We start from the raw sequence: 507,579 nt of genomic DNA on the forward strand, positions 1-507,579 counted from the left end.
CATGTATGGCAACTGTAATGTTAGAAATATATGTACAAGTTTTATAATATATAATTTATTCCTGATGATGATGTGCCACAGAGCATAGAAAACGGATTGAAAAAAAATTTATAAAGAGATTTAATATATATATTAAATATATATATAGGGTGTCCCAAAATTCATGCAAGATTTAAATTCAGCGCCATTTGTGCGGTAAAGTGTTGCCAACGAGAAAAAAAAAAAGAAAGCGTGACCGCTGACAGTTCAGGGTTATTAAAAATGGAGCGGTACACGAAAGAACAGCGCATTTTCATTGTTGAGCAACATTTTAAAAATAATGCTTATTTTTCGAACAAAATCATCTTCAGCGATGAGGCTCATTTTCATCTTGATGGCTTCGTTAATCGACAAAATTGTCGCATTTGGGGTTCAGAAAATCCACGAGTGATTGTTGAGAAACAAATGCATCCACAACGCCTCACTGTTTGGTGCGGATTTTGGGCTGGAGGCATCATCGGTCCATTCTTCTTCGAATATGCAGCTGGTAAGGCAATAACAGTTAATGGTGCTCGCTATCGCGACATGATAATCCAGTTTTTGTGCCTAAATTGCAAGATATGGATGTGGACGACATGTGGTTTCAACAAGACGGTGCCACATGCCATACAGCCCGAGAAACAATTCAATTACTGCATGGATAATTTCCTGGTCGTGTAATTTCCCGTTTTGGTGATCAGAATTGGCCGCCCAGATCATGTGACTTAACGCCGTTGGACTTTTTTCTTTGGGGTTTTTTGAAGTCTAAGGTTTATGCTAACAAGCCCACGACTACCCACGCCTTGAAGGAGGAAATTGAGCGTTGTATCAACGAAATTCAGCCACATTTATGCAAAACGGTCATGGAAAATTTCGGCAAAAGAGTGCGTATGTGCCAGCAAAGCCGTGGAGGCCATTTACCCGATATGCTATTCCATGCATAACCCTATACTTTATGAATCAATAAGAAATTACAATTTTTAATTAAAAACCTGTGTTTTCTATCAAAACTACTTCTTGCGTGAATTTTGGGACACCCTGTATATATATATATATATATATATATATATATACTGTATAAACATATGCACTGCTTGGAAAGAAGCGAACAGACACCGTTGATTTCTTTCCAAGGTACCTCGTACTATGTAGCCAGTCACGTGTTGGTAGTTGGTATAAATCGGTATAAGTCAGTGCAACCGTGTCCAGGTGAAATGGTTGCGATAAGAGAACTGACGGGGTTTTAAAGAGGTGTTGCGATAAGACGCCATTTTTCAGTCCTCTGTTCGGCAAAATGTTGAAAAATTGAGCCATCCCAGGTCAACAATCCGCAATACCATAGTGATATTAAACCGCAGGGATTCAACTGCAAGTGCTACTTGCAAAGGACGACCCACCACACTTACCGAATGTGATCTTAGGGTGCTACGAAGGATAATATGTAAAAACCTCCATTCGTCGACCCACACGTTGAATGCGGAGTTCCGGGCATCCACCGGAACACACGAATCTGCACAAAAACATTCAGAACCGAGGCTCACACAATGCGTTTCCATGGTAAGACTGCAATATGCAAGGCCCACATTGCCCGAACCAGAATGCATTGTCTTCATTGGTTCAAGTAGCGTTTACAGTGTTATGGAGTGACGAATCACGCCACATCCTCTACCGAGCTGATGGACGAGTGAGGGTGTGGCGGATGCCTGGTGAACGTCTCTTACCAGAGTACCTAACCCTGTCTATGAAATTTGGAGTCTGCGGCGTAATGGTATGGTCCTGTTTTTCCTGGTTCGGCCTTGGACCTTTGTTTGTGGTACCACGAACATTCAACTCCGAGAAATATCTGAACGTTCTGGACAATGCAATGCTTCTTACTTTGTGGCATTTTTACGGAATTCTCTTTCAGTAAGACAATGCGCCGTGTCATAAGATGTGCTGCTGTAGCTGCGTGGTTTGTGGACCTGAACGTCATCATAGTTGACTGTCCTCCACAAAGCCCTGACCTCAAACCTATTGAACAACTGTGATGAACTGGAGCATCAGGTGAGATCAAGGGACTTTCGCCCCACAACAGTTCAGGACCTCATTATATGCCTACAGGAAGAATGGTCAATATAATAAAAGACAACCTTATATCCTTATAAGGACTGGCTTAAAGGGGCGAAGCAAGAATGCTTTTCATATTCCCCGTTATCTGTAGAGGACAGTGTAGGGATAAGGTGTTATTGAGCTATTAAAGCACTGATCATGGCAGGAGGGTAACACCAATATAGCCGAGCCTCAGTTAGAACTTCATTGGCTACAGCATTGCCATCCATTACCCTCCAAGGGTATTGGATTGGATTGAATGAATCAATCACCGCATCTCACGGTCGATTGATTCCCCCGGTTACTCAATCCTAAAAGACAACATATATATATATATATATATATATATATATATATATATATATATATATATATATATATATATATATTATTTTTCTGCGTTTTAATGATTAAGGTTTTTAAAATGTGTTTAAGATGCTGAATTTCTAATCGGAATACTGTAGTTCAGAATTTTGTATGAAAATGCTTTGCATCTTGTCTCTTCCAAACAACATTCCATAATTTTCATAATTTTTCTTCCGTCTTAAGGTATAACACCATCTCATAATGATTTATCTAATTCTTCTGCTACTTCTGCAGATTTTTCCACTTAAGTAGGGTCCCTGTTTGTGTTGAGTCTCCTCCACAACTTTCTGTCTTTGGCTGTAGCCACATCCAAGTTCTTCATCCTCAAGTCCTCCTTCACGATCTCCCTCCATCTCTTCTTTGGCCGTCCGCGCTTCCTCTTCCCCTGCACATCCATCTGCATGACCTTTCTTCCCACATACTCTTTCTCCTTCCTCATCACATGACCAAACCATCTCAACCTTGCCTCCTGTATCTTTGCTCCTAAGATCGTAACTTTCACCGTTCCCCTTACATTGTCATTTCTCAGATGATCCTTTCCAGTCACACCGCACATCCACCTAAGCATTCTCATCTCCGCTACCTCCATCCTGATGATGTTATTTTTCCTCAGGGCCACAGTTTCCAAAGCATACGTCATAGTTGTCTCACTACTGTCCTGTAAATTTTGCCTTTTAGATTGATCGGCACCCTCTTATCACATAGCACTCCAGCCATCTCTCTCCAGTTCCTTCATCCTGCTTGTATCCTGCATCCCACTTCCTTCTCGGCCTCACCATCCTCATTCATTGTTGAACCTAAGTATCTAAAGTCACTGACCATCCTGATGAAATTTCCTTCCAGCTCCAGATCTTTCTCCTGGCTGCCATCCACTTTGCAACACATATACTCGGTCTTACTTCTGCTCGGTCTCATGCCTCTCTCTCTCTCTCTCTTCCAGTACTTTCCTCCAACTTTCCAATTTGGCTGCCACTTCTTCTCTTGATTCTGCACACAGCACGATGTCATCTGCATACAACATAGTCCAAGGCGCGTCTTCTCTCACTTCCTCCGTCACCACCTCCATCACAATATTAAACAAGAACGGACTTAATGCAGACCCTTGATGCAAACCAACTGTCACTGGAAAACTTTCTGTCAGTCCCAGGCAGGTTCGAACACTTGACTTCACATTTCTGTACATCTCCTGCACCAACCTGACATATTTCTCCGGTACCTTCTTCTCCCTCAGACACCTCCAGACTTCTTACCTAGGCACTCTATCACACGCTTTCTCCAGATCAATAAATACCAGATGTAGCTCCAGTTGCTTCTCTCGAAACTTTTCCATCATCTGTCGTACCCCAACGATAGCATCTCTGGCCGATCGACCAGGCATGAAGCCAAATTGCTCCTTTGCAATCTCCACCTCCTTCCTCAGTCTTCCATCAAGAATTCTTTACAGGATTTTCATTGTGTGGGACATCAACTTTATTCCTCTGTAATTCTTACAGTCTTGTGCATCCCGTTTACCCTTGTAGATGGAGACAAGAGTACTTTTCCTCCATTCATCGGGTATATTTTCCTGTTGGCAAACTTTCATGAACAGGTCCCACAGCAGGTCAATTCACTTCCACTCTACTGATGTTCTGCACCATCCCCTCAGAAGGTTTCCCATCTTCTCTATGAGTCCTCGCATTTTCCTCATTCAAAAGTCCCTCAAAGTATATTCTTCATCTGTTTCTTATGTCCACATCCCTCCATAATATTCTTCCTTCAGCGTCTTGATAATGATTTATCTAATATTTCAGTCTAATAATGTTAACTGGTGGTAAACCCTACTGCTCTAATTTTGCTACGACTTACCACTTTATAATGACGTATTGTATAAATGTACATGTTCCGATTCTGCGTGTATTGAAACATTTCTAAAGTTTTTTATAATAGTAAAATTCTACTTCCTCATAAGCTTCATTTAAAATAAAAGTAAGAAAAGTAGCACCTGCTGACTTCATAAATTCATTCGTCAACTGACAATTCACTTTAAGCCAAACGTCTGCATAATAGCATTTGCAGACTGAACATCACCAAACTTAGTTCTATGTTGCAAGTATTTTTTTACTTGAACTGGTTCTTATTGTTCTCCTGTATTTTATGAGGTCGTAGCTTATTTGGTAAACTCATACGAGCTGTAACTTTGGGGAAAAACGTTATAACTTCGTGTAAAAATAACGAATATCGTTCTTTGCTACTAAAACAGCCATTGTTCAAATAAGGAGGAAAAAAATAGGAAAAAAAACTAATAACAACAAATTTATTTCAAAAACGTTTGTTGGTTCATCATTTCTGTACATCCGAACTTGAAATAAATAGCGATTCAAAGAAACGCTCATGGACCATTTAGAAAAAAATCGAAACAGAATACTTTGTCCTAAAAATGTGTTTTAGTGTTCAGTAAATGCTATTATTACGAGCATCGAAATCTTTAGACGTTTCTACAGCTGTCCAAGATCAATTTGTTTAACAATGCCACCGAATGAACGCTACAAACTACCTTAATAAAGCCAAAGTCACTCTTTTGAACCAAAATAAACTGTGACGTTTCTTGCTAACTTAGCAACACGAATCTATAATAGACATGCCAGTAAATTCTCCCATTTGGAATCCTTTAAGAATACCGATATTTGCTAAATATTTTTCTCCGGGTGCATCCTTCTCTGAAATTCTTTACGAAGTTATGCTCACAGATGAATGGGAGAAAGAAGAAATTATCTTTTTTTGCTATCCTCGTAAATAGATGAGATAGTTCAGTAGGAGAACCAACTAGGCTTATGATAAATGGGCAATTCTTTACAACAGCAGGGAAAAGAAGAGAAAAAGAAATGACCAAAGTTGGGTATGATGTTAGAGGACTGGTTCTCATCACTAGATTTTAGGCGTAGAAATGTGTTCTCAAACTTTTTCTTTTGACCATAACTAAAGACGAAGGAGCAATATTGCCTAAGTTATGGTGGGTGAAAGTGTTGGTTGGCGTGCGAGAATTATTAGTTCCTTTATTGGAGGTTAATATTTTTCTCACAGGACTTTGTTGTCTGTCACTGAGCAGGAGACTCCTCATTTCATAAGAAGAATGTACGTAGGAAGTCCATTGAAACTGCAGCCTTATCAAGACTGCTCATTCTGTAGCTTAAAATTAAATTGCAATTTATACAAAAGTAATAAAAAGTATATATTAAAATAAAATTAAATAAATAAATATTAATAATAAATTAAAAATAAATTATTATATTTCAAATAACAAATTATTAATAGCATTTATAAATACACCATTTATTTATTAATAAATTACTTGTATTAGTTTGGAAAATATGGCTCAATAACACTTTATCCCTACACTGTCCTCCACAGATAACGGGGAATATGAAAAGCATTCTTGCTTCGCCCCTTTAAGCCAGTCCTTATAAGGATTGTGTTTGTCTGTAACGTTCTATTAGCCAAACCTAAATATCTGTCATGTGTAATACAATAAATATATATAGAAATTAAATTTAGTTTCTAATTTAATTATAATGAAATTAGAAACAACATTTGAATAAATACAGTATTGCATGTATTAAAATGACATCTAGTAATTTCCTCTATAATAATATACAGTATTGCATGTATTAAAATGACATCTAGTAATTTCCTCTATAATAATATAATGACAATATTTAGTAGACAATAATAACACGTGTATCAGAATTATAATAGTTATCAGAATATTTTGTAGAATAAAAAATTCATAGACTTTTTTTAAAATAGTAGATTGCACAGTATTGCATTTAATACATGCAATACTGTGTTTATTGAAATGTTGTGATATTGATGATATTAAATCGGAGGGTAATGGATGGCAGTGCTGTAGCCAAGACCAGAGCTTATAGCTCAATAACACTACCCCCATCCATACATTTCCTTCTACTACAGATAAAGGGGAATATGAAAAGCATTCTTGCTTCACCCATCTAGCCAAAAAAAAATAAATAAATAAAAAATAAAATAAAATATTGAATAATAATATAACAGAGGTTTGAAATAAACTTATTTTCTAAGCCTCGTCTCAAGTTGGATATAATATACTCTTGGCAGTCGGAAAAAATAGACATGGGGAATAGTTCGCAGGCCCTCAAGTAGGTAAAGTCATTGAGTAGAAGAATTCGCATATCCCAATAAAGAAATTCCGAATAAAAAAATGAATTTTTCAATATATAGATGGTGGCTGTAAGCAACCATGGAATCTAATGGAAAATAAGAAACCTGGCAATAACTTCAATCAACTATATAATGGCGCTTCTCTCTCTCTCTCTCTCTCTCTCTCTCTGTGTGTGTGTGTGTGTGTGTGTGTGTGTGTGTGTGTGTGTGTGTGTGTGTGTGTGTGTGTGTGTGTGTGTGTGTGTGTGTGTGTGTGTGTGTGTGTGTGTGTGTGTGTGTGTGTGTGTGTGTGTGTGATCCTTGCTGTCTTTGTGAGCAAACATGATCCGAACTGTTGATTGCCTTCTGTATTAAATGTAAGGGTTAGAGGCCGTGCCATATTCATTTCAAATGGCTTTTTTCTAAGTAGAAATGTCTTTGGCAACTGAAGATTCGCACCAGCCTTCGACCCAAAAAAAAAAAAAAAAAAAGAGTAAACAAATCGATATCTCGCTTGCGCTATCAAATGGATTCTTTTATCGCAAAAAATGGAACATTTTATCTAGAAAAGATACTTTTGCAGCCTCTCAAATAAAGTAAATACCATACATATTTTAATGGATATTTTCACACAGAATTTTACATGAAGTGTCATGAAAAGTTTGTCAGCTAGTTCTATAGCGATATCACTAAAGGATATACAGAACAATGCGATCAAGTGATGTGCTTACAGATGTAAATTTAGCAACAACAAAATGCTTGTGGTTTTTATGTCGCCTGTGAATTGAAGCTTCTTCAGCGAAGAAAACTGTTCTGAACTAAAACCGCCGGAAGGAACGATGCAATGCAGTTTACCATTCAAAATTGTTTCAGTGTTTTATACAATGGTTTTTATAATCTATATATTCTATATGGTCTAACGGATTCTGTTAATATTCTATTCTATTATATATACCGCAATTTGTTAGTGCAGCTGAGTACTCTTACATATAAATAATTTTTATAGAATTAATAGGTGTAGAAATATTTAGATAAAATTTTAGGGCAACATCTTTTTTAAGGAATTCAATTATTATAATACGATTAAGTATAAAAGAAGGGATGACAGTTTAAAATGCATCAAAACTTTTGACTTCCATTGTGTATTCAGTTGTTATTGGCAACTGCAAAGTTCGTTAAATGGCTAAAAGGAATCTTTATCTCGTGAGAAATAAATAAGAAATAGAAGATGAAAAAGTGAGAGAGAGAGAGAGAGAGGGAATCTGCATGGCATACATGTAAATCAAAAAAAAAAAAAAACATTTCCTGCATAAAAGAGAAGTGGGCAAACACTTTCTTATTTCGTTCCGTACAAAACCATTAAGGCTGAGTTACAGTCGAGCCTAATGCACTGGTGGAATATTACTGGTAATGTTTTAACATAACTTTGGTTTAAAAGAAGAAAACATGCCTTGGTTATCCCCATGTGACACTTTTCTTATCTACTTCCTTTTACGCGACTTCTCAGCGCGTGTTGATGAGAGGACAATCTTGTCCAAGCGTCTTTTTTTTTTCTTTAAATATTTTATCAAAATATACGTTTGTGTTGTCATGTATTATATATGCTACGAATCCTTAAAAAATGCAGTTCATAGTATCATTCATTTTTAAAAATTTATTTCTTTATTTATTCGGTTTTCGATTTCTACACGTAAATTATAAATACGAATAAATACAAACAAAATTCATCGCATTTTAACTTTTTTCTAAAATTATACATAATAATCATTGTAAATACATACACACGAAAGATAAGACTATGTAGATCACTTATTTACTATTTTTGTTTCTCAATAACTTTTCAATATTTTTATAAAAAAGTAAGTATGCTCTGATTCAGATTTTTGTATGGGTTCATTTTGGTCTCGTAATAGACCGGATAAATCGCTTTGATTGAAAAGACCTGATAAACGTTTATCACGTTATAGACGGAATTCGAACCCGGTACAAAACGAAACTTTCTAGCCAAGGGCTCGTCTATACCAACGTTACGGAGACTATATATAATTTTGTAAGTGGTAAGATATTTTAGAGAGTATATCTGGTGTTGACTGTTCTGGATTTGTATGAAATTTAACTTTCAATTCTAACTATCACACATACTTTTTTTTTTCTGAGTTTTTTTTTTTTTTTTTTGAAAACTACTTCTTGACTACACTTCTAGATTAAATTGTACGGAATTTGTCAAGAAAAGATCTTTCCAGTAGCAGAGAGTCAGATTATTAAAAAAAAAAAAAAAAGGTGAAAGTTGAACTTTTGATAAATCTTTCACGCCGTCTCTACTTTATGCATCTCTAGAGAGTCGAAACCACCAACCAGACATAAAAAAAAATATTGTACAGAAATGTGGTAAAGTTAGGTCTCCGTCTATTCGCAACATAACAATATTTTTTTCGTTGTCTGAATTCCGGCACTAAAAACTTGTTGACAGATTTCATCGAGCCTATTTGTGTACTCATCAGACAGTTTGTGTGTTCTAATACAAATCGAAGACAACCATGGCGGTTGTGCAGGCTTCGAGCAAAATAATTTCAGGTGACGAAAAAAAGATTAGGGAATGGCAAAAGAAGATAATAGACTTGTTTATGAGAATGGCGAGGCATAAATCATCGATCAGTAGACATTCACAGCAATTTATCGAATATCAATAACATCTCCATGGCCAGGTGATTTTTTTAAGTGCTTGGAGAAGAGATCTTATTCAAGTCCAGTCTGTCATTAGATAAATTTCACAAGCCTTTTTCAATGGGGGAACTCGTCATGTGCAGAATAAAATTTATATGTTCATACGAGACTGGAGAATTCACTTGCAGTTGACAATCTCTATAATTATTCCTCAAGTCTTGGTTATCCCCATGTGACACTTTTCTTATCTGCTTCCTTTTATGCGACTTTCTCAGCGCATGTTAATAATGGAAATTACATCCACGTTTTTCCATTCCAAGGCCACGCAAATGTCTCTCATCATATTAAGGCTCATTAAAAAGAAAAAACCCAATTAGTTATTAAAATTATTAAAAAATAACCATTCTCAAGAAAAATATCATTTAGACCGTTAGAAAAAAAAAAGAAACATTAATTTTTTAAATTTGAAATATATGAAAGACGATAGCACTGCATTGAAATATTTAAAAGGTTATAATGAAACCTTTGACTCTCTTTATTTTCTTGAAATGTTTCTTTTTTTTTTCTTTCATTTCTTTAGGAAAATTAAAATTGCTACATACGCAGAACGTTATTGTCTATAAGGGTGAAGCAAATGCTTTCATAATCCATGCTATCTGATAAGGTTACTGTGTAGGGGAATAATCATTACACAAGTTTGTATTATATTATAATTATTATTATTTTTTTATATTATATAACATTCCTTAAAAGGACTGGCTTAAAGGGGCGAAGCAAGAATGCTTTTCATATTCCCCGTTATCTGAAGAGGACAGTGAAGGATAGGGTGTTACTGAGCTATATAAAGCTCTGATCATGGCAGGAGGGTAACAGCAATAGTCGAGCCTCAGTTAGAACTTCTGCCATCCAACACCGTCCCAGGATACCCATTTTAATCGCCTCGTACGACATTGGGCTATTCTTATCCCGGCCACTACACGGGAAGTATATAACATTATGTGTATTATATCATGTATATTATGTGATTATTTATATTATACAATGGTGTATGTTTATATTATGTGATTTTATATTATACTAGGGGGATCCTCCCCCTGACGTCTACTACGCCCCCCCCCCCCCGTGTTCCGGATTGGTAGGCCGGTTCTCGTTGAATTCTGATGACTCGAATTTTGAAGACTCGGCACTCAGGGTAGCCCCTGAGTTTTAAAACGTTTCAAATAACTTGACAAAAACGTTACGTTACAAAGAAAGAAACGTTGCAAAAAACGAAAACGTTACATAAAAACGTTACAAAAAACGTTACACAAAAACGTTACAGCCTACATCCGTTTCAAGCCGACGTCACATCCGTTTCCAATTTCAGCTTATCATTTTATAATATAGAGTAGATAACATTATATAATATAATATATTTTATTTATATTATATGATAGAATATAATAAGATATTTTATATATAATGTAACCATATCAAAAATTGATACATTATGGGCGTTTTATTAATAATAATAAATATAATATAATAATAATAATAATATTTAATAATAATAAAAATGACGGATAATTTATAAAACATATAAAATAAAAGTTTTATTATGCATATATATTATACTAGGGGGATCCTAGTATAATTATATATATAAATATATACATATATATATATATATCATATTATATTTGAAAATATAATTAAAACACCATTTAAAAATAATTTTATTTTATATCTTTATTTATACATTTTGTATTTCATTTTATTTACACGTTATATATTTATTATTATAATATATATATATATATATATATATATATATATATATTCATGAGCATTGGCATTCAACCATAATAAGCCGAAACTAGTTGTATCATTATAGTTTTCTAACTTATTCTCGGTTTGTTAGTCATTAAATATCTTTTATATATATATATATTATTTTATTTTATTTTATTTTATTTATGTGTTATATATTTTTTATTATTTTATGTGCAGATTCGTTATTTATTAATGTATATGTATATATTTATATTTTTATTACATGTCGTTTTATATTTAATTTAATTTCTATATGAGCGGTTATTTGTGCGTACTTACGTTTATTATTTATAATATTATGTAATAAAATAAATGAGACGAAGGGTATATTTTTTAATGTCATTTTCTTGTTACCATTAAAGGTTTCGTATGTCGTCGATCTTTGCAATCGTATTCGAAACACAATTCAATTAAACAGAATTATCTTACGAAGATAATACAAATAATCCAATTCAGATTTTTCACTTCATTTTCACATTCCAGTGGGACTTTAGAGTCTTTTTTTTTTTCCATCACCATCCTCACATCCCAACAGCCCCGAACTCTTCTTTCTTTTTCATCTTGCACTGCTCTCTCATCTCCGCCTAACAATTACGTCACACTATCATGCCTGCTCCGCTTCGACTGTCCAATCGTGAATCAAGAGGGAACAGAGTCGAGCTAAGAAACAGAGCGAGCGTGCGAGAGGAACTAAGAGCGCGAGCAAATGAAAACTGGCACTGCAGCAAGAGGCTTGCTTCAAGGTCCTTACATATTGACACCAAAGCGTGACCGCAACCGAGCACGCGAAAGCAGAGTACAACCCCCCCCCCCCTTCCTCTTGAATTCTTCGAACGCTTTCCTCTATTTCGTCAATCTGAAGCTCAAATGTTCGCGGCTGAGTTCAGTGTTTGAAGAGAACAATAACTCGATCGGTGTCATCGTTCAAAACATCGTACGCACCGAGGCTTTTGTGGCATTCTCAAGTTTTGTACATTCAACTTGAGCAACAATATTAAAGGTAGGCGATTTCATTTGTTTATTGAAATTATTTGTTTCCGTAATATTTTCATGCAGAATCGTAAACCCCATAATGGCATTTTATTCATAATTCGATGTTCGACATAAACCACATCCCTTTTTTTAAATGTTTTTGCTGAAACTATTGCTCATATTTATTATCTTTAAATATATAAAAAGTTATATTTAAATATATATAAAATTTATAATGTAATTTTTACTATTTAGTTTATTCATTTATTTAATTTTATAAATTAACAATTTCTCCAATATTTTTTTCATACGTAGTTGGATGGGTGTTGATATCAATCGACCGTGAGATACGATGATTAATGATTAATACCCTTTGGAGGGTAATGGATGGCAATGCTGTAGCCAATGAAGTTCTAACTGAGACACGGCTATTGCTGTTACCCTCTTCCCATGATCAGAGCTTTAAAAAATATATTACGTATTTTAATGGAGGAGGGGCTGGAATCGACCGTGAGATGCGGTGATTAATATACCATGGGAAGGTAACGGATGGCAATGCTGTAGCCAACGAAGTCCTAACTGAGGCTCGGCTATTGCTGTTATCCTCCTGCCATGATCAGAGCTTTAATAGCTCAATAACACCTCATCCCTACACTGTCCTCTACAGATAACGGGGAAGATGAAAAGCATTCTTGCTTCGGCCCTTTAAGCCAGTCCTTATAAGGACTACGTATTTTAATCATACACGTAAGGATGATTTTGAGTGCCGAATTAATTGTATTCAATTTCGCCTCTTATAGCTAGGATTAAAAATAATTTAGAATTCATTCAAAACAAGACATTTGAAAATCTATTCGAAAATTAAAACATTAAACACGGAGGATTTGTACACCAGCAAAGTGAATATTTTGTTATTAATTAATCGAGGTTAATTATCTGAATATAATTAGATGGAGTTTGTATATAACGTAAATTAATCGGCGAATGTCTTTTGTGCACTTAATCGAATGAATTATTGATGATTTTCAAGTTTTTACAATCTATTTCCTTTCTTTATTTCAATTCATCATTGTGTTTTTGATTGAATACTGAAAATATCATTAATGATTTTATTGTCACAACTTTGCGAATTCCTGCATTGAAGATGTAGATAAATATGTACATTGAAGCTAATGAGTTTGAGATTTGCAAAACATAGAAAAGTCTGCCATTACAAGCAATATCGTGACTTCTGAGAGAGCTTAAATTTGGTAAATCTTCATCTCATCTTTTAAGTACGCGTAAAGGTTATTTTGCGCCTCTCTCTCTCTCTCTCTCTCTCTCTCTCTCTCTCTCTCTCTCACACACACACACACACACACACACACACACACACACACACACACACACACACACATACACTTAATCCAATCTTCTCTAATTTTCTAAGCACGTTAATTGTTGCTTCCGTGCTACAAGATCATAGGAATATCTCATTAAAAGGCCACATTATTTATTTTAAAAATAGAAAGCTATAAAAAGCTTCCTATTTGTAACTAATGATCAGAAAGAACAGTCAGCTACAGCGATAACTCTTTAGAAAACGGAAAAAAGAAAGAAAATAAAAAAAAAACCTTCGAGACCTGTGACCTACCACTTACCCTCCTTGTGTATCTAGCACTCTTCTCGTAAAAACAACAAGGCAAATCTCACACGCCAAGTTATTCTGTCATAATTAATGCTTCGTTAACATAGATTTAGATAGCCATCATATGTTGACGATTCAACTAAGTCATTATCTGAGTCAATTAGCTTCCTTTTCTCGCAGTTACTCCGTTTTTAAAACAACTTTTTTAGGGGGGAGGGAATTATACGAGGCATTCCTAAAAAATTAGCAATAGTAATTTCTTTTCCCTAAACCGCTAATCTATTTACTGTAATTAGAAACAAAAATTTTCAGTTGACGGATTTACTTTACGGTTAAATATTAGTTTATGAGCGATTGAATAACATATGAGTGAGAGAGAGAGAGAAGGGGGGGGGGAATAGAGAGAATATTGTAATACACCTGCTTGAAATGAACGAGTCCATTTCTCAAACAGTATTTAACGCCGAATGCAACTGTAGGATGACACGGCATGCAATCTAAGTATGAACTTAGCGAAATACTCGATTTTCAGCTGAATAATAATCAGTCATGCAAACTGTCCAGAGAGACACCTCTGTTAAGAGTGCCTTTGGCTACACCACCATTTATCAATACTATGGAAACTAATTCGCGGAGAGACTCCGGAGCTAAGAAAGCATGCGCTAGTTTAATCCGGCGAGCTTTTATTTTGTTGCAAGATTTCAATATAGCATCACGTTTTCTTTTCTTTAACTCCTTGTTTCTTAATTTTGTCTCCTGTGCTCTACTATAACTGTAGATTGTGTGTCTGTAGGCTAGATTTCCTGGGTTTTTTTTTTTTTTTACTTTTGTGGGAATAAAAAAAAAAACTATTTTGACCTAAGGAAGATCCTTCTACCTTCTTATGAGATCAATAAATTCACTTTCGTTTGAAAATTATTGGATTAAGGTTCTACGCATCCTATGCGGAAACTCTACTCTACTCAAACGTTCGCAGTATTTAGACATGATGTCAACTGCACGGTCACGAATAGTCATCAAACATCTGAATTTGAAAAGTAACTCCAAACTCCAGTTTCAGTATCTGCAGTCCGATACTGAAACTGAAAAATCCTCATATTGGTGCGCAAATAGGACTGGAATGCACTTTGAAATAGTAAAGCACTTACGAGAAGGCTACTTAAGGCTCGCCTATTTTCTTCTTTAGGAAGTAAAAGTGTTTGCTGCACGTCATTTGATAGAGGTAAGTACATCCTACGGTTATAATGGAAACAGGAAAACAGCATCTTACGGATCTTAGACAAGTATCAATAAATTGAGCTATTATTGGTTCACACATGACTAAGAATTAAAGACCGGAAGTGGGATTTTGTCAAGCTAGCCAACCACTTAACTCCCCCAATAAATAGAGTGGTCGTCGTCGCTGATAGCAAAAATCAACTACTATTGGCACCAAATCTCCATTACGTTATCAATGGTTACCAGCTTGTTTTGTCCGAGTGATAAGCGTGTCTACTCTTTATCAGTAAGCTATGATTCGAATCGCTCTATGGTATAGTGGTAGATAATTTTTAATTGCCGGTGTAAGACTGACACCACCCTGCCAATTGGAAGGCTGAAGTGGACTGGTAGAGTGCCATGTTTGGACTTTAGACACTCACTCGCCCACTTGACTACTAATGTACGATAGGTTATGACAGGATTACATACTTTCATGGGTCGGGTATACATAATTTAAAAAAAATAAAAAAATACCATTAACCAATGCACAACAGAAATTACCGTGATAAATTTCATTGTAATGATGATTTGTGAAAAAGAGATTTTCATTAAATTTATAAAAAGAATAATTTACTGTCTTTTAACGGGTACAGAAAATATCTCAAAGAAAAAAAAAACAGAAAAGAAAAAACACTCATCAGACTATCCATGGATCTCAACGACATTCTAACTTGATGATCGATCACTCGTCACTTGTCAGTGTTGCGATATATCCACGCGCTTTTCTTGATGGCTCAAAATCAGCTTCGAAAGTTTTCATGACGAAGAAAGCTCTTCAGGAAACGCATTATCCGTAGGAAAATACCAGGAGAACGGCAAAAATCAGAAAAGTTTTCTTTCACACAGATAATTTGCCGTACACAGCTGGTACCTACATTCGGGTAGTGAGTGAGAACAACAGAAGAGAAAATAAGTGCCCTGTCTTCAATGCTGGACACAATCGGCACGTGTTGTGTTCAGATTTCCCAATAAAGAGGCTTGTCGGATATGATGATGACGAATGTAGTTCACAGTAGAATCAATATTTGCGCAATGCCTGATGGGAAATATTCTTTTTAATTTCATTACATTTTCGAGGTGTTGATTTCCTTAATCAACACCTGATAAGAAATCTTCAATTCTTTAGAATTCTGAATGTTACGTTGCAGGTCATTTGTTGGAGTTGCAATAGGATATCTGTAAAATCTTCTTTGAAGTTTTCTTAACTATATATTACTCTTATTTAATAAGACGAACATGGAAAATAAAGTGGTGGATAAATTTCCTCGCTCCGTTTGCGAACATCACTCCTTATTGGAGGCCTGAAGTGGCTTGTGTTTCATTAGTATTAAGTATTAAGTTCAGTATTTGGTCTCTAGAATAGGTTTTCTGGATTATATAACCTTTAGTTTATATAATTTAGTTTATTTACCTATTGTATACTAGCGTAGGATAGGTTTACTGCCTTTTATAGAGTTTTACGAAAAAAATATGAAATAAGGTTTATAAATTTAGAAAATAAAGCTTAAATATCGAACATAGTCAAGGAATCTCAAGACATTGCTTCCTTGTAATGGTTTACAGGGTAGTTAGCGTATTCACTCTCCAAACAACAAGTTGTGGCTTCGAATTCTGCCATAGGCAACGTTGTTTATGATTATATTTAAGTGTAGAGATTTCCTTGCTAGGTGCGAGACCACGCTGTCCCACTTATTGGTAGTTTGAAGACGTTCCATGTTTGATCTCTAGATAAGAATTTCCAGGCTAAGTAAATATAACAAAAGAATACAAAAAATTGTATAAAATTAATTTAAAAATCCTTGGAGCCTATCCACGATACTAATGAACCACAGGTTTACAGTCCTTCCTGGATAGAAATCACGTACAACGTATAGAACCACGTCTCAAATACTAGTTGCAACTGTCAAAACTATTCCTCTTAACTATTTTATGTTAGTAAAAAAATAGTTAAGAGGAAATTTATTTTATCTGGAAAATTTCACGTGTGTTATTATCCTTGACTTTCCTTTTAAGTTTTACTTGTATAAATGTTTCTGCAAATATATCTAACAAAAATAGCTGTTCCTAGTCTGAAAAATAAGTTACAAACATCCTTTCATTGATTACCAATATGATGGAGCCGCTGATGATTTCATAGACTGTAATTTCGATCAGTAACTCTATTGCCAATTTTCTGAAGGTCGTTCAGAGCGTGACATTCTAAAGAAAAAAATTTTTCCCTTCTTCGAACTTAGCAATAGCATTGCAAATGACCTCGGAAGGCAAAGGTTGCGCCTTGTCCAGTTAATGAAACTCTTTCAGTGTTAGATGTAGTCGTCCACAGCAATCAGTAGCACTTCCATGGTAACCTTAGCGTATCCTTTTACTTCTGAACGCGTATTTCTTTACGTGCGAGTTGATTAGAAATGGGATGGGTTTCACCTTCTATCGTTACCATGGGAATAGACAATAGCGTAAGAGACAAGGAAGTACCTTTAAGTGGAGAACTTTTATTCAGACTCCCGATTTAACAGAGAAATTCTTTTTCTCCGTCTACGAAAACGGCTTCCTTCAACCTGATCACGTCAGCAGAGTATGACCTTCTGCACGCAGTCTAATGAATTAAGTAACGTTCCTCAACTTGATGTGTGCGTTCGTTAATGTAAGATGCATTGAAACTTCTTTTCGAAATCTTTGTTGTAGTTGATGAGCTTTTCACTGCTGACCATTACCATAACAGAGGATATTCTTTATCTAGAATCTCTATGGAATCATTAGAAGAAATAGAATCCTTCTGAGTATAACGTATCGACTGTGATCAGCAGGGCGAGTTCATTTCTGTTTCTAGAGAAAAAAAACGTTGGCGCTGGTCGTCAAAGGACCTGTTGAATTTAAGTTTGTTTATTCCTTTGAAGTATTGATTTTAACTATTTTCAGAAAAGGTGTAGTTATAAAATATAATTTTATTTTAAATATTTTAAGAAAACAAGCTAATAAGACATTTAATATGCTTTTAATATTTATTTTCTTAAAAGTAATAGAAAATATAATTTAATAAAAAATAAATAAATTTTATTTAACATACCCTTTTACTTCTGAGCGCATATTTCTTTACTTGCGAAGTGATTAAAAATGCAATGAGATTTTACTTTTAAGTAAAACTTAAAAGAAATGTCAATTATTAATACTAAAATATTTAGTAATAAATAACAATGAAGAATGTTAAAAAAATTAAACAGAAATGACGAGAAATAATAATCGTTCTAAGTTTTCAAGAACACCTATTTTTTTCTTCAAATATAAATGTCCAATAATGTTTTGGTTTTAATTGTTTCATACTACAAATACATTTTTTTTTCGATAAAAAAAGTTCGATTATAGCGTCGTTAAATTAAATATGTGTGAGAAATATATATATTTTCTTGAAAAGATAGATGGAACTCAACATTTGCTGGATTTCATATCAGGCTACACGTAAATTCCAATATAAACAAAACTACAAACATGAAATCAGCATGAAGTCTTATTGCAGCTAAAAACTAACATAAAAATCACACTAAAGGAAAAATAACCATTCTTTTAAAACTAACACTAGCTGGATTATAAAATAATTTCATGCATAGTTCTTATATAATGAAGTACTTAGTTTGCTGTGGAAGTAGGTAAGCTTAGAATGGATTTCTTAGAAATCGTATTAGTTTCAAACACGTAAAACAAACTCCTCGAAAATTACGGAAAACAAACGAAGAAATATTTATGAAGCATTAGTCAACCCTACTTGTATTGTTATGGTAAATGCTATATTTCAATCAGGAACTCTTATAAATCAAAATTCATATTATACACGTAATAAAATAAATAATTTGTAAACTAATAATTCCAATCAACTAAATTTAATTGCTTCTCAAGAACAATTAAACAAGAACATTTCGATACACCAAAAGATAAATACTATAGTTCTGCCTTTTGTGTCACATTAGAGGGGATAATTTGGGATGATCAAGATAGATCAATCAATCGACCGTGAGATGCGGTGATTGGTCCATTAATGCCCTTGGGGGTGATGGATAGCAACGCAAAGCTGTACCAATGAAGTTTAACTGAGGTTCGGCTGTTGCTCTTATCCCCTTGGGCGATGAGTTTTTGAGTTCGCTCTCTTAAGGTTTTTGCCTTAAGGGAGCACTTTGAGTCTCCGGGGAAGGTGTTCTCCGGCACGGCCCGCTGAGGGGCTTTGTCGGTGAATTATTTTCCTCGGAATTTGAGCGGTTCTGCTCAGTGGTCGGGGAGCCCGTCACTGAGTGGAACCAACGCTGAGATTAGGACGGTCTTTCGCCCACTATGGAGTGGCCTAGAGATCGTCCGTATTTTTGAGATTTCACCTTTACTTACATAGTCGGTGATTGATTTCATATGAGATGCCCATATAGGGTAACGGATGGCAATGCTGAACCAATGAAGTTTAACTGAGGTTCGGCTGTTGCTGTTATCCTGGGTTAATGAGTTCGCTCTCTTAGGTTTTGCCCTAAGGGAGCACTTTGAGTCTCCGGGGAAAGTGTTCTCCGGCACGGCCCGCTGAGGGGTACTTGCCGGTGAATTATTTTCCTCGGAATATGAGCGGTTCTGCTCAGTGGTCGGGGAGCCCGTCACTGAGTGGAACCAACGCTGAGATTAGGACGGTCTTTCGCCCACTATGGAGTGGCCTAGAGATCGTCCGTATTTTTGAGATTTCACCTTTACTTACATAGTCGGTGATTGATTCACTCAATCCAATACCCTTGGAGGGTAATGGATAGCAATGCTGTAGCTAATGAAGCTTTAACTGAGGCTCGGCTATTGCTGTTACCCTCCTGCCATGATCAGAGCTTTAATAGCTCAATAACACCTTATCCCTACACTGTCCTCTACAGATAACGGGGAAGATGAAAAGCATTCTTGCTTCGCCCCTTTAAGCCAGTCCTTATAAGGACTATAAGGACTAATTTGGGATGGATGAGGAGCAATCGACCGTGAAATGTGGTGATTAATACCCTTGGAGGGCAATGGATGGCAATGCTGTTGCCAATAAAGTTCTAATTGAGGCTCGGCTATTGCTGTTACCGTCCTGCCATGATCAGAGCTTTAATAGCTCAATTCTTGCTTCGCCCCTTCAATCACTATCCCTAATTTGGGATAGTGATTTCCATCGTGATCACTGAAGTAAAAACTTTATGGAAGAAAATTGTAATTATAACTGTTGGAGAATCTGTAGAAAAAATGCAGGAGAATACAACAAGCGAATATCTGAAGTCAACAATAATTCTCTGAGCCAAATCCTCAACCTTCTCTTCCCGAAGATCATCACATCCTGTTTATGTGTCTCCACTAACTTGCCCCGACTTCCCTTCCAGTCACCCCACTCACATTCACTTAGTGGAAATTCCCTTCCCCCCCCCCATCTACAGCTATCTCACTTTATCCATAATGACATCTTGGCAGGAACTGGCGGTATCTTCCCGCTGTTTGTGTAAGAGTCAATTTGCTGCATACCCTTTATGGGTCATTCTAGGCGGCGTCATTAATTTCTATTTTGTGAGCTTCCATATTTCACCTCAAGGAATCTAGATACCTCCCCCTACCCTAGATCCATTCTCACACAGTAATATGATTACGAACATCATTCTTCCAAGTTCTGAAGATGTTTTATCGGGCTAATGTGAACTCAAAATTATCCCCTTTCTACCTCCCCTTCCACATTTATTTCCATTTAGTTTTTTGCCTTTCAGTTTCGCCATTAAAATCTCTTAAGAATCGGAAGAGTGCTATTTTTCACAAAGAAGATATTTGTATGAAGATAAATTAGTTATCTTATTTGATATCGTGTTTCCCGTTCAATAAGGTCACAAATAAAAAAAGTTCGTGATTGTCTAAAATAAATCTGCGTTCTCTGAAAAAGACATTAGTATTTGGCAATGTAAGAGAGTTACAGTGTGGATTTAAACCTATTTTTATTTAAATTATAAATAATTCAATAAAAATATAAAAATTTATATAAATATTATAATAAATAAAATATTAAAAATTAAAATAAACAAAATATATATCTAAATTTTAATTCAAATTATTTATACAGCAATTTTATTTTTATATATAGTAACATTAAAATATTTTCAGTGTTATTTTTGAATAATGATTACCTCCTCTTTTGCTTAGTGTGTGCTTGTTATCTTAGAAGTTAGTGATCATGTCTGATGTAGATTATTATTATTATATCTGTGAGTGAGAGTTGGGGTCAGTTTTTAATGTGAACGGACGTATTATTTTAGACTGAGCCTGATTAATTTGTTTACATGGTTTTTAACGAAACGCGCATTGTACTGGTGCAGACACAGTTTGTTTCCTACTGCTTCTCCCTCTGCATGAAACATGCAAGAGGTCTAATGGCCGGTAGGCTCCACCCGCAATGAGAACCAGTGGTGGATTTATGGTTTTATTTAGGGAGGTAGGATTTCAAGCTGTGGCCAAGTGATTTCGTGACACTCCTTTTCCGTACTGTAGGACAGCTAGTTGTATTTTATTGCTGGTAGACACCTGAGAGTGGCTACAGGATTTGCTAGCGGATCCTCAAGGCTACAGGATTACTTGCAAGTTGCTCGGGACACCTGAGCAACCTCCGCTCTCTCTTTTAATCACAAATTAAGCCAAATCATGGACACTCCATGTGATGAGCTAGACTTCAAACAGCTATTGGCAGTCTTCAAGCATGTAGGTGGCCTGTTTCAAAGAAAATAGCCAGGAAAGGTAGCAATACACCAAATAACAGAGGTTGAATCAGAGGACTACCAATCCCCTGACCCTCTCCCCAGCACTTCTCAAGATAACACCAGGGAGATTATGTCGTCAGTTACCCACCAGCCCCTAGTGGACTCAGATGACTCTACAGACTATGAGGTTGTCAGCAGAAAGAAGCGCAAGAAGGAGTCGCCAGTTGCAGAACCTGAAATAATACCTCAACCCTCGGAAAGAACAGCTCCAATGGACTTAACAGCACAACCTAATGAAAGAATAGAGACTTACTCCAGGGCACAACCCAAAGAGAGGATTCCACCAGTAATTTTAAGAACAAAAGAAAAATGGTGTTTAATTACAGAGACGATGAAGAACACAAACATCAAATTTACATCAGCCAAGAGTAGAGATGAAAGAATCCGGATTCAACCAGAAGGAGCTTCGGACTACCGCCGGCTCACCAGACTTATGGACGAACTGAATGCCCCATATCACACGTTTCAGCTTACGAGTGAAAAAAAAAATCTAAAAGTAGTTATCAGAGGTTTGGCTGAAACCATACCAGCTGAAGAAATAGCTACTGACCTCAGATCACGAGGCCTTGAGCCAATTAAGATTTCACGCATGTACCGAGCAGACAGGCGCCCCATGCCTCTGGTCTTAGTCGAAATCAGTAAAGACCATAGAGAAATTTATGACCTTAAAATAGTCTGCAAATTAGTCATCAAGACCGAACCTCTCAGAAGAAAGACTTCAGCTGGTCAATGCCATCGCTGTCAAAAATATGGGCATGCACAAAAACTATGTAAAGCAGATTACAAGTGCGGTGACGACTATCCCTCGCACACTTGCGTCAAGCCGCGAACCACACCCGCTAAGTGTGCAAACTGTGGCGGCTCACACTCAGCCAACTAACCTGTAAAGGATGTTCACTCCACCCATCTAACCTGCAGAAGACTAGAGAGGCACTACCCCCGCCCACTCAGAAGCGAGCCACACCAGAAATCAAAACGCGTGCTGTTACTCCCGAGAAATCATGCGGATCTGCGGTCTCTACAAGTAACAAACCTGCATCTTGCAACCAAAACCCCGCAGTAATCCTAGCTGCCACTCTAGGAGAGATGTTAACGGCCTTTAGCAAAACAAATCCCAATCAGGCCGACACCAACAAATTCCTCAAGAACACACAAATCATCTTCTCCATGACTACAAACCTGGAAGAAACTGGAATTGAGATACACACCAACAACACAGGAGGTCTAAAACTATATTCAGTCTACAACCCTCCGGGCAAACCACTCCTACCCTCGGAACTCTTCCAGCTCCTTGACACAAACAAAGCAACAATAGTGGCGGGAGACCTAAACGCAAAACATCCCGCGTGGAACAGTAGAAACACCAATAATAATGGGAAGAGCCTACACAAATTCGCTATGAAAAGAGACATCACCATAGCAGGTCCTGTTGAACCATCACACTATGGGCCACTGGGCAAACCTGACGTGCTGGATATAGCCATTTTCAGGAACACCTCGCACCAATTCCAGTTATAGGTTGTTAATGATCTTAGCTCCGACTACAATCCGGTTCTGCTTAGCCTAGGCGGGGAAGCAGAAACCATCCCCGGACAAATCCTACACAAATCTCAAGAAGCTCAACGCAACTCTCTGCAACATCACAGGCCCTGTCCCAACCATCTCCTCGCCCAAAGAAGTAGACACAGCGATCAGTAAACTGGAAAGTACAATACAAACTGGCCTTGCAACAGCCTCCACCGTTACCGCTCCAGCTCAAGCTAACCTGCTCCCAGAAGAGATTCTAAAGCTTATCCGCAACAAAATCAGGATCAGACGTCGATACCACGCAACACTATCACCCCAATAAACAAGAGCTAAACAGGGCAACAAACTAGTCCAATATGCGATCAAAGACCATAAGAATCAACTATGGGAGAGGAAACTAAGCTCCTTAAACACTGAAGATAACTCATCATGGAAAATGGCTAAAGCCCTACACAGCGATCATCCCAACATACAACCAATCCACGGAGAAAGAGGCATAGTCTACCGAGATGATGAAAAAGCAGAAGCCTTTGCAGACGCCCTGGAGCTGCAATTTCAACAAGGCTACACTCATGCGGACTTGCGCTTCATCGAAAAAATCCACAGGCAAGTACGCTGTGCAATTCATCATCCCACCAGCCGTGACAACACAAGCTACACTACGCCAAAGGAAATATACCAAATCATCAAGAACCTCAACAACAAGAAAGCACCAGGTCCTGATCAGATTTCAAACAAAATCATAAAAACACTCCCCTCACATAACAATAATGCATCTAGTAGCTATCATCAATGCGATGCTAAGACTCAACTACTTTCCCACTCGCTGGAAGCTGGCAGATATAATCCTCATCCACAAACTGGGGAAAGCACCTCAGTTCCCCCAGAATTACAGACCTATCAGCGTCTTGTCAGGCCTTGGGAAAATCACTGAAAAAGTGATACTAAAACGTCTACAAAACGAAACGGACAATCTAGACCTAATCCAAAAAGAACAATTTGGTTTTCGCACTGGTCACTGCACAACTCAACAAATCCACAGACTTATAGAATACATAACTATCGGATTCAATTGGAAACAACATACAGATTCAATCTTCCTGGATGTGGCGAAAGCCTTCGATAAAATGTGGCACAAAGGCCTCATCCACAAACTAATAACTGCAAAATACTCATTAAACCTCAAAATCATAGACGCTTACCTGAGACCCAAAATTTCAAGTGAAACTCCGTTGTTTCAGATCCACTACAAGAAGTATCACAGCAGTTGTTCCGCAAGGCTCCCTATTATCGCCGCTGCTCTTCAACATTTTTATCTCAGACGTCTCAAGCACAGCATCAACCACCATGGCTTTCTATGCAGATGACATGCGATACCGGCCAGATCGCTCAGGCCATACCTAGCCACACAACGACTACAAAATGCAGCAACGAATCTTGAAAAATGATTTCAAAAATGGAGAATAGACGTCAATGCAGATAAGAGCACGGCCATACTCTTTACAAGGAAGAAAGCAAACCATCACGGAGCAGTCACGATGTTCAATACTGATATCCCATGGCAAAAAAGAAGTAAAATACCTGAGAATCAAACTAGATAACCATCTCAGCTTCAACTCCCACATCTCTCATGCCTGCAACAAAGCTAACTCAGCAATAGCTCAACTCTACCCTCTACTCAACCGTAGAAGCATAGTCAGTCCAGAAAACAAACTAAGAATATACAAAGCAATCACCAAACCCACACTAACTTACGGTTCACCAGCATGGGGCCACACCTCCCCTGGCAACATCAAAAGATTACAAATAATCCAAACCAAATGCCTCCGAATGATCTTCGATACCCCATGGTTTGTAAGGAACACTATCCTCCACCAAGACAGAAACCTGCCAGACATACCCATGTTTCTCCACCAGATAGCAACCAAGTACTTTGCTCAGGCATCACTCCATCCCAACCAACTCATTCGTGAGTCATCAGATTACGATGAAAAAGACAGATAGAAACATAAACGCCCAAAGGCAGCCCTGATCACAGATTGAAATAATTCTACACAGCCCTAATTAGGGAGAGCCAGGTGCTCAAAACTTTCTTTCATTAAATAATTAAAAAGTACCGTTTACGGGATAAAAATGGTGAGATGCGGTGATTAATACTTGGAGGGTAATGGATGGCAATGCTATAGCCAATGAAGTTCTAACTGAGGCTCGGCTAATGCTGTTATCCTCCTGCCATGATCAGAGCTTTAATAGCTCAATAACACCTTATCCCTACTGTCCTCTACAGATAACGGGGAAGATGAAAAGCATTCTTGCTTCGCCCCTTTAATCCAGTCCTTATAAGGACTAATAAGGATAAGGATCTTTGAATAAATAATAAATAAAGCAACCTTAAGAATGTATCGAATTGCATCCTTTGATTATTGGTTGCAATGTTCGTTATAATTTAAGCACACAGTATATAACATAGAGTATATAATTTAAGCATATAATAAAATCTGCAACGTTCTTTTCACTAGTTTTCTTCAAATCATCAACGAACCGAAGCAATCTGAAAGTTGGCACTTCGCCCAGTTTTCTTCACACTATAATTTTCAACCCCTGAAAACTTGATGCTTCCACAAGCCTCATTAAACTGACTGGGAAAGACAAATCAAAATTTTTGTCTATTATTGCCGTCAGAATCACAACCTACATAAACAATAACTTGAAATATTTCTTTCTTAAAAGATATTTTTAATGTGGACATTTCTGAAGCTAAATTTCGTTGATAATAAATTATTGATCAGTACCATATTTGCAATTTTACAACCAAATGGGCCAAAAGATTTCCAATACTACACAAACTCGTTTTGTGTTTACGATAAATAATTATCATCGGAAACTATTAAAATAGCATTCATTTTCTGAAATATTATTCTTATAATCAATGAGCCTATCAGAATTGCCACTGTTTGTTTGGTATTTTTCCATCTATGCAATAGGGTTTTCGATTGAATACAGCAATATCTTTTTTAGCGAATATTTCCAAATGGTACTCTACAGGATTAGCTGATAACATCATTTCTTCATTCAGCTGGGTCGTTTCGTTGAATTTGCTGAGTCGGCAATAATAGGGACGTTTTTGCTTCTTCGTTTCTCGTGGATCTATTTCTGCCCTTCCTTTTCAGGCGACTTCAGTAGGCTTAAAACATGCTTTTCATATGTGTATGGACAGTTAAAAATTCGCATGAATAAAATATTGCTTTCAAAACGCTTTAGCGAAAGTTAAATTCGCATTTCAAACAGGAAACGGCAGAAGACTGTTAAGTCAAAGGTCAGTCACGTACCTAAACACACACACGCACACACACTGTTCACATTAAAAGTTAAAAGGCCACAGTCATCAAATATAAACTGCAACCTAACTCTCGTGATAATTTGAGAAAAAAAAAAGAAAAAAAGCAGGAAATTTAAAAACAAGACACGCACTTAGAAATTGTCCTGCTAATAATTTGTGGACTCTGTTTGGTATCGTTTTCCTTATGAGAGTGCTGTCTTTCATTTTTCACTAATGTCGACATCTTCTGTCACATAAAGAACTGAATTAATATGACAGTGATAATATTTCCACAAAGTATCAGTGTTATTTCTAGGAGTTATCTTCTAGAGTTCGGTACTACCACCTGTGCTATCCCTTGCTGTTTCACTATGACTTCAGACTAAGATAACTTTGTCCTTGAGGTTAGCCAATGTTAAGATACATCTTAAATCCTCTGAATAAAATACCACCTCAGCATTATCCTAAAATAAATTAAATAATTTATTTTAAAATAGGGTATTTAAATCCTCTTTTATTCTTGCAAATTATATTTAAGAATTACCAACACTTACCCTTTTTTTAAAAAAAATGTCTATATTTAGGTCATATATCTAAATTAATCGCAATGAAAGGATAGAATGAAAGTAATGACCATTATCATTTGAGAAATTCTGACCTCTTCATTGCTTTTCGATCCGTCAACAAAATTAACAATAAAAATCACTCCACTCCGTATAAGTGGTAAGACTTCCATATGTTAAAAAAAGAGACGGTTTCTTCAATATGCTGTCAGCTTAGCTCTAACGCCTGATGCATACGTTCCTGCTGTGATCGTTTCTTAAAGCCGATAATGCAACATGGCAAGTGATGCAACCGATATCTCTATCTCGTCTCCCTTTAACGCATTTTACTTCTAATTGTCTGTTGGCTTTTCATAAATCGAATATTTGCTAAGACATGGTGGTTGATTTTGTCTGCTTTTTATGTTGTGAGTTTCATACTCACGTACAGTAGCGAACAAATTAATTCGAACAGTGACATTTTAAAGAAAACGTTTGATTTCGTAAGAAATTAAGTACAAAAAATAACTCCAACTTTGCCTAATAATTTATATGTGCTCCTCTGTTCCTAATAAGTTCATTCATTCGCTTAGGCATGGATTCTATCAATTTCTGAATCTCATTTTATACTTGATAGAATTCACTATACTTTTATAGTGGATTCTATCAAGTTATCCTTTGTATCACAATTTAGGTCCACAAAATTTTCTATTGGGTTGATGTCAGGAGAGTTACCTGGCCACTGAAGCAATTGGATGTTGTGACTTTTGAGGAACTCTTTCACTTTTTTTTGAAGTGTGATATGGAGCGAGATTCTGTTGGAAGATGAATTCTTTGTGTTTCTGGATCGGAGGGACTGCACTTTTCTCCAGTATTTTTATGTACTGGTCACTTTTCATCATCCCGTGAATAGGCACAAGTGAACCTGGACCGTCAAGTGTAAAACAATCCCAGAACATTTTTTAGCTGGGTGTTTAGGAGATTGTTGAAGCTTGACGGGGAAGGGATGTCTTTTCAGCCACTGATTTGCGAACATAGGGTACTCGCTTTCCTTGTACAAAGAAATGGCTGTCATCCGAGCATATGACCTCCTTTCACTTCTCAACGGTCTAGTCTTTGTACACTTTTGCCCGATGAAGTCTCTTTTTTCTGCATGGCTTTCTTCAACAGTGGTTTCTTATTTGGTCTGTGGGGTCCTCTCTGCTTCCAACAATTTTTGACGGGCTATCATGTCAGAAACATTAATCCCACTAGCTGCCAAGTCTCCATTTAAGTCTACAGCAGACAATCTTGGACTCATTTTGCTTTTCATAACTAGTAGACGATTTTGAGTACGTGCAGTTTTCCTTTTGCGTTTACGCTACTGTATGTTGTGAATTCAACATACAGTAGCGATACCGGCTTATCTGTTTTATACAGCATAATACCCCGAATTTACGACGCTTTTCAATTATAACCAACGCCATTTATACGATGCCACATTTGCTCATGCGACGGTTTTTGCGACTTGACGCTTCCATGAATCAACCGATGCACAGTTTTCTGAACTATTTCTTTACGACATCGTTGCTCACTGCATCTCTTGGTCTTTTAATATTCGCTGTGAATTATAAACTGTTTATAAGTATTATTATTTTATTATTTTATTTTATTGATGCTAATAATGGCAGATAAAATTAAAGCAAGGGCCGCTGTTTCTTCCATTGAAAAGAAGACAAATATTCTAAGAAAGTGGTTAAATTTAGTGATGATGGCGTATCGAACATTGAGATAGATCGCAGGCTACATTAAAAACAAAGTTAAAATTTTGAGTGACGTGAAAAGTGCTATACTAGTTAATACTACAGTTATCTGTAAACGTGACAATATTTTTTCCCAAATGGAAAAACTTTTAATGGTGTACGGTGATGACTAATTGGGTTCCCGTAAGCAAGCTATTCAAGATAAGTGGTTCGTTTGCTTGTCTGGAGTAAATAAATTCTTTATTCACGTCATTAATTATGTGTGTGTGTGTGTGTGTGTGTGTGTGTGTGTGTGTGTGTGTGTGTGTGTGTGTGTGTGTGTGTGTGTGTGTGTGTGTGTGTGTGTGTGTGTGTGTAGGAGGGGGATGGACTGTAATTCGCTATACTACGAAATTCACTATACGACTGTTGTCTGGAACCTAATGTGTCGTATTGCAAGGGTATATCTATATATGCCTATTTTTATGTATTGCTGAACTATTAGAAAAGTATTTCATTCTCAACATTAAAGCAATAATGTTGGGAAAGTAGAAGCTTCTAAACTGCAGACAACATCCAGCTTACTCACTGCGTGTCGATTGGCTCACATATCAGATTTTGTTTTAACGAGCTGTCATTTATTTTTAGATTAAGTAGGTTAAACAGTCCAGGAACAGCAGGTCGAAATCTGTCAGATGATGTAACCTATAGAGATGTTTGAGTGGGAAGCGGGCCCCCACGCAATGCTGCTTCATTTTGTCAGGTTGCATTAAAAAAGAAATGTTAAGTAATATAAGAAAACTACGTTCCTAATTCTGACGAAATCATTTGAAATGAAGAAACGTCTTCCCGAGAAAGGATCTCTCCCACAAACACACACCTAGTATTCACTTTAAATCGATTATGTTGCAATTTTCAGGTGACCTTAAATAGCATAAGAACGGAACCTGTTCAAAATTTGACAGAAAACAGTGAATGATACGCTGTGCAGTGTACGGAAAACAACGCCGTTTGGCTCCCCCTTCATTAAATGGGATTAAAACTTCTAGTTTTGGCCGCAATCTCCTGTTGAATACGTATCGCTGAAAACGGTGGATCGATAATATTCATCTTAGAACCGGAGTTACAGCAAATTGAATTTGAGCCCTAATGATTATTCTTGTAATCAGAGCAGTCAGCGACTTACTGCAGTACTTGGCTTAAGAGAGACTGCCTCCGAATCTCGATAATACCTCCTATTTGAAATTTAACCGGATTATATATATATATATTTAAAATAAAACATGGTCAAAGAGATTAATTATCCTTCATCTTTTAATAAAAGAGGCTTTTCTCTCTTTTCTCTGAATTTTAAGTTTCAGACCGAAGATTGTCAGAATTTTTGGATTATTTTTTCTGCTTTTTTTAATTCATCACCTGAATTAAATGAAATTTTCACTGGGCTTTTATACTCAGCATTATCATGATTTATATCCGCCATTCTTGCAATCATTATTTTGATGATGGGTTCTTAAATTCCCCATCTGACAAGAGTCATTTAATCTCATTCTTGTGCAAAAGCTTGGTAACCAGAATATTAAACTCAAGTCGGTTTTTTTTTTTATTATTATTTTTACTGTCATGCTTGACTTCATGCGAACTAACTTAGATTACTAAATGTCTAACGAAGATGACTTCAATTCAATTTTTATTTTATTAAGACGAGTTAATAATACGATCTCAATATAAGTTCTTACAAAGAGTAAGTTTTGCTAATTCTTAAATTTAAGAGATCACTATGGAAACAGCTTTTTCTTGTTATGACCAATTGTATTGTAGTTCAATTTATCGTCTAAATTTTCAATTTAATACATAGTTTTTAAGACACGTGTTTAATTTCTAGTAGATTGACAGAATTTTATACTTTTTTGACGAAAGCAAAACAAATAAAAATCAAGAAATATGTTTTTTAAACACAGAAATGTTCACATTCTAATATTTTTATCTTTCTGATAATTTTTAAATACTTAGGTTTTCGAATACTGCGTAAATAACATATGTTAAGTTAATTATTATTATTATTATTATTATTATTATTTGACACCTCCAGGTGTCCAAGGACTCATCGAGGGAGGGCACCTGCTCTACAGTTCTGTCTCCACAATTCAATCACCAACTGACCGCAACTATACTAACGCCATCTATCGCCGACCACCACTGGCATAAGTTAAAGATGCGTTCTTTTAAAACCTCTATTAATTATTATCTTTCTATTAATGTCCACTAAAGGCTCTATTTAAGGGATAATTGCTTAGCTGAGTGGATTTCATCTTTCAACCCATTCAGATAGTGGGTTCGAATCCTTGTGGCATAGATGTTTGTGTGGGTCTTTAAAGTGAAGATTTTGAAAATGTTTAATGTCTGGTCTCTGGAACAGACAACTGGTTTAACTAAGCCTTTTTCTCATGAGCATTCGCATTAAAATATAATACCAAGCGCATTCAAATACAAAATGTAACCACCGTTTGTTAATCTACTAAACCGTTTTATATATAAAAAAATCGTCCCTATAGCAGAATTTTTCAGTATTATAATTAAATTATCTGTAATTTATCTTCGTTCTGTTAGTTAGATCACATCATTGTCCTTCACAATAAATAATTACTATTTCGAAGAATAACCACACCGATCATTCATATGTAGTAATAACTCTGGGGTAAAATGAGCGACTATTTCTAATGCACAAAAAGAGCGTTTGCTTTTACTAGTTTGAGAATTTACAATGCACTCAAAATATTAAGATTTCTCATGAGTATTGTAAAGATAAGCACACTTCTTACTTTACAATTTTTCCCTTATACTATTTTTTTTAAAATTTCCTATACTACTAATCATATTCCAATGTGCATCCTGGTAATTGAATTGAATTTTTTAACTATGCTACTCATAAACGTCTAACGTACCTTAAAAAAAAAACTTTCTTGCCTTAGTTATCTCATTTTGTCGTAGTGTGATGGGAAAAGAGGAGAAGAATCATTGAATAACATGTTTTTATAAGATGAATTATTTAGTTATCATTAGAAGCATTATGATTGTTCCGATTCTACTGTCACTCCTCATACTACCATTTTAATTAGTCTCAGAAAAAAATTAAGGACTTTTGATTTTAATCTCATTTCAGCAATAAAAGAAAAACTAAACAAAGTCATGTGAATAATGTAACCAAAAATAAATAAAAATAATAAAATAAAATAATTATTACAATATTTCGACGTGCATACGTCAAGCGGTGAACAAAAATTTCCTTCTGCTTTACGCATACATGTAGAACACAACGTGCCGTACAGGCTTTCGAAATCAGATCTGACGAAATAGGGTGGTTAATCATAATTCCCGCAGTCTCATATTGCGTGTGTTCTTCTAGCCAGTTTGCGAGATGAAAATCGCAAGTTTTTTTTGGGAGAAAAAAATCCAGACACCTTAGCATGAGACCGGCTAACTCACCTTCAGATAAAAACTTGTGATAAAGTTTCTTCGTGTCCTAAACTGGATTCAAATCGACGTCTTTCCAAACAAAGGACATAGTCAAAGCCGAATGAGATTCTGAGGCTCTCAATCGACAAATTTAAGTTAAATCTTTTAATGTTATATAAAATTAAATAATGGCCTTTCCAAACACTTCATAGAAATTCAAAATCACAATCGATCAGACCATAAATCTAAGTCATCACCAGTCAATAAACAGCAATTTAAAGCCCTGTGAAACAGTGCCTCTCATTTTATAAGTTCACTAAAAACGAAAAATAAATAAATAATTAATACAAATATTGCTTAAATAATACATCAGTTTATTGGCTTTTGAGATATTTGTTCTCAATCCGCTATTTTATTTGCACAAGTGAAGACTTTGCCTTATTTTACTAACGTGACGAATTAGACACGTTGAGATCACCAAATAACTTACAAAATATAAGACAAACCTTATTCAAACAGATATTTCGTGAGCTGCAGAATGTTTAGCTCGAACGCAAGGTTTATATAACACTGTGTTTATTAGTGTAACATATATGCGACTGGCTACTTTTTTTCTTTTACAACTGTTTGTCAAATTGTTTATGATCTCTTAAAATATATTTCAAATTAATTTTATTGTTTTATTTAAACATGTTTATTTCATTTCTCAATAAAATAACTTTTACAACGCCGATGATTATTTATGACATAATAGTTAAATTATGTATATTATTTTACAGTTTAACGATTACAAAATTAACCTTATATTTGAAAACTTGAGGTTCTTTGAATAAATGTGCATATAAAATTTTAAAAAATGAATAAATAACTTATATAAAATGGACAAATATTTTTCATAGAACAGTATTCGCTATAAAAGCTATTAGAATATATATGATATATGATATACGATATATATGATACGACATAACAACTAAATTAACTTGAAATTTAACATGTAAACCAGAAGCTGATTTTAAAGCTAGATGTTTAAATTTAATTATGAAAGCAAACTAATTTTAGTGATGTTTAGAAATAGAAATATTTAATTTGATTATGAAATTAATTAATCAAACAAATTTCACTACAATCCATATTATAATAAAGATATTCTTATTTTAAAAATAAAGGTGTTTGAATAAAACGTAAAGTCTAAATTAAAAGAAGAAAAATATCAAAAAAAATTAGTTTAATATTTTATTAAAATAAAATGTACAATTATTTTATAGAGAAATATTTTTAAAAAGCTAGATTAGATAATTTTACTACCTGATTTTTTCATCGCACTTCAAACGGAAGTAAAAATTTAAAATTCTCTAATTTCTGTCTTTATCAAGTACTTTTAATTATATAATTTATCAAAGAAAGAGCCATACGGCTTCATTTCGGCGAAGTAAATTATATAGAAACAGTGGATATTAAAGACCCAACATTATTTCAGAGCCGAATGTTTATATAAACTTTCGTTAATTCACAATGGACGCAGGCAGCGCTTATGTCTTTAAGTAGTGCAAGCTAAAGTAACACCGATGTCAAGGATTGTATTCTCATAAGCTCTCTGGTCAAAATTTTGAAACTCTCGAAGTTTCCACATGCATTCGGTTTTGAAATAAGGTTGGATCTTTAATATCCAATATTTCCATGTAATTTATGTTTGCTTCTAATAAGTATTTGAGGATAAATATGTATTTTGAGTTATAGTGATTTTAGATTTATGATTCTATTGAGGAGAGGGGTATATTCTGCCAAAATTATTGGAAATACATAATATTAGTGTTTATTTAGTTATTTGTAAAATGATGCATATCAAATCATTTCCTTCATTTACTTACGGAGAATAAATTACTGAATGCAGTATTTCTGTCTCAATGTTATTGTTTAGTATCAGACAAGGAAATTAGGGCTGTTGGGTAAGACGAGTATATCTTGTTTCTATGTGTGATCTCTATTTTTTTTTTCTCCTTAAACTGATAGACAACAGGAAGACGTTTTCTATTCAACCACTTCTTACAGCTAAAATTGACGTCACCTCTAGAATCACCATTATCTGTTTTACGATAACAGCGTTGTCGCTGTCGATGGTTCAAAGATATCTCGCTGTCAGTGCCGCTACAACACATCACACTAACAGACGATCCATGAACTCATATCGTTAACGCCGATGGTAAAGTCAATACGTATTATTACATATTGTCGTAAGTATTAATGGCTGTAGATACGTGTGTTTACGGGATCGGTTTACGGGACAAAAGACTCGAGTTTCCGGGTGAATAAAAACCCTACCTCTGTATGAGACCGGCTAACTCACCTTTAGTCGAAAGAGACCAAATGAAGGATTCCTCACGTCAGGGACGGGAAGCGAACCCAGGTCTTTCCGACCAAAGGGTTTCGTCTACACTGACTGAGCTACGAAAGCCCGTATCAAATTATCGACAGTGGAAAGTTCATCACCGCAAATGTCCGTCTTTCATTCAAACAAATAAAAGATCTCGCAAATGCAATGTGTGTTTAACTCTACTGGTACGCCTGGGAAAGTCTTTAATACTCACCACCTGTTTCGCAAGTTCTCATTTCGTATTCAGTTTACGTCATGAATATGCAGCCCTCACGTTTGTTTATATAAGGCCCCTATGAAATATCAATTATTTGAATTAACAAAAAGGAGCATCTTTCCCGTTGATATACTGTTGTGCAGAACTTGTGATCAACTCAACATAATCGATCTGGTTGACAGAGGAGTTTTTTTTATTTACAAATATTTTATTCATTTCCATAGAGCAAGAAACATAAGATATGTTTCTTGCTGCATATTCTTGTCTCATAATTTCAACAATGTTGACTAATCTTCCCTTTAACTGGTCAAATGATTTCAAAATAACAAGCTATTAAATATAAATGAAAATCAGAAACAATAATAAGAATTTTTCGAATATAACAAAAATCAAAATAATTGCTAAAAATGATGGCGCGTGTGGATAGTAGATTGATAAGGATAATAGTTATTATTGCAAAATGAGTTTAAAAGTAAGTCATATTTTCGTTAGAGAAACAATAGCATTTTATTTAATACGATCGAACGCCTTTATGAAAAACCACAGCGAATGAAATGAATGCAGAAAGCAATGGTGAATGAAGAAAATTAATACATAAGAAACTTCAATCACTAACCAACCTTCCACTCTGTAAATGCGTTAGGTGAAGATGAGTTGAATTCATCTAAAATTGAATTGATTCATCATGAATAATAATGGTCGAATTGTTGTAAAACGTCTTCAAAAACTTATTGAAGTGTTATAACCTCTCGTGTTATATTGTTGTCGCTGACCACATCAGAATAAATCACTGCCGGACAAAAATTCATTAATTTCTAGTAAAAATTACATCCCTTTATAAACGTATGAGTTATGGGTTATTGCGTTACTCGATCATAAGGGATTACGTTTGTCAGTTGTGTAAGTGGCACCCAGCCTGTCATTATCATGATCACAACATCAAAGTCATAACACTGACTTTTAATCTTCTTACGTCGAGTAAGAAGATCAGAAGCATGATCAACGCTTTTTTAAAAAAAATATCTTACACCAATTCTTTTTGTACTTGCTAATTATTTTGGTTCACTAATTATGTAATAAAAGTATGCGTACAACTACCTAATTATCAAAGCAGGTGACCCATGAAAACCACTGAAACTGTTGTTGAGGAGAATGATGCCCCACCAACAGCTTCTCTTTCATGTCCCTGAGAAACGGCTTGCAAATATTACTACCAGCAATCCAATAAGTCTTATCTCTGTGTAGATTACAAGGGTTTTGTGTGTGTGTGTGTGTGTGTGTGTGTGATTCATGATGTAGGGACGTTATGTTCCCATGACAACAATAGATTCTGCTAGTGTCTACTAGGTGGCCTTTCGCCATTAAACGGTATTCTAACGTGTTATACATACGTATCATCATCATCATCATCAGTGGTTCTGACACACACACACACACACACACACACACACACACACACACACACACACACACACACACACACACACACACACACACACACACACACACACACGCACGCACGCGCGCACGCACACACTTCTAACACCCAGCACGCCGCCAACAAGAATGCGACGAAGGCTAGAAAGCTTTGTACTTGTCTCTAAAAGTGTAAAGTGCAATGGAATCAATTATTAATGATACATTTCCGAAAAACCCTTCATAAAATTCTTGGAGTTATTCAAGTTGTATCCTTTTCAACAACTACTCACCGCAAACAGAAACTACGCACTATTGTAGTCCGCACGCTCTTGTAAAAGTGCAGCAAATCGAACGCGGTGTTTCTATGTAGGGGGTGTAGAAACACACGGCGATGTCCTACTTTTTATCCTTTGTTGGCAAGTCCATCAAATATGACGAGGTCTTGTTTATAGAGAACCCATCGCTTACGAGAATAAGAAATTCGTGGGATTGTAGCTTTTCTGTATACTGCATTGATCGAACGACGAATTCGTGTAAATATTTCAAAGCAGTAAAGGACAATTTTGAGGGTGAAAAATGGAACATCGGTTGCTTACTGATAATTTTTGTGTATGTATAATTGTATATACGATCTTTTTCTACTACTCCTTAAATCGAAGTTCATTTAAAGTATTTTTTTTTCTTATTTTTCTGCTAGTTACACTTCCATGGTGTTTTTGGAATTTCTAAAATCTTTGGATTTTATTTTTTATGCTGCTGCAATGATTACTAGACTGGTATCATAAATAAAGAGTCGATAGTTGAAAAAATTAATTAATTAGAGCTTTGTTTGTAGACTGCAATGTATGTTTTTACATATTTTTTTAAAACTAACTCATTCAATTATTCCTTTAGCAATTACCAATTTAAAGTATGTTTTTTTAAATATTTTTAAAATCAACCTTCAGCCCATATTATCCTAATACGCGATGACGTCACGAATAACAAAAAAAAAAGCGACTAGTGACTTGGCAACAACCTGTTGTCAAAATGACATCGCTCACCATCCTCGATAAGAAATTTGACGATGTCATTTATTTACATTCTCAATGCCGACAGTCGCCGCATTGTTTTAATTCCAATGAGTGCTTTCTTCACAGAAATGCTACTATAAGTAGATCAAACTGTATTTTAATAACGCGATTAATAAATCCATCAATGAATGCGCGCTAAGCGAGCGGAATAGCGTTAAGCGAAACAATAAACAATAGGAACAATAATTCACCCATCAGTTAGCGTAAATTTGGGGAAAAAAATTACATTAAGCGATATTACAGGATAAAATCATCAAAGTTAATAAAAATCGATTGCTAAACATTTGATTGAACTATTTTTACAAAAAAATTAAGTGAAGATGTTTGAATCGTGCTTTTTCATCTTATCATGCAATTTGTGATAGCTGGCGATCGCTTTATCAAGATTTCGGCTGACTTCGAAGCTTCGCTCCATATCAGGATCAGTATCAAACAAACTTTCCTTAGCATGCTTAAAGTGATTGAATACTAGCTCGAGTTCTATTACAGTTAGCTTCTTAGTAGTAACATTAGCTTCTTGTTCGCACTCCTTATCTTCTTCATATGCACGCTGTTCTGGTTGAAGGAGATCATTCTCGCTTAACTGTTCTGAATGGGAAACAGCAAGTTTCCCACATCTTTATTATCCAATTCATTAAATCCAAGTTTTTTTTCCAATTGTGCTGATTTCTTCAATAATGTTATCAGCTGATTTATTAAAACCAATGAAATTTCACATAACGTAAAAAATTCGCGTTAACTGATGAATCACTCGCTTAGAGCGGGAAATAGTATAATTTCACTCAATTGCGCTGATTATCGCGCATATCGAATCCGCGTTAAGCGAGGTTTTCTTGTATACGAAATGCAACTAGTAGGCCAACATATAATTTTATTTCTCAAAAAATAAAAAAAAGTAATGCCACTATTTAAAATTCATATTCGAATTCAGTAGGTTGAAATTAATCAGATTCACGTGCTTTACTTTCAAGGCAACACAAACATTTTCAGATTCTTGCTCAGTGTTATCCCTCCTTTTCAGTAGTTAATATGCGACCAAGAAGTTTTTAGGCTTTGGTTCTTATTATTGCATAGAACTGTGCTTATTTGATTCAAAGTAACATTTGGCAGAATAAAGATTGAACTTATATCTTGGGGATATACGTAAAAATGCTTTACTAGTTCATTGCCCATAAGTTATAACCAACTGGAAACGTCCTGCCAAAGGGCACGAAGCAAAGATTTGTCAGGTGAATGACAAGTTTAAATAGACATTTCTATTCGTAAGAAGTCTTTTAAGTTACGAGATATAGCGGAGACGGCAATGTGTCATTTTAGATCGTCACGAAATAAAGGACTAACAAAAATTCAACAGAAAAGTTCAATACACTATCTTAATGCACAATGAAATAGACAGAAAATGGAAGAGTAAAAAATAAAAAGGGTGTCAATAAAAGTGAATACAAAGAAAACTTTCTAAGGAATAAAAAATATCTAAAACTTTTGACAACCTTGAAACACAACCAAGAGAAATAACAGCGAAGAAGGAACCATTTATGGCTGATCTTGCTCTCTCTCTCTCAATAGAGAAAGACAATAAAGTGCAATATCATATAAATATGGAAGACTCTGATCCAATGCCTTTCCATGTTCATTTTTCTTTCAAATGCTACCCTACATTGTCTTCAAAATGCTTCTTTCTGTTGTCTTTCCAGTGCTGCTCTCCGTTGTCTTTCCATGTTGTCCTTCCGATGCTTCTCTCGTGTGCCTTCCATGTTGTCCTTCCAGTGCTGCTCTTTGTTGTCTTTCCATGTTGCCTTTCATTCAAATGCTATTCTGCATTATGTCTTTCCATGCTTCTTTCAAATACTAATCTATCTTCGAAATGCTCCTCTCGGTTGTCTTTCCATGTTGCCCTTCCAGTCCTGTTGTCATTCCATATTGTCATTCAAATGCTACTCTACATTTTCTTCCGTATTTCTTTCAAATATTACTCTACGTTGTCTTCAAAATGCCGCTCTCCATTGTCGTTAAATGTTGGCCTTCCGGTGTTGCTCTTTGTTCTTTCCTATGCTGTTCATTGTTGGCTTCCACATGTTGTCTTTTAAATTATGCTTTCAGTTGTCGTCCTTCAAATTTATCTGCTTGACAAAACAAAAACAAAACACCTTTATTATTTATTCATTCACCCACTCCGATCATCCTTTCGTTAGTGAGAAATAAACACACTAATATTAGTATCAACTACTTTTACACCTTTTTTGTTTGTTCTTCTAGTTAAGAAATAGTTTCTATTCTTAAAACACGAAAGAATGACAACAGGAATAGCTAGCTACTCTATCATTAATCTTATGTTTACTCCTCTACATCCTATCATTAATATTGACCATCGGTTTCTGCAAAGTTTTGCCTTCATTTATTTGTTCTGGTTAGCATTGTCATGCTTGAAAGGGGTGGATGATTTATTTGCTCACGTGCACAAATCACATTCTGAGTTCCTTCGACAGTGTACCGCTGTTTTTTAAAGAGTCTCCAGCCTATGATAAATGAATTGCCAGCCAATGGAGACTCCAGGAGTAATGTATTCTAACTGGAATTCCAATTTTTGTTATTTATCTTAAAATATTTGAGTATCTTTTATCTAATTATACGAGCAGTATATAATTAAGAACATGTTAACTGACCTTAAATACGTAATTATCTTAAATAAATTAATCATTTCTAGCAATGAATGAATCTTAGATCATAGCGCTTGCGACCTTGACCAGTATTCTGCTGATATTATTAATTTTGTATGAAACTGAAAACAAAACGCTTTACTTAGATGCATTATTGAAAGAAATGTAATCAATGTTTAGAATAACGTCAATAAACCTCAATAATGAATTTCTAAACAATATGATTAGAAATCTGTCAAATTTACAAAGGAAAGGTATTGTATATTGGAAGCTTTTTTCTACACTTGGTTAGACTCTAATAAATTTAGTTTAATCCTTTATATATTATAAGTGTAAGCAAACAAATTATACATTTTATACAAATTATGCATGTCTGTAAGGAGATGTGCTTTGCATTATGGGAGATACCAAGACAAGTCATGAGAGCTTAGTCCACCTTTATCACGAGTTGCCTCGGTCCTGAAGATGCTTTAAGCGCAAACTTTGGTATTATATATTGTTTAAATATTATTTGTGCAACAACATAAATAACGTTCGCTTGCTGAAAACAGTAAAATAATGGTTCTCAAGATGAAATTCCCATTAAAATGTATGCATTTATAATCTGCTCTGCGACTGCCGATGATTCCTTTTCCCAAATCTATGACTTTCTATATAATAATATGATTTTTCTGAAAGTTATCTCACGTTCCGAGAAATAAAAAAGAGACAGATTCCAGATCATAAGGAACAGTTGATGAATGTGAATTCGTTGATGTGCATTACATTTTTTTTTCCTTCGGGTGAAAACGCGTGAGAGCAGTTTATAGCTTAAAAATCCACATAAAGGAAGGAAACCATTTGATATTTTGCTGTCTCAGCATAATAGCTGTGCGTAGTTGAGGTGGATAAGGGTGTGTGAGTTGTTGATCGATTGCCCAAATATATTTTATATTGCTTCAGGACATTGGTCAATGCGGCACCTTCCATCTAACCAAAATTGATGGTTGTAACCCAACTTTTGTCAATACTGGATTGCAAAAATTCAATTCAAACTAAATAAATGTTCGTCCTCAATCGCTTTTCTTTCTTTTTTTTTCTTCTCTCCATGAGTTTTTACTCGGCAGTCGCTCTCTCATTTTTTCTTCTGTTTTTTAAATTTTTTTTAAACCATTGTCACTACTTTCTCTTAGATTCCTTACCTTATATGATCTCGCTCTCTCTCTCTCTCTCTCTCTCTCTCTCTCTCCCACTCCCCCTCTGTCTTCTTCTTTCTCTTTCTGTTCTATATATATCTTTCATCTTCCCCAGCTTCTTTTTTCACCTTTTCTTTCTTTATTTATTTTATCCTCTTTATTTTTCTTCACTTTTTTCATCCTTTTTCTACCCGAATTTAACATTCTCTCTCTCTCTCTCTCTCTCTCTTCTTTCTTTCGTGTATTTATGTGACTTCCACCACGAAAGACTTAACTCTAAACATATAGTAGTACATTACTATCGTGTGTAGATTAAGAACTTTTGTTTCTAATTTTTATTAATTTTATATTTTTATTTATTTTTTACATATTCCGGAAACCGTGCTCTAGTGACCAAACATGGAACTTTTTTCAAGCCACTTCAGGCCTCCAATAAGTGTGGTGATGAAATGCATCTCCCACCTAACTTCTTATCTAATTTCCATCTTATCTGATTCAGTTTTCTAATTTCTTATTCTTCTGCGATTAGTGTATTTCTTTAAACATATTATTTGAACCTACATCGATCCCAATATACACAACCAAACCTAATTACATGCAGAACGTATTGAAGTTAAAATTCATCTCCATTAAACTGATTTCTATTATGATGAGTATGTTGATTGTTTTATGTTTTTTTTCGACCAAAAATGAATGTAACGAAAATAACTAACACTGGGTTTATAGGTCGTAACATATATTTAATTAAACCTACTGGTTTCGCTACATATGCTAGTGGCTTCTTCTGGGTTAGGAAGGAATCTTAAAACTAAATATGTAGGAACCGTTTACAAAATAAAATAAAATAAAAATAAAGACTGAAACACGTGTTTCTGTTTTTACTTTTATTTTTGTGAAACGGTTCCTACATATTCGGTTTTTAGTTACTTAATGCTTCATATTTACCGCTTGGTTTATATTTGTTTGTTCTTCCTAATCCAGACGAGGCAAGCTACTAGCATATGTAGCGAAACTAGTAGGTTTAATTAAATAACTATTAACCTGTAAACTCATTGCTAGTTATTTTTGTTGATTTCTATTATGTTTTTTCTCTTTCCTTTATAATTTAATTAAACTCCATGTACTGAACTAACAATACACTTTTGCAGTCGTCTCCAGTGACCATAAAGCTTACAAAATTATTTTGGTTATTTTTTCCATGAAATCACAAGATAAAAAATCCATTTGCTAATTGTATTTCTACAGTAGTTTAAGATTTAACGAGAGAAAAACAAATCTGAAATAAAATACCAGCTTGGAATTGAAACGGTTGGTTAATTTCTACCTGTCCAGAGTTGTCACACATGTATTTGTGACAAAAGAAAACACCCAGCAGCCACTAAAAAGTTTTGAAGCTGAGTTAATGATTCTTCTGTGAATTTCGTCAAGTTTTTCCACCTCTACAACCCCATGGGATCTTGAATAAAAAAACTGAACCTGAAGGGGGGGGGGGGGAATATTCTAACACTAGCGAGTGCGTGACGGGAATTGTGTTGCTCCCAAGTTGAAAATTTTTCTTTATTATCGGAGCATATTTCTTTTGAAGAAGAAGCCGTAGAAGATGATAGTAAGAAAGTGAGGGTTCTTGAAAAAAGTATTCCAAGAAACTCGTTGATTGATCCACTGTCAAAGTTTTTCGAGCGTCAAGTCACGTTTCTGCATGTGTGTGTGTGTGTGTGTGTGTGTCGTCTTGGCAACCAAATGTAGCGGCATTTTCACGTCCAAGTGTCATCTTAAACCCTTCAATTCTCACTACATCGTACTGCGAAGTCCTCGACATTAATGCGGCTCTCTTGGTCACTGCTACCGTACTGCAGAAGGATCAAATCACGGATGGTAAAATTTATCGAAGAACGAAGGGGATAAATAATGTATTACTTATCAAAGCGCATGCATGTATGCTATTCAAAGAGTCTTGTCAGAAAATAGGGCAAATGTGGGATTTCGTATGCATGGTATCGGGTTTTCATCTTCTATCTTTCGCGATGTACATTTAGAAGGGGAAGACGTCTCCAATTGCAAAAGACTTACACGACGTTCTGAATAATATTTATAGATGTCGGGAGGTTTTTTCTTTCTTTCTTTTTTATTTTATATGTAAGATAAAATGGTAACGTATTTATGGGGAATGAAACGTATCCCCCCCCACCCTTTCTGAGATTAGTGAGTGGTTTGAAGATGACGTAGGTCGATGGCTTTATGTATCTGGATATGGAGTACGTCAAAGAGGCTTAGAAATGAAAGATAAATAACTGAAGTATTAATGGATGATGTGTAGAAAGCCGGATGAATGGGAAACATCAGAATAAAAGTTGTATTATTTAAGAAACATTACAGAAAGAGACATTCGGCTAGAGAGACAGAGATGCTCAGATAACATACGACAATGGTTGCAAAGCACCAGTAGATTTGCTGAGCTATACAGAAAGACGTAACGACATACGAAGAACGGTATGGTTTTTGCTTTTGATAATAGGGAAAAAGACAGATGCAAAACAAAAAATGATAAATAAATAATACTGTCTCCACTTCTGACTGCTGCACGCTGTGTACTTGGCAAATCTAGATTCCTATTCTGTCAAGGATGTGATCAGCTTTTTCTACGCATTTCGACTAAGGCAGAATCCCAATTATCATATAGCGGCAGAGAAGGGTCAGGTCTTTTTATATGTCCCTACTGTTAGTTGAAATTGAGGCTGAAGCATCTAAGGGTAAGAAGCCAGTATACTGTGTCTATTAATAGATGAACATTCCTAGTTTACAAGTGAAAAAAAAAAGCAGACGGCATTATTACAGAGTGTTTGTAATAGGTTTTCGTATTTGCTACAGAATTCGAATCTGGCTTTTCTTTTTAGGGAAAATATAGATTTTGTTCTTCTTACAAAAACAATTATCATTCTTGTGAAACTGGCATAAAATTCTTTTCCACTGATCGAATTATGTGACATCAGACAGCTAGAAGATGGAGAAACTTACCTTGAATTTATAGTGTCGGATTTATGATGGTCCCCTCTTTTATGGGGTGTTTTGTACCATTGTATCACGAACTGTATCGTAGGGGATCACATTGTCTATTACCTCCTTCATATGTTACCAGGTTGATACTTTTTTAAGAAAGAAAAAAAAATCTTAAATAAATCATGCTATTTTTGTTTTTAAAATTTTCTGGATAAATTTAGTTCTAATCATTTAAAGATATCCACACGACTGTTTATGAAACATACGATAATGAATAATCAGAACGTATCTGTATTAGCAGTTTTATAATGGATTTTAAACATTTTAGATTAATAATCTTTTAATTTAATTTAAAAAAATAAAATATTAGGAAAAAAAACATTTTTGAGAAAATGCTTTAGAATTTTTCGGACACTACATGATTTTAGACTGCGTAATTCTACATTTACTTTAGTTACCGATCATTTCCATCTTACGGTGTGACATGATCAACCTACTAAAGGTTTTTGATCTTTTCGACTGAAGGCGAATTAGTCAGTATCACAGGAAAATGAAAGTGCGCGTGTGTGGGTGTGTGTGTGCCTGCAAATATGTTCTCGTATATTTCTCACATCTTTCTCTGTTATCTGCAACATACGATTAAGTTTATCGTAATGACGTCAGATACACGTCTGACATCATAAATCAAGTTTCCAATAGGGAAGCATTTTCTTGAATTATAAACTGAGTTGCTTGCATATAAACAGCAAATGTATTGGAAAGAGAGAGAGAGAGAGAGAGAGAGAATTTTTATTTCTTTTTTTTTTTTCTGTCATTCTTCCTTTCCCTAAACTAGTTCGTGACTGTACGGATAACGAATATTCACTGGCGTGTAGGATGTTCCGTCTGTTGACAATAGGTGAGGAGTTCTGTGATAACCACCTTGTCACGTGGTGCATTATTTATCATAGCGGACGCTGGCTTTTAAGGAAATTGCCATCGCTTAGGAGAAAACTTCAGTTTCTCATATCTTCGTTGGTTTTTGCTTTTGATAATTCGGTTCCTTGCTTTACAGCTGTCACATGGGCTTCACGGAGAGGTTGTTCCCTTGCACGTGCTTCACTAAACACACCCCGTACAACATAATCACCGGGCGCCTCTTCGCTCACGTTGCAATATGCAAATAGTCCATTTTCTTTTTTTTTTTCCCCTTCTCTCTCTCCTTAGGATTATTACTAGTGTAGATGTTTGCCATGCAAGTGTATCGTACGTCATGCTGCTTACTGAGATGAGCGGCAATAGTTTGGTATTTATATTGTAACATAAAGCAGAGGTGAAAAACAGTTTCCAAAAATAAAAGAAATACCATTTTTATTTATGCACCTTTCGGCTTGTTATTGTCAACTAACTGCAGCTATGATAATTAGCTTGATAATGAAACAAACACTTTTCATTGTTAATTTTGCCTGATAATGAAACAAACAGTTTTAATTGTAAATTTCAATTGTTTACAAATAATAATAATAATAATAATATGGATGAGACAGCCAGTAAAACTTTAAAAAAGGCGTTTTCTTCGCACCTAATATATGTTTTCCGAGACTTTAAAAAAAAATAATTAGGGAGCAAAAAAGGGATATTTCTATAGATTAAGGCTTTATTCCGTTTCATAGTACTGTATTGGTGTATAAGGAAGAGAACTAAAAAGCTTCCACTCGAAAGTAGTAGATAGATTGCAGTTACATTTAGAACTACTATTAAAGTCGATGTAAATTCGGAAATAAATTATATCCATATCCAGAAAACATAAAAATAGAAATAGTATATAATAAATTATAATAAACATTATGGAAACTTAAATAATTTATCAAACGCCTTGAATATTTATTAATTATAAAAAATAGATCGAATAAAAAAGGAAAGTTAATTTAAACACTTAAAATTTTTATATGAATTTAACTCTTAAGATCAGAAAAGCAACAATTACAAAATTATTTGAAATTTAGGTATGGATTGATTCATTCAATCCAATACCCTTGGAGGGTAATGGATCGCAATGCTGTAGCCAGTGAAGTTCTAACTGAGGCTCAGCTATTGCTGTTACCCTCCTGCCATGATCAGAGCTTTAATTGCTCAATAACACCTTATCCTACACAGTCCTCTACAGATAACGGGGAATATGAAAAGCATTCTTGCTTCGCCCCTTTAAGCCAGTCCTTATAAGGACTACAAAATTATTTTTAGGACTTCCAGGGTAACGGATGGCAATGCCGTAGCCAATGAAGTTTTAACTGAGGCTCGGCTATTGCCGTTACCCAGTCATGACTAGAGATTTTAGCTCAATAACACCCCATCCACACAGATTTTCTTCATTCAGATGACGGGATAAAGAGTCAAGGACTCAGTCCATCTCCCAGTTCTTTAAGAACTACAAACACTCCCATCATATGACAACATAAACATCACCCATATACATATATATAAAGTCCGCCAGCAGGTCAAGCGTACCTTAAGACAGACCTCAGACAAACCAGACAGCATCACTCCCACTACTCCAATGGAAATAACCAACATCTAAACAACAAAAAATATAAAGTCCACCAGCAGGTCAAGCGTACCTTAAGACAGACCTCAGACAGCATCACTCCCACTACTCCAATGGAAATAACCAACATCTAAACAACAAAAAAGCTCCAGGTCCAGATGGAATTACAAACAGATTCATCAAACTACTTCCTCGAAAGGCTATTGTGCACCTGGTTAACATAACCAATGCAATACTGAGGATACAAAACTTCCCCACTGCATGGAAAACAGCGGACATCATACCAATAAAAAAGCCAGGAAACAATCCACAACTCCCGCAAAGTCCAATAAGCCTGCTTTCCAACCTAGGAAAGATTGTTGAAAAAAATCATCCTCTCAAGACTACAAGAAAAATCAGACCAATCAGCAATGATTCCAAACGAACAATTTGGCTTCCGCCGTGTACACAGCACAGTGCAACAAATACACCGACTAGTGGAGCATATCACTCAAGGATACAACTGGAACCTTCACACAGCTGCAGTCTTTCTGGATATTGCCAAGGCCTTTGACAAGGTATGGCATCAAGGATTACTCTACAAACTCATTCAGGCCAACATCCCAACAAACTTTACCCGTCTAATAAAATCATACCTTACTGACAGATCCATTAAGATAAAAATAAATGGCACCATCTCAACTAGGCGCCAAATCCTGGCAGGAGTACCACCGGGATCCCTGTTGGCTCCTTTACTTTTCACAATCTACGTGGCTGACATTCCACAGAACCTGAGGACTACCATCACAGCCATAATGACAAGATCTCTCCACCCACACCTGGCGATCAGTCGTCTCCAGGATACCATCACAAAGTTAGAAAAATGGTTCTAAACAAGTAAACCCCCGTCACAAGCTCAGCTATACTATTCACCAGATGCAAAGCCTTCATCCAAGATGACATTCAACTCCTCGGAAAAAAGATACCATGGCAGACAGAAACCAAATACCTTGGAGTACAGCTTGACAAAAAGCTAAATTTCAACAGCCACATCAAACTCATAGGCACAAAGACATCCAGAACCATAGCCCAACTCTATCCCCTGTTCAACCGCAACAGCAAATTGGATACACGCAACAAGCTGTTACTATATCAGATGGTAATACGACCAGTAATCACATATGCATCCCCAGCATGGAGTCACACATCCAAATCGAACATCCTGAAACTACAGAGGATACAAAACAAATGCCAGTGAGTGATCTTAGACGCCCCATGGTTCGTCAGAAACACAGATCCACAGAGAAACCGGAACCCCAGACATCCATTCTCTTTCATGACCATGCGGAAAAGTTCTTCAGCAAGGCACACTCTCATCCCAACCCACTAATCAAACAAGCTTCCAGTTACAGTGAACATAACTATCACAAACATAAAAGACCCAAGGCAATCCTGCTCTCAGCAGAACAGAGCTAACTCCATAGTTCACAGAGTGTGAGCATAAGGCTCACAACCCCCACCCCCATATCAAGCTTCTCGACACAGACAAAGGGGAAAACAAAAAGCATTTTATGCTTCACCCTGCAACGTTGTTGTTGTTGTTTACAAACACTAACAGGTTTAAATCAACCGTGAGATGTGGTGATTAATACCCTTGGAGGGTAATGGATGGCAATGCTGTAGCCAATGAAGTTCTAACTGAGGCTCGGCTATTGCTGTTATCCTCCTGCCATGATCAGAGCTTTAATAGCTCAATAACACCTTATCCCTACACTGTCCTCTACAGATAACGGGGAAGATGAAAAGCATTCTTGCTTCCCCCCTTTAAGCCAGTCCTTATAAGGGCTACAAACACTAAAAGTTGGAGAATTCCAAAGGGTAACAGATAGCAATGCTGTAGTTAATGAAGTTTTATCTGAGTCTCGGCTATTGCCGTCACCCCGCCATGACCAGAGCTTATAGCTCAATAACACCCTATCCATACATTTTCTTCTACAGATAAGGGGGAATGTGAAAAGCATTCTTACTTCACACCCATCTAGCCAAACTAAAAAAAAAAAAAAAAACACTACGAAGTATGCGATTTATTAGAAATGACTAATTAGCTTTAATACCAAAAAGTCAGAACACGTCCAGTTAAGCGGGTTTCGACTATGAAAACCTGTCATATGTGGGATTGATGAAATTACAACCAACCCAGTCTGGATGCGTATCTCATATCTAGGAACAATACATTGGCTTTAGGTTGGATGCATACAGAGGTCTCCCAGGGGGTAGAAGAATTTTTCTCCTCCTGTAATCTGGGACAACTCATTCGGCAAAGTACACGTAGCCAAAGAAAACGCAAATTGAAGACATGAAAATATTCTCATAGCAATAGTTGTAGTCCAAGCAACCAAGCTCAAATATTTTGATTAGAATTAATATGTAAATCAAAAACTGAAAATTAACTCAATATTCTCCACTTTTTTCTTATTTTTTCATTTAACTCTAGATGATATCTGTTAATGTTCTGCAAACAAAACTTTTTCTTGTTGAATATACCGTTTTAAACGTTACTATGGAAAATTTCAAAGTGAATTTATAATATATAAATTTTGCTTGGATAATCAAAAATGATGTTTTACCATCTTACAATACGAAAGTACTTGCGACCAACAGTTTCTTTCTGAAGCTCATGTTTGTTCACTATCAGCGGTAGAGAGTAACATGAACAAACAACATTTTACACTCTTTTTAAAGATTGAGTCAAGGAGCCGATACCAAATATACTTAAGATAGTGTAGTTCGAATAAAAAAAGACATTCGAGTTATGCGAATACTAGGAATATATTTCAGGAAGCCTTTTGATTGGACAACGATTCAACAATAAACCTTCCAACAATAAAAAATATGACGCATCAACTTCCTGATACATCCCAATTATTTGAAATCGTTCACCATAGGAAATGATAAACCAGACTGCATACGTGGCCTATAGATTTCCCAAATAGACATAAAAAAGGACACTAGAGGTTATAAAATGTACTCCCTCTAAAGAGAGCACAGGAAACATTACACTAAAAAAAAGCTGAAATGTCTAAAATAGCATTTTTCTTTTTAAAAACATTCTTTTTAAGTTTTTAATACCAACAAGATATCAAAAGAATTCTTCATACCAGAAACTTGTTAGATACTTATTGTCAGTTTCAAAAGAAAAAAAAAAGTGAGATATCCTAGGGCAATCGAAAATTTGCAACGTTGGCGAGAAAGGGAGCCTCTTCCATTTGTGCCCTTCTCCAAAGCATCAATCACAGTCAGAAGAACGAGCAAGGAAGCTGTACTCTCCAATCTAAGCACTTAAAAAAGTAAAATAAAATAAAAAAAATAAAAACTTCGCACGCTCTTCTTGGTCCTTAGGTCGATCGGTGGAAGGTATTGTATCGACATGTCGTTGTTACGGTAATTGAAGGGCAAGGAGGAGAAAGTAGTGGGCTGTCATCCGTTGCTTGTGTAACCGTGCTTCCTCCTCTGTCCTACCGCAAAAGAACTTGAGGAACTAACTGAGGTGCAATGGACACTACATTGTAACGATGAGGGTTAATAAATGTCTCCTTTGACTAATAGTTATCCATTGAAACGGAATACAACAGACTCCCGAAAACCTTTTATAGTTACTCCCCCCCCCCGCCTCCCTTTAAATTATATTTTCTCGGTGATTTATCTAGTGACTCCGACATCCTTACAATGTAACATATGATTTCTTGTCTTTTATTTCATTCTTTTTGTGTGGTTTAATTCTTATCAGTTGTTCTAAGGTGACAATATTCTTCTCTATACATGCAGTAGTATAAACAATTAAAAAAAAAAAAAAGAAGAAACATATTTTCGTTCTTTTGGAGACACTTCAGAAAGCTTATCATTTAGAACAGCTATTTATATATAACTCTAACAATAAAAACATGGAAACAGCGTTGGATGAGGTGGAAATGATCCATAATAATTATAATCATAAACAATATTAATATTGCAAAAGCGTTCTTGTACAGTAATGCCATTATCGTCAGCAAGTAAACTTACAGCCATCTATGGTTTATGTATTCAACATCATTACAACCCATGGGCTCACTGCCCGTTGGTGTCCAATCCCTCCTTCACTATCTTCTTCCACCTTTCTTTGTCCAGTGCACAGTGTCGCATTCCACAACGTCGTCTATTCATTCTCTGTGTGGTCCACCTCTTCTGTTCACACCATCCATAATATCAAACATGAATGTCTTTTATCTTCCGATCCTCGCTCATTCTGCAGATATGTTCAAATAATTGCAGCTTCCGTTTTATAATCTTCTGCATTAGATTCTCTTTTGGTTGTATCTTCCGAAAGAGCTCTTCATTTGTGATTTTCTGTACCCATCCTATTCTTAGAATCTTCCTGTAACAAGTTCTTTCAAATGCCAAAATTCTTTTTCTTGATTCCTTATTTATTACCTACGTTTCAGATCTGTACAGTACACCGATAAAGATGCATGTTTCTAGTTTAATTTCGTTTGCAGGCTGATCGCTTTACTTTTCCAGATGTTATCCATTGCCTTCAGATTTGTTCTTCCCTTTGCAATCCTGATCTTCATTTCTTTTTTACAGTCCAAGTCATATGTCATTTTACTTTCCAAATATGTGAATTATTCTACATTTTCTATATCAGTTCCATCCACTTGTATCTATTGTTTCATGTTCTTCTCACCATTTAATTGTTGATTCATTTTTGTCTAATGTTGCCACTAAAATGGTTACATTTGAAACCAAAATTATGACTAAACTCCAAACAAAGAATTTATTAATAAAATGGACAAAATTAGACAAAATGGAGATACTTATGCATTTAGAAAAACGCAAATAACACCTGTTGTTAGTTAGACCTAGCTCTTTGGAATTAGTGAAACAGCTAATAGATTTGATTGGATTTGGTTGCAATTAGGATCGAAGCAATTGAGGTGTGAAGCCAATAGATTATGTCTGTAAAGTATTTGTATTCTTTTTGCCGGTTTGTTTGTTTTGAGACATGAGATTAAGTCACCTTCAGTTGAAATGTCCATATAAGAGATTTCCTGAATACTTTGACGTACCAATAACTATTAAGAATCTAACTTTTCAATGGGCTTCCAGGTTTACCACGAGAGAGAGAGAGAGAGAGAGAGAGAGAGAGAGAGAGAGAGAGAGAGAGAGATTTCCAGTGTTGTGGTCATTATTCTGATGGCGCCACGTAGCGGATTATTTATAAAGTGATGTTTATCTATCAGCAGAAGATATATGTACATTTGATGGTATCTGCTCTACCATTGATCACATCTCTGCTCGTTGTATTGTTACGTAAACTGAAATATTTTCACACTCGCGTACTTGAGTCTTCCTCTTAGTACTTCTCTGTGCACAAACCGACTGACAACGCACTCGTCTCCTTTTTGTGACAATACACTTATATTTTTGCTAGTGTCATTTATCAAGAGACTGGAGTTAATGTTCCATGCTTTATCATACTGGCGTATCGCTTCTCTACCATAAAACAGCTGCCCCCTTCCTTGCACAAAAAAGTTCATCAGACATCATCCTGCATGCTTTTTTTTACTATCTATCTATCCCTCTGTCATTTTCTATATCGCTCTGTATTTGTCGCTCTCAGCTCATTCACCAATTTTTCTCTTTCGTCTTTCTTTGCTATTTTTCTCTTACTTTGTGTCTCTTATTCAGTATTAAAGAGAGCGAGAGAGAATCCTTTTGAATACGTACATCTCTAAACAAATACATCTTTTGGTTCTATAACTCTCGGTATGAACAGGTCATGTGACCAAATCCATTTAATTGGCTGCAAATCAACAGAGAGAAATGAGTAGTTTACCAGCACTTCTAATACTCGAAAGTTGGACATGCAGTTATATATTATATGGTTAATTATGTGAACTCTCATCACATTTGCTCATTGAGGCAGCTAATTGCTGTGCATTCATCTCTTTAATTGCATGATTCCTTAATGAAATCATCGTATAGTAATGTAAAAGCATCTTGTGAGAAGTCTCGCTCTTATCAGTTGTTTGTTCCCTTAGTACCGTTCAACTGCATAGCGGCCTCCGGTGTTATAGAAGTGTATCTCTCATCGTGTAATTTCTATTCCAGTTTGCAATCTTGATCTTCACACACACACACGCACGCACACACACACACACACACACACACACACACACACACACACACACACACACACACACACACACACACACACACACACACACACACACACACACACACACACACACACTGTTGAGAGAGAGAGCTGTCATAGTCACTTTTACGAAATAGACAACTAATAGGAACTATGTCCGTCTCTACGATTTAAAGTTTTAACTGCACCACAATTAACGAAGGCTATTTTATACAACTCTAAAATTGAATCATCACTGATATTTAACGTTAACAATCAATCCTTTTAATCTATTTAATAAACGTTACAGTTTTAATTAAAACGTAACTTTATGACTGATTATAGATAATGGACATTCATGTTCCCTCAAGCTCTGCTGATCTAATTTTCTATTAGATAAAGGGTGATGCGAAACTAAAGGAATGACATATAGTGTAACTAGCTTTCCGCTGTTAGTCTTTTACTTCACGAAATATTTGGAAGGCTGTTTAAGGAAGTAATTTAAAAAAGGTGTTACTCAGGTCAACATATTTATCATTTGACTAGCGGTAGTTCTCAAGTTGTTTTAATGCTTAAATTGAATTAACAATGTAAGTTCATTTAAAAATCGTAGCTTTTTAATAAAAAAAGAACCTACTAAAAGAATCGGTTTTCTCGTTTTATAAGAACAAAAACTGAGATATTTCAGTCAGTCGTGAGATGAAAATTATTATCAAAACACTACCTAATTCAGTACCGAGTCAGTGCAAGAAAACGAACAAGCTAATCGCTTAAAAAGTAATTACTTAAAATTTAACATGAATATTCTAAAATGGTGTATAAATTTATATTATTCTTTATTTCTTCTAATTTTTAAATTCGGATCTTAAATTATTTAAATTTCAATTAATAATAAAAATTAATTCAAATTTAATAAAATTAAATCGACAGTTATAAATCAATACTTTGTTGTCATATCAAACAGACGAAAGAATTCTACACGCATTATGTGACCGTCTTCCATTGGTAGTCATTTACTATAAATGCTGCAACACTCTCTTAAATTGCATTTTAGTAGTACAATATCTAATGTTAATGCAGGGCTATTAAATACAAACGCATTTCACCGCATTACCACATTCCAATGGCAAGTAGCCAAAATTGAAGATTTCAGCATGCAACATAAATATTTTTTATTTTGAAAGGGGTATGTTAGAAAAAAAAAAAATCCGTTTTAGACCACAGTTTATGATCACGTGACTACCACAAAAGTTATTTTTCTTTTCACCTTCTAATAACGTTGGTCTTTTCGAAGCACCACCTGTCGGCAGGAATGTGAACTACGACTTTGCTAACACGTTCGATCGCGCCTTTTGTTGCGAATCCGAAATAAATTGTATTTAGCTGCAAATTGAATTCCATTGACACATATCTGCTGCTTACTGCAAAAATCCAACTTATGCATCGAGCGTAACTTGCAGATGCCAGCTAAACTTTCTTTTCAATTTTTAATCTTTCCTATATTCTGAACGACTTTCGAGTCCAAAAGAGGGAAAACTATTTGCCTGAAGCTAACATTGACAGCCTGAAGATTGATGAGTGGTCACTCAAAGCACATGTCTGTAAGTCCATTAATTTGCATTCCCGTGAAAGATTTTTGTCTAAGGTATAAGATGGGCTTTTTTAAAAAAATATAAAATAAAAACGATAAAATGAATTTTTTTTTCTTGTATGTCATCTTAAAAAATAGCGAAAATAGAATGTTCAGTGAGCACCAGTCAAAGGTTTCTAATAAATTTACGGCATTTGAATTTTTAAATTTATTGCAGATAAGAACTAAAACCACATTAACTCCTCAATTTATAGATTTGGAGATTTATTCCACTTCGTATTGCATACTATGAATTTTTATGATGTTAATCGCTCTCCATAACGACATTCCGCATGCCGACACTTTAAATGTTTTCAAAACGAATTCTGAAAGTCGTAAAGAGCTCAAAAAATATTAGCGATGAAAGTTTCCTATTTGGGAAAGATATATTTGAGATTATCATATCCAATCCTTCCTCTTGTTTTCTCCTAATATATTCTCCTAATATATATATATATATATATATATATATATATATATGTCTTTTTTTTCTCTTTTTTATGATAATCCCAATCACAAAGGTTGTAAATCTACATTGCACTATTATGAAGGAGAACAAACATGAAATTTTTGAAGCCACTTTAGACCTTCAATAAAAGCAAGATGGTGGTCTCACACGATACGGTGAAAATCATCTGTGATATTAACAAATATTTATTCGCGGTAAGAGATGAACCAACTTGTTGGTTGGAGAGCGAATCTACTAGGCATCCAGGCCAACTAGAACTTGATCATCAGAATGTTGCATTTTATCTATTGCTCTTATTCTAGTCCACTCGATCATCTCTTTTATTCCCAATAAATACCATCTGATAGTTTTAGTAATGCCAGTATTTCTCTAATGTTTGATAATTACTATCTTTTATCTTCTTTCGTTCTTGGAAGAGAGAATCTTTCAATCGGTGCAAAACATATCTTTACACTGAAATCTGTTTTGAATATCATCTTTAATATTTACATTTCCACAAAGTTTTTCGTAAATTCGTTTATTTATCTGTTCTCTTCTTTTCTCTGAGCTTTTTTCTTTACGTTCTTCCTCATACATACGCTATCGAAACTCTATTTATATAAGAACATCTTATTAAGTTATATTATCTACTTTTTATTGACGTTTCCCTTCATTCATTGCTTTTAATACTTCGCAATTTATTTTATTTGTCTATTGAATGCTTCCTGAACTTTTTTTTTAATTTTAAATTTTTTTTCCTCATAAATTAGAATATTTTCTCAACACCTACGTTTATTTTCCTTTCAGTACCTCAGACTTAAGCGATCGCTGTCATTCCCTTAAGCTGCATAATTTATGTCCATTTGAAAGAACAAATAAATATTTAAATGTCAGACGAGACTGACTCAAAATCATATAACATTCTTAAAAATAAATAAGAAAGGACCAGTTTCATTGGATAAAAAGACATTAAAATGTTTCCGAACTTATTCTGGTCAGTAATGAGTTAGTTGGTCCGAGAATAAGATTGCGTAGTATTACCAGATATCCCAAAATTAACTTCATAATGCAGAGGAAAAACTAATCATAAAGCAATTCTTACCGCTCCTCTTTCACATGAAAGGAGAAAATCTACCATATTGCTTTCTGTCGTATATCAAGGCCTGATCCTTTAAGCAATTTGATTGTTGGATGTTGTTTGAAAGAGAGAGAGAGAGAGAGAGAGAGAGAGAGAGAGAGTAATGCAATAAGGCCAAGTTTTACTAGAAAATTGATACAAAAATATTCATAAATATCCCTTCAGGTGTAGTTGATTCAATTTAACTTCTAAATATACAGTTCACTGAGCACGTATTTAAGATAAATTTTACATAAGAAGTTTTCCTTCCTGAGATATTTAAAAAGCATGAATTCTAATGAGACGAATCTCACACCCATTGAAATATTTAATAATAAAACTAGAAGATGAATGATTCCTTTATCGAAATATACAGGACTGGAATCCAAAAGTACCAAAGCAAGCAAGCAAGCTTTGAAATTAATTGATATTCCACCTCCCATCCCAACCCTAAAAAAAGCGAAATCGTAGCGCCATTTGGTTCTCTTAAGTACAATGATATGGGGTTGGTTAAACTTTTTAATTTTTATCATTTTCCTGCACGAGGTAGTTGATAGCAAATTATCACAAAAATCCTTAATTAGAGTATTTATATTCCATTAGCGTGTCTAGCAGAATTAATTACATGGTTGTAGAATATTTGGTAGTCGCTACCTGTACGCTGTATCTTATCAGCTGACTTAATGAACAATTTAAATATATATTTCATCATAATTAAATCACACCACTAATTTGACACTTCTGCTTGTGCAATTTAATCTATGGGCTTACATAGAAAAGGCAAACTCACACTTCCTTGTGCTTCCTTTTGCCAGAGCAGGGAATTAATTTTTCAGTTAAATATCTATCCTACATAATTATGCAGTACGCTAAATTATCTAGGAGCACACTATTTGCAAAAGTTGAACTTATAAGAGTTCGTTCGTTAAATTTAGATCTTTTCAAACTAGTCACTATTTTTGATTCTTCGACGAATGATGTTTTTAATTTCCAAATGAAGATTTGAATTCGATTAATAATTTGGAAAATTAATTCCTCCACAATACCCACCGTCGAATTTTTAGAGAATATTTCATAAAATTGTTGTAGCGATCTCCAGAGTAATTCTATCATTCTTTTAATGAGTGGTTCCCAAAGGGAACTGCAACAGCATATAAATTTATAGATGGACTTTATTGACTTTATAGTGAATTACCGTGTTTACTTTACGTTGTTTATTTACTTTTAAAATAATTAAAATATATTTTTATTATATAGTTCATTTTAATAAATAAATAAAAACTAAAACTACATATTTATTGTAAGTGAAATATTTTAATTTTTATTTATTTTTTTATAAAGACACCTTTTTTTTACAACAGTAAATACTCTTAATTATCATTCTTCCGGTGTATCGAAGAGTATATTCTGTGATAATATATTCTGATAAGTGCATTTAAAATATTTAAAATAAAATATATAAAACAACAAATAAAAAATAAATATATATAAGTACTTCGAGAAAGAACTTTTGAGCTCACTGATACAAATTGGGTGTAATTCTCTTTGTATTAACCTGTGTCTACAATTCTCCGAAATCTGCTTATCCGTTTCTTTTTTTTTAATAATTTTTCTTTTGTCTTTTTTCCAGCAAGAGAACAATGAAAGCAAACGAACAAAAGAATTTTTGCTGACATCTGACGATAAATGAAGAAACTTCATTTCTCTTTTTATACTGCAATGGAAATAAATACTATGAGCGAATGTTTGATCGTTCCTCATTGTGCACAGATAATGGACTATAAGACATGTCTACAAGACAGCCTCATTAACTGCAAAATGTGTGAGATCAACCACAAGTATTTTCTTCCTTAACCAATACTTGATGTGAAATATTGTAGCCACTTCGTACATTTGGCAAAGTGCCCAACATTTACTTAAACCCATTTGACGCTTGCGCAGTCGAAGACGAGCGGTTCGCTATTTTGAACAATAATGGATTCAGCAATAAGATTGAATACTTCAATGATTTTTTTTTTTTGAAAGCGTCTCTTTGGAAAAATACGTGCCTATTTGCAAGGGACTGCATAGAAATGACGTAATATTTTATTTAAGAAGCTTTCTGAGTCTGTATTTATTCCATAATGAAGTAAAAAAGGACCAATTAATGTACGCAATATTCCGAGTATGTAAAATTCACCAATCAACGTAAACATCTTCCGTCAGAAAGCAATGGACGACCTCTATTATTAATGCATTTGAAATGTATTTATTTACAATCATATTTCGTGCTCTCTAAAGCAAAAACCGAATTATGGAAGATTTTCGACGCTAATGAGGAAAATAAGAATGTGCTTATGTGACAGTTTTTTAAACGATTTAGTTTACGTTAGTTTCAAAGCTTTATAGTCTGTAAGGAGAAAGATATTTTTATACACAACTATTAAAGATTAAAATATAAAATATAGCAAACATACGATCACAACGTGTACTTTATTTATGTAAAAATACTTTGCAGCCGTTCTTTGAAATATACTGACTTTCGGGGGAAAACAACATTCTGTGACACTGCAATTAAAACGCCTTGTAATATTTTTTATTTTTCCAGAAAAATATTAATTATTTAATATTTTTCTGGAATGTACCTTTTGTATTATGTTTACAACGCCTGAGGGATGTGTTAATTTAATCTTCAGAAACCGCTGCTAGTAATGTGACAATAATTGCTTTCATATAAGACATACCTTTCCAAAACTGATCTTGTTTTTTTTTAATTCCCTAAATGTGTCTAAACTACCCAGCCTTAAAACGGATAAGATAAGGCAATACCAAGTGTCACAGGAATGTGTTGCTTATAGCAAAAATATTAAGAAAGATTATCTGCTCATACTAGTGACTATGCAGGATTTTCCTAGAGATAAATAATATGGATTTTTCTAGACGAAATTGTTCTCTCTCTCTCTCCCGTTCTCAATCCACTGCAAGATGGAGGGCTTTCTAAGATTCTTCAGGTGTCATACCACTCCAACGTGTTTCCTCATTTCATCCCTGTAGGTCTTTTACAGTCTCTAGAATCCAGTTTATTATTTCTGGAGTCCATCGCTGATAGTTCTACTAGAAATGTCACTCGCCCATTTCCATTTTATTGTTTTCACACGGATAATAACTTCTTTCACTCTTGCCATTCCTCTTATCCGTGTATTCCGTTTCTTATCCCTTCTTGTAGTTCCTATCACGCGCTTCTGTGAATGGTCTCCAGTCTTTGGATGTCTCTCTGGGGGTAAGGATCCAAGTCTCCAATCCATAGATAAGAATTGGTAGGATGCACTAGTTATATATATATATATATACAGTGCTGAGTAGCTGGTTTTCTTCTAAGGATTTATAAACATTCATCAGGAAACATTATCTCTTACAAACCAATCAGTTTACTTTAAACAACTTTATATCTATTGCATACATGAGACAAAAATTCTCTTCCTTTGAAAGTAATGTCGAGGGAATACGTTCAAGTAAAACACTCGCGATACTTGGGAAATATATTCCAATGAAAAAACAGAAATAGTTTGTCCTTAAGACGAGATATAGTTACATAATCTTTAAATCACGGATTGTCGACGCCGTTTCCTTCCAAGAAATGTTAGGATTCTCTTTAGAGATTCCAAATTACTTTTGATAGGTAGTCAGATTCCTTTAACGGGATTTCAAGGGATTCCTTTAAAGAGATTTCAAGGGATTCCTTTGAAACCAGACGATGGATTGAATTGGTGGAAATTATGAGACTGGCTAATTCATCTTCTGTTCTACTGAAAAGTCCTTAAACAGGTCTTTCAATTCAAAGAGAATCGTTGATACGGACTACGAAGGTTCCTGAAAAGAATCTCAGAGTTTAACACTAGAAAGTTTCCAAAAAGGGAAAATCTTTCATGCATCCACTTTAAACTAAGGAAGAAACCATTATTCTCTCCAAGATATAACCTGGTTGGAAAAAACAAGGTTCGAATCCCATCTAGAACGCCTAAGGACCTTTATAAGTGTTTTATAGCTGAAAGTGGATTTGCCGATCTCCTGCGGATATAGAAGTGTTTTCCCTTCCGAAAAAAAAAAAAAAAAACTTCCACTCAATATACACAAACCAACCTGAAGAATACACGTAATAAAAAGAAATAATATATTGGTTTCATAGTTTTAGTTTCTTCGGTTATAATTCCAAAGAATCTCACTTTCTTCGAAAAATTACATTTCAAATAGCAATTCCAAATTTATCTACAAGAATAAATCGAAAAACTTTCCAGTTATTTTTTACTAGGCCTATATTGTACTGTTGTGAACATTTCAGAAATGATAAGAAAAGCCTTTAGTGTGTGTTTTCCATTTTTTTTTTTTCGGCAACTGATGACATTGAACTGATGATGGAATTCCAAACATGCTATCTCTTGTGTCCGTTTCCGCTCCAGAAAACAATGAAGTATGATTATTGTGGCCACAAAATGTTACACCATTGGACATTTATCGATTTGCTGTGAGAGAGAAATGTTTGTCACGTTGAACGATAAACTAGCAGTGAAAGTAGTTCAAATATCCTCCTCCTCCTCTTACATATATTAGACCAAGTGTCCTGTTACGTTCGTATTAGGCATGGCCTATTACGATTCGAAACCGCGACCGCCACGAGGATAAGGTGGTTAGCCATATTCCTCAACGTTTGTCCTATATCTGTAGATCCGTGTGCATTACAAGGTTCCTCACGTCTCACTGACGAGAATCGAACCCAGTTCTTTCCGACCAAAGGGCTTCGTTTATATTGACTGAGCTACGGAAACTCAATTCAAATATGAAAGGAGCGATATTAACAATATGGTAAGGTCTGATAGGCTGAGAATCTCAGTCATCTCTAACATTTTTAGCAGTGGGTACGTCCATTCAAAACAGCAGGTGTGTAGAAAATCAAAATAATTGTCGATACCTCCGCCCGAATTACTATGCGTGCTAAATGCGGCTTAATATCAACGGCACTACAATCATTATGGGAGGGAGGGGAAGAATTTTAGAACAGCATTGTCGGAAGATTAATAAGGAGTTCACCATCACGGCAGATTTTAACATTGCTTCCTGTGAGCATGATACAAGTTATGGAGCAAATAAATAAATAAAAATTCTCCTTTACTTCATATTTTTACTTTTGTTGTTGTTGATGGATTCGTACGAAACAACAACATGTTTCGGAGACTAAGTTTATTTTCTGTCTTTATTACGTTTCCATTCTGAATGTATTGACAACAAAGGGGGAAAAAAAGAAAATAATCAAAAAAGGCCTAATTTGCAACAATCCAAAGTGCTCCTACTTCATGTAACAACTCACCCACAAACACACAAGTCTGTTCAACACTCAGTCATTCGGGATTGGAAGTCCTTCATCACCTTTCTTATAGTCCTACCCTCGTTCCTAACGACTTCCCTTTGTTTAACCCACCGAAGAAAGTCCTTACCGGTGACAGCGAAATAAAATCAATTGTCTGCAATTAGCTCCGTGAGCAGCCAGTCACGTTCTTCAACAAACGTATTAAAATTGCGTAAAACGATGCGGAAATATCTCCAACAAGTTCGAAGGTTATATTGAAAATAATTTAAGACCTTCTCGTTCATCTGTATATCCTAAGACGTTTATGACCACACCACCACATCCGAAATAAAAATGTTGGCAAAGAGTTTTCGATTTATTCTCGTAGTTTATCACTTTTAAAGTGTTTATGACTTGGAGTTATTACGGATTACATTTATTAGCTTACATAATTAGAACTCATTCGGCGAAGTTAGAAATTATTGATTATCTCAAAGCCCACTTTAGAAAGTAGAAGAATCTTAAGATAAAATAAATCAAGTCTTGGATACCGGACGTTGTAATTACCGATCTTAATACACTTCAGAGCTGGAGATAATTAAGCAATTATACTTAAATTGTGAACACACAAGGAAGCAGTGAGCAAAGTATTAATTTAGAAAACAAGTTCGCCAATTTAACATTGCAGTTTTAAACAGATTAAGGTCGTAAATATTTTTCGTATATCTTAGAACAGACGCCATTAATTTTAGTTGCATTCATTACTTCGCTTCTAGAAGACGCTGTTATCTGAAGAATAGAATTCTTAATGGAAGTACATGTGAGAAAATTGAATTCGCAATGATCATAGTAAGGAGATGGGTAACAGAGAGAGAGAGAGAGAGAGAGAGAGAGAGAGAGAGAGAAGAAAGAATGTTAAGATTGAGTTTGAATATTTGTATGTATAATTTTAGTACCCCCCCCAGAACTAAAGGGAATTGCTGGTTTCAATGATGCCCTTTTGGTTGGAAAGACCTAGGTTCGAATTCAGTCTAAGACGAAGAATCTTTGTAAGAACTTTTTCGAAGCTGAGTTAGCTGGTCTCGTACGGAGGTGGAATGGTTTTTACGTCCTGAAACTAGGGTTTTACATTCCGCAAAATAGACACACAGCCAGAACACATGCAGTTTGCAAATATATGAGACTACGGGATTAAACCACCCTATTACGTCGGATTTGTTTTCTAAAAACTTCATGGTATGGTCTGGATCTACGCATAAGCTTAAAACAGAACAGAATAATTTTCACAAAGTGCTAATTAATGGACTTTGTTGCATGAACGAAAGTGGAAGAAATCTGTGAACAGAGAGACAGGTTAATTTAGTCATTTTTGAAATCTACTGCGAATAAGTTGAAAGCAAATTCATTGACAAGATTAACACCTGCATTGTAAAGATTTTATTTATTTAACAATAAATAAAATCTTTACAAAAGTTGTGATCATTGCTTATAGAAAGACAACATGACGCAGGAGAGATTTTGTTTCGTCTTTCAGAGGAAATGTTAGTGTGATTGATAGCTTATTTTTACTCCTAGATTTATACAGGAAGAGAAGTTGGACATATGCCTGTAATGATGGATGAGTCGGACAAGAGGATGATGATTAATTTAGATAGTGCTTAAAATAAGGGAAGATGTGGAGAGAGAGAGACAGAGAGAGAGAGAGAGAGAGAGAGAGAGAGAGAGATTTAGGGTTACTATGAAAGTTACCAGAATGTTGTATTCTAAAGGGAGAAAAAAGTTGGGGTTTGTACAAATAAATACAAGAAAAAGAAAAAGCAAAAGAAAATCTCTTAAAGATTTGCTACATGAATTCCTTGAAATCTGTATAATGGGACAGGTTTTGCAAAAGCGGTGTTATGCACTACTCCCAGCTTATATAAACTGCTGTAACCAGACAGATGGTATTAATGTTGCTATCCAATAGATAGCACGCCATAAACGTCTTATTTCAGGCACGAATCCTAAAATCCATATAAAGGTGTACGAGCGATGAGAGTAAACCCGATATTAGTGACGTCACTTGTAGAGACTGGTGTATCTAGAGCCCGTACGTCGCTAGAGGAGGCGGGAGACTTCGCATCATTGTAGGTCGCCTCTAGAAAACGTACACCGAGAATGGGTATTAAGACAGCACTGTGACCAGAAGAATGTCTTGTAAGGGAAAAAAAAAATGCTCACTGACAGTATTGCTCTCTACAGCAACTGGAGAGCGATACTGGAAAATCTCACTGCAGGCCTCAATATGGGATTGGTGACAAAGATATCTGTGGGACTGCTTGGGGAAATGAAATAGCATTTTATTCGAAGTAAGACGGTATAAGCCCGTTATTTCGGACAGAAAGAGGTGAGTGTATTTAGTCTGTCAAATGCGTGTGTTCCTCGGAGAGGTTGTCTGTTTTTGAAGAATAAAAGTACTATCGTGAGTTTGCTTCCATTTCTCTTAAATGCAATAAAGAAAACCTAAGATAGAATTTAAGGAACTTTAACGTATTTGAAAAAAGAACTCAAGATTTTTATATATGGATTCAAAATGGACGTTATTATTCGAGTTTAGAATATCAGAAAAAAAAACAATTTTAAATTGGTATTCTAATTTAAAATTGTTGTAGTAAATTTACTATGTAGTAAATCTCGTTTAGAATACCAAGTCATGATCTTTTGGTCTAAATACGTAATACAAATATGTTAAATAAATGTAGTAAATCACTATATGACACTGTTATTAAAATTTTATCTCATCGTATCTCAGTGGCACGTTTTGTATGCGTGTGGAGAGAAGTGTTAACATATCGCTCAACAATCGCTGATCAATACCATTACATCACTTCAATTTTGCCAAAAGAGCCTAAAAGACAAATCTAAATAGCACATCATCTATTCACAGAAACATTTACAATGTACAAAGAAGTCACAAAGCATTGATGTGTTTAATTAGTTTATTGTTTTTATATGCCTCATTACCGAAATTCTATACTCTTACTTTTTATCGATAAATGGAATGAAATTATTTTTAAAAAATAGTATTTCCTACATAGTTTATTCGACTCCTAATGCATTCAGAAAGCGTGCATTTCTAAAATTATTTCTAACAGTAAAGTTTCACTTATCTTAGAAATTATATTGATTTCATACGTGAATTCCATCGATGAAAGTTTGGGGCGATGAAATAGCCTTGTGTTCAGATTAAGGTGGTATAAGCCTATCGTATATTAGCACCCCAGGGTGCTAGTGTATGATACGACATCGGTAGATTCTCCAGAACTCTGCTCAAACCACTTCAGACCTCCAGTGAGCTGCGGTCTGACATTAATCAATGAAACGCGTCTTCCACCTAAAAAACTATAGACATCCATGCAAAAGGATTTGAACTGGCAACCTGTTGGTTGGAGAGCAAATATGCTATCCGTGTCCACTTGAACAACTTAACTGGAACAATTTAGATGCTGTTGAAAAGCACCCCGTATTCACTTCAAGTTATTCAGCTAACATTCGACTCCTTCCACCAAATGTGTGCCGCTGGTAGATTCACCAGCATCACTATTTTCAATTTTGACATTCCTTATATGGCAAAATGCTTTAGTCAAAGTTTTATTTCCATTCGGACTTTGTTTGTTACTTGAATTTCGATTAACATAAAAAGAAGAAAATAGTTTGAGGTTGGTTGCAGTGAGTGATTGAATGAATATTGAAGAAGCTAAAATCAACGCATCTGAGAGGGGTTTTGTTATTATTTGTGTTGCCGACTTATTCGCTGATATCAAGTAACTCAAGTCTCGTTTTGTAATACCTCTCAAAAAGATTTAACTTTTTACATAGATAAGGTACTTATGGCAAACGTAGCCTAAAGGGTAATGTCTGAATTTAAATAAAAATGTAATTGAGAGAGGATCGTTAGAGTCGACAATACCAGTAAGGCCATCATATCATGCCATGCGCATAAATAGTGTGTGCATTAATAAAATTTAACAGTCAATTGAAGAAAATATTACAAAGAATATTACGATGATATATTAGCAGTATTACAAATGGATGGATGAGAATGAGCCCAAGGTGATTGCAGAAATTGTGGCTCTTCTTGGGTTTTACGAATCAATTGATTACTTGAAAGCTTTGAAAAATTAATTTAAAAGATTAATTAAAATATTAATTGAAATCTAATTTAACTGCCTTCTACTGCTTTAGTGGGGAAACAGTGTAATTTTTATTTTTATATCCCTTTGGTATTAACGTTTTAAACTCTTCAGATTAGTTTGTACGATGAGATCGAAATGACTCTTTTGTTAGGTAAAAAATAAACATAAAAAAAGCTAATCAGATTTATCCACCTCCAATTCTGAAAATCTACGAAACGAAGTGTTTTGATGCGGGAAATTTTGTTTTGCTCCCAACTGAAAGTGCGTCTACTCTGCAATATTTGATAAGAGTCGTGTCTTTATTACTTCTCAGTAGGCTATCAAGACTTATCAAGCAGTCGTTCACCTCGGAAAGTAAAACTTTCTTACAGTCTGAAAGGAGTTTTTTCTTTCTTTTTTTTTCTTTCGAAGACACTTCCTTAGAATATATGAAATTACAGTTATTATTCCAGATATTTATTTTTAAGCTGAAAAAATAACGCATCTGTATATACAAAAAATAAAACTTTATTGAAAAATTAATAATATCTTGTTTAAAAAATATACTATTTTTTTAAACAAGATATTAAAAAGTTGTGAAAAGTTACTTGGGAAAAAGAGTAAAAAAAAAAAAACCAAGTTTATAAAATTACTTGGTATCCTTATTATATATAAACAAGATATTATTAAATAATAGTATGAATATATTATTCATACTATTATTTACTAGTATTATATATTATGAATATATTCATATTATTTAATATATTCATATTAAATAATATGAATATATTATTCATATTATTATTTACTCTAAATAGGGGAAAAAAGGATTCTAAAGAATAAAAATAAAAAGCACATGTTTTGAAAATTTCAATTAATGAATAAATTAGACTTCTCGATGTTAGGCCTAATTTACCATAGAAACGAATTGAGATACTTGACCTTGTCCATTGGCGAGGTCAACGGTCAGCTAGTCTAAAGATGAATATTTTTAGAAAGTAGGCGGAAAATATTCATCATGTAGAAGGAGATTAACTGCCTTGATTTTCCATTGAAACCTTGAAGTGCATTCACATTTCTCCTCTGGACATAAGTATATTTATGCAACCTTGATAACAATAATGCAATTCCAAGAACAGTCTGTTGTTGCTACAAAAGTGGGTCAAGGTCATAAAGTAGTGTCCTACTTACGCTTCCTGCCAAAACCCTAAACATTATTCTATCTTATATCGTTGGGCTACAGTGTCGTGTAACCACAAAAAAAAAAAAAAAAAGTAATTTTAAATACTGTTTAATTCTTCTGTCAATTCATTGGGTATTTCTTGTTTTTTTAAGGAGTTTTACTAGTTTGAAAGGTTTTTTCCCTACTCTACATGTCTACGAGAAATAAACTTTGATCACCGTAAACAAACTCTAATAAGATTTGACATTGTGTCATGATAACGTCGAAAAACACTTCTTTCAAGGGAAGGTTCATAGCTCATTTCCCCTATAATAATCCCCCTATCTAAAATGTTTTATGGAGCAGTATAAAAGTTTTTCGCGTGTCGCAGTAATTTGGCTTTCTGCCTGCACTTTGACCTCTAAGTTAATCACCTATGTTCTAATATGGACACTGAAGTTGATTCACAACAAAATGCACTCCACGCACGGAGGTCGTAAAAAGCCTAAGGCCGCCAGACTGAAAGTTATGCTATCGTAAATATTCCGATCTGGTGTAGACAAAACTAACGAGGATCTAGCATTCAGAAGAGGCAAAACTAAAGAAGTCACGTTGAAAAAGTACTGAAAATAGATCATGGGGAGCTTATTTATATCCCCAAAATATTTATTCCCTAACGCATTGCTATAAAAAATAAAGAAGGTTATTCCTTTCCCTTGATCTTCGTATAGATCGTAGTAATAAAATAAATAAAAGAAAGAAAAGAAACCGTGGCCTTGCTTGCTCAAAACAGTTCTCCTAAATCATAGATGGCGAACTTCTGGAACGCGTGCCAGAGAGGTGGCACGTCAACGATTTACAGGTTCCTTTTATACGCTTATAAATTATTCAACCTTTTTTTTTAATTGTTACAATACGTACAAGTTAAATTTTGTTTTACACGAGAGAGCAACCATGAAGACGTGCATATGATTGGTGCAGTATTAACAAAAATTACGCGAAAATTGCAAAGGCAACGGACAATTGTTGAGTTGGAATGCTAATTCTCTTCAACCGAATTCCATAACATGTGACACTGTCATAACAACATTCACTATATATTACTTATTTTTAACACATTCACGACGTGGGGGTGTCGTTTATCATTCCGACGGAACTTCTCATTACTGGTGGGTTCAACTCACAAAGTTTCAACCCTTGGTTGAATTTTATTGCTGCTTGTTTGCGTAGCTGGCAGACAAACACACTCATTATATGATATGTTTCGATTTGTGCTAGAATTTTATTTGAAGTTAGCTTTTGTGATCTGTCATAATGACATCGAGAATTTCAAATGAAATAAAACAAACACTTATTTTTCGCACTTGAAAAATTGGACAATAGTTTTCAGTTATATACAACAATCCCTCGATTAGTACGCCTAATGCGTTCCTTAAAACAGGCGCATTAATCGAAAACGCACTAATCGAATATAATAACCTATGGGAAAATGTATAATTCGTTCCTCAAATTTCTTTTTTCAACCTTATTTTTTTTTTATAAAAGAATTAAGGTATATCTCAGAGTCTAGTTAAAGGAAAACCATGAAGCTGAAAGACTATAAAACATATTCAGAATATAAATTTATTATTCTACTTAACAAAGAATTGAGCTAACGTAGTTTGGCGGACATTTTGTTTCTTTTTTTCATACAACTGACGGTATGGCCCTATTGCCTCTTCTACTCTTCTGCAAATTTTACTGCTTCTCTCTTCATCAGGGTCAGCCTCTATGCATTGCTGCTTAAAAACTTCGATTGTACGAAAAATATTTTGAAATTGTTTCTGTGAAATCTCTTTTGGCTGACCAAAAGTGGTTAAATTTTCTTCATATTCTTCGGGATCTTCCCGCTGTGCATCTAAATTTAGCAGGTCGGAGTCACTCAATTCTTCAGAATGAGATTTAATTAACTCTTGGACGTTATTATTGAATGGGAGAAAGAAATGAAGGACGTACGAATTGGTCGTCAACACGCGAAATCACGTGCTTTAGATAAAATTTCCCAACTGTTACACAAGCTAAATAGTTACCACTTTAATAACTACGATGATCATAAAAGAGAAGTTAATTTTCCGACGTGTAATAATAAACAACTCATTCCAGAAGACGGATCGATTACCCTATTATCTGAATGGGTTCTCCTTTTTGTGACATGCACAGAAGTGTCGAAGGTTCTCGAATCTATGTGTGTACTATAGCAGATGACATAAATTTTGGCGCTACAAATTTGAAACATGTACATGGAAGTAGTGTAGTATGCCATTAAAAATAACTTTGTAAAATGTTTTAAATCGGTAACTAAATTATTTCATTCTAGTGAGTGATTTTTTTATATAGTTAGCCATAAAAATGTATAGATAGAAAAATTTTAAAATCTGTAACATTTATTTTTAAGATGTATATAGGCGCACTACTCGAATTTGGGTATCGAAAAAAAAATGACGCACTAATCGAAAACGCACTAATCGGGGCGCATCAATCGAGGGGTTACTGTACTGTGTTTCAGTGCAACATACGGTTTTTGCTTGAGTCTATATGCCATAGTTTCTGTGAGAGTGGACATGTTATTCATTAGCGCCGTTTTTATTCCAGCTGTCTCGGCTGTCTCAAAGATGGTACAACGCAAGATGGTACATGTTGTATCATCTTTAGACTTGAACTATGTTTCAGGCGCAAACTTAATTGTTATTAGGAGTTGGTAACCCTAATATACAGTATTCCCAAGTTAAAAAATTAATTGCATATATATATATATATATTTACACTAGGTCTCTGGGTCTCTTTTTATGCGTATCTTTTTTATGCGGATTTGAAGTTATGCACCGCATAACTTCAAAACTTATATACCGTTGTACATAATGAACAGCGTGTTGCAGCACATTTTGGCGTAACGTGAGTAACGTGTAAGCAGTGAGTGTCCGTGAAGTTTAATTTTGCTTGTTAGTAAGTGTTTGTCTTTTCATTATCGTAAGTCTAAATTTTCTAATTTTTGTTTTAAAGATTTAATTTGGCCCAATGGAGAAAAAAAAGCACCAAAGAAAGGCAATTTTTTTTAAAATGAAAATTACAATTTTAGACCGCTTAGCAAAAGGGAGAGGGATCTACGGCGATTGTAAACATTTTAATTTAGGCGAGTCTACTATAAGAGCAATTAGAAAGAATGAAGTCGCAGTAAGAAAATCTGTCATTTCTGGCAGTAAACTAAGTGCCAAATTTTCATCGTACTCAAGAGATACTTTATTAGAAAAAACGGAACGAGCGCTCGTAATTTGGATTGAAGAATTAACTCCAAAAAGAATTCCTATAAGTGGTTATTTAATTAAACAAAAAGCTCATCGGTTTTATGAACAGAAGAAGCAATTGGAACCTTCTACTTCCGCTTACCAGGCTGATAAAGAATTTTCGGCTAGCAAAGGATGGTAAACCGGTTTTTAAAAAGGGAATGCACTTCATAACGTGAAGATTACAGGCGAGGTCGCAGCAGCAGATGAAGAAGCAGCCAAAAATTTTCAAGAGAAGTTAGCCAAACTTATTGAAGATGGTGGATATTTTCCCGATTAAGTGTTTAACGCTGACGAAATAGGATTGTTTTGGAAGAAAATGCGTAGTCTAACTTACTTCGCAAAGTCTGAGAAAAAAAGCAAGTGGGTTTAAAGCAAGCAAAGATCGAGTAACGTTGGTACTTTGTAGCAATGCATCAGGAGATCTAATGTTGAAAACCCCTCCTAGTAAATCGATCTCTAAGACCCCGTGCTCTAAAAGGCAAAGGTCTATAACAGCTACCGGTACATTGGATAGCTATTAAAAGGCCTGGGAAACAACTGCCGTATTTACTGAATGGTTTAATAATTGCTTTGTGCTAGAATTGGAAACATATATGAAGCAAAAAACTCGATTTTAAAGTTTTATTAATTGTTGACAATGCACCAAGCCATTCCGCATTTAGAACATCCAAATGTGTAGGTAGTGTTTTTTCCACCCAATACAACAAACATTATTCAGCCATTAGATCAAGGCATAATTGCGACTTTTAAAAAATATTACGTTAAGCACACTTTTAAATTTATATTGGCTAAACTAGAAAATGAATCATTAACAGTAACTGATGTTTGGAAAAAAATTTTCTATTTTGGACTGCTTAAATCTTGTTGCATCTGCTATCGCTGAAATAAGACCACAAACTTTAAATGCCTGCTGGAAAGCAGCTTGGCCTGGATTTGTTGCAAACAGTGCAACCATCTACATTATCAGCTGAAATCGTTACTTTGGCACAGGAAATTGAAGAATGTTTTGATACATTTAGTCAGATGATGTAGACGAATTGCTTGTGGATAACGGCATAAGTGATGATCATGATATTATTGGATATCGATTAACTTTAGATATCGTCGGAGATCCTGAAAATGATAGTGAAGTGTAAGAAAAACCTGTCCCCCCCCTCACTGTAAATATAATTCGAGAAGGTCTTGAACTGTACAATAAATTGGAAAATCATTTTCTTGTTAATGACACAAATTCTGAACGAGCCTTTTAACTTCCATCGTGAGCTGAAGAACTGTATGTCTGGATATCGCGAGCTGTATAAAAAATTAGTAAAATCATCATCGCGAAGTTTAATCACTGATTACATTGTCAGAGGAAAAAAATCAGCACAGAACGAGGGTGAAGCTAATTCTGTTTGTGAAGAACCATTGCCTTTACCATACACATCTGATGCGCTGACTATCCCTTCTGGTGATGAAAGTGATTTCGCACCAGTTCGCAAACGTTGCCGAATAAAAAAAATATTGTCTAATAGCGACGTTAATTCTGATGACAAAATGTAAAAACAAAATTGTTACTTTTCAATAAAATTAAATGAATAAAGCTTTAAAACAAACTTAGGCATTCTTCATAAGGCATATTCCGGTAATTGGACCACTTTTTTTTTTTTTTTTATTAAGCTGAAAGCACAATGAAGTAATAAAAGACCCGACAAGTTTCTTAAGCCCTGAAGATTTACATCTTCAGGGGTATACGGTAACTTAAAGTTTAAAAGAATAAAAAGGAGAAATTAATAGTTCATACTATACAGTTGTAGCCGTCTGACTGTTTATAAAAATGAAAAATCAGAATGCAGATTCAAAGCAGTGCTAAGTTTAAACAATGCTGGATGATGCCACGTTCTGTTGTTCACGTTCATGATGTCCGAGGTCTGACTGAGATATGTTTTTTATTAAAGCTGACCAAACTTGGTGTAGAATTAAGCCTTGGTTTTTATTGCATCGTGTTGGAATTCTAAGCATGTTTGCAGCTTCTTTGAATTTCCTTATGTAACAGTTTTTTTATATATAAGACATGTTTGTTTTCTGCCAGAGTACATTGTGGCCGGTGGAAGTGGTATGGAAAGCTAGACCTGATTTGTGTTCTCTTCTGTTTTGTATATCCTTTTAGTGTTCGTTCATGCGTATTTCCCCAGATCTTCCTGTCTGTCCTACGTAGCAGATGCCGCAAGAACAATAAATTTTATAAACACCTGGTTTTTTTTAAAAGGATGATGTGGAGATTTGGGGGGGGGGGTATAGAAATCTTGAAATTTTTTTCAGCAGCAGAAAGGCTACTTTGATGTTATGTTTGTTTAGTAATTTAGCCATCTTGTCTGTAACATTCTTGATATATGGAAGCGTGATGGCGTTTTGAAATATTGTTTCTGTGGGATGCTTGTAGGAGGTGTGGGGAGGATTTTTTTTGATAGTCTTGGGTTCATAACCTTTTTTTTATTTTTAGGATCTGTGTTAAATATTCCAATTCTTCATTTCTCTGTTTTTTTGTGCTGGAAATATTATAAGCTCTGTCCCTCAGGGTTTTTATTAGACCTATTTTTGCTATGGGTGGTGGTGTGAGACCGCATTAAGAAATCTTCCTGTGCTGGTGGGTTTTCTATATATTGAGAAAGAAAGTTTATTATCTTTTTCATTGACTTCTAATAGGATGTCAAGAAACATTTATAAACTTTTTATGCGATTACTTAAATTAAGGGGATATTAAATCCCACATAGTTTTAAAACCGAATAAGAAACTCAAAGATTGGAATCAGAGTTTCTTGCCGAATATAGTAAACTATAAAGTATCGGCGAACCTAGCGTGAGCTAATGCAAGTGACCCTAGTACGTAGTACAATACCGGACGACTCGTTGCAAAGGTGGGGAAAGTTCAGATCGCTATTCTTAGGTATTTTCCATAATGTAAAAACACATTTCCAGCATTTTCAAAATGTGTTTTTACATTATGGAAAATACCTAAGAATAGCGATCTGAACTTTCCCCACCTTTGCAACGAGTCGTCCGGTATTGTACTACGTTCTAGGGTCACTTGCATTAGCTCACGCTAGGTTCGCCGATACTTTATAGTTTACTATATTCGGCAAGAAATTCTCTTATTCCAATCTTTGAGTTTCTTATTCGGTTTTAGAACTATGTGGGATTTAATATCCCCTTAATTTAAGTAATGTTTTCATTGCCGAAATGAAGCTAATCAGCTCTTTATACTTAAGTAACTTTTTTATGCGATTTTAGAAAATTATGGAACGTATCCCTAATTTTTCAACGTAAGTGAGATCTTTTTTGTGCGATTTTTTATATGCGGTTTTCTGTGGAACGTATCTACCGCATAAAACGAGACCCGACTGTATATATATATATATATACTGTATATATACATATATGTCAACGATACCAAGACATTTTATAAATTTGGTTTTAATCCTTTTTTCCCAAGTAAGCAAACAAGCAAGTAAGCCAAGTTTGCGCCTCAAGTATTTTCAGCTCTGAGGCAACTCGTGGTAAAGGTGACATAAGCTCTGATCACTTGCCTACGTATCCCATAACACAATTCACATATCCATACTGACATGTATTATGGGAAGAATCACTACCCAGACCGGTTTCGACCTTTATTGAGGTGCTGTTTAAGTAAAGACCTCTAAAAATTTCCCAGACGTTGACCGAAGGCTCGTCTAACTCAGCGTTGTTTCACTCAGTGATAGGCTCACCCCCGTCACCAAGAAGAACTTCTCAGCGTTGGCTCTACCCAGTGGCAAGCTCATCCCACCACCACCAGACAGAACCATAATATCAGTGGTGGCCCCACTCAGAGACAGGCAAAAACCTATCTCAAGCAGAGCCTCTTATACCTCAAGAAAACGGACCACTTCTGCGCTAAAGCACATCAGTGGGAACCGGACCCAGAGGTGGTGATACCAAGGTTGAAGTAATGCAGAACTTATATTTATCAATGCGAGTTGCCACAAGGTGCTTTAAACTTATTAAATAAAAATCTCAGGATGAGAGAAAGATGTAGAAAGTTTTTTTACCTTGGGCGTACTATACGTTAAATATACCAAGAAATTTTATAAACTTGGTTTTAATCCTTTTTCCCCAAATAAATGAAGTTCACCACGAGTTGCTTCAGACCTGAAAATATTTCAAGCGCAAACTCGGCTTACTTGCCTGTTTGATTACTTGGGATAAAAGGATTAAAGCCAGGTTTATAAAATTTCTTGGTATCTTTAAGGTATAGTATACCAAAGTTAAAAAATCTTTCTACATTTTAATTAATTTTGTATTAATTTTTCCCCTATTGAAAACTGCCCAGCAAGTCAGCAACTCGATTTGTAAACTTTTGGCACCGTACATAAAAAAGGTTCGCCGCCGGTGTCCTAAATGATTGTAATCTCTCCAACTCGTTTTTTTTTTTTTTTGCTAGATGGGCGAAGCAAGAATGCTTTTCATATTCCCCGTTATCTGTAGAGGACAATGTAAGGATAGGGTGTAATTGAGCTATGAGCTCTGATCATGGAAAGAGGATAACAGCAATAGCCGAGCCTCAGTTAGAACTTCATTGGCTACAGCATTGCCATCCATTACCCTCCCTGGGTGCCCATTTTAGTCGTCTCTTACGACATGCATGGGCTGCAGTGGAGCTATTCTTATCCCGGCCACCACACGGGGATCTCCTAGTTCGTAATTGTAAATTGTATTTTGGTTTCTTTAAAATAGTCTATTTATTTAATACCGCGCACGTCGTTGTTTCATATCTTTCCATATATAAATAAAATAAATAATTTTTTTTTATCCCATAAAGCAAGATATCGGTTGAAGAACTCGTTCATTTGACAGAATAGACAAAATTCATTGGCCTGAAACTTATTTTCATTGGCTGTCATTTTCACCAACTATTTTAATTAATTTCCTATTGGTATTTGCAATAACATTAATTTCAAGAAATTCATCACTTACAATTTTATCCCATTTTTAAAAATTCATACAAGTTAATAAAGTGTTTATTAAAATAAACACCTTATTTATAATTAAAGCCAAATTTATTTATTTTAAAATTTAATGTATTTAATGTAATTTTTATATTTAAAGATTTTTAAAATATAAAAAAAATGTTAAAGTAAAATCAAATTTAATAATACACCAATTTACTTTTTGTAGAAAGAAATTAGACATATTCTTATGAACTTCATAAGTGAATCGGAAAAATGAATCAATCTACCGTGAGATGCGGAGATTGATTCATTCAATCCAATACCCTTGGAGGGTAATGGGTGGCACTGCTGTAGCCAATGAAGTTCTAACTGAGGTTTGGCTATTGCTGTTACCCTCCTGCCATGATCAGAGCTTTAATAGCTCAACAACACCTTATTCCTACACTGTCCTCTACAGATAACGGGGAAGATGAAAAGCATTCTTGCTTCGCCCCTTTAAACCAGTCCTTATAAGGATAAGGATAAGTGAATCAGGGCAGAGTGGTCGACCGTGAGATGCGGTGATTAATACCTTTGGAGGGTAATGGATGGCAATGCTGTAGCCAATGAAGTTCTAACTGAGGCTCGGTTATTGCTGTTGCCCTCCTGCCATGATCACAGCTTTAATAGCTCAATAACACCTTATCCCTACACTGTCCTGTATAGATAACGGGAAAGATGAAAAGCAGTCTTGCTTCGCCCCTTTAAGCCAGTCCTTATCCTTATAAGGACTATATAAGTGAATCGGGGTGTGGGAGGTTAATCCAAGGAGGGCAGTACTGTAGCCAAAGAAGTTTTAATTCATTGCCGTTACCCTGGGAGGTTGAGTTTTGCTCTCTTAGGTTTCTTCCGAAATTTTGCTCCCGGTGAGGTAGGGGCCTTATTTTCGGGGGGGGGGGGTTCCCTGAAAGAGCATTTTGAGTATCCGGGGAGGGTGTTCTCCTGTGAGGGGCTGTGTCGGTGGATGCTTTTCCCTGGAATATGAGCGGTTTTGCTCGGTGGTTGGGGAGCCAGTCACTGAGTGGACCAACGCTGAGTTGGACGGTGTTTTAGGGATCGTCCTAATATTTAGAGATGGCTTTACTTATTCAGTAGCCAATGAAGTTTCAACTGAGGCTCGGCTATTGCCATGACTAGATCCTTTAGCTCAAAAACACCCCATCCACACAGATTTTCTTCAATCAGATGAAGAGTCAAGGACTCAGTCCATCCCCCCCTCCCCGAAAAAAGTGAATTGATTCTTTTGAGCTTATGTGAATGATTGTTATTTGGTATTGATGTTTTTATTTGAGTATAACAAATGATATTTGTATTTAATATAAAAATTTGGGTTGTACATAAAAATTACATTTTTGAATGATTAATTTCATAGTAAATAAACTTTTAAACAACAAAAGTGATCTAATTAAGTTTAAACGTGGACTCCTAAATAATAAATTCTATATAAGTACAAAAAAAGAGCAATAATTAATATTATTATTGAGAACACAAATTCTGAAAATATCAATATATTTGAGACATTTTTTTTAAAAATTCGTTGCTTTGTGTTCATTTCGGGTCTAAGTAATTACGCTTTACTGATAGCTTTTGAGCATTGCCATTCTAGTTTCTAAAAATGCTAAAAGAGGAAGTTGAATATTGCTGAAACATTTTGTGAAGTAAGCGAAGTCAAGAATAATATAAAACTATCAGATTGGAAGGCATGAGATAAAAGAAAGATAAAAACATGATGGATTGGCTCACTGCTGCTTAAATCCTGCAGTTTTCCGTCACATGACCATGCTTGCTTCAGCGCTTCTCTTGTTATAGAGACAACAGTAAAAGGCAGACATCGAGGAAAGCATGGCGCCGTACCATTTTATTATTTCTCCCACCGTGGGACTTAACAGACACGATTCATTTGGCAAGAATGGACAATTACGTACAGCTGTTCAAAAACTTAATTTTCATCAGTATTGTATGTCACTGATAATAAAATCTGTCAGCGTGATAAGATGCTTTTGTTGTTGTTGTTGTTGTTTAAGAGTTAGCCAGAAATGATTGTAATGAACTCATTTAAAGAGTGATAAGAGGGGAAATAAAAGTAATTTGCGTAAATAAAAAATATATACAGATATATTTTCAAAGTTAGAAAGAAAAGTTCTAAGTATGAAGATAGTAACGGTTTCTCAATCGACCAATTCTTAATTATATTTGTAAACAGCTCTCCAATTGTGAAATATAAACAAAAGATGTTTATAATTCCACATAATCTTACACGGTCAGGTAGTAGACGGAGGGAACTGACGGCAAAAGATGTCTCCAGGATTAAATCACTAAACAAATACTGTAGATGCAGGTTGTCAAGTGCAGCTTTTGTGTTCACATATTGCACAAATTCCATGACTAGATGCTCTTTGGCATCTATGGTTCTGGTCAAAATACTTCTTGTTTATTGAAAATCACCGATAAGATTGTATCAAGTTAGCTCTCGAGAAGCACTTTTTTTATAGCATATTCACTAAATGATTTGTGCTAAAATAAACATAGAGGATTTCTTCTCCTCTACTGCGTCTATTTGTCAAACTGCAGTCGTACCATACAGTAACTGGCGCCTATTACATACATGCTGACCTGGTTGACCGGATGATTAACGTATTTACTATCCAGGCTTCGAGTCCAATTTTGTTACTTTTTTTTACGATACTGTTCAAGTGAGACAAGTACAGTGAGGAAAAAGTAACATTAATTATATATTTTTTCTTTTAATTTAAAATCGCAAGAAAAGTTGCTATGAATAAATAAGACATTGTGTTAGTTAAAGATTTCCATTAACGTATTAAATACAAGAATCAGAGAGGTTCCAATGGAAGATTTCGTGGAGCATCATTTAAGTGGCTTTTATCATGATTCTTTTGCTATTTTTGGCTTTCATTTATTTGCGTAAATGTCGTTTTGTTACTTTGTACAAGGCTGAATAATTTTATTTATTATTTATTATAATTGCCTTGCGTGTTAAGACTTCTTGCTTCTTAGAAACCTAATCAATGCTCTAATAAGACATTTAATCCAATCTACATAGTCTACTATGCCTGTCAACCTTCTAGAGGTTATCATCTAGCAGGTTTTTCTACTTGGCTGGAAGAAAAACCCAAAATTCCAGTAGTAAAAAAACGCAGTCCACTTCGATAAAAGAAACTGGTTGGCTTGCTTTCATTTGAAATCCCCTTATAAAGTTCCTCGCCGTTATCAACGTCTTCTATAATGATCATCGTTGGTACCGAGGTTCCCTTGTAGCTGAAAATCTGAATTGTTATGATACAGATTTTTACGTTCACCGCCCGTGAAACTAACTTAAAAACTTGCATGTACAGAAATCAGTGCAGATTCTTACTTTGTTACGAGTTGCACTTAATGGTTCCATTTCTTACAAAATCTTTATGATCTGAATATCAACAAGTAAGGAAACGATTTCATCTAATCAGAGAGGATATTCCTTCCTTAATAGCGTTCATCTATGGGGGGGGGGGGAACCATCATCATTACCACAATTAAACCCAGAATTGCGTCCGACAGCTGTACTGTAGACATAATTCTGTTTTCTTTAATTTTTCCTTTCAAATGGTTCATTTATAGCAAACAAAAGAAAGACGATATAGTCATTTCTAATGGTTTTGACAATAAATATGGAATTATAACGAAAATATCATTCTTCAAGGAGTATTGAACAAAGAAGGAAATTTAATCTCAAACTAAGACGCAAACCAAACTACTCATTAGCGCATCCATCAAGTAGAGCAACATTAAGTATAATATTTCTCATAATTTTTTCTAAACAATACAGTTGCTATACTGAACTGAAATCAATTTTCAACTCTCGATATTTCCGTTGTTTTCTCGAGAACCATCGTGATGTGTCAAAAGATGAAGCGCGTCTATGTTTCATCTTTTGACACATTGGTGGCTTGTTTTGAAATTATGAATACTAGACATAAATTTTCTTAATTTTTCCACAACATATAGTTTGACTAAACACAAAACACTGAATCGACTCAAAAACATATTCATAAAGATGCTAAATACCAAATATTATTACATTTCATGCAAATTTCATGCATGGCCTCGATGGAGGCCAAAAGCAAAAAATTGAACGCTGTCATTTTGAACTTTCCAAAAGAAACCGGAAAAATTAAAAACACTAAAAAAAGACATCATCAAACTAGCTGAAGAATGTGACATCGACCCAAAAAACATCGTCAGGGAACATCGTTTCGGACCCATGAACAAAAGCCAAAACGAAACGAACTTTGCACGCCTCGTAAAAGTGACTTGCGACACGCCGACAAGCACATCAAAACTAATAGCAGCGATCAACAACAAGTTCAAAGATATTTTTCCCAATTCGCGCATACGTGCTCGACCACATTTATCATTTGCACAAAGGGAAAGCCATCTTCGAAGACAACTTGCAGAAAATCGTCAAATTGGTGACTACAGTTGGACCATCGACTACAGACCAGTTAAATTGGTGCAAAAAACAAGTGACGCTACTAGCAGACACCATGGTGACCAGTACGCAGGCACTGCATAGGAAACGTGCAGGACCCCTGCGGTCAAACATGACTCACAAAACCCTATATATCCACTTTACCAAAATCCGTGGTCTAAACTCCAACCTTAATAGTACCCACTACCATCTGCAGTCTACCAAACCCGCCTACTATTTCTGGCAGAAACTCAGATCTCATCTCCCTTCAGCACTGTTCATCTGAACCTTCCAAACTACACACTCTTTTACTCCTTTAGACCCAAGGGTGGCGTCTGTACATACATCCGCTCCGATACACCTTGCCAGAGAGCACCCAACCTAGAATCGCCCAACTTCGATCTTTTCTGGATGAAAATATCCTTACCCAACTCAGTCAAATTCATCTGCTGTCTCTATGGTTCTCCTAATACCACCAACCACTCTGAGCTCTTTAATTTCCTCTCGCTAAAAATGGACTTTCTCCAGTCCCACTTTCCCAACAGCAAAATCTCTTAGGAGATTTTAATGTCCACAAAACCAACTGGCTTTCCTCCTCCAGCTGTACAGATCTTGCAGACAGAGATGCTGAAACATTCGCCATCACTAATAACCTCACACAACTCGTTCAGATGCCAACCAGAATACCTGATAACCCAAACCATTCTCCAGACATCCTAGACCTAGTCCTAACCAATGACCCTTCCAAATACACAGTGAATGTAGAGGGCTGGTATCTATCTCAGAGCCTGGAATGGCCTATATTCAACCCATTCCCAAAGAAAGGGAGACTAGTCACTGCCGGCCAACTACGGCCCCATCTTGCCCACATCAGTCCTGTCTAACGTAATGTAAAAAATCGTCAATTCCCAATTTCTACACTATTTTAAAGCTACCTGTCTAATAAACGACCGCCAGTATGGATTCCGTCGCTTCCGATCAACAGGAGATCTGCTCACGTATGTCATCCATCCCTGGGCAAATGCCATGGAGAAGTTTGGCGAATATCAAGCGGTTCGACTTGATATTTCCAAGGTGTTTGACCAGGTCTGGCACAAGGGCTTACAAAGCAAGCTGGCATCATTTGGTCTATCTCAAGACCTTTGTAATGAGATTGCCAGCTTTCTGTCAATCCCATTACAATGACCCTCACTATGTGTGTGTGTGTGTGTGTGTGTGTGTGTGTGTGTGTGTGTGTGGTGGATGACTCCTTATCCTCTCAACATTCAACTAATGCTGGGGTTCCTCAAGGTTCTGTCCTCTCACCGACCCTCTTCCTACTATATATCAGTGACCTACTCATCTTACCTTCAATACACAGTTTTGCAGATGACAGCACATTGCACTCCTCCTTTTCTTTTGATAAATCTTACTCCACACAACTCACCTCAACCTACAGAACAGCAACCACCACTGCCCTCAATTCAGACCTCCAAGCCATCCTCCAATGGGGTTCACATAACCTGGTCAATTTCAATGCAAATAAAATCCAGTACTATCTAATTTCTCATAAAAAAGAACCACTTTCTCCCAGTATTATTTTTGACAACACCCAAATTTCCAGACAAGCTGGGATTTCTCTTCTTGGAATTACCCTGACATCAAGCCTTTCCTGGCATAAACACATCACAACCGTTGCATCCTCGGCTTCTAAAAAACTAGGATTTCTCTTTCGCTCAAAACGTTACTTCACCCTTGAACAGCTACTAACCTTATACAAATCACAAATCCGCCCAACCACCGAATTCTGCTCCCACATATGGGTTGGGACAGCTCCCAAAAGCTCCCTCAAATTGCTCAACTCCATATAGAAGAGAGCAATCAGACTTATTATTGACCCTTCTCTTATCAACTCACTCCTCCCACTTTCACACAGACGATTGGTCTCTGCAATATGTGTCTTCTACAAATATTTCCATGGAAAACGTTCATCCGAAAGAGCATCAATAATTCCCTCACTTAGTACTAAGCTCATTGGAACATGTGCAGCTGTTGCTCAACATCCCTACACAGTGCACCTTGAAACCCACAGAACAAGTTTCTTCTCCTCCTCCTTTATCCCTGCAACCGCTATGCTATGAAACAGTCTTCCCCTTGATGTGTTCCCTAGGGAATACAATCTACAGTTATTCAAATCTAATGTGAAAACGTACTTTCTTTCCCAACCCATACACGGTACTAATATACTATAGGTCGATCTACCAATCTCTCATGTATGGACTCAACATAATATATATATACTAGGGGGCTCCTCCACCTGGCGCCTACGGCGTCCACCCCCCCCCCCCCGAGTTGTGTTATATATATATATATATATATATATATATATATATATATATATATATATATATATATATATATATATATATATATATATATATATATATGTATATATAGTACTGGATTATTAACATCAGTTTGAATCACTTTGCAAAATTTCCAGTAAGAACTGACGGAGTTTGAAAGAGGCGTTGTGATATGATGTCATGATACAGTCCTATCTGTTCTGCAATTTTTTTTGACAAATTGGGCTTTCCCACGATACCATACTGCGATGGAAGCGCAGGGAGTCAGCTGCAAGTACTACCTGCAACGGACGATCCACTGCATTCACAGAACGTGACCGTAGGGTGCCTCCAATGATAATATGTAAAAACTGTCATTCTTCGGCCGACACGTTGAATGCAGAATTCTGGGCATCGACTGGAACACGGATCTACACAAAAACATTCGGAACCGAAGTTCATAACAGGGGGTTTCCATGGCAGGATCGCAATATGCAAGCCCACATTAACGAAATCAACATGTAGCTTCCTCTTCTGCGCTACTAAGAGCGAATACAGTGGGACGTGGAAGTTTAGAAAGTTGTGTTATGGAGCGACGAATAATGCTATGACCTCTACCCAGCAGGTGTGGAATATGTCTGGTACACTCTTAACAGAGTGTGCAACCCTATAATCCCCTCAACTATGAAATTCGGAGGTAGCAGCGTGATAGTATGGTACTCCAAGCAGAGGGACGAGGCAACCAGGAAAAACAGGACGCTTCGTCCCTCTGTTTGGAGTGTCACAAATATTGGACTCTGGGAGGTATCTGAACATTCTGGACAATGCCATGCTTCCTACTTTTTAACGTTTCTATGGAACTGGTCATTTTCTCTCTTTCTCTCTCTCAGCAAGACAATGCAACGCATCACATAGTTTCTGCTGTAACTGCGTGGTTTGTGGATATGATTGTCGCCACACTTGACTCTTCTCCACAGGGTCTTATCTCAGCTCCTACTGAACAGAATATTCCAGTACCTTATTACATGCTTACAGAAAAAATGGTCCATATTTCCCATTGATGGCTAAAGCCAGCTGTAGTCTTACGAGTGAAGCAGTCCCCGGAAAAAAACTCTTCAACTGATATTCAAAATATTGTGATCAAAAGAATGTAAGAATTTGAAATAAATTTGTAAATTATATTGAGGCTATAAAGAATGATTTTGCCTTAATCGTGCCATTCATTTAGCAGTATGGACGCATTCCATAAACATATAATAAATAACAAATAATAAATATATTATTTAATAATAATTTTATAAGCGATATTGTATAGCTCCCGGGAATTCTCTGAACTTGAAAAAAAAAACGTCTAGTCCTGAGAACAGAAAATATCCGAGATTCAGAAACCCCAGTCTGAACTGCTACCTGTTATCAAAATACACTCACTGGTCTAATAATGGATACTAACAAAATACCCTTACTTCAACGATTTTATATCCCTGATCGGAACATCTGAAAGATATATTCTGTTCTTATGTACTCATAATAAAGATAATTTATTATTATCCTCTTGTTATGACAATTTTGTTCATTATTTTGTTGCCGTGTGAAAGAAGAAGTGATTAGTAATTTATCCAACCATTCATTAGATATTTCTGTCCGAGGAAATCTCTGAACCTATAATGTTTACTACTTTGAAGCCTTATAAAAAGCAGGCTGCCCGTACTCGTTCCCTCTAAGGGTCAACTCCCTTCCTCAGGTCTATGCCTTGAACACCATGCACAGAATCAAATAAAAAGAAAAACAAAACCCTCAGATGCGTAGGAATATATATTTCTAGTCTAACAGCTTCCAGGCTTCTTTTTTGTGTGTGTGTGTGTGTGTGTGTGTGTGTGTGTGTGTGTGTGTGTGTGTGTGTGTGTGTGTGTGTGTGTGTGTGTGTGTGTGTGTGTGTGTCATTACAATTTTTATATTGTATCACAAATAATGTCTCTGGGAGAGGGGGAGAGAGAGAGAGAGAGAGAGAGAGAGAGAGAGAGAGAGAGACGAAATATTGGAACCATTAAACATCATTGTATAATTATTTCTTGTGTCGTTTTCAGTCCATTAAACCTGAACATTAGCACACGAGACTCAAAAACTCCGATGGAAATTCATTGTAGAGTAACTGCTAACTGATGACTGAAATGATGAATAGTGTCTGGTTTCTGTTTTAGATTTATTATTATTATTACTGTATAGGCACCTCCATAGAGTCTGAAGACTTGTCGTGGGAGACCCAATCTATCCACCGTATCTATCATACCTCTCATTCAACCTATTAACAGAAAAATCACTCACAACTGACTCTGGCAACCCATTTCACTCCCAAGCAAAACTTCTAGTCCTCACACCCCTACTAACCACATCTTTATTCAACTTCTAGGGATGATCCCCCTTGTTCTGGCCCTTATAGCCAGAACAAGGGAGTCATCCCTAGAAGTTTAATAAAGCTGAAACATTTCCACTCCATCTATCCTATAAAATCCTTTAAGCAACTTAAATGATTTTATCGTATCCCCTATTTTTCTCCTATCAACTAACTTCTGCAATCCACACACCTTCAATTTATCCTCATAGGGAACATTCCACAGGCCATTCACTACGTTGGTCACTCGCCTATGAAAATCCTCTCCATCGCCTCTCATCTCCAAGAAATCTAGGAGACCAGTGGACCAGACCTGAGCACAGTAATCCAGATGTGGGCGTATCAAGGCCTTATAAAGAGGAATAACAACTTCCTTATCTCTACTTGTTAATGTGTTATTCACTAGCCAAGTAATCTTATGGGCTACCTTATCACCCTTAGCAATATGTCCACTAAACTTTAACTCTCTGTCTGCTACCACCTCTAAACCTGTAGCTTCATCTATTTCCTGGAGTAGAGTGCCAACAATGTGCTAAATGGCTTGTGATCCATTTATCCAAGTGCATAACTTTACATTTCTCGACATTAAACTGACACCCATTAACTGTTGTTGCCCACACTGACAGTCTATTTAAATCGTCCTGCAAGCTATCCACATCGCCTCGATTAACTATTTCTGTAATTTCACATAATCAGCAAACAAATTAATATTTCCTTTGAGGTTATTTTCCATATCATTTATGCACAAATTAAGCAGCAATATTCCCAGCATTGAACCTTGCAGCACACCACTAGTCATCTGATTTCGCCTCGATTCTTCCCCCTCCCTCCATATCCACTTTTTGATATCTGTCCAGCAGTCACCCTCTTATCCACTTAACCAGTGTCATATCCATCCACATTTGTCCTAATTTGCACAATAGCGTTCCATGTGGTATTCTGTCAAATGCCTTTGCAAAATCCAGCAAAATCACCGTGCATGCAGCCATTTCCTTTATCCAACTCAACTGTTACTCTATTATAAAAAAGTTCGTAAATTACTAAGGCCTGACGGACCCTTCACAAAGCCATGTTGACCCTCATACAATATCATATTTCATCTGCCCATTATTTAATCCTCTTTATGACCAATTTTTCTAGTACTTGATCACCACTCCTGAGATACTGATTGGTCTATAATTTGCTACTGTAGTCTTAGAACCTCCCTTATACAAAGGAATTATTTTTCTCTCTTTCCATTCCCTTGGAACTCTACCAGAGCTGAGACTTAAATTAAAGAGCTTAGTCAGAGGCATTGGCACATTCTCGGCCCTCGCACATTCTCGCAAAACTAGCTGATGTCCCATCTAATCCCACAGCCGTATTTGCATTGAGATTCTGCAATATCCTAAGTGCAATATCCTTGATTAACTATTACTCTACCTAATTTTGCATCATCAGCAAACAACTGAATATATTCTTTCGGGTTATTTCCTATATCATTTATGTACAAATTAAACAGCAATGGTCCCAGCACTGAACCATGTGGCACACATCACTCGTCACCTGTTTTCGTCTGTTTTACGATACTGTTGGAAGCCTTAATAAGCTACTATACATGGTTCTCGTGACTCATTCATACATATGTAATTATTTGTTTGATTTGATTATAATTTGATTTATTTATGAGGGACCGAAGATTAATAATCAATCTCTAAAACACCATATCACTATAGACAACATTCCTGAGTCGTAACATTAGATAAAAGGCAAAATTTAAATCCACTTGAGCTTTGCAGAAGGTTATATCTGCGCATGCAGCGTAATATTTCGTAATGAAACACAAAGGTGAATATTTGAAGGAGCAGTTCTCCACTGTTTTGTTTATTAGCTATAAAGAAAAGTTATTATTGCCAAAATAGACAATAAAAGTTATCCTTTTTATTGTCTCGGAAATGATATTATTCAGTTTTATTACTTTTGGCATACCACCTTTAAAATTAGAAATCCATAAATTATTTGTTAGTAAGCATTATTGTCCTCTTTCTCGATTTTATTATTATTATTTTTTAAATTACCATTTTTACAGAGAATGTTATTTTATACACGGGACAACTGAGCAGTAAGGAAGTTGCTTTTTAACTCTAATACGATGAGCACATATCCATTAAAATAAGCACTTGTGATTCTTTAACATACGCATCAGCTAAAAGCAGATGAGTTTCGTTGGAAAGAATAAAAATGAAATTTGATTTTTATCACAAAGATATCTGGTATATGTTATGGCTGCTATAATACTTAGCTGCAAAATATGTTGACTGTAGCTGTGTGCATGAGAATATATAACAGTTTGTTCGAATATAATGTAAGACAAATAATTAATAATAAAAAACAGCACCATGGCTAATTAATTTACCCATGGTGCTGTTTTTGAGTGCTTCTGTAAATGCATTTTTAATTTTAACGCCTTCGTAATGTAGTCGGAAAAACGACAGACATGCGGCCCGAGTTCAGTTCTCCTCATAACAAGAGGAAACTTCATATATTGGTTTTTCAAGTTGAGTTATTTAATCCCATAAGATGTAATAAGGTTTTATTCCCAGAAAACCGGGTTTTTGATCCGCAAGCAAACTGGCCAGAAATAAATCCATCCAGTTAACACACAAAAAAATTTTTTTTTACAATTTTTTTTGTTTTGTTTACAAAAGATAGAAACTGAAATAATTCATTATGCAGACGATAATCTAGTACTAGTTTCGTTGTTGAATCAAATGTAAAGTAACAGGAGAAAAAACATGCTAAATCTCTGGTAAAATGAGCTCTGCTTCAAAATCAATAAAGAAATGGATAATAAATAAACTTCCATGAGATAATGCATGCAGTGTATAGCGATGCAAATGATGTTCCCATATGTGGTTAACACGTTTAGAAATCATATTTTTAATTAAGCTCCAAGCTTTAACGATCCATCATCGTGCAGAAGTAAGATTGAAAAAAAAAAAAATCTGGTTTACAGTGATGAGAGAAGGTCCAGCTGTTCATTTTATACATTTTTAAGCTAATAGTTATTGATCTTACGTAAAAATTACATACACTTTAGTGGAATTTTTCTTTGGTAGTTTTTTTTAATGTCTAAAAAGATAGCCATCACTTTATCTTCCAATATTGAGTTAGTAACAAAAGAATTATGTTCACTTTTCTTTCTATTAATATTGACTACGTCATTATAAATCGCATTACCACCGCCTCTAGAATATGGATCAAGGCATTAGCAGATAGATTATAAAATACAGTCTTATAAACTACAGTTGAAAGCCTAAGGTATTAAGTTTCTGTATTCAATAAAGAAAGCGATTTTTAGCCAACGAATTTATTAAACATTTCGCACACTGAATATTGTTTATCTTTTATTTTTATCAATATGCCAGTATTATTAATAAAAATTGAACGTATTGCTAATAACTGTATTTAAGTAATAAATTTGACTTGACACTATTCAGTGCATAGAAGAAAACACGATTGTCTACTGAAAAACTTACGTAACTAGCATTTGATATTAAGCTAATAATAGCAATTGCCTAAATTTGCGTATGATCATACTGCAAGTCTTTTCACACAGAGGGCGCTCTAATAAGTTGCAGGAAATGAATTCAAGTTGCTTTTATGAAATGTACAATTAGAATTACATGTTAAATAATTCTTATACTAAATTGGGCGATAATGTTTAACAATTTTAATATTGGGCTTAATAATTTTTAAGATGCAATAATTTTAAAAAAAATTTAAATTATTAGTGTTATAAATTATTTTATAAGCCTATTATTATAAGGTCTATAAATACACCTTTTTCGTATTGATATAATGGAAGTCATTTACAATATTGTTTTGAAGGAAACTTTGAATCAGAATATAGCTCATGCATGTCGTACGAGGCGACTAAAATGGGTACCCAGGGAGGGTAATGGATGGCAATGCTGTAGCCAATGAAGTTTTAACTGAGACTCGGCTATTGCTGTTACCCTCTTGCCATGACATGATTAGAGCTTTAATAGCTCAATAACACCTTATCCCTACACTGTCCTCTACAGATAACGGGGAAATGAAAAGCATTCTTGCTTCGCCCCTTTAAGCCAGTCCTTATCCTTATAGTCCTTATAAGAATCAACATCATAGCGTCATTCCTTTAAGAAAGATATTTCTTTATTAACAAAATTATATCTGTGAATTACGTATGGAGTTTTTGAAATGCGCCTTTATTTTATTAAAGATTTTTATGGGCTATTGTGGCACTTATTTACCAATACAGAGTGTAGTACCAATGAATACAACTTAATAGAGATCCGAGTTTTGTATTCCTCAGCCTACAAAATCGTTGAGTAGGCCATCAAAACTTATAAACTGCATGGTTAAAGTGAAACGAATTGTTAGGTGCTCTTTTGCAAAAATTACAATGTTAAAACGTACTATTTAACAACTCAAAACAAGCAGTAATGTAGGGTACATTTTTAAGTTTTTCATTAAAAATATGAAAATTTTATTTATATAAAGAATAAAAAGTAGCTGTTTTATTATTTCTTATATAGTATATAATAGACATATATGTATAATGAAATACTTTAATTAATTAAAGTTTAATTTAAAATTTTAAATTATATAATAAATTTTACGAATACACCTTTTAATTAATATAATTATTATTATTAATATATTTATTGATTTTCACCATTTCGTTAATACGAAATTCGGTTAAGATTTTATAGGATGTAGGATGTGCATTCGTACCGTAAGTTAGATGTTATTCAGTGGTGATATCTGGTCTTAGAGTTACCGTGGAAACTTGTAAAGACTTCGTTTCTCATGAGAATTCGCCGTAAAGTCTATATTTCCTAGTCGCGCTGTTCATTGTCATTCGAGTGTGTTTTGAGTGTTGATTGCGGTCTCGCGATAGTCCTTGAGTGTGATGTATTTTGTGTTTATATACGCTACACGGAAGTCCTTGAGATCCAGCTCAGGTAAGCATATATTTGAATATTTTAAACATGAACAATTTAAGTGCCGATGACTTTATCCAATCGTTGGATAAAAAGTTGGCGCTCGACCTCCTCAAAAAACTGTTGAAGAAATTCTAGGTAGAGTGGCAAGGGTTTCTAAACCTATATTCAGCGAGAGACGACTCCACAGAAGGGGACAACTCAACACCAGGGGAAGAATGGAAGACAAACCTGATAATCTCTGCTCCCACTCCAAAACATGATACAGAAACCCATGCTCGGAAAAAACGTAAAACAGCGGAGACTCAGATAAACGAGGGGATGGAAGAAGATGCCCCCAACACTGACCTCCCCACGCCCAACAACGAAAAAGTTCCTCCAATTGTTCTACGGGAAAAAGAACGTTGGACGGCCCTTAGGCCTATTATGCAAAACCACCAAATTGCCTATTCATGGGCAAAAAACGTATACGACGCAGTCAAAATCCAGCTTGCCACAGTAGGCGACTACAGGCTCCTCACAAAAACCATGGATGAGTCAAATATTAAATATCATACTTACTCACTGAATTCGGAGAAAAACCTAAAAGTTGTACTCAGGGGAGTAACAGAAAACATCTGCACAGATGAAATTACTGAAGACCTCTGCCTCCACGATCGCCCACCTGTCAAGGTTAGCAGAACGCTACGGGCTGACAAGAGTCCAATGCCCCTAGTACTCGTTGAGATACCCAACACACACAAGAACATATACAACATAACAACAATCTGTGGTCTGAAAATCACAACAGAACCACTAAGGAAAAGAGCCTCGTCGGGCCAGTGCTACAGATGTCAGAAGTACGGACACGCACAGAAACTCTGCAGAGCAGACTACAAATGCCTCAAATGTGGGCAAAACCACTCCACAGCAACCTGCTCAAAACCCAGGACCTCACCAGCCAAATGAGCGAAGTGCGGGGCCCCCATCCGGAAAACTACAGAGGCTGCAATCACTACCCTAAGAATTAAACAGACAACAAAAGGAAACAGATCTCTCAACCCTGCCCACAGGCACCACAGTTGACGGCTCCCCAGTTGCCTGACCTTCAACAAAAGACAACAGAATACCAGCTCTCACAAATGGAAAATAACAACAGTCTGGAAAGCCACCGTTGAACAGGACATACACCGAAGTAGCCCGCTCATCCAAAGATATCCAGCAGGACCAAAATGTTCCAAACATGACAACAGTCATCACAGCCTCATTGGCAAACATGCTTCAAGACTTCAGTAAGTCAAACCCTTCACCAAACTCCACAAAAAGATTTCTAAAAGAAACTCAAACCATATTATCAATGCTTGTTAATGAATAAAACTAGATTACTCCCAGACTCACTATAAATCGCCGCTTGGAACGTCAATGGCCTAAAAAACAAGACACTGGAGCTCCAAGAATTCTCTCACAGATACAACCCTGACATCATCCTAATTAATGAAACTCATCTAAGACCTGCAGACAATCCAAAACTGAGAGGCTACACACTATATAGAAATGACCGACTGGACTACAGAGGTGGTGGTACAGCCATATTTATCAGAAATTGCATCAGGCACAATGGAATACTCACCTCCCACCCTCTAACCTAGAACTCACCGGTGTCGAAGTCCACACAAACTCAACTGGAAGACTTAAAATCTACGCCGCCTACAGCTCCCCTGCTATTTTCTGACTTGGATGCTGTACTAGGCACAAATGAATCCATCATCGTCGCTGGGGACTAAAACTCCAAACATCCCTCCTGGAACAGCAGAACCACAAATAAAAATGGCCGTATCCTCTTAAGCTAAACAGGATTAAAGAACGCTGTCGTAACAGGACCCACTGAACCAACCCACCACAGCCAACATCCTAGACATCGCCATCCTACACAACATCAAATACCAGCACAGCATTCAAGCACTGAACGAATTATCATCAGACCACAATCCAATCCTACTTCACTTAGGGAACAAAGACTAGTCACCTCCAACCCCAAACCTCCATTGTCTGGGAGAAACTTAGGAAAGTGCTACAGCATCCAAGTCAGAAAGAACACATTGGTCCGGTTCCCCATATAAAACCCCATATAAAAAGACACGGCAATAAAGAACCTTACCAACCAAATCAATAAAGCCATAACAGTATCCACGATTACCCACAAACAAAATCGTCTCCCGGAAGAATTCATGGACTTAATAAGGGAAAAAAACAGACAACGAAAAAGATATCACAACACTCGTGCTCCCCAGGACAAAACAGCCCTCAACAGATTAAACAAATCTGTTCGAGAAGCTCTCCAGAACCACAGGAACCAACAATGGGACCACAAGCTCACCTCCATCTCCACAGCAGATCATTCCATATGGAAATTCCTAAACAACCTCAGGAACAAGCGCAAATCCCTCCCCCTCTGCAAGCAGAATAGCACCTTGCATGCACAGATGTTGACAAAGCCGAAGCGATAGCAAGAAACCTAGAAAAACAATGCAGTCCTGCATATGAGAACCTAAACATCAGGCATGTATACAAGATCCATCGTAAAGTCAAGTTCACAGTAAATCGTCCCGATTTCAATCCAAGCCCTATAATGCCTACCTCACCTACCGAAATAATTGGCATCATCAACCATCTCAAGATCAAAAAGGCCCCAGGTCCTGACTGCATCACTAAGTCATCAAGGCACTACCACGCAAAGCCATAGCATATCTGGCAAACATCATAAACTCCATCCTCAAATGGCAGCACTTCCCCCAGGCATGGAAAATAGCTGACATCATCCTAATTCACAAACCAGGCAAAGACCCACACCTACCTGAAAATTACCGTCCCATCAGCCCGCTATCCAATTTAGAGAAAATAGCTGAGAAAATCATCCTCATCAGACTCCAAGATTATGTCAACAAACTAAATATCATTCCACAAGAACAATTTGGCTTCCGTCAAAATCACAGCACCACCCAACAGATCCATGGACTGGTAGAATACATCACCACAGGATTTAATTGGAATCAACACACTGGAACCGTCTTCCTAGATATCTCAAAGGCCTTCGATAAAATCTGGCACCAAGGCCTCCTCTACAAACTTATCATCGCTAACCTTCCACTAAACATGATACACCTGATCAAATCATACCTCTTTAACAGGAGGATGCAAGTAAAAATCAATGAAACAGTCTCAACCCAACGGAAAATCCTCGCTGGAGTTCCTCAAGGATCACTGCTAGCCCCGATCCTTATGCAGATGACACGGCTATACTAGCCAGATCTCGCCAACCACATCTCGTTACCAAAAAACTACAAGACACCTTCCTGAATCTAGAAAAATTGTTTAAAGACTGACGACTACAATTAAACCCCGAGAAAAGCAAAACGATACTCTTTACAAGAAGACGAGCATCCCCCAAAGGAGACATCACCCTGTTCAACTCTAAAATTCCCTGGAAAACTGAAGCAAAATACCTCGGAATACTTCTCGATAAGCGATTATGCTTCAAGAGCCACATCAAGAGCACATGCACCAAAGCTTCAAAAGTTATACGCCTAGCTATACACCTTGATCAATAGACACAGCAAACTAAGCTCAATAAACAAAATTCTACTGTACAAGACAGTGATCCGTCCCACAGTCATATACGCCTCCCCAGCCTGGAGCCGTACCTCCAAGACAAACATCCTCAAGCTACAAAGACTACAGAACAAGTGCCTGCGAATGATACTGGACGCCCCGTGGTTCATCAGGAACGCCCAGATCCACCGGGACATAAATATCCCCTACATCTCTCCACTACTACGCTCCCTAGCAGAAAAATTCTTTATGAAGACATTCTTTACGCATCCAAATCAACTAATACAGCAAGCCGGAAACTATGACGGTAATGACCACTGGAAACATAAAATACCGAAAGCCATCCTGACACTCAACGACGAATAACCACTTCTGCCCACTCAGGGCGAGCTAAAATAGCTCACAAATCTCTCCCATCACTGCTCCCGAAACAGACAACAGGGAATATGAAAATGAAAAGCGTCAAGCTTCACCCTCTGCGCCTTATATATCCTGCGTCCTGTATTTCGTTAATGGAGAGGTAAGAATCGACCGTGAGATGCGGTGATTAATACCCTTCGAGGGTAACGGATGGCAATGCTGTAGCCAATGAAGTTCTAACTGAGGCTTGGCCACTGCTGTTACTCTCCTGCCATGATCAGAGCTTTAATAGCTCAATAACACTTTACTGATAATATGTAAAATTCTGATAATATGTAAAAATACGGGATACGTGTCATTTCAATCCCACCGCTATGTCATAATTTCACAGAGCCTTATGTAATCGCTTTATTTTAAAAATTCGGCTGTGATCATTTAGGTTTTTCAGCGTAACAATGTCGTAATAAAAAGCCTTGCAATACTTAATCGTAACGTGGCGTTCAAAGCGGCTCGTAAGAACCAAAACAATTCCCACCTACGGATGTTTTAAAAGCCTCATTTGTTACCATCAATAACTTTCGCTAAGATATATAAAAAAAAAACAGTTGTTGTCGAGCCTTTTATTTGTAATTAATTAGGCGCAAATACCGATTTTGTTATTTCCTCTGTATCTTTTATTCCCTAGAAATATCCTGCTAAGTTTGTGTGTCGTCGGGATGAGTAGAAAGGATAGGAAATCTCATCTCAGCGTTTCTTTCACGACTGACACTAATTACTGATGAGAATGACAGCAAAGTAGGAGGAGGAGGCTGGAGCTACGCGCGAACAGATAACAATGGAAATTGTACACAATTTCTGTTTCTTTCTCTTTGCTAAAATATCATCTGTGTGACTTCTACAAATCCTGAATTTTCTCAACGACTAAATAATGGTAATTATAAAGCATACAGAGGAGGAAATGCATGTTAATTAACCCCCATTCTAATTAACTTGGCTTTTAATTTTTGTACCTCTACCGCAGCTAAGAAACGGAACGATAACACACACACACACACACACACACACACACACACACACACACACACACACACACACACACACACACACACACACACACAGAAAGTTGCACTTGAGTAAGGTTTAATTAAAGCTTTAGTGTGTCTTGCGAAAAAGACATTCGATCTTACTCATCGTAAAGATGTTTTCGTCCAAACAATTGTAAAAGACAAAAACAAATAATCGATTGTATAACTTAATACGGCATGGTAAACCTAATTTCTCAGAACGGTAAAGCAAAATACAATTAGTGTAATAAAAATGGAAACTGTATATTAACTAATAAGTGAAAAAGCAATTTCTTTTGATTACTCATCCGCTTAATACAAATATCTCTTCTATTTAATAAAAAATATTTAAAAAAATGGAAATGAATTAAAGATAATTTTTATCTGTCTACTACTAGTTTTGCTTGTTGGTAAACTATGGAGAATATGATGCGATCTTTGTATGACGTAATGTCTGCATGCACGTTATCAAAAACGAAATGGTATGCATCATACCGTAGATGTTCTTCTTTGTAGTCCAAGTTACATGAGCCACAAATTCTTTTGAATCAGAAGGAACGAAAGAAAGTGATATTTTAATTCATTAACCGAATGACTAATTACTCATTAAATTTTTATTGATAATTTATCATCAGTTTCGTCTGTATTGACAAAAATTGATCAATCCACATTTCAGAAAAATTATTTGTTGATTTATACACTAAAATAAAATCTTTGTTGCGAACCTAATGCATACGTAAAATTTCAAACCCATTTCAAAGTGAATTTAGCAGAATATGGCATTAAAAATATACATTTTTATTTATTTACTTCTATTCAACAGTAACATCGTTCAGGTTAGTGTAACTGATGTGCTACACACAGTTTATACACTTCCGGCAATGCATACGCACAACGTATGCATTGCCGGAAGTGTATAAACTTCCGGCAATGCATACTTCATTTGTATCGAAGATATGAGGAACAGGTAAGCGTCACAAACAAACCAGAGCAGTGCAGTCAAAAACAGTCCTTTGAGCTGTTAGATTAATAGTCAATGTATCCGTTCTCCAAACCAAAAGATTGGGGATTCGAACCTGCGCAATCCTGCTTACTGGAGGCCTGAAGTGGCTTGATAAATTTCCATCTGTAGGATTATCAAACAAGGATTTTAAATGTAGATTTACAACCATTAGAGGGTGCGATTCACATAAAAATTAGTTGTGACCTAAACAATATTAGTGTCTACCTTTAGTTATTCCTATTAAAGCAAGTAAGCAACTTTTACGCATTTAAACAGCATTTTTTGTTTATATCAATCCCAATATTAAGTGAAGCGAGTTTTTATTTGTCTCTTTTTATCATATTTGATGCGTTTAAGATGCTAAGGTGAAGAATTCTGTAAATCTCTTTTGACCAGCATATTGAATTTGGCTATCGTTCGATATTATTCAAAATGGTGAGTGTAAATTGTCCCGTGGGATTCAAGATGTGCAACGCTCAAATTGAAGTGTATATTCACCTATTTACTCTTTCTCTCTCTCTCTCTCTCTCTAGAGAGAGAGAGAGAGAGAGAGAGAGAGAATCTAATATCGATAGTCTAGTAAAGACATTATCTTCCTATATGAACTGAGCTACTTCTCTTTCAACCATTCATGTTCGTAAGTCCCTTGTTGAAATCCCCTTTTCCCACTACTCGTGCGACATCTAGTGACGAATGGTTTATTTGCAATGCAACACTATGCGCAAAATTCTTCATGCAGGTAGTGGTAAAATTGAACAGCCGGAGGTGTTCTGTTAATGTGCGCTCATAATTATCAAATATGTTGGGAAAAGGATAGAAAGTGCGCACTTCATTTACAGGAACACTGAAATTATTGGATAAACACATCACGAATCATTCAACTGCATTTATTTTATTGGTTGTTATACTTGTGAATGAAAGGCAGCGCATGTATTGGCTCAGTTCTTAACCTGAAATACATTTGCTAATTTCTTAAAAAAAAAAAAAAAACTTTGAGATATAGTCTAAATAGAATTTTCAAGTTAGGGGGCGCTTCTGTTAGTTGTACTTCATGTGATGAAAGATCTCACGTGTGGAATCAGATCTAAAGTGCTGCTTAGTAGTCAACTTGTATTAATAATTACATAAACTACAATAAGAAATCTATCGGAATTTAGATTTAATTAGAATGGAACATAGCGATTATTTTCAGTCAAAATTGGGAATTTAAAATGAGATAAAAAGATTATTTAGCTTTCAAATACCTGAAAAATTCTTATAACTTAAATAACTTAGATGTAGTTTTTTTAAATCCATTGATGTATAATCAAAATATAATTACGCATTCTGCAGAACATTATCGTATGAAATATGACCGAACTTCAGTGTATTTTCTCAGTTGCTTTTGTGCAATAAGAGCTCACTGAATAATAGATTATCGTAACTGGAAACATCTGAGTAGAACGAACATAGATCACAAGGATATTCCCTGAAGTGATAAATTATTAGACAATATGACAGGTTGGCAAATGATTTCTAACCATCTCATCCCTTCATTACCTGATTATTGTATAGAACACAGTCATTATCTCGTTAAATATCAATCTAGAGGAGGTTGGCGAAAGGTAAAGTGTTGTCAGTACAGGGTACATTATGTTTGTAAATAGGTGCGTATTTCTCTTTCCACCAACAGATTTAATTTATCATTTTTCTATCACTACAGCGTTTTGGTGTATTATTACAAAGTTACGGGGAACCACCCGAAATTTCAGTCCATCATATCATCACGTGACCAATGACATAAATCAACTGTAATCATCTCAGAAGTAGATTATCGACCATTTATACAATAATGAATCGTCTGTGACACACACACACACACACACACACACACACACACACACACACACACACACACACACACACACACACACACACACACACACTGCAAGGCGTGGCTGTTCTCTAGAGGTCAGATACAGTGGCTGTCTTTAGCAAAATGGAGATAAATTCATGGTGTCTAAGCGCGAAATCATGACAGAACGTTTTGCAGAATATTGGCCATCGATTGCTCCCAGAGGAAGTGGGGGATGGTTGATGGGGGGAGGATAAGGAAAAGGGAGATGGAGTGATCAGTCACTGGATACGTGTGTGTGTTCATCGATTGTAGAAAAGTGAGTAAAATCTCCTAGGAAAATGTGCTACTAGCGGATGTTCACATGTAGGTGCCGTCTTCGGAGTACGGCAGGTCACCGAGAACACGCTTACAACGAACTCAATATTTATCTCTTGAAGGGTGGGAAGTTTACAGTGATCTGTAGCGAAGAATGCGCTGTCTCCAAGTAATATTGAAGTTGCTACTATGAAAAATGTATCTGTCGTCTACTCTGGGACACACACACACACACACACACACACACACACACACACACACACACACACACACACACACACACACACACACACACACACACACACACACACACACACACACACACACACACACACACACACACTATTTGTAATGTATATACACTGGAACAAATGTGTTTCGCACCAACATGCTCGACGTTTCCGTCTCTGCAGTGACGGTATTCATATTTGCTGACTCAGAAGCATTATGTTTACTTGGGAAGGCGAATGGAGAACGATAAAGAACGCGAGAAGAAATAAATATGTAATATCTAGTTTTGAGCAGCTACACGAAAGAAATGTGAAGGTATGTTACTGTTGGATGTACTTAATTTGAGTTTAAATTTACATCTAGATTTGATCCGTTGGAATCGAAGAGAAAAGATGATACACAAAGTTAAGATTCAGTTTTAAAATAAGTTCAAAAATAATAATAGTAAGAAGAGAGAACTTAGGAAGACGAAGGAAATTAATACAACATAAAAAAAGGAGAGGAACGAAGATAGATTATGATATTTTATTATTATTTTATTATTGTTATTAGAGCAAAAAAAAATTCTAGCATACTTAGAGAGAGAGAGAGAAATTATTTCGAACCTATCCTATGCTATCCATCTATCTATCTATCTGTGGTCCTATCAAGAACTTAAGCGCCCACTACGTTTCAAGTATTCTTGGACTTCGCAACCGCAACCGTAACTCGAGGATAAGGTGGTTAGCTCCCGATGTGTCCTCTGTCTGTAGATGCGTGTTTTTTACCGAGTCCGTTTGTCTGTTATGGAGGACGAAAAACCTTAGTTTCCGGGTGAAAAAAAACCTACTACTTCCGTATGAAACCAGCTAACTCACCTTTAGTCGAAAGAGACCAGATAAAAGTTCCTCACGCCATAGACGGGAATCGAAACTAGGTCTTTCAGATCAGAGGACTTCGTCTATACCAACTGAGCTGAAAACTGTATAAATGGGAGCTTAAAACATAAAACATAAAAGTTTTATGTTTTAAGCTCCTTAAAACATAAAAGTTATGTTTTAAGGAGCTACATAAAAGTTATCTTCTTTTTCTTCTTCTTTCTTTCACGGTATTAGACTACTGGCGCCTGCTTCATCACACCATCTGTTGAAGGGTCTCTCCCTATTTCTTTTTTCCTTTTCTTCTTTTTGGTAGTCTATTTGGTGATCTTTGGTGTTTACATGTTGAATCCGTTTATTCCTATACTTATATATTGTTTGTAAAGTTGGTTCTTGTTATGTTCTTTAAATTTCTGTTTTTATATATAATCTGCTGTTCCTCTTTGAAACGTTGCTTAACCCAAGGTTAAGCAACGTGGGTGCAAATTCAAAACATTTCATCATAAACAAACGAAAAGAAAAACGTCTGAAAAAAAATCACTTCAGACAAGACGAAATTATTAATTCTTGAATATTAATATAAATTTAAAGTGATTTCTACCGTAATAACGTCTTTAGAAAACCTAACTAAAGTAATTAAATAAGTTATTTTTTCGAATAGCAATATGATAATATTCAGAGATCAACCATGATTCCTCCTTACCTGTAGGACAAAATGTCGGCTGTTTTTTAAATTATATTTTGTAGATGTGACTGAATATTTCCGTTTTGCTTGTGTACGAATGTAGATTAATAACTAGCAGTTATAACTAAGAAAGGATGACTGTCAGATAATCTGCTTAAAGGACACTTATATTTGGCCACCTCTGGCACAAATATAAACACAGACGTCATACAAAGAAAAATTTTCATTTAATTCGTTGCGATTCATAAAAAGTTTTATTTTTTGACGTATTTCATCAGATATGGAAAGAAATTGCAGTCTCCTCCTCATCGATTTCCATTAACAGAAAAACAAAGAACAAAGTCGTATTTTGTTAGTTAGATATGACGTCAGAGAACATCACCTAAGAAACAAAGTTTCTAATAAAACTAATTCAACTTAAAATGAATGCTTTAAGACTCTAGAGAAAGACAAATACTTCCTGTTAAGCTCCGAAACAAATAAAGCAGCACAAAGTAAGTACCTTCTTTCGTAGACATCGAGATCATTAGAAGAAGAACTAATGGTGGTAGATAAAACTGTCTCGAAGAAAGACTCAGGTATCCCTTGACACAGAAGATCTATGAGAGGGATCTTCAAAGATGGAAATAAATTCAGAGTGCAAATGAAAGAGTAAAAAAATGCGTTTATTTGAGCTTAAATAAGAAAGAACATAGTTGAAAGTTCAAGAAGCGAATTAGCGGGGATTTGGTAGACTAAACGAAGTGTTTCAACTACATAGTGAGCGAATGATTTGGAAAAATAACACACTGTAACAACGATGAGTATTAACGGGTATTAATTTCTGACAACAAAGACTCGGAATGGTACGTTGTGTGTGTGTGAGAAGACGTGTTTCTATCATCTCCTGTCAGTCTTTTCAAGTTGCCCGAACCCTTTTGCTAATCGCTCGATTGAGCAGGATATCAAAGAAGTCTTTTCTGACATACCTTATAAGCTTTACTATGCAGTTAACAATTCGTTATAATTTTTCATGTTTAATTTGATTTTTTGGAGCTTTAAATAATATCAGTAGATTGAGAAAGGCAATGGTGTAGTGACAAAAAAAAAAAAAGAACAAAAAATTCAAAACGACTATCAAGTGTCTGACATTATCTAAATTCCTTCAAACACTTTAGTAGACTATCCTATCATACTATGGATGTTACAAAGTGTATCGGGGCTTTTATTATCCAAAACTTATTCGAGTGTATCCTCATTAAAATTATTGGTGCATAAACTTAACATGTTTTCTTAAATATTACATTTGACTAGAATAGTGTAATTTACAAGCTCTCTAAAACCTTACAAACAGCACGCCTTGTTTGTCATCTTTGTTAGATTGATTTCGAAAGCTCCTATGATTATCACGAGGCCACTCTTTAGGGCACATAATCGGATTTACCTAACGAACTTGGACGTTTTTGTTACTCACGAGAGAAAGCCATGTACCATCACATTTCTTCCCTTTTTTAATGAAGAGTAGAACGAGAGAATGTTAAGTGTCTGGAATGCAAATTAACGTTGTAGTTTGGAAAACTTGAAAGGTAGTGGGAGAGAAGTGATCTAGATGATAATGAAGAGTTTGACACTGACTATTAATCCACTTTTAAAGTATGTTTAACTATGAAGTATTTTTGACTATTATGAAACTTAAATCTTATAAAACAAGGATGAAAACTTTATACACTCATGACCAAAAAATGTGAAAGAACTCCATATTAGTAGTAGATGATTTTCATCGCTCGGTGTGAGACGGCATTCCTGATTATTCAAGCTTCACGTTTTAGAGCTTAGAAAGTTCGAATCCAGGTCTTTCCAATCAAAGAACATCGTCGCTACGAAGGGTTCTCCACATTGCAAATCTTCAAGCCTTTGAATGAAAAAAATATGCGAAGGTCTGTCTCGCCTACGAGAGTATCTCGGAAATCGCTGCCCTGATGGGATGGTCAAATGGAACAGTGGCTCTGGTATACCGAAAAGGGCGTGACAAAACAGAAAAAAAAAACTGATCAAACTGCCCAGAGTACAGATAAGTGTGGGGGAATATATCTGCATACATGACATATCGTTAACTGTCAAATGAGGTATAGCAACTATTGTTCATTGACAACGCATGTCCTACGAAAAGCAGTTACTGTCAAGTTCTGGAAATAAATATCAGTATTGGCCAAATGTGGAAAAATATCGCATGGGAGTAATTTAGCATGGATTGAATATCCGTGCCCTTTTCCTTTTGTGGAGAGAGGTACAAAAGCACCATGTTTTAATGTAAGAATAATCAAACATGGTGGGTTTTGGAAATGTTTTCCTCAGTATTGGTTAGGCTACTTAATACCTATAGAACAAGAGCTGAGTAGTACTTCTACCTAAGCACCATTGCTGACTAATTTCAGCCATTTGGTTATGGATACTGACGTATGTGACTGTTACAAGGAACGTGTCGTCCAGAAATGGCCATTGAAACATGAGAATGACTATACTGCAATGGATTTGCCTCCTAATTCATCAGATCTCAATGCTATCAAGCAATTTTAGGATATAGCAGAAGGAGGTGTAAACGAGATGGACTTACCACCAGCAAACCTATGGAACTGCAAGAGTTCATCATTTTTGCCTGGGGGTGAGATACCTCTGAAGAGTTTCGGCAACCTCTGGGAATCGATGCCTGGATGTATCTGAGTTGCGAAAAAAATAAAAGTAAAGAACAATAAAAAAAAGGAATTTATGCATCCGTGTATTGTGTTAATAAAATCAATAGTAATTATAGCAGATACTAATTTGTCTCTTATTTATATGAATTGCAATAATCAATCTCAATAACCGTTTGGTTATTTTATACTAATGAATGTTTAATATAAACAACATTTGAATACAACAGCCGTTAGTGTATTAAAAATTTAACAGTGATAACTCAGCTTACGAAAGCGAGATGCTATTAATGACATTATCATTGAAGGCAGCTTGCTAACAGGCGAGCCATAATTTCCACTAAAGCAGGTATAAACCGGAGTCAATATTGACGCAAGCTGTTTCTCTTCTAATAAATGATGACGATAATTGCTCTGTCTGGGATCCCAGCTAACGCACGTCCCAATAGGATTAAAGTCTCTTCTATTGGTTGTCTAGAAATCTTGGCCAAACTTCTGCTTTCTCTGTCCCTACCAGTCCGTCAAAGACTTCCGTGATTCAGCTAGAACAATGGCTAGTATCCTTTACAAAAAAGTTTTAGCTTGTCAAGGAATATTTCTAGGTTTTGTCAACAGAAACTATTAGTCGGTCTTGGAAGGATGTGTGTTTTGCAGGGGAAAAAATACAATTTCTCTAGAATTGCTGGATTTTTTCTTCCTTAAAACAAACAAACAAACAAACCAGCCGTCGAACCCGCCAAGGGTTATATACATTGGCTTTAATGGAGCCTCAGTAACTCAGTCGGTATCAACCATATCCTTTAGTTGGAAAGACTTGAGTTAGAATCCTGTCTAGGACCAACCATTATAACTGCTTTTTATCTGAAGATCAGTCATTCAATCTCATATGGAATTGACAGGATGGATCCTCTTGGTAACTTTGAATTTTCATCCAGCATAACAGACAAAACTGCCAAAAGAACACCCTAATTAAGAGATATAATACACTGATTATGCCCTTAGTTATTTCATTTGTAATCCCAAACAAACACTCGCCTTATTTGCTTTTACATTAAACTGTTCAATGACCCATACTCCATCTCCTCCTTAAATTGCTCAAAAATGTCCTCTGATTCTTATAACATGATCAGCAACTAAACTTCGTTTTCATTCAGATGCAGTTTGGCTTTTAGCACGATTTTTTCGTTCTACAAGCCCCCGGAGACAGAAATATCAAACATTGATAATCGTTCCCATGATATGGTTTCTGCATGCAGCAGTCAGCTTTTATTGTCAAGCTAATGACCTTCGGTAGGATATTTCGTTGTACTTTTTACGAGCCTTGACCGCAGATGATGGATTATAGCTGTGACTTGCGCATTTTTTTTTATATATGAAGCCATCAAAACTCCGCAACTGCACAACTTGGTTAATTTATCTGTCACCTGCAAGGCTCGCGATGGTAACTTATAACTAAGTTGATATAATAAAACAAAGAATTGCATTCAACAGCAGGAAAAACTCTCAAACGTTTTCGTTATTCTCTGTAGGAATATAAGAACATTAAGTGGTTTCCATGACATTCAAAGTGAAGTTAATGACTGATGTCCCGAAATCGTATTTGAAGGATTGATTTAAACAAAGGTTTCTCATTGGAAATTTGAGAGAAAAAAATAGGTGGCAACAGATGAAGGACGTGCAGGAAAATATATTCTTAAACATTTTCATTACAATCTCTTCGATGGTAAACAGTGTCTTAAAATTAAATCTTCCAACAGGCAATAGTTTTAGACTGAGCTACCTAGTCTAGAAGACATCGGTTAGTCATCATCAAATCATGGATCCTAAGATTCATGCTTGTAAGCTTTCAAAGTTTGTGTGTTCTCCGGCTTGTTTGTTTATTTTCAAGAAGAAAAAAAACAGTCTTTTTGAAAACACTCCTTATTATCTTCCTGCGATTCTGAATAAATAGATAAGCCGAAAAGGTTTAGTAAAGTTCTTCAAGTCCAGGATGGAATTCAATGGTCTCATTATGGACATGATGACACTCGGTTCAATGGCCAACGATCCACTGGCAAGTAATCAACAGATACATGCCAGCGGATCGTAAAGACCGAAATCATAGACTACTTCAAAGATTGATGACGTATTTTCGATTGAATTTTATGCTGCTTCAAAGACAACAACGAAATGTTCTTTGATGCATCTTAGATGGTTCAAAGATTGCACTATAGACCTCGTTTATGACTTTTTGAAGGGATAAATCATTCAGTTTTAGGGATATTGATGAGAGGGTTAGGTACATTCAGTCTAAAATTTTCAGAATCACGTATTGCTATCCGGGTTTCGGAATTCTGAATTGTAATAATAATAATAATAATAATGTGAAGTTCTTCGAGATCTCTGGTGAATTAATAATGCGTCTGGTGGATTCCCTATGTGCTTTATCATTTATGATATCACCCTCACTAGGACGATTGAGCAATTATTTTAATTAGGATGCTGAGTCCTAGATGAGGTCAAAATTAACTGAACCATTATAAGTTAGCGCCATTTCGACCAAACCTCATCTTTCATGTAGTCTGACTGTAGGAGGGCATTTGTTGTCAAATGACGCTACCAATTCTACGAGTGTCCCTCTCCCCCATTATGCTTGTGAGAACAATTGATATTAACTGGTGAACAGCAAGTATTTAAGGATCAAGGAGAGATTGCACAATACAATAATTGTAGCGTACCTAATGCCGGAAATGTTGCCTTCGACTGGCTTTATGAGCCAGTTGACACGCTAGGCTAATCACAACAATAGTTGCCAGTGCACAGATAAAAGATTACTAATGTGACACATTCACCGCTTTTCAAATCTCATTCTGCACAAGCGCCACCTAGGAGAAGACATGAAATCTAAATGCGTTTTTGTCAGCATTGTAGATAACAATCTTATATAACAATTTTAACTTGTTCGAGTATTATTTTTTAAACCGGTTATTCTTAGTTTCAAGAAATTTCCGTTGTGTAGAGGGCCTGCATTATTTTTCTACCTGACATGCTACCTATAAACCATTATTCTATTGCTATGATATCGGAGATCATTACAATTTCAGTTCTGTATTACAGATAATAATTTACTTGGCGATTTGAAAGATCATATTACTATTTTTTATTTCTCTCTTGTTATTTCAGTTTGATTGAATCTCAAAATTGTTTATAACTTAGCAAGCTATTGGAAATTCAACCTCGGCATCGGCTTATGAACTGTTGTATTAAATTTCCTTGTGAACGAATAAGTTATATTTGATAGTTGTTTTTCATGAATCCGCATCACTCATTTGATACACATTACATTAAAAAAGATAGATGGAGATCCTTGGGTTCCACATTCTGCAATTATCCGTATATTTGAGAGAAATTTAAAAATAGAAGAGAGCATAATAGGTAGAGAGAGAGAGAGAGAGAGAGTAAACTGAAGGACGATAAATACAGAGAGAAATAAAGAGAGAAGGAAGAGAAGGAGAAGAAATAGAGAGAGAGAGAGAGAGAGAGAGAGAGAAATATATAATAAATAGGAAGAGAGAGAGAGATAGAATGAGTAGGGAAAGAGAGAAGGGAAAACACACACACACACACACACACACACACACACACACACACACACACACACACACACACACACACACACACACACACACAATTTGATATGTTGACGATGTTTTTGTAGAAGCCTTAAATTTCGAAAACTGGAGTTTTCGAAATTAAAAAAAAAAAGCTTTTTAGGCTTATAAAACAGTCTCTCTGACTCCTCAATTAACTTTCAATAAGTTATTCTGAAAACAAAACTTTAAGCTAACCACCTTGAATCATACGTAGAAACGTTAGCTTTCGTTGCTTAGATGATTTAGAAACATCAGATGAAAGTTTGAAACTTTCGGTTGGTTAGACCGTAAGCACGGAACGACACAGGGAACTTGGCAGAGTTCAATTATGTTGTTTCCTTTCTTTCAAGAACCAACCGAGGTGGTGAAGAATTCTAGTTGGATAAAATGCATGGAAATAGATTCCAGACAATGAAAATATCCGTTTTTTTTTGATAGAATTCTTGTACAGCATTCTTGTACTTCTCATCCATTAGTACAGTAAATGATCTATCAGTCAAATCTGGTTGATAAGACGGTATATTTATTGTAATTTATAAGATAATTTTGGATCGTGTGATTTGTCTAATGTTTCGACTGACATTGTCCGATTGATCCAAAATGTATAAAAATTTATTAGAAACCAAAATAAAATCATGTATTCCTTAAACGCTTTGGTTCAGTTGTCTCTCACTGTAAGTAACACATGACTTAGTGAATATAATTAGTGCTATGACCAGACGGTAGCTTGTCAAGTACTAGTATTCTCTGGCTAATTAATATACTTGCGGGATGAACACCCCAGATTTTCAGAGTTAAAAACCTGCCATCTCTATAAGATTGGCATCTTCAGTTTAAAAATCGTTATGTAAGTTCTAAACGGGATTTTAGAACTTTATACGGGCTTTGTGGTTATCGTTTTTGTTACGCAACCCTTCAGACAAATGAACGATACAAAATTATAAATTACGATAAATTGTCTTACAGTTATCAGCCAAATTCGTTCAGTTCATTTATCGTGATGCATATCAAACTTGATTACATCCAATCCGACAGTGAAATTATCACCAGCTATTCAAACTGTCTTGTTTAAATTAATTACTATAAAAGGAACTATTTAAACTAAAACTTGAAATGTCTTGAAATAATCAGTTTTCGTTTGGACAACAATAATCGAATGCTGCTAAACAAACAATTAGATTACATCACCATGTATTTAATATGCCATCCACGTGTTTGTATAGGTCATTTAATTGATACGAATAGTATCACCGTACAAAATTTGATCCTGTAGAAATTACAATGGATCGTGCTGAAAAATGAACGTTATACAGAAATAGAACTAATAAACAGATTGAAATTTTATATATTATTCTTGAAATTATAATACAAGGACAGAGAAAAAAGAAAGAAAATTGAGAGAAGTGGTGAGAAATTGCAGAAACCATTAAAGAAACGAAAGTAATAAAGATGGGAAAGAAAGAAAAAAGAGTTATAGGGAAGAAAATAGGGAAGAAACTTCAGACAAAGAAACATAAAAAGTTATCGAAAGGGACTAATTTTTAGATCCAAGAGAAAGATGTCAAAACTGACAAACTCTGTCATCATTTCTAAGAAACAGATTTTTTTCCCCATAAATCTGTCTTATCAGCCCACTTCGTTTTCATCTGCATGTTTTGTGCTTGTATTCTCCCACAATTTATTGATTAATTACCAAAGCGTACCTGACAGATAGCAGAGTAACCTTTTGTTCACAAGTCGTAAATATTAATTAAAATGCCCAAAGCTTCTTCCCAAAGTAATCAACTATCAACTTAATTAAACTCCGAAGAATTATGTTATGGAAAGCGAACACTTTGGCGTTGGGTTTACTAATTTATGGAGAACTCAAAGAGAAAACTGATATCAAGGTTTACGTACTTTTTGACCTGAATATTAGAAAATCTATCGAATTTATGGACTGAAATTGTCCTCATAACTGTTTGTTTGGTGTTACATTTTATCTGGAGCTATCACAGTATCACAACTGACGTCATGAACTAGTACATCCCTCCCTCTATTTTTCCATCCAATTATAAAGCGATATGCTAGTACCCCCAACTGAGGTCTGGGTATTATATTTGTTTCATCCTTTTATATATTATCATGCAGACAATAGAAAGGTTATTTAGGCAAAAGATGTACTTCAGGGATAAAACTCGACGTAGTAATTATCTTGATTAAAGTAAGAGTGACATACACCCAACTAGCGAGGAAGTTTGTGTATTAGTATCCATTTAGGTAAATGAAGAGGCGTGATAAACACTGCCAGGTTGTCGTTTCTTTCATTATATAAAGCACTAATATAACAATTTACGAGGGGTGTAGTTCTGAAGGTCTGAAAACATCCCTTCTTTTCCAACCGAGATTATGTGAGCTAATTAAAATTATATAGTCACTAATCTAGCGAAAAATACATAAACTGCTATTTGCCGTGAAATCGTCTTTATGGGAACAGATGGCGACAACTTTTAACGCAAGAACTCACATTTAGTATCTTGAAACAACGAAAATTCACTTGCGATGCAAAGTTTACGAAAGAGACTTCAAGTCGGCATCTGTCACAGATAAGCGTCACATACCCAGTGAGGCTCTTGTATAATCCTTACGCTTCACTGGGAAGGGGAAGTAGAGGGGGAGGAGTTGGAGTTTGGGGGGGGGGAGATTACTTCATTTAGCTCGCGAAAGAGAGTGAAAGAATAATGGAGTCTCAGGAATGGCTTCTTTGATTAGAGGAGAATAATGGTATGCCTTTCAGGGAAATGTTCGCTCTACTATTTTGAACCCTGGCGATATATTTGGGTCAAAAGATTCGTTACCCACAGATTATCAATTAATGGTGCAACTTAGTTTCTTAGAGGTTTCTGTGGGGAATTGGGTGCTTGAGTTTAGCATAATGTTAACTTTTCGGTTCGCTACGCATGAGTAATGATTTTCGGCAGCTTCGATCCTCTGTACAGGGATCGGAAGGAGCCTTTTGGGAGTGGGAAATTCTTGAAAACAAATTTTCCTGGTGTGATCTTGTTAACGATTTAATCTTAGCCTGCAAAATTTACTTCTGCTATTTGCGATGGCTTGATTAAGGAAATGAATTTATTATCTCTTTCTTCACGTATGATTTGCTTCAAATCTGTTGCATTTCGTGGAGAGAATTGACACCAATATGTGAGTAGCAATTGCTTTCTTAATCTTTAATTATAGAACTGAATATTGAGATAATGAGAGCGAATTAGAGTTACTATCCTCTAGTGAAAAGTGTGTGTGATGTGCATTCTGGTAAAATATTAAAGAATGAAGACGAAATTTAGTTGAAGAAAGATGAAGATGAGTTAGCTGAAGAAGGTTAGACGAAGATGAGTTAGTTAGTTAGTCTCCTACGATGGTGGAAGGGTTCTTGTTCTTCTTCTTCTTCTTCTAGGTGTGAGGTACACGCATTTCAAGATATAATATACACACTTCTTGTGGACTTAGTTGTCTTAACACATTACCAAACGTGAGTGCATTGAAGAGACAAAAGCACCAAATCTCTTGTGTTAATATTCTTCAAAAATGTGCTTCTCATATCGATTCATTGGTAACGGATTGCAGTTTCTTGAGACTGTTCTCCCTGTACTTGTGTGTTTTGTTATTGCTGTTGTAGCGAGAACCGATCATGGTCATATTATGTTGCCTCCGCACAGCATCTTCAGCGCTCATTCGATAATTCCTTCATCTTAGTCCATTTATGCGAGACTTATACAACTATTGCAGTGACACCACGACGACGTGTCTGTTTACTGGGAGAGGGTGTCTGACACCAATTGGTAGGACAGTATGAATAATAGAACGCCAAGAATGGAGAAGGAGAAAATGGATCGAAATTGCTTCAATTATTAAACTACCGTTCCACTCAGCAGATTACACCAAACACGAGACATTTAGATGGTAGTCGAGCGATTAATACCAAATCCCCAATAAGCGCATGTAGCCGAATATTATCTTCTGATTCCTTCAAGAATTTACACGTTCATTGTAGTTTTATACATAAATGTATGCTAAGATGTTATAAACGCTACTATAAGAGTGCCACCTAACGTTAAATGATGACATTAATTTGTTTCCGCTTTACTTGAATTTTCAGATGTTATTATAAATTGAAGTAAACGGTAGCACCACCTAGTAGGAGAACACATTATTAAACTATTATCTGTAGATTTCAAATTTCAAATGGAATTACTGACACCAACGTATTCTTAGTAATAGTCCAGTAACGCCACCTAGCGTCGAATGCAGATTTTAGATTTCCTTTCCAACAGATAAAGAATTCTAAAGTTATAATCTTCAAGTAATGGGCACTCGAAAATGTTCATAAATAAACCATTCTATATCCGGGTGCCTAATTAAATTCAAACAAATCATCTAAAATTCATATGATATGAATAATTCATTTGCTTCTGTAGCAAACAGTGTCTACATCTAATGCTGTTTATAATGATGTTTTGTGATTAAAAAAAAAATAAACACATTTCATTTCTTTGGAAGATAAAATTTGAGCAAGCATAATATTTTGCCCGGTCTGGTAGCAATCTCCATTATTGTATCAGTTTCACGGGCGATGCGTGTAACTCTCCAAAGACCAGAAAGAAGATACAGTTGAGTTCTATTTGTTATGTTCGTAGTAATTTACCGAGTAAATAATCCATTAAAACGCTTGGTAATTTTTCATTCTTATTATATCTCAGAAATGAGTAATTTTAATTACATATTTTTTTTTTAGTTCCCAACTCATGACAACGTCTTTCTTTGAACATACAACCGTGTAGAGCACAAATAGTGCGTTATGAGTTCGTGGTTGGTTATATAAATATACTAATTATAAATAAATTACATCAGACGATAATAACTCAGTGGTTCTTCAGAATTCTCTTTTATTCTAGCAATGTTTTAAAAGACAATACGTGAATCGTCTTTACCAAGCCATCATCATCATCAGAGGAATCAGAAAGAACCTTTTGGGATGGGGGAAATTGTTGACTTTTTTCTTAACTTATTTAGGTTGGTAACTCAATTCTAGTTTACAGGGGGAGTGTAAGAAAGTTAATAATTCCTTTAATGAGATAAAAAAAAATTAGTTCAATTAAATTATTATTCTTTTTATTAAATCTCTTTAATTAGTTCATTTCATTTATTATGTTTATGAGTATAAATATATATATAAATTTTGTTTTAGTTTGAAGTATAGAAAATGTAATTTAAATTATTTTATTGTATTTTTATGCATTATATGGAACAGGTGTACAGTAGAATTCTCTATTTTTTCAGTTATCGTTCTTTCTTGGACAATAATAAATATTGCATTCAGGAATGGTGGCAATAATTGACAACGCAAACAAATACTGAAGTATTTTAATATTTGATATTTTAATATTTGAAATGCAGTGATATTTTAAATACTGAACTGTTTTTGTTAATATTCTTAATCCGGTCTCAAACGAAGGTGCATAGTCTTTTATTCCGTAAAACAGAAAAGCAGGTCATCATCAAAATCAGATATCAGATATCGGATTTCAATAAATATTTTCAGTTACACTTAGACTTATAGTCCTTATAAGGATAAGGACTGGCTTAAAGGGGCGAAGCAAGAATGCTTTTCATCTTCCCCGTTATCTGTAGAGGACAGTGTATGGATAAGGTGTTATTGAGCTATTAAAGCTCTGATCATGGCAGGAGGGTAACAGCAATAGCGGAGCCTCAGTTAGAACTTCATTGGCTACAGCATTGCCATCCATTACCCTCCAAGGGTATTGGATTGAATGAATCAATCACCGCATCTCACGGTCGATTGATTCCTAATCTCCACTCCTACACTTAGACATGCTCAAAACTAACTTATGATATAAACGATATTGTAATTATTTAAAGGTGAATTTGTAAATTTAAAAACTATTCACTAAATACTTTAGTTAATAATTTATAATTCAGTAAAATTGACTTTTTTAAAACGATTAAATATATTTTATAAATATTTAAAATTTTTAATCTAAAATTGCAAAACTACAAGGGAGAAGAAATAAACTTTAAATGCTTATGTATTTTCGATAGCACTACAAATACAGAATCATATTGATGTTTTTGTTTTAGCGAAATATTATTTCATTTTGGTTTAATTAATAGCAATCAAGTACCCGAATCAAAATTTAATTAAATTTTCCAATTTTAGTTAGTGGAATATTAAACTATTGATTATACGAGTATCTTTCAGAAATATTTAGTTTTCATATTTTCAATATACGAAGATATCCGTTAAATTTTATGTAACTAATTTAAAATTATTTTTTTCTTGTAAATTATCTTTCATCTCGTGGCTGGTATAAATATATATATTAAATAACGACAAGCTTTTTGAACTCAAGGAACTATCAAAGCTCGTCTTGAGCAGTCTTTTACTGACATCCACACCTATGGCGGGATTCGAACCCATGTTGCCAACCTAGCCGGGTGGCCTGCTTTATCAGAATGGATGATTACAGCAGCGTCATCAGTACACTAAAATAAAGGGCCTTTGATCATGAGGCTGTTTATGTCGTTCTTATATCAGCTAAATAAGCTGGCGACAAAATCGCACCTTGTAACACTTCATATTAAGATTATACGGTTCCCAATTGAGCGGTCAACGTCTTGTCTCGCAGATAGTCTTTAAGTCAATTATATTTTCTTATGTCTATATGTGTTGGAACTCCTGTTTTGTTAACATGCGTTTCCTATCGTGTGCAATTTTTTAAGCTCAACAACATTAGTATCATACTGATTTTCACCCAAGGATAGATTGAAATGGAGGTTATCACCATCAAGTCGGTGGTAATCTCCATTTCTTATGAAAACTATCTGTCTGTGAGATAGAAATGATGTTGCATGTATCAGTGTGTAAGCCTACGGCCTTGTAAATGCCAGCTTTTCTATTAGGTTTTTCCAGTGCCAGTGTATCAGCATATGGACGGTAACTTGCTATGATTCTCTCCTTCCTTGTAAATGGAAGTATTGTGGATATTTTTAAGATATTATGGCTTTATCAGCCAATTTCAGGGCATGGTGTCTCTTTAATATTTCTAAAAGCATTAATATGAAAGAGAACGTAGTTCGAATTTTGTCTAGAATACGAAGAACTAATTTATAAGGAATAATACGCAGTGTCATATGCAGGTGGCAGTGTTTTTCATCCCTCAATACCGAATACCTGCAAAACGAACACCCCAAGTAAAAGACATAATGCACTGGCTTCGAAGATTTAGTTGCTTCTGTCGTAATTCTTGCCAACAATAGCATCAACGATTTTAGCTACAATATTTTTGACTGTAACTCTACAGTACACATATTTCAGTTCTAGTTTCGCTGGGATATATTTAGAACATCTCATATTGTCACCACGTGCTGTGCATTGAACACGATCTACATCCCACTCTACTCGGAATTTCACAACGACTACAGTTTTCGACATGCGTTGTTAAGTGACTCGCTTTGACCTTAACTGCATGAATCTGATACATGCACATTCCTAGTTTTTCAACACTATCGTTTTAAATCTAAATTTCTTTATTTTTCGAAGGACGTTACTGTAAGTCGATGGTGTCATTATGAATTGCATTAACTTGTTACTCGTTAAGTGGAATAATCAATAAAAAGAAGCAGATCTATCGTTTGTTAGTATCTTGAATATTATAGGAGAGTAGGAAAGAGAGATATTTTCCTTTCTTGATTAGTTTCTGCAAGGGTTCTAAGTTGAATTAATGAATAATGGCTTCTGTTAGCTCCAGTTGGAAGCTAATTACCTGAAAGAATGGATTCGATTTCGTTGTCTTTCTTTGTAGTTCAAGTGAAGTATGCTCTATAAGATAAGAATCAATGTGGTGGCTGTGGAAGCAATTTTTACTTGTTAATCCCGTAAAAATATTGTGTTATGAACTTTAGGATTACTTTATGAATAAAGTGCATCTCACTGTATGTACACAATCTTGCTAAGACTTTTTTTTGCAAGTCTTATCATTTGTTTTGGATATCCAAAAGAAATTGGACACCCAAAACATTAGTTTATTATTGGGCACATATATTCCAAATTCTTATTTAGTTTCTACAAAGCCAAAAATGATATCCAAGCGATTGTTTGTTTTCCACATTTTGAATTTGGAATTGCCTGACCATATCTTTAATGGATTTTTTAATGTAAATGATGAAAAAAAAAGTATTAGCTACTTCATCGTCAGATTCCTCAGCGACTTTGAACATCTGTTGTTATTAACGATGCTGCTATATACTAAAGCAAACAAACAGTGACTTTACCTAACCAAAAGAATTATTGCTAAAACTCAATTCGCTGTACAATCAAGAGAGCAACATTTAGTGTCTGATAAATCAACAAAAGAAATGTCTGAAAGAATGAAAAGAAAATCGAAGAGAATTCCGTTTTATTACCTCTTTAAACTGCGATTAACATTTTAACAATTAATGATAATTAAAAATCATCTCTGTAGTTGAGAGAATATGAGAAAAAATTAGAAATTATAAAAAAGTAGAAGCAGATAAAGCAAATACTTAAGCCAATATTCAAAATTTAATGTTCTCCATCCATCTTTTGCTACGTTCATTTATCAAACATTTAACCTAAAGCAGGCCTGTCAGGTTATTTTATTTTTCCAGTGCTCAACATCAATTACCATCACTTTTGCGTTGCATCTATCAAAAACTTATCGCGAGATTATAACAGAAATGTATTCCACAGCAGAGCTTAATTGGCAGATTGAAAAGCCAGCATTTCCTGTCAGAATTACGGGACCATCCGGTGATCCATTTTCATACTTAAAGTGATAATCAGTCGTTATTCAAAAGAGCTGTCTTTATCACAAATGACATCACAGTTGCGGCGAAGCATAAAAATCACATCCTTACTTCTATCTATCCTTCGTTATTCTAACATTTCCATGTGACACCAAATTAAGGTCAACAAACTCATCTTTCATTTGCAGAAAAATTTCTTTCATAGTCCTTGACTAATCAATAGACACGGAAGATGTTATGAAATTTTATCCTCTGATGATCTAGAAAGGCCTCACACATACATGGTTGACTTAAATTATTTCCTTTAAAACTTACTAAAGCTTGCTTGAGTGTATTGTTGCATAATAAGTATGACACACATTTTACTCTTTTTTTTCAGATTAAGATAATAAATTAAAACAAGTTAATAAATAAAGCTTTATTTATTAACTTGTACTATTAAAATCGAATGTGTAGCGTAATTTCTTCGAAGCAACAGATATAGAAATAAGTATAAATGCTTTTGCTTTTCATCTTCCCCGGTATCTGTAGAGGACAGTGTAGGGATAAAGTGTTATTGAGCTATTAAAGCTCTGATCATCGCAGGAGGGTAACAGCAATAGCCGAGCCTCAGTTAGAACTTCGTTGGCTACAGCATTGCCATCCATTACCCTCCAAGGGTATTAATCACCGCTGTTTAAGTAAAGGTGAACTCAAAAAAAAATTCGCACGATCTCTAGGCCACTCCATAGTGGGCGAAAGACCGTCCATATCTCAGCGATGGTTCCACTCAGTGACGGGCTCCCCCACCACCGAGCAGAACCGCTCTTATTCCGAAGAAAAGCATTCACCGACAAAGCCTCTCACCGGGCCGTGCCGGAAAACACTTTCCCCGGAGACTCAAATTGCTCCCTTAAGGCGAAAACCTTAAGAGAGCGAACTCAAACTCTCGAATCTCTGTGCCCAAGGTGGTAAAAGCAACAGCCGAACCTCAGTTAAACTTCATTGGTACAACATTGCCATCCATTACCTTCCAAGAGTATTAAGCACCGCATCTCACGGTCGAGTTCACCTCCTTCCCTAAATAAGAATAAATAGTCCTTATAAGGACTGGCTTAAAGGGGCGAAGCAAGAATGCTTTTCATCTTCCCCGTTATCTGTAGAGGACAGTGTAGGGATAAGGTGTTATTGAGCAATTAAGGCTCTGATCATAGCAGGAGAGTAACAGCAATAGCCGAGTCTCAGTTAGAACTTCATTGGCTACAGCATTGCCATCCATTACCCTCCAAGGGTACTGGGTTGATTGAATCAATCACCGCATCTCACGGTCGATTGATTCATGTTCATCATAAGTATATAAAATAATTAGCAATTTTTAAAGTATTACCTTTATATAAAAAATATATTCACGTATTTTAAAAAATCTCTATTTTAAAAGAATTTGATAAAAATAAACTTGTTATTGAGTAAATTCTTATAACTATATAAAATTTCCGTTTATTTTTAATAATATTTTTATAAAATAATTTAAATAAACTATATTTTTTAGAGAACAGCTTAACTCTTTTTAAAAAATAACAATAAAAATGTTAGAAAACTATTGTAGGAAGTAGACAATAAAACTTCAAACGTTTATTGTTTTTATTAGTGGTTTTGCTGATGGCAATAACAACAAGAATTGATTTGGAATTTTGGTTGACTTCAATTTGGAAACGCCCAAACAGCAGTACTTGACCTATTTTTTTATTTATTTGTTTATACATCAGGGAAGTTTTCTAATTAGATATCACTTCACATAATTTATATTTTATAGAAAATAAAACAAAGAATAAATTATCGAAATAGGTTTAACAATGATACTCGCTAGTGTCGAGAAAATAGTATTTTCATCTGCTGTCTTTGCAACTGGCCTTCTAATTTGATCATCGAGACAGTTGTAAGAGAGCGAAAAAGCAACAGAATGAAATTGGTTCAAAGAAACAACTTGTAGAGATGTCTGAGGATGAAGGTGAGAAGAAAAGACAAACAAACTGAACAAAACGAAGGTTGGAGAAAAAGAAAAAAAAAGGGTTCTCTAGGGATCTTTCTTTATTTTCTGATGGCTCCAGTTATCTCGTTAAGTGGAATTAGAGTTGCTAATTTCACCGGCTATCAACATGAACATTCCTGTTGACTAAAGGTGAGGAGAAAATCAATAATATTCCAGCTTAAAACTGGAATTGCATCTGGTTGAATTTTCTTTCTAATAATCTTGTAATAAAAGCATTACTGTTACAGTACTTGATTTAATAGTCACTAATCGCTATGATAATGTTTCGGATACGTTGGGCCGTTTCATATCCTTTATAGACAAGGCGTATATCACGAGTCTCTAAGTGGTCGTTTAAGCCTTCATCTTCAAATGGATACATTTTCTAAACCTTCTAAAAACAAAGGAAAATTACAATGATAATTTGATTTTTCCATAAAGTAATCACATGACATAAATCCGGATGTTTTCTGCCTCCTTCTGTAGACCATTTCTCTTTTTAATTAATAAATGCACTATAGAATTGGAATCCTTAACTCAGAGGTGAGCATAAATAGTACTGATTTGCAGAAAAACTTATCTTAGTTGCATTTAGTGTTCCGTTATTTATCTGAAGTTATTTAGCATTCGCTGGTAACTGTCCATTTAATTAAACTTGAAAAATAACTAACCTCCGCATGATAAAATTTCCTATAATATCAGCAGCTTAAATGGCTGAGTGAGTAGAGTACTCTACACACTCTCTAGCCAACAGGCTGTAAGCTCGAATCCGCGCATGGACTGTTCACGAACGTCTTTAGATGGGAAATGAATTTCGTTATGTGGAAACTGGTTCACCGCCTTGCTTATTTGAAATCTGAAGCGAATTGAAAAATGATATAAACTGCAATCTATTTCGAAATTTTATAATACGTTTTAATATTTACTCAGCATATTTATTTACGAGAATTTTCACGATTAAGAATATTTACCTATAAGACATTTAAATTGACTTTCACTACCTTTAAGTAGCAATCTGATCTATAAGAACTCCCGTATCGATTTATAAATAACTTTTATTCATTGCGTTGAACACATAATACCAAAGAAGATTAACAAAATCTACTTTCGAAATACAGAAAATTAATTTTGAACTTCAACCATTTCGATCTTTTGCTTTTATGACGTCATTAGTCTTTTAACGTTTTGCCGAGAGATGCGATCGAACGCTTTTCCCATGATGTTTGCACAACGTAGTTACGCACGCAATGTCAATCAATGTAGCTGCGTGAAAGGAACGTAAATTACTTCACCTATCAAAGGAACATAAATTACTTCACCTATCATCCGTAAATGGAAGCAAATGACACGTTTACACCTTCCTTATGACAATGGTAAAAATACCATGCAGTGATAGCAGAAGAAAATAATTATTTCTTTCTTTCATGTCTGAAAAGTAGGTCTCCAAAGCTTGTGGTGTTACTATGTGTGTGTGTGTGGGTGGGTGGGTGTGTTATTCAGATGTGTTTTTTCATTATAGAATAGCTTTCCGTTTATCCATTAACTGTTTAAAATTTTTTAATTCTCTTAAGTTTCATGGAACTAGTACAGATTTATTCCTTAAATTCAAAATAGTGATTAAAATTACTAATATCTGTCATCTAATATTAAAGCCATATACTTCAGAATAATTGAAGTAATAATCATTACATTATTTTCATTAACAAATATTTACTTTCTCTATATTTTTAAAAAAGTTTTTTATAAATACTTCCAAGTGTGAATAAACATCCACAACATCCTGAACTCTTAATACTAGTACTTATACTGTACCAGTACAGGATAAGTAAAACAAGTGCTACAAGATTCTGTACTAGAATCTTATAGATTCTAGTACAGAATCTTGTAGTACTTGTACAAGAATACGATACTGTAGTATAGTATCGTATATTACAAATATTTCATAGTATTTTAACAGTACAGTAACCAGAGTATGAAGCGCCTGTAGCAAGTGTCTAACTTGCGCCCCCCAACCCAAAAAGGACAAAAAGTTTGAAAAATGTAAATATAACAAGTTAAATTTTACTAAATGCAATATGTTAAATACTTACTAATTAACTTCATCAAAATGAGTTGCAGCGGGTTGTAGAATTTGTGTGTCTAAAGCAGCGTATTGCCGAAATTTAAAAATTCAATATAAAATATTTAAAAAAATTTTAAAAAGTATTTATTTTTATTTTTTACATTTTTTATGTTTTGTGCCCCAAACCTAGTTTTGCCCGTGGCGGGCGCCTCTTTCGCCACGCCCTCGTTACGGCACTGTATTCTAAAATTCTTAAAAGTTTCTAAAATTCCTAAAAATACACAGCCGTATCAAAGAAAAAAAACATACTTTTCTTAAAAAGAACCGTAACAAAGTACCCTTTCCTGTAAGAATCAGATGTGTGCCGGAAAGTATTTTCTAAAAACTTTCATTTCCCAAACTATCGTTTACTAAACAAGATACATAAGAAAGTATTATTATTTAAAAGGAATTGTTTCAGCAATTTTCAAATCGTTCATATAAAAAGGCTATATCAGAACATATCATTTTCTCAAAAGTATTAGGAATGGGATAGAAATTACCATTTAATACAAGCATCAAGAACTTAACCAAAAAACATCATTTCTAAAGAGTGCAACAGAAAGTATCATTTCCTTTTCGTTAAAATGCATCCGAAAGTTTAATTTTTCTAAGCAAAGTATTTCTTAAAACGTACTGAATCACAAAATAAAGTAAAAATTCTTTAGAAATACTCTTCCGAAAAAAAAAAAAAAAAAAAAAAAAAAAAAAAAAAAAAAAAAGTACATTTCTTAAAAAGTACGATATTATTTCCTAAAGTTCTATAAGAAACTATTATTTCCTAAATCATATTTTCGTAAAAAGTACTGTGTCAACAAAAGTATTATTTCCAAAAAAGCTATACGAGAATTTGTCATTTCCAAGAAGGTCTCATCTGAATGTATCACTTTCTTGAAATAATATATCAAAAAGAATTATTTCTTAAAGAAATATTGTACCAGAAAATATAATATTGACCAGATAATGGTTCTTATTATATGATGACATAATTTATTCTACCAGAAAGTGTCGTTTTATAGAAGAGAATTACATAAAATGCATAATGTCTTATGAACTTTGGACGATTAAAGTATCAAATGCCGCTTGCTAAAGTATTTCCCCCCCCCCTCAGAGTCTCAAAATATTAATCTCACTGAATCTTTCCGCCTTTTTATTAGCGGTTATCACATCTGTAGTAATGGATTCATCAATTGTGAAGCGTCGATCAAAATATGACACGTTCTCTTATAGAAAAAGAAGAAGCATTTTTCAATCTTTTCCTTACACTCTGTTGAAGTTATCTATCTGATTATTCTCGGTGATGTACAAGCAATGGACAGTTATCCTGTTAGAGGACTGAAGCCCAGCTTTCATGGCACTGGAAGGAAAGGCTATTTTCCTTTAATAATTCATCCTGTGATCGACGCGGAACTGGGATGTTCGCCTGGAAAGAGGGTGGGTAACAATGTTACCGAACGCCAGCTAGTTTCTCGTCGGTGGCTAACGGAAGACAGCTCGTAATTAGATAGGGAAAAGTCTCATACATTATGAAAAGATAACAGAACGAAATTTCTAGTTTTCTTTGGAATTCCTAACTAAGTTCGCATAGGTAATTTTTTTTTTTTTTTTTATTTCCGAGCAAGATTAAAGAAGAAATGGTCGCTGATACTATCGAACTCATCTAGAAAGCGTTTATTTGTCATTTTTTTCTTTTACATTAGGAATGGAAATAAGAAAGACGATAGAAAGTAAATCTCTTTCTTAGTAATAAAAAAAAAAGTAAACTGTTGCAAGTAAATCATTCAGTTGTCTATTTACGTACGTTTAAATTTAGATTGCTATGTAAATCAAATTTGATGTCCTCGCATAACTCTCTAGTTATGCAGTGAAGCTACTTTTAAAGGTTACAAAAATGTGGAAAGAAATATTGATATCAATGTATAATAATAATAATAATCAGCTAACGCCTTTTTATTCCCGTATACGGGGAGTAGGCGAGGCCATTTAGCCCTATCTAACTTTTGGAGACTGAGTGGGCAGTTCAATCTCCACTGGTACCAATCAGAGAGAGATGGCCCTTTTGATTAATACTAGATTTATCTAGTATATAATCTTAATATGAAGTGTTACAAGGTGCGATTTTGTCTCCAGCTTGATATAAGAACGACATAAACAGCCTCATGATCAAAGGCCCTTTATTTTAGTGTACTGATGACACTGCTGTAATCTACATCCATTCTGATAAAGCGGGCCACCCGGCAGATTTATCAATGTATAATATTAATATTAAAATAAAGGATATAATCAATTTTCCATATTTTATAAAAATATGGCTATAAAATATAAGTGGATCTATAATATTTATAATTTCAATATTTTATTTTATGAGAAATTATACAGTTTTTGTTCTATATTTTAATAATTGATTGGACACAACATAAAATGAATAATAGCTTAGCTTTGTCTTTTCTGCTTTTATCTTTCTAGGATTATCGTGTCTTTTCAGAAAATGTATATATATATATATACAGGGTGTTCGGGATAAATTTGACATATTTATAATTAATTATATTTTTCCGTAAGTTACATGTATTTACACACACTTCTCTTCATTTAAAAGTTTGGACCCTTCTTCATTCATATACAAGATGTCAGAAAGGATGGATAGCTGGAACCCACCTGAATCATGGAAGAGAATAACTTGTATCATGATGATTCGTGCCCGCCATCAAAATAAGGATATTACGACTGCTGCCCAATGCTCCCTGAATACAGTAAAAACAATCAGGCATGAACTAGAGACTTGCAATGGTGACTACGAGGATGTAGCAAGAAGAAAGATCCCTAGCAGACGATCTGATTGCGTTCGTACAGCAGAATTCCTCGCAAATCTGCAGGAACAGGTGTTGAAGAACCCTGGCATTGGAATTCGGGCTTTGTTCGTGGAGTTGCTAACTGTAATCAAGCCCTGGATAACAAGGGTAGCCAATGGTAGGCCGTATGTATGGCAGCAGGATTCGGCCCCTTGCCACACCTCTGGGAAAAGTCAAAAATGGTTGTCTGAAAATTTCTACGACTTCACCAGTCCAAATGTTTGGCCTCCAAACTCCCCAGACCTTAACCCCATGGATTATTTTGTATGGGGCGCAGTTGAAAAAGACACCAATCGCACTTCCAGTAATACAAAAGCCCAGTTAATGGATAAAATTAAAACAGTTTTTGCGGCCCTTCCCAGGGAGACTGTAGCATCAGCTTGTTCGAGGTTCCGAAGCAGAATTGAAGCTGTGATCGATGCTAATGGTGGTTATTTTGAGTAAATCTTGTTGATAGTATTGTAATTAACTCTGCCTGTAATGTTTTTTTGTCAATTCATTAAATTTAATAGATACAAAGAAGATTTTCTTTTTCCTTACGAAACTGTCAAATTTATCCCGAACACCCTGTATATATTATTGATTATATTATTGATTACAGTACTTTAAATTTCTTCAAATATTATCTTCTGCAGACATACTTTAATTCGGTAGTTTTAACGTACTTCAACTTCGTGTTATAGTTGATTCTAGCTTTATGTATAATTCAAGAGTTTGCAACAAATTAAATTATAAGAAATTACAGCTCATGTTGAAATATGTACATTTCTGACCAGAAACATGCTAAGCTCAGTTTTTGGACAGTTATGTTCCACTGTGTCTAGTACTTTTCGTTGTTTATGAGAGACACTGGCGATATTATACTCAAGAGTGCTACAACCGGGAGATATTTTTATAAAATATTCACCGTTACCAAGCTACGTGGTCTCAAAACAAATGTGTTCATTCAAGAATACTAGACTTAAGATATACGAATAAATAAAATGCAAATTTAATTTGTTTTCATCACAACTGTTTATACGATCATTTTAACAAATTTCTTTACAACTAGAGTATCTAAACTTGCTGATTAATCTTTTAAGTAAAGATAAAGTCGTTGTCTTCCTAGCTAAGATTTTGGATATAAATGAGTATTATATGTATCCCGATTAGAGACTTTGTTACTAGTAAGCAGTGGCGGCTGGGCATAGGCACTGAGGAACCGCAGCACCCCCAATTTTTCTCGATAGATGTTATATTTATTAACTGATTCATATTTGCTTGTAATATTTAATTTTATCATCAATAATCCTCTTATTTTGTATAAAAAATAATAAAAATCCATCTTGTAGCACTTAGGAAGGGGGAATGACACTAGAGGCACTGTGTTTACCACAGTGTCATATTGCTACGCGGGCAAACATATGCACGTCATAGTGAGATACGAGCTATTAGCGCAATGCGGCACTGTCCGTGGCGCAGTTCCACTGTTGTTTATATGTAGTTTGCGCCAATAGTAGAGTGTTCGTAGCGCTTATCGTGTTTACTCCGTCTCTTTAAATATTTGGACATTACAATTAAAGGATTTTATTGTAATGTCCAAAATTTGTAAATCAGTGGATGGAACTTTTGTCTATTTAATTGATTGTAAATATGTTTTAATCGACATATTTTGATTTTAAGTAATTTTGAATTATAACTACGCTGTATGATTTTATCGATAATAAACAATATTTTTTCATGTTTAATTTTTTATTTAAATTTTACCATAATTTTGATATTTTATCCAAACACGTATACACTGTACTTACAGTGTGTATGTATATTTCGAAAGTTGCAGCACCCCCATGATTTCAAGCCACGAACCACTGATAGTAAGAATACTTTGTTATTAGATGACTCGCTTATAGATGGCACGGTTTGGGATGCATTAGAATCAAAATATAGTAGTTAAACACCTGTTTCTCGATCGTTCAGTTTTGTTATTGTCAGAGGAAGTTTATTTTACAAGAACTACTACAGAAGAAAAAAGAAACTAGAGCTCTCTCGAATGTTGCAGGCAAATACTAAGAATTCCATTGAATGCCTTTTCTGGGAACATTATATGACTAAGGTTTGTTAGTACTAAGCCTAATTCCTATACATTTTCAGGTGAGGCTGAGTTTATAAATCTCAGACGGTGCTAAAGGATTTATTTGAAAAACGACCTGTTTATATGAAAGAAAAAATTCCTTATTATCCAGCTCTCTACTTGGGTTCGATTGCTAGAATTCTTTGAACTTAAACAACACGAAAAAAAAGAAGGATAATACTCCAAACGTGATTGAAAACAGTTCAGCCGTGCAGCTTGTGGAGAGCTGACTCTAGAAGGAGTGCTGACTCCTTGCTGCTTTTACTACATTAGGAAAAGCTAAAGCACTCTGAAGAACATAAACATATTAAAAACAAACAACTATATTCCAAATTTTTCGAAAACGGTCGTACTATTGGGAATCGCATGCAATAAGGTAATTTGGCCAAATATCTGGAACTACTCCCACTAAATAATTAATAAATCATTGATGCAATTTAATATTAATTTAATTTTATGAGCACTGAAACAAGTTCCAACTATTCCGCATTTAAGTTCAGTTATTTACTTTTTTTTCCATAAAACATTTCTTTATAGAAACTCCTAACTTATCGTCATAGTTTCTGTTGTGGACTGAGTTTGTTTTCTCTACCATGGATGATTATAATAAAGAGTATAAACGCACCGCTTTTAATGTAATTTTTCATTAAAAGTTAGTAAATATCACAAACTACCTTTCCTTATATACTTTGATTTTCAGTTCCCAACACACTGATATTCATATCCGAACTTTTTCATGCAAATTTTATATTAGACAGGGCAGAAAATTTTCTTTGCCTTTGTTATCGTTTTATCATAATTTACATCATTTTTATTCGCTGTTTCGTGGGTGTGTAATTCGACACAAAAGCCTTTTTGTTTTAAATTTTCATAATGAAAATTTAATGACTGAATATTCGCGTTGTACAAAGGTTTCTCTATGTAAAAAAATGGTTCAAAAAGACAAAATTAAACTTTTCAGTTGAAGAAAAATACTTAATTTGGAGGACAAACATACAAAAAAGGACGCAGAAATAAAATGAAAAATCAATTTGTATGATACGGTATCCATAGCAACAATTTCATGAGTTGCTATAGTTACCGTATCGCATTTTTACGAGGGATGCTCTTAAGGTACAAAAATTTGTTCCCTCAATAGATATTCTCTCTCTCTCTCTCTCTGGCTCTAGGTGGTCTGTCTTTCTACGTAATCATAGAAAAAGATTAATGTTTTTGAAGTTTATAGTAAATAAACTATGCAAAACTAATTTGTTTTTTCAACTTTGGAGTAATCATGTACTTACATTTCAGTTAATTACAAGCATACATGACACAGCGAACTGATCCTAATAAATCCCGTTTAATAAATGTCCGACCCGTATCTTTGACTTAATACCAAATCAAAACAACGTATCCCATGAGCTTATTTTCAATGAAAAACTTCATTCGGAGAAGGAACATCCTCATAATAATTAGATGGGAGAGATTTTATTTCTTTTGCATAATGAAATATTTAGCTTTTCTTCAGTAGGTTATTCACTAGTTGATCCAAACCCTCATTAAACCTAGTTGTTAGAGTTTCGTGTGGAAAAAAAAATATAAAAAAATAATAATAATAATAATAATTTTTTATAATAATATTTTTACAGTAATATATTATTTATCATCTTACAGAGCATTTACATATATACACATATTTACATATAACATATATTTTTTTCAGTGAATTTCATACAAATGTTTTCGTTTTTTTTATTCTAAAATGTTTCTAAAAAAAATTCTAGAACTTTAATAATAGTTACTTTGGATGGTAATTTATAGTTTGAAATTAGATAAGGTTACATTTTTAACAGCATTTGTAGTATAACAGTAAGTTAAATATATATATATTACAATTTTTGCTTTTTAATGTTTTTAACCACTGTAACTACAGCACCTCAATGTAATAAATAATTATTTTTTTTGTTGTTGTTGTTGATCTCAGTTGAGATGTATTGTCTCTATTTGCATCCTCGAAGCTTTTTAATGAGCTTATCTGAGGATGACACTGGTTAGATATATGTATTTTTTTTAAAAAACTTTTTATTGATTTGATTGCTGTGTTAGAAGAAGGCTGATGTTTGGGAGGTCAAATTAATGATCAAAGTGACATTGCCGGTATGTTCTGGTGTTATTGCATCTGTCTTGGTGGTTCACATTCATTTTTATTGTGGTCTTCTTTTTGAACCAATTAGGATACTTTTTTTCATTGTGACAGCCTTTCTATGTCTTCTGAGCTTTTAATTTGTATCGGCTTTGAAGTTTGTGACTTCCTCAAGAATATCTTGCCATCTTTGATCCACAAAAATTGGTAATTTTTTCTGTTTTTGCTTTTTTTTGCTTGGTACAACAGATTCTGGTTGAATGGTTATATATTCGGATAGGAAAATTGGTGCGTTGTCTTGCAATGCGTTCAAGTCCTTGGCGACTGTTTTTTTCTGTTTGCTGGCTTTTATGAGATTGTCTCTTGTGGACTTCCTTGTAAGACGAACTATGACTGGTTCAAGTTGTGGCAAGCTTTGTTTTTTGCTCTTCCTAGGAATCCGAGTTACGGTCTGAATGTCATTAAGCTGTAGAGGGATGTCAATTGCATGGCCTAATGTTAAAATTACGTCTCTGAGGTTTTTTTTGTAGGTGCATTTTCAAGAAGACCGTTTATGATAAGATCTTCTTTATGTTGTTGCTGATTTAAACGTTCGTATTGTAGTTTTAGAGAATGAAGTTCTTAATTGAGTTCGGATGCTTCTTTTATCAAATTGTGTTGCCTGTCATTTAGTGCGTTAATGCTGAGTTTGATGTCTTTTACTGTTTGCAACACTTCTATCACTATTAATTATTATGTTTTACCAAATCTTCATATTCGCTAGATTTTTTTGTTATTTGATCGTTCTGTTTGTCGAAGAGCTCTTGCACAAGATCTACTAAGCTGGCTTTTTTATAGTCTCTAGACCGTTTTGTATTAGTATATTTAAAGAGTTGAAATTATAGGACTCACCTACATTTTTTTGTCTGTTCAGGTCGTCGTCTGATTTTGCGTCCGGTATTATGGGCTGCTTCGTAGGCGAAGAGAAACGCCTTAGGTGCGTTTATTTGTTCCTCCTGCAGATTACATACTTCCATTCCTCTCGTGTTGCATTGGTTTTATGTTGCCAGGTCGTTTCTGAAAAGCTGGCACATTTTAAGTGTAGAATCCTACTGAATTTCATACCGGCTATTTGATTTCGGCCGAACGATAAATCCTCCAGGCATTTGATACACTTCATGACTCACCTTTCTTCCCTTCAGCAACTGTGGCGTGATTGTAAAGATGGCGACATCCTTTGTTCTTCGCTCGTTGTTGACCGCGGTTCTTTCTGTTCACTTTTCAACACTTCAAAATTTGGTTTCTTCTTAGCAGATTTCGGCGGTGAATTTTATATCAGTGTCTTCGGTGTGACTGGTAGAGTTACTTGGGAACACTTTTAAATTAAAAACAGGAGTTGGAACCACTTTAAAACTATAAAAAACGGCGGCAATGATATCACCGTGCCCCATTCGTATGCCTACACAGCGCCCTCTTAATAATAATAATATTTTTTTTTTCATACATTACATACATTTGTTTAAATGTGATATGTACATTACATGCGTTTGATTACATATGGTACATACTTTTTTTTTTTTTTTATCTTGGATGAGATGTAATTTCTCAGCTTTCATACTCGAAGCTTACTTGTAAGCTTATCTGAGGATGATACCAGTTAGTTATTATTTATTGGTTTGAATAATAATAATAATAATAATAATAATAATAATAATAATAATAATAAATCGTTAGAATTGATTTCAGTCTTGTCTGTAGAACTATGAATATAGTTTAACCCAGCATTCCAATGGATAAGTTACTGGATTCTCCACGATGCCGATCGCAATCTCAAACACCATAATTTATGTTGCTCAGTGAAATGAAAGATGACAGAACGATTCTGTATTCCACAATGGTTTGATCTTTTCACATCTCGAATAAATAAGTTAGGTAAACGGTATGGAGTGTACACGAATATTGTCGCTGTGACCTAGGATATATCTTTTCTTACAGACAGTGGAGTGAGCAACAATCCTTCCACATTGGCTCACACGGTGGTAGGTTATCTTCTTCACCACCACCACCGCACTTCTGATAGATCAGGTTTTTCATCTCGCGGAAATACCTAATAGTACCAAATGATTAAGAAAATCATTCCGTAACTTTAGCTGCACATATCTGGAGCAAGCAAAAGACGCAGCAAAACACTAATTTAAAATCATTCATCTTTAGATTATTATTAGTAGTATTAAAGACCTCCAGGAGGCAAGGACTCATCGACACAGGCAATAGATTACCTCCACTTGATGTCATACTTTACTTTTAAACTCCTCCCCCATTCTCAGCACTCATTACTTCAACAAGCAAACGATTCCACTTACGGCTCTGTGAGAGAAAATTCTAGTTCTCACTCCTTTCCTAACCGCACACTACCTTCCATGGATGACTCCTTTACCTCTTCCCACCTTCCATATAATGAAAACGTTTTATCAACCCATGTCTTATAACTCCCTCTCAGAAATTCAAAGGTCTCTATCATATCATTCTCTCCTTCTCCTGTTTACCAGTGTCTGCAGTCCAGACTCTCAACCTATCCTCGTAATTTACATTCCATAATCCCGACATCATCTTTGTTAGCATATCCACAATGTCTTTATCCCTTTGTAACCCAGGAGGCCAAATCTGCGCAGAGTAGTCTAGATACGGTCGTATTAGTTTGTAAAGAGGCAAAATGACTTCCACTTACTTATATGTTAATATTCGCTTCAACATTCCAATTCTCCTCTGAAGTGCATTTGCAATGTTTGCATAGTGACCTTTCAACTTCAAATTCCTATCTACCATAACTCAGAGATCATTAGCCCATCAGTACATTCTCACCAATATAATATGTCGTTGGATATCTCATCACGCCAAAAGTACATAACTTGACACTTACTAACGTAGAACTGATAGCCATCATCATTTATTTATAATATAAATAAATAAAGGTTATATATATAAAGGTTATATAAATCATCCTGTAAAAATGCTGAATATCAATAGTCATCTCTGATTGTCCTGCCCATCTTTGCATCATCTGTGCAAACAATTGAACATTTCCAGTCAGGTTCTTCCCAATATCATTAATGTAGAGATTGAACAACAACGGTTATTCGATGGATTGAACAATAATGATTAAACACAATGTTGTTCTAGAAAAAAAGGAAATAACTTGAAATAATTCAATTTCGAGGAGGAATAAAATATTAATTTTTCATTAAGTAGACAAAACTAACATAGTGTAAAAATGCACGGAAATACATATGTCAGGTAAGAGGAAAGGATGCTGTGCATGTCATACTGACGATTTTAATTTCAAGCTTCCATATAGAAGTAGCCTTTTTGTAAAGTTATTTCACACACACACTTTTGTTTGCTCACTCTTGGGTAAAGGATAAAAACAAGAATGTAATTTGTTAGATAAACTTAAAAAAAACTTACAAACTAATCTTTAAGCTAAGAAATCGAAGTTCCTGAACACGATGACTTTATAACAGAATAAGAATTTTCTATATCTTACTAAGAGTTACAATTTCAAATGCCTTTACTTTTTTTGCGTTTAACTAGGATATTTCGAGAATGTCTAATAAAACACGAAAACATAAAAGACGATTTAATTCAGCAGTACCGAGGCAACTCATGGTAAAAGTGAAGCAAGAAAATTATCAGTTTTTTTCCCATTATTAGCGATGAAGAGTTATTTATCGTAAACATTAAACTTTTTTTTAAATAAATAAAATTTATTTTTCTTAATTCACCACTTACTTTCTTTATCTCGATGTTTTCCAGGTGGACAGACGTGTTTGTGCAAATCGTTAACATGAAATCCATTTCCATTTGCATGCTTCTTGTTTTATTTAGAGAGCATGGACAGAGTGTTAAAGGCAGTATACATCTCGCGTTGTCTCGTGCAATTCTAATCAGGAACGTGAATTAAAATTAAATTTTATGCTTTTACTACATATTACAGTTTATTAAACTCGTCAGGTAAACTATCCCTGTGAGAGAATATGATTACTATTTCTCAAATATAAACATGGACACAAAGCAGTCTATTTAACAAACGGAGTAATATTCTGTTAATAGTGAAGAACGTAATATCATTGTATTGCAATACACTTCTACATCAATATTCAATTGTGAAATATGTCAATTAACAATACTGATATTTAATAATTAAATATTAATACACAATTTAATCTGCTGGCCATGGACAACGCGTCTCCACAATGCAACGTATAGCTGTTAGTTTGAATCCTATTCTGGTATGGAAGCGTATAAAAATTCGTTAGATGACAGACGGCTTTCATCTCCAAATATGAGGACTTCACCTTGATTATTGAAAACCTGAAATGACTGACTGAAAAAACATCAAAGGCCGTGTTTGATTTCCAGAAAAAAAATCTTGAATAATATACCCCTTCAAGTCCTCTCATGGTGCTGTCTGTGATATAGATTTCCATTTCATGGTAGAATTATCACAAACAAATATATATATATATATATATATATTCATCATATAAAAACAATCTCCCAGATGTTTAAATCGCAATGCAAATATTTTGTTTTGCAGCAATGTATAAACGTGTCTTTATTATTAATTAACATCAGAAAAACAACTGGGAAGCAAGAATCGGTGTTTATGAGAAAAATCAAAATTTCCTGGTTCAGTGGTATGTATGATATAGAATTCATTCAAGTGCACTTTTTTATTTAATTGCAAGTGGCTACAATAATAATAATAATCTGTGTGTTTTTATGTGTTTTTTGTGTGTTTTTTATGTTGAAAAGTGGATGATTATATATTTGTTATCAACTGGTCGAGTCAGTGGATTTCTGAATATTTTGGAGGTAGTTTGTAAACCACCTGTGCAGAAGCCCGTCTATTCCAACATGCCTCAGCTTTTCTAACAAGGTTTGATGTGTGAGTGTATCGAATGCTTTAGTTAGATCAATAAAGATTACGATGGCAATTTTGTTTTTGTCTACGGCCCTGTTAATTACGTCTGTAAAGTCTTCCAAGAGAGATGCTGTTCCCTTATTTTTCTGAAAACCATATTGTGTTTTAGGGATAATATGAAAGGTCTCTGTGTATGCTGTGAGTTTCTTCAGTATGATCCGCTCCATAATTTGATTGATAATTGGTAATGTTGCTATGGGTCTGTAATTGCTGATTAAATTTCTTTTTCCATGTTTGTATATGGGTGTGATTATGGCAGTCTTTAGCATACTTGGTATCTGTCCTGTTTTAAATATTTTATTTGTCAAGTTTAGTAGGATAGGACTTAATAATAATAATAATAATAATAATAATAATAATAATAATAATAATAATAATAATAATAATACTCGTAACGTGTGTGCTGATCATATTGTTCTAAAATCCGCTCTCCAGTCGGCATCTTGTATTTAAGAACTCGTATGTGCATTAAAATCTCACGATATTGTGCATACCACTTCTCATGATAATCTGCACACACGCTAGAAAGCAATCATGATTCAAATTAAAATCAGTGTCCGTTAAACAGTATTTTATTCAAATAGATAACAAAGTTAAGGGTTGAATCTTTAGTATAGTGCTTGCAAAGGGAGAAGTTCATTTCTAAGAAAATTCTATTCCTTTTGAATATCTTTGGATCCACTGAATTGCCAGTCTGAAGTATCCACGGCTGTATATTAATTCAGTCCTTAGTCATCGTACCCTTAATTGAAAATCCAAAGTTCTGGAAGGCTTTTCGTTTCAAAGCCTCTCTTATAATCAACATGCATGCCAAATTAAGAAGAGAATGATTAAATTTATCTGTAAGTATAGTCCGATTATTATTCCTGGAACTCCCTTTTGAATTTGATGTCGAACAATCTATTGAGAAACTTATGAAAGACAACCGATTGAAAGATCGAGACTAAACTTTGATCTTCTGTTCAAGTAACGCGTTTTATGGGTCTTTATTCATTTTTGAAAAGTTTTAAAATCACTAAAAGTTTTCTGTATTAAAAATAACTCGAGATCAAATTAGTAATTTGAAACAAGCAGAGAAAAATCAAACGCGTCTTTCTTAAACTTTCTTTTCTTTTTTTTTTTTGTTGTTATTTAATTCAAAATCCTTTTCCATTCTTATTCCAGAGAACTCAGCGAGGCGTCGCTTCCGTTGTCAAGGCAACGCCGGTGATCTCAACAACGCAGAGCCGTAAAAGAGAGCGACACTGCAAGCCGATAGGAGCAGAACCCCGATCACCTACCATGCGCGCCACAAGCTCGCACACAAATGTACCGCGAGATAGACAGGCACTTGCTCATTATACAAATATGGAACTCTACGGGGAGCCTGCACTTTGACGAGTACCTCGGACTTGAGGAAAAAAGAAAAAAAAGAAAAAAAAAAGGAGCCTAAGCAGTGAAAAGCTTTTATGTGGTAGATGGTGAATGCAACAAGTGTACAATACTGGGTTGTTCTACGTTGTTTGAAAACCAAACGAAGTACTGGACGATGTAGCGGTATCAATTTCGACGTCACTCAGTGCTTTTAGGTAAGATTTTTTTCCCTTTACCCAATCGCTGTCGAACTTATAACGTTTTACCAATAAGACTTTAATATCTGACTTTTTGATATTCGGTAATGAATGGTTCACGGATGTCTGTTGATTCTTTATCATCTACTAGAATGAATTACCTTCAAGTCCCTGATTGGAATTCAGTCTTAGAAGAACTCGTTTAAAAAAAGATCTGTGAGTTAGTCGATCAATGATGGCTACAACAACAACAACAGTTTTTCCACCACTCTATCCGGTTTCGGAGTGCGAATCCGGTTTCCATAACAACAGCGTAACCATGTTAACAGACTGTAACTCAACAAGCTTCTCTTCAGCAGTCAACCTAACAAGCAATGAAACCACAATTGCTCCCATCTATCAGGATCCATCTTATTATTCCATGAACTATCGTATCATCGGAACCTTTTTCCAAGGGATTGTGTTTATAGTAGGGGTGCTTGGAAACATCATGGTGGTGATTGTTGTCATGAGAACCAGAACCATGCATACCCCAACGAATTGTTATTTAGTAAGTCTGTCAGTAGCCGACTTCATGGTCCTCATCGCCTCGGTTCCAAACGAGATCATTGCATATTACGTCCTTGGAGATGAATGGATATGGGGAAGGATTGGATGTGCAATCTTCATCTTCCTCCAGTATCTAGGGATCAATGTTTCTTCATTGTCCATAACAGCGTTTACGATCGAGCGTTATATTGCTATCTGTCACCCTATGAAAGCTCAGCTAGTTTGCACCGTCAACAGAGCTAAAAAGATTATAATCGGTGTGTGGATATTTGGGTGCATCTACTGTTCTCCCTGGTTATTTCTGACAAAGATCAAACCTATTTATTACAAAGGACATCAAAATAAAGAAACTTGCACCTTTGCTCTTTCTAGAGAACATTATTTGGGCTATTTCTTTGCCGATCTGGTACTGTTTTATGTTTTGCCTCTTCTTCTATCCTGTATCTTGTATGGACTAATTGCCCGGATACTGTTCTCCAGTGACATTCCCAAAACGCCAGGAAAGAGCAATGGCACTAAAAGTATTCCTGAATCAAAGAAATCAAGTAGCACCAATGCTAGAGTACAGGTAAGTTTACAATTATTGCTATAATTTTAATTTAACTTTATTAGATGTACTGTTGAATTTTGATCCATGAGTTTTTAATCGTGAATGTTTAAACTTGATGTTAAGGGACAGTGTTTATTAAAAACTCCCCTTCCAGCGAGTTTAAAATTCTTCTGAGGGGGTGACAGGTAGTATTTACAACCCCCGAAGAAAAAAAAACAAAACAAAAACTTCTCACTGCGAACCCTGAGCTATCGAATGATCCCTTCTAGTTCAGTGCTCTATAAACAAATGGTCGTTTTTCATTGGTGAAAAATGTCCATTTACTAAAATGACGTAAACATTCTCTCTGATTGTTTAGGAACAAAAAACACCTGTTCTGATTGTTTTTTTGTAAATTGTATTTTTGCGTTGAACGATTCCAAATTGTTTACAGTAATGTAAAATTTCATATTTCTTCACGGCTGAAAAAAAATTACATTTTTGCGTCTTGCAAATTGTATTTTGTAGTGCGGAGTTTTTATGTGTGTGTTTTCTTTCAGTGAAAGTGTTCCATAGAACGCCTCTGTCCCTTTTTTTTTCTCTCTCTCTCTCTCTTTTCTGTTCTCCGCAAAAAAAAAGTGTTTCAGCAATCTGCTTTTGTGTTAGAAGGGGTAAATTTGAACAACACCCCCGACTTTTCTTAGAAGTTATTTTCTCTAGCCAAGGTAAAAACAAAGTTCTAAAGCGAACAAGGTGTTTTGGTTCTTATATTGGGATTTTATTAAAACTTACAGATGCTTATAACTCCATACAATTACTCTGGCTCGTTTGAATAGCATTAAATAATCGTAAACTTTGGCTATTAGTTAAAGCTTAGACGACATTTCTTTGTTGTCATGAAAACGACTTCTTCCATGCTATGTAATGTCCTTTGTGACGTTGATCTGTAGCCCAAGGTCGTCATTATCTCAGCAAATATATTTAGTTTGGCGACACACACACACATTAAGCAAATATTGAGAAGCAATTACATTTAATTCATCGGACTAAGTGGATGGCTCTAATACTAACAAGAAGTCGGCTATAAATAGGAAGAAACCAGAGATAAAAATATATTAGTGGCGTCAATAATTTATACTTCTGTTTGTCATTAATTTTTAATTACCGCATTAATTTCAATAATTATACTAGATGGCGCTCATGTAAGAGATAGGTAGATAACGTCAATTATTCTAGAATCATATTTATAATTTCAGAAAGGTGTGTTAACTTAACACTCCTTTGTACTTCTTTAGAGGAGAATCATTATAAAGTGAATATAATTCCTAAAAGAATATAATTCTTCCTTACATATTATATTAAAATGAATGGCAGTTGAGTGTTATCTTGTCTCATCATCATTATCATTTCGTTGTTCGTGCTGTTTCCTATTCCCAGGCTAATAATTCTAAATTTCTCAATGCCTTTGAAGTTTATAAGTTTTGAGTCACGCCACATTTCTCTTAAATTAGTGGGTGATATGCGTGACGTTGTTAGGATGAAACTTGCTAATGAAGCCGTTTTACGTTTGTGTACCTCGTGTACTGATCTTCCCTTTAGAGAGTTTGAAACTGAAGTCACTTTCATCCTATCTTTGGCAGATGAGACAGTAATGGAGAAATTACCTACTGACTAATAGAGAAAGGCACGTCAAGATTCAATTTTAGATTCGAACATGCTATAATACGCTTTTAAAATTAGTTTTAGAAATTGTAATCCATACTTGAACGATTACAGTAACAAAATTTTAACTGTAAAATTTTAACATATGCATTAATAAATTTAAACGAAAACTGAACAAAATGTCAACGGTAATTTATGAGAAGAGAAATTTGCCTATTTTTTTTTTCGCATAATTTCATCTCTTTATTCTCTTCTATTTGGAAATTTTTTTTTCTGGAAAACTCATCAGCTGATCCGTTCTCTCTCTCTCTCTCTCTCTCTCTCTCTCTCTCTCTCTCTCTCTCTCTCTCTCTCTCTCCCCTCTTATTTTTCATTAGCGTACTTATAAGTAGTTATTATAACGACTTATTTAAATCTGGATACTGAACGTTTATGTAAATATCTAGCTGATCATTTCTATCAAGAAAAGGACAAAAAAAAGAAAGAAGTTCTGACAGCCTCTTAGTTCTCCCGAGTGCATCAACTTTTCTAATCTTCTTGTAATAAGCGGGCGATGTCAGACGGCCTTTCTCTCAAAATATCAGCCAAAGCCTTTGAGCTGATAATTGATATGAATTGGCACGTGTGAGAAAACCTTCAGCCTTCGGTTGTCTTCTCTCCCTTAACCACCACAAATCACATCACGGTAGCAGAAAGAGATCGAAGACAACCGAAAATTGTTTGTAATCTGTGCGCTGATAGAAGATAGAAGTTTTTTGTTTTCTTTCTTGCTGACAGTTTCTTGATAGAAAGGTAAATATTGAAAGCCAGACAATGTCTCTAGCTCATTAGAAACGCGGCGAAATTTTATCTGATACAGTAGAAGAGATATTTGTATCAGATTAAGAAACATGCGATTAAATTTATTTACATACGAGTGTGTTGAGTCATTAATGCTATTCAGCTTTTTGTTGTAGAAGTGACAATGAAATGGATTAAGTCGGTGGTATTGTTACTAGATCCATTGTTAAAATGATAACATTGTCTGAAACTGGTTGTTGCAAACCACTACCACTATTTTAGTGGTTACTATGACAGCCAAGCTGGAAGACGAACAGATTTGTTGAAAACCGAAATGTAGTTTTCGTCTCACTTAATTGTATTGATTATTCTAAATCTTATTAAGGGATTATTGTAATTTACTTTTCTACAAAAAGATTGTTCACTGTGCGCTACCTGGATATCTTCCACACATTATCATTTCCAAGACTGGCGACAATTGATTCAAGTTATGGTTGTCCATGATAAACCTACTTCCGTCTCTGTGCATACAAAAAGATACACCTAGAAGGACAAAGGAAACACGAGGAAACGGGGAACCCCACAGCAAAGCACTGTTCGAGGATGAATAGCTACAACTCTAGATGAGGATAAGGTTGGAATGAAAGAAGAATGGCGTAGAATTCCACGTCTTCCTACAGTCTTAGATTATTCGAAAGAATCAATGAATTGCTATCGTTGACGCTAAAGTTAGATTAATATGTTATTAATTTTCTTAATAAAAAATCGTTGTGTTTCAACATGGTGGTCGTCTGAAAATATTTTAATTACAAAATCAATAAATACATATTATGAAAAGTATGGAAAGAAAGAAAAAAGAACAAACCCGAACAATGTTTTCTTTATTTTATTTTTATATGACTTCCATCTCACGAAAAGTTATGATCCTATATTATGCCGTAAGTAGGCTAAGGTCTTTGTGTTTGTTTATTTTTTTATATTTTTTATTAATCTGATTTGTTTTATATAATTTGTAAATGGATTTGGGGTATGCTTCACAAAAGAGAAAAAAAAATTACAGAGAATAATAATTTTTATTTAATTTCAAGGTCCTAAGAGTTTCTTCACTACAATAAGCTACGGAATGAATTTAACAAGAAATATTACGAGAGCCTCCGTATCTCAGTAAGGAATGAGTACCCTTTGGTTTCGAACTCTTGGTTTCAGAAGAGGGTGAGTTAGTTGGTCTCATATGGTGGTGACAGAATTTTTTCTCCTCGAAACTCGGGTGTTTTACTCCCGCAAAAAGGAAAGCCGCGTTATTGGCTGTGACATGCTACTAAGTGTAGCATGTCTACATTTGCATCGTATGCTTGTTGTTCTGCCTTAATTATTATAATTAGACCTTTTTTTTTTCAGTAGGAACATATCATCATGAATAGTTTCCGTTTCCTACCTCCTACGAAGAATTTTCCATACATCAGTTCTTAAAAGAACTGGGCGATGGACTGATTGACTCTTTATCCCGTCATCTGAATGAAGAAAATCTGTGTGGATGAGGTGTTATTGAGCTAAACGCTCTAGTCATGGCTGGGTAACGGCAATAGCCGAACCTCAGTTAAAACTTCATTGGCTACAGCATTGCCATTCCTTACCCTGGAAGTCCTAAAAAAAGGTCTCTTCTTCCAACCAGATTTCGGTCCTTATAAGGACTGGTTTAAAGGGGCAAAGCAAGAATGCTTTTCATCTTTCCTGTTATCTGTAGAGGACAGTGTAGGGATGAGGTGTTATTGAGCCCTGATCACGGCAGGAGGGTAACAGCAATAGCCGAGCCTCAGTTCGAACTTCATTGGCTACAGAATTGCCATCCATTACCTTCCAAGGGTATTATTAATCACCGCATCTCTCAGATTTCGGTCCTTATAGTCCTTATAAGGACTGGCTTAAAGGGGCGAAGCAAGAATGCTTTTCATCTTCCCCGTTATCTGTAGAGGACAGTGTAGGGATAAGGTGTTATTGAGCTATTAAAGCTCTGATCATGGCAGGTGGGTAACAGCAATAGCCGAGCCTCAGTTGGAGCTTCATTGGCTACAGCATTGCCATACATTACCCTCCAATTGTAGTAAGTCAAGGTGTCCTCTTCTCAGATTTCGGTCCTTATAGTCCTTATAAGGACTGGCTTAAAGGGGCGAAGCAAGAATGCTTTTCATCTTCCCCATTGTCTGTAGAGGACAGTGTAGGGATAAGGTGTTATTGAGCTATTATTAAAGCTCTGATCATGGCAGGAGGGTAACAGCAATAGCCCAGCCTCAGTTAGAACTTCATTGGGTACAGCATTGCCATCCATTACCCTCCAAAGGTCGCTCTCACTTAGAATACTTATAGTCCTTATAAGGACTGGCTTAAAGGGGCGAAGCAAGAATGCTTTTTATCTTCCCCGTTATCTGTAGAGGACAGTGTAGGGATAACGTGTTGTTGAGCTATTATTAAAGCTCTGATCATGGCAGGAGGGTAACAGCAATAGCCGAGCCTCAGTTAGAACTTCATTGGCTACAGCATTGCCATCCATTACCCTTTAAGTGTATGGTGGTTCTCCACTTCAGATTTCGGTCCTTATAAGGACTGGCTTAAAGGGGCGAAGCAAGAATGCTTTTCATCTTCCCCGTTATCTGTAGCGGACAGTGTATGGATAAGATGTTATTGAGCTATTAAAGCTCTGATCATGGCAGGAGGGTAACAGCAATAGCCAAGCCTCAGTTAGAACTTCATTGGCTACAGCATTGCCCTCCATTACCCTCCAAGGAAAGCCCAACACCAATTCTCTCCCTTCAGATTTCGGTATTGAATGATTTCTTCTAATAATGATAAAAGATGCAAGGTTTATTTCGGTGTATGAAGGATAGTAATTGTATTTAGAAAAATTTTGTAAATTAGACATAAATAATTAAAAATTTCAAAGTGCTAATTATTTTTTTATTAAATTTTGTATAATTTGTGTAAAAAACAGCGATTGTAATTTATAGAAATTACTAAACAACGGACAGACTGAATAAGACTAATCATGTTTTACTCATTGAAATTCATAATATCACTTTTAAACTGAAAATATATATTATATGAACATATTGCTATAATGGCATTTGAGTTTGTCAAAATACATAAAAATTTCTGCGAAGTCCCGTCCCATTTCTAATTGAAATTAAATCATGATATTAGATACGGCTGAATGTAGATCGAATTTAAAAAAAAATCCTAATTACTATTTTTTTTTTTTTTAATTTCCGTGCTTTGTTTTAGATTTAAGATTAAGAAAAAAAATTTATTTACATATTCAGAAATGCACTGCTTGGAAAGAAGTTAACGGACATCTCCATGGGCAAGTGCATCGTACCATGTTTTTGTAACCGTTTTTGATTCACGATTCACGTTATTGTAGCCGGTATAAATTGGAGGAATGCAATGCTCCCAAGTCAGTGCAACTGCATCAGAGCGAAATGGCTGCGAAAAGGGAACTGACGGAGTTTAAAAGAGGTGTTGTGATGCGATGCCATATTCCAGGCCTATTCGCTCTTAAACTGTTGACAAATTGGGCCATTCCAGGTCAACAATCAGTGATTTCATGCTGAGATGGAAATGGAGGATAATATGCAATGCAACATGTCGGCGACTCGTAGGCCGATATGTTGAATGCGGAGTTCCGGGCATCGACTGTAACATAAATCTGAACAAAGAAACATTCAGAACCGAGGCTCACAATATGTGCGTCCATGGTAGGACCGCAATATGCAAGCCCCCACATTAGCTGAAACAACATACAGTCTCGTCTTCAGTGATGCCAAGAGGGTGCACAGTGAGACATGGCAGCTTGGAAAGCTGTGTTATGGAGCGACGAATCATGCAACACTCTCCACCGAGCAGTTGGATGGTTGTAGATTTGGCGGATGCCCGGTGAACATCTCTTACCAGAGTTCATAACCCCAACTATAAAATTCGGAGGTGGCGGAGTGATTGTACGGTCCTGTTTTTTCATAGTCTGGCCTCGGACCTCTTTTTGTAGTGCGACGAACATTGAACTCCTAAAGGTATCTGAACTTTCTGGACAATGCAATGTTTCCATAACAAACGCCTATATTGTGGTATTTTTTACGGAACTGGCCATTGTCTCTTTCAGCAAGACGATGGACAATAGCATAAGACTGCTTCTCTAACAGCGTTGTTTGTGGATATGAACGTCACCACATTTGACTGGCCTCCGCACAGAGCTCCGATCTCAACCCTATTGAACTGGAGCATCGAGCGAGGTCAAGGGATGTCGGCCCCTCAATTGTTCAGGACCTCATTACATTCCTACAGGACAAATGGTCCAAAATTCCCATTGATCGCTATCGCACGCTTGTGGAATGAATGCTCTGTAGGATTGCTTCAGTCATCACAGCAAAATGAGGTCCTACAACCTATTAAGGTGGACGCCATGACAGTTTGTTCAACACACTATGGTATCCGTTGACTTCTTTCCAAGACGTGTATACTGTAGTCCATCCACTACCCGTCAGATAGATGGGCGTAGGTGTAGCGGATGCCTGGTGAATGCCTCTTACCAGAGTGCGTAACCCCAACTATGAAATTCAGAGGTGGCAGAGTGATCCTGTTTTCCTGGTTTGGCCTCAGACCGCTGTTTATGGTGTACAGGATATTGAACTTCGAGAAGTATCTGAATATTATGGACAATACAATGCTTCCTACTTTTGGCGTTTCTACGGAAAAGTCGATTGTATCTTTCAGAAAGACAATGCACCTTAACTGCGTGGTTTGTGGATATGAATATCATCACACTTGAATTGCCTCCACAGAACACTACTCTCAATCCTACTGAACATCTATGGAATGACCTGGAGCGCGTCGGGTGAGGTCAAGGGACGCTAGCCTAAACAGTCCAGGACCTTATTACATGCGTACAGAAAGAATGGTCAAACATTCCCATCGATTATTATCGTACGCTTGTGGAAATTGTGCGCCGTAGGATTGCTGCAGTCATCGTAGCGAAAGACGTCCTACACGTTATTAAGGTTGGCGCCATGGCTGTTTGTTCCTCACACTATGGTGTCCGTGTGTCCGTTAACTTCTTCCCAAGCACTATATTTTTTGTTCTAATGTCCTGTAATTTTGTTCTGTAATGTCCTAAATAATAGTTCCAAATCCATTTAGTTTTTAAATAATAATAATAATAATAATAATTTGACTTTTTTTTTAATTTATGATTTGTTTATTATTATGTCTCAGATAAATTACATACAGTATACATAGATATAATAATAATTATATATACACGTATACATAATATTTATAATACATTACATGAACACAATTGTGAATAACCGATACTTGCATGTTAATAATATTTTTAAATAATAATAATAATAATTTTCTTTTATTATTAATATATTTTATTGATTGCTAAAATATTTATACATACAATAAACATCTTGTGTGACATTGCACCACCTAATAATTTTACAGAGTTCAGTACTAAGTGCTGCAATTCCTACATTGAATTTCAATTAAAATTTTTAATAATTTTTTTGCCTTTATATTATGTATTTACAACACATGTTCTTCTAATATTAACAATGAAGATTATACAGAATTTTTTGTATAATTTTTTATTTTATTTTTATTTTATTATTTTTTTTAAGTTTGAGAAAGAGAAAGAATGATTATACATACAAATTTCTGCATTTGCTTATAAGGATTACTTGTAGATTATATAGATTACATATAGATAATAAGGATTACTTGTATAATAATAATAATAATAATAATAATAATAATAATAATAATAATAATAATAATAAGTTTTTATTGGTCTCTCAAATATTTACATATATACAATTATCATCTTGAGTAACATTCAGTGTATTATTTTATAAGGTTCAGCAACGAAGTGCTGCATATAATGAAATTTCCATAATAATGATGATAACATAGTTTTTTTGCTATCCAATTATATAGTTCGGATAATTGCAAGAAAAAGTTGCCTAAAATTTAGGCAACTTTTTCTTGCAAAATGGTTCAGTAAAAATTATAATTACCCGTAATATCATTATCATTTGTAGAATTTCTCATTGACGCAAGAGTAAAATGCGTGTATTATTACCATTAATGATAATCATAGTAATACTCTTTACACTTAATAACTCACAAGTTAAACAATATTACTTATGTTGCAGTTTAAGTACTAATAATTTTTTAAATTTAAATATGTAAATTAAATATATAATTTTAAATTTAAATATATAACTGAAGTGTTACTATCACATTTTCTGTTTACTACAAGTATTCATTACAGAATGTTAAGTAAATTATGTTTGATAAATACTACTACTCGGATGTAACTCAACTGCACCCTCGAAGCATTGTAATTAGCTTATTCTGAAGGTGATACTGGTTATATATATATATATATTATAGATATTTGGAAGTAGGCAGATGTTTGGGAGGTCAAATGAATGACCTGAAAGGTCTGATCAAAGTGAAATTGCCGATATATCCTGTGTTATTGCATCTGTCTTGATGGTTCACATTCTTTTTTATTGTGGGCTTCTTTTTGAACTATTTAGGAGGCTTTTTTTTTTCACAGTGGCAGCCTTTCTATGTCTTCTGTGCTTTTAATTTGTATCGGCTTTGAAGTTTGTGACTTCCTTATGAATATCTTGGCATCTCTGGTCCACAAAAATTGGTAATTTTTTTTCCATTTTTGCTTTTCTTGCTTGGTACAACATATTCTGGTAGAATGGTGTTAAATATTCGGATAGGAAGATTGGTGTATTGTCTTGCTGTGCGTTCAGTCCTTGGCAACTGTATTTTTCTGCCTGCTGGCTTTTATGAGATTGCCTCTTGTGGACTTGCTCTTAAGACGAATTATGACTGGTGCAGGTCATGGGAAGTCTTGGTTTTTGCTCTTCCTAGGAATCCGATTTACGGTCTGAATGTCGTTAAGCTGTAGGAGGATATCAATTACATGGCCTAATTTTATAACCACGTCTCTGAGGTTTTCTGTAGGTGCAGTTTCTGGGAGTCCGTTTATGACAAGATCTTCTTTATGTTGTTGCTGATGTAAATTTAAAGTTCGTATTGTAGTTTTAGAGAATGAAGTTCTTGACGGAGTTCGGATGTCTCTTTCATCAAATTGTGTTGCCTGTCATTTAGTGCATTAATGCTCATTTTAATGTCTTTTACCATTTGCAACATTTCTATCACTGCTAAATTATTATGTTTTACCAAATCTTCATATTCGCTAGATTTTTTTGTTATTTGTTCGTTCTGTTTATTAAAGAGTTCTTGCACAAGGTATACTAAGCTGGCTTTTATGGTCTCTAGACCGTTTTCTATTAGTATATTTAAAGTCATTAAAATTATAGGGCTCACCTGCATTTTTTTGTCTGTTCAGTTCGGCGTCTGATTTTGCCTCCGGTATAATCGGCTGCTTCGTAGGTGGCTGCTTTAGGTGCGTTTCTTTGTTCTTCCAACAGAGTACGCACAGCCATTCCTCGCGTGTGACATTGGATTTATATTTATGTTGCCAGGTTGTTTCTGAAAAGCCGGCACATTTTAAGTGTAGAATCCTACTGTATTTCGTACAAGTTATATTATTTCCGTTGGACGCTAAATCCTCCAGGCATTTGATACACTTCATGACTCACCTTTTTTCCCTTAGGCAGTATGGCGTGATTATAAAGATGGCGACGTCCTTAGTTCTTCGCTCGTTGTTGACCACGGCCCTGTCTGTTCCCTTTTTAACACTTCAAAATTTGGTTTCTTCTTAGCCGATCTCGTCGAATTTTATATCACTGTCTTCGGCGTGATAAGTAGGGTTACTTGGGAGCACTTTCAACTTAAAACAGGAGTTGGAACCACTTTAAAACTATAAAAAACTGGAGCAGCGATATCACCGTGTGCCCGTTCGTATGCCTACACAGCGCCCTCAAAAAAACTCAATAATAATAATAATAATAATAATAATAATAATAATAATAATAATAATAATAATAATGCTCTTATGAAAGTCAAAGTGATGTTAATGTTTGAGAATTTTAAAAGAAATATAGCTGATTGGAGAGAAAAACAATTGTCACATGTTTATATACCACAATTTATCCCGAATCACAAACATTTATTAGATACTAATTTATGTTTAACTCAATTATGGATGGAAATGAATACTCTTGGAGGGTAATGGATGGCAATGCTGTAGCCAATGAAGTTCTAACTGAGGCTCGGCTATTGCTGTTACCCTCCTGCCATGATCAGAGCTTTAATAGCTGAATAACACCTTATCCCTACACTGTCCTCTACAGATAACGGGGAATATGAAAAGCATTCTTGCTTCGCCCCTTTAAGCCAGTCCTTATAAGGACTATAACTCAATTATTAATGCAGATTAATGCAGACAGGTAGAATTGATGGTTAAAAATGATAACGTACAGCACAAGAGCTATGATATTTCATAGCAATTCGAATAATCATTGCAGCGCTGACTCGTCATAGTAACAGCACAGATTCACCAGTATTTCCGAAAGAACACATATTTACAATAAAAATAAATAAATAATTATTTTAAATAAATTAATTAATAAAAAAGAAAAGAAAAGAAAAATAAATATATATATAGCATTACCAGTCATTTACACGCACTAAATATAGCCATATTCTTGAAGATTGGTTAAGATTTCCTAAAGGCTGACATCGCTTGCGAGCCCATTCTTTAGGAAATCTTGTTATAAATATTTCTTTGGGAAATCTGGTTATAAATATAATTTTTATATTAATCTACTTACAAAAGGTTGTTAATCCGGAGGTGCCCTTAGGGACTAAATATCATCATCACGAACCATGGCTCACTGCCCATTGGTGTCCGATGCCTCCTTCACTATCCTCTTCCACTTTTCTTTGTCCAGTGCACAGTGTCGCAGTTTCTGTACATCCATTCCACGTCAGATCTTTATGTCGTCTTCATTCTCTGTATGGTCTACCTCTTCTGTTTACACCATTCATAATACCAAACATAAATGTCTTTATCTTCCGGTCCTCACTCATTCTACAGATCTGTCCAAATAATTGCAGCTTCCGTTTTATAATCTTTTGCATTAGATCCTCCTTTGGTTGTATCTTCCGACAGTGCTCTTCATTTGTGATCTTCTGCACCCATCCTATTCATAGAATCTTCCTATAACAAGTTCTGTCAAATGCCAAAATCATTTTTTCTTGATTTCTTATTTATTATCTACGTTTCAGATTCATACAATACACCGCTAAAGATGCATGTTTCCAGCACTCTTAGTTTTGTTTGCAGACTGATCACTTTACTTTTTCAATGTTATCCATGGCCTTTACATTTGTTCTTCCTCTTGCAATCCTGATCTTTATTTCTTTTTTTACAGTCCAAATCATATGTCATTTTACTTTCCAAATATGTGAATTATTCTACATTTTCTGTATCAATTCCATCCATTTGTATATTTAGTTTCATGTTCTTCTCACCAAATACCATTGTCTTTGTTTTTTCCAAGTTCATAACAAGTCCAAATCTCTTCCCTTTCTCATTTAACAGTTTCAGTGTTTTTTGTAGTTTTCTTTCGTCTTCTTTAATAATAACAATGTCATCTGCAAATTTCAAATCTCAGACTAAATATGCCACTTGTTTAATTCACTTCAGGCCTTAATGAACAAATGCTTGCCCTCACACGGGGCAATGAAGTTCATCTTTCAGTTATGAACCTTCATAACCATCCATCCCACAGTTGGACAGTGGTTACAGGCTGGCTGACAGTATGGAAGTATTAAAAGGTAATTTACTGTTGTTATCGCAACTCTGTTTGAATTCCGATTATAAACTGTTCGCAATGAGTTCTACAAAATACGGACATTGAACCTTTAATTTGGATTGCAGCATTTTCAACATATATTAACGGATTAATTAATTAGTTAGCCAACAGAGTGATTGGGTGGAGAGGGAAAAGATTAATTTGAATGACATGTGGATGTTAAGGTTCTGAAGCAGTACATTTTCAAAAGGAATTAAAACTCTTACTAATTAAAAGCTTCTCGACTCCGAAGATGTAATATTAAAGAACACATCCGCCAGCGTAAGTTAATTCCAACTAATACCACTTTGCATCTGTTACTTGCTCTTTTTTATTTCGAGTTACAGGGTAAAAGATTAATAGCTTTCTAATTAATTACACGAATGTAATTAAAGATTACATATAATGATGATTGCTTAGGTCGTTAAGAGAATAATCTTCTTTGTCTGTTGGCTAACACTCAATTAACGAACATCTACAGATAAATAAAGTGCAATGTTTTAAATTAGTCAGCTAGTGGTGTTGAAAGCCTTCTTTAAACAGATCGGAGTGCCATCGCATTGTGCTGTAACATCTGTTATTTGTTTATTCGGTTTTTTTTTTAAAGTCCTCCATATGAGCATTGATGTCATGAAAGATTAATTTGACACATTCACACAAAATCGAGCACTCAGGTCCCGTATGTAATTATCTTTTCCCATGGAAACAGAAATTTGTTTTGATTTGAAGTGGGTATTATTTTTCCGTAAGTGTGCATGCGCACAATCGGTCTCTTCGATTTTTTTTTTTTCTTAATCAGTTTCACTTTATAGAAAACGTTTTTTCCGTTTCCTAGACAACGCATGGTAATACATTGCAATTCTATTGTTGGTAAAAGAGCTCTTCTGTATTCACGAGCAATGCTTATATTGTTTGCCTTCATTCATGTAATGCTACCAGTACCTGTTTCTGAATTTAATAATTTCTTTTACATGAAATATGTGTGGTTCTTATATATTCTATAAGTGGAAAGTAATAAAGTAGACAGTCAGTGTTGCCATGAATTTAAGTAAATATCTAAGGAAAGCCAAGGAAGGCTTACTTTGAAGCATATAAAAAAAATAATAAAAAAAAAATAACATTTAGAACGTTAATCCCAGCGCCATCTATGGGTAAGAGAGAAAATCGTCATACGTCTTCCTACTTAAATAATGATAATAATAATAATCATACCACACAGAATAAATTGCCAAACCTCTAATACACGCGTATCTTCTTTGGTGAAGTGGTTAAGGAAGAAAGAACTTGTACAGCCAGAGGCTGTGATCTCTGATGGACAACAGCGCATGGACTACTGCTCCATAGGACAGAAGATGAGTAGCTGCTCATGATCTCTTATAGTCTTAGAAGAAAGCGGGGGACTTTTGAAATAAAAACGACCCTCGCGGGAAAGAGAGACAGGATGAAATGACATTACAAACATTATTTATTTATTGTTTAACGTGGCCAATACACCACTAGATTTCTTTTGTTTGATGTAGTAAAGGACTTCTTTGGCTAAGTAAACAGAGACCATTCTCCAACCGACAAGCTGTAGGTTTTCAAATCCCGCTGCAAGCATGGGTATAAGGCCATCACTCGGCTTTAAAAAGTTCCATATTTGGCCTGGATTATCTCAAATGTAATCTACTCACGGCATTGTTCTATAGGTTTACATTCTTTCTGGTGGGAATTGTATAAGAAAAGTAGCATCCAGGGTTAAGGGAAGTATCAGTGCTCCGATTTGATGCAGCATTTTTACTTTCTTCATGCTTCTGCCTTGCACGTAATACGTGTTTAATGTTCTAGCCATTTAGATAAGTTGTCATATTCATGAGTTAACAAAAAATAACTTTGTTCTAATATTGTTCACGTCGTGTAAGCAATTCAACACAAAGTCAAAAATAGAACAAGCAGTAATATTAGAAAAGTTGGTTTGCAGCTTCATTATAACCCCTTTTTTTGCTTCTAAATATCGCTTATACTGTTATATAAAATATAAAATCATATAAAATTTATGGGATCATGTACTACAAAGTACATGATCCCATAAATTTTTAAGGTTTGCTGAGAAATGTTTACCTCAGTCACGTTACTCATAAATATTTGTTCATGATCAATTTTGCCGAACACAGTGACATCACGCCGTTGCCTTTAAATTAAACTGCTTTTTCAAAAGATTTATATTTTTCTTAACAACATTTTGAAATATAATATTATTTTCATTTTAAGTTGTTTGAGTTTTAGTTTAAGGAAAATTTTAATAATAATATGTAAAATACTTAAAACACCAATTTTTAACTAAGTTAACTTTAATACATCTTCTTACTATATGTCGTCTTAATTGAACATAAAATTTACTTACTCTCCACTCAAGATCGCGCGTTCTCGTTCGAGAAACGTGCTTGCCTAAACGGAGAGGATGTTTCATGTAATAAAAGTGCGATTGATGGTATTTGTTTCGTCTATGCTGACTTAATGGAAACTAACAACTGAATTTTATTTATCGTGCTTCCAGAAGTGTAGTTCAATTGCATTGTGGTAGAAAGTCGTATTATGGCAGTTTTTCCCTGAATGAAGAACAAATGCATTATTAACTTTCTCATAAAATACGTATTATTTGCACTTCTTCGAAAATCCCCACAGTTTTCTTCTCTTCTCTTTTGGAGACACTCCCCTGTCAGGAATATCTCATTCCACCCATCCAGAGAAACTCGTTCGAATGAAACGCAGCAAGTAAAATAGAACAGCACGTGCCATGTCGCATTGCCCGTATCTTGTTGGAAGTGTCCATTGCAAACAATCGAAGTAGCCAGCTGAATGTGTAACTGATTGGAAACAATATTCAGGCGAGCCACAAAATATGTCCAGGACTTAACTTATCTCCACTTCATTATTGCGATCGAACCTGATGAAACCATAGCTTAATGTTGCTGTCGTCCTTTTTTGTCTCTCCGTCTTCATAAAATAGCAGAACTGGAATTTACGAATCCATTTCCATCGTAACTTCTTGTTTTAGTTGGACATTGGAGATGCCTTCAAAGCTTATTTTCTGGTATTCCCATTCCGGAAAGCATCCGAGATGATAGGTACAACATTCCCACGTATTTGTGCATTCCAGTCACTTGATTCATTTTATCACGTCCATTGAACTTTACAAAAGCTTCCGTAGCTCAATAGGTTATTAAAGATGCCTTCTGATTTCAAAGACCTTGATTCGAATACCACGTAGGAGGAAGAGAATGTTTGAGTTTTTTCCACTGAAGATGAGTTAGTTGGTCTCATGCGGTTTATCCACGTGTTTAGTGGTTGAAATTTATAAAATAGTAATGTGCCCTCGGTTTGTTTAAAAACTTCCTCTGAAGTTTGTAACTCGCAATTCATGTCACATTATTATTATTATTATTATTATTATTATTATTATTATTATTATTATTATATGGTCTCTATATAGATTCCCACCTTAAATGGATAAAACATATAGAATACCTACACACCAAACTCCGGATCATCGCAGCAAAACTCTTCCAAGTTAAAGACATTATTCCACCCAACATAAAAAAAACTCCTATATCACAGTATCTGCGAATCCCTACTCAGATACGGAATAACAGTCTATGCAAATACATCAAACAGACACCTAACAAAATTAGAAACACTACACAGGAAAATCGTGTCAACAGTGATCTGGACACCTTACACGCAACAACCAATATCCGACAAACATATGGCGATACACAGAATTCTGAGCATTAAAAACCTGAAACACTACATGACATTAACAAGGAATTACTTCAACATCACCTATCGAAAGAACAGAGACACATATCGTATAACACGACCTACAACAACTCTCTACATCCCCACACCCTTCAGCAACACATACGGTTCTTTTGTAAGATCGCATCAGATACCCACGCAATTCAACAACCTACCAAGAAAGTTAAAACACGTAGATAACTACAGAACATTAAAAAACGAACTCTGGAAAATATACGAACAAAGTTAAGAAACCATTAACACTAATATACACATCACAAATCACCAGCATCCAATGCCTACATCCCATACATAAACGGTAGCAACAACACAAATAGTGAAGGCTAAATCCCACTCTCCTCATAAAAGCTAACCCAAGCTTCGAAGTAGGTGGGATTAACTTGCCTCACTCATCTGCAAGTAATCCTTATAAGCAAATGCAGAAATTTGTATGTATAATCACTCTTTCTCAAACTTTAAAAAAATAATAAATAAAAATAAAATAAAAAATTATACAAAAAATTCTGATTCTGTATAATCGTCATTGTTAATATTAGAAGAACATGTGTTGTAAATACATAATATAAAGGCAAAAAAGTATTATTAAAATTTTTAATAGAAATCCAATGTAGGAATTGCAGCATTTAGTGCTGAACTCTGTAAACTTATAAGGTGCACTGTCACACAAGATGTTTATTGTATGTATAAATATTTTAGCAATCAATAAAATAAATACATATGTAAAAAAAAAATACATGAAACCTCCATGGAGTCCAAGGACTTATCACGGGATGGTGCTCCATATCACGCAACCCATCGTCTACGTACGTTAATTCACAATCTATACCACGCCATCTAACGTCCATAATGGCATTTTTGTATGTTATTTGTGAGTGTGTGTTCTCTGGTCGATTTTCCGATTTGGGAATTAAGATTTTATTCACTTGCACATTCTCTGAAAAAGAAAAGAATAATTTAAAGACCTCCTTAATTTACGTGGCATTGATGGATAAAAATGTAAGTTAGAAGATGTAAGCAATGCACATTTGCTATTCTGCAAATTATGTGGTTGAATTTATACATTACGTGCCTCCCTTGAGACTAATTCATAGCGCCGACTGTTGGAGTCATTCCAGATGAAGAGAATTCGATCAACCAAAATGACGTTACAAAAACATTTAAACATGTTTCAAAGCTCTTTTATTTGGTATTTGAATAAGATGTGTATTCGGAAAGAGAAGAAATGCTTGATTAAGGTACTGAGGAGAAGCCAGTGAAGGATATTTATTTCAGCATTTGCGATGCATTAGATCTCTCTCTCTTGTATAAATATGCAGTTACCAATAATCATACGATATTGGAGGTTTAGCCATTTATACAATATGCGATGAATAGTCTCATTGAGGGTTTCAAAACTGTTCACTTGAATAGTCCAATCTGTTGAAGATAGTTATGCGAAGCACTGCTCGATATCAAAACATATAAAAAACAAAAACAAAATACATCAACAGCATTGAAGTATATTATAACGTAATATTTCTAAGATTAAAATAAAAACGACAACATTCCAATAGGTTTGACAACGAGAGCAACAATTCTGGTAGGAACAAAGATAGTAGCAAGTCATGTAGCGTTAACTATAACAATATTAACAAGCTTTGTAGGAACTACAATAATAATAATAATAACAATAATTCTGGTAGAGTTAACAACGGTAGTAACGTCTTACAGAACAATAATTGTTATAAGGTTAACAACAATTTTAACAAAATTTAAACTATAAAATAGATTCAAGAACTTTACTGCTTTTAATAATGATTTCGTGCTTTTAGTTGCAGCATTTCAAAGTATCTGTGTGAATTTTAACTTGCTTACTAAAATTTAGACAAATTTCATGAAACTGAAATTGTCAGTGAGGAATACAAAATGAAAAAAAAAAAATGTAAAAATCGTCCTCTTCGTGTATTATCAATTAATTATTTCTTTATTTGATTCAGTGATTAATTTTTACTTAATTAATTAAATCATCTATTAAAATAAAAGATCCTAATTTAATTCGGATCCCATTTCGGTTTAAACTGAATTCGATTTTAGTTGGTGAACGTAATAATTAAGACGTTGTGCAATCAGTGAGTACTAAGCAAGTCAGTTTTGGTTAGAAAGATTTGAGTTCAAATGACTGAGTGTAATTAAGGATGACAGAAGTTTTCTAGACATTTTCAAAGGATAACTTGGGCTGGCCAGAGATGAAAAACGTTTCCCATAGAGACTTCATATTTATTCCTGCAAATGCCATAAACCTGTTCTGAGATTAATGTTGAAATGGAAGAGCAGTACCTGTCAGAGGTACCCCTCTTTGATTTTCATTTTTTTTTATATTAGTTACACACACACACACACGCGCGCGCGCGCGCACCTTCGGTTCCATCATTTGAAGTACCTGAGCCTGTTGAGTATATCTATAAGCATAGAAATGTGAGTTTTTGAAATGACACAGTAAATATGTTTTCATATATATATTCATAGATGAATGTATGAAATATATTTATTTGGTATAAAGCGAAACTCCTCATCCCCAGGAACTAGCTAATGGTGAGAAGAAGGTTTAAATATGGAAGAAAACAAAAGAATAGATAGATAGATGGAGTCGGAATAGCATTCTTCAGAAGAATAAAAGCCAGCTACTCAAGCTTCTTTCTCATAAACAGACAGTAAACCCTACCTGTTTCAATTACACCTTGTCTCCACCCCATGCTGCTATCGGGCACATCAATTTCTTGTGCCCGATAGCAGCGTTTTATGACTTGTTAACAATGTGACCAAGCCGGACATTTTCCAGGCTTGTTTACAATCGTCTATTCCTTGTTTTCTATTCATTTTCACAAAGTAGAAAACTAGCGCAGATTACAAGAAAGAGACCATTGGTTTATGCTTAACAACTGTACACATAACAGAAGGACGATACATTGCTATACAGTATGTCAAAACATCGCCTCCTGGAAGCTCTCTTGCAGAAACTACATAATGTAAGGAAACGAGTATTTAGGAAGGTGCTGGTTTAAGCACATCTTTTAGTCGAATTTGTGCCCATGGTTTTGCAAAAGGTTCTATTAAGTTGAGGAATTTTCGAAGCATTACAAAGGGTAAAATGAAAAAGTTGGAGATTCTGTTTAGAGATCTAAAGAACACAATAGATAAAGATTATCCGACATACAAAACTTTTAGGGAAATATTTGGAGAAAAGAGCAAAACTAATAATAATTACAAGTCTCTGCTGGATTTCTGTTCAGGACATGGATTACTCCTTACAAAAAACATGTTTAACCATAACGATGTGCAAAAATTCACTAGAAATATGAAAATCCTGATCGACTATATTATTATGGTATAACAATGCCTTCACGAGTCCAGGAAACAAGAGTACAGAAAGGATTTGAACTAGGGTACGATTACTAATTAGTTTGGAGCAGGATAAAATTAAATATCATATTGAAAATGAAAGTGTATAAGAAAGTTTTAAAAAGACTCAGAGTCAAGCAGCTTTCAGGGGTGAAGTGTAAACTCAAATACTAAAATATTATTCAAGAAAATGAAAGAGTTTGAAAACAAGAACCATACCGTGAAGAAAACATTGTGGTCAGGGTGTCTGCCAGGATAGAAAAATCAAAACTCCATAGATGCCGACTTCATACTTAGACACAGTCCTTTCGCACCCTTCAGCAATAGGATAGTTACACATTTTATCTACTCTTATGAAATCTTACCTGTTCTGAGATTCCTATTGTAGAAGGGTGTGAAAACAACCTGGCCAAAGGAACAACCAATTTAGCTGAACACTCTTTTGATATCCATGTTAATAACCTATCAGCTCCTAGCGGAATTCTTATTCAGTTTACGCAACAGCACCTTCTCTTCATACACCCGAGTTTCTTCGTTCGGTAGTATTGAATTTCATGTGTTAGAGTTACACCAGTTTGATAGTTCTTAGCAATTCACTCAATAATCGTGCAATCTTTTCTGTATTTGCAGTCCTCATACCGTCTTCATTCAGTAGAATTACTCTTTCAGATTCGTTCTCTCTTTTATTTTCAGCTTAAAACCGAATTCTTTTGCCCCTTTCATTTCATAAGCATACTCAGCTTTTCGTAAGTCTTCTGGTTGTGTCTTAGAATTTTCATAACTGATGCCGTCCTTATGCACACGAACTCTAGAGACACGTTCCGATATGGCATCATTTAAGTACAGGTAACCCTCGTATAACGCGGTACTTATACACCGCAGTTTCGATATAACACTGTCTACAAATTGTAGTAATCCTTTATCTTTTCATATAAAATTTTTACCGCGCGACTTAAAAATCAAATTTTATCTTCGTTAAATTTCAGTCGGCCCGTATAATGTGCTCCTCTGTTCCTAATAAGTTCATTCATTCGCTTAGGCATGAACTCCTCCAACGTAGAATACATTTTCTTATTTCTTCATAACGAACCCATACTTTTATAAGGGATTGTATTAAGTTATCCTTTGCATCACAATTTAAATTTCCAAATTTTATCACAATTTAATTAAATCACAATTACATTGTACCACTGAAGCAATTGAAGGTTGTGATTTTTAAGGAAGTCTTTCACTTTTTTTTTGAAGTGTGGCATGGAGCGAGATCCTGTTGAAAGATTCCAACTTCTCAACGGTCCACTCTTTGTACATGTTTGCCCACTAGAGCAGTGCTTCCCAAACTTCTGGATGTCAGGGCCCCCTTTGTAAAAATTATAATATTTCACGCCCCCCCTCGAAAAAAATCGTCATAGAGAGATATATTATTATAATATTTATTGTATTTATATTCAGTACAAAACATGCACAGCGAATATTGCAAAAATCAAATGCAAATATTACATTTTTTGCCTCTTTCCGTTTGGTTCTGAAGACGATGCACGCTGTTCTGGTAAAATATGAAAAACTGTTCTTTTTTTTGAGTCTGTTTCTGCTTCTTCTGATTGTTCGCGGGATTTTTTTTAATTTATTTTTTATCAGCCACTTACCCATCTCAGGGTGAAATTTTTTAACGTAGAATAGATCAAATAATATCACCACTTACCGATACTGGCATACCACAGACTGATAACATGAAATTAGTGAATATTACCTGAATAAGGGAATTCCCAGACCAGGAACATTTTTTCTTTTGTGACTTTTCTCCCTTTACGATAATTAAGCCTAACGCGAAACAGACAGCAAAGGCAGTCTGTTTATTAAAACGTGCATATGATTGGTGCGGTATTAACAAAAGATCGCGCAACCAAAAGATAAAAGCAGCATAGCTGACAATTGAGTTGAAATGCTAACTCTCTTCAACCGGATTCCATATGTGAAACTGCCATAACATTCATTATATATATATATATATATATATATATATATATATATATATATATATATATTACTTAGTTTTAACACTTTTACGAATTTTAACACGTTCGGTTGAATTTTATTGCTGTCTTGGGAAATCGAACTCACACACATCTAATTAATAACAATAGTTTTTAGTTAGATACTGTGTTTGCCCATGCAACATATGGTTTCAGTCTATACAGCATAGTTTCTGTATAAGGGGACATGTGATTCATTAATTAGCGTGTTTTTATTCCAGTTGTCTCTAATTGCACTATTTGTTGAGAAATATATTACACAGACTCCTCATACCTTATTCACTGGCATAATAAAAGTACTTGTTTTTATTGCCTCTGTAGTATAGCGGCTGTTAGGGAGGGCGTGTTGTTTACCACTGCAATGAGTTACTATCTCCCCACATGAACTTGTTTAAGCTTTTTTTCATGTGTGAAGTATATGCGAAACTTTTATTGGTAACAGAAAACTAGCTCGGATGACAGTGATAATATAAAACGAGTTTTGATATGTATATAAAGTGAATATCAACAGTCCCTGATTCCGAGCGCGTGATGAAAGGGACAGGAAGATTTGGAGCTTCCCTGGAGAGCATTCGAAGTAAATACAATTAACCACTGCTTTGAAATGAAACATATGAATAAGCAATATTTACTAATATTCATTAAGCGCCGAAATACGAAGGAAGCAAAGTTTGTGAACCAACACCAATGTGTGCATTTTTCCATTAAAATATAAAAAAATAACAAAAAAAAGAAATAATCGTCATCATCATACGTATCAAGGATTTAGGCCTAGTATGGCCTGTTCCGGCCTTAGAAGTCATCGTTGAATCGTTTAAGAGGACGTCCTGGTTTTCTTTTTCCTAATGGCTTGTACTTTAAGGCTTGTTTTGGTAATCTTTCTGTTTTCATTCTTTGAACGTGTTCCATCCATCTACGTTTATATTTTTTAATTTTTTAATTACTGGTTCTTGGTTTAATTCTTTCATAATATCTTCGTTTCTTTTGTGATCAAATAGGGTATACTTTACAGTTTTTCTCATAATCTTCATTTCTGCTGTTGTTAATCTTTGTTTGTCTTTTTGTTTTATTGTCCAGATTTCGCTTCCATACATTAAGACTAGGGCTAATGTATTGTATACTTTTAGCCTGGTTTGTTTTTGAACTAGGTTTGGTTTAAATATAGAATTAATTACTCCTGTTAGTTTTAAATATTTTGCAATTTTTATGTTTATATCTTTTTCATGTTCATAAGTGATCATACATCCTAGGTAGTTAAATGAATTCACCTGTTCTAAGATCTTGTTATCTAATACTATTTTAGTTCTTGCTGGATCTTGTCCTTTAAAGGCCATAGTTTTTGATTTTTCTGTTGATATTATCATACCATAATCTTTGGATATCTCATTTAGATTTAAAATAGCTTTCTGTAAGTTATCTTCAGAATTTGTAATTATTATTTGGTCGTCTGCAAAGAGGAGAGTGTTTAAGTTAACTGTAGGTGAAAGTTTAATTCCTTGATGTAAATTTTTACTCCATTTTATTATTATTTCATTTAAGTAGATATTAAAAAGAGTTGCTGAGAGGGGACATCCCTGTCGGACCCCTTGGTTTATCTCTCTTATATATGATAGCTCATGATTTAATCTTATTTGTATTTGATTATTTTCATATATACTTGTGACAGCTTTTAGGATATTATTTATCCTAAAAGGATATTATTAGGATATTATTTATCCAGTATACTGGATACTATACAGTATCCAGTATACTGTATATACAATATATTAAGTATACTGTATATATACTTGGGGATACTGTATATACAATATACAGTATTCTACAATATACAGTATCCCCAAGTTAAAAAATTAATTACATTTTTTTTTTAATTTTAAATATGGCGGCTATTAAGAGTTGTGATGATTAACAATAAAAGAAATAATAAATAATAAAAGTTAAATACGTTTCTTTTAAAATAAAAAAATCTATTTAGTCTTAAAACATTTTAAATTTGTTTTCATTATCTCACGGCCCCCTCAACAAAACCTATGGCCCCCAAGGGGGCCGCGGCCCACAGTTTGGGAAGCGCTGCACTAGAACATCTATTTCTTCATAACCTTCGTTAACAGTTGATTCTTTTTTGGTCTGTGGGCAATCCTCTCTGCTTCCAACAATCTTCGACGAACTGTCATGTCAGAAACTTGATTCCACTAGTTGCCAAGTCTCTATTTAACTATACAGAATATAATCTTGGATTCATTTTGCTTTTCCTAACTGGTAAATGATCTTGAGGAAGTGTAGTTTTCCTTTCTCTCAAGGGAAAAGATACTTGTCTTCCTAAACCTTTTAAAAATCGCATTAAAAGTACCCAAACCAACATCACATCATTTACAATTTGTCTTTGAGTCATGGATGTGTGACGAGAACGAGTAGTATTTTTGAACGCTTTCTTGGAGATGAATCCATTTTATAGCTACACAAAATGTCAACTTGTTTACACTTTAAAAACGCACAACATTATTAATAAACATCATAGAGACAGTTATAACACGCAGCACTCAACCAAAAAAGTGAAATAAAACTAAAATAGTGAACTAATGTGTGTGTGTGTGTGTGTATATATATATATATATATATATATATATATATATATATATATATATATATATATATATATATATATATATATATATATATATATGTGTGTGTGTGTGTGTGCATGCGTTCATTTTATGATATATATTTTAATATAGCAATTTAAAAAACCTAGTAAAAATGTATTTTAGTTTGATCATCGTATGCCATGCAATTAAACAGATCAGTTCATCATCGGGCTAGTTGCTTGATATAATTTACATTTTCTAATGCAATTTAGAAAACGTTCTTGGTAGCCGAAAGGAGAATGGACATTTAGTTGCTTTTTTGCACAAAGCACCATATTTTATTTCTTCAATTGGAAACTCCTTTTTAAATTAAAGTTTTCAGTTCAAAATCGACTGATTCGTCAAATTTTATTTTTGTCCTCTGAATCAGTTGTTATTCTTCAAAGGTATTGAGAATCCTTATAAGATTTGATCACATTTGTGAGATATTTCACAAATGTCACTCGCAGAAATCTCAAATGCTCTTTGATGTTTTCTATGATAGTATGTTCCCGATTTAGTTTATTCCCAATAGAAAATTGTAGAGAACGTTGAAACACTTAGTCACATTTTTATTTTTCAGATACTTTTTTTAGTTCGAATTTATTTTCTTGCCGGATTATGCTCTTTGAAAAGTGTCATACTAAGTAGGCCAACCACTATAGCCATAAAGAATCTTCCGTAACAGTAGACAGATAAAAGATAATAAAGAAAGAAAGAAAAAATCTTTCTGATTCAGAATAAGGGGGTGAAAAGTTTACCGTATAACTATCGATCTACTTCTTTGTTTCAAAAGGGTGATACAGACTTCTTAATTTTTTTCAAGTAACGATCGATATAACTAGTATGTCTGGCTTTAATAATGTTAACTATTTCGACTTTATCGCCCTTTCTTTTTAACTAAGACTTTGCTTCGCTTGCCAGCGAACTGATGCAGTACTCTATGAAATATATGCAAACATGTTATTGTGAGTTCCAAATATTTTTCGTCATAGATTTTGCATCGTCGTATAATTAGTATATCAACGACTCAATCAGTTTGTGTTTCATGACAAAATAAGTAAATAGGGTCCAATTTATTAAGTGCATGTGCCTACGCTAGTTATTTTAACAAAGCTTGGAAGATCAACATGTTTTCGTAAACTAGAACATTATTTAAGAAATGCATAAACATAACTAAAATAGATTAGAAAGGTTCGGAGAGGTCTAATTACAAAGCATTGAACACACTCTTTTATTATTATGTCTGAAATGGCGATCTAAAATGTCAAAATGTTATATATTTACCGAGATAGTGTGGGTAGTAGAAAGAATATGAGTACTAGAAAAGGATTAGCTAAAATAAAATCAGGAAATACTTTATTAAAGTTACTAATTTTAATATAAATTGATTATTTTTACTTAAATACATATAGGAAAGGGATTGGACTATATATATATATATATATATATGATAAGGCGGTATAACCTTAACACCCTAACACAGTAAATGCTGTTAGATCTGCCTGTCCAGAGGCGTTAGATAGCAGCCCTACCACTGGACTTACCCAGCGACAGGTTAGTAACTTACCCTGGGGAAATTCAAAATACTTTCAAGTTTCATGCAAAGAAAAGCCGGACGGACTGTCAGGGAAAAGACCACAACCCAGGAAACGGTAAACGAAATTGGAAATTGGAAAAACACATAATGAAGATTGTAACATGGAATGTGAGAAGCATTGCACACAAAGAAGAAGAACTTGATAAACAACTAAACCAAGCTTACATAAAGATATGTATAGTAACAGAAACAAAGAAAAAACAAAAAAGTACAAAAGAAACAAACAACTATATACAAATCTACAGTGGCGTAAAAAACGAAGAAAGAGCAAAACAGGTATAATGATTATGGTACGTAAATCCCTAAAGAACAATATTGTATATTACAACTATTTGAATGAAAGACTGATAGAAATTAGACTCAAGACATTAAGAGGCCACATAACAATAATTGGAGCATATGCACCAGAAGAGGGGGAAAAAAAACAGTAATATATTTTATAAAGAATTACAGAATGCCATAGATAAAACAAACAAAACTGACTATTTACTGCTAGCAGGGGATTGAAATGCCAGAATAGGAAACAAAAAATAGAAAACAAACATAGGTAAATTTGGCGAAGACACGTAATCAAAATGGTCGCAGATTGCGCGATTTTGTCATTTATAATAATATGAGAATAATGAATTCAATGTTTAAACACAAGGAAATTCATAAATATACTTGGTCAGCCAGAGGATACAAATCAGTAATTGACTACGTTATCACAAATTTTAAATTACCGGAGCTAATTTTAGACGTAAGAGCATATCGAGGCTTTGAATTAAACTCTGATCATTATATGGTATCAACAAAAATTCGTTTTAAACCAAAGTGGCTAAACACATATAGAATTGAAAATTCTTACCAGCCAAGCTACAAAATTTCTTCATTACAGGATCCTCGAGTTAGACTACAATATTAAAAATGCACAAACTTAAAAACAGAAACCACACATGAATCAAGTGACATAGAAGATGAATGGGAAAATTTGAAACAAATTCTCACAAAAGCAGCAACAGAAACCTTAGGAATAAAGCACAAATGGAATTGGAAAAAAGAGGACTACGAGACTGGAACAAAGAAATAGAAAATATCATAAAAACAAAAAAGGACAGTTACCAGAAATGGCTAAATTCCAAAATAATAGAAGCAGAAATAGAGTATAAAAGAAATAGTGCAATTGCAAAACGAGAAGTAAGGAAAAAACATAGAGAAAGTTGGAACACTTTCGTAACAGAACTAGAAAAGGATTTATTTAAGCCACAACCCAAAACCTATAAAGTAATAAAATACATGAATAAAGAAATAAAATAAAAGATAAAAATACAAACAACAGATTTAGAAAAATGGGTGACCTATTTCCAAAATCTCTGGACAGATGAGAATAATGAAATAAAATTTTATAAGACAAAGAATGACCTAATAGAAAATATCACAATGTTAGAACTGAAAAATATAATAAAGAAGATAAAAAATAGGAAAACACCAGGAGAAGAGAATATAAATATAGAATTATACAAAAATGAAGGTGAAAAATTTAATGAAAGATTTCTGAAATTTTTTAATATGGTTTGGATGTTCGGAAAAACCCCTAACTCTTGGAAAAAAGCACTGGTTATCCCAATCTATAAAAAATGAAATAAAGACAATTGCAATAATTATAGGGGAATTAGCCTTCTGAATACAGGGTATAAATATGCAGGAATATTAAAAGAGAAACTAAGCAGTAATCTAGAGGACAAACTACTAGAAGAACAAAATGGTTTCCGAAAAGGCCAATCCTGCATAGATCCACTTTTTACTTTAAAATTATTAAAAGAAAAGAGAAGAGAATTTCAAAAAGAAACACACGAGGCCTTTATTGATTATGAAAAAGCATTAGACAAAAATTGTTTAAAATATTAACCCATTTAAATAAACCAAACCAACTTTTACAATCTATTCAAGAAATATATACATCAAATAAAATAGCAGTTAAATTAGAACACATCTCAGAATGGAAAGATATATCAAGAAGAGTACGACAAGGATTTATATATATATTGAAAAGCAGACAAGGAGATATATCCTTGTCTGCTTTTCAATGTCTATATAAATGAAATATTAACAATCTGGAAACAGCATAACCCATTTGGTATACAAATGACCCTGCAAATGAAGATAGATACACTACTATTTGCAGATGATCAAATAGTATTAGCTAAATCAGAAGATGACTTACAAAAATCATTAAATGATATTTCAAAGCAATATAATATGACAATAGCTAAAGAAAAAACAAAAATAATGGCATTCAAAGGAGAAAACCCAATAAGAAGTAAAATAGTGATAGATAATAAAATACTAGAACAAGTAAACACTTTCAGATACTTGGGATGTGATCTATCATACGAAGAAGAAAAAGACATAGACACTAAAATATCAAACTTTGTCAAAGTAAATGACATAATAAATAATATATTTAAGCCATCCCTAGTACAAAAACACACTAGAATCAGACTATATAATGTCTTGTCAAAACCGACTCTACTATACGGAAGCGAAACATGGACCATGAAAAGGAAAGATGAAAAACGAATTCAAACAGCAGAAATGAAGTTCCTCAGAAAAACAACTGGATATACCAAGTGGGACCACAAAACAAATGAAGAAATCTTACAATCCCTGAAAATAAAACTAATGAATTACTACATAAGACAGTATAAACAAAAATGGCTAGAACATTTAAATCGAATGGACAACAGCAGACTACCAAAAATATTATACAGATACAAAATAAGTGGGAAAAGAAGAATCGGAAGACCAAGAAAGAGATGGCATGAGATCGGAACAGGCCACATGGCCTAAATTCCATGTTAGGAAGCAGAAGATATGTATGATGTAAGAAGAAACAGATCGTGCGTGAAACTACCATGTAACAATAATTTAAAGATATATCAAGGCCGTTGTATATTTTGCAAAAATAACCCCAAAATAAAACGGAATAGTAATCTTTCGAAATTTAAGATTATGCTGAGGAAACATATTCGATCAATTTTGGTAGGACCTCTGATTTATGATAATTTAGGTTTCTGGAATATATGCTATTATGATTTTTCCCTTTCAGTCGTTTCCAACCGTAGGTGACTTTGTACGCATTGCCCACAAAATATTCCTGGTGAGATTTTTACAGGATAGTTCACTATTGCTTTCCCCAGCCCCCTAATTTTATCTGGGCTCGGGACCGGCATATGACTGGGACGCATTTATGATTGTAATCCATGTGTGTTCACGGGGCCGGTTTGTTGTTCTGAGGAAAGAAACACCCGAGTTTCCGGGTGAAATCCCCCCCCCCCATCTTATGAGACCGGCTAACTCATCTTTAGTCGAAAGAGATCAGATAAAGGTCCTCACCTCACTGACTGGAATCGAACCCAGTTCTTTGCTGACCAAAGGGCTTCGTCTATACTACTGAGCTACGGAGGCTCCTATATATTAGTAAACAATATTAAAATTAGATAATGTATTTATTGATTATTTTACAACAAATAATAATTATAAAAATATTTCTTGCTTTTTTTTAGTTCTGAAAAATCTTCCAAAATTTTATTACATTTTAAATTCTTGCTTCTGGGTGGCATTGGGACTAATCGGTCCAATTGATTTAACGCTGATCCTGCTAACAGTGACTAACTTAGAGAACTATTTAGATTATAGCTGGTGCTTATTCGGTTCACAGAACAAAGTAATGAAATTCCTTACATAGATGGGCTGTTATTGAATATGAAATCGACATACCTACTTTGATACCTTCATGTGTGTAGAGTGTATTCTTGTTTTCACTGTTAACTGTATTGTATATGGCGTTGCTTTCAATTACTGTATTGTCTAATATTATTGATAATATTATTGTCTAACATATCTTCCATCTTGAATAATACATACTAGAAATACTACCAGGAAAACAGAAAGACAATGCGACATTATTCCTTTTGTTTGAAAACCTGGGTTCCAATCCATCTGGGTCACAAGGAACCATTATAAGGGCTTTCCACTTTTACACCATTTTTTCCATATAATGAGCACGCATCCTGAAGTACATGTGCAATTAACAGAGAATAACACACACACACACACACACACACACACACACACACACACACACACACACACACACACACACACACACACACACACACACACACACACACACACACACACACACACACACACACACACACACACACACACACACACACACACACACACACACACACACACACACACACACACACACACACACACACACACACACACACACACACACACACACAGTCTCTGTATACAATCTCTTGATTGTATATACAAGCGGCTTGTCGTCCAAATTTTTTCTCTACATCCATGCAGAAGTTTTTGTATAGTTAAAGTGCGATCAAAAAGAGGGGACCTAATGTATATTTAGTATTTCTGTTAAACTTGAATGTAGACTTTAATATTAGCAATAAATATTTCTAGTAAAACTGCTAAACTTTTCTTTCTAAACTTTTCTTGTATCGCATACACCACTTGCATTCATCGTGTGGCATACACCACACGATGAATGCAAGTGGTGTATGCGATATAAATAGCATTGAAGCCATCTTAGCCAGTGAACTGAAACATGGCATCACATGATAATATTTTCATTATGAAGCGGTACTCGCATCCTGAAAAGTTTAGAGAAGGAATCGCCAACATTAGATCGTGATCACCGCAACATTATTAATGAGGATCTTGTCGCAGAGCTGCTTCTAGTTTGGTGCATCGCTAGCATCACGTCTAATTCTCATAACTGACATTTTTCTATGGGTTCAGGTGTCAAGAAATGACACCAGCCAAGCATATCATCAATTTGTAATTTCGAAACATTAAAAATGTATCATAATGTAACATTATTTTCATGCCTAACTTGTGCGATGATTATATGAATATCATCATATAATTTAAGTAGGTTACGTATGTCTATTTTTTTTCTATATCTATATAAATATGTATGTAAAATTTTGACGGCCTAGTGGGTGTAAATTATAAATTGTTAGTGAAAAGATTTGCACACGCAATTTAGAAAAAATATTAAATAATAAGTAAAATAAAATTTATCCGACTTAAAATAGGAGGAAGTGACACAATTCCTGATAAAATAATAATAATAAAGATATTAAACAATAAGATTACTTAGAACTGTCTAATCTGGAGTTACCTTCGGATGGTAAGCGACTGGCTCCGTGTTTGTATATGAATTAAGATATGCTTATGGATACTCCTTTCTTGCCTTCAGTTATGTTGCATCATAATTATTTGTAGCATTTTCAACCCTATTTCGAAAGCATCTAAGAATTCCGCTGATTAACCCAATTTTAATGCTGACTACCAAAGAAAACATGCATTTTTACATCAAGAATTTCAAGAGAAAATATGGCAATGCCGGAAGGAATGTGAAAGGGCTGAATAATCATGTAAAGAACGTACCACCAGTATCGACTTTTGCATGACCAACGCTCTCGTTTTACAACCTTGCACTTCTCCGAGTACATCAGAGGAATTTATCCTACACAATCCACCATCTATCAACCCACTGCCTCACTGAGCATCTCTGAGGAAACATTTCAGCTAATTACCGAAATATTCTTTAACATCCCTCCGTAGAAAATTAGCTAAACGTTAATGACGTTATTCTCCCATTACACACTATCAAGACTTGAATGGAGGCTGTTTAAACAAATTAATTTCTACTTCTCGAAAATTTTGTAAGCAGTCGTTTAATGCGATCTCGTATAACCCCTCTAGAAAGAGATTATTTTAATGTATCTAAAAATAAAAAAGGTGTTTAAAAATATTGCAAATAATATTTCTAATTTTAAAAGTTATATTATACTTTTTAAGAAATACAAAGTTAAATTTTAGTTACAGAATGTTATAATAGTCTACTAATCTTTTTGAAATAGTCATTTTAACCATCTTTTGCATTTAATAATCACTAAATAAGATGGCCGTAGGTGTTGATCCAGTAAACCATATTGAAGAAACCAAAACTAACAGCAATAAGATCTATGGTCGTTTCTTTCAAAACTGAACATTAATGTTAGATATAATATTATAAATACAACAAGAATAAAAAAAATACTTCTTAAGTATTTCTCTTTTTAGTTTAATATTAAAAATCCGTAAGGCTTACAACTTACAGGATGGAGACGTAAATCAATTTCTCTTCGGATTTTTGAAAGAAATTCTACTAAGGAAGTAACCTTTTCTAGTATTGCATTCGATTCCTTTTTTGTTTAAGGCAACTCTTTATGCATGTATGTATGTAAATACGTTATCCCTATCTGGATGAAATTGAAAATCTCTCTATCATCTACAACCTTCCTTTGTCTCGCATCCTTACCGTTTTGGAAGTTGCTCCTTCCGAACTCCGACTACGCATATATATTAACTATTCAAGATTTGAATTCGAAGAACTTCCCCTTTTTGTAGTGAAAGGATTTAATTCTATCTGATGTATATGAAGAATTTTACTCAGTGCTTTTATTTCGTAACAACAAAAAGATTCTCTAACCTGTGGCTGTTATTGGCGAAGGATATTTACAAAGGGATGTGTGCAGTTAATAACAGACTGAAATAAATCGTATTGCATTAGTAATAGTCGAGACAGAGGAAAACAATTTCAATTTCTTGCTTAACTAAGGCATAAAGAAATATTAATGTACTCACTCAATAAAGTAATGATATATTAATGCATTGAGAAATGTATTTTGTTTTCTATATATGAGAAGTTTAGCAATAGCAAATATCTAATATCTCTTTGTGTCTTATTATTCGTGGCTTACTGCATGAATCTATACAGATTTAAATATTTGCACTAAATTTACTAGTTGAGAAACCACTTAAGTATTATAGCCGAAGAAATCAAAATTTTCCCGGGGATGGGGATGGAAATAATCCGTTATGTCTGTAAGAAATTGGCTTCAGACGCATCTCTCTTCTTTTCTTTTCCTAGACGGAGTCCATATATATTTATAATGATCACATCATGAATAATTCATAATTTGATAATTATGAAGAGGTGAAGTTATGTACAGTTTACAATCATCATCCTACAACTACTTCTTGATAATACTGACGCATTCACAGAATAGCTATATAGTAAATACAAATTCCTTATAAGGACTGGGTTAAAGGGGCGAAGCAAGATTGCTTTTCATCTTCCCCGTTATCTGTAGAGGACAGTGTAAAGATAAGGTGTTATTGAGCAATTAAAGCTCTGATCATAGCAGGAGGGTAACAACAATATCCATCTCCATCCAAGCCTCAAACTACAGCATTGCCATCCATTACCCACCAAGGGTATTAATCACCGCATCTCACGGTCGATTAGCACAATCACACCATTCTCGTTCACCTCTTTAGTATTTAGTATATACATTCTCGTTTACCTCTTTAGTATAGTACATATATATATATTTAGTATATACATTCTCGTTCACCTCTTTAATATTTAGTATATACATTCTCGTTTACCTCTTTAGTATAGGACATTTATATTATATTTAGTATATACATTCTCGTCACCTCTTTAGTATTTAATATATACATTCTCCGCCATGGGATCCTTAGGGGTCTCATGCCAGTCTCAAGCCTGGATAAAGGAGGAGGGTCGGTCAAATGAGTGTCGATGCTCTGACCGTAAAGAAAAAAATACGATTGTTATCTGATGCCTATACAATCAACAGCTACAACATGCCGGCTCGGGCGTCGCCCGGATAAACAAGGCCGGCGATACCAATCGAGCGATCGGGGTTGGATCGAAAAGTGGGATACCGAAAGGAAACAGAAACTGAAACTAACAGAACTGTTATCAGTAGGAACGTGGAATGTGCGGCACTCTGGTTGTCAGGAAAATTAGAACTACTTCGTGAGGAAATGAAGAGATATCGGTGGGATATACTAGGATTGGAAGAGATGAGATGGACATCATCTGGAGAGATCAATGGATGCGAAGTAATATGGTCAGGACATGACACCATGCACGAAGCAGGAGTTGGCTTCCTTCTTAGCAAAAGAGCTCGAGAGGCACTGTTAGGCTACAAACCAGTTAATGAACGAATCATAGTAGCAAGATTTCAGGCAAAGCCATTCAACATATCAATAGTCCAGATATATGCACCCACATCTGGCAGCATAGATGAGGATATTGACTTATTCCACAAAGATCTGACAGAGACAATAGAAACAATACCAAAGCAAGATGTGCTAATTATTGAAGGAGATTGGAATGCCAAAGTTGGAATAGATAATGATGGTTGGGACAGAGTCATGGGAAAATATAGTTTCGGAGAAAGAAATGAAAGAGGTGAAAAATTGTTAGAATTTGCTGTGGACCACGAGATGACCACGAGACGATCAAATGATGGGAAAACCAAAAACATGATTAATATGATTATGATTAAAAGAAGATGGATAACATCAGTACAGCAATGTCGAACTTTTCAAGGAGCGGATATAGACTCGGACCATAGTTTAGTGATTGCAAACATCAAGATGAAATTAAAAAAGAAATATAAACCCCAATATCATAATAGAAGAGATACAGCACGAATAAGTGAATCAGAAATAGGAAGAAGGTACAGAACAGTGTTAGAAGAGAAACGTAAAAGTGTGGAGAAAGAAAAAAACTCGAATTTATGAGTGAAAAGAGTAATGAAGGCGATAGAAGATGCAGTTGAAGAAACAGTACCAGAAGAAGAGAAAATCAAGAAGAAATGGATTACACAAGAAACACTGAAGTTAGTACAGGAGAAAAGAATGTTGAAGATAAGAAGGGATACATCAGAACAAATAGAAGAGCAATATAGAAGAAAGTGTAATGAGGTGAAAAAAGCAGTCAGAATGGATAAGATGAAATGGTTAGAAGCCCAATGCAACAATATAGAACAGTACTATGGAGAGCATAAAACAAGGGACGTATACAAAATGATCAGAATCATTAATATAAAGTGGCAACCAAAACAGACCACAATTAAAGATGAAAAAGGCAAAGTATTGATGAATAAAGAAAAAATTGTACAGCAATGGACAAGATACTGTAGTGAGTTATATGAAGAAAAAATAGATTCAGATAGCGTTGGGAAACTGACTGAAGAATTGAAGCAGATATCATCACCAGGTAATGAGCATGATATGGACATTTTAAGAGGAGAGGTAGAAAAAGCAATAGGACGGCTAAAACACAACAAGAGTCCTGGTAACGATAATTACTGGAGAAATGATTAAATATCGTGTTGAAAGTATGGTAACAGAAATGCACCAGCTATGTAATATGGTATGCAAAGGAGGGAAAATACCAGAGGAGTGGGTGAAATCAATATTAGTAACATTATACAAGAAAGGAAATAAGCTAGAATGTAAAAATTATAGAACAATTGCCTTGATAAGTCACCTTGGTAAAGTGATGTTGATCATATTGACAGAAAGATTGAGAACACAATTAGAAGCATACCTTGCAGACGAGCAAGCAGGATTTAGGAAGAATAGAACTACAATTCAACAGATTTTGACAATGAGGTTAATAGCAGAGAAAGCTAGGAGAAAAAACAAAAACATATATACTTGCTTTGTTGATTTTCAGAAAGCATTTGACAGTATTGACCAGAAAGTGACATTAGCAGTTCTAGAATCCTATGGAATTGATAAAAATCTAATAGCTATATTAAAAGATGTTTATCAGAATGCAGTTGCAGCAGTTAGAATAGGTGATGATTTGGGGAAATGGTTTAAAACAAGCAGAGGCACTAGACAGGGACGCCCCCAATATCACCAAGCATTTTCATCGCACATTTAGAAAGATCAATGGATAAAATGAAAGAAGATCCCAAAGGAATATCTGTACACGGAATGAGAACTAACAATCTGAGATTTGCAGATGACGTTGTTATTATTGAAGAAGACGAAAGAGAACTACAAAAAACACTGAAACTGTTAAATGAGGAAGGGAAGAGATTTGGACTTGTTATAAACTTTGAAAAAACAAAGACAATGGTATTTGGTAAGAAGAACATGAAACAAAAGATACAAGTGGATGGAACTGATATAGAAAATGTAGAACAATTCAGATATTTGGGAAGTAAACTGACATATGACTTGGACTGTAAAAAAGAAATAAAGATCAGGATTGCAAAGGGAAGAACAAATCTGAAGGACATGGATAACAGCTGGAAAAGTAAAGTGATAAGTCTGCAAACAAAACTAAGAGTATTTTGGCATTTGAAAGAACTTGTTACAGGAAGATTCTAAGAATAGGATGGGTACATAAAATCACCAATGAAGAGCTCTTTCGGAAGATTCAAACAAAACAGAATCTAATGCAGAAGATTATAAAACGGAAGCGGAAATTATTTGGACACATCTGCAGAATGAGCGAGGATCGGAAGATAAAAGACATTCATGTTTGATATTATGGATATCAAACAGAAGAGGTAGACTATACAGAGAATGGATAGATGATATAAAAGACTGGTGTGGAATGGGTGTACAAAAACTGCGACACTGTGCACTGGACAAAGAAAGGTGGAAGAAAATAGTGAAACAGGCATCAGACATCAACGGGCAGTGAGTCCCTGGTTCGTGATGATGATGATGATATACATTGTCGTTCACCTCTTTAGTATACATTCTCGTTCACCTCTAGTATTTAGTGTATACATTCTCCATCCGTATCACCATTTGATTGTCCGTCTGGAAGTCCCGATCTGAATCGTTGGAATTCAAATTGTGGTCTGAGCTTGAGGGAGAGAGTAGGCTACAAGAAACGACACCCCAGCATCATCAGTCTTGAAGGTGGATTAGCAGCAGCAGCGTTACTGTTGGATATGCGTGCCGTCATCGATACGTGGCCTCACAGACTTGGGCGTGTGTGTGTGTGTGTGTGTGTGTGTGTGTGTGTGTGTGTGTGTGTGTGTGTGTGTGTGTGTGTGTGTGTGTGTGTGTGTGTGTGTGTGTGTGTGTGTGTGAAGGCAAAAGGGGAACATTTTCGAACAGTGGGTGCCGCTATATGCACGTTATATACTTGGTTTATATGTGCTGAAAGCTTTAAATGATTTACTGATAGATTAAGGTTTCATGCGCTATTCAATTTGCAACAGTATTTATGACTTTAAGATAGACTTTAAGATATTAAAGACTTTAATATAGACGAATTATGTTCTGTTCTGTTTTAATCTCACGCGTAGTCCGCGCGATTAGCCTAGTGACTTTGCGCTTCGCAACCATATGCCTGTGGAAGGAATGTCCTAGGTTCGATTCCCGTCGGTGACGTGAGGAGCTGAAGGATCTTCCTCAGCCATAGCCAAGTTAGCCGGTCTTGGGCGTGGACAGCAGGGTTTTCCCCCAGTTTATCTGGGGTTTTTCACCCCGCAAGCAGGCAAACCGGCCCCTTGAACACACACGGATCTATAGCCATAAATACTTAAAACCCCCATGAGGGGGGCTCAACTCGCCCCAATAGGGACGGGGGAAGAAAAGGGAGGGAACTCCATACGAATAAAATAAAATCTCACGCGTAGACCAATGCAGGCTTTTGAAACGAGATCAGCTGGAATTGGATGGTTAATCCTTATGTTCGTAGTCTCCTATATTCGTCAACTGCGTGTTCTTCTCATCGATTTGTCTGTTTCCCGGAGGAAAAAAGTCTTCCACCTCTATACGAAATCGACTAATTCACCTTCAGCTGAAAAGTCTTATTAAAGGCTCTTCACGTCCTAAATGGGATTCGAAACCAGTCTTTCCAACCAACCAAACCGACTTAGCTACGAAGGCTTTGATAAATGAATACAAAGACAAAAAATACAATTGAAATCAAATGGTACTTCAACTGCAAATATTTTGTTGCGAATTTAACTAGCTGCATATTACATAAAAATAATATACATACAAAGATCATTTTATGAAACAGAACTCATCTTTATCAGTATATCGTCGTGATAACTGAATGTTCAGTCATAACTTAACAGTCATTTTAATATGTTCCATCGGTTCTATGTACCTTGAGATACATAATCCTAAAAACTAAGTATGTTTATATATAAAATAAATACGTATTAGTGAAAATGTACATGTACAGATGATCTTAACTAAACAATTATATTTTTTTCTACAAATTCTACCTCGTTATAATGAGTTAGAATTTGTAGAAAAATTCCTTGTATTAATAATTATTAACATAAGGAAATGCAAAATTCTTGGTGAGATAATTCGAAGCGCGTGTATCTTATCTAATTCGATTTATTTTTTAGATTATTTCTGTTGCCCAACAAAACTTATCAGTCTTAGTAAGTTAGCCCATCGGCTGACATCGTTCGATATCCTGTAATATTAAACAAACCGAATCCAAAGAGCAAATAAAAATCGAACTACTCCACTTCAACTGAAAAGACTTCGAATTCATAAATAATGAAGAGTTATTTATAGCTTTAGACACATAGTTTGAACACTATCCAGCCAGAAAATTCGATGGAATCAATAGAGGAGTGCTCTCTACTTCCAACCTAACACCATAATACCTCATCGCTAAGGCATCTTCGTTTTTTTTTTTTTCGATTCAATAGAAACTGAAATATCTGTATGTTAAAGAATCAAATAGCTTACATTACATTCTTTCTGCTTTATAAGCGCTCTCAAAAAATGGACTTAACTTTTCTCAGAAAAACATATCTGTTGAAGTAACACGCGAATCTGCTATACAAAGAAAATTGGCTTTCTTTCATCTTAAGAGTTTTAGATGCTAAGAAAACTTTGACTGTTTTCACGTTCTTTCTAAATCATGCTAAGTCTGAAATTCTATCAGTACTGAGAGAGAGAGAGAGAGAGAGAGAAAGAGAGTTGGCTTTCCTACGATCCTCCGGGTAACTCCGTTACTCTTTTCCCGTAGCTTCGACGACATGCCAGTCACTCGGTGTGGAAATATCATCACGAGATTCTCTCGCACGCACAAACACCGAGCTAGAGTAGTTTTACCAGTCTGTTCCCTTCGTGCACCGTGAGTGCGTTTCAATCGGATGCCATATGCACGTATATGACGCAATATGTGACAGCCGATACGAAATCCGATGTCAGCATTTTATTGTGTGCTTCCAACGCAAAGTCACGCCAGTTGAAGATGCAGAGCGTGAAGATCTCCGTACTGCCTTTCTGCCTCTACGACCTGCATTTTGAACGAGATGGTAAAATAAATAAATATAGCTAGCCCTTAATGTTACCAACGGAGTCATGTTCGATTTATGTAGTGAAAATAGTGTTGGTTTGAGAAACGATGTGTAGCTTATGGTATTCGGTTCACGAACAAGAACAAAAAAGCATAAATATACTTTCGGTTGTTAATATTTCTCCTATCCTGTGACTGGTGATAAAAGAACGGAAACAAAAAAAGCGACACCTGTTAAGTTAAACTCACTTTTCCATCATTTCTTTATTGCTTAAAATATTTTAATGTGTGTTTATATTCAAATTATTCTCAATTTTTTTACATTAGAATTGAACCTCGACTTGTTAACTCGCTTCTTCAATATCTGGACTGAAAATCGAACTTAAAATCAAATCAAATTTAATAAACTGTCTGAAAACCATCATAGCGAAATCCCAAAATATATTTCCTTCAATTTTCTTACTTGAAAATTGAAGGAAAGGTTTTGAAACGTTTGCTACTAGAAAATCCAAAATAATTTCGTAGAAATCAGAAAGTGATTTTTACAGAATCAAAGATTGGATTCGAAAACTTTCTAATGACTTCTAAGAAAAGTTTCTTAGAAGAGGACTATTTCCCAAGGCATTCGGTATTCATTCTCCGTGTGTTACAAGGAGACCTAATTTCATGAACAACCGTCTGAATGCTATACATTGACCAATTCCTTCAAATAAGCCTCTCTCTCTCTCTCTCTCTCTCTCTCTCTCTCTCTCTCTCTCTCTCTCTCTCTTATTCCTACAAATCTTCGTTTTATCTGACAGTACATGGCAGCTATCGATTGCAGCCCTCGGCGACAGTCACATCTTATATTTTTTCCACTTCACTTTCTCCAGGGTACTTTCCACCCTCCCCCCTTCCATCCTATCCCAAAAAAATGGCGTAGTTAGATTCCGAAATCAATAGGTTTGACAATGGAGTAACTTCTTAATGGATTTTAGATTCGTAGACTTCACTTGACTTCAAAGTTGAGATAAGAAAGTGGAAGATAATCAATCAGTAATGAGTCCAAATACTCTTATATCGCGGATTCTTGGTGAGAAAATTATATCAAGGAAGTTGTTTGGAATTAATCATATTTTTTCCACAGTAAAAAACTAAGTTTTAATATAAAAGAACACGATGAACTGTAAACTTTCAAAAAGTCAAAAGTTTTATCAAATGACTCTGATTTTGTATTAATCATTAAGATAATTAAAATAATTAATGGATGCAAATAGTGCGACTGAATTTAAGTAGAGGTCTCTTGTAATAATTATAATAATTTCAATTTTATTTATTACGAAGATTCGTCTCATCGAGCCTCTTTAGATTAATTCCTTGTAGTGTCCGATGTACAGAAACAGGAATAGAAAGAAAAAAAAAGATATGTTGTGTTACCTAAAAGAAGTATCTGAAAAAATGTTAATTAAGCAATAACGACTTATGAGATTAAAGAATTTTTCCTTTTTATTTCTTTTTAATAATCGATATCATGACCATAAGACTTATTAAGAAGTGATTAAGTTTAATTCACATCAAGAAGAAAGAAAAGAGTGGGTGTCTTTTATAAACGAATCCATCGTAATCTCTTAAATGGAGATAGCAAGTTTAGTTATTAACGCAAAAGCAGTTAGACTAGTAAGTAATTCTGTCTCCGAATTAAAAAAAACAACAACAACCTTATACTGAGACCTCCGTATGAGACCGGTTAACTCACTCCCACTCTGGTACAGATGATCCTTCACAGCTGAAAGTTTGTTAGTCGGTCTTATATGAAGGTGGCAGGAGTTTTTCTCTTGAAACGTTTCATTCTGTGCAATAAGCATCCTGGCCAGAAGAACATAAGAAAAAATTAACACACCCATTATGCACTGGTGGCATAGATTCAATTGTTTTGGCAAATAAAGAAGCATTCACTCACTCTCTGTCCAAAATTAATGATTTTTCTACGCATCCTTGAGATTTCATTGCCTAATGTCACGTTCTATGTTTACACAATGCTAAGCATGGCATAAAAACCATGTTTAATTTCGATGGAATAATTTTTCAGTTTATTTCAACCCCCGTTTTACCCATAGTCGTAATCATCTATCACCTAAAGATACTCAAGCATCCATGTCCGCGGCAGAACTCGAAACCACAGCTGTATATCTTTCCTATTTCCATATTTTCATATTTCTACAAAAAATATCATTTGAAATCTATCCACGTAACTCAGTATTTCAAGATAAAAAAAAAATAAATCAATAATTTCATTCCCGCACTCAAAAGTCCTATTAAGGTTTAGCCATAAGCATTATTGAATATCGCGAATATGACCCAATTTTAGGAACACGCAAGTTATTCTTACTTCAACAGAAAATGTGCATAGTTTTAAGTTCGGCAATTTCTACTGGCAATTTTCTTTCAATAGATTTTAAACTGGGTTTGTTTGCAGAAGAAAATGGGTCTGTAAAAAATCGTCTCCCCAATTGGCTGCTAAAGAAAAAAAAAAAAAGTAATGACGTCATTGTCAGCAAATGTCGTCATTTTCTTCAAAACAAACATTCCATAAAAGGTATAAACTTGAAAGTTAATAAAGGAAAAAGAAGCAATAATTGACTTGTCATTCTTAAGTCGTTGAGATCAGAGTGGGTGTTTGTCTTGAAAGAAATTTGAGCGGTTTTAAATCGCAGTACATTTTCTTGCTTATTAAAATTTTTATAACTTTTGATTTTAACTTGATAGTAAAGTCGTCTAAACTTTAAAAAGTATTTCTAATTTGATTAAATTTTTTTCTTTTAAACAATTGTAAGTACTTTTTATTTAGCGAAATATTAATAAATATTTAAAAATAAAATTATGTTAAAAAAATTGTAACTTTGTTTTAAAAAAAAGCGATGCATTTAAAGAAAACTTTTATAAATGCTAAAAAGAACAAATCCAAGCTTTAAAAAAAAAAAAAAAAAAGGTAAGTCTCAAAGACGATTATGGTTCACACTTTCAGTCTCCATAGCAACAGAGCAGATCTCTTGTCAGGTAAATAAGTGCCAGGAAAGACAAAATGACTAGACAAGTTTAATACGGGTGAAGATCTTTAAATCCTATAGGAGGATGAACGTGTAGATGACGTCATCCAGTTTCGTTTATCTATAGGGTACATGCAACTGTTTGTAAAGCACGGAAGAGATCCTTTGAGACTTGCTAGGCTAGTCAGTAGGAGACAGATATTATTGCTGCCTCTGGCTCTTGCAGTGACGTGAGTCGGTAGTTCGAGTGAATTGTTAGAAATAAAAATTGTAAATTTCAGACATGAGATATTTTCGTGATAATTCATATTACCAGAAATTTTGACAATCAGCGTTTTCTCATTCTCTCTCTCCATATGTGTGTGTGTGTGAGAGAGAGAGAGAGAGAGAGAGAGAGAGAGAGAGCAGTCTTCTACATTTACATATAGAAATAAAAAAAATAGAACACACAATTACCAAACATAATACACTGTTGTGGTTGCTTCGGATGATTTCAAACAATCCATCCAGCCTTTTAATAAGAAAATGAATGTAGCATCTCTATAATTCTCTACATATGAAATTTAGTTGTTTTTTTTTTTTGATTTATCTAAAGTGTACATAGCAATCCGCCAGATTATGAATATGATCTTGAATAATTTATATGATTTTCTCCTTCATAAAACCGCACGTAAGACTGAGAGTTTTCTTAGCTATTCCATCAAGAATCGAGAAAAACGTTAAGGCGCCCACTTCGGTTTTAATGATGCAAAAGTAATTTGCGAAATTAACTGCGATTAATTAGATTAAATCAGTCCTACCTGAACCTTTACGGTTTTTCTTCTTCTTTTAAATGAATGTGACATCATTTATCAATTTGTAATCATTTATTTTTTTTTTTTACTTGTTGGTGAGTAAGTTATCTTTTCCATAAAATTAACCGTCAAATGAATGTCATAATTATTCTACGCTGTTAAAGTTCATTGGAAAAGTCCAAAATAACTATGTTGTTAGAGTCGGCAATATTGATGACGTCGATCTGCCAGTTCACACTGTTTTTAACAACCGTTTAGCGGCAAAACCTCAAACGTTTGAGTGAAATCGTGCAATGAGCTGATGTTATGTTTTTGCTGTTACAAATAATTTAAAAAAAATGAACTTTGTTGTTGTTATTGTTGGAGTTAAGATAAATGAAAACTGACACTTTAATTGAATACACTACATGAATTGTTATTGCCAAAAAAGAAAACAGATAATGATAATAAAGATATTATTTCAGTGTTCTTATAGAGTATAATAAATCATTAATTATAATTTTTAATTTTCTATATTCATATGCAATAGTTTTCTTATTGTGCACTATACCAAAGTAATCGCGACTTTAACAAATATTCTAATACCCTAAATGCGAAACGTAATTTGCTAAACTATGATTGATACGTCTGCCAATAAGCTTCATTTGCTTTTTAACCTCTTGATGTTCGATATCCAAAATATAACTGACATATTCCGGTCAATGTATACTGAGTGGACCGTCACATCGTTGGAACTTCGGTTCAACTGTTTTATGTGGCAGATGGATCAAGTGGTAACGTTGCAGACTTCTGCTAATAGCGATGTGATGTTGGAAGGATTTACTTAGCAGATATTTGTTCTGATACTGGCAGATCACCGCATGAATTCCAAAGTTACTTGAACATTGACCCTGATTAGAATCCTTTCGCGATCACAAGATGAAATGAATTAGAGTCATGGTCTACCTCACAAAGCACTGAGTTTTCACAAAGTGGTTAAGGAAGCCTTATTTGACTTTAGAATACATCACTGGTGTCCTCAGTCATCGTATATGAATCGTATTGAGTAAGGAACGAAATGAGAGCTGTTTGAGAAACCAATCTTTTTCTCGACACGTTCTGAGACGGCTTCGGATTGCGATCAATTTGGATGAACCAAAGGCGTTGAAGGCATCCTGAAGGATGCCTTCAACGTCTTTTGAAATTCCTTCCCTGAAGAGCTTTAATTCTTCTGAGGGCTGAAAAGATTGTTATTCATAGCATGGAATTGCTTTATGTTATTTATCACAGCGCAATCGACAAGTTTCTCTTAGTTGTGTTATTTACTACGATTAACTTATCTTCATTGGATCTGTTTTCTCCATAAAATGATGAAAGGGATATTGAAGGTATGAACACAAATTTTTATTGCAATATTACACTCATTTCAGTGACTGATAACACCTTAGCTTATTCTCCAAATTTGCTGGGATCGGAATAAATTGAAGAAAATTTTTATGAAGTCACGTGTTCCAACAATTTATTTTCGTCCCAATTTTATGATCTGGCTCAAAGAAGTTCTCGTTTGCCATCAAATTGAACCGGGGAGAGTCAGTATCATAAAAAGGAGAGAGAAAAAGAGAGATGGTGGAGGAAAACGTATTAATAAAAATGTTTATGTGCTACCACTTAAACTTCTCATATTTTCTCTCATCAAAGATATTTTACTGCTATACTGACCAACAGCTGTAATTCGTTTTTTTGCATTTCTCCAGTCGAAATGTAGGATATACTATATATAGTCCACCCGAATTTATAGTTCACTTTCGTGCCATCTCGAGACGATTTTCTCTAAACTTATTTCAATTCTCACATTCAACACAAACTGGTTTACGTGATGCACTCTATGGAAACGACTTACTCAGAAATCTAATATGTTCCGATGACGTCATATCCGGAATCAGTCAGGCAGAATATAACACAGGAAGCCACTTTTGTTTTCTTTCTTTTTTTTTTTTTCTTGCCGTTTTACCCGCCGAGATAAAGTTGGATTCATTCCTAGATAATGAAACGTCGAAGACAGTCTTATTTGGAGAATCGGTTGTCCATTCCATCTACTTGATGTTCATTAGTTTGTAATAAGATGATTACGCAACGAATGTGTTTGGAAGCATAACGATAGGAACACAATCTCCTTAGTTAGCACGCTTCCTTGCACAAACAACACTTTCTACAAGTGTATGTGTCTTGGGGAAAGGGAGTACCCACTTCGAACACTATCTCTGTCTGTTCGTGTGCATTTGCTAGCGAAACAAAGCTCAAATTACAGCTACGATGGTCTCACTAAATCACTTCATCTTTTAATCCCACTTCGAGTGCAATTGTGTTTAATCGCCATGATGTGGCAATGCATTAAGGAGAATTTATTGTAACAACACCAAAGACGCACCTTAACAAACAGTACTGTTGACTTGCAAGTGAACAAAATAGCACGCTTGATTACTAAACCAAGTAACTGTTTATCTTTATTTGCTCGTTTGACCTTTTCCAAGAAGAATTCTTGTTGTCACGTTTATCCCCCCCCCCTCTTTAGAATTCTGACGTGTGTATGTGTGTGTGTTTATAAGGAAATCATCTGTCACAAGGGTTATTTACACCCCATATTAAATTATATTTGAAAAGAAATCATATTCTTGTTTATTGTCTAATCCAAGTGTAAGGAAACAAAGTTTGCCCTTCAAGTATCTTCTCGACTAAGGGGACCACTGTACCACACCGGTTTCGACCATTATTGAGGTTTCTTCAGTTGGAGCCAGGCCCAGGAATATGCCAATATTGAATCAATGCAAGAGTCATATAACTCAAGCCAATTGATTCGCTGTTGATAGTCTCTGTACAATTAACCTAGACGCAAAGATAATTCACGCGCAAATTTTATTTGTTTATACTGATTAAATGTATTAAATAATTAAAACCTAATTAATTAAGAATGTAATGTATTGTTAAATATAATTTATTTCAAAAAAAGATTTCTAATTTTAATTAATTTAATAATAAGTTTATACACCTTTTACCTATTTCTAAAGAGAAAATATATGAAATTGAATTGATTAGATTTGATATTTAAGCAACATCAACAGACTTCAGATAATACAGAATAAATGCTTAAGAATAGCATTTGATGCCCCGTGGTTCATCAGAAACATCCAGTTACATCAAGAAGCCAATCTTCCAGATATCAAGACCTACATGACAGGCATTGCAGAGAAATTCTTCACAATCCCAGATAATCGTCCAAATCAGCTAATTCGACAAGCAGCGGACTACAAACCCTTAGATCGTTTCAAACATAAAAAACCGAAATCCTCCATCGCAAGAGAAAGCTGATACAGCCTCAATGCTCACAATGAGCGGGTAAATTACCCACAATAATCTCATCACCCACAAACTAAACGCCAGATGAAGGGATAAAGAGTCAAGGACTCAGTCCATCAACCAATTAAGTTCAAATTTGATATTTAAATGGATGTAGCTTTCATCTGACATGGTTTTACTACAAGACAAGACAAGATCTACTGATGCGATCGTGCACCGTAGTAAAAGCAAACGGTGTGACCTACCGTTGTCTTTATTGGATCAGTTCGGTTTTAATGGGTGATGGCGAGTAGTAGTTTGCCTATTCCTTGGTGGTGCCGAAGCTTCTGCAGGTTTTGTTTAGCGAGCTGTCGCACAATCTAATGAATGTCCATTTCGGATCACTCTCGTGTTATTTAGAATGATCTGAACGATCACGATCCTTTTACTTATACAACGTGGTTTCCTGCTGAAGAGGTCTTGATCATTGCAATCCAATGGATGTTTGCCTACGTCATAGCTTCTAGTGAAGTGGACTTGAACAGAGCCCCTAGGAGATGAGCCGTTTTTGCCTGTCACCGAATGGAACCACCACTGAGTATCTTGAAGTGAACAATTTAATGAGCAAATTTGAACCTTTTGGTCACTCACTGAGGTTAGAGTAATCTGAAGGATCGCCTAGGTTTTGAAGAAGATCCTATTACTCACAAAAGGGCCGAAACGGTCTTGGAAGTGGTCCTTACCATAATGTCTTTGCATTGTGAGATGCTAAGGCAATTGATGCGTCAACAGTCTCTACATACAAGAGTAGCCCAGTGATGAAGTGAATTCACGTGTAAACTTTGTTTGCCTCACACTTCGGTGAAGGATTAAAGAAAAATATAATTTTATACCCAAGTGAAACACTCAACACCTTCCTGTTCGAATGGTGCAGTCTAGTCTAGTTCCGACGTGTTTTATCACGATACTCCTAATGCTAAAAGTACTTAATATCTTCCTAGGGGTGGGGTTAGTTTCCATAGGCTGTTTATACTTTACGATCCTCTCTTTTACGACTGGATTAAATTTTCTATTATGACAGTATGAAATGCCGGACCACAGAAACGAAGTTGGAATGAGTGTACTTCAACGGCAGCTTGTCGCCTGACTGTGACTGTAGAGTTCAACCGAGAATAAAATAGTTTAACTAGTAAACATGTATTCGAATAACTGAATCAGTGTGGTTTAGTTTTAATGTATGTTTTACGTCACAAAACATTGTAGACATAATAAGCCGAAAGGCTATTTTACCGGCGAATTTGTTAATTAAGAGGGAGATGTTAAATCCCGTTTTATTTTATAGCCGGGTACGAAACTCGGGTCGAAATCCATCAACATCCATAGAGTTTCAATGCCGAAAATACTATCGGCTGAACCAAGTGTAAATGATCACTTGAATAGTACAACACCAGGGCAACTCCATGCAAAGGTGGAGCAAGATCCGTCACTAACTTTAATATTCTTTCATAATGTAAAACCCAGACCGGTTTCAACCTTTTCTGAAGTCTCATCAGTGAGTAGGTAGACCTGGAATATCAAGGTTTTAAGTGAACAGAAACTTATATACCTCTACTATCGAATTGACGAAGTGGTGTACTATATATTTAACAATATATAGTACACCACTTCGACAATTCGATAGTAGAGGTATGTAAGTTTCTGTTCACTTAAAACTTTGATATTGGATTCATTCAATCCAATACCCTTGGAGGGTAATGGATGGCAATGCTGTAGTTAATGAAGTTCTAACAGAAGCTCGGCTATTGCTGTTACCCTCCTGCCATGATCAGCGCTTTAATAGCTCAATAACACCTTATCCCTACACTGTCCTCTACAGATAACGGGGAAGATGAAAAGCATTCTTGCTTCGCCCCTTTATGCCAGTCCTTATAAGGATAAGGAACTTTGATATTCCAGGTCTATACCTACTCACTGGTGGACGCTAGATAGATAGATAGATAGATATAGATATATATGAGAGGCTCTGCTTGGGATAGGTTTTCGCCTGTCTCTGAGTAGGGCCACCGCTGAGATTATGGCTCTGGCTGGTGGTGGGGTGAGCCTATCACTGGGTAGAGCCAACGCTGAGTTCTTCTCGGTGGCGGAGTGAGTCTGTCACTGAGTGGAACAACGCTGAGTTGGACGATCTTTCGGCAACTATTGAGTGGTCTAGGAATCGTCCTAATTTTTAGAGAGGTCTTTACTTAAATACACCTCAAAAAAATGTTGAAACCGGTCTGGGTGACCTCTTCTCATAATGTAAACAATATATATACATCTCTTAGGAGCTGGGTTTTACATTATGAAAGAATATTAAAGTTAGTGAGGGAGCTTGCTCCACTTTTGCATGGAGTTGCCCTGGTGTTGTACTATCCAAGTGATCATTGACACTTGGTTCCGCCGATAGTATTTTCGGCATTGAAACTCGATGGATTTCGACCCGAGTTTCGTACCCGGCTATAAAATAAAACGGATTTAACATCTCCCTCTTAATTTACATCGTAGACATGTTTGTTAAAAAATATAGATTGTAATTATGTCCAGATCGCATAACAGTGGCTGTAGCTAGAAAGCTGTTGTAGTTTGCTTCGCTTTTCATTTATTGTCGGTTTCATTTAAAATGATTTACAGAACAGTACACAATGTTCCCTTCCCTGCCAAATATTTGAAAGAAGTAAATTTGAGCACACAGACTCCTTAAAGAAGTGGAAGTCATTAATATTAGAAGAGCAATCTTATTCTGAATAGTGACGTAATGGCAGAATTCAGTGTAATGGCAAAATCCATTGCACTGAAAGAAATAAGGAGGTAATCTGATCCATATTTTAATTAATCTTACATACCAGTATTTAAAAACGTGAGAGGTAAACAGATGGAAATCGCAACTTTATCCACAAAAAACATCTGTTTGTAGCGATGAGAAACAAAATGAACTTGTTGTACAATAATAAAAAGAATCTCAAGCATCTGGAAAGGATTATAATTACACAAAATAAACATGTAGTTATTAAAAAGAGAAAGGAAAGAAATGGAAAATTAAAAGGGATTTAATGAAGACGTGTATGTACTTATCTGTTCACTCTTGGAGAAAGATGATCTCAATTATGAAAGAAATAAAAATAGATTTAAGTTTACAAATCAGAACATTAATTTATAAAAAAATCCTGAACGAAATGCAATGTCCATTCACTCTCACAGAGGCCGCGCCTGGTCGTATGTATTAATTCTTTACAAACACATTGAGATTCTGTGCTCTCAATCTTCTCTATTTATTGGGAAAAAAATAAATCTAAGAATTGCTCAAGGTTCCTTTATTTCCAGTGAAAATCAAGATTATGAAGCGATTTGGAGTCTGAGGAATGGTCTATACCTTCTTTTCACCTGTAGTTTCGTTTTTTTTTCCCCTCTGGGTAATAAAATGCTCCTAGCTAGTGAGTGTCAGAATTCTCTCCGGGAGAAATGTTTTCTTTTTTATTGCCTGCATTACTTCAAGGGGGCACTCGAGTTAGTAATTCTCCTGGCTCGTTTTATTTAATACTTCCTCTTACCGCAGCAGTTGCCTTCCTTGCTCTTGTTTCCTATTACTTATCCTTTTTTTCTTGTGGTCAATACTGGACGTTGATTAGACTCTGCTTGAAGTTCCAGCGAAATTACTTCGAGAAGAAAAAATGGTGTACAATACTGTATTAGCCTATTCTCGCCTCAAATACACTACTGTATTAGAGGAGAGAATAGGCTACGTTTCTAATAGTATCTTCTCACTTGTCAAATACACTGCATTCTGACTCAACGCACTTTTAAAACTTGAGATCTCCTTTCCTATTTTAAAGGTTTAATCTTACAGTTTTCTGAATACATTTCTACATTAATCAGAGAAGTTTAAAATACTGATTACACTATACATTTCATAAAGATTAATAGAAGTTTTTATGATACGTTGCAATTTTCTAGTATTAATAACGCTAAGCCTTTTAAAAGTTATGTAGATTGAATTTGTATCACCAGTGATAAGACATAAATATCATCTGGAATTTTCCAGATGATATTTATTCATCTGGAAATTCTACTAGTCAGCGGGTTTATAAGATGGAATATAACTAATAGAGAACTATGAAGTTCACAAGAAGACTCTTCGAGAATAAGAAAAAAAAAGTGTTTCTTCTAGTGAAAAGAATAAAAGTCTTTGACAAAGTTGCATTTAACATCAGTCTTGGATGCTTGGATGCTGGCGTCACGAATAATAAATCCTAAAAAAGGAAAATAAAGCCGGAAAGGAAAAGGAAACTCGGTGGAAAAAGAAGGAAGGAGAGGGAGAGAAAGGCAGATCTCGTCCTGTTAACGTTAGAAGCTAGCGACTTATATCTTCAGAACTCACCGGAACTCTACACTACTAGACAGCTGTAGAGTGCTGCTTACTAACCTTCTATAATCTCCTCTAAAAGCATCATTTATCCCCCTTCGTGTGTCTAGAAATCCTCCAGTGGACTTTGTAGCAACAATGATCTCTTCATCTCAAACTTTTTTCTTTCTTTTTTTTTTCTTCTCAAGGTTGAGTTGCTATTTCGGTTGACCAAAGAACCAGAAAGATTCTTTCTTACGTACTTCTGTTTATGATGCACATAATTTTTTATTTTTGCCAAATGCATACTGGCATCCTTAAAAAGGACATAATAATAAATCATTCATTATTGAGCATGTTCTTTTTAATGATGTCAACATACTCTTTTCAACAAATTAATATAAATTCTTTTTGTTTTACTTCCAATCTTTACACAATAAATAATCAATATCTAGTGCAGTGATTATTAATCTTTTGGAAGTCACGGAACACTTTTGATTATAAGAAAAATTTGGGGAACACCAAAAGCATTAGGGTCATAAAACTAACAACAAACATATGCATGGACTTGCCTTTTATAAAAATGGAACTTATTTTAATGCGATACTTGAGCTTGTCGGCTTTTGGAGATTTCAGCAATATCAGGTCTAATATGTGACATAGCTTCCCTCATCTCTTTGTCTATATTAGTAAATCTTTCACGCTTTTTTAGTTTTTATATTGGTTAATATTGAGAAACCAACTCACATAAATATGATGTGAAAAATTGTACCAAAATTTTCAGTGCCCTTGTGGAGAGAGCTGGGTGTTCGACTTGGACCAAAATTCGAAATTCCTCAAGAGTTGATTGAGCGGGAGATGGTAAATCTCGTTTTATTTTATAGCCGGGTACGAAACTCGGGTCGAAATCCATCGACATCCATAGAGTTTCAATGCCGAAAATACTATCGGCGGAACCAAGTGTAAATGATCACTTGGGTAGTACAACACCAGGGCAACTCCATGCAAAGGTGGAGCAAGATCCGTCACTAACTTTAATATTCTCTCATAATATAAAACCCAGCTTCTAAGAGATGTATAAATACTGTTTTACATTATGAAAAGAGGTCACTACCCAGACCGGTTTCAACCTTTTTTGAGGTCTCATCAGTGAGTAGGTCGACCTGGAATATATTAAGTTAGTGACGGAGCTTGCTCCACCTGGTGTTGTACTACCCAAGTGATCATTTACACTTGGTTCCGCCGATGGTTTTTTCGGCATTGAAACTCTATGGATGTCGATGGATTTCGACCCGAGTTTCGTACCCGGCTATAAAATAAAACGGGATTTACCATCTCCCGCTCAATCAACAAATTCGCCGGTAAAATAGCCTTTCGGCTGATTATCTTTCCTCAAGAGTTATTTCAGAGAATATCATTTTTGGAGTACGATCCGTTGACGAGGTAACTAATTGTTCTTCTTCTTCTTGTAACGAAAATTCACAACTCGATGTATTAACTGCCAAATGGATTTTGTATCCAGCCATAATTTTGTGAATTTAAGGAAGGAAATTAACTTAACATTTTCTTCCAATATTGTTAAATGTTCTGTTATAACGGAAATAATTCCCTGGACATTTTTATTGTGGAGCGAAGGAAACTTATCCACTGTATTTTTTTCTGATATGCGGTTTTTCCAAAGAGATACTATTTTCTGAAAAGCTGACAATTTGATAGTGGATGTCAAAATATTTTATTTTCCCCTTGGATATTAACGCTATTTAAGTAATTAAAAATATCGGCTAAATATGCCATTTTAGCACACCAAATATCATTTAAAGACAAAAGCTTCTGTACCTTCATTTTGAAAAAAGGCCAATAATTCATTCTTAAGTTGTAAAATTCGGAATAGCACTTTACCCGGATAACCATCTTATTTCAGTGTGCAAAAGCAAAGATTCGTACTTGACTTCCATAGGTATGCAAAGTGTTTTAAAAAGGCGTGCTTTTAAAGTCTTGCCTTGATGTAATTTACCATATTTAAAACTTTGTCAGTACAGGTTTTAATATTGCCGGTAATGTTTTTGAAACTAGGGATTCTCGGTGCAAAAAAACAGTGCTTAGATATAATATTTGGGTTTATTTTCGTTGAAAATAAACAATATTCTGTTGGTTTAGAAGTCAACGCGCATAGCAGTTTTCAGTTGTTAGGATCAGAGTAACCAATTACACTCAGAACTGTGTCATGTGACATCTTTCACCGGTGGAACACTTGTAACCAGTTCGCGGAACACAAGTGTTCTCCGGGGAACACGGGTTAAGAACCACTGATTTAGTGGCTCCATCTATGGCATTGTGATAATTATCAAACGTAATACATTATGATATAAAGAAACCTGCCACATTTGTCAAATAAGAAATAACAATGAATGCATGATGGCGCCATCTATGACACAATAATTATCACCAAAAGATTACAAAAAAAAAAAAAAAAAACTTGATTGCTTTATAGTAAGTAGCCTAAGCATTTATCAAAGCACTCTTCCAGTTGTTGATTTAAAGCCAAAGTTCAAGACGTCTTTTGTGCATCAAGCATGTACAAATTGTCACTGTGTGATCGCAGAAATGACAGAAATAATTTCACTTAGAAAAACGTGCTAGTCAGCTTAGTGAAGTTATTAAGGAAAATTAAGTCTTTTGTTAAAGGCAATAAAAAAACCTGCTGAGACACTCATCCGAAGTGGTGAAATTTGTTTCATACAATTTCGCTTAGATTTTTTTTTTTCGTTTCTTTTTTCTTTTCACTTGGAGTTCTTTATCTGTTGATAACTCCAATCAAAGGGCGATTTCGTTCTCTGCAAGAGACTTTAATTGGTGGCCATATTCGTCTTTTTTTTCCCCTTTATTTTTTTCATTACTACAACGGAGAACAAAAGACCAAATGGAGAAGCATAAGAGTAGTTCTACTTTGTTGCTGGTAATGGGGGTGGTCTTAGGGAGAGAACGATAAAAAAAAAAAAAACTACGCTAGAAGGTACAGATCGATAAGCTGGTTACGTGCTGGAGTATTTGGTGCGGAGTGTGGATGTCATTTGTTCTTATCTAACGTCGGAAGTAGCTGATTCGCGTCTGAGTAACTGCTAAAGCATTTTCTACTTCCGGTATGATGCACCGATTACAAAGTTTAGCTCCTTTCACCTGCAAATAGACAAAACCATTTACAGTTGCGTAAAAGAAAAAAGAAAAGATTACACCAGTTCAATGGTGGACTATAAAAACGCAATCTACTTTCTTATAGAAGTCGACAGAGTCAGATAATCCGCATTCCGACAGACAAATGACAGTAAAATGTAGTTCGTCCTTCGTTGAAACTGCATTTTACTGTCACTTGTCTGTGTGGGGGAGTTTGTTTCGACTGATTAAGACAACGTTGAAGTCATCATCAGAAACTTCGTAGCATCTCTGCCAATAGCGCTCCATTGCTCGAATCACTAGAATCAGTGCAATGCTTTTCTGTAAAAGATAAGCGAAAGGGCGTTAAACGAAACAAGTCTCCATTAAATTTTAATCTAGGCTTTAATATTGTTATAGCGGCCTCAGAGGATTGCTTGTATTATTGGGCTAACGATGTGAGACATGAAAAACAGAAAACAAAAAAGATAACAATTATAATGTGTAATTTTATATGGCTACCATCCATGAAAGATTTACATTCGTATTGTGAGGGGTATAAGAATTTTTTTTTTTTTTTTTTAGAGGACGGATACACTGACGGACAACCAGGCCGTCAATTATTTCACTGAAGTATATAGTATCGACTGGTGACAATAAATAATGACGTTTGCGATAAAGGGTTGTGTCATGAATAAAATGACTGAAGCTATAAATGAACATGAAATTGTAATACGATTTGCAAATTTAATTGTTAGAATCCAATAGGATATTATGTTATATTATTAGAGCCTCCGTAGCTCAGTCGGTATAGACGAGGCCCTTTGTTCGGAAAGAGCTGGGTTCGATTCTGGTCCATGAAATGAGGAACCTTTATCTGGTCTCTTTCGACTAAATGTGAGTTAGCCGGTCTGATACAGAGGTAGGGAGTTTTTCACCCGGAAACTCTGGTTTTTAGTTCCCCAGAACAAGCAAACCGGCTCCGTGAACAAACGCATCCACAGACATATGACACACCGGCAGGCATAGGGCCAACCACCTTATCCTCGATGCGGTCACGACTTCAAATCGTAATAGGCCATGCCTAATACGTTCTAATATAGGCCTAATATACGTATAAGAAGGAAGATGAGAAAAAGGTATTTATATCCTTATAGGGACTGGCTTAAAAGGGCGAAGCAAGAATGCTTTTCATCTTCCCCGTTATCTATAGAGGACAGTGTAAGGATAAGGTGTTATTGAGCTATTAAAGCTCTGATCATGGCAGGAGGGTAACAGCAACAGCCGAGCCTCAGTTAGAACTTCACTGGCTACCGCATTGCCATCCATTACCCTCCCAGGGTTTCCGGGTGTTTATACTCTTAAATGTAGGCCTAATATACGTATAAGAAGGAAGATGAGAAAGGTTGTTTATACTCTTAAATTAAATGTAGGCCTAATAATATACGTATAATAAGAAGGAAGATAAGAAAGGGTGTTTATACTCTTAAATGGATGGAGATCGATGTGATAAATATGTATCATTGTCATGCTGAACTTGAAAAGGTAGATTAAAAATATACGTTGTTAATTTCAAAATAACGAGATATATGTAGTTTATATCTTAATAATTGTATCGTTTCTAAGATATTACAAATTTTATTATTAAAATAATATATATTTAAACAAGAAAGTTAGGAATTATTCTTCAAAGACCTCATAGATCGCTACAGTTGCTAAACCCAGTTTTGTTTTGAATGAGCTCAAGAATGAATGCCCTCTCGCGGCAGAGTTCATATACTCAGATATTGGCTTTCCTAATTTGTCTCATATTCATTCCTGGGAAAACTGCTTTATCTTAAGTGCCTTTTTTCCTATCCCTATTACATTTCTGCTTGATTTGAAACCCTATGCTGACATCATCATAGTTCACTTCATCCTGACATTAGTTTATTTCTCTTCCCTTAGAAAGCTAGTTGCTCATAGTTGTAAGCAGATTTCCTAGATTAATTTTGACAATGAAATGGAAGTCATTCTTAGCAAAGAGGAAAAGCCAGCCCTGATACGGGAATAAAACAATTGCATACATACTCTCTCTCTCTCTCTCTCTCTCTCTCTCTCTCTCTCTCTCTCTGTCTGTCTGTCTGTCTGCCGCTTAGCCATTCTTTTCTTCATTCTTGTCGACTGTTTGTTTGTTTGTTTGTTTCGTGAGTGGAGAAGAAACCGGATAAGTCAACTGAAATGAAATTTTTTAAGAATAGCTAGATGATGGTTGGTTATCATGAAAACAGTAGTGTGTACTGTACAAAAAACAAGGATATTGAACTTCTGACTGAAAAATCGATTCAGAGTACGAACAGTAGATGTTACATATATCTATCATCGCTTTCGTTGACTGTGGTCTTCATCCATTCGACAAATTGCCAACAATGGTATTAAATTGCAGAGAACACGGTACGTTAACACAGAGAATGTGTCAGCTCAGAACACACAAAACAGCAATCGGAAACAGCAATCAGATAATGGGAAAAAATCATTACCTTTAAATATTTTAAGATATAAACTCCACTTCGTTTCCGAATAGCGCCTCTAATTTGCTCATTTAGAAGCAACATATGGCCTATGAATTTGGATTCAAATCTATCAAAGATGTGAGGAATGTTTTCAACTAAATAACGAGCTATTCAATCTCAGATGCTGAATAAAGAATTCTTTTGTTTTTATCTCTATGAAATTTAGGTTTAACTTCCCTCACAATGTGCAAATTGGCCAGTCAATGCATGAAACTAATAGATGTAATACCGCATAGTTTTGTCTGAGCACAATGATCCCATAATCCTTTCTCAATGATATTTGATGCACTACTTTTATAAGAAACGGCCCTTAACTAACAAGAAGTAATGTCGCCTGAAGGATTCAATTGACAGAAGAATAATAAAACACTGTCGACTATTTGTTGTCGATTAGAATGGATGTGATAAAATATTTTCGTGAAATGTACAGGTAAATGAAACGTACAAGAAACATGAAGTATACGAGAAACTTGAAATATACAAGCAAATTACGTAGTCAAGAACGAAATAGGCGATAGACAATGCTATTTTTGCAACTACTTGCGGCCTCTTTTTTGTTGGTTTGTTTCTCGATGGTACGTTCTCGTGTTACGATAATATTCCAGTTTCATTTAAAACTCATCTCTCCAATTTACCACCATTTAAGCTACGAATTAAAAGAACGAGACAGAATGACAGATAGATAAGAATACTTCACTCATTTCTATGATGTTAATTAGTATGAAAAGAGTAGGATGATAAATGCAACATTCCTTGATACAAGTATAATATGAAAAGATTAATTATATATACACGCCTGGTGTGTTAAATTCGACATATTCCGACTTGTTGCAAAACAAAACACTTTTGTCTGCAGTGAAATGAGATATTTAAGTAAGCATCATCTAAATGGAAGAGTTATTTTGAATTACTTTAAACGTCATTATCCATAAATTTATACCCACTAGTGTGTGCTCGATTCTTCTTAAAACTCAGACGCATCCTTCGTAAACTTATTCAACTTCTCCACGGAAACGGATATGGTAATGTAGATTTAATAACGTTCATTATGCTTATTACAATAAGGCTCGTTTGTAGCTGAATTTTAGAGCGGATATTTAAAACGAAGCGAGTTTATGGTTGAATACCAATTAAAAATATAAATTATCATTCTCTTTGGAAAGCAAAACTCCCGGAGTTATCCTGTAAATGTATTCATCTGTTCAGTGAAAAGGCTGGGATTTAAATCCCGAGGGAATACTCCCGGAGGGATTAATCCTCCGTCCAATAATATTTGTCGTCTAATCTATATAAATATAAAAACAACTTAAAGAATTCTTTAGATCCACCAGATTCCTATTCTACATATTACTATTATTATTATTACACTTTCTCGCTTAATATGAAAATGACTCCACTCACAGTCGTAGATACCAATTACGAACTTGGAATAGCCAAAAATGACAGTCACAGTGAGATTCATTATTAGCAATTACTATGTGAATATACTGTAGAAAGAATATATAACAGGATACGTTTATTTATTAAACAGTGATTTTATTTATTAGCTCCGATTTTTCCTTGACGTTCCAAGATCCAAATGATTAAACTTTTGAAGCACTTCAACTCTATACATGAATCCTTTTAGCAACATGTTTAATAATATTGCCAGTGAATGATGCTAAAATAATTCATTGGGTTGTAATCATTTTTATTCGTTCTCTCTTTTATATTTGATTTGAGTTTTGCAACGCAATTTTTTTTTTTTTTTTGCAAAAAAAATAAATAAATAAATAAAATATTACCAGAGTTAGATGTACTCACAGTTCAGTCTAAAGAGTAAATTATATCTTATACTATAAGTATAATTGCTTGCTTGGAACCGTATTCAGACTACGTGGTTATTATTATTATTATTATCATTTACACACTACAGCCTATCCCACTAATAGTATTTTTATCCATTAAGTGCGTATGTTCTTTGGCCAATTTTTCTGTATGTGAGATGATGAACCCGAGTTTCACAGCGAGAAAAGGTCTTCCACACCATTTGAGATAAGCTAACCTCTTCATTTGACAAAGTCCATATAAAGATTTCTGTCGTTCATGATGAGAATCGGACTTGATCATCTCCAGTCGAAGGTACAATGTCCGGGTCATTCTTCCAACGTCGTTGGCTTACTCGCTCTCCAAACAACAGATTCATATCCAGCTGTGGGCATGATGTCTGTGATCACCTCAATGCGACAAATGAATTTTATGATCCTGTGTGAGAATAACTCGATTAAGGGAGGCTTGAAAAAGTTCGATATTCAACTTTGAAGACTGGGTTCCGGATTATTTAAAGTAAATAAATAATGTAAAAATAAATGACCTTTTAAATGTACTCTCGGTTTGCAACCTTTCATGATGACGTCTCTTCACACACACACACACACACACACACACACACACACACACACACACACACACACACACACACACACACACACACACACACACACACACACACACACACACACACACACACACACACACACACACACACTACTGGATAATTAAGTATTTCTCCAAGCTAAACACTAATGCAACTAACAGAGGCAGAAGAGCTCACACAACTCAATCTTCCGTAAGATTTCTTTCCATAACATAAATTACAATTAAAACGAACCATTAGTAACTCGAATTGACATTTTGTATCAGCTGCCGTTGCCGAAGATATACGAGTAACAAAAGGATCATAAAGCAATTTATGGTGTTGAGAAAATAGCTCAATAATTATTCATCTAAAGATGAAAAGTTACATCTTAGCTATCGAACTTTAAGTAAATCAGCAATTGTCTTTACCAAGATTTGGAAATTAGGACGAATTAGCTGAATGGTTAAATGAGGTACACTAAATTCGATTTCCTGTTCAGGGTACTCAAGAAATCGTACAGTCGTGATGTTTATATTTATTTGTTTATTTAATGGATGTAGTAAATCATCCAAACATCACTGTTCTCTGAATATCTCCAATGTGTATGCGGGATCAGCTTCGGATGAATATCATATCATTTAATATTTGCCAAAATCATACTCACATACCATTACCTGTTGACAGAAAGATGGAGGATCTTGCCGACTTACATCTTGAATATCTCAGCAGAACTCACGGTTTTTGCATCTTTATCTTTATAACACCCAGCCACATACAAAGCAACCGAAGTATTCAGTAGTTTTACGACTGATATTGTAATATATATATGAAAAAAATCATAGAAGTATATGTTGATTTTAAGCCTGGTTGGCTGATTGGTTAGCATATCCGCCCTCCACCAAGAGGCTGCGGGTTCGAATCTCGCGAAAGGCATGGATGTTTGTGATGTCCTTACAGCTCTTTATGGAAAGGGCATTTGCGACCCTACCACTTCTTCTAACAATTGCAGTTGGGCCCCCTGCCCAGGGCCCGTAAAACTAGGTAAGAAACCAATGGATAAGTAGTCCATCGGCATCCACAGCAGTATACCGGTTAGGGTGGGAGGGACAGGCCTATTCAGGCACCAGAATAACAACCTGCATTTGCACGTTGTCCTTCTTCCCTACCCAGTTGGTCTACCTCTTTAATGCCGAAATTGAATTTAAATTTTGAATTCAAAATAACTTCCGGTTTCTGCAATTTTCTCAAAGTAATTAGGCTGGCTCGTGCTCACGGCCTTGATAGTTAAGGCAGTTTTATTACAGCAGATAAGAATCGCAGGAGAGATGAACAGGTTTCGTTGGCAGCTTAATTTTTCTTCTATGACGTAGTATAAGGTCTGTTCATTGCGTGATGCAGTTGGTGACGTCACTGTAATGCGCGTGGTTGAAAATAAATTACCCTCGCAGCTTCCTCTCTCTCTCTCTCTCTCTCGTTTAGCTGAGTTAAGCAAAGGGTTACACTTTACGTCTTAAGGCGAGAAAATCTTTACACCCTTGCACATCCATGCATTTTTCTTAACATGCTTGCACTAGTATGTTAAATAAGAATAAGCGATGTGAAGCAAGCTAATTTGCATTGTATAAGACGCGTAACTGCGATTTCCTTAGATCAACTAAGTCGCGTTGAGTTTTAAATACAACAAGAATGATGGATATTTTATACAGAATAATGGCTTGTTGTGGTAATTAGTGCATAGTTTCAAATTAATTAATTATTTAGTTATTTAATTAATATATCTAATTGTTTATAAAGTCTGGGTTCGAGGTTTTTCCCCATAGCGCGGACATTTCATTTGAAGCTCCTGTGGGCGATTTTGTTTTTTTAATTTCTTCATTGTTTTTGTGTTAGCTAGTGTATTTGTACTACACCACGCTGGTTATTACTGTTTTTATTGTATTTAGTACATTAAATGTACTACATTTGCTAGTATATTTTAAGATATTGTTCAATTAAGATACTTTTTGTTTAACAATGGCACCAAAAACACGGAGAAGCAGAGGAGCGTCAAAAATGAAAGAATTATATTGATGACATAAATGGAAAAAAGATTAACTTGAAATTTAGCAAATGAAAAGTAGAAAATCGACCAGGGAGTTAGAGAAAGCAGAGAATCGTTTAGAACTGAGACAGAGAGAGAAAAAAAAAAGAATAATAAGAGAAAGTAAAGTGCCAAAATTCGTAAGTTATCAATGAATAAAAATAAATAAATAAAAAATAATATATCAAAGTAAATAATAATAAAACGTCCGAGTGGCTATGCGCTTCGCAACCATATGCCTGGGTTCGATTCCCGTCGCCGACGCGAGGAGCTTAAGGATCTTTCTCAGCCATAGAAAAGTTAACCGGTCTTGGGCGCAGACTGAAGAATTTTCTCCCCAGTTTATCCTGGGGTTTTTCATCCCGTAAGCAGGCAAACCGGCCTTGAGAACTGAACACTACAGCCATAGGATACACCGGGAGTGTAGAGCTGACCACCTTATCCTTGTGTACGGCTGGGATTAAATGAATAGAAAACCCTCAACACTGCAAGGGAAAAAGGAAAAATAATAATAAGATAAGTGACAATTAAAATATAAGAAAAAATAAATAAATCATATGGTACTGTGATTGGATAAATTTGAACTTGACGATGAAGTCACTCCATCGAGCTTCCTGAGTGCTAAATTAAAGGATGTGACAACAATAATAGAGGAACAGAAAAGTCAAAGAGATGGTAGTGCGCGTGGGAACTAATTATTTAAGTAGAGACAGAGAGAGGATATGAAAGGCTTGATGGAAGAAGGGAGAATAAAAAGTGAGAAAGTAAAAATAATTAGTTTATTACTGAGGAAGGATAGTAATGAGTAAGAAGGAGGGCTTGTATGTGCGGAGTGAATTTGATTGTAGAAAATAATTATATAAGAGGGATGGCCTGCAGTTGAATGGATTTGGCATCAGGTGCTTAGAGAAACTATTTATTGGAATGAGATTGTGCGCAATTTCAGATGGAGTGTGCAGACGTAATAGTGATAGTAATATCAATGATAATGAATCTGGTGAAGGGATGGAATACTCTTCGGAGTGTTTTTAAGTGTGTCCGGGAAGGAGAAACAAAAAGTTGTCCAAATGATCCAAGAACGCTGTAGATGTAAGTATAAGAAGAAGCAACGAAATAACTTATGTGTATATACAAATGCCAGGAGCGTTATTTATTACTTTGTTGAATACGTTGTGGTCTAAAATTATTGGCTTCCTATCCACTCAATGAAAATTTAGTGTAAAGGGTAAAGTAGTTTTAGGAAGAACATAAGAAGCAGAGGAGGGGAGAGTACTACTTATGATATCGGATTATTCGAGTCCACTTAGGATAGATACTCATGGTAGCAACAATGGTAATAACATCCCTTTCCTGATTCGTGTTGCAGTCGATGTCCGAAACTCCGCATTCGACGTGTCCGCCGACGAAGGGCAGATTTTACTTATTATCCTTCGTAGCAACTTACGATCACGTTCGGTGAGTGTGGTGAGTTGTCCACTGCGGGTAGCATTTGCATTTGACCCCCTACGCTTCCATCTCAGCATGCTATTACTAATTATTGACCTGGGATGGCCCAGTTTGCTGACAGGCCTGCAACATGGCATCCTATCCATCGCCTCTTTCAAACTCCGTCAGTTCCCTTCTCGCAGCTATTACACCCGGACACAGTCTGACTTGGGAGCATCGTATCTAATTTATACCGGCTTCAAACACGTGACCCTTACATATCGCACAGTGCACGTTGTCCATGTAGGTGTCTGTTGATTTCTTTTCAAGCAGTGTACTTGTACAAATTGAGTCTCAGCTCAGGAAAGATTCCACAAGAATGGAAAAAAATGCATGAAAATCCCATTGAATAAAGATGACGAAACGACTGATGTGTCAAACTATCAGTAGCTCTGGAGTGATCGTGAAGATTTTAGAGAAGTTGGTAAGAACTCTCATATCGAAATGGGTTGACACTCCCAAGGAAAAAAATGAAAAAAATTAAATTTTGTGTTTATAAATAATAACAATGCTTACAACATTATCTAAATGCAGTACAACGTGTTAAAGGTTACAGCTTATGTTTTGACATTGATTGAATAGTTAATAATTGGAAATGTTCGATTAACGCTTTAGATTACGAAACACTCCGACACTGCGATCTAATGCAGTGTCGAATAATCACGTTCAACCAATTGCAGCCAGACTCGCTGATATTCGTTTGCGCTTCTCATTGCACGTAACTAGTGAATCTGACATTGCTCTTTTGGGAATTGTATCGTATGCTTGCGCGCGTTATTTCTGTGAGATACGAAACTTTTATTATTGATGTTTGTTCCTGGTGAAGGTGAAATATTTTTAATAAAGCATGTTTAATAAGTAAATTTATTTATTAATAAATTGGTTACTGATTAGGAAAAAAAGAATTTATTATTAAAAAAAAATTTTTATTTGTATATGCAGCACCCCACTTAAAATTTTCACTAACCGTCACTGCAGTAAGCTATACGTTTCAGCGAACAGTCTGGATTTACTAAAGGGAGAGCATGCTCCAGACGGACACTTATTTGAAAGTGGTATGTGGAGGGGTGAATCTACCAGATTTGAAGTCACTATGATCAGTTCTTGGACCATTGTTACTTAATCTATTCATTAATGATATTGGAAAGAATCTGACAGAAGATGTTTAATTGTTTGCTGATGATGCGAAGATAGGAAGGGAAATAGAAGATGCTAATGACAAAGTTGGTAATGTTACTGTTAGTCAAGTTATTTGACGAGATATTCAAAGCCATATTATACTGGTCGTATTATGCTTGGAGAAACAAACGGGTGATCTTTGTGTTACGGTGAATAGAAAGTTGAAGTTCAAAGATCACATAATAAAAATTGAAAATGGAAGTCATTTTTCCTATTTGCAAACGCGTGATACTACCTTACCTGGAATAGGTTCCGAGAAGAAGCCGTGGAAGGCTGAAAAGAAGAGTTATAAAGATGATTATGGAATGTATATTACGAGCATAGATCAAGAGTAGTCACTTTAATTCTAGAATAAAATTTTTAAAATTTCACAATTAAAATTAGAACTTAACCACGAGATGGTTAAGGAAGGTGTCCTATGGTATTGTGAACCAACCAGACAGAATAAACTCTCACAGAATCGAACGAGACACTGGCAGCGACCGGCGGATGTTGCATTCCGCATGACCTGGTAAATGTTCGATGGGATTAAAATCAGGAGAAATACTTCATCAAGGTGTGTTCAGTGGGTATGACAGGACCCAATGATGTCCGCAAGCACAATCCCCATAGTAGGAGATCGCCGCCACCTCTGGCCTATTTCTGCATAACTGTGCAGAAATATATATATATACATAAAGTTTTCTTTGTTCGATAACTCGAGAAGGATGTCACATCAGAACTTCTGAGAATTATGTGTGCAGAAGGGTTAATTTCTTTAAATTTCTGACTGTACACATTATCTATTTGTTTTCGAATAGCTGTAGCTATCTCAGTATGCCTCGTTGATTTGTGAGAACTCTGCTTTCTGTCCAGTTTCTGCATATGTAATTTCTAACTGTATGTTTTGGTAGTAACCTACCAGTCTTAATGTTGCCATAATGTAGCAGACAGTTAATATAAATAAACGTCTGGAAGGTAGCGATGCAATCCCACTGTTTAGTGTAGAACATTCAAATCGAGTATAGTTATCCGAAGACATAACCAAGCCAGACTTATGATCCTGTAAATCATTACTAATTCTGTTAGCACATAATCTACTATTAAATTTAAGGGACTGATACACAACTAACACTAAGTCTGTGGACTGTTATTTGCATGAAATAAATTTTATTAGGGGAAATAAAAGATGTAAGAGAATGTTATTGTTCAGTTGCAATAAAGGCAAAATTTAGTAAAGGTGTATAGAAAGTTTATAACTTAATAGGACGTATATGAAAGTTACGTTAAACATCTGCACATTGTACTCCTGTTGTGAAACAAAACATTTGTGTATCCAAATACATTTATACGCCTTCAGTTATACCTACATTCCATTGTATCATTCCTACCGAACATCCATGCTTTTTCATAATTCCAAATTCTTCACCTGAAATATATGGCTGGCTCTTGCGCGATATCAGACAGGTTTCTTCTCCATTTTCAAGTCTTATCTTGCGGAACAAGAACATCAAAACCAGAAAGCGATAGCAAAATTCCTCTCTCCCCCATACACACTTCTCAGAGCTTAGCTTAAGCAGCTAGCTACTGTTTAGTAAAAAAAAAGCAGCACGTGTAGTATAAAATGGTTTTGTCTAAGTTTAATCATATAGTTTGTAAAATTATATGATTAAAATAACCCATTAATTTAGGCAAATTTCTGTCAACAGTTAAGTGGAATTTGTGCTGGAAAATGTTCTCAAATGATTACACAGATGTCCAGATGCTGTGAAATGTGAGTTCGCGAGTGTTTTTAAGGAGATTCTAGAGGTCCTCCCCCCCCCCCCCACACACACGCAATCTCATTCTGCTGCTTAAGATTCCGTATAATAATAATAATAATTATTATTATTATTTAAATTAAAGGGATATTAAATCCCACATTGGGATTTAATATCCCCTTAATTTAAATAATGCTTATATCGCCGAAATGAAGCCTATTGGCTCTTTATATTTAAGTAACTTAATGGTTGCACCTTTTTGACAACTCGTATAGCAGAGTATATATACACTTTGGTATCTATTTGGTCTAGCTACTCATTGATGAAGCCTCAAAAAAGGCTGAAACCGGTCTGGGTAGTGACCTCCCACCATAATGTAATAACAGCATATATTTCCTAGGAAATGTGTTTTTACATTATGGATAATACCAAGAATAGCGTTCCGAACTTTACCACCTTTGCTGCGAGTTGCCCGAGATTGGACTACGTACTAGGACTACTTGCGTTAGCTCACGCTAGTAATCGCCGATACTTTTATAGTTTACTATATTCGGCACGAAACTCTCTTATTCCAATCTTTGAGTTTCTTATTCGTTTTTAAAACATTATGGGATTTAATATCCCCTTAATTTAAATAATGTTTATATCGCCGAAATGAAGCCTATTGGCTCTTTATATTTAAATAATAATAATAATAATAATAATAACACTAAAATGTCTTATCTACATAGCATACAAAACAGTCGAAAATATCCACAAGTTGTATATCCCCAAGTTTATTTCATCTTAATCTGTTATTTTTTCTGTTGTTTTTTCTGTTGTTTTTCCAGTTATATATTTCAGTTCCCACATAATGTCCACATATAACAAAATGCCATGGCCTTAAAAGCGAATATTATAATAATAGTTATAAACATTATAATATTTATAATATATTTTATTATTTAATATAAAACTACATTAAAATCTAAATAAATTTTAAAATACAAATATAAATTTAAAAACTTTTAAAGATGTTTGAAAAATATTTTATGAACTTAGAGACACCCATAAAAGTTAAATGTAAGAATTATATTTCTTTATAATAAAAGTAGTGAAAACGTCAACACTAGAAATTAGCTATCACTCTGCATGGAAGTTAATGAAGCCATGCACGTGCTCTTGTGTTCTTCTCTGGAAGAGCAATCTCTGGAATAGCAATTTTGCACCTGCAAACGGGATGTACAGCTGGATGTGGAAGCTTGGAAAGCCGTGTTATGGAGTTACGAATCATGCTACACCATTTACTGAGCAGATGAATACCACCACCATTAGAAGTCAGCTATCACTTTGGACGGAAACTCATAAAGCCATGCACAACTATGTGCTGTTGGAAATACCAAGATTACGACTTATCATTGCAACGTTAATTTTCATTAGTGTAATGCAAAGTCATCTATTTTTATATTTGAAGTATTTGAAACAAATGTTACTCATGTTACGTTAATTTAATATTTAAAATAATTTTGCAATTGTTGCTTTTTAAATCTCTTGTGGATTTCTATGGTAGGAGGAGGTTGTTCGCCGGTTACGCACATGACATGCGGAGAGGTCTGATCAACTTTTTAAAACAAGTAATAAAATTACAGTGTTTTACTAAGATATAAAGCAAGAAAGACTTCGATTTGTGAATTAAATAACACATAATGAGGATATTAAAGATTCATCATCTTTTTATAGCCAAATAAAATGAAACTTGAAATGTTTCGAAATTTTACAAGAGAGTTTAAGAGAATATAAGCTTCAGTGTCAGAGTTGCCTTCGCTTGCACTACTTTAAAAGACTCGAGTTCTGTCCAGCATCCAACGTTCGCCTTTTACCATTGTTTATTAGTATTTCTGACTGCCTGCTAGTTCTAATCAGACACCAGAAAGAAACCTTAAGAGGGTAAGAATCCTCTCTTAAATATACTGCTTGGACAGAAGTCAAGAGACACCCCCAATGGGCAAGGTGCATCGTGCCATGTAATGAGTCACGTGTTTATGGACAATATAAATTGGAGGAATATGATGCTCCCAAGTCAGTGCAATTGTGTTTGTGTGAAATGGCTACGAGAAGGGAACTAAGAGAGCTTGAAAGAGGCCAACCTGTTGACAAACTGGGTCATTCCATGTCAATAATAAGTACCATACTGAGATGAAATCCCACGTAGTCAAATGCAAGTGAGACCCGCAGTGTATGACCCACCACACTCACCAAACGTGACCATAGGGTGCTATGAAAGATAACACGTTATATGCGGAGTTCCAGGCATCGACTGCAATACGAATCTGTCCCAAAATAATCAGAACAGACACTCACCCTGGTCCTACCATGGGTTTCCATGGTAGGACCGCAATATGCAAGCCCCCACATTATACTGGACTCAACATGCACCTTTGTCTTCAATGCTGCAAAGAGCGTGTACAGCGAGACGCGGAAACTTGGAAAGCTGTATTATGGAGCGACGATCACGCCACACTCTCTCCAAAGCAGATGGACGGGTGTGGGTGTTTCGGATGCCCGGTGAACGTCTCTTACCAGAGTACGAAACCCCAAGTATGAAATTCGAAGGTGGAATTGTGTGATGGTATGGTCCTATGTTTCCTGGTTTGACGTCAGATCTCTGTTTGTCATGCCACGAATATTGAATTAAGAGGGATATTTGAACATTCTGGACATTGTAATGCTTCTTACTTTGTGGCGTTTCTACGAACCTGACCTTTGCCTCTTTCAGCAGGACAATACTCCGTGTCATAAGGAAGGCTGCTGCTGTAACTGCGTGGTTTTTGGACATGACGGTCATCACACTTGACTGGCCTCCACAGCCCCATGATCTCAATCGTATTGAATATCTGTGGGATGAACTAGGGCGTCGGGAAAGGTCAAGGGATGTCCATTCCACAACAGTCCAGGACCTCATTACATGCCTACAGGAAGAATAGTCCACATTTCCCATTGATGTCTATCTTACGCTTGTGAAAAATATGACCCATAGGATTGCTAGTCATCACAGCGAAAGGAGGTCCTACATCTTATTAAGGTGGGCACCATGGCTATTTGTCCTCACACTATGGTGTCCGTTGACTTATTTTCAAGAATCGTATGGCAGTCCATGTTAGAAAGTTGTATTTAGGATACGGACATGGAATACCTATGGTATTTAAGGACAGGTTCTTGCCCTCTTAAGGGCTCTACTTCCTGGTCTCTAAGGAAAAACAACTCTTCCAAACAGCTGAACGAGCGAAACCTTAATCAATCGCGCTAATGATGGAAAGAGTTCACATCTTTCAAGTACAAAGACAAGGCAACTTTGATGCGAGTGTTGTATTCTCAGTAGCTCTCTTATCAATTTCCAAACTTATTAATTTTCAAATTCAAATATTTGGATATGAAATAACGATGGAGTTATATTATTTGTATAAATTTGCTGCAACCAACTGGAACCTTTTAGGCTTATTCTTCGACTCACACTTTATGAGTTTTTTATAAATTAATTTTTAATGCGCATCCCACACAAGAAAGTTTAGCAAAGCCGGTAACTCTCTTTCAGTTTAAAAGCCCTGATAATTTTTTTTCACATTCTTCACATACCCAACCGAATTAGAAACTTTTAAGCAGATGTACGCAAACGTCACTTACGCAGCGATTATGCAAAATACTTGGTCATGTAACAAAAAAAAACGAAGGGATTTCAATATTTAATAACTCCTTTATTTTTTGTTTTAGATTTACAATACCATTGTCAAATAAAAATGTAAATAAAAGAAATATAAATAAATAAAAAGAAAAGAAAATTTTAAAAAAATACTTAAAAAAGTTATTAAAACTTCAGACCCCTTTCGTGACTTTTGGCCCAAACTGCATAAACAAAGGTGATGGAAAGAAATTACAAAGGATGTCGCAATTAGTATCACACGCGGAAAGAATCAAAGCTCATCCTAAATGACGTCTTCACAGAATCCAATCAGTGGGCAATAGTTTCGTCCATCCTTAGGAAACACGTGTTTAACTACTGATTGTGTCATTACAGACTTGGCAATTATTGTGTTAGTGTATTTGTAGTTTGTGTACACGCTTAATGCTTTAGCGAAATAGGGAATACTGTAACAACAGTAAGTTTTGATTTAATCAGTTAATAAATTAATTTAAATTAAAAAAAAGAACCTCCGTATCTCGGTCGATATAGACATTTGTAACTAAAGGTAAGTTATTTGGTCTCATACGGATGTGACAAAATTTTTCAGCCCTCAAGATAGGCAAATTGGCCAGGAAATACACGCAGTTGACTGATACAGCAGGGAAGTTTCTATGTGTCAATTGCTTGCCCATAAGAGATATCTGAGCCTAACATGAAAGGGAAAAATTAATCATGAAAAAATTATATTTTATGCATCTATATTATAAACGTATTAAAAATAAAATACTTATATTTTAAAAAATAAAAGGCATATTTACTATCTCATAATATTTTACGCAATTAGAATAGAGGACACCATTTCTTTTTTTGATTAAATCTCTTCTATTTAAAATCAAACATTTAATTCGTGACATCATATAGCGATTCCTACTCTGGAGCGAATAAAAAGGGAAGAAATGGTGTCGGAATTGTGGTCTGTGGCAGAATGAAGGGCGAAGTACTGGAAGTTGGTAGGAGGAACGACAGGATCATGCGAATGAAATTGGGTCTTCGAGAGGAGCGGGTGGTCGTATTATGTGTATATGCCCCGTTAGATGAAGAAATGAGGGAACTGGAAGAAAACATGATGGTGATTGTCGGAGGAGACTTGAACGGACACATAGGGAGACAGAATAGAGACTATGAAAGGGTGCATGCATGGTGGCCACGGAGTGGGAATGATGAACCAGGAAGGAGAGGGGATTGTGGACTTTGCAGTAGCGTTTGATCTGGTAATTGTGAACTCGTTTCTCTACAAGAGGGAAGAACATTTGATAACATTTAGGAGTGGTAGCAAAGTTCACAAATTGATTACATTTTGACTAGAAGAAAACATCTTAAGGTTGTGACAAATTGTAAAGTAATTCCAACAGGTCAAGTGGCACAGCAACACCGACTGCTGTGCGCAGACTTTAAAATACGATCGAAGATAAGAACCTCTGGAAGCCATGGGATGAAGACAATTAAGTGGTTTCGCTTAAAATAAGAGAGTGTGAGGAATCGTTTTAGGGAGAGGGTGTTAGCGAGGATTTCGGATGGACTGGAAAGTGTACAAGAATTATGTTTTCACCAATGAAAACATAATTCAAAGGTAATCCTGAGCTGTGCAATCGAGGTGCTTGGTGAGACATCTGGAAAGATTAGAGAGCAGAAGGAGTGTTGGTGGTGGAATAATAATGTAAAAGTGGCAGTGACAGCTAAGAGTAAGGCAAAGCAGAAGTGTGTGAGTCAGGAGTGGAATAGGACAGAGAGGTGTACAGAAAGAGAAAGCAAGAAGCCAAGAGAGTTGTGGCACAGGCGAAGGCCATGGAATATCAAGATCTGTATGATCAATTAGAAACAAAGGAAGGACAGAGAAAAATTTACCAACTAACGAAATGTAGAAATAAAGCAGCAAAGGACATCTTACATGTGAGGCAGATCAAAGACGCTGAAGGAATATTATTATGGAGGGATGTGGATATAAGAAACAGATGGAGAATATACTTTGAGGGACTTTTGAATGAGGAAAATGCAAGGACTCACAGAGAAGATGAGCAGCCTTCTGAGGGGATGGTACAGAACATCAGTAGAGTGGAAGTGACGGAGGCCATGAAGAGGATGAGGAATGGAAAATCGGTGGGCACCCGACAGGATTCCAGTGGAGCCATGGAAGGCACTGGGGAAGAGGGAATTGACCTGCTGTGGGACCTGTTCATGAAAGTTTGCAAACATGAAAATATACCCGAGGAATGGAGGAAACGTACTCTTGTCCCTATCTATAAGGGTAAAGGGGATGCACAAGACTGTAAGAATTACAGAGGAATAAAGTTGATGTCCCACACAATGAAAATCCTAGAAAGGGTTCTTGATGGAAGAATGAGGAAGGAGGTGTAGATTGCAAAGAACAATTTGGCTTCATGCCTGGTAGATCAACAACAGATGATATCTTTGGATTACGGCAGATGATGGAAAAGTTTCGAGAGAAACAACGGGAGCTGCATCTGGCATTTATTGATCTGGAGAAAGCATACGATAGAGTGTCAAGGCAAGAAGTCTGGAGGTGTCTGAGGGAGAAGAAGGTACCGGAGAAATAAGTCAGGTTGGTACGGGAGATGTACAGAAATGTGAAGACAAGTGTTCGGACCTATCTGGGACAGACAGAAAGTTTTCAAGTAACAGTTGGCTTTCATCAAGGGTCAGCATTAAGTCCGTCCGTTTCTGTTTAATATTGTGATGGAGGTGGTGACGGAGGAGGTGAGAGAAGATGCTCCTTGGACAATGTTGTATGCAGATTCAAGAGAAGAAGTGGGAACTAAACTGGAAAGATGGAGAAAAGTACTGGAAGAGAGAGGTATGAGACTGAGCAGAAGTAAGACAGAATATATGTGTTGCACAGTGGGCCGCGGCCAGGAGACAGATCTGGAGCTGGAAAGAAATGTCTTCAGGAAGGTGAGGGACTTTGGATACTTAGGTTCAACAGTGGAAGAGAATGGAGGGGCTGAGAAGGAAGTGGGATGCAGGATGCAAGCGGGTTGGGGGAACTGGAAGGAGATGGCTGGAGTGTTATGCGATAAGAGGGTGCCGATCAATCTGAAAGGCAAAATCTATAGGACAGTAGTGAGGCTAGCTATGACGTATGCTATGGAAACTGTGGCCCTGAGGAAAATAACATCAGCAGGATGGAAGTAGCAGAGATGAGAATGTTTAGGTGGATGTGCGGTGTGACCAGAAAGGATCGTTTGAGAAATGACAATGTGAGGGGGACAGTGAAAGTTACGAACTTAGGAGCGAAGATACAGGAGACAAGGTTGAGATGGTTTGGTCATGTGATGAGGAGGGAGAACGAATATGTGGGAAGAAAGGTCATGCAGATGGATGTGTAGGGAAGGAGGAAGCGTGGGCGGTCAAAGAAGAGATGGAGGGAGCTGGTAGAAGAGGACTTGAGGATGAAGAACGTGGATGTGGTGACAGCCCAAGACAGGAGGATGTGGAGGAGACTGATCATCAACAGTGACCCCACTTAAGTGGGAGAAGCTGCAGAAGAAGAAGAAGTAGAATATAGCGATTCCACCCTGGGAGGGTAATGGATGGCAATGCTGTAGCCAATGAAGTTCTAACTGAGGCTCGGCTATTGCTGTTACCCTCCTGCCATGATCAGAGCTTTAATAGCTCAATAACACCTTATTCCTACACTGTCCCCTACAGATAAACGGGGAAGATGAAAAGCATTCTTGCTTCGTCCCTTTAAGTCAGTTTTCATAAAGACTATAATTTAATTCGTATCTGGCAATCAGCGTGCATTGGTGTTTAATATTAATCCTCTCTAATCATCATCATCACGACACTGAAGACAAAATAACTAAAAAATAGTAACCATGTTAAATTGAACCCATGTGTCCACAATACCAAGAAATTTTATTATTCCATCTTAGCTAATCGTTCTGTTTTGGTGTTTACCCTGAATCCCCCTTCATATGGAAAAGCCAGAGTTTAAACTCCAATGGGGAATGTTTGACTCGTAAACAATATCGGTTGGTCGGATGCATGTAGGATAGAGTACTAAACTCTCAATGTACATCCCTTAATGATCCCCTATTTTCAATTTAAAAAATAAATAAAAAAGCTAAGATAATTATCTTTTCTAATAATTGAAGATTTTGTTACTATCTCTACAGATTCAGATCCTTAGATGAATATCTCATTTTCTGTCTCTGAAAAATGTCCTTTTTTGTTTAAATATTTATGTCTATGTGTTTCTGAAAACACTGTACTGAAAATGCAGTCAACAAATAACCCTTTGATGTACAGTATTAAAAATGGAAGGATCCCAGGTGCATTATAATACTAGTGACATTTCTTGTGTTTCCATTCTTGCTTACAATAAAGCTTCTGTTTTTCTTTGTGCTCATAATAAAATTTGTTGGGTCCATTCCGAATGAACTTGTAGTCTTTCAATTCTACCCATTGCGCTCTTTTACCTTTTACTGTCTTTATTTCAAAATTGTATTCAGTATTATTTGTTTTCAAGAAAAGACACGAAATACCATTCAATTTACTTTTTGCTTCTCATCCAAACGTGCAGGACTTTATTTTAAATGATTTCGTTTCAGAGACAATACTTTTCTCTAACCCGTCATGTCCATATGTTACGGTCTCATCATCACTCATTGAATTCTACGAAATATTGTGAACCTTTTGAGTGTTCCAAGAGCTATAACTTGCTTTGTTGTTAAAATTACCGCGCTCTCTTCAACTTGAAATAGGATTTTATATGTACAAAACCGATGTTGATTGTTGTTGCCTGCTACACGTGCGCTCCAACTTAAATGCTTTATGTCACGAGACAGATTACAAAACCTGTCATTTTCAAAAACCATGACGTAATTTCCAGACGGGAAAAGTCACGCGCTGAATGAATGAATGAATGACACTATTGGTTACCCAAACAAAGCCGATAATGCATACTTTTGTTTTAAAATGAATACAGAAAATTATATTAATATAAGAAACATACACACATTTGAATTTAGATCGATAATTCTGAGCACCGGTGAATTGTGGACACTGAAGAAACGAAACAGACTTTATTATACCTTACGTACAAACATGCACACATACATAATCAAACCACTCAAACAAAATAGGATATAATTTTTGTTTCTAACCAAGCTAAGAGAAACAGAAATTGAAACTTCAATACGATGATTAAAAGATATGGAAATAGTTACATACATAATTATTCCAGTTCTTTCCTTTTCAAAAATAATGGAAACAATACTTCACAATAAATCCCAACAAAGCATGAATTATGAATTTTTAAGTTATTTGAATATGTTTAAGTTAACATACAGGAAAACCTCGCTTAACGATAATTCGATATGCGCGATAATCAGTTAGCGCGATTGAGTGAAATGATATTGTATAATTTCCCGGTTTAAGCGAGTGATCAATCAGTATGTGCGATTTTTTTACGTTTTGGAAAATTTTTTGTTGCCAATCTGCAGCGAGCGGAAAAGCTGGAAGTCATTAAGAGCCATTCAAGTGGCTGGGATAAAGCGAGTCTACAGTTCGGACTATATTAAATACGTGCAAAGAATACACTGAACAAGAAAAAGTTGCTACTGCTTCTTTAAGCAGGCCGATCACCCAAAATAGAAGCCATTTAATGATCGAGATGGAGCATCTTCTATCAGTCTGGATTGAGGATTATAACCAAACAAAAATACCTCTCAATACAGTGTTCAGGCAAAAGGTCTTAATATTTTTACCTCATTGAAAGAAGCCAAATTTCAAGAGGAATGCGAAAGTTTTACTGCGAGTTTAGGATGGCTTGACCGTTAAAAATCGAACGGGACTGCATAACGTAAGAATAAGTGGGGAACCTGCTAGTGCTGATAAAGATTCTCCGCCAAGTTTTCTGAAGAATTGTAAAGGATAATTCAGGAGGGTGATTATGACGATCGGCAAATAATCAACGTCGACGAAACTGGTCTCTTTTGGAAGTGTATGCCAACAAAAACTTTCCTGGCTAAAACTGAAGCATCTCAACCAGGATAAAAAGTAACTAAAGATCGTCTTACGCTTTTATTAGGAGGCAATGCAGAAGGCGACTTTAAACTCAAGTCTATGTCAGTTTATCGTGCGCAAAATCCAAGATTTAACATAATTGAAGATATCAGCGCAATTGGAAAAAATACTTGGATTTATTGAACTGGATAATGAAGATGTGAAAAACTTGCTGTTTCCCATTCAGAACATTTAAGCGAGAATGATCTCCCTCAACTAGTGCATATGAAGAAGAAGAAGAAGAAGAAGATAATGAGTGCGTACAAGAAGAGAATGTTACGACTAAGAAGCTAACTGTAAAAGCACTTGAGCTAGTTTTCAATCATACTGAGCAGGCTAAAGAAATTTTGTTTGATGCTGATCCTGATATGGAACGAAGCTTCGAAGTTCACCGAAATCTTGATAAAGCTTTAGCAAATTGCATGACAAGATGAAAACTTCGAGCACGATTCAAACATCTTTACTTAATTTTGTTTGTAAAAAAGTAGCTCAATCAAATGTTTACACATTAAATAAAAATTTAACCAATTGACTTTTATTAACTTTGATGATTTATCCTCTAATATAGCTCATACTATAATTGTTTCCCCAAATTTACGCTAGCTGATGGATGAGTTATAATTATTCCTATTGTTTCTTACATTCGCTTAACGCGATTTCGATTAGCGTGCCTCGATTAATGGATTAATTAATCTCGTTAAGCGAAGTTTACCTGTACTTTTCCATAGACCAGCGTTTTTTGTTTTTGTTTTTCTAAACTATGTTCCACGGAGTCCTAGAGTTCCTCGAAATTTTGCAGGGATTCCCCCAGAGCATACAGGTTATTCATGAAACTTTTATAGAGATTCGAGAAAAAAAAAAAATCTATAATTCTGCGGTCTCAAAAAGTTTAAGAATCCCTGCCATAGACCTAATCGTAAAAAAAAAAAAAAAAAAAAAAAAAAAATTTCATTAATAGAGCCGATGTTTTAAAAGCTGACTCGTTAGTTTAGCAACATGTTAATTGTAGAGTTGGGGGGGAAGGGGGAGGGGAAGTATTATATTGAACAACAATAACAAAAACATCACCCCCACACTTTAACTCCATTAGCTTTCTTTAAAGTATCTATTAGCTCCTTTTATAACATTTCCAAAGTCGCTTAGGGGTGTTTCTGACGGCTAACAAATGGCACATACAGTTAGGAGAAGGCTAAAGTTGCTTTCAAGTCGATGTCTTTGTTTCACTGATACTTTCTAATGAAGAAACAAGTAGATACTGCCTTAAAGGGAATGTTTTCCCTTTAAACAAAATGACAAAACAATGGAGGATTCTGAGTTAAAATGTGATTGATGTCTTCACTTGTCAGACGCATCTCTGGGTCTTAACGAGGTCAGACGATTTCTTTTTAAAAACTTGAAACTGCCGATAACCACGAAGATGAAGAACATCATGGGGGTTTTAAGAATGAGGAGGAATGATAAATAAAGCATTTCAGCAGATCAGCGAAAGTATAATGAATAAGGTTCCTTTAAAAATTCGGAATAAATTGATACGGGAAAAAAAATCCACTACGAAAAGAAAACTTTTTTGTTTTTAATTTCTAAAATGTATAGAGCCAAGGGGCTTCAATTAGAATGGAGGATATTATAGATCCAGAAATATTTTATAATTAAACATAGAGTGAAACTTAAAAAATAAAGTTTCAGAAATTTTGTAGTGAGCTTATAAGAATATACCTTCGAATTTAGACTTGTCTTGGCTGGGACTATTTAAAAGACACCAACTCTGTTCGGAAGTATAAATATTGTTAAGCTTTCTATATAATTAACTACAAAATACAGCTGGATCTATGATGTTTTATTTATCTTTTTCATTTTATTCCATGTTTACTAAAAATAGTTTTAAATTTTCTATATAAATGAAATACAGTAAAATGTTTAAATTTGCTCATAGTTATAAATTATGATAAATGATAAATTGAAGAGAAGATGGAGATTTAGAGAATCGACCATGAGATGCGGTGATTAATAATACCCTTGGAGGGTAACGGATGGCAATGCTGAACCAATGAAGTTCTGAGGTTCGGCTGTTGCTGTTATCCCCTTAGGTTTTTGCCTTAAGGGAGCAATTTGAGTCTCCGGGGAAAGTGTTCTCCGGCACGGCCCGGTGAGGGGCTTTGTCGGTGAATTATTTTCTTCGGAATTTGAGCGGTTCTGCTCGGTGGTCGAGGAGCCCGTCACTGAGTGGAACCAACGCTGAGATGAGATAGGGACGGTCTTTCGCCCACTATGGAGTGGCCTAGAGATCGTCCGATTTTTTGAGATATCACCTTTACTTAAACAGTCGGTGATTAATAATACCCCTGGAGGGCAATGGATGGCAATGCTGTAGCCAATGAAATCTTAACTGAGGCTCGGCTATTGCTGTTACCCTCCTGCCATGATCAGAGCTTCAATAGCTCAATAACACCTTATCTCTACAGATAACGGGGAAGATCAAAAGCATTCTTGCTTCGCTCCTTTAAGCCAGTCCTTATCCTTATAAGGATTACGATAAATTGGTGAACCCTGTCTGGTTGCCGGGATAAGAATAACTCCATCGTAAATCCATGCGTGGCGTAAGAGGCGACTAAAATAGACGCTGAGTTTCGCTCTCAGGTTTCTTCCGGAATTTTGCTCCCGGTGAAGGGGGGGGCTTGCCCTGGGGAGAGCATTTTGAGTCTCTGAGGAGGGTGTTTCTTTTTCCCTGGAATATGAGCGGTTCTGCTGGGTGGTGGGGGAGGGAACGTCACTCAGTGGAGCCACCGCTGAGTTGGACGATCTCTCGGCCACTATGGATTGGTCTAGGGGATCGTTCTAATTTTTAGAGACGGCTTTACTTACATATAAGCCCATTGTAGCGCATGCATCTCGTACGAGGCGACCAAATGGGTACCCATGGAGGGCAGTGCTGTAGCTAATGAAGTTTTAACCGAGGCTCGGCTATTGCTGTTACCCTCCTGCCATCATCAGAGCTTATAGATATATACTATCCTAGCCATACATTTTCTTTACAGATAACGGGGAATATGAAAAGCATTTTTGCTTCACCCATCTATCAAAAAAAAAAAAAATATATATATATATATATATATATGATAAATTATTTCAATGTTGACATAATGTTGCTCAGAAGAGATTAAAGAGCTTGCTGTAATGCTGTAATATATTTTTCATTACTAACTCCACTTAGCCATTTATGTTACTCCTTAAAATCATTTCCCAGCAAACCATAATTACGACAATGATAGCAGCCGCCATATCCTCCTTATATTTTTTCCACTGAGAGCATTATAATTACATATGTCCTTAGTCGTTCGGCTAATATATCGAGAACTCAACTAATTCTCTGGCTTGTCACGTGGTCTAAGCCTTTCAGGCCTTATGAAACGCTATTATAGAAATAAATTTCCAGCTGTTCCCCTTTAAAAGAAACCAATTAGATGGTAGATTACTTTGGAGGTAGGCGAATGGCTCTAGGCTATTAATGCATGCTAATTCGAAATACACAAAAGGAGTTTTAGGTTGACAGATTTCTTATTGCTATGGTGGTATAAACTTTAAGCTGCTGCTTCAGTTTTGAAAACAAAATATTTTTTTTTTTTTTGGTTTATTGTTAACGTCCTCTATTTTTATTAAAGCACTCACCAAGTTAAAGAAGCGATCGATAAATGCAAATCACTAAGAGATTTCATCTGAGCTTTAAACGAGGCCATTCCTTCCCTTCTTTGTATCGTCGAGTGAAAATCTTTGCAAAGAACGAATAGTAAAATGCCACGAAATGCAAACAAATGGCTTTCTTTCAGAAAAATGTGATTTTATAATGAATATTTGGTATTATAATTTTTATGTGTTTCCTCTTTTGAATTCCTTTAGCGCAATGCAATTTCGAAAAAAAAAATTCTTTCGTCTACTGTAGCCTCATCAGTTTGGGGAAAAAAACGTGAACTTCTAAATCGTAACACTATTTTAACGAATAATTCAGCTGAGGTTGTCAGAAACATAAAATGCGTCAAACCTCAGTTTTGAGTGACTCAAGTTAGTTTTTATTGAGTGCATCTGTGCCAGGAGCTTCCGTTACGCAGTCGGCATCGGGAATGCCCACTGACCCGTCTAGGACCAGTGAGCATTCCCGAAAAGACCTTTTTTCAGGACTTTTCAAATGAAGGTTATTAACCCATTCTTATACTAAGGCGGTGATTTTTTACTCCAGAAAACTTGGGCTTCCTTTCTTACTTAATAGGAAGTTTTTAGGACGGTTTGCTATCCAACTCATAAATAGCATTCGTATTTGTAATGTTCAGCGATATTTCATTAATATAAAGAGGAAAAGATGTAATAGTTCACTCCTATGTCACTAGATGGCGTTGTTGTTGGCAGCAATTTCTTGTTTTCGTTGTGTATATTTAAATTTGAATAGTGAAAATAATTCTTAACCATTCTGAAGAAATAAACTTTTATGCTAAAAGGTTAGTCAAAGATACTCATATCATGAAGGCAAGTTTCTCTTTTCGGAATAAAAAAAAATAATAATAATAATAAACAAAACATCTACACAAAACGGATTTTAGAATACTCACAGTCGTCTGATACTCGATCTCGCTTCATTCTCTTGATTGCCTGTTTGTAATTCGAGCCCAACTCGATTCTCCCGCGACTGATTTTATGGTCAATAAAAAACACAACAAAGAAATTCTGTTTCTAAAACTTTTCGAATGAGTTTCGCATTATTTCCTCCTCCTCAATTTTCTTCCGCTTCTATCTTTGGATGTGCACTATCGTCTACAGCGAAACTATTTGAATAAGTGATCGTTTTAAACCACTAGAAAATATTCAATGATTCATTCGTATACCTTATACAGTAAGTATCAAGGCTTGGTAAACAACTAAAAGTTTTTAGAGTAGCGTAGAGATTTTTGAAATATTTTTATTCTGATTGTTAAATACACGCTAGCAAGGTAGAGAAGAGAAAAAATAAACAAAAAGTAACAACTACCTTAAAAAAAGAATCAGATGTTCATTTATTGTGCTTGCTATAATAAAAGAGAAAAACCCTTGGTGTCACCTGTGGGTTAACATATAGATTATCATACATTTTCCAGTTTATATGAATTTAAGCGATCTAATATTCTTTTCCTCAGAGTTTGCGTGTTTCTCTCTCTCTCTCTCTCTCTCTCCATCCATCTTTTTTTTTGTTTCAATCAGAAAAAAATATTAATCTAATTTATAAAGTAGTAACATAAATTTTGCCCAGTCAGCCCATTCCTAAAATTCTTCATAACCAGACAAGTCCGATGTTGTATAGCTTACTGTGGTACGTCACAGTTTGTTTATCTAAACGGAAACTGACAAGTCATCTCTGATCCGTCTACCCGAGTTGACTGTGGAAAGATATTAATTTTGCAACTATGGAACCTTCGCCCAACATCTGGACATTTGTGAGTGATCGAGGTATTATTTCCCCAGAGTTTTGTGACTCTGATGTTAAAAATTTCTCCTTTCTTTATTTTTTATGATTTTTTTTGTACGTAGTTCTTATACAATGGAAAACTGACAACGTATTTTTCTTTTCTTTTGCAGATTCGTTTTACATTTAGAAAATAAGAAAAAAATATTTTTGTTAGAAAAACCAGACTTTTCTAAAAAACAAGTCTTATTTCAAAAATTTAAGTCTCTCAATAATAATCATTTTTATTGTAGTCGTTTTGAGTATAAGAATAAAAATGGCAGTATCTTTCAAGGACAGACATTAATTTTTTCGGCTCCAATGATGATAGATGGCGCTGAAGTGCGAATGATAATTTTAATGGTAACAGATGGTTTGAATTGCAGTTCCAAACAATTAAATGGTAACGGATGGCACTAAATTTCAAATAAAAGTGTTAATGCTAACAAATAATGCTGAAAAGTTGTTAACTCGGTGTATTGGCTTCGAGAGAAAATGCCAAATAAGAATTTCCCGTACATAAGGTAGACCGCTCACCCGTGCTAGCAAAAGAGTCCGAACAAGAATATGTGCTTTTTTCTACGGCAAAAAATTTAAGATATTTTGTAAAAAAAAGTCATCTCAAAATCCTCCTTTAACAATGCTAAATCTTATAGAGAATTTAAAAAAAAAATTGTAATAACAATGGATTATACATTTTATTCTAATTTCTTATCACGCGAATATAATAATGAGGTAAAGGCCGGTGCAGATTTGTCACAAGAGGGCGTCTCGTATCATTATTAAAATACCATCATTTGCTTCCTGCTTGGCGGGTTGTATAGTTGTGGTCTGCGTGACAACGATCAATAAACAGAAACGAAGCTCTTTTGTCTAAACGTTTTTGAACATTCAGAAGCAGTATATTCTAGTCAGAATGAAAAAGAGCACATACGAGTGCACGAAAGAACTAAGACTTAGTCGAATAATAAAGGACAAAAATTTATAACAAAAATCTATCAGAAAATTTACGATCGAACAGAAAACAACTAAAAAAAAATCCATGTAGTCTCAGAATAACGTAGCGAAAATATGCCATGATTCTCTCATATGAACAGGGTGCATAAAAATTCTGACGAAGTTTTGAACAAAAATGCTCCAAATTAAAAAAAATTCACTAGTGTGGATTGTAAATGTGTATAGAAAAAATAATTGTTTAGGAGAACTAAATAATATTTTCAGAAACATATTGAATGCTGGGGGAGATGTACATGTGATACGTTTGTCAAGAAATATTAGAGCTGTTACAAGTAAAAAAAATTTAATATTAACATTCACCTCTGTGTCTTTCCCTGCTAAAAAAACATAGAAATTGGAGACTTAATTCTGTCTGTATGTCAATCACTAACAGAAATAATTGTGGTAACGTAGTGAATCAATACATTTTAAAACGGTTATCTAAAATAGAATCCGGTCTACGACGTCAGGAACTCTGATCTTGTTTCAGTCAAATGGTGAGTTAGCCGGTCTCATAAAGTGATGGGAGGTTTTCTCTAGAAACTGGATGTTTTTCGTTCATCAGAACAGACAAGCAAGCCCATGAACACACGGTTCTACAGACATAAAATACGCACCACTAGGGATGCAGCAGAGGAATGGCAAGCCGGATGAATTAAATTACCTAAAGACTCTAATGGGGGAGGGGGCTCAATCCGTCATGGTTGGGTGAGAAATTGATGAATTAAAAAATGGATGGTAGTTTGTTTGCTTACCGAGATAAAAATGTGAATTGTCTTAGAGATAGCACTGCTATCTCTAAGACAATTCACATTTTCTTACGGTTGAGACGTCATTCCCCTCAACTGAAAGAAAAGATAGAAAGATGATGCACAATTGCAAACAGATCTAAATAGACTATATTTATGTTGATTTGTTAAATGACTTAAACACTTCATTAGTGCTTAAGTCTCACTCAATATTTGATGACCTTTGCGGCTAAATAGGCAGCCTGTAATTTTCCATGAACAGGCTATGAGTTTGATCACATTAATATGGATATATTTGAAGTCTTGATATAATAAATGATTTTCTACGTCCGGTGGGATACTTACTTTCACGGGAGAGCTGAAATTCCAAGACACGAAATTCACCGTGTTTGCCCTCTAAATAAGGTTTTGTCCATAGCCTACTTGTTGTAACAACGTGCTATAGGTCTAATTCTTGCGCAGCAATGTCTTTGAAAGTGATCGGAGAAGACATAAAAGATGAAATATGAAGAATATGGCGTCCTCAGTAAGTCTTAAATAAACTAAGTATATTTCTTGGGTGGAGATGGTAGCGTGTGCCACTGTTGACTAGAATCAGTTGTGTAATTTCTGTAGATTAATCTGTAAAACAAACAATTTATGTTGTTTATATTCTCAGATAACGTTTCCAGTATTGGACAAGATATATATATTTTATCCTCTGTATAGGATAACTGTCATTTATAAATATATAAATGACAGTTATCTTAGACTGTAATTTATTGCAAGTAACCGACTTGCGTGTATGGGAATGAAAGTAGTTTCCTTTCCAGTACCAATTCTGCATATGAGGCTTGGGTACTTAGTATAATGGAAAAGAGAACAACTTAACCTTTTCTATCATTACGAAAAACATACAAATATACTTCTGACACCCTTTAGGAGTCATATGTAATGTTTCCGTGAAGTAATTTGTATGAAATGAGAACCATTCGGAGTAAGAGTTCTTGTTAATGTTCAAGATCATTCGTGACATACAAGAACCTGGATTTTTTTTGTTTAATTTTCTTTATTCAATTTTGGAAACGAAGGCATTTCGCAACTATTCCGACTGCACTCTTTCAAGGTAAACAAATTTAAAAATGCAGAATATATCGCCGAATAATATAAGGGCGCAAGTATACCACTATACACAGATCGACCATATTGCAATCTCTTCTCTCTCTCTATAAGAAATGACTTTTTAAGCGCTTTTAAAACGGATAAGGTAAATGATGATCACAGTTTGCAAGAAGAAAAAAAAAAAGAGAAAAAATGAGTGGTTCAAATATCCTACGACATTTGAAATGCATCCATTATGTTAAAGATTTATTAAAGAAAGTTTTATGAAAAAAAAAAAAGACTGATGCTTGTCACAGTCTTTACGACATCCTCCTTAAATTGACTACAGGAAAAAACTGATTAAAAGGAGTAAAAAATTAAAAAAAAAGATTTCTTTTAACTCCTGGCGGAGTACATTGAGAAAAGATTGTAAGCGACATTCTCTAATCCAAATTAAATCGAGCGTCTTATGGCTACATTCATAACAAAACGTGATTAAGCCAAGGTTATTACAGAACTTTTTTTTCTATTTTATTCCTTTATTTTTTAATAGTTTCCACAAGAAGAAGAATCGAGCCCTTAAGCCTTAAACAAGATACCAAAATCACTCCGGTATTAATGAACAAAAAACTGAATAATATTTTTCAGGCGAGCAGGCAATGAATGCTTTTATAACCTATAGTTACATGATGGTGTAACTATAACACCATCATGTAACGTGAAAATATAACACCAACATGTACTAAAAGTGAAAGATCTTCGTGAGGTGCTTTGGGATTGTGTTTTAAAGATACGATCTCTAAGGATCTCATGGCAATACATTTTCGAAAAGTTAGATCTCCTCAGAAGCTACGTAGAAAACAAAAATCCCTTTAGTAATTTATACCAACAATTATTCACTCCTTTGTCTACGCATGGAACGTTTTTTTTTGCACTTCAAGGCACACAAAATATTATAATTGGAATTCCCAATTCCAGTTAGAATTTTCACGGGGGTTACGATAGACTAGGAAGCGCAGTTACTTCACCTATGTTCAGATACATTTTACAATTTGCAATAAAGGTAAGTGTCTATGCTCTGCCTTCAATCCTCATTCACCTTCCAAGCAACTGAATTGCTCTCTCTCTCTCTCTCTCTCTCTCTGTTGAAAAACAAAACAGATTATTATTTGTAGAGTGCTCGTTTCAATAATTGTAAAATATATTGTGAAATTATCTGAGACGTCCTATATGGAATTGATTTTAAATTTTATATTCATTTTGAAGTATTCAAATCAAATCTCTTCTCCCCCCACACATCTTGTCAACCCCTTTCGAAGCTCTACATATTTCAACTTAGAGAATCGGATCTATGTCTATTCTGCAAAGTTTCAGGTACCTTGGAACACACATCTAACCTGTCCTGCAAGGACGAATGCTGGTTCTTGAAATTCACGCTTGCTCTTGTTATCATTCAGGGAGGAAAGGTGTGATTGAAGTCTGAATAGCGGAATAATAAATTACTGACCATTTAAAACTACTATATATTTAGAAATTTATGTACATTTAATCATACAAATACAACATTTATTTTACAAATGATTTTCTATCTTTTTCAATTTAGCTACTTGAATACAAATTCCACTCTACGGTTTTTCTTTATGAACTGGTCAATAACATCGTCATAAAAAGTTGGTTGTAACTTAATTGTCCCAAGCAACACGCACACTCGTAAAGGCTTGCTGAAGCTCATTTGGCTAGAGCTACTTTGACTGCGTATGGCCTTGTGTTTAAGACGACGTGAAGGGAGCGGAAATGGCTATGCTTGCGCATGAAATCACAGTGCTGCAGCAACGGACCTGGAAGCTCCGACAACCGAGCAAGCCAAGGTAGCTTTGACTAGACGAGCAAGCATCGGCCTTCGATACACAACGCAAAGTTCAATTATTGCCGCGCAAGCTTAAGCCATCTTCTGTCTACAAAAATAAAAGCTTAAATGAAATGCTTATAAATGCATGCATTTATTAACAAATAAATATAACTTCTTTCTCAATTAATGAGCTTGCGCAACAAGCATAGCAAGTATGGGGAATTCGCCCCTGCTGTCCTGCTAACAAAGTGTTGATCACTTATGCTCTTAATACTGCCTCTAGTACTTATAACTACGCACACACCCAAGACGACTACTGGAATTTAGTCCATACAGAAGAAAACAGACACAGAATATGCAATTTCTTCTTCATCTGCGCTAAGGCCGTCATCTACAGCTTCTACCTAAAACACACAAGAAATAACCAGCACTCATCCATCACCGAATTGACACAAACCCTCATATATAGCTTACGTCGGAAACTACAAAGCAGGCTTTCACTTATTTTTATTTATTTATTTATTCATATGGAGTTTCCTCCCTTTTCTCCCCCGTCCCTATTGGGGAGAGTTGAGTCCCCCTCATGGGGGTTAAATATTTAGGACTGTAGATCCGTGTGTTCACGGGGCCGGTTTGCCTGCTTGCGGGATGAAAAACCTCAGATAAACTGAAAAAAAAAAAAAACCCTGCTGTCCACGCCCAAGACTGGCTAACTTTGTTATGGCTGAGGAAGCTATGATTGCGAAGTGTATAGCCACTAGGCTAACCGCATGGACAGGCTTTCACTGGAACTTGCTTACTACAAAGAAACTAGAACTGTCGCGAAATTCATAGAGGAATGGAATCCAAATGGTACCCTGTTCTGGATTGCCGACGATAATAACACTTCATCTGAACGATAACTAAGAATGAAACTGAACTGTAATGTTTATTCATTTATTGCATGTGGTGAGCTATGGAAATTTGAACAAAGGACTCGCATCGTCGAGCAAAAAAAAAAAAAAAAAAAAAAAGAAAAATGGATTAGCTTAGCCCTTATAATACTTATATTGCGACTTTGTAGAGCCTCTGACAGTTATGAAATTCCTGTAGGATATCATTAATGCTAGATCTTTTAAAAATCCCAAATTGAGAAGTCGGTTTAAAAAGTCCTTATATTTATTGTTCGATGCAAAATGCTTGCATAAAGCTGAGTAATTTCTCCACAAATCAAGAGCCGTTTGTAAACTACAAGCTGCCCATCATAGTCCAAACAGACGGCCGATCTTTAAAATTTCGATACCAAGGTCTTTTGCAATTGTATTTAATTCTCGTTGATTTTTTGGTGGTTGATGATAAAAAGCATATAATTTATCCATGAATATTTCAAAATGATTTATTTCTTTAATGTTTTTTTATCGAATCGTCCAATGCTAATTGTAAACGATGAGCAACGCAATGTCAGATCACAACGTTGGGAAATTTTTGTAGAAGTTGGATTGCAACACCTGATTTGTTTCCTAACATTACACTAGCTCCATCAGAACAAAATGCAATGAGATGATTTTTTAAATAGTTATCAGAAAATCCACATGAATTTAAAGTAGCAATTATAGTAGCATGCATACATGCATAGATATTTTCTAGTTCTACAAGATTATTAAACATGAAGAACAAGGGGCTCGCAATTTTGAGAACAAATTAGCAAAGGACTCGCCCGAGCCCCTTATAGCTCACCACTGATTATATATCCGAAAGGAAAATCTTTCTTTCTCTGTAAAATATATACTTATAATATGTAAATAGTCCTTTTGTTACCTATCTTCTAATGTATATTTTAACAAGTTAAATAAAACAATATATATCTATATCTGTCTATCTATCTCTCCCTCTCTAGCTGTACTATGCGTACACTAAAAGATCTGTTCACCATCCCATTCATCTTGGTGAATGAATCTTTATTTCAAAAACTTCACTAATAAGTACGCGCTTCCAAGTATTCCTGGTTTTCGTAACCATAATTCTAGGGTAAGTTTAATGAACGGATTATAGACATAGGGTTAAAAGTACATTTTGTATGAAAACAACAGCGTATATTCTTCTGGCAGTTTTGTCGGATATTAAGGAATGAAAAACCAAAGTTTCGTTAAATTAAGATGTCCTCCTAAAAGCGGTTGATTCTGTGCAGATCAGATCAATTACTTTGAGTTAATGCTCTCTCTCTCTCTCTCTCTCTCCCTTACCGGCTGTCTCCCCTCTTCTACTCTTCCGCAAACGTTAAGTTTTCTGCTCCATTCATTTTCCGCAGATATTTCTACGGTCAGTGTTTACCAGAATGGGTATCAGTAATTTCTTCACTGTCGCAAGCAGTAACCACCCACCTTGACTTAAAAAAAAGAAAGAAAGAAGCACTTATATTAACCCCGTACTAGTCTTTATCGATCGTGTGCTTTCTTCGTTACTCAGGAATGCCATACTAACCCTTCCCTTCCACACTAATGGGATAACAGAGTCGCCTCACTGTACACCAGCCACTAATCGTTAATGTGGAAATGTATCACACACGACACCCTCGTTGCGACGAGTTGTACTAAGATACTTCAGACGGCTTACCACAGTTTTAGAAATTCGGCTGTAGCCTGATGACAGAAATGCAGTTTAAAAAATTGTTTTTTTCTGTAGTTATATAGCGTTTTTCACTATCAGCAAAAATCCTTTTTAAGAATGTGTAGATTTTAAATTTTGGAGAACGCGGAATCCGGACGTTAATGGAAATTTTCTAAAATTTCACCCAATGTGAGATATCGCGAGTGTTTATAATCAGTGGGAAAATAATTCACATTCCTTGTGTAAACTGTAGTTCTAAAATAGTCTGTCAGGAACGAGATGGCCGTCGTCTGAGAAGGCTTGTAAAGACAAACAGAACTTCCTGTGTTGCAGCAATTCACCGAAGCACTTAATGAAGGCTGTTCCCAACTCATATCCTACCCAGCTATGCGCAGGGAATTGAAGAGGTTCGGTATTGGCAGTCGCATGCCTGTACGCAAAATAAATGTTTCTAATCAGTGGCCGTTATTTCCTACATTATTGTTGTAGGATTCTTTGCTGCAGGAAACGTGAATTATTGGTGTAGGAAATTTACATAATTGTTGTAGAAAATGAACATTCTTTGCTGTTCGAAATGTACATTACTTGCAACATTTCACATATATTCATGAATGTCATCGAACTTCATTTTTCCAGAGAACCTAAAAGAAGGGATTTTTACATTTAATTCCGAAGTGATAAATTTATAAATTCTCGTCAGTTTCGAGTTGGAAATATATTAGTTCAAATGCAGTTTCATAAATTCAGTTTTATAAATTTTAACCGCTTACACCTAGATGAGTAATTTAAAGTTTTAGATAGTAATAAAATAATTCATTTTCAGTTTTAAAAGTAAATTTACACAACAGTCTTTTATTTAAATTACTGAAAAGATATAGCGAATGAATAAAAAATGTTCCTAAGATGGGGTGTGAAGCAGCAGCTGCATAAAGGTTCGTATTATGTAGTGACTTTTCTCTCATACCCAAGGGCGGCTCATGCATAGGCGAAGCACCCCCAATTTTCTCGATATATAAATAGATTTATTAATTTATTTATATTTGCTTGTAATATTTAATTTTATCATCAACAATCCTATACAATTCTCTTATTTTGTATAAAAAATAATAAAAATCCATCTTGTAGCACTTAGGAGGGCGAAGGACGCCAGCAGCACTGTGTTTACCACAGTGCCATATTGCTACGCACGCAAGCATATGCACGTCATAGTGAGATGCGAGCTATTAGCGTAATGCGGCACTGTCCGTCGCGCAGTTCCACTGTTGTTTATATGCAGTTTGCGCCAGTAGTAGAGTGTTCGTAGTGCTTATCGTGTTTACTCCGTCTCTTTAAATATTTGGACATTACAATTAAAGACATAACATTGGTTATAGTTTTTATTTTAGAACATTATTGGGGTTATGATAATGGATTTTATTTTTAAGTAATTTTGAATTATACTAAACTGTATAAATTTATCGATAATAAACAATATTTTTTCATGTTTAATTTTTTTTTAATTTTTACCATAATTTTAATATTTTACCAAACACTCATACACTGTACTTACAGTATGTATGTATAACATCGCCACTGATTTGAATGAAATAATGAATTTGAATGAAATAATTTATTGGAAATAACTACCATAAAACATATTTTTAGTTAATACAACATCTTCGGTATGCTAATAACCAAGTATGCAGTCAAGAACAGAAGGGGTATCTGGATTAATATAAAAGGCAAAATTGTCTGCTATAGCAGACAATTTTGCCGCGTAGTTTAGTCGGAATCGCCGATGTCCTACAGTTGGAAAGACCGGGGCGGGGGGGGGGGGATTCGAATTTCGTCTATGACGAAAAGAACCTTTATAAGAGCTTTATCAACTGAAGGTAAGTTAGCCGGTCTCATACGGAGTTGGCGGGGATTTTTCTTCCTCAAACTCAGGTGTTCATTCTTCAAATTAGCCAGAAGAATACACTTAAAGGACAGACACAACAGACTTTCAGAGCTTTAGTTAATTCGGTTGTAAATCCAAAAACAACAGCCTCCTATATTATTCTTGACTAAGTACTTTTATACACAAACGTAGCAGAAGATTGATATAACTAACAAAATAGCCACAACAATGAAACAACAATGATGCATTGTTTATTTTCCATTTGCTGAACCTATCCATGATTACAACAGAACGTAGTATCTCCATCATTCAAAACAAACTAGTCTCTATGAAGACGTGAGTTAAAATAAGTGGTGAGATCTGATAGAGCAACGTCACACGCACCTCATAATGCTAGCAACAAAACTTTGAAGTAGATAGAAAAACTTTTATTGGATTAATAAGTCCCCCCCCCTTAAATTTTTCTATATTCTGAAAGTCTGATATGTTAATTATCGTGTGGCTTGCAGTATTTACATATATTAATAGCGAAATTTGTAGTCAAACATGAAACTAATAACATTATCTCTTTAGTACAACATGATTTAACGTAGAATTATTCATTATGCGATCCATTGATAATTATTTTAAGAAATCTAAAGGTGAACAGGTTATATATAAAAATAAGTGTGGAACACATTCAACTACAAAGATGCCCGAAGCATTTATAAACATGTCGGTGTGTCGCTTATTAAATATTAGTTTGCTTTTAAATTTACTATAGCAGCGTGGCAGATGTTTTTTCTCCATCATCCTTCTTCTTTTAGCTTGATCGTATTATTATGAGGGGCTCAAACGATGCATGAAATTCTGAAAGAAATTTTTTTTTTATCAGTCATCAGAAACATAGCTGGCTTTGGAAAATTAAATTACGTTTTTTTTTTCTATTAGAATACATTTTTTATCCTTAAAAGTATTTTCTTGTTTTAAAATTAATGACAAACAAAAATTGAATTTCTTAATAGCGACAGGATAAGATAGGGAGCGCTGAATAAATAGTGTAGACACAACAGTCGACCAAATGCAATCTCAAGGGGTTAGATCAGGGATTAATTATGCAAAAGATGGGATATTGAGAGAGCAAACTATAAGAAATAGGCTAAGAATTTAATTTCCATGAAATATTATTTTTGGAACCAACTGACCAAACTTCGTTTTACAGTAAACATGTAGATAAGGATTTCTTTTTCAAGAATCCTTGATGGTGAAACAAACGAAAGAATAAAAAATAAAATCTAATGTTTATCGCTACCCTCAGAGTTTTATTTTTCATTTCCAGACTCGAACTATCTCTTTTCTGTTATCTCTAAGAGTTTATGATACAGCTGGGGTGCAATTACGCAGCCATTTTGTTCGATTTAGCAGTATCTTCTAGTACTTGCTTTTTTTTCCTATTACGTTCGCGATGTGAACATTACGTTGCTATCAATGTCTTCATTTACATCGAGCGGAGATAAAATGTAGACACATGCCAATAAATAACTACAAATACCAGAGATAGAAATAAATGGAATGTATGTAACTCTAATTTACATTGTCAGTTGAAGCACATTTTATCTAAACAGTGAAGCAAACAGACATCGAAATCGAAAAATGTAAATTCTTTTATGGCTTAGGGATGTCAGGATATATCAGAACTGACATGAGTTAAAATGATAATTTATTCTCGGCAATATCTGTTTAAGTATTTCTTCATTAAACTTCATCATCTCGGATAACTAAAAATAATAATAATAATAAAGCACATCGTACATGTTAATAAAAAGTGAACAGAATTCTCAGAAAACAGTAGGTTATCTGTAATTTAAAAGTGACCGCGTGAGTGGCAATATTGTTGCTAGTTATATTGTTATCACTGTTTATATTATTAGGTTTCAGAGAAGCCCAACATTCTCTGAAACCTAATAATATAAACAGTGATCATTTTAATTTTAATAATAATGAGATTTTAGTCAACCATATTTTTAACATTCATCTGGTAAACTACTTGATTACGTGAGCAATATAAACTTTAATGAGATCTGCGCAGGCGGTAATTTCTCTTCATTTTGGCCTACTTTGAAATGATCAAGGAACTATATGGTACTGAGAAAATGTCTGGATTCGAAATTTTCCAAATCGATTATGCTGTATGCTTTATAGAGAACTGAAATCTCAGCTCAATACTCTTCCAGTTTAATTCCGTAGTGGTAAAAATTCTTAGAGAACCATTACAGTGGAAAAGACCAGTAGACTGGTTAGCCAATTGTATAGCGTACTACCCTCTCCAACAAGAAATGAATAAAAAATTGGCATTATATTACCGATTTATAAAATTATACTTTTTTTTTTAAATCGATAGATAAAGTTTAGTTTCTTATAAGACAACAACCAGCTGGCAATAAATAGAGGAGGAACATGAAATTTAGAAGGATTTTTCTGCAATCGATAACTACTTCCATTTGTAATGTGCTGATGCTGCTGTGCCTTCGGGGCAGTATTTCGATCAACGTTCCACATTCTTAAGTACTTTTTAAGATGAGCTGAGCTATAAGAATGGCTGCTCAAAAACCGATAGACCAAACAAAAAAAAATCTAGAAATATCTGCTTATTATTGTTCGATTATAAGATAGAAATATAGTTTAATCTCGGCCAATCGCATGATCTCTTGCGAATGTTTTTCTTTTTCGATCTCTTCCATCCTGAAGTATGTTTATTTTGGAAAAATCGACATTGTATTTTCATTGTAAAACTATTATGATTATATGACTGCATTGTATTTCATTATGTTTTATTAGTTCAACTTTATTAGATTTGTATGAATTCGTTTTAATATCATCAGAATCCTAATCCAAGCGTCTCCGTAGTGCAATTTGAAGCACAATGGGATATTGCGCCTGGCAGGAATCTTAATTCCAAAAACTCTGGGTTTTAATCCCGCATGAAGGCAAATCCGTCACAGAAAATGCCAATTTGCAGACACAAAATGCAGTTAGTGGCTCGTAGATGGCATTAGAAGCAGATGAAAAATAGTGGCGTCATGTGTAGATGGGAGATTGAGTAGTGTGGATGGTGTGTGGTGTGGAGAAGTGTATCCTCCCGCGAATAATGCCGTTATTTTTATTAGCAGAATTGCTGCTGCTGCTGCTAATATTGTGTTGCTAAAATATCAAATAAGAAATTTACATTCTTAACAATTAAAACCCTGTTTAATTGTTATTGTTAGATCAATAATTTAATTGTTAGATCTATCTGGCCGCAATACAGACTTTTGATATAAGATCCAAGGTATTTGTTCTCTTCTCTTCTTTGAATGACGAAATTATTGTCTTGCTCCATAAAAGGAGGGAGGGGATTAAGAGAACTAAAACGACCCTCTGCTCAACTTTGAAATGGAGTACCCACCGTAGATTGCATACGTTCTTATTAGCACTTCAAATGTTTTTAAAGTGTTTATTGGAGGCTGGAGACAGGCTACCAATACTTTTATATTTTAAAAGTTTATATATTTATCTTTACATTATAAAAATATGTACGCTCTTAGCTATCATGTCAAATCTATTTATATGCACTTGTTCTGAAACGGAGCATGGAATTTATTAAAATTCCATTTATTAAAACACACACACACACACACACACACACACACACACACACACACACACACACACACACACACACACACACACACACACACACACACACACACACACTCTTCTTTGATGTATTCCTAAACAACAACAATTACCGAGGCAACTCGTGGTAAAGGTGAATCTATTTTATCTATTTGTATCTATTTTCAGAACTCTTTGGTTTTTAAGTGACAGCTTTTATTTGAACTCACTTCTTATATAAATCTCTGGATATCTAATACGATTTCGACAAAACACGCTGGTCACCAAGTTTGTATTTATTTTAAAATTATGATGTAAGAAATGTCGATTTTTTTATATCTCAGAAGTATCATAAGTTACAGAACGTCTACCCCATTTACCGCTGTTTGTGAGCTGAAGGTTGAAAAGGGAATGTTTATAAATAGCGTTCTTGGTCAAACTATGAAGCATTTTCCATTAACATTCTTCCTATGTTTATCTGCTCTCGTTAGCCAGCGGCAATGATAACCAGGAGCATCGAAAAAACATATCGAGTCGGGGGTTTTGATTGGAAACCCTCCAATGTCGTATTTTCGCCTTTTTATTTTCGCTTTACACTTCCCCAAAGAGGCGAAGTGTGGAACGAAATTATGATAAGCATAAATGCGATAAAAAGAAGAAAAACGGATATAAAATCTTGTTTCTCTTTCAGCCCCTAAAGCTATTTATCATCTCGCGTGCTCTTATCATAATTTATACTTTCGTTTACTCGGTGATGACATATTTAATAATGGTTTTGCTTACAGAATTTACCTCTCTCTCTCTCTCTCTCTCTCTCTCTCTTTTCGTTCTTTCTAATTTCACCCTGTTTCCCTCACATCTTTTCTATCTCTAACTACATTTACTATATTTTCATCCACCATTTCATTTTTTTTTGTTTCTTTTCAGGTTGTGAAGATGTTGGCAGTTGTGGTAGCGGTGTTTGCTACCCTCTGGCTACCCTACCGTGTTCTAGTGGTGTACAACTCTCTGGCCAAACACCGTTATATGGAGCTATGGTTTTTGATGTTCTGCAAGACGATGATTTTTATCAACAGCGCCATCAATCCAATCCTTTACAACGCCATGTCAGTGAAGTTTAGGCGTGCCTTTAAAAGGATGTTATCCTGCGGTAAGAAGGAGCCATACTGTCGCGGTCCTTATTCAAGTGTAGCGGGATCGGTTCGTCATAATCAGAGTATGATCACTACGGCCACGCGTGTTACGTCATGCAAAATAGAACAAATGCAGCAATTACTTTGATTGCATGCATGCATGCATTCTTGCGTGCTGTATGTATGTATGTATGTACGTACATGATGTGTGTGTGTGTGTGTGTGTGTGTGTGTGTGTGTGTGTGTGTGTGTGTGTGTGTGTGTGTGTGTGTGTGTGTGTGTGTGTGTGTGTGTGTGTGTGTGTGTGTGTGTGTGTGTGTGTGTGTATACGATGAATGGGTGTGCTATATTTTTGAAACTCACATCAATATATAATAGTTCCTGGACATAACAAATTATCTCTAAGAGACAAACCGAATTCTCCCATTAAAATTAAATAGATACCGCTGTGATGATGGATAGCGACCATGCACTTTAAGTGATTCAGGGTTAACACAACTCGTGTAATCCAGACACCTGGTAGGAAATTATAATCTTCTATGCGGACTATTTCTTTTCCCAAGTTATAAGACTCAGTGGAGTACACTGATAGGTGTTTTGAATGTTCACCTTTCCAATCATTGTTTACTTATTATGCTGTTGCCAAAATATTGCGTTTTCCAAGAGAATTTAACCTCGACTGCTATGCCACTTGTCTTCATCTGAGATTTTAAGCAATTTCATGGCGTGTTTTGGAAATTGCTTTTTCCCTGTATGGTTGTTCCGAGAGGAATCCGGAGCACCCGGAGGTAATAGCGGTCTTACACACATTTTATTGTAGTCTTAATTAGACAGCCCCTGAGAGGAGAATAATAATAATAATAATAATAATAATAATAATAATAATAATAATAATAATAATAATAATAATAAATCTATGGCTTTTTTTTACCCTCACTCTGATGAGAACGAGCATATCAAAAAAAAAAAAAATTTTTCGGAAGAATAAATGACGAAATTTACAGGATGGTATAAAAATAATTATAACATATATAAGGTAGAACTGAAGATAGATAATCAGAACTTCTCACACATGTGCCAATTTCATAAAAAAAACTATTGTATTTAAAATATCACCAATTTAGAAAAATGTTAAATTTAAAAAGTTTTTAATTTTAAATTTTAAAAATGTATATCTTCACTGCGTGGCGATTAATTAGTGATAGCCAGCTATCTCTTATTGGCTACCAGTGGAGATTGCTCTGCCCACTCAGTTTCCAAAAGTTAGATAGGGCTAAACGGCCTCGCCTACTCCCTATACGGGAACAAAAAGGTGTTAGCTGTTTTTTTTTTTTTTATGATGAAAATATTTTAAACTCCCACAAAAATAGAATGAATTAAATTAAATGTACCCAGTATATCCCCGTCTCTATTCACAACTTAGATTCGGTAAAATATCTGATTATGAAACATTCCATGCACAAAATAATAATAGACAGAGTAGATTCTAAAAGAAATTCTATCAGTTCTTCAGAATGAGATTTCTCTAAACAGGGTCAGTTAAACTCAAGTGTTTCGTTAAATATCCAAGCTTTTCAACATAACAATAATAATGCAAAATAAATACCCCCCCACTACCTTGATATATTTACAGAGACTGCTTATTACAAATAATCATCTCATCACATCAATGACTACACCGCATTTAAACTGAGTTTTTATAGAATACTCTTGCTTTGATGACATATGATGCTTATATTTTCCTCTTGAACAATTAATAATTGCGAATAGACAAACTACAGAAATATTCGGGTATGTATGTTCGCTATATAGTCGTTCCATAGTACAAGCGATGTAAACATTACACCAGCAATTTAAAGCATCTATTCAAGACGAAATTCTTTTCCGATCAATAAGACTGCTTCGTAGAACGATGTATATCCTTCAGATGAATTTTAACAAGTTTGGCTCGAGTAAGTTTTCTATTACAGAACTACGATAATTGGCTAAAATTTCTGAGAAAACTACGTAGAATATTAAAAAGAGACAGATAGAGAAAGAAACGGAAATATTCCGGATAACAACGACGATTATATGAAATCACGAGAGAGAGAGAGAGAGAGAGAGAATGAATGCCTGAGATAACTTTACTTTAGTTCAAATAACGAAGCTTTCTTTTATTGATTCTCGTAAAGCCTAAGATGGCACAACAGATCCCAGGGATCAAATATCGATTGAGATTTAATCAGTGTGCAGGAAAGAAGAGGCTTTGACGCACTCGAGTATAAATGAGAGAATGAAAGATCTCAGTTGAACCTCATTCTATGAACACCGTATTTGGTAGTCTTCCGTTTTCTGTGTGTGTGTGTGTGTGAAGTTTAGAATAGTCAAACGCTGTATGCATCTTAGATAATTATCATGCGATAAAAACGGGTCGATTACGCCTTTCTGCATAGCCAATAAAATACGCGTGGTGCGGCTGATAGGACACAAGCCTCTCGGTTGAGAAGAATCCACGTTTGTAACCTGTTAAAGATGATAGGAATTTTTCTGACACTTTTTAATAAATAGGGAATTTTCTGCTGTCAAAGGGTTTCTTTAGTGCAGTTGACAGCAACTATGTCCTTGTGTTGGTAACCTGGGTTCGAATCCCGTTGCAGTACACGAAGAACAACAAAAATTTAAGATATACAGTCTTATACGACGGTTGTGAGGTTTTGTCTGAAGAAAATGAAGCTTTTAATAATCACAAATTACACAAACCAACCACAGACGACCACACCTCGTGATAATTGTCTTACTAGTTACTCATGCGTAAGTTAAGCAGTCGACCAGCCAGACTTCTTTCATTCAATAAGCACGTAAATATACAGTGTATGTAATGTATTTGTCAATTGTTATCTTAGTTTTCCGGCTATGAATTCTTATTCCTACCAATAAGACATATTTCGCTACACTGATGAAGTTACCCTTCTGGTAATTTTCCTGACACTAAATCTGCAGAAGAAAGATTGGTATTAAGGTTTTTTTCTACTTAGTTCCCGAGTTATTCTATCTTTGCGGGAAGGAAGATCCTTTCCTAACAAAAACTTAAATCTTTAATCCCAGAAATAAATAGAGAAATAAATGAATAAACCTCCTGCACAAGTACAGACGCTATTCCACATAATAATAATAATAATAATAATTTAGGGTCAGGATTACGAGATGACTACGGTTATCTGTCATATCATCTTGCACTTTCGTCTTTACACCCGGCTACAAATCAGACTATCGATTTTGGGAAAAAGAAGAAGGCTTAGAGAGAGAGAGAGAGAGAGAGAGAGAGAGAGAGGATTATTAAGTTATTCAGCTTATTTTCTGCAAATTATGAAAGTGTTAGTTAATAATAATGACATGGTTATCATTTGCCACTATTTTAGTTCACGTCCGTGACTGGGAGTGAGCCTTTATAAATAGCTTTACAATTAAAGTTGCTTGATCTGTCTCGTATGGAAGTGGCAGGATTTATACTTTCAGTTTTTTTTTCTTTTGCACAAGAGACAAACCAGCCGAAGAACCCATTCATTATTGGCATCTTGTCCTTCGTTGCCTCTTCTATAATTTTAACTAATCCTAAATCAACACGTCATTCTGAATGTTTATTCGAAGCCCAGTTGTCTCTGTGTAAGAGAGTGAATTTGTAACAGTGAGAAAATGCGGTACATTTATGTATTATCGTTTCACTGTGAGTTTCTTTTTCTTTTTGAATATTGTTCTCTTTACTAATGACAGGTTAACAATCGATAGTTGTTCTTATTACTTTGAGGAGAAAATACTGCAGGGTAATTTGAATATAAATCACAATCACGTACACTTGGTTGAGCGTACTGTTAAGAGGGCCTAAATCAATATCATTTAATCCTATTGAAAGCGTCAACGTCAACCAAACCTGCCCGTCATATTTAGATAGTCGATTAATCTCTCCTAGAAATCGGTTAAGAGCGGGCTTAGCATTTCCCTAATAACAAACAACACTGCTAGAAAGAAGATCAAAGATTGCGTTGATCGTAAAATATTTTATATAAATTATTATTAGTAGTAATATTGTTATTGTTATTATTAATAATCAACATAGTCACACACACACACACACACACACTCTCTCTCTCTCCTCCCTGTGATGCACATCCGTACATCGTAAATCCACTATTTTAAAAAACAGTATATCTACGCATGCGTGTAGCAGATGCCTGCTCAATCACAATTAAGTTAATAATCTAGATTATTTCTGTAACTTCCAAAACTCAGATTTAAGCATTTTTTTTTCAGAAAATCGCATTTTTATTCCAGTGAACATGTGTAATATTTGTTTCATATTGGAACTCTAGTGTTAAAATTTCAAATCCGTTTTTGTCAACTCAATAGAACAAATCGTTTTATGATGAATGTAAATTTTAATCAAGTGCAGTTATGCATTGTTATCTCTCTCTGTATGAAATTAATTATTAAATGTAGTAACTAAGAAATTTGGTATTATTTTCTCTGTTTTAATGTTTTAATTATTTTCTCTGTTTTATATTTAGAAGAAATCATCAGCGCCATCTTTATGCATCCGATTTATCATCTATGGTTCCTAGCAATGAAAGATGATAAAAAATGTCATAGATGAATTTTAATTTGAACAGAAAATGCTATTGTAAAAAATTCAATTGACATAAAAAGGAAAGGCAGTTTATTTATTTTTATTAAATGTGGAAAAGTTAAATAGGCACCCTTAGCATTTTTTCAACGTGATCTTTATCGCTTTACGAAAGCATTTATTAAGTTAATCTGCGAAGTTCTGAGGGAAAAAAAGTTGCATTGTCTTTTTTTTTTCCCTGCTGTCAAGTATTCCTTGTTTCTCTGACTTCGTCGACACTTGAGAAATGATTATTTTAGAAGATATAAAAAGAAATGACAATCACCTGGGGTGGGTGAAGTGAATGACAAATTTCAAAAAAAAAAAAAAACATCGTATTATTTCGTACCGACTTCGCTGCCTATATACAACCCTTCGTGGAAATTCTATTTGTAGAAATCAACCCACTCATGCAGTGGCCACCGGTGAAAATTTTAAGTGGGGGTACTGTGTATACAAAATAAAAAGAAAAAAATATTTTTTCCTAATCAGTGACCAATTTATTAATAAATAAATTTACATATTAAAAAATTGCTTTATTAAAAATATTTCACCCTCACCACGAACAAACAACAATAATAAAAGTTTCGTATCTCGGCGAAATAACGCGCGCAAGCATACGATACACTGCCCAAACGGCAGTGTCGGAATTACTTGTAACGTGCAATGAGAAGCGTAAACGAATATCGGCGAGTCTAGCTGCAATTGGCTGAATGTGATAATTCCGACACTGCGTTAGATCGCAATGCATTTGTTTCGTAATCTAAAGCGTTAATCGAACAATTCCAATTATTAACTATTCAATCACTATCGAAACATTAGCTGTAACCTTTAACATGTTGAATTGCATTTATATAATGTTGTAAGCATCGTTATTATTTATAAACACAAACAAAATTTAATCTTTTCATTTTTTCCTTGGGAGTGCTGCAGTGTTGCGGCCCGTGTTTATGCACGGACCGCCACTGCTCTCATGTCTATACACATATTAGACCAGTATAAGCAGTTACTGACTTCAACAGATGAATGATTGTTGGTGTCAGGAACCCCATGACTGAGTTCTTTAGGGTACCGATTGCTATTTTTATGTAAACTTTTAAAAATATTTGGCTGTAATTCTCTCTCTCTCTCATTCTCTCTCTCTCTCTCATTCTCTCTCTCTCTCTCTCTCTCTCTCTCTCTCTCTCTCTCTCTCTCTCTCTCTCTCTCTCTCTCTCTCTCTCTCTCTCTCTCTCTCTATTTCTCTAATCTTTCGAAACACGGGCACATAAATAGCTTTAATTGAATAGTTCGAACACGGATTTTCTAAAACAGAATCGGTTTGTTTAACTGTATTGTCATAAATCTTGAAAGCTTTCTATTTTCCACTGTAACTAGTCGCGAGGAAGGGAAAACTGTTCATAAATTCAAAGTCCGTCGTCGGCTTTTATGGAATTTTTACTCGCCTGATCGGACTAGCGAATAGTAGACATTACTGTAAACAGAAAGGGTTGGTTACTCGCTGTTCAGCGCTGCAGAACAAAATCCAATAAATGGAAAGCTAGAAGTATTATGTGCAAAAGACAAAATTTATTTCAGAAAGTAATTGATTGGCAAACTTCGTCAACACACGCGTACGTATCTAAGCTCAGATTTCACATCACTTTTAAAATTTATCCTTAGTTTAACTGAGCTCTTCTCTCTCCCCATCCCTCACTCCATTAGCTGTCAGGCATAACATTTGTTCGCGAGAGCTAATTCGTTTTACCAGAACTCTGCTTGTACTTTCATGATCTCGTAAAAGGAATTTCGAGTTGACTACTAATAAGGAATAAATGCCTGGAACAAGAATCTTGTCAAAACAACCGGAAATTGCCAGAATTACATCGTAGAAAGAGTGGAGATAATCGTGAAGATCTAGTTTACATTTATTCGCATTTTCAACAAGTTTCCTAACGCACAATTACGCTAATAAAATGGAAGAATGAGTTGTGAATTCCTCAGTTAGATTGATAGCAATGGAAAAAAAAAACTAAATTAATGAATTTTTAATTTCCATTCTATTAATAGAATTCTTCAAAGAATTTGACACGTTGCTGCAATAAATATCGAGAGTTCACAGCAGTTTTGAGTGCAAGAAAACTAAACAAAAAAGCGATATTTTTGCGTCAAAAATAACTCAATAAATTGAAAATTAGAAAAAATTGAAAACAGTCATAAGAATTGTAAAAAAATCATCATAAATATGTTTAAAACGTCTTAAAACTTCATATATAAAGATTTTAATATTGAGTTAAGGGGATAATAAATCCCTCATTATTTGAAATCCGGATACGAAACTCGGAGATCGAAATCTATCGAAATCTAAGTTTAATGCCGAAGAACTATCGGCCAGTCCAAGCTTAAGGCAACACCAGGGTAGTTGATACCCAATGCCGATAGTTCTTCGGCATGAAACTCTTAGGTTTCGATCTCCGAGTTTCGTATCCGGCTTTAAAATAATGAGGGATTTATTATCCCCTTAACTTAATTTACGCCACCGAAAAAATAGCCTCTTGGCTCTTTATCACAGTAAAGATTTTAATATGTTAAAAGTAAGGTATGACACTAAAATTAAATTTTAAAAAAAATAAATTAGAATTTTTATCTTTTATTTAAAATTTGTTTGTATATTTAAACGTTTTAATTTTTTAACTATAAAATATGGATGTATGTATATAATTTGCAATTTTATTTTATTAATTAGATAAAATAATAATAATTTCGATATTGTACTTTAGTAATTTATTATGCACTAACCAAGAGTTTACTTATTGACGATTTAACTTACATGATGGGGCTTCATTTATTTGCTCGGATCGGAAGAGAGAATACCCTTGGAGGGTAATGGATGGCAATGGTGTAGCCAATGAAGTTCTAACTGAGACTCGGCTATTGATGTTACCCTCTTGCCATGATCAGAGCTTTTATATAGCTCAATAATAGCTCAATAACACCTTATCCCTACGCTGTCCTCTACAGATAACGGGGAAGATGAAAAGCATTTTTGCTTCGCACCTTTAAGCCAGTCCTTATAAGGACTAAGATTTATTTGCTGATGTAACCGCATGGCAAAGCCCGGCACAGAATGGAATTCGACCGTGAGATGCGGTGATTAATACCCTTGGAGGGTAATGGATGGCAATGCTGTAGCCAATGAAGTTGTAGCTCAGGCTCGGCTATTCCTGTTATCCTCCTGCCATGATCACAGCTTTAATAGCTCAATAACGCCTTATCCCTACACTGTTCTCTACAGATAACGGGGATTATGAAAAGCATTCTTGCTTCGCCCCTTTACGCCAGTCCTTATAAGGACTATAAGATTTAATCATTGTGGATGGAGATGCGGTGATTAATACTCTTGGAGAGTAATGGATGGCAATGCTGTAGCCAAGGTAATTCTAACTGAGGTTGGCTATTGCTGTTACCCTCCTGCCATGATCAGAGCTTTAATAGCACAATATCAGAGCTTTAATAGCTCAATATCACCTTATCCCTACATTGTCCTCTACAGATAACGGGGAATAATATATATATATAATATATATAATATTAATATATATATATATATATAATAAGTATGAAATATAGTAGATCCTTAATATCCTCCATTTTAATAAATATTAATAAGGTTCGTAAAAATCTCTCTCAGCAACTATATCATAAAGTCCGAATAATAAAACAGAAAAAATTTTCATATAAAATTATATTTTAATTTAATAGGATTTAAAAAAAATAGGTGTTTCAAAATTCTGAAAAATAGCAATTTAAAATATTACGTAATAAAAATTTTAATAACTGTTTAAGGAAGGTAAGGATAAAATTCAAATGAGGGGGGGGGATAAGTTCGATCCCAAAAATTAGAATAGCATCGAAACAAAAGTCAAAATCAGTCATAAAACTACAAAAAATAAATAAGATTATATCCATCATATCCAGATGCATATATTTATTTTATTTTATACCGAAAACAATGTTTGTGTTTGTAATGATCCTTTTACCTACCATGTTGTTCGTATTGCGCATACTAACTATTCCTTTTTTGTAATCCCTTTAGGGAAAGAAGCCAGAGCGCATGTTCCAACCAGATACACAACAACTGTTACCACTGCACTAGGTGATGATGCCGTGTGATCCTGTGCACGAGCTTGTGTTCCTGTATCTCCCTGCTCTTTGTCCCTCCTCCGTTTGGTCTTCTGTAACCCTTCTGCCAAGTTCTGTTATGCTAATGTTCCTTTTCTTACATTATCATATGGTAGCATCAAGTTCCAGCACCAACTGCTCAGTTACTTGATAATTATTAGCTATCGTTCTCCCCATCTGCTTCCATGTATACCAAAGCGCTTCTCTGACAATGCGGAGACTGCAATTAATTCGTGTTCCTATGCTATTGAAATTCCCATTGTTATTGGCCATTCCCATTCCAGCCATGATTATTTGAATGCATAGCTATTTTAATTATACGATATATTCTTATGAATTATTCATTTCTTATTCAGATGTATAAATTAAACTGAAATATGTAATTCTAACAACGATTGAAATAAAAACGAAGTTTTATAATCCTATTCTATTAGAGCAATGATTATAGCTGATTCTGACAACAATTAAAATGAATCATCTGATAATTTATGAACTTGCCTTAGTATTCATTTGTTAAAATAGACACGAAGGCATTTCCTATTAAAACAATCATATTATTAATTTCATTGTTGTCATTTTTATTGAAATCAACCATAACCATTGTTTATCGTAATTATTACATTTATCCTCGTGAATCAAATATAAATTTTAAATAAATAAGCAGTGCGATTTTAAAAAAAGAAACAAATGAGTGAAAAATGAATTATTTTAATTTTGCACCATATAATCATGGCTGCGTTTGTGGTAAGGCCAGCTTCTAAATGTTGTTTTGCACGAAAAACCCCTGATGTGTGCATTTGCCTTGTCGTATTAAGTAGTAAAAACCCTTTGCTGTGTAATGTAGAAAAAACGTTTGTGGTTTGTATAAATGTGCTATGAAACCTTCGTAGTTGCCCTGAATTGCTTTATAATGAACAAGTGGGTAAATTAGTTTCATTACCTAAATTCACACCCTTCAATAATAAATACACCAAGGATTATCTACAAATACACTATACTACACAATTTATGTCTTATTCACTTCTTATTAATCAGTATATTTACTCAGATCACGTAATAATTTTCAATAACTATAACAGTATGCACCAGTTTTTGAATTACATTTTGCTAATAGATTATTAGCAATGAGATTTTGCTCTTCTGACAAAAATTAACAAATTAGCGATAGATATTATGCTCTTTTTGACAAAATAAGTTGTATACAAACTGAGCATACTGCATTTATAATTTTTATCTAATTAAAATATTTACTTAAAGAAAAAAAGCGTATTAATAATGCATTTGCCTTAATATACATCAATTTCCTTCCTAGTCAAGTTAGGGAATAATAATAATAAATAGTGGATGACAACAATTAAATACTAGCTGTCTGACCATTGTTAAGAAACATTTCCCTACATAACCTTATATAACAATGTACACTCATGAACCAAAATATTATGACCACCTAGCCTGTTTCCGGGCAACCAAAGTACACGTGGTTGACCGGAAACAGGCCGGTGGTGACATTTTCTGGAATGCGGATTGTTTTCATGGATATCACTCGATCCTTATATCCCTACTGGACACATTTTGATCGTTAATTCTTGCAAGGGAATTATTTTGGAACCAGGTATTGTCACCCCACGTGGCGACAATATGCCCCGATGGATCTGAACTGTTCCAGCACAACTCCTCATGTCACAGTAAGAGCATAGCCGATGGGATTCACATCAATTCTCTTGATGTGAATCCCATCGAACATTTGTGGGATCGTAGCATCTACCGGTTAACGGTGCCTCCGGGACGTTCTGTCTAGTTAGTTCCGAATACATCACGAAACTTTCTGTAGTAAGTGGAATCAAAGCCGAGACGGTTGCAAAGGCTACCTCGGCCAAAGGAAGCCCAATAGGCTACCAGGTAGGTCGTTATAATGTTTTGATTCATGAGTGCATTCTGTAATGCCAACTGTATGCTTCTGCTCTATATATTTGCTATTTCGCAAGCTATATTGTCGAGGTAAACATACTCATCACTATCCTTTATAAGTGTACTTGTAAACTCTTTTGAAAAATCCATTGCGTAGTGGAAAGTTATGGAAATCGAAATGCATCATAACGTAAGTCAACTATGGCTTCATTTAGAATTAAACTCTCTCTCGAATAACTTTTCAGTTTGTGAAAATGAGCGAAAGGAATATTTAAACACTCTTTTCCACTGCCTTAATGATTAAGACGCAAATTCTACCTTGTTAATGAAGATGTCTTTGAATTAATTAAACTTTTATGGATCGTTAAACGGACTACATTAATGAGTTAAGAAACTAAAGCGTTGCAAATTATTTATATGATTACTCACTGCAAAAAAAAGAAACCAAACAGTTGCTAAAACATTTAATATCTTCTTACCTTTCACTTTAATCTCTTCCAAAAACTGGTTAAAAAATTAAACATAAATAAAATTAGAATTAAACGTGACTTTCGTGAGAAAATGGAGAGCAAGAAATTGGGTTTAAGTTTCTACCCTAATGGACAGAGGAAAAACAAACCAGTGAGAATTAATAGGCATCTATTTTAGCTTAAATCAATTCTGCGCATGAGCAATATTGTTAAATGAGTGTTCATCTATTTTATAACAAAATATAGAAAGAAACAATATTTTCTTTTGAAACTCTTAAAGATTTTCTATATTTGACTATAAAATATGAATGGATCCATAATAAACTACAATACAATATATTAAATATTATTTTAATAAAAGTTAGAATTAAACGTGACTTTCGTGAGAAAATGGAGAGCAAGAAATTCGGTTTAAGTTTCTACCCTAATGGACAGAGAAAAACAAACTAGTGAGAATTAATAGGCATCTATTTTAGCTTAAATCAATTCTGCGCATGAGCAATATTGTTAAATGAGTGTTCATCTATTTTTTAACAATATATAGAAAGAAACAATATTTTCTTCTGAAACTTTTAAAGATTTTCTATATTTGACTATAAAATATGAATGGATCTATAATAAACTAAAATATGAGATATTAAATGTTATTTTAATAAAGTAATCCTCTTACTATTTTGATATTAAATAGTAATTTTATATGAAATCTCCTTCATATCATTAATACTTCGTATAGAGATTGTGTATATTATTTGTATTCTGTTTGCTATTCAATATGCATTTGTGGTTAGAAATGGCAGAATACCGATGGCATCAATTGCACAATCATATTAAAAATGAAGATATTAGAAAGAAACTGGACATTGCTAACACGTTCAAAAATGTGTCAGCAGAGCTAAAGTAGAGTGGTACGGTCTATTAAAAAGGATGGGTGAAGAAAGGCTAGCAAAACAGGTGTTTGATGCCAAGATGACAGTAAAGAGACCTAAAGGAAGACCAAGATGTTGGTGGAGTGATACAGTCAGAAGTGCCTTAGAAGCACGAAATGTTAGATATGATACTATTGGAGTTCTCACAAGTAATAGATTGATTTCTAGGAAAATTGTTGATAGGAGATTAATAATAATGTTAATCATGTAGTGCTGTCATAGTAGCACCCTTGAGGGTACATATCACGAAATTGATGATGATGATGGTAAATAAAGGTATTGAGTTGGCAAACCAAGGAAAATCAAAATTAGCAGAGACAGAATTGCGAGTACTATACTTCAAAGAATTTCCTTACAAAAAAAAAAAAAATTCTCTAACCGATATTTTTTTATCTCAAGTATATACAGGGTGTTCGGGATAAATTTGACAGTTTCGTAAGGAAAAAGAAAATCTTCTTTGTATCTATTAAATTTAATGAATTGACAAAAAAACATTACAGGCAGAGTTAATTACAATACTATCAACAAGATTTACTCAAAATAACCACCATTAGCATCGATCACAGCTTCAATTCTGCTTCGGAACCTCGAACAAGCTGATGCTACAGTCTCCCTGGGAAGGGCCGCAAAAACTGTTTTAATTTTATCCATTAACTGGGCTTTTGTATTACTGGAAGTGCGATTGATGTCTTTTTCAACTGCGCCCCATACAAAATAATCCATGGGGTTAAGGTCTGGGGAGTTTGGAGGCCAAACATTTGGACTGGTGAAGTCGTAGAAATTTTCAGACAACCATTTTTGACTTTTCCCAGAGGTGTGGCAAGGGGCCGAATCCTGCTGCCATACATACAGCCTACCATTGGCTACCCTTGTTATCCAGGGCTTGACTACAGTTAGCAACTCCACGAACAAAGCCCGAATTCCAATGCCAGGGTTCTTCAACACCTGTTCCTGCAGATTTGCGAGGAATTCTGCTGTACGAACGCAATCAGATCGTCTGCTAGGGATCTTTCTTCTTGCTACATCCTCGTAGTCACCATTGCAAGTCTCTAGTTCATTCCTGATTGTTTTTACTGTATTCAGGGAGCATTGGGCAGCAGTCGTAATATCCTTATTTTGATGGCGGGCACGAATCATCATGATACAAGTTATTCTCTTCCATGATTCAGGTGGGTTCCAGCTATCCATCCTTTCTGACATCTTGTATATGAATGAAGAAGGGTCCAAACTTTTAAATGAAGAGAAGTGTGTGTTAATACATGTAACTTACGGAAAAATATAATTAATTATAAATATGTCAAATTTATCGCGAACACCCTGTATATATATATATATAACAGGGTTCTTCAACACCTGTTCCTGCAGATTTGCGAGGAATTCTGCTGTACGAACGCAATCAGATCGTCTGCTAGGGATCTTTCTTCTTGCTACATCCTCGTAGTCACCATTGCAAGTCTCTAGTTCATTCCTGATTGTTTTTACTGTATTCAGGGAGCATTGGGCAGCAGTCGTAATATCCTTATTTTGATGGCGGGCACGAATCATCATGATACAAGTTATTCTCTTCCATGATTCAGGTGGGTTCCAGCTATCCATCCTTTCTGACATCTTGTATATGAATGAAGAAGGGTCCAAACTTTTAAATGAAGAGAAGTGTGTGTTAATACATGTAACTTACGGAAAAATATAATTAATTATAAATATGTCAAATTTATCGCGAACACCCTGTATATATATATATGATCTACGATAGTAGCTATTTAAATTAGTGCCAGGCAGTATTGGAATAAGCATAAAAGTAATTTTCTTAATTCAAAATCTCCAAAACTTTATCTTCTATTCCAAGATACACCAAACATCATTCGCTTCTTATAAAGATTGCTTATTTAATATACATTTAAATCCAGTTACGCTAACTTTAAATTCATGTGTTAGTTATTAAGATGTTGAAAAGCAACAAACAAATAAATAAAAAAAAAAGCTAAAGAAGATATATTATGAAGGTTTCAGTAAAAGAACTATTAAAAATTACTTTATTTAATTAAGATCAGTTCACTTATTGTATTATTGTCAATTTATTTCCCTTCCCCCAAGATTTCCTCCCAATATATGCTTCGGCTTCTTCATATTCATGATGATAATCAGTGCTGCTATAGATTATTTGATTTTTACTGAAGGTATCTTGAGAGTGACTGCGGAAACATACGCTGATTACTACAGAGTATGCAAAAACTATTGTTACCATAGAAACAGAAAGGATGATTTCACATTTGTCTAAGCCAACAACAAACAAAACCTTTTCATAATATAGAGGATTTTATTATATTAGTCTCTTTCTTCACTTACTTTTAACACAATGTAGCTCAGTTGCTATAGACGAAGCCTTTAGGTCGAATGGATCTGGGTTCGATTCCCGTCTGCAACGCTAGAAAATGTATCAGATATTTTCGACTAAACGTGAGTTAGCCGCTCTCATACAGATGTTTTTTTTTTTCCTCCGTATGACTCAGGTTTTTCATTCCTCAAAACAGGCAGACTGGCCTGTGACCACATAGATTTACGGGCATAGAACATTACGGGGAATGATGGTAATAACCTCAATTGGCCTACGGCTAGGAAGTAGTAACTTCTGACCCATACCTCATCTCGAATCCAAATGCCAATACTCGTATCCTATATACTCTCACGTCAACATTTTCATTAAGTGTACATTTTAACTTTTCCAAAATTACCAATGTCTGATTTGCAATCAATGCTTTCGCAAAATGACGTTTGAAAAAATGTATAAAATCACTTTCGCAATGGAAGAAAAAGATACATCCAGTGTACTTACATGGCTACTGAAAATAACTGACCTGGATAACGATTGCATGCTATTTTCAGAGCATAGTCCCTTCGTAAGTAAACACACTTCTTGCGATGTGCATTGCTTTGATTCCATCTGCAAAGAAACCTGCATCTTGAATGCCAAAAATAATCTCTTTATGTTACAAATGACGTCATTATCCAAGGCATCTTAAGTACAAGTTAGGTTGTTTTTTTTTTCCCAAGTTAGAAAAGAGATAATAATGACACTAAATTTCGTCATTCTAATCCACCTCCTCTATACTTAAGTTACAAACTTCAACCTCCCACTTCTATGCATTAAATGAAGTTAATTTGAATGAAACTTCTCAATAAGTCTTACTTGTTTTATAAGTCAGTTATAGCGTGTTATTCAGAGACTAATTTGTTTTCGAGTGACTTATTTACAAAGAACCGGAATGGAAAACACGTGCTATAGACAGATACCTCTTAAAGATGAAATCCCTAAAGGAAATTTCATTTTAAACTAAGAGCCAAAGTTTTTTTTTTCTTATTAATAAATGTTGATTTATTAAATCAAGTTTATTAAATGTTTCGAGTTTACCTGTCACATGTAAATCCGATTAGGAGTTCAGCAATTTATTGCATTTCAACGTAAAGTAGAAGGTGGATATTTATAAATGAAAAATAGCGATGTGTCGCAATGAATTCAGTTGTTTACACATTTCATATATTTAACTCTGTTCCGACTAAATATTCTGTTATCTGACGACTACCATCTCCGACTAATCAAGAAACACATCAACAAGTTAACTTGTTTAGGCTTTACAACCTCTTGTGAGGCTATAAAAACCTATGATGTGTGGTAGAGTTTTATATATACAGTATAGTTAAAAAAAAAAACTGCCCTGGAGACCAAGCTGGAACTCTTTTTAATTCACTTCAGGCCTAGGATTATTAACTCAGAGAACGAAAATCCTTGTTCGGGCATGGACTTCCAATAAATCCATATTTTTCATAGTCTGTCTTTTTCATAATCTTTATATATGAGATTCAGCTAAAAGTATGATTCATTTTGTCAGCATTAATATCGCATGTGGAAACAGTCATTTACAGAGCAGGATATCGTAATCAAACAGGAGCTTATAAACGTTTTGATGGAGTCGGTACCAATGTAGATGTGCACAGCACTAGACTAGACCCTCACTGCGCATCATCAGTGAACATGGCAACGGCTAATATTCAATCTCTTTCTTGATGAACAAAATTTCCTGGTATGTTTCATCGAAGCACAGCAGAAGTAATGCAATTAATTATTGGATTGACTTGCGTTTTTGTAAATAACTAAATAAAAAATACAGCATTTATTGATTCCATCGCAACGTATGATCGAGAATTTCTATAGCTTCAGTATTTTTTAGGCTTGCCATAAAAATGATTTAAATCGGCAATTGTTTTAAGTGCATCTTTACAAATTGCTCAAGTTCTCTTTAAAATAAATCATGTTTTCGCTTTTTCAATTTATGAAATTCATCTGCAACCGTAGCTGTTTGATAAATTAACCATTTGTGAAGCAGCTCACTATGTATTCTTCCATTGTGTATTAAGCCTGAAACTGAAATGTATATTAATTGAATTATAGAAGAACGGAAGACACAAAACACATCACGCATTTAAACTAAGCTGTCGAGGCGAAAAATAAAATACGTTATTAGTCAAAATTAGTGTAACTATGTTCATAAATTGCGTTTAATTACACAATATGCAGTATGAGTGAAGTTCTATTAAAACCTGTTTTTTTTTTTTATTGGCTGACTAGCGTACCTTATGTTTTAATACAATTAAAAGAGATTCTGGTAAGTACTAAAACCTGCCGTAGGAGGGCGTGCATTCCGTAACATCGCAGTTAATCGAATTGTTGTAGTGAACAGCATATTAGAGAATGTGTTGGCAGTTTGTTTGAAGGTTATAAATATTTTACGATTCATTTATGTGACAGAATTGTGTGTGCATATTTATAGCTATACTTAAAGGTCATTAGATGTTCATGTGATAGTAAATACAAAACCTGAACGATCACTTTAATTGACATTATTGGTACCCCAATGTATTTTAGTATATATTAGCATAGATTGAGTTAAATTAAACATTTTATTATTTTGTGTTCCTGATTATTATTCATAAGGGGAAAAAAACGGAATGAATAGATAGATTGAAAATAAATAAATAAATAAATAAATAAAATAAACATATAAAAAAGGTTATTTGAATGACAAGAGAGCGATTCCAATGTTGTTTAGTAATCTGAAGGTGTTATCCAGTTTCATACGGAGGTGGATGGTTTTCTTTGGGATATCCTGAAATCCTTAATACTGAAAAACATGAAAACGGCCACAGGGACACAAACACAAGAAAGTTATACATTTAAGAATAGGCTATGAGAGCAAGTTTTGAATTTTGAAGATGACTTTAGCCGAAAAGGAGAGATCAAAGTTCGGGATTACAATCCAAATCTTTCCAACCTAAAGCCAAATGTCTAGACTTCCTTGTGATTGCAGTATGAAACAGGGTGTTAATTCTTAATCCCTGCTGTTTCTTTCAGCGGATATAGCGTTTTAACCGTGATTACTCTAATTCCTAAATGTCTCTTTCAAGTGAAACATATCAGAGATAAATATCACGGATTAATTTTGCACATTTGTATCTTATTAAGAAATAAGAAAGAAGTATTAGCTTGTAGCACGGCAGTGCATTTTGTAATCACACTTTCTTGAAAATCGAAGAAATAAATAAAACCATCTCGTGCCATTCAAGGAATACTTTGACTCGATACCTATTTCTAATTGTTGCTTGCGGGTGTTTTCTCTGCCGATAAATCTTGGTTACGATTGTGTCTTTCTTGAATATTCATTTAAAATTATGCCCCTAAAATCTAATTTAGTCTATGGTTTCTCTGTAGAGCTCATCCAAAGAGCTAATCCAATTATAATGTGAAACTTAGATGTGCAGTCTGGTCAAAGTTGACCGAGACTTAATTCTAGGAAATGAGCCGAACACTTGTGGTTCCGTACCAAGTGTTTGTAGTACACTGTTTGACTTAGTTGGTAAACTCATTCCCCCATCGAGCAAACACAAAGTTCTATTGAAATCCGCTGAAAGGATATGATGGATTGTCGTGTTGAATTAGCGAATGTCAACACAGTAGTCAATGGATTCTCATCCTATTCGTTGGTGTAAAATCAATTTCCGGATGAGAGCTACCAAAAGCGGCTGAATTCTAATAAGACGTGCACGCCTCTTCTAAACAGTGTATATTGTGGTTGTGGCGGTGCAGAATGGAGCTTGTATGGCAATTCCTTGCCCTGAAGATTATAATTTTGAACACCTGCTCGTGTTTGTGTCTCCAATAGAAAGGTAGAGAATGGACTGAGTTGACAGTTCCTATCGTATATTATTCGCGTCAGCTGATGATTATAAACTTGAACGCGAAGCCTTAAGGACAAGTATTGATGCATTTATGACAAGATGGAATCTAAGGACAAAAAAAAAAAGAAAAAAAAAAGAATTTATTTATTGGAACTCTATTTGAAAATAATAATGGGGAATCTGTGCAGGTTAAGGTCTCCTGCATCGGTTAACTAAAGAAGATCTCTTATTCATGCTCTTAATTTAGCTCTTTATTTGTCTGCATGGAATACTGCAGTGACGTTTAAACACTGTTTAATGCAATTTATTATTTAACGACCTTCACGTAATCACTCTACTCATCGTTTGCTGAAGGTTATTTAATTTGACACAACAATATATCTCACCTTGAACTCTTCGACGTGCTCACACAAACTCTGGAAAAGTATTCCATTCACATCCACGTCAATATTCTTCTTATCTTCCGTCACTTATCGTGTGCAGTATCTTTTGTGCAGTATCTTTTTATATCTATTTCATGAGATAATATTTTTATTCTTTCCAACTTATGTCTCATTTATTTCACTTCTCCTGCTCCTAACTGACAACTCTTCAAACTCTACCATTCTGAGGCATTTTCTTATCTCCTAGACACTCAAAGAACCTGATATGAACCCAGTGGGGGGGACACACATTCTAATTATTGCCTTATACAACAGCACAGTTTTAATTCTCAAACCCAGCTCATCACCTTGTTCTTCACCTCCTGGAGTACAGTTTCGATCAATAACAGACTACTCTGCATTTTATTTCCTCTGGTCAAAGTGCAAAATATTAGAAGTGGAGACGTTAAAACAATTTTCATTATCTCAGTGAAGTGCCTATTAAGATTATCTTCGAGTGACAACTGATCAGAATCTTCTACTATTAACCGCTTAAATTTGTGTCCTCTGTATAAAACTCAATATCACCTTTCAAACCGCAGTACTCAAAAAAAAACAAAAAAAAAAAACACCATCCTTCGAGACAACACTTCCCCATTTATACACATTCTCTAATGATTGGGTCAACAATTATATCTCTCATTTATATCTCAATTCATTTCAAAAACTATTGTCAGTAGTCTTACCCAATGCCAGTAGCACACTCAGGATTTAATCTTGGGGGGGGGGGGGGGGGGTGGAGTTGAGAATACCCACTACGCATCGCATACGACCTATGACTGAGCATCTGCAATGATCGCTAATTCATAAGTATAGAAATAGAAGACACGACACAACATACATTTTTTTAAAAAAATGAATTGTATTAATTAGGAAAAGATTTTTGGAAAATTGTCTAGTGTTTTCTTTCATTTTTCTTTGGGTGCGCCACTGTTGAATGCTATACTGACAATGCTCTCAAACAGGACACAAATCAAGCTTTCCCTCACATCTCATTGTTCCTTTCATTGTGTGTTTTTTTTTTTCTCCCAAAACGCTGAAGTCCTCCATCTTATAATCATCAATTCATCCTCCTCTTTGTTATCCATGTTTCACTTATGTTTACAATATTGGGTCCAGCCGATTCTCTCAATGCCAAAATCTCCACCCTTTTTATTCCAATGTTTTGAAAATAAACATAACCTTACCAGATTTCTAACGAACTATTGAAGTCTTTACCTAGTCCATTAATCTGCCACGAAATATCCAACTCATATTCTCTATCTTTTTCTCACTACAGTAGTTAATTTCTATTCTTTTTAGGTCACTCTCTCCTGACTTCACACATTTCTCTCTCTCTCTCTCTCTCTCTCGCACGCGCACACACACACACACACACACACACACACACACACACACACACACACACACACACACACACACACACACACACACACACACACACACACACACACACACACACACACACACACACACACAGTCTCTCGCTACCATCTAACTCAGATGCAACCCTTTTCCCTCCCTGGCCTCTTTTTCTTCACTCACATCTCTCCCAAACATTCAAAAACTTCAATCCTCTCTTCCCACACATTCTATCCATCAAGCTGTAAAAGCGAATTATGAATCAACACCTTTAATAACCGAGAAATATTAAAATTAATATTTGATATTTAATGGAATACATTAAAGGACCTCCGAACAGAACCAACCAGTTCCGAGAGCTTCGTCAATTCTTCAACGAAGTCAAAACAGTTCACCCACAATCGAATGACCTCATCAGTAAAATCATCCGGCGGGCTGACAACATCGTAAGCGAAACTACTTCATGTCACTTGACGTGACGCAGTGACATAAGGACGATCTCTAGAGAATCGTTGGAATTTTCTTTTTCCGTAAAACATCTCAATTCCCCGCGAATCATTAGCCACGCTTCATGTCTCCGTTAATTGCATAGTTTGTTTGTGAAGTGCTCTGGGACGAAGCTTCCTTATGCAAATTAGACACGTTAATGGAGTAAATTCGCTAAATTAAAACTCAAGTACCGGTTGGTTAAAGATCAATGGGTGACTCTACATTCCGCTGCTGGGAATAAACGCGTGTTAGGGACAGAAAAATCCTCTTTGGTGTTCGTCCACGTTCTGATTTGTTTATTATGTTATTTAAACGATGTACGCATGACGTCACACTCGTGGAAAAGACTGGTGATAATGTTAAGATCTTTGGTGATGCCGATTATTCTAAGTGTATGGTGATTTGTGTTCTTAATGTCAACTGTTCAAAATTGTCAATTAGTGATACTGGCAGAAAGATTATAACTACTTTCTTCTGTTAGTATAACCAATATCATCAAAAACATGATCCTCCGTAGCTCAGTCAGTATAGACAAAGCCATTTGGTCAGAAAGACCCGGGTTCGATTCCCGTCAGTGACCTGAGAAACCTTTATCTGTTCTCTTTCAATGAAAGGTGAGTTAGACAGTCTCATACGGAGATAGGGGGTTTTTTTTCACCTGGAAACTCCGGTTTTTCGTTCCCCAGAACAGGCAAACCGGCCCCGTAAACACACACGGATTACAATCAGGAATATTGACCTCAAGGGATGCAGCAGATGAGTGACGATCCGACTGCATTAATTCGTTGTAAATGACAAAAAACGTGACACAAAAAAGCCTTATAACACAAAAGGATAAGGCATTTTTTGTGTCACGTTTGAAACTCAGGGGCTACCCTGAGTGTCGATTCTTCAAAATTCGAGTCATCAGAATTCAAGGAGAACCGGCCTACCAGTCCGGAACTCAGGGGCGGGGGAGGGAGGTTGGACGGCGTAGTCGTCAGGGGGGCGTAGCCTCCCTAGTATATATATATATATATATATATATATATATATATATATATATATATATATATATATATGTGTGTGTGTGTGTGTGTAGAAAGTATTTTACCTTGGGTATAATAAATGTTAAAGATACCAAGCTATTTTAAACCTGGTTTTACTCCATTTCCCAAGTAAGCAAACAGACAAACAAGCCAAGTTTGCGCCTGCAAGCGTTGCAAGTCTAGCTGACCCTGCACGTAGTGCAAGACCAAGGCAACTTATGGTAAAAGTAGAATAAGCTCTGATCACTAATCTTAATATTTACCCACATCTCCAAGAAGGGGATGCATTATGTTTTGTATTAAAGGCAAGGGGCCACTACCCAGACGGGTTTCGACCTTTATTGAGGTCTCATCAGTGGGATCCAGGCTAGAAATACCAAGATTTTAGTAATACAGAGCTTATAAGTATTTTACCAGAACAAGTTACCATAAGGTGTTTTAACCTTATTAAATAAAAATCTCAGGAGGAGATATAAATGTAGAAGTATTTTACCTTGGGTATAATAAATGCTAAAGATATCAAGCTATTTTAAACCTGGTTTTACTCCATTTCCTAAGTAAGCAAACAGACAAACAAGTCAAGTTTGAGCCTGCAAGTGTTGCAAGTCTAGCTGACCCTGCCGTAGTGCAACTGTTTGGTTCGAAACCGGTCTAGGTAGTGGCCCCTTGCCTTTAATACAAAGCATTATACATCTCCTCCAGAAGATGTGCTTTGCATTAAGGGTAAATATTAAGATTAGTGATCAGAGCTTATTCTATTTTTACCATGAGTTGCCTTGGTCTTGTACTACGTGCAGGGTCAGCTAGACTTGCAACACTTGCAGGCGCAAACTTGACTCTTGTTTGCTTACTTGGGAAATGGAGTAAAACCAGGTTTAAAATAGCTTGGTATCTTTAACATATATATATATATATATATATATATATATATATATATATATATATATATATATATATATATACTGTATATACCGTCAATAAATACATATACTGTCATTTCGTCTCTTTGTCTGTAAAGCTGTTGTCATAATCTCATACATTTAATGAACGTTTAGTCTGCTGAGGATATCAAAATGAACTCCTCAGAAGTGTACTGTAGAACGTTGAAATTCTTCGCGTTTATCGGTTGATCTTCAGCCTTTGGATAGCTTTTTGTACACCATTTGTATCTGTGTTCTTTCATACGTAAGTACTAAGAAGGTATCCAGGAGTTGCTTCACAAGTATCCATGCCTGTATTAGGATTAGATCCCAAAGTTTTTTAATTAAATTCAATTAATTAATTAATTTTTTTTCCGAAAACGAATAATCTAATCAAGCGCCGCCAATCAAGTGTTACGAACTTGCCTTATATTATTTTTTCGCTTTTGCTGATTTCTGTTGCAAAGACTGACTATTTTTTTTAAATCTAGTTGACTACGTGGCTAGTGTATCCACTCTACACCAATAAAAAGCTGTGGTTTGTAATCCTGCTTAGACATGGATATTTTTGTGAATGAAAAGACATTCAAGTGGAATATGAATATCATTGTCCGGTGTGAAATGACTGCCCTTCTTATTGGAAGGCCGAAATAATTTGAAATAAATTACAAAATTGTTTGTTCTTCAAAACACAGTTTCGTGATCTAACCTTTAACCCACTTAAAGTAGGCTAAAGATCCACTAGATCAGTAAGGTACATAACATAATGTTACCAAATTGCGAATAAAATTAAATGAAATTTATACGGCATATTATCCGTAAGAGGGTTTGTTGTTAAGTATAAATAGTTATACTTATCCTAAATGTATGGCATTTTTAAATTTTAGGAAACAACTGTTCCCATTCAAGCATATTGAGAATAGCATTTTAATATTTCAGTTTATAATATTTCAATATATACATAATGGTTAATCACTTGATTAACGAAAGTCCTTATAGTCCTTATAAGGACTGGCTTAAAGGGGCGGAGCAAGAATGCTTTTCATCTTCCCAGTTATCTGTAGAGGACGGTGTAGGGATAAGGTGTTATTGAGCTATTAAAGTTCTGATCATGGCAGGAGGGTAACAGCAATAGCCGAGCTTCAGTTAGAACTTCATTAGCTACAGCATTGCCATCCATTACCCACCAAAGGTATTAATCACCGCATCTCACGGTCGATTAACTCTCGGATTAACGAAATCCTTTGTTATTATTAAATTATAATAGTATGATATAAAAATCTTTAAGGTGCTTAATATTATTTTTAAAATTCTAGAAAATATTCCAATATTTAAAATTTTATATGAAAAGTTTTATATAGAATAATACTTAAAGTATTATTTCTAATAAAAAATTGGCTTTAAAAGTAATAAATTATATAAAGAAGCATAAAGAGTGTGTTATCGTCATCTCAAAACAAACTTTTAAATAAAAATGAAGATCATTGATAGAAAAAATTCACAAATAAAAATCAAACGATAAATATTTCATTTTAAATTATAAAGTTCGTCATTAACGGTATTTTATAAACAGTCAAGAAACAGATCCCATTCGCTTTACGATTGTCTCGTAATGGCTCACTTGACTCTAAGAGAACATTCACAGAATTCCATCCACCCACTCCCTCTCAACTTGACATAATACCTATTACGTCATCCATCTACAGGAAATGACGCAACTGGTTTTGTCAACGTCATAACTTATGTTATACACACTTTATGGGTGGCGTAGTGATGTCTGTAGACTACTCTCTGTCATCAAATTGTAAATTAGAAATTGCTTTTAATTAGCAAGTAACTAATCCTGTCGTTTGCTCAGATAAGTTTTCATGTCACTCTATTTCATCCCTAGGAATTATTCAGGCTCTCAATAGATAGATGTTGTCACTTCTAAATATTCAATTAACGTAATAGCCTATTTATTTCTCTAGAGAGAAAGTTTTGGCACAGTTTGAACTGTACCATTAATTATTGCATTTCAGTCAATGGATATGGTGGCTAACATTTTGTTACCACCTTTACATCAGGCAAATGGAAGTGCCTTTTAGTACATATTTAGCAAACAGTCACTTAGCAGATAAATCCTAAGAGATACACATATTCTGTATCAACTCAGTTGAGTAATATTAATATATATTTATTATATTCTTAAAATATATTCCTAATACAATAAGTATACGTTTTTTTTTTCATTTTTCACTCCTTTTTGGCTGTAGTTTGTTTATATAAAGCACAGTAGGAGCTATCATTATTGTGTATGATATTTGGCCTCTTTGACAACCTTGGGGGAGGGGGGAACCATATATTCTCTAACTGGAACGATTCAAGCTCTAGATGAAGGATGGAACACACACACACACACACACACACACACACACACACACACACACACACACACACACACACACACACACACACACACACACACACACACACACACACACACACACACACACACACAAGAGAGAGAGAGATGGCAGCTTAGGGATCACAGTGACGAATTAATGTTAACATCAATGATATCATCAGGTGTGCAGCTAATCGAAATAATTTCCGTGTTTTGGTGTTAGTATTAAACGTTATTGCAGCTAGTAACAGACAATGTGAATCTAATGAATCCTTCTCGTGTTCGTCACGAAACTACATCACGCTTCTAATTTCTTGGGAACTCTTAAGTGTAATATGATGTGAAAAGAGGTCATTGTTCATGTAGCGTGCTTAGAAAGGAACTATTTTCTCATTAGTCGCTATTTCTCAGTAAATGGATATAAATGACATGGCGGTGTGTGTTTATTTACAATTTCTATTATATTCCTTTTGCATTCATTCCCGCCTGTTTAGGATTTCGCAGTTTTCTGTTGTTTCTGTTTATTTTAATCATACTACTAACGACTACTTCAGAAAACGTTTCAAGTATGTAAAAGATACGTGTTTGAGAAGAGCGAAGAAGAAGAGAGTCAGTATTGCGCGAATAAAGCAGTTTCTATTGCAGGAATGAAAGAATGAACAATGAACTGAATGTCCAGTACTCAGTGGAATTATTAATTTAGAAAAAGAAACCAAATGATTTTGAAAACAAACTAAGGAGGATTTGAATCGATGTAAGGAATGAGTATCCTTTCACAAGTCACGTGATATTGACTTTTTTTCAATGCTGTAGCGGTTTCTGTTTCAGGTCTCTGTATGCAGTGCGTGTGTAACAATACTTGGTTTCGGTGTATATCCAAGAATGACTTATCTTACCTCTGAGATAGTTTTAGGTAAGTAGGTCACCCTGCTGTAGCTGTTTTGATGCTTAATTACAATACGAGAACTATAATAGCTCTTAACATAATGCGAGCAGTCTATTTAGCAAACATGACTTTAACAATTATCTGGTGTTTGCTCTAGAAGTCCTACAGTCTCATTATCTGTGCAGCATCGATTCCTGTCTCAATCACATGGTTACAACAGTGACATAAAGCATTCGCCTGAAGACAGCGCAATGGAAGGTTTCTGTCTGCATAAACAAAGATTTTCATTTAAGCATAGCTTACGAGGAGAATAACTAACTATTGCAAACTAACTAAAAATATTTTTTTTCTTGGTCTCAAGTTAATTAGTTCATTACAACTAACTTAATAACTTAATTCTGTTTTTTTTTTTTTTGCATAATTATGTTTTACTAAAGTTCGTCAAAATTCTTTCTTTTTGTGAACAAAATTTTTTATTCAATATTTTTTATTCAATTTTTTATTAAATATTTGACAATACAAAATTAGCTTTGAACATCCTCAAGTATTTGAAAATATCCATTTACAACCTGAACTGATTAAATATTTAAAAAAAACTTAAATAGATACATTCTCTTCCTGTTTTACCTTTACATGTGGATCCGCACAGCACCATGCAAACTTTCGAAACCAGATCGGATTGAATAGGACTGGCGGATGTTCTTCTAACCGGTTTGAAGAGAAAAAAAATCATCCCACCTCAGAATGAAACCATATAACTGACGTTCAGTTGTAAAGTTTTAACTATTTCATATAGGTTCTTGGATTCCTAGATAGGATTCGAACCCAGATCTTTCCAGTCAAAGGAAAAATGAACCACAAATTGCCCTATGAGTAATATAGTATCGCATTTGAAGAATGACAACTCCCTTTGGTTGAAATGATTTGGATCTGAACCAATCTGGAAAGCAAGGATCCTTTTTTATAAACAGCTTCTCAACTGGGGATAAATTAGCCTTTCTCAATTCAGATTAAGAGATTATTTTAAAACTCGAGTTTTTCCTACTCATCCTAATGAAGTATTGGCGTCGAAGACGACTTGAGTGCCCCAATTAGAGAATTTAATGCCACCATCTTGCCATTCCTCTGCTTCATCCCTCTAAGGGTAAGTATTCATGTCTGAGATATTTACGGGAGGAAAAACCCTTTTACCTCTGTATGAGACCGACTAATTCACTTTTAGCTGGAATGTCTTGATAAAGGTTCCACGTCCTGGACGAGATTAAACCCAGTTCTTTGCAACCAAAGGATTTCCCATCTGGAAAGCAAGGATCCTCTTTATAAACAGTTTTTCAACTGAGGGTGAATTAGGGTGAAAACTTTCAAAAACTACCGACGTAGATTTTGATAGTTTTTTTAGAACTAATGAATTTCTGAACCAATCTTCGGAAGACTCCAGAACTCAAATTTTTATTTTTTAAAAATCAAACAATCAGTATACTACATGCATAAAAGTTATTCATCCCATAGCATTTAGCCCTTTTGAAATATCACTAAATTTTTCGAAGTTTCTAAAGTGATTGAAGAACTTACTTGTTGACTTGGTATTTTACCACTTAAATGCGTAATCCAACGCAATTATAAAAAAGACGAATCTATGAACTACAGAAACTGTAGTGCAATTTCTAAGGTAACTCGTGTCAAGATCATGTACACTTTATATATAACGCAAACATTGCTCGCCTGCTTGATATAAAAATATTAAGATTTTTATCCATCGTTTGAATGTTTCGATATCGACACGAAATATTTAAAATTCTCTAGTTTGAATAATCAGATTTATTTCGTTCCCCAGCAATAACTGTCAAAATAAATGAAATTCTCTTGTTTATTAAGAAAAGTGTGGTCATGTGCTGGTTTTTAATATGCCTAATCCCTTATTGTACATCAACAATCAGTCCATGATTAAAATTTATTTCAGTCCAGTTATGAAAGTTGTAATTTTGCTCTAGGAAACGCCGTTATGTGTGTGTGTGTGTGTGTGTGTGTGTGTGTGTGTGTGTGTGTGTGTGTGTGTGTGTGTGTGTGTGTGTGTGTGTGTGTGTGTGTGTGTGTGTGTGTGTGTGTGTGTGTGTGTGTGTGTTTTCCGACGTAGTTTTTGGAAAGTTTTTTAAAACTAATGGATTTCTGAACCAATCTTTGGCAGGTAGTAAATCTCGCCTAAGACGTAATCCTTCACAGATAATAGCCACACTACTAAAAAGAAAAAAATAAACTATTTTTGTGCTGTAAAGAAAAGAAAGTTCTTTGATAACAGGATTAAGTTCAAATATTAGAGCAGCGTCAAGCAAGTCACAAACGCTATTCGTCTTCATCTCCTTAAAAAGAAACTGCTAAAAAAAGTCAAAGGAAAAAACGTCTTACTATCAACAAAAAAGGGCACATTTACGTTATCAGGTGCAAAAATCTTTAGAGAACAAGATATAACAATCTTCTAATTGGCAAACTAAGTTCTTTGCTGAATTCTTAATCCATTCTCTACAAACCTACTTGAAGTCAAACATAGAAAGAAACAAACAAGGTGTTACTCGGAAAGAATGAAAAAACTTAATCGCTTTACAGAAAAATGGATTTTAAACTTAATAAAATAGCAATCGAATTTTTATTTTAACAACATTTGTTAAATGAATGCCAACTGTGAATGTTTTCAACTTGGCCAATTTCATGTCTATCAAGATGAATATATTCACATATAGGCCGTAACTAACTTTCGCTTACTTTAGTTTGGTGTGATTAGAATTACAGATAAAGCAACTAAGATTCAATCCTTCAACAGAATTTCCAATCTTTTAGTTTGGAAAAAGAAAAAATGTTCTTTATATGAGGTTCATAAGATTCTTTATACGAGAATTGCCTCACTGTCTTTCTTGCTTCATTCGTAAATTCAAAACAGTCCAACCCAACCCAACTTAGGCTATGAGACTAGTATATCAGGCCGGTTAAATATGTGTTTTTTTTTGTCTCTTTTATTCATCTATTTTGAAGGAGTAAAACCTTTCGGAAAAACTCGGCTATATCCGTATGAGACCGACTGATATTTCCGTGGAAAAGGTCTTAAAAGTTGCTCACATACCAAATGAGATTCAAGCAAAGATCTTTTGAACCAAATAGCAAATGTTCCATTGTGATGGCGATTGTACTGATGTGTGTGTGTGGGGGGGGCAACTTTTTTCTGTTGCGTCAGGTGTACCCATACTGGGGAGACATAAGAAACTACTTATGGCTGTGATCAAATGATGAATAAAGCGTGTTTTTTTTTTTAATATTTATATCTTATATTTGCAAATTACTAAAAAACTCCAATTTTTCTTTCATTCGATGCAATCGTCAACTGCCTCGATGCTTAAAGCAATAGAGTAATTCTAATAACACCAACAAAGAATTAAGAGTTGCCTTCTATCTAAACTTCCATTAAGAATGAATGGGTTTTTAACGATCATTTTTGACAACCGACTACCAAATAACAAATAAGAAAACTGTGATTTATTCCAGAAAAGCTCTTTCAGCGAGAGAGTTTAAGATCATTAAGAAGAAATTTTTTTTATCTCTAAAATGTTTCAAACAGGTCCACTATTCTAGAGATGGTTACATAATCTTCTCTCTCTGATTTCGTCTTATAAAGTCTGAAGAGAAATATAAACATGAAGCAAAATGGTCTCACACACACACACGCGCGCGCGCGCGCGCGCGTAGATAAGCACAATTATACAATTGTATAATTGTGTTTAACTACGTGTGTTTAATTGTGTTTAATTCTGGTTGGCCGAGTGGTTAGCGTGTCCGCTGTCCAGCCAAGAGGCTGCGGACTCGAATCCCGCCGTGGGCATGGATGTTTGTGACTGTCCTACTAAATCTATGTGTAAAGTTCGTCTGTGACCCTACCACACTGCTTTACTCCCAAAACCCTATAAGGTACGGGAGTAACCATACGGCATTCAGTGACGTCAAATGTGAATAACTAACTATAGCTGTTGATCAAGTGGTTGACTACAATTCGAAGGAAATTAGATAGTAGATAAAGAAAGCTATTCTTGTCTACTGTCTTTCTTATTAAACTTTGATGGATCTTCCTAGCAACTTTCAGTACCGTTACACTTCTTTTGTTTATACTAACAGGCTCCCCTAAACGCATATTTAGAATAACAAGTTGACCAAGTTGCTGTTCACTTTTTTGTTACAGCATTTCATCGAAACATGGAGTAAGCTTCATAAGCAGTCGATTCAGGCTTTCTGTCACTCATCATAAGAAGAGTGTCCAGATAGAAACAGAATATTTCTACAATAGTATGTTTTCCTAACAAGCAGATTATTTCTTCGAGTTGCAAAGACTAGGATCTTGGCTGAGGTCATTTTGAATCGCTAATTTTCTATTGACTTGTAGATAAGAGATAAGATTCAAAATTGTGGGTCCTATTATTATGCATCGGGTGTAGCTGAAATATCAATTAGTATGATGAAGGTCTGTTTTAAAGCTTTTATTCCTCATAATTTGATAGAACCTACTGACACACACACACACATTGAATTTTGATAACACTGCTATGGTTAAAAATATTTAAGAGTATTATACTGTCATAATTATAAATAAAACTATTTCCTCTAATAAAGATCTTAACTGAATAACAGTTACAATTCCTTACTTACAATACGTCATTAGAAAAAATAAAATAGCTTTTCTTAAAAACTAAACACAATTTATTTACTACCAACACAGTTATCAAACCACCAGAATATCCAAGAAGTAAGTTGAGAACATCAGTCTTGGTGAAAACAGCATTATTCCTTGATCAAGCGATTGTCCAACAAGGAGTTACTGCCCAGCTGTGTTTGTGTATCAGTATGATTTCACACAATACTACAAAGTTTATTTCATTGTTAATTTATTTTAGAAGAATTAATCTTGGTTTGTTTCGTTAAGAATTAATTGAGATGAAATTAAAGTATACAAAAAAGTGGGGGGGGATCATTTTTTCTTATGTGAAACCGTAAACGTAATATTCACGTGTATTTTAAAGAGAATAAAAAATGCATCCCCCTCCCCCAACTCCGGACTCTGCGTGGGCCGGGCTATAAACATGATTTGGTATTCTAATAAGTGCACACACTTTTTTAAGTTTCTCTAAACCTTTTATATTGTTTCCGTACCCAACATATTCTTCACCTAATAGCTCTAGGTCCAAATAGCCTTCAATTAAATGTGCTGGAAGATATCCTATCAGTTACTATTAATCTAGTTTTTCCCATGCTATACAATAAAATCAGTCTCAGTACTTTATTTTGAATCTCGTACTTACATTGACAGTTTCATGACAGCATTTCAGACGGTTTAAAATATTATGTCAGAAGATATTAAGCAACAAAAAAAAGATATTGTTTCGTCTTCGCTTTGAATCGAATCGAAACAGTCTTCAGAAATGTATTTAGCTTACAACTGTCGTGTTTTTTCTTTTCTTTTTCATGCCGATGTTCCCATAGGAATTGAAATCACAATTTGAACTCTTCGCACTATTTGACAGCATATCAACCATAAATCATTTATGTCATTAAAGACCAAGCGTGAGACTAAAGAGGCATTATTTTCTCTCAAATAATACCCCAGAGGAACTCTCTGTCAACGAGACTCGTTCCAAGCGTACAAAAGAGAGAGAGAGAGAAAGAGAGACAAGAATCTGTTACAGATAGTCGCTTTTCCAATCATTTAGAAACCTTGGCATGAAAAATGATCTGTCTTTCAGGTACTACATCATCAACAGACTACCATAAAATGTGAAGTCGAATAAAAATAAGGATAAGAGTAACATAATTGCATTTTCTTTAAATACAAAGCCGTTTCTATTAGAATGAGGGTTATAAGTGTGTTACCGTGCTATTCAACATGCATAAAATGTGAAACAAAATGATCGTTCGTTTATGACTATATCATATTAAACACTTATTCAAATAACATAATTTGTTACCAGTTATAAATGCGATAACTGGAAATCAAAATATGTCAGTACAGCAGCTTGTCTCTATATTTCTACATTAAAGTGAATTCGCAGTTACCATGGTTGATTCTCAAGTAGATCAATTGTAACCAATGCAAGCGCTATTGACGGTGGAGTATCATAGAAAAATGATACTAGTTTAGTATTACAACACTTTATCAATGATAAACATTTATTTCGGAATGATAAAATCCTATATTTTGCTTTTTACACTTTGTTATTAAATATATGAATCTTGTTCTTCGTTTCTTTGCATGGAAAAAGTGAAAAAGGTCAACTTTAAATTGCTTTTTTTTGTTTACTCAACTTTCTTCGTTTGCCTTTACGGAAATTAATGGGATGGCTCCTATATATTTTAAAGAAAAAGAGGATTAGCTTCCAAATACAAGTATATGTATCCATTTAGCCTTGATATCTTTTACAATTCATTTCTTCAGCAATTCTTAAATCCTGTACTTTTATTCAGCATCAGACCTTTCGTAAATGGGATTATCATAAAAAAGACATTTTTCTTTTCTACTTTTGCAAATCTAAACTCTTCTAGGGATCAAGTCTTCTTCATCTTGTCAGATATAACCCCTTCTTTGCAAGTGTCGCCTCCTTTTTTGTCCTTCTTTCTCTCTACCAGAAAATGGAGCCAGGAGAATTTTTGCGTGTTTTTTTTTATTTCATTAATATCTCTCTGACTTGCTTCACATCGCTAATCTATTTATCTTAAAGTAATGGACGTATGGTGATAAAGCCATGGTTTTGTACTTTTTTTAAAACTTAAATCCATATTAAAGTACAAAAGGCGTGAAAAGAAACGAAAAAGGATTCAATTATCCATCCAAATATAAACATCGAATTTTTTTGTTAATCTATAACTAACATCGGATATCAAACTTGATAATAACCCTTTGAATATATAATCAGTTAAAATCGCTTGGAGAATTCACACAAAAAATTCCGTTTAGGTTAGAATGTAAGATATAACGAGCTAATACATTTCACTAATTTACACAAGCGTGTTTTACATAATTCATCAAAAATTAATTTTATTTAATTTCTTTTATCACCAAAACGGGTCATTTAACAAACACAAAAGTTTTTAGCTTCACCGCATCACTGTTAAAACAATAATATTACAATGCAGAAACAGTAAATACTGGAAACACATCTTTATGTTAAGCTGACACGGAATAAAAATATGTCTGATTGTATATTATCATAAAACATGATCAGACGTGACAGAAAACATGAAAGAACTCTTTAAATTGAATTTATCTTGAAGGATTAGTCACATCGAAATAATAATTAAAAAAAACATTAAAAGAATAAAAATGACTTTAAGACACAGGTAAAGAAACACCATAATGCGAGAATTACTTCAGGAGTTCTACATTACACGCATGCGTGCCCATTGGGATGATGTAAAGAGTTTCCATTTTCGCATCATTTGTAAGCCAAACTCTCAGTATAAAGCGCTGTGTACTTGTTTTCTAGTGTTCTTGTCCAGTGAAACAAGACTTTAAAATGGAGGAAGAAATCTGACTAAGGGTGGATATCGCGCAATGACCAGTGACATGTTTTATTAATCTATGCCTTCCTCACTTTCATCTTACAGTCCTGGCAGGAACCCCGTCAGCGGGAAACGCTTCTCTATGATTAAATGAGTTTCTATTGAAGTGACTCGACTTACCTAATACATTACTAACGACAACAAAATAAATATGTTATTATATATATATATATATATATATATATATATATATATATATATATATATATATATATATATATATATATTATATAATAAAAAGGTTTGCTGACGAGAACGACATAAATATAATAAATAAATAAAATATAAATAGATAACTATAAATAAATAAAGTACAGGCGGGCACCCCGGGTTACGGACGACCCAACTTACAGCGTTCCGTACTTACGAACGTGCTCCCCATAAGGATAATTAATAATTAAATAATTAAATTAATAATTAGGGAACTAGTTTCTTTCGCGCATGTAAACAAACCCGCACTTCTCCACATTATTAAAGCAGCTCTTCCCGTTATTTGGAAGTCAAATTTAAGGGCCCGTGTCACACTTGCCATGTTTGAAGATTGGTTCTTGGACTGTTTTATTCCTGCTGTTAAACCTTATTGTTCGGAAAAGAAAATTCCCTTTAAATTTCTGCTTGTGCTGGACAATGCTCCTGGACATCTAACATCTTTAGATGACCTTCACCCTAATGTAAAGGTCGTATTTTTACCACCAAATACTACATCGTTACTACATCCAATGAACCAGGGAGTTATTTCTGCATTTAAGGCTTATTACATACGGCGCACATTCCCGCAAGCAGTCAGGGCTACGAAAGATGTGATGACCTTGAGTGAGTTCTCAAAGAATTATAACATCCATGATCAAAAACATTACTTTACTTCCTCTCAAGAATCAGCAATCAACAATTAAAGGGGTGTGGAACAAACTGTGCTCTCAATTCTGTGATGATTTGCGTGGCTTCATAGAAGACATCGCTGAAGCCAGAAAAGCTGTGATGGATTTGGACTTGGACATCAATGAAAATGATGTCATTGACTCACTAGAGTCCTATGCAAGAATTAACCAATGAAGACCTTATGGAGATAGAGAAGCAGCTGATAGACACACAAGAACACGAAGAATCAGAAGATACAGCGACAAGAAAGTTTACGACAAAAGAATTAGCTGAAGCCTTTCGTCTCATTGAAGCAGGATTTGCTAAGCTTGAGGAGCAAGATCCTAACATTCAGCAGTTTACGAAGGTTCACCGTGCAGTTAGTGATAACATCAACTGCTACAAGACCATTTATGATGAAAAAAAAAAAAGAAAACGGCTGTGAAAACAACCCTAGATACCTAGAAACAACCCTGGATGAGGGGAGCTTACCGTTGAAGTTCGTAAGCATCCAGAAACAAAATCAAACCCTGATTCTCCAGCACCATTTACATCATCATCTTCCGATTAATGTAAGCCTACCTGTTTGCCTCAAAAATGCCCCTTCCAGTAAGATAGACTTGATGCAACCTTTAATATTCTTTTTTGATATTTCTCCTATCTAAACTTTTTGTATGAGTTTGTTGTTATGTTCTGTTTGTTTGAATTAAAAGAAAGAACACTGTTGTGCTCTTTCTTTACAGAAACTATTGTTTCTGTAATTTGTTCCAGTTCATCCCTCCAGTTTCTTCTCGGTCTTCCTCTTTGTCTTGCTCTATCCATTGGTCTCCACTCTGTTGTTTTTCTAGTCCATCTCCCATCACCGCATCTGGCAATATGGCCAGCCCATCTCCACTTAGCCTGTTTAATGTATTTTACAATATCCATGACACCTGTTTGAGATCTTATCCAGATATTTGTCTTCCAATCTCTTAATGTTTTTTAAAACTTTTCAAAAAAATGTTTAGCATACTTCTTTCCATGCGATGTTGTGTTGTTCTCAGCTTTTTGTTTAGGGCTTCTGTTAAAGTCCATGTGTCTCCACCGTATGTTATGACAGGAAGTATGCACTGGTCAAAAGCTTTCCTTTTTAGACTCATAGGGATGTCACTTCTTAATATCTCTCTCATTTTCCCATAAGCCATCCACCAAGGTGAATTCTTCGTTCAATCTCTTTTCTTTGACAATCCTCAAAGGATAACAATTGGCCTAAATATACATATGAGGAAACTTGTTGTATTTCATGGTTTTCAACTTTGACAGTTCTATGGTTTATGTATTTATTCATCATTATTTTTGTTTTTTCTCTATTTATTTTTAATCCAATTACTTTGGAGGCTTCATTTAGCTTATTTAGCCTGTCTTCCAGATCTTCAAGATTATCTGCTATTAGGACAATATCATCTGCAAATTTCAGATGATGCAGCCTTTCTCCATTTAGGTTTATTGCTTTGGTTTCCCAAGCAAGGCTTCTAAAGACTTCCTCTAGTGCAGCTGTAAATAATTTGGGAGATATGGTGTCGCCTTGCCGGTTGCCTTTTTGTATTGGGAACTTTTCGCTGATTTTATATAATTTAATTACAGAAGTTGCATTATTGTAAATATGTTTTAGTGTTTCAATATATGGTTTCTCAGTTCCCTGGGTTTCAAGAGCTTTTAGTGTTGCAGATGTTTTAACTGAATCAAATGCTTTTTCGTAGTCTATATAGGCCAGACCTAAGGGTTTATTGGATTCAATTGATTTTTCAATGAGCTGTCTTAATGTGTGAATATGGTCCAAAGTATTGTAATTCTTCCTAAATCCAGCTTGTTCACAGGATTGCATTCCCTCTAGTTTAGATTTTATTCTATTATTTATAATTTTTGTGAAGACTATATATGGTGGGGAGTAGGCTTATAGGTCTGTAGTTTTTAATTTCTTCCTTATTGCCCTTTTTAATATTAGAAGTGAATTGTTCCAATTTTTTGGAATTTTTCTCTGTTTTAGGCATTTATTAAAGAGTTTAGTTTGATGACAGGGCTTCTCCTAATTTTAAGAAGTCTACCAGAATTCCATCTTCTCCTGTGGCCTTTCCATTCTTCATTTCCCGCAGTGCCATTTCCACTTCACCTTGTAAGATCTCAGGGGCATCATATTTCCTCACTCGAGTTATCCATAGATGATTCTTGGATGTCTCAGTCTTTGTCTTCATAGAGTTCAGTATAAAATTCCTGAATTCTTTTGATTATCATCTCTATTTTTTATAAATTCACAATTTTTTCCTCTTACAGCAACTATTTCCTTTGTTCCAACTGATAATGTTCGTCTTAGGACCTTCATATTACTATTGTTTCTTTAATTTTCCTAGTATTATACGATCTAATTTCAAGTTTAATCCTTTTACGTATAGTTTTACAAATTTCCGCATATTCTATTTTATTGGTGTCATTCAAATCTCTTCTTTTCTTCATCAGATCTAAGGTTTTCTGTCTTAACTTTTCCTCTCTTTGATGCCTTTTTACACCTGCTATTTGTAGTGCACAATTCAAGATAAATTTTGTTAAGATTTCATTAGCACCATCGGTGATAGTAGCTGTGTTTAACTTTTTTAGTTCATTTTTGAATGATTCTCTATCACAGCTTTTATTGTGGTATTAATATAATACATTAATATAATACAATATAATGCATTAGTATAATACAATATATCATAATAAACACAAAAACTTATTCTGATTATAAGACCATCGGTTTAATACACATATGTACAAGAACACCGACTAGTTTCGCTAGCATACTGTCTAGCTTTGTCAAGACTAAAAAGGAAAAAATAATAAATACAAAAAAAACCAAAGAATACAGAACCGTTAACAGCTGTTAGGCCACCAAATTTGGCAGCTCGCTTGACAATGTGTACAGGTAGCGAGATGCTTCAGTCATTATTGTTAAAACGTCCACAGTCATTTTAAACTCCAGAGATTATATTATTAAGATCAATAATTTACTATCGGAATGTTCCACGTACAAAATACTTAACAAAGATCCACCCATGACGAGACAAACCTTTTGATTCGTAATATGAATAGTTGGCCTGAAGAGTTAAAAATAAAACTTAAATCTTCACATCCCATAACTCCTCGCCTTTATGGTGCACCCAAAGTGCATAAAGAAGTTCCACTTCGTCCGATCGTTGAGAGCAGATTCTCCCCCACATATCTATTAGCCAAACACCTTACCAACCTACTAAAAGGAAAAATCAGACAAACAGAGTCTTATTTAAGGAACTCTCAACACTTTGTTGAGAAACTCAAGAACGTTAAGCTATCAAAAAAACGGAAATAATGGCCAGCCTGGATGTGGTGTCCTTATTTACGAACGTTTCGGTTGAGGAAGTCATAAAACATCATAAAAGATCTCTTTCCTAGAGATATCACACAACTTTTCAATCACTGCCTGAAGTTCAATTTTTTTTAAAGTCAACATCATTGTATATCAACAATTAGAAGGAATAGCCATGGACAGTCCCCTGTCACCACCATGTGCGGACTTGTTCATTGAGTAATTAGAAAATGAAATTCTAGCCAACATTGTTCCAAAACCATCAGTCTGGTGGAGATACGTTGATGATGTTTTTATCGCTTGGAAAGAAAAAATAGAAAGCTTACATGTGTTTTTAAATAAAATCAACTCGCTTCACAACAAAATCAAATTTACTTCAGAATTGGAAGACAATCAACAACTACCTTTTTAGATATACTGGTCAAAAGACAAGAGAGAATGATAATATTAAACTTACTATATATATATATATATATATATAATAAAAAAAGGTTTAATGACTATTACCGAGAGAAAAGATGACAAGATATATTTAACAAGATACTACTAGTTTACTAGTTTCGTTACATGAACATCCTCAGGTATCATAATCAAAGAAGTATATAAAAAATTACAGAGACTTAAAATTGTACTAACAGAACAAGTATAAAAAACAGTAGCGTGTTTGAAAAAAATGCAAGTATGAGTTCCAAACAAACGAATACTACGCGCTGTCGCGAGTGCGCCAGTACTGAACAGAAGCAACGTGTGCGTCAGAGAGATTGTAACTCAGGCTGTTGTTGATATGAGAGGAATCTAGAGAAATTTCCCTAGATTCAACAATCTTTCTTTCGAGTTCATCGTAGCACACATGAATGTTAGCAGTTTGAGTCCAGTTTACAATGTGCTGGCGGCCTTCGTCTGAGTTAGTACAATTTTAAGTCTCTGTAATTTTTTATATACTTCTTTGATTATGATACCTGAGGATGTTCATGTAACGAAACTAGTAAACTAGTAGTATCTTGTTAAATATATCTTGTCATGTTTTCCTCTCGGTATTAGTCATTAAACCTTTTTTTATAATATTCCAACCGAGTAAAAATGAATTTTGAAAAAAAAAAAAAAAATATATATATATATATATACAACCAACAGATTCTGGATATCTGCATTTTACTTCTAACCATTATCATACACAAAAATACAGCATCATCCACGTTACGAAATAGAGCCCATAACATAGTCACAGACGAAGAAGATGTACGTACAGAACTTTCTCACATATCGAAATCTCTATCTCAAAATATATAAATATAAATATAAATAAATAAAGACCAAATATGAATAATCTAGTCCTTATAATGACTGACTTAAAGGGGAGAAGATTTTCCCCGTTATCTGTAGAGAACAGTGTAGGGATAAGGTGTTATTGAGCAATTAAAGCTCTGATCATGGCAGGAGGGTAACAGCAATAGCCGAGCCTCAGTTAGAACTTCATTAGCTACAGCATTGCCATCCATTACCCTCCAAGAGTATTGGATTGAATGAATCCACCCACTGAACAATCTAGTTCTTAAAAGAACTGGGAGATGGACTGAGTCCGTGACTCTTTATCCCGTCATCTGAATGAAGAAAATCTGTGTGGATGGAGTGTTATTGAGCTAAAAGCTCTAGTCATGGCTGAGTAGCGGCAACAGCCGAGCCTCAGTTAAAACTTCATCGACTACAGCATTGCCATTTGTTACCCTGGAAGTCCTAAAAAGGACTATTCCTGAACAATATAGATGGACAACAATAAAATAAATAACAAATTTAAAATAAAATTAAAAAGGTGTATTCACAAAAATAATTGTAGAAAATAATTCACACAATTAACAGAATTAAAATGGTAAAATTAATATTACATAAAAGATTTACAAATAAATTTTATAAAAGAAATATTTTATAACAAAAGTGCAGTAATCAGAACTTGTGAAATAACCCTAGGATTAATAATGTCAACAATTTGTGAATGATTAACATATATTCCAAAAAAGTCAAAATTAACATACCGTGTTAAACAACTCATTAAAGGTTTGTCTGAAAAACTGTTGAACATTTTCCGTGAATAAAAATTCGGTAATTAAAAGCCTTTTCTTTTAATTACTTACCATTCTCCAGAATACCCGAACTACACGAAGATAAAAGAAAACTTAAGTGAAGTGTTAGCACCGTTCTCTTTTTAATTCTCCGCCGACCTTCCTCTCTCTCACAAATCAACTTATTTCTAATTGCTTACAATAAAGTTTCGTGTCAGCACACTCTTATCTTTGTATTCCGTTTTCTCTTTGCTCAACACAATTGTCGCCGACGTCTACGACGCTTCGCTAGTGCGTATTTAAACCTCTAGCGACAAGCTCTAGAGAATACGAAAACCTAATAGAAAAGGAAGCTGTGATTTATTGGAAAAGCATCCCACGGATCAGTCCTTGCATTCAGCTGGATAGGCACAGGTAAACTAGTTGGATGTGGGTAAGAAAAGAAAGAAAAAAAAAAAGAGAGAGTGAAAAGAAAGCAAAAGATGACAAAAACTATTTGTTTGTGTCATTCTAAAGAAGAAGAATAATGTCTCTGGACGAGGGATTTAAAGGATCTTTCCGTTAACACTTCTTAAAAGAGATTTTGGTTGAGATGCTAATAGCAAAAAAAAAAGGTTGAATTTTAAGTAGAATCTTGTCTTTTTGGTTAAGCGAAATCTCTTGTGGAATCGCGTTGATCTTATTGTGAAAGACAGAAGAATAAAAAAAAAATCTTATAGTGACTAATAGTAACAAACTCCTAATGTTGTAATAGAAGCTTATTATATTTTTTTGAATTCTGTTAACGAAAATGTATTTAAAGCCGCTAGAGGCGCTGTTATCGCTATTCTGATAATGTACAAATATCATTATCGGAAAAATAAAATTCGGTAATCCAGTTAAGTGAAAAGAAGCGAGAAAAATTGACTCAGACGTTAGGAACTCTACTTAAGTTGATCTCTTTGAGGAACGTTACCTGGAAATAATCATTTGCTGCATCCATTTCAGAAGAAATAACTCTGCCAACCCCATAAGCATTATGAACCGAACTAAAAATGTATAACGTATGTTTCATTTTCGTTATCTGCTTATCTAGTTTTACTTTTCTTGCTATTTGTTTTGTAAACTAGATTACTTTAATCCTCCTGTATATTTGTAATCCTCCTATTAAATTTCTTTTCATCGTTATATTTTATTTTTCTTCTCGCTCATTGGCAAATGACTCTTTTTTTTATTTGAAAACAACAACACAAAAAATAATATAATCGATAAACAGTTCTTTCTTAAAGCAGGCTGTCATTTTCTTTGCTTGCTATTTCTAATCAATAATATAATGATGTGCACATGCTGTAATCAAGGGTCCTTTTTTGCAACCGAGCAAACATGCTTAATGACATTCTCTCCAACTGAAGAATTACTTTTAGATTTTAATTTTTATTTAGCGGTTGTTACTCCACAAACAACATAATAATAAAAAAGTACTACCTAATACATAAAACATCATATATATATATATATATATATATATATAAATTGACTGAAGCTGGATGAATAGCTTCAGTGATGCCACCTTTGAGTACTCTCAATAACTGACAATGTGCCTGTTCCTGTGGCAAATGACGTTTACATCCATAGCGCTAGACAAAGAAGGACTGTTTTAAGTTCGATTGTCGTTGCTGACCAGAAGAATTCTATGTAAGCAGTGGCAAACTCACATAGTCGATTTCTGCATGGGAAAGTAGAAATTCTATTTCAGGAAACTCCGATTTTAACCTCGCATCTCAAAAAAAATAAAATCGACCGTAGAACTCATATTATTACAGACAATAACACCACTATTAGGGTTCAGGGGATTCACGGAAGACTTTTCGCCTATAATTGATCGCGGAAATTACAATGATATTTCTTAAAATATTTTTTTTTATTTAGACACTGCAGACTCTGTAGACAGGATATTGATATTTTACAAAATTGTGATAGGATAAGGCGTAAGGGCACGAAATTTAAGAATGTTAATTTATTTTTGTAACCTTTCACTATTTTTATGCGCATTTCATACGCTTCATCTACATGTGATATTATTATTATTTACTGAACTAATTCAGAAGATGAAGTGCTTTCAATTATAGGATACCCATGTATTTTGGAACTGACTCTACTTTTCCTGCATCAATAGTAAAAGACATTTCGAAATCTATTATTATTTTACAGGCTACTATACGTCTGCCCCTTTGAGTAATTGTATTAAAGAAAGTGACGGTAAAATTACACAAATCCTTTCCTGGTGTAAATCATCTTAAGACAAAATTCCCATTTACGGCTGAAACTAGACCATCTTATTTCCCACCAAGTGGTATTTTATAAAACGAATAAAAAAAATGAAAATTTTAAATTTATATTTGATAATATTTGTCTTCTTGACTGAAAAAAAAATGTATAGGTGCATGCTTCCAAAGTGAAATCCTAAATAATTCTCTTGTAGTCAGTTCGTAAATAAATTAGTCAGAAATATCTGTGGTTTGGAATAGTTAGCTGCCAGTCTGCTTGGCCGAATGTTTAACGCAACTCGCTATCCAATTACATATTATTAATTCTCAGAAAAGAATTAATTATGTATTTCCCTTTGGAACGCATGCAACCACTATACACCGTACATTTTTTTCGCCGGTCAAGAAGACAGATATTATCAAATATCAATTTTTAAATTTCTTAGTTTCGTAGACCGGTATTCGGAAAGAAGGAGAAGACTGTCATTTCAGTCGGACTGAAATTTTGTCTTACGCTGATTCACATCATGAAAGAATTACGTAATTTTACCGTATTTTTAAATATAATTACTAAGCAAAATTCTTCGACTTGGCTGCAAGACATGATTTAATCGATGAATTATGTAGTGAGCCATCGTCAAACTAGAAAAGTCAGACGGTGGTACAAAAATGCTACCCCCCCCAATCGCCTACGATCTGATTTCGTCGGCTACAGGAATATTAATATCTGCTTCCACTGTGTATAGAAGACTTCACTAAGATGGTCTGCATGCCTCTGTCCCCACGCTACAAAAAAGAACGTTTGAAATGTGCCAGGCTCCAAGTCAACTGGACCTAAGACCAGTGGGACTCGGTATCGTTTACAGAGATGAGTCCCGATTTGCTCTACAAAGGCGTACTCTGGTCTGTAGAGTAACAGGGACACGTTATGATCCCTCTAATTTCCGTGAAATGAACACTTATGGGAGGTAGTGTGATATTAAGGAGAGGCATCATGTTGTATGGACACATACTGACGTGTACGTGCTTCCTAGCAAAACCATGAATGCTGCAACTTACAAGGTACTGGACCCCTATGTTTGTCTGTATGTCGGTGCGATAGGGGAGACATTTATCCTACAAGGAGATAATGCCTGTTCTCATTGAGCGAAGCTTGTGGATCAATATCTTCAAGAAGAGACTATCGTACGTATGGACTGGCTAGCTCGGTCTCCTGACCTTAATCCTATTAAGCATGTCTGGGATGCTGTAGGTCGATGAGTTGCTGCTCTCACCATCCCCTCCCCAAAACATTGAGGGACTCTGGAGAGCTTTGAAGCAGCAATGATTGTTATTACCAACTGAACTCCTGGATTATATTATAAACAGTATGAAACATCGTTCTAATCGTTATACTGCTATGAGGGGGGGGGGGGGGGTGACTATACATTCCTTATTGAGGCACTTTGACAATCTCGTTTTAATCTCTTCTTTTTGACCATTGTCTTCGTGTACCCATTTGTTACTCAATTAAATTATTTATTTGCAATTTTGTGAGCGTTTCTTTCACACCTCATATCATATTGCTTGTCGATGAATTGCATAAAAATTCATCATACAGTTTTTGAGTTATCGTGATTTTTCTCTTTATTCCTTAATTTATGGAAAGCAATGTAATTAAAATAAGAAATGGTAAAGAAGAAAAAAATGTTAAATATCAGTTATTTCGGGTGAATGTAAAGGACATTGAACACGATAGTGTCACGCTAATTGAAACTCGTTAATTAGTTTTAATCGATCTGTTTCTGAATCCTCTCCATCGAAGTGTTCTGCAAAAGGGAGAAATAATTTTGCACAATCTTTACAAATCCTTAACAGTTGATTTCTTAAATATTCAGTTTCTTAAAACAGTCAATACTTACTGTTGATGTTTATTCAGGCTCAAGGAATACCAAATAAATCATACAAAAAAGTATATTTTAATGTAAAATCAGTTTAAAAACTACCAAAAAACAAGTAGACTGCTATTCACAAAATACATTCAGATTGTCGAAAATTGACTCCGAATATCAAAATGGGAGTTCATGCCTTTCATCACTGGCCTCTTTACATGAAACATCAAAAACAGTGCGCTGTTCTCTAATCAAATCCTTATTCTTATAAGGACTGGCTTAAAGGGGCGAAGCAAGAATGCTTTTCATATTCCCCGTTATCTGTAGAGGACAGTGTAGGGATAAGGTGTTATTGAGCTATTAAAGCTCTGATCATGGCAGGAGAGTAACAGCAATAGCCGAGCCTCAGTTAGAACTTCATTAGCTACAGCATAGCCATTCATTACGCTCCAAGAGTATTGGATTGATATTGGATTGATATTGGATCTCGAAATTTCTCTAATCAAATCACCTTATTTTTAAACTTAATATATGAACAACACTTAAAAATGTGGGTGTATATTGACATTTTTCTTTTAAATCTAAATTTTTAAAATAATTTTAAAATAAATTACATTTTAGTTTTAATATAATATGTACAATAATTTATTTAAAAACAAAATTAAATTCTCTAAAAAATTTAAATAATTAAAACAGTGTAAGATACGAACGTGTCAAAATGACTGTTAACCAGAGCATCTCGCACTTGTAGACACATCAGGCGTTTGTGTATAATCATTTTAACACACCATTGCTATTTGAGATTTTCGACTCAAAAACGACACATAATTAAACACGAATTATTATTTACTACCTCCTTTCATTTAGCTGATATCTTGAACATGATTCTGGTGTATCTTCCCATTATAGGTAATGCTATTTGTTACGCAATGTATCTTTATAAATTGATGTTTACTTATTTTAGGCATTTTCTTCACTGTGTTTATTATTTTTCACGTGTTTACCGCCACGAAAAAAAAAAAAAAAAGTCCTAAACTACTCCCATATTTGTTCCTTTCGAAATATCTCATTTGCCCTTGAAGACCGGGTGATTTTATACCAAAATAGTCTCGGTTTATTTCTTTTCCGCTTCGCTCGATATTTTTATATAAAAATGTTTTTCCTGATGACATTCATAAGAATTCGTCATATTGGCAATGCATCGAGGATTACCATTCAGGGTGTTCAATAGCATAGCAAGGATCAAGTATCTTATCACTGATAACACATAATCTACAGACATAGAATATTATTGGACAAGAAAAGCACAGGGAAACCACATGGTTCTATGATAATCTCCTAGTAAAGTAGCATTTTACTCTACTAGGAGATTATCCTACATTACATCGTGGTTTTTCTCAGTGGAAAAACCACGATGTAGGATTCTGAATACTGTGAATAAATGTACTTATTGGAAAAAGATTCATTAATAGTCATACTCGGAAAGCTATAGCATTCATCACTTAACAGAAAAGTGATGAATTAAGTGATGAATGTAAAGCATTCATCACTTAATAGAAAAGTGCATAATAACCATGAATTGTTACCGAATTCGATCACTACAAATATGTTATTTATTTATTTAAAGGAGCTGTTTGTTTTCTATGAGAAATTATTTTATGGGTACCCGTTTGTCATGGTTCTGATCAGGATATTTTCCACTGTGCCAGTCTCCTGTTTCATCAATTCTCTGATATTAATTAGGTCCTTCAGATACTAATGACCTCCTCTTTCTCTCTCCTCCCATTTCATTATCGATATGTACATTTCTAATACTATCGAACACTGAGATCTACCAAATACTGTTCTTTGCCATTCTGAACTAGAAGATGAGTTTTACAGTATCGTGCCAAGTATCCATTTTAGCTTTCTCGGAACTTTTAGCAGTTTACAGAAAATTCCGTGTCATAAACAAGTTCCGGAACATTCTACACCGTAAGAGGCAAGCAAGGATTAACAGTTGCGCATACAACAACTATCATCATACTGAGAAAAGCGTAGTAATCGTTCAACTGGAAGACTTACATTTCTTCTTAGTCCAAGGAGAATTTTACATCCAAAACTTTGCTCTGTTGCTTTAAAAGTTGAAAATGGATTTTTTACTTTACTGCTTCAACGAGAAAGATAAACATTTTCAGCTGAAATTCTCTAGGTAAATGCTTACAAATTCTTTTTGAATGCCAGTCTTTTCATATAGTTTTTTTTTTTTGGTGAAGTTAAACTTGGAAAGTTGTATTCATCCGTTTCTTTTGCTAACAATGACGTCACTTCCGCTATACAACTTTATGTTTTCCGTCTCTGATGAACCGAGAAAGGAAAAAAAAAAAAAAAATCACGGTTTATTACACATGAAATTACTGCTAGTTTTTTAAAATTCAGCATTCAACGATGAGTGCATTAATTTCTTTATTATACGTAATAGTAATAATAGCAATCAATGTAATAACGTTTGGTAGAAAGAGTTTGTATTGATTACGTGAGACGAAGCTAATATTCGGCTTCGATGGAATTTTTGAAGAGGCAGTTAAGATATGTAACACTTGCTGATGAGGATAATGATAATAACAATGACACCACACAATACTGAATTTTGCTTTTAAGCAAACGTGTGTGATTTAACATAACTACGTGCGCTAAATACAAAAAATATCATTCATATTATTTTCATCACTCTCAATTCGCTAACGAAGATATCTGTTCAGTAGAAGTCAGCATCACTTCAATTTCATTTAGTCCATTGAAGGCCGACATCGGCCTCGTTCAGGTTCAGGTTGTTCAGGGTATGCCAATGTACAAGTATTATATTAATCACATCAAGTGACACGTATATATGCGATGCTGTCACTGTCCAATCAGATATCTTTGTTCATTCGTAGTGATTGTGCTAAATGAAGAGCAAGCGCAAGCAGTGCATGCTACTACACAGAGAACAACAACAATTTTAACTTCAAAGATAAAATTAAAGATCCATGTTTGCTGGACAATAAAATAACGATTTTTTTTGTCTATTTTCTCTATTCACCAACATACCACATCAGGAAACACCTCTTTCAAATTACTGGGGGAAAGTATCTTCTTTTACACCATCCACCATCATGTATCTATCATGTATCCCTGTTCATGTCGGCTCCACTATTTCGAACAAAAGGGCCAATCTGCTGAGAATAGAATCCGCGAACATCAGAACTACATCAAATTCTTGAAATCTGAAAAGTCTGGACTTGCCTACCAAACCATTTCACAGATTTCTTTGAAATCAAACACCCATTCTTCACTTCAATAGATTTAACTTCTGTTGTATAAGCAAAGTAGTTACCACTTTAAAAACTAGAATTTTCATGAAAGAAAAGCTAATTTTCAAACCACGAAAACGCATTGATTACCCTATTATAGGAATGGATTCGCCTTCTTCTGCCATGCGAAGAAGTGTCGAGAGATCTGTGGTTGCACAGTAATCGTGATTAACTTTGCAGTTTTTTGTAATATTGAATAAAGTATGCAACATTGTACTTGAATTACAAAACTAATCATTGTTTCTTTTTGAACTCCAACAGTGCATTCTTCTGTTAACTCCGCTGAGACTCAAGCAAGTAAGATGATTGCTACGTGCGTCATGTCTTGTGATTCATGTTTTGATGTTAACCAATCTTACTCTTAATAGTTAACAAACAGAGTAACATCAAAATTTTATTTTAGTTTCTTTTCCTTTTTAAATGGTGTTATCTACACTGTCGTCAACCAAGGAACTTGTAATGTGCAATCTATTGTTTCAGTTATTATGAGTTCTGTCGATAATTTCCAGAGGTCGATGGACACGCAGAAGGCAGTAGATTGATGTTATTAAAAGAAACGGCGAAGTAAAAGTTCTTGCGCCAAACCGCCGTTACCATGGCGGAGGTTGAGTTGAGAGCAACATGACGGATGGCTAATAATCTGCCAAGCGAAAGATGCTGGAGAAATATTTGTTTCTTTAGTTTTCCGTCTCTGATCATTTGATGGCTCGCCGCTAAAATACATTTAGTTCTTCTGGTTTGATTTACGGTTTTTTTTCTTACATTAAGATGGGCATTTAATACCAGAGTTTTCAGTATATTTTTCCTTATATAGTATTTTATTTTTTTTTTTTGTCACGCTTCTTAATAAATAATTATATTTATTGGACAAAAGGACTGAATCTGGAATGGTAGGGGAATCACACAGCATTAATAATATTTTTAATTATAATTAATTTGACTAGGTTAAAATACACATTTATTTGTAAGAGATTATGCACCTCATAATCTATTAAAAATGTCTGCCCAAATAGTATAAAGAAAAAAAAAAAAAAAACTGTCATTCAGAAGTACTGCACTTAGCTTTTAGCCAAATCAGTGGAATTTCGAGTGGAAATAGCTAACAGGAATAGATAGATACGGCACTTTACTTTGCCGTTAGCTAAAAAGATTACTGTGCCGGATAGCTGGTAAAGTGACACCGTGTTGATCACATTTATTATGGCAAACCGTAGCTTACGGGAGGAAAGCCAAGTTGAACATATATATCCGAAACTTAAAAATAGTAGAATGTATTTATGAAAAAAAAAAAACATTAAAATACATCCAAAAATAAAATTAAATGCGAAGGAAGGAATATACAAAATGATGTTTAATATAAAACTCCCTTTGTTACTAGGAATGAATAACAAACTAGTTTTCCCACGAGCAATGCTGCAAATGAAAATAAAAAAAGAGAGTTGAATTTGACTTAATTCCATCTTAAGTAGCATATTTACATTTTATAATAATACTCCAAGAAAACTAATATTTAATTTGTGACTTAATATTTTGCTAATAAGAGGCAAATTATTAAGTTGATTTGTCTCAATAAAACGGTATTTTTAGATGTGCACTGTTTGGATCTAATAGTTTAATCTTCTCCTGTATCTATCAGGATGCTATGATACATTTTGAGTAGATTGCTTTAGTTAAATCGAAAACTTTGTAAAAGTTTAAGAAGAAACAAGTAATGATTGCAAAAGAAATGTAGCCTGCATGATATCTTGAGAGTAATACTGACAGGTAAAGGTAATCGATTAAAAGAAGCACTTAAAGGGCCCTGAAAAAAGATTCAATGTGACCTTCAAAACGAAAACACATTCTTGTAATGCGCACTGTTTTGTGTTGTAGAAACCACTGCCATAATGCAATAATACCATAAATCTTAAACAAAAAATGATTAACAGTGGCCTCTTTTGTTGAATTTGATAAAAACAAGAAGGGATTATATTTATTCTATTCACTTTTAAGACTGATGACGTTTATTGGAGCATTGAGTTTATTTTTTTAAAGATGATTTTATTTTATTCTGATTAAACACCTCTTACCGAAATCTATGAAATCATTTGAAGATTACAACTCATCCGTATGCAACTCAAAATTTTAACACTGGATTTCAGTTAAACAATGAGGTTCCCTTTTTTTTTTTTTGAGAAAGTTTTGTATGTTAAAGATGCCAACTTTTTTAAATCTGGTTTAAAACAGCCTGGCATCTCTAGGTAAAAAACTTTCTACAAAGTTTTGTATGTCAAACAACGATAAACTACATATTTTCTATAATCAAGAAGAGTAAGTCTAATTCTACAAGAGAAAAGTGATAATTAATTAGAGCACGAATTGTATTATCCATTGATAATACAATTCGTGAATTGTATTATCCATTGATGAAAAGATCAGCAGTAATCTTACGGATAAAGAAAAAAAATGATCAAATAATACGGATGTCTCAAAACAGTCAATAAGAAGTTGATGATGGAAATTAATAACAGTTCTAAGTATTGATAAACTTGTGGACTGATATTTTAAATCTCAGAGTGTTTTGAACTCCAGTAACAATGAGGTTAAAGAAATTTACGTAGATGAGATGCCATTAGATAATGAGTATTCTGTGATATTCCCATCGGATTCTTACGATAATTCGAGAGAGAGAGAGAGAGAGAGAGAGCGTAATGAACGATAAAGTATCAATCAAAGGAGACAGATATAGAGAAAGTGACAAGTTTCGATAATTTGGAGTAAATTATCGTTTTTATAAACATATTGATGCTGTTACTAAACTTTCTCTGTCATACACTCACACAAGGTCCTCAAACTACGTTTTCTACATTCATAATTTTTTCATAATAACTTAATTATATCACATTCTCTCTCTACCAAGTTTTCATCTGGTATCTTCTTTACTATTGCCACATTTTTACAAAATTCTAATAAAACAAATCTCGATTTAAGGAGAAAAATGTAAGAAATATTTCTTGACTAAAGATATTCTTATTTTGTTTTTCAACTATAGACCACTTTCAAGTAAAGAAAGTGCCGACTTTTACAAGGAAAATGTTGTGTGGCATAATCAAATAACGATGAAAACACGTCATGGAATTGATGGGTTTTATAAATCTTATACGCTTCTTTTCTTATTTTTGACTAATTATCTCCAGACTATCTTTCTAACAACCTCTTTTCATCACTCCAAACCATCACTATAAATTAATTTCTGCCAACTTTCATGATGCAGTTCTCATCGCCACCTTTTTTTCTGCACATCACTCTTCCCAACTGTAATGTTAATTCTTTTTGTTTTATTTTTTTTTCCTCCTAACACTCTTCAAATCTGTTTTGTTATCTTTACTGTAATCATCAAGTCAGCACATAGATAATTTCCACAGTTTTTCTTTCTTTTTTTTTTTGCACTTGCTTTCTGAAAGCGTCAATTATAATGATGAATAAAGATGAACTCTTGGTTGATCCTCTGGCCTCAACACTTTTAGCTAAAATAAATCAATTACACTTCTTGTTCTCAATTCTATTTTCTATTTTCATCCATCAGCGATTACTCTTAATACGTCTGCATAGTATTTTGTCATTTTCATACCACAAAGTAAACAAAAGTTGATTGTTTAAAAGCATTTTATATTTTTTTTATTGCTGAATGGTACGTAACAAAGTCTGGAAATACCGTTGAGAGAAAATTCACATCATATTTTCAGAAACGTGAGTTTAATCTATCGCCATTGTCACATCTTCTAGAAGAAATAAAATACATGCTATCTTGGATCCTTAAAATAGTTTTAACATAATGAGGTTTGGTATATGTGAACCCATTCACCTTTCTTTTAAGAGGCTCACGAAAAGTTCAAAGAAATAGTCCTTAAAACCTATCCTAGTGTAAGAAACTAATAAACGCTAAGGTGTGAACATCAAAGACTCTCTTTATGGATACTTTATTTAAGGTAAATAGTAAAACTGATTAAAGTGCAGATCAAAGCCTCTCTCTCTCTCTCTCTCTCTCTCTCAATTTATCTTGCTATTTACGAAGGTTCATTTTCACATCTAAATGAATCTCTTTGATATTTGAAATAGCTGTAGTTATTCTTCCTTTATTACCTTGATGACATCAAAGGGTCGTAAGTGTATCTTGAAAGCAATAACACACTTTCGTTCTACGGCTTCCTATCAAAATACTTAGCGAGGCTATTTCAAATGACAAATTTAGGGGTCATTTCTTTTTAAGAGAAACTTTTATGTTCCTGTAGTTGTTAGAAGAGTCGTGGTTTAGTGCAATGGAGTAAAAGCAATAACGTCATCTGCTAAATAGCACACCCATCTAATAAATCAAATAATTCAAATGCCATTTTGCGAATGAAAGATGAAAAATGAGATTGACGAAGTTTTTGTTCGAAGATAGTTTTTGCTGTTAAATGGACCGTTTGTTTGCAAGCAGATTACTAAAAAACAGAGCATGACAGGAGAAAGAAAGAAAGAAGGAAGAACACACACACACACACACACACACACACACACACACACACACACACACACACACACACACACACACACACACACACACACACACACACACACACACACACACACACACACACACACACACACACACACACACACACACACACACACACACACACACACACAGCATATGATATATCCATCACCATTTGGTGAAAAACGATTTATTAAAATAAATCTGCTTACATCTTTATTTCTTTTCCAAACGAAGTAGAAGGAAGCAATGCTGACAATTCCGGCCACCTTCTGGTCCCTAACCCCAACGTAATGTATTGTTGTCTGAATGAATGAGAATTCTATGATTGATTTTCTTGAGTTGCGGGGTTATAAATCAAAGTTTTCCCAAGGATGTTCCTACCCATATCTAATTGAAAATAATCCTGAAATAATCGCACGTTTTCTAGCTGCACGTATCTCTAAATGCTTACCTTTATCCTCTTATAGAAAATATGGAACAAATTGCCCATTTTTTATTGCATTTACCTCTTCACATACAAAGGCATAAAGAGAGGCGTGTTTTCAAGTTGCATTTAGAGATAAATGCAACTTAAAAAGCGTGCAATACCATATAATTTTCAAGTGGATATAGATAGGAATTTAGAAACAAAATACGAACTAACTGCATGCTCCCGGTTTTCGTTAAGCCGAACAGCAAATGTATATCTCCGCGCTCCTTCCATAGGATTTCATGGCCAGTGAACAACTAAAAAAGTGCGGGTTTCAAACCCCTGAAATTTCACATCTTTTTTTTTTTATTTATTTTAATGAGTTCTTTGATTTTACTGTCAATTTTGTGATTTTACTGTCAATTTTAGAGGAAGCCGTGCTTGTTACTATAAGGCTTTTTTCTTATTAAACTGTTACATCATGGTGGCATGTTAAATGACATAATCTTGATGTCAATTCAGCAAATCTCTTCTCTGCATATATTTTTTAATCTTTTGTATAACTTTTAATACTTCTTTTAAAGATTAAACAGCGAACCAAACAGGAAAGAAATTATCAAAATAATTATTGCATTATTTTGACAAAAACCGTTTAGTTAAATTTTATGCAAATCTCTCTAAACTTTCATAAATTTCCATTTGAAATAACTACTTAAAATAATAATAACGTTGATGTACTATCGAAAAACTGAAGGCTCATTTTGATAGAAGCCATCCCTTTCTCTGATCTGCCAGAAATCCTTCAAGATGTTCCTCATAGGCCTCATTGACTGCTCTATGCACCATCTAATGGAAATTCTTTTCTAAACTAAGCGCTTTGATTGTTCATTCCCGTTTTTTAATACAAAAAATCTTCATATTTCCTGACCTAAAAAAATATATATATTTATAAGCTATTGACATCATCAGTTTTGATACTCAATCTTTATTTCAGAAGTTTATTTCTCTTCAGTTATTATCACAAGCATTCTTTTCAGTCAATGCTATTTCAGTCTGTTAGATTCACATCGAAATATTTGGTGTCACAAAGTGTTAACTTCTTGTGTCAACGTGTTTAAGTATTTATTTGCTTGTATTTCACGAGTGCCATTAAAAAAATTCATGAATCTTCTGATTGCGATCTTTTCCAATTGTAACTCTTATAACAAAATTGAATAACAGCTACACCAACTCCCAACATTACAATACTTGTCAACTGTCAATATTACTGGCCTAAAGGGTGAAGCAGATGCTTTTCATATTCCCCGCTATCTGATGTGGAAAACTGTGAGTGGGAAAAGATTTGTCATTGGAGTTTTGGTTTAAAATAGCTTTGGACTTTTGTTGGAGTAGTCTGTTACGTCGTAATTTGCTGCTAGTTGAATTAGATTATTAGGATGCACAGATGCTTTTGATAAAAAATTAGTTGAGTCTGCAAGAAGGTAATCATATTGTATACTTTTAGTCTGGTTTGTTTTTGAATTAGGTTTGGTTTAAATAGAGAGTTAATTGCACCTTTTATTTTTAAATATTTTGCAATTTTTATGTTTATACCTTTTTAATTTTTATGTGATCATACATCCTAGGTAGTTAAATGAATTCACCTGTTCTAAGATCTTTAGCTATTACAATTTTAGTTCTTGCTGGATCTTGTCCTTTAAAGGCCATAGTTTTTGATTTTTCTGTTGATATTATCATACCATAATCTTTGGATATCTCATTTAGATCTAAAATAGCTTTCTGTAAGTTATCATCAGAATTTGTAATTATTATTTTATTCTCAGCAAAAAGGAGAGTGTTTAAGTTCACCTTGATGTAAATAAATACTTATAGTCCTTATAAGGACTGGCTTAAAGGGGCGAAGCAAGAATGCTTTTCATCTTCCCCGTTATCTGTAGAGGACAGTGTAGGGATAAGGTGTTATTGAGCAATTAAGGCTCTAATCATGGCAGGAGGGTAACAGCAATAGCCGAGCCTCAGTTAGAACTTCATTGGCTACAGCATTGCCATCCATTACCCTCCAAGAGTATTGGATTGAATGAATCAATCACCGCATCTCACTGTCGATTGATTCCGTCTATATACTTTTTCCTAAATAAATACTTATAGTCCTTATAAGGACTGGCTTAAAGGGGCGAAGCAAGAATGCTTTTCATCTTCCCCGTTATCTGTAGAGGACAGTGTAGGGATAAGGTGTAATTGAGCTATTAAAGCTCTGATCATGGCAGGAGGGTAACAGCAATAGCGGAGCCTCAGTTAGAACTTCATTGGCTACAGCATTGCCATCCGTTACCCTCCAAGGGTATTGGATTGAATGAATCAATCACCGCATCTCACGGTCGATTGATTCCCTTCATATATATCACTTCCCAAATAAATACTTATAGTCCTTATAAGGACTGGCTTAAAGGGGCGAAGCAAGAATGCTTTTCATCTTCCCCGTTATCTGTAGAGGACAGTGTAAGGATAAGGTGTTAGTGAGCAATTAAGGCTCTGATCATGGCAGGAGGGTAACAGCAATAGCCGAGCCTCAGTTAGAACTTCATTGGCTACAGAATTGCCATCCCTTACCCTCCAAGGGTATTGGATTGAATGAATCAATCACCGCATCTCACGGTCGATTGATTCCATCTCCATCCAATCCCAATAAATACTTATAGTCCTTATAAGGACTGGCTTAAAGGGGCGAAGCAAGAATGCTTTTCATATTCCCCGTTATCTGTAGCGGACAGTGTAGGGATAAGGTGTTATTGGCAATTAAAGCTCTGATCATGGCAGGAGGGTAACAGCAATAGCCGAGCCTCAGTTAGAGCTTCATTAGCTACAGCATTGCTATCCATTACCCTCCAAGGGTATTGGATTGAATGAATCAATCACCACATCTCACCTCGATTGATTCCATCTCCATCCAATCCCAATAAATACTTTTAACGTTACTTAATTATTTATAGAATATATTCAAGCTAAAAATTTTAGTGTATAAATAAAAGGAATGTTTGTACAAAATCTGTTTTTCTTTACAACAAAATTATATCGTATATTTATACCTTATTAAGAATAAAGGCGTAAATTATAATAAAATGCTGAGAAATTTTAAATTTACTACAATTTTAGATAAAAATTGGATTACTGTAGAAGTTAATGAATTATTCAATATTAGCAGAATGAAGTAATCTCCGTTTGTTCTGCTCAAATTTTGTCGACAAACAGACAATTTAAAAGACAGACAAAAGATAATTACGGATAATTTCTAAATTAATCAAACAAATACGACAGGTTGTAAGTTAAGTAGATAGTTCGGTTCGATTTCACTTAATTCTGAAATGTGACGAACAGGGGAAGTGTTGTAGCTATCCAGGATAACTCCGAATAGGAAAAAAATAATAATAAAATATATATTACTTCATTATTTTATAGCCTTTGAGAGTTGTATGAAAACTTTCTTTGAACACAACATGTGCGCAGATAGGATTTTTAAGCCAGCATGAAATCCTCTAAAATGCTATACTAGTTATTGTTGTACGGGTATGAGATTCCCCCTTAGAATAGCTTTCCCTAGAAGGATCCGAGTTTTGATTATACAATTAAAATTGTAAGTCCTCGACTGACTTACAACTATATGTTAACAATTAATATTTCTGATGCTCAAATGTATTAATGTGTTCTGTTAAATTTTTTAAATATTTTTACTGTTTTTTTTTTCATAGTGAAAATAACACGACTTACAAATTATGACATTATGACAAACATTTTGTATACAGAAAATTAGAGTAAAGAAATTTGCATTATAATAAATAATGAAACGAGTGCACAGCTCTTCTGTGCACTTAGCAGCGAAATAATCAGATGGAAACGACTGGAAAACGACGCAATTACGAACAAATGCTTCTTTTCAGAAATTCCGACAAAATTTTCTGAGTATGGTTTACTAGATACAGGAAGTGGTCTTTAAAAAGGTGTACATTATGCCCAGCTAATTCTGTATCGTTTTCTTTTTGTTGCATACAAAAAATTTTTGTTTGCAACAAAAAATATACATTCTTATTAATATATGTATACATTTTTATTAATATAGATTGATTCATTAATATTTTACTGGATAATTATTTGTCAGTATAGTAAAAATCTTCCAATGAAAAATTGTACCTAAATTATTTTGATCTTTCGTAAATAAAATAAGACGAAAGAGCTATCTCTTTTCGTTTTATGTGCTTCCCCATTCTGTAAGAAAATAATTAATCAACAAAGATAATTATGTTTAACCCGCTAAAGTTTAAGTAAATAATTAAAACCAAGATGATTAATTATCATGTAATTTTTTACAATATTTCATTTACTGATTGCAGTTGGGACTGTTGAATCGTTTTACATTTCTCTATTTTATACGCAGGAACAAAGTTCTCACTGCATTTTGCGATGATTGTTTTAAGTCAACAGAGATAAAAAATGTTAATTAGAGTATTAAACCAGAATGAACTCACTCTAGTTTAATAGATCAAATAATAAATAAATGTTGTTCAAACTTTTATATCTCATCCTATTAATGAACACAAAAAAGACATAAAAGAGATAACCTGTATAAAAATAAAAAAGAAGATAACAATAATAATTTCTGAATTCAACAAAATTCATCATTGGCCTGTAGAGTAAAATAGACTGAGAGTCAGCAGATAGTAGGAGAGGAAAACAAAGATAGAGTGCATGGTGGTAGAGTAGGTAAAAGAGGCCTCAGTTGACCTGTTTTAGCTGTTTGCCCCCCCAGGGGAGATTCTAAAACGGTGGTTGATTTTTCACTTTAAAAAATGGAAAAATCCTGAAAAGGAAAACAGGTAACAAACAAAAATAAACATAAAATCTGGGAAAGAATAGAAAGGTAAACTTAGAGGTGGGGGAAGGATCTGGCCTGAGTGATGCAGCTCACAAGGAGCTGCATCGCCTCGATGTAGGCCTTCGCAGCTCGGGTTCTATCAGACCGACCCCGACCTCTGTGAACTGTATAGAGAGAATAGTGTTTAGCCAAAAATTATTCGTTGGTGAGCTTCACAATCTCCGAGATCAAATGCTCTTTCTGACCTTTTGTTATTCGGACGAGAGTGTCATACAGCGCCATTATTTCTTCCTCTTTTAGGCCTAAGAAACCATATAGCTGTTCTGGAATGAGCCTGCTGATGTCTTTAATGAGGAGATCTCCCCATTCGAACATTAAGACTTTATGATTTGTCTTAGTTGAGATGAGGAGCCAAGGTTCCCCTAGATTTTCTATTGCTGTTTGGAGTTTTTGTGAAGTTTCAGGATCTCCGATGAAGGTATCCATCATTGCCTCCCCGATTGTTCCGCCGAGAGTGTCTTCGTCGTGTGATTTGTCCATAACTTCTTTTTTGTTATGGAAGGTTTCCTCTGTCTCTGACTCTTCTGATAGAATTATATTAGCTGGTTTAGGTTTCTTAGTTTCTTCTTCTTCTGGGCTCATTGGTCGTTTTGCTATATTGTTGCTAGCTTCCATTTTTTCTACTTCTGTGTCATCATTCTTATTTTCTTCAGTTTGCTTGTTGGGATTTTTTTTTTGTGTTATGCTTCTTCTTCTTGTTTTTTCTTCCTTCTGGATTTTGAGTGGCGGCATCTTCAGTTTCTAAAGGTGGGGATCGAAGGACAGGGAAGTCTTCTTGCCCTATGTTTTCAGTCTTCTCTACTGAGGTGACTGTGACTGGTATAATAGCACCTCCCATCCTTTCTGCATGCGTTCTTGATGGGCAGGTGTTAACTTTGTGGTCCTTGGACCCGCATTTGAGGCAAGCCATGAGCCATTTGTCCAGTGCATGACTTGTTGTTAGGCACTTTTTGCATGCCAGTTCGCTCCTAGATGGTCAAAGGATCCACATCGGAAGCATTGCTTCTTAACGCCAGGGTAGTTTATCATTACCCTAGCGGACCCGATGCTGACGAAGTTTGGAACCGGTGTTTTCATCTCGAGTGAGATGTTTCGTACAACACCCCATTTTCCGAACACCTCGTGGATGACTTTTTCGTCACTTTGTATATATTCCAAGGGGAATCTGGGGATTTTGAGCGGTTTGATAATGCTCCTCACCATGAACGGAATAATTTCCTTTCCATTACATTGGAAGCGTTTGACAATTTGTCTCTAGTCTCGGCGCTCCTTACTACAACTAGGTATCTGCCGCCACCGAAGGGAGTGAATCCAAAAATCTGGTCAAGTGTTTGTTCTTGCCCCCGTCCGGGGTTTATTCTTTCTGTGCTGGTCAGTTAATACCGCGAACGCCTGGTGGAGTCCGTGTTCGTTATTAACCTTGCAACACAGATACTTGAAATCCAGAAATAATCCTGTGAAGTATGTACTCATTGTGTATCAAAAAAACACGAAAATAACGCTTTTGTGCCATATCAGATCAGACTAGTACCGATCACTTTGGTGAATGTATTTACCCAGTCATCATTTCTGTTCAAGAGCTAAAACAAAGCTCTTATGAAATGTGAGTAAACTTTTGAGAAAAGGAGGATTCTAAAATCCACAAATTTAACTTTTGGACTGTTCCTGCATTACGTGGAGTGGTGAGAAAGCCACGTCCACGAGGTTGCAGTAAAACCTTAAAATAACAATGACCTAAACTTAAAAAAAACAAAAGGAACTTTAGCACTTAACAGTCTCTGTATAAAACTTCATTGACTGCCCCTGCTAATAGCCAAAATAAGAAAGTATTGACCCTGTTGTCTGGAGGAGCATGAAATGCAGCCACTCGAGAGAACAGGGACAAAAAATTAAAATTAAAATTTAGCAAGGCAGTTTGAAAACGTAGAACTAACTTTTAGATTGTTACATAGTTAAAGGATTTACGACTTTGAGAGAAAAAAAATTAAAATAAAAATTACTTTAAGAGAAGACAGTGATTGTTTTATTTTCTTTTTGTATTTTTTCTTAACTTGATCAAAATTTTGGGAAAAATCAGTGTTCCCACTGATTGATCTAGGTCTCTTAGGATCAACATTTTCTGAGTTTTGAACAGCCATGTCATCGACAATGACTGTACACTGTTTGATTAAATTTACTTTTCTGTTATTAACTTTTGGAAGATCTTGGTCAGTTGACATGTTAAAAAATTCATCTGACTTTAGTATGTCATCAAGTATATCATACTGTCGGTTAAGAACTTCAATATCGTCATCATGCTTTGGGTTGTTGAACATTTCTTCTAGCATTGATGAACAATCGTTTTTAAATAGGTTTAGTTCTGTTAGCTTACTTGGCTCTTGACTTTCTTTTACTATAGAAATTTCCACAGAGTCTTTAACAATGGGTACTGATGTAGAGTGAATATCTTCTTCTTCTATATTATACAAAGGCTTTCCTTCCTCTTCAACGCCAGAGGTCTTCATGACTGTTGAAGAGGGAGCACCTTTAATCTGATTAGAGATATCTTTTTTAGCAGAGGGTAGAGAAGGAAACTCTTCTAAAGACATTAATACTGATTTAGACTTTGGATGCGAACATTGAAATCTTCTGTGGGACGAATCTCTACATTGCCCACAAGGAGAAGTGCAGCTTGGTTGAGAGTGACCTATTGAGTGACAGTTGCCGCATCTGTTTAATGGACAGTCTTTTGCAGTGTGCCCTTCTTGCTGGCATCTACTGCAAAGTCTTGTCATCCCTTGATAGTTAGTCATTATAGTGTGACCTTTAATTGTGATGAAATTTGGAATGGTTTTCTTCATGAGCATTTTTATATAGATCTTTTCACCTTGTTCTATGGAGGGATATTTGTTAAAATGGCTATTGTTAAGCCTGAGTCATACTCTTGAAACGACAATTTTAATGTGTGGTCATCAATTTCCGATGGTAACTTTCTTAGATATATGAACTTCACACCACTGCCGCCAATCTTGGTGGGAAAAACTTTTCCTTTCCCAGAACTAGGGGCTGTTTCCATAACTTTGTCTTTTGTACCAATATTGTTAGTAGTGACTTCGAAGAGACCTTTTTTGAAGTCCCAACAAGTTATATTTTTGAAGTTGGCAACTCCAACAAGGTCAACTAAAGCATCAGCGATAGTGTCAAGCTGAAATGCTTTTTTAAGAGAATATCTGATAGTTAAGTCTCTATCAGGTTTTGCCATTTTTGTATTTTACTATTAAAAGAGGTAAGAACAGATACTACTTAAAGATTTAGTCTTGCTTTATATTAGGCATCTATAAAGATGGTAAGAACAGATACTACCTAAAGTGTGGGACAGTTTATACTTTATAATAAGAGGCAGTATAACTGTGGATGTTACGGTGGGGAGTGATGAGTTCTCACTTGGTCTAAGCCTGTAAACCTTTAGCCCTAACTGTACAAATCATACGGCCGCTGGTCTACATTGCGGGTGGAGCCTGCAGGCTATATATCTATATCCTCTAGCACGAATCGTGCAGAGGGGGGTAAAGGTTACAAGCTGGAAGACCAGTGCAATGTGAGAACTTCAAACACCTCTGGAAAAAACTAGTTTGACTTTACCCCAGTCCGGGGTTTTGGTCGTAGAGACCTTGTAGGAACTGTTAATTCACAGATACTACACTTTCTATTAGTCTACCAGCTTATAATATCATGTTTCCCAAAAGGGACCCATGCAGATATCAAAGCTGATAAGAACAGATACTACACTTTGATCTTAGCCAAAAGGCCGAGAAGCGATGGCATGCTAATTGCACCGCCACCCCTACAGATCGCAGTGAGGCTTCTGCACGGTTATCTTTAGGACCCGGGTCGGGGGCCTGTGGTGGCCGTATGATTTATACATTTAGGGCTAAAGGTTTACAGGCCTACACCCACAAGAACTAAAAGATCATCTTCATCATCTTCCTTATACCCTCTTTTACCTTGCGGTGTCGAGGGTCCATCGATCATCGGACCTCAATCCGTTTACAGGATAAGGTGGTCAGCCTTATGCCCCGGTGTATCCTTTGGCCTGTAGTGTTGAGTTCTCAAGGCCAGTTTGCCTGCTTTGCGGGATGAAAAACCCCCAGAATAAACTGGGGAAAAAACCCTGCTGTCCACGCCCAAGACTGGCTAACTTGGCTATGGCTGAGGAAGATCCTTCAGCTCCTCACGTCACCGACGGGAATCGAACCTAGGACACTCCTTCCCCAGGCATATGGTTGCGAAGCGCATAGCCACTAGGCTAACCGCGCGGACAAGAATGAAATGCGTGAGAGAAAAAACAAACAGAAAATGTATGATTCGATGACTTTTTTTCTATGAAATCTCAAAATGATTTTGGCTTTGACTTATAATACGAAGTGTGTTCGGCTCTGCTACCCGAAAGTGAATCTTATCGATAGGCGTACGATTTGAGAACTAAAAGATAAGATAATCTTACACGGTGCACTAAAACATAATTTTTATTTATAAAAAATAATTTTGAGAAATAAAAGGTGTATTGTAAAACTTAAGATTACTAGTAAATATTTAAAATAAAATAACAAATTTTAATCTACATATTTTTTATATTTTTATTAATTCGGATTTTTTATATTTCAGTTACATAAAAAATAAAAACAACAGCATATTATGGTGCTTTTTTTGGATTTATTCAACTTTTAAAAGCATTAACAACAATAACTAAAAGGAGCGAGTTGCATTCACAGTTGTCCAGATTTAGCCATAAATAAATAAAATAATGTGCTAACATGTTTAGAATTCCTTCTAAAAATCTATTGCAAATCGTAAGTATAACGACATAATAGAGTTTTGTAATAGAACTATAGAACTAGTCAAGCCACTAATCCAGAAAGAATCTGCCACGTGGACATCGAAAAACATGTCTGCAAGCAGTGGCAGCTGTCATTGAAAATTTACCTGCATACTACCGAAAGAGCCAGTTCGATGTCTGAAAAAAAAAAAAAAAACATGAAACGTAGAAAGACAACTTTCTGCACTATGGATAAAAATAAGACAGGAAATGTTACACGCTCAGCACAACTTGTTTCTTTTCCAACTGTTTGCTCAGGAAACAGCGAACCGTGAGGTATGCTCAGTGCGTCAAAGAACACAAATAAATTCCTTCTAGAACTTACAGTCTGTCAAATGAACTGAAAAAAAAAAAAAGTCGTAATACACTGTTTTCCAAAATTAATGCAAAACAAAAGAAAAAAAAGTTCTGAACAGAATAAAAGTAAGTGCTGCCATGTAATAAAAAAAAATAACACGTTTTCGATTTTTAATTCAAAATGTCTTTTTTAAGTTATGCACTATGAAAGTTCCGACTACATTTGATGCGATAAAAAAAAAAACGTTTCTACTCCTAAGTACACTCTCCACTAAAGAAAGTGTCCTTAGGAATAGAAATGCTCTTAAAGCGCAGTATCTGTTGCCTCTTTAGAGAATGATAAGTAGGGTATAAGTTATAGTCGTTGATGACACACTTCCCATTGTTCATTAATGAAATCTTCAAGTCCAGATCATGATCAAATTTAGATTAGCAGCTGATTCCTAAAGGCACTCTGAATCAAATAAATTAATGTTGTCTAACTCCCACATCTTGAAGTTGAACGAGAGAAGTAGAAAAACCTATCCTGAAGCTTGAGATAGTTATCAGAAGCAAGGTATGAGTGAATCTACTCGAACAGATACGACTTCCGGTTTCGTAATCACGAGAATTAGTGATCAGTTGTATAAAGTACTTTGAAGCCCATAACAGTGACTATTCGGCATGGAAGAGAAATTAAGACTAAGAGGAGAAGTAGAAACCATCAAGGATTCACACTTTCAATCCCTGATAGTGGAAGGATCCAGGAAAGTGAAGTTCAAAAAGCAATGCGAGCAAATGCAAGTATTTGCGTGATTCTGTAAGAAGATAATATGAGATGGATATAATGGAGTAGCTTTATAAAAAAAGTTGAATGCAAGGATTTAGGTATTTTGACTGACAGGGAATTTAAGTCCATGAATCATATTGGTAAGACAACTTGTAAAACGTAGAAGATTGTAGATTTTTTTAAAAAAAAAAAAACATTGTTTTGGAGAAAGGAATTAAAGATACCTTTGTACAACTCTTTCGTCAGGCCAATATATGGGATAACAAAAAAGTCTAGTGTATCGCCAATGAATTACGAAGTGTGTAGAGGAAGCGTATCTTGATAGTTATGAGAATATGTTGATTAATTGTAATTTGACGAATTTATCCAACAGGAGACGGATATGTCATTTAACTGAAGTTCACAAGTTCATGAGAGATAGCAAGAGTTAGCTGTACTTGACTCAACCAGGCTATACTGCATAATAAAAAGATTGTGAAGAGGAATTAGTATCAAAGACAGCAATCTTAGATATGCTGATGATATCATTCTAATAGCAGAAAACAGAAACAAATTAATCAAATTATTGCAGCTATTAATTGAAGAAGGTAAAGAATTTGGATTAGATATAAATGCAAAAAAGACCAAATTTATGAAAATATCAAAGGAAAGCAGATCCGAGCCAGAAATATTCATAAACAATATGAAAATTGAACATACAACAGAATACAAATATTTAGGCACCTACTTTACTGCAGATGGAAAGCAAGATAAAGAAATACAAATAAGAACAGTCATAGCTAAAGATGCCTTCTTGAAAAATGAAGATCTGCTCAGAAGTTCTGTGGGTATCGAGACAAAGAAAAGAATGATAAGAACATTAGTGCGGCCAATTTTCACATATGGAAGTGAAACCTGGATATTCAAGAAGATCGTAAGGCAACAGATAATGGCCTTTGAAATGCGGTGCTATAGAAGAGCTCTGAAAATCCCATGGACAGAACATGTGACAAATACAGATGCCCTACAAAGAAGGAGAACACAGAGATCTTTATTACAGGAAATGATCCAGAGAAAGATGAGATTGGTGGGACATGTAATGAGAGGTTCAGCAGGACAGAGGATACTAACAGTTTTAGAAGGAAAAATTATGGGAAAGGGATCAAGAGGCAAAAAACGAAGGACGTGGCTTGAAAATATAATATCATGCACGGGATCACATGGCTATGTAGAAACAAAAAGGAAAGCCAGTAACAGAGAGAACTGGAAGGACATGGTGCTGCACCCTCTCACTGAGGAAACTACATGAAGAAAAAGAAGAAGAGGTGGCTAAAAATAAATATACGAAGTTCATATTTTTACTGTTTTACTGTTAGAGCAGAAAATATGTGGATTGGCGTTCAGCAATGGGTTAGAGAAGCTGACTCAGCTGTAGGAAAGAATAAGATAGGTATTATGGCTGGAGAATGCGTTAATTAAACTTTATATATAATGATTATTTAATTTGGTAGTGTCGAATATTGTCAGTACTGTTATGTGTTTGTATATCAATATGGATGAGAAAAAGAAATAATAATAATAAGTGAAAAACGAATATGAAACAGTGAAGCAAACGAAGAAAATACGGCATGAAGTGAATGTAGACGAGTGATGAATTTTAAAGTTAAATTGTTGACACTCCTGTAAGATTCTATAATCTATGAGTGGGTTATTTTATTTTCTATCAATGGGTTATTTGCTATTCATTTATTTGTAAACTCAGCCAAGTTTTGATGCTTGCCTATCAGTTAATAGATGACTAGACTCCTCCATCTTACATATTTTTGCAACAAACATCATCTAGAGGAAAGTGAGATATCTATAACACAATAAATTAAAATACAAAACACAGAATTTAAAAAAAATTAAGAAGTCAAAATAAAATCCAAACTAAATTAATGAAAAACGGATTCATTGCAATCAAGCGCAGAAAAAGTCGCGCGATCAATAATACATACACCCTTATCATAATCAATGCAATATATACATATTTAAAACACCTACATGATCATTTGTATATTGTAGACTGGAGATCAAAACTCCGGTCTTTTGTATAGATGATTTAAAAGTTTGGGTTCAAAATGTATAACCTTCCTCAGGAAAACAAGGCATTCCATTAGGATGCACTTTAAGAGAGAGAGAGAGAGAGAGAGAGAGAGAGATGAAGAATAACGTACTTTTTTTATCATTGCATCTTAATATGAATAAAATGTAATACGATTATGCACAGGATGCGTTCCTAGAGTTTTGCTTCAATTTTAAGTTATTTTTATATTAATTTACAAAATATACCTAACACATATACATACGTATATAGAAATACAAAGTTTATTTTTGTGCTGTCGAAGATTCTGGCTCTTCTGAAATTCTTGATTTTTTGTGATGAAGGCGTCTAGTTTCATTTGTGGTTTTCTTTTACTCTCATTAAGCATATTTTTTTTTAAATCTATCGGACCAACCTCTGCTAGCTACATAGTTTTCGCTAATATCCTTTCTTTGTTTTTGAATATGATTAAAAATACTTCTGGCCTTTTCCATGATTATGGCCTGACTTAATGGCAAGTTGCGCTCGGTTTCATCATCAATTCAAGTGGAAAAAAGTTTTTCTCCATTTCCTCTAAAACATTGCTGCTTCTGGATCGGGTTACCTTTGTTGCAGAAGACGTTGTGGTTGCTCAACACTTAATTTTGTCCTTGTTTTTGGAAATCGTTCGTATAGTAGAAGTAGACAAATTTAAAGTGGCTGCAATGTCAACTTGACGTTCACCTTTTTTCTAATCGCCTCAGCAAATGCATTTTAATGTCGAGCGAAATGTTTTTCGTATCAGTTTTGTTTTATCATCTTTGCACATTTTGAATCATTTAAAAAATGATAGTAATGATTAATTACAGCGTTACAGCGAATCGTCGCCTTTCGCTGATTCATTCGGGTTCGGGAATAATTGTATTATATACGAATCAAGGGAAATACAGCGACTAATTAAATCAGCGTAAATTTAGCGCTTTTAAGGCTTCGAGTAGAACCGCGTTATATCGAATCATGGAACATTTAGAGCTTTTTTTAGGGTTCGAAAAAAAAAACGCGTCTTTGCGAATCAGCGTTAATCGGGATAGCGTTAAACGGGGTCTTATTGTAGGTTCAATTCTACTTGAATATGGGGAGCCAAGCGCTTGCCTTCTTTTAGGCAATCTAATAGGCTTCATTGTGGTTAATTTATCGAAGTTCAATTATTTAAAATTCAGTCAAAAATTTAATCATTTAAAATTAAATTCAATATTTCAATAATTCTTTTAAACAGCTGTTTGTGGAAAATTGTGTTTATTTTTTTTCCAAGTCCAAAGAAACTGTTTTGTTGAGTTAGTGAAATCCTTCCTCGAATATCACTGCATTGAGATTAAGAATATTGAAAGATAGCATTATTTTATTCACCGAGTTCACACGGTTCATAGTTTATTATACGTTCAACCTATACTTACTAGGTTTAAATGTTTCTCTTGAATTACACTCTCGATTTATCGTCTTCGGTGCATTAAGATGGTAAATGGCTTTATTGATTCGTCTTTTTATGACTTGTTTTCCATTTTCACTGTTTAGATGGATGCAGTTCGCTTTTCGAATGCACTGATTTGGCAGTTCAAATTGTCAAAAGGATTTCTTTTATAACAGCTATTATTTTAACGAGAAATCCTTTTTGTAGCAAACGTCACATTTATTATAACAGTCGTAAATAAGTTTGGTGAGACCTGTAGAATATCATTTCGCATGGATTTTAAAGGGATCGCGAATAAAAAAAAAAATATTCTTCAGCCTTATGATTTATTATTAAATAGAACTTATTAAATATGCAGACACCCTTATTCCAAGTTGGAATAAGGCAATTATCATCTCAATATATAAAAAATATTAACTTCAAAACGTAAATTATTTGTAGAAGATAAACTTTGTGAAGAACAAAATGGCTTCCGGAAAGGACGACCCTTTTATTGACCAAGCTTCTACTTTAAAAATCTTAATGGAAAAGCATTGTGAATTCAATACAGAAACACACTTAGCATTTGTAAACGACCAGAAAGACTATGACAGAGTCTTCAAGAACAAACTGTATACCATACTCAAGAATCTAAACATTCCAAGTCATCTGCTTGCAGCGGCAACTAGCATGTATCAAAACAACCAAATAGCTATAAGAATCAATGAAAAAGTTACAGAATGGAGATCAATAAACAGAAGAGTCCGTTAAGGATGACCAATGTCACCACTCTTATTTAATCTGTATAGATGAAATAGTAAAGAAATAGAGGATCGCTATTTCTTTACTCCTTACTATTTATCGAGATCAATATATTCTTTAAACATAATTACTAAAGAATTTGGAATGCAAATATCAATAGACATCACAAAAATCATGTCTGTTAAAGAACCATCTCCAGTCGGAAGTAAAATCATGACTGAAAATAAATTTTTAGAACAAATTAACTGCTTCAAATACCTTGGATATCCTTTATCATATACAAACGAAGCTGACGTTGACATCAAAATTTCAAACTTTCTACAAGAAGAAGAGTTTATAAAGTTTTACCAAGACCTTTTCTACTGTACGAAAGTGAATTTTGGACTATAAAAACTGCAGAAAAAAAAAAAGAAACTATAGAAATGAAATATGAAATTCCTACAAAGGACAGCAGGCTATAACCTCTGGGACAAAAAAAAAAAAAGAAGAAGCATAGAAATTCGTAAAGAACTAAAAGTAGCCTCATTATTGGACAAAGTACACGAATACCGAAAGAAGTGGATTGAACATGTTGAAAAAAAATGAACATTTCAAGACTACCCAAAAAGATACTTCGATATCACCCGATTGGAGGACATAGAAGGCAAGGACGACCAAGGAAAAGATAGAATGAAGAGGCAACTGGACCTAAATCCCTGAAAAGATGATGATGACGATAATAATTTATTATTATTATATAATTTATTATTACGAGGAATATTTCAATGTTTTTTAATTCTCTCTTTTGTTTTACACTTTTGCGCCGACCAACACCGTATCATGCAGCAGGTTTTCGAAACCAGATCCGACCAAATGCGTTACTTAATCCTTATTCTCGTAATCTTCTATGTGTGTACATTGCGTGTGTTCATCTAGCCGGTTTGCTTGTTTTGCTGGTTGAAAAACCCCGACTTTCTGAGAGACCCCCCCCCCAAAAAAAAACCTCGATTTAAGACCGGTTAACTCACCATCCTTTGAAAAGCCCTGATAAAAGTTTATCGCATTGTAGACGCCATTCGAACCCAAATCTTTCCCACCAAAGAGTATCGTCGAAATAGACTGAGCTACAGAGACATAATTTTTAATGCGTTCCTAAATAATACCTTGAACCTTAAAAGTTTTCGTTGACATATAAATAAGTTATGATGTGTGAATTTTATTATTATTATTATTATTATTATTATTAAACTCTATACGATCCAGGCTCGTGTACACACCCGTGCATCTTATTCTAGATTTTATCACTAGGAGAGGTCTAAAATCTCCTCGTATGTAATAGTGCATTTTTAGGCATAACAAACGCAAAAAAAAACGTGTTTCTTCTTATTGGGACTTAGAAACACAGCACAACTGAATAATCTTTTTATTAAGATGAATAAAATATAAATAACTAATAAGAATAATGCATTTAATTGAATAAAAGACAAACTTCTAATCTAACAGAAAGTTAATTCGAAAATAAATAATATTTTATTTAAACTGAAAATAATTTAATTTCTTGGAATAAAAATAAAAATATATATATATATATATTTATTGAAAGAAAATTATCTTCTGTTCAGAATTTCAGTAGTTTAAATTATATCTTTTTCTATTTCATGTTAATCTTCCTTCCAACATTCAGAATGTGCAGAGTATTTCTTGACGTCCTTTGTTTGTAGACACATTAAGATGTTTAAAATTTAAAAAAAACATTCTCCAGCTTAATTTACATTTTAAATTTAAAAAAAGCCACATATACATTGAAGTTGGAAAGAATAATTAAATACAGTTAAAGAATCTAAAAATATACTTTGCACAGAACGTTAACAGATGATGAAGATGCATTTCTTAAAAGTGAATCGACACTACTTTAAGTAGAAGTTATGGGATATTTTGGAATAAGTCTCACTGCATGGTGAAAAGCAATAAACAGGCGTGTGTGTATGTGTGTGTTCAGTTCTGCAGTGCTATCCAATAGATTTTTAATGGCAATTCATCTGCTTCACTTACCGAAACCCAAAAACTATTAAAAGATAGCGATAGCTTAATATCCTATAGCACACGTTATGTGTGAAATATCAAAAATACGCCGCTGACTTAAGTGCTTTTAGTAAGCTTTAACATAAACAAATAGAATAAACAACAATACTTATAATATCCATTATTTTCTATTATCTTTTCTTTCAAAAGCGTTTTTATTCTTATTACTGGAATGTGCTAAAAGTCAATTGAAAACATTTTGCATGCTAATACTAATGGATTATTTATATCACTAAAATGTAAATAATACTTATAAAGATAATAATCCTTAAAGTGCTTTTTTATGTTAGCAGTAATGCTCGAAAAGAAAATCGATGTTATTACCGAAAATATAGCTGTTTGAATGAATAACCAATAGCTATGCTTTCATCTACAACGATTAAATACACAGATATGAAGTGGCGCCATCTAGTGTTAAAATAAAATAAATACATAAATAAATAATTAAGAACGCATATCACCAATTTTATAATAATTTTTCGTATGCTTAAATTAATAGTGTTGTTTTAATGCTAAACTTTTCTATCTAGAAATTTAGAAAAATGATGTGTGCAAATATATCTTAATAAATTCTAATATTCATAAAATTTTAGACTTATATCCTGATAATTTAGTATTCGAAAGAGGGTAAACTTCGTTTTAATCACTACGCCCTCTATAATAGATTCAGTGTACTTAGCCCAATGATTACGAAAATTTCGTATTAATTTATGTTTTAGTAAGACACATTTTCTAAACGTTCTTCTTTAGAGAAATATGCAATACGAAGGGAAATTGTTTACATTAATAAAAATGCAGCACATATACTGAACTCCCAAACGCGGTAATAATACAAAATCACTCATTGCCAAGACGTGAGAAATAACAATGATGGAAAGCGTAGAATTAAAAATGAAATCTTTAAATTTAATTAAAGTTTCTGTTTGAAGGATATTGCCAGAAGCCTAGCGTGTGATTATTTTTCTTACGCTCAATGTTAAGTGACTGATCCCTTGAATAATTACAAGAAGAGATTATGAGCTTACAATGGAATCAAAGAAGGTACTGCGTGTTGAGCACGTAGGGGAAAAATAGTCAGGCATTCTAAGCCTCGTGTAGTTAGCTGTTGTCACACGTCGAAAAGGTATTCACGATACTCCCGCTGGGAAGGGCAAACTTAACTCGACACGAAGAATTTATGTTATAGGATTACAAAACAGACAGAAAAATAAAGTAGTCTTCAGCAAGGCACACAAATTTTGAAATCTTTATTTTATAATTCCCTTCATTCATTTTAGTTTGGTTTGCATTAAGGTCAGCCAGATACATTTATCTTTTAGAACAATTACTCATTATAATTTCTTTTTTTAAGATTAATAACAGGCATTAAATTCTTAAATTTCAATTATGGTACTTACGGTATAAAAAACTTTTGCCAGAAGATATTACGTTTCTTTCATTTTGAGATACTTTTAGTTCAAAGTACGTATTGATTTTTTTTTGTCTCATATTTTTATGAGTATTTCTCATTTCTTTATTTATAAGCTAAACCTGCAATTTCATCTACAACCAGCTAAATTAGCCTTACTTAAAAAGATAAATTAACTGAATAGTAAAAATTTCGTTAAAAATGAATCCGATTTTAACAATTTAATTCCACTAAAAATATCAAATATTTTAGCTTTGCTTAGCGTTACTGTGATATACTTTTCCATATTACTGAAATAGAAGAAATAATAGCGCCAGAGAGAGAGAGAGAGAGAGAGAGAGAGAGAGAGAGATTAATATGGACATATAGATGGCGGCTCGTGGCTCGAAATCGTGGGGGTGCTGCAACTTTCGGAATATACATACACACTATAAGTACAGTGTATACGTGTTTGGATAAAATATCAAAATTATGGTAAAAATTAAAAAAAAAAATTAAACATGAAAAACTATTGTTTATTATCGATAAAATTATACAGTTTGATATAATTCAAAATTACTTAAAAATTCTGGGGTCATCATTGTCAATAATCCCAATAATTTTCTAAAATAAAAACTATAACAAATGTTATGTCTTTAATTGTAATGTCCAAATATTTAAAGAGAAGGAGTAAACACAATAAGCACTACGAACACTCTACTACTGGCGCAAACTGCATATAAACAACAGCGGAACTGCGCGACGGACAGTGCCGCATTACGCCAATAGCTCGCATCTCACTATGACGTGCATATGCTTTTGCGAGTAGCAATATGACACTGTGGTAAACGTAGTACTGCTAGCGTCCTTCGCCCTCCTAAGTGCTACAAGATGGATTTTTATTATTTTTTATACGAAATAAGAGAATTGTATAGGATTGTTGATTTTAAAATTAAATACTACAAGCAAATATAAATAAATTAATAAATATATTTATATATCGAGAAAAATTGGGGGTGCTGCAGTTCCGCAGTGCTCATGCACGAGCTATCCTTGGACATATATATATATATATATTGAGAGAAATTGATATGGGAATACAGAGAAAGAGATAAACTTTATCTCTTTCATATTTAAGTACGTTCATTCACCCAAGAAATTTGTTCAAAATTGCTTCTAATCTCTTTAAGTCTGAAAAACTGTAATTTGCTTGAAGCATAATTTTTAAACTAAACTTTCGCTACTCTTAAGAAGTTTAGCAACATTGCCTGCCTAACGCTGATACATAACATTTTTTCCGGTTATCTCGTTAAAATGAGAAATATCTTCGTCTAAATAGAAATGACCAGCATGTGATGTGTATAAAGCGAACAACTTAAAAATGTTTTCTGCACACGTTGGTATGACTTATCGACTGACAAAGAAATGTGGCATTCTCCATATACTATAAAAGCATCTTCTCCGTTCTTCATCTCACTTCGAAACTCACACACACACACACATATTTGCCTTCAACTTATCCATTGCTCCACTATTGTAACCCAAAGTGTTTTTCAATCTTTGTTATTACTGCGTTCAAGTCATTTGGGAACTCAGTAATTCGGATCAAGTAAAGGATTTCGCTGAATACCACTCGAAAACATCTTAAAGAGAAAATGTACCCACAGTAAATGCGTCTGAAAACCTCCTGCTGCATAAATCAAAGTAGGAAATAAAGAGTAGCAAATGCTTTTCACTTGCCTTTCGCTGTCTCGTTTTATTGATTTCATCCTATGGGTATCCATTTTGATTGAAGTTCCCTTTACACATAGAAAATACAGCGTATATTGAACAAGAAGACAAAGTATACTGTATATATGTAAACAGGTATGATTCAATTTCCCAAAACATGTTACAATGGAGAGATATCGATGATACATGTAGAAAATCTACCTGCAAGAGTAAAAAAACATGTAACCAGAATAAAAGTTATTAACTCAGAGATATTCCAGTTTGTGTATCGCAAACCATCATTAGTGTAATAAAGAAGGGGAAAAAAATGAAAAATTCAAATTCAAAAAATGAAAATTAAGTGCTTCAACAATTATTATCTCTTTGTATGTAGTAATATGTGCATGCCAGCTTGTGAACTATAACACCATTAATATGATAAACGCATTAATACAGTTGCTGATAACAATTTCTCCTATTTTGTTCATATAGGCAGTCTATTACTGCGGCCAGGATTAGAAGAACCTCAGGACTTTCAAAAAGCGTTCAAATTTGAACATTCTTTTTTTTTTTTCTTTTTTTTTTTTAAGGCAGCAACTTTGTATCGTTCCAAAGAATCCTACACCTACCTTAATACCATGATGTGCAATTCTAGACTTATAACCAAGTATAATGAATATAAGATTGGTGTCCTGAGGTATATTAATCAATTGAGAGTTGCAGGTACATGAAATTTGATAAACACTAAGCAACATTAAGCGAGAAATCTTATCTTTAGGCAATGATGCCAGTAGGCGGATTCGAATATTTGACTGATATCAAGAACGTTGAAATGTCTTGATAACGCATTTCGATTGCCCTTTATATGTAATAGGTATCTTGCGAAGTTCATCTTTTATGGTAGAATTTTCATAATCAAGAAATAGTTGATTTTTTTTCTGTGATTTTTTGGATTGTCGCCATTAAGATTGTTGAAACTTGATATTTCTTTCTGAGCAGAAGTTTGGGAGGAACAAATAATGTCAACGCTGCCCTTCACATTAATGACTTAATTATGTATGAGAAGGACGATGGCAAATATTTAGTTTATATCTCATTCAGAAAAAGTTGGTTTACGGTAGATTGATGGGGAAAGAAAGAAAGCTGTTTGGCTCTTGAAAAACGTCTAAACCGGATAAAATTCCCTTTGGTTCTTTTTCAACTATGAATTTGATTACGAGATGTATACCATTAATTTTTATAAGAAATCTTAGTTCTTGTGTGTAATTCTCTACAGTGAAGATGTCATTAAACTAACTGATCCAAGTGAAAAGATGGGGGAGGGGACATCTAATCTGCATGTTTCCACAAGTGTCAGCTTTAGAGGAACAATGTAATCCCCTTAGGCATATGCGGTCGAAAGTGTAGTTGCTGATGTCGAGGTTTAAGAATAGTTGACAAATTTATTTGAAAACCAAGAGCATACTAGAGAAGCGGTGGGGGACACAAATACATTCTACCTGGATAAATGACCGATAACTAAAATTACAGTGGAATGTTGAGAGTTATTACGAAACAAAAAAATATGAACCGAAGACGTGGTGTGAATGGAACCTGACTTCTCCTTTTTCTCCTGCCCTATCTATCAATTTAAATGATTGATCTCCAAGCCAACCCCATTCTCAAGATCTTGCATTGTTGGACTTCGCTTCATGTTACCAAACTCGAACGTTTGTCTAGCAAATAAGATTTAAACCAATCGATTTAATGAAAAGAAACTTATTGAATGACGTGAACATCATTCCAAACAAAAATTCTTAGTTTCTTGAAGAAGGTGAAAAAGAATTCAGAACACTATTGTCTTAAAATATCAGCTATTAATATACACAATCATCTTCGAAGTTGAAAGCTAACAAGAGATAAGTTCGTCTTCATTCCTCTCTCTCTCTCTCTCTCTCTCTCTCTCTCTCCTATTCATGGTCTTGGAATTTTTCGATTAGCCTGATTTTTCCCTTTTAGTCGTTTCCGACCGGAGGTGACTTTGTAGGCATTGCCCACAAAATATTCCTGGTGAGATTTTTACAGGGTAGTTCACCATTGCTTCCCCGCCCCCAATTTGCTCAGGATCGGCATACGACTGGGACGTATTCATGACTGTCATCCATGTGTGTTCACGGGACGGGTTTGCCTGTTCTGGGGGACGAAAAAACCCGAGTTTCCGGGTGAAAATTCCCCGTACCTCCGTACGAGACCGGCTAACTCACCTTTGGTCGAAAGAGACAAAGATTCCTCACTTTCACTGATGGGAATCGAACCCGGGTCTTCCCGACCAAAGGGCTTCGTAACTAGGCTACGGAAGCTCTTCGATTAGCCAATCATCCTTAATAATATCCGCTTTCACGACAATATCTAATCATTTGGCTCAATATTAATTTAAATGGAAGTGAAATTTAAACGAAAATTGACAATTTTAAGTACCCAAGTTTGAATAAAAATTTTATAATTCAAATTGTATTTGAATATGGAACATTAAAATTCCTAATGATTTGAGGAATGAAAAAAAACGCTGCGGACGGAAGATGCGATTTGTAAGGGGCCATACCCTAACAGCTTAGACAGTAAAGAAAACGTAAAATACTAAATTGTTTCTTGGGTGCTGTTTAATGACTGTTATCCGATATCCAAGTGCAGACGGAAACACACACGCAGGAGTTTACCCTGGAAATGAATTAGTGAAGGAAATAAAGCGTGAAATAGAAGAAGCAAAAACAAAATGGTCATCAGACTGTATGCGCTCTGTTGAATCCTCGCGTTCATTAGCGTTCTCTGCGTCTCCTGTGGAAAGAGAAAAAAAAACATCAAAACTTGTAACAAAATGCTCTTCGGCAACTCGGTTCATAAACACTTCTATAAGAAAAACGCAACTCGTTTTTTGTTATTGTCCTTGTGCTGGATATTAAGGAAGCTTTTTATACGACGACTACATCTTAGGTCGACACGTAATTAAATTCTGCCTAATTCTTTCTATAAAAAAAAAAAAAAAAAACTTTCTGGAAACAAAAACCTCGATCTGTTTTCATATTAAAAAAATAGTTAAATGGAACTTACTTTGTTCGTATGCAAGTTTACTGCATATTTATGTATATGCCAACATGCTTTTTGTGCGTGTGTATGTGTGTGTGTGTGTGCGCGCATGTTGCGTATTTATAGTCCCTTCCTCTTCCATTTAAGAGATGAAAACAAGGAAGACACAATCCTTCATTTTCTTTCTCTTCACAAGCAAGAAGTCCTTGGATATCTATCAGCTGGAAAAGTAAAGGTAACGACTTGTAAAGGGACTTATCTGTAAGGAAAAGAGGTGTATGGACACTGTTGATATGCTCACAAATACTTTAGAACCACTGATTGCAGAATGCACATCATGTGCACGTGCTTTCATCGATAAATAACCGAATAAACAAAAGATTTAAAGATTCTTCACGCTCACTGACGGGAATTAACTAACTAGTGGTCTGAGATAATATTGTAAACACAAACATTCAATTACTGATCAGAATTGGAAAGTTGTTATATAATCAAACGAATCGTGATAATGTTTTCTTTTTTTTTTATCTATAGAATTGATGCAGGTGAAAAAGAATAGCATCATGACTCATGATAATCAGTTAAGATGCAAGTCTTGGCAATACGCGTGGCCATTTGAGATGCTTCCACAAATAATTCCAATAGATGTTCCAGAAGACGTTAGTATGGATTCTTTGTAGTTTTAAAGTGGTTTCCAGATCTTTATACAGCATAACACTTTTTCGCATCTACTGAAAAAATAAACAAGATAACAGAGACTTAGATTCAACCAATCACCTGCTTACAAAGTAAGTCATTGGGAGTGTGGCCAAGTTTCTGAAAGACAAGAAATCGAATTCATTCTAGCATGCTCAGAAATCATGAAAGACAAATTTGTCTAATAATTATTATCGTTCTTTATTATTTAGTCCAATGAGGGTTTCATGCATACAATAAGAAGAATTGAATTGAAGAAGAATACTAAGATGTGCCTCCTCTTTTAATGTCTTATAACTTTTGTTTTTATTTCTCAGACAAACCGGCTTTAGAATATATACGTTAAGGGTATAAAATGCAGACATTAATACTTAGTTATTTTATCTTTATATTCATATAAAAAAATAAATAAATAAAAGCAGTTTTTCTGGATTAGTATAAACGCTTGATTTGTATTTTTGTAGATTCTGTGCAGGACATTTTTATTTATTTTTCAAGATATTAAATATTTTCACGGTGTAATTGAATTGTTCTATACACAATACAATATTTAAACTTTTCTAACTTTAGGTGTAATTCTGGCAAGTTTAATATTTAACAAATTAATTTATTATTCCATATATTATAATTATGTAGTGTTTGTTTTCGATCAGGAAAAGTTTGTACATTTTGGGTTAAGTGAAGTTGGTGGTTTAATCCACTTTTAGGCCTTTCGTTGAAGAGAATGTATTTAATTAAAAATGTGAGCTATGTGGTTACGGAGATTACAGGGATGTGTGAGGCTACTGGAGCACCTTGAAATTTCGCCTTGTAATTCTTTGAAAAAAAAAAAAAAAACTTGTAGGAAGACGGGGGTTTTCTGAGATCGTCACAGAATATCGATCCACTTGATTAATTTAGACAACAGTGCGTTGTAATTACTTCTACGGGAACCTATTATGCATTTTTTTCTGTCTCTTTTCTTCTTGCTACTGCGAGGAACTTTACATTTTAAGCAGACAAGGAAGATTGTATTATATCTTCTGGGAGAAGGAAAAAAAAAAAGAAGAAGAAAGTTATAAGGAAAAAAAAAAGAAATTAGAAGCCCTAATTTTGGTGAGGCAAAAGGATTCAAGTGTCAGATACCCCAATAGCACACCTACGCGATTGGTGTTGTTATTGAATCCAATTACGATCTGGCATATTGTTTTTACAAGCCATGGTAATGAGTGCATACACTTGGAAATTACCTCATGTCTCCTGGAGTGCAATGATGTTCACTTTGCGCGAAGGTGGGGGAGGGCTTTCATTTCAAAAGGTTCTTTTCTTAAGAAAGTTTAATGAGTTCTGTTCTTGTGCGTCAATAATACGATGCAGCCAATCTGCAATTGTCATTTATTTCCTTTTCTTTGTACCTCATTTCCTTCTCTTGATTCGACTTCATCCAAATGTCCCTTCCCACTTTTCCTCTCTCTCTCTCTCTCTCTCTCTAAATTGTGTGTGTTTTCTTTGAACGTCAGTGTGTTGTTATTTGTCCTTTGTCTATTTGTTCGTTTGGAATTAAGGCTACGAGGGTCATTGTATTGTGTCTTTTAATTAATGACATGCGTTCCCTGGCTAGTTTGTCTGTTGTTTTCAGGGATGAAAAACTCTCTCACTTCCAAGTATGAATCAGAATTCGAAATCAGGTCTTTCCAAAAGAAAAAAAAAAAGAAGAAAAAAAACCAACGTCGATGAGCTATAAATGCTCATCAGAATGAGGACACACTGACCTCCTCATTTAACGATGCGTCACGGGAAGTCCAAAGAAGAATTCAATAATTTATTTGATAACTTTAAGATCCATAGAACGTCGGATAATAAGGAATAGTCTGTGTGTGTGTGTGTGCGTACTTTATAAAAGTACGCACACACCCATACACATTAAATTGAGATAGATAATAAAATACTTACTACTCTGATATATAATTGCATGTAATAATAGAAAAGTAGGGTAGGGGAACGTCGTTACAGCAACTTTAGAAATCGCAAAAGAAAAAGGATCAAAAGAAAGAAACAGGTTGCCATATTATTTCCCACTTCATACTGTTATCTGTTTCTTTCTTTTGATTCTTTTCTTTCTCTTTATGAGTTGGTATGCCATCAATGAAAGAGAAAGGTCTACGATCCAACGTGGCTCAGTTGGTATCAACAGTGTCCTTCGGTTAGAAGAACGTGCATCCCAGTCCTCCCCCCCCCCTCTAGATTGCGAATAAATTTAATTCTAATTTTTATAAACAAATTGAAAAATTTCGTCTACTTATTAATGATATTTAAAGTATTTTATTTGTTTCCTTAATTTTTCTTTCTTCATTTATATAACTTTCACTTGTTTATGCGTTATTTTTATAATTATTCATTTGCTATTTTTTTTATTTTTTAATTTATTACAAGTACGATATTATTTATTTGAAAATAGAGTAGGATATTATAAACCAAAATAATTTTGACTCGTATGATTTTGACGTATAAAACGATCTCAATTTCTTGTACTTCTCTTCAGAGAGAACTACAAGAAATTCATTAAAAAAAAATTGAGTACCGGTAGAAGAATTGGAGACGATTACTGACGAACTGAATTCAGAAAGAATAAATCCCTTTATTTATTTAATGAAAATTTCAAATATATCGATTCACGCCCTACAAAATTTCCACTGACAACTCAGCCCTATTGATGTGGTGAAGTGTCTCTTGAGTATCTAATAATAATGGATTTTTATTTATTCCTGATTCTAGTGAAAAATATGTGTGTGTGTTATTTATATAGAATTATAAGGACGTATTGATGATGGAATAGGCAGACATTCCTGGATTTCTATCAATATCAAGGAATTATTGCATAATATGCGAAAAGAAATGCAACCGTTTCAACCAAAATCAATCCTGCTTACAACAGAACGGATTTTTCCATCACAGAACGTTTAGCAATGTCTGCAAATTTGCAGAGCTTGCTTACCTTTCTTTTCCCGTCGCGATAAGTCACTAATCCATCATTACTGAGACTAAAAGCATCTTCATGTCTCCTCTCAATAAGGATAGCCCCCCACCGCCATTAGTGGGTCATGTTCAGTGTCATTCTGATGGACGTTATTTGAGGATCAATCGACACTCCCAAAAACTATTTTAGCACACTTGATACATTAAAAATTAGCTCGAGAATGATTTATTTAAAATACGAAAACAGGAAGCAGATAAAAGAGGCTGAAAACTGGGGAAATATTTGATATTTAAAAAAAAAATTGAGAACATTTGGATGATAGGATGCGTGCAGAAATCACTCAAATCTATTTACGCAGTGATTAAGATTTAAGATTATGTCAGGTGTTTCTAAGTATGACGTTCTTCACAATGTCACATGAAACAAACGCAGCAAAATAATTTTTATGGAAACTATGAGAAACAAACTTGTGAAATGTTAATAAACAATTTTCAAGAAAATCTCTGAATGTTCTGTTTTATGCTACTCTAAATCCTCGGTAGTGCAGTCAGAAGATTGACCCTGTCTTCGGACGGAAAGAACCTGACTTGAAATCCAGTTAGGATGAAAAATATGTATAAGAGCTTTCCAAATGAAGATAAGTTAATCGGCTTCGTAAAGAGCATCGGGTTATCTTCAAATAAACGCGACTTCGTGGGTGGGTCAAAGTGTTAATTTTTTCCAATTCTGGTCGCAGTACAACAGACCTTATGAACTGGCCACAATAGATTTGACTCGTCCTAATGGTTTCGGCGTAATACTAAAGCAATATCAGATCAAAGATTTTAAGCTGAAGGACAGAATTAGTTGGACAATTCTGAAACCATCCGTTTTAAAAATCATCTCAGAATTTTTTTTTGTTATTGTTTTTGCATTGAGGAAGATGCTACTCTTCCTATAGTAACACTTCCAGTAAATACTTAACAGTTAAAACCGATAAACCTCTAAATTTATATTTCATCTAAATAATATTTAAATATTATTTATCTAAATAATTATCTAAATATTTTCACCTAATGTCAAACATATCAGACGTAGAATTGCTGCTCATCCCTTAACAAGATCACCAATCACGTATAGAAGTGTTTAGCGAGTATAAACTCTTTCCTAAACTTAAACAATCTCTTTCTCTTTCTCTCTCCATAATGAAAACGTAACTCTTTACAACTGAAAGTTCATTATTTTCATTCGTAGCCTTTGTACAGGCTTTGTCCATTCATTTCTGGTTTGCTTCAGAGAACACAACAAACTGTGTGATCCTCCTCATTGAAGGAAGGCGAACATTTTGGACCAAGAAACTGTCTGCGAATTGTTCACTCAGTCAAGATTTCGGATAAATCTTAGGGTGTACAATAAAAAAAACTTGATACTATTTATCTAAAGTTACTCTTATTTTTTGGAAAGCGAGTGACTGCTTATGGTTATTACCATATAAACTTTGTTGATATGAAGATTTTGCTCAAAATGAGATTATAAAGACCCACATTTTCATCTTTAGAACAAAATAGACTTTGTTCTAAAGACGATATCCTCTAATTTCAAGAACATTCTGTTTCACAAGTTTTTATTGATTGGTAATGAATTGAAAGATCTCACTGGCTGATATGTCTTCGTATATATTAGCAGCTGAAACGTCATCTTCATACCAAAGATTTGGAAGTTAAACTTCGTGAATATTTTGAGGGAAAAGGCAAAGAAAGTCAAGCCGCTCGAAGATTTTAGTTTTAAATTCCATTAATAACAATTTTATAATTAAATGAAGTTATTTTTAATACTCTCCACTTTACATATTCATTTCGATTGAATTTTAATTATAAAAATTAACTTTATCGATTTCGCTCTACCCTATTTTTATAAGGTTTTTTAGTAAGTTTTAACCTTCTAGAATATGAGACATCTTCAGCTAAAAATGAGTGTCGTGTGCAAAGGTGACAGCGTTTTTCTTCAATAAACTCTGGTTTGAATCAGTACAAAATAAAGTTGGCAGGATGTAATCATTTGAAACGGATTAGCAAAAGCTTTTTATTCTCTAAAGGGAATAGCCCTAACTTTTGAAGATCAAGGGTCTGTCAATTTCATCCTTAGCCATCGCAAGTAGCTGGCCGAAGGCTATCAGTGATTTCAGTAGGTATCTGGGAAGGAGAGTACGACGTATCACTGTCACTCTCTCGTGATCGCTGACTAAACCTAACACTATGTGTTATTATCTGGAACAGCGTGAGTTCTACGGTTGATTTTCATTAGTTTCAGGATAAAAAAAAAATCTGAGTTTTTCTGTCAGGAAAACTCTACTTGCTCTGGATACAGACCGACTAACTTGGAAACCGGTTGCTTTGAAAAAGTTCCTTCATTGAGCGACCAGAATCAAATTTAGAGATTTTTTTTTCGTGCGGCTTACTGCTATGGATGCAAATATCATTTCCACACAGCTCTCAGGTCCTGTAATAATTTAAGCTTTTGAAATTACACACTTAAAATTATGTACAGCTAGCAATACCGGACAGAAAGGTGCAATGTAAACCAGCCCCTCAAATTTAAAATTTTTCAATTTCTCACAAGCATAAAAACTTCACCAAAAATGCATAAAAAAGAGCACAAATTAAAACCTGTAGATTTCCCATCCATCTTTCTCCGTTCCCTCATTCCCTAGTAGTACCGACCAATTGAACAATCACCACACGAACGATCCCACTCGAAAGAACAAACGCAGATAATTGCCAATACTGTTTATCTTCACGAGGTAATTATATCCTATCTGCGTTCGAGAGTGCAGTGACTATGCTATTATTATCTCGTGACGGAGAACGGCAAAACAATCTGTTTGTTACTGTAAAAAGAATAAACACGATGTATCTTTTATGGAAGACGGCAAGAACAAACTGCGGGGGTCATGCAATAACAAGAGAAGGTCTAAGCAAACAAAAACGCACGCAATGCAGAGAAATTACACCGAAAGCATCCAGAAAGATAGTGAACTATTTACTTGGTAAAGTTTACCAAACCAAAATATCCACAAAACTCGTTATTCGGGTTATTAAAAAAAAACCATGCAAGAGAATCAACAAAGGTTCGTTGATCCTCTCTCTCTCTCTCTCTCTCTCTCTCTCTGGTCGCAAGTTGACTTTTTATATGAGACATCGTTCTTCCGCAAGAGTTGTCAATGTCTTTCTTCTTATTTTTTGTTATTTTTTTAATTAGGGGGGGGGCGTAGCCATGGTTTTTATACTTATTTCCCTTACTTTCAAATGTTTTGGTAATACGGTCTCCATGATTGCAACATGATCCTCCTAAATATAAATATATGGAATAAAGACTGAGAGATAACTTAGTCAAAACACTAAACTAGCTATACACAAGACAATTTTCAAACCAATTTTAATTTATGTAGTTGAGAATAGAAGTTAGAAATAAGACAGTTGATACGCAGATATGATAATTCTGAGAAAACTTAAGGCAGCGAACAGATGCATCAATGGCAGGACCATATTAAAGGAAGGGAGTTCATATTATTTAGAAATGTGGGAGAAGGGCTAATGTCGGGTGGTTATAGGCAATGAAAAACATAATGGGAGAAGACATATTAGCAAAATAAGTGTTGTTGCCAAGATGGCAAGAAAACATCCACAGGAAGACCAAGATCTAGGTGGATTGATGGAATAAGAAGTGCCTTAAAAGACTGAATTACAAGATCTTGCAATCTGCAGTCCTGACAGATAACACATTAATGGAAGAAGATTGTCAAATTCCTCATACGTATTGTCATACGTATCAGGAATTTGATTATTATGATGATGGTGATTGTAATTTTTAATTATTCTTTACACACACACACACACACACACACACACACACTCATTTATTTATTTGTTTTTATTTATTTGCTATGTGAGCATTACCCTTCTGCATGCCATTTTTTGTTGCAAAAAACGATTTATTAAAATCAATCTGCTTGCGCCTTTTATTTTCCGAAGAAAGTGGAAGTAAGCAATGCTGATTTAGCCCTATCTAACTTTTACGGATTGAAAATTGATAGAAGCATTGAAAACATGAACTGCATCCTGAATCGTGAACCTATTGAACAAGTAAAAGATATTTCGGCACAATTTTTAGTGAAGATGGCAAATTAAGTATGAGAATAGACAATAAGCAAAGCTGATATGGTCGTGAGCTAGTAGGAAATTTATATGGAATAAGGTAGAAATTAATCAGGACGTTAAACTGGGTTGTATGTGAGGATCTGAGAGCTGGGTCAGAAGTAAAACACTTTGACCAAAGACTAGAGACCGCAGATATGAGAGTCCCGAGAAAGATTGGGGCATGAACAGATGGCATCAATGGCAATATCATAATGAAAACGAGATATTAGGAAAGAATTTGACATTGTCAGCATCCAGGAATGCGTTAGCAGAGCTAATCTCAGGTGGTATGGCCACTTAACCAGAATGGGAGAGGAAAGATTAGCAAAACAAGTGTTCTCTGCCAGGTTGGCAGGAAAAAAAGACCAGAGAAAAATCAACATTCGTGTGCCCTAGAAGACCGAAATATGGAATTTTGACAAATAAGTGATTAATTTGGAAGAATTTTTTTCGGTATGGAGTTAATAATAATAATATAACTTACTAACATAGTACCTCGTACGCCTCTTTAGAGTGGCTATCAGGAATTTGATTATGATGATATAATTATGACAATTACAGAAATAAATTTATCTGAAGATAAAAAAATTATAGCTTAGAAGTGTATGGTTCTTGTTGTGGAAACTTTCATGGATTAACGTACGGTTTAATATGTTTCTACTTTTGACTATTGAATATGTTCAATGGGCTTTTGGAAGGATTCTTAATTCTTATTCTGAGTCCTTATTATGATAATATTCGATCATTTGTCTATTTGTTTTATTATTTCTCGAATGACTGAATTATTTTTCTAACTGTATGCAAATGTTTGTAATCCCTTAGAGAACTTTTCTTCGTTTCTTTTTTTATCTTGAAGTCTCGTTTTTAAATAACTAACACTTTTCTTGCATTCATTTCACTCTTATCCGAGCTCATTTTTGTTTACTTTCCTTTCTTGACGTATCACGAAAAAAAAAACCCATAAAATACTCGAACATGCGGTTAAATATCGCCCATCCCCACTATGTACAAAGCATCATACCTTAAATAATACTTAATCCGCAATGGACAACTGATAATGAAGATCCAAGACACAATGTCTTAATAACTTCGGTTTATTGAGCTGTCGGATAGCGAGCGCTCAACAGACCGACATTGGAGAAGGACAAAAAGTAGCAATTCGCGTCTGAAAGAGAAGCACACAAATGAAGATGGATGAAGTGACACTGTTGACCTTGGGGTCTAATTGATACGACTAAAATAGTTGTCTTATACAAAGAGAATGTGTCCCGTCATCTATTTAAACAGAGAAACAGAATTTATTTTTCCGAAAGACCATTTCAAAGATTCAAACTTTCACAAAATTTTCAATAGACAATGTCTAAAGATTCCTACAATGACGCTAACAAAACCGAAATAACAAAGAATTTAGTTTCAATTCAGAATTGCCATTTAAGAGAGAGAGAGAGAGAGAGTTCACAATTGACATTCTAATGAATTATGAGCCCTCCCTCAGATGCAATTTATTTTGCTTGTGGCCTAAATAATCCGTCATGTCGAAGAAGTATTACCAGCCTTATTATCTCGTACCAATGGTTGCTATGAGTTACCAATTACACATCTTATAGAGATCCTGGAACTCTGGATATTGCCCATCGGGCGTGTGTGCGTTTGCAACACTGTTACATTCCAGTGATTACTATGGGAACAGCAACGGGTCGGTTATGTAGTTAAACGACAACTTTATCTAAACCTGCACTTTCAATAAAGAAATCCTTTATTGAAAGGATTTCTTTACGTTTCTTTACTAGCGAACAACGTCCTCCTTAATTGTGGAATGTCTTCTTGTCGTGCAACTAGGAAATGTCGTGGGTACTCTATTTCGTTCTTCTCCGTTCAGAACTGTGTGTGTGCGTGCGTGTGTGCGCGATTTCCACTTTTTTACGTCCTCATTTTCCACTTTTAAAAGTTGCATAACTTTCAGGCAATACATGACGTCATCAGTCACGTGGTTACGTATACGAACTCAACAATTAGAGAATAGCACAGGAGAAAGAAGCTCCAATCTCAACTCTTCTGCTGTTTCTTGAATTTTTTTTTTTTTTATTTTTAGACAACGAAACCTTTTTCAAATTGTTCTGTATTTTTCAATTTCATTGCGAAGTACTAAACAGATAGAAAGAGAGAGAGAGAGAGACAATATAAATATGATTTTCTTTTCCTATCTCTGAGAAACATCCGGAAATTCTTTCCATCGTTTTGACGGATTCAATTTCCTTGCTTCGCCATCTTCTCGATCATCTACTTATAGTGTGTTGCTGTTTGATGATCCGTTCTATTGATTTCGACTGGTAACCTCAGCGCTGCAACTTTCTGATAATCTTCGGTACCTTTCCGGTATTTTTTATTTTTACATTTGAGTCCTCTATTTGTTCGAATAGCGCAGATTACGCACGTTACTTTAAACAATATTTTATCAAGAAGAAATAGAAAAAAAAACTATTTTGTTCCTTATAATAGTAATAAATCACGTAAAACTAAAGCAAACATTTAAATTAGTTGAACGTATGTATTTGCTAATACCCCAGAGTGTGCCTAAGCACTAAAAAATGATGAAATAAAAAAAAAAAGAGAAGTATTACCTGAAGAAGTAAACCTCTTACATTTCATCAGCGAACTCCAACTACTCTCTCAAAGATAACATCCCTTCTTTTTCCTTTCATACTTCATTAATAGTTTTATTTTAATACTTAGACTCGGTGATATAAGATATTAATCAGTGCTAATTTTTAAATAATATACTCAGAGCATTATGACGTGTTTAAGCGTCTAACATCCAACATCCTTTTAAAAAAAATAATAATATTGGGATGTGTGATTGACATGACGATTATTAATTTTATCTAACAGATGGCGCCACTGAAAATTCAACATGGTAGTAATAATTGTGTTATGAGCTGTTGTAGCCATTGTTGAAAAAAATGCTACAACAGTACATGCGGAAATGCAAACATAATATTTTATTACATATCATTTAAACAGTATTTGATTGGTGCAAATGCTGGACAAAGATCGCATAATATATCAAAAAAAAAAGCACATGTATCAATGGCGCATTGTACAACGCTTCCAAGCAGTTTTTCATTGAATATGAGCAATCGATTTAGAAACACTTTTAACATACGGGATAATTATCTTATTTCCATTTTGAACAAAGGCTTGTCTAGAGCAGCTTTTATTAATCTTTTCGCCTTGGAGGAACCCATGAAATAATGTTCAGGTTTCAGAGAACCCCTGCATAATATATAATATACCGATGTTTATTTTTTTTCAATCACGATCTCTCACGAAACCTCCAGTTACATGTCATGGAACCTGGATTGAGAATTCAAAGTCTACATGCATAGTTATTTAACATTTTGTTATTATTGGATACGCTTTGTTCGTTTAATTAGGAAACCGTACAAATTTGTTGAAGCAACAAATTCCTGTTATACTCATGCACCAACAAATCTTCGAAATTTGAGCAAAACAGCATAGGATCGATGATCAATGTTTATTATTATTATTATTATTATTATTATTATTATTATTATTATTATTATTATTATTATTATTATTTTAATGACGCTAAATTTCTGGCTAAACGAATAATAAGTCTCATATCCTGTTGCTATCATGGCCAAGTAGCTTGGCTTCTTTGAAACCTAATGAATTCTCTAAGAAGCGACTAAGTCTGCACGTATAGTGTATGGTCAATTGCGTATACTCTTCTAAAAAGTTTGACTGTTAACTCACCTTCATCTGAAAAGTCCATAAAAGCTCTTCGAGTGGTCAAAAAGAAAACTTTCTTTTTGACCAAACTTCATTAAATTCAACTTAGCCAGTCGGAATTTATTGATATTAATTCAAATATTTTTGCTGAGATTGAATTCAAAAGATCGATTTCAATAACATACGTCAACCAAAGTCATGGTAAAACTGAGTACGCGAGTCAGAACTGATGGAGAAATTAATCTACAGGTAATCTACCAAAATGCATACGGTAACCTATACTTCTAATGATTATGCTTATTTAATTTAAATTCATATGAACAGCATATTTAAAATATTGAGCTTTATTAAATGTGTTTTTCCGTTGTATTTTATGAACTATATACGTATATTGGAGATAAAATCGAATCGTATCATATTATATACAATAACGTCCAAGAGATGGCAGCACAGTACAATTGATTATTAACAATTAGACAAGAAACCTAACAACCAATAAAAAAATAAAAAAATAAAAATAAAATCTACTGATTCTCGGTTACACTAACTTAATGGAATAATACAATAGCATTACTAGAAATTTAAAAGAAATATTAGTTTGATTATTTTTTTCATGAACAATGCTGTTTCATTTGTAGGCGAAATTTACACTCAAGGCAAGCCCTATAAACTCAAAGAGCAGGCTTTTCATAAACATCTATAAATAAGTAATTCAGTACACGTCCAAGGTGATTTGGGATTCAAACTTGGTTGGTGAGAGGGTTCGCTATCCAATCAAGAAATAGGCCGGAATTTATTATTTATTTATTTATTTTTATTATTATTTTTATTTTATTTATTATTAAAAGAGGACATTAATTAGAGGAATATTCGAAGCATTCGTGCATAACAGTATTACAAATTATATGCAAGCAAATTCTTAAACTGATGACAGTGAATACAGCGACTATGAATGGTAATGAGGAGTACAGTAGTTATCTATACGCTCTCACAAATTGAAGAAGCGTGATGACATTGCTGTTGTTAACAACAACAGCAATGTCGATGACAAAGTCTATTATCGTAAATAGAAAGTATTTGCATATATATAATTAAAACATTATTACATCTTCGGTTTAGTGCAATAATTCAGTACAAAATGTTGAGTACAATAACTTTTTATAAATATATATTATAATAATGATAATTACAATTAGTAATTTAGCAGTATTAGTAAATCATACACGCATCTTCTGAAGACAGTTTTTTGGCTTATATGAAGATATCTGAAGTTCTCATTAAGATATATACTATTGTTGACAAAAGTATTTGGATACCTAACTGTGATCCAATAAATGCTTTTTAATTACATTTCTATTGCTGAGTTTTGCTTGAATGACAACAACCACCCTTCGGAGCATGCTTTCAACCAATTTCTGACACGTCACAACAGGAATATTCTTCCATTCCTCGTGCAAAGCTATCCCCATTGTTGATGCTAATGACGACCGCTGGTCTGGAGCGAATTCGGCGTTCTCATTCGTTCGTAAGATATTCAATGGGGATTGAGGTCTGGACTCTGAGCAGGCCAGTCCAACATGTGAACGTTGTTTGTTAGAAACAAATCTTGGGCAAGCTATGGAGCATTATCGTGTTGAAACATGCAAGGGTCACTGCCGAAGTATTTCTCACAGCGTCGGAATTGTCCAGGTCATGGTTTTGGGCATATCCACTAATGGACGTTCCCCATCCAACTGAAACACCACCATACTATTACCGAACCTCCACCAGACTTGACAGTTGGAATGATGAAGTCCTGCCAGAACTCCCACCCCCTCCCTGGGTAATCTCCAGATCCAAACAGGACCGTCAGAGTGAAACATTTCGAAGCGACTCGTCGCTACAGAAAACTCTTTTCCAAATATCTGCAGTCCAGGAACTGAAAAGCACTAGTCCAAACGTTGGTTGGCGTTGAAGGAGGTGTGTGTGTGTGTGTGTGTGTGTGTGTGTGTGTGTGTGTGTGTGTGTGTGTGTGTGTGTAGGGGGGGGATGTGTGGCTTGTTCTCAGGCATGCAACTCTGTGGACAGTTCTACTGACAGATGTCTGCAGCATTTTCCAAGTTGAGTGCAAGGTTCGCCGCTAATGATTGGGGGGGGGGGGGATGCTCGAATACTCCGAAACAGCTCGTCGATCTCGGTCAGTGAGTGTCGGTGGCTTCCCAGGATGTTTTCCTGCTGTGATAGCATCATCAACTTTCCATCTACGAATGGCACAAACAACGATGGATTTCGGTATACTGAGAAGGATAGCAATGTTACGGACAGAAAGACTATTGATGTGACACCCAACTACCATCCCGCGTTGGAAGTCTGTCATTTCAGCTGAACGTGGCAACTTGACATCGAGTACAGTGCCAAACATGCAGCATATCCCACCTTTTATTACCAGACTTACATAGATATTCTCTGAATATTTTGCATGTTGTAAGATCCGAAATTTGCATTGCACATAAGGTGTACAATACTTTTGTCAACATAGTGTATATAATTAGAGTAATAATAATAATTTTTTGTAACAAATACACTTTTAAATTTTTTTTATATTATTTCCACATACGAAAAATTATTTGCAAATCTATAGTATATTTTGTACTATGGGAGGGCTAGGGATATATTTATTTTCCTATATTTTTATCAAATTTATATTTTTTGCATTTTTAAAAATTTATTTTTGTACATAGTCTGGAAATTCTACTCAAGACACCAAACATGGAACTTTTTCAAGCCACTTCAGGCCTCCAACAAGCAAGATGATATCCTCACAGCAGGTGATGAAATTCACCTCACTATCAACAACAATAATACAGATTTTTAAATATTATTGTTGGAACAAGAAATGATGCGTTAATGTAAGTTGAAACTATGCACTTATTTTTAATAATGTTTTTAAATAATCATCAATCAAACTTTATAATTCATACTACTCGTACTTACATTATACACATATGTGCAGCTGTGCATGCAAACACATACAGGAATATTTTGTGTGTAAAGGGGAGTGCGATTGAAACTTTTAAATTGAAAAAATCATGCAGCTTCAGTTAGAATAAAGTGAATCTTTTTCATTCTTATAATATTGGATCTAATGGAAATATAATGTGTCAGCAATGCATCCCTAAAGTCTGTGTTTATCTTATCTGAAGATGTATTTAGCGATTTAATTGCTGTGCTGACAATATATTAGATATACACTGTCAAGTTCGAATATTATGAATATCTTCTTAATAGTTCTTAGCCCCCCCCCCTCTCGTTCCCAGAACTGTCGCTATGCGGCGAGGCATGGACTTTTAACGTCCTTTTAACGTTCAAGGAGATATGGTGTACCATTCGTCAACTTTTCTTCCCGTAGATCTGCAGTGTTCTGGATGGAGAGTTCAAAAGCCGGATCTTTCGATCAACCTAATCGCTGATATTCTGTGAGATTCAAATCGGGTAAATTCGGCGTTGATGGTGGTCAATTCCATATTCGGCGAACCACTTCCGAACCACCACCACCACCTGCATTATCCTGCTAGAACACCCCTGTGCAATATAAAAGACAATTACCACGAAGGGATGACTGATCAGCGGGAATAGATGGATACTTTGTAGCATTCATAGTGCAAATATCAGGGCTCTAATAGATTCCAGGAAACATCCCTTATACCATATCATAATGCTCTCACAGCAACCTATTTCTAGTGGACCATGAGATCGGGATTATTCCTCTCCTCAGGATTTCGCCTAACCACCTAACTGTTCAGATTGCGAAGAACATCAGAAAATGTTTTTCTACTTTTCAGAGTTTCGATGACGTCTGTCAGATGTAAACTGTTGACATAGTCATTGATGATTATACATGTGCATTTGTACTGTGACTGGACGTCTACTTCGGGGATCCACAAGGAACAGGATGCATCCCCCTCTGAAAGAAAAATCTATCCCTCACACCCTTCTTGACAGTCTTCATTCTCTGCGGGCGTTGGTTGTTGTCTGCCAATACAGACCACAACCAACGCCCCAAAAAATCCAAAAATTCAACGAATGCGTCATCATGCATATCAAGAATTTAGGCGGCCTAGCATGGCCTGTTCCGGCCTTAGAAGTCATCGTTGAATCGTTTAAGAGGACGTCCTGGTTTTCTTTTTCCTAATGGCTTGTACTTTAAGGCTTGTTTTAGTAATCTTTCTGTTTTCATTCTTTGAACGTGTTCCATCCATTTATGTTTATATTTTTTAATATTTTCTATTACTGATTCTTGGTTTAATTCTTTCATAATTTCTTCGTTTCTTTTGTGATCAAATAGGGTATACTTTGCAGTTTTTCTCATAAACTTCATTTCTGCTGTTGTTAATCTATGTTTGTCTTTTTGTTTTATTGTCCAGATTTCGCTTCCATACAATAAGACCGCTAAGGCTAATGTGTTGTATACTTTTAGTCTGGTTTGTTTTTGAACTAGGTTTGGTTTAAATATAGAGTTAATTACACCTGTTATTTTTAAATATTTTGCAATTTTTACGTTTATATCTTTTTCATTTTCATATGTGATCATACATCCTAGGTAGTTAAATGAATTCACCTGTTCTAAGATCTTGTTATCTATTACTATTTTAGTTATTGCTGGATCTTGTCCTTTAAAGGCCATAGTTTTTGATTTTTCTGTTGATATTATCATACCATAATCTTTGGCTATAGTATTTAGATCTAAAATAACTTTCTGTAAGTTATCTTCAGAATTTTTAATTATTATTTGTTCGTCGGCAAAAAGAAGAGTGTTTAAGTTCACATTAGGAGAAAGTTTAATACCTTGATGGAAATTTTTATTCCATTTTATTATTATTTCATTTAGGCAAATATTAAAAAGAGTTGCTGAGAGGGGGGCATCCCTGTCGGACCCCCTGGTTTATCTCTCTCGTATATGATAGCTCATAATTTAATTTTTTTTTTTTTGAGGTCAAGTAATAGTACTTTTTTATCAGTAAAAAAATCAGCTAACGCCTTTTATTTCCTTATAGGGAGTAGGCAAGGCTCTTTATACCCTGTCTAGCTTTTGGAGACTGAGTGGGCAGTTCAATCTCCACCAGTAGCCAATCAGAGATAGCAAATCAGAGATAGACATGTCTATCACTAATTATAGCAGCCACCGATGAAGAGGATAGCAAACAAGTGCTGCCATCTCTTGGTGCCTAACCCTAACAAGATATGTTATTGTCTGAAATAATCTAGGTACATCGATTTTCTTAAGTTACGGGACTAAAAACCCGCTAGCCCGTGCCAGAGATCGACTAACTCAGGAACCGGTCGAAGAAAGGCTTAGAAAAAGTTTCTTCCAGTCGGCGACTAGACTTGAATCTAAGTCTAACTTTGAGCGACTAAGCGCAAAGGACGCAAGCGTCACTTCCGCTGAGCTATTTGTTAGTTTATTGTATTATTTATTTCCTCAAAATGCTCTCTTTTTCTTTTAAAGTTTATATAGGGATAAATTGTTATGACAACCTGAACTGACCAAACCTCATTGACAGTAGTGATTAATCGATGAAAAGTATTCACAGGAATATACTGTGAAGGGTTTAGTATTTTTAGGAAATATAGAGAGGAAAGGACGGGGAGGTCTGCTGTGGTTGTAGAAGAAATGCGTTCAATCAAAGTGGAGAGAGATTCGAGTGTGGGAACTGGACAGTGGGTGTCATCCTAAGTGGTGAAATAATTCAGATAAGTAATCATTATAAAGAATTGTAACTACTAAAGAAAACACGTGAATGAAAGAAAGGAATGGATTTTATACAATTTCTAGGGGACTTTCAATAATATGTGACCGGTGGAACCCAGAGATTAAAAAGAACACTGGCCATAAATCAAATCCGTTTTTGTCTCAAATATATTCCATATATATTAAGGTTAAAAGGCTTAGGAAAGGCTGAATTGCTGTACACCCTCTGTCCAAAAAGAAATCGAACGTTCTGAAAATAGAAGAAACTAGTGGCGCCACCTGTCGTATCTTTTTGTTGTCGAAAGCGGCAACCTTCATTAGTGTTGCTTCAACTCTTTATGACATTTGTTTCATTGGAAGCCGAGTTATAGTGCCAAGAGTGACAGTGTGTTTTGGCGAACGGTCGGTCATCACGATATTCATGCCGTACGCGACGAATTCGTACTATCAACCGCTTCAAAACTTCGAGATAAAACTCACCATTGACCGTTTGGCCAGGCGGACGAATTCTTTGTGGATAATGCCCTTGGAATCGAAGAAACAAATCAGATTGTCTTTACTTTTGACTTCTCCAAGCGACTTTTTTTTCGGTTGCTACCTCTTCTGGTGGTCTCTACTCAGCACTCTGGCGCTTTGTTTCGGGCTCGTACTCAAAACACCACGTTTCGTAACGATCGTTTCAAGGAAGTTTGAGTCCTTACGAGCGGTTTTAATGAGGTCCTTGCAGTGTTCAATTCGATACATTTTTTGGTCGTCGGTCAACTTGTGGGGAACAAATCGCGAATTCAATTTACGAAGGCCCAAACTCTCGGTCAAAATGTTGTGCATAGTTAATTTTGGAATCCCCAATTCATCTTCAATCAATCTCACGGACGATTTCGGAGTTTCTTTGATGAAATCACGCACTTTTCGGATGTTAACTTCGCTCAGTCCAGTTTTTGGACAGCCTTGCTTTTCGTCGTTCTCAAGCGTCTCACGACCACTTTGAAATCGTTTAAAACCACTCGTAAACTTGAGTACGGGATAAGCATTCATCACCGTATGCTTTTTGAAGCATTTGATGCGTTTCTGTAAAACTTTTACCAAGTTTAACACAAAAGTCAATCGCAGCTCTCTGTTTGAAAGTCATTTTCCGACCGTTCGTCAAAACACACTGTCACTTTTGGCACTAAAACTCGGTTACCGCTTTCAAGAAATAGACACAACAGGTGGCGCCACTAGTTTCTTCTATTTTCGAAAAGTTCGGTTTCTTTTTGGACAGAGGGTGTAGAAGGAAATGCACGGAGAATCTCTGAAGTAGTGATAGAAGCAGCACCTGATTGCGTTCTGAGAGTTAGGAGAATGAATCAGTATAAGTTAAATTAGATCACAAGAGAAATAATCTTAACAAAGCCAAAGGAGTTTCTTAAGTATTCAATAGAAAGAAGAGTGATTGTTGAAAAATAATTTTAATGACTGCAAATGGTAGGAAGAAGACAGCAAATAGCCTAAATATTCGGTGATGAATGCTTGGGATAAACAGTTAGGATCGATGAATATTTAGGAGATGACATGGAGGCTTTATTCAGTGAGGGTAGATACAAGATTATGAACATAAGCTGGGTTATTAATGATATCGAAAATGTTGATAGCAATAGTGTGGTGTGATAAAGTGGAATATCAGCCTATCTGCTAAGAGAATATGAAGGAGAGTTGACATTCTTTGAGCGGGTTGATTTATTTGACTTCTAACCTAACCAAATTCCAAGAAGAAGAAGAAGCAGAAAGGTGGGAAGTATATTCGCACTACGCAAAGGTAGTACCAAACACGGACCAAATGATAGGCTGATGAGTATTTCTGCAATTGTAGAGAAGGTATAGGGAGAAGTTGGTGAGTCTATAATTCGGTATTGAGGGGGGGGGATAGGCAAACAACATGGTGTTCAGAGGTACGTGACTTTTAAGTGATAAAACTGAAAACTTGTAATTTTCTCATTTCGTTCACTTAAGTAACGAGGTTATTATTGTTTTTCTTTCTCAATGTGTGTGTGTGATTCAAACAGCACATTCTGTTCTTTTTTTCAGTGTGTTTCTCAAATTTTAGCGCCTATTAAATCAATTAAATTTGGCATTTGTTATACTTACTAAAACTTGAGAAATCATCCAACTTGTGATTTTACGAAATATTTCGAAACGATACCAAATGATGTGTTTAAAATGAAAATAAATAAATAAACAGTTTCCATTACATAATCCAAACACAACGAAAGATTCGATTTTTGCAATAATAACGTTCTTATAATTTTATCAGATGGATTTTCATAAGAGCCTCGATATAGACGAAGCTGTTTCGTCAGAAAGATCTGGGTTCGAGTCCCGTCCATGACGTGAAGAACCTTTATCTGGTCTCTTTCGACGAAAGGTGAGTTAACCATTCTCATACGGAGGTAGAGGGTTTTTACACCCGGAAACTCCGGTTTTTCGTCTTTAAGAAACGGCTCCCTCCCAGCCATAGGTCTGATTCGTCAGTTATGTATGCAGGTCCCCAGCCCGGATAAAATAAGGGGAAAATTTAGTTGGTACCGTACCTCCCCGTAAAAGGAGCTCACGGCCGTTGTATCGTCATCATGGGCGCGCTGGCCATATGTGCAATGTGTGCGACGCACACAGGCGCCAGGATAATAAAGGCGCCAAAGATTTGGTAACGTTGATATTTTAAATAAAGTGAATTTTGTTAGCAAAATACTGCAGTCTTCATCTATGAATCTCCAACTTGCTTTAGATGCATTGAATGATCTAAATCAATTTTTAAATGATTATAGGTCTGATGAAACTTTCAAAGAATTTGTAGAAAGCTAAAATTAATTGTGATAATTAATTAATTTTAAAAAGTGATTTTTCTTTTTGTTTAAATATTTATCGAACTATTTCTTTACCCAATAATGTTTAATATGTACACAGGCGCCTGTGTACATATTAAAATAAGTTACTATTATTTATTTACTTTAGTTTTTTCCAAATTATTTTTGTTGTTTTTGTACCCTTCTTGTATGTTTATTTTTGTCATTTCTGCGTTTTGTCCAATAAACTTATAATTAATATATTTCGTATTTCATTTTTACTCACTGATACGTTTTTATAAAGTGGTTTTTTTATTGGGGCGAGGGGTATAGGAACGCCAACTAAAGTTTTGCACACAGGCGTCGGACACTACTGGCGCGCCCCTGATCGTCATACAAAATAAATATATTAAAAAAATGGTGGTTTTCATAATTGTTTTTGCCTCTTTTAGTTTTAGTGGGACTTGTTAAAAAAGCAGTTTTTGAACCGCATATTCCAGTATGTTATCCACAAATCACAGTATGTAATCCACAAATATTTAAGCAATGTGCTAATACTTATAAGTATAAAAACTATATATATAATTTTGGTTGGTGTTTAATTGTATTAACTCTAAATATATTAACTCAATTGACTAGTTACAGAACATTCCTGTGAATAATAAGAACTCTCATTGATGAATATCAAAGTATTATATGAACTTGTGTATATTTTTGCAGCAGTAAATAAACAAGATGATTTGTTTTCATGGAAGTACAGGAGTCTAACAGCAATGAGGAAATCGGTACAAGTTTTAAATGCAAGAATAGAAGTGGGACGCAAATATTAATTATGTGCCGGAAAGAAAGTGGCACATTCGCCTGTGTTGTCACGTGAAGAAAGTGTACTGATTTAAGCCCGGAGGGGGGGGGAAGGGTACATCATCCTGATGCTAGGGGGAAAGGAAATTTTAAACTGCTAATTGGAGATAAAGCGATAGCGAAAGAAAAGTAGGTTCATTTTTAACGATGTCAAGTGGAAGAGTGAACTGTAGTGTTTTTTCTTTTTTCTTTTTTCAGAGTGCGTGCGCGCGTGTGTGTGTTTGAAAACATATTAGAAAAAAAATTCCGATTTACTAAGAACATTTCTAATTAGAAAGTGTCAACTCGATGCATTTTAATTGTTTTTAAATCTTTAATTAATTCCAGAATTTCTAAACGAAATAGAATCTGTTTATTAATATCTCTCAAGATTCCAAAACATGACAATGTGGAGATCATTATTTACATTATTGAAATTACAAATATAGAAATTAATTTATTTGGGAATTTTAATGGTAAAAACTTCATCTGTTTATAAAATGTCTTTGTTTTTTAAAAAAGGAAAATATTATATTGGGAAACAAAGATGTGACATTTTGTAATAAACGGGATTCAAAAGTTTCATAAAAATAGTGACGTCATTAACCTTAATTTCTTAATTTACAGTGGCTTAGAATCTAAAAGAAATTTTACATAATGTATTATTTATATTTTTTTTTTATTTTACAACTTGTGATTATGCAGTTTTTCCCCTTTAAGATCACAAATATTTCATAAAGTAATAGCACCGAAACAATGGTCTAACCATTCTTTTCATGTAAGCATCTTATGTACAAAAAGTGACTATCACGGATTTTATTCATGCGCATAAGGAAAAAGTAAGAAATCAATTGCAGATAATATTTAATTGAAAAAGGTAATAATTGAAACGGTATTATTTTATAACATTCAGTATTATTATCACAACAACTGTATATATATATATATATATATATGTCGGTGTCCAAAAGCTAAGGACGGATTAGATGGTACTGGAAAGGAGATGATTAATCAACCGTGAGATGCGGTAATTAATACCCTTGGGAGGGTGATGGATGGCAATGCTGTAGCCAATGAAGTTCTAACTGAGGCTCGGCTATTGCTGTTACTCTCCTGCCATGATCAGAGCTTTAATTTAATAGCTCAATAACACCCTATCCCTACACTGTCCTCTACAGATAACGGGGAAGATGAAAAGCATTCTTTCTTCGTCTCTTTAAGTACTTATAAGGACGGACTACATTTTCAGCTGTATATGAAAACTTTTTCATGACATACAGCCAAATGTGGACATAAATTTATTGCGAGTATACTATCATACATACAGCCATTATACAAAATTATATTAATTTTGAAATGTGTTATAAATTTCATATAAATTTATTGCAAGCATACTAATAAATTATATTACGAAAAAATATGTTATAAATTTCATACAAATTAAATTGCAGTACGTTTTTGGCAAAAGTTACAAATTTTCTAATTCATGTTAAGGAATTAATGTACAGTACATATAGAAAACTATGTGAAGAGACATTTCCGTATGGAATATTCCCACCCCGAACTGCGATGCAGCTCTCACAACATATTAGCACCAAGTGATTCAGGAGTTCTTGAGGCAAACTGGCCCACTCCTTCAGATCAAGGATAAGGCCTTGTTTATTTTCTTGAGGGAAATTTAGAGCAGCAATGTGTCTCCCAATTGCTTCCTAAACGTGTTTTATGGGGGGGGGGAGGTGATTCGGGGAGTGTGCTAGCCGCCAGATTTTATTAATATCCTCGGTCTCATGAAGTATCTCCACCGCTCGTGTACGATTTGATGTGGCGTTGTCATCCATATAAATGAATTCTTCGCCTACATCGCCACGGAACAAATGAACATGACATTAAAAAACTTCGTTGCAATATCGTTCACCACTCGTAGTCTCTTTTTACAGCACGTCTAGCTCGGTGCGTCCATTAAGCATAATACCTCTCCACACTATGACTTTAGCACCCAGCACAACATTCTCTCGATGGTAAGTAATACCACTTTCGCGCCAGATCAAGTGTCATCTAGAATAGGAGTAAAGACTAAAACGACTCTCATGTGTAAAGAGTACATTAGCCCACTGGTGTCTTGTCCAATATCCATGTCCTTTATAGATACAAGACCACTAAAAACGTGCTTACGATAAGCTGTGGATAAAGGGACGCAGACTACAGGCCTTCGAAAGTATAAGCCTACTTGTCGCAAACATGTTGTCATAGTTTTTCCAGATATCCGCATGCCTGTGCTTGAATGGGGCCGACTTGCAAGCTAACCTGCCGCGATGCGTCGATCACGTTTTGTTATAACCAAAAATCTGTCTTCATGCTGCGTGGTAGAGCGAGGGCAACTTCTTTGCAAACGTCTGTAACACCATTTCATTGGTTTTAGAACGCTGCCCAGAGCTTGGATACAACGCTATGAGATTCCAACCTCTCTGGCATTTAGTAATTCTTCGGCCTTCTTCGAGAATTCCAATAATTCTTCCTCCTCATGAAATCATCTATATGATGTCTTTGAGACGTTACAAGACATCCAAGTTTGCAGCTTTCTTCCTTCACGAAAAGAGCTTCCTTCAAACACAATTCGCTAAGCGCAGCCTTTTGCCTTTAATCCTGTTCAATCTTACCATGGTGATCCCTTTGCGCACGATTCGAAAATTTCAATGTGTACCCGAAATCTTCAGATATACAAACTGCCACAAACTGATTCGTCTGAATCCTCAGAAATCGTATTCGTTCTTAGGTTTTGGACACCAATGTATATACATGTGTGCATAATTTTTTGACATTAAAATGGTCCACTTGAAATATTTGAATAGGAATTCTAAATACCAAATATTTCATTAAATCCCATCAAGCCAGGAAGAAATTATTAAGATTATTTTAAATCATTTCACCCATAAAAGAGGAATAGACATTAGCAGGATTTTTACAGCCAGCAACACGAGTTTTTCATCCCGTAAACAGACAATAATACTCGGTTGACAGACATACAGATTTTGCAGAATGACCAACTAGCCGATCGTAATTAGGTTTCAATGAAGCCAAATCACTTGGTCGAGACAGGGCATTGAGTCTAACTCTAGCGAAAATAAAATGAGACAACAAACAGAATTATAAAAGACAATATTTTTTTATCAATTAGTCTTGAAACTACTATATGGACTGATCAGAATAATTTAATAAGATTAGGTTGAGTTCTTCTGAATTACAGTCGAAAAAAACTAAGGATTGAGGAGGCCAGTGTATTTAGGGGGTTTAATTGCGTGTGTTCTTCTCACTGATTTGTCTGTGTTGCGGAATGAAAATCTCGAGCTCTGTCACTTCGGTGCGCAGAGGCCTCAAAAACATCTAAGGACATCTCTATTTTAACGTAAATGACAACCAATTCAAGTTTGTCTCGGAGTCTGTGATCCAGGGGCGAATGCTGGTCTTGAAATTCACGCTTGCTCTTGTTATCATCCAGGGAGTGAGAGGTGTGATTGAAGTCTGATTAGCGGAATAATGAATTACTGACCATTGAAAACTATATATTTAGAAATTTATGTACATTTACTCATACAAATACAACATTTATTTTACAAATGATATTCTATCTTTTTCAATTTAGCTACTTGAATACAAATTCTACCCTACGGTTCTTCTTTATGAAGTGGTCCATAACATCGTCATAAAAAGTTGGTTGTAACTTAATTTTTCCCCCAAGCAACACGCACACTTGTAAAGGCTGGCTGAAGCTTACTGGCTAGAGCTACTTTGACTGCGTATGGCCTTGTGTTTAAGACGACGTGAAGGGAGCGGAAATGACTATGCGTGCGCATGAAATCACAGTGCTGCAGCGAAGACCTGGAAGTCCCAGGTTTGGAGAATTCGCCCCTGGTGTGATTCTTGTGCTATGTTAGCTAATTTAGTTTATGATACCAAGTTGGTTTTCATTTGAACTTTCGAGTGTACGCGGATGGACATTTTTGTTTTCATGACGGACCACTTCAGGTTTCGTAAATGTATATTGACCAGATTAAGTAAAGCGCAGTTTTGGTTAGTAAAAATCATTTTAGTTTCAAAATTGACAAATATCTGAGAGGGGAAAAAAGTGCGTCCACTGAATAAAATTTTCTGTTCAAGTTCGGTTATCTTATATTAGCTGGGCCTAACTTCATGCCGTACATTTTATATCAGTCATCGCATTACATGTAAAACCTTTCTATTAAAATAATAATAATAAAACAGAACTGTTTCGTCGTATCAAAGGCGTGCGTTTCTGATCTATTTCCCCCCCCCCTCCTGTTTAGTGAGAAATAACTTGTAATTTTCTATGATTCCTCATAGAGTTTTTCACTGACAGATTAATTTTATCTGAAAGACTTGACGTTTAATAAACCTATAAAAACATACCAGAAGCGAACATGAAGATCCTTGAATAGTTCATAAATGGTTTGCATTGAAATCAGTCTTACAACGCTGTCAAACTGCTGCCAGACGGAACTTAGAGCGATGCATTCGTACTTGCTTTTCTGTGACCTCGTCGAAAGTGAAGGACTGTTTCATGAGATGTCTGTCAAGGTTGTTGGCAGAAGAATGATGTGTGTGTGTGTGTGTGTGTGTGTGTGTGTGTGTGTGTGTGTGTGTGTGTGTGTGTGTGTGTGTGTGTGTGTGTGTGTGTGTGTGTGTGTGTGTGTGCGTGCGCGTGCGTGCGTGCGAGAGAGAGAGAGAGAGAGAGAGAAAGGTGGAGAAGTGCGATTATGTATTTTAAGCTAAGATCTTATTCCAAATTTTCGCCACCTATTTAAGAAATATGATGCACAATATAACTGTAAATTAGCCATTCTCTCTCTCTCTCTCTCTCTCTCTCTCTCTCTCTCTAAAGTGCAGCCTCATCTACACTTTACGAAAAAAGCAATCGTCGATAAAGTAATGTTTTCGAACTCGAAATCTTCCGGAGTTCTGCAAAATACAAACTCATATCATAACATGTTGACTTTAACCTCTGAACAAACAGAGGTTGGCTGTTTGTTGATCGATCTATTTTAGTTTTAGATAGAAGAAAAAATTGAGAGCAATGAAAAACAAACAACTAAACAACTGAACGTTCAAGAAGACCATTGGTCCTGTTGCCGAAATTAGTGTGGGAAGTGGATTATGGGTAGTGAACTGTAAACTCCAAGATGTCTAGACTCACATCTCGCCCTTTGTATGGCTGTTGAAGTCCAGTTCAAACAGAGGTTAATGCACTTTTTTGTGATTAATAAAACCCTTTCTCGAATGAGCATAAAATAACATAAAATTCGTTGCAACTAAGATAGTAAAAAATAACTTAACAAAAACTAAAATAACTCTAATATATAGTTATATAAGAATCGATTATTTAAATGTATTGAATAAACCGATAACCCTATTTCTACCAAAAAGAATAATAAACGAACAGAGAAAAAGTGAGTTAGAACAATACGAGATTTTTTTTTTAACTATTAAGGTAGAAAACATGGATAACAGCTTTCAAAACGGGTTATAAGCAGAGGCGGCTGGGCATAGGCACTGCGGAACTGCAGCGCCCCCAATTTTTCTCGATATATAAATAGATTTATTAATTTATTTATATTTGCTTGTAATATTTAATTTTATCATCAACAATCCTATACAATTCTCTTATTTTGTATAAAAAATAATAAAAATCCATCTTGTAGCACTTAGGAAGGCGAAGGACGCTACCGGCACTGTGTTTGCCACAGTGTCATATTGCTACGCGCGCAAGCATATGCACGTCATAGCAAGATGCGAGCGATTAGTGTAATGCGGCACTGTCCGTCGCGCAGTTCCACTGTTGTTTATATGCAGTTTGCGCCAGCAATGGAGGGTTCGTAGTGCTTATCGTGTTTACTCCGTCTCTTTAAATATTTGGACATTACAATTAAAGACATAACATTTGTTTATAGTTTTTATTATAGAACATTATTGGTGTTATGATAATGGATTTTATTTTTAAGTAATTTTGAATTATACCAAACTGTATAATTTTGTCGATAATAAACAATATTTTTTCATGTTTAATTTTTTTTTTTAATTTTTACCATAATTTTGATATTTTATCCAAACATGTATACACTGTACTTCCCGTGTGTATGTATATTTCGAAAGTTACAGCACCCCCCTACGATTTCAAGCCACGAGCAGCCACTGGTTATAAGTGAATTAGTGTGACCTTAAAACAGTATTGGTTGTTATAACTATTTTTAAATTTTAATAAGGGATTATTAAGAATAAAGACAGAAAGCGAATTGATTCATTTGAATTATGGGCATGGAGGAGATTATTAAGAATCCCATGGACTGCAAGAATGACCAATAAGAAGATTTTAGAGAATATAAAGACAGCATGATCCTTGGAGGCAATGATCATCAACTAAATAGAAGCTGATGTACTTTGGACATATTAGGCGAGCTGAAGAATCATTAGAAAAGACAGTTATGTCGGGGAAGATTGAGGACATGGGAAGGAGAGGAAGAGTTGGTTGGACAATATAAAGGAACTTACCAACTTGAACTTACATTTGCTGATAGAAAAGACAACAGGCCAAATGGGATGGAGAGCCTTTATTCACAACATCACTAAGAGTCGAAAACGACTGGGTGGAACATTAATGAATGTTTGCTAATTTCATTACATTACAATTACAATGTCCTAACGCACAACTTATTGCTTAAGGACATACTTGAAGAAGATGAGGCTTTATTACTCTAGTACTTGTGGTTTTAAAAATTCAACTCACCAGTAGATAATTCGTTCAACAAAGAAAATATTTTTTTTTCATAAAAGAGATAACTTATTTCGATTCTACATAAGGAGTATTCACAGTATTAAGGAAAGGGAAGATCAACTGGACAGCATATGGGACTTTTCATCTGCCAGATGGTATCTAAGGCGCTTAATTCCTTAAAACGAATAAAAGCAAACCGCATACTGAATGCGGTCGTCATGGAAATAATAACAGCGAAATTATCGAGTCATAAATCACTGATCAACCTAGTCAGAAAACAATATCTGACTATGAGTACCAAAAATATGCCGAAAAGATAAAGAGAATGATGAATCATGATGTACAATATCCTAATACTGATTTTGTATTTTCACATACTGGTACCGAAATAAATTCTCTGAACAGTCTAACTACACTATAGAACGTACTATAAATAATTACGCTGGTATTCTGGTAATGCCAAAGCTACATCCTTTGAATGTACATTTTTTTTTTTTTTTTTTTTTTTATTGAGCAAGGAATAAAAGAATATTTTCAATACATAATCTGGATTCAAGAGCTTATTAATCATGCATGAACTGAAGGATAATGGATAACGTTAGCATAAACATTTTACAGAATAATGATAGCATAAACATGCGGAGATTATCTGCTCAAGATATGTTTTTTTTTTTTGTCATAACATGAGTTAGTGGTTTAAAAGAATACTCATCATCCTAGTTAGTGAGAAAATCAAGAGATGGCAACTGAGCGAAGTTTTAGAGACTCAGATTATAGAAAATGATGGAGGGTGGTTTCATAAAAAGGATACCTCAAGCAGTATTCATGTGATTTGGGAATTGGTATGGGTATTAACTATAGTTACTGAAGTACCTACGACTATGAGACCAGGGATATGTATGTCTGGTAATTACATTGACTCTTGGCCTCTTTGTCTGTTTTTTGGGATGATTCCGAGATGAGAAACCTTGCTAGCAACCTTGACATATGAGAACTAATTCATTTTTTTTTTTTTTTTTTTTAAACTTATAAAGATTCCTTGCGTACTAGTCGGATTAGAAGCAAGGTCTGTCTAACAGTAGGATAAATGTCATGTGGTTTGAGTAAGGATTAAGGAAGAGGCGGAAGTGTCGTCATCACACTTTGTGATGTCAGACCAAATACATCACAAACATATTATAGTTGTGGGTGTCAGGTTAAAAGAACAGACGAGGAGAAAGTGGAAGACAGAACGAAAGGGGGAAATCCATGGATAGGATCTTGCATGATCGGCACTATCGATATTTGCACATTAGCTAGCGTCAATCCATTTCATTTTTTTTTACTTTTAGCTTTATTCTTCGTTTGACTGAAGAAAAGAAGATAACCTGGTTATAAAATTTATGTTAGAAGCAATTCAGTGGCCGAAATTCCACATTTGTTGGGAGTGGGGGAAGTTAGAGGATAATAATTGGGTTGAAGTTTCATTGTGCAATTTTTTCAGAGAAAAGAACTCATCAACCACAAAATTCCAGCCAATCAATCGATAAGCATCATGTTCATTTTATTCTTTATACTTACATCATGTTTGTGATGTCATGAGAACATTTCGAAACAATTAGAAGGTTATGATCTATCAGGACATTCAAAAAAATATCCGGGACACGTATATTTAACTTTTTGATTCTTGAATCGAATTGGAAAGCAAAAACAAAAAACCAACGGAGTTCATTGGGTGCAGTCAACAATGTCTTTGGACACTAACCGTTGATAATAATAATTGACGTTACTTCCAAGAGATCACAGTTATCATTCACACGTTAAAAATTGCAGTTTATTAAGTGAAATAAAATAAAATAAAGTAAAAGGTAGAATGAGATTTGTTGGTTTATCGAATGAAGATTAACTAGAAAAAAGTCAGTCAGTCACTATCACTCACCATCTATTAGTAGCGCTGCCTTTTGCAAACAAACAGAATGTTGAACTCTAACGCATTCACAATTGAGAACACAGGCCGTATATCATTCGGGCTAAAATTTAAGGAAAAGAGAATTTTATACGTGAATGTAATAGGCCTCTTGGACTCATGGGGAGACTACTATTGATTCTGGTGATGTCCGGAAGCACCATCACCAGAATCAATTGCAGAGAGAGAGAGAGAGAGAGAGAGAGAGAGAGAGAGAGAGAGAAAGAGAGAGAGAGAAATGCTTATGCTTTTGTGGTTGCTTCTTGTACTCAAGAAATGTGATAGCGGATAAAAAGATTGTGTTGTGTGTTAGTAGTGATTGTTTTAAGAAAATTTAGACGAGTTAATTTCATCTTTAACTATAGATGCATTACACATCACTTCAAGACGTTAATATGCTTAGTTGTTGTTTTTTTCTCTTTTTTCTATGTGGGGATGTTCACGTCATTACTCACATTTGCAATAACAGCGATAGCACTTGCTGACCTTCACTCTAAGTGTGATGGCCGATAGCCTTCCTTGGGCTTGATACTGTTCTTCTGAACCTTGGATTCAACCCCTGACGAAGGATAGAAACTTATTTAGTATCCGCAACCATGGTAACTAATCCAACGCAGCCCATTACGTATTAGGTGTCACTGGATAGAGAGTTGAAATCCATGAGAGATGAATTAAGTGATTTAAATGTCTATCGGGGGGAATCAAAGAGAATACAATTTGTTTAGTCTTGTTATCGAAATTATTGTAAAAATTGTCAGATTTTTCTTTCTATTATTACATCTATGTTTCAATTACTGCTTATATCTCTCCCTGTAACTCATTTACGAAAATAGAGAAAGAGGATGATGAATTACAATTACACCGCAAATAATAATCATAATACAGAAGTGAAGATTGAGAGGGTTAAAGGGAGATATTTATGTTTCGCATATTATCCTTGATCTAGATTTTTCTTTTGGTATGTATGATGAAAAAATAAAAAATAAAAAATTCGATGTCGTGAACTTTACACAGAAGAGATTACATAAATCTTTCGACTAAGCTGGGTCGAAGTCTAAAACTAGATCAAACCGCCTTCGGAACGTCCTGTCCCAATTTCTATCTCTTTTTTTTTTTTGCAATGACAGCTGCGGTAACTGGATAAATAACTGAATATCCAAACAGTTACTGCCCACATCTACAACGACTTATGAACGGTGCAAGGTAAGTAACGATGTCTTGTTTTATGATAGGAAAAAAATAAACAAATGTGTCGGGGGGGAGGGTTTAGAAATTAGCAGAAAAGATTTAAGACGGTAAGTTACTCATCAAGGATGCTAGAAGAAACCTGTTCCGGGGAAGAATGCTTAAAAAAAACTTCGTTGCATTGTTTATAAATATGTATTGGGGGTTCGAGGATTTCTTGACTCCTTGTTTATTCTTGGTAAATGTTGTTTATTCATTATTTCAACAACATCGTTCTACTAATCGCTTCCCTGTAAAGGTATAATTATATAAAACTAAAATAAATTATATAACCATAAAAATTAATATAAATTCCTTAGAGAAATATTTATATAAAATTATATAAATATTTCTCTAAGGAATTTATATTAATTTTAATTAATTAGTTAATATTAATTATTTAGTAAAATGCATATAAAATATTTTAATAAATTATACTTGATACAAATTATATTTGTATCAAGTTTATCCAAGTGTGATTAAACCAAGAATGCACTTGAATAACGTTCAGGACTGGCTGTCTTGTATATGGAAACAGATGACTTGCTATCAAATTGTCTTAGTATCCCATAATGCAAAGCACATTTCCTTTCAGATGTGTATACTGTTATATATCGTGAGACGAATCACTACTCAGATTTCATTATTATTATTATTATTGTTATTATTATTATGCGACACCTCACCTCCAGGGAGTCCAAAGACTCATCGAGGGAGAGTGTGCCAACAGCATCGAGCGATTGAACCCCTTCCAACTACTAACCGCGCTCAAACTTGCTTAACTTTTTGCTGAGTCATTAGTAGCAGAGGCTCTACTAATCGACCAACCTTTGCTGGCTTTTTGACATTTATTGAAGCCTCATCAATGCAAGATAGACTTTTGTGATATTTATGTTTTCTGTTTTATTATATTTATATTTGTTATTTTATTTTATTTATATTCAATTTATCCTTTCGTATTATTTTACTGCCTCAACATTAAATACTGCTTAGAAAAAGCTCTAAAGCAAACGGCTAAGCGATTCTTCCTCAACTGTAACACAGCAATTTAAGTAAACTTTTGTATAATTAGGAATGAATTACAATCATATAAAATATTCAATTTTATACCTATTAAATCCTGAAAATTGTCCACTACATGTGTGAACGAAACACACAAAACTCAGATTTGTAGATTCGAGTCTGATTTTTGTTTTGGGCTCCATCTTGGGGAGAAAAAAAAACGTTTGTCTGAAAATGTAAAGTAATAAATCAAAAAGTACACACTTTGAACACTAAAATGACAATAAAAATTCAGAAAACAATCTAGAAATAAGTTGCGATTAATTTTAAAGCCCTCCTAAATTCTAAAAAAAAATTGTGGATCCGCTGAATAAAAACGGTACGCCAGAATTAATGATGCCAGAAAAAATCTAAAACAAATAAAATTCCTTCTATCTAAAGAACAGCGTGACAAAATAACACTTCATGAAATCAAAAAGTATATATAACTTCATCCTCCTGATGATTGGAATTACTCAGAAACTGTGTCCCAAATCATGTTAGAAAAATACTGCGCATTACTTTGAGACCATGTGACGTCGCGGCTACAGAGCTCAACTGGCTGTCGTTAACAGTTTGTTTACTTGAAGAATGAGCTTTAGACCTCGTGACAATTCTGCTTCTCTTCAGTCCATTACCTTCATTTGCATTATATTACTGAGCTCTCACTTCTGCTGACTCCCTGTAGGAGAGTCCAGTCTCGTACAGGTGCATGAGTCTGTACCCACATACAGCCGTTAGTAGAAATGATGAACAGATTCGTGATAATAATATCACTTTGCACTTTAGTTCAAAAAGAAACTTTAATTTTTGAAGCATTTATGATAATGAACCATTAGATTTTTGAGATTACATTTCCGTTCATTATTGTTCTACAAATATCCTAAATTTTAACCATTTTTAAAAGGTTTTCTTATAAGTCGTTCGTTATATTTATGATATTTTTATCGCCCTCTCACACGCTTCGACTGTATGCAACGTACACATGATAGCTGTCCTTGAACAGGGAAGAAGTGAAGGAACTCAACAGACATGGAGAAATACTTAAAAAAAAAAAATACATGTTAGACTGGACTCTGAATCTTGTGGTCAAAGAATATTTTATAATTAAGAAGACTGAAGAAGAGAAGAAAATCAGAATGAAGGTAGAAAAAGTGGCATTTACAGCCTTTCAATAAAGATCGATCATATGCTTAAAACAACGTTAATGAAAATTGGCGTAATTTGATGTCTTTGTGTCTGTTCAAGCAGTTCATGAAGCTTCCTAGGGAAGCAGTCCGTCTGTCTGATTCCTCATTACTTCTTGGTTTAGTTACATATCAGAGGCTTACTCTTCAGTAAGCGGCAGGTGCCACAGATTGGGTCATTAATTAATTAGCTTCAAATAAGGAACAGCATCAGTTGGGTACCATTCAGATGGGATGGAAAAACTACTAATAAAGTCATTCAATGACCATTTTCCGAAACACTTCAAAACATTTACTAAGTTGCGAGGAATGCCGTAGTAAATAAACCAGGAATACCTGATTTACTTTTTAGGATTTTATTTTAGCTATCGCTGTGATATTACAATGTCAAATCAATTGTGCTAGTTGTTCCTAATGTCAGAGTCAATATTTACGTATAATAACCAGTAGTTGGGGATCTATAATGTCACGTTAATATTAAAAATTCGCGTAACACATTAAAACATTAAAAAAAAAACACTTATTTTTAATGAAAATCAAAATATCAATACTTTTAAGCTGTATGATATAACACTTGGAAATTAAAGATCAACGTTGAATTCCGTAATAAAATTAATGGTAAAAAATTGAGTAGAAATAAATGAAAAACAGAGTATGTTACTAGATGGCAAGCGCGAAACAATATGCCAGCAATCAATGATACTCTGTGGTTGAAAAGATCTAGTTTCGAATCCCGTTTAAGACGTGAAGAACCTTTTATAAGGATTTTAATCTCTGAGTGATTTATTCGATCTCATACACTGCATAATTCCTTCCCAAAAACGTGGGTGTTTTCATTCCGTAATTCATCAAAAAAAGTACAATTTATAGACAGTAACTAAATTCGTAACCCCTAACTTCTTCGGCCGTAATTTCAAAACCATCTAACCCGATAGTGTAATATGATAGTGGTGCTATTATATTTATTACATTACAATGTACAGTGTTTATTACTGGCAACTGACATCAATTCCATATAAATTAAACTTTAAACATTAAAAATTAATATATTGTGCGAGTTTCTCATCATTGGCCTTTTGAGAATAAAAGTCGCGCTGAGATTCAGCAGTGAAATAGTGATAAAGGAGAGAAGAAGGTCTCAGTTGACCAGTTTTAGCTGTTGATCCACCGGGTACTTCTAAAACGGTCGTTTGACTTTCCACTAATTAAAGAAAAAATCCAAAGAAAAAGAAAATACAGTACACTAAAATTCTAACAAGATTAAACAGACAGATAAAAATAATATAAAAAAATACTATAAAACCAGTATACGAAGTATAAAAGTCTGTAGAACCTAACAAACGGATAAAACCAACCAAAACACGAGAACAAATTGCGGAGATCTGGCCCAAGAGATTCCGCCCTAAAATGGCTCAGGACCGCCTCGATTTTAGCCTTCGCAATATAAATATAAATATATATTTAAAAAAACTAAGTCCTTATAAGGACTGGCTTAAAGGGGCGAAGCAAGAATGCTTTTCATATTCCCCGTTATCTGTAGAGGACAGTGTAGGGATAAGGTGTTAATGAGCTATTAAAGCTCTGATCATGGCAGGAGGGTAACAGCAACAGCCGAACCTCAGTTAAAACTTCATTGATACAGCATTGCCATCCATTACCCTCCAAGGGTATTGGATTGAATGAATCAATCACCGCATCTCACGGTCGATTCGATTCATATTCCTCCTTTTATTTCAAAAATAGATAAAAATAAACTTAAATATTATTCATCAGTTCATATTATTTAAAATAAGTGGTGTATTAATTTTATACAGTAATCATCTTTGTAAATTTAAATATACTTATCGCAAAAATTATCACTTTCTTAATAATATATTAGAAAAATAAATATTTGCTATGATAATAGAAAGAAAATTAAAACACTTTCAAAATTGGGGACCGGTACCTTAATATTTACCTTAGTTTATTATCGTGTAGACGTTGGTAACATTCTGCTCTACAGAATTTTGCAAGGCAGCAAATATTTTCTTTTCAACAGTGTGGTTAATTAGAAAATCTGTACTATAATCGTTTTAATTTATTATTAATTGAAAATAGTTTTAAATTATAATTTATAATTTAATTTACTAGACTCTGAAATAATAAATTTTATAGAATGTTATGTATGTATATAAATATCTTCCCAAGATAATACTTGTGGGCATCATAAACATAAATCGACACTAAATATATTATATGATTATTATTTTATGTTTTATGTATTATAATTTATTCTTTATTTAGAAAAAATCTCGTTTTAAATTCTCGTATATGTGACTAGAGGGGGGGGGGGGCTCATATTGCGATATTATGTGATAAATAGTACAGTTTCTTCATCAAATCGAACATTATTAACGTATCGGTCATCCACTTCAAATTGCTCTTACGCAAACTGTGAATTGATAGATTCGAGTCTTAACTGGTGCAATACATATAAAACAGGACTCATCTCCTCAATGTTAGTGATTCTTGTATATCACGTGATCATCATTCGGCACTCTAATAAGTTGTAAAAACCTTTGACCAGACATTTAGTTGGGAAAATAATTTGGCGCGTAAAAAGAGTCCGTTGCCTTTCCATAAATATATCATCACAAAAAATACGCACGGAGTATCCTGTACGACTTGGAGTAGAAAGGATTAAACTCCGTAGTGAAGACAGAAAATCTTAAGTTAAAGAGCGAGGTGAGTTATATTTAGGTGCCTTTGAATGAATATAAAAATTAAACAGAAATTAACTATAATTATATTATTATTATCCTATACTATAATTTAGCATAGTTTTACTCAAAATATTAATTATTATTAATTAATATGTTATGACACTATTTCATATTTTAAAGAAAGTTGGTTTCGTATAAAATATTATTTTAAATTTCTTCAGTTATTTTAAAAAGTTCTAAAATTAGCAAGCACACCTTTAAAATTTTAATATCATTTTATTACAATAAAATGATATTGAAACAATGGTTTGATTCATTCAATCCAATACCCTTGGAGGGTAATGGATAGCAATACTGTAGCTAATGAAGCTCTAACTGAGGCTCGGCTATTGCTGTTACCCTCCTGCCATGATCAGAGCTTTAATAATTAAAGCCCTATAACCTTATCCCTACAATGTCCGCTACAGATAACGGGGAATATGAAAAGCATTCTTGCTTCGCCCCTTTAAGCCAGTCCTTATAAGGACTATGGTTTACAATGATTATTATTAATCGGTGATTAATACCCTTGGAGAGTAGTGGATAGCAATGCTGTAGCCAATGAAGTCTTAACTGAGGCTCCGCTATTGCTGTTATCCTCCTGCCATGATCAGAGCTTTAATTTAATAACTCAATGATTCACAATGCACGAAAAACTTGTGCTTTCAGTGTAAAATTGACTTTCTATTAGTTTCAAAACGTGACTTGCCATTAGCTGTAAAATTGGCTTTATATTTTTCTGGATGAACCCTTCTCCTAGATTTCTCTACTTTGTCTATGTTGAGCTTTTCTATGACAATGAGCTCCGATCATCTCTTTAATCTCACCCTTCTGATGTCTTTTTTTTGTCTTGTAACTCTTTTTTTATCTCTGAAATAGAGATAGAAAGAGAGCTAAATCTTTTTCCATCTCTGAGATTATTTTTGTCCACCTTTAAGCGCTCTTTCTTGCGATGCGTCCCGCGCATTGACATTTGGATCTTTTAATGGCTGATACAATTATTGTTTCATAATGCTTGAGCTTCAGTTCAAATATTTACCTTTCTACCTTGAAAGATAATATCAGTGAGATTTCCATTTTTATCTGCGTAGTCCTCATTTTCAGGTTTTTTAAACTGAAAAGAGCCTCGCCTGCCGTACATTACTAAACTGACAAAACATCTCCTAAAGGAACATTAAAAACAAGATGAAAACATTAAAAAATATAATATTTCATTTTGGAGTTGAGAAAAGCAGAAATTAAACAGTGAAAAGTAGGATAAGAATGGCAATTTTTCTTTTGCAAAAGTATATTTTTCCTCGTGTAAATCTATTTTCCTTTTACTTATTACACCCAATGGCCTGTTATGATTTATTTTATATGGAGTTCCACCTTTCCTCTCCCTGTCCTTGAGGACAGTTGAGCCCTCCTAATAAGGGATTAAGCATGTATTTCATGACTGTAGATCCGTGTATGTGTGTTCACGGAGCCGGTTTGCCTGTTCTGAGGGGCGAAAAAACCCGAGTTTCCCGGTGGGGGAAAAAACCCTACCTCCGTATGAGACTGCTAACTCACCTTTAGTCGAAAGATACCCGATAAAGTTCCTCGCGTCACAGACAGGAATAGGAATATAATCCTTTCTTTTTTTTTTTTCACACAAACGGAGTGGTGCTACCGACTACGATATGTTCATGATGTTCTGTTTTAATATTAGCATTTTCTGTTTTTATCTTAGTAGAATTATGACTGTGATAAAATAAAATGACTTTACTAACTAAATATATAATCACATCCTTTTTTTTCTGTCGGTGCTTTTTCATGTCATAGTATAACCTATTATGGGTGTCATTATTAGGCTAGAGATTTCGTCTTCAGTCTGTTGTCAACTCATATGTCCTCAGATCGACTTGTCTGAAAAAAAAAAAGAGTTCTTTTCCAAGATAAACAAGCAACGTCCTTGTCTAGTGCATGTTAACCTTGAAAATTATCAAGAACAGAAAAGTCTCTTCACACAAGCAAGATCTGAATCTTTCCTTAACTGTAGTTAAGAAAAGGTTCTTTTAAAATCATTGAACAACAAAGTATCTCATCAAAGCGCTTAGTCAAGCACTAGAGGACAAAAATTATCTAAAATATCGAAGTAAGCGAAATCATGAAATAAATTAATTCTTATTAAAAATATTACAAAACAGTTGAAAAATTGTCAGGCTAATTATATAAGCTTACTAACAAGTAAAGTACTTTTCCTCTTTATTTGTTAGCATCGAAATATTTCTCTATCACACACACATTCTGTGATGCGGTGGCCTGTTTCCATCAAAGGGATTCTGGAGAAATCAGCGCAAGTATTCCAAAAGCAAAGGGGGATTCTTTATCACTTTGATGAAACATTACGCCGGATTACATTTAAGAAGTCTGAAGTGGTTAATGCCGTGTTTGGTTCACAGAGGAGAAGTTGCGGCTCTGTCTCCTCTCCTCTCTTCTACATGCAGCGTGAGTGATATCCTTCCCTTCCATGGCCAACTGTAGTTCAGCATCTCCTCCATTCTGGAATACAGTAGTGATGCAGTTCTTCCGCAGGTAGCCTACTACATAGATAGATACACAATTGAACATGATATACGCATAATTCATCAGTTGGAGTATAATCTTCCATCTATACTGTTAAACGTGAGTGTGGATATAAATAGACACCTTTTTGACCCACTCTACCCTAGGATTTCCTCCTCACCACTTGGTATCGTTTATCTACTTTCTCCATCACTCTTTTAATTCTGAGAACCATTCTCTCTGGGCCTTTCTGGCTTCACATCTGGTTTGATTTTCTGTACTCCAAATAAACAACCACCGAAGTATTTTTCTTCGTAGCTTTAGTGCCCATAAGCACCAACTCACTTCGTTTTTCTGATTCCATTCTTAAGCAGAAAGACATGTGATATTTTCCCCAAGCAACGATCTATTGAAAATAATTAATCTACCAGCCAGAATACCAAACAACCCTTCCCATATACACCCAACAGTTTTGATTTTTTTTTCCATAAATAGTTTCTTTTTATCTATATTCTATAGTTGACCTCTCCTGTCTGTACCTCAGACCATAAGCTAGTACACATTTCATTATCCAGTGTAAAGCTCTCTCTCTCAGCCACTCTTAATCTCATATCCTTTGGCTGGTTAAAGTTGAATGCCTGCCGTTCGGTACTTCTGTTTCACCTTTTCATCGTCAGACTATTGCTTCCATTCTCCACCTCCAAATACTTGCTCAGATCGAGTTGCAAAACTTATTCTCATCTTCTCTTGTTGAGGAATGAAAGTGTTCATTCCCAGCTGCATTCCAAATTCCTCTAATATTCAAACCTTGATTCTCCAAGGATTCGCCGCTGTTGCCGCGAAGATCATCAACCAACATGAACTCGAGCGGTCTTATCATATGGAATATGCTGCCATACCACCTCTAAAACAGACTTTTTAATAGAAAGACTATAAGAAGAGAGTCATAATTCATTATTGCATCATCCTTATCTTAACATATCCAACGAATTGCTTTTATTTCCTTTATAAGAAGTAGTTCTCCTTGACGTTTAGTTGACAATTTTTTCCTTCTTCGACTTTATTCCTATTCAAGCGAGGTTACTGCAGAAGATCAAGCTCTTGCACTCATTTCTGTCTACAACCATATTCTTCTTCATCCAAGATCTTGGAAGGCCTCCCCGCTGAAGTTGTCCAGCCACCGTGTTTAGTTTTTGCTTCTGGTAGCTTTATCTCAGGCGCTCGACTTCCGAGAGTTTTTGTCTCGCCGCGTAACATGACCAAACCACCCGAGCCTTGATTTCCTGATCTTTCCAGATACTTGAGTTACCTTAATTGTACTCCTAACCAGTGAGTTTTTTTTTATCTTATTCAGTCTTGTAATATCACTTGCAGGGCACTTTTGTATCGCACAGTATACTTGAAACATTCTTGTAGTTCATTCACCCTGACCTGCATGTGACCCTAGACATGTCTGTGCCATGTATTGTTATCCTCCCCCCCTCCCGCTGCTTCATTGCAAGACATTTATTCTGTCGTATTTCTACCGATCTGCCTTGCTCAATTCTTTCTTCTACTTTGTCCACAGACTTTGTGGAAATCACTTAATTAATTAGTCAATTTATATTATTAATTGAAACTTAATATGATTAGCTGACAGTGGTTGCAATGCTGAATTACCAGTGTTCTACCGTTGATTTTTTTTTCTGTTATAGCATGCACTTTTGTTTGAATCACATCATGCTCAAGATGCCTATGAAGTGCGGGCGAAAATTTTATGGTATTAAATAAATAAAGTTGTGCATCATTAAACAGAAATCTAGATATAAACCTGTCTTCCGTTCATAATGGTATCTCTCCGCAATATCTAAAATTGGTGCTCCTGCAATAACACCTGTTTAATATCATTTCAGAGCAAGCTTCTTATACTCATCTGATATTTGCCTTACAACAAATCAACTCCCATATTTAGTTCATTTTAAAAAAGGAAAAAGAGAGAGAGAGAGGTCTGCTAACAAACTAACTAACGACCTGTTGCCTTTGTCCTCAATCTTCTCTTAAATAACGGAAAACGTATTTTAAAATGACAACTTCGTCTCTCGTCAAGAAACGTACTATCCTGTAGGAATTCTGCCATTTTGTAGACCAAAATATATAAAGGTAAACATACATAGGAAAAAAGTTCAGAGAAATCCGTGCTCACGCACTTGACATATATAGAGAGCTATTCAGCAAAGTTCTATCTTATGATCGGTCTTCTTCTACACGCTGTAATTGGGTAGTAGCCAATTTTCTGTCTGGTTATTTACTGTATGATCGGAAATGATCGCATCATTTGCAGAAGTAGATTAACTACAGCGTACACTCCAGGAAATCGCTTTTTGTGTCCTTTGGTTTTAAACTAACCTTGAAAAAACGAGCATCAAGGATTGTTTATTCAGTAAACTCCTCGGTAACTTCGTCAATAGCGAGACTAATCTTTGGCTGGAAAGATCTGGATTTGAATAATTTCCAGAACTCTAGCAGTCCTTAAAGGGTGTTTTCAGCTAAAGGTAAGTTGGTAGATGTCATACGACGGACTCTCAGAGTCATTGCTCTTAGAAACTAGTGTTTTGTTCATTTTAGAAACCTGACAAATCATCCAGAGAATAATCCATCTTCAAAGATATAGCAGCCTAAATGAATAGAATTAAACTTCCTGTCATAGCATTAAGTTGATATGAAGCCAAATTAGTTGATCTTGAGAGAGAACTGCACGTAACACTACTGGAAGATGATATGAGGTAATTTTTTTCCATAGAATGAAAATTTTGCTCTTCACTATGATCTTCAGTAGTTCAGTTAAAAGATGAGGCAACACAAAATGATTAGAAATAAGGTGAATCAGCTGGTGTCATAATGGCGAAGAAGGAGATTTTTTTTTCTCTTCCATAATCCTTTTTCTCAGGTATTATATAACGCATAACATACAAACCAACCAGTAGACACACATAGTTCACAAACATGGACGATTATGAAAATAAGGGTAAGCCCCCTTTTTTTTTCAGTTCGAATTTCTTTCGGAATATTGCTGCAATGTTGGCCTAGGAGTATGCGTTATGCTATGATTAATTTTCGAGAGATTACGTGTCTAAAACATAATTTATGTAATTTAAAATGTAATTTATGTTACTTTGACTAAAGTGGGAAGCATTCAGTTTTTTTTTTTTTTGTTGTTTTCTTTTGTTTCGGTTTCCCCTTTGGCTAATCGCTATTAATCGATTGGTCACAAATAAGTCCCTCTATTATAGCCAAACTCCTAATTAATTTTGAATATCGCAAATGTATTGCATTATATTGACTTGTTCAATTAGAAATATAATACAAAACAACCACGCAGTATCCAATTAAAGTTAAATAAAATGAAAGATTCTTAGTGCTGAGGTAACTACATTTAATTACTACTATCTTTATTTCGAAAAGAACTGAACTCACCTCTTGTATCACGGAACAAAGTACGAAATCCCAAACATGTAGGGGACCATTGACAAAACAAAAATAGAAAAACATGAAGATTTCAGCAACTGCTTCGTTTTCCCAAAATATACGCGATAAAAACATCTCGTATCTCAAAAGTCATAGGTTACGACTGTCATATTTCACCTATGACCTTGGATTACCTTGACCCACCTAACTCCCTGACTGGTACTCACGCACGCGCACGCACGCACGCACACGCACGCGCACACACACACACACACACACACACACACACACACACACACACACACACACACACACACACACACACACACACACACACACACACACCTGATGCAAGCTTGCGTCATGGAAGTGTACCCTCTTTTGATATCATGTTGATGCGACCTTTGAATCCATTCGACATCTCTCGTCCCTTCTCCTTGGAATGCCAATGAACGAAAGATGATTTTTCCACTCATTCACAGTCAAATGAAAAAAAAAACAAACTAGACAAAAACACGTAGAAAGTATACATAAAAAGTACACATAAGAAAAAAAAAATTAGCCACAGTAGCAGACCAGTGAACCAAAGCACCAAGCACCATCTTCATATTTTCCAAGTAGCATTTTTGTCTGGGTGGAAGTTTATTAATATTAATATTAATCAAACTATCAAAAACTATTATGTTTGCCTTTCAATTTTTCTGTCGTTTTTGATCAGAATCTCGTGAGCAAACTTGGATCAGGGCATCCATCTTGTTCTGCATTCACTCTATTATGGATCACTATTCGGATAACATCGCTATTATTTTAATCCTACTTGTATACTTGTTTTAATGACAAATATGATACGTCATATTAATTTTATTTCAATATATTAAGGATACTATTTATAATATTTCGATAATATACTAATGTATCACACCGACTCTACTAGAGATGTGTAGTAGTTACACTATACTCTTATATATAGCAGATATAGTTGCATTGTTCTTCTTTATTTCTGCAGGTAAACATTTAATTATTTTTAAACGAAAAAATAATTCAATATAGGACTAGAAAAAATTGAGAATTCTTCGATTTCTAACACACTTTCCTTCCTAACCCAAACTATCTTATAAAGTAGTACTATTGCAGTTTAACTGCTGAATGTATGCTCTTCTCGTATCAGTCTTATATTTCTTCTTATGATAAAATCATTTCAGTATCTGTCGACTTCCTCTCAATCGCATTCACCACATATAGTAAATGATATCTGTGTACATTGTCGAAATAAGCATCAGGATAACACTGTATTTCAAACAAACCTAAAGTGTGATCAGAGATAAACTAAGGCTGATCCCATTTTCCACGCTTCTAGAAAGGCATTCCAGTTTGTGATAAAACAAGTCAGTTATTCGGGACCGTTCTTCCTTCAAGATGAATTCTAGTCCATGTAATGTTGTTAGACACTGGTCTAGCGAACGCCCGACATGTTCCATTTTGTTCCGAAGTTTTTCGATTGGGCTAAGATTGAGATTATCTACATGTTGGTGAAGTTTTTCCACATGATTTTCCTCAAACCATGTAGCAATACTTGCTTTACGACACGACACATTATCCTACTGTTCTACAAAACTGTCACAGTGTAGAAAATACTGCATTATCCATAAGTGTTGCATATTTGTCAACGATCATCTTTGCAGACACCACAAAAAAGTCATCTTAAATGTTGGGAAGCTCCTGGTGATTATATCTGTGTCACCAAGCGTCACACTTTATATGTACACTTCGGGTATAGGGCCCTCGCTGGCTCATTCGTCGATAGGAAAAAGGTTGCATCGTGTTTACACTTCATGTAGCAGTGACAATGTTCTCCAGTGCGGTCTTATGCTGCTGATTGCAAGGGATAATTGGTTGGCAGATGCGAAGCTAGTCTTCCCTAGAAATTGGGACTACGGTCATTATGTAGTATCCTAATACTAACCTGAAACGATGTAGAGTCTTGGAAGTTTTGGTTGATCGTTTCCACATCAAACTGCTCAGATTTCTTCACCAGTTTTCTGAGCAAACTTTCGCCCTTTGTTGTTAGATTCATGTGTGCTTTTGAATTCTTCTATTTGTTGGGTAAGACTGAAACAACTCCATCAACAATAATGTTGCCTACAGTTGATTCTGGTCGATGCGATCTCTTACCAATGTAACGAGAAGATTAGGTCACTTATATGACGTTCTATGACAATACATCTTTCGGAGACTGTAAGTTCTTCTTAGACTTTGAATGTGGGCTGTTGAACAAGCCATAAAAATCCTCACTTAATCGGGAAGTCATTTTTAATGGCCTTAATGAATATATTGTTCTAAGATCACTATAAAATTTTTGTTTCAACAAGATTAACAGCACTTGAGATTTCTCTGCAGATGTTATTTAAAAAAAAAAAAGTCTAATTATAAAATTACGTGGTAACTTATACGAATTTTCAGTAATTTAAAAATGTTATATAAATTTAAAGAAACATGTAAGACAATCCGATTTTCTCTTAATGTAAAAACCTCTTAGGGCAACTAACACCATAATCTGAGAATTATACTTTTCATTTAACTAACACCATAATCTGAGAAATATGAAAAGTATATATATATATAAATAAAAAGTATGTATATATATATATATATATATATATATATATACTTTTTATTTAACTAACGGTCAATTAGTGGCACGTTTTTGGAAGCTGTTATACTTTAGGAATTCTAGTTGTACTTGAACTCCTTGAAAAAACAGGTATGGAATTTAACAGTTATGCCATAAAAGTCTTATTTATAAGAAGATTATTTCAGGGATGAATCCATCACAATGTGTACTCGAAAGTGTAGAGATAAATTTAAAAAAATACACGCTGTACACTCTAAATTAAGGGTTTGTAAAGTTATTACTATTATTTATTACATGACATCTTCCCAGAGTCAGGACTCATTGCGGGGACCACTACACCTTATAACAGTACAGTCCACTGTCTACGCTACACTATCTGCCACTCATTGCCACATAGTATTTTGTCTATTAATTACGTGTGGTCTATATGAAGATTTCTATTTGTTATGAGAAAATCGAACTGATTTTTTTCCCCCGTTTGGAAGGAGCATGTCTCGTCATTCCAACTGCTTTGGGGGGTTTAAATCATCTTATGGCTCATCCAAGTCCTGTATTGAAGTGATTGGGAACCAGTGTTCTAAAATATGCCATTTCTGCTTTAACGCAATGATGTATGACCTTCAAATGAACGTTCACAACGGCTAAGCTGGGTTCATAGGTTAAGCCCTACCTTCGTGTTCGATGTCGGTGATAATAAGTTTCGATAAAAAATAAATTAAATTTTCGGTGATAATTTAATTATCGATCAACAGTCCGTCAGTAATAACACTGGCGTTATCAGTAAAAAAGTTATTAAACCACTGAGAGAAACAATGGCGTTATTGTGTAATGAAAAAAAACATAACTTGTTGCAAATATTTTTATAAATAATTGTGACATCAGTAACGACGTCAGTAATGACAGGTTATAGAATTGAAAACTTCAAGTGACATTTTCCACAGGCATTTTAGGTTTTCGCAAACAGGTGAAAAATATCACTGAAGAACTGGTGAAAGAGTATGGCTTGTAGATCAACTACCAGCAATAATTTGCTGCCAATAAAGCACGAACAGTTAAGTTATAAAAGTTATAAAATATTGGTATAAAGTATAGCTGCCTAATACTGGAAAAAATTATTCCAGTGAATAAGCAGTCTAAAAATAAAAGGAAAAATCGTTTAAATTATCTGAAAAAAAAAAAAAAAAACTCCCCGGCGGGGTCGAACCCCGGTCTCCCGCGTGACAAGCGGGGATACTCGAGGAAAAGAGTAATGCTAGGAGGTCGTGTTTATCTTTGGGAAAGTGACAACGATATGAGGATGAGGGGGGGGGGGGGGGAAACCACTATACTACCCAGGAACGCGCTACGCAATTTCACATTAGTTAAGAAAAAGTTGAAAATGTATATACAAAAACAGTTATAATTTGCAATTCTTGTTGATAATAATAATAATAATTATTATTATTATTAAATTCTTATAGTTGATTAGATATAATAATAATATAATATTATAATAATTAGATACAATGAATATAAAATACCGAATGTTTCATTTCGAAAGGTTTTGTAGAGAAAATGCTTGTGACGTAATATTAATATTAATAATTCTATGAGATCAGCTAACTCAGATTCAGTTGCAAAAGTCCATAATATGATAAAGATTCCTCTCGTTACGACAAGAATTGAGTTCAGATCTTTTCCAAGTAAAAATGCTTGCAGAATGTCCGACCAATTCATGTCAGTTTACTTCGACTTACCTCGCTTCAGTATGTGTGTACTATCTATGAGATCAGATCAGATCGATAAAATACCTGCTTGGTAAATAAAATACACAGGATTTTTGTTCATAGTATTGAACAATAAATTGTGTAATGATAAATTATATATAAGATACGAGAATAATTTCTTTAGAATATCTATTAATCTAGCTTATTATAGATTCAGAAGTGCAATTTATGGAATATCTTTATTTGTTCACCATTTTAAATAATAACCATAATATAGTTTTACATAAATAGTTTTAGAAAACGAAACAGTTTTACATCTAAACTTGCACTTGCCGGATACGTGTTCATTTCTAGACACTCACAAACTCTTGATGTATAGATTTATTTCAATTTAAAGACCTTTATTTTAAGAGCCTGTGTAGCTCAGCAGATGTGGCGTTTGCATACTGCCGCGCTTGGCCGCACGAAGGAAGACTTGGTTTCGAGTCTAGTCGGCGACTAGAGGAAATTTTTCTAAGCCTTTTTTCGACCGGTTCCCGAGTTAGTCGATCTCTGGCACGGCAAGCAGGTTTTTCGTCCTGTAAACTCAAGAAAATCGACCGTAGAACCCACATTATTTCAGACATTAAATATATATTGTGTTAGGGTTAGGGACCACGAGATGGCGGCACATTTGAGCCGTCTCTCTTCACTGCGTACCGCTTAATAATTAGTGATAGCCTTGGGCCATCTGTCTCTGATTGGGTACCAGTGGAGATTGAACTGCCCACTCAGTCTCCAAAAGGTTAGATAGGGCTAAATGGCCTCGTCTACTCCCGTATACGGGAATAAAAAGGCGTTAGCTGATTTTTTTTTTTTTTATTTTAAGATGGTATTCTCCGCCAGTAGTGTCCGGCGCCTACATGCAAAACTTTAGTTGGCGTCCTGATACCCCCCCCCCCCAATAAAAAATCACTTTATAAAAACGTTTTAGTGAGCGAAATATATTAATAAGTTTATTGAACAAAAAGCAGAAATTACAAAAAAAAGTATAAAAAACAATAAACATACAAGAAGGGTACAAAAACAACAAAAATAATTTGAAAAAAAAAAAAGTAAATAAATAATAAGATAAATAAATAATAGTAACTTACAAGTATATAAAATAGGAACATATTAAACATTATTGAGTAAAGAAATAGTTAAATAAATATTTAAACAGAAAGAACAATCACTTAATTAATTGAACTTTTCTAGTTTTCAATAATGAAAATTCCCGAATATTATCATGTATATCAAGTTGATCCCAAATATCTGACTCTATTGATATAATGGCAAGATTTCAAAGTCTGTCTTGTACCATTGTGCAGCTCAAGTATTTTTTAATAATTTTAAGTTTAGAAAAGGACCGTTCTGCTGATGCTACAGACACCGGTAATGACAAAAGAATCCGAAGAGCAATTCATTATATGTACTGAATTATCAGATAATTCAGTAAATATACTGAATTATCTGATATATATCGTTTTTAAAATTAGAAATAAATGGTTGATAGTGTAAAATGTCTTCGCATAAATCGTCTGTGTCAATGTCTGAATGATTCTCGTGTGTTAATTTTTGTCGTAACTTTTTACAACAAGATAATAAATATTCTTTATTTTGTGAAGTACTTAACAAATACAAAAACCGAAATGAATTGATATGTTCTTTTAATAAGGTAAATCTTTCCTTCAAAGATTGTAGTATTTGTTTATGCAGAGAAAAAAAATTACTTTAAATGAAATTTCAGGATCTACTATATTTTTATTTTCACGTTCTTAATCAAATTGTGTTGTCTTTTTACGTTGCCTTAGTGGTCTACTACTACAAAATACAGATTCTGCGTCAAATTTTGCTGCAATTAATTTTAGCTTTCTACAATTTCTTTGAAAGTTTCATCAGACCTATAATCATTTAAAAATTGATTTAGATCATTCAGTGCATCTAAAGTAAGTTGGAGATTCATAGATGAAGACTGCAGTATTTTGCTGACAAAATTCACTTTATTTAAAATATCATACCAAACTTTGGCGCCTTTACTATCCTGGCGCCTGTGTGCGAAAACATTTGGAATAGTCCGTTTAAGTATTTGCATATTATGACTGATTGGTATTCTGTCATGTTACTGAAAGTCTAGTGCTGCCATCCACTGAGATGAAAACACACTATTGTTAAAATACAATATAATGACAATATCAGGAGAAGCAGCACACGTGTGCTGTATGCGTGGGGGGGGGGGGATATGTAAAAGTATTGGAGTTAGACTTAAAAGCTTAGTTACAATGGTCACTAGAAAAGGTTGGTGGGGGGGGGGGGTAGGTCGATAAGCGTATACCTGAATCTTCTGATTTCTTTATCACGCCTCTAAGACAGAACTAAACTTAAGGTTTTTATTTAGTGTTTTAGTAGCGCCTAATATTTTAATCGCTCTTTTGCTAGTCTTTTCCCCTACTCCTTAATAGATAGATAAATAAAAACCTTAAGTTTGGCTCTGTCTTAGAAGCGTGATCAAAAATCAGAAGATTCAGGTATATAAAAAATTAATTTTTTAATTAATTAATTGTAAAATGTTAACCATGAATAAAATCTTATACAGTATTTGAAGTTTTTATTTTTATTTAGTTTTTTCTAGAAATTTTTTTAATCTTTTCTGCCCAAAAGACGTATTTCCGGATTATTTTAATTTATATATTAAAGTGATTTAAATCTGTTGTTATTAGGAACTGTTTCAATTACAGTATTCCATTGCCATTAAATAGCAGATATTTTTCAGAAATTTGTTTACCTTTCAGTACCATTTCGATTAAAAAAAAACTTTTTTTTTATTTATCAAATAATTAATCATTACACTTACGTACACTTAATAATTTCGTTTTAACCTTTTCGAGATCGGAAATAATAATAAAAAAAAAGATATAAAACAAAATGCCGAATAAAAATTTCATTTTAAATGTAATTTAGTAGAAAAGTCCAGAAGAACATTAAAACTAATAATGATGATAATTCTGCAAAGAATGCGAAATCCTAATAGTTTTCGTAACGGTCGCAATTACTGCAAGTTCAGCTAGCCGCTATCATATATCTTCATGTTTACCTAATATCTTGACGTTTATGTCAAAGCTCTGTGTCAAGGCAGAACACTGCTCCAGGCTGTTCTTGTTACTAAGTGAATTAACATAAATAAATGATTGAAAATGCGTCATGTTTACTGTGACGTTTATCATGCGTCATTCTGCTTAACTGTTTACTTCCTCCACCGATTTACAAAAAAAATAAAATAATAATACTAATAAAGTTCTCTATTTTCTTCAGCTATAACTGCTTTTCGACCGCAAACGAATAATTTAGTGTCAGAAGATAACTGCAAAAAAGGTTCGATAAATTTGGTTTAATTAAAAAAAAAAAGTGGTTATTCGCTTTAGCTCAGGGTGAACTATTTTGTTGTTAATACTCACGATTTACTTCGCATTAATTAAAAACTTCTCAAGTACTTTTAACTATCCTTAAGTAATCATGTAATTTAATTCTTTAACCTCATTATTTTCTGCAAACAAATTTTAATAATTATTTATACAAAATCGTTTTTAGAAAAGATGAAATCAACTGATCTCTTAGTAGATATATTTGAAACTATTATTGAAATCAATTGACGATATTTTTGCACTATGAATATTAGTTTTTAATTTTTTTCCCCAGTTATTGTATCATAGGGGGCGCAGTATTGCTAGCTACTTTTGAGCATGCTCAAGTGACAACAAAACCAACACCAGATAGCACCAGTTTTACTGATATTCGTTAGGTGTATATTACAGCAAACTGACAATAACGAAATTTACTGTATTTTAAAACAATATTTATTAGTGTTATAGAGCATAATTCGAAATGATAAATGAAAACTCTAACAGATACGCTTTGTATCTTTTAAAAAAAAAAGTACAATAGTTGAAATAATTCGCTTATTTTCATGGCATTCATAATGATATTCAAGATAAAGCTAACTTTAAATATTTATTGCTGAATTGAATTAATTGGACAGTGTTAATAATAGGGATTATTTTTTTTTTAAATAATCCCTCTTATATTATTTCATGGATGCATAGTTTTTGTTATGGAGTTGCATTTTATAGGCGTCAAAAAACGAAATCATGATTATAGTTAGCCTTTTTGCCAAACAACATTTCAGAACTTAACATGCGGCCCATAATAAGAACAGAAATATATTAGGCGATAGTATCTTAGGGATGAAGTTTATAACGGATGAGCGAAGGGCCCTTACGGGTATGAACCTTTAAAGGGCCCCTGTTGACTGTCTACTTTCCGATCACCCCTCTCCATTTAAGGTCACATGCCTCACACCCAAACTTGCTACCAAACTGCCTTTATTGCAAGGAGGTACGTTGAGCCTGTTGTCTGGAGTTGTCCTGTTGTTCGGCTACACTCAGAATCACATGACATCTTTCAGGCGAATCAGAGAATGGTAAACATAGGCTGAGAGATGTCAACTAGCCTCACAATCGAAATCGGTTCTTTCTGGAACTTAGTGATCCGAACCTTTGACCGGTTAGACAGCTATAAGCATAGAATTGCCAAGTGCTAAATGATTGCATTTTACGTTCAGCCTTTTACCAAGAGTGTAAGTATTGCTCGTTCCCCGGATGTTGTATTTTTATTCGATTATAATATTATATATTTTACTTGGATCACTATTTGAGTATCCACTTTCTTTAGTAACCTGGTTCAGGTAAGGGGAAATACCTATTTTATTTTCGTTAAATGTTTGGTTCTTTGATTTATTAAATAGGCAATATTTTTAAGATAAAAAAAATTCAATAATCCAACATCATACATACATAATAGAAAATGAATTATACCGTTTAGGGACATTTTTTTTTTTTTAAATCCTGATGCATTCAGCTTTAATCAGTTATATGATATACGAAAAGATTAAGTGGGAGAGAAAGGAACAAGAAAAATAAATAAATAGGATGGCGGTAACAAGAGCTCAAAGAAAGCAGGTTTATGCCATTTTTTATCTTAAAAATAATTTTTTTTTTTTCTGTTCAGATTCAGGAAAAGCTTGTCCCTCTTTCACATGCCTTATTATTTTGTAAGCAAAGTACGACTTAATTAGTCTGTACTCAAAGATTAGGGAATCTTGCTACTTTAGCTATAAATATAAAAGCGAATAAAGAACAGAAGTATTATGATTCCTGCAGTTTTAAATGAAATTCAAACGTAGACACTGAATTTTAATATTAGCTCAATTTTAAATGCAAATAAAGTCAATTGAGGAATTTTTTTTACGACTAACTTTACATCCAAAATTAATAATATTTTTATTGGCTAAACTAGGAATTTTTATAAATACCAGTTGATCCTTTAACTTTCCGCTTTTGTCAAAATGAACAGATTAAAACTAAATTATACCAAATGGATTACCTATTTCTTCAAACATGTTTCTCGGTTCATCTACTTTATTTATATTTATTTACTTTATTTATACGCTTGTGAAAGTATTATTTTTCAGTGATGTGCATCCTCGGTGTTTTATTTCTTTTCCTGCCATATTTGCGGACATTTTAATGTATTTATAACTTCTTTTTTTTACTTTAGAATTAGATAACATTAAAGTTTTTCATGAAAATCATTTTAAGATCAGACGTCATTTTCGGATTAAAGATTACAATCTGTGAACCACACTGAGGAAACTGGAGATAATAGTAGATATAGATAGTTGAAGTTCAGAGGGCATATGGCTAAGGTGTCCAAGGTAGCTCATAGGATTACTTGGCTATTGAAGAACACACTGAAGAATATGTTCACAGTTGGTTGCAGTAGTTGGTTGATAGGCTGAGAAGAGAGAGTATGATAGATACATTTAATTTACTAGAAGGGTTTTATAGGATCACTGCAGGGGAAATATCAGCAATTGTCTAGAGGTGGAAGAATAAGCGATCATCCCTGGAAACTGAGTAAGAGTGTGGTTATCAAGAGTGTAAGTTTTTCTTTTTTGGTTGGAGAGTAGTGAATGAGTGGAATGCGTTGCCAGAGTCAGTTGTGAGTGCATTTCTTCTTCGGACGAAATGCACTCCGAAGATGAGTCTTCGGACACCATGGAGTCCGAAGACTCATCCCTATAATAATAATAATAATAATAATAATAATAATAATAATAATAATAATAATAATAATAACTTAGGCAAATATATGATGCCGAAAAGAAGTCAGATACAAACAATAAATAAATGCGTTACTTATTATCACTAATAAGTAATTGTTTAGCGGGAAGTACTTAGCTTGCCTGGTTACCAGGGTGGTCCGTACGCGCTCTCCAACCAACAAGTTGCAGATTCCAATTCTGTTGTGGGCGTGAAGGTTTTGGATGGTATATTTAGGTGGAAGATCTTTCGGGGTCCAGTGTGAGCACCTTGCTTATCTCATCCATCTAAGATAGCTTGAGTCTCCTGATTAGAGTAAAGCCAATTTAATGCTGCCTGCTTGCCATTCCTCCGCTGTAATTTACCCTCAAGGATAAATATTTTATGTCTGTAGAAATGTGTGTTCACGAGGCCGGTTTGCTTGTTCTGAGTGACGAAAAACCGGAGATTCCGGGAGAAGAAACTCTATACCTCCGTATGGAGCCTCCGTCGCTCAGTCAGTATAGACGAAGTCCTTTGGTCAGAAGGACTTGGGTTCGATTCCCGTCGGTGATGTGAGGAACCTTTATCTGGTGTCTTTCGACTAAAGGTGAGTTAGCCGGTCTAATATGGAGGTAGAGTTTTTTCAACCGGAAACTCGGGTTTTTCGTCCCCCAGAACAGACAAACCGCCCTCCCCCCCGTGAACACACGTGGATTACAGTCATGAATACGTCCCAGCCATATGCTGGTCCTGAGCCCAGATAAAATTGGGCTCGGGACCTATCCTGTAAAAATCTCACCTGGAATACTTTGTGGGCGTTGCCTACAAAAGTCACCTATGATCGGAAACGACTGAAAGGGAAAATCCACCACCTCCATATAAGTTCGGCTAATTCACTAGTGTAGTTAAAAGAAAATGCATGATAAATGTTCTTCACGTTACTTTTATTATTATTATTTATTTATGAAAAAGTGAACAGTCACCGCCGAAACTCGAGATTGAACCAGATTGTCCCAAAATTCATGCAAGATTTAAATTTAGCGCCATTTGTGCGGAAAAGTGTTGCCAACGAGAAAAAAAAAGAGCGTGACAGCTGACAGTTCAGGGTTATTAAAAATGGAGCGCTACACGAAAGAACAATGCATTTTCATGGATTATGGAACAACAACAAGTGGATGCTTATTTTTCGAACAAAATCATCTTCAGCGATAAGGCTTATTTTCATCTTGATGGCTTCGTTAATGGACAAAATTGTCGCATTTGGGGTTCAGAAAATCCACGAGTGATTGTTGAGAAACAAATGCATTCACAACGTGTCACTGTTTGGTGACACGTTGTGAATTTTTGGGCTGGATTTTGTGAAATTTTGGGCTGGAGGCATCATCGGTCCATTTTTCTTCGAAAATGCGGCTGGTAAGGCAATAACAAGTTAATGGTGCTCGCTATCGCGACATGATAATCCAGTTTTTTGTGCCTAAATTGCAAGATACGGATGTGGACGACATGTGGTTTCAACAAGACGGTGCCACATGCCATACAGCCCGAGAAACAATTCAATTACTGCATGAGTCATTTCCTGGTCGTGTAATTTCCCGTTTTGGTGATCAGAATTGGCCGCCCAGATCATGTGACTTAACGCCGTTGGACTTTTTTTTTTTTGGGTTTTTTTGAAGTCTAAGGTTTATGCCAACAAGCCCACGACCACCCACGCCTTGAAGGAGGAAATTGAGCGCTGTATCAACGAAATGCAGCCACATTTATGCAAAACGGTCATGGAAAATTTCGACAAAAGAGTGCGTATGTGCCAGCAAAGCCGTGGAAGCCATTTACCCGATATGCTATTCCATGCATAACCCTATACTTTATGAATCAATAAGAAATTACAATTTTTAATTAAAAACCTCTGTTTTCTATCAAAATTACTTCTTGCGTGAATTTTGGGAGACCCTGTATATATATAGTGCTTTTTTTTTTCTAGAAAAAAAGGTGTCGGAACTCACATCTTGTTAAGCTTTTTATTAAAGAAAATGATATTCAAATCTTGATATTCTGCGATATCAAGATTTGAATAGAATATCATTCCGCAAATGATATTCTGCGACTCCGTGACAGCAACAAAGCTGTTGCTGTCACGGAGTCACATAATGAATTAAATATAATTTATCTTCAGTATTTTTTATTTTAGACATGATCAAATGTAAAATTAAACAAACAAATTAAAATATAAAAGTAAAAGTAAATTTGTAAAAACATTATATAATTTAAGAGAAGTTCATCGTGTTTTCCAAAGTTTTGTCCAATTCTCGTCGAACAAATCGTCTCGACTCCTTTCTTTGCTGTTAATATCTAAGGTCGAATGTCGTCCTCTAAGTAACCCCAGATCAACATACTTTGAAGGATCGAAAAGTCTTAAAGGTGGTCGATCGAGTTTGATGAATAAAAGTGCCGAAACTGTTTTAGTCTTCAACGAAGCTCTTGTTGGGGTGCTAATTAAATTCATCTGCGAAAATTCGCGTTCACATTCACTTGATGAAATGGGAACAGCATTTCATCAAGAGCGTGTACCAAACGCAACAGTTTTTCTGGGGATGTCTTATCGAGAATGTATTTTCACAGAATCCACGAATCATTTCGCTTTCATTTAGTTGCAGTCTGAGTGACAAATTTCTCATTTCCGCCTCTTCGGATGTTAGCTGAGCATCAATAATTTCAGGCCAATGTTTTTGGTCAAGCACGCGAGCCCAAAGTGCTAGCTCAACATCTTCGCTATCAAGCAACCTTTTTTCAATTGACTCTTTCGATTTGGTATAAAATGTTTTTGGGTTAATAGGAGGGGCAATATTTTTTTTTTTTTACAATTCTTTCAATTGAAAAATTGAAAAAACTGTAAAAAAATAGGCGCCGGATGCGTTACGCCAGAAAAAAAGCACTGTATATATTAAAGAATAAATATTTAATGACTTAAACCGGGATAAAATATGCATTGCAATTTTTGCCTATAATTGTCAGTTTTTTTTACTATATATATATATATATATATATATATATATATATATATATATATATATATATATATATATATATATATATATATATATATATATATATATATATATATATATATATCCCTTGCTTAACGCGGTTTTGCTTAACGCGTAATTTGATGAACGCGGCGAAATTAATTGCGACAATCCCTTCATATACGCAGCAAGAGTTTTGATTAACGCGCTTTTAACCCTGCGGAGCACGCAGCTGATCTGACAGATACATGCAATTAATATAAATATTTTTACACAATTCAGTGTATAGCTTGGAGGTCATGAGTAGATGTGCATTCATATGTTACGAGTGATATTCCGCACTGTTTTTTGCTGTCACTTTTAACACATGCTATGTAAAGATTTGTGATATTTGAAAGTAAATTGTATCTGAGAGATACCGCGACCTCCAATATCAGTATAGCATGGTTTAGTTGTTGTTTTTTATTCTTTGTTCAATAATTTCTAGATTGTAACTGAAAATAAATAAACCATCATGTATTACTGAAACAGAGAGCCAAAGGCTTATTTATCATACATGTCCTCTAGGAGTGTGCTTTACATTATGGAAAATACTAAGGAAAGTGAACCGGAGCTTACTTCACCTTTACTGCGAGTTGCCCATAAGGCTGCTTATGCTTGCATCCTCCGAAACTTTAATTTCTATATATTCGGCACGAAACTCTTGTAGTTTATATATTCAGCTATGAAATAATGTTGGGTTCAATATTTATCATATATGTCCTCTAGGACAGGGGTGTTCAACCCGTCGATCGCGGAGCGATTTTTGGTCGATCTCTTGTGTATATTCCTCCTTACTTACAAATTTAATTAAAACTGAAAACATAATATTTTATTTCTCATTATTTTGTATTATATTTAATTCGCTTCAAGTGTATTGCTATTGTTTATTTATTTTTCGTTAAAATTGTCAAATCAGTAATTTTCTTATAAGTCCGGGTAAATGAATTAATTTGCATCAGTGGAAGTCAAACAGTGAGCCGAGTGAATACGATTATAAGCAAAGTGTAAAAACTCAATTGTAGCTTAAATATTAAATATTCCAAAAGCACATTACATCGATTTGTTTACTTAGGTTAAGTCCCATGTGAATCTTGTAAAAAAATAAACTTTTTTTATTAGAGCTTTTGTAAATAACTGTTTTTGTAAATAACTGTTTTGAAGCTAACTGTATATACTGCTTTAATAAGAATATGTTAGAGTGTTAAAAACAAAGGCAATGTTTTTGTCGCCGAAGCTGTACATGGCGGCATTAGAAAGATTGTTATTGAAATTTGTATGTATGAGAAAGGCTTGCAGGCTCTAAGTGTAAACATCTCTGCAGTCAGTCAGAAAGAGTTCAAACAACTTTCCGATGGCCGGCAACTTACAATCAAAAGAAAGCGGAGGAGAACAAAAGGCGTGCCGAACTTGAAACGTAAGATGAAAGACTCATATCGATTCTTTGGGGGGTTGCGAAACTTCATGCGAGGTCTCAGAGGAGGCCTAATAAAAAGGGATTGAAGCAAGCCCAGTTCCAGAATTGCTGTCAGAGAGGAGGTCTCCCTGTCCAGAGTCGCTGTCAGAGAGACTGCCCGGATCCACGTTGCTTGAGAGAGGAGTTTCCCGCTTCCAGAAAGGAGCTTCTCGGTTCGAGAGGTCATTAGAGAGAGACTACTTGTAGGTCGCAGACAAGGTTTCAAATTGCCGAAAGGAAGAGTTCCAATTGCCGGAGAAAAGTTTCCCGGCCAGATTAATGTCAGACATTCACCAGTGGTGTGTTGCGTTTTCATTACAATTTGATGAATCAAACGACTTCACTGATATTGCTCAGTTAATGGTATTTATTCAAATGGTATTTCAAGATTATTCAAGTAAAGAAGAACTTTTGAAAATTATACCATTATTGGGAAGGACTAGGGGAGAAGATATTTTTTCGGCATTTGATGAATTTGTGGAACAACACAAACTTCTGCTTTTTTTAAACTTGTGTCTATTACTACTAATGGTGCTCCTGTAATGATAGGTAATAAATCAGGCTTCATTTCATTATGTAAAAACGATGACAAATATCCAGATTTTTTAACATCCACTGTATTATTCACCAACAAGCACTGTGTAGTAAAAAATTAAACACAAAATATGTTTTGGATATTACATTTAAAATTGCAAATTCTGTTCGAGAAAAAGCCCCGCAACGGCGGTTATTTAAATTACAGGCAGATGATGATAGGGAACTTCTGTTGTACAATAATAATGTTCGCTGGCTCAGCAGAAGTCAATTTTTAGAAAGATTGCTTGTATTAATTAACGATATAAAAATATGATGAAAAAGGAAATACTTATCCACGATTGAGTGATAAAAGATGGTTGTTACACTTATCATTTTTAGTAGATTTCTGTACGAAATTAAGCAATATTAATTTAGAGTTACAAGGTAGAGATAAAAATTTAATTGACATGTTAAGTTCAATAAAAACTTTCCAACAATACTTACTTTTATTAAAGAAAAATATAAATGACCGCGAATTTAGACGTCTCCCATATTTATTAAAATTTTTGAACCAAATCAAAAAATGCTTCGCTATGATTTAAAAGAATTTATTTGTGAAATAGAATTAGTTGAGGAAGAAATAAATTCAAGATTTAAAGATTTTAGTAAAACTGAAATGATTGTATCTTTTATCAATAATCCATTTCAAGAAAACTTGAACATCACAGAAATTTCAAATAAAATTAGTGGGCTGTTTGATGTAAACCAAGCTGAAGTAGAACTTGAGATAATAAACATTCAGAATAGTTTCCATTTAAAATCAATAAACAATGAAGTCATTTGGAAGTATGCACATAAAAAATTCCCAATATTAGCTGATATTGCGCGAAAAGTTCTGTTGTGTTTCGGATCGACATACTTGTCAGAATCCGCTTTTTCAAATATGGCCGTCATAAAAAATCAATTAAGAAACCAAATTACAAATGATCATTTGTATGATTGTCTGCGGTTGGCCACTTCTTCATATCAACTTGACTATGAAAATATTGCGAGGTCCAAACACTGCCAAATTTCACATTAACTTCTTTTTTTTTTTTTTAATCAGCCAGCATTTCCTGTAACTTGTGAGTTTGTAATCAATCTGTTGTTTTTTCTAACTTTGGTTTTCCAAAATAGAGAAATAAATATTTTTTCCAATATATTTTTTGTTGTATTAAAATAATTAAAAGTGATAAATAAATTTTTAAATACACAAATAAAGTTTTTAGTTATGTATTTTTTTTCTGGTTGTTTATTTGTGCGTAATCCGATATCAGGTTAGGGGAACGTGATCTATATAAGAGCGTAGATCGCCGAATAACTTTTTATAGAAAAGTAGCTCGAGTAGTAAAAAAGGTTGAACACCACTGCTCTAGGAGATGTGCTTTACATTATGGAAAATACTAAGGAAAGTGATCTGACGCCTACTCCACCTACGAGTTGCCCATAAGGTTGCTTATGCTTGCATCCGCCGAAACTTTTATAGTTTCTATATATTCGGCACGAAACTCTTGAAGTTTCTATATTCGGCTATGAAATAATGTTGGATTCAATATCCACTTAATTGGTACCATCATGTATTATATTTGCAGTGTATTTTCTTTATGTTTTATTGCTTGTTTGCCGAGGTCTGGAGAGTCATTTTGCTTGTTATCGTAGACTTTATGCCGATAAAAAAAAAAAACTAAACTGTTCAAACGACTCTTGATAACTTCTTTTGATTAAAAAAAAGTGCAGTAACTAATGTAGATACAAATATTTATTAAACATTTACTTTGCATTCATTTTTTATTTTTCCTAGAAGAGTACCATATAAAACGAATTTTTAATACAGTAATCGATCATGGACGAATTGTAATTTTTACCATTGATTATTAGATTTGATTAACGCGATTTTGATATACGCGGTAACATCGAGGGATTAATTAACCGCGTTAATCGATGGATACCTGTGTATATATATATATATATATATATATATATATATGTATATATATATATATATAACTGAGCTACCGAGGCTGCTTATTAGAAGCTTGGAAAAGTTTCATGTTTGGTCTCTAGAACAGCGTTTCCGGGTTATGTAAAAAATAAAATTCAGCCCATCAAAAGTAGAATTCTAGGTATAGGCTTACCGCTTATTACCTTTCGTGAGTGATACTCACATAAAAATTATACCAAAATGACTAATATAAGTAATTATTAAGTAAATTATTTTTGACGATTTTTCTCTAGTTTATATAATAATATAAACTATAGAAATAAATTATATGATCGGCACATTAAAATATGCAATTAATAAAAATAATGTTAATATAAATAAATTTTATTTCAATATCGTTTATAGAAGTATAGCTATTGAAATGCAATATACTGCTCTTCTTCCACTTTGTAAAACATTTATACTAGTGATTATGTGGTGAATATTTTCTTTTATCAAATATGTGAATTAAACAATGATGTAAAGTTTGAATTTGAACCAGAAGCATTGCATTTAGAGCTCTTTATTGCTGTTGCTGACTTTTGACGATTTTCATTACATCAGAAATCTGCAACCTTTACTTGAATTAAAAAGCATTTATTTTATAAGAGCAAGGTTCATAGTGGGATCCATTACCCATTGTAAAATGACCATTTTGAAGGAAAACAAACGCAATTAATTTTCCAAAAAAATAAGATTTTTTAATAAAATAAAAATGAAAATTATATACTAAATATTTAAAAAAATATTTACTTGTTTTTTAAAATAATAAAAAATAAAAGAAAGATTTAGTAATTGCACCGTTTTCTTATTAATATGAATTTTTACTATATTTAAGCCTCAAAGTTTGAAGTGGTGCTTTCACTCACCTTGGGGCGGACTGTCCTAGAGTGAAATGTAAAAACTGCCTCAAAGCAGGCCACAACCAAGACAACTGTGAGTCAGCTTGCCTGAAATGTGGGGTAATTGACCACAAAGTGGAAACATGCCCATCCAGAACCCTTGCTGAGAGGATGGGTGGTGCAATCACGCCAGCAACTCCACCAAGCAATGGAAATGACACACCACAGGAAGCTTCTCCTCCTTTCGAGGCTGCTCCTGATATAACAGAAATCCATACCTCCACGTCTAAGAAAAACCGAAAGGGGAAAAAAACTTCCACAATCAGTAAAATCCAACAAGAAGAAACAGTTGCTATTGAAACCATCAATACCAATATAGATACTAATACAGATGAAATAGATATAGATAGGGAAGAAGGAAAGATGGAGGTGAACATCAACACCTCCAAACGGCCATTAAGCCCACAGGAAGAAGAGTTGGTAACGCCCAAAACAGCAAAAGTATCTGAGACCGCTCACCCAGAAGTCCCTCACGCGAAAGCAGGGGAGACTCTCAGCCATCTCATCAGAGGTATCCCAGGGATGGCGGAAAAATTCAAAGAAGCGATAAAAAAAATAGGAGAACCTGAACTCCTCCTCACAGGAGAACATGGATCTGACATCGTCAGTGCAAAATGGGGTGATATTTTCGTTGATGACATCAGCAAAATCACCCCTGAGCAAGTAGAGGTAGCCCAGGATTTAGACGAGGAGGCAGCTTCGGCGTTCTTCATAGCTCTCTGCAAACTAGACATGGCCAAGGGAAGTGAGGTGGCCAAAAGAATAATAACTGCCCACAACAAAAGAAAGACACAGTAACCACCTTGTGGGGTTTCTGTACACAGCTTCACCGGTTTCAGCTATCACAGGTGGGGGAGGACCTGAGAACCCGAGCGGCGAAGGCTTACAGCGAGGCGGTGCAGTTCCTTGTGAGCTGCATCACTCGGGCCAGATCCTTCCTCCACCTCTAAGTTTAACTTTCAATTTTTGCTTTTCTGTGTACGTTTTTGTTTTGTTACGTGTTTCCTTTTTATGATTTTTCCTTTTTTTCTAAAGTGAAAAATCAACGACCGTTTTAGAAACGCCCCTGGGGGGCAAACAGGTCAACTGAGGCCTCTTTAACCTACTCTACCACTATGCACTCTATCTTTATTTCCTCTCCTACTATCTGCTGACTCTCAGCCTACCTTACTCTACAGGCCGATGATGAAGATTTGTTGAACTCACAAATTATTTATTATTTATTATTATATATATATATATATATATATATATTGTTAATAAATATATACATATATTTTTTTTATGAAGAATTGAATGACTAGAACCGAGATTTAAGTAAAAAGGTTTTAATATAAACACACTACTAGTTTCGGCCTGTAACAGCCTTCTTCAGGTGACGTTATAAAAGAAAGAAAACAACTAAACATTGAGGGTTAAAAGACTATGAACAACATAGACAGTCTCTACACATAATTAGCATGTTAACGTTTTCATGCTAATTATGTATAGAGACTGTCTATGTTGTTCATAGTCTTTTAACCTTCAGTGTTTAGTGTTTTTTTTTTCTTTCTTTTATAATGTCACCTGAAGAAGGCTGTTACAGGCCGAAACTAGTAGTGTTTTTATATTAAAACCTTTTTACTTAAATCTCGGTTCTAGTCATTCAATTCTTCATAAAACTATGTATGTTAACGGAGTTAATGATCATTCTGTCATATATATATATATTTTTTAACAATATATTCAACTACTTATACTATATATTGAACTCAAGCACGTAACACATAAAATAACTTAAGTATAAATTTATTAACTATATATATATATAGATTCTCAGTCGGTCGTATGCGATTACTATTGTGTATTCTCAAATCGTCTACTCAACTCGGCCCCCCCCCTCAAAAAAAACCCTGAGTTCACTACTTGTTTTGCAGCTAATAAACTCTTAAAACTGAAATGAGAATGCTAATAGATGGCAGCACTCGTCACATACATAAACTGTAATCGGATACACACAATATAAGGGTTTGATCACGAGTGTGAGAGATTGTAAGGAGTGCTATTTTAAGAGATTTTAAACGCTAAAGCGTGTTTGGAAATGACGTCCGTATATCAGCTATCGTTTTATGACATATTCGGCATGTCTAACATCGGAAAGAGAATTCGATACAAATAATATAAAAATATATTATAGTACATTCGTTTAAAAAAATATGGAAGTAATTTTATTTATTTATTTATTTATTTTTAAAATCAGTAAAATTTACATATTATTAAATTAGCTCATGCGCATATTACATCTTATTATTTCCTACATATCGACTTGGAAAAATCATGAATGACATCGTTAAAATCAGCAATTTCTAGAATGTTTAATTTTAAAATGTTAGATTGTAATATTTAGTTTTTAAAATGTTCATTTCTCATCAAAGTATGCAAATTGTTTTCTTACTACCGTTTCTTCATTAATTTTTATATTAATGTAAGGTTGGAAATTAGAATTTCTGTCCTGATCTGTAACCATCATTGCCCACACGCGTGCCGATGTTCGCTTTATTCGGCACAGCAACAAGAGAACTGATCTTCAATCAATTCGTACGCATTTATATTTTGCGTGCGACGTATAAAATAATTGTTCAGATTACGAAATTTAGATAATACATCGATAATGATAACTTTTGTTCAAGATGTGCGCAGTTAGGAGACGAAGAAATAGAAATATTTAAACTACTACTCACCGGCGGCTCGTGCATAGGCACTGCGGAACTGCAGCACCCCCAATATTTCTCGATATAATAATATATTTATTAATTTATTTATATTTTCTTGTAATATTTAATTTTATCATCAGCAATCCTATATAATTCTCTTATTTTGTATAAAAAACAATAAAAATCCATCTTGTAGCACTTAGGAGGGCGTTAGCCTCTCTTTAAATATTTGGACATTACAATTAAATCCTTTAATTGTAATTTCAAAAAATTGTAAATCCACTCCTTTAATTACAATTAAAGAAATGGATTTTAGTTTTAAGTAATTTTGAATTATACCAAACTGTATAATTTTATCGATAATAAACAATATTTTTTCATGTTTAATTTTTTTTTAATTTTTACCATAATTTTGATATTTTATCCAAACACGTATATATATATATATTTCGAAAGTTGCAGCAACCCCCCCCCCACCCCACGATTTCAAGCCACGAGCCGCCACTGCTACCTACTACATGAAATAGGCAAAATGACTAACATCCGAAATATTTATTTTAAGTGTTCTATTTCCAATAGTGACTCCTAGATGGCAGCACTAATTCTGATGAGAGAGAAACGTGCGATCCTCGCTTCAGCAGTTCGATGTGTTATGTTCATAAGGTGTGCAAAGCACAATTTCGGACGATTACACTAACCATTGGCGAAGCGAATCAGTGCTATACTGTAGAGCAGTGTTTCTCAAACGTCAGATATCCGCGGACCCCTTCTTAAATTTTCATTATTACCAAGTACCCCCTAATTAATAAATTAAAAAATAAATTAATTAATTAAAATTAATAAATTAATTTGAAATATTAAATAATTAAATATATATTTTATTTGAATTTATATGTTCATGTAAACAAAAAATATGATTTATTTTTAATAGAACAAACTTTATAAAGATACTATAAAGTTTTACTTACTTGAAATAATTTATCCTCAATAAATTATTTTGAATAATTTGAATAATGAAATTGCTTATGGTGAGATAAAATTTCGGCAAAATTTGGCTCTATAGTTGTTAATTTCAATCTCGGATGCGGTTCGACATCTATAATGCGATTCCTCTTCTTCGTCTTAATATCTACAAGGGCCGAAAATCCAACTTCGCACAGATATGAACTTGGAAATAGAAAAATGAACCTTAGAGCTTTATCTATTAATTCAGGAAATTCATCCTGTATTTGTAGCCAAAATGATGATAACGTATTCTCGCTGTATTTATTTTTTAGGAAACCATCAGAAGCTAGTTCTAAAAGTTGTTCTTCTTCTATTGACGATAGACCCTTTGGCCTAAATTTATTTTTATTGAAAGGGTATCTTATCCACTCAATATTAATGTCCAATTCAGGGAAAAACTTTTCTAGATTCATTTGTAAGCTTTTTAAATGCTGCATAATAGTAATTTTCACATCATCATCAATTTGTTCATTTGAACTTGCGAGTAATTCATGAAGCGATGGAAACGCGTCAAATTCTCTATTACCAACCCGCTTTTGCCAGAACTTAATTTTTGCCAACGTAGCGTTCACTTTATCTTGGACATGAAATATAGAAATTTCCTTGCCTTGCAAAGATAAATTAAGACTATTTAATACAGTAAATATATCTGCCAGGTATGCTAATTGACTGAGCCATTTCCAATTATGTAAATGCTTTTTCAATTCAAACTTTTCATCAAGGAAAACTTGTAATTCATTCCGAAGTTCAAATAAACGAGTAAGGACTTTTCCACGAGAAAGCCAAAGAACATCGGTATGGAAAAGAGGTTGTGAATAGTTGCTTCCCATTTCTTTGTAAAGTTGAGAGAAAAGTCTGGCGTTTAGAGAACGGCCTTTAATATAATTTATGATTTTTACAGCTTCATCAAGAACTTTTCTTAGGTCTGTAGACATCATATGTGTAGTCAAAGCCTCCCTGTGTATGCAGCAGTGCGTCGACTTTGCATTTAGTGCAACAGCTTGAATCCTTGAAACAAGCCCTTTTTTAGATCCGACCATGGATTTCGCTCCGGCTGTGCTTATTCCAACACAACTTTTCCAACCAAGCTTGTTTTGATGCATAAAGGTTTTTGATTCCTGGCAATGGTTGGCAATATAAAAGGTCGTCATGAATTTTTTGATTTTTTTTTGTACCTAACAAACACTAGAAGATTTGCAAAATTTGTAATGTCGGTGGATTCATCTACCTGCAACGCATAATAACGACTCTTACGTATATCGGATAACAATATTTGGTTTACATTTTCAGCCATTTCAGTGATTCTTCGATGAACGGTACTATTTGAAAGGCAAATCCGATCAAAAGATCTTTTTGCATTATCTCCGATCATAATTTCCGCTATTATTTTTGCTGCAGGCTTGACCAAAGTTTCACCAATTGTTTCCGCTGCACCACTTTTTGTTATTAATAGCGACACACGATATGAAGCTTCTAAAGCCTTCATGTTTTCACCTCCTGACACGATCGACATCACTTTTTGAGATTCTTTTAAATTTTTTAGTTTATTTTGAAAAAATTCGACAGGTTTGTCCTTGCATTCATTATGTTTCGATTCAAAATGGCGATTTAAATTACATGGTTTCATGCTTTCATTTTTTAAAGTTTCACCGCAAATTACACATAATGGAATAGGTTCCTCTTCATTTCCCGTCCATGAAAATCCACATTTCAAGTAATTTATATCGTACTTACGAAGTTTTCTCATCTTCTTCCTAGTGGGTTCTTTAGAGATGTCAGACGACACACACTTATCAATTTCACTTGATTCAGATACAATATCAGCATTTTCTTGTTGCTGACAGCTACTTGTATCTACTATGTTCCTCTCTTTTGCGCATTTTAAAAATCCAGTCTTTAACCAGTGATCCATACTTAAGAATTTGGAAGCTAAAAAAAATTACCTTATTTAACGAACAGTCCTTCTACAAATGGTTAGTGAAAGCAGAACTCGAAACAGACAGCAATGGTAGGCCAGTAGAGATAAAGCAGCTATGAAGACGTTCATATTATTGGTGCGGTATTAACAAAAGATCGCGCTACTAATTGACAAAGGCAAGCCGACAGTTCAGTTGAAAGGCTAATTCTCTTCAACCGAATTCCTCATATAATATCTGAAACACATTCACTATATATTTCTTAGTTTTAACACGTTCACCCAAACAAAGCCATATGAAGCTGGTGCACCATATGGTTTTGATTGTCTACTATACAGCATTTTATGTGGGAGGGGTCATGCGATTCATGTTGTCTCTAATTGCACTGTTTGTTGAGAAACATATTACACAGCCTGCAGATGTCTCTGTACCTTATTCAGTGATACAATAGGAACGTTTTACGATCTCAAACTTAAATTTTATTCCATGCGTTAATGATTCATAGCCGAAAATTGCCACGAACCCCCCTGAAGACCTTTCGTGGACCCCTGGGGGTCCGCGTACCACACTTTGAGAAACACTGCTGTAGAGGATTCTGCAAAACATTTCTAATCAATTACTGCAGCCAGCTGACGTCATACTACTGACGTCAACATGCCAGCTTACAACTACGTCATATGAAGGATGTCTTCATATGATTTAAGTGATCAGCAATGTAAAAAATGTGCTTCGTCAGAGAAGCTAACTTCGACTAGAAACAGTTCAATCTACTTACACCTGAAAATAAAAATCAAAACATTTGCACTAATAGAGATAGTAAGATGCCGAGCAACTCCTCTGTATTTATAAAACTTTACAATACAGATGAAGTGAGCCAAAGACTGTGGGATTGTTCCCTTGAAGAAACTCTTCCAGCAAAAAAAAAAGTACTGGGTCCATCCATCCGAACATATACAAACGGTGTTGAAGTAGAGTATCTGAACATTTCCACATCGAACTGCCACAATTTCTGTATCCTCTACGAACATCCTCTGGTATCCTTAGTGTGTTAACATTCTGAGGTGGACCCTTCACATTTCCATGACTTGGTAACTCTACCAATGCTGCGAACGTATATACCATCTTAAGGTGACAACTCTTTTTTATGTTTGTAAATTCTCCACATATCATTGAGAGTATACAGATACACAGTTGGCTTTAGGGTATATCTGTTTGCCTAATATATAGTCTTTCTGCATAGTTATACCCAGATACTTATTTCAACACAGTGTAGATATTATGTTTGGCAAACTTTCAGGGGACTTGTAAGTAAAAATCAAAACTTTAGGACATTCAGAGAGGCGCATTAAGACGACATCTCTTGAGTGATAACACCAAGCAGGAAAAGGTCATCCAGATGCTGTTAGACATCAAATGTCTCGCTTATATAATAATTCTGGAACATCTTCACATTAAAAATGTTTGAAGACTTGAAGTAGACGGTGATAATGAATAGGGTGACATATCACTTTTTCTCATCTATATAATCTTATAATAAAGGAATGCTTTGCAGCGAGCTCCAAGGTCAGGCTGCTTTAACTCCATTGACGGTCGTAGCAAATGAGCCCCCCCCCCCAATTGGGAATACCCCTAATTTTAGATAATTAGGTATCGCTAATATATGCTACTAAATAATATTAAAGAAAGAATAAAAATAATATATTTTTTCACAATACATTTACCGACATAAAATTAATTATAAATTTTAAAAAATTCTTTATAATTCGTTTCTTTTTGTAATTAGTTTGCTTTTTGTTCAGAAAAATCTTCGAAAATGTAAATTTCCTGTTTCACCACATGACATGCGGGGTCTGTTAGGCCTAATCGGCCAAGCGGCCTTGTTTAGCTGAGTGTGTTTTAAAACTGAAAATGATCTGCTATGAGAAGAACAAGTAGTAAAACGCGTGATGGCTGAAAATATCATGAATGAAACTGAAAGCAGTGAAACAAACAAAACAAAAAAAAAAAAATTTTTTTTTTTCGTTATTAGTGCCCTTTTAGCTAATAAAAAGGCGTATGTTTTCGAAAAGTAACGCTTTCTTCAAGATTATTCAATAATCTTGAAGGAAGTTACTGGCATGACGATGAAACCTGAAAGAGAACGACATTTTCAGAACTGTGTTCTTATTTTGGTGATTCGGACTCTTGTGCCGCAAACAACTAGTCAGTTGTTTGCAATTGTTTTGTGCGTGATATCAAACTGTAAACTTTTAATTGCAATAATAATAATAATAATAATAATAATATTATTATTATTATTATTATTATTACGTAACACCTCCAGAGAGTCCAAAGACTCATCGAGGGAGGGCACCTACTCTCCGTCTCCACCAATCCATCAACCGCAACTACCTTCATCATCTATACCAACGCCATCTACCGCCGACCACCACCACCACCACTAGTATTTTCACGGACAATCACAAACATCCAAGCTCACGGCGGGATTTGAACCCGCAGCCTTTTTGCTGGAGAGCGGATACGCTAACCACTCGGCAGGAATTTTATCGGAATTAATTAGTGGTAATCCTGAAAAAAAAAAAAAAGGAAAAACTTTCCCACAGAGTTCTTTAATACTCTTTTAACTGCTCATCTGTCATAGCACAAATTAAGTATTAAAATTGGCTGCACTGTTTAAGAGGAATTCGTTTCGAGAATACTGACTTCGAAAATTCTATCACATACAATTCGCCATCAGATGGAAATTGTACCAAGTTCTGTATTTGCAATGATAATCCAAAAATCGAAAGAAAATTGGGAACATATTGACGCCTGCCTCCTAATCATAATGTTTTGTTTTTCTCGTGGAAAACGATTTGTTTTTGCTGAAGCGAAAATATGAAAGCACAAATCTTAAATGAAAACAAACAAGAAAGCGTCTGTCACTGGTCAAATACATAAAGCGTTATATTTAAGGAAATTTTGTAAAGTCTATATCAATGATAACCAACTTATGACCCAAGAGACATTTGTTGGCACGCCATCGAAAATACGTAAAGAACAAAAATTTGCATCTTAAATAAACGATATGAAAGAGTAAACAGTGTGTTTGTAGAATGAAGCGATGTTTTAAACAAATTTTGACATGATACAAACATCGATTTAGTTTATTCTTGTCATTAAATAAAGTAAAACAATAATGTAGATGAAACTGCCAAATAAATCAAGATGGAGGACGTCGTTGCTAAGCAGTTATTGAAGATTTTTTTAGAAAGTGTTGATGCCATGGCAATCAGCACTTGAAAAGTCCTTATAAGGGTTCCTTTTTAAACTACAACTGAATTCGAATCTTAGTCTTTCCAACTAGAACGCCATCGCTACCATGATTTTGACAACTTCACTGACGTTTGCTTCCTATATAGAAAGAATGTCTCTCTCTCTCTCTCTCTCTCAACATGACTATAAAATAACATTGATCACTTGTCTTGCCACATTTTTTACAATTAACCACAATTCTCAATGCTGTACAATTTATCCCATCCTATAAGTGTTTATCCCCATGGCTCGCTACAGCCAAGTGACTTGGAATTCTATATTCTTAATATCTGGTAAGTATTGGGAGATTAATTTTATCCCTATGTTCTGTCAGTGTGTTAGTTTGGGGACTGGTTTGTTTTTCAAATATAATTCTGCTACCTTCATATTGTTCATTATTAATTGACATCTAATTGAAAATCCTTTAGAAATACGGCTGATTCATGTTGAAGACAGTGTAGAGTATCCCCAGGGGTAGACGAAGTGTCTTTAGTGGCACTTTAAAAAAATGTATTATTTTTTTTTTAACTTTTATATTTTTTTCGTCATATTTAGCCGATGAGTGCAGGTATATTCTATAATTAATTTTTCAATAACTAAAAAAATTAAAATAAGTTTTAAATAAAATATGTCTCTTGGCATGTATCAACTGACTTGCGTTAGGGAGGACTCTTGTTGACAAGATGATCTACATTCCAACTCCCATTAATAATAAATGTCCAGTTTCGTCAGAAAAAAAAAAAGTCAGAGATTTTCTTAAAAATATCTTTTGTCCTTCTCTAGTTCACATTTTTGCAAAATTGAGTTTTCTGCATTTGCAAACAATAAAAAGAAAAACAGAAAAGCCATTCTCTTCACATGAAGCCCTATCTACGACTAGCTTTTTTTTAACACAAATAATTTCATTCGTCTTATCAAACGTTTTTAGTAATGATTGAGAAATTTGGTTGCATCTATCACCAGCAATTCCCATGCTAGTCTTTTATCAGAAACATAAATTAAGGCGAGACTTTTTCTCGTTACAAGTAGCATTTCCATACCACAAATAAGCGCAGTTATGCAATTGTATACTTTGTTTCACTCTCAAAGAAACTACGTAACAGTAATCTTTTAACTACTTGTAGGTATTAAGGACAATTGAATATGACTTAAATAACAAATCCCTTTAAAAAAAAACTGCATTGATGCTAATTTAGAATAAAATAGGTGTGTATGTACTTTGCCTTCTAAACTGAAGTGAGCAAGTTTGAGTGACGATTAGCTTACTGACACAAACATACCAGCAGTTCTTAACTTCGCATTGCGAAGTTGCAAACACTGGAAAGACGCCAATTCTGTTCTACTTCGTTGCAGAAACTTTTTCATAAACATTGGTATTTAAAATGCCATACGGTATGGCAGATAAAATAAATAAATAAATAAACGCACGTAGTAATTGTGGTAAATCGCCAAAAACTTTGCTGTAGTGCAACAATGACCCGAACTCTAAGGGAGATATCGGGGGGGGGGGAAACCCATGGTCAATTTTGACACATTTTTCCTTTGGTGCTTTTATAATAAACCAGAGACTTTAGTGAAGCCTTACTCCGAAAATTGTCGTACTGATTGTTTTTATCTTTGGACGTTCAGAAGATAGGTCAAGATAGATCCTCCTAAGGTCAAAATAAAACCAAAAAATGAAACCACAGATTATGCGAAATATAATTGTCGATCATAAACTCCGTGGTATTGTTTTTATATATTTATTTGGATTAATAACATTCCTCCATTAACTGAGACGGTGGATAACACATTTAAACTCACCTTTGACAGCATTCTCAGATTTCTTTGTAGTCACGTGATGTTCTCACTGGTCTACTCATTTGTGGACTTTCCCACCGTATCAGATTCGAAATAGTGCTTTGTTGAATTTTCTCTCAAACTATAATATGATTTTACATGATAATGCAAATACAAATACGAAATTCAGAATTTTTTCCCGTTTATTTTTTTTTCAATGAATTTTGCTTTGTGCATCAATTATCAAGCTAATGCGCAGGTGTGTGCCAATAGTAGTTGCTGTGCGTGCCTCTTAATATTAATTGCATGACACTTGATACATGGCTACTCCAGCGCGCAGTATAGACACATGCAAAACACTGTAAATCTGATACAAACTTTCCCTCAGCTCGAGATGTAATGTATAAGGTTTCGACTATACATAGAAATCTAAAAGTTCCTCTTTTAGAATTCAAAAGACCGTAGGTAACAAAATCCTTTTTTAAATTAGTATTATTATTGACGTAGTTAAACGTCCCCTCCCCCTTTTTTTTTTAAATTAAAATTTACTTCGTCTAGTGGTTAACGAAAGTTAGGAACTTAGTTGAAATACAAAGTTTTGATTTGTTTCTCTCAACCATTTTTAATTATTTGAATATTTCTGTTTCCAAATATGCACTTTCATTTTTTGAAATAATCAGTTGAAATCTCTACTAAAGACTTTTGGGAAAGATCATCTGTTGATGAAACTGCACTCTATTGTACAACATTGGCTAATTTGAGAGAAACAGAGCTTATGTATGGTATAGAGATATTACCTTTTACATTATTCGACTCTTCATTATGGCGACCAGGAGGATTAAATAGGTATTTTTTAGTAATGTTTTGAGAATATCCATTTAGTCGAAAAGTAGATCTAAGAAAATTGATTTCTTTATGAAGTTCAATCGGGTCATCAAGAAGAGAGCGAGCTCTATGTCCCAAAGTAGAAATTATTCCAAATTTCTGAGGAGGATAATGATGGGATTGACTATGGAGATATCTGTTGGTGTGAGTTAGTTTCCTGTAGATCGAGATTTTTAGTCTTTCTGAAGAACGGATCAGTTTGACGTCTGAAAAAGGAAGTGAACCATTCGTTTCAAATTCAACTGTAAATTTAATATTTGGGTGCTGACCATTGAGATGTTCAAGGAATTTCAAGAGAGAGATTCACGGTCATGGCTCCAAATTGAAAATGTCGTCAACATAGCGTTTCCAAATTCTTGGTTTTAAGGGATAGGAAGAGATAGATTTAACTTCCAAATCTTGAAGATAAATATTCACAAATGTTCCTACAGACGAAGTGCTGTTACTACTCAAGGATAAATTATCTAAAAAGATCTTAGCCTTACTTACTCATTGCATCAAGTCAGGATACTTTAAATTTCAGGATACCTTCTATAAACAAAATCATGGTCTTGCTATGGGTAATCCTTTATCTCCTGTACTTGCAAACATTTATCTTGAAGATTTGGAAGTTAAATCTATCTCTTCCCATCCCTTAAAACCAACAATTTGGAAACGATATGTTGACGACATTTTCCTAATCTGGAGCCATGACCGTGAATCTCTCTTGAAATTCCTTGAACATCTCAATGGTCAACACCCAAATATTAAATTTACGGTTGAATTTGAAACGAATGGTTCACTTCCTTTTTCAGACGTCAAACTGACCCGTTCTTCAGAAAGACTAAAAATCTCGATCTACAGGAAATCAACCCACACCAACAGATATCTCCATAGTCAATCCCATCATTATCCTCCTCAGAAATTTGGAATAATTTCTACTTTGGGACATAGAATTCGCTCTCTTGTTGATGACCCGATTGAACTTCATAAAGAAATCAATTTTCTTAGATCTATTTTTCGACTAAATGAATATTCTCAAAAATTTACTAAAAAATACCTGTTTAATCCTCCTGGTCGCCATAATGAAGAGTCGAATAATGTAAAAGGTAATATCTCTATACCATACATAAGCTCTGTTTCTCCCAAATTAGCCAAGGTTCTTAAAAAATACAACATAAGAACTTTATTTACTCCTCTTCCAAAAATCCGTTCTTCTCTATTCATCCATCCAAAACCTAGTCATCATAATCTTAAATTTCCTGGTGTTTATCAGATCTCGTGGGACTGTGACATTCCTTACTTTGGCCAAACAGACAAGTCAATTGTGTTACGCATTGAGGAGCACAAGATACAACGCTTACAAGAGAACACATGCCAGTGCTTTATCTAGCCATGTTCTGTTTTCGGCCAATTCTGATGAAGAAAACCATAGCCATACAATCCTTTTGGGACAAATCTAACAACATTTTCAGTTGCCATGACGAATTGGAAAGAAAGATTATAGAATCTAAGGAAATCATCCTCAACCCTGTACATCTAAACAACAACCTAAGCTACAACCTTTCAGATCATTCTGCTGTGATGGCGTTCACGAGATGCAATACGCACGCACACGTCTAACACGCGTCTAATGTAGCCAACGAGAGAACAGCTTTGAATACGTTGACTTTAACGTTTTAACGTTAAATATATACATTTACTTTCCGTGATGTTTACAGTTTTTTCCCCTCCATGTTTAATGGTCATTTCTTTTATAATGTGCACCTGACGAAGGCAGTTAAAAAGCTGAAACTAGTTGTGTAGAACTAATAAACTGCTTTTTCCATTTCTCTCAGTTTAAGTCATTCAATTCTTTAAAAAAATAAAAATTAAAAAATTAAAAAAAATATATATATATATATTAGGGTTACCAAGTAATTTTATAAACTTGGTTATTTTACTCCTAATCCCAAGGAAGCAAACAGTTAAGTTTGCGCCTGAACGTAGTTCAAGTCTAAAGGTGGTGCAACACCAGGGCAACTCATTGTAAAGGTGGGTAAAGCGCTGATCACTATTCTTAGTATTTTCCATAATGTAAAACACATCTCACTAAGAGATGTATACTGCAATACATTATGGTGGAGTCACTACCCAGACCGGTTTCAACCTTTTTTGAGGTCTCCTCAGTGAGTAGCTAGACCCTAAATACCAAGGTTTTAGTAATACAGAGTCTTATCAACTTTACCTATACAAGTTGCAACAACAAGGTGTTTTTATTTTGAATAAGAATCTCTGGAGGAGATATAGATGTAAATAAGTTATTTAAATAAGTTTACAGTGAGTATCTAGCTACTCACTGAGGAGACCTCAAAAAAGGTTGAAACCGGTCTGGGTAGTGACCCAACCCATAATGTATTGCAGCACATATTGCAGTATACATCTCTTAGTGAGATGTGCTTTACATTATGGAAAATACTAAGAATAGTGATCAGAGCTTTACCCACCTTTACAGTGAGTTGCCCTGGTGTTGCACCACCTTTAGACTTGAACTACGTTCAGGCGCAAACTTAACTGTTTGCTTACTTGGGATTAGGAGCTAAAATAACCAAATTTATAAAATTACTTGGTAACCCTAATATACATTACCCAAGTTAAAAAAACTTATATATATATATATATTAAAGATACCAAGCAATTTTATAAGCTAGGTTTTAATCCTTTTTTCCCAAGTAAGCAAACAGACAAGTAAGTCAAGAAGTTTGCGCCTGCACGTAGTGCAAGTCTGAGGCAACTCGTGGTAAAGGTAGAGTAAGATCCGATCACTTTCCTTAGTATTTTCCCCTAATGCAAAGCATCATATATCCCCTTGCGGAGATATATGATGCTATGCATTAAAGGCAAGGGCCACTACCCAGGCCGGTTTCGACCTTTATTGAGGTCTCGTCAGTGGGAGCCAGACCCAAAGATGCTAAAGTTGAAGTAATGCAGAGCTTATAAATTCTATCTAAACAAGTTTCCAGAAGGTGCTTTGACCTTATTAAATAAAAATCTCAGGATGAGAGATAGATGTGGAAAGTTTTTTACCTTAGGTAGTGGCCCTTGCCTTTAATGCATAGCATCATACATCTCCGCAAGGAAATGTGCTTTGCATTAGGGGAAAATACTGAAAGTGATCGGATCTTACTCCACCTTTACACGAGTTGCCTCAGACTTGCACTACTTGACTTATTTGTCTGTTTCCTTACTTAGATAAAAATTACGAAAACCTAGCTTATAAAATTGCTTGGTATCTTTAACATAGTATTACCCAAAGTAAAAAACTTTCGATATATATACAGTACATATATATTCCTCTGCTACATTGTCTAAGGTTATAGATAATGTAGCTGATTAAGTGATCTTGATAAAAATAAATATAATATCGGTATTATTTTGTGTTCTACAATGCAGTCTGCAGTACCATTTGGTAAAGTGTTGTAGATGTATACTGTTAACCTCTCCTGATTTAGATTGATTAAAATATGTAGTCCATACTAAAACTTCGTTACTAATTCACAATTAAAAAGTTGTAAGAACTCAAATATTTGACTAAAAGTTACAACTAATCACATAACAATTTTCCTTGTTTATAGGAAGAAGGAGAGTAGCAGTTCATGAGAAGAATTTAATTCACTTTGTGGAGATCATAGACATTCAACTGAATAGAGAAAACTCCACTTTGAACTAACAACACAAAACAGTCTCTAATTATCCTATATATTTAAGGTAAGTTAATATTTGCAGTAGCTTATTTTCAAACTTTGAAATGGCTTTTTCAATGAATAGACAATACTGTATTTCGAAAAAAAAACAAAAAAAAAAAAACCCCAAAATTATTGATTAACCTACTTACTAATACAGATTATAGATTTCCATTTGAAGAATCCAGTCTCCAGAAAGCTCATAAACAAAAAAATAATTTAAAGAAATTAAATAAAATTTTGTATTTATTATTTTATTTATAAAACAAATAAAATTTTCCCTTTATTTTTAAAATTAAAGAAAAAAAATTAAAAAATGTAATACAGTAAATAGAAACATAAATAATAATAATCTAAAATGCATATAAAATAAAAGTAATGCAATGTGGTTTTCAATCCAATACCCTTGGAGGGTAACGGATGGCAATGCTGTACCAATGAAGTTTAACTGAGGTTCGGCTGTTGCTGTTGTCCCCTTGGGTGATGAGATTCGATAGTTTTTGAGTTCCCTCTCTTAAGGTTTTTGCCTTAAGGGAGCAATTTGAGTCTCCGGGGAGAGTGTTCTCCGGCACGGCCCGCTGAGGGGCTTTGTCGGTGAATTATTTTCCTCGGAATTTGAGCGGTTCTGCTCAGTGGTCGGGGAGCCCGTCACTGAGTGGAGCCAACGCTGAGATTAGGACGGTCTTTCGCCCACGAATGAGTGGCCTAGGGATCGTCCGTATTTTTGAGATTTCACCTTTACTTGCATAGTCGGTGATTGATTCATTCAATCCAATACCCTTGGAGGGTAATGGATGGCAATGCTGTAGCCAATGAAGTTCTAATTGAGGCTCGGTTATTGCTGTTACCCTCTTGCCATAATCAGAGCTTTAATAGCTCAATAACACCTTATCCCTACACTGTCCTTTACAGATAACGGGGAAGATGAAAAGCATTCTTGCTTCGCCCCTTTAAGCCAGTCCTTATAAGGATAAGTAATGCAATGTTGTAGTACATTATCGAAAAATAACGAAAAATACGCAACCAGCAGAATTGATTGTTATTTGACACAAATTTTCTTCTTCGAGAAAGGCTTAATTAGAATAAGATAAACTGCATCTTTGGCGTCGAGTAGTTAGAACAATACTGTATTAGTCATCGGCAAGTAGCGCGGAGTATTGGTCATAAGTGAAAAATAAAGAAAGAAAATGTAGTCACATTAACCTGGATAAGTAATGCGGCCTGCAGTCCGGCCGCATACCTCATGTTAATCAAGAGAGGACTTTTTTTTTTTCCTTTCTTTCATTTTTACTGATTTTGGATAACAGACACATTTTATCGGTTTCCTAGCTCAAGGTAAATAGGAAAAGTGTTCGTGACATAGTTACGTAATGAGAATCTGGTTTTCCAGTTGGCAACTGTTTACGGAAATAAACAACACTGCTCAGTTCGCCTTCGACCGAATCGACTGTTGCTCCTTGCGGACATGTATAGAAGTTTAGTTTGATTAGCTGAGTGTAGATGGCGCCTTTGCAGCTGTTCTTCCGCTCGCAGCAAACGAAACACGAAGTAAAGCTGAATATATTTTATTTAAAATTTCTCTTGTCCTGACTAGCATTCATATTGATGGATAAAATCAAATCTGGATATAAATCGAAGACTAGGTTCAATGAGGAGTCGGAATTTTTTTTTTAATCTCTTAGCTTTTATTTTGATTTTATTTATTACATTTAATATAATATAACTGCTGATATTTTTTATGTGGTTACCACCCACGAAAGATTATTACTAAACCTATAGTACATTTGTACCGTGAGTGGGCAAGGATCGTTTTTTTTTTTTTTTTTGTCCTTTCTTTTTCTTTCTTGCACGGTGATCAGCATTCATTTTAGAAATTATGAACTTTATAACCGAGTTATAAATAACTCTTTTAATTTCCCGACGTTTCGATCTTCATATTAAGATCATCATCTGGAGTATATACAAATATACAGGACAAGCTGAGTTAAATTTCACACGGTAAGCTAAAGAAACAATGATTTGAATACCGGTTATTCTACTGGCATGACCTCTAGTGGAAAAAAAATTACAGATTAATTAATTATTTAGAAACTACATCAAAGCTAAATTTTATTTAAGATAACATGAGAAAAACATTCTTTCTTACAGATAGTCTTCTTTCAATAACAATGATGTCCTATTTTTAATATTACAATTGTTAATAGAAAGGGGGATGGTAAATCCCTTTATGTTTTTATAGCCGGGTACGAAACTCGGATCGAAATCCATAGAGTTTCATGCCGAAAAAACTATCGGCGAGCCCAAGTGTAAATGATCACTTAGGTAGTATCGGGTAGATCCTTTCGGCTTATTAAATTAATAATTACAATTGTTATTTTAGATTTAAGATTCTGGCTTATCTACAGTCCTGTTTATAGTTAACTCTTAGATAGAAGGGTTCCGTGGGTAGAATATGTGCCTTCCATATGCTTGGGATTTTTAGACCATCATTATTGTTCAGATTTGGGTGGTTGATAAGAATCTCACAGGCTTCCTTAAATTTGCGTTCATACCATGTTTTGGTGTGATGTAAACAACTGGTGCTATTCCAGTCAATTCTATGTAAAGTGTTCAGGGCATGATCAGAAAGGCCATCTTCACCATAGTTATTATATTTAATGTGTCGTTTATATTCCTTTTGTCTGATAGGAATTGTGAGTCCTGTTTCCCCTATATATGGTATATTACAGGCGCAATAAATACGGTATACTCCAGGGTGGGCCAGCAGAGGGAGTGGGTCTTTGGATGAGTTGAGTAAGCTTTTTAATTTTTCAGGTTTAAAGGTGGCTTTGAGGTTGTATTTTTATAGTATTATGTTTATTTTATCTGATGTCCCTTTAATGTAAGGAATGGTTATAGTGTTATTGTAGTCTGGTTAATCTTTGTTTTTTGTTGAGGTCTTGTAGAGAATTTTGTTAATAGTATTTTGGCTGTAACCATTTTTTTTTAGAAAAGTATTGCTGATAACTTTAAATTCGTCTTTCAGAGTTTATTCACTGGAGCAGATCTTCAAAGTCCTGTTTTTTAGAGTATTAATGACACCTAGCTTTTGTGTTGGGTGGTGGTAGGAGTTTATGTGTATATATTGGCCAGTATGTGTCGGTTTCCAGTAAACAGTGAAAGAAAGACTGCCAGAAGGAAGACGTGTGACAAGTGTATTTAGAAACGGAAGTGTGTTCATTTTTCAATCTCAATTGTGAACTGCATGCGTTTGTGTTGTTTGTTTAGGTGGCTAAGGAAAGTGTCTATTGTCAGGCGGCCATGAGACCCGATCGCAAAAACATCGTCAATGTATCTAAGCCAGACTTGGGTTTTAAAGGAGAGGAATCATAGAGCATATTGCTCAAAATGTTCCATATAAAAGTTAGCAATAGGAGGGATTCTATTCTTGTCAATTTTATATATATATTTTTTGTAATTTTTTTCATTTTATTTTTACATATTCCGGAAACCCTGCACTAGAGATCAAGTAACATGGAATTTTTTCAGCCACTTCAGGCCTTCAATAAGCTGGGAGGTGGTCTCACACTGGGCAATGAAATTCATCTTTCACCTAAATCACAAACATCCATGTCCATGCCCTATTGGTTGGAGAGCGGGTACGCAAACCACTCGGTCAACCAGGTTGGCAAATTCATGCTAGCAGCACCCAAGGTCGCCAGATGAGTACCCTCCCAAATACTAAGTGAGCTCAGGTTTGCTTAACTTCGGGAATCGGACAAGACCTGGTGCCTGTATAAAATGAATTTCGACGAGAATTGGTGTCTGAAAGCACCAGTTCTTGTCGAAATTCATTTTACACAGGATCCTCCAGAGATCATAGCTCACAGTCTTCATAGCTCAGTCGACATAGACGAAGTCCTTTGGTTGGAAAGATCTCGGTTCGAATCTGGTCTAACATGCGAAGAACCTTTATGAGTGCTTTTCAACTGGAAGTGAATTAGCCAGTCATGTATGGCAGTGGCATTGTTTATCCCTCCCGGAAACTCAGGTTTTTCGTCACAATAGAACACACACTTTACAGACAAAAGAATACTTATAGCCATATCCTCGAGTTATGGTTATGAAATCCAAGGGTACTTGAAAGGTTATGGGTGTTAGAACCACTGATGATGATGATGGTTCTATTGCCGAAAATAATGCCAGTAGTTTCCTTTCTTTCTTCCTGATTTACGCTTAAGCATAGATCCGCACTTCACTGTGCAGATATTCGAAATTAAATCTGATGGAATTGATCCTTATTCCCCAAGCGTCCTATATTGTCAGCCAGTTTGCCTGTTTTAAGGGACGAAAAACCCGAATTTCTGGGTGAAACCCTTCAACCCCGCCTGAGACCGGCATTCTATTGAAAACACTTGATGAATATTCTTCACATCATAGACGGGATTCGAACTCAGCCCTTTCCAACCAAAGAGCTCTCGAGCTAAGGAGGCTCTTGCCAAAAGCTTACACTTGTATATTAATTCTATTAACTAAAGGGAAATGGCCTATACTAGGGTAATAATAATTAAAAAATATTAAGTTGACACCTTTCGAATTTATTACATTAACACATGACAACTAGCACAAGATGTTCTCTTAAGTATTCTCCATTTATCGAAAGAATTGCAATGTGCGGTTTGGATATATATGAAGAAATAATATATAAGAAATATATGAACAGTAGCTGATCTGGTTCTCTTCTTTCACACACACACACACACACACACACACACACACACACACACACACACACACACACACACACACACACACACACACACACACACACACACACACACACACACACACACACACACACACACACACACACACACACACACACACACACACACACACACACACACGAACCCGATAAAAATCAACGATGAGCAACAGTGCGGAGTTCAATTTGACATTGAATTCAAGAATCTTCATAACCACAGAAATTTGAAATAGCAGCGTCAAGCAGTATACAGATAATAATAAGTGAGTGGAAAGCGTGCCCAAGCTTTGGTAGCAGTTCCGGAACTTGAAAATCCTAGAGTGAAATACACTCGACTAAGGGCTATTACGACATCTCTTCAGTGAAAGAACGTTATCCTGCATTAATAGTACGGTCTACAATAGGCCACTGACTGCTCAGTTGATTGACTTGATGTGAATAACAAGATTCGCACCATTAGGATCTTAAAATATTTCCTATGATAGAGTTTTCTTTGATAAATGGTTTGTGCCACTTGAACCCTCTCACATTAAGAATCTGCAGTAAGATTTCCTGATAAGAGAGATTTGTTGGTCTGTGTGGTCTCACGCACTTGTTCCAATGTGAAATATATATATATATATAAAAAAAGAAAACCGAGTCTAGATTCAAAACATCCTTGAAAGAGCAGCATCCTTCTAGGCAAACATTTCCATATGTTGGTTCATCACTTCCCATCCATCCATTCGAATGAACTATTTCTGGTGTTTCTTGAAACACTATGCAAGCCATTGAAAATCATTTTCACACAGAGAAAATACTCATACACAGCAAGAAATTGAATGGTCAATGTGACTTCCAAATTTGAATTTTATGTATCATAATCCGGAAAAGAAAGATCCTGGAAAAGACAGTCACTCTTTTACCAGTCTATCTTGTTATATCGCTAACCGTGATGCCCATCAGATGGAAACACCTTGGTTCGAATTCCATCTAGTACGCGAAGAACCATTATAAGGAAAAGCTAAAGAATATTTCCTTTAGCTCTTAGTTGGAAGAATGCATAGGTTGGGACTATACACGTAGAACGTTCTCTGTGTTATGTTAATCTTCTTTCTCTATAGGAAGGTTGAGTAAAAAAAAAAGAAATACTCTTAAAGGAAACAAACTCCTTGAATAACTCCTTTATTCCAGTTCTGATAAAAAAAAATTGAAAGCTTTTTAAATGTTTTTTTTTCTTTTAAAAAAAGCTCGAAGAATTTGACCTTGGAGCTAAAACGCCTAAATATTGAAGAAAATCTACACCTGAACGAGAAGACGAAATTTCTACTAGAACTCAAGAGTTTAATGGAGAAACATTAACTTCCTTTTGGCCACACACTCTACGTAATTAAAAAAAATATAGAGAAAATTACCATTTCTTTGGTTACTTATTCTTGTATCTTTATTCATGGTGGGTTCATGATATAATTTTGTAAGAGATATTTCCTAAAAGGTGAAGGTCATTCAAAAATGCAAACTGGTTGACGAAGCTCAAGATATCGTTTACAAGGAAAGTGTGGCAATATTCCGAAACAAAATGCATCAACATGATCAGTAACATTCAAAAAGCAAATGTATTTCCCTGAATGAAGAAAAAGGGGAAAGAAAGAATAGAGAGAAAACAAACTATAGACTGCATTTCTAGAATAATCGCTTTCACATGAAAGCGGTTTTTCCACTCTGTAAAATGCATAATCCAAATTTGACATACTTCATCGTTGCCCACTGCTTTGTTGTGCAATATTAAATCAACTCGTCAAACATCTGGGATGAAAGGCAGCTGGATAATTCCGAATAGCTGAAGGGAAATCTTACAGCCTTTAATTACATTCTAGTCATGCGAGTCTTGAGTTCTATAACTCCTGTATCGATAAATGTGTGATACGGATTCGTTTCACATTTCTCATGTGTATGAAGTTCGAAACGAGATTTTCATCGCAGTTAGAAAAACTAATAAACTTAGATATCTCTCGGTGGTCATATTTTTTTCAAAATAATCATTTTAATTAAGCTACATAACTTTTTTTTTAATAAATGTGTAGATTGGGGATGGCCATTATCCATTTCAATACTTTAATAAATCCGCAATTTTGGCAAGGCACTATTTTCTTTTAATGAATTTGATTAAAGTGAATGACTGAGTTTCCCTTTTCAGTCGTTTCCGACCGTAAGTGACTTTGTAGGCATTGTCCACAGAGTATTCCTGGTGAGATTTTTACAGGATAGTTCAGCATTGCTTTCCCCAACCTCCCAATTTTATCTGGGCTCAGGATCGGCATATGGCTGGGACGTATTCATGACTGTAGTCCATGTGCGTTCAGGGCGCCGGTTTGCCTGTTTGCGGGAGGAAAAACCCCACATAAACTGGGTAGAAAAACCCTGCTGTCCACGCCCAAGACCGACTAACTTGGCTATGGCTGAGGAAGATCCTAAAGCTCCTCATGTCGTCGACGGGAATCGAACTTTGATTAAAGTAACGGCTACAATTGTTAATTTAAATTCCGTCACGCCTTCTAAATGAATATTAGTATATATAAATATTGGAAATAGATTTCAGTTATTAACTTAACTGCTTCGATATTATCTTTGATAAACACAATGTTGGTTTCAAAGACTGTGGGGTTTGAATTCAACGTAAGTCGTGGAAATTTGTAAAAGCCCAGTCTTTCACTTCAGATGAGTTCTCATTGGAGTTATAAATCTTATCTGTAAAAATATTTCTTTTTTTTTTTTTTTATTAAATATCCTCTTAGCCTGTGTAGCTCAGTGGATGTGGCGTTTGCATACCACGGCGCTTGGCCGCACGAAGGAAGACTTGGTTTCGAGTCTAGTCGGCGACTAGAGGAAATTTTTCTAAGCCTTTTTTCGACCGGTTCCCGAGTTAGTCGATCTCTGGCACGGGCAAGCAGGTTTTTCCTCCCGGAAACTCGGGTTTTTCGTCCTGTAAACTCAAGAAAATCGACCGTAGAACCCACATTATTTCAGACATTAAATATATTGTGTTAGGGTTAGGGACCACGAGATGGCGGCATATTTTTTGAGCCGTCTCTCTTCACTGTGAACCGCTTAATTAGTGATAGCCTTGGGCCATCTATCTCTGATTGGTACCAGTGGAGATTGAACTGCCCACTCAGTCTCCAAAAGTTAGATAGGGCTAAATGGCCTCGCCTACTCCCCGCATACGGGAATATAAAGGCGTTAGCTGATTTTTTTTTTTTTTAAATATCCTCGTTTTAGAAGAAAAAAAAAGGAATCTTGAACATCAATTGTTTTTCTTATTCCCAACTTTTTCCAGTTCAAACATTTCCGCTCATTTTTTCTCTCTTTTTGCTTACTTGTTGAAATGATATTCCAAATGCTATGGGGAACTTCTTCATTGCTTGGGCAACTGAGTTCAGGTATATGCTTTATTCTTGAAATGATGTCATGACGAGAAAGCATTTTGCATTGGTCATCTTTATAATTATTAATAATATAAATAAAAAATTATTTTCATATTTTTCTCAATCCTAAATAGTATAGACAATAGATCAAAGATTAGAAAGAACTTTTCTTTTTTAGCGAAATGAAATGTTGATGACCTAAGTAGATCCGTGCGTCTCATATTCCAGCAGATGTTTATCATGTTTTTGTTTACTGAAATACTGTACTAATTACAGTATTTGTGATTTTCCTCTGATCCAAATATGCCAATGCAGGCAAACGTTATCATTGAGGATGATATAGTAGATGGACACACACACACACACACACACACACACACAGTGTGTGTGTGTGTGATTTTTTTCATTGAGATGCTTCAAATCGAGTAAACAGCTTAAAAGTGTTAAATCACTTGTATGATTCGATGCAACGTGTTGCTGAAGTCGGACTTGAACCCGAATTGTTACTTTTGCATTATTTTGTTGGCAGTCGTTTAATTCTATTATGATTCGCTGTTTTTTTCTTTCTGTTTATATTCAGCTTCTGTCAACTGTTGGAGGTTAGGGATGCACTGAATCATTATCAAAAACGTATAACTCTTGATACTAAGAAATCTCCCCCCCCCCACCAACACACACACACACACCTCACTTATCTTGTTTCCATGGGGATAACATCTGCTCATGTATACATAGCTGACCTAGTTTTAAACGCTTGATTTGCTATGTTCTCTGTACCTGAATGGCGAGTGCATGCCTATGTGAATAAAATAAAAATGGCTTCATTTTCAGTAAAGGGCAATTAGTATTAAACTGAATATTCATTTTAAACAATAAATGGGGTATCGCCTCCCCCAATGTATCTCTTATGTCGACCGCACTTCCTCAGTGCGGTAGGGACAAATGAGCGAAATTCGCTTTACGGATGGAGAAATCGAAGTTTGAATCCGGTCAAGGTTGCGAGGAACTTTATAAGAACGTTTCATTTGAAGGTGAGTTAAACTGTCTCATACGGAGATAACAAAAGTTTTTTTTTGTCTCTGAAACTGATTTTTCATCGCTCGAAATGGACAAATCACTCGCAATTGATGGATACAAATTCACTGGCTTTATAGCCTTAGTTGTTTTTACATTAATTTTAACCAATATCAGCATCATTTATATCACACACACACACACACACACACACACACACACACACACACATGGAAACAATTTTCAGTTGTGCAATTAAGATAATAACCAATTTATTTAGCGGTTAAACGTATAATGAAAAGGAAAAAGTTGGTAACTACTGGTAACACCTTATGTGGGAAAAACCATAGTATTTTACTGCAGGAAATTATACCTGAAGATCAGCACATACATTCACCTTCTTCCTATTTCTTTCACATAACACGGCTTTTAGAAAGGTATCATTGTGCAAGCACTCGCTGTTTATGCAATCTGTTGACCAATCGAATCTACTTGTTTGAGAACAAACGATCAAATCTCCAGTGACAAATAAGGTTTGTCTACCGTCTTAAATAAACAGCACAGTCTTCGAACCATCTTCGCAAAGAAGGTATTGATTTGGCGGCTTTTCCCATCTGCATTTTCTGAGAAGTATTTCATTTTGTGTAAGAACCTATTCTAAGAAAATATTCATTTATCAAACTTAGAACGAACAAATTTTATAACAATATCTCGGAAATGAACTAAGCATTTTACAGTTTCTTAGAAAGTATAACCATGGTGTAAATACCAGTTCGACCACTTTTCAGTGGAGAGTGCCCTTTTAAAAAAGAATTTAAGTACTTAGTATTTTGTTGACGTTTTTCGGACTGAGGTCTTATTGTCTGTTATGAAGTGAACACTATGTTTTAGCATACAAACAACTTAACTGCTGAATATCAAGTAGTCTGTAATACGCGGAAGGAAAGAAGCCCTAAGTGATGTCATTATTTCCTGCTGTGGCGTCCAAGGAACTTAATAGTTCTTTGTGTGTTTATCTTCCCATTGTAAGTTATCTTGCTACTGTAAAGCAAGTGTTGTTTGTAACAGAAACATATTTCTTTTTTTTTTTTTTATTCCGATACTTGAAAAACTACACCGCAGTGGGACGTGTTCCTAAAATAAAAATCAAATTAAAATTTCAAATAAATAAATAAATAAAATAAAAGATTCTACAATAAGTAGCCATTTAATTTAAATATTTTTGAAAAATAAATTTTTTAATATATTGTTTAATATTTAATATAAGGAGGGAAAAGAACAAGAAATCATCATTGAATGTCAGTGATGAAATGTTTAGATTTTTTTTTGTTATGAGGATGAGGAATAAATAAAATGAGTTACCTAAAGTGGTTCTCAGTGGTTTGTGGATGAATTAGTTTAAAGAGCGGTATGATAGGTATTGAGTGAATAATGATTAGTGTGGAGCTTCCACGATGAATCTTGGACTCCATGGAGATACCTAGTTAATAATAATAATACTAATAATAAGAAGAAGACCTGGACAAATTGGACCGCAAAACTAGAAAATTAATGACTATTCATCATGCATTACATCCACGAAGTGATGTTGACCGGTTGTACCTACCAAGGAAAATAGGCGGACGGGATCTGCTGCAGGTGAGACAGACTGTGGAAGAAGAAATTGGTTTACGAAGTTACTTCGACAATAGCTCTGAGCCAATGCTCCATTCAATTACACAAGAGGGCCTTCTAAAAGCAACAGGAAACAAGTCTGATTACAACAACAAAATAACCGATATATGCGCTGAAAAATAAACCCTTGCATGGCCAATTTCTCCGAGATACTGAGTACAAAATTGACCTGAACAAGACGTGGTAATGGCTACAATATGAATATATTAAAAAAGAAACAGAAGGATTTATTCTAGCAGCTCAAGAATAGGCATTACAAACTAATGCAATGAAAGCAAATTTTTTTTAACATTAATACTAAGAACAAATGCAGATTATGCGATCAGAAAGATGAGATCAGTGCCTGCAGTAAGATAGCTCAAACTGATTATAAATACCGCTATGATCAATGATCAAGTGGCCAGAATAGTTCATTGGCATGTATGCAAAACATATGGCTTTCCTCCTTCTGATAACTGGTGGCAGCATAAAATAGAGACAGTATTGGAAAACGAAACAGCAAAAATTCTGTTGGACTTTCGAATACAAACTGATTGGCGTTTGGAACACCACAGACCTGACATCACAATTATCGAACATCGACAGGTTTGGATTATCGATATCGCAATACCCGGTGATAACAACATTAACAGCAAAGAACTGGAAAAGATCACTAAATATCGAGATCTGGCAATCGAAGTTGGTAGACTGTGGCTTAAACACACCAAAGTCATCCCACCAAGTTATCGGCGCACTTGGTGCAACTTCAAAGAAGCTGTCCAACCATTTACAGCAATTAAAAATCGATGAAGTGAACCCGTATGACCTACAGAAAACATCATTACTTGCAACGGTCCATATTTTACGAAGCTACCTAATACTAAGGAAATTCTTAGACTCTTGGGTGGAATCTGAGAGTCAAATTGTTGTTTAAATGATATCGGGTTTTGGCTGTGTATCAATAATAATAATAATAATAATAATAATAATAATAATAATAATAATAATAAAGTAGCTGCATGCAGTACATGCAAGAAGTTATACGAAGAGATTTTCTTTTACAAAATTCGCGAACTCCTCCGATCTTCAATGTACACAAAAGAGACAATCTGTCACCACTTGTTGAAATTAAGAACTATCTGATTATCTAAAAAATGTCAGTTCATCATCGGTTCAAACAGGCATCTTTGTTATCGTTTTTTCTTGAATGAACATTGAACTTCGCCTAGCAAGTGATGAGTCTGATTCCTCGCAAACGAATTTTGTTTATTTTAATAAGATAGCGGTTGAGAACAAGAAGGATCAATGTGTTTCGAGTGGCAAGCGCTATTGAAGGTTTGTTAGAAATGTAAACTACTCGAGTTTTGAAGGGCGTATATAAACCAAAACCGATAAGATTTCTTAGAAAATGAATAAGAGTTTGAAGAATTTTTGGCACTTAAAAAATAGTTTGTTGAAGCCGGATAAATATTCGTATCTTTATGATAAATATCTATTTATTTTAGGGAGAAAGAGATGGGAATCATTAATCTTGTTTCTCCATCCCTGCCTTTCATTTTTTCTGAAATATGTCAAAATCAGTGAATAAATGACGAAATTGGAAATGACGAAAATATTTTCTTAGATAGTTTTTTTTTTTTTCAAATATCAGATCACCGAACCATGTCCTCTATGCATTTTCTGTTTAAATTCATATTCATGTGAGCAGAATAGCTTTTACGATCATCGGTTGATTAGATTAGTGTGAGGAAAGCAAGAATCGGAATGTTATGTCGATCGTTTGCGTTTACGAAAAGAAAAATCTCAGGAGTTTTACAAGATGTGGGGAAACCTTCACTTTCTGAGCCCTTGTAACTTAAATTCGCATTGTAAAAAGACCTATCTTTTTTTTTTTTCGCATTTTTAGCGGAATGAATTCAAATTCAGATCTTGCCAAGCTGGAGACATGAGTTCTACAACCGAGCTATGAATCTTGTCTACTTTGAGTAGCCAGTTGGAACTGGTACGTACTTGTCGAATTCATCCACTGCATAGAAAAGGAGCGATCAAGCGATCGGTTTGTTTGTTTGTTTTTTTTCGAAGTTTCAGCATCATCCAAGAAGGCACTATGACAACATAAACCTTTTAGAATCACATCTTTGTTATGTCAGCTTCGGCTATGTGATGAAATCAGAATAGGAAAAATGGTCATATTTGGTCCGCACGGTTAGCCTAGTGGCTATGCGCTTCGCAACCATAAGCCTGGGGAAGGAGTGTCCTAGGTTCGATTCTCGTCGACGACGCGAGGAGCTTAAGGATTTTCCTCAGCCTTAGCCAAGTTAGCCGGTCTTGGGCGTGGACAGCAAGGTTTTGCTCCAGTTTATCTGGGGTTTTTCATCACACAATGATTACAGTCATGAATCGCCCTTGGAGTATGCAGCAGAGGAGTAGCAAAGCGGCTGCATTAATACTCCAGTAACTCCACATTAGGAGTGGACTCAACCGGTCCTAGGACGGACGAGAAGGATAGGATAGGAGGAGGTCATATTTCTAATTAAACATTATTTTAATTGGACACACTTGTTATAGCTTAGAGTAGCTCCACTTGTACGATTTTGTAATTAGGGATATAAAACGTCTATTACAGCTGTGATTTCATTGTAAATTCAAGGTACTTGACATAGACAATTTTCAGATATTACTAGTAATAAACCAAGGTTGTAATGTCAACTAAGCTCTAAAAGAACTGTTATCTGATTTCACCTAGAATTTTCACTTAGAATTTTCATGAAGTGGATGTACAAATGCTCACTGCACCTGTCACTGAATTAGCATGTGCAGTAGGTTTTGCACGAATTCCAACACGTGACATTGTCACTTCTTGCCTCCGATACGAAGGGGAGGGGATTAAGATCACTGCTATCTAAATACGTTTCCCAATATTAGTGCCACACAATAATATTCCGACTCAGAGCCTGTCTTTTCTGTGGTGGATCCAGCGCACATAAATATGGAAATATCTCGAGTCAGGCGTAGATTATAGATTATAGAAAACTAATTTTAATAATTCCGTATCAGTGCAAAGCAGAGTAACGTAACATCATGTTAAAAAATTTAGAACAACTTTCATTCTCCATTTATTTACCTTAAAAATTAGAAAAGAATTTTTATAAGCTTGTAAGCAGTTGTAACATGTTATACGAATCAGCAAGTCGCAAATTCAAATAACCTTCTTCTAATCAAGATATAATTCTTAAAATAGAAGACGAAGGATAAACGTGTTATTAATATGCGAGTCCATTTCTTGAGTTCTGTGGGTACATAAAAAACATCCGGTTTTTATTTTACTTCTGGCAAGATTATAATCAATAACTTCAAAACAAAAAAGTCTCTTTCGTTTGATTTGTAATGTGAAATCTGCTAGTAGGCGACCCTCCTATAGATGATAAGCATATTATAATACCCTATCTGGAGGGAGGGGGGGGGGTCCTTAACGACATTTTGTATGACAGGAAAGTATCTTTCAAGGAATGAAATACAACAGTTCATCTGGGTAAAAGTCATGTTTACCATCCAGAAATAACATCAAACTGGGCTGAAGAAAGTAATATTTGCTTTTCCTTTTATGTTATTTCTTAATTTTTCCTTCAATCACAAAATAATTATGCAGGCTTTCATTCTGACAGACGCCGAAGAACAATACTTAAACTGGTGAATCGCTAACACACTCTGAACAGTTCGTTTCGAATATTGTCCTAGATATTTATTCTCTGAGCCACCTTTTTTTTTCCCTGTTTCGTTTCCCTTCTGTTTCGATTGATCATAAAAATCAACATGTTTGTTGGTTTAATGAGGCTCCTATGAATAGAAATTAAATCATGATTATCAAAATAAAACAATATGATTAGCTCCACGAAGCGGATGTGCATGGGGTCATTTTGTTATGATGAAATAGGAGATACGACAATAAAAGTAACGAAGTTATCTTAAATTTGTAAATGAAAATATATATTCATAATGATTACCATGAAAACAGTCTCCTTTCATAAGCATCTCTTATTTTTCTGGCAATTTTCTGACTAACGTTTGATGACTTGAAATAAGTGATGTCACCATACAACGCATATTCCGTTTGATGCATAGTTTGATGGCTACTTTAATAATATATCAAAATTATAGCATATAAATTCCTCAGTTCTCAATAATATATAAATACAGCACTACATTTTTTCATTCATCTTTTCTGTATATTTTTTTTAATCTTTCAATTGTAAGTTATTTGCATAACCAGTATTGGGATAAAGTATAATATCAAATCTAACCAGCAGGTGGACTTTTATTATCCAGAATACCTACTGTATATTTACATTCCTTCTTCCACAAACAAAAAATGATGTCATAAAATACAACCACACATTAAATAATACATCATTAGTTAGTCTAATGACTTATTTCGGCCAATTCTGGTAACCTGTTGCATTGTGCCAGACATGATTAGTTCAGTAGTATGGTAAAATATCTGTTTGTCTTGACAGAACACTTAAAAATAACGTTTTCACCACCAAGGTTAGGCAGTAGTTCCTGTTAAAAAACATCGTAGTAGTTAAATTTGGCAGAGCCTCAAGGCTGAATATATGGTAGAGCCAATAGTCTCTTTTCAGTTTCATTTCAGTCTAGCATCCGTTTTAAACATTTAGTAAAATTAAATTGTATATCATGGACGTCATTGGAGTGTACTGATTTTTTGTAACACCACGTCATTAATAATAAATAAATATTCTTAATTAGAGCCGCTTTAGATGCTGCATTCTATCTAGACGCAAAGTATTTCAACTGCAAACAACTTTATTGCAACTGCTCTACTTTGTTTATTATTGTTCTTTATGTGATCTCTCTCTCTCTCTCTCTCGCTCACTTTCCAGTTGCTTTCTTTTCATCTTATTATTATCGAGAAAATTATATTTTTCCTTATAAAGTGAAGGGAAAGAGCTTTAGGTTAGTTATATATATAAGGGTCATTTCAAAAGTTTTGTATACTGCGCATGCGTTGCCAGTCGGATGATGCAATAGTTTCCACGTTCACGTCAGTTGTAAGCTAGGTTTGAATAGAAACGTCGTGTGCTCCTTTTCGGTTTCTGATGTTCCTGTAAAAAATAAAAAAATAAAAAATAAAAAAAGAAGTGCGAATCTGAAATATGACTCGTGATGGATATCGCGTATGTTGTACGACAATGCGAGCCAACATATTTCACATGAAATAGCTGTCCATTAGCAAATATCTCCCTGGAGCTACAGGAACCACAATCCTGACATTAGCAGCCCTACAGTCTTTGCTCTGTTTCCAAGGTTTAAGAAACCACTCTCGAGAAACGCATCATCATTGTCGAAGTCCATTTGTAGACTTTCAAGCCCATCAATAAGAAGATTTTTCGACAGTATTAAACAAAATTTAACTAAACGTTCGGCAGCAGTGGTAAGGCAGATTGGAGATGACATTGAAGTGTGTTAATTAAATCTTTAAGAACGGAATCACGGATCACAGTGGTGCGGAACATTTTGAAATGACCCTCGTATATTAATGGATTTATTTTTCTTTACTGTTCTGATTAGAAATGGCTATTAAGGAGAGTTTTATTTCCATCCTGCTGTACATACCAACACCAAATGAATATTCATTTTGGATTAGCCACAGTAAAACGATAACATTATCGATTATTGAAGCAATAATACAACCCTTTTATTGAAAGTGAAGAGCCACCAGTCGAATGACACGATATTATATAAATTGATCGCCATGAAAGCCATTTTGAGTATGATTAAAATATGTCAAGGATTAAAAGTTAAAGTCTAATTTAAAGAGAAAGTCCTGGAAAACAAGAAATCGCATCGAAAGTTCCTGGGAAGTAAGTTAGGACGTGGTATTATAGATTACAAAGATATATAGGAAAGGTGAAAAGTGGCAAAATGATCCGAAAGGCACTAAAAAGCTTCAGAGAAATATAGGAAAGGAGCACTAAGATCATTAAAGATGATATCTTAATATAACTAGCAGTTATACAACACAGCTCTCAAATCACTTTTCGCTTGTGGATCTGAAAGTTAGCTCAGAATATAACATTAATCAAAGAATAGAGAATACAGATATGAAAATTTTGAGAAAAATTAGTGTAGTAAACAGATGCAGATAAAATCAGTGACAGAATCGTATTAAAAATGAATATAGGACCAATAAAAGGACCAAGTGAAAATCAATATCTAAATGAATTGATGTAGTTAGTAGTTGCTTAGAAATCTAAAATGTAAGATCTGACAATGTTGGAGACTTGACAAATAACAGCTTAATTTCGAAAAAAAAAATTATTTATTTGGAAAATAGTACCCTTAATTGTATAGTACATAGTATCCTATACATTTCTTGAGAATATAAACATCAGGAATTGATGCTTTTTAACTACTGATTGACTTTTATGACACACACACAAGAACAAATAAATTGCTACTTGAAAAAGATATACAAATCAAATATCTCCATTCTCTCTACCTAATTATGTACCGAATTTTCTGTGCATGTTATTCTGCACAAACTAACATTCGTCATACTTTCACATTGTGATTCAGAAAGGAGTCGATGTTCATCAGAAATTTGCTTATTCAATTATAAGCAGGCGTAGTCTCCATCACTTTTCGATGCTAATGGATATTCAAAGCAACGTCTCTAACTCCCTATGAAACTTGGATCATTTCTTATAGAACATTTCTTATAGATAGTTTTAAGCAGAATAATCGTATTAATTTCCGGATACATGAAACATCTGAATATAACGGCTCCATTTAAATTGGAATATATATCTTCACTGGTCCTCAAACCGGGAGAATGAAGAGAGATTTATTAGTATATTTTGAGTATGACCGAAGTCATCCAACCTACGTTCTTTCATAATTTGGAATACTGATTTCCCGTGAAAAATTTTGATGATTTATATGCATCCTTCGTTCTTCATTTGTAGAGGTGTGTAATACCAATAACACACCATTGCGAAGTACTCCGTTGGACGTTTTTTAATTGGGACATGGATGTGAGTTTAATTAGACAGTGTTGCAATCGATCGCCATCATTAACTGAAGAATGTGGAAAATAGATGCATGAGCAAATACCCACTGATGACATCGCCATATACAGAAAGCAAGTATCTTATTAGTCTGATTAGAAATTAAAAGGACAGATAGTACTGCAATGTTTATTTATCCTTTTACAGAACAAAAATGACAAGAAATTTTAAACTTATTTTCCTTAATAGTATAATAAATTATCAATAAACGGCTATAGCTCAATCAAAACGTTTGTATTTTAAACGCACGCGTGTACGTTTATGAACAGTGGAAGGAATGTAAACTTGCTCATCCATATAAAGAAAATACCAATCGAATTTCAATTTAAACATCATCTCCGGAAATCCTGAACACAAATGCTAAAAATTAGATTGAATGTTATTAAGTGGTTTATAATGTTACTCGCAACTCCAAGAAAGTACACACATTACATCAAAATCACGGGAATTAGCTATTGGCTGTACCACTTTGTGGAGTATTTTCCATTACTTTCTGACTATACTATATATTCCATCCCCATCTCTATATTCAAGGATATAGAGAAAAGGGATGGAGATGGGATATACGAGTATAGTACGTGTGGCTACACACCGTTATAGCCACGTGTGTCTAGTAGCGATGGTCCAACTCCATCGCTATGAGACACACTTAGCAAAATACCAAGGGTTTATGGCAAACTGGTACTTCCAGCGTTGTAAATGTCAGTTTGTATACATAAAACTCTTCGTAAAAAATTCCTTAATAAAAATAATAATATTAAGAAATTTAATTTTATTATTAAAATCCAATTATTAATCTAATTTTAAAATTTTAAAAACTACGGTGTTTAAAATTTCGACCGATCCAAACAACAAAGGCGATGAGGATATCATATCAAGTCCGTTAACTGCTGTTTTCTTCTAGTTGGTTTATTATTTTTCCAGGAGGAAAACTCCTGGAAAAATCTCGATTATTGCCCTGCCACTCTAATTAGAGCAAAAGAGTGAGGAACTCTCCCAAGAAACAAACAGTCAAGGGACGCAGAAATTTATTGCATCAAAACTGCAATAATTTTTAAATAACCTTTTTTAATAATTTCAGATATTACAATTTACTAGCGTATTGCTACTCTACACATTATCTCGGAAAACTGGAAAAAAAATCAATTAGAAGAAAATTTCATATTTGATATCAGAATTTGTAGAGGAAGCACAATTATGTCCTATATTGGACCACGTTGACCAAACTGCGTAACTCATTAAATTTGAACGAAGCCCTTTGGTTGAAAAGACCTGGCTGTTCGATGATGTTGGTTGGTAAGATCTGGTTGCAGGATGAGGTCGTTGGAAAGACCTGGTTGTGTGGATAATAAAAACAGAGTTTCCGGAAAGAAAGAAAGAAAGAAAAAGATATTCTTGAAGCTTTCTTTGTATGTGAATTACACAGTTTTGGAAATAGATTAGTATTCTGTATATTTTATTAACAAAACTATCCAATATATTTCTGTAACTTTGCTATCAAATGTATCCTCTGTTATCAAAGGAGATTTGCTTTATATTTGCAAAACAAATATAAAGTAAACGTATCCTCTTCCTTTGGATACCAAGATCCGCTATATTTTCATTGAAAATATTATGTGCTTACCCATCTCATCTCCTACCAGCTCTCGTCTCCTACCTACCAGTATGTAAGAATAAATCATCCAGCAGGAAGTGAGACGACGCAGTTTGTAATCTTGATATAGGAGATGAAATATCTTATCGTTATCCTAATTCGGGTATTTAATGAATACAAGCTTGCAAATGTTTAATCACCCTGCTGAGAGCAAACCATAAATCACTTTGATTAGAAATCTTAATACATCTCAGGATACTAAAACAGCTCGTGAGATGTAAAACAGTTGCGTTGTGGAGGATATGTTGCAAGATTCGACCTTCTCTGGAATACTTGAACACACCATGTTCCTTAACCTTGACCAATGAACAGCAATGAGAAGAAACGATTGAAATGCTTTCGTTATCCTAATAATAATAATATTAATAAAAGACCTATACTAGTGATTTCGTAATTTCCATATGGATTATGATGGATACTTTCAGCTGCTACCAATCCATTACACAAATAGTTTGAACACAGTTTTACAAAGGTTTAAGGCTATACCAATCGTTATACACTGTTATCGCAATTTTCAGAGAGAATATTTGATCATTATTAATAAAAAAAAACGCATCAGCTGATTTTTAGTGGAACCTGTGGCATTGTAATTAAATAATAAAGTAACACGTAAAAACCACAGTGATATCTTTAATTAATAAAAGGACAGATATTTCGTACTAAAATTAATAATACATTTTCAGTGTCTGTAACAGTAATAGGAATGGAATACAGGCAAAAATCGGTTGTTACCGCGTGCTAGGAAATAATAGAAATAACAAATTTAATCTATTAAGATAAATGGTTTTTTACATAAGATAAAAGTCTCCCAGATCTTTGAGAGAGACATACAGTCATTTCTATTTAAATTCGGTCGGTGTAAGATAGTTTCACAACTTTCTTTGTATAAGCGTCCATATTTGAATCTGCATCTATGGAGGAGAACTGCTTTATCTCACTGGACACTATGAGTAGAGTCAATACTGTGCTGCGCCAGACCAGACTTCAGAGATTTGTTATATTCAATATAATATTGATGTTCTTTTATTTTTTTCCCCAAAGAACGGCCAGTTTGTCCAAAATAAGGGACATCGCATTCGCAAGGTATTTGGTAAACGCCAGCCAAAGATACAGAAGACAGTTTATCTTTTGTAGAAGGTAATAAAGAAGAAATTTTGTTGATAGGAATATATGTTGGAATCAATTGATACTTTTTCAGAATTCTACTATAGGTTCTAAGATACCTGGAATGTACGGAATAGGAACTCTGCGGACTGTTGAAGAAAACGGTACGTATTGGAACATAAGAGTCAAGTATCTGTTGGATTTGATTGGAGTTGTAATCATTTGATTCCATTAACTTTTTAATGATGGAAAGTTCTTGTAAGATTATTGGGGAAGAGCAAACTTTATGTGCTCTATGAATTAGAGATTTAAGAATGCGCAGACTTTTTGTGAATGTATCTGCAAGTAAATGTGGGTTTTCGAAAGACGCTTGTAGATAAGGTACCAGACTGTGGTTTTTACGTGTTACTTTATTATTTAAACGCATCAGCTGTCTTTCTCCACATATTTTAAAATTGCCTGAAGTCATTTTGAATGCACTAGAATGCCTCTCACCTTGTTAACATTTGGTCACGATGCTGCTGCTTTTTTAGAAACTATAAAATATAGAATGGATGGCTTTCTGAAATTAGAATTTTACTTTTCTGCTTTTTTATATCGATATCAATCACTTTAATAAAAGTGATTGATATTCCAAAACGTTTTGACACCCGTATTCAAGACCATGCAGTGGTGAAATCTGATATGATTCAAGTTGAGTTTTTCTCTTTAACTGCAAATTACACTTCAATTTTGTCTACTCGAGACATTGTCCAAATTGGAAAGTTGTACTAAACGATGTGCATTCCTATTCTGTACCATGCTTAACGACATCATTCCGCATATAAGCGCCTACTTAACTTCTCACTAATATAAATATTCAGATTAACCTTGCAATGCGTTCTAATTACATTATTTTCAGGTTAGCCTTCTATGTATGTATAACATATGCACCATCAGCTCTTAAAGGAGGAGTGCCTTATTTTAATCCAATTTTAGATTTTCTAGAATGACAGTGCAATAAAATAAGATCAACACGATGACCAAGCAACATAATATGAAGAGAGTTCGTTACAAGAAGAGAGTTAAACACATCTATAAAAATTATTGTGCTTCACCTCACGAACTTCTCTCTCCCTCTCTCTCTCTCTTTCTCTTTTTCTGCCTTTCTTTCTTAGTGTCTTCCTTCCTTCCTTCCTTCCTTCTTTTAAACAAGAGATTTCTATTTCTATTTCTCCTTTCTCTTTCCCCAGTTTTTGTCTGATTTTATGTTACTTTTCGACTTTCCTTACCTCTTTTTTTTATTCCTTTGGCTTCTCTGTCACTCGTATGAAAAGTGACATACAATACTTCAGGAAGATCAAGATCTTATTGCAGCTCTCATAAGAATGTTTAGGTCACTTGCATTTTTTTTATTCTTCCTACACTAAGCAATTTGAATCATTTCGATAGAACAGCTGTGCGGAAACCATTCATCAGAGGAAAAACCATTTCTTCACACGAGAAGTCATATGAAATTCAAGTTCCAAGGCCTTCTGTAGGTGTACAGCCGCTTTGTATTTCAGGAGTTTCCTATTAATATAATTTGTTCAGATACGGTTGCAGATCCGCTTACTTAGTAGCCATATGATTTACTTCTCCTTACCTTAAGGAAAAAATAATAAAATAAAATAAAATAAACAGTCACGTGGTATGCGATTAGCATGCCTTTCTCAGGGCTAACATTCGAAAGCTTGTGTTTAAATGACTTAACATATATAAAAAATAAATGCAGATGGTTCATATTAATACATACAATAACCTTCAGTTTGTCACACTTCTTCAAAAAAAAAAAAATCATAATTCAGAGTTATTATTCACTTTCCCGATTCACTTCACTTCGAACTATCAACGTGAACTCTTCTCTGTTAGTTCATACACAGAATTAAGCCGTTTAAATTGTAGAAAACAGTTGAATTACATCCTTATAATTGACATCCTTCATTCGATAGTTTAATTATTAGCTCCAACATTTCTGGTTCTTACCATGACAAATATGAGATATGAATTGGCTAATCTCTTAAGCCAGCTATTATGCGTTATTAAGCCTAAATGTCAACACTACATGATGACGTTAATAACTCTAGTTCTGACAGAGGCATTTGTACAGCTTTCTGTACGTTGATATTATTAACAGAAGACAAATTCGTTCAGTAGTGTAGTACGGAACTGTAGAAGAAAAAATAAATAAAAAGCACCGACTATGTTTCCATTGTGAATTTTTAAATACAAAAAAATATTATATTCTCTAGATAGGAAAATATGTTCCAACCATTCTCTCTCTCTCTCTCTCTCTCTCTCTCTATATATATATATATATATATATATATATGTAAAAATAGGAAAAATTAAAATGTTTTACTTGGAGCATTTTTATACTTCGCTTTCTCAGCAACTCTTCACAGAGGGCGCTTTGAAAAGTAATTGTAACAATCTTGTAACCATAGTAACTAACATGACATGACAGTTATTGTATATACAGACATTGATTTCCTGTAAAGTAGGTGTTTTAACTCTATTCATCTATAAACGAATTACACTATGTCCTTTTTTATTTTTTTAAATGCAATTTTGATAAATGTTTATCGCTTTATTTGGTGTGATGTTTGCTGGAAGAGGAGGATTAATTTAATTTCTAAGAATGTAATTTCGTCTTTGAGATTTACGTTATTGATTTCTATTGTTCGAAGTTTATTAACCTCTACTTATCGCTAATATTCGGTACAGATCAATGAACTTTTGAGAATTTCTATACCCTATATTGATCAAAACTTGATTCCTGTTATTTTCTCGATTTTGTGTTACGGTTTTGATCATGTTCTTTCGTCTTAGTGCTTTCATTTCTTTCAACTTCGAGCTCTATTAGGCTGCATCATACAGTTGACATACCAGAGTAATAACTGACGAGAAATATTAAAACTAGTGCCTGATTCATCAGCTTCGTCTGAATTTAATCATAGTGTTAAGGATAATTTTAAGGAATAATTGTCCACACTGATTTTTCTTTTTTAAATAAAAGCAATGTATTTATTAGCTGTGGAAAGATATTTGGAGCGTAATAGCGAAATTATGAGTTTCTACGCTATTTATTTTGCACAGTTTTTCATGTTTAAATTTTGTTTTTTGCCTTCTGATTATGATGGGAAATATAGATAGTAATTAAATTAAAGCATGAAGAAGAATTTATCTTTCTTCATGTAGTATAATCAGCTTTTGACAATGAAAGGCGCATTTAATATATTTCGTGCAGCACGCATTTCACGGACGCCGGTCCCTGCGTTCTAGTTTTATGAATTCCAACATACATGATAACCGTAATTCCCCTCAAAGATGGCGTGCTCAAGAAGTGTGATTCTTGTCCATCGTTTATCCAGTGTCCAATGAGCAGATGACCATTACGATACGTCAAACATACTCATCCATCTAGCAAACACATTTCTTAACTTTTCTTATTGCAAAATGAATTTCAATGTACACTCCATAAATCATATAAATCGATCACACATTGATGCGCGATGTGATCCCTGCAGGTTTCATTTCGATCATGATTTTGGTTCAAGTTTAGTGAGCGTGCTATAGACCAGCATTTCCAAATTTTGAGTTGTGGCCAGTGTTCTTGATCTTACAGATCAAATTATTCTATTTTATATGTCCGATTTTGGGTCAAATTTTACATATCGAATTGTGTGTAAACTTATCTGGGTATGGTTTGAACCCAGTTCTCGTTCTGAACTGAAGTGAAGTGAACTGAACCCATTTAAGTTTCTCTTCAAGCAGAAGGCATTTGTCCTTCTATTGATACCAGAATGATTAATAGAATCCATTGTAAATAATCATTGCAAATATTTAAAATAGATCAATTTAGATGTCTTTTCGCAATAAAGAGTCAGCCAGATAGACAGGAGAGAGAGAGAGAGAGAGAGAGAGAGAGAGAGAGAGATTGCTTGCATTTTATTCATCAGAATTGCGATTTAAGGAGGAAGTGGAGAGAATGATGATGAGGAAATAGAGATAAGACAGAGAGAAAAATAGACTGGCATGAAAGCAAAATACAAAGAAAACAAATACAAACTTACAAATGACAACGTTAATAAATGGGATAAAAGGCCTATTTTCCATATTTGCCACTGGCAACAGAAACACTAAGTATTCACGAATTTCCTGCACTCAACAACATCCTCATATTATTCATTTCTGTAAAGGCAAAGTAGACGTGCTTAAAGTCATCGTCTAGGTTTACATAATAAGGATTACGTAGGCGGTTGATGTATTCATTTCACAATGAAGTAATATGAGAAGAAATTGTTTTTAAGAGATGATTTATTCGGATAATTACAGTCACTCAAGATATTATATAATGCATTTATTTACTGTTCACGGTCGGCTTACATTACCTTAGAGTGGAGGAGATGAGAGGTATATAAAGCGAGTCTAAAGCAAAGATATGCTTGCAATAATTAATGAATTAACCACAAGCTATTAGTTTCGTTATGAGGAGCTACTAGATCTGAAAACAGTAGACGGCTCCTAGCTTAATACAATAGATTGATTCATATATTTGAACCCACCTATCATTCTTATAAGATGAAAAATATTAAGTGAAGATGATTTGATTCATAAGAAAAATAGAAATGATAAAGTTGTATGTAATTTTTTGATTTTTTAAAATGTTTTTGATGTTAATTTTTAAAATTTCCATATTTGAGACATCCTGTTAATGTGTATTATACTTGACAAGAAATTATATTCTTGTTTTAAATCTTTACCCAAGCGTGATCAAACTAAAAATTCTTGTCAAGTATAATATTACTTTGTAACCAAAGAGCAGAACTAGAGAGAACAAAAATCAAAGAATAACATTTCTTATTTAGCTAATCGTTCCTTTAAAAATATAATTGATTCAGCTGCATAAAGGTTCTTTGCTTCCTAGAAGGGATTTGAACCAAGATCTTCCAAAAAAAGGGTGGCTTTGCTATCGACTACGCTAGAAGTTAAACAAGCATCCATGACGGTGCTTGCTTGGACTTAATTTTTGTGGGAGAAAGGTAGAACATCGAACAAAAGAGATAATGAAGATCTTAGATCATAAAGACTTCAACAGGAAGTTATGATTACTGAATTATACCGTTGATTGTGCAGGAATGTTAAGATCGTTAGCAATGTCTATAGTATTGGTTTAATAAACATTTCAAGTGTTTATTGATCGCATAAGACTATTTGTGTTTTCTATTTTTTTTTTTAATTTGTAAAGATCATCAGAACTATACATGGTATTATTAAGTAGTCCTGCTACTTTTAAGTAGTCTAGAACAATCAGCTTTCGCGATGGTTGCCAGATGATAAAAATCTGCACAGTTCAACATCACCGCCCTCAGTTTCTTCGTATCACTGCTCAACCTTGATTTAATGCATCATTTGACTCTTCGTGTTGTTACTGTGCCAACTCTTACATCTTGCCAGATCCTCCTTTACAAATATTGCTTTCTATAAAATTTAACATATGATGCAATAGAACGGGAAGCCAAACGTGGCCGGTTTTTCGAATTAAAACAACACAAATTATTGTTTTAATTCGAATTAAAAAAACAACATAATTAATGCATTTTCTAATAACATTTCGTATTGTAGAAACTGACTATTGAGGGGGGGGGGTGAAACGGCGTTAATGATAATTCTGAAAAGAAGGAGGAGATAAAACACCTATAATAATCTCTACTAGTTTGACATTTATATATATTTTTTTTTATTATAGTGATAATATTTCTACAGTGACGGAGCCACAGACTAAAGCAGATTAGTTCAGTCACCATAGCGACAGTGAGCTGTGGTTGGAAAGACCTGGTTGAACATTTAAAAGGACCTTTCAGCTGAAGGCAAGTCAATCAGATAGAGGCGGCAGGATTTTTCTCACAAAAGAGGCAAATTTGCTAGAGAACACACACAGAGTTGATAGATGTAGCAGACTATATAGATAGGATCAACCCCCCCCCCCATCATACTAATTAGATTTACACGAAGCTAGTTACTTGGTCATGAGAGACTATTGCGTCTAATATGTTAAGTGGAAAGATGTTTGTTAGTTAGCACACCAAACAAGTTTTAGGTAAAAAACATGTCATTTGGTAAATTTTAAAAGATAGCGGTTTTCACAACCCTTCCACCTGTAGTAACGTACAGCGTTACTCCCATTTTTCTATTTGCATAATCAAATTAACAAGTATCAGTTAATTCTTGTTTTGGAATCAATAAAAGTTAAACCTGAACTAATGCATGCCCTTTCAGGTTCGAGTTTTAAAACAAATTATCCAGTAATCGGGCAATCTTTAGAGAAATAAGTAACAACTTAATAGCGTTAAACTTTAATTTCCTCTAAACTCTCAGTCCTCTTCTGTATGTCTTCCTTCATTCGTATTTTCTTCATTCTTAAGTGATGTAAGCCAACAACAGTAAGCTACTCGAACATCCCCATGCTTTATATGATATCGTGATTAGCTGGGATTATTCTAAGAAATAATCTCTTCCCATTACTTCACCGTGAACTAAATCTGCACCGCATTACACGAAACACGCAAAATGTTGCTATCACAAAAAAAAAAAAAAAAAAAAAAAATCCATAAATCGTTTCATTCGCTCTGATGCAAATTCAACTCTGATGAAATATCAGTAAGATAACGTTTTGAAAATAGACCACTTTATTCTATTTATTGTCATCGTTATTCCTAAGATATAAAACATTTCTGTCTTTATTGTTATATTCTGCTTTAATGGCAGTTTATTCCCCCCCGCCACATTTTTTTCTCGTGCTGCCATTAACATATGTGACGTTCATTTTTGCCTTAATTTCACTTTTCATTAACTACGTTATCTCCCCCCCTTCTCTTTTTTCCTGTTATATTAGTTATTATTCTGGTCTTTTCCTGCGTTTTGATTTATTTTTATATGAATCCTACCCATAAAAGGCTATGGTGTACTATGGTAAGGGTTACATAATCAGGAAAAGCTGTTGTCGAGACCAAACATAGAACTCCCCCCCCCCCAAGCCACTTCAGGATTCCAATAAGGGATGTAGTAGTTTCACATTGGAAGATGAAATTCATCTACTGCCTAAAGACATTCACCAAAAATCAGTTCAACATGCAGTCCGTTGGCTGGCCATATGCTATTCATGCAGTTAACCAGCCGGCAATCTATTACGTATATACTACAATACATCACAATTCCCCTCGTAATGGCCTCTTCCATTTTTATTTTATTGTTCACTCCATTATTTATTTTATCTTTGTTTACCTATCGTTCTTCACTTCGAACTATCAGCGTACTCCCTATTCCATAAACATTGATGAGTTAATCACCAGTTTACAGTATTAAATGAATAAAACATCAAACTGAATAACTATTCAGTAACTTTCTAGGCCAACGTTTCTCAAATTAAGTTCCGCGGATCACTAGTGTTCCATGAAAAATCGTAATTAAAAATTAAAGGGAAAAATGAGGTATCATTAGGTATACTGCATTCCAGCATTATACCTAACAATCCCGCTGTGTGTGATAAACAAAACATATCGCCGAGAGAACCTGCGCCGCTAACGACCAGAAATACTTAAAAATACTTGGGTAATAGGTGGTGGTGGTTGATGTGTAGTGCAGGATTCTGCACCCTAACACAACACACAAGGACCTCTGGTGGTAAATTATACACTATGAATCAGAGAGAGTTGAGGAAATAGATTTGTTCATTTTTTTTCCACAACCATATTATGGTATCTTTCAGCTGGAGCACATTACAGATTACACGCTGATGGTATAAGATGTAGCATCTAATCCCCTGTCCCCCCCCCTCCCCAACACACTAAAAACATTCTATAGTTTTCTCTGTATTGGTCATAAGATTTCTGTTCGGCTATTGTTATTAGGGCTGTCTGTTGAAAATATGAAGTCATCTGGGGACATTTCAGTTGGACTGAGTTGAGCCCGGGTGTAAAAGACCTGGGTCTGATTCTCATCATGACAATAGGAATCTTTATATGGACTTTTTCAAATGAAGTTGAATTATCCGATCTCCTGCGACAATAGTAAAGTTCTTCTAGCACGGAAACTCAGGTTTCTCATCCCATGAACCACCCGCGCAGTTAAATACTTAAAAATTCTAGGGTAATAGGGGTAGCTGGTGTGTGTAGTACAGCGTTGACAGGTATAGTGTACCGCCCTTCCGCGGTGAGCCTTCAGACGCTGGTGTGAGAATCGAACCCTTCAGATTCAGGTGTCACGTAATAATAATTTCCTTAGTGACTGTGATATTTGCAATATTTGATTACAATTCTGTTAGTCGATGTTATGAATGACTTAAAATTATAACGTATTGTCACCAAAACTAAACCATTTCATGTAAGTGTTTTTTCCATTTATAGAACAATTAGCAGACGTATAATCACATAGCGACTTCTGGACAGCGCCCTCTCAGAGAATCTTATTTTGTCACAAGCAAAGCCTGTAACTATTTTCACTAAAGTTTAATTATTGTAAAATTAATCAATTTCATTGAGCAACAGATAAGAAGAATTCATCTAATACTCAATGAAAAAATACTGCATTTTATATTAGCTACGAAAATACAGACAATAAGGCAAGTATATAATAAAATTAAATACAACCTACATTATCCAAAAAAAAAAAAAAATGTAGTTTGTTTCATGGCCGAAAAATGACAGGTAGGCTGGTCTGTATTAGCGGTAAGATGGAACGACCCTTACAAAGGCCTACTGGAACTCCGAATTTTTGTCAGGACCGGTTTTTGCTCCTGTGAGCAAAGCACCTCTACTTGTCTCTTGTGCTTCCTTTTGATTGGCACTGGAAAGCCCCACTACCCGTTCTTCTCCTGCTAAATCTCTTCTTATAAATTAGTAGTATTTGTGAAAACTGTATTTTTATCGGTTTGATTTTTTTTTTTTAATAGATTACTTATGCAGACGTTCCAGTTAAGTTATTGTCGAAGTGATTTACAAAATACAATATTTTAGAGCAGTGTGGGAGGCGTGGCCTTTTCGTCTACTGTGTGTTGTGTTCAGGAGTGTATGCCCATAGACACAAATGCAAGGAAAAGTGTATCAATGGGTTAGTTCTTTTTTTTGAGTTTTTTTTTTTTAAAAGACAACAACAGCGTTCGCACACATTGAGACGCCCATAAGGTACACTGGATATCTACTTCATGTTTAAAAATAACATACAAATAACAAAGAAACAGTCGTAAATAACGTCGAATGGAACTTTCCTATCGTACTGGCATGCAGTTGCAGTAGAATAGCTGCTTCCGCCTACAGTGCTTTATAGGAATTTAATATTTATAGGAACTTAATAATTAATATTAGCACGTGATTTAATTGATTTTAAATTTCGTTGAGCCTATTATTATTATAAACGTTATGACTGAAATTTTATATAAGAATTATTAAATGAAATATCTATCTTATGAATCCATGTACAAAAGATTTCTGTGGACAATAAAATGAGACAAAAAAAAAAGAGAGAATTATATCAACTTTATTCCCTATTGAATACGCAATGCACCTAACAAGCGGTGAGCTAACAATCGATAAAGTTGCATCAGATCATTTAGTTCGTGTGGTTTTAATTGAAACTGTTATTAATATCTGGTATGTCTGATAAAACTTAAGCAAAAATTATTACTTAAAAAAAAAAGATAGAAAAAAAAGTTTGTATTCCTTGGTGATTATATTTGACACAAGACTGTGAGGAAAGAATCAATAAGCTTGCATCAGACAAAGAGCACGCTAGCGCTACAAAGTAAGGTACCGAATAAAAGCGATTTAACGTTACTGACCTACATAGCTGTCCTCGATGTGGATAACAGTGAACTTTTGATTTCTACAGAGCATTTCGTGCTAAATTTATAAGAATATACAAAAATAACAATGGAAGATAAGTTGTGTCCTCGCATTAAAAAATAAATAAACTTACGAAATGCATTAGCAAAAGGAACAAGGAAACTTATAATTACAAAAACTTTGAATAAAACTAAATATTATTCACAAGCAGGTTTTCTTGCGAAATGTGAAACAGTTTTCGCCCAACGAAATTGCTCATTTCCTAAATACCATAACAACCAGTAAAGTTTCGCCTCATTACAAAGGCAGCGTCAAGCGTAGATAAAGATATCTTTCCGCGTTGTTGCATAAATTCATAGAAATATTGGAAGGGAATTATTTTCAAAGTGCTTTAAAAGAAATTAGGCCTAAATCTTGTTTCTTTATGATTCCTATATAAAATCAACTCTGCCAATCACATGATGGAATCTTTCCAACTCAAGAAATCTTAATACTTTTTTTTGACGTTTTTATTTTGACTAATCAAAGCACATTCAAAAATGAACAATGTTAATGCGTGTTTGTACTCTCGTCATCATCAAATTATTTCGATATAATCTCCAAAAATCATTCATGGCAGAATTTCTAACTCATAGTATTTTATGTTATGCCTACTCGCTTTATCGTTCAAGTAGTGTAAATAATACCATTACTATAGTTTCGATAAATTTGTTGTGAAGTCCCCGTTGATTGTTACTACAGCTAAACTGTTTACTAGCCTTGCGATATTCTGTTGCATTAAGCAAAGCGACTATAAATCAAAGAATGAGTTTCGCCTCGCTACTAGAAGTACACTTTTGATAACGCTTTGGTATATCCTGAATGACAATGAAGAAATATGAGGTCCATGGCGCATTGGCCCGTTAATCACAATAAATTTGGCTTCAAGAATATTTGCTTGTAATAGCTGATAAGTTCAATATTTGCACAACGGACAGTAGTTTGTGGAGATCGGTGGTTTCGTTCATTTTTACGACAGTCATGGGAATTTTTGGAATTTATAGATATCGTTCTCTTTCGAGCATAAAGATGGTTCCGGAAGGTACACGAAGAGATAAAGTTCGTGTAATGGAACTATTTTTTAAGATATCGTTAACAACTAAAGATACTGAGGTGTGTGTGTGTGGGGGGGGGAAAGCAGGCTTAATGTGTCGAATGCCATTTTTAAAAGTAATTTGCTACATTCAAAGCCAACCATGAGATTATTATTGCATCTGAAAAATAGTCGAAACCGGAACATAAAGAGGAAAAAAAAAGTTTGCTATATGCTTTAGAACTGATTTGTTTGCAATTATCAAATTCATTTATTGTGTTAGGTAACTTGCGACGTCACTTTTCACTTCCGCTTTTACAATTTCCCAAACGGTAGTTTCGAACTGAGTAGTTAATCGCGTACAAGGCAACTCCGTTATTTATGGAGTTCAGTGACACACTTGGCACTCTGCCAGATCAAACTTAATCGTTTGGCAACATAGATCTGTGTGTCTTCATTTGCTATATTTGTGTGTGGTTATGAGCTGTCCAAAACTTGACCTTACTGCAGGAAGGGCCAGCGGGGAGGAAGTCTGTTTTCGCGCATACTCAACAACTATTGTACGAATTTCAAAATCAAAAGCTGTACACTTGTATAGTTCCTTCAAGACTGGAAACTTGCAAATCGAATTTTGTTTTAATCTTATCATCAGCGCTTGTATGAAACAACAAAATTATATATATATATATATCCCACTAGGTAATCTCACTAGGTGCCTAGTGTAATCCCACTAGGCATGAATGTTTGTGATTGTTTTTAGATGGGAGAGAATTTCATCGCCTAATTTGAATCCACGTCCAAGCTTATTAGAAGTCTGAAGTAGCTTTAAAAAAGTTCCAGGTTTGGTCTATAGAGCAGGGTTTGCGGATCATGTAAAAAATAAATTTTAAAAATGTAAAAAATATATATAATTAATAAAGTAGAAAAAATCCTTAGCCAATCCACGGTTTGAATGTACTATAGGCTTACAAATAAACTTTCGTGAGTAGGAGCAACATTAAAAATAAATAAATAAAAACTACTGGAGCGGATAGAAATGACGGTGCATAGCAAAAGGGGAAGCTATAACGAAAATAATAATATTATTATTAAGATTAACAATCTAACGGCTCTCATCCCAGTTACCTTTCTTTGTCATAAAGACACCAGGATCAAAAGAAACTAGGGGGAAAATATCTTAACCATTTGTCAGAAATACTGCGGAACCTGGATTGTGTGCGTGCGTGTAGAAAGAATGGGGGATCGAGAGCTCAGTGGTCTTGTTGAAAGCCTCCTAATTTGGGGTGAGGGAAGTAGATTCGTATTTAAACCCACCTTAATGTTTTTTTTTTCGTTTTTTTTTTCAGGACTATAAGGTCTAAAGCCAGAGCTGGCCTTAAGTCAATTGGACCGACTTTGACTCAAACCCCGAAGCAAAAAATCTGAAATTTGATATTTTGGAAATTTTAGATTTTGCTGATTCTGGATACCTGATTGTCTTAAATCAGGGTGAACCACCAAAATGATTCCTGATAGGTTGCTCATTTGTTACTGCTAAGATGGTCTAAAGCTTCGTCTATACGGCAAAGTGGTCGATGTGACTATCCACGAGGGGTCGTAAATGTCTAGGGGTCAAAGGGGGGGGGTCAATAAACACCTAAAACGATTTTGAGCAACACCTAGTAAACATGCAACTATTCATCAAACACATCCTTCTCATTAATCATTCCAAGTAAATCAATAAAATGTAAGTAAATTTTTCATGGTCTTTAAGTATTTTCTTTAAATGTTTCTTATCGAGAAGCAGTAATGAAGTAAAAGGGTGAAGGAATTATTATTTTTAAATCGAGAAATTTTATTATTGATAACATTTATTTAACATGGTGGGATCGATGAGGGATCAAGGATTCCATGAAGGGGTCAATGGTCTAAAAAGTTTGCCGACCCCTGGTCTATACAATGAAATCTTTGGTGTTAGTCTGAATGCAAAACTAAATAATAAAACTTAAAATCCACAAATATGAATTGGTAGCCACATTAGTTTCAGCTTCAGCAACCGCTTACTTTCTAGGAAAAATGATACTATGATTTAGTTATATTGTGCGTTATCATAGCCAAAACGACACTTCCTTATAATTAATAAGGAAGTGTCGCATAAGGAGGTACAGGGTTTTTCCTCTCCCAAAACAAGAAAATCTGCCTAAAAGAATATATGCACGTTGCTTCATCTGTAATTCCAAACGACAAGAACAACTTGCTGTATGAAATGCTAAAACTCAAAATGTACTGTTTTTGTACTGCATTTGGTAAAAGTAGACAATACGCTCTTTTAAATTTTTTCGCTGTTCTCTGAATGTTTTTTTTGTTAAAAAGCAATAATGAAGTTATAAGATTTGTTTCAGTGTTATTTATTCATTGCTTACTAAAGTAGCGATGACGTCGGCAAAGTCTGAACATGACTGTAAGCTGAGATCCAACTTTATGATATCCTATAAAAAGTTTGATGAATTCTTATCGCTCAGTTATTTTCTTATGTATCCCACGTTTCAATTTCTACACCACAGTAACTAAGAGATGTTTCTTATTCGTCATTTTGTTTTGTTTGTTTTTAAATATCCAACTCAAAGTTGTTTAATAAAATCAAATATCTAAGAACACGTTTTCGTCGTGAATATAGTACAAAATCTAATACGTTCTGATTATCAATAATCTCTCTCTCTCTCTTGTTACTTTCGTTGCTCTTAAGGACGTGTGTGTGATGTAGACAGTAGACTTTTTATCTGTGGCATAGTGCAATTATTATACTAAAGACATGATAATCACTTTATTGACCTTCTATTCTGTGCATTTCTGTTCCGAAACTTCTACACCAAATCAAAACTACAAAATAAAACCTTACACAGACTACTCATTTCCCCAAGCTATATCCTTGGCACTATTCGTATTTTGTTGGAAACTTGATTTCACTTGCACTTAATCGGTTTTGCAATGTGCTAACTTATCAAGCAACCTCGCACCACTCCCACTGACATACTTAATACATCTTATTCACTTTTAAAAAAAATGAGTAAACAAATAAGTTACGTTGCTTTATCTTGATTTACAACTCCATTTTTAAGAGAAAACGCGTTTTAGATGAACATTAGGACTTAAATAAGAAAGTAAATATTAGTTAATACGTTCTAATGGCAAATAAATGTCATCATTAGGATATATTAAGTAATCATGTTTAGTGCGTTTATTAAGCATTTTGTGTGAGTGAAATAAAAGGTCAAAATTGTTTTCATTTGTTTGTTTCTTCCAAACAGTCAGATTATTATTGTTGTGGTGGTGGTTGTTCCTCTAACAAATACCATGAACGAAAGGCTGAAAAAAAGTATAGCACATCAATGCCGTGTGTGAACAAAATAGGTCGATCATAAATCCTGAAAATTCACATTTTGTTAGATATAATTTGAAACCGTTGGCTACAAGGAAATGGAAAGATCACGGACTCCTTACCTTGTATCTGTGGCTTATTCGCACTCGAACTCGTGATGAATAAAATGTCACACGCACATTATCACCAAGCCACAATCTAATTTAGTCAAATTTAATAAACATACGAATAAAAAGTTCTTCAACTACCATACGGAAGAATACATATAGTACTTTGCTTAACATGTAGAGGCTACATCTTTGGTTTATCTAAGTTTACCAAAAGTTTGGCGGAAAACTTAAGATACTCTTAGAAAATCTGATTTTATTATTATTATTATTATATTGCATTATTAAACTCGGTTGTGATTTGTTATTTGAATTGATACTTGACAACATAATAATGTCTACACGACGTTGGTATGTTGTGCCAGTTGCATGTCTTCTCGTGTGTTCATGTATATGCTGCAGAAAACACCGGAGTATTTTTCTGTGCAGACCCAGATACTGTGATGAGACTAATTACTTCAACTCCATTTAGAAAGAGAGAGAGAAAAAAAAAACGTTTTATTTATGACTGGAATCGAACCCTCATACAAGAGGCATCTCGTTCTCTCAGTGTAGATGAACGAGTTTATGTAACACACACACATAGATATATTTTATTAACTATAAAGCATCTACGTACAATTCAAATAAATATATATATATATACATTTGAACATAGAATGCTTATTCTAATTGGTATTTTGATTTACATTTCTTGATCTTAATAATATATATTATGTACAATTTATTTTTCCTTATTTTTTAACATCATAATCTGCTCAGTGTCTGCTTCTTCCTACAGTCCTTTTTACATGAGTTGAGCAGTATTTTTCTTTTAATGTAACATAACTTTACTATCCATGGAATTCTGTATTATGAATTTAAGTTACTAGTCACATTTCTATTTCCATAAATCATATTTTACTTGTAATACATATAATTATTCTTTCGGAGACACTTCTTTATAGACCTTTGTTATGTCTGACTTGACAATTTTACATTTGGACTGTAAACATTTTGGATTGTACATTATACATTTACAGTATAATGTACATTTTGGATTGTACATTATACATATACAGTTTGGATTATACAGATATAGTTTGGATTATACATTATTAACTTATCATGAAGTGTTAAGCGCTATTTACATATACAATATTTATTCATACACATGTAGTTATTTTACATATCATAAATATTCTTCACATATAATTACTAAAACTTGTTTTTGCATATCATTACATGGTTTATTGCTTCATTATTATCATTTTCAGATTGCAAATGTCTATATACATATGTAGTATTTGTTTTAACATAGAAGGAGAGGGTTACATTTTGGCAGATATTTGAGTTACCCACCGGATCAGTAAAATGTCATCAAGTTCTTCCACTATATAAACTGTCATTGACATTTTTTGATACATAAAAATAAACTACAACCTCTATAATTGACAAATATTATGCACAGAACTACAACTAATCATAGCATAAAGCAATTAATGTACAAGTGGTTATACAGCTTAATGAAAAAGTTTACAATATGCTTTTCTTTCGCTTATATATATTTATTTTATCGTGTATATGTGTGTTTTATGCTTTTTTTTTAAATTTATGGTGGGTCCTTTATTTCTATGATTTGCAGTTGTTCTTCGAATTCTGAGATGAGACCTACTGCTGCCATTGGTGTTTTGTTATTTTGTTTCTGTTTATGGTATCTGTGATTGTTTCTTTTAATATGTTGTTTATTTTCCTGAGTATGTCTGGTCCTGTTTCCCTTCCGTAAATTTTGTCGCATCTGTATGTCCAAATCGAGTACATGGTTGTGATAATAATGATTGCTTTAGTTGTGTTAATGTTACCTTCGTTTAACCAGTATAATGTGTGTTCTGTAAGGGGTTGTTTGTGTTTTATGAATGTTTGAATCGTGTTCCATATTCGGGAGGTGTGAGGACAGTACATCATTAAGTGGTAAAGTGTTTCTGGTTGGGGGCAAAAAATGACATCTGGCGGGGCCTTGAAGAGGGATCCCTTTCGCTGTGCACCATATTTTGGTGGGCAAACAAGCGTGGTGTACTTTGTAGTAGAAGGGTTTTAATTTGGGGTTTATGGGCAGATTGAAAGCTTTTTTAAGTGCCTTTGATAGTCTTAATGTCCCTCTTTCAATCTCCCGGTGTTGTGGTGGTGGTATAACTGTGCGCGTGAGTTTGATGTGTGCTGCTTTAGGTCTCATCTTCAAGAATTCGTTTATTCCTATGTATTTGTTAATGAAGTTGTAACCTTCCGCACTCTCGTGGAACATTCTTGGTGTTTTGCCACTCGAACGCGGAAGGGAACATATTACTTTGTCGGGCATTATCTTCTGCATATAATATATTATATATGCGCTCCACGCTTTTTCCTCCGTGTAAGCTCTCTCTATGATTTTTGCTCTCGCACTTAGAGTTTTTAGGTGTACGTTTATTAAGCCGAGTCCTCCCGCCTCAATGTCATGGAATATTGTGGATCTTCTGATGGGTTCGTATTTGGAACCCCAGATGAACTTTGCGCACTCTCTGTGTATTCTGTCTACTGCTTGACCGTTGTAGTTGGTATTGTTCATGAGGTACCATATCTTAGACAGTAGGTATTGATTGCATATTTTAGCTTTACTTGTTAGTGATAGTTGTCTGTATCTCATCTGTGTAATTTTCTTGGTTATTTTTTGTATGTGCAAGCTCCCATTGTGTGTTGTGTTGGATTTGTTCCCCTATGACGATCCCCAGTAGTGGTAGGTGTTTGTCTATTTTTATGTCGTTCGGCATGGTAGGCCTTTTTACCCACCTGCCGACGAACATCGCATGGCACTTGTGAAGGTTTACTTTCAGTGCTGACGCTTTTTCAAATTTTTTGAGTATGTTGTGTGCGAGTGTGAAGGACTCGGCTGTAGTTACGGTTAGTATTACATCGTCGGCATAGGCGAGCACTTTTGCTTTTCCTTCACCTCCTATGTGAGTGCCCGCTATGCCGGGATGCTTAGATATTTCTCGTATCACCGGCTCTAAGGCGAGACCAAAGAGGATCATAGAGAGACTGTCTCCTTGTCTGACCGAGCATTTAATTTTGACCGGTGCAGACAGTTTCTTGTTTATGATTAGGCGAGACTCTGCTGTGGTGTAAATATTTGAAATCAGATTTTACGCACGCACGCATGCATCTGCATTGAGGCAGTTTATAAACCGTATCGGAAAGAATATATTCTTAACTGAATCAATGAGATGTTAGTTGTAGTGCAGAATAGAAGCACACCATACATAAATTGAAATGCAGTATTCAAAAAGTGATTTCGAGTAATCTGATTCTTATTTTAAAACAATTCTAGATGGTTAATTTGTCCCTTTTCTCTTGTGAGGTTGAATTATCTCTTATTCTTCTATTAAAGATTTATCAGAAATTCATTTCTGATAAATCAACAACTCCTCCATCCTCCCATGTCCTGACAGTTTTGACGTTTCTGACCTCAATTAACCTTGAGATCTCCAATTTACTAGTAGGTAGGTCATACATAAGATTCTGCTCCAGGGAGATCGAACTTACGACCCCGAGACTTAAATAGAGCAAGCGTCTTAATACCATTTTTCTTTGCTTGCTTAGTGTTTGATTAAGTTACTCATAACTCGCTCTCTCTTTTATTTCTTTGTGCTTTCTTCAAAAATAGAATGTGTATTTTTTTTCATATATAAGAGAGTTCAGCTAGTATAGTATATGGTAACAATCAGTTAGGAAACTTCAAGTTGTGCAACAGGCAGTTCTTATTTTAAAAGGGTAATTTCTTTTTTGTACTATCACATAGCTAGATAATTCTTTTTACTAAGATTATTCACTGCCTACCGTATCCTAAGTACTTAATGAAATTTCAATATCCCCTTGCATGCAGTGCTAATATCTGTCCCGAACTATCTATTATTGGTGTTTTTTTTTTCTTTCTTTTTTTTTTTTTTCATTTATTCATTTTCGATAGTTGAATAAAAATTATTTACCTTTTATTCCAATATTTTACTTTTTAACAACATCGGAAACACTGTAACATGATCTGTAACATGTAACATGTATCATGTTACATTAATCACTGTAACATGTAACATGTATATGATCACTGCGGAATATGATTCATTCACATTATATCATTTCTGGTTTTCGGATGAGTTTCAATGTTCATTGAGACAGCTACCTACGAAAAGTAATCGAATCGTTTTATATGAAAAGCATCTTCACTCACACCCACCCCTTAAATAATTAGTCGTGGATTCGATGCTATTAGATGAAAGTCAGTTAAACTTAATTTAAACTTTAGTTAATCCTTAGTCTTAGATAAATATCATTAAAATTTGTCTTTATCAATTTAACGTAATCAAGTTTTTATCACACTTGAAACTTTTCCATCAGAAAATTAATAGCTTTTTTACCTTTAAAATGCAGAAATTCCCTCACCCTTGCTTTTAGTGTTTGATGGCGATTTTTAAATTATGTTAAGAAGCTATGTTTCCTGTGTAGACTACAGAGGGAATATATATATAACAAATTGAATAGTAACAATTTGAATTGCTTCTAATGTTTGAGTGTAGTGCCTGTGTGCTTGTCACAGTTATAATTTTCCTCTGAAGATGCTGGTTAGATAATGAGCGAAATATTAGTAAGCTCAATACATTAATTTATTTTTCCATCTCTTGGTGTTGATTATACCCTGAAACACTATTATTAATAATCTACAACACATAAGCTTTTCCATACGTAACTACACATTGCTGGCATCAGCTCTGAATATGCTGCAGATACTCCGGGCTATACAATCTGAGTTCAAGAGTTTTCTGATAGTGACCAAATATCGTGACCTGGATGACTTCGAAGAAAATCATAGTATATCTCAGGAAACGCTACCTTACTTTGCTGGCGATTTAATCGTGTCCGGAGTGAGTGGAAACAATTGCTTGGAGAAGAAGACAAAGGATTAACAGGATCATAAATCTCAATAGAATTGCTAAAATTGCTCCATATGACTGCAATGTGCACAGACAGCTGCAAGAAAGTTCACCTATCGGGACTGTCCCAAATTGGATATAGCAGCAGATAACAATTGAGAATATGACTACTGTCCAACAAAAACAAGCGGCTATAACTAAGTTGTGCAAATGAATGATAGCATTAGATATAAGAAAAGTGCATAAAGGTCACATCACAAAGCCATGAATCTATCATGCTTACAGCAGTGTAAGATGGCAGCAGTTGAAATGATGGTCCAGGACATGTTTTCTTGGGACTTCTCAATCCCCACCACTCATGATACTACTACAACAATGGTTGAATGATGTAGTCTACCCGAAGATCTTTGGCAATCAAACATACCCATTATTATTGACCATTTATCGTGTACATACAAATTAATACTAGTTAGGGCTAGGAACATTACCATAACAAAGCTACAATTATTTTGGCCTAATCTCTTTGTGGAAGGAAAGATGTTAGAGGATTTATTTATATATTACTAATGAAAAATGAAATAAAAAAAAGAACAAGAAGTGTTTTTCAAAAAAAATAAAAAATAAAAATATAAAAAAAATACTAATAAATGCTTTTCACTTTCCCCGCTGAAATATGTCATTTTTTTAATAAAAATTAAATTGTAATCGTTCTCGTATTTTCCTTCACTCTCTGGCTACGCCTTCTTTAAAGTGTGATGATTAAAGAATCTCTCTCTCTCTCTCTCTCTCTCTCTCTGCTGTGCAACGAGCTCAAACAATGAGACTGTAATCCCATAAGTTGATGTATTTTATCGGTTTATTAGGACAAACAGTTGCTCTACTGTCACATATTTTACATTTTAATTACATTTGGTGATGAGGATCCTTACTGAAAGATATGTAGAAAATTCACTTTTAATTCTAGAGTGAATTTGATCTGCCATCTTGCATTTAACTTCATTGTACGATTACAAGAACGTTTCAGCCGACTATAAGCTAGCCATGAGATAGCAGGGTTTTTTTTCATTGTAAAAATAAGCGCACTGGCTTGAAGAATACAACCAGTGAATTAATTGCTTCGGCTGTAATCCAAAGCGATCTAATCCATTATATGAAACGACTTTCAGTGCAAGATGACACTGTGATACTGTTTACCATGGTTGTACTTATATCGAATTGCCAGCAATATAACACGGGCGAAGAAAACCATTTTCAGCTCATCAGTTCGCGCTGAAGATTTTTTATCAGTAGCTGTTTGATAAATATTTGCGTCAGTATCTAAACAGTTGTATATTAGCTTTGGAATTGGTGAGGTTGCATTCAAATATTATACACGTAAGGATCACTGTTTGTAGTATCAGGGATTAACATAGTAAATAGTTTTAGTGGTGAGTATTATTATTGCAGGAGGAAAAATTACACGACACCTCCATGAAGTCATAGGACTCATCCCAGAAGACCAACCACTCTACTGTTATGTAGTATATTTTCATCTTCCGATTTAATAAATTAATAAAATACTAAATGATAAATAAGGAGCCTTCGTAACTGAGTCGTACAGATAAAGACCTGGGTTCGAATCCCTTTTAAGACACACGAAGAATCTTTATTAGGATTTTTCGATACAAAGTGAATTAGCCGGTTTCATTCAGAGATTGCAGAGATTTTCCTATTGGCAACTCTGACTTTTCATCATCCTAAAACAAACAAACTGGCCAGAAGAATACACATGAAATTTACAGCCATATAATGCAGGTAAGCAGTATCAGGATTCTGAGAGGACAAGTTATTTGACCATGACAAGTCATCGAGCCTAACAAAAAAAGAAAAGAAAGATGAGATGAAGATTAACAAAACTTGAAATAAAAATTCATTTCGCTTGATTCTTAAACAGATTTTTTTTAAAAATCACAACTTATATTATATATATATATATTTTTTTTTTCGCTTTTGAAAATTCAGTGTTTAAAACTCTTAGGTAGAAGAAAGAAAACTATAAAGCCACCAGCAGTTCTCTAAGTGGACTTATCACAGGTTTGACCACTTAAACTTCCAATTATGTGGCCTGTTTTCCCTTTCTATTTTTGCTGCCAATATTAGAGTAAAATACATGTTGACATAACACTTTATTCAATATTTCACCACATAGGTTGGTCACGTGATTACTCTTTCAATGACCGCTCTTATGGCGGTGCCATTAAACCAATTATCCAACGCAAACAGTTTCGGTCCAATTCTGTAACTTATACGCAATATCTTTCGCAGTGCTTTACTAAGGTTAGATAAATGAGATAAAAAGTTCAAGAACACGATTAAGCGGAGTAATATATGTGTGTTAAAATTGTTCATCTTAGTGTTTTGTGAACGATCTGAGTTCGAATCACATCGATGATTGGAGGAATTTTTTTTAAACATAGCACGCTTGAGTGTCAGTCTGAGATGTAATAGCATTTGTTACTTAAGATTCACCAGTTTATGTTCGCAGAAATTCTGCTACGAGATCTCTAAGATTGTCGAGGATGCTGCTGCTGTCTAAAACAACAGTCACAAAGTATCTTTTTCGCAATAAAATATGTCAGATACACCTACCTCAATTTACAGACACAGCATGAGTACAAATGTGTAATGACACAAAAGTCGAATGACTATAATTATCCTTCTGCCAATTAAATAACCAGCATCAGTTGGTGTGTTCTTTAATGATTTGATATTAATATTTATATTACAAACTTATTTTGTGCTATATCCGGTCTAACATGAATCATCAACTGATTCTTCACCTTGTTTTCGAATTTCAACTTTATTACTAATTCGTAGTCTAAAGAACTGTAAACGATAGTATACACAATTATATAAATAATGGCATTCTGATTGGCCTAATAGAGAGCATCTCTTCTTTGCAATCTGCATGTTGTCAATTCGAATTATAATATGGTATTGTTGTCTGGTTACATCTCTAAGTGGCAGATGATTTTCATTAGTATGAGACCATCCTGCTTATTGGAGCCTGGAAGTCTCTTGAAAAAAGTAACATGTTTAATTCTCTAGAGCAGGGTTACTTTTCGTGGGGGGGGGAATTGTCACACAGAGAGGGAGGGAGAAGGGAGTCGTTGAAATAAGTAGGACACCCATCACTTAAAATGAAACATACTAATACTGATATATTTCTAATTTCTGTCTTAAACACATTTTTGAATGGATATATCCATATCAGGCTATCGCCACAGTACCAAGAACATGATTCTACTATTGTATAAGGTAAACAGTTACACCCACAAAGTTAACCACAATGTGTATTATATACTACCAGTCACATGAAGAGATCTCATCTTATTATTCCGGACCTCGAGTTGGTCCCGAAGTTATTCCATTGCAGTCATGTGCAGGCTAGTAAAGTTTTTCTATATAATTTTCCTCAAATCATTCGGCTGATTGAAAATGGTGTGCTGATTCGGCACACCATATTTCACAGATGGACTGAAGTAGTCTAAAAAATATTCGCAATATACTCGCATATCCGATCCACCATCCTGTGATGGTTAATTTTCTTGCTGAAGTGAGGTTGGTTTACGTGCATATAGTAGCCCAAACCTTCTGGAAACCAAGATTTTCACATGAAATTGCTGAGATTTCCATAACACCAGTCCAAGTTAATATCGTGGATTTATTCTTTGGATTCACGATGTTAACGTCATCGGGTGTTCCTGCGTGTGTGTGTGTGTGTTACTGCTCTGAAGTGTCATCTTCACATTTCCATCGCTGATTATGCTGTTTACTGTTGATTTTGAGTGAGGCAGACTAGACGGAGAGGTCACTGATGTAGCATCATATCATTAGTGACCTCTCCGTCTAAAACAGAATAAAATTACTCAAAGAGTAGATTATTTTAATGCAAGAACGGCGGCGATGCAAATTGTTAACTCGTGTAACTAAAATTTCAAGACTATTTGACATTGACAGTATAAGATACACATACCGGCCACTGAACAGACATGCGACTGCCAATACCGATCCTCTTCAAACCCCTGCGCATAGTTCGGTGAAATATGGGTCGCAAACACCTTCAGTAAACGCTTCGATCAATTACTGCGCATAGGAAGTTCTGTTTATTCTTACAAGCCTTCAGACGACGGTGATATCGTTCCTGACAGAATGTTTTATGATCACAGTTACTTCTTAGACAAGCAATGTGGGTAATTTTTCCACCGATTAAACACCTGGAATATCTCACCTTTTGAGAAACCAGTCAGTTTTGCTGATTTCAAAGGTGTGGCTCCAGCCAAACGAGCACCCACAATAAACCCATTATCGAACTCCGGAAGATGCTTTGTTTTTCCCATTGTGATCAAACCTCTTCGCAATTACTGACCAGCATTATTATTAAATAGTTGCCTAGAACACGAATAACAAGTATTTGACCAAGCATTTTGCATATACGCTGCGTAAGTGACGTTTTCGTACATCTGCATAAAGATTTCTAATTCAGTAGCTGATGTGTGTATGTGTATGTTAAGTAACTAGTTAGCATCACTACTTCTACTACGAAATATCGAGAAAACTATGATCAGATGCAGTTTGTATTTATAACTGGTTTCCATGTTGTGCAAAAGGCCTAGTAATGCTAAGTAGAAAGAATGCGTATTTCAGTGTAAGCTACTGAAGGCTATAGTTTTTTTTTTCTGAAAATTTTATCAAAGTCCATTTATTTAGTAAAATGAAGCTTCATATCACCCAGCAAGAGCCTCCGTTAGCTCAGTCAGTATATACGAAGCCCTTTGGTCAGAAAGACCTGCGTTCGATTCCCGTCAGTGACTTGAGGAATTTTTATCTGATTTCTTTCGACTAAAGGTGAGCTAACTGTTCTCATACGGAGGTTGAGAGTTTTTCTCCCGGTAACTCGGTTTTTTCATCCTCAAACAGGCAAACTGGTCCCGTGAACATCCTCGCGGCTACAGTCATAAAATATACTACGGCAAAGAAGGCAACAGGAAACCACCTTGCTCATAATCATCTCCCTAGTATGGTAGCATAAGCTACCCCCCCCACTAGCCGTATGGCTGAGGGAATAAGATCACTCACCAAGACAAAACAAACAATAGTTTATTTTAATAACTGGAATTCAAATGAAGAAATGGCCATGAAGCAGTTCAGATCTAAATGCACAAGAAATGTTTTCGGGATCTAGACTGAAATTCCTTTCACATGCCTAGCAAAGCAGACGTCCTCATACTTACAAAAATGAAGAAACAAAACACTATAACTAAATAGATTTGTTAACGTCTTTTATTCCCCCAAAAGAGTAGACGTGGTTGTGTAGTTCTGGATAACTATTATTTTGGAAGCTGGAGAGCAGTCAATGTTTATCCTTAGCCAATAGAAAGCCAAGATTATCAATGATTTTAATTAGCATCCTGAGAAGAGAGTTCGGCAGAAAACTGCCGCCATCTCATTGTCTCTAATCTAACACTGTATATTGTTGTCTGAATATAGTGTAAGTTCTACGGTCGATTTTCTTGAATTGCAGGACTAAAAACCTAGGTTTCGTGAGAAAAATCATACTTGCTCATTCCAGAGATCGACTAACTGGGAAACCGATCGAAGAAAAAGTTTCTGTTAGAAAAAAATGCTTCGGGCATCCTAAATAGATGCTAACGCTATAAGTGGATAGAATTACGAGTAAAGCAAAGTCTGTAACCGTAGCGTATTATGTCTGTTAGTTGCGTATGATCTTCTGGCTTATTTGCCTGTTTTGTGGGATGAAAAACTAGTTCATAAAGAGAACACCTTGTCGCTTTTGCCTGGCTAACTTTCCTTAAGATTGATTAATTTTAAAGCGCTCATGGAACTTGGATTACGAATGTAAAATATAAAGCTGTAATCAAGAAGCTTAAGGACTTTTGATACTAATTTGGATTATGTGTAGTATTAACCATTTAACTAAGTGATTAAAAATTGGTTGATTAAACACACCTTTAAGGGATCCAATTGTCCTACAGTATTGCATTCAGACTATGAAGAAAAAGAACTTAGTTTATGAATAGCAGGATATACCTGAAGCATATAAATATGTGGTTCAACCTTATTCAATGACCACAGGACATTTTCTATTGCCACTGTAGCGAAAAAGGTAACTGAATACTTTATAAATTGAAAGCAACTGCTCATAATGGTCTGCTTGAAGAAGGCTTAATTATATATATATATATATATATATATATATATATATATATATATATAAACCTACATGTACATTAAATTTTGTACAAAAGTAATAATTATAATTAAACTTCTGTACTAATTTTAAATCATTCATTTGAACTTCTGTATTCTCTGTGTTGGTCCTTAGACCAAAGAGATCTGATAAGAGTACACTGAGAAAAGATCTTTAACCCTCTACAGTTATCTTCATTACCAGTGGAGGTGTCACTCTTTATCGTTCAGCAGATGATAAATGCTTTTAGAGATACGGTATCAAAACATATATTAAGAATAAAATAAAGCTAAATAAATAAAACGCTGAATGAAGGCACACTTTCACAGCAAAAAAAAAATGTTGAGCGTTACAGTTCCTACGTAATCCTAAATGAACTCTAGGTTCAAATGCTATCGGAAAGAAAATAAAGGTGGTTGGTTTGTCACGGCCGGTATACCAGCACCGTGGCTGCCAGATTGGATTATACAGAATGAAACGATAACCAACTAGCAGCTGCGCTTTTTTAACACAGTAGATCAGGGTATCCCTGAGTTTAAGAGTAACTGTATCAATCTCAAGGAAGTGAAATTCTAAATTCAGATTTCCTATCTTGATTAGTGACATGCTACTTGAAAATGTCTCGATTATAGTACTTTCAATTTTTATAGAAATAATGTACGCAGACATATTGAATTAGAAATGTAGAACATATGTAAATGTTTGGTGTATGGACACATTAAACGTCAGGCTATATTGTAAGGCATTTTCTTACGCTCGAGTCATACTGTCTATTTACCAGATTTTACTCTATAAATAAGATTTAATGAGCAACAACCGGTAAATGAAAGATCTATTCATTTACCAACTTTAAATGAATAGAGACTAATCAAAAGTATACTGGGCAGCATGTTTTCTAGAAAAATTGAAGTAATCTTAGGTTATTTCCTTCAAAATTCGATCTTCCTAATTCTATCAGTTGTCATCTGTTGTTAATGCTTACCTAATAGGCCTTTTGGGAAATGGCTATAGCTACATTATCATATAGACTAATCAAAAATATACTGGACAACATGTTTACTAGGAAAATTGAAGTACGTAATCTTAGGTTATTTCTTAGGAGGCAGATGCCCTCCCTCGATGAGTCCTTGGACTCCCTGGAGGGGTTAAGTAATAATAATAATAATATTCAGATTGATTTATTTAGATATAGCAAATCAACCATGAGAACAAGCAATTTACAGTCAAAAATGCTTGTTGGTGGTGATGGACAGTAGATGGTGTTGATGGTAGTAGTGTTGTTGTGTGTAGGTGGAGAATTAGTAGTAGAAGAGATGTGTGTGTGTGTGTAGCGGAGTAGAGTAGAATGTCCTCCCCCGATGAGTCTTTGGACTCCTTGGAGGGGTCAAGTAATAATAATAATAATAATAATAATAATAATATATCTGAGATGCCTTTAAATCACTTTCCTTCGATCTTTGGTAAGGAAAAAAGTCTCAGGGGTATAAATATGGAGAATAAGGCAGATGGTGAGATCCGGGTATACCATGTTTGTGCATGATTCCTAGATATTCAGAATTGTATGGTATGATGTAGTGAACAACTAGAAAACTGTTTGTGGTACTGTTTCCACTGAAGTGCATCTTATAGACAGCCTAATTTATAATCTGGTCTTCGAGAAGAAAATTTTGATGCATTTGACTTTCTACTCGTCTCACTTTTCTCAGCGGAAATGATCACGATATCTTTTATTCTGGTATTTATTTTGTCTCATTATTGTGACTTTATAAGTGCAGTGAATCAAATTCAATGCAACCATTTCACAATACATATGTGTATAATTCAGGTGAAGATATGCTTATGCACTTTAGATCTGCTCACTCATGAATAAATCCAGCCACCATCCGATTTTCCGATAGATAGCATCAGGAAATCTCTCCAAATATCCTACATAGTAGCCACATCTATATTTCTAGTAGGTTTTCTATAGAAAAAAAAAAGGCCGTGGTTTTTTAAGCTTATAGCTGTTCTTTGTAGTAAATATTTACATTGGAACTACAGTAAAATTTAGTCATTATAAGCTATAGTACTTATACATATTACCTTAATGCACAGAACAGTAAAAAACCGAACAATGAAGCAATTCCATCTTGTCTCTTCAAAGATTATTTCCAATAAAAAAAAAAGTTTCTAATATGATATGTATTTATCTAGAAGGAGTCACAACTAATAAGATTAACGTAGATGGATACTGAAGAATGTTAATGATAACTGATAAAATATCACAAAATAATGATAATTTAATAATCACCTTGATGTTATAATATTCAATGATGACTAATTTGAACAAAACTTATCATTCATTAAACGGCTTTTGATCAATTAACTTTTTTGATTCACTCATTCATTATATATATAGAACAATATGAACAACATCAAAATCACAAAGAAAATCAGTCATTCATTAAACTGTTAATATGTCCCTGGATTTCAAGCCAGCATCATCATTTTAAAAAATATTATTATTACGTGACACTTCTATGGAGTCTAAGAACTCATCGCGGGAGAGCATCTCATAACATACAACCTCTGCATCAATCCTCCATCCACACACTACGCTATCTAAATTATATTCCACTAAAAGTATTCTTATCTGTTAGAGCATGAAAAATCATAGTTTCCGATAAATATTCCTTTTGATTACGAATCAAGTTTTTTCTAGGAGAAGGCCACAACTGCGCTACAGATGTGCTTGAAATAAATTAAAATAAAATAAAAGATGATTGTTACTATACACAAGACACACACACACTCGATAGTTTTAGATACAGTTATCTGATTTGGTGGCCTGTTATTTATTTATTGCTTCATAGTGCTAGTTTGAAATCTAGGGAAATATTAGTACCTTAAAAAAAGTATTGATTTATAAACTTTTTCTGTCATTCATACCGTTAAGCAGATAAGAAATAATTATCAACACTTAAGCGTTTCAAATGTCAGTCGCTGTGGTTACTTTAGTAGTTTGTCAAGTTTTTCACAATGGTAGTCTAGTCTTGAATGGAGAACTTTAAAATTACGCCGTTTATATTATGATTAACTTGGGCTCTCGCGCGGTTGTTGTTGTTGGTGGTGTGTGTGGGGGGAGGGGAATCCGTTCACACTGACGATACTTCATTTGAGTTTGCTTATTGAGTATATTGTTTATGAACAAATTTGGCAATATCTGCTTTTGTTTACATATGAATATAATAAACATATATATCCACAGACATCCACACGACATCTACTCATAATATGATGTGTAACTGAACGAATTTACTTTATTGTGACTAATGCGTAACTGAAATAACTAAACAAAATATATTTTTTTTGTGATATCAACATTGCAGTAGCTTCCCTGATCTCGAGCAAAATGATACATATTCGTTCATTGTTCTTATCCCGCCGAAGCGAGCCCTCTTCATCATTTCTTTCCAAGATTACGAAACTGTATTCCCTTCTCGTTCTCATAGATTCTATCAAGAAGCTTTGAAATTCTCTTTCTGAATAGTTAGTAAAATATATTACATATCAGTAATATGACGTTTCTTTTTGTCACTTGTTCTTTATAAACTTCATTACTTTTTTATTATTGCTTTTTTTTTTTTTTAATAAAATCTTAATGTCATTTTGTTTCTGTTGTCTTATCATTAAAATGATTCCACTGAATATGATAATCATAAAAAAATATTATTTTCTTTCACTATGATATCATTTGACTTGAATAAGTCTTCTTTGTTATTAAAGTTTTCTGATTTGGATTAATTTTTTATTTTTTTTTTTCAGAAAAATATCTTCTGGCTGTGGCGCTACTTTCGCCAGCACGCTACTCCTAACATGACGCAACGACCGCGTGTTCCGAGATCAGACACAGAGAGGAAGACCTTACGTGAGGTTGTTCCTTTGCTTGCTGGATTTCGTTGGAGGGCATCGTACTTTACGTTTAAGAAAATGAATCCAGATAGCATTCCAGAGAAACAACCAATGAACAGTTCTTCATCTGAAGATACCGAATCTTCGGAAAGTGTAAAACTGAAGAAACAGATAAACTTATTTAATGGAGTTGCTATTATAATAGGTATCATAATTGGATCTGGTATCTTCGTTTCACCGCGTGGAGTATTACAGGAATCTGGGTCTATCGGTTTGGCATTACTTGTGTGGTTTATGTGTGGAGTTATATCTATGATAGGTGCCTTATGTTATGCTGAACTAGGAACTTCTGTACCGAAATCAGGAGGAGATTATGCTTATATATATGAAGCCTTCGGTCCGCTACCTGCCTTCTTGTTCTTATGGGTAGCGCTTCTCATAATTATGCCGGCTGGAAATGCAATAGCAGCATTAACATTTGCAAACTATATCCTTGAACCATTTTTTCCGTCCTGTGTTCCATCAGCGAATGCTGTTCGGCTCATTGCGGCATCCGTTCTGTGTAAGTAATACCACTGGCATCCTTTCCATATGTTATAATTTTTATAATGAAGTATAATTTGCTTTGATCTGTTTAACTAATGTGATTGGTGTGGTATCATTCAGCAGAAAATTATGTAACATTTTATTCTTATCAGGCTATATGGATATTATCTAAAAAAAAAAAGGAGTGAATTATTTTGTTAACATCCATTTTGTATCTTAAATTATATTAACCATTAACTTATAGTTATCTGGGTTCCTATTGAAAGCAGGAAATAAACTGCTACACTCTTTCATAAAAGGAATATGGTCATTGTAAATTGCATCCTGTAAAGGTAAGTTTTTTGCAGGATGCAAAATCAGACATTCCCAGTGAAAATACTTGAATGCTTCTAATGTAGTGAACTGGCAGGAAAAATATGCCTACTCATCAAGATTCAAGGCTGATCCCTTTGAAACTTAATACACATTGTGAATTTGATTTAATGTCATTATGCTGAATGTAAGTGAAGAACAACTTTGCAAAGTGGATATTGTGGGATTAGTGTCATCTGAAATTCTTTTAACTTAATTTTTTTAAAAAAAAAACCCAGTATCTATCATGACATTTTTTTCAAATGAAGAAATTGCATCTTGTAGTTTTCAGACTACATTTGATGCATATAAAGGAAATTGAGCATTTCTTTCTAATGCTGACCATTAGGTTGATAAAACTATTGCAGTAATTTTATTGAATTACTGTTGAACTTATGTTTCAGGTCCAATTTCCAGGCTAGTACTTAATGGTGCTTTTCCAAATCATTTCAGGCTTCTATTAAATGGGATAGTGGTCTCAAACTGGACATTGAATTTCATCTACTCCTGAAGACATTAACAAACACCCACAATGCATTTCAAAACTACAGCCTGTTTGTTCAATAGTGCAGATACTATTCACTCAGCCAGATCTAGTAGGCTGGTAAGTATAATATGTATTGTACTTACCAGAACGTCAAACTGCACCATGCTAAATGGAACAACCAGTAACATGACAGACATTGGCTAGGTATTAAGTATGCTGATATTCTAAGGAGACAGTCTGCATTCAGTTTGTATGTGTGTAATGAAAAAATAAATGATCTGTTTAAAGAGGGATACACTGAATCTCAAAGCAGATTAATAAATTGTAAAATTTTTAATGGATCCACTTTAGTCACTTAGTAGACTAAGGCCTTTGTTCATTCATATTTAATTTTCATGACTCGTTTATGTTGTTTATTTTTATTTAATTAAAAAACAAAACAAAAAAAAACTTTATAAACTCAAGTAGCTGTACAAGCTCGTCCAGAGCAGGCTTTTATGAACATCCATGCCCAAGGTCGGATTTGAACCTAAATCCTGTTTGAAAAGCAAGTATGCTATTCCACTTGAGCAATCAAGCTGGCAGTTATTATTACAAGAAATCTCCATGGAGCCCAGAACTCATCAAGGAGGCCATATCACTCATGTCAACTGTCATACCATCTCTTGAATTCATGTATGCTATCTACACTCACAACCTCAAAAAGCAATCTGTTTCAGTCATGTATTGCTGTATGAGAAAAAATTCTAGTTCTTGCCCCTTTAGTGACTGCATTCATTCTCAGTTGCCATGGTCTCCCCCACCCTCTATAAAATGAAAAATTCCATCTATTGGTATCCTGCATTGCCCTTTCAGAAGTTTGTTTCTATCATAGTTTCTATCATATCATCCCTCTTTCTACCATTTTCTGGTATCTACAATCCACAAATCCTTCATCTTTCTATAATCCTGATGCTTTCACCCTCTAAATCTGCATCACTTCAGAAACTAGGAGACCAAATCTGCATGCGAATAATCCAAGTGCACATGTATCAAGGCCTTGTAAAGAGGCAAAATGAGCTCCTTATCTTTACATGTCAGTATTCATTTCATCATTGTAATTATTCTCTAATTTGTATTTGATTCTTGCTATATGGCAAACTTTAGCATCAGTTTATCCTGCAATAATCTTGCCAGCATAATATGCCATTGGGTATCTCATCACACCAAAGTGCATAACTTTTCATTTATTAACAATGAAGTGACAGCCATTTTCATATGCTCACAATTCTAGTCTATTCAGATCATTTTGCCAGCACTGCATGTAGTACTTTCAAAAATAATCAAAGCAAAGATGGACAGAATAATTGTATCACTGATTGCCTATCTTTAAAGCATCATCAGCAAAGAGCTGTATGTATCCTGTCAATTCCTTCCCCGTGTCAATAATGTAAAGATTGAATAACAGTGGACCAAGGACTGATCTCATGGTCACCTTAAATCTTGCAGACTTGCATTCTCACCTATACGCACTTTTGATCTCTCAGTCAGCCATCCTCTTATTCAAGCTAATAGTTCATAATCTAGTGCCATATTCTCCAACTTATGCAACAGCCTTCCATTGCTGTATCCTGTCAGAAGCTTTAGTATAGTCCCAAAGTATTCATTCCTCTTGTCTAACTCAGCTGTAACATTATAAATTTGAGCAAGTTATTCAAACATTGATCCTGTAGTAAACCCATGCTACTCATTGCAAAGTATAGATTCTATGACAGTCCATTTCTGTATGCTACCTCTTACCAGCTTTACCAAAATTTTCACCCACTGCAAAGATGCTGATAGGTAGACAGAACAGAGCAGTCTTTTCATTGTCTTTGTGAAATGGGATTATCATACATCCTTTCCACCACTGTGGAATTTTCCCTGTGCAGGAACTCAAATTTTACGGCCAGGTTAAAGGCACAGCCAGTTCAGTTGATACTCTTTTAGCATCCATGTTGATATCCCATCAATCCCTATTGCCAAATTCGTATTCAGTGTATTATTATTATTACGTGATGCCTCTAGGGAGTCCAAGGACTCATCGGAGGAGGACACCTACTCTCTCCGTCTCCACCACTCAGTCCACTAACTACAACGAACTGCAGCTACACCAATGCCATCTACTGCCAACCACTACCACTAGTATTTTCACAGACAATCACAAACATCCATGTCCACAGTGGGATTCGAACCTGCAGACTTTTGGCTGGAGAGCAGATATGCTAACCACTCGGCCAACCGGGCCGGCTAAAATTACACACCTTCACTTTGGAGCTTTCTACTAATTTAAAGATCCAGTGCAGATTTTACACACATCCATGCCTTAATGTGAGCTTTGAACTCTCAGCCTACATGTTGTATTAGGAAGTCAGGAAACTACAATGCAGCCTCAACCAATCTCACGGATCATTTGTCCTAACCATTACACCACACAGGCCAGCAATAGCTCTAGTACCTCCTCATACACCTGAGTTTCTTCATCTAGTGTAGAGGTAGCATTGAGCTCATCTGTTGTATGCAACATGATCTGATAACATTTTAGCAAAATGGGCAGTCATTAGTTGTACAATCTCTTTTGCATCTGCATAAATTCAGGAATAAGTTTTCATATTCATTCTTCTTTATTTTTTTAACTTGCAGTACAACAATAGAATTCTTTTGGGTTGTCTTTAGCTTTCAGAGTTTCTTATTCTTGCTCACATAGCTTTCCATACGATAATTGTAACTTTTGGCCTGCTCCGTGTTTTCAAAGCTGGCATCTTCCTTATGTATGGTATTCCTTCCACATCTTTTTCTTAAGAAAAAGATTCCACATATATCAGCTCAATAAATTCAGCTTCATTCTTATGAGATTTTACTACCAATCAATCAATGTTCAGAGTCTCTGTAGCTCATTCGGTATAGATGAATCCCTTTGGTCGGAAAGACCTGCGTTCGATTCCCATCCATGACGTGAGGAATCTTTTTCTGGTTTCTTTCGACTAAAGGTGAGTTAGCCATTCTCATACGAAGGTGGGGGGGGTTACCCAGAAACTCTGGTTTTTCATCCCCAGAACAGGCAGACTGGTTCTGTGAACGTACACACGGATTTACAGCCATAAATACTTACAACATATCCCCATACTCACCATGTCGCAGCCTCCACAGTTAACCATGAGTCAAATCATAGTAGTCCATCTCCTAGATAAGAGATGGCACTTGAATAGGAACCAGTATTCAGATAATTAGTCATCCATGATAATTAATCATTTAGTACCCATTAGGTTTATTTGATGATGCATTTCATTGTCACTGGCAACTGATTAATTAGGTCTATAGCAACACTACCAGGTATTTAATCTTGTTAGACTCCACCTCATATATATATAGCTTCACACTCACTCTATGCAGAAAACTTATTAATATTGCAATCATAGTTTTCTACCTTAACTGGACTCAACTCATCTAATATCATTAACATTATCCTCCCCTATCTTGTCATTCCTTCCTAAAAAAACTGTACTCTTTATACTCAGTATACCAATTAATACATCTGCTTTTGAAAAGCCAGATCGTGCAAATTCCAGTAATCTGAGGCCACAATTATTCACTAAGGTAACAAACTCAACCCATCTGCTTCTCATACGCCTAACATTTATGTATAGATATAAATTACCTCTATGTTTTTTTTTGTATCTTCTCTCATTAGTCTGCATGACTCAATTGGACAACTTTCAGATTGCTGTTCATATCTAACGCTGCTTCACTCTTACAGGGACACCTTGCACATAAAGTTCAAACTGAATGAACACGCAATCATCTATTCATCACAACTAGCTCCATTATTAGGCATATTTATATCATTAATAGTTCTATAATTTAGTTGCGCTTACACTAAGTTGATCTCCATTCCCACCATAATAAACTAGTTTCTCTAACTCTATATTAGGTTTCATACCAATAATTTCTCCACTCCTGATACCAAATACATTCACGTACAGACCATTCCTTTTATGTAAATATGTTTTTCCTTCAAACACGCAACCATTCTTACTACACAACCTACATATCATCCAGCAAACCCAAAATAGTATACCACAGTCATCAATTGCATGTTTTATAATTGAATCCCCCATACATTATAATATTCTTCTTGCTGTAATGTTTTATCTATCTGATTATCATTGTGCAATATCTTACCTGATTGAGGTCTTTCTTTTCCTTCTTTTGCTGCTTGCCTTTCATATCCTTCCAGTGTCTCTCAAATTGCTTTTCAACTTTTTCCAGTTCTGGTTCTACCATCTAATAATTTGATGTAGTCAAGACATTTCCACAGTTAATTCATTCTCTGTATCTCCACATTAATTTCTGAAATAGCACGAATCTGTTCATTGAGGCAGCCCTCCTCTATTCTATCGTTCTCGTGAAGTTTAGCCACCATTTTGCAGTACTACTTTAAATATTGCAGTATTCTAACCAAATATCAGGATCTTAATAAGGATTATTTGGATTTTTATAACAACCAAAGAATAGTTAATTCTATTATCAGTAATGTGAGTGGAGGGTATTCTTTATTAATATATGGTAAGGCAAGTCATCTTGAGAAATATAAAATGTTCACATAAAAAAGTTGTTTATAAAAATAGGTCGTATCAGTGTCATTCCAGAAAATCTGCGAGTTTCTGTGAACACTATATATATATATATATATATATATATATATATATTTTTTTTTTTTTTTTTTTTTCAAGATGTTTCCTTACTGTTGCTAGTTCATTAAAAAAAAAAAAAAAAAAAACTCCCACTGAAGCATTTTGAAGATTAATCACAAAGGCACACAATGTATACTTTAATGAGAACCTAGCTGCAAGTTTATTTTCAGCCTGGTTGGCCAAATGGCTAGCATTCCTACTCTCAACCAACAGGTTGCATTCAAATCCCACTATAGTCTTCAACATTTATGAATATCTTTAGATTGTACACAATCTTCATTAACCAGTGTGAACCCAATCTTTTTTTTTTATTTTTTTATTGGAAGCCTGAATCAGGTTAAAAATACCATATTTGTTCTCTAGAGCAGGACTCCTTGATTATCTAATCTTTTCCCATCCATTATGCAAAAAATGCACAATATATCTAACTTTTCATGAGTGGGATTCACTTTAAAAATATGTATATCTCAATGCTGTTCCAACTATGCTCTCTGAATGTAGTCAAGATGGTTGATAGTGTTGTTTTTGGCAGAGAATGACAACTTCCAAATTTGGCAGTTTTTTTACAACTAAACTTATTTCAATTACAAGTTAATTATTTGATTTTCAAATAGCTTTAGCTAAATATGCATAAATTTGAAAGTAGAAAGTGCAAAGGAGCAAGTCCATCAGAATTGATCATGACAGATCTAGAATAATAAAAGCAGTCATCAGAATGAAGGTCTTCTATGTTCTGCTGTTTATGGGATCATGATATAGAGGCAAAATTAAAGGGGAGGAAAAAAAAACTGTTGTATTAATATAACTAAAGAAAGTGACTTCTCAGTATCAATAGGTAACACTAAGTTAACTAATGATTTTAATTACTAATTATATGAAGAGCCAAAGGCTTCAATTCGGCGACTTGAAATTATTTAAGCTAAGGGATATTACATCCCATATTGTTTCATAGCCGAATATAGAAACTATATAAACTATATGTTGCACTACCAAATGGGTTATGTGTTGCACTATCCAGGTATTTGCTTACTTTGACGCCGAACTTTATATAGTTTCTATATTCGGCATGAAACTCTTTGAGTTTGTTATTTGGCTATGAAACAATATGGGATGTAATATCCCTTAGCTTAAATGATTTTAAGTTATCAATAAATCAGAATAATCATACATTAAATATATTATAATTATGTGATATTAAATATGAATATAATTATATAAATTAGTATAAGAGCAGTCCATTAGTTTCTTTTATCCAGTATTCTTTAAGAACGCATTTATATTCGCTGTGTTTATTATGGTATTGAACTTTTTATTATCATCATTTCACCAAATCAAAACAGTTTGTTCTTGAAATTTATTAATTTCTTCAGTTTCATTTAATCTCTTTTTGCCTTTCAGGTTTATTGACTTTTGTAAATTGCTACAATGTGAAGTTAGCTACTCGAGTTCAAGATATTTTCACTCTGGCAAAAGTATTTGCCTTAATAATTATTATAATAGCTGGTTTAGTTCACTTAGCGATGGGTAAGTTTTGCAATAGAATATTTTTATTTCCTTCTTAAACTGCTCTATTTATGATATTTCCCAGAGAACAGATAAACTTTAGATTAATATAATATTTGACTGCATAATATACTGCCATATCATGAAGACATTTAAAGAATGAAGGTTGTTTATAATTAAAGTTGACTAGTTCAGTTGTAAACAGATGTTACTTTTAGTCAATATTTAAAAAATAATTTTGATAATTATTTTGGAAATATTAATCCTGATAAGATTATACAACCTCTGTATTATGCTAGTACCATGTACAGACTAGTTTGAGAACAGAAAAGAATTGCATTAATATTTAAACAGCTGCAAGTTGTAATGGACATTGGAAGAGAAAGATTATTCCAAAAAATAGAGGAAAAAGATGGGAGAAGAGAAACTAAAGTTTATTTTTTAAATGGAGGTTTGCCTTAATCTTAGTAGTACTTATAGTAACTGAAGTTTTATAGAAGTTTTTTTTCTTTTCTCCAGTTTTAAATCATGATTTTTAAGATGCTTGTTTTTGATAAAATTTATGTACTATTAATCCTGCGTTTAAAAAACTTGGAAAAATGTAAATACATCTAAATGTTTTTTAATTAATGATAGGGTCACATGATGGTCAAAGTTATATAACTTGGAGGACACCTCCACATTGTTTTTAAGAAATGCAGAAAATTGACTTGAGCTTTCAACCCAGTATCGAATTCTCACCTCATAGTGTACTTTATTGGTTATCTACTTAGATGCTGAATGAACAAAGATTTAAAAAAAAAAAAAAAAAAAAAAAATGATAGTACCATTTGACAATATTTTACTAGCTGGGGTTTTACTTGGTTAAACAAAGTCTTCACTATTTTCATCATGAGGATCTTGATTGTAGAGGGTATGGTGGAAGGACTGGTAGTAAATAAACATGAGATATGATGATTTAAGTAAATTTGATGTTAATAAAGTAGTAGGACTTGATGGCATATCACCACATCTTAAAGGAATGCTCCATGGAGCATTCCTTTAAGATGTGGTGATATGGAGTTACCATGGAGTTAGCAGCAATCTTAGCATACCTGTTTAATAAGTCTAGCAACAGAGCGAGTCCCAAAGAAGTAGAAAGAAGATATAATTGCTATAATTTGTGAAACTACAAATTATGGGCCTGTCTGGGTTGTGATTAAGGTACTGAAGATGTTGGTGAGGACTAGGATTCAGAATTGGGTTGATAATAACAGTATTGGCTGTGATGGTTAGTTAATGGGAGAGGCCATGTTTTAGCAATCTGTTTATGTACTACAACAAGGTGATACTCATTGGGCAGCATTTGCAGATGATGCAAAGTTGGAAAGGACTATGATGAGTAGAGCACATTGATGTGGTTTGGCCCTATAGGAGGAGTTCAACAGTAGTCCTATAAAATATCACAGCTAAATGCTGATAATGTGAGTATTCTACTATACTCTTTAAAAGTCTACTTCTGTAGATTAGTTATGAGTATTATTTTTCTCTCATAGGTTTACTTTTGATCTTAGTTTTTGTTTTTTGCAGAGGAATATTCATATGTTTTGTAGTTTTATCAAGTTCAATTAATATATTATAACTACTTTTACCATTGTAGATTATTTACTTTTAATTTTTTATCAAATTTTTATTTTGCTGTTTTATGGAGTTTGATTGATCTCCTGAATATTGGAGGTTATCTGCTGATTCTTTTTTTATAACCTGCTTATCAGCCAAAAGCATTGCATTAATGGAAATATTGATTTATCTTTATTCTTCACAGTCACTGTTAATTTCCACCATCAGTACATCTCATTATAAATGTTACAGTAATATAAGTCATAATCTGCACTCCTGTTTTATAATCTGAGTTTCTGTTTTTAAATTTTGCCTAAAGTTGTTTTATCTAGATTTACCACCACAGTTTTTTGTAGAGACTGTTAATTACTCCTGTTATATTCTTGGGATATCCTTAAAATCTACCACATTTTAAGTAAGTATCCGAACAATACAGCATACCATATTTTATCCCTGGTGACTTGGTCAAAAACTTTTCATAACCTGTGGAGGCTAAAAGTGTTTGCTCTTTCCGGTAGTAGTAGAACTCATTCTTTTTCCGTAAATTTTATATTCTTCACTTTGTAGGAATTTATATTCTTTGCCTTGGTTATTTGCATGAACAATTTATTTTTTAAAAAATTGGGTCTTTTGGTACTCAGTCTTCAGCTACAGGGCAATGTCCAGATCAGAAAGCCAATCCAGGGCCTCATTTGTCACTTCGAGAATGTCCAGGAGGCCACCACATGAAATGGCACCTTGGGCAGTCATTTATAATATAAGTGATTGTCTGGGCCACAGGGGAACAGTCAGAATAAGGGTGGTCTGATAGTCTCCATTTATGCAGTAGGTAGCCACATGTGCCCCGGTTAGTTCTGATCCTGTTGATAGATGACCAAATCTTCCTAGGAAGGGCAAAACCAGGCTACAGAGCACAGGGATCTTCAACCAGGAAACCATTTGTTGGAAGATTGTTGGACCAGTGTTCTCTCCATATGTCAGGTGTTGATGGTAAGGCAGCTGAAGAGAGTTCGTCCATGGAACAGAAAGGGTTTCTTGATTTTATGCGAATACTAGGTGGATTTATGAGAGTCTGGTGCAGGGGCAGGAGCGGGTTGCTCATTACTTTATTAAATACTTTAATTGAGGCTTGTCTTCTCCGTATATTTGGTGGAGCAATGTTAGATAGGACAGGCAGCCAGGGGAGAGGGGTGCTTCTCAGTGTCCCACTGTGTGCATGGTAGAGTTTAGCTAGATGTCTATAATGTTAGTATGTGCACTTCTTTTCCAGACGGGATTACGGTATTCTGCTGGAGAGAATGTGAGGGCTAATAGTGCAGATGACCTTAAGACATCAGCACCACAACCCCCCAGGTTGTTCCAGCAACCACTGTCACGGGGGGGGGGATCCAGAGTATGTCTAAACATCCAGTATGAGTGAATACAATTCAAGGGCATGTTAAACATATTGTGGAAATCAAGAGCCACCCCATCTGTTCTGCAAGCTGACTACCAGATAGTGTATGGGACTGAACCTGATGTTAATGTGTTTCTAAGACTTCTAGATCAGATTAGTAGTGGTGTGTAGAAGCACATTTGAAGTGACATTATTGCATGGAGACAGGATGCTCTCTGTTAGCTATGTGTTCGAGTATCTCCTCCCATAGCATGTTTTACTTTTTTTTTTCTTTTCATCTGAAACATTAACATGACAGTAAACCTAAATAGATATAGTCACTGAAGTTAAAAAAAAAAAAAAAAAAAAAAAACCGCCTCTCTCTTTCTCCCCCCCCCTTCTTCATCATTCATGTTATGAACGCCAACTTAAATGATTTTCACTGTAATGTATAGACATTCAAACTGGATCTTCCTGTTTTGACCAAATGCCAGCAACCACAGTTTATCTTTACTGTCCAAACTACACTGATTCCTTCTGCCACAACAGTGATATTTCTTGCCAGAGTATGCCTAAACTTGAATCTCCTCTTTTTGACCCTTTGGCTTAATGTCTGTAACTCAATCTGGCCCCCCTTTTTTTATGCTTTCACTGACTAAGTTAGAAAAGAAGCTGAGGGGTATGCAGTGAATAAAGCAAATTGTTCATATGCCAACCATCCACTCACTCCTTTTGGTGATTCAGATTATAATCTCATCCAAGTTTCATAACTAGTGAAACGTTCCTCCCCACCCCTCCCAACAGCCATTCACAACCTCATATCTTTTGACACTGCAGCAACATCAAGTAGGATGATGAGACTTTACTCCTCCTTTCTAGTGATTGGACTACAGTTTCCATTCTCCATAGTGAAATATTTGTTGTGATCATGTTGTTTAAATAATCCATATTGGAATGATGGCCTTCATTCCTCATACTGTTCAAAATTTGCATCCAATATCCAATCTATGATTTTCCAAGAAATGTGTCAGGGCAGTCCAAGAAAGAAACAACAGAATATTATAAATGGATTGATACAAACTCCAGCTTCATTCACAGCCTGCACTGAAGTCTGCTGACACTTGCAAAAACAATGATTAGCATGGTTAAGCCTGGTATTGAAACAGCTTAATGTAGAAAGCTTGCCTCTTCCATCATTGATGGAGGAGGAGGCAAGAGACTAGAAAGCACAACTGATGGAGAACTTGCCTCCTCCTCCATCAGCAGCATAGACCGAGAGAAATGCAATTTCTCTTGGTCTCTGCTGCTATCTCTCATTCAGATGGCAGTATTGCAACATCCCAAAGATAAAACTGACCTTAGCGTTATTCTCCTCATTCACCTCCTGCAGAGATGACTAAGGTAAATTATTCCTACTTTATGTAACACTTGCAAAAACAATGATTAACATGGTTAAGCATTATATGCTTCCTCTGTCCTTCTTCTAGAACATCATCAAAATAATCTTGAACAACATAGATACAAAAGGCTTTTGGTTGGTGGTGTTCCACTAATTGTGTTCAAGAGATGTGATCTTGAACTAACACTTATCCTTTGTCAAAAGGCTGACTGACCATCTTCAGTTGAAAATGTTCATGTTATTTCTAATAAATGCATCTTGCATTATTATTAAGAATCAAATCTAGATCTTTTAAATCAATGGATGCTTATTGCATTGTTCTTCCAGCAGAACCATAAAGCCATAGCACTATATTACTAATAAATGCATTCTCTGTGAACTGTTCTTGCAGTTTGTTTTTGCTTTTTTTTTTATGTTATTCCCTTCATGCACACATGAAAGACAGTTACTAATATTAACACACTATAATAAATTAATATCAGTAATGTGAGCTGAGGGTTAGATAATCCTGAAGTCTCTATAGAGACCAAACACAGAACTTTCTCAAGGCAACTCAATTGCCTACAGTAAACAGTTTGATTCTCATACACTAGGCAATGAAATCATCTCCTACTTAAAGACAACCTGTTGATTGGAGAGTGGATATACTAACCACTTGGCCAAACAGACCAGCAGATTTTGTTTTATATTTCTTTCATGGGAATATAGAAGTATCCGTATCTAACTTTTTATCTGGAAAAGGTGTGACAAGGTGCCAAGAGGAAAATTTTTCAAAATGTTTCAGTATATGGTGTAAATTGGACTTTGTATTACTTGATATAATTAGAATTGAATGTGGCACAGAAAGATGTATTGATAAATCAAATGTGAGACAATGGTGCACATTAGCTCCACTGTTATTCATCATTTATATGGATCATATGATAAAGGAAAGTGTCATGAAACCTGATCTCAAAATTTGATATGTTAATTTTATTTCCTTATGCAGATGATGTTATACTCTTAAATAAATCCAGTACACGTCTGCAAAATTCCCTTATTAAATTAAATAACTGTTGTTATAAATTTTGGTATGAAAATCAGAAATGAAAAGACTGATAATCAAATAGGCAGAAACAAACATCAGCATGAAAACATCAACTGCATCCTGAATGGAGAACCTATAGAACAAGTAAAACATTTTAGCTATTCAGGCACATTTAGTGAAAATGGCAAATTTAATTTGGAAATAGCAGAATTAGCAATGCTGATATGATAGGAAGTCAACCGAATAAATTTATATGGAAGAGGAGAGAAATTAGTTAAAACAGTAAACTAGCTGTATGCAAGACAGTGTTCAAACCATTAATAACATATGGATCTGAGAGCTGGGTTAGAAATAACACTTGATCAAAGACTGGAGACCCACAGATATGAGAATGCTAAGAAATATCATGGGAGTGAACAAATTGGCATCAATAGCAGTATCGTTAAAAATGAGGATATTACAAAAGAACTTGATATTATTAACATTCAGGAATGTGCAAGCATATTTCAGGTGGTATGGTCACACAGAATGGGAGAGGAAAGGTTAGCAAAAGTTTTTTAGCTAAGATGGTAAGAAAAAGACACAGAAGAAGACCAAGATCTAGATGGATTGATACAGTAAGAGGTGCCTTAGAAGACAGAAATATAGATATATTGGAATCTTGACAGATAACATTAATTTTTAAGAAAATTATTAATAGGAAGTTAGTACGACATGAAAAAGTTACTATCATAATATCCTGCATCATATGAGGGTATATATCAGGAATTTAATTACTTTATCTGTTTTTGTGCTAGGTTTTGAAAGGTAATATCAGTAATTTTTATTTTTCCACATTCTAGATTTTTAAACATCTGTTCTGCTGTTGCAGAATTGGTGATGTTTCTAAAAAATATAAATTGCTTAAAAAAATAATTCACAGAGAGAACATTTGATATTTAAAAATGGCTAAACAGACAAAAACACACACACATAAATAAAATTTCAGATTATAAAACTATCCTTTACTTACATTACTTACAGATGATGGTTTTAATTTCAGTCTATTTTTTATATAGCTTATGATTAATTTAGATTGTACAAAACTCTTGTTTATGCTAACATCTTTAAATTACAGGAAATACAAGTAATTTCAATAATGCCTTTCAAGATACGAGAAAAGACCCTGGATACATTGCCTTATCTTTTTATTCAGGTTTATTCTCATATGCTGGATGGTAAGATTTTTAATAAAGTTTTTTATATTCAGAGTAACATAACTGAAGAATATAGTCAAGTTTGTTTTTGCAGTGTATCTGGTGTGTTTAGTACGTGTGCACATCTACATGAGTGACTTAAGTGTTTTCCAGTGCAGTAAAGATTATTACAAATGTTTGTTTATATACAATAAATTGGCCATCATGGCCATTTATGATATAGAAATTTATATTTATCCTAGTCATTTTAAGCTGTGTAATAGGTGTATGAGTAGAGGCTATTTTAGAATTAAAAATAGCCCACTAACTTGAGCAAAATCTCAAAATCACAAGTTGTATGCTTTATGTAGTACAGCTGCTGCTGGAATATTTCACCAGAAATTTTCACCACTATTTGGGCAATAAAACCGATTTTCCCCCTCCCTGCTCTATGCCATTTCCAGGAATTAAATACTCAAGAAGATATTGATATTCATTTGGGTAACTAGCACTTCTAGATTCTAGATCTTCTCTCAGAACAACTTGAGCCAGGTCTATTGAGATCATCATACCCCTCCCCCTTGCAGCACATTAATTGGTCTCTTTCTCTCATCCATTAATAAGTTTCAGGTATTGGTAACTAGGGCAATACTAAAGTATTTTAAACTGTTAAACTTGAGTAGCCATTGAACATGATCTTCTGCTGAAGAGTAATAAATCTGTGTAGAAAACTAAATAATTTTCCTTTTTATCATGTCATACTCTTCCCATTTTCTTCTTGTTTTTATGTCTCCACATTTTATGTCAGTGTTTGCATCTGTACTTTTCATATAATTTTATGTACGATTCTGGCAGTTCTTTTTGTTCTGTCAATGGACAGTTTCCTCACATTTATCTCTTCATTTGGCTTTTAAAATATTGGGTGTTTATTCCCCCCCACCTCTTCAAGTAGCAACGTGCATTGAAAAGACACATTATCAAAATTTTGTATGCTTTTGATGCTGGTTTACCTTAATGTATCTTTTTCACCTAATTTTTTTTCACCCTCATTTTACTATTGCTAACAAAATTGCATACATTTGTACTTTTACTGTTTGCAATAGCAAGTTTAAAATAATATTGGTTCTGTGGAGTCCATAAAGATTTTTTCCATAATTTGTAGCACATGTTTTGTTATATGGTGGTGGTGTTATAGCACATGTCTGCTGTATATCAAGCATAGATTTGAGATTCCACATTTTTTCATATTATATGCATTTATGCATTATTTATTTACTAAAAGGAAGAGAGACTTGCTTTTAAACACTACTTCTATATGCATCTCCTGCGTGCTGCTCATAAGCAGCATTTTAATATGACAGTCATTATTTTATGGTACATACACACTCTCAAGAGGTATATTGTGATGTTATGATAATCCAACATAATTTTTCATTACTAGTTTCCTCTTAAGAGTTTCATCAAAGCAGGTCTGCTACATCACTAATTTCATCAGTTTGTATATTCTACTTTCCACCCTTCTGTTATTACTTCTGACTGCATTCACCCCTCAGTATGTTGATCTTCCTCTGAATATTTTTCCTGCTATTTTTCTTTCAAATGATTTTTTGCTAATTTGTATCTTATTCTTTTTTCATGAATATTAATAATGTCATATTCAAAAATGACTTTTGTGATGATGCCCTCATTTTTAATATAGTTCTTCCATTGATGCTATCTATTCACTCTCCTAATTTTCTTCGGAATTCTATATGCTTGGGTTGGATTTTATTTTTCACCCAATTTATGACCCATAAGTGGAAATTGAACAATCTTATTTAAATTTCTTCAACTTTCTTCCAGCATACCAACCATTCTGGTAGCTACACTGAGTTGAAATAAGTATTAGAACAGACCTGTGTTTCAGAGAAACTTGAACTGTAAATGTTCCAGTGATGTGGAAGCCCTTCTTTGACTCTGATTATGTTTTTCTACATTTATAGCAATAATCTACAGATTGCAAAAAAACTTTGGTGGTTTCAGATTTCTTTGTAACTGCAGATAATTGTCTTTAGGTGGATTTCATTGCCTGTTGTGAGAAGGTTTCCAAATTAAAGTAATTGTTCTACAACTTTACTTGGATCAGGATTCATAAATAAATAAATATACATGTACTCATACTATCATCAGTACTGGTAACATTAATATGCAACACAGACACACACAGTGCCAAGATTATTTGCTCCAGTGATACATCACTTCGTTAGAACTCTTATCTAACCACACTTATCAATGACTGCAATCCCTGCGAAGTAGTTATATACCTTATATTATCGCGTATAATGCGAAAAATTTATGATAAAAAATACTACTTAAAGGGGTTCGCATTATATGCGGATCTTAAAATATATAACATCTTATTAGACTTGTACACACAATATATGCTACCTAATGCCTATGCAACCAAATCTACTTGACCCACTCACATTCGGCGACCAAGCGTGCATCGTATCTGCGCATAAAGCCAGTAATGTAAGTAGTGCTAACCACAGTTCATTTTAAATATTATTCGTTAAACAAACCTAGCCTGAAAATGAGCCAACAGAATCGTAAACGTTCATCTTTTGAAGCAGGACTTAAATTGCGTATCATGCAGTTTGCAGAAGAACATAATAACAGTGTTGCTATGAGAGAATTTGGTGTAGCAGAGAGTAATATTAGACTTTGGCGTAAGCAAAAAGACAGTCTTGAAAAAATCCCCCAAACGAAACGTGCCCATCATGGAGATGTAGCATCCTTTTCAGAACTCGAAGAAGAGCTAAATGAATAAATTTTGATGACAAGATGGCATTACAGTAACAAGAAATGCAATTCGTTTTCGAGCTCTACAACTCAAGAATGGTAAATTCAAGGACACACCAGGTATTTTATCTTTTCTTGCTTCGCTTGGGTGGTGCAACAGATTTATGGGACGCAAAGCATTAACATTATGACACCAAACAAAAATTGAGCAGAAGTTACCAAAGCAGCTTGAAGAAAAGTGGACTCCTTCCATAAATTTATTCATAAAATTACGGAAGTGTCACGGATACAAATTTTCCCAAATTGGCAATATGGATGAGAAGCCCATATACTTTGATATGCCTGGGAATCGAACAGTAAATTCAGTTGGTGAAAAGGGTGTCCTCGTAAAAACAACGGGACATGAAAAAACGCATTTTACCATTGTTCTAGCATACATGGCAGATGGAACCAAATTAAAGCCGACAGTGATATTTAAAAGGAAGAAAATTGGGATTTGATACCATCTGAAATGATTCAACGCTCATTTCTTAAATGTGAAATAAGTAATTCAATGGATGGATCTGAAGATGATGTCTGCTACACTGATGACGCAATGCCTACAGATGAATTTATAAATGAAATGTTTGATGACTCAAAAGATGAAGAAGAATTTAAAGGATTTTGACATTTTGTTTTAAAATATTTCTTTCGTTAATTCGTATTGTATTATTTATAATGTTATGGAACAAGATTAACAGATCGCATTATACGTGGACATGGCATTTTAGGGCTAGTTTTCAAACAAAATTTCTAGTTCGTATTATACGTGAAAATATATGGTATTTCTATATTATTCCTGCTCCCCTCCCCAACACACAAATAGCAAAAGTTTATTTAGTTAATTATTAGAAACACATTCACAAGAATAAAGACTTATAATTTATTAGCTAAAATCTAAAATTAACAAGCCATCATTGTGTCAGCATGATCACATGGTGAAACTAGAACAAGCAAATGTTATTCCGTTTTTCAGAGTTTAGCCCTGTGTCGGAGTACACCATATAGGTGGTTACAAAATAAAATGAGTTAGTTAAAATTAAAATAAATTAACTTAAAAAAAAAAAATAACATTAAGTAAGTAAATTTGAATGGCATAACATTTAAGAAGTAGAGAGTGGAAGGCATGCTGTTGCCACTTACAAAGATGACGCTCCTAAATCTTAGCAATGAATAAACAGTCATCCTGATTTAAGTTTGGACAGTGTAGAAGTGCCTTAGCACTCTCTTTAAGCAACTACTCAAACTTAAACCAGCACTGATGTAAAAGGCAGATATTAAATTAGATGATTTTAGGGATGAGCTTTTTAAGTGTCCAAAATGTGTTTTAAACTTCCTTAAAGTGAAGCCATTATGTAGTATGATAATTTGGATGGTGTCCAGTACTTGTTGGAGATCCTTGAGATTAGAGAAAGGATTTGATAATGCTCATTTTTTTTGAGATGGATGATGGGCTGAATCTTGTATGTAGCAGCATGTTACTATAGGTTTATGGTGTACAGATGTTGCAGGTATTCCAGATAGGGTACAGGGAAAGGAGGATGTCCAGGAAGCCTAATTTTCCATCCTTTTCTATCATAAAGTTGATGCATGGGTGTAGGCTGTTGATTTTGGTTATTTTCGCATTTTTTATCTGGGACATTTTTGAAAAGATAGTCAAAGTAATACATAAATATAAACTACATGCTGCTTTTAAATTATGCATCAAACTATTAAATGAACATAAGGAATGTGTGCTGCTATCATTATGCCAAGTCAGGTTTGGTAGACCCATGTTTTAGTCATTTTGACACACGGTCAGATGAAATGAATATTAATGTTTCCTTAATGCAGTTGGCCATCAACTGAAATAATCAGTTCATTTCATCCTAATATGGTGTTATGAATTAATACCGTTAAAAAATAACATGAATGGATTTTATTGATTTTTATTGTTTTCATATGACAATGACTAATCAGGCTATTTTATATCCTTACAAAACACCAAACTATATAAGACAGTATTCAAATAAATTTTAACATATGAGAGTTCACCATTGACTGAAAATTAAAGTTAAGGGTACCTAAAAAAAGAACTTATTAATATTCACATCGTTGAATATTAAAATAAGAGCTAATCTAAGATGACATGGATGTTTAAACATTTGCATTCTATCAGATTAACAAAATAGGCTTTTCAAGCAAAAAATGGAATGAAAAAAGACCTAAAGACCAAGATAAAAATAGTTAATGCAGTTAGAGTGTTTTAGAAGATACAAATGTCAACTGATCAAACTAGAGAACTGACAATAAGCTAAAAAAAAAAAATTGATAGGACACAATTAATGAAATTTAAATTATGTATAACTGTGATACTGTGTGGTATATTCCCTTGGATATATGTATATGTCAAAAAAAAAAAAAAAAAAAAAAAGTGGCTGTCTTGCTTCTTGATTGATGTTCATTATTGTGATTAAGATGAAGTTCCAAAAATATTTTTCTTAATGCTGTTGCTAGTTACTGAATTAATGCTTTTTGACTTTTTTAAAAATTATTTACACGTGGTTTCATGCATTTCAATTTTTATGGGATTCTTTCTTTAATGCTAGAATCATAATTTAAAAATTTAATTTTTTGTGTAGGAACTACTTGAATTTTGTCACAGAAGAACTGAAGGAACCATATAAGTGAGTTGTATTACTTGAATATTTTTATGTGAATACATAGTTTTTCATCAGTTTCCATTTTTTGAGATTTAGGTGTTGCTGAATGCAGTCACTCTGAGTAGTTCTGAATGTTTCTATATACATACAATATATTTCTTTTATATGTATTTTTTATTATTAAATATAAATTTTAAAGTAAATTCTATGGAATTTTTATATTAGAAATAAGTAGTAGAAATAGAATCAGATATCCAAGGGAAAGAGAAATAGTGGAATATCAAGGAAAATATTTGGGATGGTCTTGAAAACAGAAGCACTAACAAGCATTTATGCTTAATGATGAAATAAGTAAGTCTAATGAAAACAGACTTTTTCAATTAAGATGATTTTAGAGGAGTATTCAACACTAAACATAAATTTCCTGAATTGGAGCTAGTTTCAAGTTGGACAAATGAGCAAATTTCAATGAGATTTATTTATGCCCATGGTGGTCCCATGGAATACTCTAGTACGTAAGAAATAGAACTTTTTGAGTTATTAGAAAGCAGCCAAAAAAAAAAAGCTGGTTCTTGCGGGAGGCCTAACAAGCAGAATAGAAAATGAATCAGACAGAAGTGTTTTGGAAAGAAATTGGAAAAGGGGCAGGTCAAATGGTAATGGACAGTATTGGATATCTCCTCACAGATAGACTAGTTTTATTATTAATACTTTTTTTTTACTAGTTTTATTACTGATTGTTATTAATAGTGATGTTTTCAGATTGGTCCAAGATACAAAGTGTACAGGAGATTGGAAATGGAAAGTAACCACCATTTGTTGTTGAGTAGAGTAAAACTTAGTACTTCATTGGAAAAAACTAAAATTTGAGTTGTGAACTGTAGACTCAAATACAAAAATATTATTGAAGAAAACATGAAATACCCTGAAAACAACATCTAGACATTAGACTCTGACAAAAATCTGAAGGAACATTGACTCAGCTTACAAAACCTGTAGTGAGGTTGTCTGAAATTGTATAAAAAGTTCCTGACTAGTAAACCAGCATGTGCTCTTAGAGAATATAGATAAACATGTGGGAAACCTAAATCGTGTATTTAAAAAAAAAAAAAAAAAAAAAAAAAAAGTAGCTAAAAGTCATGGAAAGAACACAGAATATAAATATGAAGATGGCAAAATATTGGAATGCTTGGAGTAATTATTATTATTATTACGTGACCCATAATTATTATTATTCGAACCCGCAGCCTTTTGGCTGGAGAGCACATACGCTAACCACTTGACCAACCAGGCCGGCTTGGAATTACTTGGAATTAGATAAGGGATAGAGCAGTAATAGATGGTTTTCATTGAAAGGCAACCAGGCGTGTATGTGTATAAATAGTTGAAGTAAGAAAAAGCTATCAGAAACGTGAATATATGAAAGGTAATGAAATAGATGATATATAATCATATTTCAGGTTGAAAAGTTTTTTTGCTGTTGCTACACTGCATACCCCCAAGAGACTAAGTCACCCAGATAAACTAGAACTCTCATCATACTAATTTATAAAACAAGAAATAAAACTAAAAGGATTATAGAAGATTTTCCCTGTTGAGTATTCCAGGAAAGCTTTACATAGATTTTTTATGGATTTGATATGACACTCCATGTGTTGACTAGTGCCATTAACTTTGGAGTGGTAGTATATTTATTATTATTAACCTTAGTAGAATATAGCAGCGTATTCGTAACTATACTTAATTGTTTCTAGCATATCCATGTTAATGCTACGTTACACTTTTAGCGAGTCCAAGCTTAGATGCATCTCGATTAATCCAATAAAAAATCAGCAATCGAATTCTGTGCTCAATATATCAACGTGTTAACATAATTTATGTTGTCTTTTAAAAAACATTTTATTTGCTACCTTCAGAGAATATTAACAACTTTACATTACACCTCTCCCACGTTAACAGATAAGTTTTGGATTGTGCGCGTTTACTAAAGAATATGGCACATCATAATATTCAAGAACACATAAGAGGAACTAATATAAGGTGTGGTGAATTCAGAAAATGAGAAATAAAATTGACAAAGGAGTTAAAGACAATATCGGCTCAAAAAAAAAAAAAAGAGAGAGCCAGAAGAACCCCAAGACATGTAGATTTATTAATATATGTTAGAAAACCTATAAATTCCAAATTACAGACCTGACTAACAGATCAGTATAGGAAGGGGGAAACCTGCTGATAGAGAACTGGTATGATATCTTAATTGTTTGTTGAACAAACATGGAATAGGTAATATTCAACCAGAAAGGCTCAAATTTGGAAGTATGTCAAGTTTTACAGGCTGCACTACATAATTCAGAATTATGTAGGTGCATGTCAAAAAAAAATTTATTTTACAATCAATTCTCCCTATAGTAAATATCACAGCACTATAGCAAAGTAACTATAACAAACTGTTCTTTTTGATTCTCAATTTAACTGACAATTGATTGCAGTGGTTTCTTGAATATTAGCTGATTATCCCATATTTTCTAGGAGCAGAAGAATTGTAACAGATAAGATTAACTCATGAAATGTGGTTAGTAGAGAAGCATTGGAAAGAATAAGTTGGAAAATGTCTAAAATGAAAATCTTCTGAGATTAGAAATAGAACCTTTCTGCTGAAAATTATATAAAACCATTTACAGGATAGGTATTAGCAGATCTTTAGAAGAGATGATGAAATGAAGTAGTTTTAGGTAAAAGAAATAAGAAGGCAAAAAGATTGGTTTGATAGTGGTGACACTCCTAGACTGGTTTGTAACCATAGGATGTAAGAGAGAGAAAATCATATTTCTTATTCAACACATCATTATTATTATGCAAGTATATTCAAGATCCAACTCAACATGAAGAAGAAGAAGAATAAACCCAGCATCACAAGAACTGAAGATAGGAACTATCAATATAAGGAGTATTAATGAAAAGAAAATTGACCTTGCTGAAGAAATAGAAAAGTACCACACAGACATAATTGGCATTACTGAGATAAAGAAGAAGACAAAAAACAGGTGAGATCTTACTAAATAAGATGTTATTTTTCAGGCAATAATGATCCAAGAAAGGAAGGAGCAGTGATAGCATTCAACACTAAACATGAAGATAAATTTCTTGATTGGAAGGAGTTTCAAGTAGAGTTATGTGAGCAAACTGCAAAATGGGAAATGAACAATGAAATTAATTTGTGCCTATGACCCCACAGAAGGTTCTTCCATGGAAGAATTGGAAGAATTTTTTGAGCCATTAGAACAGGTGGCTAACATAAAGAAAATGGAAAAAGTCATTCTTGTTGGAGATCTGAACAGCAGAATAGGAAATGAATCTGGCCTGGTTGGTCGAATGGTTAGTGGATCCGCTCTACAACCAAAAGGCTGCGGGTTTGAATCCTGCAATGGGCATGGATGTTTGTGATTGTCTGTGAAAATACTAGTGGTGGTGGGTGGTAGATGTTCATTCAGTCTCTTCCCACCCACATTCAATGAGATTGTCATTGAATATGGATTTGGACTCCCTGGAGGCATCACGTAATAATGATAATAATAATCCCACCAAGCATATAAGAGCATTTGGGGAAAATTTTCCGAAAGGGGGAAAGCTAATAATAATGGTATTTATTAGATTTCTGCTCAGGACACAGACTAATCATTACTAACACTATGTTTCAACATAAAGATGTGCACAAGTTAACATGGAGAGAAGACACAAGAAATAAAAAAAAAAAAAAGCCTCGATAGTGATATCTTCATGCTTGTTCAGGATACAAGAGGGCACAGAGGATTTGAAATTAGAAGTGACCATTATTTAGTACTGAGCAGGATAAAAATGGATATCACATTGAAAATTGAAAAAAACAGTATGTAATCTTCTTCTTCTTGTGCCTTATCCTAGCTATTTGGGGTCAATCTTTTCTATTCTTTCCTATCTTGTGCCATTTCTTCAGTTGCTCCACACTTCCATGTTTCTTCTCACCACATCTCTCTCTTTCTCTCTACCTCTTCTCATCCACATTCAGATTCATAGTCCTATTTACACTTTTAGCTGCTGAGCCCTGTTCAACATGTCCAAATCATCTTAACCTCTTTTCCCCCTTCACTTCTATGTATAAATATACTCTATGTACAAGTAACCTAGTCATGAAGATATTACACATACAAACTTTGTTTGCTGATGCTTGGTTATGGGATTAAAACATAATATAATTTCTTGTCTATTGCAGTTTGTTTGATTATCAAGTAAACAAAAAAAATTCTACAGCTGTCTCTGGTCTAGAGTATTTTAAAAATATGGTGATTATACATAATTTTACTACTTGTATATGTAAAATGTGTTACTTCTGCATTGAATTAACCTCAGTATCTTCCTGGGTCTAGCTCTCACTGAGCAGACTTCAATAAAAGTCAAATACTCTTTTTAGTGCCCTTTGCACTAAAATTTTTGGGATACTAAGGCAATTAGCATGAAGTCAACAATCTCCATATACAAGTAGCCTAGCTTTATGTAAAGATGCTTTGCATGCAAACTTTGCTATAATTGGGTATAAGATTAAAACAATATAATTTCTTTTCTATTATAATTTACTTAATTACCAAGTGAAAACACTTTTTACATCATCTCCATAGAGCTAACAAAAGGTTAGTAATTCCGATTTTTTTGACAAGATTTTATATCACTTTCCTTAATAGTGTGGTCTTCTCAATAAATGACAGTAGTGATATGTTGTTTTGTCTGATTTAAAGATGAATCATCCTCCAGTATGCCCTTTACTTCTAATTGCCAGATTACAATGTATAAAATGTCACTGCACATATTTCCATTTATGCTGCATATGTTTAGTGCTTGGCAGTGCTTTTTTCTCCTTGACATCTTATGTGCTTTTCAAGATATACCGAACTTAATCTACCAGAAGATTAAGTTTAGTAGATCTAGCAAAGATCAATCAAATTCTTAAATACTGTTTCTTTGTTAGTGGTCTTCAAGTAAAATTCTGGCATATTTATTTGGTCTGAACTTGTTTCATCAAGTTTATCTTCACTTATTTTTCTTTGCCTTTTTTTTTTTTAGTTTTACTACTTCAAACAACATTGTTTGCAGCACTAATCGGGAAAATTTCTGTAATTTTCATTCTTTTCTTTGTCATCAAACTGAATTTATGTGATCATATATGTAAATTTATATGACAAAGAAAAATATAGTGATAAAAATCTGTATCATCTATATTATGGTTCAAAAACTGATGACTATGAACCATGATAATATTTAAAAAATATAAATAGCAATATCAAAATGTGAATAAAAACATTAGTCTGTATAGAATATGTGTAATGACTTAACAAATTAACTCTAATAGTCTTGAAACATGAAGATATGTACTTCTAAGATGAATTTTAAAATAAGTGAGGATACTATTGTGTGATTCTAAATTATATCTCTTGCAGAAATCTCCCAAGAGCTATATATATCTCACTTCCTGTTGTGACTGTTATATATGTAATGGCAAATATTGCCTACTTTGCTGTTCTGACTCCAGCTGAAGTATTGACTTCCAATGCTGTTGCTGTGGTAAATAGTCACATTTAATATTTATATTGATTTTTGACTAAAAACATTAAGAATAATTAGCTAAACTGAAAGTTTATGGATCATCCGTAAGCGATGTCACTTCACAAAGTCCAAGTATTTTGTTAGAAATTTCTAACTTTTCCAATTAGAAACATAGCAACTTGACATTTTAAAAATCTTACATTGTTAAAAGTTCACAAAACTGATTTCTTGATTTATTTTATAATTTCAGACGTCCTGCTATTGGCATTACATATAATTAAAATACAGATATGTGTGAAAATTTTAAAAGTAAAATTTTGTTTTACATTTTAAATTTTGGGATGGGACATGAGAAAAGGGGAGTTGCAGCAACTTAACACGTTCACTGCCACTTACTCATTTATGACAGAATTTCCCCAGACCATTCAGACCTTGCTGCAGTGCCTACACATCCACACAATTCAGTTGTGCCAGACTGAGTTATGCAGCATAGAAATCCATCTAGCAATGCTTAGAAGTGGCAGTGGCACATTCACAAATACCAGTTTGACAATTTAAAACATCAATGGCACTGAATGTGTTAAGCTGTGTGGTACTTTGTGATGGGGAGGAGTGGATCCAGAATTCTCTAAAAACAGTCATGACATCATTTAAGGATTATCCAAATGAGATAAATCATCATTATCTTCATATGTAAGTTTTACAGTGTCTCCATAATTTTAATGAGTATTAGAATAGTGTTAAAATGGAGTTTTACATTTCATTTCTCTTATGTGAAGAACGCTTCATTTTATCATCCCATGTTAGATTCAGCTGCTTGTCACTTCTCTTTATGATGAATAATGTGAAAGTTACATGTGACTTTTGTATACTGTTCTTTAGTAATATAACAAAATGAATTTGAAATTTGTCTTTTTATTAGAGAGGGTTGCAAAATAAACTATGCTGTTTAATAAAATTTAATTATTAATCATTCAGTGCTGCACAATGACACCAGAGAAATAACAAAATAAATAAATTATTAAAAAAGAAACAATAACTGAATAGAATTAAGACAGTGGTGAAAGATCTATATGCACAACCTATGGCTGTTTGATATTAGTTAAGCCGGATATTTTTGCCAACTTATCTGCATCAACATATGAATTGCCCCCATATCTTTGGCAGTTGTATATTTGTTTCTCATAATTTAGCACTTCTTTGGTATATAGGGAAGTCTCATACCCTATAATTTACATCTGTGAATGACAACTTTCCATCATATTCTGTGGTCAGAACCTAAGATTTAATCTGCTTATTCCAAACATGCTTATTCTGGTATTTGATATTTTATGTTCTCATTATCTTATTGCAGCTCTTAATTTGTCCAAAATAGACGAAAGCAGCAAATATTTTATATACTGTGGTAAGGGGAAAGGGATTGTACTTTATCTTCACAGAAGCAAATAAGTGAAGCTACTTTATTAAAGGAAATCTTGCAGTTTTAGTTATCAAGTATTTTTTTAGATTTTTTTCTTAAGTGGTATTTATAAAATAGTGATAAATTTATTATAATAGATTGGAGTAAGATGATAAATGGGAGATTTACTAAAGAAAAGAAAATATGCCTCTTTTTCTTTAGTCTGATAGCACATTAATAGCTGAACTAAACTTCTCACATTAGTAAAAGTCCAGCAACACCACCAGTGCATGGTATCTATTCCTTTTTTTAAAAAAATGAAATAACCCAGGTGAATAGCAAAATGTATAGTCTTAGTTAACTTAGTTTCAGTTAACTTCATAGTGATAAAGTTAACTGAAATAGAATAGTGTATCACCATATATTTGTTTTACTGTGGATTTGAGATAGTTGTAGCAAGTTTTTTCAGTAGATTGGATAGTATATTATACTCAACAATAAATTATTCTTCTTTCATCCATATTTTTATCCATCGTAATAAACTAAAGTTTTCATCAGTGAGGAAAACTTTAGTTTTTCCTCACTGATGAAAAGTGAGGAGATCTCAAAGATAGAAAAGAAGACTTTAGTGAGGAGATCTCAGAGATAAAAAAAAAAGTGATATTAAATCATAATGCCTAGCATTATACATCCTTTGAATGAAATGTATATTGTTAACGGTTATCCACAATTACTCTATATACAGATTGCTTCATTTTGAAAATGGTCAATATGGAAACTTTTCTTTGCTTATGCCAAGGTGAAAGCAAGAATGGAATTTGTCAGTTACAACATACTTTTCAACTGGAGAAAAAAAAAATCTTGCTGACTTCTAACAGATTTTAGTAAAAATATTTTGCAAGGTTTCTCTAAGTAGGATAATTTTTTTAGCTATTTCATACTTAGCAATTTGGAGAATGACGTTTAACCTCAGAGTACTGAGGTTAAAGTCATTGCTTCAATCCCACCTTGAACCCTACAGGCCAGAAAACTAATCTAATGGAGGTATGTGTGTGAGAGAGAGAGAGAGACTATTCCTTAAGCCTAACAGTCTACCAACATTACCTGGAGGGCTGGTAAAGTGGCCATTCAGAAAGAGGGATGGAGGATACTTGCTATAGTTTATAGTAATCATATCTCTATGTAGTCAGTGCTAAATTATCACTTACTCAGCATATACCTATGTTGGCTGGGTTTTATTTTCCTAAAATGGACTGACTCATTATTCTTGCATTTACTCTGTGAAATTGAAAATAATTCAATGGATAATTCAGCATCATCGAAATGATTAGTATGCCAAAATGTAAAATTTTAATGACAAGATTGAGATAGAAAGAAGTAAGCTAGACAACAATTATGTAAAATTCTGAAAAAGACAGATTTATGGTTGCACAGGCTAAGGAATTATTGTTAGTCTGATCTGGAGGACATTCTAGACAGTGTCTATACTAGTGGTCCTCAGCTCTGATAAACTTCCCAAACCTCAACAAAAAGTTTTTATAATTAATAATTTATGTTAATTATTAATGTTGTTTAGGCCAATGTTGTTTAATTTGTATATAAATGATATAGGAAACGGCTTAAAGGGAGATATTCAGTTGTTTGCTGATGATGCAAAGTTGTGTAGTGCAATAAAAAATCAAGCTGATGTTGAAAGTTTGCAGGAGGATTTAAATAAGCTGGTAAAATGGGCAAAAGAAAATGGATGTCAGTTCAATGTGGAAAAGTGTAAAGTCTTGCATTTTGGGATTAAAAGATTACCAGCTGTGTACTACATAGATGGAAAGGTACTCCAAGAGATTGATGAGGCTAGGGACTTAGGGGTATTGGTAGATAAGGAGATGAAGTTCAGAGGACACATTGCTAAGGTGTCCAAGATTGCACATAGGATTACTTGGTTGTTGAGGAACACACTGACATCCAGAGATAAAGAGGTTATTATTCCCCTTTATAAAGCATTGATACTTCCACATTTGGATTACTGTGCTCAGGTCTGGTCACCTGGATTCCTTGGAGATGAGGAGGCTGTGGAGAGGGTTCAGAGAAGAGTGACCAAGTTGGTGAGTGATATAAAAAATGCTCCCTACATTGATAGATTGAGAGCTTGTGGATTGCAGAGATTGGCTGATAGGCGAAGAAGAGGGGATATGATAGAAACATTCAAATTACTAAAAGGTTTTTATAGGATTGATGCAGGGGAAATGTTTCAGCTGTGTGATAGTGATGGAAGAACAAGAGGTCATCTCTGGAAATTAAAGAAGAGTGTGGTTAACAAAGGTGTCAGAACAAGGTTTTTTGCCTGGAGGGTGGTGAATAAGTGGAATTCATTGCCTGACTTTGTTGTGAGCTCTTCATCTGTAAATGAATTCAAGAAGAGATATGACAGATATTGTTTTGCTAGTTTGGGTCTCCCGCGATGAGTCTACTGACTCCATGGAGATACCCGTAATAATAATAATAATAATAATGTTGTCATTTCCTAAAAAATTAGAAGTACAACATAAATTGAATATTAACTACAATAAATTTAATATTTCCAATATATTGGCAAAGTCAAATCGCCATCATCAGGAACCCAGTACAATATTATTATTATTATTATTATTATTATTATTAGGTAACACCTTCAGGGAGTCCAAAGACTCATCGAGGGAGGACACCTACTCTGCAGCTCTCCATCTACACCACTCCACCAACCTCAATTACCTTCATCATCTATGCTAACGCCATCTACTGCTGACCACCACCACTAGTATTTTCACAGACAATCACAAACATCCATGCCCACGGCGGGATTCGAACCCATAGCCTTTTGGCTGGAGAGCGGATATGCTAACCGCTCGGCCAACCAGGCTGGCTGGCCGAGCAATGGCACTACACTGATTAATGAGGATGAAGCATAGCAACCAAAAGTGAGTCATCCCCTTCTTTAGCGTGCTAAAAAGGGTGTCCCTGACTGTGGCTGAAGTATGAACTTCCCAAATTTGGAATAGTTTCATGCAACCAAATTTGTTGAAGTTTGTGTAGTTTCTTAAGGCTGCAGTAAATATAAATTGAGCAACTATTCAAGGGATAGTCTCTCATTTTTATATTTTCTCCAGCAGAGTGGCCTGTTTCCAACATATCCTGTGGTGGTTGTCCACCACACGGTATTTTGGAAGAAGTGGCTGTAGTGGTGTAAATGGACATAGTCCGTATGTTCAGTTATTCTAACGTTGGCTATTTAGCCATAGTAAGATAGTTTACAGTTGCTGGAGCTGATAAGAGATGCAATTTCTTATATGGTCTGTTAGTGGTTTGAAGCAGTACTGTGGCATCAGAACTGCGAAGTGTTAGTGGTGCTTGCAAAAATGGTCAAGAGGTTTTGAGAAAAGCAGTATCAGATTGCATAATTAAGATAAAATCATGAGCTAAATGCTTCGGTGGCATCATTACGTAGGAACTACGTAAATGTTGTACAAGGAATAAGAGTATTAAGGAGAAATGTGATGAGCAAGCTCGGGAATGATAAGGAAATCAAAATCAGATTGAGAGGAAATTAGCCGGGCAGACTAAAAGATGTCCCTTGGAATTCTTTCACTCGATGGAACATAAAAGGGAAAATGATTACGGAAGTATAACTCATCATTCCTTGAGTGCAGGTTGTATCATCCAAATGGAAATAAGTAATTTGATGGGAAGGTATGTGAGAATAGAAGTGGGTGAACTGCACTTGCTTGGGATTTTATAAAATCTTGATGTGAATAAATCAGTAAGATTAGATGGGATGCATATATTATGACTAAGTGCAAGAGAATGGTCAGTGTCCATGTGACCAGACAGATAGCATTATGGACCAGTCGTTCTCTCAGGTATTTGAAAAGTTGCGTTACATAGCATTGAAAATGATATCCAACTCGGCACTCGGCAAATTTCATTGCTACTCAACAGCAACTTTCAAAATCAGTTTAATAAGTGATAGTATTTATTTATTTTTTTATTAATTATAAATAAAGAAAATATTTTCTATTTTCAGACATTTGGCGGACGCATCTTGGGAGTAATGTCATGGATAATGCCTCTTTCAGTTGCTTTGTCAACATTTGGTGGCTTGAATGGGAGTATATTTGCTTCATCACGGTAAGAAATATTATATGTAACTCAGCTGTATTTTAATTATTTCAAATGAAAACTATTATGATAACATTCAAAGGTTTATAAATGACAATACTCAGTATTTTTGAAATAAATATCTTTAAGGGTCAAAGCTGTATAACTGAGAGGAGACCTCCACATAGCCTTTAAAGGAATGTGGAGAACCGACCAGGGCTTCTGACCTAATGTCCAATCCTCACCTTCTCGTGGTGCACCCTGTTGGGTATCTACTTTGATACTGAACGAACGAGGATGGGCTGGCAATTTGGGATTTAGCCGACCAAATTGTATTCTTATTGGTTAAACCAAAATAAAAAATGATGGTACAACATGACAAAATTTCATGCCGGCTGGGGCGTCGCCCGGTTAAACAAGGCCCCCGTTGTTTTCGCCAGGGAACCAGGGCGAACAGCGAAAAGTCAGCTACTGGAACAAATCTGAAAACAAACCCCAACTCAACATCACCAGAGTTAAAGATCGGTACTATCAACGTAAGAAGCCTGAATGGCAAAGAAATGGAGCTAGCTGAGGAATTAGATAAGTACCAGATCGACATAATAGGGGTGACTGAAACAAAAAAGACCAAAACTGGTGAGATCTTTCTGAGCAATAAATACAAAATGTTATATTCAGGCAATGACAATCAAGGAAAAGAAGGAGTAGCCATAGTATTCAACACAAAATACGAGGCTAATCTTCTTGAATGGCAGTCAGTCTCAAGTAGAGTAATGTGGGCAAATATGAGAATGGGGAACTGGACAATGAGACTTATTTGTGCCTATGGTCCCACAGAAGGTTCTACGAAGGTAGAAGTGGAGGAATATTTTGAGGCTTTAGAAAAAGCAACTGACACAATGAAAAAGGAAAAGTTGGTCCTTGTTGGAGATCTAAATAGTAGAGTAGGAAATGATTGTGAGACATACAAAAATATTTTGGGACAATTTGGAGAAAAGAGCAAAGCTAATAATAATGGCAAATATCTGTTGGATTTCTGCTCAGGACATGGACTGGTTATTACTAACACCATGTTCCAACATAAAAATGTGCACAAATTCACATGGAGAGAAGAGGCTAGGAATAAGAAAAGTCTCATTGACTATGTTATTGTTGATAGTGATGTTTTCTCCCTAGTGCAGGACACCAGAGTGTACAGAGGATTTGAAATTGGAAGTGATCACTATTTAGTCTTGAGCAGGATAAAATTGAATTTCATATTGAAAAGAATAACATGTAAGAAAGTTTTAAAGCGAATAAAAGTTGAGCAGCTCTCAGATGTGAACTGTAGACTAAAATACAGAAATATTATTGAAAAGAAAATGAAAGAGTTTGAGAACAGGAATCAAACCTTAGAGATTCAGTGGCAAACTCTGAAGGAAACATTGATTGATTCTGCCAGAGAGGCATGTGGTGAGGTTGTGTGCAAGGATAAAAAAATCAGAACTCCCTGGTGGACACAGGAAGTTAAAGAGGCAGTGAAGGAAAAGAAGAAAGCATATCAAAAGTTCCTGGCAAATAAGTCAGCTTTTACTCTTACAGAATACAGAGACAAATGTAAGAAAGCTAAACAGTGTGTAAAACTAGCTAAACAAAAGTCATGGGAGGACTTTGGCAAGAATATAGAAAATAAATATCAAGAAGGTGGCAAAATATTCTGGAGGTTGTTGAAGAAGCTTAGGAATGGAGGAAAGAGTGCTGTAAAAGGAATTAGAGATGATAAAGGTGAAATGAAAACAGGAGAAAAAGATATCCTTGAAGTATGGAGTAATTACTTTGAAAAACTGCTAAATGAAACAAGCAGTGATGACAGCACAGTGATAAAAAACACTGACCAGGCATGCAGTCAGGAATACATATCCATACTTGAAGTAGAAAAAGCCATCAAAGGCGTGAAATGTGGAAAGGCAGAAGGAGTAGATGATATTCGACCAGAAATGCTGAAGTATGGTGGTATAAGAGTCTTACAGTGGCTGCACTGCATAGTTCAGAAAGCCTGGACAGAGGGACGAATTCCCGATGATTGGAGTAGAGCTCTCATAGTACCCATATATAAAAAGGGAAATAAAACTGCATGTGAGAATTACAGAGGTATTTCCCTACTGAGTGTTCCTGGCAAGATCTATGCAAGTATACTTGAGAAACGGTTGAGAAGAATTGTGGAAAGAAAGCTTGGTGAAGAACAAGCTGGATTCAGGCCAAATAGAGGCTGTCAGGATCAGATCTTCACTTTACGACAAATAGTCGAGAAAGCATGGGAATATAACAAAGATCTGTATTTAAGTTTTGTCGATTTGGAAAAGGCATATGACAAGGTGCTAAGAGATAAGCTATTCAATACGCTGCAGTTATATGGTGTCAATGGGGCATTATATCAAGCAATACTTAGTCTTTATTTGAATTGTGAGTCAGCAGTTAGAATTGAAGGAAGTACAGGAAGATGGTTTAATGTTAAATCTGGTGTGAGACAAGGATGTACATTATCCCCTCTGTTATTCATTATCTATATGGATCACATTATGAAGGAATGTGGTATTAAACCTGATATCAAAATTGGAGATGTTAATGTCAGCTCTTTGCTTTATGCGGATGATGTTATACTTCTAAATAAATCCGCTACAAGTCTGCAAGATTCTCTGACTAAATTGAATACCTGTTGTAATAGATATGGTATGAAGGTCAGCTATAAAAAGACAAAGACAATGAAAATAGGCAGAATCATTGAAAATGTCAATTGTGTTGTGAATGGAGAACCTGTGGAACAAGTAAAACATTTCAGCTACTTAGGCACAATTTTTACTGAAGATGGTAAACTAAATATACAAATAGACAACAGAATCAGCAAAGCTGGTATCGTGGGAAGTCAACTGAATAAATTCATATGGAATAAGAAAGAAATTAGTCGGAACACTAAATTAGCTGTATACAAGACTGTGTTCAAACCAGTTTTAACTTATGGATCTGAGAGCTGGGTCAGAAGTAAAACACTTGACCAAAGACTAGAGACCGCAGATATGAGAGTCCTGAGAAAGATTAGAGGCGTGAACAGATGGCATCAATGGCAATATCATATTAAAAATGAGGATATTAGGAAAGAACTTGACATTGTCAGCATCCAGGAATGCGTTAGCAGAGCTAATCTCAGATGGTATGGTCACTTAAATAGAATGGGAGAGGAAAGATTAGCAAAACAAGTGTTCTCTGCCAGGTTGGCAGAAAAACGACCCAGAGGAAGACCAAGATATAGGTGGATTGATACGGTACAAAGTGCCTTAGACGATAGAAATATAAGATCTGATAATGTTGGAGTCTTGACAAGTAACAGACTGATTTGGAGGAAAATTGTAGATAGGAAGTTAGTAATGATGTAATTTTTTCATGTAGTACTGTCATATCCTGTACACCCCTTGAGGGTACATGGCAGGAATTTGATGATGATGATGATGATGATTTTTTATTTTTGAAGAACCTGCTAATAGCAAATAGAAATCTTATTTTCAGGTCTTCTTTTTAAATTTGTTATACTGGTGTTTCCTACAGTGAGTGTTATAAATCAAATAAATAATAAAAGATTTATAACACTCACTGTAGGAAACACCAGTATAACAAATTTACTCACTATATACCTAAAATATCCCTGACTAGTCTCTATAGTCAATATTATTCTAAATATCCAGACTAATGGTGGTGAGGTCCAGGTAGATTAAAGAACATAGATGAAATTTATTAATGACCATGACATTTATACTTCCTAACCATGGTCTATTTAATATTCCCATTCTCCTGATCATTCACTTGCACCAATCAATAAATAATTTAAATGCTTCACGACCATTCCATGTGTTTTTTAATATAACTTGTTCTAACTATAGTGGCTCATACTGTATATTTGTACACACATTAATCAAATCTTTAATTTTTGCTTGTTTTTGCTGAAATTTTCCTGAGGTATATGCTCCAAAAAATTATGTATGGCTAGAAATTTCTTAGCTAAATCATAATGCTAAGAAATGCATAAATCTTTCTTTTAGTTGTCATGTACTTGGAAAATGTGCTCTTTTCATGCTTCCTGCTTGTGTGATCAAGTGCTTGCCAGAAGATGCATTACATACACATATTTGCTTTTATGGACTAAATGTTATATAGATATGTATGCATCATAATCAATTTCCTGATATGTACCCTCAAGGGGTGTTCTGGCTACTATGACAGCACTACATCATTAAGTTTACATTATTATTAATTTCCTAATAACAATTTTCCTTCAATTACTCTATTACTCAGCACTACACTATTGTTATATCTAACATTTGTGCTTCTAAGACACTTCTGACTGAATCAATCCACCAAGACCTTGTCTTCTAGGTCTCATTCTTGGCATCCAACACCTGCATTGCTTCATTCTATTTAAGTGGTCATATACCACCTTAGATCATTAGAAGAACACATGACCACAGTAATAACTTTTTAATTAATAAGGTACAGATATTTCATACTAAAACTAATAGTACATCTAACTGTTTGTGTGACACTGAAGATGTACTATTAGTTTTAGTATGAAATATCTGTACCTCATTAATTAAAAAGTTATTACTGTGGTCTTACGTGTTGGATTTTAGCTTCTTGGATTTTGCCATCTTCTGATATTTATTTCTTAATATTCTTACTGAAGTCTTCCCATGATTTTCTTTAATTAATTTTACGCATATCTTATCTCTTATATTTTTGTCTGTATTCTTATAGAAAATCTGCTTCTTTAGCATCTTATAACCACCATGGTATTTTATTATTTCCTATCCTTGCAGACAACTTCACCAAATACATTCCTATCTGAATCTTCATTGTTTTCTTCAGTTTTTATGCCACTGAGACTTCAAGGTTTGGTTTTTGTTTTTAGGCTGTTTCATTTTTCTTCGATACTGTCTGTATAGTTGAGTCAACTTTAATTCTTTTAAAAACTTTCTTGCATACTGTTCTTTTTATCATCAGCAATTTCTTGATATGTTCTCTAAAGGTGTGTTCAGGCTACTATGACAGCACTACATGATTAAGTTTATGTTATAATTAATCTCCTATACACAATTTTTCTTCAAATTTCAAACTAGAAATTACTGTTACTTGTCATCACTCTAATATTGTCATCTAACATTGTCATCTATGTGAATAAATCCACCTAGACCTTCTCTGGATCTCTTTCCTGCCATCTTGGCACCAATACCTGCTTTACCAACCTTTCCTCACCCATTCTATTTAATTGGCCATACCCACCTTAGATTAGCTCTGCTTACACATTCTTGAATGCTAAAAATGTCGAGGTCCTTTCTAATATTTTCATTTTTAATATGATTCTGCCATTAATGCCATCAGTTCACTTCCCTAATTTTTCTCAGAACTCTCATATTTGTGGTCTCTAGTCTTTGAAGTGTTTTATTTCTAATCAAACTCTGAGATCCGTAATTTAAAAACTGGTTGGAACACTGTCTTATATACTGCTAGTTTGTTGTTTTGGCTAATTTCTCTCTTATTCCATATAAATTTATTCAGCTGGCTACCCAATACACCAGCTTTGCTTATTCTGTTGTCCATTTCCAGATTTACCTTTCCATATGTTCTTTTCAATGTAATATACATGTTTATCTTAGTTAGAACTAATTGATGGTCACTTCCGATTTCAAATCCTCTTGTATCCTGAACCAGCATGAAGATATGACTATTAATGATGACATAATAAGTGAGGCTTTTCTTATTTCTTGCATCTTCTCTTCAAGTGAACTTGTGTACATCTTTGTTGGAACGTGGTGTTAGCAATGACTGACCTGTATCCTGAGCAGAAATGCAGCAATATATATATATATATATATATATATATATATACCTGTATCCTGAGCAGAAATGCAGCAATATATATATATATATATATATATATGAGCAGAAATGCAGCAATATATATATATTTTTAAATATTGAATGACTAGAAACCGAGAAAATTTAAAACAAAGTTTAATAGCACAACTAGTTTTAGCTTGTATCAGCCTCCTTCAGGTGCACATTAAAAAAGAAATAACCAGTAAAACATAGAGGAAATAATTGTAAACATCATGGAAAGTTAGTGTGTGTATTCAATGTTGAAACATTAAAGTCTGCGCATTCAAAACTGTTCTCTTGTTGGCTTCATTGTAGGGTGTATGCATGCATACATATAGCATCGCGCGAATGCCAGTATTTGATTGTAGCACAATGACAGTCTGAAAGGTTGTAACTCAAGTTGTTGTTGAGATAGAGGGGTTAAGAATGATTTCTTTTGATTCTGCTATCTTTCTTTCTAATTCATCTTGGCAATGGAAAATGTTATTAGACTTGTCCCATAGGACTGTATGGCAAAGGTTTTCTTCATTAGAATCTGCTGAGAACAGAATGTGACTAGACAAAACACTGGCTCACGTTCTTCTGTGACCGACGTCTCTCTTATGTTCTTCAATGCGTAACTTGATTGATTTCTCTGTTTGGCCAAAGTATGGTATATCACAGTTGCACCAAATCTGGTAAACACTATGATATTTAAGGTTGTGGTGTCTAGGTTTTGGACAGCTCACTAAGGAGCAGATTTTTGGAAGAGAAGTAAATAAAGTTCTTATGTTGTATTTCCTAAGAACCTTGGCCAATTTGGGTGAGACAGCTTATGTATGGTATAGAAATATTACCTTTCACCATATTGTTCTCTTCATTATTGCAAGTGGGTTTGATTTAAGAGGAATTTGTCAATTTTTTTTTGTGAATAACCATTTAGTTGAAAAGCAGACCTGAGAAAATTGAGTTCTTTATTAAGTTCTATCTCATCATCAAGGAGAGAGCGAGCATGATGTCCTGGTGTAGAAATGATTCCAAACTTTGAGAAGGATAATAATGGGATTGACCGTGGAGATATCCGTTGGTGTGGGTAGCTTTTCTGTAAATCAAGATTTTTAATTTCTCTGAGAAATGGGTCAGTTTGATGTCCAAAAAAAGGAAGAGAACCATTAGCTTCAAACTCAGCTGTAAATCTTATGTTTGGATGTTGATTATTTAGATGTTCTAGGATGTTCAGGAGAGATTCACGGCCATGGCTCCAAATCAGGAAAATGACATCATTATATCTTTTCCAAATTCTTGGTTTTAAAGGATAAGAAGAGATGGCTTTAACTTCCAGATCTTCTAAGTAGATGTTATATATATATACATAACATATCATTTAGATATATAAATCATATATATGTATATATGATTGAAGTTTATAAGAGAGAACACCAGAATAAGTTGATAATATTTATTTACTTAGTAACATGACATTTCATCCCAATTGCACAGGATTTCTTCAGGTATAAATAAACATTAGCAATATATAATTCTGAAACCTGTCTTTTGAATTTCTTTTAAATTTAGAAAAATACATACACATTCCTAGAGATGGCATTTCTTATCCCCCCCTCCCCTTTCTCATTTTTTTTTTCCAGTGTAATATGTGAAATCTTTTTACTTTTATTGCCATAAAAGTAAAAACATATTTAAAACAATTAACTGAATAACGCTATTTTAAACTTTAAAGTATACAATTTCAAAGCAAACTAATATGTATAAACTCTCTCATACAGTTGATTCTCACACTACTGAAAGTTCCCAAATCTCAATGTTGTTCTAAAGCAAATTTACTTAACAAATTCAGTCACTTTAAGGGACATATAAAACACACACACACACATGCACGTACGTACATACGTATAAAGAAGTGGTTATTGGGGTTGTTTAAGGATCAAAGGTAGATAACTAGGAGGAGACTCCTGCATGGAATGCAGGAAACAGATGGGAACTTCTAACTTATTGCCCTGTCCTTGCCTTCTCATTTCATCCCCTCCTAACAGGGGTTGAAATGAGATTCATGTATCATTTAGGTACATGAATGAGGATGTGCTCACAATTATGGGACTGAGCCAATGAAAAATTGTTCTATATTAGCTTAAACCAGAAATAATGATAGTACAACATGATGATGATGATGAAATATGCACTTATACTATTGATAAAACATCATACATTCTGACACTTTGCATGGTTAACCACGCTACCGGCCAAGACGTCTATAGACGTTCACTTTATCATGGATGCGAAGTGCTTATTAAAATTGTAATACCATTGTTATAACAATGAAATATATGATGGATACGAAGCGTATGCGGATGCGTATTTGATCCACAACGGCCGGTAAGGTGGTTAATTAAGGCCTATGATGTTTTCATTAGGAAAAAAAAAAAAGAATTAAGAGTGAAATTCAGTGCAGAGGTATCAGTTCAGCATAATTGGTGTTAGCCATGTCAAAGAAGACTAAAACAGGCAAGATTCTTCTAAATAATAAGATGCTATATTCAAGCAGTAGGGATCAGAAGGAAGGAATGGCTATAGCATTCAATACTTGAATGGCAGGCAAGTTCAAGTAAAATGATGTGGACAAACATCACAGTGAGGAATTTGGACAATGATTCTTTGTAGTTATGATATCAGAAATTTATTAATGGAGTGGAGTATTTTTTGATTCATTTGAGAAGGTCAGAATAAAGGAAAAGCTCATCTTAAAGATATTTCCATACTGAGTGTTCCAAGTAAAATTTGTGCAAGCATATTTGAGAAGCATTGTGAAAGAGAAACTTAATGAAGAATAAGTTGGATTCTGATGAAACAGGTGTTGTCAGGATCAGATTTTTACTTTAAAACAAATTGTTGAGAAATGAAACATGGGTCTGTATTTAATCTCTTAAGAGAAAAGCTGTTCAAAATGCTACAATTATATAGAACAAGTGGAAAATTAATTATCCAGAGCAATAGAGTATATTTAAGTTAGCTGGTTTTATGGCAAGGAGGCCATCACTCTTAGTATGGGTGTCATGTTCAAGAATCTGGCTTCTCATTTCATGTCCCCACTCTTCTTTCATCCAACAATGAACCAAAAATGAAAGTCAAATAGTGACAGTAGCATGAAAATTAAAATCGAGTTCAACATTCAAAACATACTAGAATTTCTACCCCCCCCCCCCAAAAAAAAAAAAACATTTTCATATTCTCTTTACAGTTTATTAGCATAAGCTCCATCATCATCATAAATGATGTTCTTCCCCACTTAGATTAGACCCTTTGCTCCTGGCAGAAACCCAAATTGCAGCTACATCAACTTCAATTCACCTTCAGTGCCCAAATTACACAATTCATGATTCATTTTGCCACAAGGGTGGCAGCAGTGTCTTTGCAATCTGATATTACCCTAGAGAATACCAAATTTAGAATCACTTGCTTTTACTTTCTCTGGCTCAAAGTTTTCTTGTCCATTAATTAAAATTCATTTGCTCTATTTACTGACCTCCAAATTCTGAAAACAATTCTTGACCTCTTTCTATCCATGAAACTCTGCATGTAAGGTCATCTAAGAAGATGAACAACTGACTCCCAGTTTCCAATACCATAGATCAAGCTTGATGTGATATGGAAGTCTGCTGTAAGCAGTTACCTAATGCAAATTATGTCTATCTACCCAAATTACTGATGACCTCTCCACTTTCCCAATACTCTTGATTTTTTTTTTAACCAGCTCTTCCATATACACCATAAAGGTGTATATGGAAGTACTCCTTTCAGCAACTCATATCATTATCTTTTGCAAGTTTCACTCACACTTGAATGTTCTCTCCAACACACCCAATCTCATCATTTGGCACTACAAAATGAATTTGACTTATGGTACTACTACTACTATCCTTTCCATGCGGCAAGCAAGTCATGGAAATTATCCTCATTGCCATGAAAGCCTTCATCCCCCATTCTGCCCAAAATTTTCATCCATCCACTTTTTGGAAAGTGGATGAAAACAGTTGAAAGAAAAAAACTACTTACTACTGGTGACTTGCAAAAAGAACCCTCACCTTCATCCTCGGCCAGTATTTAAGCACATAATAAATGTAAAACTATTAGCAAATCCAACTTCATAAAGACCAGTGGTAGAAAGCTTCCTTCCTGTCCAAATGAATGTGCCATCTAGTCTTTTGCAAAAACCATTGGATTCAACTTATGCCCACCTGTGTTTTCTCTCTCTCTAATCCAAATGGCACCACTGTTACAGCTTCCAGAGATAAATCTGACCTCCTGCTATTACTGTTGCATAATGATGAAGGCAAATCACCTCCTGTGGTGCCAATAATTGAACACCTTATGCCTCTCTGGTTTTTTTGGCAAAAAGATATAAGAATACTAAATAACTTGGAAACTAAACTCTTCTGGTCCCAGTGACATTTTTCCAGTTATACTCAAGTGTGCTCCAGAACTAACACACATCCTCTGTCTTTTCAATCTTCTGTACTCAGCTGACACTAATCCCAACAAATGGAAGCAAGTAATGATTTAAAAATTGAGATGTAAGTGGAAGAAGACATTATAATACTAATGACAGAAGTCACTTACATAAAAATTTATTTATTTGTAGAATTTTTAGCTGTTTCATGGCTATTTTCAATATATTAATGGAAGGTAATTTTCCATTTTCATAGTCATTTTCAATATATTACAGGAAGAGTATCTTTTTGTAATGTATTGAAAATGGCTGTGAAATATCGGCAAAAATCCTACAAATAAACAATTTTTTATGCAAGTGACTTCCATTATTAATTAGTACTATAATAGAAGCAAGTGTATATCCAACCTATTCCAACCTAATTACCATGCAACTGCTGATTTTGCTCTCCAAAATAATGGAGAAAGTTACCAACAGTCGACTTTTCAGCTACCTAGAAGTACACCAGATAATCGGCAATCACCATCATGAATTCTGTCAATCTATATTCACAGCTAAATCTCTTAACCTATGTCTCCTATCAGTGGATACATGCCATGGAAAGGATCAGAAAAACATGCTGTATCCTTTGACATTTCCAGGACTTTTGGCCATGTTTGACTTCGAGACCTACTTAACAAATTTGGTTTACCTGTCACCTTCTGTAATTGGATAGCCAGCTTTCTCTTTGGTCATTAATTGCATGTCATGGTAAATGGCAACCTCTCTTTCAGTTGTGCCACCAATACAGGAGTGCCTCACAGCACTGTTCTATTATCTACTCTTTCTCCTGTACATAAATGACCTACTTGCAATCACCACCAATCTTACCTACATCTTTGCTGATGATAACACACTCCATTCATCCTACTCTTTTGACACACCATATAGTTCTCATGCATCCTAAGTTTCAATAATCTGCAGCCAATGCCTTAAACTCTGATCTTCATATCTTCCTTCAGTGGAGCAAGGATAACCTGGTCACCTTCAATGCCACCAAAATAGTCCTGCCTTTTCTCTCACAGAAGGGATCTCAGCTGACATTTTCTTACCCTCAGTCATATACAAATCACCAGACAGGATCAGATCTCTCCTGGCATAAACACATTGCATCATTAGCTTCTTGAGTCTCTAAAACATTGGGCATTCTTTTCTGGTCAAGGTACTAATCCTGTACTGTACAAATCTTCCCATTTTTAGAATAATCACTGTTCTAGTGAACTGGCAAACCTCATTCTTCTGCTTGGGTATGTTAAAACTAGAGCAGCAGCTGCCCAACATCCCTTTTCAGTAATACTGAAAACATTTCAAACCTGCTCCTCCTTTTCCTCATTTATTTCATCTACCTCTCCTCTGGAACAGTCTTTGTTATAATGTGTTTCCTAACAACTTCAGCCTTCAGTAATAAACATAATCTCATGTGTTTTTTTGTTTTTTTCATAAATGTATATAAATTTTGGAACATATTGTTAGTAATAAGTGGTCCTTATCTAAGTAGAAATCCACCAAGCTTTCACTATTATTATTTTTTCCGTATATTGTGGATTCATGTTCTGTTTTGCACTTTGGGTTGCCATCTGATTTGGGGTATTAGTACCTGACAAAGAGAAATAGAAAGTTCTCATTTTATATCAGTTTGCTTTTCTAAGAACTGACAAGATTCCTTTAGTTATGTCTACATTGAATCATAGACAACAAATTAGTTGGTTGCATTGTCCAATTTTCCATTTAAAAATTTGTCTGTCACGCCACTTGAAATGATTTCACAATTGAGGAAGTTTAATATTGGACAATGCAACCAACTAATTTGTTGTCTATGATGATTCAATGTAGACATAAGGAACTAAAGGAATCTTGTGAGTTCTTAGAAAGGCAAACGGATATAAAAGGTTAGTTTTATATCAGTTTGCCTTTCTTAATGTATGTAAGGATGCCTTTGCCTTTTTTAATGTATGTAAGGATTCCTTACATACATTAAAAAAATTTATACATTTTCTTCCATTTTCATAAGTATCATTTTTAGACTTTATTAATAAATGCATTTTGTTGCTTTAGTGGCACATTAATTTTTGTGCATGCCTGTGCTTCTGTTCTATTCATTTCATAGTGATGATATTAATGAAACATGAGCAAAAATTTTGTGTTACTAATTTTTTATGTGAAGTATCCACATTATTAGTTATGAATATCATTTAATGGGCAGCTCCACCTGACATAATAGTTGGATTGTTCCATTGCCTCCTAGATTACCAGTCCATTCTCATTCAAGCAGTAATCACACTTAAGTGAAAAGTGAGGATTGACCACTTAAATAAATGGCTTAGTTGATTTGCAATCCTTATGTGATATGAGGGTCTCCTCTCTATCTTTGATTTATTATTATTATTATTGTTTATTACGTGACACCTCCAGGGAGTCCAAAGACTCATCGAGGGAGGGCACCTTCTCTGCAACTCTGTCTGCATCATCAATACACCAACTACACCAACGCCATCTACTACCCTCTGCCACCACAAGTATTTTCACAGGCAATCACAAACATCAATGCCCATGACAGGATTCGAACCTGCAGCCTTTTGGCTGGAGAGTGGATACACTAACCACTCAGCCAACCAGGCTGGCATTTAAAACAACTCATCTTAAATGACATATAAGAACACTATTTAGTTGTTTGATTTCTAGAAGGGAAAAAAAGCAATTTAGCATTAATTTTTATTTTCTTTATAGGCTGTTTTTTGTAGGTGCTCGACAAGGTCACTTACCTGATTGTCTGGCCATGATCAGTGTTGAACGATACACTCCAACTCCAAGTCTGATATTTGTGGTAAGATATTTAATCATAAAATTATATAGAAACTTTTCAATTCTAAAATCTCTAAATACTTATTTTTGCTGAAAATGTCATTGATAATATGCATGACACTGAATTAATGCTGATATCTCACTATCACATTATATTATTTAGAAACATTTTTATCATCTTCTTAATATATTAAATGATTTTTTTATTAAAACATTTTAATTCTAAATAATACAGTGATAGTGAGAAATTGGAGATTAATAAAATTATTTAATTTATTTGTAAAGTAAAAAATATTTGTTTACCATTATTAATGATTTTTCATTTCTTAATTCATTTTTTCAAACGGACTATTTTTAATAATTTAATTAGTGGGGTTCCAAACTTTATGAAGAGGTAATGAAAATTCTCTTACCGTAACAAACTTGTGGGGGACGACAGGAGTAGTTTGTTATAGCAGATATATTGTTATAGTAATAGTAAATCTTTCTTTAGCATAGCATTCTACTACCTATAGAGCTTTGACTGAGGATCTTCATTATTTTGTTATAGTGGTGTTTGCTGTAGTGAGAGCAGATTGTAATTTCTATAATATTTATTATTTTTTTATGTAACTTCAAGTCATGAAATATTGTAAACTTTATTGTACATTAATACCATGGATGGAGTAAGAATTTTTTTTGTGTTTTTGTATTTTATTTTTTATATAATCCAGAAACCCTGCTCTAGAGGAAAAAACATGAAACTTTCAAGCCATTTCATGCTTCCAGTAAGTGTGGAAGTTGTCTCACACTATGAGATGAAATTCATCTTTCACTTAAAGACAGTCACAAATATCCATACCCACACAGGTATTTGAACCCACAGCTTGTTAGTTAGAGAGTGGGTACCCTAACCACTTAACCAACTAGGCCCAATTATTTAATACTTAAAATGCATTAATAAATGAATACATCTTAAGACTAAGGTTTTATAAATGTATAGAAATAGGCCAATTCCTAAACAGTGATACATGAATTATTTCAAATAAGGTCATATAAGGATCAAAGTCTGATCACTGGAAGGATCCTTCTCCATAATCTTTATGATTATTATTGCAATGGCACCACCGTGGGGCCTTAAGACATCATGAGAGACTGAAACTATCCAAATAATATCCATCATATTTCTTCTTGAAACCATTTACAACCCACTTACAGCTGATTCTGGCAATCCATTCCATTTATTCATCACTCTCCAAGTGAAAATTCTAGACTCTCCGAGGATTTTCACTTGGAGAGTGAAAATCCTCGCACCCTTGCTAACACACTATTACCTAATTTCCAAGGATGACCTCTTGTCCTTCTCCCTCTAGCCAAGCACCGAAATATTCCTCTATATTAATCCTGTAAAATCTTTTAAGCAATTTATGGGGGGGGACTCTGTGAAGTTGTGGGCCTGGTTGGCCGAGTGGTTAGTGTATCCGCTCTCCAGCCAAAAGGCTGCGGGTTCGAATCCCACCGTGGGCATGGATGTTTGTGATTGTCTGTGAAAATAATAATGGTGATGGTGGACAGTAGAGGGCATTGATGTAGATGAGCGGTTTGTGGATGAGGTTGAGTGGTGGAGACGGAGAGCTGTAGAGTAGGTGCTCTCCCTTGATGAATCTTAGGACTCCCTGGTGGTGTCAAATAATAATAAAATAAAATAAAAAAAAGTTCTGATAAAGACCTAGAGCAAAAAATGATATTAAAGCAACTGATATAACCACAAACAAGGATATAAGAACAAAAGTTACCTTCATAACTCTGCTGCTAGTATGTTCTTTCTTCTGGTTATATTAGTTGCTTTAATATCATCTTTGTTCTAGGTTTATCAGAACATTCCAACACCTGCCTCCCATAAATGTTTCTACCGTACTCCCCCCCCCCCCTTTTTTTTTTCCTTGCAACCCACAAACCTATAGTCTGTCATCATAGGGAACATTCCACAAATTACTTGCCTCTGAATCCTCTTCACCACTTCTTCATCCTCCAAGAAACCCAGGTGACCAGACCTGAGCACAGTAATTCAGATGTGGTCATATGAAAGCTTTATAAAGAGGAATGATAACTCCTTTATCTCTGCTTGTTAGTGTGTTCTTTGATTAAAAAAAAAAAAAAAAAAAAAAAAAACTGCCCTGGCTACCTTAATAACATGACCTTTAAACTTCAACTTTCTATCTGCTATTACTACCACCAAATCTTTGGCTTCACCTGGAATACAGTTCCCTCGATGTGGTACACAGCTTGTAATCTTTTTATCCCAAAATGCATAACTTAACAATTTTCCACATTACATTTACATCTATTGTTTTGCCTATATTGTCAGCCTATTTAAATCATCCTGCAAGCTCTGTACATCACCTTAACTATTACCTTACCCAACTTTGCATCATCAGAAAACAACTGAATATCTCCCTTTAGATTATTTCCTCTAATTTATGTATAAATTAAACAGCAGTGGTCCAAGCAGAGTCTTGCAGGATACCACTAGCCACCTGCTTTCTCCTGGATTCTGTTCCTCCATATATTACTTCTTGGTATCTGTTCATCAGCCAACCTTGTGTCCATATCACTAGTTTTGTATCAATCCCACATTTGTTCCAGTTTGTGTAACAGAGTTCCAGCAGTTGCATTGTGCAGCCAATTCCTTTATCCAACTCAGCTGTCACTCTGTTATAGGAAGTTAGTAAATTACTAAAGCATGACCAACCTTTCTCAAAGCCCTGCTGACTCTTATATTCTTATCCACCCATTCCTGATTTCTCTTTTTGACCAACTTTTACCACCATTCCTGAGATACTGATTGGTCTATAATTTTCTACTACAGACTTAGATCCTCATTTATGCAAAGAAATTGTTTTGTCATCCCACTTCCTTGTGACTTTGCCAGAGCTGAGACTTAAATTAAATAGCCTAGTCAAAGGCATTGCTAGTTCCTTGCACATTCTCATAAAATGTAGCTGTTATTCCATATACGTGTGTTAAGGCTCAAGTGCTGGGAGGACATCATGTTTGAGGTTTAATGAAGTATTGACAGCACTAGAAAAGGATTAAAAACTAATTTTAATGCTTCCAATATTTCTTCTCAGTCACTGAGACATCTTTAGGGAGTACAAATAACACATGCACAAAGACAACACAATAATTAATGAAACACGTGGGTGACTCTAAAGTGCTATCTAGGTGGTATGCACTCTATGGATGTTTGTAGACAGCCTAGGAGGTAAACTGGGACCTTTTATGATTATTGTTTCCCAAATTTTAGGAAGTTTTATGCATCCATATTTGTTTAGATTAGGTTGATTTCTGAGGCTGCTGCAGATTCCAAAAATAGGTGGAGCATGGTGGTTTTCTTCCAGGAGATCCCGTGAGTTGGTGATCCTAATACATGATCTGCAAGGCGAAAATGACCATAGTCATGATTGCAAATGCAAGATTTGTGTTCATCTAAATGGACTGTGGCTGATCTACCTGTCTGTCCAAAGTAAGCCAACTTGCAGGAACAGCTCCAGGCACTAAGAGAGGAGAGAGCTGATCTTTAGTAGAATGGATAAGGATAGCAAGTTTCTGATGGAGCTTAAAAGCTGTATAGGGGCTATACTTTTTTTTAACAGTATGACTGTTTTTTCCGATGTGCCATGGATGTAGGGAATGGTGATTGCATTTCTGAAATCCTTCTGATAAGATGGTCAAGGAACAGGGGGAGGAACTTATTACATTTTTTAATTCTGTAATCGCGTTAGCCATCGAATAGTTCTGTATATGGTTGAATTCAATTGAAAGAGAGGTTCCACTGGACAAGGGTAGGCTCTATTGGTTAGTTTTAATGATGACATATTGTTGAGAGGAGTGGTGGTAGGAAAGTTTGTAGATGTATCTGCCTGTATGGGTGGCTTTTCTATATACAGTGAAGGAAAGGTTACCATTTGGAAGGCATGTTATTAAGATATCTAAGAAGGGTCAACTATTGTTATTTTCCTTTTCCATCATAAACTGGATTCTTGGATGTAGATTATTAAGGTGACTGAGGAAACATACTAATGTGTGTAGGTCATAATGCCAAATTGAGAACACATCATCTGTGTTTCTTAGCCAGATAGAAGATTTCAGAGGGGCTGAGTCTGTGGCTCATTTTATCCATCCTGCCAAGATCAGCTACCTCCTCTCTCAGTGCTTAGAGTATATAAAGTACCCTATTCCTGCAAGTTGGCTTCCTTTGGACAGACAGGTAGATCAGCCACAATCACGACTAGGTCAATTTGGCCTAGTCGTGATTGTGGCTGAAAATTGTGAAGAAAACCACCATACTCTACCATAGTAAATTTAAAAAAGGAGAGACTATTTTTGGAATCTGCAGCAGCACTCATAAATCAACCTAATCTAAGCAAATGCAGATGCATAAAACTTCTCAAAATTTGGGAAACAGTAATAAGAGGTCCCAGTTTACATCCTAGGCTGCCTACAAACACCCATGGAGGGTGCACCACCTAGATAGGATTTTATAGTCACCCCATGTTTCATCAAGTATTGTGTTGTCTTTTTTTGTGTGTGTGCGTGTGTCACAAGTGTTATTTCTACTCCTTGAAGCTGTCTCAGTGACTGAACGAAATATTGGAAGCAGTAAAATTAGTTTTTAATCCTTTCTTAGTGGATATTCTGCAATACCCTTAATATCTCCAATTCATCAACCTCTGTCACATCAGTCCATTTCACCTATGCCATAACAGCATCCTGATTTGTATGACATACTCTTGCATAGCAATCACTCAGTAGCCAAACTATTTCTTTTGTCTCTGTCAGCTCTCATTGTAGAATAACTTTGGAAGAATAGCTATAGAAGTTGTCATTCTTCCTCGTACTTGCCACATAATGAAAAAACTTGTAAGGATTTACTTTAGCCTGCTCAGCTAATATCTCATAATCTGATTTTGCCTTCCTTACCATACCGGTCACTTTCTCCTAATATACTCTCCACGTTTTTTTTTTCCCAGCTCATGCTTCATGATACTACCTGTCATCTAATTCCCACCTGATTTACCAAAAGTCTGATGTTACTTCCTCCAGATACCTCTTGACTATTCCCCATGCACTGTGAACATCCTTTCCTTGCAAATTTTTTATGCCATGGTATTTCAAGCTGTCTTCTAAGCTCATCATAACCACATGCCTTATAGTTCCAAATATACTGAAACTAACTGAAATTTTCATGTTTTGTTACTTCTTGTGTCAAGATGACATGATCACTCTCCCCAATTGGAGGTAGTGCAGCCACCTTAGTTATGGACAGGTCTTCTAAACCAGATCCCCACACTCTCATACCCAGTCTCCTCCATCACATGCTGGCTCAAGTAATTATCTCTTAGTAAGCATATAAATTCTGTTTCCTTCCTGTCATGATCTTACTCCTTCCAGTCTGTCTTCAAATTTGAAGTCCCATATAACTACCCAAGTTGAACTCATTGTACTAATCTGGAGATGCATATCTTCCACATCATCCCTGGCCTATAGCATTGACTAGTTTCTATTTTTTTTCTACTGACCTCATCCTAACACTAGATTGCTTTAGAAGAATTGCCATCTGCCCAACTTATTCCTACTGTTGTTGACTGCAATTCATCTGCTGTCATCAATGTAGGCCCCCCCTACCCTGTCTTGTCTTTCTGTCCTTCCTGAAAATACTAAACCCATCACTATCTCTGTAACTACATCATCTTCTTTTAGCCAGGTCTCACTAATGACTGTAACTTTTGGTGAGGTTGCACTCACCAGCGCCAAAAACTCTTCCCTCTTATTCCTGATATATCTGACATTGGATTTATTCTTCTTCTAGATGTTAAGTTGGAGTTTGTTCCAGTAGTTGACTGTGACTGTTCACCCTGGTCCCTGATGAAACCACAGGAGTTTAATCAGGTAACACCCCCAGCTGACATGAAATCTCATCATGTTGTACCATCATGTATTTGTGGTTTAAACTAATAGAGAGTGCAATTTGGTTGGCTAAGTCCCAAATTTCCAGCCCCATCCTTTTTTGTTCAGTATCCAGTGGATGTCTATTAATGGGGCACTCTATGTGAAGGTGAGGATTGGACATTAGGTCAGAAGCCACAGTCGGTTCTCTGCATTCCTTAAAGATGATATGGAGGTCTCCTCCCAGTTATATGGCTTTGACTCTTAAGTGTTTCCTTTATCATTTACTTCATTTAATATTTCTTCAAGGTAATTATACCAGACATCCTAATATCATCTTCACTTTTTCTATCACTTTTATTTTCCTTAATTCATTTTGTGCACTCCTTCCTCCATTTGTAATGCTTTTCTTATTGCATTCAAAATGTGTTTCCACCTCCATGTTTATTTTTGATATACTTTACAAAATCTTCTCTTCTAATGACTAACTTTTTCACATGTAAAAAAAAAAAAAAAAAAAAAAAAAAAAAAAATGTATATAAGATATTGTATATTTGCATTAGTTATCCACCATAATCACTAGTGACAATGCCACAGTATCCCCGGCTGAAAAGATCTCGCTTCTAATCCCACCTAGAACATAAATACCCTTTAATAAGGCTTTATGAAGTGAAGGTGAACTGAGTAGTTGACTTTGTCTAATAAATATGTGAGAGTATTTTCCTTGTCACCTGTTTACTGAAACTTAGATTGTTTATTCTGCAAGACACCATATTTGCCAAAGAATATGCGCACACTGTAAACTTAACAGGGAATTGACTGTCCTTTCAGAATTAATGAGTTTTTATGAAGCCAAGTCAGTTTGTTATAATAGGTCATTTCAGCCTGTTGATAAGTTAATATTTACCTATTTATGTGACCTTATTTTTTTAATAATTTAAGTTATGTTTTGCTAGTATACTGTTATTTAACTCACCAGTTATTAAACTGGTGTCTAAATAAGTGAAAAACTTATTCATTGCATAAATGAAAGAAAGAGTCTTCTAGAGAAATTATTAGTTAGTTCAACTGACATTTGTGTTAAATATGCAGCTTCTTATGCTACATTAAAACTATTAAATTTAGATTTAAGTTTTATTTATATTTTCAGGGTTTAATGAGTATAGCATATCTCACTACAACACAGGTGTATGCGTTGATTAACTATACAGCATTCACTGAATCATTATTTGTAACTTTCTCTGTTGCTGGAATGATGTGGCTACGATATAAACAACCAGAAAGGGAACGACCGATTAAAGTAAGTTTTATTTATAAGAATGCCTGTTACATGAATGAGAATTTTAATGAATAATGATTATTTACAGGTGAATGACATAATGCAACACCTCCAAAATTTGGTATCTACAAAAAAAAAAAAAAAAAAAAAAAAAAAAAAATTCTTTCTCATATTTTCAACTTTGCGAGTGCTGATTGCCCGAGTTTGCAAAGTTAATCCAAATTAACATTTTCATAATTTCATCATCATCAAATTCCTGCCATGTACCCTCAAGGGATGTACAGGATATGACAGTGCTACCTGAAAAAAATTACACCATTATAAACTTCCTATCTACAATTTTCCTCCAAATCAGTCTGTAACGACTGATTTGGAGGAAAATCAGTCGTTACAGACTGATTTTCCTCCAAAATTGTAAAGACTCCAATATTATCAGATCTTATATTTCTATCATCTAAGGCACTTTGTACCGTATCAATCTGCCTACATCTTGGTCTTCCTCTGGGTCGTTTTGCTGCCAACCTGGCAGAGAACACTTGTTTTGCTAATCTTTCTTCGCCCATTCTGCTTAAGTGACCATACCACCTGAGATTAGCTCCACTAATGCATTCCTGGGTGTTGACAATGTCAAGTTCTTTCCTAATATCCTCATTTTTAATATGATATTGCCATTGATACCATCTGTTCATGCCTCTAATCTTTCTCAGGACTCTCATATCTCCGGTCTCTAGTCTTTGGTCAAGTGTTTTACTTCTGACCTAGCTCTCAGATCCATAAGTTAAAACTGGTTTGAACACTGTCTTGTATACAGCTAATTTAGTGTTCCGACTAATTTCTCTCTTATTCCATATGAATTTATTCAATTGACTTCCTACCATACCAGCTTTGCTGATTCTGTTGTCTATTTCTATATTTAATTTACCATCTTCAGTAACAATCATGCCTAAGTAGCTGAAATGTTTCACTTGTTCCACAGGTTCTCCATTCACAACACAGTTGACATTTTCAATGATTCTGCCTATTTTTATTGTCTTTGTCTTTTTATTGCTGACCTTCATACCATATCTATTACAACAGCTATTCCATTTAGTCAGAGAATCTTGCAGACTTGTAGCGGATTTATTTAGAAGTATAACATCATCCGCATAAAGCAAAGAGCTGACATTAACATCTCAAGTTTTGCTATCATGTTTAATACCACTTTCCTTCATAATGTGATCCATATAGATAATGAATAACAGAGGGGATAATGTACATCCTTGTCTCACACCAGATTTAACATTAAACCATCTTCCTGTACTTCCTTCAATTCTAACTGCTGACTTACAACTCAAATAAAGACTAAGTATTGCTTGATATAATGCCCCATTGACACCATATAACTGTAGCGTATTGAATATCTTCTCTCTTGGCACCTTGTCATATGCCTTTTCCAAATCGACAAAACTTAAATACCGATCTCTGTTATATTCCCATGCTTTTTCTACTATTTGTCATAAAGTGAAGATCTGATCCTGACAGCCTCTATTTGGCCTGAATCCGGCTTGTTCTTCACCAAGCTTTTCTTCCACAATTCTTCTCAACCGTTTCTCAAGTATACTTGCATAGATCTTGCCAGGAACACTCAGTAGGGAAATACCTCTGTAATTCTCACATTCAGTTTTATTTCCCTTTTTATATATGGGTACTATGAGAGCTCTACTTTAATCATCGGGAATTCGTCCCTCTGTCCAGGCTTTCTGAACTATGCAGTGCAGCCACTGTAAGACTCTTATACCACCATACTTCAGCATTTCTGGTCGAATATCATCTACCCCTGCTGCCTTTCCACATTTCAAGCCTTTGATGGCTTTTTCTACTTCAAGTATGGATATGTATTCCTGACATAGCATGCCTGGTCAGTGTTTTTTACCACTGTGCTGTCATCACTGCTTGTTTCATTTAGCAGTTTTTGAAAGTAATTACTCCATACTTCAAGGATATCTTTTTCTCCCATTTTCATGTTACCTTTATCATCTCTAACTCCTTTTACAGCACTCTTTCCTCCATTCCTAAACTTCTTCAACAACCTCCAGAATATTTTGCCACCTTCTTGATATTTATTTTCTATATTCTTGCCAAAGTCGTCCCATGACTTTTGTTTAGCTAGTTTTACACAGTGTTTAGCATTCTTGCATTTGTCTCTGTATTCTCTAAGAGCACAAGCTGACTTATTTTCATAATTTTAGGACAATCAGTCCATAGCTCAGTTGATAATGATGCCCTTTTATTGGAAAAACCTGAGTTCAAATGTTATACAATGTGAAAAACCTTTATAAGGACTTTTCAGTTGAAGGTGAATTAGTCAGTCACATATCTTATAGAGGAGGCAGGATTTTTCCCTCTTGGCAACTTGAGTTTTTCACTCAGCAAAACAAATAAACTGGCCAGAAGAACATATACAATTAACAGAACTAAATCCATTGCCACATAGGCTTAGCTTGCTTCAGCCATAACTCCAAATAGCCCAATATTCTTGTCTTATACCCAAGTTAACATCAAACTATCCTTTGAACTTCAGTTCTAATAGCTTAAGTATAAACTGTATATTTCCTGTATAAGGATATATTTAGATCTTACAAGTTTAATGTTTTTAATAGTTTTTCTCTTACTGCTTTGTATGTGTTCTTGTGAGATTACCAGAAATAAGAGAACCTTATGTATACTCCCATGATTTCTTACCTGTTGGAGTCTTTATAGGTAACAGATTGATTTGGAGGAAAATTGTACATAGGAAGTTAATAGTGATGTAAGTTTTTCATCTAGTACTATCATATCTTGTACACCCCCATGAGGGTACATGTCAGGAGTTTGATAATGATGATTTCTCAACTGTTTGTCATAGTTTAGATTCAAGCTGTAAGTCAGCTGTAAGAATTGAAGGAGTACAAAAGATGGTTTAATGTAAAATCAAATATAAGACAATGTGTTACACTGCATAATGTTCCATTTACCAATGAAAAGCATTTCTCTTGGCACCTTATCATATGCTTTATTCCAGATAAAAACTTATCTAGAGATCCTTTTTATATTATCTTCATTTCTCAACTATTTGTTGTAAAGTGAAAGTCTGATCCCAACAACCCATTATTTTGCCTTAATCATGTTTTCTTCTCATAGTTTCTGTTCATCTATATGGATTGCATAAAAGAATGTGGCATTAAACCTGATATCAGAATTGAAATGATCAAACTTAGCTCTTTGCTTTTTTTTTTTGCCAATGATATACTCCTAAACACATCCAGTGCAAATCTTCAGGGTTCTTTAACTGAATTAAATTATGCTGCAACACAGTTTGCATGAAAATCAGCATTAAAAAAGTTAGAATAATGAAAATGAGCAGGAATATAAAAAAATTTCAACTGCATCTCAATGGAGAACCTAACCTATAGAACAAGTAAAATATTTCTGCTATTTAGGCATAGTTTTTAGTAAAGATGGCAAATTAAATATGGAAATAGACAATAGAATTAGTAATGCTGGTATGGTGAGAAGCTAGTTGAATAAATTTATGTGGAATAATAGAAATTAGCCAACACAGAAAACTGGCAGTATACAAGGCCCTGTTGAAAATAGTTTTGAAAATAACTACTGAAAATAAAGAAAATAACTTGTGAATCTGAGAGTTGGTGCTAGAAATAAAACACCTGATGACTAGAGACTACAGATATGAGTTCTGTGAAAACTAGGGAAGTGAACAGATGCCGTTGATGGCAAACTCATAACAAATGAAGATATTAGGAAGGAACTGACATTGCTCACACACATTTTTGTATACTAACAGATGTATTATGTCATCATCATCATAACACTAGTTATGGGTATAGACCATATTGGTCTGTTCCGGTCTCATTATCCATCCAATGTCCTTTTTTGAGGTCTACCTTGCCTTCTCCTTCCAATTGGCCTTATATTTTAGTATTTGCCTAGGATGTCAGGTGTTGGCAATTCGGTTTACATGTTCAATCCATTTTTGTTTATAATTGTTTAGTTTTTCTTCTATTGATTTTGTTTTTAGTTCTTTTAAAATGTCTTCGTTCCTTTTTTGATCTAATAATGTGTATTTTGCAGTTCTCATAAATCTCATTTCACTTGTTTTTATTCTTTGTTTATCTTGCTTGTTTATTTGCCCAAATTTCACCACCATATAATAATGTGGGCACTGCTAAAGTATTGTATATTTTCAAGCATGTTTCTTTTTTGTACTACATTAGTGTTGAGTGCGTGTTCTATTTATCAGGCCTATAATCTGTAAAAATTTTGAAGTTTTTAATTTTATGTCTTTTTCATCCAAGATAACTGAAAGTATTTATGTGTTCTATTATTTTATTATTAATAACTATTTTGCTTCTAACTGGAGTTTGTCCACAAAATGCCATTGTTTTAGTTTTGTCTATGGAAATTTTCATTCCAAACTGTTATACTATAATGTTTAAATTATATATTGCTCTTTGTAAATTGTCTTCCTTATCTGATATTATTACCCGATCATCTGGAAATAATATTCATTTTGTTATTCCGGAAATTTCTATACCTTGATTGTTTAAGGTGTTCCACTGTGTTAATATTTCATTAATGTAATATTGAAAAGTGTTGGAGACAGAGGGCATCCCTGTCTTACTCCTTGGTTTATAAATTGTATGTAAAGATGTATGTATGGTCATTTAAAAGAATGGAATGGGAGAAAGTTAGCATAACAAGTGTTTGATGATAGGAAAAGATTCATAGGAAGACCAAGATCCAGATGGATTGATGCAGTGTTCCAGAAGAAATATTAGATCTGAGAGTATTGGATGCTGACAAGTGACAGACTAATTTGAAGGAAAATTGTTGATATGAGATTAGTAGTGTAAAGTTAATTGTGTGGTATTCTCATAGCATCCTCTATACTCCTTGTGAGTGTACATATCAAGAACATGGTGATGGCTTTTTGACTTGATCGATATATATTTCTAATTGTTTTTCTCATGGATATTACTACCATTGCTTTATCTCTTGTAATTTTTAGAGTAATTCCTCATCCAGAATATTTTATCTTCAATTTTTATATAACCTTTGTCTGATTTCTTGTGTACTCTTTCCTTCATGTCTAGACTTTTTTTTTATTAGCTTTCCAAAATATTTTATACTTGTATACTTTCCAAAATCTTCTAACTTCAAAAACACAGTTTTTCTACATTTTCTCTATATTCTTTAAGAGCACATGCTGGCTTACTATCCAGAGACAAGAACTTCTGTATGATTTCTTTTCATGGACATTTTTACACTTTTGTGTACATAAGTTTGTATATTTCTGTTCTTGCATCTTCACTGCAGACTTCCATGGCTGAATTAGAGTTTGCCAGTCTCTAGATTTGGTTTGTTTTTAAAGTTTCATTTTTTCTCCAGTGATATTTTTGTCTACATTTCATATGAGTTTTTTGACTGATTCTTTTTAGAACTTAAGGATTCGTTTTTGCTTTTCAGTGTGATAGTAGTTTATCCTCATCAATACTACTAGGTAGTAGTCCAGTCACTTCCTATTTAAAATACCCTGTATACTTTTGTTATCTTGAATCTGAAGTACATACTATCAGTCTTCCTTATTTTACTTTCCATCATCTGAATATATGCAACACTGTGTCGAAATTTGGTGTTAGTAATAGCTATTTAATTTCCTGAGCAGAAATTTACCAGGTACTTAATATCATTATTATTGTTAGTTTTGTCCTTTTCTCCAAATTTTCAAGATATTACTATGTCTGGAATTCATTTCCTACTCAGCTGTTTATATCTTCAAAAAGAATCTGCTTTTTCTTTGTTTTCTGTCAGCTGACCATTCTGATTTATAAAATTTCTCTGCTAGAATCTCCTGTGGAACCACAGACACAAAGAAAGTTTTGTCCAATTTAAAATTTTAATTTTTTTTTCGATCTGCCTGTAATTGGTTTACATTTACAATGTTTATCTTATGTTTTAATTTGAACAATGTAGTTATTCCCTCCTTTACCTGTTTTTTTCTAGAATTTATGCTATTATGGTATTTCTGTGATTCTTCTGTCAGCTTCATCACATTGTTGGTGCATTTCCATAAGCACAAACAATGTAAGAAGTATCAGTCTTCACGTCTCTTGAGGTTGTTTATGGTGCCTAATGTTTCACCTTACTCTGACAAAAACAGAGCAGCATGACAAACTATTGCTATATAACTGATGTTTCTGTCATATAGTTTCAACCACTATAGAAGAATACACTTTGAGAAGTTCCATATTACCAGGTAATCCTCCTTGTTTGCTTAACATCTAAATTAATACCTTGTAATAGAACACGGGGGGGGGGGGGTCTCTTCCCAGTTATGTAGACCTTTTTCGGTCTCAGCTGAATATAATTCCCTCATAATCTGATTTTGCCTTTCTATTGATAGTCATTCTTTGTAGCCTACTTTCACAACTCATGAGCTTGTTCATCACATTTCCTATATTGCTTTCTCATTTTCTTCTTATGCAACTCTTGCCTAATACCTTTCTAACTTTGGGAATGTACTTCAACACTGCCTTCCTGAAATGTCTCTTGATAATTTCTCATGCACTGTGAAGTTCTTTCTTTTGCAGCTTCTAATGCTATGGTACTGCTTCAAGCTCTCTAAGATTTTGATAATTAGCTGCATGGTGATTCCACATATCCTTTCTTATCTGCAAACTACATCAAGATTACATGGTCACTCTTAAGTGGAGCAAAGCAGACACCTTTGTTAGGAACATATTCACAGATCCACTTCTCTTAAACTCTACCTCTTCTTGAGTCAGAGCTGTGCTACTTGATATTATCCTTCTGTAATTCAGTAATTGCCTTTTCTTTCTACTCTAACCTAGTTCCTGTCTGTGCCAGTATTTTCCACTAATTTCTTCAAGTTGAAGATGGAGATGTGTAATTAAAATACTGTGAAGTATGAGCATATTATTCAGTTGATGTTACAAATGACATTGTAGCATAAGGCAGTCACATCAGATAATATGCAAGTTAGTTTTTCATAAACTTAAAAAACCTCAAATACTTCTAAGCATACTGATTTAATGACTTAACCACTTGCTAGCATGCTAAGTTTGAATTATTTTTTTGAATTATTACATAAACTGTATTTCATGAATGGAATGCAATTTATCTAATAATTGAAGTAAGTTATGAAATTCAACTAATATTATTTTAACATGTAGTTCTTCCTTTGATTTGATATAAAAAAAATCATAAAATTTTGGTAACTTTTTACATATTCCAGTTTAGGTCTAAAGTTTAGATCCACTCAGGCCTATAGTAGATACCACTAATGCACCTTGTTACAGACTTTCTAAACAGCTGGCCAACTCTCTGACCCCCCCCCCCCTCACCGGTAAGTCTGCTTCCTATATAAAAAACTCGACCCACTTTAAAGCCCTCACAGAAAATTTAACCTTGAATAATACAGACATATTGATAAGCTTTGATATCTCCTCTTTGTTTACAAATATTCCCTTAACTGACACTTTATCTCTCTTAGAAAACGTTTTTCCGTCTGCCATCTTAGATCTCTTTTCCTTTGCCATCAACTCTGGGTATTTCTCTTGGAAGAACAAAATCTACAACCAGATAGAGGGAACTGCCATGGGCCTCCCTTCTCACCCCCCCTTGCCAATTTCTAGATGGAAGATTTCGAAAAACGAGCCATAGACTCAGCCCCACTCACACCTTCTATCAGGCTAAGATATGTAGATGATGTGTTCTCTATTTGGCCTCATGGCCCAGACATGTTAGACTCCTTCCTTAGTCATCTCAATAGCCTACATCCAAGAATCCAGTTTACTATGGAAAAGGAAAAGAACAATTGTTTACCCTTCCTAGATACCTTAGTCACACGCCTGCCTAATGATACACTTGCCTTCACTGTATACAGAAAACCCACACACACAGGCAGATACATTCACAAACTCTCCCACCACCACCCTTCACAACAATATGGCATCATTAAAACTCTTACCAAGAGAGCCCACAATCTTTGTTCCAGTAGAACCGCTCTCACTACTGAGCTTAACCACATACACAGAACTTTCCTCTCCAATGGCTACAGCGAACAAAGTATCAAAAAAATAATCACTTCCTCCCCCATTCCCTGTCCTTCTCGTCAACAAGATTTTAAAAATGCCATCACCATACCCTACATCCGTGGAACTTCGGAAGCCAAGATACTAAAAAAGTACAACGTACACAGCTCCCGCCTCTCTCTCTTTCTCTGCCTGGAGTTTACAAAGTTCCCTGTTCCTGTAAGCTGGCGTACTTTGGACAGACAGGCAGATCAGCATCCATCTGCCTGGAGGAACACAAGTCTTACATTGTTAAACACAACTATGGCCATTCAGGCTTGGCTGACCATGTTTTGGACACCACCCACAGAGTATCATGGAAGAAAACCACCATGCTCCACCACAGCAAATTCAAGAAAGAGAGACTTTTCTTAGAAGCAGCAGCAGTTCTCAGAAACCAACCAAATCTTAATAAATACGGTTGCATTAAGCTTCCGAAGATTTGGGAAACACTCATCACCAGAGGTCCCACCTTACATTCCAGGCCACCTACTACCGCCCTTAGAGGGCGCTCCACCTAGATAGGACTCTAGTGTCACCCACGTGGTTGGGCTTAGTATTGCAAGTTTTTGTGTGCATGTTACATTAATTGTTTTCATAATCCCCGTAGATATCCTAGTGACTAGGACGAAATATAGGAAGTATTAAATTCTATTTTAATTCTTTTTGAGTGTTGTAAAAAAATCCATTAAGCTTCCAACATGATGTCCTCACAGCACTTAAGCCTCTACACATGTATATCCAAGAAAGAGAGAGGGAGATCTTTCAAAATGAGATATTTTTAGATAAAAAGCTATATTTAAATGTGATTTCAAATATTTTGAGATCTTCATTTAGTTGCAGAAATCATAGACTTCTTTCTTTTTCAGGTGAACATGATATTACCTATTATTTTTCTCCTGGTATGTGGCTTCCTTGTTACGCTTCCATTTTATGTAAGTCCTTGGGAAACTGGAATGGGAATCACAATTGCAGCCTCGGGCATTCCAGTATATTTTGTAACAATCTATTGGAGGAACAAGCCAAAAGCATACAAACGTGCAATATGTAAGTAATTTTTTTCATGTATGATTAAGTTTAATTTATAACTTAATATAAAGTTCTGGCTTTTTTTTCTGTCAAACATCAAAATATATATGCAGAGGGCAAAAATGCAGTAAATACAAGTTAGTCATGAGTTGGCAGACTTTTTCTAAGCAGGGCCAGATAGAAAATATTTTACTCTGCATGCCAAGAGGTAAATTTGAGAGTATCGTGTACTGTACAGAAGACAATTTCCACATTTTTTAAATTACAAAATACAGAATATAATTGTGTGCAAACATATTTTTGGGAAATTAAAGTATGGAATTATTTTTTATGAAACATAATTATGCTTAACTAGAATTCATAGTTTGTGTTCAGAATCACCAAAATTAATTGCAAATGCTCATCAGATAAGGCTGATGTGTTACAAGATTTTAGGTATTACATCTTAGAAAATGTCTTTTTGCATCTTTGAAAATGCCCTTTCCGAGATGCCAAATTTGAATATAAACAATATGTACAATATTTACTGACGTAAACAACTCGTGATATGTGTGACTAAGAAATGCATAACAATCAGAACATTGCCAAGTTAGCATGAGAGTGTGATGTGAAAGTGGCCCTTAACCCTTAGTTTGCAGGCTATAAAATAATAGATGATGATCAGGCTCACAAGCTTGCACTCTGTGGTCTAACTCAGGGTCTGAGTTAGACCACGGAATGCATTTAAAAATGTGCATAAAGTTTCAGAAGTGAGCTAGGTTAATTATATTTTCAAAAAAAAAAAAAAAAGGAACTTAAGTTATCCTGGTATGTTTAAATAATTCTGTTCTTTTCAAAGGAATAGCAAAAGGGACTCCTCTTTCCCTCTGCATTCAACTTTATCATACTATGCATCAATAAATAATAGTATTGGCTAATGAAAATCGTCGCATAAAATGAAGTTCATGATGAGAAAATAAACTGTTAGGATCCCATTAACATCATCTAATATTGAATATTTTTACTCATTATTAGGCAATCTGTATTTTAGACTCAAACTTTTTACTCCAAAGCCTCAGGATAATAAGTAATGATTTCTGATTGTTTTGTTCTCCAACTTGCAGGCTTGGCTTCAAATAAGTGGATGTCTTTAGGTGGTAAATGATTCTCGTTGCTCAATATGAGATTTTTCATTCATGTAGTATCCATTTAGTAACAGGGCACATCAAAGGAAATTGAAGATTTGGACAATGTTATTAACATCAGACCTGGTTGTATGAAAAAGCTCCATTACTGTAGGTCTTTACTGTCACACACAAGATCATCACTATGCTTGAACTCTTTAATTATTTCTGCACCCAACACACACACTATCTACATCCTTATTGGCTTACAACCTTTTGCAAGGGGGAGGTTATAACAAAAAATTATCATCAAATTCCTGTTTTTGCCAGGGAACCAGGGCAATCAGTGAAAAGTCAACTATTAGAACAAATCCTGAAACCACATCCCCAACTCAACATCAACAGAGTTCAAGATCGGTGCCATCAACATAAGAAGCCTGAATGCAAAGAAATGGAACTAGCAAAATAATTGAATAAATACCAGATCGACATAATAGGGGTGAAAGACAAAAACTGGTGAGATCTTTCCAAGTAATAAATACAAAATGTTATATTCAGGCAATAACATTCAGGGAAAAGGAGTAGCTATAGTATTCAACACTAAATATGAGGTTAATCTTCATGAATGGTTCTATTCTAATATTTGCTCACATCAATAGAGTGATGTGAGCAAATATCAGAATAGAAAACTGGACAATGAGCCTTATTTGTGCCTATGGTCCCACAGAAGGTTCTAAGGTTGAAGTGGAGGGATTTTTTGAGGCTTTAGAGAAAGCAACTGATACAATGAAAAAAAAAAAGAAAAGTTAGTCCTTGTTGGAGATCTAAATAGTAGAGTAGGAAATGATTGTTAGACATACAGAAATAATTTGGAGAAAAGAGCAAAGCTAATAATAATGGCAAATACTTGTTGGATTTCTGCTCAGCACATAGACTGGTTGTTGTTATTATTATTATTATGTGATACCTCCAAGGTGTCCAAAGACTCATTAAGGGGGGCACCTACTCTACAACTCTCAGTCTCCACCACTTACTCCAACTATAACGAAACTGCAACTGCCATAATCATCTACACCAACACCATCTATTGCCCACCACCACTTGTATTTTCACAGACAATCGCAAACATCCATGCCCACGGTGGGATTTGAACCCACAGCCTTTTGGCTGAAGAGTGGATACACTAACCATTCAGCCAACCAGGTTGCTGAATGGTTAGTGTACAAACATTGTGTTTATTACTGACACAATGTTCCAACATAAAATTGTGCACAAATTCACATGGAGAGAAGAGGCAAGGAATAAGAAAAGACTCATTGACTATGTTATTGTTGATAGTGTTGTTTTTCTCACTGATGCAAGACACTAGAGTGTGCAGAGGATTTGAAATTAGAAGTGATCACCGTTTAGTCTTCTTGATTAGGATAAAATTGAATTTCACATTGAAAATAAGAACATGCCAAAAAGTTTTAAAGCAAATAAAAGTTGTGCAGCTCTCAACTGTAAACTGTCGACTAAAATACACAAACGTTATTCAATAAAAAATGAAAGAGCATGAGAACAGGAACCAACCTTGGAGATTCAGTGACAAGCCCTGAAGAAAACATTGATTGATTCAGCCAGAGGGGCATGTGGTCAGGTTGTCTGCAAGGATAGAAAAATCAGAACTCCATGTTGGACACAGGAAGTTAAAGAGGCATCATCATGCGTATCAAGGATTTACGCCTAGCATGGCCTGTTCCTGCCTTAGAAGTCATCGTTGAATCTTTTAAGAGGACGTCCAGGGTTTTCTTTTTCCTAATGGCTTGTGCTTTAAGGCTTGTTTTGATAATCTTTCTGTTTTCATTCTTTGAACATGTTCCATCCATTTATGTTTATATTTTCTAATTTTTTCTATTACTGGTTCTTGCTTTAATTCTTTCATAATTTCTTCATTCCTTTTGTGATCAAATAGGTATACTTTGCAGTTTTTCTCATAAACTTCATTTCAGCTGTTATTAATCTTTGTTTGTCTTTTTCTTTTATTGTCCACATTTCGCTTCCATACATTAAAACTGGTAGGGCTAATGTATTGCATACTTTTAGTCTGGTTTGCTTTTGAACTAGGTTTGGTTTAAATATAGAGTTAATTACACCTGTTGTTATTTTTAAATATGTTGCAATTTTTACATTTATATCTTTTTCATTTTCATATGTGATCATACATCTTAGGTAGTTAAATGAATTCACCTGTTCTAAGATCTTGTTATCTATTACTATTTTAGTTCTTTCTGGATCTTGTCCTTTAAAGGCCATAGTTTTTGATTTTTCTGTTGATATTATCATACCATAATCTTTGGCTATCTCATTTAGATCTAAAATAGCTTTCTGAAAGTTATCTTTAGAATTTGTAATTATTATTTGGTCGTCAGTAAAGAGGAGAGTGTTTAAGTTCACTGTAGGAGAAAGTTATTATTATTATTATTTATTATTATTATTACGGGTATCTCCATGGAGTCAGTAGACTCATCGCGGGAGACCCAAACTAGCAAAACAATATCTGTCATATCTCTTCTTGAATTCATTTACAGATGAAGAGCTCACAACAAAGTCAGGCAATGAATTCCACTCATTCACCACCCTCCAGGCAAAAAACCTTGTTCTGACACCTTTGTTAACCACACTCTTCTTTAATTTCCAGAGATGACCTCTTGTTCTTCCATCACTATCACACAGCTGAAACATTTCCCCTGCATCAATCCTATAAAAACCTTTTAGTAATTTGAATGTTTCTATCATATCCCCTCTTCTTTGCCTATCAACCAACCTCTTCAATCCACAAGCTCTCAATCTATCAATGTAGGGAGCATTTTTTATATCACTCACCAACTTGGTCACTCTTCTCTGAACCCTCTCCACAGCCTCCTCATCTCCAAGGAATCCAGGTGACCAGACCTGAGCACAGTAATCCAAATGTGGAAGTATCAATGCTTTATAAAGGGGAATAATAACCTCCTTATCTCTGGATGTCAGTGTGTTCCTCAACAACCAAGTAATCCTATGTGCAATCTTGGACACCTTAGCAATGTGTCCTCTGAACTTCATCTCCCTATCTACCAATACCCCTAAGTCCCTAGCCTCATCAATCTCTTGGAGTACCTTTCCATCGATGTAGTACACAGCTGGTGATCTTTTAATCCCAAAATGCATGACTTTACACTTTTCCACATTGAACTGACATCCATTTTCTTTTGCCCATTTTACCAGCTTATTTAAATCCTCCTGCAAACTTTCAACATCAGCTTGATTTTTTATTGCACTACACAACTTTGCATCATCAGCAAACAACTGAATATCTCCCTTTAAGCCGTTTCCTATATCATTTATATACAAATTAAACAACATTGGCCCAAGCACAGAGCCCTGAGGCACACCACTGGTCACCTGCCTCATTCTGGACTCGGCTCCCCCATACACCACCTTATGGTATCTCTCCCTGAGCCATTCTCCTATCCATATCACCAATTTAATATCCATTCCCATCTGCTCCAATTTGCATTCCTTCATGTAAATTTTTATTCCATTTTATTATTATTTCATTTAAGTAAATATTAAAAAGAGTTGCTGAGAGGGGACATCCCTGTTGGACCCCTTTGTTTATCTCTCTCGTATATGATAGCTCGTGACTTAATCTTATTTGTATTTGATTATTTTCATATATACTTGCGATAGCTTTTAGGATATTATTTGGTATTTGTCTTTCTTTTAATATGTTAAATAATATGTTTATTTTAACTTTGTCAAATGCTTTTTCAAAGTCAATAAATGCAACATGTGTTTCTAAATTGTATTCTCTTCTTTTCTCTATTATTAATTTTAGGCGAAAGGCCGGGTCTATACATGATCGTCCTTTTCTAAATCCATTCTGTACTTCTAAAATAAAGTTTTTGGAATATTTCATTAGTTTGCTATTTGAGATTCTGCTATATATTTTGTAACAGGAATTTAGTATACTGATACCTCTATAGTTTTTAGGGTCATCTCTGTTACCTTTTGTAAAAATAGGAATCACAATTGCTTTTTTCCATTCTATTGGGGAGATACCAGTTGAATAAATTTTATTTAAAAATAATAAGAGTCTTTCTTTGAATCTTGTTCCTGCATATTTATATAGTTCTGAACCTAGTTTATCTTCTCCAGGTGATTTTCCATTTCTTGTTTCTTTCAGGCTGATTTCTAATTCTTCTTTAGTTATTTCCTTTTCATTTTCATTAATTGTTTGCCAGTTGTCTTTTTTAATATTTATCTGTCCACAATTTTGTACAGAAATTCTGAAATTCTTCTAATTTCAATTCAGTGTTTAATTTTATATTTTCTTTAGTATCTGTATTTAAGTGTTTCAAAATCTTATATACATGGTCTTATTTTATATGAATCATGTTATAAATTAGAAATAAATTTGTTCCATGATTCTGTCTTTTTCTGACTTCTCTTTTAGCTATGGCTCTTATTCTTTTATATTCTATTTCATCTTCTAATCTTTTACTGCTTAACCATTTGTGATAGGCTTCTTTTTTTCTTTTTGATTATTTCTTTGATTATATCATCCCAGATCTTCAGTTTTTTGCTTTCATTGAATTTTTTAGTCTTTCCTAAGCTTTCATTTGCTGCTGCATTTAGTATCGTTTTTATATTAATCCATTCTATTTCTATTTCATTTTGTTTTATTTTATCTAGATATTGGTTAATTCTTTGTTCATATATAGCCATTGTACGTTTGTGTCATTCAATAGTCTAGTTTTATAAACAAATGTTTCAAGTTAAAGAGGCAGTGAAGGAAAAGAAAAAAGCCTTATCCAAAGTTCTTGGTAAATAAGTCAGCTTGTGCTCTTAGAGAAATAGAGACAAAGGTAAGAAAGCTAAACACTGTGTAAAACTAGCTAAACAAAAGTCATGGGAAGACCTTGGTAAGAACATAGAAAATAAATATCAGTAAGGTATTCTGGAGGTTGGTGAAGAAGCTCAGAAATGGAGGAGAGTGCTGTAAAAGGAATTAGAAATGATAAAGGTGACATGAAAACTGGAGAAAAAGTATGGAGTAATTGACTTCAAAAAATTGCTAAATGAAACAATCAGTGACAGCACAGTGGTAAAAAACACTGACTAGGCATGCAATCAGGAATACATATCTATATTAGAAGTAGAAAAAGCCATCAAAAGCCTGAAATGCCGAAAGGCAGCTGGAGAGTAGATGATATTCAACCAGAAATGCTCAAGTATGGAGGTATAAAAGTCTTGCAGTGACTGCACTGTAGAGTTCAGAAGGCCTGGACAGAGAGACTAATTCCAGACGATTGGAGTAGAGCTCTCATAGTACCCATATATAAAAAGGAAAATAAAACTGAATATCTGAGAATGCATAGGTATTTCCCTATTGATTGTCCCTGGTAAAATTTATCAACTATACTTGAGAAATGGTTGAGAAAGATTGTGGAAAGAAGCTGGATTCAGGCCAAATAGAGGCTATCATGATCAGATTTTCACTTTACAACAAATAGTTGAGAAATTGTGGGAATATAACAAAGATCTGTATTTAAGTTTTGTAGATTTGTTATAAGTCATCATCATCAAATTCCTGCCATGTACCTTCAAAGGGTGTACAGGGGTGTCTTTTTCCTGCCAACCTGGCAGAGAACGCTTGTTTCGCTAATCTTTCCTCTCCCGTTCTGTTTAAGTGACCATACCACCCGAGATTAGCTCTGCTAACGCATTCCTGGATGCTGACAATGTCAAGTTCTTTCCTAATATCATCATTTTTAATACAATATTGTCATTGATGCCATCTGTTCATGCCCCTAATCTTTCTCAGGACTCTCATATCTGTGGTCTCTAGTCTTTGGTTAAGTGTGTAACGGTGTTTATTAATTGCTATTTATGAGCCTGCTTGATTATTGTGCTATTGTAATATCTTTATTCTAATTAGCAGTGCATGCTTTTTCTCTCGTAACCTTTCTTTCTTATTCTATTGCGTACTTATCCACCTTTCGTATTTACTAGTCGTATGCCTAAGAACACTGGAAAATTTATTTATTTAGACTCCGCCACCAGTATATCAATATCAGCACAAGACTCAGTAAATCGACCGGTAGATTTCTCTCTCTTACTAGCGTAAATTCCTTCAACAAAGTTTATATAAACAGTAGTTTTTCTTAAGTACTTAAACTGCGCTTTTAATGCCTTAGTTGTTTCCCACTCACAAGCCTGATTTTTTTCGAAACAGTGCATTGTAAAATAAAATATTAGGCAGAACTCTATTGACATATAATTAAAACACATTTATTTACATTAATTAATAACAAAGTACATTAAATAAGGGATAGGGAGGTTACTCTCTCTATCTATCCTTTAGACTTTTAGTATAAAGAAACAAACTTTTGCTTTTCAACACTAAATAACTATACAATATATTTACTCTATTACTTTTCTGCGTATCAAATCAAAATTACCGAAACCAATTTACTCACAAAGAGGTTAGCTAGCTATGCCAAGTTATCTCACAAATTATATTCCAATTAATAACAAATCAGAAGACTCTCTTATAGATACGTCTTATTACTATTTCTTATCAATCCATCTATAACATATCTCCTAGATTACAAAAGTACTGTACAACAAAAGATGGAGCAAACTTACTGCGGCTGTAGCACACACTGTTTCAAGGGTCATGCACTAAAGTCTCTATGTGTTTTCTTTCATCTTGGGCCTTAGGCTTCCATCTGAAGAGTCTTGCTTCAGGGCGCATCTAATTGAGATCATGGTGGATCTTTCTACAGTTTCCCCGGTACTCAAAGAGTTCATGCAAGAAGTTTCAGCATACGGGCCTGAAGGTTGCTCTGCGGCCCTTGGCTTTGGTTGACCTTCCTCAGCAAAAGGACATCCAACCGACACTTTGCTCGGGTCTGGCATGGGTTCGACGTAACGTCTGGTTCTCTGGATTCTGACTGCCTCTGGTTTGCTCCTCCTCCTCCTCCTGGTAACTATGCCTTGACTCTTCCCTCTGGTAACTGGGCCTCCTCTTCCTTCAAGATGTTCGGCTCAGTCCCTTCTTATTTCCTGTTCTCCAGGACCTTGCACCAAGGGTTGTAACCCTCGATGAAATTGGCACATCTCCTTGATCTTTTGTTAAAGCCGACCCGTTCTTCATCTCCTCCGTGCACTCTTTTTTTCTTATCTTGTTGGGCAGCGGAAACTTGTCTGAACCTAGCAGATCTCTTTGATACTAACTTTGAAGGTTTGTGCGCAGAACTCGTAAACAACTTTCTCATACACTTAATCGTAAACAACTTTCTTGTGCACTTATACATAGCTATGTACATAGTTTAAACAAAGGCAAAGCATTGCCTTTGTTTTTGACATTCCAAAATAGGGTTATTTACCATAAAATACATTGACAAACAAAGTTATTTTTGTAACAGTCTCGTGAGACTTGACCTCTGTAAAAATCGATGTAAAGCGCTTTGGTATTTCTAAGCTACATAAAGTTTTACTTCTGACCCAGCTCTCAGATCCATAAGTTAAAATTGGCTCAAACACTGTTTTGCATACAGCTAATTTAGTGTTTTGACAAAGTAATACCATTTTCCAACATAAAGATGATTACAAATTCACATGGAGAGAAGACATACGAAATAATAAACGCTGCATTGACAATGTGATTTGCTGATAGCAATATCTTTTTGCTGGTTCAGGATACAGAATATACATAAGATTTAAAATAGAGTATTTTTGAGCAGTATAAAATTCAACATCATATTGAAAGGAAAAGTGTGAAAGAAAGTTTTAAAATGATTCAAAGTTGAGCAGCTTTAAGAGGTGAGCTATAGATTCAAATACACAAATATTATTCAAGAAAAAATTAAACAATTTGAAAACAAGAACCAAACCTTGGAGATTCAATGGCAGGTTCAAGAAAATATTAGTCAATTCAGCTGGAGAGGCAGCATGTTGTATTTTCTGCAAAGATAGAAAATGCAGAGCTCCTCGGTGAACTCAGGAAGTTAAAGATAGTCAAGGAAAAGAAAAATCACATTCAAGAGCTCCTCAAAAGTAAGTCAGCTTGTGCTCTGAGAGAACAGAGAAAAACATAAGAAAGTTTAAGTATAGTGTAAAACTAGCTAAACACATGCCATAGAAAGACTGGTAAGAACATAGAAAAAAAATCAATACAACATAACAAATACTTATATTCTCTAAGGAGCACTCTGGTTTAAAGACATTGGCTTTTCCTGTGATTTATATGAATAAAAATGAATACATAAACTGAGTGTTCCTGGTAAGATTTATGCAAGTATACTTGAGAAATGGTTGAGAAAAATTGTGGAAGAAAAGCTTGGTGAAGAACAAGCTGGATTCAGGCCAAATAGAGGCTGTCAGGATCAGATCTTCACTTTATGACAAATAGTTGAGAAAGCATGGGAATATAACAAAGATCTGTGTTTAAGTTTTGTCGATTTGGAAAAGGCATATGGCAAGGTGCCAAGAGAGACTCTATTCTATACGCTACAGTTATATGGTGTCAATGGGACATTATATCAAGCAATACTTAGTCTTTATTTGAGTTGTAAGTCAGCAGTTAGAATTGAAGGAAGTACAGGAAGATGGTTTAATGTTAAATCTGGTGTGAGACAAAGATGTACATTATCCCCTCTGTTATTCATTATCTATGTAGATCACATTATGAAGGAAGGCGGTATTAAACATATCAGAATTGGAGATGTTAATGTCAGCTCTTTGCTTTATGCGGGCGATGTTATACTCCTAAATAAAGATTGCAAGATTCCCTGACTAAATTGAATAACTTGTAATAGATATGGTATAAAGGTCAGCATTAAAAAGACAAAGACAATGAAAATAGGCAGATTCATTGAAAATGTCAACTGTGTTGTGAATGGAGAACGTGTGGAAAAAGTAAAACATTTCAGCTACTTAGGCACGATTTTTTATTGAAGATGGTAAATTAAATATGGAAATAGACAACGGAATCAACAAAGCTGGTATAGTAGGCAGTCAATTGAATAAATTCATATGGAACAAGAGAGAAATTAGTCAGAACACTAAATTAGCTGTATACAAGACAATGTTCGAACCAGTTTTAACTTATGGATCTGAGAGCTGGGTCAGAAGTAAAACACTTGACCCAAGACTAGAGACCACAGATATGAGAGTCCTGAGAAAGATTAGAGGTGTGAACAGATGGCATTGATGGCAATATCATCGATGGCAGCATAACGACCCAGAGGAAGACCAAGATATAGGTGGATTGATACAGTACAAAGTGCCTTAGACGATAGAAATATAAGATCTGATAATGTTGGAGTCTTGACAAGTAACAGACTGATTTGTAGGAAAATTGTAGATAGGAAGTTAGTAATGATGTAAATTTTTCATATAGTACTATCATATCCTGTACACCCCTTGAGGGTACATGTCAGGAATTTGATGATGAAGATGATGAATGAAGACTAATTTATTTTTTATTCCATATAAATTTATTTAGTTGACTTCCTACCATACCAGCTTCGTTGATTCTATTGTCTATTTCCATATACACTATAGCTAAAATGTTTAACTTGTTCTATAGGTTCTCCATTCACAATGTAGTAGTTGATATTTTCGATGTTTCTGTCTATTTTCATTGTCTTTTGTCTTTTTTAATGCTTTTATTCATTATCCATATAATGAATAACAGAGGGGATAATGTACATCCTTAACTGACACCAGATTTAACATTAAACCATCTTCCTGTATTTCCTTCAATTCTAACTGCTGACTTACAACTTTAATAAAGACTATGTATTGCTTGTTATAATGCTTCATTGACACCATATAACTGTAGCGTATTGAATAGCTTCTCTCTTGGCATCTTGTCATATGCCTTTTCCAGATCTACAAAACTTACATACAGATCTTTGTTATATTCCCATGCTTTCTCAGCTATTTGTTGTAAAGTGAAGATCTGATCCTGTTTGGCCTGAATCCAGCTTGTTCTTCACAAGAGTTGTAAGTCAGCAGTTAGAATTGAAGGAATTATAGGAAGATGGTTTGATGTTAAATCTGGTGTCAGACAGGGATGTACATTATCACTTCTGTTATTCATTATCTATATGGATCATATTATGAAGGAAAGCATTATTAAACCTAATATCAAAATTGAAGATGTTAATCTCAGCTGTTTACTTTATTCAGATGATATGATACTCTTTCTGCAAGATTCCCTGACTAAACTGTTGTAATAAATTTGGTATGAAAATCAGCAATGAAAATAGGCAGAAGCATTGAAAATATCAACTGCATTGTGAATGGATCACTTATAGAACAAGTAAAACATTTCAGCTACTTAGGCACAATTTTTAGTGAAGATGGTAAATTAAATATGGAAATAGACAACAAAATCAACAAAGCTAGTATGGTAGGAATCAAGTGAATAAATTTGTGTAGAATAAGAGAGAAATTAGTTAAAACACTAAATTAGATGCATATAAGACGATGTTCAAGCCAATTTAAACTTATGGATCTGAGAGGTGGGTTAGGAATAAAACACTTGATCAAAGACTAGAGACCACAGAATGCGAGTCTTTAGAAAGATTGGGGGCATGAACAGATGGTATGAATAGCAATATCATATTAAAAACGAGATTAGGAAAGAACTTGACAATGTTAGCATCCAGGAATGTGTCAGCAGAGCTAATCTCAGGTGATAGGTCACTTAAACAGAATGGGAGAGGAAAGATTAGCAAAACAAGTGTTCTCTGCCAGGTTGACCGGAAAGACACTCAGAGGAAGACCAAGATATACATTGATTGATACAGTAAAAAGTGCCTTAGAAGACAGAAATATAAGATCCGGTAATGTTGGAGTCTTGACAGATAACAGATTGATTTAGAGGATAATTGTTAATAGGAAGTTAGTAATGATGTAAGTTTTTCATGTAGTACTATCATAATATCCTTTACACCCCTCTCCCCTTGTGGGTACATGTCAGGAATTTTATGATCTTATGACACCACTTCATAAGTAATTATGAAGTTATACCTGTTATGACATGCATAAAATGTTGATAAGTGTGTGATGTTTAGTAGTCATTACAAAATAGCTATGAAAAGAAATCTCATCTCCATAAGAAAATCATTTTGATAGCATATAGTTATTCATAGAGATGAGTATGCAAGATATATCTCACTAGCATTAAGAAAGGCTAGTTTGTTGTTGCATCTTAAGCTGCCTATGAATATTTAATTTGGACATATACTAAAAGAATAGTCATATAGAATTCTTTAGAATTGCAATTAAAAACGAACTTTATGGAGGCTGTAAATGACAGCTTTGGGAATTTTCATGTTGTTTTGATGAAAACTTGTCCATGATTAAACAACACCCACATACTGTCTCTCAGCCAGATAAACAGTATGTGGGGGTTGGAGAGAGAGAGAGAGAGAGAGAGTGAGGTTGAAAAGTTAAAGGAATTGTAGTGTATTTAGCTGTCATCAAACTTCCCCAATTATTTTTGGAAAAACTAGCATGTGATGAAGTAAGAAAATCTCATACTTTTGATTAAATTACTTATAGCTTAAATTTCCAAATTTTATATGCCCCACTCCACCTTCCTACATATTTTAAGTTTAGTGATTATAGTAAAAATATTTCAGTAATGATGTGATAGTTAATTCTATCTACATAATCTCCTGTATTTGATGTGCTGTGTGGCTCATTTGTTTTGCACCACCTCCATGTGACATTGGCTTCCTCTTACCTAAAGCCATCATAATGTCCTTGTTCAAGATAAGGTTGCAGCACTGGAGAGATGATGCCAACCAAAGGATGTCATCACAGTTGGCTCTTTGATGGAATAATGGTGTTGTAAAATCCATGAATAAAAAGAACATATATCCATAGTAAAGAAGTTTAAAGCAAAAATTGATATAAATATTTTGATTTTTTTTTTTATAATCTAGCATCACTGTTAACAAACAAATAATGGAAAATTCAAATGTAAGCCTGTGGAGAATAGTATCTTTTCATGTGTACTCACAAGAGCATTTAGGTTAAAAATTAATGTGCTATTAGGATCATATATACACCCTCTGTTCAAAAAGAAACCGAACTTTTGATAGAAAATAAAACACAAGCCAATTATAATTATTCAAATCATTTATTTCAATCAATATATTCTCCCTCAGCTTTGATACAGCATTTGAATCTTTTTATTTTTTTACAAAGTTCGCATGGTTAGCCTAGTGGCTATGCGCTTCACAACCATATTCCTGGAGAAGGAGTGTCCTAGGTTCGATTCCCGTCGGTGACGTGAGGAGCTGAAGGATCTTCCTCAGCCATAGCCAAGTTAGCCAGTCTTGGGCGTGGACAGCAGGGTTTTTTCCCCAGTTTATTCTGGGGTTTTTCATCCCGCAAAGCAGGCAAACTGGCCTTGAGAACTCAACACTACAGGCCATAGGATACACCGGGGTATAAGGCTGACCACCTTATCCTGTAAACGGAGTTAGGTCCGATGATCAATGAACCCTCGACACCGCAAAGTAAAAGAGGGTATAAGGAAGATGATGATACGGAAGATGGTATGTCTATCTTGCTGATTTTTGTTGTTGCTAAATCAGAAAATAATTCTGGCAGTGAGTCACTGCCAGAATTATTTTCTGAGGCGCAATTAGGCTTACTATCCTTGCTAGTAAAAATCTTATTCCTCTCAATCCTTATTTGGCCTAAACAGAACTTGTAGGAAGTTCTGTTTAGGCCAAATGAGGGTTCTACTCCAGCAAGCTGGAATTCAACTTCCTAACCAAGTTCTCTTAACTATTCAGTATTGTTGCAAAACTTCTCTCCATATTTGAACATAGATTGATTATGAAGACAGCAAGTATTTTTTTAAATACTTGCTGTCTTCATATTTCAGGTTTTAAATGGCATTTCCTCTTACTGTTCTGTCACTAGTTATGCCATTTAATTTTTCTAAGTACAGATACCCAAAACATTTTTAGTCACAGTAGTATTTTTAATCCCTTTTATGATGACTCTATTTCCAGGCTTTTTCAGTAGCCCTCCATAACCCTTTCCATCCCTTCCAATATTTCTTTTTTATATTTTTCATGGCTTCTGTTTAGCTACTTTTACACACAAGTAGCTAAACTTGCACGTGCTGATTTACTTCCGTGATTTCTTATTCTTTCAGTGCTTACTTAACTTGAATTCACTACAGAATTCTTGATTTGGAATCACTTAATGGTTGAGACTAGATAGTGTAATAAATTTCCGGTTGGAGAACTAGCTAGTGCTTCTGACCTAATGTTGTCTAGTCCTCTACTTAGATATGGAATGAAAGAGGAGAAGCTGAAAATCCAAGACTTAGTCAGCCAAATTGTATTCTCTGTTGGCTGAAAAATCAACACATGCAGTATGATGAAATATTTATATATCTTTCATTAAAATAAGGACTTAAAGCAGCCATTACTATAACAGGAGCTACCAAAATATACTGAAGTATATCCTTAGTAGTGCAACACCTCATGAGTTATGAAAATTGAATTTGATTATATAATCTTGTAATGTGGTGACCGTGAGGTGATTACCTTGGTGGTTTCCAGCAGTGTGGGGACCTCTGTGAGAAAAGGGTATATGTGGAACTACAGGGGGTGGGGGGTATGAAGAGCCCAGGAGACAGCTTGCGGGTGTAGCATGAAATGAGGAGTTAGCTGGAAAAGAGATCAATGCAACTTGGAGGATTTTCAAAAACTCTCTAGTAGATGCAATATCTAAATGTATTCCAAGTGTGAGAAGGTTAAATAAGGTAGGTGTGAGATGGATGAATAAAGAGATTAAGCATGTGATATAGAGAAAAAAGGGCATTGTGGAGGCAGCATAAGAGAAGTGGAAATAACCAATTCCATGAGGTCTACAAAGACCAGGCAAGGAGGGTGACTTGGTTGGTGAGGGTAGCTAAAGAGAGGTATGAACAACAGCTAGCTAATGAAGCCAAAAAGAATCCTTAGGAGTTCTTTTGATATGTAGCCAGCAAAAAAAAAAAAAAAAATGATTATTGAAGGATGACATTGATTGGAGAAAATTGTATCAAGACAGCTGTTGCGGAATGTGTGGTGGAGATACTTAATGAGCAGTTGATAAAGGTCTTTCAATCTTGTGAATGTGATTTCATGGAGAGATTGAGAGCAGTTGATGATGGGGAGGAGAGACTGACTGTGAGTGAGCAAGAGGTGTATGGGGGGAGTTGAGTAAACTAGGTGTTAATAAGGCTGTGGGACTAGATAATATATCACCACGTATTCTGAAGGAATGTGCCAGAGAGTTGACACCTGCCTGGACATATTTTTTTAATATGAGTCTTGCACTCGGTCAAGTTCCTAAGGAGTGGAAGTAGGACAAGATTGTGCCACTTCATAAAGGAGGTGATCGAACTCAAGTATCAAACTATAGGTCTGTGTGTCAGGTGTTGTGGTTAAGTTGTTGGAGAAACTTCTGAGAACTAGGATCCAGGGTTGGGTTGACAACAATGGTATTATCTTTGATGGACATCATGAACTTGCTAAAGGGAGGTCATGTTTTAGTAATCTACTTACTTATTACAATAAAGTGACTGCTTCCTTGGACAGAGGAGAAGGATACACAGTAATATACTTGGATTTCGCAAAGGCTTTTGATAGAATACCTCATGATAAGTTGACAGTCAAACTAGAGCAGATGGGGTTTGGATATTAGATTAGTGCACTGGATTGGAGACTGGCTATCTGATAGTTATCAACAAGTTGTGTATGGGGGAGCTATATCCAGGAAAAGGAAAGTCACTAGTGGAGTGCCTCAGGGGTCTGTTTTAGGGCCATTACTATTTAACTTGTGATTTGGATGGAGATATTCAGTTGTTTGCGATGATGCAAAGTTGGGATGAACCATGAAGAGTAGTGAAGATGTTGTGGCCTTACAAGAAGACTTGAATAAATTCAGTGATTGGGCACTGAAATGGGGATGTGATTTCAATGTTGCAAAATGTAAGGTTTTAAAATTTGGAAAACAAAGATGAGATGCAGAATTTATGCTTGGTGAGGATATATTGTTGGAAGTGGAGGAAATAAGAGATCTAGGGGTGATAGTGGATAAGGATCTAAAATTTAGGGGACACATAGTCATAATTGTGAAGACAAGACAAAGGCTTCTGGGAATGATGTGGAGGACACTCACGTGTAGAAGTAGGGAGATTCTTGTTCCGTTGTATAAGGCTTTGATTAGGCCACACATTGGACTATTGTGCCCAGATTTGGTCGCCTGGTTTTCAGAAGGATGAAGAGATGTTGGAAAGGGTCCAAAGGTGACTGACTAAGGTAGTTTCTGACCTCTGGAATGTCCAGTATGAGGAAAGATTGAGAAGATGTAATTTGCAGAGTCTGGTGGACAGGAGGAAGAGAGGGAGATATGATAGAGACCTACAAGTTGGTAAGAGGTTGTTATAGGATCAATGCTGGAGAAGTTCTACAGAAAATAGTGGGAGATCAGGGGAGAACCAGAGGTCATCCCTTGAAACTGTATAAAGAGGGTGTGAGTAGGGGAGTGAGAGGCAAGTTTTTTCATGTAGAGTTATAAATGATTGGAATGCCTTGCCTGAGAGTGTGGTGTCTGCAAGGAGTTTGAGTGTGTTTAAGACACAGTATGATGAGCTGTGTGTGTGTGTGTGTGAGACAAAAGGACCTCCCAGATGAGTCTTTGACTCCATGAGGTCTTGGGGTGATAATAATAATGTAGTCTTGTTCTTGAGGTTTTGCTGTAATTATCTTGGTGTAGGATGACTGAAGTAATAGCAGTAAAAACAAATGAAATTTAATCTTTTCAGACAGTCCAAAATTGTTATTACCTTTGGTTTACTATATCAATCTGTTATATTTTGTTTGTTACAGCATATTCTAAATTATCTGGGCTGATGGTTGTATGGATAATTGAAAAACATGGATATGCTGAACTTGATACAGTATTCTAGATAAGTGTAAAACAGATCTCAAAATTTATAGAGAAACTTGAGTGGATTCTATAACCAATGTAATCTGTAATTGTAATTTTTCAGTTTCTTGATGGTAGGATTAAGAATCATTATACACAGAAAAAAATATTCTTCAAAACACAAGTATTTCAAGTGCTAACCATTATTATTACATGGCACTTCCAATGAGTGGAGTGTCTTGAAATTGGTTGTACTGAGTGGATGCACTCTACTCAGTGCAACATATCTTCTGTCTGCAACATTAACTATACACACACGATACCATCTACTGCCTATGAATAGTATATTTTTGTCTGTAAGTTGTGTGAATTCTGTGACTGATTTGCTTGTATATGAGATGAAAAAAAAGTTTCCAGGGGATGGGAACCCCTCTGCCCATCTCCATAAGATTGCTCAACTTACCTTTATTTGAAAATGTCCACAAAGAGATTCTTTTCACTGTGATAAGAATCAAATTTGGGTGTTTTCCAATTGAAGGGTACTATGCTTTGCTCCATAATTTTTTTCAATGGCACTATGAGTGTACTTGTTTTACAATTATTTTTTAGTTTTTAAAATTTATTTTTAATAATTTATATAATCTTGGTAAATTAAAGTAAGAATCATGCACTGATAATTGCACCCGGGTAATTGAGAGTATGCATTGTAATTTTTTGCTGTTGCATAGTTTAAGAGAAATATTTGCTGATATTTCTTATTCTTGTATTAACATGTATCCATTTAACTTTTTCTTCAGGTATATTTACAAACTTTATCCAAAAAATACTCTTAAGTGCACCACAAGAAGGAAAAATTCGATAGAAAAAGCAAATTAACCAGGACCATTCTGAATGAAAGTATAAAATGGTTGTATAATACACGTGTAGAAATAAGTGTAGAATATCTGAAATGGTTTGTGGCCACAAAAAAAGAAAAGAAAGAAGAGTAAGAAAATTCCATTACAGATTGTAATTGATAACTATATACTTGAATATATAATTTAATTTTTTTTTGAAGTAAGATACAAAAATATTTGATAAATGAAAATAATTGTTTGTAGATTATATTCACATTGGATTCTTTCATTCATTGAGTTAAAATATAATTTTTAGCAAATCTGTCTTTATTTGCCACATCAACCAGATCAAAAAATTAAGTATTTGCAGAGAAATTGAGTACTTTCTTAGTGTATCCTATAATTATGAATTGTTACTTAATTGGATGTAAATTATGTTCACTTATTTATTTCTCTTTGATTTTGTGTGGACACAAATTCAGATATTATTCTTGCATATTTATTCAAATTAAATTTTGCTTTATTTCATTATGTTTTTCATCATATTCCTTAAAATATAAATAGTTATATTTGGGACCAAGTGTTAAAATGTATTCATCTTCTCCTTATGTGATTTTATACATTAATTTTAATTCTAGTTTTGACTTCAAATTCTAATAGGAATTTTTAATGGTGATGACAAGCATATGCATTGATCATATGTCAAGAATTATGTGCTAAATTTAAAAGCAAGAGAAATAAATTATTCTCTTATTTCTTCTAAGTTTATCTTTTAAAATCTGAGACAACTAATTCTTTCTATTTAAACCAATAAGAAAAAAATCTGCAGTTTATAATTTATTTTATGGAAAATGGTTGAAATCTCAATGTATTTTAATTATTTAGTTTTGTTTTATTTTGTATTTTTATACAACTGCAATTTCTTTATCATGAAATTATTTATTGTTTGTATAGTAATTATAAATATTTTTTTTATTGTTAATGTCTTTAGTTTGTGCTTCAAAAATTGTAAATATTGCAATTCTTTCAGTTTTCAGAATGAATGAAATGCATATCACAAGTTTGTGATATTCAGTGTAAAATTTATTGTAGTTCA

The 507,579-nt window shown here is 34.7% G+C and overlaps 2 protein-coding genes and 1 pseudogene across 4 annotated transcripts; 2 read left to right on the plus strand and 1 right to left on the minus strand.

Moving 5' to 3' along the window:
* The first annotated feature begins 11,912 nt into the window (after nucleotides 1-11,912).
* Nucleotides 11,913-236,965, plus strand: LOC150110206 (thyrotropin-releasing hormone receptor-like). 3 transcript variants are annotated; one of them, XM_090392201.1, is made up of 4 exons: nucleotides 11,913-12,100; nucleotides 131,586-133,088; nucleotides 226,957-227,245; nucleotides 235,877-236,965. In XM_090392201.1, exons 2-4 carry the CDS (start codon nucleotides 132,204-132,206, stop codon nucleotides 235,951-235,953), a joined length of 1,251 nt encoding a protein of 416 aa, XP_090248327.1. In that variant the 5' UTR covers nucleotides 11,913-12,100; nucleotides 131,586-132,203; the 3' UTR covers nucleotides 235,954-236,965. The 3 variants fall into 3 exon arrangements, with proteins under 3 accessions (XP_090248327.1, XP_090248329.1, XP_090248328.1); XM_090392203.1 differs by having other exon boundaries at nucleotides 226,957-227,179; XM_090392202.1 differs by lacking the exon at nucleotides 11,913-12,100 and adding an exon at nucleotides 63,698-63,788.
* Nucleotides 236,966-287,840: 50,875 nt separating this feature from the next.
* Nucleotides 287,841-287,953, minus strand: LOC150110207 (U2 spliceosomal RNA; annotated as a pseudogene).
* Nucleotides 287,954-428,281: 140,328 nt separating this feature from the next.
* LOC150110208 (Y+L amino acid transporter 2-like) lies at nucleotides 428,282-507,276 on the plus strand. The gene is made up of 10 exons (XM_090392204.1): nucleotides 428,282-428,828; nucleotides 435,761-435,886; nucleotides 442,383-442,482; nucleotides 447,882-447,926; nucleotides 453,371-453,494; nucleotides 458,930-459,033; nucleotides 472,115-472,211; nucleotides 479,268-479,417; nucleotides 488,398-488,575; nucleotides 506,445-507,276. Exons 1-10 carry the CDS (start codon nucleotides 428,345-428,347, stop codon nucleotides 506,507-506,509), a joined length of 1,473 nt encoding a protein of 490 aa, XP_090248330.1. The 5' UTR covers nucleotides 428,282-428,344; the 3' UTR covers nucleotides 506,510-507,276.
* Nucleotides 507,277-507,579: the final 303 nt, after the last annotated feature.

The sequence above is a fragment of the Typopeltis vanoorti genome, chromosome 1 (genome assembly GCF_054136105.1).
Source record: "Typopeltis vanoorti isolate ZY-2024b chromosome 1, IOZ_Tvanoo_1.0, whole genome shotgun sequence".
In the NCBI taxonomy this organism is placed as follows: Eukaryota; Metazoa; Arthropoda; class Arachnida; order Uropygi; family Thelyphonidae; genus Typopeltis; species Typopeltis vanoorti.

What these genes read in the sequence shown, in the direction of transcription:
- LOC150110208 (XM_090392204.1), top strand. Translation starts at nt 428,345, where the DNA reads ATGAATCCAGATAGCATTCCAGAGAAACAACCAATGAACAGTTCTTCA. An exon ending in TTTAGTTCACTTAGCGATGG is followed by an intron (nt 435,887 to 442,382) that starts GTAAGTTTTGCA and finishes TTTAAATTACAG; the next exon opens with GAAATACAAGTAATTTCAAT. An exon ending in CTCCAAGTCTGATATTTGTG is followed by an intron (nt 472,212 to 479,267) that starts GTAAGATATTTA and finishes TTATATTTTCAG; the next exon opens with GGTTTAATGAGTATAGCATA.
- LOC150110206 (XM_090392201.1), top strand. Translation starts at nt 132,204, where the DNA reads ATGATGGCTACAACAACAACAACAGTTTTTCCACCACTCTATCCGGTT. An exon ending in GCACCAATGCTAGAGTACAG is followed by an intron (nt 133,089 to 226,956) that starts GTAAGTTTACAA and finishes GTTTCTTTTCAG; the next exon opens with GTTGTGAAGATGTTGGCAGT. An exon ending in ATCGGTTCGTCATAATCAGA is followed by an intron (nt 227,246 to 235,876) that starts GTATGATCACTA and finishes TAATCCCTTTAG; the next exon opens with GGAAAGAAGCCAGAGCGCAT.